Source organism: Mustela putorius, unplaced genomic scaffold (assembly GCF_011764305.1).
Source record: "Mustela putorius furo isolate JIRA1106 unplaced genomic scaffold, ASM1176430v1.1 tig00001012_pilon_pilon_pilon, whole genome shotgun sequence".
In the NCBI taxonomy this organism is placed as follows: Eukaryota; Metazoa; Chordata; class Mammalia; order Carnivora; family Mustelidae; genus Mustela; species Mustela putorius.
Genome location: NW_025421531.1, coordinates 986,457 through 1,474,972, shown reverse-complemented (window position 1 = coordinate 1,474,972; position 488,516 = coordinate 986,457). Strand labels below are relative to the sequence as shown.

Here is a 488,516-nt window from a genome sequence, read left to right as displayed (position 1 = left end):
TTGGATGCTGCAGTGACATCGAAACTATCATAGCTTTATAGTGGAATGTTTTTATCTCCCGCATTCACTCTGTTTCTAATATGGTTTTAGTTGTTAGTTCAAGAAGATGGATGTCCCAGGGCGCCTGGGTGGCTCAGTCAGTTAAGCGTCTTAAGCTTAGGTCATGATCCGAGGTCCTGAGATCACCTTGTGTCGGGAACCCTGCTTAACGGGGAGACTGCTTCTCCCTTTGCCCCTCCCCCTGCTCTCTTCTCTCTTGCTCTCTCTCTCTCTCAAGTAAATAAAATCTTAAAAAAAAAAAAAAAAAGATGGATGTGTCTAGGTGTCCACATGTGGAGTATGCCATTAGACATTGTCTTTACTCTTGGATCTCATTAGAGTCATAGTCTTTTTTTTTTTTTTAAGATTTTTTTTTTATTAGAGAGAGAGAGCGAGAGACACGTGCACATGCACGCATGGGTGTGATGGGAGTGGGACCGGGGGCTGGGGAAAGGGAGAAACAGACAAACAGACTCCTTGCCGGGCTCGAAGCCCAACATGGAGTTTGATCCCAGGCATCTGAGATCATGACAAGAACTGAAGTCAGATACTTTAACCAACGGAGCCACTCAGGTGCCCCAAGTCAAAACTTCTTAATAGAGGTTTACATGGAAAAGACAGAAAGAGCTCTTGCTTAGAGGAAAAAAATAAGTAGTTGAGTTAAAAAACAAAACAAAACAAAACAAAACAAAAAACCGAACACACTAATAGAAATCAGAGTAAAAGCTGGTCTTATTGGGATTAGCACAGGTAAGATGAATAAAATTACTATTCATGTGATACCCTGCAGTTCAACAGAGTTGTCTAATTAATCGGGCTAGTCACCCTGCTACAGCGCCCAGCTTCAGGATTTGGGTGGAAAAACCTATTCAAATAGATGCACACATGAATGCGTGCAGGCAGGAGTGAATGCCTGGTGCCACATGCGTGCTCCAAATACTTAATGAGGTCATGTGCAGGCTGGTCCTGCAAACCAAAGCTCTACATCTTTGAACAAGCCGAATGGACAATATCTTATGCAGGAATGCTTCCAAATTTGCCCCATGGGGTATGTACTCCAAGCTCTCTTTAACAAGATAAAGCTCACCCTAAGTACAAAAATCTAGTATCTGCATCCCAGGGTTGGTGCAACTTTCACTTCATACACATTTTTGCATTTTGTGTTAGCTTGGTTTCCAAGATGGCGGGAGCCATTTCTTTGGTGCTCCTTTGCATTGTGACGTTCCCAGCCCCCCTGTCTAGAGGTGGAGTCCAGGCTGGCCCAGGATCTGTTTGACCAAGAAAATGTCACAGAAATGATGCTGGGTGCCAGAGGCTTACGAAGTTTTTTCTCTTCTCTTGGATGGAATGAAAATACCACGTGGAGAGAGAAGCCCAGCTATGACAGTCATCGTGGCTGAGCCCCTTCCCACCACCATGCCTGCTGGTCTCACCGGGGCCACAAAAGTGACCCCGGTGAGACCAGCAATGGAAAAACCCAATCAATCCACAAAGAGAAATAATAAATCATTGTTTGAAACTACAAAGGTTTAGGGCAGTTTATTATGCGACAATCGATTCGAGACACAATTATTCTCACTAAGGAGGCACACATAGGAATTCGGCAATATACAGCACTTCTCTGATTCTAATTTCTTTGGTCTCCAACACTGTTGTTCTGGGAATGAGGGGACATGCAGGATCCACCTGCATAATCATAATAACTAGTCCATTATTAATAAAAGATGACCAATGGTTGATCTCTCTGCGAGTGGAAAATAGGTGAGGACCCGTTAAATCCAAACACAGCTCTGGGTGGTGCTGAGGGTCGTGGTCCTTCCAGGGGGGCTGCTGGCGGGCTTCAGGGCAGGGCTGCAAAGTGGACACAGCCGTCCTCCTTCCTGTCCCCGGCGAACCCTGGCTGAGGCAGCTGATGGAAAAAGCGCATCTGGTGTGTGTTTACAAGGAGAGATAGGAAGACTCCTGCCGGTGGCCTCTCACGTGACTCTTGTAGTCACAGTGAATGCAGAGAGAAGCAGGAAATGACAAATGACTATAACTTGAATCAGGTCGAATCTGCTTGGATTTTTACTTCCTTAAATTACCTATTGCTTGGGCGCCTGAGTGGCTCAGTGGGTTAAGCCACTGCCTTCGGCTCAGGTCATGATCTCAGGGTCCTGGGATCGAGTCCCGCATCGGGCTCTCTGCTCAGCGGGGAGCCTGCTTCCTCCTCTCTGTCTGCCTCTCTGCCTACTTGTGATCTGTCTCTGTCAAATAAATAAATAAATTCTTTAAAAAAAAAAAATTACCTATTGCTTTACAGGTCCTCTCCGGCCAGGGTAGCGGTGATTGTGTGATGGCCAATTAGTATTAGCAGTAGTAACTGCAGAGTAATTGGAGAGGTAGAACTAGAAGGCACCATTCCATGATAATTTTGATTATTATAATGATGTTGAGGGACCCTACGGGGAGCACAGCTAAGGGCCTCGGTGTATTTACCTTGCTGCACGACAGGCATTTAGGTCTGTTTTAAAACCTTAGAGCAGCTCTTTGGAAGAGAACTTTTTATCCTCATTTTAAGAGCCTCTGGAGAAAAAGAAACACACACAGGTTTAAATTTCGGATCTGCCCCATCCAGGTGACGTGAACTTCGCCTGACAAGTGGGACTCCTGGGCATTTCATTCTTAATAGCGTCAAACGCTCAGCTCCGAGTAGGCACACGATGTCTAGCGGTCATGGTTATTATTCAGGTAACGCGGGATGTCTGCAGGACAAGTGGCACGTTCCGTTTCTCCCACCTTCTACTCTGTCTCCGAAACAAACCATGCAGGTCACCCATCTTCTTACTCTCCTTACACCCGTCCTCTGATGTATTTGTAAAATAAGCAGGCTTTGTGCAGAGAAAGAGGATTTTCCCATCGCTCTCTGATGGCTTTCCCACCCAAATGAAGGAATCACTTCATCTATAAGACGGACATGCACATACTACTTGTATGTTCTCAATAAAATGTCAGAAAAATAAATCAAAAGGTTTTCGGTCTCTCAGACCCCCAAAACAACTGATGATAAGAATATATTTTTTTTTAAGTTTTGCTTTACAGAAATGACTTTAAAAATTATTTTATTTTATTTTATTTGCCCAGGCTTTCAGGGAACACTCCTCGCACCTCTTTTGTTAAGGAATCGGAATCATCTACAGTCACTCAGAGCAAGAAAGATTGACCCCTGTATTTTGATGTAAATCATCCTTTTAAAGATTAGCGACCCCAATTCACCTGTTTTTATGCTCTGCAGGGGTATGATTCAAACCATGAACCTTTCCTTGATTCTGGAGTGAATATGACCTTTCACATTTCGATGTGATTCCAGCAAAAATGCAACTTTATTGCTGTGCATTGCACTGAATAGTGATGACAAAAATGTGTGTTTCCAGTTTAAGGCCATTCTTCTGTGAATTGGTGCCCAGGCTTCACTTCACATGGTTCCAGAACCCTGGGAACAACATCCATCAAACATATCTGGCAGTCTTGGCCTAAGGACGGGCACTTGAAGAACCAGTCCCAGAGTCTCCTAATACGTCGGGTGGTTGGGTGACAAGGGGACAACGTCCCCTTGGAAACGGCTCCCAAGTCCTCATCTTCCAGCTCTAAGTGGAGAACTTCTGGGAGGTGCTCAGGGTTTCCAGCTTGGGGCTTTAAAATCAGAGCTCATTCAGGGCTGACATGAAGCAAACCCTGAGTGGAAACAAGTATATGTGTTGTTAAAAGGCCCGAAAATATAGGTGCTTCAGAAACCTGTTGTGACTCAGCCCTTCCTGTCATGGGTAGAGCTATGTCAATTCCTATGTTAATTCGCTCGCCATCGTGCTCACCATCTGAAAGTCTTTTACTGCCACAGGGTAATGTCCGGATTAGCTCCCCCGTAACAGGGGTAAGGCAGAATACTTATTTTACCCGGTCAGACTTGATTTTCTAAGACAGAAAGAAAGAGGGAGGGAGGGGTGGGTGATAAGGGAGGGAGAGGAAGAAAGGAAGAGCAGGGGAAGGAGCGAGGAAGGACGGAAGAGAGAGAAAGAGAAAGAGGAAGGAAGGAGGGCAGGAAGAAAACTGCTCTCCATTTGAATAATTTAGGAACATTTAATTTTGCAAAAAGATAAACTACACAGTATCACCAAGAGTAGGTTTAATTTGAAAACATTTTGTCATATAGAAAAAATCAGTTAAGTCTTACTCTTCTATGGTCTCTGTTACGGAGATCCTAAAATTATCTGAGGTCCAGAATATAGACGTCCCCACAGGAACCCAGGCTTAAGTTTCCCAAGAGACTTTGTTATTTTTCCAGTGCACTGATATTTCATTTTCCTGTAGGCAGAGGGAAGCCAGGAGGTCCTCTTAACGGTGATCAGAATAGTACATGGATTCCAATCCAACATCCCTCCACGGCCAAGTAATAATTTAGTTCGAATATTGACTCTGTAGTAATAGTACTTAAGTGTCTCAAACCAAAGAGGAGGAAGAACAATCTACTAATTATGGATGATTCGTGGGAAACAGCTAATGGCCAGAATCACTCCAGTTTGTTGTTTCATTTAACATTTGGTAGAATACTCTTGCTTTGGTAGAATGAGAGGCCTTGTCAAAGGGGGAAAAAAGAATGAAGGAAACATTGTTTGTAATGAGGAAGTAAAATACAATATTGATAGAGGCCAGCCTAAATTATTTGAAACGAAATACAAATTAAGTCCAGAATCTCTCTCTTGAAAAAAACTGGCCAAACACACCCATGTGATAAAATTACATTTATTTAGATTTAATGGAGTTCACTAACTTACATGAGTATTGTTTTGATCTACTGAAAGCATTTTAGTAAACCTCCTATCAGCCTGGGCCAGCACTGGCTGCACAAAGAAGCCTTGTTCCCTTAACCCAATCCAACGTTGAGTTGGCAGGGTGACAGAGCTCCTGAGACACTTGGTGCTTTCCAGAACTTTTTAGTCTCCTCAAGTTCATTAGGAGGAGTTGTCACACGCACTTTCTTCAGACTCCTCTGTTCCACGCCGTCCTTCCGAGGCACTAAGTCCCTTGAAGAGTTTGAACAAATCTCTCCACCTGCTCCTAAGTGTGGGGGGATCTCAGGACACAAAGATAAGAGCCTTGTAACCCCAGGATTCTGCAAGGCAGATACGCACACATCACTCTGATCGGTGCCCTGGATCGATATGTGGATGCTGAAAATCTGTCTACTGAGAGCCAGTCATATTAGTGTAAACTGCCATAGGCAGATTTAGCTATTTTTCTCCTGTTATGCCCCAAATAATGGGTCCATGATTAAAGGAGCGAGACAGATATAAAGCGAATGTCAAGCAAAGCTTTATTTCACGCCAAGCATCAAGAATCTAACCGAACGCTCGGGACGCACCTCTTACAAGAGAGGGTGACCCTTTTCTGTTTCACAGACTAGCTTTTAAGGGCAAAGGCCATGCGGTCGGGCCTGGCCACGCACAGGTGGCCAATGAGATTGTAACACACACAGGAAACACAGTGATGCTAGGTGACCAATTGAGTTACAATTTACCCTAGTAGACATTTGAACCAGTCCATTACACCTTGATTAGAATTGGCGCCAAAAAGGCTCCCCAAAAGGGCAGGGCCCATACTTCTTGGTAACCAGGGAGACAGTATGCAGCCCCCCCACTGATCGGATGTCTCCACCTGGCCTGACCCACCCTTGTATCTGCGCTTTGTTACCTGGGGCTGGTTTCCCCAGACTTGTTTTTAAGTAAGTCCCCTGGGGGAAGGGGAGCAGGGAGAGTTTAAGGGTTAAACAACAAGACTATTGTTTAACCTCAATGGAAGCCTCTGGCTAAAATATAAAAATATAAAATAGGTCCTTACATCTCCCAACAGTGTTGTGTCCCAGTGAATAATGTCTTGTGACAGAGCACCCTTTGTGGCCTACGGAAGGAAACATGATCTCACTTACCTTGTTCAGTACAATTTACTTTACAGCGCAGAGGGCTCTGTTTGGCTTTAAAGTCCACCCCTAATCATCTGCCACCTCTTCCACCTGTAAGAAAAGGAAGTAACGGAGCCAGCTGGCGACTCCTGGGTATCTCTCTACATCTTGCATCTCTCCCCTTCTAGGTGTTGGATCCCTGAAGTTAATTAAATACAGGGGTCTGATCTCTCTGAAGGGTCTCCTGCCCCTGTCTCAACTTTCCAACTTGTTCTTTTGTAGATGGACAGTTTCACAGTTGCCCAGACCTCTAAGGCTCTCAGCACTTCCCAACCCACAGAGGGTTATCCAAATGCATGTACTTTGAATTACTCAAACATATCTAGAACATACCCATCTCATTTTAAGACCAGTACATATGTAATACTTCCGTCACATTCATTCTAAATAGCAGAATTATTCGGTTTACTCATTTAATGAGAAAAAAAAATCACCAAATGTCTTGCATTTGGTGCTAAGTACAACATAATTAATTGAGATCAAACATTATCTGAAATCTTACCTGGGAAGAGAAACGGTGGTGGTAGGAAAGATTCCACAGAACACACAGAAATTTCTGCAAGGAGTCAATTATTCCGAAGGGAGATAGTCTTACCGTCCTAGGCCAAAACAAACCAACCAAACAAGTCCCTTGAAGAGTTTGAACAAATCTCTCCACCTGCTCCTAAGTGTGGGGGGGATCTCAGGACACAAAGATAAGAGCCTTGTAACCCCAGGATTCTGCAAGGCAGATACGCACACATCACTCTGATCGGTGCCCTGGATCGATCGATATGTGGATGCTGAAAATCTGTCTACTGAGAGCCAGTCATATTAGTGTAAACTGCCATAGGCAGATTTAGCTATTTTTCTCCTGTTATGCCCCAAATAATGGGTCCATGATAAAAGGAGCGAGACAGATATAAAGCGAATGTCAAGCAAAGTGCTCCAAAAGAAATGATCCTGTGTGGAGGGAGGTGGTAATGGATAGAAAAGAGGAAAGGCAGAAGCCAACTATATAAACACTGGTCTGGTGACATTTAAATGTGATAGGATGAGAAAGGTAAAAAAAAAAAAAGTTTAGCTGGCAAGCAAGGGCACCCAACACAAATCACAAAAAAAGATGCAGCTAATTATGCTGAAATTTCCACAGTGCTGAGTGTGTCATTCAATGTGGCCATGATACCAACATGAGATCATGACCTGCTTTCCCACGAGCCAAAGTTCAAAGCTGATGAGGAGTCTATCAAATAATTTAAATACGGGTACGTTTTAAATGACCTCTAAATTCTTCCTGGCTATGCTAACGTTTTCAAAATCATTAAACAAATATGTACAGAGAAATCACTGGAAGAAATCCAGTGTCTGCTGCTTGTGCATATTATTTAGTTTAAACCTTAAAATATGTAATGATCTCTACTTTTAATACCGTTAACCTGGACTAACCCACAGTCTATAATCCAAGAGTGTTAGTGGAGCAATTTGAAAATCCTCCTAAAATCTTGAAATCAAGATGTCCAGAGACTTTTAGTTCAACTTACAATTGCAAGTGAAACATGAATATTAATACTCTGCAATAATCCCCCCAAATAGCATTCCTTGATGATGATACAGAACGTTACTTTGCTATCATGTATCTGATCCTCTGTGTTTTAAATATAATTTTGATGAGAAAGAACTGCTTTAGTTTTTCTAGCAGGAAATTTTTATAAGACTAATTTCAAGTGTCTCTCAATTGTTATTTCTTTAGATATTCAAGTGATTTTCTAACAGTTTGTCAAAAAGCATGTCCCTTCTATACGGAGCCTATAATATAAAACAGAGCATTTCCTCCTACCATCTGTCTTACAAATCGGGATTTTTGCCTAATGGGTTCTATCCAATTCGGACACTTACCAAATCTCTGAAAGCTTAACTCTTACTTTAAAAATAAGTTTAAATTTGGGGAAAAACTGAATAAACACTAAATGAATACTGTTAAGTGTATTCTGATACTCCAAAGTGAGACCTCAAATTAAAAACTGGAGTTATAAAAAGAAATGTGTCCATTCTCAACACATGCTTTAAGATGAAAGCTTTACTTAAATGGTGTTAGTACAAAACACCATCTGAGGGTTTTGGAGGCGAGGGGGCTGGGGGGTTGGGTGAGACTGGTGGTGGGTATTAGGGAGGGCACGTATTGCATGGAGCACTGGGTGTGGTGCATAAACAATGAATTTTGGAACACTGAAAAAAAAAATAAAACCAAAAAACAAAACACCATGAACGTGAAATGGTCATATTTCAAGTAAGTTTCATTCTAAAGTAACAAAACAACACTGAAGAGTAAGAAGTTTGCCTCCAATGCCCGTTCTTGACCAGAAGAAAAATTTAAAAATCATAGATGACATCTGTGAAGATTTTAGAGGAGGTTCAGATGCCCTGAATAGCTTCCTCGATCCCACAAAGCATTCTCTTACTCACTGTGCAAAATCAAAGCGGGGCTCCCCGACCTGCTCTCCAAAAACAGCACATAAAACTGAAAGGGAAAAGATACCACAGAGAACATGTGTACATACAGCAAAGTTTAGTTGAGATTGAATTAGCTAAGCTGGAGACTATGGCAGGATCAAAAGAAAAAGAGAAAAAAGGAAGAATCTGTATATTAGCCCAATCTCACCAAAAAATATCAGGAAATTCTGTACTCAACATTAAAACCTTGCATAGTCCATTTTGTCAAAACAAAACAAAACAAAACAGGCTTGTCTAATAAAGGAGAGAGTTGATAGAAAAGATCATATAGAGAATGCACATTAGGCAAGCCGTTTCCTTTCTGTCCTGCATTTTTCCCACATACAGCATGGAGGCAGAAGCCAGACTGTCAGGCTGGATAAGTGTCAGGTTCATTTCCCAGCTTGGTCATTTGTTAGTATGGGACTTTAAGGAGTCCTCAGTTTCTTCATGTCTACAAAGGACTAATTATAGTACCTACTCCAAAAAAAAATCTTTTTTTAAAGGTTTATTTATTTATTTATTTATTTAGAGAGTGCCCCCATGGAAGGGTGAAGCGGCAGAGGGAGAGGGAGAGAGAAATTTAGGTAGACTCCATGCTGAGCTTGGAGCCCAGTGCAGGGCTGATCCCACGACCCTGAGATTACGAGCTGAGCGGAAACCAAGGGTAGGTCACCAACTGACTGTGCCACGCAGGCGCCCCTAGTACAGAAACTCCTAAGGGCATGGTCCAGGCATCCTCCCCCCTTTTAAAGCCATACAGGTAGTTCTATTAAAATGCTATGTTGAGAGCCTCTGGATTACATAAATAGAAGATATGTATAGCTTTATGATATGGTATTATACTCCAAAATGCCATGAATTCAAACATGTGGACAAAAGGTTCTCAGTAATAATTCATTCTAAGAATAGATACTTCTATTTTAAATAAAGGGATCTAAAGCTTCAGGGAAATTAAGTAACAGACCTAAATCAATAGCAGAACTCGGGGGAAGGTTTTAAACCACCTGGAAACTTTCACAGTACACTATTTTATTTTTATGCTACACATACTGTATTTCACATATGTACAAAGTTTTTCGTGTCCTGTAACTCATTCTGTTACTTCTAGGCAAGAAAGTTCTCAGACTCACTATATAATAATGTTCCAAAGAGGATATTTTATCTCACTTATACATAAGGAAAATCCAATTGTTTTTTGTTTCTGCATCTGTAAAATTAAGATATGACCATCTGTCTCATACAGACACCTATAAGCATTGAGAGTAATCTCAGTAAAGGTGGTAGGCAAAATGTTAAAAATCAAAATCAATATACACCTGAAACTAATTTAACATTGTATGTCTACTATATGTTGATTTTTTAAAAAAAGGTTATTTTCCAAAGATACAGATGTAGTGAAAAGAAGGGCCATCTGTACCCCAATGCTCATAGCAGCAATGGCCATGGTTGCCTAACTGTGGAAAGAACCAAGATGCCCTTCCACGGACAAATGGATAAGGAAGATGTGGTCCATATACACTATGGAGTATTATGCCTCCATCAGAAAGGGCGAATACCCAACGTTTGTAGCAACATGAACGGGACTGGAAGAGATTATGCTGAGTGAAATAAGTCAAGCAGAGAGAGTCAATTATCATATGGTTTCACTTATTTGTGGAGCATAACAAATAGCATGGAGGAGAAGGGGAGATGGAGAAGAGAAGTGAGTTGAGGGAAATTGGAAGGGGAGGTGAACTTGAGAGAATATGGACTCTGAAAAACAACCTGAGGGTTTTGAAGGGGCGGGGGGTAGGGAGGTTGGGGGAACCAGGTGGTGGGTATAGGAGAGGGCACGGATGGCATGGAGCACTGGGTGTAGTGCAAAAATAATGAATACTGTTACTTGAAAAAAATAAATAAATTTAAAAAAATAAAAAGGTTATTTTTTAAAGTCAATAAAAGTTAGCTAAACCCGAGGCTTACAAGAATAATGTCTCTTTTCTTGTTGTCAGACCTTTGCTTCTTCTGTAGAAGCAAGACAACTTCAGTGCATCACTCCCTGAAATTCTGTACTCAGAGGGAAACTTTGTGCTCACTTCAAAAAGAATTTGAATTTGCCCTCGGTGGAAATGTCATGGCTCTTGGGTGAGAGGTTCACCCTTCTAGTCTCTGGAACAGTATTCATATACTTTACTGCATTTCATCTCTGTCCTTGACTTTTATTTATGTATTTATTTTTTTAAAGATTTTATTTATTTATTTGACAGAGATCACAAGTAGGCAGAGAGGCGGGCAGAGGGAGAGAAGGAAGCAGGCTCCCCGCCGAGCAGAGAGCCCGATGTGGGGCTCCATCCCAGGACCTTGAGATCATGACCTGAGCCAAAGACAGAGGCCTAACCCAATGAGCCACCTGATGCCCTTGTCCTTGACTTTTAAATCAAAGGCAATAAATACAGTTGTTGAATTTGGACAGCCCTGCTGTGGTCTATCTAGTGACATTCTACTTACCTATTCTATGATTTTAGAGCCTGATAAGGTTAGCTGACAATACAGGAAAGAATGGACACCTCTCAGACTTGGCAGGAAGAGTCAGGCTGGGATTTATACTGTGGCAGTTACAGAGTTCAGAGAGGAAAATGGCCGGGTCCTATAGCACCCGACCTGGAGCACTGAGGGGGATAACTGGCTAATTAGCAAAGAAGAGTCACCACCATGCAAAAGTTTCATTATGACCAATTTTATTTCGTAACTGCATTGTTGGGCACTTTATGGTAGTATGGAGTTCATCCAAGATTTATGTTTGCATATTTTTCAAAAAATTCCCCAAACAATACTTCGATGCACAATGTCCTCCCAATAGTAGTCAGCTTTCGAGATGATTTATACTGTAGCCTCCAGGATGCGAGAACAGCGAAACAAATCTCAATGCTGGATAGGTTTTTTAACAGGTATCTGTCACCATGTCTGGCAAAAAGCTCAAGACTTTTAGTCCTCTTAAACAGTTACTCATTTAAAGCAAAAGAAATAAGCTTTGGGAAAATTCTGTTTCAACCTCCCACGTACCTTTTGATATAAAGAAGACTTAATGCACATTCAGTTGCAGACTTCATGCGGTTCATACCTGTTTGCTGTTCTAGGCACTGCTGTAAGCACTACACCAGGACAGACTGAAGCAATCTCGTTTTTGGTATAGGATCACAGAATGGTTTTCAAAATGAGCACGTGGAAGTTGCACTGCCCGAGGGATGGTGACGGGATACTTGGGCTACATTTACTAACAGGCACAGAGTTCCAGTTCTGTCCTGTCCTAAACATCACAGAACCGACCAGAGGGCGGATTCGTTAAGGTACCTCATTAAGGCTCTCATCTGGGAGGTGAAATAATACGGAGACAAAAAGATACCTAGAGGTTTCTCACATCATTTGTGACTATGCAACCTTTTTTAAGATGAAAGACTGTGTATTTTAAATTACTTAACTGAAGTACATTTTGAAGAAAACAGAGCTTTCTGAATAGAAACCTTCAGCTGACACTGCTGCTGCTCAGTACCTTGTTTAATTTTTGGTATGTTTGCATATCGCATCGAGAGCTACAGATTTTCCACAGTGCTTTTCTGCCTCATTCAAGTACAATAAAAGTAGAAATCTATAGAAGCTCTAAGGTTAAACAAACTGTACATTATACAAAAATTAACTTAATTTATAGACAGTCAAGAAGTATTGGCAATGCCCTTTATAAATCTTACCAAAGAGTCATCACAAAGGATATTACAATCTATGTATGTGGTAATCACCATACAAATGCCATTTAGATTTATGTGGTACAGAACTGAATGTTTGTTAAATGTACACATGTAGAATCAGCATTTTGCACTATATACATTTCTTTTAAAGTAATAGTATTGTCAATACTAACCAAAGGTTCAGGATTTTCTTATTGCATATTTACTGTTGCTGAGGCAGTTAGTTATAATACAATAATGCAATATCCATAATTATTTTAAATAAACAAAAACATTTCTCCTGCCAACAATATAAAGAATTTTCTAAGATCACACAGAACGTTGCTACATACAGCTTTACACAAATACTGAAAAACATGACCTTAAGGCATCTGCTAGAAAAGCAGATGTGCAAATTTATAGGAACTAAATTATGCAGGAAAAATATTGCACAAAGTCCTATTATTTTCAAAATTAAATAGGCTTCTTTCTAAATACACATGATTTGCTATATCATGACCAAATAAAAATGTTAATAACCAGTTTGCTCAAAACAATTCTGCCTCTTAAGTAAGCTTTAAGAAACAGACACGAAGTATCAGGCTCGACACAGGGAAGATGGGAGTCCTCACACAGAATCTGTGAAAGCTATTTCCTTAGATGAAGAAGTGCTTTGGGGAATTAGATTTGGGTATTCATTCCACTTTCTGAAATTTGTGTTCTGACTTACAAATATCTACCCAGAGTTGGGGTCTTTTATGCTAAACAAAATGGTATTTGCACTAGAAAATTATTGATGAAAATAATTTTTTGCTGAAAATCCAGATTGTCTAGATGAGAAGGAAGGTCTACTGCTGATTATGAGAATATTCACAGTTTTCTCCTCTTGATCAGGACTCTTCACGTTATTAAGAAACAACTAATTCATGAACATTCCTGAATCCTCTTATTTAAGAAACAACTAATTCATGAACATTCCTGAATCCTCTTATAAGGATATTAGTACAGAATCCAAACAACAGCACTGTTACATACACTTTTAATTGAAAAGGTGGGGACAGGGGGCGGGGAGCAGGGGGGCGGATGTCTCTAGAGAATGCTATTATCAAGATAAAGACAGTAAAAAGTAGTTTCCATCAACATGCACCCACACCCTCAGTTAATCCTAAAGTAAGTGAAGCGGCCTAAGTCTTGCGAAGGAGCATCATTCCATTCTAGAGCCCTGTGTTGCCTGGTCAAAAGATTGAGCAGAGTGGGGAAGAGAGAGAATCAGAGAAACAAGGACACTTAGTTTCTAAGAGCTTCAAAGTCTGTCCTTTAAAAGTAGGTATCTTCAATAGCAGCATTATTATACTTTGTTAAAATAATAAGGAAAGTTAATGAAATTAGAAGTGGTACCGTGGTTCTACACTTAGAGCATATTTCAGATTCAGCAGCTTTAAAGGACTTTTTCTAATTTTGGTGTTAGAATCTTGGGCTAATAACTTCTGAGCAAAATATATTATTATTATTCACAGAGATTTGTCACTTCTTTTCCTTTTAATTGGCCCCTTCAGAGTAGGGACCAAGTTATTATTTTATTTCCTTGTAGCCCCAGTTCCTGTACCTTGCATATGACCAGTACAAAGCGTCGATAAATATTTCCTAAGTGCGATGAGTTATTAATAGAAAAATCATCCTGCTATGTTTTGGTGCTTCCCTAAAATATGCTAAAGTAGGTAAACCATCAAGATTTGCCACTTAACAACACACTGATCTAACAAAACAATAGCTCCTAAATTCACACGTGACTTTTCTATCCCTCCCCCCAAAATATCCCGGATGCAATATTTAAGGACAAAAAAGGTAAAACCTAGACTGGGATTCAGGGAGAATCATTTAGAGGCCACATAGAAGACTATGCATGAAAGCCAAAGACTTACTCATTTATACAACTCTGGAAGAACAGGTAAAACTTCTTTGAAAAACAAATCCAAACAGCAGAGGGTTTTACAAATATTTCATTTTGATATAATAGAAAAAATGAACATAGGAAAAAATAAAATAATACTTTTTTCAGGATTCACCTTAATTTCACTTCATTCTCCCTATATCCACCATAATACTGGGAAGTCTAGCTTAAGAGCAGATTGAACACTCAAAATATTAATGATTTGAAATACTAATACTTTTGGAGTAGTAGTCTCTTGGATAGTAGCCTTCTGGATTTTTTCCAAGAAGAACATATAGAGCTTTTGTTTTTGCTTTTGTTTTTCAACAGAATAGAAAAGCTGATTTTGCATGCTAAAATAAGGCACAGATCCAGTTCAAAATACCTTGATGCAAATACACTTGTGAGTGGCTAATTTTCCTCACAGTAACAGTCTTGTAGTCAAACATCTCATGAGGTGACCAGATGATAGAAGAACCTCCATTTCTGAGGCCATGATGTTTATTAAGCAAATTTTACCTATGCTACACTCACAATTATCTCATTCTTCAGACTATGAATTCTGAAGGAAAACATGTTTCATTCCAATAGTCAAATTAAAAGATTTCTTTTTTTTTTTTAAATTACGAAGAAATATTTGCCAAGCAGATTAACAACCAGGGTGACCTTTTTCCTTCTCATTTAAAACAGCTCTTCTGATAAATCTGCTTTTATTACATGTTTCGGCAAAGTGAAATGGAATTTGGTAATGAGTATATAAAAGCAAAGTTTGACAAGAACCATGAGTCTTACTTTTGTGTTAATAAAATAAGGATTAAACACTTTTTCCTTAGTATATACTGACTCCCTCCTTATAAGGAAAACAAGATTTCTCTTTACAAACATGAATGAATAATTGTGCCCAATAAAACATATCTGTTTAGGTTTTGGAATGTAGCTTAGAAAAGAAAAAAACTTGGTCATTTTCTTTAAATTATTTAAAGACTGACCTGGATAAACATTTTTAAGCAATGTTTTTAACAAATCACCTTCTGGGATCTTTTACCTGAAAACTAAATTCTTCCAGGAAATATTTTAGGGTACCAGTCCTGATGGGGTTCTCGAATGGTTTCTCAAAACCCTTTTCTAAAATGACAACTGGGGATGTACAGAATATATAGTGAATATACAAATACCAAATGAAGCATAACATCACTGTTTTTTTTTCCTGACATTTTCCCCGTCAATCTATCCTATCCTGAAGCAGTCAATGTGTGATGCCTTCTGACATGAATTTCAATGTTCAGCAGTGAATTTGAGGGAGAAGAGACAAGTTTCCTATGTAGAAGAATTCCAAATGCTTTATGTAGATACTCTACTCTAAGGGAAAGGAAGCAAAAAGCCCTACTCCTTAGGTGTGGGCTATACACAGTGATCTCCTTCCAAAGGCTCGGGCACACAAAGGCAAGGAAAAGAGTATAGTGGAAAAACCTGACAAACACCACCTCAGCTCAGTTATCAAAGTCAACATCAACACTCACAAGTCATGCTGACATTATGTACCATGGTTATGGTATAATGAAAATGACACTTTACTTCTGTAATCTTCCTCCTGCAAACCCACAATCACAGTATAATTGTGAGAAAAAGAGCAGACCCATTCTAAAACAGGGACACTCTATAATATATTCGACCAGCAGATCAGTCCTTTTTAAACCTATCAAGGTCATCAGAAACAAGGAAAGTCTGAGAAAATGTCACAGCCAAGAGGAATCGAAAGACACATGACAACCAGATGTAATGTGGTATCTAGAATTAGATTCTAGGATAGAAAAAAGACATCAGGGAAAAACTAAGGAAATCTGAATAAAGCATGGACTATCAATATTGGTGCACGAATTGTGGCAAATGTACCATCTCAATGAGAAATATTGATCACGGGAAACTGTATGAGGGACATAATGGGAACTCTCTGTACTGTCTAATTTTTCTGTAGATCTAAAACTTTTAAGATATTAAGTTCAATTATTTTAAAAAAGTAAATTTGAGATGATAAGAAACATTTTGCATTACTACTTAAGAAAAAAAAAAAGAAAAGACAGGAACATTTCTTTATCAGGACAGTTTGCGTTACATTTGGCTTTCTGGGGCTGGGTTCCTAGACAGCAAAGGCATACAGAGAGACTGAAAAAATTTTAAAGTGTCTCATTTGTAAACAGAAGTCATTAATTTCACATTGTAATTCAGCACTTCATATATTTCACTGAGTGAAAGGTCAATATGTACCTTTATACATTTTGGAAAACATGGCTGCAGTGTCCACAAGAGAGCTTTTCAACTTTGAAAAATGAATTTTGTCCTTGATGCAACGAATAGAAAAAGGCATTATTGCTCTGCAGAACACTTATAACTTATCCTTCAAAATTTACAGATAATTCCATGTTATTAAAGTATGCTAAATATAGGCTTAGGATTAAGGCAGTTAGTAGGTCAACAGTTTCAGCAGTTTCAGGCTAGTTTTGATAAGTTTTGATATCCTGATCAGTTCATGCTCGACCAGATTAGTATAGTAGCTACTTATTATGTGCAAGGGTTATATATGTATATTAGTTTAAATAAAATGAATGGCATTAAGCACCAAATACTGGGAAATCATATGTTTGACATATACTTCCATGAAACATACACACTAGTACCTGATTTAAGAGCACAGTAGGAGAATCAGCGTTACATTTAAAAATCAATTGATCATGTATACTCACGAGATGAATGAGTGGAGAAAATGTATGCTCCAAATGCAAAATAATGTTTAGACAGTACCAAGAATTGTCATCCTTACAAATAATTCTGTTTACTACAGAGATTACCAGGAATCCTAAAATGTCTCCACAGAAGCATGGATGCAAGCGAGTGACTCCTAATCATTGATTTAAGTTTGGTTTCCACTTGCGTTTTCTTCTGAAATGTTTAAGTCTTGCTGGAAGGCAGATGTCAAGTGACATAAGGACACCACTTCATGAAGCAGTCCAGTATCTCCTGAAGTCTCTTTGGCTTCTTTCCCTTCTTTCTCCCAAGGAACAAAAGTAGATGAATGTCGCCCAAGGCTGGGTGTAAGCAGATCGTCTGAAATCTGGCTTAGTGTTTCTTTCTTTTCTGGTTTAGCTTTTTCATTTTCAGAAACTTCAGGCGAAGCTAGCTGGAGAGTCAATCCTGAAGCAGAAGCTGCCTTTTCCATGACCGCAGGCCCCCTCACATTGTCAGCACTGAGGTATTTTTCATTGTTTTCCTCTTTTAGGATAAACAGAGAATCTGTTAAGCCGCTGGAGGAAACCCGCTTCCGGGGAGAGGGAGGAAGGTGTTTGCCATGGAGGGCACTGTCGTCTTGTCCCAGATGCCACTCGGTTTGATCACCAGAACCACTGCAAAGCAGGGCCAGGTTATTCTCACTAGGTGCATTGGATGCATTCTAAAAGGAGAAACAACACATTCAGAAACATTTTAATGAGATTATAATGTTACATTAGCATTTTTTTTCCATTTTGAAATAAAATATTAATATCTTTCAAGGCTGGCAACTTGGGAGATCCCCCCAGAGGAAATACTGCATCGACAGTTAATTCTGAACACCTGCAAATGGCTCTATTAACAAGAAAATATATAAACATATACAATTTTTTATTTGTCAATTATACTTCAACAAAGCTGAAAGAGCAAATGAAAAGAACTTGCCAACCGCCCTTCCCCCCAACCCCTAAATAGACCAACTACCTCAATGCCAAGTTCTGGACTGACTTACAGTCACCACAGAGTGGCCATTACTCATACTTCCATCTCTAGTGTTTTTAAAACATTCATATCAGTTTGTTTAAAATACTTTTCATTTTTGAAGCAATATAATGAAAAAGTACTTGAGTTGAGACATCTCTTAAACATTTTTTGAAGATCCAGGAAATACAGGAAAAAAGTGGGAACACTTCACATTTAAATAATTCCCCAGAAAAGCCTAGTCTAAAACTAGACTTAAGAGAATATTACGGCTTGAAAAAAATTATTTTCAATGAATGACAATAACCACCAGAATTCGATACATAAATGAGAAAATACTGGAATTCTGAAACCAGAAATAAGTCTTAATAATTAAAATTTCATATTTTTGAAGATCTGACTACTCACCTGTTTGTTAGAGGTTAAGTGCTTCGATCAACTAAGATTATAACATGAGGCAATTCACACCCAAGGGTAAGAATGTTTTCATTTAATTTTATAGGTTGAAAAAAATCAACTAACCGTAGGTTTATAATCAATATCATCCATTGATCTGAAGAAATCCAAGCTCTTAGCTGCTGCTAGCTTTCCTTGGTCTGAGCTGTGTGTGCTCAGTGTATCTAAGATTTCTCCTAGGAGGTCCATTTCGCCTGAGTAAGGAGTCTTTACTCTTGTTTCAACGGAGTCATCACTTTCATAAAAATAAGCAGATGCTTCTTCTCCATCTTCAGAGGACAACCTGAGGGAAAATGAAGCATGTGCTAGCCATCCCACAAGCCATCCAGTTACATTCAATGAGTGAGACAGTCTTGAAACCAAAGTGCTTTTCAGTGGAACCACAACAAAATGGCGAATTGGCTCAAGGCCAAATTCTTTACAGTGATGTGTATAAACCAATTCAAACAGGGGAACTTTTGAGTATGTGCACTATGAAAATACAAACAAACAGCTATGGGACCTTAATCAATCTGGAATAGAAGCAGTGCTTTTCACACAGTCTAATTCTGTGGGATTTGGGACGTTAGCCTTAGAATAGTAGATGGAACATTTGGAAACTTTGCTATAGCCCGACTTCACATTCAGTATTTGTATGTGGTTTCCCTTTATTTATCCACTTGTTTTAGAGAAGAATGCATATTCCTTAACGGAGACAAAGATATACTTAATGGAGAAAAAAGACTGTGCTTTTTGTCACCCCCACATAAGTTTAAATTATTAAAAAAAAAACAACCCAAATGTCTACTATTATTATTTCCCTTAGTTTATAGTGAAATTAATTTTTAAAACTTTGTATTAAAATTTCCTCTTCTGATATCACCACAGATTTAAGCCCCTCCCCTTCCCCAACTTGGTTTAATGGACATTTCTTACTGTTTCTCCCATTTAACCTGCCCCTCTTCACTAGCAGAGTAGGAGCCTAACTTAGGTGGGCTTCTATTTCCCCTTTAACATGATCGCAGATATTTCTGTAGGCCTTACCGCTTTCCAAGAACAAGATATTTCAGGTCTATCTTGCTTTCCCATCTCAAGATTCGTTCCCCCTGAGACTCCAAGGAGCACTGGTTCCTTTTGCTGAACAACATTGCAAGGGAGCAAAATCCAATCTCTAGGATTATACATCCTTTGAATTATCTTCTAAAATCCTAAAACTTCTGCTTTTCAGCCACAACACTTAGTAGGACACTAAAATCCATCACGACTTACTTGCTCGCTCTCTCGTCATAGTCATCGTCATACACAGCACTGTCAAGGCTCTTCAGGGGTCTTTTTAGGCGTGCCTAGAGAGAATTGACCATAAACTGGCATTAGTAGTTAAAATAAGTCTTTTTCATGAATTCTAAAGGAATAATTTGATCCAACAAGGAATACTTTTAAAAGAAATAAGAATTCAGGATTTTTTAAATATTAACCAATCACTTGACAAGCTGTGGATTAAGAAGGGGAGGGAATCAGACAACTGATGTCAACATTTACAGCTCAAACCAACAGACTAAAATCAAATCACTGGATTGAAAACACACACACACACACACACACACACACACACACACACATACTGCTCTAGTCTGCCAGTCCCTGGTTTAAAAATACTTGACTTATAATCAATCACATCCCCATGCACTTATTCCCTACTTTTAATAATCATCAATATTTGCCAATCATTTCTTTTATCTGTCTCCCCAATTATTTTTTTTTTTTAAAGATTTCATTTATTATTTATTTGACAGAGAGAGAAATCACAAGTAGGCAGAGAGTCAGGCAGAGAGAGAGAGAAGCAGGCTCCCGCTGAGCAAAGAGCCCGACGCGGGGCTCGATCCCAGGACACCGAGATCATGACCTGAGCCGAAGGCAGCGGCCCAATCCACCGAGCCACCCAGGCGCCCCTCTCCCCAATTATTTTAAGGCAGTACTTCTCGATACTTAACGTACATATAACTCTCTTGGAGATCATGGTAAAAATGTAGCTCTGACTCTACTGGGTTCTGAGGATGAGGCCAGAGTTTCTGCATTTCTAACAGGCTCTTAGGTGAAGTTAGTGCTGCCGGATCTGAAGGTCTCACACTGAATAGCAAGGTTTTGAACCGAATGCTAGACAACCTATCATTTCACCTGTAAACACTTCAGTATATACCTTTAACAGATGTCATTATTATACCATACAAATTAACAATTTTCTTTAACATCCTCTATTCTCAGACCATTCTCATATGCCCTCATGATCCCTCCCAGATATTTTAGTTTATGTGGACCAGAATCTCAACATGGTTAACACCACTTGGTTGACATGTCTGTCAAGTCTTCTGCAGAGACTATCAGTTCTGCCTTCCCCATCCTTTTGCTATTTGTGTCCTTGAATATGTGATATTTTTCCTCTTCCTATAAACTGGCAGTCACATCTGGAAGCTTGTTTAGATTCAGTTTCTGGTTTTTTGTTTTTCTTCTGTTTTTGGCAAGATTATGCTACATGTATTGAGATGTGTTTTTATACTGCACACGTAACCTTAAGATGTCTCACTTTTGGTGGTTCTAAGATCCATTAATGGCTTTAGGATTCAGGTTAGCTGATACCATCCATTATGAATTTTCTTTCACTCGATGGTTTTAGCACCCAACGATAATCCTTGGGTAAATAAATTATACAGAAGGGGCTTCAAAATTATGCTTTTTAAAAGCATTCCTTCTATCTTTATTTGTTGGCATTCTACCAAGAGTTTTGTTCTATTGACTATTTGGCTATTCTGAAATATGAGGTGTACAGTAGAGGTAGGATAAATCCTTGATGCTTTCCTTTAGTTCAACAATTTCCAGAATAATGAGCTTATGCCTACCAGTCTCTGAAGGTGAGCTGTGAGGGCTTTTAAAAAGTCATCATCATCTGTATATATTTGACATGGCTCAGCCCATCACAGTTGTTGTTCTTGATTTTTAAAAAAAGATTTACTTAGTGGAGAGACAGAGAGAGCATGTGAGTGCAAGAGTATACATGGTGGGGAGGAGGGGCAGAGCAGGGGGAGGGAAAGAATCTCCAGCAGACTCTGCACTGAGTGACCTGGGCGCCCTTCTTGATGTCTGATCAGTCTAGACTTTTGAATGACACCAAAATTATGTTTTTAAAACACAATCATTAATGCTTTTTAACTTTTAGAGATACGTCTTGAATATTTGCAGGCTAAACTATGTGTGATGTGCTACTTTACTTCAAAAAAAGCCAGGGTTGGGACAGGATCACAGGAAGGGCTGAAATAAGACTGACCATACATTGATAACCGTTGAAGCTGTATTTTTGAAAGGTATCCAGGTATCCAGGAATCTTTTTTTTTTTTTTTTTTTTTTTTTTTTTTTTAAGATTTGAAAGAGAGAGGGAGCAAATGGGAGGAGCAGAGGGAGAGAGAGAGAGGGAGAGAGAGAGAAGCAAACTCCACATGGAGCATGGAGCCTGATGTGGGGCTTGATCTCAGAACCCTGAGATCATGAATTAAGCCAAAACTAAGAACCTCATGCTCAACCAACCGTGCCACCCAGATGTCCCATGGTACGTAGGAGTTCTTCTAAGCTTTTTACTTTAACATGTTTGGATTATGTTAAGTGTTCTATCTACAATAAAATAATTTTTTAAGTTTTTTTTTGTTTTTTTTTTAATGGTCCCATCTTAGGTCAGTGTTAGCCCAGTCAAATTGGTTCCTGTGTCCTTTAAACATGATCTCAGAAGCTCTTTAGTAAGCTTGTTCATTTTGGCCTAACATAATGTGTCATTTCAACTTATGCATTTTCTGCATCAGACATGGAATCAGCCACTTCCTCTACAAGTTTGGCTCTTTCTTTTAAGTAGGCAATGACATTTAAAAGGCCAGAGTCTGGGTGCCATGGGTGCCCATGGCTGCAAACCATGTTTCTGAATGGACGGCTGCAGGCTGAATTTGGAGACCTGAACCATTGTATTGTCAGAGGACTAACTTTCTATCTTCCAATTCTGATCTCCACATCTAGGTAACTGTTTTCTTCTATTGCAGCCGTAAAGAATAAGCAAATGTCTGGAATCTACAGTACTTGATCCTTACTCCTCCCTGTCCTCTATGCCCATGCCGGCAGTGGCAGGAAGGGGAAGAATGAGTGCACAGAAATACATCTTTAACCGCTGGTGGAATGTGTAGAGCGTTTCTCCAGGAGTTTGGTGATTAGCTATGTATTTGGGTGTAAACTATAATATCATTTTACGACAAGTTTAAGGTATGTGAGTTAAAAAGAAATTTGAGGAATGGCCTAGTCACACAAATGCCACTTACAATATTATTTCTGAAGGGAAAATACATTTTATCCATCCCCTCCCAAACTCACAAAATACAGTACAATTCTTTGTTTCTAAATACAAGTCATTATTATTACATTGACATCCGTATATGCTTAACATTATGCCAGCTAGGGGTCATGCATTCAATTTTTGCAAAAACAAAACAAAACAAATCAGAACTAAAACCCAACAAAACTATGAGGGAGCTGAGACTTCCTGCTGTTATTTAAAAAATAATTTTTGACTATTTAAGAATCAGTACAAGATATTAAATACATAGCTTAATATTTATGCTTATAAATACTTTGGAAAGAACTCTCATATACACACCGTGGGGCTAGGGTCTAGGAATACAGAGTAGCATTAGGCTGAGTCTTTGCCATTAAGGAGCTCAGAGTCTAAAGAACCCCATGATCAATCTGGTGGTATACCATGAGGCTCCATAATTTACCCAAGGCCATACACCTTATCAAGAACAGGAACCAGAGCCAACGTATTTCTCTGCTGCATTGCTGGTCCCTTGTTCATTTTCTTTCACAATTTACTTTTATATTCTACATCTGCCTGCATATACTAGAGATTCTCAGTTGTTTTATTCTGTGTTGTTAACCACAACTTTTTTTTTTTTTTTTTTATGAAGCTACTCACATAAGCTTCACAAGTATGTTTGAATTTGGTTTTTTATTTCCTAACTATCAATTTCTAAGTAGAGATGTTGTTAAATGGTATATCTTGTAATGAACTTTCACAATAGAATTAAAACCAGAAGTACAACGGATCAGTATAATATTCTATTTTCTATGAGTGTTAAGATTTGTACTCTCTAAACGCTTAGTACCTGCATGTACAAGTTGTTTATCTGAAATAAGCTCCTAATTAGTCGTGACTGGATCTGTATCAGGCAGTAGGAACTGCAGTCTCCATATATGAAGTGACAAGATCCAAACACATAATCAGTGTGTCACGTGCTTGAGGACATCAAATTACATAATTGGTTACGGTCACACAGGAAAAACAAAGGGAGAAAAAAGTTACAATTTGATTAACGTTCAAGACAGAGAAATATGGCAGCTTGTGTAACAAGAGCATCATCAGTTTCTGAGCTTTTATGAACCTAGATTATCCATCCATTACTGTTTCTGGTGGGCTGGGACTCGGGCACCATGCTTTCAGAGGAAATAAAGGATTGTTTCCACTACGCCCAGAACACACAACACAAGGCAAAAAGACCTGGTCACAATTTTGTAAAGAGAAGTCTTTTATGGATAATTGATAGCAAATAAGCTTAGAGCACAGAAAATATTATAGCCAGTTATAGTACATCTTTACCTGGGTTCACAAATCATGGATACATTGTTACTGAAAACCTGCACACTAAACTGAATCGAAACTGAAATATAAACAACTAAGAAAGAGAAAAGTAATCTCAATACACAGAATAAAAATAAAATACATACACTTTTTTTTTTTAATAATACAACTGACCTTTGGGAAGAAGTATAGATTTTTTTTTTTTTTACTATAACAGTAATGAACAGGTGCAGATGCCAGTGGAATGAGTTTTGTATATTATATGTATTCAGAGAAAAAAATCTCTATTTAAGATCTGGACAGAAATCTCACAGGAAGAAGCATGGAACAGGAAAGTTTGCAAGAGGAGATAAACGTTTCACCATAAATGATTATGTCCCACTTCTTGAAGTAAACTCCAAGACAGTCATAACATGGCCTATAGTTAGGAACAGATGCTTTTTTTTTTTTAAAGAATGATTATGAAGTGATTGAGAGATAAAGCTATACACAGTCAACATGGTAAGAAAAAAAATTGGAGAATAGGAAAAAAATAAGTGGATTCCTAAGGAAGAAAAAAAACCTTAAAAATATTTTTTCAGGGGCACCTGTGTGGCTCAGTGGGTTAAAGCCTTGGCCTTTGGCTCGGGTCATGATCCCAGGGTCCTGGGATTGAGTCCCACATCGGGCTCTCTGCTCAGTGGGGAGCCTGCTTCCTCCTCTCTCTCTCTGCCTGCCTCTCTGTCTACTTGTGATCTCTGCCTGTCAAATAAATAAATAAAATCGAATATATATATATATATATTTTGTATGACTTTTCAGCATGGAAAACAGAGGTATGGATATGACAGGTTCTTACTGGTTGTTTGTGGAATAAAGAGATACCAAAGAGTCAGAGAAAGATGAGATGTTGCTGCTGCTTTGTTTTCAGAAAGTGCAGAGTAGGAGCTTTTAGTTGGTTTTCAAGAAATATTTGTTGAAGAAAACAACAAAAAAAGGATAAATAACTTTCTTTGTTTTGCTCTTCATTTATCAGGTCTTGCAAGTCTAGGCCCTTGGCCCTTGCTCACTTCATTTAATTTGTTCTAACCCACAAGGCATTGCTATGGCCTTCTTTCAATCTCTTATATTTTCCCTGACTTCTTCTACCACAGGACCTTTGCACATGTTGATTTCTCTCCCTGAAAAGTTCTTCACTTACATTTATTCCCTGTCCCTATGCCTACTGTCTGTACATATCTATTCTCATTTGAAAATCTAAGTCTCTATTATCCTCTCTGCAGGATGCTATGGCTTCTAAACTGCTGATAGATCTTTTTAAAAGGCAAACTTAACAATACTACATTCCTATTTAAATAAATTCAATGGTCCCATACAATTTTGAGGATAAATCTCATCCTCCTTACCTTTGCCCAGAGGGATCAGGCTGAGTTAATCTCTTTGAAGGTTCCATTTGCTATACAGGTGTCTGCTCCCACACTACCATGCCCCCTTCCTTGCTTGTATGCTTCCCAGTGTCTTCTGCCCCTGACCTACACATGTTGATGTATCTACAAGAACTTCCTTTTCCATGGTGTTTCCCCTCTTTTTCTAATTATCCCTCATGCCTTGGCTCATGAGTTCCACCTTCAGGAAATATTTCCTCATTCATCATCAATTCATATGGCACCTGGAGTACCTGTACGCATGTTTCTCATGGAACTTGTCCATCTCACTGTACAGGAGATTTAAATTTAAATTTAAATTTAAATTTATCACGGTTAAATTCTCTTTCTCCCACTGTACAGGAGATTCTTGATGGCAGGTATCTTACTAATTTACCTCTCATACCCTCACCAAGGATGTGTGTGGTACATATTAGAGTCAGAAAAGCTGTAAAAGACTTTGAAAGGAACAAAACATTATGGAGTGTCCTATCAGTGGAATTCTGGATGTTGTTTAGAAGACTTTGTGGGGTTGATTCTACATACTCTGCATCCTTCATTGTCTTTATCTACCTTGTCAGGATACAACTGGACACAAATCATGCAACCAAGAAGAAGTTAGGATAAGCCACTATTATGAAACAAAGGTTGGCTATATTTATGGGGCCAATGACAACAATACCTTCCCCCCAAAACCTGCCTGGTGCCTGTATGACAGAGTCTGGCTTTACAAGTGCCTCACCAAGCAGGTCAGGGAACAACAAATCTGGGGAACTTCAAGAAATTCACCCTAATTTATAGGCATTTCAGATAGGACTTAGGTGGAAAGATTTCTTGGACTTGGTTTCCTAGCCTCAAGATAGGAAATAACAGTATTGTACAAGCCCAAACTAAGATTTATGAAAACTTCCAGAGAGGGGTGCCTGGGTCACTTGCTTACTTAAGTGTCTGACTCATGATGTTGGCTTAGGTCATGATCTCATGGGTCATGGGATGGAAACCTGTGTCAGGCTTCACACTCAGCAGGGAGTCTCTTTGGGATTCTCTCTTTCCCTTTCCCTCTGCCCCTCCCTCCACTCACTCTCTCCATCTCTTTCTCTTTCTAGAATAAATCTTTAAAATAGAGAAAGGAAGAGAGAGAGAGAGAAAAGAGAAGGGAAAAAGAAAAGAAAACTTCCAGTAAGAAAGAAATTCTCTGGCCTTAAAGCTAGTCAGTACTGCATAGCTCTAGATTTATAAAGCAAAGTAAAGGAGGCTTACATAGTGAATTATCATTCTTATTGCTTCAATATAAATAACAGGACAAACCTAATGAGAACATCCTTTCTTTTTTGATCAAAAATAATCTTCAGGATTATTATCACAGGGAAAACTATAAAAGATTTTGAAATGGGCAAAAAACTACCTGTGTCTTTTCAAAGGAATTTTTGCTGTTGTCTAGCATTCCTTCCCAGGATTATCTGATACTAATGTGGTCTGTACCATTCATAGTCTCTATTTGTAACCCTACAGGAACAGAAGTCAACCTATGGAGGACTGGTGGCAATGCAACAGCTTCATGTCCATAGAGATATAATTTTGTCCAGTGAAAATGCAATTATTATGGTATAGATATTGATAAGTTGGGTATTCTTTACTATATATACTTTAGTATTCCTAAGTGTCTGTCCTTCAAATTATCTGTGGTATCAGCTTTTAACATCTTACTAATTCCCTCAATAGGTAATGAACAAAATAAAAGAAGAGATTTATATAAAATTATTCTTTAAAGAAGGCATTTTCTGTTTCCTGAATAAATGAGTACCTCCATACATAGTAGGTCGTTTCTGTTGAGTATTTAAAATAATTTTTAAAATGATAAATTATATAATGCAAAGAACTATTGTAATTGACTGACATAAGCATTTTCAGTGTTCATGAGGTACAGAAAACCATTACATTCATATATTTGTTCATTCCAGAAATGAACAAATTCATTTGATTACAGAAATGTTTTCTATGTGCTAGGGACTCAGTTTTATGCTAGGGTATAATGATAACTGAGAACAAGGCTCCCTGCCCTCATGTAGATTAAATTCTAATAAGTTAGACACAAATTAAATTGTATAGTCATAAATTAAACATTATATATGGCTGTGATAACTTGTACTAAAGTATGATTTCTTTGAGGAATTTGACCTAGTTGGGGAAATCAAGGGAAGTCTTTCCATGAAAGATGTTTGAGTTGAGCCCTAAAAGGTCAGCAGGTATTAAGTAGATGATGATAAGAGAACAAGATGTGCAAAGGCCCTGTGGTGGGATGAGCACAGCATGTTTAATGGAACGAAAGACTGCTATGAGAGCACTGTGGGTTAAAACCTGTGCTGGTGCACAGGGCTCTTTAAGGGTGCATTAATTTTGCAATTACCTTTTTGATCACTAGATGGCAGATATATACTAAGAAGCCAAAAGACTGGATAAATTTAAATTTATGGAGGGTTTTAAGGAAATGGGGGAGATCAGAAGATCTAGCAAGAAAAAGTGGGAGACGAAAAATTGGTTGGGATCAGGGTATACACCCTAACCTTGCAGGCTCCGATAATGGAGAATAACAGAAAGTCAATTATTGCTTTATTTTCTTTCAACAAATATTTGAGAACCTACTGAAAGCTGCTATTGTGCATTCCTTAAACTAAGGTAGTGACCATATCTCAATTTTGGGGCACCTAGGTGGTTTAGTGGGTTAAGCCTCTGCCTTCAGCTCGGTTCATGATCCCAGGGTCCTGGGACTGAGCCCCGCATCAGGCTCTCTGCTCAGCGGGGAGCCTGCTTCCCCCTCTCTCTCTGCCTGCCTCTCTGCCTACTTGTGCTCTCTGTGTCAAATAAATAAATAAATAAATAATCTTAAAAAAAAAATTCTTAGCATCTCTTCATTCTACAAAGATCCATGAAACACCGGTTATGCATGCTACTGTCTTCCATACTGTGAGGCACAGAAAAGAAAAAGATATCCCTCCTCTCAAGATTTTCAACAAATATGTGGTATAAATACCAATTATTGAATATGATAAAGAAGCTGTAAATATAAACTTATCCTTTATTGTAGGAATACAATTGAACGCAAACCTTTTGATTAGACATGACAACTTACTTAAATGACCATTAATATGTCATGATTCATGTCAAGTTGTAAGATTTCTAATAAGTAGGCTTAGTCAAGAGATTAACAATATTAATAATATAGAGCTATAATTAAATACTATAAACAATGGAAAATTCTGGGATCAAATAAAGAGGTTTAGAAGCTTCTGAACTGTACAGAGCTGGTGAGGGTATAATATTCACCATGGTCACTTTACTACTTCACAATTTCACTCACAGGCTGTACAAATTAGTAAATCAGTATTTGCATTTGCAACTTTTGTGGGATACAGTGCTACATGAGAAAAGGGTACACATCTTTTGGAAGCAAAAAGACATCATAAGAAACAAAATAAGTAGAATTTTGGAGAGTTTTACATCATTCTGATATGAAGAATTAAAAATAAGATGGAGCACTGGCTGTCTATGTCTGCAATCAGACTCCTAGGTCTTAAAACAAATGATTGTAAAATAAAATTTTGCTCACGTGGAAATGGAAAATACACATCAAGTATACATAAAAATTCACAAAATTTTGGAAGGAAACACTTGTATAGCAAGGGATGCTTATTAAGAATGTGAAGAAAACACTATATTAAAAAAGCAAAATGTAGGGTTTCAGCATGGAATAAAATTTATCAAAGGAGATATTTTACTAGCAAAGCTCAATCTATAGCTAGACATTGAATGGAATAAAGAAAATAGACTGGTAAAAAGGAGAAGGAAAAGCATTTCATATGAAGGAAAAACCAAAAGCAAATGCATAAAGAGAGAGGCAGAAGGCCCAACTCGTAAAACCTTCACACTTAATGTTTAAAGAGACTTCAAGAAATAAATTTGGTTCAGCTTACAATAAGCAAGATCAATGCTTCCTTTTCTTTTCTTTTGCATCGCAATCATTTCTGGAAAGCACATCACATCTGACAGTTGGATGGTGAGAACCTTTCACCTTTCTCCTGATGCACTAGGGCCCTGGTAATCATGCAGTTACCATTTTTGTCACTAGATGGCAGACAGATACTAATAAGGCAAAATACTGGGTAAGTTTAAATTCATGGCGGTGCCTAAGGGGCAGGGGAAAAATAAGGGATATAGGCAGATGAATGGGAAAACACAATTTTTTAGACTACATAAAATTAAGATGCTTTTAATTTATGAATTTTTTAAAAAATTGGTGTTCTCTGTGCTACTGCCCCCATTTTAGAGTTCAAGTAACTGAGGTCTAGAAATGTGACCTTGCTTACCCCAAAGCCATAGCAAACCCCTAGACTTAAGACAAAAAAAAGACCCCAAAAAACAAAAAATAAAAATCATATTTGGATGAAATAATGTGAAAAAAAAAAGAAAGAAACTCTACCATACATAATCCTACTAGCTATACCTTAAGAATGCATGGCATTTTACTGAATAGAGTTTTAAAACACATGTAATTTTTTATAGGTGTAACTAAAGGACAGGGTTAAGTGACTAATCCATGGTTGATTTGATTCAGTCTGTTAGATGTTTTACATACTATAGTTTTTTTAAAAAAGATTTTATTGATTTGAGAGACAGAGAGTGAGCAAGTAAGGGAGAGAGTACAAGCTGGAGTAGGGGCAGAGGGAGGAGGAGAAGCAGGCTCCCCCTGACCAGGGAGCCAGACGTGGGGCTGAGCCGAAGGCAGATGCTTAACAACTGAGCCACCCAGGCACCCCACTAGACTGTTTTTCATTAATACCTAATTCACCACAACTTTTGGTCAACATTTTCCTTTTTTTTTTTTTTTAACAAAATAGGGAACCAAAAGCTTAAAAAAGCAAAGTGTCTTGGGCAATATTAGACAACTAGTGACAGAGCTAAGACTCTAATCTAGGTGTTCTGACTCCCTGAATGGAACTTCTTTCATTATATTACATAAGAAGGTTCTGAAAGACTCAGAAGAAATAACTGTCTGAGAATTAATCTGAGAAAGACTTTCTTAAAATGGCAAGTTTTAACCTCTTTTTTAAATAAATATTTTATTTATTTATTTGACAGAAAGAGACACAGTGAGAGAGGGAACACAAACAGGGAGAGTAGGAGAGGCAGAAGCAGGCTTCCCACCGAGCAGGGAGCCAATCCCAGGACCCTTGGATCATGACCTGAGCTGAAGGCAGACACTTAATGACTGAGCCATCCAGGTGCCCTTAACCTCATTTTTAAAGCAGGTGGTAGTTACAGAATGACCAGGAGTGCTAATATTCCAGGTAGGTGAAATGACAGGGTGCAGTCAGAAGATTAACATACTTTTCCAAAGATACTGAAGACATATTCCTGTCAGGGCAAAAGAGTAAAATGGAAGGATTAACAAGATGTGTTTGGTGAAGTGTAATGAATTCAGTCGATGAGAGCTATTATTATTAAGCTAAGGAAATAAGATTTCATAGAAGCATTAAAATTATACTTCTGAGCAGCTGCATGCTATGTGAGACTAGTTCAGGAGGGATGACTGAAGTGGTCCAGACACATCCAAGAACCCTTTGCCAGTTCTCCTAGATCACAGTGATCTTGTCTTTTTGGTCTGCTTGATTCACTTTATTCTCTACCACTCAGCTGTCACCTGATATATGCTCTCCTACAAAGGTGGTATTTCATTTTAAGTACATTCCTGTCTTACCAAGTCCTTGAGATCAAGAATCATATCTTTTAATTCATTTTGCTTCTAATTCCACCTCCATTTAGAATGTAAAAAGCAGCAAAATAATGTCAACTCTCATCCTAACAATGAGAAAAAGTGGAGTTATCTAAAATAAAACACAACAAAACCCTAAAATCATAATTCTTCTTGAACCTATCAGAGACCTGAGTTGTAAGGCAATCAAGTAAACTGAATTCCAAAGGGTTACAAGTCCCTCCAAGGAGAGATGAGAGACAAGGCCTATTTCATTCAGGAAAAGCACAAGGAAAGAAGTAGATGGCATATAAGCAGGGGAGAAGAAATCTTCTAAGATTTAATAGTCTTAAAGATCAAATATGGGCTGGAGGAGAGAGGCAAGACGGCGGAAGAGTAGAGAACCTTGTTGCTGCTGCCGGTCCCCTGAATTGAGCTGGATATCTACAAAACCATCCTGAACACCCACAAAATCAGCATGAGATGTAATATCTATCTGGATCTCTACATGCAGGAAAAACTCCACCGGGGTGAGTGGCGGCTTCTGACACTCCAGATTTTCCTCGGATTCATCTTGCCTGAGTCGTGGTTGATATTTTGGACTATGTACATTCCCTCAACCATCCCTCAAGAGAATGACTAGAAGGAGGAACTCCCAATGAAGGAAAGAACTAGAGACAATGACCTCTGCCACAGACTTAATGGATATGGATCCAAGGAAGATGTCAGAAAAAGACTTCAGATTAACATTTATAAAGTCGTTATTTAGGCTTGGGAAAAGTATTAGTGACAGTATAGAATCTCTAAGGGCAGAATGTAGAGCTACTGTCGCTGAAATTAAAAACGCTGTGGGGGCGCCTGGGTGGCTCAGTGGGTTGGGCTGCTGCCTTCGGCTCCGGTCATGATCTCGGGGTCCTGGGATCGAGTCCTGCATCGGGCTCTCTGCTCGGCAGGGAGTCTGCTTCTCTCTCTCTCTCTCTCTGCCTGCCTCTCTGTCTACTTGTGATCTCTCTGTCAAATAAATAAATAAATAAATAAATCTTTAAAAAAACAAAAACAAAAACAAAAAAAAACGCTGTGAAGGAGATGTCATCTAAACTGGATACTGTGAATGCCAGGATAAATAAGAAAGAATGAATGAGTGATCTAGAAGATAAGCTGATAGAAAGGAAGGAAGGAAGTCAAGAATGATAGAGATAAACAACTACAAGCTCATGAGATCAGAAGTAGAGAGATCAATGACACCATGAAACATTCCAAAGTCAAAATTACTGGGGGCCAGCCGGGGCGGGGGGGCGGGGGTTGTCCATAAAAGAAAAAAGACCCCAAGAGTAATATAGACCAAAAAGCAACAGATAATATACAGAAACAGGGACTTCACAGGCCATATGATGGCACTAAATTCATATCTTCCAATAGTTACTCTCAATGTGAACAGCTTGAAAATGAAATGGCACAGGGTTTCAGGTTGGATAAAAAGATAGGACCCATCCATATGCTGCCTCTAAGAGACTCATTCTGAACCTAAAGACACCTCCAGATTGAAAGTAAGGGGATGGAGAACGATTTATCATGCAAATGAACCTCAAAAGGTAGCAATTCTCATATCAGACAAACTGGATTTTTAAACCAAAGACTGTAGTAAGAGATGTAAAGGAACACTATTATCATACTTAAAGGGTCTATACCACAGAAAAATCTAACAATTGTAAGTCATATGCCCCCAATATGAGCACATCCAACTACATAAAACAACTGTTAACCAAAATAAAGAATCATATTGATAATAATACATTAATAGTAGGAGCAATGGACAGGTCATCTAAGCAGAAGATTAACAAAGAAACAAAGAAACAAGAGCTTTGAATGAAAGATTGGACCAGACAGACTTTGTAGATGCATACAGAACATTCCACTTTAAAACAACATAATACTCATTCTTGAATGCACATGGAACTTCCTCCAGAATACATAACATACTTGGTCACAAATCAGGTCTCAACCAATACCAAAAGATTGAGATTATTCCCTGCATGTTATCAGACCACAATGCCTTGAAACAGGAACTCAATCACAAGAAAAAATTTGGAAGGAATTGAAATATGTGGAAATTAAAGAACATCCAACTAAAGAATGACTGGGTCAACCAGGAAATTAAGGAAGAACTTAAACAAGTCATGGAAAATAATGAGAATGAAAACACATTGATCCAGAACCTATTGGTAATGCAAAGGCTGTCCTTTCAACAATATGGCAGGATACAAATCAAAACCACAATGAGATATCACCTTATACCAGTTAAAATGGCAAAAATTAACAAAACAGGAAACAAGTGTTGGCGAGGACGTGGAAAAAGGGGAGCCCTCTTACACTGTTAGTGGGAATGCAAGCTGGTACAGCCACTCTGGAAAACAGGATGGAGGTTCCTCAAGACATTAAAAAGAGAGCTACCCTATGACCCAGCAATTGCACTACTAGTTATTTACCCCAAAGATACAGGTATAGTGAGAAGAAGGGGTACCTGCACTCCAGTGTTCACAGCAGCAATGTCCATAATAGCCAAACTGTGGAAGGAGCTGAGAGGCCCTTCAACAGATGAATGGATAAAAAAAGATGTGATTCATATATACAATGGAATATTACTAAGCCATCAGAAAGAATGACATCGACATCCATCGACATGGATGGAACTGTAGGGGATTATGCTAAGTCAAATAAGTCAAGCAGATAAATAATTATATGGTTTCACTCATATGTGGACTATAAGGAACAGCACAGAGAACCATAGGGGAAGGGATGGAAAACTTAAGGGGGAGAAATTGGAGAGGGAGATGAACCATGAGAGACTATGGACTCTGGGAAACAAACTGAAGGTTTCAGAGGGGAATGGAGGGTTGAGGGGATGGGGTCACCGGGTGATGGGCACTAAGGAGGGCATATTTTGTGATGAACACTGAATGTTATACACAACTAGTGAATCACTGAACACTACATCAAAAACTAATGATGTACTATACAGCGGCTAACAACACAATTTAAAAAAAAAAAAAGTGAAAAAAAAAGACCCAGTTTGGGCTAAGATGTCGGTCTGGAATAGTTGGCAATCTCAAAGGCAAGAGGAGCTGGCACTAGCAAGCCCTTTTCTACAGATAAAACCCTATAATTTTATTTGCTCAATCAGGCAACCCTACTACCTAGTGCTACAGAGAAAGACTAAGGGCAAGATAGGAAACTGAAACAAGCTTCCCATGATGGTATAGGCATGGAGGAAGTGATAGGCTGCTACAGGGAGCAGAGATAAAGCCCTACTTAATTTAGAAAAACATTAATTTATATTCCACAAAAGTCATAAACTGATGGCAGATAGCAAGCTCAATCCCAAAACTTTTGAGGGAAGTATAAGAGCAAAAACTCCTTTAGGGAAGAGGAGAAAACCCTCTTAGACACAGGACTCTACACTGACTACAAGCAGAAATCTATCACCAATGGAGAGGGACAAGTAGCCTCCAAATTGCCCAAGATCAGTTACAGGTATGAGAAAGTTTATCTGCCATCGAAAGAAGTGGAGGGATATTTAGAAAGCCCAAAATCTGAGCCACAAGGACACATGGCTTGTCAAGAATGAAGCTGGACCACAGTGTAGAAAATCCAAAAGGCTAGGACCAAGTAACCAGCAAAAGAGGTTAATTGCTGGATGAGGGGCAAAAATATTGAGAGAGACCCCCTATGTAGCTATGGTATAGGTGAGGGTGAGGGAGAAACACTAAGAAAAACCTTCTAGAACCTCTACTAGAAGTAGTTTATTCTAAATACAAAATAATAGCAGCCCACGGAAGGTAATGATAACAACAACAAAATCCAAACCAGTTCAACTTGTGATGTATTCAATCTCTGTACTAAAAGCATTTAGAAGACTCTTGGTCTTTCTGGATATAAGTACTGTTTAACTTATTCTCTACTGCCTTTTCACATATGAGGTCCAATACTCAAGAACGACCACACATTAAGAGTAAGGGGAAAAAATGATGGACAACATGTATAAACAGATGAGATAACAGCAGAAGGATGAAATCCATTAAAAAAAAAAGAGTCAAATTGAAATGATAGAAAAAAAACATAGGGGATGAATTCTTTTAATCAGGTTATCAGCAGACTGAAGAAGGTATCAATGAACATTAAAACAGATGAACAGAAATTATACAGACTGGCATTTCTATACACTAACAGTGAACTATCTAAATAAAATAAAATAATTCCATGTACTATATAGCATCAGAAACAAAAAAATACTTAAATTTAACCAAGAAAGTGAAATATCTATACAACAAAAACTTTAAGACATTGATGAAATTGGGGTGCCTGGGTGGCTCAGTTGTTAAGCATCTGCCTTCGGCTTCAGTCGTGATCTCAGGGTCCTGGGATTGAGCCCCACATCGGGCTCCCTGCTCAGCGGGAAGCCTGCTTCTCCCTTTCCCACTCCCCCTGCTTGTGTTCCCTCTCTTGCTGTGCCTCTCTTTCTGTTAAATAAATAAATAACATATTTTTTTTTAAAAAGAGAGAGACTGATTTAAGAAATTGAAGATGACACAAAAAAATGGAAAGATATCCCATGTTCATGGATTAGAAGGGTTAATAGTTAAAATGTCCATACTAAACAAAGAATTGTAGATTCAATGCAATTCCCATCAAAATTCTAATGGCATTCTTTGCAGATATGGGAAAAGCAATCCTAAAAAATTGTATGGAACTACAAAAGACCCTGAATAGCCAAATTAATCTTGAGAAAGAAGAACAAAGGTGAAGCATCATAATTTCTGATTCCAAACTATATTACAAAGCTATAGTAATCAAAAGAGTATGGTACTAATTTAAAAACAGACATAAAGACTAATGAAACAGAATCAAGAGTCCAGAAATAAACCCATCCATATATGGTCAACTATTTTTGATAAAGGTGCCAAGAACACTCAATGGTGAAAGGATAGTCTCTCAATAAATGGTGCTAGGAAAACTGGATATTCACATGCAAAAGAATAAAGCTGCATGAATTGTACCACTCACAAAAATTAACTCAATATATACTAAGGACTTGAATGTAAGGCCTGAAACCATAAAATCCTAGAGGAAAAACCTCCCTGACATTAGTTTTGGTAATGATTTTTTGGATATGACATCAAAAGCACAAGCAGGAAAAAGAAATAGCAAATGGAACTACATCAAACCAAAAAGCTTCTGCATAGCAAAAGAAATAATGAACAAAATGAAAATTTCTTCCATTCTCAAGGAATGGGAGAAAATATTTGCAAATCATATAAAGGGATTAATATACAAAATATAAAAGGAACTCCTACAACTCATACAATAGCTGAAACACCCCAAAAATAATCCACTTAAAGATAAGCAGAGAACTTGATTAGACATTTTCCCAAGAAGACATACAAATAGCCATCAGTAGATGAAAACGTGCTCAATATCACTAAACATCAGGGAAATACAAATAAAAACCACTATGAAATATCAACTCACACCTGTTAGAATGGCTATTATAAAAATACAATAGATAATAAACATTGGCAAGGATATGGGAAAAAAAGGAACTGTTGTGCACTGTTGGTGAGAATGTAAATTGTGCAATCGCTATGAAAAAGAGTACGACGATTCCCCCCAAAAACTGAAAATAGAACGACCATAGGTTTAGCAGTTTCACTTTTGGTTATTTTTCAGGAGGAAATGAAATCACTGTCTCATGCAGGTATCTGTACCCCATGTTCACTGCAGCATTATTCACAGTAGCCAAGATATGGAAACAACCTAAATGTCTATTGATGGATAAGTGAATAAAGAAATATGGTATGTATACAATATGATATTATTCAGTCAGAGTAAAAAAGGAAATTGCTATTTGTGATATTGGTAAACCTTGAGAAGATTAAACAAAGTGAAGTAAGTCAGAGAAAGACAAATACTCTCTAATCTCACCTGTGTAACCTGAAAAAACCAAGCTCATAGAAACAGAAAGTGGATTGGTAGTTGTCAAGGGCTGGGAGTGGAGGAAATGAGATGTTGGTCAAAAGGTACAAACTGACAATTTTGAGATGAGTAAGTTCTGGAAATCTAATGAACAGCATGGTGACTACAGTTAACAACACTGTATTGTATACCTGAAAGTTGCTAGAGAGTAGGTCTTAAATGTTTTCACCATGAAAACAAAGAAATGGTAATCTTGTGAGGTGAAAAATGTGTTAAGTAATCTTATTGTGCTAAATATTTCATAACATATACGTGTACCAAATCTAAAAGAATTATTCAAACTGAAACACAAAGAGGAAAAAGAACAGGAAAAACAACAGCAGCAGCAAGAGCAGCAACAACTGCATGAAAAACCAGAATAAAGCAACCAAGCCCCAAGGAATGGGTCCAATTCTTTCTGTTCCCAACACAGAAGGTGTTCACTAAATTTTTGTGAAGGCTGCTGTTGTAGTGGATAGAACAGAAACGATATCACCTAATACTTATTAAACTTCTGGTGAGTGTTGGAAAAACAAATTCTACTACTAGACTAACCCCAATCTCCACAATAACTACAGGAGTGGACACACTATCATCATTTTATAGGTCCAAAAGCTGAGAGGATTAGTGAGGTGAGGCAAGTTGCTCAAGATCAAAAACATGCAAGTGGCAGAGCTGGTATTCAGGTCCAGGTTTGTTATACTCCAAAGCCCGAGATCTTTTACACTTCCACGTAGTGATGAATGTGTTGTAAAGAATTTAAAAGGAAGAATAAATACAAAGGTCAATGAAGGGAAGTTTTTCTGAATTTGTACAAGATGGTCCTTAGTAAGGTAATATGAGGTAAATGATCTTGAAAGCAGTCCTTGCACATAGTACTGTTCACAGGAGGTATGACCTTGAAAACTATAAACTAGCACATAGCAGACATTCAGTAGTTTTTGTTGAGGTGAATTAGATAGTTTCTCCATCATGATGTTGTCCATTAGGTCTACATTACACCATTAATTACATTAATGGATGCTTATTTTAATTAATATTAAGTTGGGGACTCTTCTAGAATTAGACTAAAGAAATCTCCATCTTAGATTTTAGAGACAGAGTATTTGAAATTGGAACTGACCACTTTACAGAGTCCTTTTCTTGATACTACGAAGTTTCCTTTAGGAAGTTTTGACTTCTTTTACTTTGGAAAATATGTATCAAAGTCATCCTAGAAACACAAATCATTTCTCCATTGTTAGAGATTATATACAATATACCCAATGGCGACATTGTACTAGCTATTCTAAAAGGCCTTCTCTGATTGACATGTGTTAATAAATGGAAAGAAGACCATGTAGTCACAGTATTCATTACTCATCTGTGTTTACATGCAATATGACTGTGAATTGTTAATACTTTAAAGCCAGTTTTTCAAGACAGTTCATATGCCAAATAATTATGTTAACTATAAATATTTAAAATACATTAATTATTTTTTGTTCTTTAATATTTAAAAATACAAAATTTAACAAAGCTCTTGCAGTAACTTTTCACTACTGAGAAATTATTGATCAGTATATATATATAAGAATATGTATAAGACTTAAAATTATTCACAAAGCAAAATAGATAAATATATAAAATTTTATAAATGGCAAACTATCTGTAATTTCACTTTTGCTGACAGGGTTTCAATATTTTAACATTTAAAAAGGTTTCTTTGTGCACAAGTCCACTGTATTTTCAGTAAAACAGAATTTGATTCTTTTACCAAGTGATGTGAAGATGATTTTTCTAGCTGGAATAAACAATTAAAAACTCAGCAGTGACCAACAAAACAACATTATTTCAAGCCACCTAATAAACTATGTTTGTAAAAAGCACATAACTAAAGATTAAAATATTTAATTTTATCTTTCAGATTATCATATCAACATATCATGAGCATAAATGTGTGGAAGGAGTCTTAATATGGTTCTTGTGTTGAATGTAACATAATCTTAACAGAAATTGCAATTACTCCATATGTATTTTGGCTTCAAAAGCATTATCTCACAACTATCAGACATTAGTAAACTCAAAAAGGGAACAGACCTCTGTGAAGTGACCAGTATTAAACTCAAATGTTAGAAAAACCATAAAGAACTTCCAGACAACGCTGCCACACAGTAGTCCTATTTTGTAACTGGCATGAGGGCACAGGCTAACTTGTTAAGATATTTATGTATTATTCTAATATTTTTATGTTCTGTATCAGGAAACATAACAATGTGTAGTAGATACAAATCCAGTTCAAATTATAATAAGATTCTATTATACTCTTGTATTTATAATCTACTGACATTCCTGGAAATTTTTCTCTCTTGAGGGACATTAATAGGCAGCAGCAGTAACCCCTACAAAGAAAAGACTGGCCTCCTCTTTCATCAACACTAACATTGATCTCTGCCCAACCTTAAAAGCAGTTCTAGATACAAAATAGGAAGAACATCATCTTTTTTTTTTTTTTTATCCCAGGATGCCTGGCAGAACATAAGAATTTGTCCATTAAAAATTGGGTGCTTTTGGAATAGAGAGTTATTGTTAATTTTACCAAAAGCCCTTAAAATAACTTAAAAAAAAAACAGGGGGAAACTCTAAGTTAAGTAGAATAGGAAGTAACAAGGAAAAATATTAGCAATGTGATTATTGATGTAAAGTCTAGAATGTCAATATTCATCATATTTACTAAAAGGAAAACCCAGTAACTGTTTTTGTTTCAAGACTTTGTAATAAATGACATAGTCAGTTGTGGCAATAAATTTGAAGAGTGAAATATAACACTGGAAAGGTATATTTCAACCTAAAATGATATCATAATATATACTGAACATGTTCACATGTCTTTTTAATATACCTGGTATTGTTTGCAGAACTAAACATTTAAAAAATGAAGTCCCAGCCAATTACTGAAAGGAGCTGGTTCTGAATTATTTCTTTGAAAAAATAATGTTCTTGAATAATTTTATGAAAATATAAATGTTTCAGTGTGTATTTTATTGCATTTCTAGAAAAGACTATTCTGTATGGCAAATTTTATAATATTTTTTTGGTTTGTAACTATCATCTTTCAACGAAACAAAGTATTATACAATGCCACTAGAGGGCATTCAGTTTCCGTAACTGAATGGGGGGAGGTAGGTGGCAAGGTACAGATTTTAACCATAATGAAATTTGACATGTTGGAAATTAATATTATTTCAACAGAAAATGACAGAGGAAAAAATATTTTTTAAAAAATTATTTTTATTAACATATATTATTTGTCCCAGGCGTACAGGTCTGTGAATCAATTTCTTTAAAATTAGTGACATTAATATAAATTAGAATAAATACATGCTATGTCAAAGAGTGACTTTGGGACAGAGACATCTAAAATGGTGTTTTCATTTAAGCAATATTTTTGTGGGTATATTTTAATAGAGACACATTTACTTATTTCAAAGTATTTTCATCATTTGAAACTTTCTAATAGATTTTATCACTTTAATTCAACAATTTAGCTTTATCACCATAATAGTGTTCTCAATATTGAGCCAAATTACAGAAAGTGCTAAAAAATAAAAAATAAAGGATTTTTTTCTTTTTTTTTGCTTATCATGATTTGGTTAAACTTATTATTTTGTAAAATTTACATTAAGTATTCTTTCCAGTTATCTGGGCCCTCCTTCATACATCCATTTCTTCCCTGTCTCTCCAGGTCACTATTATCTTTCTCACTGTGATTTGCAATCATTCTTTTCTTGGTTATAGAAAGCAAGTGGTGTCTACCCTCTGCAAATAATGATTATGCCATTTCTTTCTTGACTAATAAAGCAAAGCTACTGAATGGACTGTGTATTTCCAAAGATCCCAACAATTGTGCCATTTTTTAAAATCTATTGTGTCACCTGAGCAAAAAATGCTATCTTTAATTACATTCATTTTATTCCCAGAGTCCACTGAATTCCAGTGAAGAAAAGAGGGTCACAAACACAATACCATAAACCACATCCTCCTAGGTATGAATATCCCATTATTTATTATGCTTAGGAACTAAATAATTTAGAGAATCTAAGTTTTTATCTTACAAATTTCATAGCAACTTAACTTGTGACATTTTAAAATATGAAATTTATATCTGTAAAATGTAAACCTCTTGATTATTCATATTATTAAAAACATGCTTTTGTACTAGGATGTCTTTTAAGTCCCCATTCAACAAAAATGTGGTTTTGAAATGCCTTACTTGCAAGTCTCTAGATGCCAGAAATATGTATATAAATACTTCTAAGTCCATTCTTTAAAGATGAAATTGTATTACTTGTCAATTATAAAATGAGCTCACGGCTGTTGTGCTATATTCCATAAATCTACTAGGATGATTGATAAGCCATTAAATACATAAGGATTCAAAATGACAGTATAGTTTAGCAGTGTATAATGGGTAAAAAGGAAAATCACATAGATTACATTTTATGGTGTAAATATGTTCCTTATTTATGCATTCAAAAAGTAACTTCATACCTTAAACTGTTAGTCTGTATGTGAATATGGTACTGTATGGTGACTAACATAACATAATAAAAAAAATCATTAAAAAATAACAGTAGAATCAACAATCACTAGTTTCATAGTTCTTCGTCTTACTAGTAGACATTATGACTATTACACATATTTCTATTTGTAAACACTGCATTTGGGTTAAAGACTTGAATATGTTCCAAGTGTAAGTATTTATCAACAGGCATACTATATCATATTGCAAATGAGAAAATAATCTTCCATTCATATTTTCCCAGGCTGCTTTTATACAATTAATTGGAAAGGTTGGAAATAAATCTGAGTGCATTGCTATTTGTCTCAGACATGAAATAGTTAAGAGTGATATGTGTGCCAGGGTTTTAATAGGGCTTAACAACAAAAAGCTTCAATCCTCTACTTTCACTAGATTTTGTTGCCGTGGTTTTGCTTGCTTAGGGCCATCCATCTGTTAATGTTGACTTGTAATATAGCTAAGCTCCTGCTTGCAGTTCACTAGTCCAGTTGATGTGTGTGTGCGTATGTATGTGTACATGTGTGTGTCCTATATAGATACACAGATACATACATACACATTACAATTGCCAGAATAAGTTAAGAATGGCTAATAATATTAAAAATGGAGTAGCATCTTAGATACATATAAATTTTGCAGATTTAAAGGGATTTCTCATTCTTAGAAAACTCCCATGAATTTTTACAAATAAATATTCTTAAAACATAATTTTCAGGGACAGACTTAGTATAAACGTTGTTCACGAAGACTACAGTCAGTATTCTAACATAAAATTGATGAAAGAAGGTAAGTGTGTAGTCAAGATTAAAACTGTTCTGCACCATGACCGGTGGCAGTATTCTCACTGGACCCAACTGGCCCTGTTTTCAATAAACCAGAGGAGGATCCTTTCCCTGGAGTCCTGTTAGGCTGGGGCTGCTGTTGGAACTGTCATCTTCACACAAAAGGGAAAAGGGTTGGGTTTTACAAATGTGAAGCCTAATTGGGAGATCTTCATGGCTGTACCCTTGACATTTATTTAAGCCTCATCAACAAAATGGGAAATAACCATACTAATTAGCAGACCAGCACACAAATTACAATTTGTTGGGGTGTAGATGTAGATTCACAATCTATTCCAAACACAAGCTAAGTAATGGAATACAGGCTTAAAACAACATACATTTTAATTTTTTTTCTTTTCTACAGTACCCAGACTATGAAACTTGATTTTTTTTTCACTTACTAAAATACATTCTTGATTTTAAGCAACCATAATCTCATTTTCATCTTTTGAAAAACAGGTGAAAATAAAGTGTTTCATTTATCCAAGTCTAGCTGGAAACTGGAAATGTAAAGTTCTTTACATAGCTGAGATCAACTTCTCAAATGGATAAAGAATTGGGATAAGCAAAGCCCATATTCTTTATTTTGATACCTCTACTGACAAAAAAATGACGAATCCTGAGGTCTTTTAAACTTAGAAATTAAGACATTTCTCAGGAAAATAAGCTATATATTTCTTCTCTAATTATAAACTGGGATGTAAAGTTATCCGTACTTAGAATGAAGACAGATACTACTTTAGGGAACTAGAGGACTGTTAGTGGCTCTGGATAGTTACTACCAAGAGAGAAGAAAGTCAGGGCCACTGTGGTAAGAGACCTGAAGTTCAAGATATATGTATATGCATTAATGGGTAGCTGCCAATTTTTAAGTGCCTATTATGTGGCAGGTGTTTTATACACATTATCCATAATGCCTATAGTATCTTAGCAAAATGACATGTATTGTCATTACCATTTTATAAATGTAGAAAGTACGGCTTACGGACACTGTGTTTTGCTCAATGCGAACTGCTAGTACTCTTTCCAAAGTCAAGTCTCTCTGGCTCTCAACACTGTAACTTTGTCTCCCACAGCCCTTCCTCCACAAACACTCCACCCAACAAAAAGGCACGACAGCAGTGGTTAGCTACTTAACTTCCAGAATCTGTCTGCTTTTCAATCCCTACTCTGATACTCATTACTTTGGTCACATTTCTTCATCCCTCTGCTGTTACTAAATCTGAAAAATGGGGATCATCATTCCCAGTGTGCTTGGATTGCTGGGAGTTTTAAATTAATCATATAATACACACAAACATACAGACAGCTTTGCTGTCTCTTCCTCATGTTTTCCAAGTTCACTCTAGAGTACTTCAATGTTATTCCACTCTGTAAAAATTGAAGTTTGGAAATAGGGATAGTAAGACCTCAAAATTATCTGTATCACCAAATCCTAGAGGTCCTATGGAATCTCACTTTTAGGTAACTGAATTTACCACATGGCAAGAATTTTAAGAGGGTGTGGCTGATTCCAGTGTCCTGGGATGGAGCCCTGCATCATCATCGGGCTCCTTGCTCCCCAGGAAGCCTGCTTCTCCCTCTCCTACTTCCCCTGCTTGTATTCCCTCTCTCACAGTCTCTCTCTGTCAAATAAATAAATAAAATCTTTAAAGAGAGAGAGAGAGAGAGGGAGAGAGAGAGTGTATGGCTATTTGAATAATCAAATGTGAGATGGGGCCCAGAGAGAATGGTCCTTCAGTGAGAGGCTAGTTCTAACATGAGACAGTGATGTTACTCTTCTAATTCAGGGAGCCTGACTGACAGAAGAAAAGAGAGCCTTCTAAGTTTACTTCTACTTGTAGCCTTTATTTTTTTAAATTTCTTAGGAATTAAGCTGTCTTTGTATTAATAAACCTGAGTATTTCAAGTGATAGACATTACACAGAAGAGAGAAAGAAGGAAAATCAGATTTCTGTCCCTAAAACAGTGTTCCTTGCCTCTCTTGGCTACTTCCACTGGATGGGAGCTGTTGGGACACTGGCTTCACCTGTGGATCCACAATGTCTAGCCCTATTTCCTGGAATAGTTGCATGCCTCCTGAACAATTTTATTTTAATCCTTGTACACATCATGAACCCTGGTAGGTGTGTTTGTCTTTTCATTTTGGCTGCTAAGCAAGGGAATGGGTCTTAGCTGCTGCTGCTTTTTTTTTTTTTTTTTTAAAGATTCTATTTATTCATTTGACAGAGAGAGACTCAGCAAGAGAGGAGTGGGAGGGGGAGAAGCAGACTTCCCACCGAGCAGGGAGCCTGCCTGATGCGGGGCTCCAGCCCAGGGCCCTGGGATCATGACCTGAACTGAAGGCACACGCTTAATGACTGAGCCACCCAGGCGCCCCAGGCCTTAGCTTCTTACTGCACTTTCTCTCTGCCCTGAATTTTATCTAAATTAAATACATTTCAATCTTTTGTTCTATGATTCCTGCTAAAATGTCCAATTAATTTTGGAAATAAGTAGAATATAAGCAAGTTAATAAACATAAATTATAATAATATATTATAATAAACATAAACATATGTCTCTGACATATTTATTGATACCCAGATTATGCCTCGAACCATATCTATTTCTCAAAATGCTTACATATGTAATTGGAAATCCTAATGGGCTCAGATCCTAATATTATTGTGCTTAGAGAGCAACAGTAAGACTGTTTATTGATTTGGAGATAATCATAAAACGGTATCTTCATGGTTCTAGCATGAGCTTCTGTTTCTTGTATTATACAATGGATCATATTTCTAGCAAATCATTGAGACTGGATTACCACCAAAAAGTGAACCAAGGAAGCTTCTGTGGTATCAGACCACAAAAAAAGGCAGACTATGCCCAGTCCCTACTGATTTCCCTGCCCCAAATGCAAACAATGTATTTGAAGCTTATTTTCTATGTAGTCTGTTTGTGTAAGTGGCTCAGGTCTCATGTGGGAACTGAGGCAACAATGACCCACTAGGGTAGGCTGACCTTAAACTTTGCCAAGCTTCAGGTTTATGGTACAAAGACCAGCCCCTAAGTATTTAAAAATATAGATTTTTTTTCTTTTTACAAAGGCAACTTTTCGCCAAATGATTACAAGGCAATTGGAGGTAGCAAATAATCTTGAGATTTTTGTCACTGTCCTTAAAACCCTCCTCTGAGAACTGCTTTCCCTGTTCACCTCTACTACTTGCCAGTGTTCTTGGTACATGGTATTCTCCTTGCTTCCCTGGCTAGAGTTGACTGACCTAAGGATTAATGCTGGATCCGAGTGGGCTGATGACACACTTCCACAAGACAGTGGATCTGGGAATCGCAGTCCATTTCCAGCAGCTGGCTGAGCTGAGGGCCTGCAAGCCCAGCGTCAGGCACATGGAGGAGTTGAGAAAACCTCTCTATGAAAGGCACAGTGGATAGTTAAGCAGAGAGAAGAATTAATTAACCAATGCAATTAACCAACACAGAGAGAAGAACAAGCCGGATGAGAGAGAGAGAGAGAGAAGATGGGTTGGGACATGGGGAGGGGGTGGGGGTAAGGGGTAAGGGGAGGAGGGCTGATATTCTTCCCTGAGTGCTTTTGCTTTTTCCATTTTCTGGTTCCAGTCCTACCAGAGGGCTACATACATTCCTATGCCTAACCTAAGCAGAGAAAAAACAGCAGATTGTGATAAATACTGCTGGGTTACAAATGATTAGAAATATGGATCCTTAACAAATTGACCTGTTAAAACATATATCATTAACACATACACACACACACACACACACACACACACACACACAGGTATATACACCCATTTCTATAATGGAACACATGTATATAAAGAAATACACATACGGGGATTACACATTACCTAAAACTCAGATATTTATCATTTGAAAAGATTGATATTCAGAAATTATCAGCACCTGCATAATAAATCTAAATATGTTGCTCAACAAATTCCTATGAACCAAGTAGGAAAATTATAATTCTTAAAAGAATAAGCCCTAATTCTCTTAATTCTTGTTAGAGTCATCATTTGTCATGTCCGCCTGAAAACCACAAAATGCTAACTGATGAATACAGATAGTTGAATTAATGATATTATACTACGTGATGGCCATGAAAATTCAGGATAAGTATGCAATAAATATAACCTATTATCCTGTAAGGTTGTAACTTAATGCAATTTTCTCTATCAGAAATTGTCTAACAGAAAACAAAAACAGAAATCTGTAATATACCTTATAACTAAATAATCAGAGAAATACACTGCTGTGTTAAAGAAAGGAAGATTTAAAAATTTATACGAGGAGCTAAAAATAGTATTCTTAACTTAAAACTGACATTTGGGACAAGGGTTTCTCTAATTCATGTGTATTCTTTCTACCCTAAAGCATCCAATAAGTAATAAAGATCTCACTCTTTTTTTCACATAAAAACCAGTGCACCATTGTAAATAAAACATAACTGCTCCAATATTAAGGCAATAAACATTTTGCAAAAGTTTTTAAGATGTTGAAGCTTGAGAACCAAAAGGAATTGAAAATGCTAGTGATGGAAAAAATATAGAGTAATTGATTGTAAATCCATCGTTGGTTTACAAGTTAATACATATTTTCCAGTTAAGAGTAGCCAGGGAAGGTTTCTATACTTGTGGAATTATTTACTGAAGGGCTTACTATAGGTCATACAATCAGCATTATTAAACCAATATGCTGCAATTAACCAATACTAGTATATGGAAAATAAAATTTATAAATGGATAGATCATAGAGAAGGCACTTAGTATGGTATAAAAATGGTCCCATGAAGGCAGAGATGTGTTTTGTTTCTCCTGGAACATTTAGAGGCATGACTGGTACACAGTAAGTGCCAGTTTTCTTTATAAAGAAATGAATAAGTTTTCTTTATAAAGGCGAGGGTTTTAGTACAGTTTCACTAGCTTCTCCCCATCCCTCCTGACACAGAGAAGCTCTTTAAGGCCATCCCTGCTCCTGCAGTGTGTGCAGATCCAGAAAAGCTAAGTGAGCATTAGGGATGCATTCGCATCCCACTCTCCCACTAACTCCTTGTAAGTCTTAGGTGAGGTGACCATTCTGGGTATCACCTCCCTCATCTGTAAACATCAGTGGCTGCAATAAATGAACTATAATCCAGTTGAAAATTCTTTTTAAAAGCTAGTTTTCTAAGGCCACTTAAAATATGATTTGGTGTATACAAATCTGGATCATATAAACCTTCAGAAACATATTTATAAAGCAAAACCAAGGTACATATAGCTATAATTCTGAACACTTTCCCCTTTAGGACAGTATTTTACATAACATCAACATATAAGCAGAAGCTTTAAATATTTATAGCAAAAAAAAATCTAACTTTAGAAAAAAACAGGCATATCACTTTATATTCTAATTTCTATAAAGGATTTAAACAAATTTCCATGCATGAATTTCATTTTATTTTTGTAGTAGAAATCTGGGATTTCCCTCCTCATCATCAAGCTATTCACATCCTATAGCAATCACATGCTTAACTGCTTCTCTCCCCTTCCTGGACTGTGAACTCTATGATGACATAATAAAGTATGCAGAGATTGGTATCTGGAATGACTAATTCCTAATCCTCTTGCAGCCTGCTCAGATACTACCTACTCAACCTCCTTGACTGGAAACACAAACTTTCTTACCATAATGATGGGGGGAAAAAAAAAAAAAAGAACGGGTCCAAAACTGTTTTTTAAAAACTAACCAGAATTACATAATTTTAGAATTTGGAGACATAAGAGTAAATAAACCCACCTGGGCAAGCTTACGCTTTTCTGTATTTCCTCCCTTTTCATTGTGTGATGTGTAAACTGGTGTATACTGTACAGAACCAGAACAGGTCCCATAATCCTCTTCATTTTCCTACACAGGAGGAAATATACAAGTAATTATTTTAAAATACTTGCATTCCTTTTAGACAAACTATCTGATACAGATGTAAATAGCAAAATAACACTTCAGATACAATTTTTAAAAATTGGGGCGCCTGGGAAGCTCAGTGGGTAAAGCCCCTGCCTTCAGCTCAGATAATGATCTTAGGGTCCTGGGATCAAGCCCTGCATCGGGCTCTCTGTGCAGCAGGGAGCCTGTTTCCCCATCCCTCTCTCTCTCTGCCTGCCTCTCTGCCTGCTTGTGATCCCTCTCTGTCAAATAAATAAATAAAATCTAAAAAAAAAATCTATTTAGGAAGAAATTGCATTTTTCTATATTATGGGTTAATAATTTCCAAAATAGTCTCTATTTTGAAAAATTTGGATGAAATTTTTATAAAGATTATTTACTATCATAAAAATGGAAGTTTTAAATAATATTTTTCTTCAAAGATAGAAATTCAAAACAACTGACAAAAATCTGCAAAGATGTAATATGTACTCAAATAAAAAGCACATACACATAAATATTCATATATATGCAATATTCATGGATTCAAATACACATCTTCAAACACAATCTTTTATAAATTAAGAACATGCTTCAAATTAAAGTAGCAACTACTGGAAAGATCCTATAAAACCAAATGATGGCATTCCTGGCTTCATTCTGCACCAAAGATCATCTTTTTAAAGAAATTCTCAGCTTGAAGCAAGAATTTCAATTGTGATATCAAGGCAATCAACTTTATGAAAACATACATCCTGTTAAAGCATCTTTGAAGATCTCCGTTGTTCTGTGATAAAATATGCAAACAATAAAGAGATTATTCAGTGACTGCATATAGAATGGCAGATAGTTGCCAGAGGGCTTGTTATGAAAAATACATTGTTGAACAAAGGGCTAAGCATATTTCAAACATCATTAAAAACAAAAATCTCATGTGATTTGTAAAGTATAAGCTTCAAACTAATGCAAGAATCAAGTTAGAATGAAAAGAAGAATATGACATACCTTGTGTTTTAGCTTACTCTTCACTTCCTTTATCCCCTGCTTTGCATGATTTTTTGCCTAGAAAAAGGTAACACAAGAGTCTGGCTCAGCATGGTTCTATTACCATTTAAAGAGTAAGCAGATGAGATCTCATTTCATGAAACTTGCTAATTTCATATTATTTAGAAAAAGAACAAATTATAATCTAAAACTTTATTTTCAGGAGGACCACCCCACTTGCTATTATATCTAAATTAGTGAAAACATGATTAGTCTCTATTTGCATACTACTATCATACAAAGGCTAACATATAGCCTGTTTTGCCTCCTAAACTATAGAAAATACAGGAGTCAACCAGACGACTACTGGCCAGTCCTAACTTGAAATTGTGATTAACTGGGGGTGAAAAGCAGAATCCATGTAATCCTAGCAGCAGGCTATTGGGGCAAATGTTTGGGTTTTAAAAAACCCAGGCATCTTTACAAAACTTTATTAAAATGTTTTTACAGGCAGACACAGGTTTTTATTAGGAGAAGTATCTTAGTGTTACAGCTATTTTATACCCAGTTTTTCCAGTACAAATTAAAAGTCACTTAACAAAAGATGTTATCCTCAGTTCCATCTGACTGCAGCATTTGAGCTTCTCAGGTCCTGATATGATTCCTGTGGGATATAACTTAACTAAAGACCAATAACTGGGGACCTCCCTTAAGCCTTGGCCTTTTTTCCACTGGAAATTCCCACTCAGAGTGGCCAGAGTGGAAAAGAAAGGAAATTCACATTTATCTTGTGTTTCCTTGGTATATGACTATGTGCTGGGTACCTAGCATGTATTAGCTCATTTAATCATCACAAGTCTGTGAAGTTGGTGCTATTATTACTACATTTTACAAATAAGGAAAGTGACTCAGAGGGCATCAGTTTGCATAGCCTAGATTCAAATCTGGGTCTATTTCATTTCTAAGTCCAATTTCCCACCATCACAAAAGGGAAGGAAGAACTAAGGTTTTAAAATATATCTATTGAATATAAGTCTTACGAGAGAAAAGGCGGCATGAGTCTCCTTCTACAGACATGGAAACTAAGGTCATAGGGACTTAAGACTTTCCGACTCCAATGTTCTTGTTCCTTCTACCAAACCATCCTACCTTCCCAAGTCACTTCTAGGAAGAGTGAATACATGTTTTCCCAAGTTCACTTAGGGGAAGTGTCTCATTTTTTTCCTGTTAATATCTGTAGTACCAAATACAGTATGTGATATATAGTAACTGCTCAAATTATGTCTTGAACTCAAATAAACAACTATTTCTTTACTGCAAATGAGCCAAAATTAAAACATATTACACACAATAAAAGATAACCTAAAAAGTCCAATAACTCTAAATTCTATTTCCATGGTTCTTTGGAATTAAAGCATTTTCACATTCTGTATTTTATTGGTAAAGCCACTTTATTTAAAGGGTCCTATATTAACCCCTACATTCCCATTAGGTAAAAATGAATAATTACCATGAAATATTCCTGTTTCCATCTCCCAGAACTTGTATCCATCTTTGCTCTTATTTTGTCTATATTCTAATTTATCTAAATGTCCCTCAGTCTTTCAAAATTTGCTTGATTCACACTAATCTTTTCATATGCTCCTCAGTGTATACAGTTGAATCTAGTGTCAATCAAGATTCTGTAATTCATGCACTGATTCATTTAAATGGCTGTTGCCCGACCTCCTCCACGGACCTTCTTCAGACTGTCTGGAAGATTGGGTACAGACGTTCTCTCTATCCTTTTCAATACCAAGTTGAAACTAAGCAATAAATAAGTATTCTCTACAGAGAAGTATCCAGCAAATGGCTTTAGTTAAGAATTTAAAAGGCAAAACCCTAACAAAAAAGTTGACTCAGAAAATCTTTTAGCCAAATCAATCATGTATTCACTTTACTGTTATTTTTAGATTTATAAGAAAAGTATACATGTTAGTTCTAGTTTTCTTTCTGGTCTCTATAAGGATAGAAAAATATAAGCATAAAAAATCATAGAGAAAATGTTCCAAGCATAGAAGAATGATTTAACAACAGGACAAAATCATTATTTCCTTCACCCAATACATATTTGGTTCCTCTGTGCTATGTCCAAAACAGAGCGAAGGGACCATGATACAAACATAAAACTAGCAGGGGCAGTACCTCTGTCATTCACACTATGTGCCACACTCAGGGCTCCAACTCAAATAACCAGTACAACGCCTAGTATGCGAGAGGTACTCAAATAACTTACTGAATGAATGAGGCAGTTTAAAACATGGTTCCCAGTTTTTAAAAATTTACCATCTATGGAAAATCAAGCAAATAAATCCTGTTGAACCCATTCAGGAGAGAGAGAGATCAGAACTTTTGTTCATAGTAATTTGTGGTTAAAGGAGGAAGTTAAAAAGAGTTCATAGTGCAAGCAGCCTCAAAAAGATGAGTTTTAGGTACAACTATGAAAGTCACAAACTGACTTTACTTGTCCCAAACCGCTTGACTTCTTGATTCATGTGCAACATGATCACAAGATAAATGATGAAAGCAATTAAGAACATTCTGAAGACCTTAATTGGCTTGAAATTAATTTAGGGATTATCTTCCAGAGAGGAGAATTTTGACTTCTTAACATTTTACCATTGGGCAGAAAATAAAACACTCTACTGATGAGAAAGACAAAAATATGAATAATGAATAAGTTTTGAACATGTTTATTTCTGGGTTTTTGTCGAAAATAGAGAAAAATTAAGGAGAAAAACATAATTAGCAAAGTAATACAAAACATTTTCTCTTAGACTGAGGAAAAATTTCCAAGTGCTTGTTCAAGGAATAAAATAAGGGGCACTTGACTGAGAAACCTTTTTTTATAATCTTAAATGAATGTGAGAAACAAGGCCAGTCTGATATTTTGCATGGCAGCCATATGCTATTTCATCATAAAAAAATAAAATCTCTCCAAAAACTGTATATAAATCAAACCACCAGTATTATAGTAAGAGAGTGATACACTCAGAGAGGTTTTCCAGAAAAACTATGAAACAACCAAACAAAATGCACAGGCTGCTGTTTCCAGGCCAAATGGATTCAAAATGGATTCTTCTTCCTATGATGAGGCTTCAAACAGCTCAGAATTGTGGCACTATTTTTGAATCCACTCTGTAGATTAGCTTCCCTACTATAAAATGTAATCTTTGAAATGGATTTTTTTAACAGTAATGGTGGCTACATATATGTCATAATTGTAAGTCAAAACAAGAATATAAGTTCTAAGCTTATTAAAATATATTATCCCATTATTAATTCAATCATACCACTTCCTTTACTGAGAGAGCATTTGAAGATAAACTCTTACAAAATCAGAACTATTGCCCTCAGGTGCCTGGGTGGCTCAGTTGGTTGAGCCTTGGACTCTTGATTTCTGCTCAGGTCGTGATCTCAGGGTCCTGAGATTGAGACCAGCACTGGGCTCACATTCAGTGTGGAGTCTGTTCGAGATTCTCTCTCCCTCTTTCTCTGACCCTCCCCCTGCCTGCACGTGCTCTCTCTCTCTCAAATAAATGAATGAATAAAATCTTTACAAAAATCCTACTTCCCTGAATATTTTTAGAAATAAAAAATACATATGACCGACTACATTTAAAAATTATTTTACTGAATACCAACCCACTAGCTCCAACCAGTTTAATACTAGAGAAAAAGATGCACACAGGCAAAAGAAGTGCTGAAACAGGGATATGAGGACCCAGAAGGTATGTGAACCCTTATAGTGTGGGGTTGGACATTTTACAGGGAAATAGCTAATGCTTAAACTAAGTCTTGTAGAATGAATTAGTGTTTACTGGGTGGATAAAATCCAAGAAATAAATGTGCCAGTTAGTAGAAATGGATTGTGAAGGATAGAGGCAGAAGAGAACATCTTGCATTCATGAAATGAGGAGTCGCTCAGTATCTCTAGAAATACGGCAGGCTCTAGGGGCTGGGTGAATTGAAAGGACAGAAGAGAGATCAGGTCTTGAAGGGTCTTAGCTATTATATTAAGGAGATTTTTATTTTATTAATTATTTTTGTTACTGCTATTGATATGGCAATTTTTGTTTTACTTCAGTCATGGAGAATCACTGAAGAATATTAATGATAGAGAGTCAAACATCTCTGAGGGAAGAGAACATGCAATATTTGCCTATTTTTTCTACTTTAGTCTCAAGTATACAATGGGAATTTAAAATTTGTTGTTAAATGAAAGAATCAAATCTTTAAAAATAGCACTTCGTTATGGACTGCTTCAATCTAAGTGTGCAATTTTACTGATAGCTTTGAAATAAACAAGACCTGTTTTTAGATTATATAAAGGGAATATCCTTTCTATACAACAGTTTTTGTTTTGTTTTGTTTAATTTTTAATTTTTTATAAACATATATTTTTATCCCCAGGGGTACAGGTCTGTGAATCGCCAGGTTTACACACTTCACAGCACTCACCAAAGCACATACCCTCCCCAATGTCTATAACCCCACCCCCCTTCTCTCAACCCCCCCTCCCCCCAGCAACCCTCAGTTTGTTTTGTGAGATTAAGAGTCTCTTATGGTTTGTCTCCCTCCCGATCCCATCAACAGTTTTAATAAATGAATTCACTTTGGTCAATATTAACTCTAAATTTTTTAAAGCTTTTTAAAATTAAATTAAATTAATTAATTTATTTTTAAAAGATTTTATTCATTTATTTGATAGACAGAGATCACAAATAGGCAGAAAGGCAGGCAGAGACAGGAAGGGAAGCAGGCTTCCCGCTGAGCAGAGAGCCTCAATCCCAGGACCCTGAGATCATGACCTGAGCTGAAGGCAGAGGCTTTAACCCACTGAGCAACCCAGGCACCCCTAAAGCTTTTTTTTAAAAAGAAATAATAAGAAGTATTCTAGATATACATGTCTGTCAGCTAGGAAAATGTATGATTTTATTAATAGAATTTTTAAATATCAAAAGAAAACTTACAAATTTATATGCTGTCCGTACAGCTGGAGTTGCTTTGGTCATTGCTGTGTTAAACAGTGCACCTCCTTTCTGTAAAGAAAAAGAAGTATATTTCAAAAAATTTCAAGCCAGACTGTCCTGAAAACAAAGTATTATTAATAGTATGGAAAAAGAGCTTTTCTCACAAATTAAAGTCCTACAGAAATTATGTCACATTAAGTGTTTTCAAACTTTCATATACTATAGTAATTTCAGACAAAATGTAAACATTCTACTCTGTTCTTTTAGTTGATGTAATACATGATTTAAAAATCATTTCATCTTTGCAGTTTAGGCAGACTTCAGAAATATGACCAGTAATAGGTATATTTAAAACAATTAAAAAAAAAGAACTAAAATCAACTGTTTATCAATTGTTTTAGGTTGGACAATAAAGTCTAAATGTGTGGAGGCAAGTTTTACATTTAAAAAAGATCATATTAACAACAAACACATTACCAGAAATGATGAAACTCCCCTCAAATGATACTTCTCCTAATTTCTTTGTTCTAGGATAGAATATTAGCTGACAATAACAACTTGTTTTTCAAAACACACCATTTATCTCTGCACAAAAGCTTTTCATTTTAAAATTATGAATATCAATAAATTATAATAGCATAAAATAAAAATATTTAAAATGTGAAAAAGTACAAACATTTCAAATATTGCCAATAAACGGCATAAGTATAAACAGCATCATTTTACTGAACACTTCTCCAGATACATTTGAGTGAAAGAGGAAGAAACAGTGAAGGGTTATCATTACCTTGACTGTATGTACCCATTGTTGATAGGACCTTGGGTTTCCTGGAAAATATAAAAATAAGATGTCAGGACTATTTGATCTAAAATAAATCATAAACTAAAATTCATCAAGAACTAATATTTCCAGATGTTAGTAGGCAGATTTTATTTATCTTCAATGTTGTGAAAAAAGCAATGTTATTGTAAAACTATTCAACTGTTCTCTTAGGAACACAGTGATTAGAATGCTTTAGAACAGAGATCTTTTCTTTTCTCATGTATGAAGGTAATATGTTATTCTATTTTCTTTCATTTTAAGGAGGGATAAAATAAACCCTCTTTTTTGAAATCCAAGATTCCTATGCCTTTTGTACTAATTTTTCAATGTTTTATATCTATGTTGTCTTATAAAAGTGTGTCTCTTTTATGCAACTGTGTTCATTTAAAAATAATATTGCCAGTGCATAGGAAACGAAAAAAAAACTAGATGGGAATTTAAAAATGCAAAGAAACTTGAAGACAAAAGAGATTATTCTATGGTTTTTAACTATTAACATTAATGGATCACAGATTCCACCGTAATGCAATACAATCAAGTTCTAAAGATATTCTCTAGTTGTAAATCCAAATTTGAAAGATACTACCCAAGGAAATGTGAAGCCAATGAAGGTTTTAGTTTACAGAGCATCATGGTTATTAGAAAGTTCAAATGCTGACAAAGTTCTTTTTTTTTTTTTAAGTTTTTATTCAAGTTCCAGTTAGTTAACATACAGTGTAATATTAGTTTCAGGTGTACAATACAGTGATTCAACACTTCTATACAACACCCGGTGCTCATCACAAGTGCACTCCTTAAAACCAGTTCTAATAAAACTAGTAATCACATATTTGGTTCCAAATATGGTAATTTAATCAATAAAATGACATCAAAGGGCAAAAAAAGAAAACACAATAATCTCAAGTAATGCTTTAAATCAACTGACTTAGATTTCATCTACCTTCTTGGTTTAAATGCTTAAAAAACAAAGTCCTGATGGCTAGTCCAAGTACAAGTAATCCCTAAAACAGATTATGGTCTCTTCTTTTTTTCAATTGTGGTATAGTTGACATACAACATTAAGTTAGTTTCAGAAATAAAGCATGATTCGATAGTTGTATATATTGCAAAGTGATCACCACATAAGCCTAGTTAAGATCTCCACCATATATGTTCTCTACTTGCATATTGTTGTGTTCTTTTAACAAATTTATTACCTTGCTATTATAAAATAGAAGCAGAATGATCCCAGCCCAAGAATTTATTTCCAGCTGTTCTCTTTGCATTCCTAACCAACATCAGGCAAAATGTGTACAGCTCTGATTTTACTCCTGTAATTAAAATCTTTCTCTAACTCACAGAAAAAAATAAAGAAATAACTCCCATTGTAAAAAACATCTCTTACTACTCAGCACTGCACTTCACTTTTCTGGAAGAAAATACATGAGCAAAAATAATATTGTTACTAGTTTTATGAAATGATTATAGCAAAATGTGTCTACTTAAAATAAACTATGTAAATAAAATCTGCACTGTTAAAAAACCATGAGTTTCAAGTGGTATTTGTCCTAAATTTTTAAATTATATTTCTTTTATAAAATGACAAAAAATTATTCTATCAATTTATTTCCAAGGAGAGTTTATTAACAAAAAAATAAACAGTATATCTTTTTCCAGATTGTTCATATACTTTTACCTCTCTACTAAATGTTCTCAACAGTTCATATACTTATTAACTTCTCTATTAAAAATGATTGGATATAAATCACACATTTAAGACTTGGTTGTCATTTATAGTATTCTGGAAAGTGCTTTACTTTCATTCTTTCCCCAAAATAAATGGAAGAAAATAGAAAGAGAAACACTAACTTCTATATGATAACTATTTAGCATTCTGGAACACTTGTCAAATCAGAAAATAATTTTTTAAGCCCCTAATCTACAAAGAAAATAAGTATCATAAAATTTCAGAGCAGTTATAGAAGGAACAGTGTCTTATTTAGAGTTGTGAGGAATAAAAATAGCTCTCATATTCAACTCTCCACAGGTCACAAAATGTTTTTATACCTACATTCCCTTATTTGAGTTGTGTTTTTGTACTCCAAGATAGGTAAAGCAGGTAGTATCTTAGGCAGCACAGTTCAATGAGAAGGAAGTGGACTTTGGAGTCCAATGGTCTGAAGGTTCAAGTCCATTGTATCCTTGTAAACTATGGAGTTTGGGACGAGGTCTTTAACCTGGCTGCTACAATGTTACTTAGTACAGTACCTAGCACATCACAGACACACCAAAAATGTAAGTTATTATTGTCAGTAACTTGCCAAATGAAGAAAGTGAAGGTTCTGAAGTGGCACATTATTTGCCCAAGGTCACAAAGATAGCAACTTAGAAAGAATAAGAATCTAGGTATTTGAATTCTTGGTTCTGTAGTCCTTCAACTCTAAAAATTCTACCTCTTAAGACTGTTAAATAAAATATGATAAAACAGAGATTTCCTCTGTATCACTTCACACTAATTACATTAGAAATGAAAATGGGCTGTTCAAAGCAGATACCTTGAGAAGAAACAGTTCACAGAATGACCAATAATAATCCAGAATTATATGCACAGGGGAAAACAGAAGTCCTTACATAAACTGCTTGAGATGATGGGGAAACATGGTACTATATAGGTAGAGTCCTGCTAAATTTTTTTTAAAGATATTTGTTTCTCTAAATTTAGAGCTTTTCAAATTGAAGGCTTCTATTCCCACAAAATTTATGAGACAAATGCATTATTTTAAAAAATATTGTTTAAAGGCTGTTTTTCTTCTTAAAAATGAATCTGAATGCCAAAAAAAAAAAGTCCTTCCTAAAGTCACTGGATTATGGAAATAACAAGCATTATTGAGGAAATTCCTAGCATTGTTCTCATTAAACATATGAGTGGTTTTCTCACACTCAAGGACAGAATATCTTTGTCTCTCACTTGTCCAAAGACTTCTTCCTTAAATATATTTGTTTAAATTCCAGAAATTTATAGTTATTTCTCAAAAAAATATAAATTCACCTAAACTCTTCAGTGAAGCCAGAAAAATGCCAGTAAAGTGGATGACTACCTACTATCTCTTCCAATCACCTTGGTGCCTCAGTCAGTACAGGAAAAGAGAGAGAAATAAATAAAAGACTAATCAGATTGTATCAGGAAACTAATGAGGAAACAAATGCTAATGAAGAATAACTATATGCTTCTTTATAAAATCAATCTGAAAATATTTCTCCTTCTGAAAGTTTAGATAACTGGAAGTGGATTTAAAAAACTAGCCTGACTTTAAATGAAAAAAATATGTAACCCTCCCCCCACCACGTTCTTAACTACTCAATATTCCTTGGCTGCTTGTTCACAGACCAATATTTTTATTTACTTAATTGTACCCTTTGTCCTACTTCCATCCACTTCTATTACCTTTTAGCCTCTATAGATATTCTTCCCTTTACATACTTCCTGATATGACTTCTCTGTTAAGGCTGAATATTCTACAAAGGTCTCATGAAAAAATCAGGAGTAACAGGGATTCCTTTAACAGTCCTGAGCACAGGAATTCACAGGACAGAAATCAGTTTTTGGAAATCTGTATGCATTCACAGTCTTTAGCCATAGTTCTAGATTCAGTGTGAATCTAGATTTTCTATGTAAGACTGTCCTGCTTTGTATATTCTTATCAGAGCCAAAACAATTACGAAGTTCCACTGTGCTCATATTCATTTTATCATCACCCATGCATACTGGAAATGAACAGGATACATAAACTGTTACTACAATGGCACAGAAAGGGGAGAAATTAGATGCTTCTTTGAAATTTCCTAATTATTTTTGCTTAGCTTTAGTGAATGTTAATTTTTCTTAGGGTGATCTTTCTTGGGGCTTAGTAGAAAAATCTTCAACGGATAATCACAAGACAGGAATTTTACTTTTATCCACTCGGAGTGGAGAAGGCTTGGGCAGTGCTCTTGTTTACTGAATGTCTTCCAATTAAGAAGATTTCTTATCATAAGAAAGCAATATATTATAGTTATTAAAGCAAGAGCTTTGAACGCAGGCAGATACATGACGAGTTCAGACTCTAGCACTACTAGCTGTGTGACCTTGAGCAAATTGTTGAGATAAGTGCCCTTATAAAAATGGGGATAGGTAATCAAAATACCTCAGGGGCTCTCAGGATTAAAGGAGATAAAATTTGTAGGCTCTTATAAGAGATTCTGTTACATATTAATATTCAGTAAGAACAATTATAATTATTCTTACTGTAACTATGAGAGAAATGAGTTATAATAGTTTACTTCTTTGAAAAATAGTTTCATATCATGATACAGACATCTTTATAAATATAATCTAAATGACAAATGTATAATGTTCTTTTATATATATCATTTATAAGAACATTACTAATTTTTATTATATTCATATTTTTATTTCAAATCCTAATAAATTGTGCTTTATTTCTTCTAAGAATAATCTCTATATATCTCTAAAATAATAACCTAAAATACAATGATTAAAAAATGACACTTGATAGCCAGACATAATTTGTAATATACTTTCTTGCTGTACATACTGAAATTAATACTTGTTGAACTATGCTTTCCCTTTAATTCACTATTGCTCCCGCCACCACCAAATTAAGATAAGCATTCAAAACTTTTTGCATTTTAAGAAAGAACAACAAAGTGGTTGGCATGAAGTTGTACTGCAAATGTAGCCGTCTCTAAGTCAGATGCCAACCGGTGATTAACATTCCATTCTTTTTAAATCATGAGACCTTTAATGAAAGGTTTTAGCAACCCCTCTCCCACCAGAAAAGCCACCCACCTATCCTCTATTCTAGAACAGAGGTATCTGGACCAATGGTTAAGACTACAGAATTCGACTCTACAAAACGATCACAGTTCTACCCCATTACTGTCACAAGATGTCATCTTCAATTCCATATACGATACTAGCCCCACGGGTCATAAAAATAATGAGACAGCAGTTATATAAATACTGAATGGATGCCTCAAGCAATTTGTCCATGAGCTGACAATATTTTGCTTGTCTGAGTTGAAAAGTAAAAAAGCCTTATTTTAACACAAAAGTTCCATTGAAGCTAAATTTTTACCCATGAGCTGAGGAAAGCAAGGAGCTTGGCTTATTCGCTGAGTCAAGTAAACTAAGTTTTTCCCAAAGCTAAATGCTTTCAGTGAAATGCTATACTTATGTCAGATGAAGGTCCATAAATGCTCGGTTCATCTCTACCTCTTTTAATGAACAAATTTTCTCAATGGTTTTTGTATTTCGATGGTACAAAAATATATCTTATTTAAGAGTAAAATTAAATGTGGGGAAAATTGTGGACGCATACTTATTACTATTTGTCTTTTCATGTTTTATCTTTTCTAGCAACTATTTATTCAAACACACACTAAAGACATCTCTTCCCTAAATTAAACCTACGATAAAATATTACTATTATACATGGTGAAAATGAACATACCAGAGATTTTTGTTTGTTTAGTTCACCCTGTACCTGGAACAGTGCCTACTATATATGTAAACACTTAGCACAACACCAGCTGAGTAAATGAATGTGACATTTCAAGGACTCAAGCAAAATTCTCTGCCAGAGTCAGGGCTGTATACTGAAGCAATCATGTACAAGTACCAGTTCATAAGTCATTAACTGTCTAGGTAATTGTAATGTTGTCTGAATATTTACATATGAAACACTGTCTTTGTTTAATTATATTAAAGTGCATTATATTAAATAAAAATGAGATATCACCTAGCTTATGTTTCACACATACAAAATAGTACGACGCCTTCCATTTTTTTAGTGAGCACTTTTTACAGTGACAAGTGTAAGCACATGGGAAGGTAAACTGAAAAGTCTTTTCCTCATGCTGCAATGTTCTGCAAAGCAAAAAAAAAAGGCAAAGACTACTATAACAATACACTTACTTAAAATGTAAAAGCACTGTGGTATTCACATCTTTTTTTTTAGATTATATTAGCAAATATTTCAACTATAATCTTAGTTCTTTAAATCTAGTAGTAGACATCACTGTGGGTTATTTTTAGCAGACAACACTAGTCAGGATGAAAGACAGGAAGATACAAGCTAAATGCATTTCTGTGACATTTATTTCTACTAATATTAAAAGATTATTCAAACAAACAGCTACCAATTCATGAGACCATCTTAACACCTTGAATAATAAAATAAGTTAACACCATAGCTCATAATTATAAGATCAAAAAATATATCTAAGACATTCTATGTTTAAGAGAAAATAGTTCCTTATGAAGTAGATTATATCAGACACAAGTGTAAAAATCAAAACAATTGTTACTCAGAAAATGGATAATCACACTGGAACTAGTCTTTACCTCCACAAAAGCCACCAGAAGTGATTTCCTCTTCAAATACATCAGAGAAACCCCTTCCTGCATTTAGTTTTGCCAGTCGACCATCAATAAACTGAAATTAAAAAGTGTCAAATATGTTAATTTCCGCTTTCTTCATAAAATTAATTTTACTTACAGAAAAATATTAATATCAGATACTTATATAAATATAAATTACACATATATATGTATATACACACATATACAGATACATGTCAAGAAAACTCAAACAATTAAAATAGCCCAGTAAAATAACAGCACTTTAGTTAAATCAGAAATGTATGGTACAGACTGTAACTTCATTAACGAGAAAAATAATGTACGATTTGCTGGCACTTGGCTACTTTCTATTTTGTCTATCCGTGGCATCTGAAATTTGTACCTTCTGGATTATAAAAAAATGTTATAAATGTTTTCAGGTTTCTCCATCCATAATGAAGGTGAAGTATCTTTAAGGTCCCTTGCATAAGAGACAAAGGGAGACTTAAATGATAAGTCTTAAGACTTAAGACTTAAATGATAAGAAAGACTTAAATGATATTTGAAGGATAAACCTGAAGATTTGGAGATTAATACCAAATGTTCACTTTCGTGATGGAATTAATCCTGGCCATAATTTTTTTACTCTGGAAAATTTAAATTTAACCAAATTAAAATAGCTTAACTTTTAAACAATTCTCACTCTTAGTTCTAAAAAAAAAGTTTTCTATCTAAATGAACAAAACTAATTTAGAGAAGTTCTATAGAGCAATACAGTATTCCTCAGGTAGCATTTAATGGCAATAAGTTACATCAGTTTTTTAAGACTCTGAGACAGAAATCTATTACAAGCCAAAATTAAGAAAGAAACAAATGAAACCAACACAGTCCTGTTCAAAATGTGGTTTAACTACCTTATATTATCATAGAATAATTTTGAACCAAAATGTTAGAAGGATTTAAACAGATGTAGCCTAAAAGATGCATAGTACTGGCTTTTTTTTTTTTTTTTTTTTAAGAGTGTGAGTTGCTCTCATAAAAATTAAAACCTTTTGAGGGTAGGGACCACAGATAACCCAATTTTACATCCATTAGGGATATAATGGAATAAAAAAGTTTCCAATAATATAAGCAAATATGAACAGGAGTTTGGAGAATGAAAGGCTTGTATCACATCGCTGCTACTTATTAGCTTTATGATCTTGGGCAACTTGCTCTCTGTGAGTCTGCTTCCCCTTCTATAAAATGGGAAAAATAATAAATATCTTATGGCGTTTTGTGAGGGTTAATTGAAACAATATGAAGTACCTAGATTGCAGGCAGAGAATAAATGTTAAATACTAAAGTCCGCCTTTTCCCACGACCACCACCTATTTGATCTCTGTCAATTTAAGGATTTCCTGAGTGTAGGATCACTGTCTTTCTCATGTACATATCTTGAATACCTGGCAAAAGCCTCACATATAGTTTGAAATGAATGTTTGCTGAAAGACTCACGTATACTGAAACAATGTGAAAGGCATGTGTACGTAATTATTCATTTCATTGTATCTTGAGATAAAAGGTAATAACAATCTTGGCATCTTCCTTACATATGATAAATGGTTGATTTGAAAATAAAGTGGTTTAAAATCCTTGCAAGATTTGACTTTGATATATTTTCAACACAGCACTATAAATCAAACTAAAGTGATCTAATTTGATGGACTAAGTACCATTTTGAAGAAAAAAGGTGAAGTAAAATGATAAATTTAAAGCAATATATTACTGACAAATGAAGCAAACTAAGACATCCTTTTAAAGGACTTAATTTGCTTTAAAAGATTAAGACTACAAGACTTTTTAAAAGGTTTTCATTTTTATGTTTACTAGAAATAATCCATCCATTTTAGTTTGAGTGGAATAGTTCAACATCTAAAAGGAGATAAATCCCAAAACTATTTACTGATTATGCATTTTTGAGCATGAGTAACTACTTCGTGTTACTACTGAACTAGTAAATTGAGCCAATAAAAATTAATCACTTGTAAAATGCCTCATGTTATCAACTGACTTTACAAACAATTCTGTCATGACAATCAGACATTAATCCGCATGCATACTTAATGCAAATGTTTGTTCTTAAAATAAAAGATGGATTTTGTGCATACACACATATTCTATATACATACACACAAATATAGATACCCAGGGATAGGCTGAGAAGTGGCATTAATGGAGAAAAACATGCCTAAGGTAACAGTTTTCTAAATTTTTCTAGTTTTGATTCAGTAACCAGCCAAAATTAAGAAAGAAACACCTTTTTTCTTTTTTTTCCAAGTGGAGTTGGGTCATGGTCACTCCATTCTAGTAAGTCTGGAGGATTTCATAGTAAGTAAAAAAGACCATTTTAGTTATTTTGCATAGAAGTAATTTTGAACTAAAAAATATTATCTGTTGGAAAAGCTATAACTAAAATGAGCTGTAACCTTTCAGTTGATTACCCACCTAATTTAGTAAACACATATCTTTAGGTAACTGTAAGATGTAAGTTTTAGAAGAATTAATTTGGAATTGCAAGTAATGACAAGTAACACTTAATAACAATGAAAGTGCTATAGATATAATAGATATAATAAAACATAAAGGTGCAAGTAGATTTTTAAAAGAATTTAAAAGTGTGAATTAAGATGATGCTTTTACATAAATCTTAATATTTTGCTTTTCATTCCAAAAGTGAAAATTAAAACCTGGACCTAAACATGCTAAATAATCACACCAAAACATAAATAATTGGAAATTTAAAAAAAAAATCATAGACATAATTCTATAGCATGGAGTCCATAATTTTATTATAAAGTATAAATAAGTCATTTAAGTAAGGAGATATATAATTATCAAGATCATTAATATTATTCCAATTGCAAGAACTACATTTTGTTAATCCTTACAACACAATCTTAAAGTAGTGTGACAGGTTACAAAAGAAATGTTTTTAAGCAGTAAAGCTACTTCCTGCTACTCTTTTTGACAGTTATTGCTAAGGTTTTTCAAAACGTTTTTATCTTCAAAGAACTATCTTTTTTTTTAAGATTTTATTTATTTATTTGACAAAGAGAGAGATTACAAGTAGGCAGAGAGGCAGGCAGAGAGAGAGCGGGAAGCAGGCTCCCGCTGAGCAAAAAGCCTAATGCGGGGCTCGACCCCAGGACTCTGAGATCATGACCCCAGCTGAAGGCAAAGACAACCCACTGAGCCACCCAGGCGCCCCTAAATAATCATCCTGATAGGAAATTAAATCCATTGAAAGATATTATCTATTGTTTTAAATGGACTTCAGTAAGCAATACTGTTAAATAAAAACAAACATTCACCATATCAATTTTCAAATAAAATATATGTTTTAAGAATATTATAAAATGTAAAGAATAGACTTAGAGTTAAGCTTCTTTCCAAAAAAATAGGGAATGCAAGTTGGTGTAGCCTCTTTGGAGAACTGTGTGGAGATTCCTCAAGAAATTAAAAATAGAATTCCCTATGACCGTGCAATTGCACTACTGGGTATTTACCCCAAACATACAGATGTAGTGAAAAGAAGGGCCATCTGTACCCCAATGTTTATAGCAGCAATGGCCACGGTCACCAAACTGTGGAGAGAACCAAGATGCCCTTAATGGACGAATGGATAAGGAAGATGTGGTCCATATACACTATGGAGTATTATGCCTCCATCAGAAAGGATGAATACCTAACTTTTGTAGCAACATGGATGGAATTGGAAGAGATTATGCTGAGTGAAATAAGTCAAGCAGAGAGAGCCAATTATCATATGATTTCACTTATTTGTGGAGCATAACAAATAGCATGGAGGACATAGGGAGATAGAGAGGAGAAGGGAGTTGGGGGAAATTGGAAGGGGAGGTGAACCATGAGAGACTATGGACTCTGAAAAAACAATCTGAGGGTTTTGAAGGGGCGGGAGGGTGGAAGGTCGGGGTACCAAGCGGTGGGTATTATAGAGGGCACGGATTGCATGGAGCACTGGGTGTGGTGCAAAAATAATGAAAACTGTTATGCTGAAAATAAAAAATAAATTTAAAAAAATATGTTCTGATTCACAGAATAAACTTAAATAATGGCCGAGCAGATTATGCATCTTTGCTCTAAGGAATAAATTGTATGTTTCTCAGTTCCTTAATTCCTCACCAGTCAGTGCACTTCTGGCATTTAATCTAAAAATCCAAAATAAGTTATGCTATTAATCAATGTTCTAAACGCCTTCAGTGGTGTGGACATATGTTATATAAATATTTAATTGTAATTAATCCATCAAAACTCTGAGGATGACAATAATTAAACTGAATGAGTCTTAAATGATTTTTAAATATTTTGACTTTTTTTAAAAGAGCTCATAAGAAAACAGTGTTCTGAGGAGAGAAAGTTAGTGGTGCAATTCTTTATCAAGCTGGGGAAGTGGGAAGATGGAGTGCCGTTTTTTGTGCTAAGACGACAGTCTTATTACTGAAGCAAAGCAGCAGAGGCAGTGGAGCAACACACAAAAAAAGTCGAGACTCCCCAACTCCTTTTTCCGCCTGGAGGAAAAATGAACATGTTTCAAAATTTACCTCCTATAAGAAATTCTTCCTGCACAAATGTAAGATAACTAATCTAATAAAGGCTTGAGAGCTAGAGAAAAAATACATATTTAATGAGTAGAAATCTTTAGCAATTTAAAGAAAAAAAATGTTAATACTGTAAAAAGAAAAGTACTTTTAAAATGTATTCATTTATAACAGATCCTTAAACTTTCCTTTTTATATAATGCTTTGGGCTAAAAAAAAAAAAAGTTGTCTAATTTAAATATTCCTTCTTATAAATGCTCAGTAAAAAAAAAAAGTTGTCTAATTTAAATATTCCTTCTTATAAATGCTCAGTAAAAAAAAAAAAGTTGTCTAATTTAAATATTCCTTCTTATAAATGCTCAGTAAACCTTGACAGGTTAGTGAAAACTACACTAAAGTGTTATACAATAAGTTAAGTCAGGAGATTATTTATAGACACCTGCTAAATGTAAGGCATTCAGTTAGTCACTATATATATATATATATATATATATATATATATATAAACACAAACTGCTGTAACAAATGGGAATGAGGTAGGTCAGTTTAGAGCTAAACCAAGAGAATTAAGTATATGAAGGAATAGAAATAAACTTATCTTTATTCCATTACAAATACTAGGCAAATAAAACGGTAAGGATACTAAATTACACTGCTATGGTATAATGACCAGGAAAACACTGAAGGGTATAAAAAAGCCCATTCAGTGTGATTTATTATTGGAACTAATAACCTAAAAAACATTAACGGAACAACACTAACCTCTAGGATATATCAACAGATAGTCTTTAGATAATTTGCAACAAAATCAAGTCAGTTAAACTTCATGACCAACAGACCAAAGAATCAATTCAGTCAATCGATAAATATCTAATTGGATGTTTACTATAAGCCAGGTACTTTCCTAGATGCCTGAAGTACAGAAACAAATAGAACAAATATTCCAGATTTCGTGGGCTCTCTCTCTTTTTTGCTTGATGAATCTAACTAAAGGTTTATTGATTTCATTTATCTTTTCAAAGAACTAGGTCTTAGTTTCATTGATTTTTCTATTTTTTTAAGTCTCTATTTTCATTTATTTCCTCTCTGATCTTTATTATTTGCTTCCTTCTACTAACTTTGTTGCTTTTCTAGTTCCTTTAAACTTAAGACTATTTGAGACTTTTCTTGTTTCTTGAGATAGACCTGAACATCTCCTCAGACAAGGGTAACAAAAGCAAAAACAAACAAATGAGACTATACCAAACTAAGAAGCATTAACACAGTGAAGGAAACCATCAACAAAATGAAAAGGCAACCTACTGAATGGGAGGAGATAATTGCAAATGATGTAACAGATGAAGGGTTGATATTCAAATTACATTAAGTTTTCACATAACACAATAATAAAAAAAAACCAAAAAATCCAATTTTAAAAGTGGGCAGAGGACCTGAACACACATTTTTCTGAAGAAGACATACAGATAGACAATAGACATATGTAAAGATGTTGAACATTACAAATCATCAGGGAAATCCAAATCAAAACAATGAGATAACACCTCAAAACTGTCAAAATAGCTATTATAGAAAAAAGAAAGAAATAGAAAGTACTGGCAAAGATGTGAATAAAAGGAAATCCTCATGCACTATTGGTAGGAATGTAAATTGGTGCAGGCACTAACAGTATGGAATTTCCTCCAAAAAATTAACAACAGAACTACCATACTATTCAGCAATTTTACTTTTGGGTAATTTATCCGAAGAAAATGAAAACGCTAATTCAGAAAGATATATGTACCCCTATGTTCACTGCAGCATTACTTAAAATACCCAAGATAGGAGCAACTTGTGTCCACTGATAGATGAATGGATAAAGATGTGGTGTGTGTATACACACACACACACACACACACACCACACAACGGACAATTATTTCTCAGCCATAAAAAACACATGATATCTGGACATTTGCTACAATATAAATAGTCATAGAGGGTATTACGTTAAGGGAAATAAGTTAGAGAAAGACAAGTATCATAAGATTGCACTTATTATATAGAATCTAAAAAACCAAAACAAATGAACAAACAAAACAAAACAGAAACAGACTCCCAGATCCAGATAACCAACTGGTGATTGCCAGAGGGAAAGGTGATGGGAGCACAGGTGAAAGAGGTGAAGCGGATTAAGTACAAACTTCCAGCTATCAAATAAATAAGTCACAAGGATGGAAGGTACAGCACAGGGGATACAGTCAATAATACTGTAATAACTTTGTATGATGACAGATGGTGACTTGACTCATGGTGATAATCATTTCATAATGTATAAAAATATCAAATCTCTATCTTGTACACCTGAAACTAGTAAGTCAATTATAGTTCAATAATGACAACAAAAAAACCCTTCATGATGCTTAAACATTTGGGGGGAGAAGGGGAGTGGAAGCATGAGAGAAAAAAAATGTAATCAATTATGTAGTATGTTAGAAGGCGATAGTGTTAGAAAAGAGAATTATGTAGTGTGTTAGAAAAGAGGAGAGACTTGCATAGTGTTAGAAGAGGAGAGCCTGGGCAAGGAACTTCCAATTTGAAATAGTGTGATCAGGGCAGATATCATGAAGAAGATGACAGCTGAGTCAAGCCTTGAAAGCCGTGAGGAAGTAGGCCACATAGTTTATGGGAGAAAGGATTCCAGGGTAAGGGAGCCACCAGCATAAATAACACCCGGAAACAGGAGCAAGCATATTATCAGTAGGCCTGTAGGAAGCTCCAGGTGCAGAGAGAAAACCCAGCCAAGCATGAGGACTACTCTACGTTAAAGTCATAATCTGCCATCTCTAATGTGCTCTGAATGATGCCAAACAATTTTTTTTTCCTAGTCCATTCACTCTCCCAGCTATATCTTCTCCCTTCTTAAATATCCAACCACTTCCCCCATTTTTTTCCTCAGCGGATGACCTTGCTTCTTAATTTCACTGAAGGGGGAAAAAAAGACCTGAAATCATTAAAAGAAAAATTCCGCAAATTCTAAGCATCCTATTTATCCAGCCCCTTTACCTCCTCCTCCTCCTATGCCTGTGCTTTCTACCTTGTGATGCAGTAACTGTGCTCCTCACCAAGACCAAGTCCACCAACCATTTTCCCTTCTTTTTCCTGCAAATAGCTTTCTTACTCTACTAGATCTTCCCACTGGCCCGCACACGTGTTATTTCTCCTCTTGACCCCTTTTACTTCTCTAGCTATGTCCATTTCTGTACAGCTCTTTACAGTAAAACACAAAAGAGCTGTCAGGACTTTGGTCTCCACTTCCTCTTCTCCCATACTTCAGCCATAACCTCTGCCTCACCTTTTCAGCAAGCCTGCTCTTGCTGACGTCAACAGGTCTCCACTTAGCTAAGTTCAGAGGTCAGTTTCAGGTCTTTATTTTAATTAACCTGTCACGAGACTTTGACAGTGTTGACCCCCTTCCTCTTTAGTATTCTTTCCCTACCTGGTTGCAAAGATACTTTATTATTTTGAACTCCGTCCAGCCTCACTGGTCACTCACTCTTTCTTGGCCTCCTCCACCATTGCCTCCTGTTATTTTCCAGTTCCTGGGCTTCTTGCCATTTTTCTGTACAGCCACTCCCCTGATAATCTCACTTGTCTCCAGTCTAATGGCTTTGAAACCTAACCCTATGCTAATGACCCCCAAATGTTTATTTCCAGTCTAATTTTCTCCTCTGCCTCATTTATCCATTTGTTAACCAATATCCTAGTTGGATGTCTAACAGATGTCTCAAACTTCACATGTTCAAAACTGAATTCCTCTCACCAAAATCTTTCTTGCCCCTATTCTTCCCAATTTCAATAGAATGACAGCTACATCCTACCAGTTTCTTGGATAAGATATCATGAAAACATCTCTGAGTTTTCTTTCTCTCACACTTTATACTAAATCTTTAAAAGTATCCACTGACTTTATCTTCAAAATGGATCCATAACCTGACCAGCTATTATTCTATCCTCCACAAGCCAGTTCCTAAATGCTATGACTTCTCACCAAGATTATAGCAATAGCCTTCCAAATCTTCCTCTCTGCTTCTATCTTTGACCACCCTAAAGGAAGTTGTTCAAATGCCACATATTCCATGAAATCCACACTGACTATATTCCTTCCTAACCCCAGGGAACCCTTTTTCCCATTCTATTTACTTTTTTTAACATCTTTGAACATTCTACGTAACTTATCTGTTATCTGTCCCCTTCATACTAGAAATAAAAGATTTGCAAAATCCGATATTTTTTTGCTTTGCTCTCCAATATATTCCAGCATCCAAAACACTGCCTCATACATAAGTAGACACTCAAATTATTCTGTTGAATTGACAGAATTAATAAAGAATACTTACATGAATGTTTCCAAAGCTTCAGTGTGTATATTGCTATGTATTTCATTAATAATGTAGATTCCTGGGTTTTAATCCAAGTATCTTGAGTCAGAAATTTTGAAGGTGAGACTCAAGAATATCCATTTTTTAAAAAAGATTTCATTTATTTATTTGACAGAGAGAGATCACAAGTAGGCAGCGAGGCAGGCAGAGAGAGGGAGGAGAAAGCAAGCTCCCCGCTGAGCAGAGAGCCTGATGTGGGACTTGATCCCAGGACCCTGGGATCATGACCTGAGTCAAAGGCAGAGGCTTTAACCCACTGAGCCACCAAGGCGCCCCAAGAATATCCATTTTTAATAGGCTTTTTAGATAAATCTGATGCAGATGGTTTAAGAGCCCACTTCGAGAAACACTGTTTAAAATACTAATTGAGGGTGCCTGGGTGGCTAGTTGGTTGAGCAACTGCCTTTGGCTCAGGTCATGATCCCGGACTTCCAGGATGGAGTCCCGCATCGGGCTCCCAGCTCCTTGGGGAGTCTGCTTTTCCCTCTGACCTTCTCCTCTCTCATGCTCTCTCTCACTCATTCTCCCTCAAATAAATAAATAAAATCTTAAAAAAAAATAAACAAAATAAAATACTAATTGAAGTAGGATGCCTGGGTTCGACTCACATCAGGACTCATATCAGGATCCCAGGGTCCCGGGATTGAGCCCCAGGGGCTCCCTGCTCAGCAGGGAGTCCGCTTCTCCATCTCCCTCTACCCCTCCCCCTATACCTACACCTTTCTCTCTCTCAAATAAGTAAAATTAAAACCAAAATACTTATTGAAGTAAGTGAGCAAAGGATGCTGAAAAATAATGTATTTCTTGTCCCGATGAGCTATCTCTCCTTATGGATTCCTTCCTTCTGCCAGTAAGTCTCCAGATCTCCCCTATGTCACATTTTATTTTTATTATTTTTTCATGTTATAAATATAATTACCATCTCCTAATGATTCATATATCAAATGTTTCCTAATACTCCAAAGTTGTTGAATCTTTAGTGCATGTGTTTATCTTAGCTATAGATTACATACCATATAAAGTAACTATCATGCTTCTTTTAAAAAAAGATTAATAGGATAATGTAGAAATTCATAAGATCTTATTATTTATGTTAAAAGCTTTCTAAAATCTTCCAAAACCTCTAGCTAACATAAAAGGAAGATATATGGCTTTTGACTCACTCCTTTTATTCAACATCTTATTAAATCAAAGAAAGCAGGTCATAGCACAAAATATAGAGAATGCTCAAGATGTCACTGAATTTTCACCCTACATCTTAGGTCATTATATGACTCCAGGTTTAAGTTATACACACCAATTTAAAACAGAGTAACACTTGACTCCTACGAGTTTTGGATTATTCCTAAGTGAGCTTCATTATAATCAATTTTATAAGGTCTTCTATCAAAATTTGTCAAGATATTTTCATACCTATTCCTTATAATAAGTTACTCAGCAGTTTTTGATTTATTTATTTGACAACACTAAATGTCTATCATGTATTACATATTTGGATACAAAACAGTTTAAAAAATGATCCGTGTCTTTACAGTGCCTACAACTCAAGAAAGAGGCAAACAAATCAACCTGGATTATGATCCAATTCATCAATGTTTCATACTTCATACTCACTGTCTTTTACTTTCTCACTACTCATTAATAAGCATTTATTATAATCCAAGTTATTTTTTTGTACACTCACCAAAATCAAGAAATTAACACAGATACAGCACTATGGAATAATCTACAGACTATATTCAGGTTATACCAGTTATTCTACTAATGTCTTGTTTTATCCCAGGATCAAACCAAATCTTTTCCATTTGTGGTTCATCAGTCTTTCACCTTCCCTCTGGTGATCTAGACCCTTTTGGAGAGCACTGCTCAGTCATATGGTAGAATGCCTCTGATTGAGGGCTTTTCAGAGAGACATAAAACTATTTTTCAGAGACCTAACAACAAATCATTCAGAATGGCTATAGCAAAGGCATCTGGAGAAGTATTAGAGAGGCAGAAGCCATAAGATGAAGGATTTTGTGTGCCATGCTAGGGGTTTGAACTTCATTCTAAATATAATAGGAAAAATATAAGATTTGGTTTTCAGAAAGGGCCATCTTAGAGTAGAATGCAAAAAAAAAAAAAAAAAAAAGAAAGAAAGAAAGAAAGAAAAAAGTAGAATGGATGATGGCTTACACGGAACTAAACCAGTTATCCAACATAAGTCACTGACATTGAAATTGAAGAGGATAAAATAGATAATCTAAGTAATATTTAGAAAGCAGAATCAACAGAACATAGTAAACAACTGGAAACCAGAAAAGTCAGCAGTAATAACATAGGAAAAGAGGACTCCTCATTTTCTGATTTAGGCAACAGGGTAGCACTGGTTCCTAAATGAAGGAATGCAGGGGGTTCCAGTATGTGTGTACATGTACAAATGCAGGAATGTGTAAGGGTGATGTATGTGTATGTGTATGTATGGAGGTGTACACAAAGATGCATACTGTGCAAACACACAGATATACATTTACATTTATATGGTCTACAATAAAGATGTATTGGGGACTTAACATATATATATGCAGTGATGGTCTTACATAAGAACCACTAGTTGGAGAAGTAGGGGTCTAAGGATAAAGCCTAGAGGACTGCAACATTTAGAGGACAGGTAGAAGGCAAGTGTAACTGTAAAGGACACTAAAGGAACAGCCTAGAGAAAAAGGAAAAAAGTTAAAAACTATGTCACAGATTGAGAAGTAAGTATAAAAGAAAGGTACATTAAAGAGGATCAAAGCAAGGATTCTTTTCCTCTTCATTACATGCGTAACAAAACCTATCCTCTCAGGAGAAACCATAACACAAAGGATAATAATAGTGGCATGAAAGAGACTCTGTTAGGTAGACATTAAGATATCTTAATGTGAATGCCCTGTTGGGTTTTGTTTTTCTTTGAGAATCTGTTTAAACTTTTTATTTTGAAATAATTTTAGATTTATGGGAATGTTACAAAAATAGAATGGAGTGTTCCCATATAACCATCTTCCAACTTTCCCTTATGATAATATCTTACATAATTACGGTACATTTATCAAAATCAAGAAATTAACATAGTTATAGTACCATTAAATAATCTACAGACTATATTCAGGTTACACTGGTTTTTCTAATGTTTTTATTGCAAGATCTAATCCGGTCTTTTCCATTTGTAGTTCATCAGTCTTTCTCTGCCCTTTGTAAACTTTTCTTGCCCTTTGGAGAGCACTTCTCAGTCATACTGTAGAATGCCCCTCAATGTGGGCTTGTCTGCTATATTCTCATCATCAGATGGAGGTTATGTATTTTGGCAAGAACACCACGGGGTGACTGAGCCCTCAGCAGATCTCATCAGGGGGTACATGGTGTCACTTTATGTTGCTACTGCTGGTGATGTTAACCTTGATCACCTAGTTAAGCTCATGTCTGCTGGGTTTCTCCACCATAAAGTTACAATTTTTCTGTGTACAATAATATATTAGGGAAATATATCAATTGTTTAAAAATCTATGATAAATATGAAAACACTAATCATCACATAGCAAGTAGACATTCAAATAGTAGTTACCATATAAATGCTTATTGAATAAACAGATATTACCCCTATAATGTTTTATTATTATATGATAAATTTTGAATTTAAGTTTTTAGAATTATTATACAATGCATTTTGAAATATATGTTATAAATTACGATCTGAAATCAAGCAATGATTATATCAGAAAGTTGTATTTATGGGCCCAAATCAGCTCTTTACACATCATACACACATCATTATCTTGCCTCATATTCCAAGACTGTAATATATTTATCGATCTTTGATATGGTACTTCGTCAGATGCTTTTAGAAAAAGAAATATCATTCTATATCATAGCCACTAAGTTTTCCTTATGTATCATAGTTCATTCATCTTCACAGTAATTCTGAAGGTGAGCTGACATAAACACCCTCCCCCATCCAAAAATGCAAAGGACATATTTGATTAAATCATAAATTTTCAAATATTCCCTCAGAACAGTAGTTGTGTTGGGTAGAACAGTTGTCAAAAGCTCATCAAAGACTTTTTAAAGGAATTTTATTTATTTTTTATTTTTTTAAAGATTTTACTTACTTATTTGACAGACGGAGATCACAAGTAGGCAGAGAAGCAGGTAGAGAGAGAGGAGGAAGCAGGCTCTCTGCTGAGCAGAGAGCCAGAAGCGGGGCAATCCCAGGACCCTGGGATCATGACCTGAGCCGAAGGCAAAGGCTTTAACCCACTGAGCCACTCGGGCGCCCCTTTAAATGAATTTTAATTCAAATTTCTGGTAAGTATCCTCTGACATGAGAACATTCTCACTGACATGAGAATTTTCTACATATATCCACAAAAGTATGTTCCTTATGTAATGAAAACTGGATGGAATTGGTGGCATATTTACAAAATGAAATAGTGATTCATCAGAAGTGGATTGATTTTGAGAAATTTTATATAAATAATGTTGTTTTTTGTTTATTGGATGTAGGCTTGTTATCATATTCTTTGGTCATAATGAAAAGTTTACTTTCATGAAACAGAAATTCATCTCCCTAATCTTAGAGTTTATGGCTGTTAATCACTGTAGTATATAAATATCTTAGTACTCAAAATCACTTTCTCTAAGTGGTAATCATAAAATATTGCACAGAGAATTTTTACTAATATTTTACTTAGCACCCAGCATTAAGAAGATCCTATGTAAGAAATTACATCTATGGAATCAAATCATATATGGCCCACTATTGGAATAGCTCATAAACTTTACAGAAAATTAATATGTGAACTAAAAAGAGAATTATTAGAGGTGCCAATATACAAATAAAGATATGGGCATTAATATTGATTTGGCATTTCCCTTTTCTCTCTCTCACCCATCAGCAACAACTGGCAATTCTACCTCCCAAACATAATTGAACTGTGCTCTGTTTCGCTCCATCTTTTCTACTACCCTCCTCATCTAAGCCATGATCAGTTCTCTCCTGCACAACTACAACAGACCCATAACTGGACTTTTGCTACCTCTCTCTCCTCTAATCCATTACAACATAATCTGGGCAATCTTATAAAATACAAATCAGATCCAATCATACCCCAGCAAAAGTTTTCCAGTAGCATACTACTTCATTTACTTTTTTTAAAGATTTTATTTACTTGACAGAGATTACAAGTAGGCGGAGAGGCACGCAGAGAGAGAGAGAGAGAGAGAGGAGGAAGCAGGTTCCCTGCCAAGCAGAGAGCTTGATGCGGGGCTCAATCCCATGACCCTGAGATCATGACCTGAGTCGAAGGCAGAGGCTTTAACCCACTGAGCCACCCAGGTGCCCCTCATTTAGAATAAAATATAATCCTTATGCCTTCAAAAAGTCCAGTAAGATTTGTCCTCTTTCTGCTCTTCTAACCTCATCTAATACAACTTTCTTTCTTGCCCATAGTTGATTTAATTCCAGTGCTAGGAAATGCCAAGTTCTTTCCCTCCTTTAGGGTCTTTGCAGTAGCAATTCCCTCTACTTGAAATGATGTTCCTTCCAAAACTAATTCCCTTCTCAGATTTAGCTTAAGTATCACCTTAATTATCAGTAATATCTTTCCTGATCATCTGGTCTAAAATTACTCATCCAATTAATAACTCATACTCTCTGAACTTATGTGCTACTTGTTAACCCATTCCCTTCACTAGAAATAACTCCCATGAAAGCATGTTACATAGCTCTGGGTCTCAAGTGCTTGAAGTAGCATTATCTGACCAAAACCAAATGCTCAATACATAACTGTTAAGGTGAATAAAAGAACAAAATGTTTTCAAGATAGTATAGGTACAGAGAAAGGAGTACAGACCTAGTGAGGGGGAGGAAAATCAGGCTTTAGACAGGTGAAGGAAAACATAACAAAGAGGTAAATTATAGTAACGTAGACTAAATGCTAAAACTCAGATATAAACAAAGCTCTAAGGGAACAGAGGATGTAAGGGGGAAGGTTGGTTTGGATAGGACTGACATTTGAGCAAGCTATGGAAGAATGACAGCAGATTAATACTGGTTTCATGGTACAGAATATACAAAACCTTATGTTGTGAAAGGTATATTTGAAAGGATATTCAGTGTATTTGGATATTGCATTAGTATAGGAAACTGAGCAAGGATTTAAAGCCCAAAGTGAGACAATGCATCTTACAATGTGTGCTACTCTGATAAAGTGGCATGCTAGGATACAAACCCAGGTCTGTTGGATTCCAGAGCATTTCTGAGCCAATGCTATTAACAATGGGGTAGGCATGCAATTAGGGACACATGATGGTGAGACCAGGAATTCAAAGTCAAAGGATAAATACAATGTATTTAACTGAAAACTTAATTTTATTTGAAGATGAAGGGAGGCAAATGGTAATCTAACCAGTAAATTGTTTAAAATATTTTAATTTTAGGGGTGCCTGGGTGGCTCAGTGGGTCAAGCCTCTGCCTTCAGCTCAGGTCATGATCTCAGGGTTCTGGGATAGAGCCCTGCATTGGACTCTCTGCTTGGTGGAGAGCCAGCTTCCCCCTCTCTCTGCGCCTGCCTCTCTTCCTACTTGCGATCTCCATCTGTCAAATAAGTAAATAAAGTCTTAAAAAAATAATAAAATATTTTCATTTTATTATTTCATTTTTCTTTTAAAGATTTTACTTATCTGTTTGACAGCATGATCACAAGTAGGCTAGGCAGGCAGAGAGAGAGGGGGAAGCAGGCTCCCCACCAAGCAGAGAGCCCAATGCAGGGCCCATTCCCAGAACCCTGAGATCACCACCGGAGCCGAAGGCAAAGGCTCAACCCACTGAGCCACGCACAGGCCCCACATTTTTTTTTTTTAAGATTTAATTTATTTATTTGACACACAGAGATCACAAGTAGGCAGAGAAGCAGGGAGAGAGAGGAGGAAGCAGGCTCCCCGCTGAGCAGAGAGCCTGATGCGGGGGCTCAATCCCAGGACCCTGGGATCATGACCTGAGCTGAAGGCAGAGGCTTTAACCCACTGAGCCACCCAGGTGCCCCCAAATGTTTTCATTTTAAAATAAAACAGCTATACTGTGGTACAGAATGCACGATATGCATGAATGTTTCTGAAACTTACAAATGGCTTCATTAAATGTTGTGCTTTTCAGAGAGCTCCTACAGCCACATTCCCATTCGTTTTAAAAACATTCTCTTCCACCCACTGGGGACATTTTGTTGGATGGAAAAGTTTCTTCTAGACACATTTGTATTATCTTAAGACAGGTAGGAAAGGGTTTTGGAAGAACAGTAAAAGAGGATTTTCCAATTTGAATATGTATCTATACTTGAATTCCTTACATGTTATATATATCTTGGTTGCCAGCTAAAGAAGGGCCTATATTCATAGATATCTCATAAGTTTGTCGTTCTAGACTAGGCTCTTGGATCAACACAATGAACTCAGCTATGGTCCTTAGGAAAAGTGTATAACAAAATGAGCAGAAAAAACTTAACTTCCAGTGGCCTTAATAACAAATAATATACACAAGAAAATAATTTCCTTTATTGTGTTAGCATAATATAAGATAAAGGTAAGAGTCCTAGATACAATAGCTTAAATCTTCATACAGCTGCTATCTAAAGAAACAGGGTGATGTCAGGGCTGTGGATTTAAGAAGCTGTTTCTGGGAATCCTTCCAAATCCATTATCTTAAGAGGAATTTATCCAAATGGAACCTACCATCATCCATCTAAGCTATGTTTATTTCAAAATATCATGGAATGTTAGAGCCAAAAGGTATCTCAAGCTTAGTGACCTGTCAGTCTCACTCATCGTACAGAAACTGAGGCCCCAAGAAGTTAAGAAGTCCACTGTCAATGAAAACCACCTATTACAGGCTGATCTAGAAACAAAAAAAAAGATGTTTTTATATAGTACTTAAATAATTCAAATAACAGTAATTTAAATAATTAAGTTTAAATAATAATGATAAAGCAAACTACGAAAAACATTCCTTTCCTTAGAAGGTCCATCCTTGAGTGTCCCTTTCTTTCCACAGAAAAGACATTTTTCCCTTCAGCTTATCCTCTCCTTGCCTTTTATAGTTTTATCACACAAATGTTTCCCTAAATAATATACTATTTAATTTTTTTGTTGTTAAACACGACAGACAGGAATCATCATAGTAATTCTTCAGTGATTTGTTGTTCATTTAATTCATTCGTGATCAGTTTTGCTGCAGCTTATTTATTTCCCTGTGTATAATGTTCTATTGTATGAATATAACCATTTGCTCATTTTAATACTGATGAATATCTAAGATTATTGCCAGTATTTTACTTTTATGAGCAGTGTAGTAAATGATTTCTGGTGCACCACTTAGAGGGGAATTCATAGGAAATTTGCATGTTTAACTTTCAATGCTAATTCCAAAGTGTTTTCTAAACAATTTGTGCAAATTTACACTCCCATGAACAGTTAAAACTTGGTGCCTTGCTCCATGTCTTTCCCAAACTTTGAGATTTTCAGGTTTTTAAAATTCAGCCAATGTGGTGAGTATGAGGTGCTATTTTTTTTTTAATTTTATGTTCTCTAACCACAAATGAGGTTGAGTACTTTGCATACTTTTATTAGTTATTCAGGCTTCTTCATTTGCATGTGCTAATTCAAGTCTTTTGCACAATTCTATTGGATGGATAAGGGGATGGACAAGGGGAAAACTTCTTACAGACATGTAGGAGTTTGTTTTGTTTTGTTTTGGCTTGGTTTTAATTCTAGAGTCTAAATCCATGAGTGATTTATAGGTACTACAAATATGGTGTTTTTTAATAACCAAAGTTCTTAATTCCAGTAAAGTCAAATTTATGCCAGCTATTCCATCATGTCTTAAGAAACTTGTCTCTCCTCTTAATCTCACAAAACAAACTGAGGGTTGCTGGGGGTCGGGGGGGTCGGGAAAGGGTGGTGGGGTTATGGACATTGGGGAGGGTATGTGCTATGGTGAGCACTGTGAAGTGTGTAAACCTGGCTATTCACACACCTGTACCCCTGGGGCTAATAATACATTATAATGTTTTTTAAAAAATTAATAAAGAAAGAAGGAAAGAAAGAAAGAAAGAAAGAAACTTGTCTCTCTCCTGAAAGTAATAAAAATAAGTCAGTTTGGTGTTTTCTTTCTAAACCTTTTTTTTTTTTTTTTTGTAGCTAAATTATGTGTGTTAGGAATTTCAATGGTAACAGGTAACACCTTTTTCAGAGGGAAATTTTCAGTGCTTCAATATTATGTATGATATTTGTTGAAAATAACTCTAATCATGCCTTTTTCTTAGCTTTTACCATGAATTTTATGAACAATTTCTACATCTGTTGAGATGATCTAATGATTTTTCTCCCATAATCAGCTAATGTAGTGAATTACATTCACAGATTTCCTAATATGCAGCTGCCATTTAAATTCTTGAATAAATGCAACCTGCTCATAAAGTAGTATCTTTTTTATATATTGGTAAAATTGGTTGCAAATATTTTGTTTAAATTTTTGCATCTATGTTCGTGAGTAAGGCTGCCCTATAATGTTCTTTTCTCATGCTGTTTTAGGATCTGGAACCAAGATGATCTTAGCTGTATAAAACAAATTGAAGAGGATCTCCCTTTTCCCACTATCAAAACGGGAATTTTTTTGGAATTTAAATTGGAACAATTTCATTCTTGAATGTGTGGAAGAACTTGCCTATGTTGCACAAATATACATATTTACCATTTATTTTATTCTACCTTCTTGCATCTCAGACCTTCCATCTTGGAACTGAGAAAACTTTCTTTCTCCCTGAAGTACTTTCTTAAAGTACATTCTCAAAGATTTCTTTCTGCTATTAGTAGTCAGGGTTCATCCAAGAAGCAGAACCAGTAGGAGATTTGATAGGTAGACACATACACACACGAGATTTACTACAAGGAGTTGGTTTACATGATTAGGGGGCTAGCTAAGCAAGTCTGAAATTCATAGGAGAGTTATCAGGAAGGAAAAATTATGAGTAGACCGAATCCACAGGAGGTAACCAAAGTGGTCATCCCATGGGTAGAATTTCTTTTCTTTTCCAGTGAAACCTAAGTTCTGAGTTTAAGGCATTCCAACTGATTCAGACAGGCTTACTCACATTATCTATAGTCAAATGATTAGAAGTTTAAATTATATCTGTAAACATACCTTCACCGAGAGAAGCATTTAAAGTAATTGGGGATATTAGCCTAACCAAGTAGACACATCAATAAAGCCAACACAAGGGGAAAACTCAGTTTTTTTGGAGGGAAATGTTTTTATATTACTCTTATAATGAGGATGTGTTTTAGTTGTCAGAAGATTCTGGATATATTTTTTTTCAACACACTGAAGATATGGCAGGATCTTCTGGATTGTCGCTGTGAAGCCAGCTTTCGGTATATTGCTCCTTTGAAGGTAATCTATCTTGCTCCTCTTGTTTTTCAAATTTTCCCTTATTATTTAATGCTTTAGAGACAAATATATGGTGTGGCTGTAGATTTCTTTTTATTTATTCAGTTTGGATATGTTGAACTTCCTAAATTTATAAAGTGGTGTATTTTATTGGTTCTGGCTTTGTCCTTTACTATGTCTTCTCCATTTTCTGTCTTCTCCTTTCAGAATTGATTAGATGGCTTTGGATATTTTCAACTCTACCCTTCATGTCTATTAACCTCTCCTACATTCTTTATTTCTTCATTTCTCCGCATTATCTTCTTGCTAATTTCTTTTTCAGATATATCTTCCAGTTTTGCAAATCTCTCTTCAGTTAGATCTGATCTGCTGTTAAACCCATCAATTTCCTTTCATTTCAATTACATGCATCTTACCAGAAATTATATCTGCTATATTCTTAAAATTGGTTCCAGTTCTTGAATGTTTTTATATCCTGAACATTTTTAAAGCTTATCCTCTATTTCTCTGAACATCTTAAGCATAGCTATTTTATGTTCTATTTTTGATAATTCCAATAATTAAAGTCTTTGCAAGTCAATTTTTGTCTGCTGTTTCTTCTAATTCGCATTCATGATTTGTGTTTTTAATAATTTCTAGCACAGAAGTTTTTCTTTGGAATTATAGGTGGGAGAATTCTTTGGTGCCTGGATTCCTCAAGAGAAGATGTGTGTTTGCCTCTGCCTAGGGCCTGACAGTGCTAACAATTTAGGATCACTTTAAACTTGGCTTGAGCTATGTCAGACTAAATATGAAATTATTAATTCAGACTTCAAATTTCTCTACAAGCTGGTGTGTTTACTTCTCAGCAGCACTTTTCCCTCCCTTCCACTCAGTACCAGTGCTTCAAAGGTACAATCACTAGGAAATGAGTTAAGGGAAAGAGCAACCTTACTTCTTGTTTACTTTTACACTAAATCATCCCAGAATTGTGGGAGTAGGGTCTTCAAATACACTTCTCAATTTGGGCGTTGTTTCCTGTGCCCCCACCACAAAAAAAGTTTTTTAAATACTGTATTTAAAATTGTTTCAGTATGTAAGTTAGCTCTGAATCCTTCCTGCCATATTATCAGAAATAACAGTAAGAGAAAAAAAAAGAAAAAGAAATAACAGTTTTATTTTAACTCTTAACTTAAAATTATACATTTCTCTCCTGGGTCCCTCTTCTCTCAATTTTGATGCATAAGCATTGCTAAATAGAGAACCTGAGGTGCTCTTGACCTATAATGGATCATAAATTCATAATAATGAATAGTAACTATGTGTACCTAATAAATTTTTTCATATTCTTTTAGAAATAGCAATAGTATCTTTGAGGCTGCATCTGTTGATAATTTTTTACTAACTGATTCCTATTTTTGTTTTTTTTTCTCCTTCCCCACCCTCAAGCTTTAGTAAAGTGTAACTGATAATCAAAAAATTGCTCATAAGTAGGGCGCCGGGGTGGCTCAGTGGGTTGAAGCCTCTGCCTTTGGCTCAGGTCATGATCCCAGGGTCCTGGGATCGAGTCCCGCATCGGGCTCTCTGCTCCGCAGGGAGCCTGCTTCCTCCTCTCTCTCTGCCTGCCTCTCTGCCTACTTGTGATCTCTGTCTGTCAAATAAATAAATAAATAAAATCTTTTTTAAAAAATTGCACATAAGCAATGTAGACAATGTGGTAAGTTTGGACATATGTATACATTCCTGCTATAATCACCTCAATCAAGGTAATAAATGTATCCAACACCTCCAAAAGTTTCCTTGAATTCCTTTGTGTTTTTGTTTGTGCTAAGAACACAGGTCAACATGAGATATACCCTCTTAACCAATTTTAAATACACAATTATATCTATAGGCACTATGTTGTATAGTCAATCTCTGGAACTTACTCATCTTTAGAAGTTTGTGAAACTGTTAACAGGAATCTTTTAAATTCTTTCAGGGCTATCATCAAGTATCATTTCTTAAAGGTCATAAAATGATATCAAGCTTGAGAATATGGTAAGTTGGTACATGTAAAACTATTCAAGTTGTCTATATAATGGGTTCTAATTTAATTGACTATTTTAATATTTCACATTTCGCTTTTCTGAATTAGTTTTATTTTTAAAAAATCCTGCATAGATTTGTATTCTATTAATGTAATTGCTCTAAAATGAAGCAGACACTAAAATTTAGTAAGCTTCCACAAAATGTTGTGTACTGTGCTCAGGTATACATGTATTAATTAACATAAATTTTAGCACAACCCTGTTAAGGTGGTATTTCTATTTTAAAGAAAAAGAAACAGATACTGATTAACAAACAGCTATTAAGTGATAGGGCCAAGATCTAACCCAATTCTATCTGATTTGTAAAAAATACAAATGTTTTGTAAGTATATAAATTACTTGGGGTGCCTGGATGGCCCAGTGGGTTAAGCCTTTGCCTTCAGCTCAGATCATGATCTCAGGGTCCTGGGATCGAGCCCCACATCGGGTTCTCTGGCTCAGCGGGGAGCCTGCTTCCCCCTTTCTCTCTGCCTACTTGTGATTGCTCTCTCTGTGTTAAATAAATAAATAAAATCTTTAAAAAAAATTACTGTGTCTGAACTACATCTAATGAAAAGACTTTAGTTACATTCTCATGGTGAAAGATTAAGTAGTAAGTTGGATATTCTATCCACCCATTCAATTCTTGACTCCCATATATTCTGACCTTCACAACTCATTTTTTTTAAGGTACTTTTCTTCTTGGGCACCTGGGTGGCTCAGTTGGTTAAGAGACTGCCTTCAGCTCAGGTCATGATCCTGGAGTCCCGAGATTGAATCCCACATCGGGCTCCCTGCTCAGCAGGGAGTCTGCTTCTCTCTCTGACACTCTCCCCTCTCATGCTCACTCTCTCTCTCAAGTAAATAAATAAAATCTTTAAAAAAAAAAAAGTTACTTTTCTTCTTTTTTTTTAAAAAAGAAATTTGACAGAGAGAGAGAGAGCACAAGCAACCAGAGCAGCAGGCAGAGGGAGAGGGAGAAGTAGGCTCTCTGCTGAGCAGGAAGCATGATGCAGGGCTCGATCCCAGGACCCTGGGATCATGAACTGAGCTGAAGGCAGCCACTTCAGCAACTGAGGCACCCAGGTACCCCACAATTTGGTTTTGAAAATGGGCAGTAGTACTATACCTCCTTGAGAGACAAAAATACAAAAAGGGTACTGTTATTTAACACAAGAAGCATGCACTAGGAGACTAGTACAGGGCTACACTTGCTATATACTTCAGCATTTATAAAGACCATCCCATGGTCCTCATACAACCTTGGGAAACAATTCAGTATAATATTGGAGCTCTCTAGAGACGGAGCACCGAAAGTAACCCATCCATTTTTAGAAATTCACAAAACATCTTGGGCCCTGAAACCTATCAAGCCTTATTCTGCTTCTTCTAGGTATTGTACAAATCTAAGCCTTTCTTTGAGGTAAACCTTCACATATTAGAAGGCAGTTATAGCACCCCCCCCAGATTATTTTCTAATTATTTTTCAAAACTTCCTCAGAATATAGGTAATAGTATTGGTTTTGTCACTATCAAATTAAATGACTTGTTTAGTTTAAAGCTGATCTCAAGTTACATGGTATCTTTTCTCCAAACAGTCCAAAGGATTCTATTAGATTTTCAGCTTCTCAAGGGCATTACTGAATTTTTATTCATGTTTGTACCCTGGCCCTGAGTGGTTTATGACCCACTGTAGGTCTCATTAACTGCTGAATTCACATGAGTAACTATACATTTAAATTATCATGTGGTATAAGAAAAGAAACTGTTTAGAACTTAATTTAAATTACATAAACAGAAACTAAGAAAAGCCTGAATTAAGAGACTTGCTATGATCACACACTGGAATGAAAGAACTAGTCCTTATAAACATTCTGAATTCTGATGTTAAGCTACCTGCATTTCGAAGTGGCATTTACATTTTCTGAGCCAAAAATAAAGATACATAGTAGGACTATGAATTTTTTTCTGAATTTTAAATTTATAATTATGACATCTGTTTTTATAAACTGGATTACATTAGGACTGTCCTAGGACTGTCCTACAAGAAATATGGTTTGTTTAGCCACTACCAGAGCAAACTCCTAGATGCCTTACATGAAACTAGTCATGTTGGTTTCATAGCTGTATGGATGAATACCTTTCCTCAGACCATTAGGTCAGCACATTCAATGATGAATTTTTTAATAACAAAGTTACTTTTCTACCATTTTCTGGAGTGCTATGCTATCAATAACTACAGAGTTACAAGAGAAAGAAAAATTTCCTGTAATTCCAGAACAGACATTACTCAGGGTTTTGACATACTTTTGGTAAAAGTGATAAAAATGTGTTTTGCATTTCTGTTACATTTCTGTAATCTGTTACAGAAGGCAATGTAGAGGTCCACTCTTACCTGCTTGAAAAGTTGGAGGTTAACTGCAGTTTCCAAGAACTGTTTCATCAGACTTGAGCGGTGCTTTACAAAACTCTCCTCACAGAACGTGATGGGCTCACCCTAGAGAGAAATGAAGATTTTAGGGTGTCAATAGAAAGGCAGTCAGAGAGAAATAGTCTCTCTAAAAAGGCACATGGAGGGTCGCGGGGGAGTATAAGACACAGAAGCAACTTCAAGGTGCTAGAAGTCTAAAGGGAGTCAAACAGACTCTTAGACATAATAGCTGGATTTCAGCATCGGAGAAAAATATTCCTCGACTGACAAGCTTCTACTAGAGCTTCCTAATCAAGGATCGTGGGGTCTTAAAATTGCTTAGTTTCACTTCCTCAAAGTAAGAACGAATCTCCTAAAAACAAAGGTTTAATATTATTAAATTGAATTAGTAGCATTAAAAAGAGTATGCAAAGCTGAAAAAATTCAACAACTGCAGTTTTATCCTAATTAGAAAATATTCTTGCTATAAAAATTGCTGCATGTTTTTTACCATTTATATATGATCATTAATTTCTTTTTAAATTAATTAAAAGTTCTTACAATAACATTCTCTTCATCACTTCACATACAATTCTGATTAGCTACTTTCTAGATTAAGTCCCACTTTGTATCTCCTTTAATTTATCCTATTTTTAAAGTAACTAAAACTTTGCAAAAGTCTTCTGGTAGCTTATGCTCCATTAGCTTGCTCCTCCACCAAACTATCAAGAACTTAAATTCTGAATACAGATTCCACCCATTGCATTTATTCCCATACAGGATGTCAGAAAATTGTCACTCACTTGCTGATCTCTACCACCTGCTACTTCCCTCAGTAACCTGAATGGTCCTCTTGCCCATTCAATACTTGTGAAGATAAGTGATCCAAATGAATATGAGATAATATAATCCAAATGCAACTGAGATAAGTGACAATGACTCACTGATGATAATGAATCCTGTAGACATCTCTATGTTGGCAGTAACAAGGAAAAAACCTCATCTTCTAACAGAACTTTGAAAAAATATTAATTATAATTTAATTTTAAGGACAACTCAATGCCTTGATTACAGGTATCTGTAAATAAATTTCTGAAAATTGGCTCCTGCATGAATGAAATGAGACTAACAATTTAACAGCAATTCACCTGCTATCACTGGCTGATGGAAGCTAATGATACTATGGATCTGCACTGCTCAAAATAGTAGCTATTAGTCACATGCAGCAATTTAAATTTAAATTTATTAAAATGAAACAAGATGGGACCAGGGAGGGAGACAAATCATAAGAGATTTAATCCTAGGAAACCAACTGAGGGTTGCTGAGAGGTGGGAGGGGAGGGAGAGGGTGGCTGGGTTATGGACATTGGGGAGGGCATGTGCTACGGTGAGTGCTGTGAATTGTATAAGACCGATGATTCACAGACCTGTACCCCTGAAGTAAATAATATATTAACAAATATTAAATATTTTATTTTATTAATAAATATTAATTAAAAACTTAAATAAAACTAAAATTTCAGTTCCTCAATGCACTAGCCACATCTGAAAAGTTCAATTGCCACAAGTGGTCCATGGCTACTATTAGATATCACAAATACAGAACATTTCATTTATCACAAATAGTGTTCTTCAACAGCATTGCTACAGAAGAAAATAAAATTCAAATTTTTAGCAAAGACAACCATATCAGCCACCAGCCAAGACCTCATAATAAAACTGCCATTATTATTTTGATACTGATTATTGCCATTCTTAACTGCCATAAGATGATTTTAAATTATATATTTTAAAAATTAGAGTCATTTACATAAATATATTTTGTATAATCAAAAATCACCATATTTGCCACTATTAAAGAATTTACAACTCAGACTCTATGGTGGGGGGCGGCTACAACAAATAGGCAATCCTATTTAAGAGAAAGGTCTACTGTTTTTGCATCACAGGTATCAGCATCATATCTAGTTACACTGGGAGCCCAAAAATGTTTTATAAGTCAATAAACAAAATAGCAAGTGAGCTAATATTTGCTCCATACCACTTATTTTCTCTTCCAAAAGTAAATACAAATTTTAAAGATAAATACAATCATTGTTTTCAATGGCAGTTCTAACTATACCACAATTATTACACAGTGATCAGTACAATTGATAATTTCAGTTTTTATTAGAAAGATTTTTCTCTAACATGTAAGTTGTATTTTATTAGCATCTATGATTTTTCCGAAAGATACCATTAATAGTGGAATACTTAATACTTTCTATGTTACAATGTAGCGTTTCTTTTGACTGGAAGGAGTGGAAGACAAGGGGATGGAGAATCTCCAGGTGAGGGAAATGGATGAGAGGAAAATCTACCTATGTCTTCTTAAGAGTTGGGCTAACTTAGTTTTTATTTTTAGCCAATGTGACTTATGCTGGCCCAGCTCTGTCCTCATTAATCTTCTAGTAGATGCTTTCAATATTTCAAGAGAAATAGTGAAGAGAAAGTTCAGATATGCTGTCCATCCAGTTTTGATAACACCAATCATAGTAAAAGCTTTGAACTTAACCTTCAGATGATTAACACAGCCTGTTTACTTAGAGTCTCTGGTAATAACAAAAAAGACAAACCTGACACATATTGGAATTTTCTCTCAGGGGAAAGAAAAATAAGTCTTGATTAACAATGCTTAAATTTTTGTTTTAATACACAGGAGACTCAGTCATTGTCATGCTGGGGTGTGTATGATATCAAACAAATTATAAATGACTTCCCAGTGTAAGTTCTTTTAAATCTGAGTTCAGTTGAAAGGCCCAATAAGGAACTCTGCTTAGGATCTTCTGACTTACTTATGATCTGGTTAAAAATCAAGCTTAGGATGGAGTGGTTTTCAAAAACTTTTCTTGCTCCAAGTACAGTTACTGTATGTCCAGTGTTGCCCAGTTAATTCCCAGCTGACTTAAGTATGAAGGATTTCATGAAGCCTCTATGGCTTCACAGAGGAAACCTGAGCTGATTTTGATAACTAATGGAAGCCTTCTGAAACAAAGATGGAAAGCATAGTCTTGAGAGCGGCAGGTACAGACAAAAAGTGGATAGTGTGTTTGGGATGGGTATGCACTAGAGAAAGCGCCAAAGATAATAAAAGACTGGTTAAGGCCTAGTGGATAATGGTTATGAATTACAGAAAGTACCAGAGAGAAGTGAAACATAGGTCAAGCATACTGGAAAAGGCCTAAATTATATTCTAAAGTTATTTTTTCTTTTTCTTTTTTTTTTTTTTAAACCTATGGGAGGTATTAGTTTTTATTTTATTTATTTATTTATTTATTTGAGAGAGCGATCAAGCAAGAGAGAAACTGAGAGAACGAGTACGGGGAGGGACAAGGAGAAGCAGACTCCCTGCAGAACATCGAGCCCAACATGCGACTCAGTTCCAGGACCCTGGGATCATAAGCAGAGCCTGAGGCAGACCAGCTGAGCTGCCCAGGTGCCATAAAGTTCTTTTCTTAAAGACATCAAGAAACTCACAGAATATCTACTCAATGAAGTGACAAGATTGTATGTCTTAAAAGGGAAGATAAGTGCACCCTGGGTAGCTCAGTCTGTTAAGTGTCTGCCTTCGGTTCCGGTTATGATCTCATGGGTCCTGGGAATCCCACCCTGTGCGAGGCTCCCTATTCCCTCAGTCTCTGTCCTCTCCCATTCGTGCTCTCTCTCTCTCAAATAAATAAAATCTTTAAAAGGAAAGTTAACAGGCAAGAGGAAATACTGGAAATAGGCAGACGAAGTAATAGTGAAATACAAATCTGGCAAGAAAAGATGAACCAGGAGGTAGAAAGACAAAGTGATGACTACCATTACTCAACACTGATAGAGTACTTACTACTATCACTAATAATAATAACAATAGCTAATATCTACATAATGCTTATTATGGGCCAGATACTGTTCTAAGCAATTTACATGTATGAATCCACATAAACCTCAAACTTACTGTTGTCTTACTTTATACAGGAATAAACTAAAATATGGAAAAGGGTTAAGTAACTTTCTCAAGATTACGGAGTATGTAAGTTGTAGAAGCCTGATGTAGACTCAGTCTATGCTTTCAAATTATCCCATTTCTGAGTATTCAATACTACATGAAATGTTTTATTTATTCCATATTATATAATGTGTAAAAGTACAATTTTACTGCAAAATCAATAGGAATGTTTATCAACTGATGTACAGCAGTGGTGCTCAAAGCATGGTCCATGGACTGAGACCTTTTGACAGGGTCTGCAACATCCAAACTATTTTTATAACAGTGCTAAAACATTATTTGCCCTTTTCACTTTTATTTTCTCATGAGATCCAATGGAGCTTACACGACTGGCGATATTGCCATAGACAGAAAGCAGAATCAAATATGAGAACTCAGCCCTCTTCTTTTAAGCTATATACTTTTGAAAAAATATAAAACAAATCCATTCTTCTCTTATTTTTTGTTTAGAAATAGCTATTTCTCAAAAAATGTTTCATGTTCATCTGTAGTAGTTTTATACTAAATTTAAATAATAAGTATTTAAAATATTTCCAGTTTTGACTTCTAATATAGTAAATAGAGAAAGACAGAGCCCACATAAACAAAAGTCCTTTAAAATCCTTGATGATTTTTGCAAATATAAAGTCATCTAGAGGCAAAAAGTTTAAGAACCACTGATATGCAGAAACAAGACAAGCCAAAGTCAAAGAGGACTTCTGGATTTCAAGCTTGAGAATCAAAAGATGGATGATACAATTTATTAAAGACCAGAAGTATAGAAACAAACCAGGTTTAAGAAGAAGTTGATAAAATAAATTTTGGGATATGTCTTTGGTCAGATTCTAAGCTGAGCCTGAGACAAGGATTCTTGTTTAAGTGATTTGTTGGGTGAAAAATGCTCATGAAATAGCACTGAGGGAAGCAAAATAGGGCAGAAGAAAAAACCCAAGCAACGATGTAATTTCAGCCAGCAATCACCTCAGTTTAAACCTATGAAAAAGCATCAAATGTACTGGCAGAGTTATTCCCATCTTGAAGCAAGGAGGCCAGTTTCTTACACCTTTTATCAGTCATTCATTAAGCATGGTCTTCCCTGGTGGGAGGAGTGTGGAGATTAGAGGTGCCTGGGGAGGCCCTTCCTACTTAGCCAAGGACAGTTTTTCTCTGAAAAGGATGCCACGCAGAACAGGGGATCTGATCAGGACACCCGCAATGTCCATCCTGGCATGGCTAAGGCAAGGAAGATGCTTGAAGGCATGTGGACAAGGGTAGAAACCCAAGTTTGGAAAACTTGTTCTTTAACATATATTTAGGAATTATCTGCACAGAATCAAGCATGAAGGTTAAACTGATCATTACTTATGGAAAAAGACTGATGCAACTGAGAAATACGCATCGGTAATCCAATTTATTTTCTAAAAGTTATATTGTTTATTGACAGAAAAAGCAAGTGAAGAAGAATACAGCTCTGTGGAAACACAGAATAATCATGTAGAGACATTAAAGTGTGGACAAGAAAAATTCTTCATGGTAAAAAGCAAAAAACTGAATTCACATAAAATAAGTTTAAAAGAAGTCTGATGTGATGGTTAAGCTACTGAATCTTTTGCTCCATGGAAGAGTGATGAGGCAACAGAAAGGAACTAAAGCTAAAATCGTTTCCATAGACTGTCACACACAAAAGAGCATGAAAGGATGTAAGAAAAAATACAATCTGTACTAGGGTAGGAATGAAGTTCTTATTTCAGAGAAGAGAACCAGACTTTCCAGAAATGAACTGTCACATTACCTGCCCGTAAAGGATTACACCAATCAGCAAATATGTACTAAGAATGAATCAACAAGCTATTGGGCATTCTATGATGAGGCTTTCTATGTAGTTTGTTATTAATAATAATAAAAATACACCAAACGTTCATACTTGATTTACCTGTTAAAACATACAAATCAGAGCAGATTCAAATTCAAGATTATCCACAGAATAACAAATGTCACGCTCAGTCCCTTGTACAATGACTAATAAATGGGAAGGAAAAAGATATCATTAGAGCCAATGCACTAGAAAACTACATGTCATTTGTACCTGATGGTATTTATTTATTTGTTTATTTAATTTTTTAATAAACATATAATGTATTATTAGCCCCAGGGGTACAGGTCTGTGAATCGCCAGGTTTACACATTTCACAGCACTCACCATAGCACATACCCTCCCCAATGTCCATAACCCCAACTGATGGTATTTAAATAAGACTCTTCAAGTAGTTGTGGCAGGAGAATGAATTAGAAATGCCCTCCAGCGGCATAAATTTGGCCCTTATGGAATAGATCATTTACCTCGCAAAGTCTTAGATTCCATATTTAACATAAATAAGTAAATTCTCCCTCCTCTGAAAATCCAGAGTATAACTTTCTTTTAGCATTTATTTTCTAAGTTGTATTAAAAGTTATTTTTATAGATCTCACCTGTGCATTTTTGAGGTCTGGGACTATATCCTTATATATCTCTGCACTTTTTATTGTAATACTCAACATAGTATTTGTATTCTGAGTGTTCAGTAAATATCCACTGGTTAATAATTTGAATTATTTTTACAGGATAATTAAGACACAAGAAAGATATGGAGGAGATAGTGTTGTTTTTCCTACCCTACTATTATGTTCAGTCTCAAAGTGATTATCATCAAATCAGTATTTTTGTTTAGTGTGTTTTTAAGGATGGATATCTTTCAAGTTCTATATTGTCTTCTGGAGAAGGAAACTTTGCAAGAACAAGAACATACTTAAACATGGACTAGATCTTGCCATTTGCGACAACGTGGATGGAATAGAGGGTATTATGCTTAGCGAAGTAAGTCAATTGGAGAAAGAGAACTATCATATGATCTCCCTGATATGAGGAAGTGGAGATGCAATGTGGGGGGGTTGGGAGGTAGGAAAAGAAAAAAATGAAACAAAATGGGATCTGGAGGGAGGCAAGCCATAAGAGACTCTTAATCTCACAAAACAAACTGAGGGTTGCTGGGGGAAGGCGGATAGGGAGACGGTGGTGGGCTTATGGACATTGGGGAGGGTATGTGCTATGGTGTACCCCTGGGGCTAATAACACATTATTTATTTATAAAAAATAAAAATATATATATATAAAAAAAAAACCCTGAGGGTTGCCGGGGGGAGGCGGGTATGGAGAGAGTGGTTGGGTTACGGACATTGGGGAGGGTATGTGCTATGGTGAGTGCAGTGAAGTGTGTAAGCCTGATGACTCACAGACCTGTACCCCTGGGGCAAATAATACATTATATGTTAATTAAAAAATTAAAATTAAAAAAAAAACATGGATTAGATCTTAATGCTTTAAGGATATATATGACTTAGTAAGGATTCATATTGAAAAAAATTAAGGTTTTATGAAGAATGATGCTGCATAAAAATGTGAAATATAATAAACAAAGTATCAACATAATACTTATTCAGTTCCCTAATACACTTGGGCTTAATATGTAATGTCACTGTTATGTAACAAATATAAACAAGCAAAAATGTCTGCATAACGATGGTATTTTTAAATTTTTAAATCTCTTAAATACTCAGTTATCAGTTCTCTCAAGGGAATGGTCAAATATATTCAGGTTCTCACAGAAAATAATATTAAAATATTTTCCAGATTATATAGCATTCTTCTTCCAAGTATCCCAGTGCTATTATTATGTAAGGTACCACAAGTCTACGCTCAGGGTTTATTAACCATGAAAACAATGCTTTTTCTACTGCTGAAAATTACTGAGGAAAAAAAGCCTTATATTTAAATCATAAACTTTAATCATTATTTACAGCAAAATCTTCTTTCTGTATATATTATTATATGAGCTTGTCCTAAAGTTATTAGATCTGTCTTGAATAAAAATAGCTATCAATGTTCCATTTGCCTGTGATTCAGCAAGTTAAGATACGGAAAGAAATTGATTTTTCTAAATTAGACACAGTTGTTTCTAGAACTCTAAACTTGAACAGTTAAAAAGATTAATAGAGCAATGTATTAGTTTTATACACACTGTGAAAAATATGTATTTTTCTTTTCCACAATTTAAAGAAAAACACTCTCTATTCTCATGAAACACTTACTATTAGAGTCCCTAGTTCTATCTATCCCATAGTGGTGGTGCTGAATTTTTACATTTTTGCTAAAGCAGTTAAGCAAGATTCCTTCTCTGTTAAAAAGAAAAAAAAAAAAAAAAAGAGCAGAAAAAAGTGCCACAAAAGCAACCATATTTTATGAGACTCCAAATACACAACAAATATTTCCTTGGTTACAACCATTTCTAAAGCCAAAAAGTCTATACTCAAGCTTGGGTAATGAGATGAATGGGCACCTAAAATGTTTTAGTAACCATAAAACCAAGAGGAGTGAGCAAATGTATATTTCAACTTGGATTTTTATATCTTTAACAAGTTGACAGCTGCAAATCTGTTAAATGAAAACTTGAAGGCAAAGATTTAGTGAATGTCCACTTAAATTATGGATACCAATCCTGTGCTTAAATTGTTTGAGTTTAATCACAAAATATAACATTATTTACTGATAATGTTTGAAGAAATATATTCCAAAGGGACAACTCTTCCAAACTGCCAAACAGAGGCCTAGATTACCAACCAATCTTTATTTTAAAAAGAATTCACCTTTAAATCCATCAGCAAGGCTCAGAGCTGCCCAGAAAAGCTTGAGTGATTGAAACAAATGACAGCACCCCAAGTATTCAAAGGACTAGATCTAAGTGTTACTTCTTTGCTCTTAGGATAACCAAGAATATGCCTTTGAACATATTAAGCAGTATTTTAACTTGGGCAAACATTTCGTTAACATTAGCTGTTGGTCAAAAATTGACTTTTTTATTTTTAATAGCTTGTGATACAAATGATACACAGAGGTACAACTGATGACCCTTTACTAGTTATTTAATACAATCACCTACAAGTATTCTCATGTTTATAACAGTGTTTTTCTTTTGGGAAGTCAGAGGAGGGTACTTTAGTTTTGTTAGAGGAATTTTCCTCCCCAAACTTAGTACTTCTAAAATGTCATTTTTAATAATAGCAAATATATAAAGCATTGATAATATGCCAAACACTGTTCTAAGTAACTTACATTTATGAACATATTTTATTCTCTAAATAACCCAAGAAGAATTACTACCTTTTTTAAAGAACACAAGAGGAAACTAAAGCACTATGACATTCATTTGCCCAAACTCAACTAGTGAGTCGCAGCAGGAGGATCTGAACCCAGGCAGCCTGGTTCTAGAGCTTGTGTTCTTACCACGTTTCTTCAATCCATGTAGCACATTATTTTGAACTCACATTTTTGAATTCTTAAAAAGTAACTAACTTGCTGCTGGCTAAAATCCCCCCAAATCAAAATATCTACTGTTTTATTTAAATCACTTTCCAACAACTTTGAGGACTTGTGTATTTCTCTCTGTAAGTAAGAGTAGGCAATAGTGCTCGTGTGTCATTCAGAAGGTAATAGTGAGGAAATCTGAGAAGAGCAACAACCTCTTTAGAGTTGTCACTCAGACATTCTAGTTTATTTGTAACATAAGTTCCTCTTTGGCAGCATTTAGTATAGGTATTTAGTATTTGCATTTGAAAACGGACATTCAAATCATCCTGAGGGCTTTCCCTCACAGCCCACATCCCACTGGCTCCCCACCAACACCACTGAAGACTGAGGGAGTAGGAAGGTGCAGAATGAGCAATGGCAGTTACCCCCCAGGTCAACAAAACCACAAATGGAAATATGCAGCATGAATAACAAATTATTTCCCCAATTTATATCTATCTATCTATATCTCCACACACACAGTGGGATATCACTACCATATGCTCCTTTTGAGAAAAGTCCTATGACTGCATCATTTGTTCAGTCTCTCCATAGTGTGTCCTGAATGCCTTCCATGCATCTTCATTTAGAAGAAATGCTAGTTCAGGACATTTATCTCAAGGAGAGTATGATACAGTAATGGAGGCCAGAGCAAGCAGAACTGTGCCACACTGGAACAAGAGGGGGACTGCGGAAGAAGAGATTCAAGTGTGGGCCCCACTGTTTGGTATCCCAGGAACCTCAGAGAGGTTATTTACACTCTGAACATCATGTTCCTCATCTTTAACATGAAAAGGGTAAATAGTCTATCTAAAGTGTCTATTAATGCCTGATACCCAGAGGGTACATGAAGGTCAATTATTGTTTTAATAGCAACTAATTATGAATTTCAGTAAAAATAATAAAAGAACCATAGTAAAAACCATACAAAAAAGGGAGAAGAAATGTTTTAAAGAAAGTGAGTATAATTAATTCATAGAAAAAAAGGGTCAGTATAAACTGCAGTTTTAAGAATTAGAAAGGAACTAGATGGCCATTAAAAGCAAGAAAGATAAAAGCACTACCAGGAAGAAAGAACATTAACTGTAGTAATTTGGAATGTTTGGAAGCCTGAGACGCTTGGGACATTTTGGAGCCTCAAGCAGAATTCTCTGAATTGAGGTCAAAAATCAGGATAAAAAGTAAAGACAGACTGCTTGCCCATTGTGAGGGTCTTGAAGGACAGTTCTGTGACTAATGTACAGGTCTAATTTTGGCAATGTAAGAGAAATAACATAATAAGAATAGTTTGCTTTTATATATACATATACATATATATATATGTATATGTATATATAAAAGCAAACTATATATATATTTATATATATATATGTATATATATATATAAATAATCATGAAATTTGGAAAGTAATACCCAGTTAAAAAAGTCATATTCATGGGGTTCCTGGGTGGCTCAGTGGGTTAAGCCTCTGCCTTTGGCTCAGGTCATGATCTCAGGGTCCTGGGATCGAGCCCCACATTGGGCTCCCTGCTCAGCAGAGGCCTGCTTCCGTCCCTCCCTACTTACCTCTCTGCCCACTTGTGATTTCTCTCTCTGTCAAATAAATAAATAAAATCTTTTTTTTTTTAAAGTCATATTCATTTAAAGCTATTAATTGATTTTTTTTTCCAGTTGTACTCTAATAGCTAGAGGACACCACCGAGATATTTTTATAAAAAGAGACAAAACCATGAAATAATTGTAACTTGTAAACATGGCTCTTTTTTAATATTAATCAGAAAATATATTAAAGACATATACCTATTATATAAATGTCCAAAAGAGTTCACAAAATAAAAAGTATACTTTTAATAAATTAAAATATCGAGTAATTTGCAAAGATAATGCCTAAATGACAACAAAATATACTTTATACACAACAAAGAAATAATTTTCTGAAAAAACTATTTCTTTTGAAAATAGAAAGTATCAAAATTTAGTATACTTTAATAGAATTTAGTATACTTTAAAGATTAAGCTTTCATTCAAGATTCAGAAGAAATATAAAAACATACAGAATAAGAATACTGTCCCCCAACTTACAGAAAGAATTAGCAGGGAAAAATAAAACACAAAACATAAAAAGGAAAAAGGTAGATAAGTTATCAAAGAAGTTTATAATAAGATGTGATCCATAAACAGGAAAGATATTCTCTAATGAAATTATGTATTTTCCTGCTGAAATTGGGAATCTGGCTTTGAAAAAAAAAAATCAGTCATTGAAAACGTAATCCCCTATCTGTTCAACTGGCAATTTAAATCATTTAAGGAAATTTTCTCTTCAATTTGCTTTCCTCAAATCTGAAGTCCTTCACAAATTTAAAAAGGAAAAGAAAAATGCAGCCTGCAAAGATTAAAAATTACTTAAATGTGGCAAAATGTAAGCTAAGTGGTACTTTTACATTTACCTCCTGTACTGTAAACTTGAAATCAACTTGTTTTAAAAAAAAAATTTGACAACCAGCTGATTTTACAATTTTATTAGTACAGATGATTGGTTTCCAGTCTTTTAATAAATGAAACCATGTAACTGTCGATAATTTTTAAAGACTCCCCCATGTGTTTCTCAATATGTATAGTATGTGCAGTATTATGACTTCTACAAAGCTTTAAAAAACAGACACATATTTCAAAAAGATTAGCATGCAAATTAGACATATGTACTTCTCTAGAGACAGCAGTTGATCTACCTATCCATTTAAGGACTCCTAGTAACTCAGTAACTCCTCAGAGACATAAGAGCTATTGGGTGGGAACTACTAATTGAGAAGCCAGTTTAGAAAGGATATAACCCATTCACGCATGTTTAGTGTTTCATGGTTTATGATAGGATATGATAGGTACAATTCTGAAAAGTAGATAGGTAAAGTATAAGAAATCTCATTTTCCAAATGAGAAGATCAAAGTCTAGAGAGACCAAGGAAATGGGTCAAGGTTACACAGCTTAATAACAGTGGAATTCTTATTAGATAGCATGTCTTACTACTTATTACTAACTCAATGTTTTTTATCCATTACAACATAGTCAGCTGGTCATGGAAGGGTAGTGTAATTATTTTCATTAAAATCAGACTAATATATTTAACCAATAATTCATAGAGAGAAACAAGCATATTTTGATTTCTACTTTCTTGGACTATTTAAAAACTTGACTGGCTATAATTCTACATAATAATCATATGCCAAAATGAGCTAGCATATGCTAAATAGCCCACTAAGAAGAGTATTATGAAATAAGAAGACGATAAATTTCCAAACATTGCAAAATTTGCAAGCTCCTATATTTTTAAATTTCCACTTTGTACAGACTTCTAAATGGATTAATCTATGAAACCCAACTGTCTAGATAATTTCTTAATGATTTTAAGGTCAGGTGGTTACATTAAAACTCATTAATACAATTCATTAATTAGTTAAGAGGTAAGCCACTTTAGAACAATACATAAGATGATGTGCCAAAGAATGTGGGAAATAATTAAAGGTTACTAAAAGAACTAAAACTGAAAAGTCAAGGAATTGGACACAGGGCACAATGCCTTAAACCCATTATTTTGGATTTTAAAAGACCTTTATGACACTTTCTCTGTGTGTGATAGTAAAATGTTTCTTTTCTCTGCCCCATTCTAAAGAAGCATTAAAAAAGCAAATTAAAATAGGGATGAAATAAAACGCTTACAGGTTTGTATCTCAGTGCATCTCTGTAGGATCCAAACAAAGCAGCCTGTGCCCTAAGAAAGGCCCTAGCTACTCCATCACCCGTAGCTGTAGACTGCTTCTTCAGTTTATTTTTCAGGGCCGAGACCTGCATGACAGAGAGGAACAGTTAAATTAACACCTCAGAAATTGGTACAGCGAGGTACGAACCCAATCAGCAGGCAAACCACAGTGTCTGCAGGTCAGCCAAAAACTCATCCTCCTCCCTGATAGCTTATCTTTTTAACTGCAGAGAGCACCTGCTGGTCTGTTAATTGAAACGAAAGCAGGAGCCGATAGTAACGTGCTAATGCAAATTGGTTTATGCTCTCTTTTTTTCCCAAGGCCTCTTGACATAAATAAGCTTTAATTATTTTACGGTAAACTGCCTGTGAGCCACTTTTCTGCAGATTTTTAGCAATCACAACATGTGTCTACTTGTTTTGAGAAGAAGCCGGTAGGAATCGTTCATTTCTGCCATGTAAGGTTATTTGTTACAGGTCCTCCAGGATCACTTACCATTTAATTTTATTTTTGGAAGTCTCATTTGCATATCCAATTTTCTACTCGTTTGTTGAATAGTTTTCACCATTATTAGACAAAAAGAGGGGGGAGAAGTTAAAGTGATTGAGAACCTACCATGAGTAGAGAATCACGTTATGCACATGTTATACAGAGTCTCAGTTTTCACAGCCTTCTAAGAAAGACATTTGTATTGCTATTTATGAATGAAGAAACAGGCGCTTAAAGATGTGAATCAGTTTGCCCTCCCTATACAGCTACTGCATGGCAAGACTGAAATTTCAACCCAGTTCTGTCCAGTTTTTCCCCCACCACAATGTGCTGGGTTTGAGTTCAATGTCATCGCTTTATGAACCAGTAATCAGATTAATATTTTTAAATCAAAGAAATATTTATTTCTCAGGAGTTTGCATAATTTCTCAAGGCATCCAAATTTATCATCATTTTTCATACATTTCTGTCCTTCAAGTTCCGGTTTATTTAACCAATAATTCATAGAGAGAAACAAGCATATTTTGATTTCTACTTTCTTGGACTATTTAAAAACTTGACTGGCTATAATTCTACATAATAATCATTTTTAGGGTATTAAAACAAAAAAGAAATGCCAAAATGAGCTAGCATATGCTAAATAGCCCACTAAGAAGAGTATTAGGAAATAAGAAGACGATAAATTTCCAAACATTGCAAAATTTGCAAGTATCTTATAGAATGGTTACTATTTATGAACGACCCTTACTTAGATGAGTATTCTGTAGGTATAATCACAATCCTGACACATACTCTAATTTTTTAAAAGGGAAATGATGTGATACGTTCCTATCATTTAATTCACCTGACCAATTCCTTTCATGCGTTATAGAAAACTACACTGTCTACACTTTAAAAATATTGGTGCTCTTATCATTCCTCATTGATGCTTTACATGGGAACATGAAGTCACATAAAAACCCTTTTTTTTTTTTTTCAAGAAAACAAAACCGATGGGAGAAATTGTGGTTGGATTGCTCCCTTACAGAGCATATTCTGAACCTTATGAAACCACCAGATAACAAAATAAAATAATGTCATTTCTCCTTTACACATATACCCAAGGAAGGGTATTTTTAAAAATTTCTTTATGCAAGCAGCCCTGACTACTCCTGTAGATGATGATTGTAATTGAAGTGTCAACCTAATTAACAACTAAACTTTGAATAATGCTAATGAGAAATGAACACAGCATCAGAGGAAAGACCAGCTCTACAGGTGATAAACCTTCACAGTAGTGACATTTTCCAGTGTAAAGTCACAGTTACTGTGATCTGATCAAAGAAAGAGACCCCCATTGGGTCCAATTATAACCACAGTTTTGAAAAAATTATTGAGTTATGATGTTTATAATCTATGCAGAAAGGCCTTTGCAGTATAGGTCTTCTCCCCATAGCTGTGATCTTTTCAATTTATATCCAAGCTCCATAGATTCAGATAAAAGTTTGGAGTCTAATTCATTTAGCCCACAAAGTGCATAAATCACGATTCATTTAAGAGGAAGTTTTTATTATTAAAATCTAAACTCAATAAATGCACATTTTAAGGCAACCTACATATTCAAACAATGTAGCTAAATGATACAAAATCAAAGTCTTATGACTTGTCTTTTATTTTAAAGTTTGTAATAATGTTATTTTTTAAGCTTCAACTGCCTTTAATGAAAAACAATGGAAGTGAATATCAATACATGTATTTAATAACTGCCCCCCTCAAAAAAGGCTTATGATGGAAGAAATATGTCTTTCCATGTATTATAAAAAGTAAATGGTTTCATTATTTTTAATTTACTTTTGAAAATTAAAAAATTTAAAATGTCATGCCTTACTTACATCTTAGCAAAAGAAAATTCTTCAAAGTGTACTTTTCTATAAAACATGAAATTGACAGTTCAGCTCTCCACAAACTAAGTATTCTTAGGACAATCATAATACACACTTAGAGTGAATGCAGGCAAGTCAAACCATGCCTTAGCCTTCTTTAACCCAAGGTTTTAGATGCTGAATTCAGTACTTTTTAAGCTAGCTAGGATCTTAATCATTTTGCCACAAGCCCTTCCTAGCCAAACTGTAAATATGGGGCCTTCACCTCCAAAATTCAAGGTAGTTCCTGGGATCCCTCAGAAAACACTTGTTCTAGAACTCGGTGGTCCAATACAGTAGCCACTTGAAATGTGACTAATCCAAATGGGGATTTGCTTTAAGTGTAAAATATACACTGGATTTTGAAGACTTACTACCCCCCAAAAGTAAAACAACTCATTAATAAATTTTATATTGATTTCATAACAAAACAGTATTTTTGAACATTTGGTTAAACAAAATATATTAAAATTAATTTCACCCATTATTTTACTTTCAACATGGTTACCAGAAAATTTAAAATTGTATATGTGGCTCATATTTCCACTGAATAGTACTTTTCTACATGAGCATACTATCCAATGTGAGATGTAAGACTAAAACATTGCCTGGTAAGAAATACAGTTACATTGTTACTCTGCTTATATCTACATTACTTCAACCTTCACAAACTGCTCGAAAAGGTTTTCCTTGACCTACTCTAGGAGGGCTTTGACTGTCAGTAAGTAGATCTGAAGTTGTTCCTATTTTTCAGAGACCAAGAGGGCAGGTGAGTTAACTGTTTCTTGGATGCACAAATGAATGCTCAAAAATAGTTTGTAAGAATGAAATAGAATTTTAAAAAATCAGTTTTAGGGGCACCTGGATGGCTCAGTGGGTTAAAGCCTCTGCCTTCGGCTCAGGCCATGATCTCAAGGTCCTGGGATCAAGCCCCACATCGGGCTCTCTGCTCAGCAGGGAGCCTGCTTCCTCCTCTCTCTCTCTCTGCCTGCCTCTCTGCCTACTTGTGATCTCTGTCAAAAAAATAAATAAAATCTTATTAAAAAATCCGTTTTAGACAGAAAGATATGACTCTAAAACAAAGTGACTGTGTTAACCTTGCTGTTTCTGTCCTTTAGATCATTGGAGTAAATTATCACCAGTTACCAATGCCCTCTGCAGTGCTAATTAGCTTTTAGCAGTTTTTATCTATAAAAATGGTGATGTCTCCTCTGTACTTTTTCAATATTTCATCTGGGAAATGGCATTTCTGCTTTAATTTCCAAACTTCTAAATTTAATTATGAAATAAATGCACATTTTTCCCACAAATCATCAAGTTTATATTCACATGTAACCCTGAACTCAGAAGAGCCTTTGGAACTTGAGTCACCTGGCTCTCATCACACAATCCCATTATGAAACACTGAAAATTCTTACGAAAGTAAGCAAGCCTCAAACTCCAATGGCTAAAGACTACTTCAAAACTGATATCTGATTTTATTATTTAATCTGTGAATAAATTGTCTTTCTAAGTCTAATAAAGTATACTAGACTAAAAAATAAAGTTAAACAGTGAAAAGAACTTCAGAAATAAATATCATTCCATGGCTCTTATCAAATGTTTAAATTCCTTTCATACAGTGAGAATTCAGGCTTCCAAGCAGCCATCCACGGGAGGAATTATAACCTGGGTTGAACACAGCGGGAGTTCACTGCAACATGAATATTACCAACAATTCTCCATTTTTACCCTCTTAACACTAAAGTGACTATGAATAAAAGTAGGGAATTACATGAGTAAACATAACAAACAGGTATAAATTAAAAGAGTGCAAGACACGTGCACACAGTCTGAGTAATGAAGTAATTATGCCAACCGGGAGTTAGGAAGGGAGAGCACATTAAAGGAGCTGAGTTTTTCAGAGAAGTGACAGATTTTTCTCTTGACTTTAAGATGTGTCTTTTCAGGAAACATAAATTAACCCTTATACCCAGAAATTTTAATTTTGCTCTTTAGGATCACAAAGATAAACATCAGGGTAAAGAGCAGAAAGTAAAAATAAATGTCCAGAAATAATATTTAGATAAACTACACAACACTAAAACACCCCTCTGATGTTTTTAAATACCTCCTTTTGTGAACTACACTGTACTAGAGAATCCACATCCATTTAGAAAAGTTAGAGCTTCAACTTACCTGCTTTGGAAAAAAGTTACAAAGATAAAAAGTTGTATTCTCCCTTGAAACATCTTATGGTCATCACATGAAAAATCCCTACATTTCTTTAATCCTTCTAATGTCCAGGGTTTTTTAGAAACAAAATTAATACTCTATCCTCTTTTTTTTTTTTTAAGATTTTATTTATTTATTTGACAGACAGAGATCACAAGTAGGCAGAGAGGCAGGCAGAGAGAGAGGAAGAGAAGAGGCTCCCTGCTGAGCAGAGAGCCCGACGACGAGGGCCTCAATCTCAGGATCCTGAGATCAAGACCTGAGCCAAAGGCAGAGGCTTTAACCCACTGAGCCACCCAGGCGCCCCAATACCCTATCCTCTAAATGTAATTTTTTAGTGAGATTCTACTTAAGGATTAAAACAGTAACCATTTTAAATGAAAAGCACAGGATATATCTGTGAAGGGTATCATTACCCTGGTCTCTTTTATGCTTAAATTACCTATCAAAACTTAATTAACATAGGGTCAGTTCTAACTATTTTCCTTTCAAAGGCCATTATAAAAAGAAGACAATCCAATTGCTCCTCCACAAGCCCAATGATGGGCCAGCATCTCCACAATCAACGTCACTTCCATTCATCCAGTTACTCAAAAAGATATCTTGCAGGGCTTCCTCAACACCTGACCCTTTTTCATCTCCCATATGTAACATATCACCAAGCACTGTCAGTTAGTCCTCTGATGGAGATTCAAATCTATCCACTTTTCTCTACATCTGCGACTATCAAGTTCGAGCAACTAGCATCTCTACCTAGACTACTGCAAATGGTCTCAACCATTTCAGTGGATCTTCCTGCTTCATTCCTTATACTGAGAAAACTTCAGGACCTAGACCCCAAGATGATATTTTTTAGAATTCAAAGTAGATCACATTATCTCTTGGCTAAATATCTCCAATAAATTTCCAATAAAGTCCAAATGTCCCTAACAAGAACTACAGATCTTTTTTGATGGCACCACCTATCTCTACAACCTCATTTTACATAACTCTCTCTCTTGTTCATTTTGCTACAACTCTACAAGACTTTCCATTTCTTGAACTTGCCAACCACTTCCCCACAGTAGAATCTTTGTACATGCTATTCCTACTCCTCTCACTTTGCACAGCTTACTCACACTTATCATTCAGGCCAATTCTGGAACAGGTATTTTGACACATTGAGCTCAGCTGCACCACAAATGGCTAATCTGAGGATTTCGACTGATAAGAATGACATCTCAGTTTGGCTAAAATCATTTTCATTTCAGCTTAGTTATGGCAATATGACTACTGGTCTGCTAACATTCACTCTCCCTCTCTTTGGTAAAAGAAATCCTAAGTTTTAACTAGCTTACTCAACCTCCTTATGTTGACCCAGCTATTTTCCAACATGCCTCATGGCTTGGTATGACCATGTGGTTAGGTTCAGATGAATGGAATGTGAGTTCCATGAGAGCAGTATATTATGACCTCCTGTTCACTCAGCTCCTAGCATAATACAGGCATTATAATAGGTGCTTGATAAATAATCAAATGAATGACTGAATGAATTAATAAATAAGTAAATAAGCAACCTATCACACTTCTACATTAATTTCTCTAGTTCAATGGATCAGAATATCTATGATGGGGCCCAGGAACATAATTCATTGAAAAGTTCATGAAGTTATTATGATATCAGCAATATTTGGAAACCACTGTTGTGACAGTGCACACAGTATCATGCATACAAAAAACTCTCTTGAATGTGGAAAAGTCAAGAACTTAAAGGACTAGAAACAAATTGGAAATTATCTTTAAAGCCCAAATCAGGGTCTTCACATTTAAGTATATATGTATATATGTAAGTATGTATTAGCAGTAAGAAGAGAGAGAAGCATCCCATTAAGATGTTACAGGGGAAAAAGAAAAAAAAAGACATTCGGAGAAAGGCTAGGTAATTTAGTTGGAAATGAAAACCTATGAGAAAGCCAAGGAACTTCATGAGTACTTAAAATCACTGTAAGTAACAAACTATAAATCAACTGTAAAATGGCAAAAGTACAGAGACATAAAGAAGTGAACTGCTAAAGTCTGTTCACTGCAGTAGGAGGGATAGATTCTCTTACTCAGTTGGGAGTAAATAACAAAGACCTTTTAAAAGTTTGGAAGCCCAGTTAATTAAGGTTTTAACATTTGGGTTTTTGTTTTGTTTTGTTTTCTTTTGCTTTTATATTTAAAGTTTAGATTTAAAAAAAGAAAAAGGTACAAAAATAGCAAAATCTATAGTTTACTTACAAACAACAACAAAACACCTGTTATAAACAATCATGTCTCTGAATATATTTAAAAGAATATTGAGTTTCCACAGACACCCAAAGTCCTGTGCAGAAGCACAATGACGGGCATCACAACACGGTCTCCCTCTCCAGAGAGAGGAAATAAGTTCCACTCACAACCAAAAAAGTATATGATAAACATGCATCCAGGTTTCTTCTTTTTATTACTATAAAAGATGAAAATATCCTTATAAAATGTTCTAAGAAATAACTCTAAACAGGGACTTTAAAAGCAACTTCTATTACAAAAGACAAAAGAAACGCAATTACGTTTCCCTTCAGCCATCACTTACTGAATGACTACTGTTTACAAAGCCCTGTACATCTAGGTGCCTGAATTCTGACAGCAGGAGATGGAGGAGAGAGCAGGACTGCATTTCTCCAGGGGAAAACTGAAAGCAGTATTTGTCTCCTAAAGTCTACTCTATTGACCACAAGCCACCCCCCCCAACAAAAAAGTCCTCTAAATTACTCTAGAACTTGAATGAATTCAGTTTATCTTTCTAACCTGGCCACTCCAAAAATTTGCTGGGGACTTTATTTACTGGTAAATATGATAAGGATACTAGCAGAGCTGTGGCAAACCTGGAACTAATATAATATTCTCTGGGGTCCTTTTTTTTCTTTATAACATATGACAATTTAACATATTAAACCTTCATGTTAGGTTGGAGGAAATATACAAGATTTAAACATATCTATTAACTCTACGCACAGTTGCAAGAGTTAAATTTGTTTACATACTTTCATTTTTTATAAAGCTGATTTAAGAAAATTCTCTGAAATAGCCAACTCTTTTCCAAACTTATTCCAAAATTAATTAGCTCACTTGAATGCAGTTATCTTACATTTTTACTTAAAGTCAGTGTTTTGGGGCTTTTCTCCAGGTCTTCAGGCTTTTAATTTAATGATTTGTGGTGATTCGGAGCAATTGGTGTCTTTGCTTTTCACTGCACAATAAAACAATTAACCTTTCCTTCATGTGATACATTATAATATCACTAAAAGATGCAAAATATTTTAGAGAACCCCATTTTATAATAAAGTATTTTCAATATTTTAGTAATCAAATATGGTTTCTACTAAATGTAGCTATCCTATAACATACCAGGGCATATAGTGAATTGCACAACCTTAACTGTACTATGTTCATAACCTCATAACAGAAAATAAAAATAATCATTTTCCAATAGTGTGTTACATAAGATGTAAATAAGTTTTTAAAAGTATTAACAATCCTAATCTAAATCAAACAGATCTACTGATATTTCTTCAGCAAGATTAGAATAGAGAGTAAGCTTCTATATTAAATTCTAAAACAGTTACTCATTACACTGTATATCATGTTTATATGAGAGGGACCATGATCTAGAGTTTGGGGCATAAGTATGATAGGATTATCCTATATGAACTAAAGTTCTAGAAATACCATTAACAGTATACTTTCTGTGTCTTCATCTTCTTATCTAAAATAGGAGTAAGTATATTAGCCTGAGAGTATATTATTTTCTTACAATCTAATGAGCTAAACTTATTTAAAGACTGTTAAGCAACACAGGCCAAAATCCACTTTCCTGGTAATGGATATTTTAATGCATGTAACTTTTTCAGATGTCAATTCTAACCTGCTTTCATCTATGAGAATTAGTTTATAATTGTTCCAACTTCATTTTCTCATGAAGAGATTTCCTAAATCTCATTATAATTCTAATTAGCTTAATTTTCTAACAAGTGAGTTATCCTATTTTTGAAACAGTTAACAATTCTCCAAATTCTTTTTAAAAATTTTAATGATGATAAAAATTAAAATAAGCAGTAGCACCTTAGAAATAGAACATTTTAAATTATTATATAATCGAAAACTAAATTTGTATATATATTTGGAATGAGGAGGTGTCAATAGTACATTATCTTAGATTAAAATGCACTCACTTGAAATTTCAAATGTTGTATTTAATTCAACTGTTTCAATTTCCCCACACTTAAAAACATACAACAGTAATACTAAACTGAACTGATATTGTTACATAGCCCTAAAATTTATTTTTTTATATAAAAACAACCTACATGTTTGAGCGTATCCATATGTGACATAGCCACTAAGAAATAAAATCACAGTGCATGAAGACAGAAAACTACAAAAGAACATTTCAATGGATCTACTGCTTTTAAAAGATAGTCCATGTAATAATTAATATCGTTAAAATCACTCTCAATAATTTTTTTTTTCTTTTAATGATCCAAATCTATAGTGAAATGATGAAATCAAAAAGCAAGTGTTCTTGTCAGAAGACAGGAAGAGAGTTTTTTCCCTTCCCTTAAGGAAAACAAAGGATTCCTGAATGCCTTGCCCTGATTTATTTTTCCAATTTTAAATACCTTAAGAGTAGCGGAACTGCTACTGGCATGGTAGTATTTCTAACAGTCAATAAATCTAAAATATTATGTGTGAATATTGGAATGAAGCCATTAAGAAGATTACAGCATGCAACACAGCAGAGGGTCCACAGGAAAAAAGAACTAGTAATTCAGGACAACTGTGACCACTGACCTTTGAACAGCCAAGACCACTGGTCAAGCTGACACAGTAATAGAGTACACATGCATAGAAAGTCATCTAGCCTGTAAGTATAATTTAAATGCTCTGGTGGATGATTTTTAAAAGGACCCCTTTTAAATATCAGTTAATTTATTAAATAATCAAACAATACCAGTAGTAAAATTTTTCAGGATTCTAGTGTATCTTATTAATTCAAATCACAAAAAAATTCAGTAAGATCATTTGTTAATTTTAACAAAACTCATTTAAAACATTTATATTTAGAGAAAGTATGATGCGATGACTTTATCAGATTTCCTACAGAACTATAAGAGATAGCTTTTGGAAAACTGATGAAAAAGCTAAATTTATTAGAGAGAGGTTAAACAAACAATCACCTAAAATATTTTTAGAAAATGATCATAACTTTAAAACCTCTCATACTTTAAGCAAGTGGTCCTAGTTCCACCCCAGGGTTGTATCCACTTATTCATTGTTCAAATTTGTCTGTAAGTCTGTAGCCTTTAATTTCGAGCATACCTATAATTATATCTACACCACCTAGCAGTGTGCCTTATTATGATTTCTTAAAATTTCAGTTATGTACCGTTAACCTTTACGTGTAAATAAAGGAGATTGTTCCTCCTGTCATTTTACATTTTTAGGCTTCCACATTTTGCAAGTACTATTTAACTTCTTCACATCTTAAAATAAATGTCTTAATAACAAACTCATCCTGCTGGGAAAACAGTACTTCTCAATTAAAAAAGAATCACCCATCGAAAGAATTACTATTAAGGATTGTTTTTCTCAAAGAAATAAAATCAACCATCACTGAAACTGACTATAAAAATTTTTATGACACAAAAACACGGAATTATTTCTGTCTTTTCTTTCTCCTCTTTTTTCCTTTTTTCTTTTTCAATAAACAACCCTTTCTCATTAGGGCATTAACAGTAGGAAATGCATTGCACATAAGGACAATATTTGTAAAAGTTGGGACTTTATTTCATAATTATTTTTCTATCCAATGAAGAATTCTTTGATGAATTTCTAAGTGAATAACTCTAATCATTTCTAGCAGCTTCTGCAAAATTTTTGTAATGAGGCAATCTAGTTATAATGAGCTAAAAAGATAATATAATTCTTTACTGGCCTGGGTTTGGATTTGTTCATACATAGCATAAATTTTACTACAGTAAGATAAAGTAGTTCAATTTAATTTGCTTCAAGGTCAGCAAATATTTTAGGTTATTTATGGGCATAAATAATCTCATTTTAACTTTAAAATCACATTTTTCCTATCACTAGCCATAAGAACAATTAAAGCCAGTATTACTGTATTTTTTGAGTTTGAAATTTTTAAATTCACTTTTTCAAACTCCTTGGTAATGATTTCAAAGTACTTGCAATATTGCAGGAATATATATGATGGTGGATTTTTATTTCCAAATTTTACTATCCCTGAAAAAAGTGGATTTTTTTAGGAGAGTTATTTTTAACTTAGAACTATGTTATAAAGATATTTTTAAGTAGCCATTAATATATATACAGAAACAGTACTAGTCTGCATTTTTGCCCTATTCTAAGGAATACGAAGGCCAAAAAAATGCACTTTTGGTGACTAACATGAAACACAGAATACATCCCATTATAAGCTGCAGACACACACCCGTGCGCGTGCACACGCGCGCGCACACATACACACACACACCCTCTGCAAGATCAAAGACCAGAAGAGAACTGGCACTTAATTTATCAGCCTTTACAGACAAAAGACAGTTTTCGTCATTTCAAAAGGATCAGATGTCTTTTATGACAAACTGGGTTTGCAGTTTAATTTACAAATAGAATTCTAAGTAAGCAGTCTTTGCTTTGCCAAAGCAAATGACAAACAGTGTAGGTTTTCATTCTTGCAGCCCTCAGCAGGATAGAAAAGATTAAAATAAAACTGAAATAATTTAGAGAAAACAAATAAATGTTTCAGAAAGTTGAGGGAGATCAAAGCCAGAATTTTCTGACCCCAACTGTACAAGCATTTCTTATTATATTGACCAGTGCCATCAGATCATTAATTAAAAGGAAAAGCACTGGCAGGTGGCAGGGAAGCAAAAGCCGGTAATTGGCCCCCTTCTTCTCCTTGCCTTCAAAAACTCTCTCATTCTTTTGCAAGACATGCCACTAGGCAGACAGAAATGCCTACTTTGTAATATAATGATTAAGATGAGATGAAGAGACTTAGGTTTAAAGAAACTCTGCCTAATGAATGCATCTAGCTTTTTAATTATGATCCTACTTTTACAATAGGAATAGGATGTTCCATTCAACATCTCCTCAACTGCCAAAAGGTAGAAAATGTTAAATATAGAATCTACACAGATTCCTCTCACACCCATGCACATACTCAGCCCTTTTGCTTCAGATAGAAAACTAGGGAAAACAACTCTTGGCAATTCAAAGGTCCAGGAGAAAACATATCTATCTATATCTATTACTATGTCTATATCTATATCTTTATCTATATACACCACAAAATAGCCTTCAGACTTACCACATCACTCGGTAGGTTGTTCAAGTCATTAAATGGTGATTCTAAAGTGTTTGTGTCAACATTTAACATAACCACATCCTCCAATGATTTATTTTTCACTCTCTGTTCAAAAAACACAAACATAAATAAACATCTTAGTATATTTTCCTTCCCAAACTGTAATGAGCTTAGAAATATAGAGAAATTTGTCTTAATGATAATTAGCTTTGGGAAAAGAAAAAAGGAAAATCCTCTATTATAAGAACATATAAATGACTGCCTTATGAGAAAGAAAGTTTGTTCATAATCATTCGAAAAGATTGGGTAAAAAAAAAATCTTTAAAATAGAATGCTTGGTCATCTAAACACATTGATTTAGTTTAGAGATGTTGAATATATTTAACTACCAAAGAGATATTATAACAAAAACTCACAAAATAGGCACAGCTACATTAAACTCTCCAACTTTACAACTTTATCACATGACTTTTGATCCTATTGATACAGGAACTTGTGGCTACTTCTATACCTATTTTTAAGCATAAATCATATTGTAGGACTAACATAAGCCAATAAGTATGACTTCTATAAGTGAACTAAGTTTTAAATAAACATGTTCTCTGTATTTCCCTATCAATTCAGTATAAGCTGATAATGAGGACTGTAAGTTGAATAAGTAAAATGATAAAGATGGCCATAATAAGGAATTGTTAGTAAAATTTATCACATGAATTTAATATAACAGATCAAGTTTCACAGCCTATCAGATTGTTTGACTTGTCTTATTTGTTTGACATTTTAATCAAATGGCCAAATTATCTCAATATGTGGATTAATAACAGTAAATTAGAATTTCATCAAATTTTTCATCCTTAAAGAAAGAAAAGTTTATTTTCCCTAAATTAACACATATATTAAAATTATATAAATCTATTTGCCTTATTTAAATTATAGCAAATAGTATTACTTTTTGATGCAAATAAATAAGGTGCTCATTAATGAGATCTATCAGAATTCCATAATTGCATAGATCAACTGGCAATAAGTAAATTAATTTCAGTGTAGTATTTTTCTTCAGTATAGTATTTTTTAAAAAATGACATTCTTGAATATTAGCCATTCTTGAGAATTATTAAATACCTTGAATTTTAAATTAGTCAAACCAATTTTTTTAAGTTGTTCAGGAACCAAATTTCCTTGATCCATTTAGAACTTCCAATCTCTGCATTTTAGGCAGAATGTTAAGTTTGCTAGGGAAATGGTGGTCTAGAGTAGGGAATTTGTATGGGTTTAGAAAGCCATAGTGTTTGTGTAGAATATGAATTCTCAAAGGAACACATCATTTTAAAAATCCATCTTATAAAAGACATTGTAAGTACTCTAAAGTAAGAGTCGGGATGGCTGTTTCTTAGAAGTTAAGAGACTATCATGTACAATTGTGACACTATTTACAAAACATTTTATAAATAAACTTATCCTCTTTTCTTTGCATATGTATACACATACACAAAAAAGGCTCACATACATATGTAGTTATCTCAGTTAACTACAGCATAAATACAAAAATAACCTATTTCAGATGCAAAAATACATTTATAATTGTGGCATACGAGTGGGAAAGGTGTGTCATAATTTTGATTTCCACCTTCAATTCTAAATTGTCCCTTTTAACAGAAACTATAAAGATAATCCAGAAACCCACTTATTAAAGGACGAAATGAGTTCCTCTAAATAGCCTGGAAAGATGGTTATGTGATGCCTAAATGTTTTGTGATGACACAAATGCTAAACTCTGAAAAATAAGATTAGTATTAACATGAAATGTATACTTTTTTCCAAAGTTGCACTTAGTTTAAAAAAGTCTGATAAAAGCTGAATATTAAATTCTGTTCAAGGGACCATTTGGTAAGAATGGAAAATGTACTAATTTCAATAAATCAATACAATGAGACTCACTAAAATGAGAATGATTCTATATAAGCAGCAACAAGTGAAATATAGTATATAATTTAAAATTTTTTTTAAAAATTTGGATTAATGTCAGTATTTTGTCTACGTTTCCTTCCAAGTCAGGCTTTAACTATTTTCTAAACAGGAGTAAAAGGTTATATAGTATATAAAGTGGTACCACTTTCTCTGTCTCATATTTTAATAGTTCATAAAATTCATCAGCTTACTTGGATTGGGAAAGAGTAAGAAAAAGGAGAACTTTCTTTTTTCTTTAAAAATAAAAAAATAATATCAGGACAGAGACCAAAAGTCTTATGAAAGAAAGCAGTAAGGTATTAAAGTAGTGGGTTTTTCTCCCACATCTTCTCTCTATAAGAATGCATTTGGGCAATGTGACTATGAATGTGCATCATGTGTGAATCATGCACTATGTTACTATGAGTGGCAGTAGTCCCATGTTCTTATAAAGCTGAGCCAACATTTTAGTTAGAATTTCTTCTGTATTTTAAAACACATAATACAACCCACTAACTTATTTCTCATAATTTAAAGGCCTTTGAGTTCATCCCTAAAGTCTACTTTTCAGGGAGAACAAAATGTCCTTATCCTTTATTTTGAAGCAAATTTACATTTTAAAAAGAAATGTCTAGCCATCTTTCACTCATGATTACATAAAAATAATTAAAAGAAAGATTTGAATGGATATTAGTTTCACATCTTTGAACACTTATATCTAGAAGTCTTTGTAAAGCTGTTATGTTGAAACTGTATTGACCAAGAGAGAGAATATGGAATATTTTGATTATTCGTAAAAAAAAAAATCTGTTGTAAATGCAGCCAAGCAAAATGTAAAAAATTACTAAGTTCAGTCTCACATATAAAATATCTAAATAGATATACCCATATTTTAATTATAATACCATTAATATAAAATAAGAAAGCACAAAAGATTTTCTAAAATGTGCCATTAATGAAATGATTAAATAAGAATGGAATTGCAGGATGCATATTATCTTGTAATAAATTAAGGAGAAAGTTACTAAATGGTACCCAACTGGTTTAAAGACATTCTTGAAGTTCCTTTTATACCTTCTCATTCACTATTAAACCAAATAAACCAAACAGAACTGACTACAAAGATAGTTCAATAAATCCAGATTATAAAAAGGTACTGAGATTTCAGGCAATCTAATCATGGCTCTAAACAGTTTCATTTAATGATGAGCCAATTTAAAACAGAATGGACCATTTCTCTAAGATAATACACTGCAAGAAGTAAAAAATTCTTAAGCAATTTGCTCCTTAAAAAAAAAGGCTGATTTTCACTATAGATATCCAATAAACATATGGTAAGTGTGATCAAATATTTAAAACATGCATCTATTTCCATAATATTTTAGAAAAGCTGAATCATTTGTATTAAAAGTTGATATAGAACCATTATGCAAAAAATATATATAACATCAATAGGTACAGTAAACAACTTTAAATGTTTTTCATCTGTACAAATAAGCATATTATAAAAATGAGGTATTCTATTAGATACATTAAATAAGAAGAGACATATGCACTAATTATCAAATTCAAATTTGATGCCTTCTTTGAAACCATACCAACCATGGTTGGATTTTATACAGTGAAAATACTGATGAACAAAATGCCAGTTATATATTCTACAATCAAATAGCAGACTAAATACCTACAAATTCATGTTTTATTTTATGCAAATTGACCTTTCACTGCCAGCACCTTGTCATAAAAGAACAAGTTTTCTAAAAATTAATAAAGATCCATAATGTTATCCAACTCAGACTTCAAAATTAAAAACAAATTAAGTCTACTAAAGAAATTCATTAAAATGCATTATTTGTTAATGATTAAACAAATAAAAAATGTTGCCCTAGCTTTCTGCAAAAGGAGAAAATGACCAAAACCAGAGCACATGTAGGATTCTCTAACTTGGGAAGGACTACTACAGGAACATGACTTCTCCAGACATGATCCTCAGGAGTTTTAAAATAATCAATGGGATCTTCCTTGATCTGCAAAGTGAGGACTGATGGTGTACACAGTGACAACAACTAGTAAGAAAACCAAATCTAACTCGTTTAGGTTGCTGATTAGAAATTGGGTTAATATACAATATGCACAATCAGCAAAAGAAAACTGAATAAAACTGAAATCAGCTAGCATAACGATGCTATGCAACTGACCCAAGTCTTCTGTTTGGATCCTGTCTTCTGTTTATGCTTTTTTTAGAATCTAATCTTCTAAGAACTCTTCTCTGGAAGTTTCACTGATTCCAAGTACAAGGTATTTAAAGTTCAAAGTTTTTCACTATAATGATGACAAGTCACAAAAATCATTTTGGAATGAAATGATAACAGTACAAAAAAATCAATGCATTTTAAAAGCCTAACAGGACTGGAAATTTAAAAAAAAATTTAAAGCTATATTCTAATTTAAAATTTCATGATTATTGTATTAAAATCACACCTTGAAAAAGCACACTGACAAACTGGATCATAATGGATTGAAAAATGGAAACATTTTCCCTTTATGACTCATAAGGACATAGAATCTGACCTTCAAAATAAGGTCTGAAAAAGAAATAAGTATAAAAGATCCCAAGTGCCATAAAAAAGTGGTTCATCAAAGACTAAGTTTTTAGTATGTAATACTGACCACATGACCTTGACCAAATTTAACATATTTCCATGGTTTTCATGACCTCAAAGATGGTCATTCAGAATACTAATTAAAATGTAATTATTCCAAATATTACCTTTTTGAAAATGATTGTGTAAATATACAATAATTCAACACTTGCAACTGCTTTATACTATTCAACTGATACTCTTTGAAAACACAACTGTTTTAACTATTATTTTTATTAATCATTATACCATTCATGCATCTCATGTCTGAAAGATACTCACCTCTATGAGGCTGGAGTGTATTCCAATCAGGTATGGCATTGGAGCACTAAATTAAAGATATATAGTGTATATATTCATAAGTTCATTATAACTGAAACAACTATATAAGTAATTCAGAAAGTTTAAAAAATTAATGGTACACTTCTAATATAACCCATTATAGGTATTTAAAATTATTCAGTACATAAAAATCAAATTCAATTGGAGACCATGAATATATTCAAATTAATATTTGCATAAAAATCACAAAATCATTTATAATTAAATAAAGAGTGGTAATGCCTAAAAAAACTTTTAATTTATGAAGAATATTAGAGTCTAGGCCATAGTCTGAGTTAAACCTTCCAAATACTTTGTATCAAATATACCCTAATTATCAAATTTATTCACATTTCTTTTATATGCCTTTTTAATATTCGATTGGATTCTTATTTCTGTCATTTTCTTACTATATCATCATTGTTTCACACCTACAATGGCAACAAAATTTTTTGATTTAGTCAATCACCCAATATTTATTGAGACCGACTTATGCCAGGCACTGTTTCAGAACTAGAAAGACAAATATAAACAAGTTCTTCCTCTACTGTTATCATTCTCTTTCTGTGCTTTCTGCTCATGTATGTCGTTCTTTATTTAAATGTCATTCAGTATGGTGACTGACATAACATAATAAGTAAATACATAAATAAATGTCACACATTCCTATTTATCCCATTTTCACTTCTAGTAATAAAATAATTTTAACAAATCACAATATTCAAGTATGTGTAAGAATAATACTGAAATAATTAATTCAACAAATAATACCTGAAGCACACCAGATGCTAGAACCTGGGGTATCGGCTAGGTATAATAATAAGTGATACAAACAGAATATATTTACTTGTGGATCTTACACTCACTCTAGCAGAGGATACAGATATTAAATAATTTTTGTAACATAAAATCAGGCTTACAAGTAAGTTCAGAAATATTTCTCATAAAATACAAGAGGGGAATTATCCAACTTGACATTTTGAAATCAAAATATTATTTAACAAGAAAACATGAGAATGGATAGGTGTCCTCAAAGGTGATATATGATATACAAATAAATAGCTATCTAAAAATAAAAAATTTTTAACATTTCTTATATAGATATCTTTGTGTTATAATTAATGAAACATTTTCTATGTTAATGAAAACACATAATCTTTTTCAAAGAATCTGCTTAATTTTCGAAATATCATTTTCACTATTACAGTTGAGCTGTCCAAACTTCTGCATATCCACTTTGCTACTAAGAACCAGTCACAGATAAAGCTAATGGTGCTCAACAGTTTCCAAAGTAACCTAAAACAGCTTCAAATTTATTTAAAGATGACTTAACCACTAACATATACCCCAAATTCACCAAAAATAAGGATGGTTAAAGTTTATAATTGACTTCTCATTATCCTGTTCATTATTTCTTATTGTATTAGATTCCATCTAATTCCCTTTTGTAGCTTTGTTCCTTCCTATTTTTTTTTTTAATACAATAGACCATCTGGAATTGATCTGATATTCTGGATCATTTGACTGAAAGTTAAGAACTCTTTATAGGCCTTGATATCCTTAAGACCTAACAGATTTTCTGCCTTCAAAAAGAAACAGGAGGAATAAATGTGGACTGTTCCACTTCTGCTTAAATAAAGGAAGGCTGATTACTACCCTAGTTCAAGTTCTCATCTCTGGAATTCCTTCTGGGACTCCACAGAAGACATAAAATATATGTCACTAACTATTCTGGGCTCCCACGACTGGGTTCAGAACATTTTCACAAAACAGGGTAGCAAATCCTAAGATCTTAAATATGTCAAGCTGTCCATGTCCAAAATAGCATAAAATTATTCAAGTTACTGTGCAAACTTCCAGTTCATCCTAGGTTTATCCTACCTACAAAATGTACAACATAGAAAGTCCACAGTATCTCAAATTTTAAAGCACATTTTAATACAATGAGTGTTAATCAAAAAATTATAAGCTTTTTAAAGTTAACAATTACTATATCCATTTTACAGATGTTGGACAAACACTGAATGGTCAGATTTCAAAAATTCAGAGCCAAAAGTAGTAGCTAAACTACTGAAGTCCTACGAAATACAGCTAACAGTTTTAAAACTTCATAAGAGCTAGTGATTTCTTGAAATACAAAAAAAAAAAAAAATGTTTAGCAGTTGTTAAACTAGAATAAAAATTCAATAAAGGGCTCGTATGTAGAACTTAGTAATGAAGTAACTTGTAGCTGTTTCTGTGAGATTACTGGGTATCTACATGCTTTTATCTCACTAATTACTAACAAAACCAAAAACATATAGAGATGTTAGAACTGCAAACATTATTAATCTAGAGCACAAATTCTTAAAATAATCATGATGTTTTGCATATAGATTTTATAAAATACATTTTATAGATAAATTTTGTATTTTATGGAATACAGACTTTACTGGTTATTTCTTTCTCATGAAAATTGGATTGTGCACCTAATATTAAATCAGCCAATCTCATGAAAAGTAATTTTGCAACCCTAGCTGAAATCTCCTAATTAGATTAGGGTGTTAAGTCAGGAAGAGATCCTTGGCAACACAGATGTTTTATCATCCACGTGCAAAATTGTCCTAGATCTTTCTGTCAATGAAGTTATTCTGCAAAGATAGGATACAGGAGACTATTATGACTACTTCTTCTTTTGGGTAGCAATTAATCTCTACTCAAAAATAATCACCATGTGATACCTTTTTTTTCTTTCTTTCTAGGTTTTCTTACAGAAACCACCCGTGGGTACACAGTAACAGTAATATATTAACTTAGGTAGTCTAAACAGCACAATTTTCCATTTATGCTTTAAAAAACAATTCTCTCAAAAGTTAAATCTGTTCCTTTCACAGAAAGAAGAGTCAGATAGTAGACAACATAAAAAAGTGACTCGTAAACAAATAAAGATGATTATAATTTTACTGGTATTAAAGTGATACTACCTCCTAGGTGTTTAGGTACTCAGAAAGGTTAAGCCTATGTGGCAGTATCATGGACTTGCCACATTAAAGTTCTCTCTCCCTCTCCGTCCCTCACTCTTTTCCTCTCTCTCGTAGTAAAAAAACACTTCATATAAGCTCTGCCTTCTTAAGAAATGTTAACCATAGGCACAATATTGTGCAGCAGACCTTTGGAACTTAACCATCTTGTATAACTGAAATCTTATATCTGTTACATAGAAATTCCCATTCTTCCTTTATATACTAGTAGATTAAAAGAAGACGTAGATGGTGTTATTTCCTCCCAGTCACCCTCCCTATCCTACTAAGCAGTGTGAGCCACTTCTTCCTAGGTGTTCCCTTCCAGGTGTTCCTGCTTTTACATGTCTCTGGTACAAACCTTATAGTACTGAAGTATTATTCTGTGTTCCTCTTGTGCGTGCATGTGTGTGTACACTCCATGCACATATGTGTCAATTTCTTCCTCTCTGTAGATACTGAAAGGGCAGAAACTAAGTTTCATTCAGTACCTTACATATACTTACTGCTTGGCAAATAGGCATTCACCAAATATTTGATGTACAAATAAATGGATAAATGAATGAGTTGACAAATTAGCTAGTCCTTCATTAGTGGACCCAGATGCTATATTCATGCATGGTCACAAGATGGCATTACGGCTCTCCACAGTCTATGTCACACCAGTGATACCAGGTGCGCAAATAAAAATACTTCCAGAAGACAGGATTATTTTAGGATTTGGAAAGTTCCAATCACCTTGAAGAGTTGGCAAATATATATCTAACCAATCAAACCTTCCTGCTCTAGGTCTATATAAAGACATACAAATTTTTTTTTATTCAAAAACCATGAGATTGAAGGGACAATCTCTAATATTTTTCTCTCTTTTGCATAGAGATGAGTGTGATTCTAAGATCATTTGCCAAGATGCAAAGGGAAGAAAATGGTTTTCTTCCATTAGAAATATTTTAGTCCATAAAATTTTCTGACAGAAGAGAGCCAGAGTCTTAGCTATTTCTTTAAAATAAAGAAAAAGAAAAAAATTACATTATATTGCTCAGTTCCTAGGATAGAAGCTGAGCCTATCATTGTGACCCGAAGGTTCAGAAGTGTCAGATAACTCCTTGTTTGATTTTCACTGCTGTACTCTCTAGAACAGGAACTGTCTGGCATAGAGGCTGGTAGAACTTATCCTAAAGGCTATTTCAAGGTTAGAAACTAGTAAGAAAATTCAAGGGACTGAAATATGAAACAAGCTTCCTTCCTTATAGTAAAGCAGCAGAAGGACTTGATGGCAGGGTTAAAAGTATCAGGAAGACATCTCTGGAAAGAATTAGCACAGAACTACCTACATCACAGAATAGTTTCTAAATAACAGTATTTTAGAAAGTCTTAAATGCCCATAGAAGATAATTATGCCAGGAAGAGAACATTTAACCCTACAGTCCAGAAGAAGATCTCAAGGCTGCTGTTTCAGAATCTAACCCTTGTCCAGTCTTACGGTGAGTATATGCACTCTTCCAGAGGAAGAAAACAGAAAGGTTCTACGGGTATAGCTGAATTCAAATCCGGTGAGATCACTGGAAGTTGTTTCTAATGCCAGGAAGCTTCTCAAAATTACTCCCAACATTTTCAACATTGCTTTTCATAGTGGCTTAGGGCTGAGACTTTGCTTTAAACCAGAAACTCAGGGAATCCCTGAATTAGAGGCAATCCCTTTGCTGGTATTTGATATTTGGTGTGCTGAGGGAAGAAGGGTCTAGGAAAGTGTGTCCTGAGGTAAAGGTAATGAAAGCGTGCCCTGACAGAGACAATCTGGTTTCTGACACACTTGGCAGACAAATCCTGACACCTGGGATACGGAGTTCTCTAACTGATACTATAACTTCCGTATACTTTTGCTAACTACCAAATACAGGACTGTATTTGCTTCTCTTTACACATTTAATTATCTAAATGACTATGGAAGTACCTCACAAAATCTAAAGAACTTTATGTTTGCCAAGTATACATTTTTGCTAGCTTTGAAAAGAATTACTCTGCCTTCATAAAAGCACCTTTTGATATTTGCTACCGATCTCTAAGACAAGTCTCAGGGCTTGCATTTGTCTACATACACACCACGCTTACCTAATTTACAAATAAGCATACTTTTTCGAATCATAAAGGCTGAATTTAAAGGAGTTTGGCCAAGGTCATCTTACCAGCAGTAGTCCAGCAGGTGCGGAGGAAGCACTGGGATGTATATGTGTTGCCAGAACATGGGGTACAGCAGAGCGGCTGATCCATGGAGACAGGCAGTTAACTAAAATTTGCAAGAGGATAACAACGATAAGTAGCTGCTGCCCCTCCAAACAAAAAGACATGCCCAGGTTTTCAAAGATTAACAACAATCGCAAAACTATTTATTTAGTGACCTAAATCACATTATCTTTACCAATTCTGCCAGGGGGAAAATAATCTTATGTTCAAAAGCCCCTTTGAAAAATATATAAATAGCAAAAGTGACTTCCTGAACATCTTATGGGGACAATTATAACTATCTGAAAATCTAGTGTTTAGGGTCAAAACTGAGAACATAAATAAAAGTAAAACTGAAAAATCAGTTGAGCATCTTAGAAGAAATTGTAGGAAATTATAATTTGTGCAGCACAGTTTGCGCATCACTCAGATTAATATACCACGATTAAATATGGAAAGGAAGAGAGGCTGAAAGCTCCTGAGGGATATCATTAGGGCAAATTGCCAAAGAATGAAACATGAGCCAGTCAGGAGAGTCTGGAAGCTGCAATAATACCAGGGGACTTGAATGTTCGACAGTTGGAGCTTCAGTAATGTGTGAACTGCGGGTTATGGTATCAAGAGACTCTGTTCACTGACACATAGAATGTCACTATTGACCAGCAAACTGCCCAAGCTTGACAGCTGTACTACAGGAAGCCAAGTATATCATAATTTCATATTTAAACTGTTCATTTCAGATTAACATTTTGTTTCCTAGCTTTATATCACAACAGCTGCAAATACATTGATGCTATTTTAAAGGTAATTGCCATTTTAATTGTTTTGTTTTGGCAAGCAGTTAATTAAATATTTTTTAATGCTTAACAAAGGGGTATCACTTTTTTTCCCACTCCCTCCTACTGACCCTCATCAGAATTCTTTCCATGGGACTTTTTTTTTAACATCTTAAATAATATTTCTGTGTTAATCATTTTTTAATGTTTAAAGCAATAATTAAGCCAGCATTCTTCATTTTAAGTCAGCATTTCAAGCTTACTAATTAAATCACTTTATCCAACTTGAACATCAGAATTTAAAAATAAAACTATCTGAATATGAACCACAGACTTTTTCTGTAAGCCATTATTCCTGTTATATAGAGAACTGAAACTTACATATAGTAATCAACTTAAAAGGATAAATGTACAAAAAGCAATTTAATCTTAAGAGAAACATTTGTCTATATTTAAGTGCAAAATAGTTCAGCTAAAAAATTTTTAAAAATTAAAGCAATCTAATTTGAACCAGAAACATAAGAATTTGGATTAAAATATACTCATCTTCATCATATATATTTTTTCCAATTAGATTTTTATTAATCTTATATGGCAAACAATGTATTTCGTTTCTATTTAGTATGCTATCATTAAAGGATTTTAGTACTTTGCACATACAAGCTTTAATATTTTAATCTACAGTATTCCTTCAACATGTATTAATATTATTTTTTAATTCCTTAATTGGAGCATACAATATACCACTAGGAGGCATTCAAATACCTTCACTTAACAATTACAGAACTTGGATTTATTTGTCTTATTTGAACCCTCATAGAGGGAGATGAAATAGGGTTGATCTAACAGGGTCAAATTCTCTCAGAGCTCTCAGGTACTCCCTGCTTGTAAATTTGGCATCTTTAAAGCTGTATTAACACGTTCCATCCCTTCAGTGTAACTCAATGGCTAAAAGCATTTATACAGCTTTCAAAGGGGGCTACTTCACTCAGTTTCTCCATTTGCACACAGATGGCTTTTAAAACAACTCATTTAAAACCTTAAATAAAGGGAAAGTGTTCTTTTTACATTATTAAGAAAATAACATGGTGGGGCACCTGGGTGGCTCAGTGGGTTAAAGCCTCTGCCTTCGGCTCAGGTCATGATCCCAGGGTCCTGGGATGGAGCCCCACATCAGGCTCTCTGCTCAGCAGGGAGCCTGCTTCCTCCTCTCTCTCTGCCTGCCTCTCTGCCTACCTGTGATCTCTGTCAAATAAATAAATAAAAATCTTTTAAAAAAAGAAAAGAAAAGAGCAGTGTAACAAGAATAATACTGCCTTCTTAAAATGAGGAATTATAATAAGGGTAACTTATTTTATTGAATACACCCAGAGTCCAAAGCACTCTGTTAATTGCTTTGTAAAACCTTTCCTATGCCCTTAACGGTCATCCTTAAGTGAAGTTATGAATTGTTTGCCAAGAAGGCAGAAAAACATCTAATGAATTTGACTGGCTTCACAGAGGGCGACTGCTCTACATGATGATAGACAGTTACAAAACACCTGCAACTGCCAGCATGTGGCAAAAGATCATCTCTACTAATCAAGGTCTGCCAGGAAAGAAGGAAGTTCTACAGGATTTGGCCTGTAGAAAGAAAAAAGTTCTATAATTTTTTGGATTTAGGAGATAGGTGACTGGTAAAAGGAGAGGTAAAAATACTACCCCTCCCTAACCACGATTTCTGGCCAAAGTAACTAGAATGAATTATTTAACATAATACAACACAAAGTTTCAGGTTCAGGTGGAACTACAAGGAATTTGTTTTTGCAAATATTGATTCTGTTAACTGTGAGACATTCACGTGGAGATTTCCAAAGCAGGCAGAAGCAGACCAAAGATCCCCCCCTACTCCCCTAGCAGCATGTAATAGCTATGTGATTGAAAACTAGAGAGAACACTATTATAGCATCTCCTTTCTGGAGGAGTTAGTAAAGCAGTAAGTGAAAAAACACAACTAAGAAAAAATAAATTTAGTAGGAAATCAAACACAGTTATATATAAGCTGTATAAAACAATAAGAGCAAAGTATACAAAATTAGGGCTTTGCCACTTAAGAAGCTGTGTGACATCTGGCATATGTACAAGTATAACCAGATCTGCTTCCTAACCTTTAAGTATACACCAGACGATCTGTAAGCACTGTCTCTGAGATACAGTATTCTTCAGTCTTAGATCGGCTCAATTCTAACTTATATTGTTAATGTTGTTAATGATTTTTTTTTTTTTCCAGATAGGTGGTTAACAGAACTAGACTACAAATCTGACCACCTTCAAAATATGTCTAAGGATCATCTCTAAAACCTTTAAAGCACATGAAGTAACTGAGCAACTGGAAATATCATAAATTACTTGCTTCATTAAACAGAAATTTTAAGTGCCTGTCTATGTGTTATCATAAATCTCTACCAGGCCACAGGGACCCAGTACTGAACAGAACAAAGTCTCTGTTCTCATGGAACTTAAATTTTAGTGGGGAAAGCAAACAATAAACAAGTATATATTATGTGGGTTAGAGGTAAGTTCAAGAGGAAACCTAGAGTAGGCCAAGTGGGTAGAAAGTGACAGACGGGAAGTTTTAGACAGGAGAATTAGGGACAAACTCTGATGCCCTGATATCCGAACTGAGACCTGAATGCTAGAAGAGAGCCAGCTGTTACGGCTTTGAGGAGAAGAGCATTCCAGGCAGATGAGGTGGGAACATGCTAGTCATCTTCACAGGGAGTAGGGAGGTCTGCATGATTAGATTGGAGTACGCGGGAGAACAGTGGGAGAACAGTGGGAGGTGAGGTCAGCGAAGCGTGGTCAGAACCGGAGGGCCCTCTGGGATATGGCAGAGACTCCTGTCTTACTCTTCATGAAATTTCTCCACACCTCTGAAGGGAGCTATCACAACAAATTATATATCTAGAACATTCTAACACCTATGCGGATTAAGGAAAATCAACTATGTATTTTAGAAGTCTAATTTGCAGACTGAAGTACTGATGAAAAAATGAGATCAATTTGTAAGCCAAGTAAGAAGAACCATTTCAATTATAAGTTTATTATGGTCTATTGATTCTTTAAGCTCAGAGGGAAATGACAATCATACTTCTTTGGACTAGAATTACCCAAGACTCTACGTCTGGTTCGTGACAGGACTAGAACTCTATATTCTTTGCTAATATTCTGTCAGCGGTTTCTGTAATACCACAGCTGTTCTTCATGGAAGCAAAGAGGGTGGGAGAAGAAGTTTCAGTATTTGAGTCAGAACATATCCTGGTCACTATGCTCTGGAAACTATAGAAATAATAAAGGAGGAATAATATATGATAAGGGTATAATTTTCAGAGAAAAGCAAATTTACAAAATAAAGATTTAAGAAAAAACCCTTATCATCTTTGTTAAATGACTAATGAATATTTAAATGCACATATGATTTCACAAAGCATACTCAATATATTGACTTGGTATGGTCCCACAGTACTGACTAACGCACAATAAAATCACTGGGAACATTTCTCTCCCATGCACTACAATTATAAAACGAGTACATATGGAAACGATGTGAAGAGGAAAGAACTGATGAGGCCTATAAAATCAGGGGGAGAAACTTGACAAGAAAGGTGGACAACACTGAACTTCATCATCAAATAAATGCACTTGGAACTTCCAGTCCCAGGCCACCAGGGTCTAACAGAGATATTGTCAATAATAATAATAATAACAAGTGTGTATGTAATGCTTACTATGTAATAGGCACTATCCTGAGTACTTGATGTACTCAGACTTCATCCTCACAACAACATTATGAAATAGCTTCTATCATGATTATTTCCATTTTACAGAGCAGGACACTGCAACAAAGTTAAGCCAATGGCCGAAGATCACACACCTAGTATGTGGCAAAGCCAGGATACCAACCCAAGGAAACTCCTGAGTATAATAACCATTATTTTAAACTGCCTTTTTAAATTTTTTTTTATTTTTTATTAACATATAATGTATTATTAGCCCCAGGGGCACAGGTCTGTGAATCGCCAGGTTTACATACTTCACAGCACTCACCATAGCATATACCCTCCCCCAATATCAAACTGCCTTTATTTTTTTTTCTCAACAGAGATCACAAGTAGGCAGAGAGGCAGGCACAGAGAGAGAGAGAGGAGGAAGCAGGCTCCCTGCCTAGCAGAGAACCCGATGTGGGACTCATTCCTAGGACCCTGAGATCACAACCTGAGACGAAGGCAGAGGCTTTAACCCACTGAGCCACCCAGGCACCCCCAAACTGCCTTTAAAAAAAAAGATATTATTTATTTGTCAGAGAGAGAGCGAGAGAGAGAACCCAAGCAAGGGGAGCAGCAGGCCGAGGGAGAAGCAGGCTCCTTGCTGAGCAAGGACGACCCTGGGGTCATGACCTGAGCTGAAGGCAGACACTTAACCGACTGAGCCACCCAGGCGTCCCTAAACTGCTTTTTGATACACAAGCATTCAAAATTCCCATCACTGGGGCGCCTGGATGGCTCAGTGGGTTAAGCCTCTGCCTTTGGCTCAGGTCATGATCTCAGGGCCCAGGGATTGAGCCTTGCTGAGCCTCTCTGCTCAGCAGGGAGCCTGCTTCCCCCTCTCTCTCTGCCTATCTGCCTATTTGTGATCTCTCTCTGTCAAATAAATAAACAAAAATCTTTAATAAAAACAACCCCAAATTCCCATCATTATGGGGCTCCGAATAACATCTACTGGCTGAAAATATTCTATCTTAGTTATATGGTGAAGAATGCGTCTTTACACTCCACTAACAAGAACACCTGACCTTTGTAAGAAATAGTTGAGGTCTGTGACTGAGATCCAATTTCTAAAACTTTCCTCAGGCATCATAGTGGGCAACTTCAGCAGGAAACCAATGGAACAGATTCTCTCAAATGTTGAAAAGATAATTGATAAAAATTCTACCAGTTATCATCTCAGTTTGGATCTGCAAGAATACTTAGTTGGAAGCCAAACTAAAGTTCTTTCCCTTCATGATATAAAATCACATTCATTCCATTTTCTTAAAGTCAAACTATATTTATTAGAGGAAATCAGCCACTAATAAAACGAGGCAATGTTTTAAGCAATTAAATAGACATGTATTTTGGGGGAAGGGGAAACAGCATTACCAGATTCCCAAAGAGACCACAGGTAAACAACCCATCTAGTGTGACGACCACAATGAAAACAGCACAATTCAAACTCAACACACTTTACAAGTAAAGCTCTCATATGGACACAAAGTCATTCCCATATCTCGTAGACTATGCCTCATTCTTATGGATAAATTCTATTCACTTCAGCTAAAGTTCTATATGAATTATTGAGGGGCAGATTTATGTCCCCTACGAATGTATTTATGCACAAAACCCAAGAAATATAGATTAGAGACTTCATTTGATTTTTAACTGAATCAATATTTAATTCAGAAATTTATGCACTATAAATAACTAAAGGTATACAGAATAAATTGCTGCAGATGGGAATGTGATAAATTCCTCATGGAATGAAAAAAAATTAGTGGAAAGCATAAAGAAACCATCTGTTTAAACATGTTTAATTTACACTCCCATTTAAAAGTTTAGACCAGGGGCGCCTGGGTGGCTCAATGGGTTAAAGCCTCTGCCTTCGGCTCAGGTCATGATCCCAGGGTGCTGGGATCGAGCCCCGCATCGGGCTTCTCCCCTCTCTCTGCCTGTCTTTCTGCCTACTTGTGATCTGTCAAATAAATAAATAAGATCTTTAAAAAATAAAATAAAATAATAGTTTAGACCAAAAGAAGTAGCAGTAGGGTATCTGACAACTACAAAGTTATCCAAACTATAAAATACTCTTACTGGAGGGGTGCCTGGGTGGCTCAATTGGTTAAGCATCTGACTCTTGATTTCAGCTCAAGTCACAATCTTAGAGTCCTGGGATCAACCGCCAACACACACACACACACACACACACACACACTGTCCAGACTCTGTGCTCAACAGGCAGTCCACCTGAGGATTCTCTCTTCTTATCCCTCTCCCCCACCCCACTCATATTTTCTCTTTCTCTATCTCTCTCTCAAAAAATAAATAAATAAATAAATCTGTAAAAAATATATTCTTACCCAAGCAAAATTCTAAAATTTAAATCAAGTGACAGCTGTAAGAAAATATTTGGAAAAAACTGCAATTTTATATAATGAAAAAAGACAGTATTTGCACATTTTTAATGTTTATACTAAAATATTATTCTATATTTCATTCTCTTTTTTCATTCTATTGGGATGGCAAATTCTGCCACTTAATTGCTAAAAAATCAACCTAAACTAATCTCTTTCCGTCATACACAAGTCCTTTAAAGAGTTTTCATCATCTCACATTTGATCACTAGTTCATTAGCTTTTCCTAGCCAAACAACTTTAAATTTTTCTGCTCACTTACTTCTTTTATGTATTTATTCTTTTAATGATTTTACAGATGCGGAAACTGAGGGAAAGTTAAACAAATTTCCCAAGATCATATAACTAGTAAATGGGACACCAAACACGTGCCAGTTATTATTGGTTCTGGGGATATGGTAATGAACAAAAGAGACAAAAATTTCTTCCCTTAGGGAGTCTGCCTTCTAGCTACCCTCTATAAACTACCATTACAGTCACACCAACTCTCCTCGACTTTTCGGCTCTCTGTAGCGGTCACATTACGCATATATGCCATAGGCTTAAAACAAATTTCTTCCCCTACATAACTTTTCCTTATTACTAAGGAAGTTTTGCTTTCTACTTCTCGCTCTCAAAGTTGATTCAATACCAGTTTTGTTTTTCCTAAAAAAGGCCCATCTACCTTTCCACCAAAGTTTAGCAGTCTAATCTACAACATTGCTCAAATGCATCCATCTATCTTCTCTCCTCAAAAACTCATAGATACTGGGGCGCCTGGGTGGCTCAGTGGGTTAAGCCTCTGCCCTCAGCTCGGGTCATGATCCCAGGGTCCTGGGATCGAGCCCCGCATTGGGCTTTCTGCTCTGCAGGGAGCCTGCTTCCTCCTCTCTCTGCCTGCCTCTCTGCCTACTTGTGATCTCTGTCTGTCAAATAAATAAATAAAATCTTAAAAAAAAAAAAACTCATAGATACTGAATTCTAAAGGATTATGAGTTAAGAAGTTCATGTGAATTACATAAAGACTACATAATTTGGCAATTATTTAAGAAATAAATACTACAATTAAAGAATGACTGCATTTAATAGGTAAAAAGGATCTTTCTTGCTCAATTCTTTCATTTTTTAAACACGAAACTGCAGGAAAAAAGTTAAATGGCTTATATGAAGTCTAATTTCTTTGTTAAGTAGTCAGGAAAGAAACACAAATCTCTAATTTAGAAGATATTACTAATATAATTGCTCTGCTACCATATCTTGGGGTAGAGTAATACTGTAAACAACCAATAAAGAAATCCAATTGGCTGATACTCTTTTTAACTACTGGGCATTTCTGAAAATCAAAATTTAAAAATATCCCTTACCAGGAACAAAATAAAACTGGTTGCAAACTATTAGCAATTAGAAAAAAGACAATCACAATTGCAAAGCAATCACAAAGGAAGTTCTAAATCTTTATAAATGGAATTAAATAGCTCTTAATTTGTAAGGCATATATAATTAAATAAGAATGAATAATTACACACATATACTAAATATTTTAATATTAAAATTGTATATAATATTCTCATGTGTACTTAACATACATATACATGTATGTTTAGCATGCTCATCAAATGTATTTAAATATGTACATCTATATATGAACATTTATATAAGCATCTACAGTCATGTGAATATTTATATGCACACACACCCATAATTAGTTGCAATTTACTGGTAATTAAATGATATCAAGCCCACTACCATTAGACAGCAACTAAACAAATACCTCATGAAGACTGGTCCTTTGTGAGTCATTCTACACTTCTCCCTGTTCCTTACCTACTTTCAAACAGACTCTATATCCAACAGAAGTTTCCTTAGAAATGTTCCTAAAACCCAACTTCATCTTCCTCTTACGGTCTCTGTTCTACTGTAGAAGCGAGTCACCCCTTGCTTTTATTACTGCACAGCCTTTTAACTGGACTCCTATTAGAAGGAATTTCCCTACCCCATTTTTTTCTTTTATAATGCCACCAGTGTTATCTTTCCCAAAACAAAACTGGTCATATTATGTACCTCATTTGCCTCCCCACAATCTGTCGGATAAAATCCAAGTCCCTTAAGTTAGCAAACATGTTTCTACACAATCTGGCTATTACTTATCTCTCCAACTACATTACATAGCACAACTTTTCTCTCTTTTCACACACACACATACAGAGATATGTTAAATAAGTATATATTTCCTACACAAGATGTCAACTCCTTTCAAGAACCAGTGTCATCCTGAAGTAAACTTTTTAATCTACTACTCTCCCTCTTACATTTCCCATATTAGAGTTCTTATCACATTGACTGGCCTTGATTCACTGACATGATTTATGTTTTAATTTATATTTATGATTCTAATTAATAACTTTGAAATTGCCAATACATAATACCTGGTAAATAATAATATCAATGTACAAATGAATAAATCAATACTGTTATACTTGGTCTTTGGAAAAATTTACCAATGTTAAATATTTCCTTCCAATTAAAGGTCTTCCTTTTCTACTCTTTATATAATACAGTAGGAAATCAAATAAAATAGCTGATTCATGGAAGCTGTGCCCTTCACATATTGCCCATTAGCTCCAAATTCACTCTTTGCTACCCATCTGTGATAATGGTATTTTTCTTGGTGCTTTTCTCTTTTACCAGATAGCCTAATGTTAATAGAAGACAAAGAAGAACTCAGTCAGTACAGGACACTGGGAATACACCGCAGGAGGAAAGGACTTTGGCTTCCTGGTTCCAGTGTGCTCTCAGGCAGGATCCTACAGGGCTAGGCTTCTCCAGTACACAGTGGCCAGTAACACCCAGCAGTAATACCTGGTAGCTTGTTCAGGTAATTTTGTGGCAGAATCCTTCTGGGGAGATAACCGCCCAGGGCAATCAACAAGCTACCCAGGGGCCCGTTAATTACACCAGAACTCTTCCATCAAGGAGGAGGCGTAAGTCCATCCTCCTGGAAATAAATAATCTGGATAAGGTCTTCTCTGACTATAATGCTTCTGCCAGGAACCAAAATCACTAGATGCATAGAATAACATATCCATCAGCATTGCCTTCTGTACAGCACTGGACCTCATCAAGGTATTCATTTAATTGCAAAGTAAGTAAAGCTATGGGTTCATGACCATTAAACTAACTAGTCTTACCCATATTTACAACCCAGAAGGAACTGGCCTAACTGAAAAGTGGAATGGCTTACTGAAGACTCAGTCATGGTACCAGCTGGTATTATTATATCCATAAAGGGTAGGATTCTATTTTACATGATGCAGGATATGCTTTAAGTCAGAAAGCACTTTATGGTATTATTTCTCCTATAGCCAGAATACATGGGACCAGGAATCAATGGGTGGAAGGGGAGTGGCCATTTCATTATTACACTTAATAACCTACTTGCATAAATTCTATTTCCAGTCTCAGTAGTTTAGAACTCTTCTGGTTTGGAGATCTTACCTCCCGACAGAGAAATGTTTCCATGTGAATTGGAAAAAGATATTGACACCTGGCCATTATAGGCCCCAATGTCACTGAACTAACGGGCTAAAAGTTGGGGTTGATCTACTGGCTGATTGATCTCAATAACCAAAGCGAAACTGGTTTGCTTCTACACAAAAGAGGCAAAAAGGACTATGTCTGGAACTGGGAGGTTCTTTGCGATACCTCTTTCTATGCCTAATAGAAAAAGGTTAATGGAAAACTACAGCAATCATTAAGAAAAAAAAAAAAAGCAGAACTATTGAGGATTCAGACCTCTTATAAATGAAAGTTCATGTCATTATACCAGGTAAACTCAACTAGCTGAGGTTCTGGCTGAGGGTGAGGAAGATATGGAATGGGTAATGAAACAAGTAAGCTATTAATACCAATATTGTCTCATGATTAGTTATACAAACAGAGGTCACAGTAGCTTTGCATATTGTTTATTTGCCTTTCATATGCATGTGTTCATTTTTATCTGCTAACCATTTTTTCCCTCTATCTCTCATTTTTATTTTCTATGTGTGTTGTTAGTGATTAACAGAAATTTAAATATATTGCAATTAAATTTGAAGACATGATTATAATGGCTCTTGGGACTGCTCTTCCTCATTTTGGGAAATGTCTACATTTGCAAAAAGGATAACTATATCTTAATAGCTACGAACATGTCCTGTTGTTGTATAGAAGTACAAATGTGTTTAGAAGAGTATAAACAGAAATTGAATATCCAAAGGGATGGACTATACCAGTTATCAATTTATTGCCCAATTCACCCTTTATTGTGTGGTCTTTGAAAACAGATCTGTGTCATTTAGATATTTATTCTTTTTAACAGCTGGCATCATGTTAAGGTTTGTCAGGAAAGGACACTGAAGAGACATTTCAGGAAGCAAGGGTTTGGGTTCCTGGTTCCAGTATACTTACCCAGCAGGTTCCTGTCAACCTGTTGCTTGTCAAGGGCCTGCTTTCTTCCTTTCAGGTGGGCTCACAGCAGTGTGTTGTCAATGAGGTATCTCTCTGAACAGATTCCTCATTATCCCTAAAGAGGCTTTCCAGCAAGTTTGAAAGAATGACGCCTGTCACCCAAAGGGTGTATTTCCAAAAATTCTGCCAGTGTAGCACCACAACAACTTCTCTGCCATCTAATGAGTCATGGTTCCACCCTCCTCAAGAGGGTCTCAATCGCAGGCCTGGGTGGGGCTCCTTCCTTGGGTACTCTACCTCGGCCCTAAGGGTACTGGTTGCTTTACATCTGCTGTGCCTGTGTTCTCCAACGTTCTCTTCGCTGCAAGCTCGCTCATCTCTTGGCACTCCAACCCCTTGCCTCAGCTTTACATTCTTCATGTTAAACTTTTCTTGATCAAATTACTGTGTACTTTCTCTCACTTTATTGGACTCAGACTGCTACAGATGCCATGACCTCATTACCTTCCTTGTAGAACACTGTCTGACATGAATTAGGTACTCCATAAATAAGAAATAGTTTATTGAATGAAGAAATAAACATCTTCATAGGGAGAAAACAGTATGTTTTCTACCTAGGACTATATGAAGGCCAAAAGATACCAAACCATGTTCCTATACAGGCTGAACAGAAGCAGTACAGCAAGAGAAACTAATAAAGCTGAAAAGAGATCAAGATGTATTAAGTTTTTCCCTAAAAAATTACCATTTAGACAAAGACTTTCTAAAAAATTAAAAGATTCTAGTAGAAAATGGCTAAACACAAATCTTCTTTTAAAAGACAAAGCCTGGGACGCCTGGGTGGCTCAGTTGGTTAAGCAGCTGCCTTCAGCTCAGGTCATGATCCCAGCGTCCTGGGATAGAGTCCCGCATCGGACTCCTTGCTCGGCAGGGAGCCTGCTTCTCCCTCTGCCTCTGCCTGCCATTCTGTCTGCCTGTGCTTGCTCTCTCGCCCTCTCTCTCTGATAAATAAATAAAATCTTTAAAAATAAAAATAAAAAATAAAAGACAAAGCCTACATGGAGATTAGCCTCTAACTTACAAGTTAGCCTCTAACTAACTTCATAGATTTCAGAATCTATGAAATCTTTATTATTACTGTTATTTAAAGAGCCAAGTTGTCATAGGAACAATCAGACACATTTTTACTTGTCAAAAAGACAGAATTCTACTCTGGCATTTTTAGTATCAGATGGACACTTCATATTTCATAATTAATAAAAAATTTTATTTTAAACCTTTTTCTGTTATCCACAATTTAAAAGATTAAATCCATTTAAAAATACACTCACATATATACACACACACAACAGACACAAACCATGATTCTAACCTTTAAAGAGATAAATATCTCATACTAGAGTTCAACAAATTTACTTATAATTCTAACTTAAGAGAAAGTATGTGGTAAGTACTACAGTAGTTCTGGGGTGAAAGATAAACAGAAGTTACCGACAGAAACTAGAACTTTAAAGAGCAAACCAGATTCTGGGAAACATTCAGAGGAATGAAGATGGGAGCATTCTAAACATATGAGAGGAAGACCCAAAAAAGTGCAGCTTCAGGCACGGACTCAAAAAATTATTGTTAGAAACCTACTAGGTATCAGCACTATCCTAAGAGGTAGGTTTACTGTAGTGAATGAATCAAATAAGGTTCCTTCCCTGAGTTTATAGTAAGTGATGATTAAGTTAAAGAACAACTAGGTCATAGAATGCACTACATAATTCTTACCTATAACTACTCCTTTCGTCATCACCATCCTTTTATGTAAATGGAGAAAATGCTAACACGTTCATAACTCATAATCTGAAAATAGTATTTGTGGGAAGTGACAACTGCCTGAACTAAGGCAATGGGCAAAGGAATGAAGAACAGGGGTCAAAGAAGAAAGGACCAAGGAGGTAGGTAGGGGAAAAAGATGAGATGGAGGGGTAAATCCCCAAATCAGTCCCACTGCAGGATAAGGGAATATAATCTAGGACATTTCATCAGAATAGAAAAACTTGCCTAACTACAAAATGCAAAATACAAAACATAAACACACACACACACACAAATATACTGTGCATAAACATAAATATAGAAGGTACATTTAAAAATAAACCAATTGCTCTCAGTAGTTTTACTAAGGAAACAAACAATATATATATAAAACTTTTCCTATACTTAAGACTGAGAATCATGAACAGCACAAAATTCAGTCATTTCAGATAGAAAATACTACAGTAAACTAAAATCTTGAGGTTGTTTGTAGTTGTAGGAACAAAACTCGGAGAACATAGTGATTGACAATATGTCCCTTAGATAAGAACACAACTGTTACATTAAAAACAGATATTTAAATTAAAAGCCAATTGTTTACTTTTAGGGGACAAGTCGACTAAACCTTAGAGCAGAAATACATGCTTGTTTCTGTGAAGAACAGCATGCCTATTACCACAGGAGCTGGAAGATACACAACCTCCAGTTCTCCTGCTTAGAGGTTTCCTCTGACTGACCTGCATACATATCTTCCAACACGGTGCCACCAGACAACCACAACAGTCCTATTTCCACACTCCAGTCACATTCATTTAGCACCCAATGAAAATACAATGTTCAGAAGAATGGTATACATGTCAAATAATACACTGGTAAAGAGAATTCTTATCTGTAGTTTCAGCTGACATAATTGGTTGCTATGGGCTTTGGGAAGAATTTAAAAATCTAAAAATTGTTCCTAGAATCTCTCTCTGAAAGGTCTTCATAGCAATTTTTAACTGCACCACTGTGCTGCAGCGTTAAAAACACAAGGGGCACAAGCACACTTCAATAGTCTTAAGTAGGAAGTAGACCTGGGTAATCTTTGTTCTCTCACCAACTGTTCAATTCTTAATCTGCAAGAAGATTCTCTGTGCTTCAGGTTTCAGAATAAATGCTGATACAGGTGGCACCATTAAAAGACAAATCAAGAATATGTAAAATGCAGATGGAGAGGTTAAAATCCTCTGGATTCCCCTTCAGTCTAAACCTATAAAATCTACATTTTAATAGCCGATTTTCCAGAGACCACAAGATTTCTTTTTGCATATGCCCTTGATGGAATTAATGAGAGAAGGAGAGAAAAGCATATGCTTAAATGCCTGGGGGCAACTATAACAAAGGAAGAAATTACAGTTTATTAACACAATTCCAGTACTCAGAGCATATTGCTTGTTCTAATTATTCCAGAAAGAACATGTACTCTACAGTCCAATCTCTGTAACTAATGTGCTTATAGACTTTAAGAGGGTGATATTTACCAGCTAAATATTGGTCAAAATAGTAGCTAACATTTAGACATCTGCTTTAAAGAGAAGCATCTCTTCCACCTGCTTCTACAGGCCACAAAGATACACTCTAGTTAACATATTACTGACAGGATGATGAGAAAGCTCCTGTCAGATGCTGGCCAGCCGGGTGTTTGAGACAAAATGCACAGCCCCAGCTGACTAGTTAAAGAAAGTCTGGTGAGGTACAATTATAGAGGCATATGACAAGACTTCATGCCTGACTGATTTGAGAACCAATGACATGACTTTAAACAGCAATGTTCTCTACCTCTGGTCACAAAACAGCAATAAGTCAACTAATATACTCTTGTAATATCATGATTTATTCCTTTGCTTTGAATACATGAGACTTTGGTATGATGTTCTGCTAGTCTACCAGAGATGCACTTGGGGCTTAAACATCTAGGGCCTGCCTACAGCATGTATAAAATCAGTGTTCTTGTTCAGGGTTACAGGAATGCTTCTGTGTGAACTTGATAGTGTATATATCAATAGAATAAACACTAACTTGTTTATGTCCCAATTCATTAAATTTAAATAAAACACAATGTAATAATGGGTCCTAACAAAACACCACACTTTAGGGAGTGGGTGGGATAAAAATGTGATGGGCATTAAGGAGGGTACCTGTGATAAGCACCGAGTGGCACATGTAACTGACAAATCACTAAATTCTACACCTGAGACTAATATTACACTGTATGTTAACTAACTGGAATTTACATAAAGACTTAAAAAAAAATAAAAAATACCACACTTTAATATGGAGGGAATTCATGAAAAATTTAAACATATCATTATTCTTGATAGTTTTGCTAACATATCTCAAAATTATTTTTTTATTTTAAAGTTTACCTCTCTAAATTACAAATTCTAATTTTAACTACAAATGGTACCTAAGGAAAGGGACCTTAAAGCAATCTGATTCTCTATCATTGTATCATCACTGAAATACCCAGCAAGCTATACGGTTGACAACTATGATTCTAACAAATTATGGTGTTGAAGAGTAAACTCATACATACAAAATTCTTAAAATCATAATAAAATTATAAATGTAAAGACACCTTAAGCTATATATGTTCTTCTAATTGTTAAAATTTTGGCTATAAATTCAAAATATGAAAAATGGGTAAAATGTCTTGTATTATTACTAAATACAGCATTGTCTTCACAGTATATAAAATAAGAATGTAAAATGCTTAAAAGCAAGTCAATTCATTAACACTTTAACTATTCCTTCCTTGGTTGTTTCAGACATTTCACTGAATTCTTCCTAAAAAAATAGCTTATTTCTAATTTATGTTATAGTACTAGTGTTTGACCTTAAATGTTACTATGCATGGAATTTACGGAAGATATATACATACACATGAATTTTTCAAGATAGATTCAAGTAAAACAGCTTCTCCCACATAGTAAGGGTAAGGAGATCCTGAAAGCAAGCTTGAATTATGTTTCTTTTATCAGTCCTACTGTCCCCAGGAATGAACCAAAACAAAGATGGTAACGTATAAGTGACATCACCATCAAGTTTCTATGAATTTTCAAACGATTGGCAGAAGAAGTTCACCTTAAACATAAAAACAACTCCCTGAATAATTCCAAGCCTTTATTAAAATAATTTTATTATTTAACTCAAATGAAATTAAAGGGCAGTAGGCATGTTAATTTTTACTCTAAAGTGCAGATCTAGTCTTTTACAAAATTATAGCTAATAATCACTGAATCATTGAATGTTATGCAGATACAGTTCTAAGCACAATATATATATGTGCATTATACACATGTATATATATATACATATGTGTTTATATAACTATAGAGACAGAGCTAGATCTACTCAATCTTTATAGCCCTATGAGATTAAGCTTGTGTTACTCCCATTCTCCCAGTTTACATGGGAAGAAACTGAGTCAGAGAGAGGTTACTGAGCTATTAAGAGGTCTTTATAAATTGCAATAAAGAGAACACCAGTCCTTTACAATAGTCATATGCTCAGATTGATTTCAAATGTTTTTGTAAATAGGGCAGCGTGTGCATTCATTCCCATAGCTCACTCCCGCACTTTATTATTCAGGTCTCTGCTCAGTACTACCCCATTCAAGCAGCTTCCCATGACCACTCTACATAAACTGAAACCCGCCCCTCACACCCTTCATCCTGCACACACACTTGCTTTATCACTTACCCCTAGGCACTCACCACCAGAAGATGTAACAACTACTTTTATTTATTCATTTCTTTGTTTCATTAGTCCAATATAAGCTCCTAGAGTGTTTGAGCTTTGCTTTGCTTACTGCTGGATCCTTAGTGCCTAGAAAGCACCTAGCATATAGCAAGTCTCATGACAAGATTTAGTTCCTAGGCCTCTGAGATAGTTCGTACAATCTTTTTAATCTTCAGGACAATAACCGTATAGAAATATTATTTATAATCTTGAAAAAATCATGTTTAAAAAATAAGGAGGAAGAGAATGGGGAGAAGAATGGTTTTGCTTCAATGGCAAATTAAAAACAGCAGAAAATGGGTGCCTGGTGGCTAAGTTGTTGGGCGTCTGCCTTCGGCTCAGGTTATGATCCCAGGGTTCTGGGATCAAGCCCCAAATAGGGCTCCTTGCTCAACGGGAGGCCTGCTTCTCCCCTACTATTCCCCCTGCTTGTGTTCCCTCTCTCACTGTCTCTCTCTGTCAAATAAATAAAAATCTTTTTTAAAAAAATAGCAGAAAAGCAAATATATAAAAAGTACCAAATGACTCAGATTCAATTTCTCAGTATCATTTTAAGAAAGCGCAAATTAACTGTGTCACTACTTTGTGCTTATTCTATGATTATACTACATCACATGTTTAAATGCATATAATGTGTTTTTCATACATAAAATAATATATTTTCAATATTTTTGGAAAAGTGGGCATATGAATATTATAATTCAAAATCTCAAAGCATATTTTTTCAAATGTAGAGTAATGGAAATAATCCCAAATTAGAATCAGGACACCCAGTTTCACACTACCTGTACCTAACTAGCTGTTTGGCCCTGGGGTGGCCATTTAACCTGTTGAAAAATACACTGCTCATTGTGTTTTTTGTTGGTTTTTTTTTTTTTTACGATTTTATTTATTTTGACACAGAGAAGAGAGCACAAGTAGGGGGAGCAGCAGACAGAGGAAGAGAGAAAAGCAGGCTCCTCGCCAAGCAGGGAGCCGGTTGCGGGGCTTGATCCCAGCACCCTGGGATCATGACCTGAGCTGAAGGCAGACATTTGACTGAATCACCCAGGCACCCTCCACTTCTCATTGTTAAAGACTAAATAGATATCCCACAGGACTCCTGAAACTGCTGCTAACGTACTAAACTTCATGCAATGAGGTTTACATTTTCACTATGGGGGAACAAACCAAAAAAATTACCTTATTCTTATCAATTAACCAAATTTGCAAGAAAGGAAATTTATGGAACATTACATGTTTTAATAAATACCTGATACATTACTAAAAATTATGTTTAAATTTATATTAAAGATTTTTAAGTCAAAATACTAAAATTTTAATGTTTACAATAGAAAAAAGGTTAGGAAACCTAGCAAAATACTCTTGAATATTTTTCTATGACCCAAGAAAACTCCTATTCTCATTGCCTTTACCACAGTAATGAAGACCTTCCAAAAGAACATTTCAGCAAGTAGCATAAAACCTGTGATTAAAAAAAAAAGAATGCTACTTTGACTTTTAAGTTATTATCAGCCTGAAGAGCTCCTCCAAATCAGAACTATTATAGAAGCTACTCCCAAACCACTACTTGGCAACAAAGATGAATCTACCTATTACCAGGTTAGGATAGCAGCTATTATCATGGCCCCTTGATTTCTTTCAAGTAGCTCCAATGGAAAAAGCCACAAGTGAATAATAAAGATCTCATAATAGCTCTTAAGAATTCTTTATATGGTAGAAGGCACTAAAATGAACTCTGGAGAGTTAAAAAGAAAAAAAAAAAAACCCAACTCTCATCTCCTGATAAGAAAAAATAATTAACCTGACTTAATGCATCTGGGAAGGCTTTCTATAAATCAGACTTTTGTACTTCAAGAGCCAGATTAAAACCATATATCAAAAAAGTATGTAGATATTGTCTCATAAGTACACATAGAATATTTCTAAGTCTGCGGAGGTTCGTGGGTCTTTTTGTGAAATGCTCAATATGTTCTACTTAAAAGGAGAAGTGTGAAGTACTTACAGTGCTTAATTTGCTAGAGGTAATAATGATGCGTCTCTCATGTAACATGCTGGCATACAGCTGCAGCATGTTATTCACATCCACGGCAACAAAATATTCTGTAAGATTTCTCTGTACAATTGAAAAGTCATCGTGTAAGTTGGAGCTCATGGTGATTATGAAGGAAAATATTTTATACATTTACCAACAACTCTTAAAGTTCAAAGGATGTTATTATTAAAGATGGTATTCATTAAAATAATTAAATTTAATACTATTCTGCTGCCACATGAAGCACATAACATTCTATTATTATTTGAAACATAATCCTACCCCAGGAAAACATTTCTCAGAGGGTAATCAGAAGATCACACATTTTCCACTCTCCCTCCCCCAAGTACTTATAAAAGAAGCTGATTTCCGGGCCCCAACTGTACACTTGCTGAATTGTAATCTTCAGAGTGTGGCTCCAAGTATCTTTTACTTTTTTTAAATAATTCCTGATAATTCTTATATACACTGAACTTGGAGAAATGCTATTCCAGAGTCTTTTTATGTTTGCCAGTCACTCAGTAGGCAACATCACTGCCTGATAGTACATATTATGTACAAGGCACCCCAAGGATGAGATGGATTCATAAAGCAGATCTTTGTTCCTTTATTAAGGAAAACTCCTTGTTTATATCCCATGTCGGACCTATTCTATGCTCCTATAACCAAATACATTTTGATGTTAGCTTAGCTAATTTTCTTGATTTAAGACTTTATTTTCCCCACATAAGGTCAAAATTGGGATAAGCTACATTAACTTTGACTTTGAGAAGTTCTCCTTCTTACTTATTTTTAACTTTCTGTACTCAAACATAAGCATCCTGGAGGGTTATAAAGTAAAGAAGAGACTGAATAAGATATGATAATAAAATGAAACTGTAGTATCAAGTAGACTATGACCTAGAAGGTGAAAACTTTTCATTGGGCAAGAAAACAAGAAATCCAATAAATAGTTTATTTGATTTCCAGAAGGCAGAAACTTTACCAGGACAAATTTGTAATGGCAGGGTATATCACAGAATCTGTAGTATCAGTGAGTGATGTTGAATTTAGTGGGGAGAAATTCATTTACTGTTTTCTATATCTGAGGTCTATCTCACTTTCCAATTCAGTTCTTCATATGGATTATTTTTATGGCATTCAACCTTGGTATTTTCCTATAGTCTCAAAGAAAAATAATTTCTAGATGGATAAGTATTTCTCAACACAGAATGCTGTGTGGATAATCTATATCAGGCCCACATTAAAAACAGTCTCATCTAGTCTTTTCATATGAGTTATATGGACTCGCCTGTACTAAAAACACCACAGTCTTGGTTTAATATTGGAAAATTTACAATTATCTCTCCAGACTTCATGCACTCATCACCCATGCACTTTTGGAAACCAAACCCTTAGTAGGTTTGAAAACATTTTGGGAAGAACAGTAAAGTTCTGAAAAAAATAACTATTTCTGGAAATTTATTTTTTCCTATTGATGTTTCTTTCACTTTTTATTGAATTTTTTCTATTGATCCATTGTATCTTTCCAAGAGAAGTTGAAAAAAATTATTTAAGAGAAAATTTCCTTTTCGCACAGCAACCAAAACCCTATTTGTCACTTCTACTTTCCATGTAAATTTTTCCACAGAATATTAATTTATAAAAACTATTAAAACACTGAAACTATTTCTAATATGGCTACAATTAGGACTTTAAATAAAATACAAACTTTAGTAATTTTTATAATTTCTTGTAGTACCCCTCAAGTCCTACAAAATATATATCATGTAAATCAAAATCAAGAAATCAAGTACAGGGGGCACCTGGGTGACTCAGTCAGTTAAGTGTCTGCCTCCAAGCTCAGGTCATGATCCCAGCATCCCAGGATCAAGTCCCATTATTGGGCTCCTTGCTCACTGGGAAGCGTGCTTCTCCCCTGCCTGCCATTCCGCCTGCTTGTGCTTGCTCTCTCCCTCTCTCTCTGTGTCAAATAAATAAATAAAATCTTTAAAAAAAGAAATCAAGTATAGGACATTATGATTTTCATGGAGTTATGCAAGTAATCTAAAATGCTACAGTCACTTCACTAAAGTAATTATGTGTATAAAAATATTTCCCATTGCCAGTATTTATCCCCTACCAAGTAGAGTCATCTGAGATATTTCCTCTACCTCATCCCGGGGAGCTCAGGACCTAATATACGTGTGTGTGTGTGTGTGTGTGTGTGTGTGTGTGTGAGAGAGAGAGAGAGAGAGAAAGAGAGAGAGAGAGAGAGTGTGTGTGTGTGTGTGTGTGTGTGTGTATGATCCTACTGAACTATCTCAAATGGTAGAAACAGTTTTTCTCATAAAATTTTCCTTACCTACAACCGATATTAAGAAGGGAGTAAAACAGCAGACACATCAAGAAGAAAAAGAGGTAACAATACTATTCCTATTTCTTATTTCTAACAAAACAGGTAATTACAATGTATTCTATTTCTCTATACAAAAATCTTTAGGCACTGAGACAAAAATGAATATAATTCATAATATGAGTAGCATTAAAAAGTACAGAAAACAGAAAACTTACACTCTCAGGAATTGTTGGGAGTCCAGTTACATCTGGGGCAATGAAGTAGGAATGCTAATAAATAGAAATAAATCACGTAAGAAAAGCAGAATTAAAATTTTGTAGCAATATATATAATTTGAAAAAAATAAGAAAAGATACATCAACTAAATTAATAAATGCCAAGGATTAACATTCAGGATTTGCTGAATTTGAAAGATTCTTAAATAACATGGTATTGAATAATAACCTCAGACAAAGAGTTAAGTGTTGGTTAAAAACATTCAACTTTAAAACTGAAAATAATAATCATGGGAAAAGTTTAAGACAAAAAGTATGTTACTGAAAAATATATAGATAAATAGATATAGATATATAATACACACATATACATATAAATACATTTAGGGAGACTGGAAAATAATGAGGTTTGCCATAAATTCCAGAGTGTCTGTGGTAAGTCACAACAAAATCTTCTGGTACAGATCAGCTACTATATTATTCAGAAAGCAGCAATAGGACATAATTTTTAAATATTTAAAACCTTTTAAAAATGTAATTATCTCAAAATATGACCCTCATACGCCCACTGAACAGTAATTACCTTCTATAATATTCAAAGCAATACAACAGTTCATAGATCTATTTATATAAAAAGCATATTGTATATGTCTTCATGTTCCCCATTCATGTTCCCAAATTTTACCACCCAGAGTCAGTAAAACTAAATCACCAGAATTGTTTTATTTTCTGTTCATATTAATCTCCAAAATTATTTTCCTATCTTAACCACATAAGGACATACTTAATACTGTCTTATAGTTAAAAACTGGAAAAGAAACATTCTAGCCAATACTGGGCACAATTAACCAGTCAGAACAGGCTAGTTAGCACAGTCATAATGTATAATTTTCCAGAGTAGAAGAACAATATGAGATAAATCACTAGGTCTCCTGAGACCTTGTGACAAAAAATGTGACAGAAATCTCATGCTGTGAATGCACGTTAACATTACTACTACTGACAATGGAGAATATGCATAGATTTGGTCTCTATTAACTACTTTATTTGGAGGGGTTTTTAATAGTACTATATTTCATAAAACTATGCTCTAAAAGATAGTATAAACAGAAAATATACTCCAAATGATTAATTTTCTTAAAAGAGACAAATTAACCATTTCCCAAAGGACTGGAGTAAATCTTAAAAACACAGTGAAAGAAGTAATTATTTTCTCAATTTAATAGTGATTTTTAGAAGCCAATGACCTTTTAACTCACCGGTACTAGGAAGGGCTGATCTTTCAGAACTTGCTCACTGGCAATAAATATCTCTTGGTTCTTATAATATATGAGAGAAAAAATGAATATTTTACTTTCATGGGGGAAGTTTACACAATTTGCTGTGTACCTGAGACAAATTCATGTAGTTACATTATCCACAGTATCCAACTATAATTATAAATGCTATTTTAAATGCTGTTTTGCTAATTTTATGCTAGAAAAATCTCAAAGAAAGTATTTTCATTTTCAAAAGAGAGTAGAAAATGCTGTGGATATTTAGTGAATTTGAAATGTACTTTCAAAGTAAGCATTTACATTAAATATTAACTTTTTATACGATCTCTGTGATATTCTTATAGTTTCAATGTCAAGCCTTGAAAAATTCATGTGTTGGAGCATTCACAAAATATGGTATTATAAGAAAGTAGAGTAGTTTCCCAAGGCTTCTCACATTTTTCTATCAGAAATTGTGCAAACAAAATTTTCTTTCCACTTTGTGGAAGAACAATAATTCCTAGGATGATCAGTCGTTACTGGGCATCATAAAACTAAAACCTCAACAAGTAGCTGAGGACAATGTTTCTGGATCCCAACTCTGCCAGTCTGGAACAGCACAGCACTAGACATAGCACTTTGGTAAGCTCTAGCTGAAATCAAATGAAATTACTAAATGGACTTTACACGAATTTAGGACTTTACACGAATTTAAGACAATATTTTATCAACCAGCTGAATCTGCCAATTCTTTAGATACTGTATTGAGAAAAGGTGTACAAGATTTGAAAGCGACCATAGACATTGACTCAAAAGCTTACAAAAAGGCTTAAATTATAGAAATGAATACATAGAATAGAACACAGTCACTCAAATTTCCTAAACAAGATTATTTCAGCTATGGTACAAAATATGTTATCCAAATGAAATAAAATTTCAATTCATTAACAACTAATGTTAGGATAGCTTTTCATAGTATATCTAGATATATCATTTCACACAATTCCCCAAACAAGTTTCTCAAAAATGGACTCACTCAATTTCTCATATGAAGAAAAATAATCATCACAAGATATTAACTTTTTGCTAACATCACACATTTAGTGACCATGACTTAAACCAGTATCTTCTATTTTTAGATACTAAGAGATCTAATAGTTTTTGATATATGTATGACTCTTACTAATAAAGGTGAAGTATTTCAATATCCAGTATTTTTGAAATGTATTTTTAGAAGATATTTATTTACTCCAGAACAAATGACACTCCAATTTAAAACCAACACACTTTTTTAAAAGATATTATTTATTTATTTACATATAATGTATTGTTTGTTTCAGGGATACAGGTCTATGAATCATCAGTCTTACAGAATTTATAGCACTCAAATTCCATTAACGATCTAGGATAGCCACCCTCTATTATCTTAGTACCTATATTTCCTTTACCCTATAACAAAGTGTTAGAATCATTTTATAAATACAACTCCTTCAAAGAATGACACTTATTTTTGATAATCCAGACCTTTTCTTTGATCTTGATGTTTTTCCTTGACCTTTCTACTTCATTCCACTAACCACTAACCTTGCATTCTTTTGGGTTTAGTGACCTATAAATCTGAGTTTCTCCTTAACTTCCTTAACTTCCTTCTTCTAATTCTTTCACTTGACCTCCTTCCTTCTTCTATATTGTATTTTGGCAATTAGACATCAGCCTCTGCTTTATTCTCTCTATATTCTGTCCTTTAAATAGCTCAAGTATTCTTACAACTATTTCTGCAGATGACTGCTATATCTGGGTTAAAAATTTCACGTTATCCTTAGATTTCCAGTGTGCAATCTCCAAATGACTATTAAATATTTCCACTTTGGCAGTGTTCAAAAAGAGGGTGCAGACATAAAGGTACAGAGATCCTGGGGAAAAAAGAACAATTTATGCTGTTAACGACACAGGAAAGTTTCACAAAGTGGGAAGTGAGCTAGTTCTAGACTAAAGATGGATAGTCTACAAAGAGGCTTTAGTAAAAAAGGAAGATGTACAAGTGAGAAAACTCGATGTTCATTCAAGAAGATGAACAGAACAATGTGACCAGAGTAGAGAATCAACTTAGGAAAAAAAAAAGGAGAGAGACAGAAAAATGAAAAGGGAGACTGAGGCTAAGTAGTGTGTGGTCATGAAAGCCTGCTGGAAAGACAAATTCTGGACAAATTCTACAGAAAATGGGGAGCTTTTAGGTTTCAGAAAGAAACTTTATATAGTTTAAGGAAGTTTAATCTGATAAGAGTTTTGTAGAAAGGATTAGAAAGAGAGACTCTAAAGTAAGAACTATTTAAAGTGCTAAGCATCTGAACCAGGGTGCTGACAGTAAAAATAGAACAGAACAATGTCAGAGAATACTATTATTAAGCAAAATTATAGGAAAAATTTAAGCAAAAGAAAGTTATTACCAAAGAATATAATGAAAGTAACAATTTCTTTATTGTGCAAAAAAGCAAAAGACATGTAAATATGATTACATATACTTCAATTTACTTTTTCTTTCAATTTTTCTTGCATCATTATATATTTTTTCTTCCTTATAAGTGGCACAATTTACCACTACATTGGAAGAATTAAAATGAATATAAATAAATTTTAACATTTTATTTGGTATGTTGACTATTAATGAAAACATCCACATATGTGATCATTAACTTTGAACATTTACAAAATCTTCCAAAATACTAATGTGCACATTAAAACTCTTGGCAGTAAGTAATCTACACCACCACAGGCTTAGGTTTGACAAACTTCAACCATATTTTCAGTGTTTGGTGTTTTTTCTTTTTTTAAAGATTTTATTTATTTATTTGGCAGACAGAGATTACAAGTAGGCAGAGAGGCAGGCAGAGAAAGAGGAGGAAACAGGCTCCCTGCTGAGAAGAGAGCAGATGTGGGGCTAGATCCCAGCATCAGGCTCTATGGAGATCTGGGATCATGACCTAAGCCAAAGACAGAGGATTTAACCCACTGAGCCACCCAGGGGTCCCGTGTTTGGTGTTTATAAGGGAAGATGGATCACAGTGTAGGGAAAGAAGAAGCTTTAGCCCACAATTTTTATCATATAATTAGTTATATGCTAAACTTTCAATTCTTATTATGTACTGTTTTCATTTTAGGAAGGGTATTGTGCATGTGTGTGTACATGCGTGTGTGTTTCCTTATTAAGGATAAAGTTTACCACCTGAAAATCAATATTCCTTACAAAATATTCTCATAGATTTGGTTACTGCTACTGTAAATTTTAAAAATCTGTGACTCACGATCTATAAAAATATACATCTAAAATATGATAGTTGAAGCATGGCAAAAAGTCCCACTATCATCCTACAGTAATGTTACTAGCACTGACATTTCCTTAGTAGCAGAGTTTGCTGAAGTTGTATGTGTTCTTAAATGACAAAGTGCTATGACAAAAAAAAAAAAATCAATTAATAACTCAATACTTACCACACTCAAACTGACAGGAGTGTTTGCCTTTGGTACTGGGTGGCTATAGAGTGATTTGAGAGTTTCATTCAAATCATTTTCCTAGAGTAAAATGAAAAAGTACATTTTATAAATGAATTATATACTAAGTGATGTAATTAAAACTACTTGATAAATCATGCACTATGCCTTTTCAGATTAGACAAGTTCAGATTAGACAACTGCTTTCCTCAAGAATGTTTCAAATAACAGAAATTGAAATATTTAAATTTAATAAATATGAAAAAGATAATCAAATATCTTTATCCAAAAAGCATAACAGCAATACTGAGTACAGATCTCTATTTGGCAAAACTTCATTATTATAAAATATGCTAATGCTATCTATAGAGGAAATCATTTAAATCATTAAATTCAAGAACAATGGGATTGAATAAAAACAACAACTTTTTATCAGATCACTGAATGCTTCCATTTTCCATTTTAATTTTAAAATCTTAAACTTAATTTTTAAGGAATAGATACAGTTTAGTATGATCATTGTACTAAAATACAACATACAGGTTATTCTACATAGTTCATTTCTAAAGAGCTACCAGTCACTACTTGACTCACAATAAATGGAATTAAATAGAAGATATAACACATCTAGTTCCCTGAATATGTAAAATAATAATGTACCTTGATATGCATGCTCACTTTTTCCAAGTTATGCATATAAACCCAATAATAAATATATAAAGGTAGCTTTTTATACACATGATTTTTATTCTTAAAATATTTAGGTGTGGACAATATACCAGAGAAAATGACAATTGTTCAAAAATGGTAATAATTAATATTAAGGAATTTGGATATGAGACTTATAACTTCTCATAATTTGTCTTATAAATTAACTAACAAACCTTAATAATTCCAATTTCTGTAAGTGTTTGTGAACTGTGTGCTCAAAACTGCCTATTTGGAATTCTCCCTAGAATGACTTAAAGGAAATGACTATAGAACTTATCTCTTGACCATTAAGAAATGAAATATATCCAGAGAATATTGTGGATGATATTTAATGCTCTGTCTATACAAAACTCCTATGACTACATAAGGTTTTTTAAAGTCTAGCTTTTAAAATATCTTTATACTTGTCTGATGTTGATTAGGTAAGGATAACTTCGATTATAAAATCTAAATATCAATCTATATAGCCTGTGACACTGGATTAAAAATAAAAAGAAAAAATATTACAATTATAGATTTACTTCTGGTTTTTTAATTAATACTGTTGAACCTACGATACAGTTTCCTCTGATTAGGAACATAAATGTAGTCTCTCTTATTTCCTCTTTTCAGAAAACTAAAATTATACGGATTTGTTCACAGTATTTTCTTTTATATATTTCAGTGTTACTGATGGTCTCAGAGAGACTGACATATTATAGATATGTAAGCATTAACTTAACAGTAAGAGTTTCTAAAAGTAAAGTATTCTAAATTTGCATGACTAATGGAATTAATGCTGGTTCCAAATGTATACTCATAAAAACAAAGAACAAGAAATAATCATAAAGTAAAATTCTGGTTTTAAGTTTCCATTGCTATATTTAAATTCTTTTATTTCCAGTTATTTTGCTAGGAAAATGACTGTATAGCTTCAACATAAAACTGTTCAAGTAAAAAATGACCTTCTAATGAATACTTCACAGAATTATGGATGTCAAGTGTAGAGGGGGAAATATTTACACACACACATACAAATATACCTGAACTTCTGACAAACAGCAAACCTTGCTATTATGATATAATAATAAAATTTGGTTGCCAAATTAGGAGACTGTTTACCAGAAGCATAAAAGGAGTATCTTAATTCAATAATAATACATTTAAACTCTATTTAATAAGAAGTATCTGGAATAGTATTTGTGCTGAACTTGGGTTTTGTTTTTTAAAGATATTTACACATTGAATCTTAAAAGATGAGTGTTCTATCAGTAATCATGAGTGAGTGACATAATCTTGAAAGATAATTATATAGGAATTCTGGAAAACCTGAATGATTCAAGATAACTGGATAGTACATTATGTGTAAGAAAGAAGCAGTTTAGCCAGGAAGGAATATCAGAAACCAGATCACGGAACTTCTTATATGTCAGGCAGCAGACAAGTTTAGATTTTATTCTAAGAGAAAAAAGGGAACTATAAGAAGATTGTAAGCAGTGATATGATATAATCAGGTTTCAAAAAGAACATTCTTAAAAATCAAAATATAGTGGTACTTATAGCTATGAGTATTATGAAATGGCCATAAATGTACAGAAAAAGAGAAAACTAAGAATACAAAAAAGAACATCAAAGTTTTAGGTATAGATAGATGAAAAAGATCAAAGAAAGACATTATATAGTTAGAAACAATGGAAAAACAATGTCAGGCCAATCCAGAAAAATACAATCTTGAGAGTAATAAAGTATCAACTGAGACTATTTTTTTAAAGAATTTATTTATTTATTTATTAGAGAGAGAGAGAGAACAAGTACAAACGGGGGGCAGGGAGCAAAGGGGAAGGAGAGGGAGGAGGAGAAAGAAAGAATTTCAGGCACACTCCTCACTGAGCATGGAGTCTAACATGGGGCTCAATCTTATGACCTGGAAATCATGACCCGAGCTGAAACCATAAGTTGACACTTAACCAATTAAACCACCCAGGTGCACCTCAAATGAAAATTTAAAAAGATAACAAAGGATGGAAAATATACCCTGAATTTAAAAATTAGAAAACAATAACAGGCAATCATTACAAAATTTTTAAAAAACCTTTTATTTGAATTAAATTACATCAAATAGCACAGCTCATATCTTAGTAAATTAGTTCTTATAAAAAAATTCAAACAATGATTAACGGGGAAATTTTACAAATATCATCCTAGAAAAGTTGATTAATTCAAAAGCACACTTCAGCGTTTTCATTTTTATTTTTAAGAAAAAAAAGATAAAGACCTAAATGTAATGGCTAGAACTAAAATTCTTAGAAGAAAACATATGGGAAAAGCATCATGACACTGAATTTGTAATTTTTTGACATGACGCTGAAAGCATAAGCAACAAAAGAAAAATACATAATTGGACTTCATGTAAATTAAAAAAACTTTTGTGAATCAAAGGACACAATTAGCAAAGTAAAAAGGCAACCTATGGAATGGAAGAAAATATCTACAAATCATATATTTAATAAGGGATTAATATCTGATAATATATAGAACTGCTACCCAACAACAAAATTTGCTTAAAAATGGGCAAAGAATTTGAACAGATATTTTTCCAGAGAAGAAAACTAAATGACCAATAAGCACATGAAAATACTCTACATCAAGAATTAAAGAAATACAAATCAAAACCACAATGATATACCACTTCACACCCATTAGAATGGCTGTTATAAATACAAAACAAGGAGGCATTCCAAGAGGGCAGCGTAAGTCCTGAATTCATCTCCTCCTATAGATACAGCAAATCTACAGCTACATATGAAATCATTCCCCCAGAAAAATACCTGAAAACTAGCTGAATAGCTCCTGCACAACAAAGAATAAAAGACCACACTGAGAAATGTAAGAGGCAGAGATATGGCCTCATCCAAAACTCCATCCACCATGTGGTGACCCACAATCAGGAAGGATCTCAAGCAGCTTCTCCCTGATAAGCAAGGGGCTTACGACATATATAAGGCACCTCAACCCTTCAGACCTGCACCAGAGCAATGAGCTCCCCAAATGTCTGGCTTTGAAAATCAACAGGGCTTATGTCCAGGAGAACAATGAGTTGTAGAGAATAGAGTTCCTACTCTTGAAGAACTTGTGCACAGACTCACCTGCCACAGGACCAAGCACAAAAGCAGCAGTATGGAGAGCACCTGGACCTACATGAAGGAGATTCATTTGCCAATCCTAAAGCATCTGCCAGAGGAGGAGGAGCTTATTCAAACTCTCTCCAGAACAGAGGTACTGGTAGGTGTCATGTTTGCTTTCTCCCTCTACCTTTCTAGTGCTGGTGGGCACATCCTGGCCCTATGCCATTCCTGCAGCCCCACCACAGCCAGCAGAATTTACAGCCTACACAGGGAATGCTCCTTGAACACCTGGCTCTGGTAGCCAGGGCGAAGCTGAAGAGAAAGTTCTTGGCAGGCTACCACCCTCAGGGCTCTACAAACAGTAGAAGGAAATACAGTCTTCCTATTTACTTATCCTGAAACTTCTACTGAGAGGAATACTTTAGGATTACCACACACCTAAAGGCTACCAAAGTATTTCATAAGTATGAAACCACACTTTTGCCACTGTCACCAAGGGTATTTTTCCAGATTGATGGGTCTGAACACCATCAGACTTTCTGATTGCTGTCCCACAAACTATTTACATAACTTTAAAGCTGCTGCCTGAGGATCTAGCTTCCAACCAGCCAAAACTAGGAGCTGAGAGATCCCTCCCTCTGGGACATTCAAAGGATATGGACTATCTCAACAACTAGGAGTTATCAATAATGAATCAGGGTGTTTAGACAATCATAAAGGTTCAAGAGACAACCATGAGCTAAGGCAGGGTTGTATGATAAGGTTCATCAATAAAAAGTCATTCTTTCAAGAATAAGAGAAACACCTTTTTCGTCTAATGCATAGAATAGAAACCAACCAAAATGAGGAAACAGAAATATATTCCAAATGAAAGAACAAGATAAAGCTCTAGGGAAAAAACCCTACAAGAAATGGAGATGAATAATTTACCTGATAAAGAGCTCAAAGCAATGGTCATAAAGATGCTCACTGAAATTGGGAGAAGACCAGATGAACACAGTAAAAACTTCAAAAAGATAAAAAATATATATACAGGAAAGTATCAAATAGAAGTCACAGAAAAGGGACGCCTGGGTGGCTCAGTTGGTTAAGCAGCTGCCTTCGGCTCAGGTCATGATCCCAGCGTCCTTGCTCGGCGGGGAGCCTGCTTCTCCCTCTGCCTCTGCCTGCCATTCTGTCTGCCTGTGCTCGCTCTCTCCCCTCTCTCTCTCTGATAAATAAATAAAATCCTAAAAAAAAAAAAAAGTCACAGAAAAGAACTAAACTGAAAAATACACTACAGGGGTTCAACGGCAGACTGGAATCAGTGATCCAGAAGACAAGGCAGAGGAACTAACCCAAACAAATGAGCAAAAAGAAAAAATTATTTTAAAAAGTAAAGATAGCTTTAAAGGACCTGTGGATAATATCAAGCAGAATAACATCCATATTATAGGGGACAGGAAAATAATTTGAAAGTTATTTGAAAAAAAAATACCTGAAAACATCCCTAACAGGGTGTTAAAAACAGATATCCAGACCCAGGAAGCCCAGAGACTTTTTTTTTTTTAAGATTTTATTTATTTATTTGACAGAGACTACAAGTAGGCAGAGAGGCAGGCAGAGAGAGAGAAGGAGAAGTAGACTCCCTGCTGAGCAGAGAGCCTAATGTGGGGCTCGATCCCAGGACCCTGGAATCATGACCCAAGCTGAAGGCAGAGGCTTTAAACCACTGAGCCACCCAGGTGCCCCCATGAAGCCCAGAGACTTCTTAACAAGATGAACCTAAAGAGACACATACCAAGAAACATAATTAAAATATCAAAATATAGAGAGTCTGAAAAGCAGCAAGAGAAAAACAACTTGTAACAAAGGAACACCCATAATGCTATCAGCAGATTTCTCAGCAGAAACTTTGTAGGCCAGAAGAAAATGGCATGATACATTCAAAGTGTTGAGGGAAAACAAACTTCCAACCAAGAATACTTTACCTTACAAGGTTATCACTCAAATTTGAAGTAGAGAGAAAGAGCTTTCCAGACAAACAAAAGCTAAGGAAATACAACACCACTAATCTGGCCCTATAAGAAATGTTAAAGAGATTTCTCTAAGCTGAAAAGAAAGGGTAATAATTATTAAGAACACATATGAAAGTAAAAATCTCATTAGTAAATACATTGTAAAGGTAGTAGATTAAACACTTACAAAGCTAATATGAAGGTTAAAAGGCAATGGTAGTGAAAATAATTAAAACCATAATCATTAGTTAAGGAATATAGAAAATAGGGACGCCTGGGTGGCTCAGTTGGTTAAGGAATATAGAAAATAAAGAGACTTAAAATTGACATCAAAAGCATAAAACATGGGGGCACCATGGTGGCTCAGTGATTAAGTGTCTGACTCCTGATTTTGTCTCAGGTCATCATCTCAGGGTCATAAGGCTCCATATGCACTGAGTGTGAAGCCTGCTTACAATTCTCTCCTTCTCTCTCTCTGCCCTTCCCCACACGTATTCTCTCTCACTAAAAAAATAAAAAATAAAACGTGTTTTTATGGGAAGGTGGGTAAAAATTTAGTTTTAAAATGCATTCAAATTTAAGTTGCTATCAGCTTAAAATACACTATTAAGTATATAAGATGTTATGTGTAAGCTTCATCATAACCACAAAGCCAAACCCTACAGCAGATTCACAAAAGAAAATGAAAAAGGAATCAAAGTATACAGCAGCATAAATCCATCAAACCAACAAGGAAGAAAGCAAGAGAAGACCAAAACAGAGAAGAATTACAAAATAGCCAGACAATTGAACAAAATGGCGATAATTACATAAGTATACACAATTACTTTAAATGCAAATGGACTAAATTCTTCAATCAAGAAATACAAAGTGGCTACATAATTGAAAACAAAAACAAAAACAGGAGTGCCTGGGTGGCTCAGTCTGCCTTCAGCCCAGGTCATGATCCCAGGGTCCTGGGATTGAGCCCCACATCAGGCTAGGCTCCCTGCTCAGCGGAGAGCCTGCTTCTTCCTCTCCCTCTGCCCTTTACCCTGCCTGTGTTCCCTCTCTTGTTGTGTCTGTTTCTGTCAAATAAATAAATTAAATCTTTTAAAAATTTAAAAAAAAACAAACAAAACCATGCCCATCTATATGCTGCCTACAAGAGACTCACAGCATACGTAAGTATACACACAGAAAGGAAATGAAGGAATAGAAAAAGATACTTCATGAAAAAGGAAACTGAAAGAAAGTGTGGTAGCTATACTTATATCAGACAAAATAGGCTTTGAAACAAAGAACATAATAAAAAAACAAAAATGGGCAATTACATAATGACAAAGGGGTTAATCCAGCAAGAAGATACAACATTTGTGAAGGGAGAAATTGACAATAATACAATAAGTTGAAATTGACAGTAATACAATAATAGCAGGAGACATTAATACACTGGTTACATCAAAGAATGGATCATCCAAACAGGAAATCAATAAGGGAACATTGGCCCTAAGACACACATTAGACCAGATGAGCTATATATATAACAAACATTCCATCCCCAAACAGTAGAATACACATTCTTTCCAAGTGTACATGAAACAATCTCCAGGATATTTCATATGTTAGGCTACAAAACAAGTCTCAATATAGTCAAGAAAATAGAAATCACATCAAACATCTTTTCCAACAAAAATTGTACAAAAACTAGATGTCAATTACAAGATAACTGGAAAAATCACAAACAAATAGAGATTAGACAACATACTACTGAATAACCAATGGCTCAATGAAATTAAAAAAAAAAAAAGAAATTAAAAAATTACCTTGAGACAAATGAAAATATAACACACCAAAATCTATAGGATATAGTAAAATAGCTCTAAACTTTAAATTCTAAACTTTATAGTGATATAAACTATTAGTGGATGTAATATCACTCTATTAGTGATATTAGTGATATAAACTCTAAACTTTATAGTAATATAAACCACATGAAATATGAAAAATATCAAGTAGAGTAACTTTGCACCTAAAAAAATGTAAAAAGAAAAATGAAGCCCCAATTTTGTAGAAGGGAGGAAATAATAAATGTCAGAGAACATATAAGTGAAACAGGGGCTCAAAAGGCAATAGAAAAGATCAGTGAAACTAAGAGTTGGTTTTTTAAAAACAGAAACAAACTTGACAAACCTTTAGCTGGATTTACAAGGAAAAAAGAGAGAGTTCTCAAATAAATAAAATCAAAAGTAAAAGAAGATACAACTCACACCAAAGGAACATACAAATGATCATAACAGATTACTAAAATAATGTTATGCCAACAAATTCAACAACTTAGAAGAAATGGATAAATTCCTAAAAATTTACAATCTTCCAAGACTGAATCATGAAGAAATAGAAAAATTAAATAGAGTGATTACTCATAAGGAGACTGAATGAGTAATCAAAAAACTCCCAAAAATAAAAACCTGTTAGAACAGATAAAAATCAGCAAAGTTGCAGGATACCAAATCAATATACAAAAATCTGTTGTGTTTCTATACTAACAGTAAACTATTCAGAAAGAGAAATAAAGAAAACAATCCCATTTATAATTGCATCAAAAGAATAAAATACCTTGAAAAAAATTTAACCCAGAAAGTGTAAGACCTATGTATTAAAAACCAGAAGACACGGATGAAAGAAACTGAAGATGACACTGGTCTTATGAATTAAAAGATAATCTGGTCTTATGAATTAAAAGACCACATTAAAATATCCATCTTACCCATTTTATCTATAGATTCAAAGTAATCCATATCAATATTCTAATGTCATTTTTTTCACAGAATTAGGACAAATAATTCTAAAATCTGTATGGAACCCAAATGATCCTATACAGCCAAAGGAATCTTGAGAAAGAACAGCAAAGCTAAAGGCATCATGCTCCTGTTTTCAAACTATATTACTAAGATATAGTAACCAAATCAGTATGCTACTGGCACAAAAACAGACACAAAAATCAGTGGGATGGAACAAAGAGACCACACATACACGGTCAATTAATTTATGAGAAAGGAGGCAAGATTATGGATAAAGGACATTCTTTTTAATAAATGGTGCTGGGAAAACTGGACAGTCATATGCAAAAGAATGAAACTAGATCACTATTTTGTACCACACACAAAAATTAACTCAAAATCGGTTAAAGACTTGAAGGTAAAAGCAGAAACTATAAAACTCCTAAAAGAAAATATATGCAGGTCTTGGAGACAATTTTGGGTCTGACTTAAGAGTCAATGGCTACAAAAGCAAAAAAAAAAAAAAAAGAAAGAAAGAAAAGAAAAAAAGAAAGGTAGAAAAAAGAAAGGAAATGAGACTACATCAAACTAAAAAGCAAAGTGAAAGAAACCATCCACAAAGTTAAAAGGTAATATATTGAATAAAAGATATTTACAAATCATGTATCCAATAAGGGTTTAATATACAACATACATTTAATATACAAAACACATAAAGAACTCATACAACTCAATAACAAAAAAATAAACATTGATTTAAAAAATGGGGTGAAGGTCTGAATAGACATCTTTCCAAAGAACACAAACAGACTGCCAATAGGCACATGAAAAGATGCTCAACATCACTACTCATTAGGGAAATGCAAATCAAAAGCACAATGAGTTATCACCTCACACCTGTCATAATGGTTATTGCAAAAAGAACAAGAAATAACGGGTATAGGCAAGGATGTGGAAAAAGGATGTGTATCCTTGCACACTATTGCTAGAAATGTAAACTGGTGCAGCCACTGTAGAAAACAGTTTGGAAGTTCTTAAAAAATTAAAACTAGAACTGCCATGTGATCCAGCAACTCCATCTCTGGGTATATGTGTGAAGAACATAAGAACACTAATTTGAAAAGATACATGCACTATGTCCATTGTGCCATAATTTACAACAGCCAAGATATGGAAATGAGCCAAGTGTCCATCAGTGGATGAATGGATAAAGAGGTATTGTACACACACAAACACATACACACAGTGGAAAACTACTCAGCCATAAAAAGAACAAAATCTCTCCATTTGTGACATCATAAATGGACCCTGAGGTCACTTATGCTAAGTGAAATAAGTCAGAGCAAGACAAACACCATATGATTTGACTTACATATGGAATTTAAAAAACAAAACAAAGACAAAACAAAATAAAACTCATAGATACAGAGAACAGATTAGGTTGATGGTTGCTGGAGGGGAAGAGGTTGGGGGATGGGTGGAATGGTGAAGTGATCAAGAAGCACATACTTCCGCTTACAATATAAATAAGTCAAGAGCATGTAATGTACAGCATGGTGACTATAGTCAATATTGTATTGCAAATTTGAAAGATTAAGAAAGTAAATCTTAAAAGTTCCCATCACACACATGCAAACACACACACACACACACACACATCTGTAACTTTGTATAGTTAGTAATGACAGATGCTAACTAGAGTTACTATAATAATATTTCACAATGTACACAAATGTCAAATCATTATGCTGTGCACCCGAAATTAATATACTGTATGTAAATAATAATTCAACAAAACAAAAACAAAAGAGAAAATAGCAGGTGTTGGGGAAATTAGAACCTTGTACATTGCTGCTGGGAAAGTAAAATGGTGATACCATGTGAAAAATATTATGGCAGTCCTTCAAAAAAATTAAACATAGAATTACCATATTACTCAGCAATTCAAATATAATACAGCAACTCAAACAGATACTTGTATACCCATGTTTCTAACAGCACTGTCCACAACAGCCAAAAGGTAGAAGCATCCCAGCTGTTCATCTATAGATGAACAAATCAACAAAATGTGGTGTGTACATATAATGAAGTTTTATTCAGCCTTAAAAAAGAAAGGAATTCTGGCACTTGCGACAGCATGGATGAACCCCCAAAACCTGCTAAGGGAGATAAGCTAGTCACAGAAGAACAAGTATTATATGATTCTACTTACATGAGGTACACATTCGAATTCATGCAGGCAGAAAATAAAATGACTGTTGCCAGAGACTCAGGGGAGGAGAAAGGAAAGTCGTTCTATGGGGCACAGAGTTTCAATTTGGAAAGATAGAAAAGTTCTAGAGATGCTGCTGCTGATGGTGGCACAGAACAAGGCGAATGTGTTTAATGACATAGAACTGTACACTTGAAGATACTTAAAATGGTAAACTTTATGTTGTATTTTACAACATGAGAAAAAATTGGGGAAAAAACATAGCTTACCAGTTCCTTAGCCAAGTAATCTGCCAGAGTATTGAGAAGCTTGTAATATACTTCAAACCATGGCAGGTAACTGTAAAAAAACAGGAAACAAAAACAAAAACAAACAAAAAAACCAAAAACCTTTAAAAATGTATATGGACATATTATTTAGAATCAAGAAAAGAGATGAAAACATTAATTTTTTATTATTTCAAACAGCTTAATCCTAGATGGCAGAAAAGAACTATACCAATGCTCTCCTTACTATTATAGTAAAATTTTAAATATTATCTATTACTAGTTTTCATAAAATAATAATGATCCAAAGTTCTATTATTAAAGTTATGCATTACATACTTCTATTTTTTCTGCAGTAAAATTATTTAATCCTATATCATAGTATGCATGGTACAAGTGTACTAAAAGCACTCATAGAATAAAAGTTAACCACTGTAATAAAATATAATACAAAACAAAAACTAATCTTAAGAAGCTTTCAAAATACACAATCATTTCTTATTAATGATTACTGAAGAGAATATATAATACAATAGAAATATGTGCCTAATTAATCAATTATTTGAAACTGATGGTCAAGTAGGGTGATAAATTTCAAAGTAAACATCAATATACACAACAGAAAGCCCATTTTAAAAATTGTAAAATTATATACAACTGAAAATACATTTTGATTCACTTTACTAGATGCAAATATAACTAATTCTTATGAAAGCAAAATACTGTCTAAAATTCAATAAACCCCCCAAATCTGTACTCCTTATTAATAAATTAAGATATTAGTATATTTAAAATCTATCCAAAGGTTTAATTGTTTATTAAAATGTATTCTTTTTGGGTGTCTGGGTGGCTCAATGGGTTAAGCCTCCACCTTCAGCTCAGGTCATGATCTCAGGGTCCTGGGATCAAGTCCCGCATCGGGCTCTCTACTCAGCAGGGAACCTGCTTCCCCCCTTCTCTCTCTCTGCCTGCCTCTCTGCCTCATTGTGATCCCTCTCTGTCAAATAAATAAACAAAATCTTTTTTAAAAAAAAGTATTCTTTTTTTCAAAAAAAAAAAAAAAAAAAAGTATTCTTTTTTTCAAAGAATTATTATAACAGATTACTTTCTAAGAGAAAAACATGTGATGCTTTTAATACATAACTGTATTCTGACAACAGTACATGTATATAACAGAATTAAAATTTAAAAATCAATGTATAGAGCTGAGAAAAACAACATTCTATCTGCATTTTTCACATAATGTCTGATTTATTAATAGCTATGAAAGATGCTTTTTGATTCAAGAGTAATCTAAAGTCACAACAGAAGTACATTTGGGGGGCAAGTGGGTGGCTCAGTGGGTTAAACCTCTGTCTTCAGCTCAGGTCATGATCTCAGGGTCCTGGGATCAAGCCCTGCATCAGGATCTCTGCTCAGCAGGGAGCCTGCTTCCCCCTCTGCCTGCCTCTCTGCCTGCTTGTGATCTCTCTCTCTGTCAAATAAATAAATAAAATCTTTTTAAAAAAAAAATTAAAATTGATAAATTAGGAACTAAATCAAGAATATCTCCTAGCAACTAGAATAAAGGGATAAACCAATGGATAACAGAAGAATAAATGTCAAAATATCAGGGCATTGATCTCAAGAATTATGTAGCTGAATAACAGTAATAGTTCCAAAAAAGAAAGAAAAGTGGGAAAAAAGGAATGAAAATTTCTTCTTTAAAGCTGCAGGAAAAATTCCTAGAACTTCAGCTATGAGTGTCCATATTGAGAGTGCCACTGGGTAAAATGTAAAATAAATGAATATCACAGTGAAATTCCATAATAGGAGACAGAAAAGCACCTAAGAATTTCCAAAGAGACAAAACAGGTAACATACAAAGGAATTAAGTTAAAAATGCCACTGAACCTCTCACCAGCAATCCCAGACAGTAAGAAGATTACACCTTCAAAATGCAGAGATTAAATCCCTTTGCAACCTATAATTCTCTGCCCTGAGAAACAACGAATCAGGTGTGGGGCTAGGTTAACAACATCTTCTGTCATGCTAGCACTCAAAAATCTACCACTTTTGTACTGTTTTGGGGAAGCTACTAAAGGATGGCTTTGACAAAATGAGAGAGTGAAAAAAAAGGAGGAACACTAAGATATAGGAGACAAATCTAATCTTATGAAAGAACAATTAAATCTAAGAATAAACTGTACAAAGGCCTAAAGAGTAACACTCTACACCCTCTGGGAAACCTAAAAATCAGATCAGTATTGGTATTCTCAACCATCATATTTAAATGATGCAACAACTCTTTAACTCTAGCATTTAGACAGCTATTCTGCTATACCTCTCACCAAAAAAAGAAAAAGATTATTAACACTATTTTTAAATTTTCAACTCAATACTACGCAAATTACCACATCTTATTTTCTATGCTCATTATAACTAAATGAAATGATCTTCATGGAGAATGTCCTTCTACTAAGACACAATACAGTTCCTTGGACAGAGTGCCACTTTTTCATTTGCAAGCATTTCATATTCATTTCATATTCATATTTCAACTTTTAATGACCTGAAGAAATTGTTACTTCAGGAAAACTTCAGTATGTCATGTAGTTCAGATCTCTGTGTTCACATAAAATGAGATCTAATCTATTCATCTAATCTATTCAAGGAGCATGATGGTCTGTTTCTATCTTGCTCTCAAGAATTTCCAGATAACGCAAAATTTATTGATTTTAGATGGCTGCATGTCTGCTAATCCTTACATTGTCATTTCCATCTTACTCAAATAATGTAAAGCCTTTTTAACCATAAACCTTCTTTCTTGGACCACTATAAAGAAATTATAATAAATTATCTCATAAGTCATTACAAAGTGAGGATCTTCTTCTACACAAAATACCTGAACACTTTTTTGCCTTGCGTGCTTTTCTTTTTTTAAGTTTTTATTTTAATTCCAGTTAGTTAACATACAGTGTTATATTAGCTTCGGGTGCATAATAAAGTCAAGAGTTCTATACATCCCCTGGTGCTCCTCACAAGGACACTCCATAATCCCCATTGCAATTTAATCCAATCCCCAACAATCCTTCCCTCTGATAACATCAGATTGCTCTGTAATTAAGAGTCTGTGTTTTTTGCTTTGTCTTTCCTTCTCTCCCTCTTTCTCTCTCTCTCATTTTTTAACCCTTTACCATTTGTTTTGTTTCTTATTTCCACATATGAGTGAAATCATATGACATTTGTCTCTGGCTTATCTCACTTAGCATTATACTCTCTACCTCCATCCATGTTGTTGCAAATGACAAGTGTTCACTCTTTTTATGGCTGAATTATATATATGTGTGTGTATATATACAGAGAGATATTATATGTATATGTATATATGTACAGACATATACACACAAACACATACCCCACATCTTTATCCATTCATCTATCAATGGATCAACACTTATGCTGCTTCTATACCCTGGCTATTGTAAATAATACTGCTATAAACCTAGAGGTGTGTATATCCCTTTGAATTAGTGTTCTTGTATTCTTTGGATAAATACCCAGTAGTGCAACTGCTGGATCATAGACTAGTTCTATTTTTAACTTTTTGAGGACTCTCTATACTGTTTTACACAGTGCTATACATCAGTTTGCATTCCTACTAATAGTACAAATACTCTTCAGTGTTCTGGTTTTCTCATCTTTACATTATTACTTTTTATTAGCTATCTTCCCCTCTCAATTTTCTTTCAAATTGTGAAGATTAACTGAAACAATTTTTCACAAAAGCTAACTCATAAAATTACAACTTATCTGTAAGATTATTTAACTGTTTTTGAAAATAAAACAAATTGAATTAAATAATTAACATTTAGGTTACTTCTCAAAATTTAACAGTGTGAGGTATTTTGCTACCTATATAATTACTGCTCTTTTTTATAATCTCCAAGAATACCAACTCTGGCCGAATTTCATCCTGGCACCAGGCTATGTTTGCTCTTGATACACGATATGCTAGATTTTGTTCTCACATTCATTCTCTTAGTCATCAAATTCAACACTCAACTCTACTATGTTTATAGCACTGCTAGACACTGTAATATTTTATAACTACTTCTAATATGATTTCATCTATAAATGAGACTAACATTATTTTTTTTAAACTATGGCAACAAAGTTTACACTTGGCATATTTCTCATGGTCATCTCTAAGGCTCCAAGATGCTCTGTTATTTCTATTGGGGCAATATGACTCACTAGTCCGTCTGTACTCTAGGGACTACAGAGCAGAATCCAAGAATGAGACTCTGTATGTTAAAATAATTAGAAGAACAGGGAATAAAACTTCTTAAGCACTAACTATATGTATGAAAACATGCTAGGTAGTTTGTATGTGTTATCTCATTTAATTATTAAAATAATGCCACAATGTATAATTGACAAAACTAAAGTAAAACAACTTATCCAGGGTCACAAAGCTACCAAATAGCAAGTCTGGGATTAGAACTCTCTGATCAATCTGACTGAGCAATATTTGCTCAAGGGTCCACTATAGATAGCCCATCACCCAATGGCATGTAGTTCCTTAACATTCAGTCTTTAAATAAACATGTCCAATGACCACAAATTTTCAGGCAGCTAAATAAACGATGACACAAATATGTTCTAGTTTAACCTTAAATCAGTCTACTTATAATTTCTATCCACCGAAGCAAATTCTATCTTCCAAATTTTCATCAACTAATGTTCGAGCATTATCATTTTGCCTTTTAAATTATATTTTGTTCATATGGGCAACTCTTCCAGCAGATGAAGATGTGTTTAATTCTTTCATCTAATATATTGGTAATTCCTTCCAACTGTAGGTTTTAATACTGTTTCTATGTTCATCACTGTGGATAAAAATTTTTAAAAGGACATGGCCTACAATACGTTATAAGATCCCTCCCAAAATAACGTGCCTATTTACCAACAATCTAAGTATGATATGTTCACCACTAACAGGACTCATAACTTCATTATCTATTGTCTAGCCAGTATTTTTCATTCTATATAATTTGTTCATGAGAGAAAATGGAAAGACTCAAATTTCTACAGCATTGCCTCATACACCAGTGTCATAAAGAGCTGAGTTTAGTTCATACAACATGCACTTTGTGAACACGGACTGATTCTTGGTGATAACAGCTCCTTCTTAAGACTATGTATCATCCACATTTTTTTAATAAAAATATCACATATCAACATGGAGCGATTCTGTAACGTAGTCGTATTCCTAGAAATGGCAGGGAAGCTGGGACATTTTCTGCTGCTAATTAACAACAGCATCTAGAGTACAGGGTGTAAACTGGCTACTGGCAGACTGGCAGACTAACAATCTCTAACCCATGAACATATTTTTTTTTTTTCGTCAACACCCCCGGGTTTAACTGAATAAGTTGCCAACTTCTAAATCTGAGATAATTCACTTAAAAATCTGGATCTCCTGCTCCTCTTAAAAGTCCAAAGAACTGGCAATACTGGTCACACGTGTTTCACTCTGTAACAAGTACCCAGAGCTGAGTAATGGCTTCTGTCTTTAGATATGGCATGTCCTACTTGGATCATCACACTAATCCCAACTTCTAATTGTCAGACATTTAACCTATATATCTTATTTGAATCCCCCCTGTAAGTAACTGAATTCCAACCCTTGATATGGTGCAACTACACAACAGGAAGTCCGGCTCATTCTTTTATATGACAAAGAAAATGGTTTGGAGTATACAAAGTCGTCAATAACTCAAATATTTTAACAAGATTCCATTGTAAACTTTAATGACAAAATGTGTAGCAAAATAACATATATATTATAAATGTTATAGATTTATAAAACATAAATTATATAAGCTTACCTCTCTGGGTAAGAAATGTTATTCTCGTGTTTTTATTTTTGTGGCTTTTTAGATAATTTTCAAACAATATTTGTTCAAAGCTATTTCTAACTAACATATAAGCCCTTAAACTGATTAATTATCAATAAGTTAAAATGTTTTTTCACTAAATTTTATAGACCAAAAGACAGTCAAAATTTGTTTTCTTGCAACCAACCACAAAAATTCTAGAAAGGTAAAAAAATGTACTCAACATACCATAACGACTTAATTTATTTTACTTTAATCTTATAAAACTGAAAGTGTCATTTCTTTAACAAAGAATAACTGTGATGCATATAGGCTTGCAAACATAAATAAATGTAAAACATTAAGACCAACTGTTTTTTAAAAAGGCAAGAGATTCTTCAAAGTTTAGTTATAAGACTATTTCCTTAATTTTTTGTAAAGATATAGGGCAAAACACAGAGTTCATATAAAGTCATGAATCCATTTTGTGGCAGTAAGACTTCCCCCACACTTGTGCTTCCACTATAGAGCTGATAAAACTTTTACATTCAAAAGTCAAAGGTTAAATAAAGGAAAGGAAATGTTTTTTGTCAAATAGTCAGGTAACCACTAACAGTCTAAGTGATCAGCAGGAACCTTAACTTATAGTAATCAAATAAAACTAAGGAAACTGCCTTTCCGTAGAAAAACGTCTAATGTCTAGAGGCTGTTTTTCTGTCTGGAAAATTGACACAAAATGTGTAAAATTGAAACATTCTGCTTCTAAGGGATTTGCCCAAAGGAAGAGTGTGAAAGCTTCAAGTTTGGAGTGAGTTAAAGGGGGGGGAGGAGCGGGAGGAGACTACAAAGGCCCTAAACATCAATCTGTCTTCCTTATTAGAGTATTTCATTTTGAACCCTTGGCAACAATTTTATAGTTCTAAAATTATGTTAATCATATTAGGGTTAAAAAGTTATTTCTTGCATTTTTGTTAGCCTGTGAAAGCAATTCTAAATACAAACAATGGCAAGATTTAAATTAGTAATATCACAGAATATTTTTTGAAACCTTGTTAAGCTATACCCTTGTTAAGGATAAACATGTCATGGAAACAGCTAAAGCATACAACCATATCTGAAAATTCAAAATTAAACATCAACTTTTTCTACCTGATTTTACCTTGTATTAAAAATTTTAACCATCCTTAAATGTATCTCATTTTCATTATGACTATCTTTAAGGACATGCAATATTTTAAACTATTCAATATTAACAAAACTCAAGAGAATTTATATTTTTCATTTGAAACTTAGATCATTAAAATACAAACACTAGAAGGTAATATAAATGAAAAGATTTTTTTGTTAAGATACATTCGATGACATTAAAAAAATTAAAGTCTTTAGCAGCATATTATAAAGACAACTGGAGAAATATCAATTTATATCTAAGAATATTAAATCATTTAATGAGAATGACCCCTAAATAATCAAACTGGTATTATCTCACAATAAAAAAGTTAAGAATATTGTAAGTCTCAACATAAATGCACTAATTTTGCAAAAGAGACAGCTTCATGGGCAAAGTATTAAGATTTTTCATATTCAAAAGTCATAATATATTCCACCGGAAGACATAAGTAACTAATTTTAAAAACTAAAATTAAAAAGGAAATCATCTTTGTGCTAAATCTCCACTTTCAAGGTAAGAGAAAAATGAAATGACCAACTGTCCGATTGAGCATGTAGAGAAACTCTCAGCACTTACATGGGATACTAGGAAAACCATAGCAGTTTTTCCAATTTATAAACTGCTTTATATGCATTCATTCATTTAGAAATTGTGACTAAAGACTTCAGTTAATTAGTCTGCTATCCAATAGAAAGATGTGTAAATGTATCTAAACAATTCTTACAGAAAAGACAAGAGTGAAACACCAAAAAGTAAATAACAATTATATGTTACAAATACGAGTCTTTTCTTTTCTTTTCTTTTTAAAGATTTTATTTACAGACAGAGATCACAAGTAGGCAGAGAGGCAGGTAGCGAGAGAGGGGGAACCAGGCTCCCTGCTGAGCAGAGCCCAATGTGGGGCTCGATGTGGGGCTCGATCCCAGGACCCTGGGATCATGACCTGGGCTGAAGGCAGAGGCTTTAACCAACTGAGCCACCGAGGCGCCCCCTTCATTTTCTTTTTTAAACTTCTCTAGATCATCTAGATTTTCCTGAATAAAACATATTACCCTTGTTATCAGAAAAACATGGTTAAAGACATATATTCGTGTCTTGCTTATGCAAGTATTTTGTTAATTTTCTGAAATTTTACCCCTAATAAAGGCTAAACTCAAGACACCTTAGAATTAACACTGAATTCTAAGACCAGGATACTCACACAAAACTGAATGCAAATATTACTCCAAAGCTTTGGGCAGCCATCAGTTAATACTCAGACTACCAATATGGGTGATTCTCTCATATAACCCCTGCAAGCAGCACAGCCCTTAATTAAAACACACACACACACACCCCTCTAGCCTTCAAATGAAGTGATTCCCCTAACCAACTCTATGAATTAGTTCAGTAGGTAATTCTTCTACCTTCCTTCCCTACTCACCTCAGAAGATTACTAGTTAAATTCTATGTCTTGGTTTTATATTGAAACTAAACAAATTTTCTTCTACTACATCTTAAGGATGCAATGAAATTAAATGAGCATTGTTGAAGAGAAACTAATAATAAGAAATAAATTGTAGATGTAGTAGCATTTCTCCTACAAACTCACAAAGCATTTCCACTATGTTAAACATTTTGTGTTGAAATTACAGAAAAACACTAATCTCAGGCTCCAAGATGGTAACAGGAAAGTCATTTCACAAGCAATACTTTTCTCTCTTCCCAATACTTTTCTTTCACACACTATGTATGACTCCAAATTTCAAGGGCACGGGATAAACGACTCTTCCGATTCTTAATTCTGCTATACCACAATGATCAACTGACTGCCTCTGAAGTGCCTATAATAAAATACACTAGTAAAATAATCTCTTACGCTGCAAACAACCTACATACTTTATCTGACGAAAGGTGATCTGGTTAAATTCCCATGGAGTTTTAATATGCTATTTATCTAACATCTGAGACTTTTAGAACCGGGAAAAAATTGATTAAAATGACTCATTCGTTGCAAAAAAATGGATAAATGCTAAAGTATACAAAGTAAAAAAGAAACTGGAGATCTATCCTTCTAGTCTTTTTTATAAGTATATACACTCATATATTAACCATAAATCTTTCTTATTCTTAGCTACTTCTTAAAATGGATACATTTACATACACATATGAATTCTTTACAATATAAGAACATACCATAAATAATACCTTGACACATCTCATCATTTCACAATATACCATAAATATTTCTCTGAGTTAGAGTCTGCTGAGTATATAATTTTCCCCCACAGATAAATAATATTCCATTCTGTTTGTCATCCTTTTATTAATTTATTTTTTCAACAAACACCTATTAAGAATTCATTATGTGCTAGGCACTATTGTAGGCACTGGGAAAATAATCCATCAGTAAAAAGAGAGAACATTATGGCAGGGGGAGGGGGAGCTGCCAGGGGAGAATGGGGAATGTACCATAATATACATAATCAATTCCTATTGAAGGACATTTATATCCCATTATTCTGCTATTATAACCATACCATAATAAATAACTTTGTTCACACTTTACTACTCACTACTGGGAATATTCCTGATATTTAAAATTCTAGAACTATAAATAATTGAGTTAAGGAGTATAAGATTTTATAAATCTGATAGATACTATTAAATTTCTCTTCTAAAGGTTATGTCATTTTATAATCCCCCACTAGCATATGACATGTCTGTTTCCCCACAGGCTTATTTTTTAAAATTTCATTTCTTATAATCTTAATGTATTTATTTTTTTCACCGTTAGTAAGGCTGAGCATCATTCACAGGTATATAGGCTATTTAAATTTCCTCGGTGAATGTATTACTCAGATGTTTTTTCTTATTCTTCCACTGGGTTCTGTCACATTAACTTGTAGCTACTTATTATGTATTATAGCTATTAACTCACTGTTACCATGGTTGTAAATAAATTCCTACCAGTTAATTATTGGTATTTTTAATTTCCTTACTATATTGGTCATCAAACAAAATCTTTCATCATAATACAGGCAAAGGTGCCAATCTTTTTGGCCTCAAGAGTCAACGGTAGGCATATAAAGGCACTTATAACTACAGTAATTTTTATTTTTACTTATTTATTTTTTAGTGGGGGAGAGAGAGAGAATCCCAAGCAGGCTCCATGTTTAGTGTGGAGCCTGACTCCAGGCTCAATCTCACAACCCTGAGATCATGCAGAGCTGAAATCAAGAGTCAGATGCTCAATTGACTGAACCACCCAGGCACCCCTACAGTAATTTTTAAAAACCAACAATATTTTCTTCTAATACATTTGAAGTTTTATGCTTTCTTTCAACAATTATAAAATTAAATCTAAAATGGGGGAGACCTGGTCTAGTTCACAAACAAATCAGGACCCAAAACACCATTATTCACCTTAATGATAGCACTTAAGACATTTGTTAAAATTATTTTCACAGAAACACATTCATTACAGCTTAAAAATAGGTATTTTCCTATCTATAACAGCTTTCTTAATAAGTTGCTGAATTCCATTACATTTTAATTCTCTTTCACTACTAAAACTAAACAGTTCTTGGGGCGCCTGGGTGGCTCAGTGGGTTAAGGCCTCTGCCTTCGGCTTGGGTCATGATTCCAGGGTCCTGGGATTGAGCCCCGCATTGGGCTCTCTGCTCGGCGGGGAGCCTGCTTCCCCCTCTCTCTCTGCCTGCTTCTCTGCCTACTTGTGATCTCCGTCTGTCAAATAAGTAAAATCTTAAAAAAAAAAACTAAACAGTTCTCTAATTTTACTGGCTATTCCCTAAATTGGCTATCCTCAATGCAGTACACTACTTTTCAGGACAAAGATTATGTTATTCCATTAAAATCATGAGATGGCAATCCTTTAAAAATTTCCTAATAAAAAATAAGCTGGAGAATAGAATTTTCCCAATTTAAGACTCTGCTTTTTTTCATAAAGCTTTGTTATCTGTTTCTTTTCTACCAGAAAGCACTGTCACATGACAAAAGCAAATATAAAAGGAACTTTTTTTTAAAAAAGATAAAATAACCAATAATGCATACTGAGAAAGGTTTTTCTTATTGGCATATATGACTTTACTTTTTTTTATTACATTTATGTAACATAACTTTATTTTCTGGAGATAAAACCATTCCTAATTCAAAGAGTACTATGAGACTCCGGTGTTTTTCCACATACACAAGTTTGATAACAATAACTTGATTACTGTAACTGTTTTAGAATCTGTTTCCTACAAATTAATGACCACTGCTTTGAAGAAATGAACACTATACCAGTCTTTCAGGAATTTAACAAATAGCTACAGTTCATTTTTTATGTAAATATTTTTAAGTAATACAGGCTTTCCTAAATTTAAACAGAAATCTCTAAGAATATTTATTCTCTAAGCACATTTATAGGGATTATTCTGAATATTTAGTGACTATTTGCTGATTTTTTTAAAGATTTTATTTGTTTATTTATTTGAGAGACACAGCACACCTAGCAGGGGCAGAGGGGGAGGGACAGGGAGAGAGGATATCAAGCAGATTCCGCGCTGAGTGCAGAACCCAACATGGGGCTCCATCTCACAACCTGTGAGATCAAAACCCGAGCTGAAATCAAGAGTTGGACACTTAACTAAGCCACCCAGGCGCCTCACTGTTTGCTAATTATTAACAGGTTCAGTGTACTAAAAATATTTTTAAAGTTCAAAAGAAAGACAAAGGTTCATCCTCTTTAATTATAACTACCAGGAACTCATTTTGGAGGCAATAAAGTAAAATTGTAAAGTGCAGGTTCAAATATTACAGAAAACTGATGTCTATAAATTCTTTTCAACTAGGTGAGCAAAAACAACAATAAGAGAAAAAGAAAGACAAAGAATTTGCATGTATGTCTGTGTGCGCTCGGAGGCAGACGAAGGAGAGAGAGAAGCAGGTTAACAATTCTGAATCTAGGTGATGTATACACAAGAGTTTACTGTAGTAAACTTGAAACTCTTCTGTAAACTTGACTTTTTCAATGAAAAGATTTAAAAATTCATAGAGAAAAATCAGAAAGCACCTACAGCTTTGGTCTTTCTATTAGGACAAACCTGTCTTGGGCAGAGCAGATAAGGTTCTACTCCCCTTTAAGACTTAGCTTTTGAACCTTCAGCGTTCAACAGGACAAAAGGAGCTCTCCTTACCCATTTTCTACATGCCACTCCCACTCTCACTGCGCAATCAACCACCTCAAATTATAAGAATCAACCTATAGTTTGAAGTATAATACTCTTCCAGATCGAACATAAGTTTTAAATACAATTATTATCCAAATGAAAGAGTTGTTGCCTAAAAAAAGAATGGAGGAACTTCTACATTGTATTACTTATAAAGCAGTTAAGCATTTACTTTTAAATAAAGATTGAAGAAAATTCTCCAACTCCAACAAATGTTCTGGTAAATTTAAAACCTAAACCTCAAAGAATGATATGAATGTAGCTAAACAGCAAATGAACATCAATTTTATACCGAAGTTTTCTTTATAACATTTTAATTATTAAATTAAATGTTATTTCTTTTCCTACAAACATTTCTACAGAAGCTAGCTTGACCAATATCCATATTATAACCATGCTATAGGACAATATTTTTATGGAGTATATCTAGATTTCTGATTCATCAAGACATAACAAAGGGAAGTTAATTTTTAGAATCCTTCCTTGTAAACAGTCAGCATCTCAAATCCTAGGTCTACAAAAAGGAGACACACTCTTAACTACCTACTGAGTCAAGGCAAATGATTGAAGTGGGTCAGGTAGGACTTGTGGCAAAGCAGTAAACTCATGACACAACTAAACACCCACTGCTTAGTTGCAGCATATTGCTCCTACTGGAAAGTGAAAGACCAGAGCCAGGAAACACTCCCATTTACCAAAAGAAATTAGAAACTTGAATTTTACACAAAATTTCACAAAAATTGATAAGGTTAGAAACATCTTTGGAAAATTTTTAAAACACCATATGGGCAAATAAAACATCTCTATAAAACATTTTTGTCCAGAACACCAGGTTAAAACCTTTGCCTTAAAGCAGTACTTCACTTTCAAAAAAATCCAGGTTCTAAGTCAGTGATAGAAAAGAGCATGCATTAGTTTAGTTGATTTTTTTGCAACTTGTTTAGTAGGTAAAATATATATTATTTAAACTCACATCATAATATCTAATTTTTCAAAAATAAACCCACAAAAACTAATCTTAAAAGAGCCAATTCTTTCAAGAAAAATTGCACTATTACTGGTATATCTTTAAATTTAACTGATGTTCCATATAGAAAATAAAGTTATTTTTTAATTTACTTGGGTCTAGAGAAAACAAACAAGAAAAAATATTATATGCATATTTTTAAGCATCCTAAGCATAACAAAGTACAAAAGAAAGGCACAATTAACGTATTAATCCTTTCAATTTTTTTTTTTTACTACAAATACTCACCTAAGGATGCACAAGCAAATTTTGCCTCCTGATGTGAGTCTGCAGAATCCAAATCTCTGTTTACTTTCAATGTCTGTCAGTACAAAGGTAAAATGCTGTCCAACTTGATTTTGAGATACTCTAAAATACAGCAATATTATATCAAACTTTAATGTGTTTTTTTTGTGTGAGAATTTTCTTAAAGGAAAACAAAGCAAGAATATATATCACATATATCACTGGTCTCACCTTCTCAATCAGTTGGTTCTCAAACCTAGAACTATGTTATAAAACTCAAATGACTGTGAAATGTTTAAACTAAATCACAAGTCAAATGTCACATTAAGTTGTAGCCCCTTACAGGCTGAGGAATCATAAGGTATTTATTTCACTGTTAAGTTTGCACATGCCTAAAGTACTTCTAAAATATTTCATAAATCTGAAAATGCCATTACTGAGACTGTGGTAGTGAGAAGCAAGACATGATGACTGATTCTGCTCAGCTCCAGCCTCTCTTGTTGTACTATTTTAAGACTGCTTAGACAGCAGATCAGGCTGCTTTAGTACCAATGGCAGCCAGGACCACCTCTGTTTAATTGTTTCTTCTGTTGACATTCTCACCCAGTAAAGTACCATAAAAATTACTATTGGCATTTTTGAGCATTCTTGTCTAGAGCTACCTATATACTGAGAACAATTTCCAAGCACAAAGAAAAAACACAGTTTCCACAGAAAAGCTTACTATAAAATATTTTAGCCAATTGTTGACCTAAGTATCATGTTATCCTACTATGTATGCATCACACTGCAGCCTAAGGTGCAATATAAACCATCACACCAAACCTTCATCGCCATTTAAAATATATAAATATTTCTTGTTACTGGCTATCATCTTGCTGTTACAACCGTAATTGAACAGCCACTTCCTGGTCCCAAGATAAAATATCCATGATACCTTAAGTTTGGTTCTGAAATAGCCACAGGAATTAGGTAAAAAGAAGTAAGTTACTTTACTACCATTGTGCCAATACTACAAACTGTTTTCAGTTGTCAGGAAATACAGCATTTCAAATGCTGAACATTTCACAAACACACATTTAAGTGGACAGTTCTGAAAAATTTTTACAAACTTCAAAAAGAACCTCTAGTACCTGATGTGCCCCCTAGTGCCCAGTGTTCACAACATACCCTCAAAAGCTTCTCTTGCTGTATTTAATCTTTGCTAGTTATTTGTAAATTGCAACTTTAACACACACAAACTGATTCTCCAGAAAGGAGGTCAAACAAGGGGTATCATTCATCAGCAATACTTAGAGTATCAATTAGCCTCATTCAGAAAGCATTATCTTTAACATTGTAAAATATCAGATTTTTATTAATCTTTAGCAAAATATTTTCCAAAAATCAATTTTCTTTTAAAACCCCTCATACCATACTCTTAAAAAAACAGGTAATAGGGTGTGAAAATCGCATGAAAAACAATAAATGATCTAGTTTTATGCTCAAAGGTCTTTATATTCTGTGAAATTCCAACTACACAAAGGTAATACTCTATCCATTCAGTATTTGTTCAGTAAAATACAAACATAATGAGATTTTCAAAACTGCTAGGAGGATTTCCCCGCAGCCTTCCATAATATTGCACTATTTCTATACAGCTATTCTTGGGAGACAACTAGCCATGAGTTTCACAATATCACACAGATGGTCTTTTCAATTAGGGTGAAGTGAGATAGAAACCAGGATATATACATCTAATTTTAAAAGACACAATTCTAAGGCTCTGATTAAGGACATAGTAATATTTTTTTTTCTGCAGGTGCTTACAATATGCACCTGAAGACAAAAGGAAGAAATGAAATCTTTAAACTTCTAACGGACCATAGCAGAGAAAACAAAAGATATAATAATGCAAAAAGGCTTCTTCCTTTCAAATATTATTCATTTTGAAACTCTAGTCCTTTTTGTTGTTAAAAGCAGTGAAGAGAACGTACATTTCTTTTTATTAAAAAAACACATCAAACAATTTTAAAGTGCTCACTAAAATGAGCTGAAGTTACTTTGAATGACAGCTTATACTGTACCTTTCAATGTCAAAGGGGAAACAGAACTTGGGTACACTCTGTAGTACTTCCTGCAAATGCAAATTAAAAAAAAAAGCTTTAGAATATTTTAAAAGATGCACTCAAAACTTTTCTTGAGATCTTTTCTAGAGAGGAAAAAAAGTTTTGTTTTTGTTTTTGTTTTTGTTTTTTTTCTTAAGAAAACCAGCACAGGTTCCTAGACTAAAATAATTGATTATTAAAAAGGAATTAAGTTGGTGCTTTGGCAGATTGCACTGACAATGCCACGGAAGCCCCAGGAGGGAAAGGCCTGGCCTGAAGGGTATTAACACCCTTCACATCCCCGCTGGGATTCCCTTCAACAAGGCCATATGGATTTTACAAGAAGCACCGCACCATATGGGTAAGCTACGTCTGCTGCTACTTGTACCACAGACTAGCCACAGGGACTTCTGACAGATCCTGGCTCAAAAATATAAATGTTGTTTCAATTAAAATGCAGGCAGAGAAAAGGGAATGAAGTTGGCAGCAGCATGAATTACTGAGAGGTATAACAACCCTACATGTCCCATAGTAAAAGGGTTGAAAAAAAAAAAAGACTCTCTATAGCTAAAGAAACACATTTATATGTTCCAACTCTTGGTAAATTCAATAACAGTAACATTAAGTTTATCTCAAATAACATTCTTTAAAAAAGAAATGTGTATCTAAAACTAAGCCTTTAAATTTAAAACAACATAGCTTCTGTATACTTTCATTTATGAATTGCCTAATATGAAAATCAGTGTTTTAATTAAGCATAGAAAATAATCTGCAGTGATTTTATACAGTCATTATAAAATTTTATAAGCTCTTAGAAATCATACATATTATAATCATAACAAAATATGAATAATTGTCAGATACTTGGCAAAAAAATAGAAAAAGATTTTGTTATACATGAAAAACAATTAAAAATTAACTCTGATTATAAAGTTAAGCTCTAGAATTGAAGGTAACATCATATAAGTTCAAAGTCAGGTGATTTTACAACAAAGCAGAGATTTAGGAGAAGGTTTCCTATTAAAAAGAAAAAAGAACAAATATCTTAATGTAGTAGTCACCCCCAACAAAAATACTACCTCTCTATCAACAAAATTTACATCCAGAGAAATCATTTAGTACCTGCATATTTAATCCCTCTACAGAAACCTAGTACTGAGTGTTTTAAAGTAGAATTTTTCATATTCTTTTAAAATGTAGACTGCAATAAGGTATTAATTGATAATAAAACATTATAAAATTCCAATGCCAATACCTAAGAAAGCTTTGAGAGCCTTAAGACATTGAAACAGAAAGAAAAGCAGCATGTAAAAAAAACAATCCTTCTATCTTAGGGCAAGGTACCCTGCTCATTTAAAAATACAAGCATCTTTAGAAAAAGCTGTTTTACTATTGAAAAAATTCTATTAAATGTTATTAAAAGAGCCATTAAACTTGAAAGAATTTAAATTACTGAAATGGAAAACAGTTTATTACAAATAAGAACAGTTCATTTGTCCATTGCTAATCTGTATCTTGTGCTACAAAAAGTGAAGCCATTTACCATATTTACTACACATATGAACACTATTTCGATATTCCTCCCGTGCAAAGTTGTTCATATAATTTTTGTAACAACAGATACATATTCAAAACTCACTGTCTACTTCTAAATATACCCAAATTGGTAATATATTTCACATCAATTTTAAGACTCAAATTAAGAAGAATGTTTCCCATAGTTGCTCAATCTTTCACACCCTCCCCCTCCCTTCCACAAGCAACACACATGCACACACTTCTGCAAAACAGCCTCAGCTCGCTTCCCAACTGGCAGAAGCATCCCTCAGGGGACAAGTCTTTAAACCTCCGCACTCTTTAAAATTCAACCAGCCAGCAGGTCTATAGACTAGTGTATAAACAGTATAGACAAAAAAATCCTCTCTCAGCTTATGTCAGTGACAAAGCAGCTCAGCAGTTGACTGTTTCTCCCCTGACAGTATAAGCTGGGTTTACACAGATCAATAGCTGAAAGTCCTACCTAGCTCCCAGGGCTCGGGTTTTCTTCCTTAATTACAGGTGCTATTCAAACTGAAGTTAAAAAAGAAAAGAGAGAGAGAGGTTGAAGGGAGGAATAAGATACAAGCAAAAAGTTTTTTTTTTTTTTTTTGGATTCTTTTAACAATAATGTTAATTGAAAACTGTACTTTTATATGTATTGGAAGTGTTCAGAAAGGCTGATGTTTCCACCATAAAGTATTTCTGATATCACACACACATTCACACTAGATGAGGATCCATAGGTTAAGTGAAAGGTTTAAGATAAAACTCTTCAAAAGTTATGTTTCTATTTTCTTCAGGTTTTTGTTTCCAGGAAATACCTAATTTCCTCAGCCAAGAGAAATTATTTGAATTTTCTAAATCATCTTAATTCTCTAAAATATTTTATTTTTATACAAAACACTCTGACTAAAACTTCAAATGTTAAAAATAGTAATAACAAAAGGAATTAAATAGAATATACAATTATTAATAGCAAAACACAAAGGGCATAACACATATATAATATGCATTTACCCTAAAAACAACACATTTACCACCATAGAAATGACTAGAAATAAAGACTGATTAAAATTTATAAATTGGATTTTTCTTTTTGGCACTATATCGCAGATCTGTATTAATAAGCATTATGGTCAAACTGACCTCATAAGAGAGGAGAGAGCAAACTGCTAGTGTTGTTGGGTTTATTAACTCTTTATCCCATGAGGCTACTGTTCGGCATCAAATTGACCACATAAGAAGGAAAAAGCATTTAAGAATCTACTTTTTGAAAAAACTAAAATATGCAGTTTACCTCCTAATTGAATTTCAATAATTACAAAGATCTTAGAATTTCTCAAAGAAAATTCTAAAATGAAATGAGATGTCATTATTGACACCAGTAACTGTTCTTCCTCTTTCTCAACTACTTCTTCCCCTACGCTATATTAAAACACTAATGTTCTCAAGGGCTCCATATACTGCTCTCTTCCATGCTGATAAATGTATCTGCCTACGCAATTTTGTTTACATCCACAGTTTCAACTACAACTACCAATCTCTTAGTCTTATAGTCTAGATATTTCTGACTCCAGGATTATATATTTAACTACTCTCTAGTATCAATTTTTAAATATTCCCTATACACCTCAAATTCAGAATACACAAAACTGAAACAACTGTTTTAGTTGTAGTCCTTATCACCTAGAACAGCAGCACCATCTACCCAGTTCCCCAAACCAAAACATGATAGCTGTTTAGACCCTCCCTTTTCTTAACTTCCATATATGATCAGCCACTCATCAAGCCCTCTTAATTCAATTCCATAACTATTTCACTCCAGAAGTTCTCAATGGGAGGGCAGTAAGAATTAGAAGGACGATAAGAAGATGTAAGAATCACTTGGGAGGGCTTTTCGAATCACTTTTGATCACCTACACTATAGACCCAAAGGGTCTCCACTCTTAGCTCCAATACCACCCATAATTAAGGAATAAGACTAACTGTAACTAAGAAATATACTAACTGTTAAATTAAGGAATAAGACTAGTACTAAGGGTGCTTAATATGTAAGGAATAGTTACTCTCTCACTGCAAAAAGTGACAAGATTTGTTCAGGGATTGGTTAATTTAACATCCTCTTTAAGGACTCCAGAAACTTCCGTCCTTCTTTCTGCTTTGCCGTCCCTGCATTTGTTGGATTTGTCCTCAGCTACCTATATTCATGGTCACAGAGAAAGCTGCCAGAGTTCAGCACAACACATGAAGACACAGCAGCATCCAGTGAAAGAAGCATATCTTTCCGTTATCTCTTTTTAACAGTGAGGAAATCTTTTCCAGAAGTGCCTCCCCACCACGAGCTAACTTTCCCAATATATTTAATTAGCCAGAAGGTCAGAGTCACTCCTAAACTAATCATTGGCAAGGGATGGTTATCTACGCTTAGCTTATCCTTCGACTAGTTATAGGAAAAGTCAAAATTCAAACTTATTCATTTTCTGCTAACCAAGATGCACATAATTTTATATAAAGAAGCTGAGGTACCATACTTTTTTAAGATTCCTCAAAATAATTTTAATCGGATAATTAAATTTATACCAAAGTTCTCAAGAAAAATATAACGTAATATTACATAAGAACAGTTTTCAAATATCCATCATTTTATTCATTTCAGTAACAAGAGGGCCATTTGTCAATTCTAATCTGATTTTTCACAAAGGGCATCGATTTCTAAAGAGGTGATTACTTCACTTTGAATATTATCTCCCCAAATACGTGAAAAATAATTAATGCTATGAATTCCAAGAAACATGTACTAAGCTGCTTAGTCACAAGCAAGCTGCACAGTACAGAACTGAGATTCCCACACTGTGCACAGAGATCTCATGGGCAGTGCAGCAAACTCACATGGGCACTGCAAGATGGTTTAAATCTTCAAGGGAAATACAGCTATACTAATAGGGTGATTAAATCAGATGGCATTTTATTAAAAGACAGAATTACATTAATATGGTAAGCTATACATCTAGCCTCTTTAGACATCATCTTCTCATTTTTTTAAAGCATTTTTTTTAAAAAACTAAGAGAATGGATTTTAAACTTAAAACTAAGGAGTAACTATCAGAATAACTGAGCCCACTGTGGAATTTTTCTCTTGGTATTTATATTTATGTACTATTTCAATTAGAAATAAACTTATTTTTTGTCATTCCTCCTTAAATTAGGGAAAGCATTGTTAAGTCTGTGATTTCTGACACTAAAACTGTTTAGACTTTGAACCCTGATCAAATTATTTTTCACTTTCAAAAATTAAAAATGAATTTTTATTGTTGGAAGATTTAAATACCTGCCAAAAAGCAAATTTATTCTGCCATAAAAAGAATTGTGCTGTTGAAACATAAATTTTAAGGATTTGGGTTCTCTGTGTATCAGTCTTAGAAGGATGAGGAGACCTCTGTGGTCTGCAGTCACTTTAGTTTAACCTACTGCCAATGACAAAGCCTAGATTCGAGCAGGGCGGAGTGACATTATAAAAATATGTATATTCACAATTAGATAGGTGGTTTGCTTGGCCAAAAGCCATGAAAGAAAATTATATATTTATATGCAAATGAGTTTCCAAAGTTTCTTTCTCAAAAATTCTACTAAATACTGACTTCAAATTTTTATCCCTAGGTTAACTTTAAGTTCTAATTGAGGATCGGAATAACAATTAATCAACTCTATTAAGGAAAAGCCATTTAGGAAGACTCCCTTTGTTTTCTAATAACCATATAACCCTCCCACTGTTTTCAGATTAATACCTCCTTGCTTTATTTACCCTATTTTAACGAATAACATTTTCTAGATGAAAGGAAATACATAATAAATAGAACACTGCCTATAAAATTTTGCATTTACAAATACTAAAGTATTTAAAAGTGAATGTCTATCATTTAAATCAAGATAAGTAGAATGAAGATAAGTAGGAAAATACTTCTGTTTTTAGGGGAAAAAAAAACAAGTTTCACCTCAGTCAACTAAGAGGCTACCATGACTTCACCCTGCAACTAGATGTTGTATAGAATAAAGGAAATATGATTCCTGATTTTCAGAACAAGGGAGACTTAACATTAGATCCACTACAAAATAGATGCATGCATACACACACACAAACACACACAAACACACACACACAGGCACATACCCACATAAGCACACACATCTTAGATGGAAAATCACAGTGGTCAAGTTCACAATGTTCTGGAGTCAACAGTTAATATTAAAATTCTGGCTCTGTGAGGTATTGGCTATGTGCTCCATTAACCTCACCCAGAAAATGGGCAAAAACTATTATCTATCTTGTAAGACTGAAGATTTTATGTGGGGATTTATATGAGGATTATAGAAGAAATCCACACAAATGATTAGACAGTGTCAGGCATAAAAATCTCCTAACCACCGTTAGCTCTTTTATTATTTAGTTACTTGTTTTAAGAATTCTCAAACGTCATATGCAATTCCAATGAACAGATTTACTTACACAATAAATATTTACCGAATAACTCAAACATTAAAGGTCCTATGTTCAATGACCTATGTCAAAACATTAGCATCCTGAGACATAAACTGAGGAAAAATATCATACTGAATAACTTATCTGCCTCCTTTGAAAATTTTTAATATATTTAATATAGTTGTATATGGATATAGATATACATGTAGATATAGATTTGAACATATTCTACTATTTCTATTTAACCAAACACAATAAAAGCAGATTCTGTTAACTCTGCGAAGTTATACCATATGCATTATCTCATGATCCAATACGTGTAGGAACTTACTTTGGGCTGTCATATTAGCTACTTGTTTTGAATTAAAACGATCTTCTAAGAATTGTGCCAACAGACATTTTTCATTTAAGGAGGATTTATTAATAAAATTCCTTTTTCATGTATTTATTTATCGAACCACATAATAAAGATTAGTTACCAATTCTAGGTAAGGTACTGACCAACTTGAGGAATAAAACTATCTCTTGCTTTCTTCTACAACCTCAAACTAAGCCTTCCTTCAACTGTCCTGGCAAAGATACTGTTAAAGGTACCCTTAGAAAACATATCCTCTCTGTTTCTCACTGCCCTGAAATAGTGTTATCTCTCTTTGTTCTTTGCAATCTTGACTTTATATTTTTCCTCAGTCAAAGGTTGTCAAACTCTTGATTCATATTTTTTCTATTATTCTTCATACATGGGCCATGTGCAGATAATCCTTCTGTCATGATATGCATGACATATTCTCGATTCACTGTGTAGGGTACACATTAGAGAACTGATTTTTGTATTACAGATGACAAACAGAGGTATGATATGTTCCAGAGCAGTGAATTATAATTATCCTTTCTTTCTGGTCCTGCATTGAACCTAGTTCAGAACTATGCCTGAACTGCTAACTTTCCCCAGATAGTGAATCTTGTGTTACACCAGACGGAAATCTTGTTGTTTGTCTGATGCTTTTAAGAATAGAGTCTTAGGGCGCCTGGGTGGCTCAGTGGGTTGGGCCGCTCCCTTCGGCTCAGGTCATGATCTCGGGGTCCTGGGATCAAGTCCCACATCGGGCTCTCCGCTCAGCGGGGAGCCTGCTTCCCTCTCTCTCTCTGCCTGCCTCTCTGTCTACTTGTGATCTCTCTCTGTCAAATAAATAAATAAAATCTTAAAAAAAAAAGTATAGAGTTTTAGTTTTAAAGCATGAATCAGGAACTGTACACTTTAAAGTGTTTGAAAAATATATTGTTAGATGAGTATTATTATATTCTGGGAGAAAGGATATATTTATTATTTCTCTATGCCTTGAAAGCCCTTGGAATCTGTAAAATCATCTAGCAAAATGCGAATAATAGTATATCTTAAAAGTCTGAACAAATTCTAATTGATTGTCTATATAACTATTTGGAGGCTTTGTTTGGAAGAATTAACTTATAAGTACACAATTATAAAATACAACCTGTTACATGAAGGCTATTTACCTAAAGGGTATAAGGTCTAACAGTACTTATATATTGATAAACTCAATGTGAATTTATTTATATCAATTATCAATATATTTATGTATATTTATTTATCCAATATTTAATGTGTGAACACTGTAATATAGTAAGAGCATTGGCAGGAAAAGTGAAGAATACCAGGAAGCCTAGAAGACAGATATGTAAACCAAATTTAGGAAGAGTGCTTCTGGAAGAGTGAAGTAAAAGTCCCAAGGGAAGAAATCCCATCTAAGTAGAGAGAGGAAGGGAAAATGAGAAATTGACCAGGTTGTCGAATGAGAAGAGAGAGGATGAGAAGATATAAGAATGATCTTCCCTCATAGGAAAGAAAAAGTTCAAAAGTTTAGAAATGAGAAAAAAACAAGTACAAAGTTTGGAAGAATGATAAGGGAATGTAGCTTGAAAAATAAGCAAGGAACTGAATACATAAGGTCTTCAAGCTACCTAAAAAGTTTGGACTTGATGCAAAAAGTAGGGAAACCGTTCCACCTTGGTTTGTCCACAACACTTCACATACGAAAATGATCAATAGCATCCCTTTTTACTTTCAAAGGTATTCAAGTTATAATTTATTATAATAGAAATCAGAACAGTGGTAACCTGGGGCTGTGAGGTGGGTTAGGGGATATAATGAGTATCCAAAAAGCAGCAAGAAAGAACTTCCTGGAGTGGTTATAAAGTCTATATGTTTAAAGGAATGTGGGTTACACAAATGTATGTATCTGTCAAAACTCATTTCATTGTACACTTGAGAACTGCATTGTACCATATATAAATTTTCGGTCAAAAAAAAAAAAAACCTAATAAATAAGTCTCTCAGTTTGTACAATAAATCATGGTTCACCGTACCTAAAAGGAAGTTTTGAAGTGTTTAAAGCAAAGAAGGGACCCAACTGGCCTTCAATTTTAGAGCTATCACTGTGGGTGGCTATACCAGCCAAAACAAATTTAAAAAGGACAAGATTGAAGACGAGAAGTCTTCTGTAATAATCAAGAGGAGTGGTGGTAGCCTGAAGTAAAACTGGAATGCACAGAAGGGAACAAAATTAAGTTTTGTGTATATATATACAGAGAAAACTTAATTTTAATATATGATAAAATAAATAATAAAATACATATTTTATAATTTTAGTTTATATTTTATACTTACATATCATTTATATTTTATATATAATTTTATATATATTTCAGAACTGTCACAGAACTGACAAAATTCAAACTCCAATCTATACTATACAAAATATATGAAGACTTCTATTTAATATAAGAAATAAAGTTCTGAAGTCTCATGTTATCACTCTGCTTCACTGTCAAATCATGAAATAAGTTCATCGTTCCGTCTTCTAATACTCTAGGGTGCCATACTCAGTTACACCACACACACACACACACACACACACACACACACGGCAGTTGTCTTGTACTTTTACCCTTTTTACAAAAGGACCAAATTAAGGAAAATTCTCACCAGTCAGGAATAAGGCTTAAAGATCACCTACCATGCACTCCTCCTAAGCACCAGCATCTCCAAAGGAATCTCAGAATGTAATCAAAACATGGAACCAACCACATTCTCCTCCTAAATATTCTTCTACTGCCAGCTGAGAGAACTGTAAACTGCCTTCTCTTCAGTGGTACCTTAAAACCTGGTCTCTGATAACCCTCAATCCCAAAATAATCGATGCAGATTCAGCACACCAGATCAACTGTCATTATTCCATATACACCAGCTGACAATAAATATTGGTGAAGCGAGAGACAATAATGTAGACAGGAACTATGAAAAATATCTAGGACAAATTTCCCTCTCTCACATCCCATCACCCCTTTTTTCTCAAATCATGCTGGTGTAGGAATGACAATCCAGAAGACTTTCAACATTCCTGAAACTGAGTCTTCCTAGAATATTGTCTTTTTTCAACCCAGCTCCAGCCATCTGTTCTTCATTCTTTCCACTTATCTTTTTTTTTTCTTTCCACTTATCTTGAAGAGGAAAGCACACCTTACCATTGCTGTCCAAAACTAAACCTTCCACTTAGCTGTGATTCAGTCTCAGCTGAACTACCATTAGAGTCTGTACATTAGTATCATAGTTCATATGATATTATATTATGATTATAATAACTTTTAATTTTTTAATTTTATAAGAATAAAATATACAATGTATTTTAATATATATATATAATTGTATATTTTATTCTTATAAAATTAAAAAATTAAAAGTTATTATAATCATAATATAATATATATATATATATATATATATATATATATATATATATATATATATATATATATATATATATATATATATATATATATATGGGGGTAAAGATGGAGACATCAGGAAGTAGCTGGATAAACTGGTGCTCTAGAGAGAGAACCAAGCTTAGATAAAGCTTAGATAAAGACAAAGAAAGGGAATGGCACTGATGAAAACATATGGATAAGAGCTATGACTTTTATTCTCCAACATTATGAAAGATCAATGGTTTTCTTCATATTTTTATATTCCCCTCAATAAATACTCCATTATAATATCCCCAGATTATAAAATCAGTAAATTTTCTCATACAATGATAAAAACGTATCTTTGCTCTCCTAATGATTTGTTTCAAGATAGAGGTTATAGAGTGTTTAACCACTTCCAATATTATAATGAACATATGTCATTCATCAGTAACCAGAGATCAACGAAGTTAACAGCAAACAAGAAAGTCTTATTAGTTACAATTGGCATGATAAATGGAAACAAATGAATGTCTAAAATCTTTGGGGGTTTAGTCAACTTTGGAGTTCCTCTCATGCCTAACCAGTGCCTGGTACATTACTAATGCTCTGAAAAAAATTTGTTGAATTCATGTTAGATTACTGTTTTAGCATCAGCAGAATAAATTTGCTTTGGTAGACAGTTCAAGGAAATGTGATTTAAAAGTGTGCACGTTCTCTTATTTCATCACTTTCCTAAATCAATCAGTCAATCAATCAATCAATCAATCAATCATTGCTGGGGTGCATGGGTAGCTGACTTGGATAAACATCTTGACTCTTGATCTCAGTTCAATTCTTGATCTCAGGGTTGCGAGTTCAAGCTCCATGAATAATAATAGTAATTACTATAATTATAATTATAATAATAAACTACTCAATGTCAGGTTCTGACCTAAGCACTTTAAATCTATTACCTCATTTAATCTTCAAAACAACTTGTGTTTTGTTTCCTTTTATATGTGGGAAAAAACCAAAAAGAAGAAGTCAAAGAGACTAAGTAACTTGACCAAAGTCCCACAGCTAGCAAACGTTAGAGTCAGGACTTAAACTCATAGGCTAAAGCTTCTAACCATTACTCTCCACCCTACGTATTCTTTTTCACTTTGTTTTCATGAAGGTTCCAACACATAATCAGCAGATGCCTAAATCTGATGCCCACTTGGTCTCTACGTGGTGGATATTTCCCATGTTTATGAAGAGTTAAAATTATACAATTAATAATTTAAAGCTAAAGTTCAATCTGGTATATGAAAAATATAAAAGAGGCCAAGACATGAAGGAATCATGAGGAGAAACATGAGATAGTATGTAATTAGAAAAGTGAGTCTTACCTTCCCTAAGTTGTTCTAGTCCCTGAAATTAACTTTCAAGACCAAAAAAAAAAAAAGCTGCTTATGTCTATAATTGTTTATTTATTACTACTGAGAATATTGGTTTTACAATAAACTAACACACACCTAACTCCTTTGAAATAACAGATTTATAAACGAGGGCTTAAATTGATTCTCACAGAGGAATAAAATATCAAGTAAGAAAGTTTCAAGCACAATATTTAAAATCTGAAACAAAATCATGTGTCACGTATCAGAACAAGGACCATACCAGAAGAAGTAAACAATACTAGAGTAACAAAAGCAGGATGAGGTTAAACAAGGGAGAGGGTTAGGGTTGAAAAAGTATTTATTTATCTTAGGCTCAAGAATGAAGATTTATAGATAGGTCAAATCTGTCTGTATATGGTGGTCAGATGGACAAGGAAAACTGTAGCTCAGATAGTGAACACCCTGGGTTCACTTAAACCTTTAGCAATTCTATTCAATGAAATCTGCTAGACATTTTTATCCCTTTCAATATAAAGCAACAACTAAAGTACTTAGTAATTAATATAAAACTTTATTCAGGCACAGTCAACAGGCAGGACTAAAAATCAAGACTCCTGGAGCTCTGACTTTATACACATATTTTTTAGGTTATCTTAAATTATCCAAAGATTTTTCTTTTATAAAAAACGTACATGCCCATAATTTTTACTATGCCAGACTACAATTAAAACTGAAGTCACAGTGGGTTTTTCTGAATGAATATTTCTTGAAATTCTAAATAGAAATACTGTGAGCTATTATTTTGCAAACTTACTCTACCACACCCATTATAGAACATGCATCTCTTGGAATAAAAATTTAGTTCACACTCTCTGCTGATGTAATCCTTGGCCTTTGCTGAGATTATAAGGTGCCAATTTTGGTTTTAGTTCTTGTAATGCAGAAAAGTCTTTCTATGAGAAATTGAACTGTGAACACTGATTCTTTTCACACTCAGAAAGCCACCAAACAGGCCTCACCAAATAGCAATGAGTTTTGATCACTCCTAGTCTAGTCCACTTTGGCATAAACAACCTTAAAGAGAAAACACAATTTCCTGAATCTCTTGTAAATGATTTTGTTCAATAAACCAGAAGCTACATGTTGTCATTTGATAAACTTTCTCAATTAAGAAGTAATAATTCTCTTGAATGAATTATCTCATACCTTCTACATATTCCTTACAATATGTTACTGTATTGGAATATATGGAGACCAAGAATAATTATAAAAACAGGAGTGGTTTATTTGTAAAAGAATATTAAAATAAACTCTGCAAGGTTACTTTCAACCTTTGGTCAGCTAAAAAGTAGATCTAAAATTGGGGCGCCTGGGTGGCTCAGTGGGTTAAAGCCTTTCCTTCGGCACCAGTCATGGTCTCAGGGTCCTGGGATTGAGCCCCACATCAAGCCCCCCATCAAGCCCCACATCGAGCCCCACATCGAGCCCCACATCGGGCTCTCTGCTCAGCGGGGAACCTGCTTCCTCCTCCTCTCTCTGCCTGCCTCTCTGCCTACTTGTGATCTCTGTCAAATAAACAAATAAATCTTTAAAAAAAAAAAAGTAGATCTAAAATAGTTGTCTTTCACTGAAAATTTTCCTGAAAGTATGATGTAAATTCAGCAAGTTTCCATCACTTCTCAGAGTTGATTCTTCTCAGCTTGGGGCCACCAGTGATCTCCAGTTTCTTCATCTAATAGCCTTTCTTCCAGTCTTTATCTTATTTGACTTTTCTACAATGTATCATGTTTCTTTTATTCACATAATGTACATTTATTCAGTATCTACCATACATGAGACATTTGGGATTAGATGAAAGGAACCCCCCCCCCATGATCTGAGGAAGCTCAGGTTTCTCCCTAAGCACACCTGCTTACAAGTGTCTTCCTGAGTTGTCTGTGTCCACTTTATCTAGCTCTCCTCCCATCGCTGTCATTTCCTTGCCAGCTGCTTCACGTCTCCTTCTCCACAAGCCTTCTCCATTTGGTGGTCCTAGGGTTCTTTCTGACTTTAGCCTTCACTTCTCGATGGGAAATCCAATCTCATTGCTAAACACTATGGGTGAAAATCTGGGCACTCCAGCAAAAAACGAGAGGTTCAGAACCCAGGTCAGCTACTTAATAGCTATGTGAAAATATGTCATCATCCTTTCTTAAACTCCGGTCAGAAGTTTTCTACTACTTAGAAGACATCCCTACCGTAATACCTGGCATATCCAAAATTGAAAACATCATTCCTCCTTCAAAATATGTTCCTCTTCCTAATGTCTTATTTCTATGCTGTCATGCTAACTTTTTCCCAATTTAACTTTTTCCAAACTTTAGAATCGGGCAACAATTTTTCTTTCTCTATACATAAGCACATCAGAAACTAGTTAAAACTACATGGACCTCATGTCTGCATTCACCAATATGACCACTAGACTGCATTGTTGTCTTTTCTTGTCAAAAAGGCTAAGGGTAAAGATACAAAGATACGTGTTACCACTTAATACTAGCTTACCCAGATAAACTGCAATGCTATCCCTTGTCTAGAAGAAATACATATGCATAAACTGGTAACTATGTATCTGAATAATAATTTATAGAATAAGCAGTAATTAATATTTTAACATAATACTTACCATCACAATCTTTAAAATACTTAATTTTTAACAACCATCAAGTTAATTTTTGAAATTAAATCTATTTAAAGGCAAATTTTTAACCAAGTGTTATGTACTACTTGAAGCATTTCTATGAAATATCATACCTAACATTACGTCTTTAAGATTTAAAAAGTCTAACATATGCAAAGTCTATTAAAATGCACATAATTTATCTTACCCAAAGTGAAAATATATCTAATAAATAGTACTATTCATCTGGCCTCTTTTAGCTCTCCCTTAACATACAAATGAATTCCTTTTCCCCAAAACATAGCAGCTGGGAATGAAAGGAAAGATTTCAAATGATCATTTTCACATCATATTCCATCATCTTTTCATCAGTTTTTCCTAGCTTTTCTTTGAGCCCATTCTTTTACAAGAGGTCTCTTTTTAGATCAATCCATATTTCCATAATCCACACTGCTGTTTCCTCCTCTTCTCCCCAGGGTGGACTAACCCCCACATCCAGAACTATGGCTTACAACTGTCATTAAGCCTTACAACAATAACAAGATAACAAAAGAACGGGTGGGGATGAGGCTAGCTCATACCATATGTTGATCAAGTTCAATACTTTCAGCTAATAGAGAATATTTTTTAAGCTTCAACATTTTAATAGTAAAATTTTTTTTATATCTACTTATTCTCCCCAGTTGTATTTAGGCTTAAATTTTAAACATTAGTAAACAACCTGGCATTATTACTTTAAAAGAGCTTATCTATTAATAATGTACTGAAATGGGGTTGGAAAACAGAAGTAACCAACAAAAATGTAAGCTGGCAATTTATGGTTAGTTACTGATTCTAGTAACCTACAAGCCTCACTCAACTTATACCAATTCCAAAAAAAGAAATTTCTCTCAAAGGTAATTTTTAAAGCAGTATGCAGTTATAACAAGCAAGATTATTTCAAAATAACATATCCCATGTGAATTAATATTGACTTAATGTCAATTTTGAAGAATTTTAATTTTTCCATCAAGTAACATCTGAAAATGTTTCTTTTGTTTCATAGTTAACTAATCTTAAGTTCTTTTGTAACTAAAAATAAACAAAATTTGAAATGTAACAGTTTGAACTGGCAGACTTTCATGCTTCTATCTTATATTTAAATACTTCTTTCTTTTCCTGACTTCCAAAGAACTACATCTGATTCATCAGTCTATGTTAAGTCACTTTGAACAAGCTATCTCAACTGTTTTCTCTCAAAGATTCAAAACCTCTTATAGAACTAATTCCAAATTTATTTCATCAAATGTTTACTGCATGATAAAAAGTAATTTGTTGTGAAACCACATTTATCATTTTCAATCTGGATCATCTATCATTATTTTATTTCCGTAAATTGCTGAGTAACACCTGATGTGTCAGAACTGCTCTGAATCATTTGCATAGTTAGAATATAAAAATTTCGCGGCCATCAAAATAAACATAAAAACTTTATCTCTAAGAGTTCATTAAATTAAACTTGTTCACCTTTAAGCCGAAAAATACAGTCATTTCTTCAGGGGCTCAATTTTATTACTTAAAATGTATGCAGAAATACTCTTCAATAGGAGTTTGCTAGACTGCATAATTCTGTTTCCCAATAAATACTTAAGCTATAAAGCAAAATTTCTAAAAGACCAAGATGGTTTTCCAAATTAGTTTCCCTGTTTGCAATCAAGGTTTTAAACTTTCATGGTCCAAAATGTAAGATAAACATGCAGGTAAAATAAGAATGTGATCTCATTTCGTCTTGAGCTTTCTAACACTACATCTACAAAAGAAACAATCTTGTCTATATAAAGAGAGGTGGGAAGAGAAAAAGACCTAATTATGATGATTTTCTTAGATTTAGTTTTAAGTACATGCTTGCCACTTATTTATAAGGTTTGATTCTGATTCTTCCTCTTTAGACACAAAAATGCACAAGACAGCTAATGCTGTAGCTACATCACAAATTAATAAGAAGTAATTGATATTTTAGGGTTATTTAGATGATTACTGATAAAATACTGACACATGAAACAAAGTATGCAGGCATAATATAATTCTCTTATATCAGCCATCATATCTCTTTATAAAATTTGATTAAAAAATAAGAAATCAATTTGCCTTAGAAATATGTGTTTATATATAAATACATGCTTATGGGGGAGTGAAATAAAAACTAGTCATCACACATAAAAAATTTGTGCAAGACAATTCATCCCTTCCATTTAGAAAAACACAGAATACAATTAGATTATTTTGTGTGTTCCTGATATAATCAACTGACAGTTAAAAATAATATAATCAACTCCAAATGAGCAAAAAAAATCTAATTTTTATATATCTGCAATAATTTAAACATTTATTTTGAATATATTAAGATTTAATAGATTATTTCCAAATAATTTATATCTTCTTTATAACTGATGCAAGAAGCAAAGTTACAAAATGTCCAGCTACCAGTCTACTGCAATTGCAAATCATAAGACATTACATATTATTCTGACTAAATCCTTTTAAAATCATTAAAAGAAGAAATACAATTGATGCCTTGAACAATGCAGAGGTCTGACTCCCCCAAAACTTAACTACTAATAATCTACTATTTACTAAAAGGCTTACTGATAACATAAACAGTCAATTAACACATACTCTGTATGTCATATGTATTATATACTGCATTTCTACAATAATACAAGCTAGAGAAAAGAAATTATTATTAAAAAACATAAGAAAGAGGAAATACATTTATAATACTATACTGTATTTTCTGAAAAATATCTGCATGTAAGAGGACCTGTGCAGTTCAAACCCATGTTGTTCAAGGGTCACCTGTGTTTTCTGAAAGGATGGATGTGTAAAAAGATTTTTTTTTTTAAATATAGAACAAGCATTCTTCCTACACCATGCAGGCCAACCATTACACATTACTGAACATGAAAAGAAAATTATAGACAGTGTCGAGTATGTTTGTTTTGGAATCTGCCAACTAGCTGGCTACTTGCAGTTATAAAAGACCTATGAAGATATAGCTGAAGGGTTAAGATTTGAAATATTCTTCTGTTACTATACATAATACATAGTTTCTTACTATTATCCACTCTTAGAACTGTAATCCAAAGTGTTTCCAGATAATTCCTCCAAAGATTTGCTTAGTGGAATTTTTATTATTGTTGTAATTTAAAATTACTATTAAAATATACCCTTTTCTCAAAGCATTTCTAAATGTATTTTCTCACCTAGCATACTAGTTTGTCAACATATGCTGAATTTTATTTTTTTTAAATTATTTTATTCTCCTATAGAAATATAAGAAAGAGAAGAGGAACACACAAGTCAGGTACTCATGAACACAGTCGGGAACTACTAAATCTGCATGTTGCCTAACATGTGTGCTACGACACATCTTGTCGTTCATATTTTGATGAATCCCTATTACACAACACCAATCTGAAATCTTTCTAAATGAAATATTCCACTACACTCTTAAATACATTCCTCCTAGATTATCCTGTTCCTGTTTTTCTAAGAAGGTTAAGATAACCTATCATGAGTTTATTCAATTTCCCTTGGCTTCTCACTCATTCATCTAGTCATTCAAAAATCATTTATTCAGATCTTATTATGTACCAGCCACTGTGAGATGTGGAAATTGAAAAATGAGAAAGTTCTGCCCCTTGAAACTTAAACACACACATACACATGCACACACATACACACACACACACACACACACACACATGGAGTACAGGAGACTGAAATATTCAAAAAGGAAATATAACTGTAGAATACATAAATACACCCAAGAGGCTATGGAAGTATAGACAGGCTGCACTGGAGGTCAGGGAAGCCTTCAAAGACTAATTAATTTTCAAGCTAAGAATGACAATGGATGACAATGAAAGAAGAAAAAGAATGGAAATGGAGAGTAAAAACAGAAATGCCACACACAAAAATAAGAAATGGGGCCTGGGAAAAGCCAGGGGCATGGTGTCAAGGAAATCTGATCATGTCCTCTCATTTGCTGAATGACTACCCAAGTGCTTCATATAGACCTTAATCTCTACAATGAATCCGAAGAAGTAACTATCATGTCATTGACTGCAGAGGATACTTGCTTTAGGGAACAAAGCACAGAACTGACAAATTTAAACTCCAATCTATACTATAAAAAATATATGAAGTCTTCTATTTAATGTAAGAAATAAAGTTCTTAAGTCTCGTGCTATCACTCTGCTTCACTGTCAAATCATGAAATAAGTTTATCATTCCATCTTCCAATATGCTAGGGTGCCATATTCAGTTACACCACACACACACACACACACACACACACACACACACACACGGCAGTTGTCTTGTACTCTTACCCTTTTTACAAAAGGACCAAATTAAGGAAAATACTCAGCAGTCAGGAATAAGGCTTAAAGATCACCTACCATGCACTCCTAAGCACCAGCATCTCCAAAGGAATCTCAGAATGTAATCAAAACATGGAACCAATGCTACATCCACATTCCCCTCCTAAATATTCTACTGCCAGCTGAGAGAACTGTAAACTGCCTTCTCTTCAGTGGTACCTTAAAACCTGGTCTCTGATAACCCTCAATCCCAAAATAATCAATGCAGATTCATACTCTTCCAGCACACCAGATCAACTGTCATTATTCCATATACACCAGCTGACAATAAATATTGGTGAAGCGAGAGACAATAATGTAGACAGGAACTATGAAAAATATCTAGGACAAACTTCCCTCTCTCACATCCCATTACCCCTTTTTTCTCATTCCTGCCAGTGTAGGAATGACAATCCAGAAGACTTTCAACATTCCTGAAACTGAGTCTTCCTAGAATATTGTCTTTTTTCAACCCAGCTCCAGCCATCTGTTCTTCATTCTTTCCACTTATCTTGAAGAGGGAAGCACACCTTACCATTGCTGTCCAAAACTAAACCTTCCACTTAGTTGTGATTCAGTCTCAGCTGAACCACCATGCCATTAGAGCCTGTACATTAGTATCATAGTTCATATGGTATTGTATTATGATTAAGTTAATTTTGTTTCCCCTACTGGAATATGAGGTCCTTTGGAGCTGAGAACTTCTTATATTTATCTTTATTCACCTAGTATTAGAAAAAAATAATGCACAAATATATTCAGGTAACATCTGTCATCTTGCCATCTCTGCAAATTCTTGCTATATAAGCGATCAATTTCTAGCTTCTACCTCCAGTCTTTCCTTTTAAAATGGCTTCTTTTTTTCTTTTTAAGATTTTATTTGTTTATTTATTTGACAGAGAGAGACACAGCCATAGAGGGAACACAAGGAGGGGGAGTGGGAGAGAGAGAAGCAGGCTTCCTGCTGAGCAGGGAGCTCAACTCGGGGCTCGATCCCAGGACCCTGAGACCATGACCTGAGCCAAAGGCAGATCCTCAAGGACTGAGTCACCCAGGTGCACCTACTGTAGCTTCTTGCTATTCTATATAAACATGGCTTTCCTTCCTCAAGCCTTTTAATTCTAGAAGGTATAGAAGTATACTACATATTGCTACCACCAAGAAAATTAGTCAAGCTTACTAACTCTTCTTCCTCACTAACTGCTAAACTCTTAAGCTTGTTTAAATGTGTGATGTCTTCCTTCCCAGAATTCCCACACTGTATTTTTAGTAACTTTCATGGCATTTACTACACCTGGACTTCTGTTGGAATTATATGTAGAAGTGAATATTGTAAAAACATGAAACAACCATTTGCTCCTGCATCCCCCATTTATAGGGAGGAAAACTGAAATTCAGAGAGAAAAAAAATATTTTCTTAAACTCATACATACTATCAAGTGTCTTCTATCAAGAAAACAGAATGGGGGTGCCTGGATGGCTCAGCAGGTTAAAGCCTCTGCCTTCCGCTCAGGTCATGATCTCAGGGTCCTGGGATCGAGCCCAGCATCGGGCTCTCTGCTCAGCGGGGAGCCTGCTTCCTCCTCTCTGCCTGCCTCTCTGCCTACTTGTGATCTCTGTCAAATAAATAAATAAAATCTTTAAAAATAAAAAAAAGAAAACAGAATGATAGTTCATTCACTTTTGATTCCCAGACCAATCTTGCTTTGCCTAATAAGCTTCCTAGAAGGTAAGGAGGATATAGCTTTTGTTTACAACCTTACATTGCCAGACCAGCCAGTATCTTGGGGAAAAAAAAAAAGAAGTATTATATAAGTAATTTCAAGACAGTTTTAGCTACATGCTAAGTGCCTAGGTTAAGTTCATTTATTCAGTATTTGGTAAAATTTTTCATCTAAGAAAAACAACCAGAAACATAACTAAAAAGGTAAAAAGGCCTCCCAAATTAAGCATTACTTTTAACAATCTATTTTTAATTTCCTACATATCTGTATAATCTGTTCACTATATATAGCATACCTAAAAATACCATCCAGATTTTTGGTATTTGTGAAATCTATCATGTCTATAATTCAGAGGCCTTTCCTCTTATTGAATCACTGTGAACTATTTCCCTAACTCTGAAAAGTATCAGTAAAGTAGATTATAAACCCTCATAAATTAAAGAAACTCCTGCACAGATGTTTACAGCAGTTTTATCCATCACTGCCCAAACTTGGAAGCAACCAAGATGTCCTTCAGCAGGTAAACAGACAAACTGAGGTACATACACACAATGGAAAATTATTTAGCACTTAAAAGAAATGAGCTATTAAGCCATGAAAAGACATGAAGAAACTTACTGCATTAGAAATTAAAACTGAATGAAACTAGAAATTAAAACTAAATGAAAGAAGTCAACCTGAAAGTCTACATATTTTATGATTTCCAATTGTATGACATTCTGGGCAATGCAAAACCATGGAGACAGCAAAAAGATGGGTGGTTGCTAGGGGTGGGAATGGCAGGGAGAGATGAATACTCAGAGCACAAAGAATTTTTAGGGCAGTCACAATATCTGTAGGATATTATAATGATGAATATATGTCATTTTACATTTGCCCAAACCCATGGAATGTGCAACAACAAGAGTGAACCCTAAGGTAAACTACAGACTTCGGGACATTTATATGTCAATGTATGCTCACCCTTGGTAAAAAGAATGCACTATTCTGGTGAATGATGCGGAAAACGGGGGAGGCTGTGCATGTAGGGTAGCAGGAGGCATATGGGATATCTCTGTACGCCCTCTCAATTTTGTCATGAACCATAAACTGCTCTAAAAAGTCTTAAAAAGTTTTTAATAAAGAAGCTCTGTTCTGAATGGCTTATAGAGAGGTATGTACATAAAGTGAATATCCCTAAAAGTCCTATAAAATAAGGAAACTGAATTTCTAAAATTACAAATGAGATAGACCTCAAAAAAAAAAAAAATTCTTAGGGATTCAAATTTGCATAATTAAGGTAGATGAGCATATTCCTCTAAGTTTATCATTTTGGTTTAATAAATATAGCTCTGTTCTCTGATTTATCAATGTTAAATATAATACAAGGATAAACTGGTTCTACTTGGGCTTGTTTTTCCAAACTTACGCAGGTGTACTGAACAAATAGGCTAACATGGTATGTTTAAGGTTATAAAAAAAAAATGTTAATTTCTATTTAACTGAATCATTATTCCGGTAAACTTACTTCAACAATAATTATATTTTGTTATATATCTGCTTAAACATAATTATATTTTGTAACATACGTGCTTAAATAGAATTTCTGAAATCTTAGGTTACCAAAATATTAAACTGATATTAAATTGAGTTAATTAATGTATAATTATTGGGTACCCAGGTAATTTCTAAGATAGAATACTAAAATATTGATTACTAGGCATAAGTAAAAAGTCTATGTGCTTCTTATTTTTGTATGCTATAAAATGGTTATGCCTTTGGGTCATTTTAACAAATGTGCTCATTTTCTCCACTTCACAAAAGTGTTCATGATATGTAGATGGTTTCAGAAAGCTGTATTACTGGTGCAGATGAATGGATAAAGAAGATGTGGTATAGATACACAATGGAATACTATGCAGCCATCAAAAGAAACGAAATCTTGCCATTTGCAACAACGTGGATGGAACTAGAGCATATCATGCTTAGCGAAATAAGTCAAGCGGAGAAAGACAACTATCATATGATCTCCCTGATATGAGGAAGTGGTGATGCAACATGGGGGCTTAAGTGGGTAGGAGAAGAATAAATGAAACAAGATGGGATTGGGAGGGAGACAAACCATAAGTGACTCTTAATCTCACAAAACAAACTGAGGGTTGCTGGGGGGAGGGGAGTTGGGAGAAGGGGGTGGGATTATGGACATTGGGGAGGGTATGTGCTTTGGTGAGTGCTGTGAAGTGTGTAAACCCGGCGATTCATAGACCTGTACCCCTGGGGATAAAAATATATGTTTATAAAAAACAAAAAATTTAAAAAATTTTTTAAAAAACCATATAATTCAGTTGTAGCATACAACAACAACAACAAAGTTGTAATTGACTGGTCAAGACTACAATAGGGACAACAGCACTGGATAAATATAACGGTGTATATACTTTTATTTTCAAAGAATAGTTTTGTCCTAAGAACAGCAATTCTTGGGCTTTTTAAAAAATCTTTGTGTTCCTGGAAGTTAAGGATGCTGAAGAGCTACTGTTTATATAATCATGTATTATTGAATACTGAAACTTATTGCATTAGAAATTAAAACTGATAAATTTTTGTTAAAGATTGTATTTACTTATTTGACAGAGAGAGAGAGCAGAAGTAGGCAGAGCAGCAGACAGAGACAGAGAAAGAACCAGGGACTTCGCTGAGCAGGTAGCCCAATGCAGGGCTTGTCCCACCACCCTGGGATCATGACCTGAGCCGAAGGCAGCTGCTTAACCTACTGAGTTACCCAGGTGTCCCAAAATTGATAAATTTTTAACAGATATATGAATACATTTGAGAACAGCAATCATGGATGCACTGCATGTTAAGACAACATAAATATGGTGATGACAATGATGAAATTAGTGTGGCCTTGCACATCTCTGAAATATGTTGAAAAATGTCAGTTTGTTTTTAAATATGAGAGGGCATAATGAAACAAAACTTGAAATAATGTAACTTTTGTCTTTTATGATAACACCTGACTCTGAAAAGAAGCTATGAAAATCGTTAAAATTCACTCAACTTTGATGGGCTTGTTTCCTTGGATTATTGATTAATGCCTTTGTCGACAATGTAAAAAGCTATTCTTAACCTCTGTGTGTCTCTCAGATAACTGAAATTCTGTGTGTTAACAGAGTAATTTCTGCACTTAATACTGAGTTCACTATGTTATGTCTTTTATTATTTAAGGGGGGGAAAAGTTTAAAAAAAAGTTCATTTATGAAAGAACTATTCAATAGTGTTCCTGAACATATTTATTTTAAATATTTCATTGTCACCTTGATTAAACATATAACCATATAACCAAATGTTAATCTTACTTAAACATTCAAATCTTCTAACAATTTTTTAAATTTTGCCTTCCCAAACTCAGACTCTGAATATAGAAAAAGTCAAAAACTTCCATGATATGTTTTTATAACTAAAATTATCTTGGAGATTTCCTAGCAGTTCCTTGAAAAGCACAGAGATATTTTCTCTTACCTTATAAAACGAGATGCTAGAAATAATTTGGTTTGTTTGATATATTATTATTATAAAAGCTGCACACAAAAAGCTGAAAAATGAGAAGAGATGCTCAGCCTGCCTTAGGGTAAACTTGTGTATGTGTAAATTTTATGAATATGAATATAAGTATTTCAGAAATCATATGCCATATAGGAAGTCCCTAGAGATACCCCAGTGCCCTTGCTGTCCACAATATGTTTTATTCTCCATAAGACAATGATCAAATCTCTTATGAAATAGTTGCTAGGTTTTCTTATATTTATTAGAGTCCTGGGCAGTACGTTGCTCAATGATATTAGACAATATTAGACAATAATAATATAATATTGCCAGTTATAATTTGTTATTATTTAAAATCTTTACTTGGTCATAACCTTTACCTCTTTATTTTAAATCCCTGGCATCTTATAGGACAGTGGTTCTCAACTGGGTATGTACATCAGACTTACCCATAAAGTTCTACAAAATATATTTATCTAGGCCCTACTCCAGACATCCTCAATCTCTTTACTTGATATTCTTGGTATATTCTTGCTATATTATGTCTCAGAATTATTGTATGCTGTATCTCAAGATTTTCCTCAAATTTTCTCAAATTTTATTCGATCACTTTTATAAATCAGATACAACTTCAAATCCTTTGAAAACAGTGTTGGGAGCGTGGGTGGCTCAGTTGGTTGAACACTAGCCCTCAGCTCGGGTCATGATCTCAAGAGTCCTGGGACAAGTCCCACTAACGAGCTCCCTGCTCATTGGGGAACCTGCTTCTCCCTCTCCCTCTGCCACTCCTCCTGCTTGTGCTCTCTCTCTCCCTGTCAAATAAATAAAATCTTAAAAAAAAAAAAAAAAAAAAGAAGAAGAAGAAGAAGAAAGAAAGAAAATAGTCATACTCCTTGCTCTTTGAGACATTTTCTCTAGAAGAAGAAGAAGAAGAAAGAAAGAAAGAAAGAAGTAAGTCATACTCCTTGCTCTTTGAGACATTTTCTCTAACAACTTTTTGAGCAGCTTCATTATTTTCCTCATACAACAGAAACAATCAAATTTTCTTTTTCATATTTTATTTTTATTATGAACCCTTACCAGACCTTTCACATTTGCTTTTGGGTTTTGTTTTGGGGTTTTTTGTTTTGTTTTGGTTTGGTTTGGTTAGGTTTGGCTTTTTAGCAAACTATAATTGACGGACAATGTTGTATTTGCTTCAGGTATTCAACACAGTGAATTTGCTTCAGGAATTCAACAATTCGATACATTATGCAATGCTCACCATAAGCAGGGCAATTATCATCTGTCACCATACATTAATACAATATTACTGACCATATTCCTTTATCTGTACTTTTCATCCTTGTGACTTATTTATCTTGCAACTGATAGGCTGTACCTCTTAATCTCCATCTATGTTGCCCATCCTCCCCAGACCTTTCACATTTGAAAATTATTGGTAATAAATTAACCATAACCATTAAGCCTCTATCATCTACAGTAGTTTAGTTTTATTTCTGATGATTGCCTTAAGGCTCTGCTATAACCTACAGGCCAGGGTTTGTGTTTTCAACAAAGTCAGTCAGTCTCAGAGCCTTGGAAAAAGGTTGTAGCAGGTATTTCAAATTACCGACACTTCAAAGAATAGAGGACTGGGGGCATCTTCTGAAGTGGTACCACTTAGATAACGTTCAGTCCATTCCAGTGGACTAAGGCCAAATTTCCAAGACTTGTCTTAGTCAAGAAGCAGAAAGCTTCATGAGAGGGTTAAGGTAAAATCTAGCAAAACAATAATTAATTGCATTGTATTAAATAATAATGAGAGAAATTTCATTGCCTGAAATATTATTGATGCTGTTTTAATGATCTATTTTTTGGACATATAAAGAAGCCCTCCCTCCTCTACCTACACTGTGACCTACAACAATTTAGTAAACTCTGCTTCTATAAACTGAAATATTTTTAAAATCACATTTAACTCCTACTGATTCCCTCCATCCCTGAATTCAGAAACTCAGTTCCTAAGTCCCTTCATTTTTTCATACCAATACTGTTTTTTGAACAAATTCGATAATTCTTTCATTTTACCAGTATATAACTGGAATATTGATGGCACAACCATCATCTTAAAGTGTCATTTTTTAGAAAGATGCTTGTTTAATCAGCCATGGCAAGGCACTTTTAAGAAACAAAGGTTTGGCTATACTTATGGAGCCTACAGAGTCATCCCAGATAAGGTGGCCTATGCCTGGCTCACAGGGTCTAAACTTGAACATGTTAAAGAGGGTCCCTTCCTCACAGAACAGGAATCTTAGCAAATTTTGTGAATCTTGAGAAGAGAAGAATTAACCAAAGTTATAGACAGTATACATAAAATCTGGGAAAGACATTTGTGTGGACCTAGTTTCCTAGCTTTGGGATAATAAATAAGAGAAGTTTGAAAAATCTAATCTGAAATTCCTTACGAAAACTTTCTCAGAAAAAAAAGTCAGTTTTGTAGACATAGCAATTATTCTACACTACATGGTTCTAGGTGTGTAAAGTAAATTCATGAAGGCTTATAACTCCCTTGCTGCACCCATGTAAATACTCAGGCCAAACTTTTAGGGACATGATTTATTTTGTTTTCTAGAATAATCTTCTCTAAAATTATTATACTTGTCAAAGGAAGAAGAAGACTATAGGAAAAAATTGTGAAAGATTGAACTGAACCAAAAGATTACTGGTTGTTTTCACTGGGAAATAAGACATTCCCTAATACTCTTCCAGGGGCTCTGAGACTTTCATGGTCTTGAAGCTATTTTACAACTCTGTAAATGGTAGCAATGCAAATAATATTTGTCCACAGACATGTCTCATAGAGGGATAACTGAATGCCCTCCTCCCTCACCCCTCCCCATGTGGACAAAGCCACTTCTATGTCTATTTGTAAATTTATTACAGCATTCCCAATTTATCCATACAATTCTGCTACTTTGAGCTCTCCTTTGAATACGATGCAACATTTTACTCACACTCTCATCAGTTCTAAAAAAACTTCAAAATTAAATGTTATATTTGCATTAGAGTCATGATTATATCTTCTTTTAAAAATTATTCTTTAATACTAGTCTCAGAGACATTTAGTCTAATGGGATAAATAGAAAATAAGGAAAATGACAGATCTTATAAGTGGCATTATTTGGGAAGCATAAATGCCGAGGGAACTCCAGGAGGTGCTTTCATTCTAGACCTGTGACATCAAGAAAAGGCTTCTTGGAGGAAATGACCTCTAAGCCAAGACTAGAAAAACTGGCAAAAGGGAGAGCAAGTAGAAGATTAGCATTTCAGACAGAGAGACTCACATGTTCAAAGACAGAAGATAAATAAATGGTACAGAAGAGAAAATAATGTTCACTACAAAATATAGACCATTTCTTTACTGGAGAATGGAAAGGGATACCGAGAAAGAGGAGGCTAAAGATGCAAACAAAAGACTTGAAACAAGGAGCTTGATCACGTTGAGAAATTGAACCTTATCTTAAAGGCATCAATGGGAAGTAGTAAGTTTAAATGAGTCTTCAGGACTAGAAGTTCTGGAGTCAGTGTCTGGCTTGGAATAATGGCTCATTACTTATTAACTGTGTGACTTTTGCCATGTAAATTAAGTACTTTGTAGTTCTGTTTATCTGTAAAATGGGAACTATAGTAGTCCCTTCACTTCCTAGAGGCATTATTAGGATTCAATGAGCTAATACAGCCCAAGTACCTGGAAAGTACCCAGCATATCAAGAAACTAATGACACTAGTGATAGGAGCAGCAGTATTTGTGTTTTAGAGAGATCAATCCATTGTCTTTTAGATCATTTTAGCTACACTGTGGAGGATAAATTAAATAGGCAGAAAAACAGAAGAGTTAGGAAAATAGGAATTAAGGAAAGGATCCTAGAACTAAAGAGAAGTGGAGAGACTGGCAAGACATAAAAGAGGCACGAGAATTAGGATCTGAGGACAGATTGGGAATAGCAATTGCATGAGGGACAGAGAAGTAAATATAAATGCACAAGAGTCCTTGACTTGGAAAAGAAGGTTATGTGGGAACATTCACTGAAATAAGACACCCAAGAACAACTACTCCAGGTTACTCATTTAACATGGCAGGCACACTAATACAAAAATGAGTCTGGATCGCAAAAAGAGGAATGCTTCAAAATATCACAGCAGATTAAACATTTCATTTGCATTATGGAGAGAGTACGTCAGAGAAATGGAAAAAGGGTATCTGAGACATAAGAAATGGCCCAGAAGCATGAAAAGACTGCAGTTTGTGTGAAAATAGGAAAAGTACTCAAGACTGAAAGTAAATAGGATGTATGACCTGGGGTAAGGTCTTCATAACCTTCTTTCCTATCCAAATGACGTCTTGGCCATTACTAAAAGACCACAGCTCCATGGTCCTGTGACTTCTGCTGATAGCCATCCTGATAAAAAGAAATCTTAAACACAGTTTAAGATTTTCATGAAAAAAAAAAAATAACTAAAAAGTAACAGTTTTGCCAGTTAAACAGCAGATACCCACTATAGTCATCAATTAATGGCACAGAAATTTCAGAAAAGTCAGAAAGCACACATTAGAGAAGAATTTTTACATATTACTACCTCCTATGCCATTAAATTACAAATCTTCCTGAAGTTCTATAAAGTAGCAAAATTCTCAAACTTGTTATTCACCTATAAAAATGATATTCTACATAAAGCAATTTTATCTAAACCTCATAATAAATTGGTAAACATTCGGCCTTGCAATATTTTAACAAAACTATTGGTTCCTACTTACAGAGTGTTTTTCACATGCCAGGCATGGTGCTGAGTGCTTTATAGACTCGACCTCATTTCATTCTCACTGTATTCTGTCAGATCAGTAAAATCAGTCCCATTTTGTAAATGAGTAACTACGAGAGATTAAGTCCCTATCTAAAGCAACACTTCACACAATCTATAAATACAGAACCAGTATCCAAACACACATCTGTTTGATTCCAACAGTTACAAGATTTTATTTCTGACCCCTCTCTAAAAGTATACTTTTCTCACAAAGATTGATTCCTCTCACTCAGGAAACATGGAGAAACCATGGTCCAAAGTGGGCGTGCTATATGCAAGCAGCAAATGCTACAGAAACATGAACCATGAAAATGGCAAGCAGAGAGTTAGGGGTGGGATCAAGCATTCTGAAAAACAGCCTCAAGCCATTAAGTATAAATGTGAACAATAGAGAACTAAGGGCAATGGAGAGATTATCTTGATAGCAGCAAAAAGAAACAGAATTACTCCTTTTATACAGAGGCTGTGAACCTCTCACAACTGTGTGAAGGGATACTGTGACTATCAGTGGCATGGATGGGAAGACTTGGTCTGCATTAATCTTCTCAGCCAGAGACAGCCCTCAATGTATTTTCAAAACATAAACCTGACATCAACTCAGTGTGTTTAGCAATCCTCAACTTCACTCCCAGCTTTGTATTTCCTCAGGCTGTAACACTTCTCCATTCTTCTCCAATCCCCAGAGTCCCATCCACCCCCTACACAAAGATAAGTCAACATTTCTTGGAGTGACAAAAATCAAATTCATCCTCTCTACCCTGTGCCCCACAGAGCACCTCTGCATGCAACCTCTATCCTCTTCCCCCTTACGCTCATCTTCATTTTCACTCCTAAAGTAACTAACCCTTTCAGAACCTTCTGATGCCCTTAGCTGAACTACTGCAATAGCCAACTAATTTCCATGTTTCCGGTTTCTCCCACAACAAATCTGTACGGAAATCTCTTCCCGACTACTAACACACGTATCTTGCCAGACCACACTCTCCTCAAGTTCATCTGAAGGACTAACTCTTTAGCAAGGCCTTTAATGTAACCAAAACCCGGCTCCACTTACATTTACAGTTTCATTTCCTATTTCCCTATAGAAAATTCTCCACTGTACCCCTGAAAAAATCGAATTATAGCCCCTGAAATGTGACTTTGAACTGTCCCACTGGTTCTTCCAACTAAAGAAGGAAGACACACCCGAGGAGCCTGTAATAAATCAATGATTATGACAAATCAACAACTCCATGTAGTAGAACAAAGGGTAATGAATTGATTTCTTTGGATTAAATAACACAATGATTTCAAATTTTAAAGATAATGAGGGGGAAAGAACTGTTATGATAAACTATTTTTATAAGAGCTAAAATAAAATAACTGAGTAGGATCTGGGTAAGCAATCCAAGCAGAAAGAAAATAGCTTCATTGCTAATAAATAGCACATGGTTTTGAGTTAGACAAACTTGCCTTCAAATCTTAGCTCTGCCTCTGATAAGCAGCCCGATCTCAGGCAAGTTTCTTAACCCTCACTTTGGGGGAAGATACTATTTCCTAGCAGTACTGGGCGGGTCTGAAGACAAATGAATTATGCACATAAAGCACACAGAATACTGCCCAGTGCAGGGTAAGAGCTAAATAAAGAGCTTTTTAATAATTATTATTACTGAAGCAAGTCTCAGATCCAGTGAAAAGGCAGTGTAGCAAGAATCAGTGTACAACAGTACGTGGTAAAAAAAGATGAGAAATACAGAGTACTTGAATCACGTGCAGTACTCAGAATATTCACTTAAAAGCATATAGGAAAACCATTCTTCAAGGCCCTTGCATAGATTCCTACATAAAGTTTGGTTTCTCCAGATACAATGTGAAGTATTTAAACAAAATGGTATCTAATGGTCCTTTCAGTCCTAACCTTCAAAAAAATGTGTAAGAATTGGCATGAACTGGAATTCTGGACATTCATCACCATTACCCAGTTAACTGCTTTTGCAATTTACTAGGTATGTAAAGGCTTATTAATGTTCCACTAGTGTCACGAATTTTGGGAAACAAAACATTTCAGCCCCAACTAAAAAATTTCTATCACCAGTTTATCAGTCACAAAGAGGGACAATGATAGTTGGTCTCACTGAAAAATTTACTGTAGCTGAACTCAAGTACACGATCGCCCTTATGTGAAACCCAAAGTGAGGAGTCTTAGATTTCTTAGGAATTCTCAGGGGCAGTTTAAGAGATAGAAAATTTAAAAAAAAAAAAAAAAGAAAAGAAAGCATAACCTGGACAGGAGGTTTGTTCTTGGATAAGTGGACAAGGAAGAATCAAGAATACCAGAAGAATAGTATTTCAGATAGAAAATTTAAAAAAAAAAAAGAAAAGAAAGCATAACCTGGACAGGAGGTTTGTTCTTGGATAAGTGGACAAGGAAGAATCAAGAATACCAGAAGAATAGTATTTCAAAGTGCTAAAATGAGTCAGTAAGGCTCTAACCTAACTACACATTACTTGAAAACAAACCCAATTACACATCATATAGCCAAAACCTGTCTTCACTGGGGACTTCTTTTGCATACTTAAGATATTTATAAATCTATTCTTTCTCTAGAGAACTAAAAACAAATTAAGTGCATACCTCTCTTTTTATGTGAGAAAGAGTCCAAGATTGCATTAGATTCAGTTAATATTTAACATACCCATTTACTGATTTTTTTCAGTGTAACTTCCTAGTCTTAGTATAGATTTTCACACATAAAAAGTTATCCTTCTACACATCAAAATCACTTGTCTGTATACTTATCTGTGAATGAACTCCTAAACGAATATTCTTCTGTATACTTATTTCTGAATGAACTGCTTTAAACAAATACTTTTGTCAGCTTTCAACTTATAAATTATGAGAATTTTAAGAATCATATCTGTGAACTTAACAGTTAAGCTTATCCTAGTACATTTTTAAATTTTAACAGTGACAAGACTGTTTTATACCCTTATTATGCAGGCAAAAAAAAAATAAGAATATGTTCATCAGATTTCCATAAAAATTGAAATCTGTGTTTTAACCATATATTACATAATTAATTTCAAAATGATAAATCTATAATATAAAATTTTAAAAGATTTTTCTATTTACATATACCATGTCAAAATAATTCATAATTTTGGTCATACTAAATACTTAAAGGACTATCAAAGACTACAATTTAAAGTACAAATGGAGGGCGCCTGGGTGGCTCAGTGGATTAAATCCTCTGCCTTCAGCTCAGGTCATGATCCCAGGGTTCTGGGATCGAGCCCCTGCATTGGGCTCTCTGCTCAGCGGGGAGCCTGCTTCCTCCTCTCTCTCTGCCTGCCTCTCCACCTACTTGTGATCTCTGTCAAATAAAGAAATAAAATCTTTTAAAAAAAATTAAAATAAAAAATAAATAAATAAATACAAATGGAATAAACTCATTCTGAAGTCTCATTTTCTTTTAAGAAAGTAAAGCTATAGGTATGAATTACATAAAAAAAGAAAATATCAATTCAACATATATGTAAATGATTCAGACAACATTGTAAAAGGAGAGAACTAATCACTTATTTACAGCAGTTACTACTTCAAGTAGACAGTACTAGTAAGAGGGTATTCAACAAAGTATGTTATTGTCAAGTTTTTTTGATGGGAAAAATTTTTAAGTGTTTCCAAATATATTCCAGGGATAGATTAAAAAAGAGCAAAAATATGTTGAAACTGTAAACATTCGGTTCTTATTAGTTTTGATGAAAGGGCTTCCTCATCATCCATCCATTTGGAAACTTTAAAAGATTTTCCATATATATTCTGCACACCTGATGATCTTTATCCTCACAATTGGTCAAGAGAAAACACTTAATAGCAATTCATGTATAGTAGTAGTTGCTGAAGTTAACAGTAGTAATAATAATAGTACTCTAGTTATAAATGATTTTTAAAAATTATGTGGTTCCAACCTGATCACCAAAGTCCTCCGGGAATTTCCACAATACCACCGGATCTGTAAATAATTGACACACAGCATTAAACAGAGGCAAAAGAGCACATTTACACCAACTTCTTGTTAAGACATTGTTAGAGCTACTTTTTAAATGATTTTTAAATTTCTCTTTAAACATTTACAGTTGAAGAAGTTAAAAATAAAGCATTTTGATCTTTTAAGCATTTTAATGATCTTTGGAAATAGGAAAAATAAAATTAATAACTTAGATTATTAAAACTCATTATTTCTTTTCACAACTCACTTTTCTATTTATATACTTTATATTTTAAGATTCTGAAATACAAATTTTAAGATTTAACTACACTTGACATATTGGTTTTAATTTGAAAAGAAAAATATAAATGTGGCAAACATGCAATTATAGTTTTTAAAAATTTAACATGTATTACAGTTTTTAAAAATTAGACTAAACTATATCATTTTAAATTTCCATTTAAAATCCTAAATATTTATGAACACTGTAATAATGCTTGCTTTATATCAAATTCACTTTTGAAATCCTATATTTGCAACTCTATGAAGGCTTTTATAAAATAATAGATATAAGGCAGTAGTTATAAGGTATCAAGCTTACTTAAAATACAAGTGATATTTGCAGGGCATTTTAAATAAATTTTTCTAATATATCTAGTTATTCATATACATAAACCAATGTTGCTTTATAAATATTCTCACTGGTTTTTCATTTTCATCAATTCTCCCATTATTTCTATTCTACTTAGCATATTAAAAATAAGTCTTTTTAAGTAGCACTAGTAAATATTTTGGTTGTACATTCATTTTTTAATTGTGTCAAACTTCTGAACATCTGTACTTGTGCTTTAAAAAAGGATAATATTACTTCTGAAAGAGACTTTACAAGCTCAAGATAGTAAAAGTAACAAGTACCAAAGATACAACAGGATTTAAATTCTACACCAAGTAAAAAGGGTAGACCATTTATGTTCACAATAAATTCTACTCCATTATTTCCACTATTCTGTATTGCTTTTATAAAAACAGTCCAAGAATGCACAATTTCAAGTTTTGAATTCCAAAACTCAATAATTACCTAGCAACATTTTTAGTATGAGCTATCTCCTCTTGCTGTATTACTTAAGTTCAAAGGAATTTTTTCAATTATTTTAAATTAAAAAGAAAAAAAGCATACTCTATATAATTAACCTTTTTTATTTAGTAAAGAATAGAAGGTTTCTATGTAAGTCAATACAAATTAGAAATCATTTAAAACATCTTATATAAAAATTATGATTTCAAATTTACACAGATAATATTAAATGATTATCTCTTCATGTAAAACAAACTGTAAAATTCTAAAATGAATGACATGTATTATAGGTCACCAAAAATTACTCGAGACATGGAAGATTATTTTGGAAAATATGTATGTATGAGTGAAGAACATGTGTTATGTTGGAAAATATGTATGTGTGAGTCAGTTTTACCCCCATGATAGTATTAAGATTTGAATTGCATAAAACAAAAGTTAAGTGATGGAATCTTCATGAAATAGTGTTATTATTTTGATAAAGTTAATACACTAATGGCCATATAACCAAATCAATTATACAGAAATGCAGAATAGCTCTCGCCTATACATAACGGAGTTAAAGAGTTTCGGCATGAATATTTAAAACACCCCTTTTGAACAACCTCAATTTTACAGCTGTCATTTAAGAAAATGTTTCTGACAAATTTCTTACACTTACGTTTTAAAACCAGAACGTGTACCTTGTACAGACAATGGTTTGCCCCTACTGTTCATAGCATTTTCCCAAGTACGTTTTGCTAACTCACTTTTTCTCATCCTCTATTATACTGGGGGATTTTTTCTGTATTGCCTATTCTTTCACAGAAAGAAGTAACAGGTGAATTAATGAAAACAGCATCTACTGGTTTAATTATTTAGTGAAAAATATCCTATTTCTTTTCATTAAATGAAATTTCCACTTCAGCACTCAAACATTTATTGTAATGTGAATCCATATTTTGAAATGGATTAACTTAGTTACTGCCTGTATTGTTAGATTTATACCATATCTGACACATCTCTGTAGAAACCTTTCACAAGTACTGCAAAGGAAGAAAAAAAATGGCTCTGAAAAAGAAATAACCTAATTCTCAAATGTATGCACAAAGGCTGAATCTTCTATTCCCTGAGGATTACTTTCTAGATATCAGATCTGATCAGGCAATGTTAGGTCGATTTTCTGCTTATTTTATGGATGAAAGGATGAGAACCGCTGGCAGAAATCACGGTTACTGGTGAGGCCCCATGTACACTAGGCTTCTTTTCTTACCAATGTCTACTAGTAATTCAAGGGAGACTCCATATCTTAATTTTATAGCAACTTTTGCCACCAACAATCTAGAAACCAAATAAATGTGATTGGAAGAATGCATGACTTGATTTGCACACAAATGTAGTTAGTCTCTTATTTTAATAACAGATGTTAGAGTATAGAAAGGAAAATACAAAAATTTTTATTAAATCAGTAAATTTGGAATAAAAATATTTAAAATATTATTTGTGCATCACCATCACAAGTATTCCAAATCCATGACTTTTTTTTTAATGTAAAGTGAGATAAATTCAGCAATTTTTTTCCCCTTTGCTATCAGTTCTTTCATATTTTTCAGCCCTTCACAGAAATCAAGAATTAAAACAACTTAAAATACTAGTGTGATTCAACTACATTATTAAAAAGTGGAAGGCAGGGGCACCTGGGGTGGCTCAGAGGGTTAAAGCCTCTGCCTTCTACTCAGGTCATGATTCCAGGGTCCTGGGATTGAGCCCTGCATCGGGCTCTCTGCTCAGCAGGAAGCCTGCTTCCTCCTCTCTCTCTCTGCCTACTTGTGATCTCTGTCAAATAAATAAAAATCTTTAAAAAAAAAAATGGAAGGCAAACTTTTTAATTTGCGTAAATGAATACCATTTACTAAATTCTGGGGAATTCATAGATGAATCTTTAAAATTACATATTCGTAAATCACAGTTCAGAGACTATACACTTCTGAAAGGCAGACTATATATTAGTAAGTAATATGATGGATTATAGCTTTCAGTGTTTGATTTACCTACCTTGCAGAATCAGAATCTTATGAAGGAGAAAACCAAGGGCCAGAACAAGAAGGAGTTTGTCTTAGTTATACTAAGGCTAGTCAACGTGAGAGACCAGAAATTTCTTCGTTGAGATCTAAAGAGCACCTATTTTGTTTTATTTATATTTCATTTGTTTATTTGAGAGAAAGCAAGGGAGCATGCACAAGTTGGGGAAGGATAGCAGGAGAGGGCCAAACAGACTTCCTATGAGCACAGAGAGGGCCTCAATTCCAGGACCCCAAGATTACAACCTGAGTCAGACACTTAACTGACTGAACCCCAAAAGCAGCTACTTTAAATAATTTCCAGAATCAATACCTTTCTCTGTCCCATTTAAGTTCAATTTATTCCATTCAAAACTCTATACAGCACTAAAGAAATAGAATAAGTCCCTGAACTCCAAAGTCCTGTAACACACATGAGGAAAGAGCTCTCCACTTTTATACAAACTATTGTTTTAAACAAGGTATCCTGTAGAAATACTTGGGCTCAACTTAAAAATTCACTGGCCTAATAATTTCAAAAAATGTTCTGAATGAAGGAATGGTGACATCTCTTTAATGTAAACAAGCAAGACTTGTTAAGGAAAATATGCAATTTTATTCTTCCGCCTATGGAGATATAAGGATGAAATAAACAAAATAAGATCTCTACAATTTATAGAAAAGAAAGTATCCAAAACATATAATGCAATAAAATTTAATGACTGTTACACTAAATGTACAGGATACTACACTACAACATATGGAAATCTAATTTAAAGTCACTGAACTACTTAGGAAGGAAAGTGCATGCAAACTAACATGTCAGACACGCAAAGGATGATCTGAGTTCTAACATGGGCAAGGGAGAACATTCCAGACTGGAAAAATAATATGATGTCTTGGAAATTAATAGAAAGCACAATACAATCTAGAAACTGAAAAAACTGGTGGGAAAAAAAAAAGGTAATACATCCCAAATGTAGAGTGCAAGGGAGAGAATCTCAAGGGATAAAACTGGAGAGGTAGGGGACAGACTAGAGTTTAAAATGTATCCTGGGTATCCTAGAAAGCGATTAAAGCAGATGATGACATAAACCAAATGAGAAAAAAACTGTAAATGTACAAAGAATACAGCTAGAGTGTATGTTGTTATGAAAGTCAAGGGGAAAGGGTACATCTAAAATATTCTCAAATGTGGCAAAATATTAAGCAAAGTGATTACTAAAAAATGGCAACTAGATGTAAAGCATAAAGCCACAATAAAATGAGCTTCTGTGAAATGATGGGAAGCAGAAGGCAGCCCTGGGATCATGCAGTGAGAATGAACGAGAATGAGCAGGCTGAGTGTATGGAGAGAACTTCTAAACAAACACTGTACAAGGAAGAAGAAAATAAAGGTAGGAGGAGAGAAAGATGAAGCTATATAGATTTGTTTTCTTTTAGTATGATGCGGACTTAAATAAGTTTAAATGATAACAGGAATTAATGAGCCAGCAGAGAGCCCAAGAAAAAAGAGATGGTATCTCTGAGAAGGCGGGAAGAATGGCAAGCTGATCAAATCAATGAGATGACCTTGGAAGGAAGCTGGAGAATGGTTTCCATTGTTAAAAAAAAAGAGAGAAAATCTGAATCCAAGGAGATTTTAGAACTGTTGGTGCAAAAGCAAAAGTTTTGTGTAAAAATTGCTAATTATTTTCTGTGAAGTATGAGAAAAGCTCTCTGCTTAAGAGAGAAGTTGCTGGTGGCTGATGGAAGAAGTGTGACTGTTTCAGGCACTGTTAAGTATCAGATTTGGTAGGTATCCAACCTAGTATTTAATGGCAACAATGTGCTATTTCCCTAGCATCATCCAACAGCTTAGGTAAAAGATAATTGAAAGATTCAGTCAAGGTGGTTGAGGTTTTTGTCAGTCATGTGTGATGGAAAGAAAATTAAAACAGAAGAGTTGTTATAGATAGGAATTGCTGATTTAAAACTAATAAAAAAGGAAGTGAGGTGGTTTTTTTCCCCTGTAAAATCCATTACCACTAAATGTTATACCAAATCAGGCTAATGCATTTTAAAACAGTATATTTTCAGTAGAAAATCTACTGCATATATCGTAAGACCTAGGACTGACAAATATGGTAAAATCAATACATGCAGCATTTATAATTATGAAATTAGGTGCCTGAAGTTCTGTCTTAAACTAATGAATAAAAATGTTTTCTGTCTCTTGATCAGAGTCAGGTACTGAAAAAGGTAAAATCAATTTCCATTCTCTCTTCCCTATTGCCCACTCCTTCCCTCCCAAGTTTACTATGCAAATATCATTTTCTACATATGGTATTATGTGAAAAATATTAAAAAGCATGCATGGAGTTAGGTAATTACATTTAAAATTATTTTTTCCAGGGCACCTGGGTGGCTCAGTGGGTTAAAGCCTCTGCCTTCAGTTCAGGCCATGATCTCAGGGTCCTGGTATCGAGCCCCACATCAGGCTCTCTGCTTAGCAAGGAGCCTGCTTCCCTTCCTCTCTTTCCCCCTGCCTCTCTGCCTACTTGTGATCTCTGTCTGTCAAATAAATAAATAAATAAATCTTTTTTAAAAAAATAAAATTATTTTTTCCAGCTTTATTGATAATTGACTTACAACAATGTATAAGTTTAAGGTGTGTAACTTGATTCAATATGTGAAAGGTTCATAATAAGGTTAGTTAAGACAATACAAATCCTTGTATAATTACTAATTTTTTGTTTTTGTTGTGGTTATGGTGAGAACATTAAAGCACTACTCTCATAGAAACTTTCAAGACAACAATATGGTATTGTTAACAATAGTCACTATGCTGTTCATTAAATCCCTAGAACTTACTCATGTTGTAACTGAAAGTTTGTACCCTTTGACCAACATCTCTCCCTCAGCTCCTGGCAACCACCATTCTACTTTCTTTCTTTGAGTTTCATGTGTTTAGACTTCACATATGAGTGAAGTCATACAGTATTTGTCTTTCTCTGACTTATTTCAGTGAGCATATCCTTAAGACCACTCCATATTTTTGTAAATGGCAAGATATTCTTCTTTTAATTTAGGGCTGAATAATATTACATTGTATATATTATGTATATAATATATATATAATATTTCCTTATACACATACCTCACATTTTCTTTAACCATTCATCCACTGATAGACATTTAGGTTGCTTCGAATCTTGACTACTGTGAATAATGCTGCAATGAACATGGGAGTGCAGATCTCTCTTCAAGATAATAATTTCATCTTCTTCTGATATATACCCAGAAGTAGGATCATAGCGATCATATGGTAATGATACTTGTAATTTTTTGAGAAACTTCCAAACTGTTTTCCATGGTGGCTATATTAATTTGCATTTCCACCAAGAGTGAGCCAGAGTTCCCTTTTCTCCACATCCTTGCCAGCATTTGTTCTTTTTTTAACATATTATAAGATAAATATGTCAATATGTTTGTTTTTTTTTTTTTTAGATTTTATTTGTCAGAGAGAGAGAGAGAAAGAGAGAGAGCGCAAGCACAGGCAGAGAGAGTGGCAGGCAGAATCAGAGGGAGAAGCAGGCTCCCCGCGGAGCAAGGAGCCCGATGTGGGACTCGATCCCAGGACGCTGGGATCATGACCTGAGCCGAAGGCAGCTGCCCAACCAACTGAGCCACCCAGGCGTCCCGTCAATATAGTTTTTGATCTGCATTTCCATAACAGTGATGTTGAGCACATTTTCACATATTTGTTAACCATTGTATTTCTTCTTCAGAAAAATGTCTATTCAAGTCCTCTATTTTTTATTTTTATTTTATAAAAGATTTTTATTTATTCATTTGAGAGAGAGCATGAGAGAAAGCATAAATGGGGCACGGGGCAGAGGGAGAAGGAGAAGCAAACTTCCTGCTGAGCAGGGAGCCTGATGCAGGACTGGATCTTAGGACCCCAATATCATGACCTAAGCCAAAGGCAGATACTTAACTGAGCCAACCCAGGGGCCCCCCTCTGCCTATTTTTTAAATGAATTATATATCTGATTTTTTGTTATTTTATGAGTTCTATGGATCCATATATATTTTGTATATTAACCCCTTACCAGATATATAAGATATATAAGCCAAATACTGCACAATCTCACTCATATGTGGAATCTAAAAAACATGTATATGGTTTCAAACATCTTCTCCCATTCTGTAGGTTGCCTTTTCATTTCCTTGTTTCTTTTGCTGTGCAGAAGCTTTTTAGTTTGATGTAGTCCCACTTGTTGTTTTCTGTTTTGTTGCCTGTGCATCTGGTGTCATATCATGTCACTGATAAGACTGATGTCAAAGAGCTCATCATCTATATTTTCTTATAAGAGTTTTATGGGTTCAGATATTTAAGTTCTAATCCATTTCAAGTAAGTGTTTGTGATTGGTGTAAAACAGGGATCCAATTTCATTCATTTGAATACCAATATCCAGTGTTCCCAACACCATTTATTTAAGAGACGGTCCTTTCCTCATTGATTATTCTTGGCTCCCTTGTGAAATATTTGTTGATCATACATGTATGGGTTTATTTCTGAGCTTGAATTCTGTTCCACTGGTCCACATGCCTGTTTTTTTGCCAATACTACAATACTATACTGTTTTGATCACTATAGTTTGCAATACAATTTGGAATTTGCAAATGTGATGCCTCCAGTTTTGTTCTTTCATATTTTTTTGGCTATTTGGGGTCTTTTGTGGTTCCATATAAGTTTCAGGATTGTTCTTATACTTCTGTTTTTAAAAAGTCCATTGAATTTTGATAAATATTATACTGAATCTATTAATGGCTTTCTGTAATATGAACAAAATGGTAACAATAGTAATTCTTCCAATCCATGATCATGGGATATCTTTCCATTTATTTCTGTCTTCTTCAATTTCTTTCATTGATGTCTTACAGGTTTTTTTTAAGATTTATTTATTTTAGAGAGAAGAAGAGAGAGAGTGCATGAGTAGGAGGGGCAAAAGGAGAGGGAAAGAGAGCAGACTCTCCCGATTTCTTGGTAAATCCATGGACCCCAAGGCAGGGTTCAATCTCACGACCCTGAGGTCATGACCTGAGCTAAAATCAAGAGTAGAGCACTTAACTGACTGAGTGATCCAGGCACCACAATGCCTCATGGTTTTCATTGTACACATCTTGCACTTCCTTGATTAAATTCATTCCTAAGTATTTTATTGTATTTGATGCTATTATAAATGGGATTGTGTTACTTCTTTTTCAGCTAATTATTTGTATATAGGAATGTACTGATTTTTGTATGTTGATTTTGTATCTTGAAATGTTATTGAATTTATTTATTCTAAAAGATTTTCAGTGGAGACTTTAGAATTTTCTGTATCAAGATCATGTCATCAGTAAACAATTTTGCTTCTTTCTTTCCTATTTGTATGACTTTTATTTCTTTTTCTTGCCTAACTGCCCTGGCTAGGACTTCCAGTACTATGTTAAATAAGAGTGGTGAGAGTAGGCTTCCTTGTCTTGTTCCTGATCTCAGAAGGAAAGCTTTAACTTTTCACCACTGAGTATGACATTAGCTGTAAGACTGTCACATGTGTACTTTATTATGCTAGGTAAGTTCTAGATTCTATATCTAACTTGTTGAGAATTTTAACCATGAAAGATATCAAATTTTATCAAATGCTTTTCCTCATCTATTGAGATGATATGATTTTTATTTTTCATCCTATTAATGTGATGTATCACACTTACGGATTTTCATACCTTGAACCATCTTTGAATCCCAGAATAAATCTTACTTGGTCATGGGTTTTGTTTTGTTTTTGAATTTCAAGATCTAACTGGTTTAAGTGATTCATGAATCAGGCAGCATCCCATCTAGCAAGTAGAGGAGAGCTCCCTCATATATGATCCTTTTAGTGTGACACTGAATTTGGTTTGCTAACATTTTGTTTAAAATTTTTGTACCTATATTCATCAGGAGTATTGGCCTATAGGGTTTTTTTAGTAGCTTTTTCTGGCCTTTGTTTGTAGCTTTTTCTGGCTTTATCAGGCTAACACTGGCTTTATAAAACGAGTTTGAAAATGTTCCCCCCTTTTCAATTTTTTGGAAGAACTGGCATTAATTCTTCTTAAATGTTTAGTAAATTCATCCACAAAGTCATCTGGTCTTAAGTTTTTCTTTGTTGAGGCTTTTTTATGACTGATTAAATCTCCTTATTATTGGTCTGTTCAGATTTTCTATTTCTTCCTGATTCAGACATGGCAGGTTGTGAGTTTGAATGGTTGTCTAATTACGACATATAGTGTTCATGATAGTCTTTTATGATCCTTTGTAGTTCTATGGTATCAGTTGTAATGTCTCCTTTCTTATTTATCATTTTATTTATTTAAGCCCTTTTTTTCTTGGTAAATCCAAATAAAGTTTTGTGAATTTATCTTTTAAAAAAATGGTTCTTCGTTTTGCTGATCTTTTCTATTGTTTTTCTATTCTCCATTTCATTTATTTCCATTCTTCATTGCCTTTCCCCTGATATTTTGGCCTTTCTTTGTTTTTTTTCTAGTTCTTGAAGTTTTAAAGCTTAGTTCGAGATATTTACTTTTCCCTAATGTAGGCATTTATTGCTTTAAACTTCCTCTTTGCACTGCTCTTACTACATCCCATGACTTTTGGTATACTCTTTCCATTTTTGTTTGTTTCAGTGTATTTTTTTATTTCCCTTTTGATTTAATTTTTGACCCATTAGTTGTTCAGCAGTACATTAATAATTTCCATGTATTTTAAAATTTTCCAGTTTTCCTCTTGTTATTAATTTCTAGTTTGATACAACTGTGGATGCAAAAAATACTTGGTATAATTCAATCCTTTTTAATTTATTGAGATCTATTTTGTGAATGAATATATAGTCTATTCCTACAGACTTCCCCGTGTGCTTGAAAAGAATGTGTATTCTTCTGCTGTTGGATGGAAATTCTGTATATTATCTGCTAAGACTGTTTGATCTAAAATATGATTCAAGTCCAATGTTCAGTGTTCCTTTATTGATTTTCTACCTGGATGATTTACCCATTGTTGAAAGTAGGTATTAAAGTTCTCTATTATCACATTGATATCTATTACTCCCTTCAGATCTGTTAGTATTTCCCTGATATCTTTGCATGTTCTGATGTAAGATGTATGTGTGTGTGTGTATGTGTGTGTGTGTGTGTGTATACATTTACAATTGTACCGTCCACAAACTGATCCCTTTATCATCATATAATGACCTTCTTTCTCTCCTGTTACAGCTTTTGACTTAGTCTGTCTTGTCTGATACAAATACAGCTACACTTGCTCATTTTTTTCATCACTTCACTTTGAGCTGCAGTTAGTCTCTTATAGACAGTATATACTTGGGTCTTGTTTTCTTAATCTTTTCAGTCACTGTATGCCTTCGAACAACTTAGTCTGCTTACATTTAAAGAAATTATTTATAGATAAGGATACATTGTCATCTTATTGATTATTTTCTGGCTGTTTTATAGTTCCTTTCTTCCTTTCTTGCTATCTTTTGTTGTGATTTTCCATAATGGTATATTCCCTTCTCTTTACCTTGTATCTACTACAGATTTTTGTTTTGTGGTTATTGAGGTTTACTTGAAAAATTTTAACAATCATATACAAAAACTCTACCATTTTATTCACTTGACACACACATTTTATGTTTCTGATGTCACACTTTACATCTTTTTTATACTGTGCATCCATTAACAAATTATTGTAGCTATAGCTGTTTATAATACTTTTGTCCCTCAAACTTGATACTAGAGTAGACTGAATAACATACCACCTATTAGAGTATTAGAGCATTCTAAAGTCAGCAACATACTTGCCTTGATACTAGAGTAGACTGAATAACATACCACCTATTAGAGTATTAGAGCATTCTAAAGTCAGCAACATACTTGCCTTGATACTAGAGTAGACTGAATAACATACCACCTATTAGAGTATTAAAGCATTCTAAAGTCAGCAACATACTCGCCTTGATACTAGAGTAAACTGAATAACATACCACCTATTAGAGCTTTAGAGCATTCTAAAGTCAGCAACATACTTGCCTTTACTCCATGTTCTTTCATTTCAGCTTGAATAAGTCCTTTCAACTTGTCGTGTAAGGCAGGCATAGTGGTGATGAACTACCTCAGGTTTTATTTGTTTGGAAAAGTATCTCAACCTTCATTTTTGAAGGATGACTTTGCTGAATATGGTATTGTTGGTTGGCAGTCTTTCTTTTATCATTCTGAACATACCATTCTAGTCTCTCCTAGCCTGTAAAGTCTCTATTGAGAAATCTGCTGATAGCCTTCATGAGAGAAATATTTTTCTCCTGCTGCTTTTAAAATTCTCTCCTTGTCTTTATGAACAGTTGTATTAAAATATGTCTTGGAGAAGACCTTTTGATTGAAATTTGGGGGTGACTTATTAACTTCATAAGCTGGATGTCCCAATCTAATCTCAGGTTTGAAAAGTTGTTAGTTGGTATTTCTTTAAATACATTTTCTATCTTGTTTTCCCTCTCTTCTCCTTCTGGGACTCCAGTTGTACAGAAACTGTTTGTCTTAATTGTGTCTTGTAAGACCTATAGACTTTCATCCTTCCTTTTCATTTTTTTTTTCTTTTTGCTGCTCTGAGTAGTTAATTTCATATTATCTATCTTCGAGCTCATAGATTCTTTCATATGCTTGGTCAAGCCTGCAGCTGAAGCTCTCTATTGAATTCCTCAGTTAGGTCACTATATTCTTCAGCTCCAAAATTTGTTTGGTTCTTTTTCAGGTTTTCTATATTTGTTGCACTTCATATTTGTTGTGTTTTGTTAGTATATGTAAATTGTTTATCTATATCTATATTTTCTTATAGTGCTTAAGCAGCATCAGAACAATTGTTTTGAATTCTTTATCAGGTAATTCCTAGATTTCCATTTCTTTGGGGCTAGTTACTGGAGATTCACTGTACTCCTTTGATGGAGTCATATTTCCCTGATTCTTCATGATCCTTGTGGCCTTGTTATCAGTGCCTAATGCATTAGAAGAAGCATTTTTTCAAGATGTTATAGACTGACTTCTTTAAGGCAAGATTTCACCTGCAGGTTTTGGCATGCTGGAGTGTGCTATGACTCGAGATGCAATGGTACTGGACACCAAGTTTAAGAGATGTAATGACATCAGGTCTGGAATATGTGATGATTCATTCAGCTGAAGCCACTGGCGTTCACAACATCTCCAACCACATGGTCCTTCACAAGTACTGCAGGGCATCCACTGAGAGTGCAAGGGCTGTGAGGGTCCTCAACAGTGCCTCCAGGTCCAGTGGCCAGAAGCCAGAATAAGTAGCAGCAGTAGCCAGTGCCAGTGAAGTGCTCTCAGCACTATGGGTGGTTCCTCATATATTTCGCCATGACTGCATGGCACTGGAGGCTAGTGATGGGGATCCAGCCAGAGACATACAAGTGCACAGCTGGAGGGGCTACCTCCAGTTGAGCATAATGGTGCAGGCCAGTGACATAATTTAAGCTCACAAGCATCTGTGGGGACCCTGGCTGTTAACATGCTTTCACACAGCCACACAGCTGTTCCCCAGGCATACACATAGCAGTGGAGGCTGATAATAGGTGTCAGACTGGTACCATGGAAGCACACAGCTGGAAGAGCTAACTCTGAGAGCTTACACAGTTGTGGGAGTCAGCCATGGATGATGTCTTGCATCATATTGTTGTAGAACTCTGGGCTGCTACCAGCGTGATTTCTAAGGTCACAACGGGGGAAGAGAGGAGTAGGAGAAAGCAGAGAGGAACTTAGGCAGCTGGTGTCAGTGAGCCCAAATACTTGTGAGATGAAAACCAATAAATCTCACAGAGCAGGTAAACCGGGAACCATAGTTGCTCCCACTGTGTAACTAATACTGGCAGCATGCTTTTTCTTCTTGGCTCCTAGCCATCTCTATATATCTCAGTTTTACTAGTCTGTGAGTGGGGTGAAATTGAAGCAGGACCTTAATGCGGTCCCCCAAAAGTGGGGAAACTCATTCCACTATCCCTTCTCTGCAAGGGAAACTCTTTTTAGATGGAGAGTTCCTTCTTGGCACTAAGCAGTCAGCTTGGGAATGAAATGATGCAGGATAAAAAAGGTGTTCTTTCCTCACTGTAGTTATTCTCAAGTTTTTTGTTACAGCATGTTGCTAAACTTTCTTAAGTGGATTCCAGGGCTCTCCCAGAACTGTTTTTGTTTGTAGATAGTGGTCTAATTGTTAATCTTTGTTGGAGGATGGAGGCTGGGGTCCCTGATTTGGCCATCTTGTGTTAATGCCACACCCTTAAAGTTTTAATTTTCACTACTTCTACCAAAATAGTTTGCAAACTCATTAATTACTGTAATTTTATATCTAGTATGACCACAATAAAAGTATTTAAAAAGCAACTCATTCCCTTATTTAGGGCCACACATGACCTCGGTGAAACCAGAGATCCAGAAAACCGATATCCTGCCATTTTTCCTTATCATGCACTCCAGCAAAACACAGATTTATAACACTAGTGGAAAGATGTCACTTCCAACATGATATCTTTTTTTTTTAAGATTTTATTCATTTATTTGATAAAGAGAAACACAGCGAGAGAGTGAACACAAGCAGCGGGGGTAGAGGCAGACGGAGAAGCAGGCTTTCTGCTGAGCAGGGAGCCTGATGCAGGGCTTGATCTCAGGACTCTGGGATCATGACCTGAGCTGAAGGCAGATGCTTAACACGACTGAGCCACTTAGGTGCCCCCCAACATGATATCTAATCATCTCTCCTGACCCACCCCCCCCAAAAAAACCCCAAACCCTGTAATCATAGGTTATGTAACATTACAAATTTTAAGACTACTAACAACACTAAAAGTAAAAACAAATTCATTGCTGAAAAATGTCAAAAAGCCTGTGTAGGGGTGCTATGATTCAAGCCCCACATGTGGAAAAAAATATTTAGGACTTTTTTTTAAAGTAGGCTCCAGGGGCACCTGGGTGGCTCAGTTGGTTAAAGCCTCTGCCTTTGACTCAGGTCATGATTCCAGGGTTCTGGGATCGAGCCCCGCATCGAGCTCTCTGCTCAGGGGGTAGCCTGCTTCCCCCTTTCTCTCTGCCTACTGTGATCTCTGTCTGTCAAATAAATAAATAAAATCTTTTTTTAAAATGTCAAATACAGACTACATTTAATCTTACTAAAACATATATTGTAAGGTATTTTTACAAATTATTTTAAAGTTAACATATAGATGATAATACAGAATTTTAGCAACTTTTAAAGGTCTACTTCAGTAGTTCTCAAACTTTAGCATGCAACACAATGGGTCCCACTTTCAAAACTTCTAAGTCAATAGGTCAAAGGTGTGTCTGAGAAAACACATTTCTAGCAAGTTCCCAAGTGATACTAATGCTACTGATCTAAGGACTACACCTTGAGAACTAATAGCACAGACCATGCCGCTCTCACAACAATTAGCATTATGTATCATATGCTGAAGAATTTAATATTTGTTGGCTGGAAATAGTCTTTAAAATATGGCAATGAATAATTCAGAATTTTCCTTAATATATTCCTTAATATATTTAATATATATTTAACATTTAATATAATCTCCTTAATATATATAATATTAATTTTCCTTAATAAATATAGATAGATAGATAGTTTGGCAACAGGTGTATCTTCAGAGGGCTAGGAAGAAACATCAACCATGACAGTTATAGCAGAAGGTAATTTTTGCAAGAGAAGTTACTAAATTTTTTAAAACCATTTTGTTTAAAAAATCATTTCTGTGCTGATAATTATTAATACTATAATTCTGCTTTTACAGCATAATGGAAATCATTTTATTTCAAAATTGAGTATTTTATGACATTGGAACTATATGATTTAAGGAACAATGACAGGGAACTATATCTATATCTATCTATATCTCTATCTATAGATATATGATACATAAGATACATAGTCTATTATTCCCTTTATCCTTTATTCCCTCTATTCCATGTATATCCCATGCCATGTACATGAAGACTGGTAGTTCATATCTAAATAAGATATATGTCTTTTTGTACTCTACTACCTAAGATATCTGTGAGAAAATACTTTTTGTTGTGTTTTCTTTTTCTTTCTTTTTTTTTTAGGATTTTGTTTATTTATTTGACAGACAGAGATCACAAGTAGGCAGAGAGGCAGACAGAGAGAAGGAGGGAAGCATGCTCCCTGCTGAGTAGAGAGCCCGATGTGGGGCTCAATCCCAGGACCCTGGGATCATGACCTGAGCCAAAGGCAGAGGCTTCAACCCACTGAGCCACCCAGGCGCCCCTTGTTGTGTTTTCTTACAATGCTTTCTTTCATAGAATTTAAGCGATTAGTTCCAATTTGAATAATAGAAAGTGTGAATGCCAGTACCTATGAATGTAAAAACTAATTTAAAGCCTCTGTTTTGTTTTTCCCCCCTTTTAGAGTACTCAAAGAAAGGTTCATTGTTTGTGAATAGAATCACAAAGTTTTCTGAAGGGGAGAGGCCCTAAAGATTCTTTTCACCACTCCATAGTCAGGAAGTTATATTGTATCCCATGTCTGAAGTTAGTAACTATTGAAACCAAGACTAGAATCCAGATATTCTTGTTTCCAGTATGACATCCTTTCTAAAATATGCTGGTGCATATGAAAGCACACTATAAATAAGACAAATTTTTTTCTACTTTGTTGATTTTTAAATTTATTGCTCATTGAGTTTAAGGCATATTCACAAGTTTAGAAAATTTCCTTACTACCTACAGGAAGACATTATCAGCAAACTAAATATTTAAGTTTTTTGTAAAATAATGGACTAAATCTTACAGATTTCCCCTGAACAATACTTGGAAATTTGTGTGTGAAGAAACTTAGGATCCAAATCAATACCCTTTCATTCTAGAACTAAAATCATTCTTCACTTAATCATTTGAGTTTCATTTACATATACAAAACCTTAAGGAAATGAAATTCTTATTTGAAGATGTTTTATTTTATAACCGGTTACAAAAATAGCACAGATTACACTTCTATTTGTGGCCTTACACAAGGTACATATTTAAATTAAAAGTAACTGATTTTGGAAATTTGTCAATATGTTCACCCCCTTAAAAATGTATAAGCTGTGATGCAAAAAAAAAAAATCTAATCTAATGATCCCACTGTGTTTCTCTTCATTCTATAGAATAATCTGGATAATCAAACAATTCCTAGTGCAAAATTATTTTGGTGCTTTTGAAACTCAAACAATTTAAGCAATTTAATTGATAATTCTAGTCTTCCCAAATGTTTCTTCCTAGAATGACCTAAAATTAGCATCACAATGGGGTGCCTGGGTGGCTCAGTGGTTTAAGCCACTGCCTTCGGCTCGGGTCATGATCTCAGGGTGCTGGGATCGAGTCCCGCATCGGGCTCTCTGCTCAGCAGGGAGCCTGCTTCCCTCTGTCTCTCTCTGTCTGCCTCTCCATCTACTTGTGATTTCTCTCTGTCAAATAAATAAATAAATAAAATCTTAAAAAAAAAAATTAGCATCACAACTGAAAACAATAAAGCTCTAATTACTCATATATAAGCAAATTCTAGCTAAGGTAACGAAAATGGAGCTTCAAAGAACCTTAAGAAAATATAATCCATAGCAGATTAGATATATCATTTTGCTACTTCCATTCCTTTTAAATAAGACCTATTAAATAAAATGAAAACCCTCATCAATCACCTGATAGAGTAATTCCAAACTTAACCAAACAGGGCTAATGGGTGAGAATTGAATTGAAAACACCTTGACAAAGAAAGCAATTTCTTTTCTTCGCACTCCTCTGAAGCTGTGGGTGATCATGGTAATCGAACCATCAACAGTGAGGGGCCATCTGTCCCAAGGGCCCTCTGTGAGAGTTAAAAAAAAAAATCAACAACAAAAAGGGAAAGAAATGCTGTACCACAGATGTTCAATTTTGATTAATCTATGACAAGGAACTTACAACTGAGAATCAATGTTTTGACGTTTTTCAGATACCAATCATTTAAAGCCAACACAAAAGTTTTTATAAGAACACAGGGTGGGGATAGTTAATAGGTTGCTTATAGAAAGATAATCTTTCATACAAAATCCAAATACCTTTTAGACAGCTGAGATGTTCATCATATCACAAAGTAATAGCTTTCATTATGATTGCCTTAAAGAGCAGGGCAGACAAGAGACTTTACTTTGCTAGCTCTCAGACGACCATTTGAGACTTTATTTTTTATATATTCTTTCTACAAGTATATAATTAAATAAAAAGAAGATATGTTTATATTTACAATACTCATATTTAACTCTTTGAACTAAAATTGATTTTCAGGAAATATAGCATTAACTTGAAATCTCAGTAAAATTAACTGATCCTTAAGCAGTTTCACTATATATTTATAACAATTAAAATAATTCACATATTGTAGCAAAAAAAAAAATTATAAGCAGAAGAGCAAACCAGGTCAAAGCTTTTCTTGTTTGATATATAGTCTTAAGTATAGTAGATTCCTGGCACTCTTGGATATAACAGACACATTTTCAATCCTTTGGAAAAAAGCCAAAGAGGTTGAATAAATATACTAGCTATCAAAATTATTCAAGCTTACTAAAATGAAAACCTGGGTGAGCTACATTAAGAATAACTATTAAAAACATTTAAAAATGAATTTTAAAGGGGCGCCTGGGTGGCTCAGTGGTTTGGGCTGCTGCCTTCGGCTCGGGTCATGATCTCAGGGTCCTGGGATCGAGCCCCGCATCGGACTCTCTGCTCCGCAGGAAGCCTGCTTCCCTCTCTCTCTCTCTCTGCCTGCCTCTCTGCCTACCTGTGATCTCTGTCTGTCAAATAAATAAATAAAATCTTTAAAAAAAAATAATTTTAAAATGAAAAGTAAAATTACAAGACAAAATATCAAAGAACCACATAGATCAGGCCATCTAGTTTTTCAAAATGCTTTTAAGTTAGGATCAAATTAAATAGAGAAGAAATGTAATTTAAGACTCAAATTCACTATGGGACTTACTATAAATGCAAGAACTCCTTATCATAATTATGATACCAGAGAGATCCTTAGGCAAGCAGATCTGCCCTCTAGAAGGAGAAACAGTGAACCCAAGTCATGCCAAAAATGAGTTTGCAATTCAGTACTACAGAAAATCTATAAACCATCAGAAACAAACAACGGAACCACATCACCTCTCCCTCAAAGGCTAAAGATATTAAAATTATCTGAAACAGCAATTATAATAAGGATGTTTAAAATGGTTAAAGAATAAAAGATCAAAACATGAGCAAACAATGAGAGATCTTTTTTTTAAAAAAAGCAAATTTTGAAAATGACTAGAACTTCAAGAAATAAAAAATATACAATCTATTAAAGTAAAAGCTTAATAGATGGAATAAACAGTTTAAATACAGCTAAAGACAGAAACAGTGAACTTCATCAGACATATAAGTTATTAAACAGAATGAGGCAGAGAGAACGCCCCCAAATGAGAAATATAAAAGAGGCTCAGAAAATTGAAGACCAGAATAATAAGTCTATTTAGAGTTCTAAAAAATCAGACCCAAGGAACTGAAGTGTAAAAAACATGGGAAGGATGGAGATAGTATGAATAAATAATGACTAAATTTTCCAAAAGCAGTGAAAGACATAAATCTTCAGAATTAAAAATTATAACAAACCTTAACAAGATCTCAAGAAAGACACAACTAGAGGCATTATAATGAAGTTACAGAATAAAAAATAGCATAGATATCTTTAAATGTATCCCAGAAAAAAAGAGAAAACTCCAAATCAATCTACCTACCTACCTATCTAAAGTTATACTGACAGCAAACTTCTCATCAGAAGCAATGGAATCCAGAAGACAGTGGAATAATGTATTTGAAACTTCTGAAAAAGTGTATTTGTCTTCGAAGAACTGTATACACAGAAAGATATTTTTAGAAATAGAAAGTGATTTATCAAAAATAAACCTTTGCTAAAGGAACACCTAAAGACTGTAGTATTGAGAAGAAAGGATAATTCTCAAAACAAATGTGTAATGCAAGAAATGTTTCATGTACCTAGTCATATCTATACATACAACAATATTTACTGAGCACTGTCTGCAACTAACAAATTCCTGGGAATAACCTATATGCCCATTAGCATGAAAATGGTTATACCATAATTATTCTATGAAATACTATACAGCCTCAAAAAAGACTACAGCCCTGAAAAAAAATTATTTGTTCATATGGAAAAAAAAATCTCTGAAACAAAGTGTTAGACAAAAACAAGTAGGCAAGATGAAGTCAAAAGATAGAGGGAGCCAGCAGAACAAGAGGGACTTTAAGTCATAAAAAGGAACTTGGCTCTTACTCTAAGAAAGAGAACCACATGAGAATTTGACCAGAGAGGAAAAATGCTCTGATGTATTGTATCAATATCAAGATCACCTGGCTGCTGTGCTGAGTATAAAGTGAAAGAAAACAAAATAATGAAACTAGTTAAAAGGCTACTGCAATAACAAAGGTAACATAAAATGAACCTCTAGGTGAAAGAATTTACATCTTATATAATATTGGGATTCGGATCCAGACATATATGGACAATTTGAAAATATAAGGGAAGGAAGCAGATAAAACAAAACTTATAACATGATCTACCCTCCTGGCAATAGGGCCTAAGAGCCAAAGGGAAAGTCTTCCAATAGATTATAGTAGACATTTTATGAAACTGACCTGACCCTGTAATCCTAGTGTCATGTGTATATTCTGGGGAAGGAAAGAACAATGTTTTAATAAAAACTAAATGAGCCCTAGTTCTGCAGAACTTCTTTAATACAGATGATGAGAAGCTCCCTCTTTACCCACTCTGCAGAACTTTGATCCACAATGTGACTAACCAAGTGACATTTAAAGTGCAAAGAGCTATGACTGGCTACATTGTCATGAATGGCAGTGCTGAAGCCAAAAGCAGCAATAATGAAATAAGCAGCCTAGGCTGAGACAGTCAGCACCAATCAGTGTCACACGCATCATTCTAGGTGCAGCACTAAAATAAGGTCTAGAGAAATTAGTCATCAATGATGCAATCACCACAGTGAGATATCAAGAGCAAAGGCAAGAAGTATAACATATGAGATAGGTAAGAAATTCCTCGGTACCTGGGGGATTGACAGAAATATTAAAAAAGAAAGAATACTTCAAAATGGGACAGAAACCTAGAAGGTACTCTAGTAAGGGTTATTAAGCAGTCAACATTTGAGTCTGAATATCAGTGTGATGTCATCTATACCCTCAAGCTAGAGAAGCCTAAGGATCTAAGGACTTCTGAGTAACACCTCCAAAATGTCCATAGTAAAAATTAACAAACTTGTTCAAGAAAAAGCATAATGATAAGCAAAATGGGCATAATCCAGATGCTGCATTTCAGTTCTCAATTACAACACCTTAAAATAGTATCTAACACTGAATCCTATCCATCTAACTCTATTAACAGACCCAAGCATTGAAGCTTTTTCAAAATCTCTGAATCAGCCTTAATGTGCCTTCTTCATCCTCCATGTTTAATCAACTTCCTAATCGTGTTAGTTCTTGCTTTGAAACGTAGCTCTCACCCTTCCTCCTCTTCCTCCTCTTCCATATCCACTCTTATCACCTAACCAGTCTTCCTGCCACTCAGCCCTTCTCAACACATGGCCACTAAATTCAGCCTCTTAAAAACAGTGTTTTGATTATGTCTCTCTCCACAGAAAAATTTCAGTAGCTCCCTACTGTTTATACTAACAAAATTCAAGTCCTTAAATGCCTTAAAGTAGGCATTTTAGTCCCCAAATAAAATGTCCCAGTTTTAACACAATAAATAACTCAGTGTAGCAAAATTCTGCACATCATATCCAATTACATCCTACATATCCAAGAGAATTTCCCACCAAACCGCAATACAAATTTTCTACTCATTCTGGATCTCCTGTCTTTTATAGACATAAAGATTCCCCAACCCAAGCATTACCTCATGCCCTAACATACACTATACCCTTTTCTTAAAATCCTATGTTCTCTTTTTCTTATCTTGCCAAATTCTACACATTACTCTGGACCCAGGCTATAAGGCCTTCCCAAAACATGGCAACCACACAGACTGTCCCCTGTTCCATGCAACAATTTCAATTTGAACCAGTTATTCTGAAATATACCACTTTAGGGACACGTGGGTGGCTCAGCTGGTTGAGCAACTGCCTTCGGCTCAGGTCATGTTCCCAGAGTCCCGGGATAGAGTTCTGCATCAGTCTCCCAGCTCCACGGGAAGTCTGCTTCTTCCTCTGACCTTCTCCTCTCTCATGCTCTCTCTCACTGTCTCTCCTCAAATAAATAAATAAAATCTTTAAAAAAAAAAAAAAAGAAATATCTGAAATATACCACTTTACACTACTGCTTTATCTATTTTATTTGTGTCTCCTCGTTTAAATAAAGTTCCTGAAGGCAAAAATCGTGTTTTATATCCTTCATGTATACTACACAAAAATAGCTTTTTCAGCTTTTAATTGGATTTTCATTCACTCCACTCAATGATATAATGCACATAAAATTATTGCCTATCTTACCAATTTCTTCAGGGTAAATTTTGTGAATTTGCTTATTTTCATTTGCTTATTTTAAGGAGAGCCAGTCTATAATTGAAGTCTGATTAATTCTTACTGAAGGGTAATACAATGAATCAAATATCTCTGCCAAACAATGTTTCAGTGCAGCATAAAGAAAAAAAAATAAAATTTTTTTCAATACCTGAGATAAAGTCCAAGTATATTTATGCATTCATTATACATATATTATACATATATACTTCCTCTTTAAGGAAAGAAAAGGGAAAAGTGGTATTTCAAGATTAAATGCCTACAGAAGATACAGGTGATACAATGTGATACAGGTGATACAAATGAGTGGAGTGAGCCTACAGGGAACAACAGGAAATGGAGAGACGCATAATAAAAGACATCATTCTCCTTCCCAAGAAGGTAGCTATTATTTACTTAGCTCTGGCCCTGTTGAGTAATGGACAGAATGCCCAAGAATGGACAGATACTCTTGCCTTTCAAGAAAAGCCAGAATTTCATGAAGAAAAATTACCTAATTGTTACATTGGGAAAAATAATTAAACATTTCATAAAAACTGTATGAGGCAAATGTGAGTCAGGTGGCTATAGTTTCTAACCTCTGTCTCATTATGTAAGGTACAAATTAGAAAAGGAAAAAGTTCTCGATGGTTAATCAGATGCTTAAAGTAAACAACTTTTTGGAAGTTTTGTTCTCTGTTCTGATGGCTTTTAGAATCAAGATGGTTCTTGTTTTTAGCTAAGTTCATTTAAGTGTGTCACACTAAATGAAACAGTCCCTTCTAATTTTGCTGAATTAAGATAGCATTTTAAAATAAATGAAAATAGATAGTATTAACAAATCAGTTGCTGAACTTAAGAACCACACTCCTTTTTCTAAGCAAGTCAGATACAGGTTGTTTAATCATAATTGGCACATATATACATTATAGAAATTTTAATATTTTTGAGATGTCTGAATTTTATAGCATATTAGCAAGAGAAAACTGTCTCAAAACAGAATAGAGAGCTCACAACATATGACTACTCTATAATGTGACATAAAGGTAACTGAAATCTCAACAGATATGAGCCACTGCAGAGTTCTTAAGAACAGCAAATACTACTTTATCCTGGTAACTTCTTGAGAGTATTCATGTCACAACTTGGAAGAAATAATAACAGAACCAGACAGTCAAAGGATTAAAACAGATTAATAAAGGAATTAGAAAGAGAAATATGTCACTGGGAAGAACAAACAGAATTACACATTTAGAACAATAAGAAACTAGATAAGGAAGAAAAGACAAAATGGGAGAAAAAAAATTGAGATACAGATAAAAAAATAACCTTTATATTTATTTGCGTATTTTATCACCAGGTTTTCCTCTGAGAAAGTAATTGATTTCTGTTCAGGTTATTCTACAAGAAGTACTAAGGAAGTAAAATAATAAAAGAGTTGGGGGACTGCTGCTGAATATTAAAACTTCAGGCTGTATGTAATTACACCTTCTGTGAATTTTTAAAGAAGTACATCATAGTAGTTAAGAGGTGAGGTTTAAGCTCTGTTGTTAGACTGCACATTGATGTGCCACACACTGCCACTCACTAGCTATGTGTGACCTCTCTCAAAACACTTGATGCACTGTGCCTCAGTTGTCTCCTTGGTAAAGCAGCGACAGTAATAGTATCCACCTTGCGGGATGCTGTATATGAGTGGAGACTATATGCATGCACTCGTACATACATATATACACTGCTTACAACAGTGCCCAACACAGAGAAGTCTTAGACTGATATTAAATATCATTACTACTCACAGTTGTATGGCAAGAGGGAAAACAGGAGATACGGATGCACAAATGTGTCCATGGAGAATGAAGATGGTGGATTAGCCCAAATCACACATTACTATTATTATCTATTTCTGTCTTTTCACATAAATCTACCTCTCCTCATCCAAGACATTCTGAAGTCTGGTTACTTGTCTTATAACACCACCCCTTCCATACTTTTGTCTTAAAGGATAATTCCTATCAAGTGTTTATATTTATGGGCTGTGTATGATTTGAAGACTCACAGTCCTGCACTACAGTTCACCACCCATTCCTAAATTATCCATTTTCTATGCTTCACCTCCTTCCTCTTGCCCTCAACTCACTCTCAACTTCTACTTCTTATCCTTCTCTCTTTCTTGGCTCATCATCACTGTCTAGCCAGCAGACACTCCCCCCTTGCCACCTATCTCTCTTTTTCTCAACCTCTCTCTCTCTTTTCTCCTTTTCTGTCAGGAGGAAAGTGGAACAGGTTAACTATAGGAAGACATGTCTATTGTTACCAAAGAAAATCCAAAAAGAAGAAGAAATACTATGTTAGTTCAAAGATGATACCATCACAGACTCAGCTTTAGATTATATCTCACATAACAGAATATAAGTAACTGTTTACCCACATTTCACATGATTACTTTTAAGAGTAATTTACCTACATTAGTATAGCCAAGCAATGAGCCCAAATGCCTAACACCTTAATTATTATCAAAGACCAATACCAGAGAAGAGAAGGGGAAACAAATAGCCAGATTGGCTGATCAAAGAGGGCAGATGACCCGATGATTAATTAAAAACTTAACTCCCATCATTCTTTTTACAGTAGAATTGCAACTAGCTCCTCCCTGGAGCTGTATAAGAACACTGATGACCCAAAGACCTGTGTAGTAACACAATAGGTACCAAAATGCCCCAGCACAAATGGAAGGGAGTCTTATTATTCACCAGAGAAGTGCACTACACTTCTCTATGTCTGTAGAAATACATGTTCATATTAAGTAAGGAAATTGGGGGAAGACAAGAAAAAAAAAGATGATCAGGCTTTTATCCTCACATAAAAAGAAAATAAATATTCTGAACTTGGCAGAAGTCTGTAAGGTTCTTAATTGAGGGAGAAAAAGCAAAAGAGAAACATTACACTTGTGATTCCTGCATTTATATTGTAGTCTGCATGATTTCAAACTTCAAATAAAGTTAAACACAATTAAGTTAAGCAAATAAAGAATATTAAGTCAAAAGTCACAGTTGGAAATAAGCATGTATTACTAGAACTCAAGCATCCATCTCTGACAGATAACTGCTTAACCTGTTTTTACAAACACTTCATACAGAGCTAGATGAAATGTTTCTCCTCTTTTTCTTCTACCTTACTCCCCTCCCAATACTTTCTCCTCCTTACTGGCTTTTTATTTTATGGTCAGAGGTTAAACTGCTAACCCTTCACCTTCCAGGAAAGTTTTTTTTCCTCTCTCATAAAAGGTTTTTCACCGTGTGCAGCAGTCGGATTAGCCCCTCTCCTCGAGAACAAAAGCTATGTCTTTGTCTTCGTGGTTTGGGCACAGAGCCCCTACATCAGAGGAAGCTGCTCTACTCCACATGCACAATAACAATATTGTGAGGCCCCACGAAAGCCTGGCCTCTCAGTGTCTAGACTCTTATCCAACCAGCTAGCTGAAGAGAAAATCCTGTCAGGCACTCAGCTGAAAATTCACTAAGGTATCCTGTTGAGAACCTGATGAAGATGTTATTTGACCATACGGTAAAACTTTCCATTGTTTAACATAAAGATAAGAGAAAAACTTTTGGAACTCAACGCTTTAACAATCTTGGTCACGAATTCACACATGGGTCAGTAGATGTATTTACTAACATACAACCCCCTTCCTCTATACACTCTCTTAAAATACACAGGCTTATTTATGACATTCTAATCTCTTGCATTTAAAAATCTGCCTAACTAAAGGATACATTCAAAAAATTGCAACAGATTTTTTTAATTTTTAATTTTATTATTTTTACATTCACTAGTTCTCATCAGAAATTTTACTACTGTATCACTGAAGGAACTGGCTAAAAGAAAGCCTGTCTTTTCACATTTCATGATATTTATCTATTTTACAAGTTTTTAAATGTTGAACAAAGGAAAAATAGCAAACCACAAGGCAGGCACTTGATTAAAATTTAGAAATGGAAGTATAATGGTACATGAACCAAACCACACTTATAAAAATCATTTGTAATTTTTTTAAACCTGTAAATATTAAATACATAAGACAAATTTATATTTGACCATATCATAATAATAAAAGAATTCTCTCAAGCATGTGAAATTATGGGTAAGTTCATGAATATTTACAATGGCTGGGGAGAAGACTGCAGTTTTTAAAATATACATAATCTTATAATTCGTATCTATGAGAGCAACCAATATTGAAAATTATTAAGACTACATTATGTATGATTAAAACTGTTAAGTTCATACTGAAGTCTGAAAGTGAATGCACAAAAATAGGTGTTTTTATGTTATTGATATGAAAAAAGAATAATCTTTTTACTTTTTCAAAATTGTTCATAACACAATATTCTGACAATTAAAAAATAAAAGAAATTACAGAATAAAAATGGGATGGGTAGCAACTAATGAGAGGTGTACTACCACTGTATAAAAAATTAAGGAATAAATAATTTCTGTTAAATAGCCTGTAGAGCAATATAAAACGATTACCCAAATTTTAGAAGAAATACAAATGTGCTTTTGTAGAAACCTATAAAGATGATTATTAGCCTGACAACTTCAAGAGATCATGACCAACAATTTTAACAAAAGAAATATATCTCTTCTTGGGACATCTTCTATACTCAATGTAAAATGGGTATTTAGACCTTTATTAATTTATAAAAATAATATTGGAAAATATAGGTTGTAATAACTAAAAGGAACCCTCTCTCTACAGTTCATCAGCTACAAATTAGTAATTTTATTGAATTTGAAGAGTGAAAATTTTTATTTACAGGGAACCAAAGATATTATTTAATCTAACCCACTCATTTTGAGACTCAAGAAGATTAAATGATTTGCCCAATTCTTTTATTTTAAACCGAAGTGATAAATTCTATATTTTGTTATAGAAATTAGCCCTGAGATGATTGATGGCAAATTTGTTACTGTAACCTTTCTCTACAGATGCCCACACTCCGTGCCCACTGTATTGGAATGCCTATTCATTAGCTTCAACACTCTACTGATCTCAAATATTTTTCTGTTTTCCATGTTTTTGTTGTACCACTCATTCTGAAAACAGCCCCCTCTTTTTTGTAACCATATACAGTATATACCCAAGCCTCTATTCCTGTGAATGTCTCTTTGAGACTTACTTCATCAATGAGATTTCTCAATAGAAGCATTCATGCACAACATCAGAAGTCTGTGACCACATCTCTTGATAACCACTCAGGACTGTCTATTTACACATTTGAAGGCCTATTATCAGTCTAAATCATCCTTAGTCTTTTTCATTATATGATAATGTTAGCTACTCTTAGCCCCTGCCCACCGCCAACCACATCCCAACTGTTTTGACAGAGGCCTATAAGAGACACTGCCCTTCTCCTGCAACCAGGTATCAGGCAGCATATCAATGTTACTGCAACTACTCCCACAGAGTAGTGGGATTCAGACTCTGTCAACTGCCTGTGTTCAAGTAGCCGGATCCATGCACCACCATAGCCCTATTCCTTAAGACAATTACTTCAAACTTTCAAATACGTAACCATAACTTGGGAAACTTTTTCAAAAATGGAGATTTCACTTCTACCTCCTTTTTCCCATAAAAATAATCTAAAGTATGACCCAGGAACGTGATTTCTCAATCAACGAAACAGTAGCTCCAAAAAGCACACTAACAAACATAAAAGCAGCTCTCTTCTCAAAAATTTGTGGACTTCCATATAGCAACATTCCAGCTAGGAGGCATGACCAAACTCCAAAGGCCTCTCAAAATATGGAGATCTTTGCATTATTGTTAAATGTGTTTGCCTCTACAACTGCATCATAGGAGATTCTACTTACTCATTATAATAAGAGTGCAGCCATATTCCTTATTAGTTTTTAGGCCTTTCCTTAGGTAGACAGCAAAGACATTCATAGAGGTAATAAGAATCTAGTTTACTAAAGGTTGTAAAGCTTCAAGATTCCAATTATGTAAAAACTGGTAAATTTCAAAATAAGTATTTAGAACTCAGCTTTTAAAACTGGGTGGGGGGGACATGTGTGTGAGAGGGGCCTGGCTGGCTCAAATGGCTGGACAGCCAACTTCTTGATTTCGGCTCAGGTTATGATCCCAGAGTCATGGGATTGAGCCTTGAGTCAGGCTCCACACTCAGCGGGAGGTCTGCTAGAGATTTTCTCTATCACTCTCTCTCTCTCTCCCTCTCCTTCTGTCCTTTCAACACTGCGCCCCCCCACTCTCTCTCTCAAATAAATAAATCTTTTTTTTTTAAAGGTCTGTCTTCCTTCTTGTGTTGAGTTATGTATCTCTGTTCAGCCTAGGTAGAGCTGAGTTTTGCAATCACCTAGTCTTTGAAGAAATAAAGCATTACTTAGCTCTAATGGCACAATTCCCAGTATTCTGCTGAAATGGCATTAGAAGGAAAGAAATGAAATATGGATACTAACTTGAAGAGTACCTAACCCAGCTCATTCTCTTCCAGCAGGATCTGATTACTTCCTTATAATTTATCTTCTCCACTTACATTCCCTTTCAATTGCTTTTATACTAATTTCTTTGATGCCTGTTTCTTACATTTTCTCTTTTCTCTGATCCAAGATGAACTAGCAAGAATGAGTACTCACTGTTACATAACAGGAAAAAAGAGTATCTAATATAATTACAATTGAAGGGGATTTCATTACAAATTATTTTGAAACAATGCTGAATTTTTTTAAATGCTGAGTTTAAATGCTATTTTTCTCATTTGGGCTTATAAACCTTTGCCTTTCAAAACCAAAAATAACAACATTAAATCTACAAAGGGAGCGACAGTCCAGGTCACAACAGTTCCCATACCCAGGGTGGGGACCCAGTAGCCACATCCATAGTTGGTTAAGCTGACCCCAGGCCAGAAATGAATAAGCCAAACACATGACCTAATCTGGACCAGGCTCTCTTTTATAGAAGTTGGATTGTGAAGCTAAGAAACACACAAAATGGGAAATGCTAGTACAATGTCACTCTTTGGCAGAAAGATGACAGAAGATCTTCAGAACTATTGTGGTAACCTATTTCCAAAAATTATTTGTCCTATTTATGTAAGTTACTATGTTATATAAGTTACTAAGTTAAAGCAGCACTTTTACAATCTATAAACAGGACACCTGCTTCTAGCCAAGAGAAAGTAACAAGGACTGGATTTACTTCCATCTTTAACAATTAAAAATCTGGAAGAAAATACAAAACAATTCTCAGACATCAGTCAGGGCAGGACAATGATCCTGGACAGAGAGAAAACAAATAAGGTAAGCCTTACAACTGTTGCCAGCTCACTGTCTGGAGACTTCCCAGCATGTTGCAAAAGAAGAGAAAACCCAGGCAGGAGCTAGTGGTCTCCTGAGATGAGGAGATGGATTTTGGAGGCTGAGAGGCCAAGGCAGCTAAAGTGCACAGAAAGAGTACTGGAGAAGAGAAAGCTGCACAGAAATAGAGCTCTGAACATCTGTAGCAGGTCACCACCCACCCCCAACTCCCCCATCCTGCCCAAGTCTTCAATGGAGTCCTCATCAGTGGACACATACGAGGAAACTACCCAAAGCTGGAGAAAGGAAATGCACCCATGATATTTAGAGAAGGGACAATATTCTGGGTCATAAAGCAAATCTCAATAAATTTTCAAGGATTCAAGTCATACATTGTCTATTCTCTGGAAGTATATTATTAAAATATAATGGAAAGATCATTAGAAAATCCCTTAAGTATCTGGAACTGAAGTAATACTTTTTTAAATAACCCATGAGTCAAAAAAGAAATCAAAAGGCAAACTAGGTATCTTGAACTAAATAAAAATGAAAAATAATAAATTGAACTTTACCAAAATGAAGAATTCATCTCTGTAAAAGAAATTATTAAATTAAATTAAGGGAAAAACAAGACACGACTCGGAGAAAAAACTTGGAAATCCAACAAAGAAGTTGTATCCTCTGTGCGTGTGTGTGTCTGTGCATTATATAAAAACTCCATAGACAAATGATTTGAATAGAATTTACACCAAAGAAGATATACAGATGGACAGGAAGCATATGAATTCATTCTTTTTTTTAAGATCTTATTTTTAAGTAATCTCTACACAAATGTGGAGCTCAAATTCACAACCCCGAGATCAGGAATCACATGCCCTACCAACTAAGCTAGCCAGGGGCTCCCACATGAATTCATTCTAATAGAACATAACCAAGTTATGTTCAACATGCTTCCACAAATTTCTGAGAAATCAGACCTTTATCTGAAAATGATATAAATAAATTTTATTTTATATAAGCAATTCAAAGAATATTAATATATACATATATATGTATACATGTAAGTACATGTACACACACATCCCAATATGGCAATATCATAAATCAAATCCAACTTTATAACTGGAAGAGCATATAAAGGAACTATGTATGTTCTCATATATCCATGATTAACTATCATATATAGATAGATAGATAGATAGATTAACCATCATGTATGAAACCATACATAGTTGTTTCATCAGAGTCTATGATATTTTTTCCAAAGCCCCTGATTTCCATTGGGGAACTATGTGGTACCAAGGAAGTTACATTACTCCCAACTCCAGGAGTGGAGTCCAATCTAACAGAACATAATTGAGTCTACAAATACTTCTACCAATTTCTAGGAAATCAGACCTTTACTTCTAAATTATAATGTATAATGTGCTAAGATACTGTTAAATAGCTCCATTCAATTGAACTTGTGTTTGATTCAGGTTTGGGCATATAACTTAATCATGAATGCCAGAGAGAAAAGTGTGGAAGTTTCATTAGGTTGGTCAACGTGGGTCTCACTAATAAGCAAAAAGTTGAAGAGAGTAATTAGTTGTGCAGGTATCTTAGGGAAGAGCATTAGAGGCAGAGCGAACATTAGAGGCAGTGCACAGGCTTAAAAGAGTATTTTTGACGTGTTCCTAGTACAGAAAGGAGGCCAGTCTGGCTCTAGTTGAGGGAGGAAGAGTAAAGGAATGGTAGAGGTTATAAACATAAAAAGAGGGGATTTGAACCAGATTATATAGGACCATCATAGATCCCTGGAAAGTTTTTCATTTTTATCTGAATGATTTGAAAAGTCAGAGGAATGGAAAAAAGAGAACAATTAGCAGGACAATACATAGAACACAGACATACAAGAACCAGAAAACTGGTTCTTGAAAAGCCGAGGTTTGGAAATTTAGGTTGTGAACAAATTTCTATTACTGTATTACTATAGCCAATGTGTCACGCTATATATTGTGCAAACTCCCAAAAGATAAAATCCTTGCCTTTGGTGAGTTGATAACCTAGATGAAGAACCAAAACACAAATACACTTAAAATGATAAAATGGTTTAACTTCAATGAGTTTTAGGATGGTTAGTCTATACCTTTTGTTTAACCAAAGGAATTTAAGCCAAGAAAGGGGAAATGATTTATGCAAGGTTGTATAACCAGTGTTGGTTCAAGGAGAACTAAAAATAAGTTATTTTAGATTCCAAGTCAAGCAAAACAACATTACGAAGGATGAGCTGAAGAAAAGACTATATTTATAAAGCACGTTTGCCAAATAGGTAAGCATTTTTCACATCCACCTGATGTTACAATTTCCAAAGAAAACAGCTACTTAGCCTGCCCCAAAGATCTGCCCTACAATTAATTCTAAGGGAAGGAGTGAAAGCCAAAGCTGATACCTATGTTGATAAGTAAATCCAATGGATCAAAAGATAAAGAGCTTTCTGTATTCTGATTAAAAAAAAAAAAAAAGCATTCAAAGCTTTTCATATAAAGACTGTATTTTCTCTCTAACAAGGAGACTTTGTTTTCTGGAATTTCTCAAGGCTACAAAGAAAAAGAATTAGGCAAGTAAATCATTATCCTATGTGTTGATAGAGCTAGCCTCTTCTCAAATCAAGTACAAACATCACTGGCTGGTGGAAAATAACATGTTGTGCCAAAAAGCCCTCCCACTAAAGTAGTAGTATTTCTGAAATACTCTGAGATACAGTAACCAATACAACTCAAGAATATATTCCAGTCAACATTTCCAACTCATTCCAACTAAGAACATATTACCCAAATAAGTATATAAGGTGATTACAATGGTGCTACCCTTATTGATACATATTAATAAGGTAAATAATCATTAAAGCATTTTTCTACCATTAACATGATTTAAAGTAGATTCTAATGTCAGAATACTAATATCTATAGTACAAGTCTAATATGAGAATGTGTCTATACAATCCTTGACAAGTTTTTACACAATCGTTTAAAACTAATTTATCAAAATGATTATTTAAAATAAATAATTTATGGACTGAAATAACACACAAGAAAAATATTTTGTATTTACTGAAGAGTTGACTATTAACAAAAACCATTCAGCATAGTTTCAAATACTTAGCAATCACACAGAGAAAGTTAACAACTTTACCACTTGTGCAATCTCATCAGATTAGAATTTAAATTTTCAATTTCATGATCCCATGTAGAAATCAAAGTATCTCAAATGGATATAAACTGCACACACTCAAATAAATAAATAAATAAATCTAACTTGAGACCCACATATATGGTAAGCAGAAAGAGCACTAAGCTTTATTCAGAGACCCAGTTTTCAGTCCCAGGTCTGCCACGTCATAGCTTTGGAACCTTAAGTACGAACACTTCAATGAGCCTTCATTTCCACATCAGTAAAATGGAAATAGCTATTGAACCTAACACAAAGAGTTGCTGAGAAATTTAAAAGTAACTTAAAAGTGATGTGTGTAAACTTCCTTTATGACCCATGAATTACTATATAAATTTAAATTATATAGAAATATATTAAATATAATACAAAGGCACTATGTTGAGTTACAGTAAAAAGTAGTCCAAACATAGAAGTCTAATTTTTACTAATTTCCCTAGTGATTACTTTTTCTTTCAAAGAACTCAACAACAGTTAATAAAAAGCTTTATGCTACCAACTTCAGGCATATGCTTACACAGAAGTACATAACTATAAACCAATCTGTCATATACCATCCGCATTCTCATCATTATCAGGACGACTTAAAGGGACAGCATTTTTCCACTTCAGTATAAACTCTGTACTTCAGTCTCATATTTCTACTGTCTGTTCTGTGGAACATGACATATTTATTGAGTACCTACTCATATAATAGTCTAAAGAATAAAAAACAGTAGAAAAAATAAGATCTATGCCTTAAATAGTCTGGATACCATAATATCATACACGCATAAATATTTCAATTAACGTGATACCAAGTCTTCCACTTTGGGCCATGAGGCAGTAACGAGTGCAAACTAGCCAGCCCTCCATAAGCAATGTAAAATAAAACTGTAAAAAAAAACATTTGAGGGGCGCCTGGGTGGCTCAGTGGGTTAAGCCGCTGCCTTCAGCTCAGGTCATGATCTCAGGGTCCTGGGATCTAGTCCCACATCGGGCTCTCTGCTCGGCAGGGGGCCTGCTTCCCTTCCTCTCTCTGTGATCTCTTCCCTTCTTCTCTCCTACTGTGATCTCTCTCTGTCAAATAAATAAATAAAATCTTTAAAAAAATTTTTAAAAAATTAAAAAAAAATTTGAAACAAATGGTTTTAGATGTTGAACAATAGGCAAAGCAGGACTGTGGTCCCTAAGTAAAGGAAAACACACAAATGAACACTGCAAGAACTTCTCCCTGTCTTTCTCTCTGGAGGCACTTATGAGACTAGAGCACATAAGTGAAGAATATGTTTTGTTGAGCAGAGAAAGAAGAGAATAAAGTTGAGGGATGCAGCAAAATGGGGGGGGGGGGGGGCGCTAGGATACCAAATGCAAGGAGCTCCAGAAATATACATAAGGGTCACATTAAGCCTTTAGCCAAACACTAGTTTGCACATGCCCAAAGTGACACTCTACAGAACCTGGCAAGAAAGAGCTAAATGGAGATTCTGGATGTCACATAATACTGAGAGATATAGCATACAGATAAAACAACACTGAACACCCAAGGAATTCAACTGAGACTACCATAGAAAGGTTACACTGTTGGGAGATAATTTTAGGGGTCCTTCAACCTTCTTCACTTCTTGAGAGCAGAGGCATGGAATAGGTTTTGTTCCAGACCATTTTTTCTAGGATGTTTGATTAATAAGACATATAATCACTAAAACAATTTTAAACTATTAATATGATACTAATATGATTAAAGCAAACAGCCTCAGAAGACAGAAGCTGTCTCCAACCAAAGCAAAGGGCACATTAATTTATAGCCTAGGAACACAGAGATCTCCCTCCAGGAGCAAAGGGAAGGCATGCTACTGCACACTGTACACGATTTGGGTCCTCTAAGCTCATAGTTTCTCTCCTATAATATGACCAACTGCATTAACTGGCAAATTTTAAACTGCCAATAATACAATCTCCACAATATTTACTATATAATCTAAAGCTATCCCACATGCACAGATGCAATAAAATGTAGCTCATAACTAGGTGGGGAGAGGATAGTATATAGAAACAAACTCCAAAATAAACCAGATATGAAAAGGTAACAATTTTAAAAGAGTTATATAGGAGGGAGGTGACCCTCTAAAGATATTTATGTCCTAATCCCTAGAACCCATCAATATGTTGGGTAACATCGCAAAGGTGAAATAAGGGTGCTAATCAGTGAACCTTATGATAGGGGAGCATCCTGCATTACCCAGGTGACTCCAGTGCAATCACAGGATTCTTAGATGTGGAAGAGGGAACCATCAGTGTCAGAGTGATAAATGGGAGAAGTTTATCACTGCCACTTTTGAAGATGAAAGGGGACCACAAACCAAGGAATGCAGGCAGCCTCTAAAGCTGAAAAAAGCAAGAAAACATTATCTGCTAGAGCCACGAAAAAGAAACGAGGCCTTGTTGACTATGATTTTAGCTCAGTGAGACCCATATCAGACTTCCAGAACTATAAGATAATAAATTTGTGATGTTTCAAGCGACAATGTTTGTGTTAATTTGACATAGCACCAACAAGAAACAAGTATGTTATTAAAAATAGGCATAGGACTTAAAGGAAGACAGAATGAGTAAATAATGAAGAATCTCAGTGGAAAAATAGAAACTACAAAAAAGAAAAAAATGGATAATCTAGAACTGAAAAACATTATTTGAAATAAAAAGTTCACTGTATAGGCTTAACAACAGACTGGATAGTACAGAATAAAAGATTCTGAATACAGAATTAAAATTATACAAAGTGAAGCACAGAAAGAGAAAATACTGAGAAATATAAAACAGAGTTTTGTGATTAGGGAAACAATCTAACATACATGAATTGTAATCCTAAGGGGAAAAGAGTGAAGGGGAGGATGATCAGAAAAAGTTAATAAACATAATGTTGGGCACCTCAGTGGCTCAGTCAGTTAAGTGTCCACCTTCGGCTCAGGTCATAATCCCAGGGTCCTGGGATGGAGCCCTGAGTCAGGGTCCCTGCTCAGGGGAGAGCCCTTTCCCTCTGGAGCTCCCCTTGCTTGTGTTCTCTCTTGCTATGACTCTCTCTCTGTCAAATAAATTAATAAAATCTTGAAAAAAAAAAGTCAACAATTTTCTGAATCTGAATACATACTCTCACACACACACATCCTTGGAGCTCAACAAAGCCCTAGGCAAAATAAATGTAAAGAAACTAAATCTAGGCACATGATAATCAAATTTCTGAAAACCAAAATAAAAACAAAAAATCTTAAAAGCCAGAAAGAAAAAAGATATATTACCATATAGAGGGAAAATCACTAAAAACTTCTGCTGAGATTGCATCCAAAACTTTGCAAGCTAGAAGACAATGGAACAAAATCGTTAAAATGCTGAAAGAAAAAAAACTATCAAAATAGAAGTCTATTTCCAAAAAAATTATCCTTCAAACTAATGATATTTTCAGATAAATAGCTCAGAAATATTTTCACTAGCAGACCTGACCTACAGTGAATATTCAGTTTTTCAGGCTAAAAGAAAAAAATACGAGATACAAGTTCAAATCTATGTAAAGGAAGAGTGCCAGAGATAATAAAAATATAAGTAAATATGAAAGGTTATTTTTTATGTTTTCTAATTTCTTTAAAAATTGTGTAAATGATGGGATGCCTGAGTGGCTCAGTTGGTTAAGCATCTATCTGCCTTTGGCTCAGGTCATGATCCCGGGGCCCTTGGATCAAGTCCCACATCAGGCCTGCTTCTCCTTCTGCCTGTTGCTCCCCCTGCTCATGCTCGCTCTCTCTCCCCCACTCTGAAAAATAAATATCTTCAAAAAAAATTATGTAAACAACAATAATAACAATTTACTGTGGGAATTATAACCTATGTAGAAATAAAATGTATGATAGTAATAGCACAAAGGATAGGAGGGAATAAATGCAATTTACTGTTGGAAGGTTCTTATAGTGAAATGCTTTTAATTTATAGTAGATTGATAATTTAATAATGCCTAATGTAGCGCCACTAAATTTTAGAGCCACTAAAAACAAAGCCAATAGAAGAGAGGTATAAGATGCTTCAAAAAAATTAATATAGAAAAATGTAGGAAGAAAGAAAAAAGAAAACAAAAAAAATGTTTAAATCCTTACAGTACAACGGAAACAAACAGCAAGATGACAGATTTAAACCTAATCAATAATTACACTGAATGTAAAAGTACCAAACATTCTAATTAAAGACAACAACTATCAGGATAGAAAAGGAAAACTCAAATATATAGGTATTAAATATAGATATTTTAAGAAAAAAAGTATGGAAAAAGAATTTCATACAAACACTAATCATGGGAAAGGCAGAGAAGTTCTGTCCCTTATACAAAGTAAACTTAAAAAGCATTACCAGAGACAAAGAAAGAAATTCTATTTGGTAGAAGAATTGGCTCACAAGGCAGATAAAATAAAAAATGTGTATGAATCTCATAACAGAGTTTCAAAATACATAAAGCTAAAATGAGCTGAACTAGAGGGGAAAATCAATAAGTCCATTATTACAGTTGAAGATGTTAATACTCCTCTCTCCCAGAAACTGAAAGAAATAGATCCCCAAAATCAGTAAAGATATGAAAGATGTGAAAAACTATAGATAACATTATCTAAGAGGCATTTATACAATAGACCCAATAAGTGCAGAATATAAACTCTGTTCAAGCACTGAATATTCACCAAATATAGACCATATCATGGGCTATTTTTAAAAACCTTTTCTTTTCTTTTTTTTTAAGATTTTATTTATTTATTTGACAGGGAGGGAGTACATAAGCAGTGGGAGTGACAGGCAGAGGGAGAGGGAGAAGCAGGCTTCCAGATGACCAGAGAGCCCCACCCCGTGGGGCTCAATCCCAGGACCCTGCTCAGCAGGGAGTCTGCTTCTTCCTCTCCCTTTGCTCCTCCCCCTGCTCCTGCACATGCGCATGCTCTCTCTCTCAAATAAATAAAATCTTTAAAAAAAAAATCAGCACAGTCTGCATTCTAGTCTACTCAGTCAGCATCTAGGTTTAGGCAGCAGCTGTGTAACTGCATTAGGGACTGGAAGCAAGACTGGCAAGGGAAGTGGTCTGGGTGGCATCTGTTGGGTCTAAGACAGATTACAACCACAAATAATACTAGTAGTAGATCTGGCAAGAAATCCCCTCACCTTTCATGTTCAAGCACTGTTTGAAAAGCAGCACTGAACAGTTATTCAACACACCTGGCCATTATTGAGGGTACATAATGTGCCAGGCATTGTGATAGGTCCTTTTACTGCTATCGATTTTGGCTTCACTACAAACCTGAGAGAATGATACAACTTTTTTTCCTTATATAAGACACTCCAGCCTAAGTTACAGAATTCAGTCTAGAAGTTAAAATTTCTGGCTCCCAAGCTCAAGGGCCACTGGCTACAACACAGATGCCTTGATGTATATGAGGCACACAGAATTGGACAGAAATTAACAAGGTTGTTTCAGAGTTCTTAGTCAAAGATGGAGTGGGATTTTATTTGAAAGTCATTATAACCGCTATACAGAGGCACCTGGGTGGTTCAGGGGCACGAGGCATATGACTCTGACTCAGCTCAGGTCATGACTTTGTGCATCATGGGATGGAACCCCACGTTGGGCTCTGCATACAGCAGGGAGTCTGCTTGATCTTCTCTCTGTCCCTCTCCCCCCCACTCAGATACTCAATCTCTCTCTCTAAAATAAATAAATAAATCTTTTTTAAAAACAGAGAGAGAGAGAGAAAACTGCTATACAGAAGCAATCGCAAAATGAAGTTTGATGTCCCTGTCCTAAATAAATGTAACTGGGAGGAGCTCTGAGTGGATCAGATGGTTGAGCGTCTGCCTTCCCCTCAGGTCATGATCTCCAGGTCCTGGGATCGAGTTCCGAGTAGGGCTCCTGGCTCAACGTGGAGTCTGCTTCTCTCTCTGCCTCTCCTCCTGCTCCTGCTCTCTCTGTATCTCTCTGTCTCAAATGAATAAATAAAATCTTCCCAAAAAATCACTGTAGCTGGGGTTTACAAAAGCAATGGTCATTAAAGGCACTGCTTTAAAAAAATGAATAACAAGGGACTCCTGGGTGGCTCATTTGGTTAAGCAACTGCCTTCGGCTCAGGTCATGATCCCAGCGTCCTGGGACATCGAGCTTCTTGCTCGGCATGGAGCCTGCTTCTCCCTCTGCCTCTGCCTGCCATTCTGTCCGCCTGTGCTCGCTCTCTCTCCCTCTCTCTCTGATAAATAAATTAAAAAAAAAAAAAACTTTAAAAAAAAATTTAAAAATGAATAACAATATATTAGAAAGAATCCCAAATATTTAGAAATTAAGTACCACATCTCTAAAATAAACTGTGGATCAAGAAAGACATCAGAAGAATATTAGAAAATATTTGCTACTACATAATATGAAAACATGTCCAAGTTTGTGAGACATAGCTAAAACATTACTTAAAGGTAAATTTATATATTTATGATTATATTAGGAAAAAAAGAAAGGTTTAAAATTCAACACTCTAAAATTAAGCACAATTTCCACATTAAAAAGCTATAAGAAATTAAATTCAAAATAAGCAGAAGGAAAAAACAATAGAGAGAGGATATCAATGAAACAGAAAATAAACAAAAATAGGGAAATTAACAACATCCTAAGTTGCTTCTCTGAAAATATCAATGAAACTGGTAAACCCCTAGCTAGAATGATCAAGAAAAACAAGAGAGAGGGGCGCCTGGGTGGCTCAGTGGGTTAAAGCCAGGGTCCTGGGATCAGGCCCCACATCGGGCTCTCTGCTAAGCGGGGAACGGGCTTCCCCCTCTGTCTCTCTGCCTGCCTCTCTGCGTACTTGTGATCATCTGTCAAATAAATAAAATCTTTAAAAAAAAAAGAAAAAAGAAAGAAAGAAAGAAAAACAAGAGAGAATATATAAATTACAAACACTGAATGAAAACAGGGGATAACTACCACAGATCTTACAGAAATAAAAAAGATGATAAAAAAAAAATTCCACGAACAACTTTGTACAAATATATTTTACAATTAGATGAAAAAGGATAATTCTTTAGAGATTAAAAATTACCAAAACTAATGCCAAAAAAAAACACAAAAAACCCTCACGGCCATTTATCTATTAGAGAAATTGAATTCATAATTAAAATTTTCCTACTTAAAAAACTTCCAGGCCCAAGTGGCTTCACTGATAAATTCTTAACAAACATTCAAGAAAATAATCAGTATAATTCAGTTAACTTGATTTTCCCTGTATCCTAGCAAGAATATAATTGTAACAAAGCTGACCTGTATCAGAAATATGTTTAAAATGCTAACTCCTGATTTCTTCCATGAGTTCAGATGTTTGGCAAAAATACCCAAAACAGAAACTATTTTAAAAAGCCTACTTTGACTAGAAAAAAAAAAAAATGTTAAACTCCTGAATGAAGAATATCATAAACAGAATTAAAAGATAGATGTTAAATTGGAAAATATCAATATTTAATAAATAATTCATTGGTATGGAAAAAAGTCTTTACCTATCAAACAGTACACAAGACAAAAACAGGAAATGCCTCAAAGAAATAATAAGATCAACACGAAATAATGGCCAATTTTCCTAACCAATCATAAATATAAATTTAAGCATGATAGGCAAAAACATTTTCAAAATCCCTCACAAAAGCAAAATTGTTGAGACTATAAAAAGATCAGTGGTTTCCAGAGGTTGGGCCAAGGAAAGAAGGGATGACTAGGCAAAGCATAAAGGATTTGGGGGGTTTTGAATGTATTCTGTAAAATACCATAATGGTAGATACACATTAATCAAAACTCACAGATTTTACAACACTGAAAGTGAACTGTAATGTAAATTACGGACTTTGGGTGACAGCGATAGGTCAATGAAGGTTCATCAATTCTAACAAATGTACCACCACTTTGGTAGGAATGTTGACAGTGGGGGAAGCTGTAAGGTAGGAAGTAGGGGAGATATGGGAACTCTGTACTTTATACTCAGTTTTGCTATGAACCTAAAACTACTTTTAAAAATAGTCTATTTTTATTTCCAAAAAATACATATAAGACTTCAAAGACTAAGTTGAAAAAATATGAATTATTTTATTAATTCTATTAATAAAATTGTGACTGAGCTATTAGTTCTAATAGTGACTGCATACCTGTAATGATGATGTTTTGGATGTGCTGAGTTGAATAGAATAGATTGTTAATATTTTTAAGAAGAGAATACCTAGTACTGTTGAGAACTGCAGTACACAAATGCTCACCTGAACTAGTTATAAGAATATACACCTTTTTGTATGAAAATTTGCCAGTATATATCAAAAGTCCAACAATGACCAAGCTAAGAATTTATCCAGAGTAATAGAAGTGTAATGAGAGGTACACATGGTAGGCCCATATGGTAGAATTCGAGGTAGCTAGAAAATCCAATGATGTCGACTGCTATCTTTATACACAAGATGTTCATGACAAATTGTCAATTGGCAAAGGTCAGATTATAGGACATTATGGACAGATGAGCCAGTTTAGTAATATGTACATGATATTAATGCACACATATTCACAGAGAAATGTGTAATGGGTTGTTCAACACAATATTAATCATGATATTCTCTGGGTAATCAGATTTAAAGATTTTTAGTCTATTCACAGTATTTGCTTCTTTTACTTGAATTTTTTACAACAGGCCTGGATCTCTTTCCCTAAAACATAAAAGCATTTACACTCACAAATATACATAGACACACACATTGACACTATTTGGCTACTCTAACTTGACTTCCAATTTATTCTGTCAGGGATAAAGTCCATCATACCTAAAGAGCTAACCCACTTGATTCCGTAATTTGGAGCAAGTTCCTCAACTGACTCTACTTATCTGATATAAAATCAAGCTGTACTGCAAAGTGCATTTTTTTTAAAGATTTTATTTATTTATTTGTTAGGGAGAGAGAGAGAGAAAAAGCAAGCATGAGCACAGGCAGACAAAGTGGTAGGCAGAGGCAGAAGGAGAAGCAGGCTCCCTGCGGAGCAAGGAGCCCGATGTGGGACTCGATTCCAGGACGCAGGGATCATGACCTGAGCCGAAGGCAGCTGCTTAACCAACTGAGCCACCCAGGGGTCCCTGGAAAGTGCATTTTAGAGTTAAAGTCTTGTTTCAGGTCTGACATTTATCTGAACCTGCTCAGTTCACTTTTCTGCGCTTCAGTTTTCTTCAAATATACAATGATGATACTGGTATCCATCCAGTGACAAGACTGATAGGAGGATGAAACAAATAACTCATGTAGAAAATACTTTCCAAATAATGAATATTAGTAGTTGTAGTATACTGCAGAATAAAAATATATGTAATTGTACAGGACACCAAAACAATGAAAAAAGAAAAAAAAACAGTTTTAAAAATGGCAAGAAAAATAGTAAAAGGGAAATAAGTAAATATATGTACTGAAGAAAGAAAATGAGCTTCAACTAATAAGAATTTCCATTTTTTAAAAAGTAACCATTCAGGACGCCTGGGTGACTCAGTGGGTTAAAGCCTCTGCCTTCAGCTCAGGTCATGATCCCAGAGTCCTGGGATCAAGCCCCATATTGGGCTCTCTGCTTGGCGGGGAGCCTGCTTCCCCCTCTCTCTCTGCCTGCCTCTCTGCCTACCTGTGATCTCTGTCTGTCAAATAAATAAATAAATAAAATCTTAAAAAAAAAAAGTAACCATTGATTAGACTGCTTCAAAGAAGAAATAATAAGTAAAAAATAAGTATAAAAAGTAATAATAACTTAGCTAAATACAGAATAAAAACTTTGAACATAATTTACCATATGTTGATTAATTGCCTAATGTATTTAAAATATAAGTTCCCTTATATCTTCTTTATTTTTTTAAGATTTTATTTATTTATTTGACAGAGACAGAGACAGGGAGAGAGGGAACACAAGCAGGGGGAATGGGAGAGGGAGAAGCAGGCTTCCCACTGAGCAGGGAGCCCAACTCGGGCTCTATCCTAGGACTCCGGGATCATGATCTGAGCCAAAGGCAGATGCTTAACGATTGAGCCACCCAGGGACCCCATTCCCTTATATCTTTTACATTCTTAATGAATAAGATGAATATAATACTTGGCCCCTGTCATCAAAGGAACTTACAGCTACTCTATAAAATATAAATAAACATCATCATTCATTAGCATACATTCATTTAAATGCCTGCTAAACGCAGAGTGCTAAGCTAGGCATATGGAATTCAGAAGTATATGTGATATTACTTCTTGCTTTTTGAAAAACTGACCATTTATTGAGGAAGGAACTGGACTACCAACACAATCACAAACACAAACTCTATTATAAGAAATGGGACACATGTGGCAAAGGGTAGCAGAATGGAGTTATAGCCCAGAACTAAGACAGATGCTGGTTCTCACACCTGTATCTAAGCTGCATTAGCAGCAAGAACAACTTGACACTACACAGAAACGGACCTGAATTCTTCTGTTCTGGGCATGACTGGGCAAGGAAACTGGAATTACTTACAGGCATTACTTCACTGGCAATAATATACGAACATTAAATAAGTTGTCATTCAGTACACCACCTGGTCAGTGCTGGGTTCCTACTGAAACGCTGCCAAAACTGACGGGAAGAGGAAGCCATCAGGAAATAAAGGCTGTCTCTATCAGCTTGACACTGAGTTCACACATGCATTAATTTATTTAAAAAAAAAAAAAGCTGAAGGGCTAATTTTTTAGCCTTTTTTAGAGAGCTTCCCCAAAACTCGTAAGCAAATAAATAGATAAATATTAAAAAATAAACAGACCAAAAAAACTTAGTAAAACCAAAGAGCAAAGTAAAACTTTATCAGATTTGATTATACTTACTGGACTCTCAAGCATTCACTCTTCTAATGAGAGTAGCAGTTACAGATGGTGCTTTGAAAGAGTCTAAAATCTAACAAATTTAATAAATCTTATATATGTTTCTCTCGTACCAGGTTATAAATTCCTTAGTGGCTGGTCTGCATTCCTGCAAGCATCAAGAATGACTTTTTATACATCTGGATAGATAAGTGGATGGATGGCCGAACAACCCATGAAACAACAAATAGATGCATGTCACAGAGATTAAAATTTTAACAGAATACTTTGAATGTTTGTGAAAGTAGCTGGCTATTAAAGACGGGCTTGGGGAAGGTAATGACACAGCACATGAAGGTGACTGGAAGGGAGAAAGAAGCAGTGACTACTACAACATTGTCTCCACAGCAGAAAGGAAGAGGAAATAGCATACTGAGAAATAACAGAAAGGCCAGGAGGAAGAGCTAACAAAAGAAAAATGAATTAATGGAGGAAACAAAGACAAAACAAGGAGAGACATTAAAAGAAAATAAAGCAATCAATATTGAGAAATCTGAACAGAACCAGAGTCCAGTGCCTGTTCAGGGCAAAAGAGAAGTTTTTTAAAAATCTTAAATTAGGGATTTAACAATGGTTCTCTCAATAAAAATACACATGGCCACAAATGCAAAAGAGAATGGCATTATTAAAAAAACACAGTATAGGGGCACATGGGTGGCTCAGTGGGTTAAAGCCTCTGCCTTCGGCTCAGGTCATGATCTCAGGGTCCTGGGACCGAGCCCCACATCAGGCTCTCTGCTCAGCGGGGAGCCTGCTTCCCCCTCTCTCTCTGCCTGCCTCTCTGCCTACTTGTGATCTCTGTCTGGCAAATAAGTAAATAAAATCTTTAAAAAAAAAAAACAGTATAGTACAAACAACCTTGCCAACTAACTTCCAAAACATATGGGAAAAGAAAGAGAAACATTAAGAGTTATATTAGTCATTCAGGTAAAAAAATAAGTAATTGTACACAATTTGAAAATGAAAGAAAAAGTTTGATGACAAATTTTCTTTTTTTTTTTTTAAAGATTTTATTTATTTATTTGACAGAGAGAAATCACAAGTAGGCAGAGAGGCAGGCAGAGAGAGAGAGAGGAGGAAGCAGGCTCCCTGCTGAGCAGAGAGCCCGATGCGAGACTCGATCCCAGGACCCTGAGATCATGACCTGAGCCGAAGGCAGCGGCTTAACCACTGAGCCACCCAGGCGCCCATTGATGACAAATTTTCTTTACTTGTTCCAGATAGAGGTCAAGAAAAAGCTTATATAGATGTAAACTGATTTAAATTTCTTATAAAATGTGTATAGCATTTTACAATTTGTCATTTTTCCACATACACTTTCTCACATGACAATGTGAAATGGTTATGTTTATTAAATCCAAATTATACATGAGGAAAGAGAGACATTAAAAAAGATAAGCAATTTGCCCAAAGTCACATACATTAGAGAGTACAAATGGATTTGAAACCCAGATTTTTGGGGTGCCTGGGTGGCTCAGTGAAGGCTCTGCCTTCAGCTCAGGTCTTGGTCTCAGGGTCCTGGGATCAAGCCCCACACAGGGCTCTCTGCTCAGCGGGGAGCCTGTTTTCCCCTCTCTCTGCCTGCCTCTCTGCCTACTTGTGCTCTCTCTTTGTGTGTAAAATAAACTAATAAAATCTTTTAAAAAAGAAACCCAGATATTCCAAAAAAATTATTTTAAAATTTTATTTATTTATTTGACAGAGAGAGACACGTCGAGAGAGAGGGAACACAAGCAGGGGAAGAAGCAGGCCTCCCACATAGCAGGCAGCCTGATGCGGGGCTCCATCCCAGGACCCCAGGATCATGACCTGAGCTGAAAGCAGCTGCTTAACAACTGAGCCACCCAGGCGCCCCAGATTTTCCAAATTTTATAATAAACAAACTATTAATGAAAGAATATTTTCAAACTATAATTTTAGGGGAGCGAGGTCTTTACAATATATACCAAGGTAAAAAGAAATTATACAAGAGATAGGCAAGTGAAATTTTCTACTTCTCAAAGCAAGCTTAACTATTGTCACTTTATGAAACTGAAGGCATTGGGCGCCTGGAGGGGGCTCTGTTGGTTAAGCACCTGCCTTCCACTCAGGTCATGATCACAGGGTCCCACATCAGGCTCCTTGCTCAGCGGGAAGCCTGCTTCTCCCTCCGCCTGTTGCTCCCCCTGCTAGTACTCTTCTCTGACAAATAAATAAATAAAATCTTTTTTAAAAAATCACATAAGATTTGTTTTGAGCACGAGTGATGTAGAACAATAAAATAACGTCTAAAATGGTCTTCTGAGTCCAAGTCATGGGTGACTTAGAATACCTGACTGAAATGTAGACCTTATTCTGGATATCAGGGTATCTCAAACTTAAGAATCTGCAGACCCCAGTTTGAGAAAAACTGCAGTTAATGATAAAGATTGATAGCCCCTTGGCTAGGCAAAGACTGCCACATATACTGTTCACATGATCAGAATAGCCAGCCCCATTCTAGCAGTAGTGTGGGGCTCCATTAAGATTCTATAAGAATATTAAGAATATATGCTAAAAAACCAAAAACCTTGTTTTCATCAATGGTATCAGACTACTTATTCAGTAAAAGTTCCAGGAATGATCCCAAACATAGAATCTAACATGATTGAGAAGAATATTTTGCTTAGTCAATTGTGATGCACAGAATTAACATAACCACTATTTTGTGGCTTTAGCCTGCAACACCAGAAGCTATTCACTCTTGAGTGTTTTTCCATCATTAAAATATGCTGCCATTAGACATTTAGCTTTGATTATTATTTAGGAAAAGAAATGGTATGAATATCCAAACTTCCAATAAATGTAAATTACTAATACTGAATTTTATTCATTCTCCTTTAAAAAAAATCATTACAATAGGTGAATATAAAAGTTTATAATATTGGGGCGCCTGGGTGGCTCAGTGGGTTAAGCCGCTGCCTTCGGCTCAGGTCATGATCTCAGGGTCCTGGGATCGAGTCCCGCATCGGGCTCTCTGCTCAGCAGGGAGCCTGTTTCCTTCTCTCTCTCTCTGCCTGCCTCTCAGTATACTTGTAATTTCTCTCTGTCAAATAAATAAATAAAATCTTTAAAAAAAAAAAGTTTATAATATTTATCAGAATCCATAATTAGAATGATTATTAAAAGAATTTACTAGGCCTTAGTCTAAAATAGAAATATTTAAATAAATGTAATATCCCCCATTAATCCACAATTATTATAGTCATTAAATCTTTAAAATTTATCCTCCTAGCTTTGGAGTCAAAAGCCCTCACTGACGGACACTGTATCATGATAGATTATATGTATATACACACACACTACATACATATCAAAAGCATCCCATAATTTCTTCTTGTAAGTTATGAAAGGGAGGTACTTACAGTTTGCTTAAATTATAATAACCACTATTTAAAAGCATATGCATATATTTTATTCTCTCCAATGATCATCACAGCTTTATGGTAGAACAGGAAAGATTGCTAATGTACTCATTTTAAAGACAAACTGAAGCTCAGAGAGGTTACAAGTCTTAATACAAAGCTAGGCCTCCTACCAAATTCTTCTAATTTCAGCCTAACATTACAGTTCTGCCTTCCTAGTTAGCATCAAACAGCAGTGAACAAAAACAGTGAATGAAAGAACAGATTCTTTTCTCACTAAAGAAACTGTAAAGAGAATATCCCAGTCTGGGTCCCTCTAATGGTTAAGAAGAGTGAGAATATAATATTCAAGAGGCCTAGGAGGCCCGAGGCCAGCTACCTCCTTACCATTGCATAAAGTCCATTTGTCCAGATGTCCATACAAATACTGACATTTTCTGTGCGTGTTGTGACATGAATAAAGTTAAGGAACACTGCTACTGAGAACTCAGGAATATACAGGATGGTCTTAAAAAATTTTTTTTAAATGTAAACTTCATAAACTTTATGAAATTATCTTTTAAAAAGATTTTTAACAATGATACTAGAGACTCCTGCTTCAAGGTTAACTGATTTTAGTGTATGTGTAGTGGTTCTCCACTCTTATCAATTACTTCTCACATAAAAGATAACACTCATATTCACAATCCACTCTTACATACATAATCCAGATTCTGTAAAAATCTAAATAAATTTTTAAGTAATTAACATTGGAGTAATTTTCAATCATCAGTTATTTATCCAATCAGTGGCTTATTCTGTTCTGTAGCATTGATAAAATAGCCCATGGTTTGCTTATAATTTCTAGTGCTAACTACAGCTACACTACTCCTTTAGCACTCACTCAAGAAAGTTATATAGGAATACAGATAAGTAAGTATAGGAATACAGATAAGAGTGATGTCACTACTGGGATGGCTTTGCATTTGTTATAGCATCTAATCATTCACACACTGCAACTCTTATTATCAGTTTACACAGAACTCATAACCAGTTCCAACATACTTCACAAGTGGTAACATTTCTACTGAGAACCCTACATTGTAAAACATTCCCCTTAATCTCCTCTCACCAAACGCCCTGTCAGAAATGTGAACACTTAGTTTATTTCCATTCTAGTTGCCTTATACCTTGTCAATATTAACTCTTTCTTACAAGTTTGAAATTTTACACAGGTATGGAATTCCCACTTCTAGCTGCAGTCTGTCCATGTAAAAAAATATGGAAGAAAGCAGTGCAAAGAAAAGTCACATTGCAACTTCCAAATCACACTTAATCCCTCTAGATGCCACCAAGCCTTTAAATGAGTACCATCAGATTTAGTGCCACAAATTTTTATTCTCTGATAACCATCCCTTTAAAAGTGAAACTAATTCATTAGCCTAAAATACATTACCATCTTCCATCATCCTTATTTCTGGCACATCTGCAAGATTAAATGGGGGACTTGGAAGTTACTATGAGACCTTTCTTCAGCATCTCTTTGTTCCAGATTGATCATATACATCAAAACAGAAGGAAAGTTCATCACTAACACTTAATTTCTGTTGATCACGCCTTTTTTTCTTTAGATACCACCAGCCCTATAGAAACCAAATAGAAGTTTATATCTATGTAGTGTTGCACAGTATAGTTTACAAAGAACTTTTCATGTCATTTTGTATTTGACTTTCATAACAATTCTTGAGCTATGCATTGCATATTTTTTGTAACTGTGAAAAGAAAAATAGAAGTTAAAGGACTCAACCAATTTATATAACTAATAAGTAGTAAAGCCAGGACCAAAAGCCACGTTTCAACTCTTGGTCCAATAACATTCCATTCCACCGTGATGTTTGTAAGACACCGTTTTAGCCATAAGAGGATTCCAGATTTTTTTTTTTTTTTTAATGTGAAAGAGAGATAAAGAGAGAGCACAAGCACAGGGAGTGGTAGGCAGAGGGAGAAGCAGGATCCCCACTGAGCAGGTAGCCTGAAGTGGGGCTTGATCCCAGGACCCTGGGGTCAGAACCTGAGCTGAAGGCAGATGCTTAACCAACTGAGCCACTCAGGTGCCAAGGATTCCAGACTTTAGGCTTGTAGCAAATCATATCACCAAACCCATATATTTGTGTTCACCTTGAATAAGAGATTTAACTATCTATTCATATTCAATTAAAAAGAAAGCATTAGTCTGTTTTGAGAGTTCCCACAACAACCTTGCATAATACAGGCATACCTTATTATCTTATTATCAGTTTACACAGAACTCATAACCAGTTCCAACATACTTCACAACTGGTAACATTTCTATTGTTACAGTGCTTCCAGATAACTGTGTTTTTAAAATTGAAGGCCTGTGGGAACCCTGCATTAGGCAAATCTATTGGTGCCATTTTCCCAACAGCACTTGCTCACTTTTTATCTTTGTGTCACATTTTGGAAATTCTCACAGTATCTCAAACTTGTCATTATTGTTACATCTGTTATGACAAACTGTGATCAATGATCTTTGATTATTATTAGAGCCACTGTTTTAAGGCACCACAAATCACACCCTTATAAGCCAGCAAACTCAATCAGTAAATGTTTGAGAGTGTTCTGACTGCTCCACCAACCAGCCATTTCCCCATTTCTCTCCTTATACTTAGGCCTTCCAAGTCCCTAAAACACAATATTGAAATCAGGTCAGTTAATAATCCCCACAGTAGCCTCTAGGTGTTTAAATGAAAGGGAGAGTCACATGTCTCTCTCTTTAAATCAATAGCCAGAAATTATTAAGCTTAGTGAGGAAGGCAGGCCGAAGGCCAAGAGAAGCTGAAAGCCAGTCCTCTTGAGCCAAACAGCAAGTTGTGAATGCAAGGGACAAGTTCTTAAAGGAAATTTAAAAATGCTACTCCAGTGAACACACAAATGATAAAGCAAAACAGCCTTATTGCTGACACAGAGAAAGTTTTTGATCATATCAATCATAACACTGCCTTAAGCAAAAGTCTAATCTAGAATAAGGCCCTAACTTGCTTCAACTCTATGAAGGCTGAGAGGTGAGGAAGCTGTAGAAGAAAAATTTGAAGAGGTTGGTTCATGAGATTTAAGAAGTAGTCTCCATAACATAAAGGTACAAGGTGAGGCAGCAAGTACTGATGCAGAAGCTGTAGCACGTTATCCTGAAGACCTAGCTGACAAAATTAATGAAGGTGGCTACGCTATACACCAGATTTTCAATGCAGACAAAACCACTTATATATTAGAAGAAGATGCTGTATTAGGCTTTCATAGCTAGAGAGAAGAAACCAAAGCCTGCCTTCAAAACTTCAGAGGACAGACTGACTCTCTTGTTTGGGGTTGATGTAACTGGTGACTGAATTGAAGCCAGTGCTCATCTACCATTCTGAAAATCCCAAGGCCCTTAAGAATGATGCTAAGCCTATGCTATCTGTGCTGCATCAATGAAACAATAAAGCCTGGATGACAGCACATCTGTTTACAACATGGTTTGCTGAATAGTTTAAGCCATTGTTGAGACCTACTGCTCAGAAAGAGATTTCTTTCAAAATATTAGGGCTCATTGACAATGCTCGTGGTCACAAAAAAGCCCTGAAAAAGATGTACAAGATTAGTGTCGTTTTCATGTCCACTAACACAATATACATTCTGCAGCCCATAGATCAAAAAGAATTTTTTTTTTACTTTCAAGTCTTATTACTTAAGAAATACATTTCATAAGGTTTACAGATGCTAAACATAGTGATTCCTCTGATCTGCAGAAAGTAAGGAGAAGACCTTCTGGAAAGAGTTCACTATTCTAGTTGCCGTTAAGGGCATTGACAACTCATGTAAAGAAGTCAAAACATAGGGCGCCTGGGTGGCTCAGTGGGTTAAAGCCTCTGCCTTTGGCTCAGGTCATGATCCCTGATCATGACTCGATCCTGGGATCGAGCTCTGCATCAGGCTCTCTGCCCAGCAGGGAGCCTGCTTCCTCCTCTCTGTCTGCCTCTCTGCCTACTTGTGATCTCTCTCTGTCAAATAAATACACAAAATTTTGAAAAAAAAAAAAAAAAAAGAAGTCAAAACATCAACATTCACAGGAGATTGGAAGAAGGTGATTCCAATTCTCATGGATGACGTTGAGGGGTTCAAGACCTCAGGGAGTAAGTAACTACAGATGTGGCAGAAAGAGCAAGAGAATTAGAATTAGAAACAGAGCCTGAGGATAGGACTGAATTGCTTCAATCTCATGATAAAACTTAAATGGATGAGGAGTTGCTTCTTATGGGTGAAAGTGATGTTGAGATGGAATCTACTCCCGGTGAAGATGCTGTGAAGACCGAAGACTGCTGAATGACAACACAGGATTTAGGATGTCGGGACATTAGGATATCAGACAACAGCGGATACTACATAAGCGTAGTTGACAAAGTAATAGCAGAATTTGAGAGGATTCACTCCAATTCTGGAAGAAGTCCTATAGGTAAAGTGCAATCAAACAGCATCACACACAGAGAAATCCTTCGTGAAAGGAAAAGTCAATCACTATAGCAAACAGCTCTTGTTTTAAGAAACTGCTGATAGCCACCACCGGGATCAGCCAGCACCCGTTAACATCTAGGCAAAATCCTCCACCAGCAAAAAGATTAGGACTCCTGAAAGCTCAAATGATGCTTAGTGGTTTTTAGCAATATTTTTAAAATTAAGGCATATACACTGTTTTTAGACATAATGCTATTGCACACTTAACAAAATACAGTCTAGGGTAAACATAACTTTTATATCCCCTGGGAAACCAAAAATTTCACTTGATTTACTTTATTGTGATATTTACTTTATTATGGTAGTGTGAACAGAACCCACAATATCTATAGAGTATGCCTGTATTCACCCTCCTCTTCTAGCTTTCCTTGCCTCATTAGAAAAAGCATTCAAAGGGCACTCTATATAAGAGCAGAACTTTTTCCAAAAAAAAAAAAAATTTATTAAATACTTTAAACAATACTTTTTAAGAGCCAAAGAAATTAATACAAAATAATAAGAAAAGCAAAGTACAATGAAAAGCAAAAGCTAAAGAATAAACTAAAACATTTAAAAATATAAAAACATTAAATATCTAATGGAAGAAAAGCAAACACCAAATATAACAAAAAGTAAAAGTGAAACGAGGCAAAAAATACAATTTCCAAAATTTAACACCTCCAAACAGATGGTATGAGGTGGTACAAATAGGTAGCAGGCCTTCATCGGGTCAATTTGCTGATTACAGATACCAGAAGTATAAAATAGTCTTTAGTCTTTCCCTTAGTTGCAGAAGATTCAACACTGTCCTTCTGGGTTAAAAATATCTGTGTGGGAGGAAGATATCTCTTAAAGAGCACTGAGCTCTAGCTTTGTTGGCTTTTCCAACACATAAATTAAGCAAAAGCCACCCATCCTCTACTCTCTTCAACCTTAGCTTTTAAATGCAGAGTTTTAACTTAGAATAAGTATTATCAAGTCTCTTATTAACAACATATAAATAATTTTTGTGATTTGACCAGATTAAATTCAGCTATATCTAAAAAGGTAAGATTCTAGCCATATTTAACTGTATGTTTTAAAAAATATATACATTGTATTTATTAAATCTGTTATACATACCTATTAAACATAATAGAAATCATATACTTTCAAAGAGTTAAAATACCATAAAAATATAAACAATAAACCATGCTAAATATAATTCAGTCTTACTATAATGATTTAGAAGACAATCAGTAGTATTCAGTAAATTCATTTTTAAAACTTGGACTACCATTTTGAACATCTCACAAATAAGAAAGTAGTAGTATATGATACAAGGCTTAAAATACAAATTTTTTTTTAAAGATTTTATTTATTTATTTGACAGAGAGAGATCACAAGTAGGCAGAGAGGCAGGCAGAGAGAGAGAGGAGGAAGCAGGCTCCCTGCTGAGCAGAGAGCCCAATGTGGGACTCAATCCCAGGACCCTGAGATCATGACCTGAGCCGAAGGCAGCAGCTTAACCCACTGAGCCACCCAGGCGCCCCTTAAAATACAAATTTTGATATGAGGGCCATTTCTCTTCTTTCCATATCCATCTATTAAAAAAAAATGATCATTGACAATCTGGATAATACCTGAGAGAAATGAGTCCAAAAAATTGCCAAAAGATCTTATAGATTCCCAGCCAAGTAAACCATAAGTAAATGGCTTTCATAATAGCTTTATAAAGAATTTTGGACAGCTACATTAGACTTAAAAGCCAAATTTAGGAGAATGATACAGTATATTTACATTATATATTGTTATAATATATAATATATACATATATATACTCATTTATATCTTCAACTATCAAGCCAAAAATGAAGTAAATATTTACAACTAAAAACTAAATGAAAACTCTGAATTCCAACTAGTATTCAGTTTTAATGTTTCCACTTTTTAGAGTAAACATTGTCATTGACAAACACAACAGTAACCATTAAGAACTTGGAAACTAATATTTTAGTACATAAAAATTCTCGGCTTACTATTTCTTCAATAACATGTCTTAAACTCATACACAACAAATACAAGCAACATATAATCTTGATGAAATTGTGTTACCCTTATTGTTAATAATTATCCTGCATATATTCATTACCAAAGTCACACATTTTATAGCGAAACTACAACTTCAAAATTTAGTTCTCACGTTCTCTGTAGAAATAAGCACAAAAATAAAAAGAGCACATTATTCTCTCAAAACCAAAAAACCAACCTCATTAATTGCTTATAAGTATTAAAACACTATTTTAGTTTATATAAAAGATTAACAGTGACCAAGACCTTGAAAAAAATTCCCCAAATATTAAACAACTTCCTCTTCCAAGAAAAAAAAAAAAACACCAACTTCCTCTTCCAAATATCATATCCAAAATACACTGGAATCTCCAAAAAAAGAAAGGGGGGGCATTTAAGAATCCTTTCTGAACCACTTACTTATAAAACAAATGCGAGTTTATTTCAAAGCAACTGTACCTTAAATGCATAGAACCTAAGGACATACAGTGCACTAGCATATTAAAACACACCTGGACTTACTGGGGTCTCATTTCAACCAAAGTTTTCTATACAAATTCATAAATTATTTCAAATAATCTTTTGTCAAAATTAAAAGAAGGCAAATTTTACAATCACCCAGGTGACAACATTTTAAAGGATAGTTAATTTTAATTAATGATACATTTGAATACTACAAACATCCTTATGCTTGGTGCCATTTCTGCTACCAAACTAAGACAAATTTCTTTTTGAAATGACTAATTTCTGGACACTTACACATTTGCAGAAGACCATCAGATGTACTAAACTGATAGCTCTACACTTTATTTTCAGATTCAAATGATAAATAAGAAGGAACTGAAAGAGGAAAAGGCTCTATCTGATCTTCACCACTTCTGCCTACGAAGCTACAGAGTTTGTGGTTTATCAACACAGTTCTATTTAAAAAAAAAAGTTTTAAAAACAGCATCTATTGCTTGTGATATAAAAGTCTATAGCCTTTCAAAGTTCTTTACATTGAAGTTTTTTAAGATTTAAGAAATCTAAAACAGGTATTAAAAATACAGCACAAACTTTTACTAATTTTACTTTAATAACAAAGTGAAACTTGGCAAAACTTATTTGAACATCATCCATATGGAAGATACTTTTTCTGAAAATCTATAAGAGACCCAAAGAGGTACTTATCCTCAAAAACCTAAAATCCAGTGGTTGGCATAAGTCAGGGTGATAAAAATCAAGTTCAAGACAGAATATAATTGCCACAAGACAGATATCAAAAGGATTACTCAGCAACTTGTTTTTATATCTTTTATTTCCATAGCTTCACTTTTACAAATTTCATCTGTTCTACAGTTGTTATACTTTAAGAGAAAAAATGAATTTAACAGTAATTATTAAGGTCTTAATACCCTTTACAATTTCTATTCCTTTTCTTTAAAAGCCATTTCAGTACCTTTAAAATAGTGCTTCGACAGCTCAGTAAGTCACACTTTAGATCAGACACTGTTTTAGGCTGTGAGTAACCAAAACCAAACCCGAACAACCCCCTGCCAGGGCATATTACACTGCAGTAGAGAGTGCTTCTTAATCATTTTCATTAGATATAAATGTTTATACTAAAAACAATATATCCTTTACTCTTATTCACACCAGATTTTGAACATGAAGTAAAACTCCAACCAGCTTCAGAGAAATAACAGCCTGGTACCCAACTGAGAACTGACAAGACAGTATCTAATTGTCTCTCCCTCCACCACCTCAGGACGATCCCTGACTCTCCCCTCTGTCCTCTGTCTCCCACTGTCCCCCATTCCCCTCACACAGAGCTGAGTTAGTGCCCTCTTCAGACTCAGTGCTACACACCGCAACCTCTTACATACCCTTCCTACACTATTACAATCACTGATTTGAAACTCCAAGAAAGTCATCTTCTTTACTGCTTTTCATCTGTGTTTGACACTCAGAAGCATTCAATGAATGAACAACAGAGGACTGAATATCTTATACGGTGTTTACATTCTTCTTCCCATTGTCACCTTTTGATGTCTACTAAAAATTAGTCTCACAACAACTCTAGTCAAGCCTAGAATTAGCCAGGAATTTCCTAAATAGGTGACTTTCAAAAATTGTCGAGACAAATTTCAACGCTATTATAAAAGGATGACTATTGGGGCGCCTGGGTGGCTCAGTGGGTTAAGCCGCTGCCTTCGGCTCAGGTCATGATCTCAGGGTCCTGGGATCGAGTCCCACATCGGGCTCTCTGCTCAGCGGGGGGCCTGCTTCCCTTCCTCTCTCTCTGTGATCTCTTCCCTTCCTCTCTCCTACTGTGATCTCTCTCTGTCAAATAAATAAATAAAATCTTTAAAAAAAAGAAAAAAGAAATTAAAAAAAAAAGGATGACTATTGGATTTTAAAGGCAACACAGTGTAATGGTTGAGTTCAGGCTCTAGAATGTAAAACACAGGTTCAAATACCAACCCCATCTGTTAGAGCTGTGTGACATAAGCAAGTTACTTAACCTTTCTGTGCTTCCATTTCCTCACCTGTATGGAAAGGTTTACAGCCCCTACTGCATATGGTTGTCATGAATATAAACTAGAAATAGAAGCTCTGAGCACATTTACTGACATACTCTAAATACTAAATAGTTCATTTTTATTTCTATTTCTGTAAAACATTTAACTGGAAGCCAAATCAGAAAAATAAATCAGTAAATAAGGCTATAATGCTATAGCTTTATTAATTGAAAGCTTATAACAAAAATATCTTAATGAAATTCACTGAATACATAAATACACTTACACACTTATTAAAGCTGTTAATCACAAACTATAAATGGAGTGTCAATACAGATGGGGGAAGAAATGGTAAAAACCTCACTAGAAACTGACAGAGGCATATCTGATCTTTAGTTCAGAGATCTTTCCACTATAGCAAACCGCATATTTTTAATTAATTCAACTTTACAAGGCTTTCTTTAAAATTAAAATGCTCCCTTGAGGGCTGTCTATCAGTTGTTCACACCTCACTGTGAATTACTTTAATCAGATAAATGCATTAATTTAACACCACCTACTTAAAGAAATTGTTATTGAAAAGTATCGAGAAGAGGGGTAGCTTTCAAACTAGTGTGCCTGGCACGGGGAAGGCCTGTTTCATGCTCGCAGCAAGCATCTCTATGCAGTCAGGGGCAGCGTGAAGACAGTGGCACCTGCAGCACCTTGAGAGCACAGGGTTGCAGGACTTCTAAGGTCCATCAAAGCCAATTCCCCGCTACTGGATTGTATTAGAGGCTCTTTAAGGAAACTTCCAGTTCTATTATTCCACTGTTCTCTTCTGCAATATGCCCTAAGACCCCAAGTGGTACCAACTTCCTAAATACCTCTAAAAAAAATCAATTGAAGAGCACCTCTGGCAGGTTCCCACAAAGCAAAAATGAGTGAACCACTACAGAAATGGAAAACAATACACCCTTTACTACAAATTAAAATTAAATCACCTGGAATAAATCAAATTATCCTTAATTTATATAAACTATGAGTCTATGTCCAAAATAAATACAACAACAGGAAAACCATTAAACTTAACAGTACAGGAACACTACAGCATTTCAGGGGTTTCTTAAAGCTATCTCTAATGCTTTCTGGCTCAAGTGAAAAAAAAAAAAAAAAACTTTAAAAAAATCTTCAAGCAAAAACTTTCTCCTAGCTTGTATAATATTACTTTAGTGCAAACCAAAGAGTCTGAAAGTAGAAAAAATTTCTGAATGTTAAATATTAAAAAGTATTTCCAGGAAAGAAAGATTCTTTTGGGGTTGATTGAGAACATACTTCACACTTAACACCCTTGATTTTTGTTGTTATTTTACATAAAACTATGGCTGCATGCTTAAAGTACCTCCAAAATGCCTATTGCTAATATTGTGTATATCCTTTAAAATGTATATTTTAAAAGGTAAATTATTGTCCTCTACTTTGTCAATCAAAAATAAAAATCAAGAGGAAAAGAAAGAGGGATATTATTTGCACATAAGAAAATCCCCCAAATGAGAGAATATTATCAAAAGAATATCAGGAACATATTATCCTGAAAGTCGATGAAACAAGAATGTTCCAAGGAAAAAACCTGAGCAAACTTGTGACACTGGGGCCACCCAGCAGACTCCAAGCCCCAGTCCAACAGCACACCACTGTGAAGAGGACAGCAGCAGACGCTCCACCCTCCACAGGCAACGATGGGAATCATCATTAAAAATTAAGAAGTGACCTTGGATTAAAGCAGCAAAACTAAAGCACATATGAACAAATAAAAGCACTTAATGAGACAAGTCATAATCAAACTACTGAAATATAAACTCCGCAGCATCCCTATCAAAATGTTAATCAACAAATACTGGACATTGACATTTGATTTGCTTCTTAGACTTGCAGGCGGCTATGTCAGGGAGCACATAATGTTCCAAAGCCAAATACAAAAGTTCAGCTATTCTTAACTATCTTCTTTATAAAGCCTAAATGACATATCTCAAAGGTATGGTTCTAAAGAACAACATTAAGTTTTGTTCCAGGTTAGCAAGGATGAGAAAATGAAAGTTTCATTTTCTTCAACAATCTATGATATCAAACTAATACTTTCAGTGGTGATAACTCCAATTCATCCACATGCATCTAGATTGAGAGGGACTCAGAGGGAGCTCTGCAAGAACACACAGCTAGAGCAAAAACATGGTAACCGCATTTGACTCACAGATTTTTCTTCCATGTTAGGCAATATGTAAAGTCTCCTAAACCACTTAATCATATGTATGATTCATCAATTCTACTTTCTAAACGTTGGGTTTTTTATTGGGTTTTTGCTATGTGTGGAGGGGTACAAATAGGTTTGAAGGTAGACTCCAAAACATATATATACAGCAACTGTCCCAATAAATCTTGTAATGTAAGAAGGCAGCAAGCAGAAGTGGGTCCTGAATGGGAAGAGTTTAAGCACAGACTATCCCTAAATAAACCCACTGGTCCAAGATACATATATGGTCGCTTATTTCTATTGTCCCTACTTTTGTCATACCAGCGCACACTTCAGATTACTTCTACAACAAACAGCTCTCAGTGAATTTATCTGATTGTTTATTTGACCAGTGGCTGGCACTATGCTAGGTCCAAGTTCTGATTTAAGAAAAAAGTAAGAGGCAGTTAAGCTATTAACCTAGCTAACGACCAGAAAGGTAGATAACTTGATACTGGGTTGAATGGGTTTATAAAAGTGGAAAGTCAGTAACAAAGGAGGATTTGTTTCGAAGAGAAATTCTTCCACCTAAAGAGACAGGAATAAAGAAAACAAGACCTAATAAAGATGTGTTGAAAACTACGAATAAAGAGCTAGGACGGTTAGAGCAAGGACTCAAACATGGAGACATAAATCCTAAACCCAAGGAGTAGCGAGTGCAGAAGGGGGATATCCTGAGCCAGCATCAATAATCATAAGGAAAAAGTTCAGTAATTGTTTTGTGTAGAATTACCCTTGATTCATTAATTTCAGAGAAGAAACTGCATTCTTGTTTAAAATTACATATACCCGTACCACATATGGTTTAAACTCTAATATTTCCTCCCATGGTAATAATGCAGCCTATATTGAGCTGATTCGAGGTCTCTACACAATGAGAGACAATAGAGCAGACTTTTTAGATTAAACCTATTAAAAAGCAGCAGATTAGGGGCACCTGGGTGGCTCAGTGGGTTAAGCCTCTGCCTTTGGCTCAGGTCATGATCCAGGGTCCTGGGATTGAGCCCTTCAGCGGGGAGCCTGCTTCCCTTCCTCTCTCTCTCTGCCTGCCTTTCTGCCTGCTTGTGATCTCTGTCTGTCAAATAAATAAATAAAATCTTAAAAAAGAAAAAACAAAACAGCAGATTAAAATACAGACTCTGGAGTCAGACTACTGTGGGCAAGTTTTCTCATTTCTCTGTGCTCAGTTTCTTCACATGCAAAATGAAGATAAACATTTCCCTTCCATAGGATGTCTGTGAGATTTAAAGTTAGTCCATGTATGACAGCTACAACTGAGCACAGTACAACCAGCATGACTACCACTTGAGGTAAGTCATCAACAAAATATAAAAAAGAAAGCTAGAGCGCCAAAGCCACTGCCTGAAAGAAAAGCCTGAAGAGAAAGCATCGTCAACGTTGTATCGAGGACGGGTGACTTCTGAGTTCCCTGAAGTCCTGCACCACTTCAGGGAATGAAGGGACGGTGTGTTAACAATAACTTCTGCTGTTAAAACTGAGGAGAGGCCATCACTACTAGCTCTACGCCGCTGACTGCTGGGAAGCATGAAAGACAGCGAAGAGTGACAACAGCAATTCCCTCGGAAATCTACCAGGGAGAGTATTAAGATCCAAATTTTGGCATTTCACTCTAGGATAGTTGCAGCAGAAGTTATTAGGGAAGTTGTCCCACCAGGGAGACATCCGTGAATATATGGGCCAACCAGTCTGGCAGACACCATCAGAACCCGCTCCGCTAACAAAAGGGAATACGATAGGGAAACACAACCAACCACGCTCATGGCAATTTTTTCAGTTCCTGAGGCCCTCCATATGAAACTACTTCCCAGTGTTCTAAAATGTGTTGTTTTAAAAAAACCAATGTACTGTCTTTGAAACAAGTCCAAATAAGTAATAGATCAAATGAAGATCACCTTTTACCAGAGCTAGCTATATTGTTAAATTTCAAAAATTAATATCATTTCAAAACACCAAGTAAGACTTATGTAAATAATAATTTGTCTCTGGAGATATTTAAGAAGTAAACTACACAAAATAAATGAATTTAGAACCTCTCTATTAGAAAATGAACAAGAGAAACGTGCCAAATATCTTAATGCAATATCACCAATCTCAGCATAAACCAAATTTATCCTGAGCATGGTGTCTTCTATTGGATCAAACAGATAGTCTTCAAAAAATAAACCAGCGGGGCCCCTGGGTGGCTCAGTCAATTAAGTGTCTGCCTTGGGATCAGGTCACAATCTCAAGGTCCTGAGATCAAGCCCTCTCCCTCTGCCCCCTTCACCCCAGCTCATGTGCACTCTCTCTCTGTCAAATAAATAAAATCTTAAAAAAAATAAAAAATAAACCAATATTCTAAGAAATGCAGAGAACATTTTAATTGATTTCCTAATGCCTATTCCTTGCCAGTTGTTTAATAATAATCTGTCATAATAATCTCGCCATTCACCCATCTACCACTACCCCACCAATGATTATTTTAGGAATGTGAAGTTCATGCCAACTTTGGCCACTGGGATCCAATGTTCTGGAAGATTCTGGGGAAAGAAATTTTCTGGATTTAAGCAGTGTGCCATGAAAAGCCACTGTCTCTCACCCCAAGGTCATTAAAGAGAAAGCAGAGTTCTAACTTCTCTTGACCACTATCCCATAACCACAGGAATCTAAATCTTCCAATGATACCAATTACTATGAGTGGCAGAGCTGAGGTGCAGAAAGAACCTGGATCTTTGATGATTTGCTTCTAAACTTCCTCTTATATAAACTACTAAGTTCCCTCATTACTTAAATTGGTTTTATATTTGTACCCCAAAACAAAACATTTTGTTTTCCAGGTCTATTACTATATAAAAACGTCACCCATATTCATGCGAATGTTAGCAAAAACAAAAAACAAAAAACTATCCTACTTTAAACAAATGGATACACATATCAGGTTTGTAATAAATAAATAGGTTTTACTGACAGTTAAATAGGAATATTCAGTAACTCTCTTTAATAATTTCTAGACTATTTCCCTTTAATATTTATCAATAAAGTAGAAAATTAATAAAAACATTTAGAAACATTAAAGTCTCCTTTTGAAGCTCAAAAAGGCATAATTTTTTAGACTCTAAAATATTAGCCATATTTATACTATTTAAGTCATAACTAAAAGAAGAAAAGTTGTTAATGCTTTTCATACAGTTGACTTTAGCTTTACTAAAAATCTTTCAAATTTGCTGCCTGTGAGTCATATTAATGGAATACATGGGTAGGATGGATTAATTGCAACCTATAAGGAGGCTGAAGTGTTTATTTTAACCATTTGTCTTATTTCCAACTTCACTGTGCTGGATCAACTATTAAAATACACAAGAAGATATTTCTAATGAGTAGTCATTTAAACAATAATAACAGCAAAAAGGCAAAAAAGAAATAAAAGAAGGGCACAAGAAGATAAAAACTGGAATAACTGGTTCCTAAGGGCCAAGGGAGGAAGGAAGGAGTAAAACACTCACAAGTCTTTATGGAAAGGTCACAACAATCTGACACATGCACAGATCAGGTGTTATGTAAGGTAGATTGATCCTTGTATCAAAATCACATTACAAAAAAATCGTATTTTCTAAAGTAATTTAGCCTATTTTACAAACACATTGGGTGAGCATTAATTCACCCACCTTCGCTAACATTATGGTGGTATAAGTTATTCTGAAGACTTATTCACCATAAATACACTAAAGAATAGATTTAAATTCGAGCTGAAAAAAAAAACATGTATCAATTTGAGTCTTTAAAGAAAACTTGGTTGTGCCTGGAAAGAATGTAAATAGACCAACTTTAATACATATAGGACAACAAAAGATAACCTTTTTAATTGGAAAAAGCTCCCTACAACCTAGGATCAGTCCCTGCCTGGGGACAAACCTGATCATAGCTACAGTTCAAACAGGCCAAAAATACAGCAGGCAGGGCCAGTGGAGTCAGGAACATGTATGACTTCCTACCTAAAATTAGCCATGCCCACTTCACCACAAGCTGGGTTGGGCTTCTCTATTTTAAGGTGTGCAGCTCCAAATTGCTTAAGAGCATATAATTGCTGGTCTGTTTCTGGAGCTGAGTGTCAGCAGACTTTCCACCAAGTCTTTAGAATGGACAACTCGTCTCTACGAAATCCCACACTTAATCACCATGTTATCTAGCATCTAAGTACACTGCAAGTGAAATCACACACTGGAAAACATTACACACAAGGACACATCAAAAAATAAATAAATAAATAAACAAGAGACAGCCCTTATTCCTTTCCACCACACCACCCCTTGATGCATACATATTGTATATGACAAAAGTGGAGGGGAAACTGACAAAAGTGTCCTTGTCTTTTCAGGAAATTATATAGAGCTGGCAGGTGAAACCCTTCCAAATGATGGCACACCATTATTTACCTCTCTCTGAAAGTGCTTTGCTACTGGAGTAAATCCAAAAGAAGGGGCTACTCAGTCTGCATTCTGCATTCTGGAAACATTAGAGGGAACTGGTGTGGCTTCCATGTACTGGCAAGAGATTTTCACTAATGTTTAAAAAAGGAGCTAAGTTTTCAAAGACAAATGAAAGAAAATGAAAAGGTGTGCCCTACTACCAAAACTAATGATCACTCTATCAACAAATGATAAAGCTGAGTTCTAAGTTATATGGCCCTAATGTACACATGAAGTTTAAGTTGCACAGATGACATTCATGGTTTCTACAATCTCATGGCAAAAACCTAGCACCTATTTTATTAACAGTACCGTCAGACACTAGATGCAGAATATACATTTAGTACCATTATTATCCTGATACTATCATGTTCTAGCCATCTACAACACTAACACTTGTTTTGATAGACTCAGTTATTTTAAGAATAAACAAAACACACATACCTTCATTTTCAGAGGCATGACATTTCACTTTCAATACCAAGTCAAAGGTTCTTTCTGGATTTTCCCTAAAAGAAAAAGAATTTTGTTTTATTTATTTCCTATGACAAAAAAGGATCTCTGCAGAGTATATGTCTTCTTAACTCAAAAAACTGATCATCTTTTTGTTGTAATGTATTCTATGTAACTATACAAGCACAATGTAGAAAATAACAGGTTTTTTTTCCCCAGTTCAGTAATGTAAGAGGCTTAGGAGTTCTGAGACCTGGGCCAAACATTTAACCTCTGAGCCTGATTTCTCGTCTATAAAGTGCCTCCTCACTCACATCAAAGAATAGTTCTGAGGATTGTAAATCAACAAATTTATGTGGAAGTACTTTATAAAATATTAAGTGCTATATAATTGTAAAGCATTGACTTTACCTTACTGAATCAAAATTTGAAAGCCAGTATGCTCCTAAATATTTCTACCTTTTCCTGCGAACAAAGCTGGCCAGCAGGTTCTCAGGCTTCCTCCCCCTGCCCCAGGCTTTTTTTTTAAAGGACCTGCAGTATAAATGTAAATGATGAATACCTGGTTCCACCTGCCACGTTCTAGACCACCATAAAACAGCTATAATGCTCCTAAATTTGACACTTTGCATATGCTTCTCTTGAAATAAAGTAGCGCACTGTACATAAACTCTAAGGCTAACAACACCACCACCAACAAACACCAACAAAAACCTGGTTTTACATCTATTTAGAGTAATTAGAAATAGACATCTACCTTAATATTTTATTTTCCCACTAGGAACTGTAAGATTGCTTTGCTTCATTCAGAAGTTATCCACTTCTTTGTTAACTTCTCACACATTCAACCAATTCATTGGTTTAATTTCAAAAAGCAAACTGAAATCTACTGAGACACATTTTCCTTAACCGTTCTGTTTTAATCTTTCTGCTAGAAGATAAGAGATGAAGCAAAATCTGATACCACAGTGCCCACATGACCAAAGTGTTAATCTATCTGTTATTCCTGTTGAAGGAGAACTTAGGTCTTTGTACATTAGCTGTTTTAAATATGCACTTCCTTTAATAAAGTAATGCCAGTTTTGGCTTCCAAATAAACATTCATTTTTCTAAATTTATTACAAGAATTTAGAATCACAGGAAGTGACAAGCTATATAAATTAATTTGCAAATATACAGTTCCTCAGCCCACCCACTATTAATTTGTTTCGATGGAAATAATATGCATTTAGTTGACCTCCTCCCTCATAGTCCAATTAATGTCAAAATGTATACTTTTTAAAACACTTACGCATCCCCCCCATGTCAAACCCAGAAGAAAATAATTATAAATTACGTAATTTTCCCATTTTCCTAATATTTTTTTAGAATCTCTTAGGTGTAAAACTTAAATAGTGATTCAATTATACTGTGAAATTTTACAAACCTTTCACACTAATACTAATATATGTAGTATTCATTATTTTAAATGGGGGGGGGTGGCGGTGTGAACAGGGAGTAGGGGAAGAAGAAATTCTTTGCAGAGTAAGTTTCAGGAAAAAATAAATAAATAAACATAAACCTAATACCTCTAAGACCCAAAACAAAATCACCATACTTACTCAAATTGCTTTTTTACATAATTAATCTCCCGATGCAAAATATCCACTGATGCAGACACAAATACACTATCTAATTGGGATACCATTTTGCAAGCACCATACATATATCCAGTGCCTATGTAAACACCTATGAGGGGCCAATTTAATTTTATAAGAAAAATTGTTAGAAAACATCTGGAAACTGATAACCATGCTTAAAAATGAAATGGTTATTTTCACGTTAGGGAAATACCGTAAATAATAACCGCTTAACCTCAGCGCTGACGCCCTCCCGGACAGCAGCAAGACACAGACAACCGACAGTCACGTCTGCCACACTCCGGGAGGAACAAGAAACCCACAGCGGGTGGTGGCAGGAGCCGCCAGGCCTCCCCCACTACCTAGAGATGCGGGCGTCGCCGCCGGTCCCCGAGGAGCGGCGCCCACCCCGCCGGGCCGGGGACGCGGGGCCGGGCAGGCTTTGCGGCCTAGCGCTGTCCCGCCAGCCGGCCGCGCACGGGGGGCCGGGCCAAAGTCGCCGTCTGGGGGGCCGGCCGCCGCGGGACGCCACCCCCCTTCCCGCGCGCCCGCGACCCCCACTCACTTGGTCCTGCAGTCCATGGTTACATGTCGGTATGGGGCTGTCCGTCCCGCCCCCGCGCCGGCCCGAGAGCCCACTGTCCCGCGCTGGGAGGGTCGCGCCGCCCCCGCCCACGCCGGCCGCCCCGCGGGGAAGGAGGCTACTCACAACGCCGGCGGTGGCGGCGGGCCCATGTCGGCGGCGCCCCCGGCGCTTCCCCGCCTCCCACCCCACCCCCCAGAGCCTTTTTGTGACAGCAGCAGCAACAGCGGAGGCGCGGCCGCCGCCCCCGTCTTCGCCGGCCGCCGCCCCCGCCGCCTCCGAAGCTGGGGCCTCTCAGCTCCTGCGACCGGGGCCGCCCGCAGCGGCTCCTGCACCTTCTGCAAACCAGGAAGTCGCCGGGAGGGGGGAAGGGGCGCGCGGGGGCGCGCCCGGCGGCCTCACCTGGGCCGCGCGGCCCGCGGGCCGTAGCCTGAGGAGGAGACTGGGCGGGGTCCCAGCGCCCAGAGTGCCCAGAGGGTCGAGGGGAGCGCCAAGTGTCGGCCAGAATGGCCCACGAACCGCTTTGTAACTGAGCCAGAAACGCAAGGTGCCCCCTGTGTCCTCAGTCCTGGACCAGTCGACTTCCTTTCTGGGTCCAGTCCAGGCTCCAGGGCTACAACCCACCCAGGAAGCAAAGTAATTGAAAATAGTACCTCGATTTGCAGTTCTCCACACCATATATGCACACGGAATTGGATCACCCATTAATAGGTATTGTTTGCTAGAACCTTCGTCGTTTGGGGGGTGTTTAATTTCGCTTCAGACTGCACTTTGGAGCTCAAGTTGATGCTCCTGGCTCCTGCCTCACTCCAGCTGCGGCCTGCTTACTGCTCTCTGAAATCCAGAGCTGCTCCCCTCCTGATTCAGGAATGTTCAGACATGTGCACCTGCTAAATAGCCTTGTCTGGTAGCAAAATGGTAGTGCTCCATTTGCCTGCACATATGGAAGCCAGACGCTCTTAGACCACAGGACCGCAGCACGCCGAAGACGGACTTGGGACACGTTCTCCACGCGGCAGGCCTAGTAGAACAGCAGTCTAGGGGCTCTGGGAGGGCACAGCTGAGGGTGACAGAGGCCAAAATAAAAAGCTCAAATTTACAGGGCACTAAAGTACCTGTTAAGCAGGTTATGTGTATTGTCACAGTATTTACCATAACTCTATGTGATAGATACTTGCGTCAGCATTTTATAGATGAGGAAACAGGCCAAGCTAATCCAGTAGGTGCTAGCAAAGCTAGATTTGAGAACAGGTCTACTTGATGCTGATCGTTAACTTCTGCCATGTACTGTCTCATCGTGGTCTGCTGCCTTATATCTAGGATCTACCGAGAAAAGACGTAAAAAAAAGTCTTACGGTGCACATTTAAAAGATAGTCCAGGACTGGACGATAGCACAGAGATCTTCTGGAGAAGACTTCTCCTGCTGACGTTAGCATCCTTGACACATGGCCCCAGTGTTTTTCATCCATATAGAGGCTGCTTCAGACTTTATTCATGCAAAAGGAAAGATGATGAGAGGAAACCAAATATGGTATGAATAGAGTATGAGTCATGAGACCTGAAAGTCATACAGGGAGTCTTGGGAATTAAATAAAGATTTCAGAAGCAAACACCTAACATTAAAATCAGTTATGCAGATCTGAAATGTTCTCGCCAAAGGTAGATGCTACTTGGTCAACAAAATGAAATCTATTTCGTAGACACAGACCTGATAATCAAAAATAAGGTCAGGACAGAATAGGGAAACAAAAATATTAGATTTAAGCATGATGTGCTATCATAGCTCGACTTGGGGTGAGACACTTCAGTTTCTCAGTTCCTACATTTCTTAAATGGGAATTATTACTTGTATATCACATGAGCAATGTGATATTCAAGTTTAAAAGTACTACACACTGGTGTGCTCTTTTAAGAAATTGTTCTGTGGATTTCAGTTTCACAATTAGGCAGTCTGTACCACATAATTTTTTTTCCCAAATGAAGCTTCTTCCCACCTAAGTACTTAACATAGTACAAAGCCTTGAAAAAAATTCTGTAAAAAAAACCACTTCTGCTCCAAGTGTTGCTAAATTTTTCAAACGTCTCCTTTCATTATAATTAATTCTTTTCCCAAGAAAAGGAAACTTACCTGGGATGCCTACATCAGGAATATTTGTTAGTGGTAAAGAAATATTAATACAATTGTTTTCCCTATCCATTTGTTGTCATACCTCTGCATAATAGAAAATGTTATTTTTTAAAATTTATCTTAAGTATATAAAGGGAAAACACTGCATATGCACACATAAACCAAATCTCTTTAAACCAGCTCTTAGGCTAACCATGATGAGGAGATATATTTATCTATTCTGAAATTACTGAAGTCAAAGAGATAGGAAAACAGACACAATTTGAATGATTTATTAAAAATTACTAAAAAAGGACATTTTTGTACACTTATATTGGTGATATGTTTAATGAAGCCAGTAGTATAATTTTAGCAATGCTTATTTCATATGGAACTTCTGATATGACTGATTGAGAAGTGTGCAAAGGGCAAGGCTTCAAGTTGGTATTATATCTTTACAAGATCATATTTCAGCAATAATATTTCCTACTTGACTATTGATACTAACATTTCTCGGGACCACAGTAGTCAAAGAGCGTAGCCTATGTTCTCGCCAAAAAACACAGAACCATATGCCAAAGAACTATAAACTGTTAGTCTTTTTCAGTGTTTTAAACTCATTTTAAATTGTTGACATGTGTTTATAAAGAGAGTATGTTCAGCAGGTCTTGGGCAAGGTGTTCTAAAAAATGTCCTTGATCAGAAATTGCCTATGGTTTTGCCATAGCTTGCTTGCCCCAAATTGCAATTCTCAGCTATTCCCAAATAAACACATTTTTGTTGGAAAAATAAGTGACAGTTTTATTTTTAAGGTTAACATTACTTTGGTGATCAGAAGTGGGATCTAGAGAAGACCCTCAGCAGGTCTGAGGCTGGTGAGAAAATAGATGCCACAGAGTCAACTGGGCCCATTGCTTTCTTGCCAACCCTGGAGTTTGAGGGTAAGTTTTTTCCTGGATTTAGAGCTCTGCTTTCTTTGTGTTTGAGCTCTCCAGGCTTTATTCAGGTTCTATTTTTAAGGCCTCTCCTTTCTGAGAGTACTTGTTTGTTTTTTGGTCTGACTCCTTTTCAGAAGCAGATTGTTTTTAGTGGAACTGTGCCTGTTGGAAGTGTGTTGGCCTTCAACTCCAATTCCTTTTCAGAACCAGACTCTTCCTGGTGGAACTGTGATGGCCTTCAGTTTGAGTCTTTCTGGAACTAGAATATTCTTATTGAAACTCTGCTGTTTAGGAATTTTTCTCATCCCACTCATCAAATTGCTTTGAGAGTAGTGGGTCTTCCCACTACTGGGACTCTAGTGGTTTTAGTTTTAAAAACTATGGGACCTCTCCAGTGCATTTCTAAACTAAATGGACCAACTTAACCAAAAGTAATTTAAAACTTCAGTGGCCATGATGGGGAACTTCAATTTCCCCAAACTTACTTGTTTTTCTTTAAATTAGAAAGCTGCATCTCCTAAGAAAAATAGGAGAACAAACAAAAGGCCTTGATCAAGTATTATGATTGTTATTGATGTTTTCTATTACTATGATTATGTTATTGATATCTTCTATTACTGAATTTGCATCTGCTTAACAATTCCTTCATGGGAGAGATGACTTAAAATTTCTTAATGTGATGACAAATTTGTCAATCTCATAGTTCTGTCTATTTTTGCTTTATGTGGTTGGGACCTGTGTTGTTATATTCACAGAGGTTTATAATTATTTTATTTGCCTGGCAAATTTTTCATTATGTTGTGACTTTCTTTGATTCTAGTAATGCTTTTGCATTAGCATGTAAATGGCTTTCCTCTGATTAGTATTTGTCTAGTATTGGTATAACTCTTTCCACTCTATTACATTAAAATTTTCTAAATCATTACATTTCAGATTATCTAATTAGTGTTCATTTTGACTTTTAGTCTGGTCTAATAATCTTTGACTCAGATCAAACATTTAGACATTGCATGTTTTATAATTGCTGATATATTTCAGTTTATTTCTGCCTTCTAATGTTGTGCTCTCCATTTGTTTTCTTCTGATCTATGTTTGTTTTTTTTTCTTTCACCATTGCCTTCTTTAGGATTATTGACAGTTTGTCTTTATGTTGCCACTTCTCCTAGATTTAGTTTGGAAGTTATATACTCTATTCCTATTTATTTAGTGGTTATCCTAGGAATTTTAACAGGCAAATTTTAATTGATTAAATTCATAATTTATCAATTCATCAGCCTTCTCTCAGGCAGCACAAAAAGCTTTAAAACCCTTTAAAATTAACTTTCATCAGTCCTGGAAAATTCTGAACTCCATTCTTTCTCCCTTTTCCTTCTGGGACTCTTACTATACACACATTCTCATTTACACTCTATGTCTCTTAACATTTCTTTCATAGGTTTTTCTTGTTTGTTTGTTTGTTTGTTTGTTTCCAATCTTTTGAGGCTGACTTCTGGATAATTTTGCAGATATCTTTGTTTCATTACTTCTTTCTCTAGCTGTTAAATCTTCTGTTAAAGATATCCATTTAGGTTTTAATGTGTATTATTTTCATTTCTAAAGCTCTGTTTGGTTATTTTAAATCTACTTTCTCTTCATTCATATTTTAAGTATCTCCTTAATTTTTTAAGATATATCTAACATACATATTTTCAGTCTCTTTTCTGATAATTCCAATATCTGAAGCATTTGTGAGTCTGATTCTACTATCTGACTTTCTTCTGCTGGTTTTTCTGTATAGTCTCTTGTTTTTTTTCTGTTTGGTGACTACTTTTTATGTTACCTGATCCTTGGAGTTTTATATGTGGAGATGAAGTGAGATCTGAAAAGAGGAGTTTTCTCTAAAGAATATTCATTTACTGTTGGTAGATGTCTGGGGGGTGTCACTACCCAGTCAGGGCCCTTTCATACTAAGTTCTTAACTGGAAATTTCTCAAACCACTCACGTGAGAGCTGACTTATAGTTATGAATCCTTGAAGATTCTGTCTCTTCATGTCCAGTTCTGCTCCAGTGTTTTGACACAATTGGTTTTGGTTGAATCCCTTTGGTTGAATTCCCTTTGGAAGTTCAATCCTATTGAACTTCCTGCATTAGGAAGGTCCTCAAGCCCCATGAAGCTATAATAGCAGGTGCCCAGCTCATCTAGCATAACCAATACCCTCAAGATGAACAGTGGCTCTGATGGCTACTTTTATTTATTCCCAACCTGTACCCCCCACACACCCCACCACCAAGTATTCCTTATTTCCTTGACTACTCTTGAATGCATTTAGTAATTTTTAGAGTATTTAATTCTAAATTTTTAATTATTGTCAGTAGAAGTTTTGATAAGATATCACAATTGCCTAGTTTTCAATATGCTATCATTTTAAAGGTACTAGTAAGAACTTTTTTTCTACCTAATAATCTCCAACTTGTTTAAGACATACCCAAATAGTCCCTGAATAGTATATTTTTATGTACTAATGGTGTGGGGGGAATCTAAGTTCAATGCCTTTAGTGAGATACATATCCTTCCCAATGTACTGGGATAACCATAAAGGTAACTCCTGGTCCGCTAACCCTCATCTGTTTGTACAATATATCTGTGTGGAAATTTGCCTTAGACATAAATGAAGAGTCACTAATACCCAGGAGTGCCTGCCCTGATAACTCCTTCCCTTTATGGAGTGTAGAAAGAGAAACAATATTGTAAACTCTAGAATGGTATTTTTTATATAATACTGTTAATAATTCTTCAGCTTCACTAAAATTTACCGAGACTCATGGGCTGTGAGCCTCACCATTTATATCAAAGTTTTGAGTTCCAAACAATTAACTTAGAAATAAACTTTTGGACATATTCCCTCATGAGTTACAGTCAGTGTATATCCAAGTCAGACATTTCGTAGAATCTAACTCTGTATTGTCTCCTATTAATGTTATTGGGTGAAATTTATTAATAGTACATATAGATAGATAGATATCACCTTTATGTGAAGTAATAAGTCAAATTTTCTTGAAGTACTTAGAAGGCAATCTTGAAAATATTTTAACAGTAACTGCCTTTTAGTGTCAACTGAGGAAGAGTTGTTAAGAACATTCTCCAAAAATATTGTTCTTTTTATACTTAACAGCAACATTATGAATTTGAATCTGCAGATGAAATTCTACTTCAAAATGGCACTTGAAGTACTTTTCAATAGAGAGATAGTAGAAGAGAATATTTGGGAATAATACCTTTCCAGAAAGTATGCTTCTCCTGTTTCTGTCACAACTCATGGCCTATGAAGTTAGCATTCAGTGTTAATTTGAAAGCTAATGCTAAAAAAAAAAAAAAAAAAAAAAAAAAAAAAGTGTCTTCCAGTTTTGGAGACAAAAAAGACTCAGATTATTCTTAGCATCTTTATTAGCAAATCTGAACATATCCAAATATTTATAAAATTCAAGTAGGAAATGATAATAATGTTTCTTTTGCTGCTAAACTTTTAGTGGAAAAGGCAGTAAAATTCTCAAAAATATACAGCAAGGTACTCTCTTTCACCTGTGTTTCAGGTGATTTGCCCAAAATTATATAATCAAATTCTCTTACCTCTGACCAGCTTCTGCTAGTTCATCTTTATCTTTATCTTGACATCTGCCAGACATTGGAAAACTTTAAATAATCTTTGGAGTTAAGAAAAAAAAAATACTTGAAGTAGAGTATCACCAACGGACTGTAATCAGAGGCGACAAATATTCTTCATGGACTGTTTGAGGAGCCTCACTTGGGTTACAAGAAACAGAGTAATGTTTTTGTAACCCTGTGGCAACGCCTGGGAAAGAATCTCCTAGCCCCACCCACCGGACATTCCACATAAATAAAAACATCTTTACTATATGGCAATTCCACTCACACCCATTTAATAGTGTCAAGAGAATGTGTAATCACATCCAGTGAGCCACAACATTAGAATTTACTGGAAGGAAGCATATAAAGGCATCTTACATGACATTGATAGTCCAACAAAATCAATAACCCCTATAAGTAACCCTAATCTTAATATAAATTGAGAAATGATCAAAACAAATTCCTATAAAAAGAAAAAAAAACAAATTCTTGTATGCCAATTTCTACTTTCCTAAAATATAAGAAAATAACTAGGTAAATATTACAGGTACTTAAATCTAATTGGTTCTAGGGGGCGGGGAGGAGGTAAAAAACATTACATGCCAGCACAGAATTCAGGCAAATAACAGGTTAAAAGGCACAATTCCATAGCAGAATGATAAGCAGAGATTCAAAAGCAGAGGTCTAAATATTTGACCACCCCCCCCCTTTTTTTTATTATTGCAAACAAGGTCAAGCTAAAAAATAAACAAGGACTGAGAGGTCTCCCAGCCTTCAGAAGTGTGGGATGTCATCTTATCTCTCTGCTGTTGTCTCTGATGTCAGGCCCAAGACATGGACAAGTATTTGCTAAGAAAACCTCCGCTTGTCATCTTTTCTGGGAAAGAAGGAGCAGCAGAATGAAACTGATAAAGACTTCTTAGTGTGTTGGGAATTTGCTTGCTTTGTAAGAAGGCCTCAGTCTTACTTGTGTATTTTTCATTCAGTATGCACAAATGCAATTAGTGTCCTCTGCCAACCAGGATAGCTGAACTTGGGTGGAGTGGGATGGAAGCATCTGGACCCATGACTAAGCCTGATAGTCTGCTTGTGACTTAATGGGACATCACCATGTGGACTGACCACTCTTTCTGTCTCCTATACAGCCACTCGTTGGGTCTTCCCTTTACTTCCCTTCAGGTTAAATTATGGATCAGGAACATATGACATAAGAATGTGCACTGTGGGGGCACCTGGGTGGCTCAGTGGGTTAAGCCTCTGCCTTTGGCTCAGGTCATGATCCCAGGGTCCTGGGATCGAGCCCCACATCAGGCTCTCTGCTCTGCAGGGAGCCTGCTTCCTCCTCTCTCTCTGCCTGCCTCTCTGCCTACTTGTGATCTCTGTCAGATAAATAAAGAAAAAATCTTTAAAAAAAAAAAAAAAGAATGTGCACTGTGTATAGTAATTACAGTGTGTTCTCACTGTGGTTACTTTAAAAAAACTACCAAATAGGAGCTACTAATTCCTACTCAGTGATGATATAAGACCATTGATCACCATGCAACCCATTTATTTCCTCATTTTTTTTTCTTTAACACAAGCACGTTGCTCTTTTTCTTAAAATAAGCAGGTATGAATTCTTAAATAATAATATGCACAAATTCATGGGGAGAGGCCTAATGTTAGAATTGGAGGGAAGGCTTTAAATCAAAAGACTTACTATTGAGTTAACTCAATTCGCTACAGTTTGCTACAACAAGCCAGCTGACAAAACTCCTTCCAGTTTGTGAAAGAGAAAAAAACGGCTTAACATTTGAGTCACTGCATCATTTCACACACAAAGATGTCATGTATGTACCAGAAAGACAAGCCTTACCACATTTGCATGTATCCTTTTATAGTTGTTGTGATTTTGCCAAGTGCTTTATGATCATTTTTTATTAGCTAGGGCTCTCAACAGTCATGTGAGGTATAGATTAGTAGGTAAAACAGGTACTATGCATGGTGAAGCAGGAAGTGAACTCTCTAGAGACATTTTATTCCAAGAATGCCTGTGTGGAAGAATGCACTTTCCCGTTTGCTGGAGGCACCAGGAAATAAAGTGGGTCTGCAAAATACTACTGAGCCATTTTAAAAAGCCATTTTCTTCACAAAGCGCATATATATCTCTTCTCTCTCTCTGCCTCTTTCTCACACTTTCGCTTGCGCTCTCACTCTTGCTCTCTCTCACTCACTCACTTGCTCAACAAAAGTAAGCAAGGTTCAGTTGGGTTTCTATTTCAATTCAAAAGTATTACCATATAACATCTCCCTCATCAACATCTTTACTGAAATTACAAGCCGTCTTAAATATTTCTGAAGTCATACATTTTATTTAAAAATCATTTGTACAAGTTGCAGGAAAAGCAAGAGCACTTACACAAAAAACTGAAAGAGTTATATAAAACTAAAAGAAACTAAAAAACTAGTTGTTCCTTCCTCATTTTATAAACAATGAAAGCTAAAGTTGAAAGAAACTTTATTAATGTAATTAGTCCATAGACAAATTGTAACTCTGGGGAAAGACAGTCTGGAAATTGGATTTTCTGGTTCTCAAAGATGAAAAAGCAAAAGCAAAACGAAAGTATAATTTTCTATGAACATTCATAAAAATAGAAAGTAGGCCTTACATTATGATTCTTGGTATTTTATGTCATATATTTGTGAAATTAATCTCCATTTGACATAGAGTTTTTAACCTATTACATTAAAATCACATATTAGGAAAAAATTATACAGTAGGAACTTTTTTTTCAATATTTTATTTATTTATTTGTCAGAGATCACAAGTAGGCAGAGAGGCAGGCAGAGAGAGAGAGAGGAGGAAGCAGGCTCCCCGCCGAGCAGAAAGACTCGATCCCAGGACCCTGGAATCACAACCCGAGCCAAAGGCAGAGGCTTTAACCCATTGAGCCACCCAGGAGCCCCTACAGTAGGAACTTTTTTAATGGTAGGTGAGGACCTAGAAAAAAAAAAGAGGCCAATGAATGTAAACTGTCTACATAGTCAGGCTGCATGTTATAAGAAATGAATGCTGGAAATAGCCACCTGGGTAGATCTAAATTAGCAATTACATCATGATGGGTTCAATCACCCACTCCTGAACCAGTGTTCAAATATTATTATCTATTATCTATTGTGTGACTGTTGTGTCCATTCTGGCTCCAGGCTATGCTATCTTCTGCTGTATAGTTTCTTATTGTCCTGTCCAGATTTTCCCTCTTCCTTTCAATGAACAAAGCCTCCAAAAACACTGTCCTTTTGCTTCAAGCTTATACTTTTCCTGCATTTCTAGAAAACTCTGTGTCTTGGCTCCCAAACTTCCTCAGTTGGAGTACCTGATAATATTCTCTAGCTCGTCATAATAACTAGTACTCACTACTCTTTGGAGAGGTTCAGTTTCTTTGTTCAAGAATTCCTATCCTGTGAACCTTCACTATTACCATCAAATATTCAGAAAGACACTAAAGTTCTGGGGACATGTTTTCTGTCCATCTATAGTATAAATAGAGATGACTGACATACTGAGAGCCCAATGATAGGTTAAAATTTTCTGACTCAGGTTATCAGCTGCATTGTCTCCTCTGGGCTTGCTTTAATGATTCATTGCCTGAGAAGATCCTATGCAAAGTGAAAAATAAAGACCTATTATTTTGGTAATATGTACCAAAAAGTCTAAATACATAGCAAGAAAAAGCATCCATAAACTTAACAAAGAAAAGAAAAGAGCTTATTCTTGCACTAACCAGGAGGGTACTGAAATGTTCTCTGGTTTCCTCATATTCTGTGACACTGTTTCAGGGTTCTGTAGGAGGAATCTGGCAGTTTAATGAGGCCAGGACAGGTTCCATAGAATCACTGAAGTGACTTTTAAGAGCCCCCCCCCCCAAACACATCCTGAAACCAGACTTTGAGCCCTGTGACCATATGGGTAGAAGTCCCTTCACACTACTGGATGCACTTGGTTAGAAACAATTCCTCCAAGAAAGCCAGAGTAGATTAGAGCTTAGTTTCTGTTGACTTACTTTGTCCTACACTATCCAGTCAGACTTATGCCATGTGCTAATTAATGTATTAGGACCAAAGCTTCTTGGGCTGAGATTCTCCATGTTGTTTGTTTGGCAAGCATAGAATTAAGTTCAAGAGGTAAGCTTATAAATGCAATATTAATTGCTGCCAAAATTTAAGGCATTTTACAAAAGAGTCCAGTCATCAAAGGAAGAGAGCAGCAATAATTTCAACTTCACTATATCTCTGTCCCCACATTTTAGTGAGGGAATTCAAAGCATAAAAATAAAGTCATGAAATCTCAAGAAGTCTCTACAAGTTTAGTTATTCCCATGCACCTCAACACCACATTACACTGCATGGACCTCTTGAAATCCCTCTCAGGAAAGGCCATCATATAAATTCAATTTTATCTCCCAAACTTAATCACTCTGGAATCTAAATATATTTAAACCTGGTCCTTTTAGGCCCAAATTACTGGTGTCTCTAATTTCCCAGGATACCCAGAATGTATTAGCCAGAAAGTTTGAAAGGAAAGAGTAGGAAAGAGGAAGTATGTGATGTCATGAGGGAACAGGAGTGGAAGTTTGCAGTTAATAATATGTACATCACTATTCTTAGTGAGAACTTTCAAGCACATTGCAATGAGGTTTTGATTTTGATATACTTGTAGAGAAATGCACGGAATATCTCTTGTGATGCAAGTGCTTTATTCTATGGTTTATAGGTGTTTAAATATTTTTCTCATGTCTTTTTTCTTCTCTTTTCATAAAGAAATATAATAAGAGTCAGTTTCAATTTACTACTATTCCCCAGTGTGGTTTTCAGTAATGCTCCATTTTAGTCCAAAAAATGTCACAAGCTTATATGATAAGTTATGTAGTCTTCTTGAGTATAGTTGCCTATTTTTTGAGAACTGAGAAAGAAAAATAAGGAAAGAGGAAAAATATATACCAAGAGATTTAGAATATATTTTGAATATATTTTTCATTTAATCTTCATAATCACTAAGTGAGGCCAACTGTTTCTCCCTCTCTTATGGATTAGACTCAGAAGGATAACTTTCCCAAAGATATATAAGTAAACTTTAAACCCAAGTCTCTTCTTAAGCCATCAAAGCGTAGGATTTTACTAGGTGAAATCAGAGTTAGAATAAATAAGCCAGTCAGATAGCAGCAAAAATTAAGAAATAAATTACTTACATTCCTAAAAACTAACCAGCATTCTATTAACTGTCCTGCCAAGGTGCCTGCTTATGTAGAGCCATGGGACTCCCAAATCATGCCAGCCACAGCTCTAGCCAGCCAGCAAAAGTCATCAAGTATATATAGTCTACATAAGGGACAACCATATACAAGACCATGTCTCCAAGTTTAGGAAAAGTAGCTGTTCCACCCAATCCATAGAAACAAGCACAGAAAGTCAAGCAAAATGGGGAGACAAAGGAATATGCTTCAAAAGAAAGAACAAGACAAAACATCAGAAAAAGAACTAAATGAAACAAAAATAACCAATATGCCTGACAAAGAGTTTAAAGTAATGATCATAATGCTCACCAAGCTGGAGAGAAGAGTGGAAGAACTCAGTGAGACCTTCAATAAAGAGATATATAAAAAAGAAAACAATAACTGAAATTTTAAAAATATGTCAGAGGGAATAAACAGATTAGCAAATGCAGAAGAACAGATTAGAGATCTGGAAGACAAGGTAAACAATAAAAAGAAATCAAAATTAAAAGCCAAACAATAAAAAGAAAAGAATGTTTAAAACTGTGGAAAGGTTAAGGGCTTTCTTAGACAACATCAAGTGAACAAACATTGGTATTATAGGGATTCCAGAAGAGGAGGAGGAGGAGGAGGAGGAGGAAGAAGAAGAAGAAGAAGAAGACGACGGAGGAGGAGAAAGAGGGTAGGAGGAGGAGGAGGAGGAGAAGGAAGGGAGGGGGAGGAGGAGAAGATGGAATGGAGAGGGAAACAAAGAGATAGAGAAAGAGGCAGAAAACTTTTTTGAAGAAATGATAGCTAAAACTTCCCTAACTTAGGAATGGAAATAGATACCCAGGTTCAAGAAGCACAGAATTTCAAACAAGTTGAATCCAAGGAGGTCTACACTATGATACATATTAAAATATCAAAGGCTAGGGGTGCCTGGGTGTTCAGTCATTTAAGCATCTAACTCTCGATTTTGGCTCAGGTCATTTTCTCAGGGTCATGAGATCAAAACCTTCACATAAGATCAAAGCCTACATCTCAGCACTGTGCATAGAGCCTGCTTAAGATTCTCTCTCTACTTCTGCTCCACTGCCCCCAACTCTCTCTCTTGCTCTAATAAATAAATAAATAAATAAATAAATAAATAAAAATAAAACAAAATGTCAAAGGTTAAAGATAAAGAGAGAATTTTAAAAGCAGGAAGAGAGAGACAAATAGTTACCTACAATGGAAACCCTATAAGGCTGTCAGCTGATTTTTCAGTAGAAACTTTGCAGGCCAGAAAAGTGCTGAAAGGAAAAAACCTACAACCAAGAATAATTTACCCAGCAGGATTATCATTCAGATTTAAAGGAATGATAGAGTTTCTTAGACAAACAGAAGTTAAAGCAGTTTATCACGCCTAAACCAAACTTACAAAAAATGTTAATGGGACTTCTTTAAGTGGAAAAGAAATAGCCATAATTAGACATAAGGAATTATGAATAAAAAGATGTAAAATATGGCAAGATATTCATGAAATGTGGGGGAAGGAATAAGAAAATGAAAAGTTTTCTTTTAGAATGGTTTGAACGTGACTATCAAATTAATATACACCGCTATATATTTAGAATGTTATATATGAACCTCATGTCATGGTAACCACAAATCCAAAACTTACAATGGAATAATAAAAACAATGTAGTGCTTTACGATCAACCATCATAAAGGATCAACAGGACCAAAAAGTCAACCTACTGAGTGGGAGAAAATATTGCTAGTGATATATCTGATAAAAGGGGTTAGTATCCAAAATATTAAAAAAATGTATACAACTCAACACTAAAACAAACAAAAATAGACACAAAATTTAATAGAACAGAATAGAAAGTCCAGAAATAAACCTACACTTATGTGGTAAATTAATCTACAATAAAGGATGCAAGAATTTATAATGGAGAAAACAAAAGCCTCCTCAATAAATGCTGCTGGGAAAACTGGATAGCAACATGCAAAAGAATGAACTGCTTCAACTTTCCAACACCACATGCAAAACTTAAAAATCAACTCAAAATGGACTAAAGATCTAAATGTGAAACCTAAAACTATAAAAACCCTAGAAGAGAACATAGGCAGGAATTTCTCTGACATCAGGCATAGAAACATTTTTCTAGATATGTCTCCTGAGGCAAGGGAAACAAAAGCAAAAATAAACTATTGGGACTACATCAAAATAAGAAGCTTTTGCACAACAAAGAAAACAATCAACAGGACCAAAAAGGCAACCTACTGAGTGGGAGAAAATATTGCTAGTGATATATCTGATAAGGGGTTAGTATCCAAAATATATAAAAAACGTATACAACTCAACACTAAAACAAACAAACAAATGCCTAATAAAAAATGGGCAGAGTACCTGAGTCGACATTTTTCCAAAGAAGATACACAGATAGCCTGCAGACACATGAAAAGATGCTTACCATCACTAATCATCAGGGAAATGCAAATCAAAGCCACAATGAAATATTACCATACACCTGTCAGAATGGCTAATACCAAAACAATGAGAAAGAACAAGTGTTGACAAGGACGTGGGAAAAAAGGGAACCCTCATACACTGTTGTTGAGAATGTAAATTGCTACCGACATTACAGATAACAGTATGGAGATTCTTCAAAAAATTAGAAATACCATATGATTCAGTAATGCCACTACTGGATATCTGCCCAAAGAAAATGAAAACACTAATTCAAAAAGATATATGTACCCCTATTTTTATTGAAGCAGTATTTACAATTGCCAAGATATGGAAGCAACCTAAGTGCCCATTGAAAGATGAATGTTTAAAGAAGATGTGGGGTGTGTGTGTGTGTGTGTGTGTGTGTGTGTGTGTGTGATGGAATATCACTCAGCCTTAAAAAATCATGTGATCATGCCATTTTCAACATGGATAGAACTAAAGGATATTATGCTAAGTGAAATACACCGGGCTGAGACAGACAAATACCATATGATTTTATTCATATGTGGAATCTAAAAAAAAACAACAAATGAATATGCTGACAGACAAGCGGAATCAGACTTATAAATACAGAGAACAAATCGATGACTGCCAGAGGGGAGAGGGATGCAGGGACAGGAAAAATGGATGAAGGGAAGTGGGAGAGGCAGGTTTCCGGTTATGGAATGAATAAGTCGTAGGAATAAGAGGCTCAACAAAGTCAAAGATACTGTAATAGTGATGTATGGTAACAAATGGTAGCTACACTTGTGGTGAGCATAGCATAAGGTACAGAGAAATTGAACAACTATGTTGTATACCTGAAACCAATGTAACATTGTACGTCAACTATGCTCAAAAGAAAATTCCAAAAACAAATCAGCACTCTAAATTTCATAACCATGTTTCACACAGAACATCCAGAAGCTCAGCTACTCCTCATTAGCTTCTTTAAAAGTATCCACAGCACACCTGTTGCAGGCACAAAACATTAAGACTGAAATTAATTCCCAAACAATAGTGCCATCTGTCACTGTCCCAAAGCAACATTTCTCCTCAAGTAATATTAGCCTGTCACTTGCTGTGAGAGTCACACCTTACTTTGGCTTCTAATGTGGGATGTAAGAAGTGTCAGCCTCATTTTCCTTCCAGCTTTTATGCCTGTGTTTCAGTTTATCCATCCCATCTGGAAGACCCTTTATCCCCCTGCTAACCATCCCTCAAGGTCTAGCTTAGGTCCTGCCTCCTTCATAAAAACTCCAGTTTGGGTCCATAATAAGATCTCTCCTTTGTGTTTCCATGGCACTTTTGGACCATTTCCAGCTGTACAGTGTTTAACTGCTCTTTGCTTTATATACATTTATAATTTAAGCGCTTCCAATTATAAATATCTTAAGAGAAGGAACTATGATTTCTGCTTTTTGTGTGTGTGCATGTATTCCTTCTGTAATACCCCACATTATGTAGGGGCCATTTGGTATGAAATACATATTTACTGGTTGAATCAAGCAATGATGGAATGACCATCCTGTCAAGAAGAAAAGAATGATAAACTGTATATTATGTTATTACTCTGGAAATCTGGACTCTGAATTTTATTACTTTCATGATGGATCCATCTGTAAAACTTTATTGTTTCTCTAAGATTTTGAGTGCAGAAAGACAATTGGTTCAATATATAAAATTATGCTTGAAAAATAAAAAAGCTAAAAGAGAAAATGAAAAAATATATATCTAATATTAATATTAAATGAATAAGAATTTTTCTGTAAAAAGCTTAAATGACTTAGAAGATGAATGCTTAATTATTTTATTATTCCAATAATTTGAGAGAGGGAAGGAGAAAAGAGGAGCTTCCCTCCAGAAGTAATAGATTTCCCCCAGAGATATTAAATTGCATCTAACCTTATCTAATATGAAATTTGGAACCTCCCAGACTCTTCTGCTTCTTCTCTCCCTCAAATTTTACCAAACCTAGTTACTATTTTGTTCATTCATCTATCTGACAAATATTTTGAGTGCTTCTTTTTCTAGCCTCTAGGTATTTAAAGACAATAGTGATAAAACTGCATAGATTTAGTACCTATTTTTAGAGATGAATTCAAACTAAATTACATTTAGTTTGAAAAATATGTTTTCTGAATTTCTGTAAATCAATGAACAAATTGTAAACCTCTCCCAATTGTAGATCGTCTTGGCACTGCCCCTCAGTCATACCTACAGCTTTCATCCCAGTAAATTATTTTGCAGCAGATGTGGCAAATGTAGAGGTGCGCCTGTTATGAGGATCTTCTGTGTTAAGTGGTAGGGATTCCCCCTGCTGTTCCCTTTAGCTGAGTGGCTCCTCTCAGGGTGTTGTTAATGAAATTTAGTCTCCTGTCTCATGGTCTTCTGAACTTGCAGCATCTTCTCGCTTATGGTTTCTCATGGATAATCATGAGTTTATGGATAGACTAGTTAAGCTCTGACATTTAAGACTTTAGTAAACAGATACTTTCCTCAACAAGTTTGGCTGATATGACCAATAGCCGTTTTTGCCTTGACATAGAAACAAGCCTATCATTTTCTTGCTAAATAGTATACTAAAAGATTGCTTTCTCCAGCATTTTACTTCATAGGATCTTCCCCACTCTCTTTGCTTTTATTTAAGCTTTTATTCCCTCTGCAGCATATGAAGGTTACAGTAATCATGATCTCTCACCATGCATTTACACAAGCAGGTCCATCAATTAACACTTTTCCAACACACCTGTTACCTACAGTGCTCAGTATCTACATTCAAAACCCTTGGACAGCTTCTGTGTAACTGGTCCATGGAGTTTTATAGTCACATATTGACAAAATGAACGCAATCTCTTACCCCATCCCCACACAAGTTAACCATGCAAAACAATATGTCAGGTTCCCAGTATATTCCTTTCAGTGTTTCTTTTAACCATGACCCCTAAAAAGCAACATATTTATCAGTGCTTGAACTCACTATTTCCAGACTGAAAATTATGAGTTTTAATATTCTTTCCCCTAAGTGATATTTGTTCTTAGTGCTTAATAATTACCACATACTTCCATGGAAAATTTTTTATAAATTAATACTTTTCAAAAAGTATTATGAGGGGTGACTGGGTGGCTCAGTCAGTTAAGCATCTGCCTTTGGCTCAGGTCATGATCGCAGGTCCTGGAACTGAGTCCCGCATTGGGTTCCCTGCTCAGTGTGGAGTCTGCTTCTCCTTTTCTCTCGGCCCCTCTCTCCTGCTTGTGCTCTCTCTCTCTGTCACTCTCTCTCTCTCAAATAAGTAAATAAAATCTTAAAAAAAAAAAAAAGCCACGCTATTGAATAGTCTAGAAAGAGAGTATGAATTAGTATTTAAGACATAGACTAACTATGGAAATTGATTTAAATAATTTGTGAGTCCATAAAAGTCTTGCCATTGATCTGTTTTAAGCTACCGTGGACCTTATCTTTCTATGAACTTGTGTTCTAGTATCATATATCCAACAAGCCTTTGCCTAAAGACCACTTCACAGACTATGCGTAATGTTTAAACTGAATAGTTTTAAACAACTTGAGCTAAGTGCCTTCCATACCAAGTCACTACAGGGTGGTTAGGAGAGTAGGGTTTCTTCGCGTCAGACTTTTTGTTGCCTCCGGGTACATGACTGAGGGCTCTAAGTAGCCAATTTGTGAATTTGGTGAGTATATATTTTTTTTAAAGATTTTATTTATTTATTTATTTGACAGTGAGAGATCACAAGTAGGCAGAGAGGCAGGCAGAGAGAGAAGGAAGCGGGCTCCCTGCTGAGCAGAGAGTCTGATGCGGGACTTGATCCCAGGACCCTGAGATCATGACCTGAGCCGAAGGCAACGGCTTAACCCACTGAGCCACCCAGGTGCCCTGGTGAGTATATTTTAATGACTCTATTTTTATACTCTCGTACAACCTCCAAGAAAAAAAAGGGGGAAATTATTCTCCAAGAAAATGGACTAGCCCAAGAGAAAAGAACTACAGATACTCTTTTGAGCCCCATATAATGACCCAATAGTAAAGTGCACCAGAGGAGAAGCTCCATCTGAGCACCCAGAGCTTTTAATTTGCTTTTTAGTGTCTTGCTCTAAAAAAATAATAATAAATGGATAGCAAAGGGTCATCAACATCTGCAGAAAATCACTAACATAAAAGGTAATGAATATAAAAAAGAAGGAAAAAGGAGAAGCAAGGCGGAAAAATATTTTCTAAAAGCTTATAATTAGGGGCACCTGGGTAGCTCAGTTGGTTAAGTGGCTGCCTCTTGATTTTTAGCTCAAGTCATGATCTTGTGGTCCAAGGATCCATCCTCACACTGGGCTCTGCACTCAGCGGGGAGTCTGCTTTAGGATTCTTTCTCTATCTTTGCTCCCCCTCCCAACAACTAGTTCTCTCTCTGAAATAAATAAATGAATCCTTTTAAAAAGTCCTATAATTATTATACTCAGACAAATTATTGAGTCTCTGAAATAAAAATTAGATACTGAAGAAGAAGAAGAATGGGAGGAAGAAGGAGAAAAAGGAGAAGGAGGAGTGTGGGATCTTGGAAGTTAATTATAGCAAAAATAAAGTAAAAAGGTAACCAGCAGAAAGATTGGAAGAAAAAGTTGAGAAACTATTCCTAATTAGCATAACATTTCAGAAATAGAAAGAGAAAGTGAATGAACAAGAAAACTAGAACTATCAAAACTAGACTATCAAGTTAGGAGGTCCCATACCTGAAAGAGAGAACTAAGAAATGGGGAGATGATATCATCAAAGTGAGAGAAATTTCCCCAGAACTAAAGAATAAGAAGTTCAAAACTGAAAGGACTCACTCCAGGTCCATTGACCAGAAAGAGACACATGTCACATTACCATGATGATTCAGAACACCAGGGTTACTGTGAAGATCCTCAAAGCTTTCAGGGATCAGCAAACAAAACTCACATCGAAAGGACAGGATCTTCCCACCAGCATCTGAGGAAGTTGGAAGACAATGGAAGATTTCATGATTCTGAGGAAATGATCCCTAATCTAAAAATCTATACTCAATGAAACTATCAACCAAGTATGAGGCAAAAACAGACTTTTTGGAAGTGCAAGGTCTTAAAAGTTTGCCTCCCGTACACTCCTTTCCAGAAAGCTACTTGAGTATGTGCCCCGAGTGAAATGAGAGAATAAAGCAAGAAAGAGGAAGCTATGGAATCCAGGGAACAAGGAATTCAAGACAGGAGGTAAATGAAAGGGATTCCCAGAATGATGGTGAACAGAAATACCAAGACAACAGCCATTAGCAGGCATAGAGACTGACCAGATTAGAACAGAACAGAGGCCCCCCAAGAGCAATGCCTCTAAGAATAATATAAGACTAACTGAATAGCTAATATTAGTGACCATGTTCAAAGGAGAATCTGTTTTAATATTGTAATGAGGAGATAATTGGTATAAAAACCAAGGAAATAAAAATATGAGGTAACTGTTTACATCGGGAGAAAGAAAAAACTTCATGAAACAAAATCTAGTCATAGCAAAGGATGTGACACAGCTGTGAATGTTGCTACCTTGTCAGTTTACTGCATGCTGATTTTGTAACGGATTCCAAGCTCATCTGCTGGATACATGGCAAAGCCAACAACTGAGACATCCAATATGCAACAAAGAAGGGTTTATTAGAGAGGAAGCCAGAGGAGGAGACTGGAGGACAAGCTTCAAATCTGCTTCCTCCCTGGAGGATTGGGGTTGGGCATATTTAAGGACAAGGGGTCAGAATGTCACCAGGTACGTAGATTCAATGGAAAATGCTGATTGGAGATAGGGAAAAGGGAGATGCCTCTTTTCTGAGCGTGAGCATTCAGAAATCCTGTGTCTTCATGGGACTCACGTTCATTAACTGGTGGCATAAGCATGATGAGTTGGGGGAGATCTCAGGCTGTGTTTTGTCACGGAGGTAACTTACGTTCACTCTTGGTTCCTTCTGCACAACAGCGACGGTTCCGTTTTCTCCAGTCTTAGCTAGTCTTACGAGTGACTAGTCAACTATTGCGAAACAAGCTCATAAATCAATCAGGTTAACCAGAGTTTCCTTAAGGTAGAAAGGTCAAGCATTTTCTAACATGTCTGCTTCAATTTATCTAAAAACGATAATGTAAGTACACAGAGAATGTGAAATGAAAGGAAGCCATGACAGGGCAAAGGGTGGAGAAGTGATATGCCCGTTAGAAAAGACCTCATCTCCCACAGCAGGAAGTCAATGTAGTCATGCCCCAGGTGAATTCTTCAGCAGCCTCCTCTGAGAGGGAGGTCAACGGCTGGAAGTTTATTACAGAATATTCTTCGAAAGAGAAGGAAAAGAAGGAGGATTAAGCAGAAGTTGGGCTGTAAAGGAGTCTCAAGGAAGGCGCCAGCCAAGCTTTCAGGAAGCTCTGACACTAGATTGCTCTTCAAAGTTGGTTTCACCCAAGTGAGAGTGAGGAGGCTGGTAATCTGTACTCTGTGCATATAAGGCACTGTGTGTGGGCCTCCTCCCTGCGAGGAGGCTGTGGTGTTGGCAGAGAAGGGATTCCCGAAGAGAGCTGACAACCAAGGTTGTGTGCCGGCAGCACCTCAGCAGCTGCTTCATTCCTGAAGGAACAGCTCATCACAGTATTTGAATCAGCAGCACCAAAAAGGAAAGACCCAGAAATGTCAAACTAGGCACACTTTTCAGATTTAGGTAAATATACAAGATGAAAAAAAGAGGCACTTCTTCAAGGGATGGGGCAGGGAGAGGGGAGAAATGGGGCAGGTGCTGCTGTTTTTAATGATAAGTTTCAAAGTACTACAGGACATTGAAATGAAAGCTTTTAGGGAATTTGATGTGTGTGTGTGTGTAAGCAAGTAGCCATTACGATGTCTATCACTATATAAAGACTGTGGTCCTTAATCCTGTGAGGACTAGATGGGACAATGTGGAAACGGTAGAGTTTGGGAAAGGAGGAAAATGAGTAATTTAAAACATTCTGCTTAATAATGTGGAGGCCGGGGTTGATAACTTTGCAAAGGAAGAGGCAGTTTCGAAAGTGATTCTCTTTCTCCTAATGGGTTTAAGAAGCTACACTCTGTCAGAACTAACATTTGCCTTTCTTTAATGGTTACCCTTTGGCAGGTGCCCTCTTGTACTCGAGTGAAGGCTAAACACTCTTGTGAGTGCTCTTCTCCACTCAGGGCTTTCTGATGGGATTTGGAGGGCCACAGCCTATCCTGGACTGGTCCTTCTTTCTTATGCTGTTATAACTTTTATTTTCCCTAATCTTCAGTAGATGGCCATTTTATTGTTAGGAGGATTTTTGTGGGTTGCCTAGCCCTTCTGAAATTTCTGTCATCACTGCAGATTCAACTGTGACCTTGGGGGATACTTCGCAGCCTACCCTCCCAGGAAGGCCTCCAAAATCACTACATCTTCCAGGTTTAGATCATTCTTACACCTGCTTCATTCTGGTGTAGCAGGGAACAACAGAATGGAAAACCAGCAGAGTGGCGCTGGGCCTCTACACCTCTCAGACATGAGAATATCTTATCCATGATCAACTTGAGCTCCTTGGCTCCAGAACATATTTGGAGCTATTCACAAGGGAACTTGGGCATAGCCAGTAATCCCTGAATTGAGTATCTGTTAAGGTCTCAACAGGAAGCAGATGGCACTCCCAAATTAGGATAAAGTTTCAGAAGGGTTTATTTACAAAGGGACTAATTGCAAAGGTGTGACGATGTTGGGAAGCTACAAAGCACAGTACAAGAAACTGGGCTGCCAACACCAGAACTGATCCATCTCTAGGGCCAAAAGGATGAAGACAGAGAGGTTATAGAACCCAGGAGAGAGACTCAAAAGGGTAATGTCCTTCAGAAGAGGAATGTGACCAGCTCATAGTCCATTTCCAAGTAGAGAGCAGGGTGGTAAAGGGTGATGAGTGGTATGAAGGAGCCAATGGAAGGTATCCAGCACTCCCTAATGCAATTTAGAATTCTGATAATGGAAGTTATGAAGTGGTTTCAATTGTGAATGATAAACACAAGTCTTATTTTTTTTTAAAGATTTTATTTATTTATTTGACAGAGAGAGATCACAAGTAGGCAGAGAGGCAGGTAAAGAGAGAGAGGAGGAAGCAGGCTCCCTGCTGAGCGGAGAGCCTGATTTGGGACTCCATCCCAGGACTCTGAGATCAAGACCTAAGCCGAAGGCAGCGGCTTAACCCACTGAGCCACCCAGGCGCCCAAGTCTTATTTTTTTAAAGATTTGATTTATTTATTTGAGAAAGAAAGAGAAACCCTGATATCATGACCTGGGCCAAAAGCAGACACTTAACTGACTAAGCAACCCAGGTGCCCCAACACAAGTCTTACTACAGAGTTTCTCTAACTGAAGTGTGTGTCTTCAAACATGAATGCTTTTAAGGGGTATACACGGAGAGATTATTTTAAGAGGATCAATTTCTAGATTTTTTTATTTCTGTGGAAATTGTACCCATTTTTCAAGTTTTCAGCTTGAGAATGAGCTTCTTGCTTTTCAAAGAAAAGAACTGCTCCTCACCTATCCAAAATTTTAATTAAAAGATATATATACATATACATATGTATACATATATATACATATACATACATATGTATGTATATGTATATATATGTATATGTATATATGTTTATTAAAATTACATATTTTAATATGTAATAAAATTACATATATTACATATGTATGTATATGTATATTATATATATATATATATATATAAAATATATTTCTGGGGTATCAGATAAAGAGGGAATTGTTGATCATGATAAAGCCTTATACACCTCTGGGGCTTCCTCCCTTTTCCCTTCCTCCACTTACTTCTCTTAATGTGAAGACAGAATATTTTGGACTATGTTGGGATATTATGAATTGAAATATATGCAAGAGTGAGTGGTAGGAGTGGTGACAATTTTTGTTGTATAATTTTGTCTTTTTCTGTATTTAAACAAAAGCAATTCGTTTTGGCTCTTCTCAACATTATCCTTAAAATGTGTCATTAAGTGGAAAGAAAGGTACCTTTGAACAGCTGAAGAGCCATAAGATAGGGATGTTAATTTTATTAAACAAAGCCAAAATGTTTTCTGTGTTAAGAAAACTTATACCCATTGTAGAAATAAAGCAAAATGATGATAGTGTGTCCTTTTAAGATTATTCTGGAGTATTGCCTAACAGACTAACCTAAAAAATATATAATTCATATCTAACATATCTATAATCTATGTCTGACATTTATATATATAGATATCTGACTAGGTAGGTATATCTATATCTGACAAGTTATTCATATCTAAAATGTTTTTAAATAACCCCTTAATCATTTTTGTTAAAAAGCACAAAGTCCAGGGGCACCTAGATGGCTCAGTCAGTTAAAAGAAGATATCCAAGTGGATAATAAGTACATGAAAAAGTGTTCAGTGGTATAGTCATCAAGGAAATGCAAACTAATACCACAGAGGTTTTACAATATACCTACAATAAGGCCAAGAGTATAAAAAGATTGATAGTGCCAAGTGTTGGAAAGTCTTTGAAACAACTGGAACTCGCATATATTGTTAATGGGAATGTAACAGGTACAACCACTTTGGAGAACTCTTTGGAAGTATCTACTAAAATATGGCAGGGAAAATAGCCTATAACAGAAATTCTACTTCTAGGTATACATCCAGGAGAAATTAGTATACATGTCCACCAAAAGATCTGTACAAGAATATTTATAACAATTTTATCTGTTAGAGTCAAAACCTTGAAACAATCTAAATGTCAATCAATAAGACTGTGTAAATCAGTTTTGGTATATTCACAGAATACTACTCAACAATATAAAGAATAAAACACTGTTATATACAACAATGTGCATTGGTCTTATAGATATAATGTTAAGCAAAAGAAGGCACACACATGGGGCACCTGGGAGGCTCAGTCATTCAGCATCTGCTTTCAGCTTAGGTCATGATTCCAGGGTTGGGATAAAGCACCGCTTCAGGCTCCCTGCTCAGCAGGAAGCCTGCTTCTCCCTCTCCCATTCTCTGCTTGTATTCCCTCTCTCACTGTCTCTGCCAAATAAATAAATAACATCTTAAAAAAATAAAAAGAAGGCACACACAAAGGAATATATTCTGTATGATTTCATTCACAAGAAGCTGAAGAACAGAAATCATAGTACACATGCAATTTGTTTTACATTCATCAGCTAGTCTTCATTCATACAAAACAAAAGGATGAGGTCAGAGGTAGGGGGAGGATGAGAAAGTATTTCCAGAGCAACCAGTTAGGACTCAAAGAGGTATCTTTTTTGAAATTGCTCACCTTAAGTGTTAAGCTCACTCCAGTCTCCAGTCTGAGGAGGAGAGAGAGGCCATTTGTATTCCCTACTTATTCCCTTCTTATTCCCATTCTGGGTTGTTACAACTCTTAGAGTGATCATACAGGGCTGATAGAACAAGTCTAACTAGGCTGAGACAATTTCTCCAGTCCTTAGACAAGTCACTTATGTTTCTAAGAAAATGAGTTTCTATAACTTCCCAGACCAAGGTTACGTCCAAGCAGCAATGCAGATAACCAGACCAGGCGAGATATATGCATATTGAACCAAAAGATTTCTTACCAACACCACTTAGCCAGTCTCCCAGAGGCACTTGAGTATGTGGGCTTCGTTTTACTTTTTATCTTTAAATTGAATTTTTTCCTTCATGGTTTACTCTTTTGTCTGCAGCACCACACTCTCATTGACTCCTCTACCAAGACTTTCTCCCAAAATGTAGCTAACGAAACCATGTATTGCTCTGCTACTAATTACTATTTACTGCCTTTGCATGTATCTTTTCTTGCTGTTATGGAGAAATATTTGGCAAATGATATCCTGTAAGTTTAAGGTGGACAATGTGCTGATCTGATACATTTATATGTTGCAAATAATGATATCACCATAGCCTTGGCTAACACCGTCATCATGTTACATAATTACCATTTCTTTTCTTACAGTAAGAACATTTAAGATCTACTCTCTTAGCAACTCTCAGGTATATAATACAGTACTCACCGTGCTATACATTAGATCCCCAAAACCTTTCATCTTATAAACGGACATTTTTGTACCTTTGACCACCATCTCCCATTTCCACCAATTCCCAGCCCTGTTTGCCACTATTTTACTATATTCTATAAGTTTGGCTTTTTTAGATTTCACATATAAATGAGATCATACAGAATTTGTCTTTCTCTGACTCACCTCACTTAGCTTAAATGCCATCAGGTTTCACCCATGTTGTGGCATATGACAATTTTCCTCCTTCTCATAACTGAAAAATATCTGTGTATCTAATTTTCTTCCTTCTCATAACTGAAGAATATCCGTGTATCTGTATATATCTCACATCTTTTCCGTTCATCTGCGGACACTTAGGGTATTCCCACTATCTTGACTGTTCTGAATAATACTGCCATTGTATCTTTTGTCATCTTAACGACATTACAAAGGGGAAAGGGCCTCCGCCAAGGCAACTAGGAGTGGAAGATTTTTAATTCACCCTTTACTGAAGGCTTAACCTACTTGGATATTGGGCTTACCTTATTTCTGTGCTTCAAAGAGAGTAAACATATTAGAGTTTCTCCTGCTGAGTTTGTCTGTTTCTCCCCCAGTTTGGTAGCCCATTTATATTCCTTAGAATTCACATATTCTCTTTCCAGTAATTAACCCTGATACTCTGTCTTCTGTTGCTTTTCCTTCTGACCAAGACTGCCAGTTCAACAAAAGACATTTACAACAGGCTAGGAACTTTGAGTTAGTGTGCATCAGTGGATTGGATAATTAACCCTGACTAGCTTGTAATGAGAGACAAAATTAAGTTCAGGAGGGGAAAAAACAGGAAAGAGGATTTTTAAATATTGTTCACCAGTTAGACAAGAAGCACATGTTAAGGGGTGCCTGGGTGGTGCAGTTGGTCAAGCATCTGCCTTTGGCTCAGGTCATGGTCCTGGGGTCCTGGGATAGAGCAAATCCAGCTCCCTGCCCATCAGGGAGCCTCTTTCTCTCCCACTCCACCTGCTTGTGCTTGCCCTCCTTGCTCACTGTCTCATCCTCTCTGTGTCAAATAAATGAATAAAATATTTAAAAAATAATAAATAAAAAATTTAAAAATAATTTAAAAACTTAAAAAAAGAATCACATGTTAAATGTATCACTTTCCAGTAATCCTCTTGCAAAACAAAGATTTATCAAAGATATATATATATATATATATATATATATATACACACACACACACACACAAATAATTACTCCCTAATTTATTTCTTTACAAAATGTTTTAATATTGTGTTGTCTGACTTTATGGTACATCCCTGTAACTGATACATTATATCTAGAACTAGGGATACTGTAATGGTCAAAGAATTAGTACACTTACTAGTTTAAGACAGTTGGAATATTTCCTGTCTAATCTCTACAAAAATAATACAGTATTTGTAATGTTAAAAATCTTGCTATTTGAGTCTTTGTTACACCTTATATATGGCCTCAGAGGCCCTGAAGTGGTTTTGATTTCCCTGGGATAGATTACATAATCCCCACTACCACACTGCTGCTTTGAGGTTTGGGATTTAGCTAGGGGTTGTGGCCATATTCTAATTTAGGGAATGTTGGCAATCGAAAATTTTCCTGAACTTTCAGTTAATTCTCACGCTCTTCTTTATTTATGTTTTAAATCCAAGTGTTAAATGTTTCTTTGCTGGATTAAAGAGGGTCCTATATTCCAGTGAAAAAGAAAGGTCACAGAACACAGATAGAAACATTTGGGGGAAATCAGGGAAAGATGGAGTCCAAAGAACATTATTAATAGGTCTTGCTTATTCTTATACTTTTCCTCTATCTTCTTAGTTGCTCATATGGGTCTTTTTTTTTTTTTTAATTTAAATTTTAGGTAGTTAGCATACATTGCAGTATTGGTTTCTGGTGTAGAACTCAGTAATTCATCACTTACATACAACACCCAGTGCTCATCATAACAAGTGCCCTCCTTATTAAATCCATCACACATCTAGCCCATCCCCCACTCACCTCTCTCCATCAACCCTGTTTGTTCTCTATGATTAAGAGTCTCTTATGGCGTGTTTCCCTCTCTCCTTCTGCCCCCCCTTCCCATATATTCATGTTGTTTCTTTCTTAAATTCCATGTATGAGTGAGATCATATGGTTTTTATCTTTCTCTAACAGACTCGTTTCACTTAACATAATACATTCTAGCTCCACCCATGTTGTCGCAAATGGCAAGACTTCATTCCTTTGATGGCTGAATAATATTCCGTTGCATATATACACCACACTTCTTTATCCATTCATCACTCAATGGACATTTGGGCTCTCTCCATAGTTTGGCTATTGTTGATAATGCTGCTATAAACATCAGGGTGCTGATCATAGGAATCTTTTCCAAATTTAGATCAAAAACAAGTTTAATTAAAACAGAGATCAAGGAGATTAATGAAATAGCAATATTTATATTGAAATTTCCTTTGTGTTCTATGTCCACTAATTGATTTACTAGACCATATTTTAGAAATGTAAGTAAAGGATGCTTATGAATTACTGGCTTCCTGAATTTCAGCACAAAAAGCTACTTCTCTACATCTGACTTTGAGAAGGACAAACTTTTGCCCCTGCCAGGAAAAAGAGGATAGTATTGGAATATGGAGTGAACTATAGAAAGCTTAAAAAATGAGGGGGACCAAACAAAATAAAGAAAAAGCAACAAGTGGGAAAATAAAATTATAGAAGAAAGACAAGCTAAACAGTTAATAAATTGCTAAAATAAATGCAATATTTTAAAAAGTAGCTTGTATAGGTACTTAGCTGAATTAACCTGTGTTTATCAATTCCTATGCAGTAGAATTTAACATACAAAAATGTGTACTCTTTAATGTTAAAATGAAACTATGTACTAAAATAAGAGATGATGTTTTTTTAAATGTTTAAGTGGAACTTTCTTATAGCTCATTTTAAAAATACCACATTCAAGGGAATGCAAACTGGTGCAGCCACTGTGGAAAATAGTATGGAGGTTCCTCAAAAAGTTAAAGATGGAACTACCCTATGATCTAGAAATTACACTACTGGGTATTTACCGCAAAAATACAAAAACACTAATTCAAAGGAATATATGTGCCCCTATGCTTATTGCAGCATTATTTGTAATAGCCAAATTATGGAAGCAGCCCAAGTGGCCACTGAATGGATAAAGATGTGGTATGGGTGTGTGTGTGTGTGTGTGTGTGTGTGTGTGTGTGTGTGTAATAGAATATTATTCAGCCATAAAAAAAGAATGAAATTTTTGCCACTTGTAACAAAATGGTTGGAGCTAGAAAGTATAACACTAAGCAAAATAAGTCAGTCTGAGAAAGACAAATGCCATATAATTTCACTTATATGTGGAATTTAAGAAACAAAACAAATGAGCAAAGGCGGAAAAAGGAGAGGGGAGAGAGAGAGAGAAACCAAGAAACAAACTCTTAACTATAGAGAACAAACTGCTGATTACTAGAGGGGAGGTGAAGGGGGATGGGAGAAATAGGTACACTTACCGAGGGGTACCTGGGTGCCACAGTCAGTTGAGTCTTGTCTTAGTTTCGGCTCAGGTCGTGATCTCAGTGTTTTGGGACTGAGCCCTTCATCATCCAGCTTCAGAACTCAGCCAGAATCTGCTTAAAGATTCTCTTCTCCTCTCCCTCTCACCCTCCTTCTCTCCTCCCTAAAATAAATAAATCAAAAATTTTTAAAAAGAGAGTACATTTATTATAATGAGCACTGAGTGATATATAGAATGGTTGAATCACTATATTGGACAGTTGAAACTAATATAACACTGTATACTAGAATAAAAACTAAAAAATTAACAGAAAATAATAAAACACACTGGTGGTAATAAAAAAAAAGAATTTAAAATCATTTTTCTTGGTGTTAGAAATATAATCCAACTTCATATTTCTCAAGAGACTGCAAAAAAGTTTAAATTGGTTTTTTTTTTAAAGGAAATAAAAGACCATATCCAGTATTATATTGTCTCCTACTGCTGTTATAACAAATTAGAAACTCAATAGCTTTAAGTAACACAAATTTATTATCTCACAGTTTTACAGGTCAAAAGTGTGATATGGGTCATACAGGGCTGAAATCATTGTTGACAAATTCGTGTTCTTTCTGGAAACTCAACGGGATCATCCATTCCCCTGCAGATGACTTTCTGTGGAGAATATGTCCCCTTTCTTTACTGGCTTCTAGAGGTCCCCTGCAGTCCTGGGCTCATGGTCCCTTTCCTCTGCCCTCAAAGCCGTTAGTGCAGCATCTTTAAATCTCACTCTCTGACCACTTCTTCCCTGTTGACATATCTCCTTCCTGACTCAGACCTTCCTACTTCCTTTTGCAAAGACCCTTGTGATTATATTAACCCCACCTGGATAATCCAGGCTAATCTTCCCTTCTCAAGATCTTTAACTTAATCATACCTGAAAAATCTCTTCTGCTGTGTAAGGTAACATATGAAACAGATCTCAGGGATTAGAATGTAGAATCCTTGAGAAGGGGGGTGCTTAGGGGAGGGGGAGCGGTAGTCGTGATTTTGCCCACTAAGGGTATATTCATATTCTTCAACAAAATACAATACAATATTATTTGATTAAATACTATGGATTTAAAAACATTCAACTCTAGCTTCCTAGGATAATCAGGAAAATACGGACTTAGTTTTAAAAATAGGTTATATTATAACATTATACATATTCTATGACCCAACCATTCTACTCCTAGGTATATACTCAGCACGTTTTATGTTATGTTCATCAAAAACATACTTAGGGGAACCTGGGTGGCTCAGTTGGTTAAGCATCTACCTTCAGCTCAAGTCATGATCCCAGGGTCCTGGGGTTGAGTCCTGAGTCAGGTTCCCTGCTCAGTGGGGAGTCTACTTTTCCCCCTCCCTCTCTCCCCTACAGCTTGTGCTCTCTCTCTTGCTTACTCTCTCTCAAATGAATAAATAACATCTTTTTTTAAAAAGCCATATACTTAAAGGTTTACAGCAGCACTATTCATAATAACCCAAAACTAGAAAATGCCTAAATTCCTACTAACAATCGAATGAACAAATAGTCATGTATTCATATAAGGAAGATAATCTAGCAATGAAAAAAATCTAGATCTACAAACAACAGTATGGATAAGTCTCATAAACACAATGTTGAACAAAAGAAGCCAAACATAAGAATTGTATGTAATGCATGACTCCAATATTATAAAGTTCAAAAACAGGCAAAATTAGTCAGAAGGGTGAGTAACTTCAATAAGAGGTAGTGACTAAAATGGGACATGACAGGAACTTCTGGCAACATCCTATTTCTTGATCTGGGTGAAGTTTACTTGCATATATTCACAGTGGAAAATCCATTGAGTTATACCCTTTTGACTTATGCATTATTCTGTATGTGATTTCTATTTCTATAGGGAGTTTATATGATTTAAAAAATACTGTTCTATTTTTTCTTAACATTTAAGTAAATAGACTAGAGACTTTTTTCAGATTGTAAAAATGAATGCCAAAGGCTATTGTTTAGATATATAAAATGCTATTTTTATATGTTCAAATTATATGCAAAATACTAAAAGAAAAAAAATTAGCTATTGCAGTTTCATATTTGTCATAAATAGGGTTACAGCAGAAATACTGTTAAAATGAAATATAGAAATATATATAAATATAGAAATAATATGGAAATTCTAAGAAACTTTTAGTAATTAGCAAGTAAAATTGGATAGCAAGTTCTCTTGTTATAACCCAGATATTAATAATTATATTATTAGTATTTATGCAGTAGAACAGAGTAAGGAGATTTTACACAACAATATCTAAAAGGACTTAATTGAGTCCATTCATTCAGCAAATAGCTGTTGATCTTTTTTTATCTATTGAACAATATGCTAGGCACTGGGGATAAAATAATGATGCAGAAAGATGAATCTTTGTCCTCACAAACTGTATAGTATCATGGGTAAACCCCTAAGGTAAATGAACAAATGATAACTAGAAAGTGGTAACAAGTTCTATCAAGTCACCAATTTGCCTAAATCATTTTTTTCATTTTTTTATTAATTATTTTTATTAACATGTAATGTATTATTTGCCCCAGGAGTACAGGTCTGTGAATCATCAGGCTTACACCCTTCACAACACTCACCATATCACATACACTCCCCAGAGTCCATAACCCAACCACCCTCTTTATCCTTCCTCCCACCAGCACCCCTCAGTCTGTTTTGTAAGATTAAGAGTCTCGGATGGTTTATCTCCCTCCTGATCCCATCTTGTTTCACTTTTTCCTTCCCTATGCCCAAACCTCTCACTCTGCCTCTCAAATTCCTTATATCAGGGAGATCATATGATAATTGTCTTTCTCTGGTTGACTTATTTCACTCACCATAATACCCTCTAGTTCCATCCATGTCATTGCAATTGGCAAGATTTCATTTGTTTTGATGGCTGCATAGTATTCCATTGTGTGTATATATATATCATATATACACAAAATTGATGGTATTTTGATAGATATTACATTCAATGTGTAGGTTGCATCCAATGTGTAGATTGCTTTAGGTAGCACAGACATTTTCACAATATTTGTTCTTCCAATCCATGAGCATGGAACATTTTTCCATTTCTTTGTGTCTTCTTCCATTTCTTTCATGAGTATTTTACAGTTTTCTGAGTACAGATTCTTTACCTCTGGTTAGGTTTATTCCTAGGTATCTTATGGTTTTGGGTGCAATTGTAAATGGGATTGACTCCTTAATTTCTCTTTCTTCTGTCTTGCTGTTGGCGTAGAGAAATGCAACTGATTTCTGTGCATTGATTTTATATCCTGACACTTGACTGAATTCCTGTACAAGTTCTAGCAGATTTGGAGTGGAGTCTTTTGGGTGTTCCACATACGTATCGTATCATCTGCAAAGAGTGATAGTTTGACTTCTTCTTTGCTGATTTGGATGCTTTTAATTTCTTTTTGTTGTCTGATTGCTGAAGCTAGGATTTCTAATACGATATTGAATAGCAGTGGTGATAATGGACATTCCTGTCATGTTCCTGACCTTAGCGGAAAATCTCTGTTTTTCTCCATTGAGAATAATATTCGCTGTGGGTTTTTCATAGATGACTTTGATCATATTGAGGTATATACCCTCTATCCCTACACTTTGAAGAGTTTTGATCAAGAACAGATGTTGTACTTTGTCAAATGTTTTTTCAGCATCTACTGAGAGTATCATATAGTTCTTTTTATTTCTTTTATTAATGTATTGTATCACATTGATTGATTTGTGGATGTTGAACCATCCTTGCAGCTCTGGAATAAATCCCACTTGGTCGTGGTGAATAATCCTTTTAATGTACTGTCAGATCTTATTGGCTAGTATTTTGGTGAGAATTTTCATGTCTGTGTTCATCAAGGATATTGAAAATATCCTTGGTCAGTAATTCTCTTTTTTGATGGGGTCTTTGTCTGGTTTTGGGATCAAGGCAATGCTGGTCTCATAAAATGAGTTTGGAAATTTTCCTTCCATTTCTATATTTTGGAAGCGTTTCAGAAGACCAGGTATTAATTCTTCTTTAAATGTTTGGTAGAATTCCCCTGGGAAGCTGTCTGGCTCTGGGCTCTTGTTTGTTGAGAGATTTTTGATGGCTGCTTCAGTATCCTTACTGGTTACGGTTCTGCTCAGGTTTTCTATTTCTTCCTGGTTCAGTTTTGGTAGTTTATACATCTCTAGGAGTGCATCCATTTCTTTCAGATTGTCAAATTTGTTGGCGTAGAGTTGCTCATAATATGTTCTTATAATTGTTTGTATTTCTTTGGTGTTGGTTGTGATCTCTCCTCTTTCATTCATGATTTATTTCTCTTTTCTTTTTGATAAGCCTGGCAGGGGTTTATCAATCTTATTAATTCTTTCAAAGAACTAGCTCCTAGTTTCATTGATCTGTTCTACTCTTCTTTTGGTTTCTATTTCATTGATTTCTGCTGATATTTATTATTTCTTTTCCCCTACTGCGTTTAGGCTTTCTTTGCTGTTCTTTCTCCAGCTCCTTTAGGTGTAGGGTTAGGTTGTGTACTTGAGACCTTGTTTCTTGACAAAAGCTTGTATCACTATATACTTTCCTCTCAGGACTGCCTTTTCTATGTGCCACAGATTTTTAACAGTTGTATTTTCATTTTCATTTGTTTCAATGAATTTTTTCAATTCTTCTTTAATTTCTTGGTTGATCCATTCATTCTATATTAGGATACTCTTCAGCTTCCATGTATTTGAGTTCTTCCCAACTTTCCTCTTGTGATTGAGTTCTAGCTTCAGAGCATTGTGGTCTGGAAATATGCAGAGAATAATCCCAATCTTTGGTACCAGTTGAGACCTGATTTGTGACCCAGGATGTGATCTATTCTGGAGAATGTTCCATGTACACTAGAGAAGAATGTGTATCCTCTTGGTTTGGGATAGAATGTTCTGTATATCTCTGTGATGTCCATCTGCTCCAGTGTGTCATTTAAGGCCTTCATTTCCTTGTTGATCTTTTGCTTGGATGATCTGTCCATTTCAGTCCCCTACTATTATTGTATTATTGTTGATGTGTTTCTTTGATTTTGTTATTAATTGGTTTATATAGTTGGTTGCTCCCATGTTAGGGGCATAGATATTTAAAATTGTTAGATCTTCTTGTTGGACATACCCTTTGAGTATAATATAGTGTCCTTCCTAATCTCTTATAATAGTTTTTGGCTTAAAATCTAATTGAGCTGATATAAGGATTGCCACCCCAGTTTTCTTTTGATATCCATTAGTATGGTAAATTGTTTTCCACCCTCTCACTTTAAATCTGGAGGTGTCTTTGGGTCTAAAATGAGTTTCTTGTACCAACATATTGATAGGTTTTGTTTTGTTTTGTTTTGTTTTTATCCATTCTGATACCCTGTGTCTTTTGATTGAGGCATTTAGCCCATTTACATTCAGGGTAACTATTGAAAGTTATGCATTCAGTGCTATTGTATTGTCTGTAAGGTGACTGTTACTGTATATTGTCTCTGTTCCTTTCTGTTCTACTACATTTAGGCTTTCTCTTTGCTTAGAGGACCCCTTTCAATATTTTCTGTAGTGCTGGTTTGATGTTTGCCAATTCTTTTAATTTTTGTTTGTCCTGGAAGTTTTTTATCTCTCCTCCTATTTTCAATGATAGCCTAGCTGGATATAGTATTCTTGACTGAATATTTTTCTCATTTAGAGCTCTGAATATATCATGCCAGTTCTTTCTGGCCTGCCAGGTCTCCATGGATAAGTCTGCTGCCAGTCTAATATTTCTGCCATTGTATGTCACAGACTTCTTCTTTTGAGCTGCTTTCAAGATTTTCTCTTTGTCACTAAGACTTGTAAGTTTTACTATTAGATGATGGGTGTGGACCTATTTTTATTGTTTTTGAAGGAAGTTCTCTATGCCTCCTGGATTTTGATGTTTGTTCCCTTTGCCACATTAGGAAAATTCTCTACTATAATTCACTCCAATACACCTTCTGCCTCCCCCCTTTCTTCTCCTCTGGAATCCCAATTATTCTAATATTGTTTCATCTTATGGTATCACTTATCTCTTGAATTTTCCCTTCATGGTCCAGTAGTTGTTTGTTTCTCTTTAGCTCAGCTTCTTTATTCTCCATCATTTGATCTTCTATATCACTAATTCTCTCTTCTGCCTCATTTATCCTTGCAGTAAGAGCCTCCATTTTTTATTGTACCTCATATATATACATAAATATATACATATATATATATGTATATATATAATTTCAGCTTGGTTAGATTTTAGTTCTTTTATTTCTCCAGAATGTGATTTTATTTCTCCAGAAAGTGTTTCTCTAATATCTTCCATGACTTTTTCAAGCCCAGCTAGCACCTTGAAAATCATTGTTCTGAACTCTATTTCTGACGTATTACCAAAGTCCATATTGATTAGGTCCCTAGACTTCGGTACTGCCTCTTTTTCTTTTTTTTGTGGTGAGTTTTTCCGCCTTGTCATTTTATCCAGATAAGAAAAATGAATGAGAGAATAAAATACTGAAAGGGTGTCAAAGACCCCAGAAAAATGTACACTAATCAAATCAGAAGAGATCCAAAACCAGGGGGAGAAGAAATGGGGAAAAAAAAGAAATAAAAATTTAAAAAATAAAAAATTATATATATATATATATATATATATATATATATATATATAAAACTAGTGAATAGAACAGAGGCACCCTCTTGATTTTGGGCATATTTTGGTCTCTTAGAAGAAATTACCTCCCAAAATTTTAAAGAAAGAAAAACTTATATATATAGAAAAATAAGGGTAAAGACAATGAATGGATGGAATATGACTGTAAAAATGAAAATTTTAAAAAATTATCAAAAAGGATAAGATAAGTTGGTTGGAAAAAGAAAAAAAAAAGAGGAGGGAATGTGCTCAGGCTGGAGACTAGAACAAAGCCATGTGCTAAATTAGGGTATATTTTGAACTATTAGAAGTAATTATATTCCAAATTTTTTTTAGAAAAAAAAGGGCCTTAAGTGTATGCAAAAGATAAGGTTAAATACAATGAAGGGATAAAATGTGACTATAATAATGAAGGTTTAAAAAGATTTTTTTAAAGAAAGGTATTGTTAAGATAAACTAGTTAAAAAACAAAAGAGGAAAGAGGAATAGTTAAAAAGTAGAATAAGAAAAAAAATAAAATTAAAGAAAATTTAACTTTGCAAGACTAAAGGATAATGGGGGAAAAGCCATGAATTCTAGGCATTGCTTTCCACTAGCTCTGGAGTTCCACATTTCTCCTTGATCAGTTAGCTTGGTCTTGACTGGATGTTCTTGCTGATCTTCTGGGGGAGGGGCCTGTTGCAGTGATTCTCAAATGTCTTTGCCTGAGGCATAACTCCACCATCCTTGCTAGGAGCCTGGTTAAGTAGTGTGCTCTGGTTGGCTCTAGGAGCTTTTGTCCCCTGAACACTTTCCATAGAGCTTTGGAGGACAGGAATGAAAATGGTGACCTCCCAGTCTCCAGCCTGGAGGAGCCAAGAGCTCGGGGCCTTACCCTTCAGTGTGCCTTAACAGATAAGCAGTCAGTTACTGCTGTCTCCTTGGTCTCTGGCTGCACTCTGAGCCCACCTGGCCTGTGACCCAATGTTTCTCTCTCTGGCACATGGCCCCGTTTGGAGTCTCCAAACCCAGCAGATTCCTGCCGTGCTGCTCCTCCCAGAGCAGGAAGGTGAGTCTCCCTGCATCTGCCACTTGTGGGTCCCTACTTGAAAAGCAGTGACCCAACTGTGCCTTGGATCACAGTTTAAGGTAACCCCAAGCTGAAAGCTCACTCTTTGACTTTGTCTCTGTAGTCGGCTTCTCTGGTTTGATACCTGTGAGCTCCGCTACACTCAGACACCCATGATCCTTCTGTGACCCCGTGGGACCTGAGACCACTCTGTCCTTCCAAGGGCTCTACCCCCGCCTAGCCTCTGGAGTGGTGTCACTCAGTGGAGCAGACTTCTAAAAGTTCTGATTTTGTGCTCTGCTGCTCTGCTGCTCTGCCGCTTGCCAGGAGTCAGTCCTTCCCCTCACGTTCTCTTTTCCTGTTGCTTCAGATTCACTTCTCCGCCTGTCCTACCTTTCAGAAAGTGGTCAATTTTCTGTTCCTAGAATTGCTGCTCTTCTTCTCTTTGATCTCCTGTTGAGTTTGTAGGTGTTCGGAATGGTTTAATACCGATCTAGCTGAACTCCTGGGATCTGATGTCGTTTCAGTCTGCTACTTCTCCATCATTTTGCCTCTCTCCCCCAATTTGCCTAAATCTTAAATGCATATTGTTAAGAGAAGGAAGCCAGGTGAAAAGTCTGTGTATTATTTGATTTTATTTATATGACATCCTGGGAAAGGTACAACTATAGAGACAAAAAATAGATCAGTGGTGTCAGGGGTTCATGGGAAGGGTTTTAGTAGTGAAGAGCACAAAGGAGTTATTTTTAAGGTGGTGAAATATTATGTATGAAATTGTAATGATGAATACATGACACTATGCATTTGTCAAAACCTATAGAACTTTACAGGAAAAAGAGTGAACCTTAATGTATTTAAATTAAAAAAAAAAAAAAAAAAAAAAAGAACATTTAGGAGTTCAGGAAAGCCAAGATGGAATGCAGAAGGTAACCAAAAGAAACTAACTGCAAAGTAAAGGTTATGAAACAACCTCAGTGAAGGGGCTGGGGGAAAACATCCTGACCTAAGTAACTGAGAATGAGCAGAATCTGTAGGACTAAAGTCAAGAGGAAGTATTAACTGTACTCTCGTTGATAAAGTTGTATCCCACAGGGATACTGGCTAACAGTTCTGAAACCACAATGCTTGTATGTACTGCAACTAGAGACTTTAGTAAGTGAGTGGGACCCAGGTTTCTCATTGTTGAAGTGGGAGTTTGCAAATAAGCAAGAGATGGAGGCTAGAATGAACTATGTGGTAACAGAATAGAGTTGGAGATAACAGTATGAACACAACTTCAGCTTAATATAGATATAGATGCTTACATATAGATATATTTATAGTCAATGTGTATATACACGGGTTCATATGCACACATATATTTCCTTGTTCTACCAGCTGAGAAGGTGCAGAAGCAACAACTTTCTAGTAGTAACAAGTACACTTATTGCTCACAATTTCGTTTCTAATACCATTCTTCAACAAAAGGAACAGGAACTCCTTGGAGAAATGGCTAATTCTAGGAATGGATCAGAAAATATACAAGATTGGGGTGCCTGGGTGGCTCAGTTGGTTAAGTGGCTGACTCTCAATTTCAGCTCAGGTCATGATCTCAGGGTCATGGGATCGAGTCTCCTGTCAGGCTCCACACTCAGCTTGGAGTCTGCTTGAGATTATCTCTCCCTCTCCCTCTGCCCCTTCCACCACTTGTGGCTGTGCATGCACACAAACACTCTCTCTCTCCCTCAATAAATAAATAAATAAATAAAATCTTTTTAAAAAAATGATTGAAAACTTCATTTAAAAAAGAAATATGCAAGGGGCACCTGGGTGGCTCAGTGGGTTAAGCCTCTGCCTTGGGTCATGGTCTCAGGGTCCTGGGATCGAGGCCCTGCTTCCCCCTCTCACTGCCTGCTGTTCTGCCTACTTGTGATCTCTCTCTCTGTCAAATAACTAAATAAAATCTTTTAAAAATAAAGAAATATGCAAGATTAACCTGCAGCATATTCGTACTAGAAAGAATATGCCTTAAGAAAAAAAAAAAAGCAAAACACAAGAATAAAGATATGTCAAAGAGATTCAAAAGCCAACTGAAAGATCTCCCAATGGCCAAAGCTGGAACAACTTAACAAAGTAGTACTGAGTTACAACCTAAAGAATAGAATTAAATAAATATCAATGAGTCAAATCAATATAATAAATGAATGAATAAATAAATGAGAAAGAATAGTTAAATTTCTCATGTGATAGAATTTCAGGGGTGCCTGGCTGGCTTTGTCGGTGCAATGTGCTACTCTTGATCTCAGTATTTTTACATTTGAGCCCCATGTTGGGCATAGATACATAAAACCTTAAATGGACACCTGGGTGGCTCAGTCCATTAATCATCTGCCTTTGGCTCAGGTCATGATCTCAGAGTTCTGGGATCAAGACGCTCATTGGGCTCCCTGCTCAGTGGGAAGTCTTCTTCTCCCTCTACCCTTCCCCCATAGACTCCAAATAATTTGTGTATTTTAACTTCCTACTCCTTAAATGTGGCTTGTGTATCTGATTTTGTTACAAAGACAATAATATGGAAAGCGAAGGGCAAAGTAACTATAGTGAAGAAACGACAAACACTAACCTCAGCCGGGTGATCAAGGTCAATATCAATGGTAGTAACTCGTGTTGATAGTATGTACTCTTCATTTCATATGGGAATGACACTTCATCTCTGTGATCCTCCTCAAAAAACTCATAACACCAGTCTAATCATGAGAATCCTCAGATGAATCTCAATTAGGCATTCTACAAACTATCTGACCAGTACCCCTCGTAACTCTCAAGGTCATCAAAAACAAAGAAACTCTGAGAAAATGTTGCAGACAAGTGAAGTCTGAGAAGATATAGATACTAAATATAATGTGGTATCCTGGATTGAGTCCTAGAACAGAAGAGGTGATGGTAAAGAATAAAGAAGCTTGAACAAAGTTTGGATTTCAGTTAATAATAATGTACCACTATTGGTTCATTAGTTGTGACAAATATACTATGCTAATTGAAAATGTTAATAATGGGGGGAGCCTGGGTGGCTCAGTGGGTTAAAGCCTCTGCCTTCGGCTCAGGTCTTGATCTCAGGGTCCTGGGATCGAGCCCCGCATCCAGCTCTCTACTCCTCGGAGAGCCTGCTTCCTCCTCTCTCTCTGCCTGCCTGTCTGCCTACTTGTGGTTTCTGTCTGTCAAATAAATAAATAAAATCTTAAAAAAAAAAAAGAAAAGAAAATGTTAATAATGGGGATGGGGAAACTAGTTATAAAGTACATGGTAGCTCTTTGCACCATCTTTGTAGTTTTTCTATTAAAAAAAAAAAAAAAACTAAAATAAAAACTAAAAATCCCAAAGTGGACAATTGATCACTTCATATATATAAGTTATTTAAAAGCTGAAACTATGTATTACTCCAATTTTCCTCTTGAATCTCTTTGGGCACATCTTTGAGAATGATAGGTGTTAACTTAGCATTGGTTGAGTCGAATTAAATTTGTAGGCTAATAACAACAACAAAGGAAATGAGCGTTAAAATATAGTGTAATTTTAAGGGAAGAACAAAATGACAGAGGAACTAACACTTATACCAGACTTAAACCTGTAACCTAAGACATCACATGGACATCCTTAAAAATTCTACTTTAGGTTATCTAACTGTCACATTGGTCTTACCCAATCATCTATGATTACTTGAACTAATACTTGTCTGTTTCATCAGGAAAACTTCTTTTGGGTACTTTTCTTTTTTGGATATATAAACATTTAAAAAATTGTAAGTATCTTAAATATTTGAAGTTACAGTGAAGTTATTAACAAAATAGAGTATAAATTAAAATGATTTAATGGTCATATTGGATGATTAGATTTCAGTAATTTTCTATTACTGTATTATGTGCATTGGTCATGGATCCCCCAAAATGGAATATTAAGACAAGAAATCATCCACAAAATGGGGCTCCTGATTGGCTCAGTCAGTTAAGTATCTGGCTTCTGTTCAGGTCATGATCCCAGGGTCCTGGGATTAGTCCAGCATTGGGTCCCTGATCAGCAGGGAACCTGCTTCTCCCTCTCCCACTATCCCTGCTTGTGCTCTGTCTCTCTATCTCTCTGCCAAATAAGTAAATAAAATCTTAAAAATAAAAATAAAAAGCATTTTAAAAAAAAAAAAGAAAATCTAAATGGCACCTATACATCCAAACATGACTTCCCTGCAAAATGTCTTAGGGACCAGCAATGCCACAATTTTTTAAACAAAAACAAACAAAAAACCATCCAAAAAATTTTTAGAGAAAAAAAAATAAATGCCAATAATAAAAATGACTTCATTAATATATAAGACCTGTACATGATTATGTGAATTTTATATAAAAAGTGAGCTAGATATACTCTTAATCATTCCTGTCAGTCAAAATGGTGCTTAGTATTTTAAAATTGAGAATTCATATATTGGATCTTTTAAGATGCCTGCATACACATATACTCACCTTTCCTTTGGTCACCGTAAATTAATCAGACATTAGTAGTGGCTGTCAGAAGTTGGCATGGGTGAGGTGGGGAAGTCATCCCTGCCAACTCCAGGCTTCCCCAGCCTAGTCCACAGGGAGTTGCAGAATTCTAAATCAAGCCCTGTGAAACTTGATTTTGATCTCCACAAGCATGGATATCCAAAAACTACAACAGGTGGAAATGAGTGGCATAATAGAGTGAATGTTTATGCCCCCAAAACTCATATGTTGAAATTCTAACCCCTAAGATGATGGGGTGGGGCTTTGGGTGATTAGATCATGACGGTGGACCCCTCATGAATGAGATTAGTGCTTTTATTTTTTTTATTTTTTTTTTTTTAAGATTTTATTTATTTGTCAGAGAGAGAGGGAGAGCGAGCGAGCACAGGCAGACAGAATGGCAGGCAGAGGCAGAGGGAGAAGCAGGCTCCCTGCCGAGCAAGAAGCCCGATGTGGGACTCGATCCCAGGATGCTGGGATCATGACCTGAGCCGAAGGCAGCTGCTTAACCAACTGAGCCACCCAGGCGTCCCAGATTAGTGCTTTTATAAGAGACCTCAGAGATCCCTCACCTCTTCCATCATGTGTGAGGTTACAGCAAAGACAACCTTTGAGGAAATGGGCTCTCACCAGATTCTGAATCTGCCAGTGTCTTGATCTGCATTTCCCAGCCTCCAGAACTTTAAGACAAAATTTCTGTTGTTTATGAGCCACCCATTTATTTTGTTATAGTAGCCCAAAGGACTGAAGGCAGGTGGCTTTCCAAGGAAGAAAAGATTCTTGTGACCAGAAGGATTTTGGAGTCGTCATCCCATGGAAATCTGTCTTCACTGGTGTGGGGATCAAGTCATAGTTGGAAGACCCTGATATTAGCATCTGGAACTGGGATGAGGGAAACTGAGGTCCAGCCAAACTGAAAAAGTAAGAATCACGTTTCATAGCAAGGCTCCTGGACCAGAAGAGATCTGAATTTAAATTAGAAATAAGAGAGTTACTGACTACCTGAGGTAGTCATTAAATAGGGAGGCTTTGGGTCACTGTTCCCACTAGTTCCCATTACCTCATAGAAGTAATGTATGCTGGGGGCGCCTGGGTGGCTCAGTGGGTTAAGCCGCTGCCTTCAGCTCGGGTCTTGATCTCAGGGTTCTGGGATCGAGTCCCGCATCGGGCTCTCTGCTCAGCACGGAGCCTGCTTCCTCCTCTCTCTCTCTGCCTGCCTCTCTGCCTACTTGTGATCTCTCTCTGTCAAATAAATAAATAAAATCTTAAAAAAAAAAAAAGAAGTAATGTATGCTGTGGTAATAATAACATTAAAAATGAAGACACATGATAGTAGCTAATGTTTCTTTATCAATTATATAATCATAATAGTTATTAATTTGATGCTTTCTAGATGCCAGACACTGTTCTAAGTGCTTGACTTGTGTTCACTTATGTAATACTTAAAATACTTACAATTTTTAAGGTAGATAACACATGTCACTCTTTTTTTTTTTTTTTAAGATTTTATTTATTTATCAGAGAGAGAGAGGGAGAGACCAAGCACAGGCAGACAGAATGGCAGGCAGAGGCAGAGGGAGAAGCGGGCTCCCTGCTGAGCAAGGAGCCTGATGCGGGACTCGATCCCAGGATGCTGGGATCATGACCTGAGCCGAAGGCAGCTGCTTAACCAACTGAGCCACCCAGGCGTCCCACATGTCACTCTTTTATTGCAGGTGAGGACACAGACCTGAAGAAGGTAAGCAACTTACCTAAAATCAATGGACAATTAGCACAGTTAGAATTCAAACTCAGGCACACTGGCTCCAAAGTCTACTGTTAACTATGCTTAACAAAGTCTACTCCAAAGTCTACTCTTAACTATGTTAACTATGTATTACTCCATTTAATCTTCCCAGCAATACACTATGTTAGGTATTGTCTTTATTTCCATTTTCTAGATGTGCGAACTGAGAGAAAAGTTAAGTAATTTTCTGAAGATCAATCAGCAGATTACTCAGTCACATGCAGACTCTGGATTTGAAGAAAAGTCCTTTTAACAACAAAGCCCATACCCTTAACTGTTATAATGTGACAGCTCTTCCAGGACATGGACCTATACTAATTTCAGGTAGTAAGGAGGGAGTTAAAAATAAACTGACAGGTCCGGTTCCACTAGCCTCGGACGTCAGGAGAGGAGTAGATGGAGCCTACCCGGGTCAGCATCATGAGCTCTGAACAAAGCCAGGGCGGGAAGTATCTGTGTCATTAGATTGAGAATCTCAATACTGAATTCTAATTTTTCAGTTTTACATTTTACGTTCTTTGTTTTGACCCAATCTTCCACATTGTGTGATTTTTTACTCTTGATTCTTTCTATCCTATTAAGTTATCCCTCCCTGTTTGGGATCTTCTGACCCTTTGATGTACCAGAATTTGAATTTGCATTCAAAAACAAAGAAACAAAGAAAAACTTGCCAAAGGATGTATTTTTATGGAAATTTCTGCAAAAGTATTGTCAAGCCACTCTAACTTCTCTTTCAACTTTTTTCTCCTCTCTTTCATAATGGACTACTTTTTTTTTTTTCCCCTTCCCCCTCTCTGTTCATTTTGCCAGTTCTCTTCCTCATACACTGTCCCCTGAAGCTGAATCCAGCCAGAGTGAGTCAGACAACGGTATTTCTGGCTTTACTCATGACTAATACCATTTCCCTGAGGAGGTAACTTCCTTCTTTATTTTGTTTTGGTTTCTTGATCTTAAAGATGGCCACAGAAGCACTAGATATCCTAAATATCTCAAGCAATGACATGCAAAACAGAGCCCTAGCATACAAAGTAGTATTTTTCCCCAGAGATTGAATTCTGCAGGAGAGCCATTGTGAAGCTCCCTGAGCTGCCTCTGGGGTCTGTAATATTCCCTCTTCAGTTTGGCTTGGAGCGGAATAGTCACTGAATATGATAAGCAAATTAGAACTAACCTCCACTCAGTTATCAGGCCAGATTCCTTTTATTTTTTCCCACAACAAAATGTGGTGAACTGAACAAAATTGAATTAGATTCATTTCAGTTAAATCCCTTACCCACTGGCACTTGAACTGTTGCTTCATGTTCTAAGCCTCTTTCTTAAGCAAAAAAAAAAAAAAAAGGGGGGGGGGGGAGCAGAGAAAGAAAGAAAAGAAAATCTCTTGTGTGATTTAAGTATGGAGTAAAAATCCAAAGCAGTATGAAGAGAAAGAAGGAGGGAAAAAAAAAAAAAAAAAAAAAAAAAAAAAAAAAAAAGGAAGGAAAGAAGGGAGGGAGGAAGAAAAAAAAAGAAAGAAAAGTAGAGAAAAAGAAAAAAAATAAATTCTTTAAGGTTTCTGTATACCAAGAGACATACTGGATTTGAGTCCTTGAGATTTTTTTTTTCCCGGTCCTCAAGTTAAAGCATATCTTGCATGAAATTCTCCATTTTCCCTCTGCCCGCCCACTGATAAGAAGATTGCTATCAGTTTTCTGATAGGCAAGAGAACTTAAATAGGAATCAGAGAACTTTGATCCTGCTTCCCCCCCCCACTCAGTTTCTCCATTAGCCAAACAGCATGTTTTCAAATTTAGCTACCACTTTCTATGAACTTCTTTGTGCCAGTGGCAGTATATTATTTAGGATTCACAAAAGTAGAATTAGGAAACTCAATTTCAAGGCATCTATCTATACTCCACTGTCTCTTCTTAACAATTATGAAATCTGTTAAATAATAAAATTTATCCAAGTACATTTTAAAGATCTAGTTGGCTTTACTCATCTATTCCTGCATTAGGCAGCATCCCATCTAACAAGCAGAGGGAAGATGCAAGGGGTTACAGGAAAGGAAAGGTTTTTAAAGGTGGAAAAGGCATAGAAAAAAGGAAATACTTAGCAAAGAATTTTGTCTTGGGCAAAATTACCCTCCAAAGGGGAAAGGAAGGGGCCTATCAGTACATTTCCTAGTGCTGACAAGGCAGTGCCCATGTTAACTAGTTAAAGCTTACATTTCCAGGGGGCTGAAGTTGTGATGCAGGCAGGCCAGGTCCAGGGACACCGAGGGGATCCCACAGGACCTTCAAGAGGGAACCTGGCTGTGCACGGGATAGAAATCAGACTCAAACCAGCAGGAGATAAAAAGACAGTTTACTGAAGGTATAGAGGAACGCAGGTATAGAGTGTCTGGGAGACTCAGAAAGGAACCCCATCTATGATCAGGGTCTGGGGATTTTATTGAGGATGGTGGTCCAGTGTATATATTTTTATCAGGCAACCAGAAACTGGTTAGAACAAAGACAACGGCCCAGGTGCTATTTTGGTATATGATAGCTTCATTGAGTTATTCTCACATAGTTCTTCCTGAGATGTTATCTTTTCTAAAGAAATCACTAACCCCTTGTCCCTTATAAGGAGGACATGCAGTATTTGCATTACGAGGCATGTGCATGGTGGGTTTGCAGGTGGTAGCAAGATTAGAAACAGGAAAAGAAGCAAAAAGCAGATTTTTATAGAGTCCTTCAGTTTCCCTGTCTCAACTGTAGTCAGGTCAGGTAGTCAAGTCTTGGTGCACTGACTTGGGGCCATAACCTAATGATGCCATTTTGGTCCTGTCATTTTCTATTTAACAAAACTATAATCAACTAATTAGTAATGGATTGTGTTAGTTTGTTTAATGTCTTTTTCTCTCTAAGGGCTATAAGCTTCATGAGGACAGCGTTTGGGAATGCAGTGTTTCATTTTTGGAACCCAGGGCCTCACACAATAGTAGATGCACAATAAATATAGCTTGAATAAGTGAGTTAATAACAAATAAATACCTGAGTCTCAAAGGTTAAGGTTGCCTGCCCGTGACCAGACTAGTAAATGGCAGAGCTATGACTAGATAGAACTCAGGTCTTACCTCCAAGAGGAGTTTCTGTTCTCAAGTTATTTCCACACCACTTGCTTTTCAGAGCTCAATTGAAAGAATATGAGAATACGTAGAGGCAAAAAATGAAATCCTTATATTGAAAAAATGTAAAATGGGTCTTTTGCCCTGATTGCATAAATTCTAGGTCGCATTCAAATCATTTCTGGAGTTTTACTGGGGAACACTAGTTTCTGCAGGAGAAAGACCTGGGGATTTTTGGTATCTATTCACTATAGAATAAGGTGGAATTATTCAGGTTCTCTACTGTACACTGCCCAAAGGAATAAGTCAGTAAAATGCCAGAAGTATTTTACTTACCACTTGCTTCTCTCTCCCACTCTGTGGGGCTCTCATTACAGGAGGTTCTAAGTCGGGCTGACTTGCTATACCAATTCTATTCTTGAAAATGGAAATGTTTGCACTGTAAACATTAGTATATTCTAAGTTTGTTGTGTTTTCCATTTTAAAAAGCATTCTACAGAATACACTCTCTGGGTTCCCTGGGCGGCTCAGCCATTAAGCATCTGCCTTTGGCTCAGGTCATGATCCTTGGGTCCAGGGATCGAGCCCCACATTGGGCTTCCAATGTTCTCCCTTCCCCCACTCCCCCTGCTTGTGTTCCTTCTCTCACCATGTCTTTCTCTGTCAAATAAATAAAATCTTAAAAAAAAAAATTTAATAAAAAAAAAAGAATATATTCTCAGTATTCTTTCTTTAAAAGAAAAATCCTCATGGTGAGAAAAAAATTAATAGACAACTTCAATGGACAGTATACAATAACGTCTAATGTTTTATAGCATAGAATCCTTCAAAGTCATACAGGAATAAACAGGAAAACTTTCCTGCAATTATGACTCAGGGATAAATAAATGAGTAAAACATACTATAAAGGAGTTTGGAGGAAAAAAATACTGCTACTTTGTTCTGGGTTGAGATTCTAAAGTATTCTCATTCACAGTAATAATTGCCAAAATACAGGGTCATTTTCCAAGAAATTTATGTTTCTTGGACTTTCTGCTCCAGCTGGTGCACTGATTTGACAGAGCTCTGTTCCAAATCTCAGTTCCAGCTCATTGCCCATCGTATCCTGTAGTGATTACAAAAGATGGTGGTGCGGGGTCTTGAGGGGGGGGAGGAGGGAGGGGGGAGGGAGGTGCAATCCACCTTAACTTTGAAAAGCCCAGTGTTGACCTGCATTTTTTAGGGTGATATAGTCATTTAGACATGCTGATTGACTACAGATCCTCCCTGCTTCTGGTTTTTTTCTATGCAAGAGAAGACAGACTGTTTTTGCAATAACCTTTCTCGCTTCTGCCCACACTAGTGGCTCCATTCCATGCTCTAAATCATTGTCTTCATGAGGTTTAAGTAAACCTCCTTCCAATGCTCTTCAAATTCAGTGGCATATTATAAATCACATGCTGGCTTTTTCAATTGCCTGGGCATTATTTTGAAGATCTTGGGCTATTTTTTTTTAAAGCAGCAGATTTGTGGTAAAAGCTTGGCCGAATTTTCTCTATCATTTGCCAGATTTTTAGTTTTAACTGTAGAATTTCCATTAATCTCAGTTGTAGTTTAATGGATGTGCTCTCTCACTAAATAATCATTTCATTTAATTAATTATGATATTGTCCTTTGGGCACTTCTTGGGGACTTTTAATGGCTTCATATTGGCTTCTAATCAGGTTCAGATTTTCCATATGGTCTTTTAAAGCTAAGTGTTATGAAATGAAATGTTAGCTAAGTGTCCCTGCCTCCCCTGCAAATTATCTTCACTCCTTTCAGGACCACCGTTTCAACGTGACAGTTTCTCCTACTCTCATGCTTTTCTCATGGAGTTTCTACAACTTTCTAGAATGCCCTTTCTGGCCTCTATGCAAGTGCCACCAGTGGGGCTCATATTCTGTTCCAACTCGTGTTTCTCTCTCTTCCTATCCTCCTCTTTGGCCTCTAATAGTTGTGTATTGACTTTGGTCACAGACAGACCTGTTCTGTTACTTTGTTCACATTATTTCACATCTCGCTTTTATTCAACATCTTCCTCTGTAACAGGAGGAAAAATAATAGATTGTTATGAAAATAATATGTGCAGCATAAGCAAAATACTTAGCTCATCTTAAGTACAAAAATGTGTTTATTCCATTCTCTCTTGCCCCATAATTTAATGTTTTTTGTGTGGCTAAGCCCTGATAATTCAATAAAATCTCCTGAAGGAATAGCATTGTATGCATTTCTTCTACAACCTACAAGAGCCTGTTTTATATTGAGACATACAGGATCTGAAGGAAAAAGATAACCAACTAGAATACAAATTGCTCTACTTTCTGAAAACAGATGAATGAACTGTGGTCAGATCTTGTGGACACTCGACTGTGAGTTCTCTTTGAGAGAACTCCTTAATGTTATTGTTAATCCTTGTGTAGGAGCCCAGCGGGTTAGTTAAGTCTCTGGATCAACACTGGCTCCACCAAGGACTTGCTGTGACCCTTTAGGCAGTGCCTCTGTCTTTCAGTTTCCTATTCCATGAAATAAGAATAATAATGGTAAATGGTACCTACTTTATATCTGTGTTGTTCTAAATGAGTACACACACACATACACTGAGTATATAAATGTCTTGTAAGTGTTTGCTGCTATTATCACTTTGCCATTGTTATTCAGAGAGGTGGGTAAGAAGAGGCAGCCATTGTTGTCTTGAGAAGCAATGTAGCATAGTGGAAAGAGCATGGAGTTTGGATTCAGATAGACCTAGATTCTGGGAGGCCTTCCTTCTTCCAAGGTAAGATCTCCCATTCTGTTTTCTAATGCATAAGATGAAGCTAATTTTCCTACATTTTTGTGAGGGTGGCATTAGATAAAATACTAATTGTAGATCACTTAGCACTGTGATTAACACAAAGAATGTCCTCAAAAAATGGAGCTGACATTGTTTTTAATTATCATTATTACATTTCACTTAATGTATGTTAAGTCAGACCGTTATTTTATTTGCCACCAAGAAAGAAGGAAACATGGCCAATTACATAATAATGGGCCATCAAGATGCGATATGTTTGATTTTCAGATAACGATGTGGGGAAGAAATATGTTCTAAATAGATGAAAAATACTAATTTGCTAAGTGAGGGATCATGAAATAGCTCATCTCCCAGCGAGGCTCCCTGGTCTGGGAGGTGGAGACAGTGAGAAGAAGTGTCTAAAGGGCAGTCAGTTCTTTAGACCTCAAGCCTGGGTGTCTGAGAGTACAACATTTCAATTTCCCTAAGTGCTACAGAGGGCTACTGGTAACTCATGACTTTGCCCAGTTTCGTCTTTTTTCCTCGGGTATCGAGTCATAAGTATTTCAACAAAATGTGACTAAACTTAAACTAGACTGTCTATGAAATATTTCTATGATTGCCTTTTCTCAGGCTTCTCCACTTTAAATTTAAAAATAGCCCAAACACAGAAATTGCATAGACGTTTCCTTGCTCTTCAAGGCTTTTCCTTTAAAACTACAGCTGCACAAGATTTTCATTCCATTTCCTCTGAGTGACCATGAGAAAAATCTTTCCTTTGTCTTTTTCTGGTTCGAAGACCCTAGAGGATAAATCCAGTTTTGGGGACATTGCCAGATGTGTGATAGGTCTACAAGGAAAACAATAAGCAATCTTTTCTGTTTGCAAAGACTAAATTCAGAGACTCCTGCTCTGACAGGTTACATATAAAACTAGCCCTGCACCTCTCCCCCAACTCCTCTTCTGATTAGATTTTCTTTGAAGGTTGAGTGAGATGAGTTAGAGTATCTTCTCTATTTCAGCTCCAGTGATGTGGGGGTGTTGCAATTTACACACAGAAGTAAAAACGTTGCGATGCCAGATTCTAAATCATCACTATCACTGAGTTTAGTCTAGTGCCACTGGCCTCATCAGACACATATTTCTCTCTGTCATAAGGGATTGTTGGCCCGTTTATTTCAAAGTCCTACAACACAACTGTTTCCTTTTCATTCCTACACGTGTTTTTGCTCAATATCAATCTAAATAGCTTTTTAAAAATTGTAAATTATTTCATTGCCAAGTAATGCTGCAGTGTTCATTCCTTATTTCTAAGCATATGGTGCTCATCTTTTGCCACTGTAAGGAGGAAAGGGCCAACTCTCAGAGATCAAGAAAGGGCTCTCAGAACAGGACCATACATGGTAGGAGAAGAGCACTCCTTGAATGCTTGGACAGACTTTCTATTTATAGCTGCAACTTTTATAAGCTGCCCCCATCTGATGGGGACATGGCCAATACACCTTTGGTAGGGCCAGCTAGCTAGCTAAGTCCTGTAAGAAATTTTCCCTCTCGTGCAATAGTTACCTCCTAGTGCCATTTTGAAGTAAAACGAGAAAGACCCTTTCCCACCCAAAAAAGGACGATTTCTTCCTTTAAATAAATCTAAAGGGTAATTTTCTAGCTGTGATGATGTTACCACCTGAAACTCGAAAGTTTCTCAGAGTTGATTTGACCAGAACAATTTGAGATAGAATATGATCAATTGACCAGAACACCCTTACAAAGTGTCTCCTGCCTTGTTCTCATTTGTATGATCTTTTGGAACAAGGACAATCCTACTGGCACTTGAATTTTCTACTATTTTATAACAATGCCTGGCAACTTGTAGGTTGTCAACAAATCTTTGTTTAATCTCACCACACAAAGACAGCTGCTCTTAACATTTCAGCAAATACACCCTTTTAGAACCTAGTCGGAATTCAGTGTAAGAATTCCAAACTCAGTGGAATTGTATACAAGCCATACTGTGAGACAGGCAGTATTTCCAAGCAGAAAAAATGCTGGACACCAATTGTAGAACTTTTTAGCTAGTAAAGGGAAAAGTCCTTTTCTGACTCAAAGTCATAAAGATTGTTGCAGGTGGCTTCCCTAAAAAGAAACAGACCCTGAGATGAAGTCAAGTGTGAGAAAGTTTTATTAGGAGGAAACACATTAAAAAAGGGGGGAAAAAGAGAGAAACTAGGATTGGGCAAGGAGCTGTCAAACCATCATGTAGATTTGACATCTCTATCAGCACAACAGGAGTTGCAGAGCAAAGATTGCCCATCCAAGCAGTTCCTCCTTGGGTGGAAATGGCTCAAACCCTGAATTACCACCTTGCTCAGTCATTGGCTAACAGCCTCCCCAAGAACACCATGAATTTGGGCTAAAAGCTGAGGTAGAGCCAGACAACGCTAACAGCAGGAGGCTGACAGAGAATCCACATGCTTGTAGCTAGCCAATGAGACCCTTTTCAAAAATGGATCTGGGTGGTGCCTTTTCCTGGTGGCCACAGAGAGATTTGCTTATATTTTCCTTCAAAGGAAAAATGCTGTTTATTGAGTTTTTTTATTTATGAGTATTTTTTAAATTTTTATTTATATATTTGACAGGGAGAAACAGTGAGAGAGGAAACAGGCGGGGGTGGAGGGGTGGTTGAAGAGGGAGAAGTAGGCTAGGTGGGAGCTGGAGAGGGAGAAATAGGCTTCCTGCTGAGTAGGGAGCTCAGAGCAGGGCTCCATCACAGGACCCCAGGATCATAAACTTGAGCCAAAGGCAAATGCTTAATCGACTCAACCACTCAGATGCCCCTGTGAGGGTTTTATTTTTTTTTTTTTAATATTTTATTTATTTATTTGACAGAGAGATCACAAGTAGGCAGAGAGGTGGGTGGGGGGAGTAGGCCCCCTGCTGACAGAGAGCCCAATGTGAGGCTCGATCCTAGGACCCTGAGATCATGACTTGAGCTGAAAGCAGAGGCTTAACCCACTGAGCTAACCAGGTGCCCCAAGGGTTTTATTTTTGAGTATGGCGTGAGTTAGGACTCTAAATTCCTCTGGCATTCCCTGAATGGTCCATCGCATCTCTAGGAATTTTAACGTGACCATTTAATGTGACACTGGATGTATTATTGGATAATTTTTTAAACTTTGGAAGAATGTTTCCTCACTCTCGGCTATGCACAATGTAAGGACTGTAGACACAATACACTTTTAAGGTTAATCTGCATTGTTAACTTTTTCCATTTACTTTCTTAAGTAGACTATCAACGAAAGAATAAATTAAGCCCCAATTTGTAATAGGGTCCAGTTTCTGTGGTGTGAATACTCCCACCATGACTGATGTCAAACTACCCATGTGGTGCCACTCGGAGCAGAGTTGGGAAGCGATAAGCAGTATCACACTATTATGTAGTATTTCCTCCATACAGATAAAATAGATATAAATAACCTCAAGAGCATAGATAATTGCAGTACATGCAAAAACATAATAAATTATAGTAAAATAATTAGTAAGTGATGAACTTTGGGGATTTATTACTTTTGGTTTTGATCTAAGTTACTTAATTGTAAGTTTATATAATTTTTAATAATGTCTGTGTTTAAAAACCAGTTCACAAAATTTTTGAAAATTTAACAATAGGCTCTCCTGAGCTGGCACAAGTCAGATCCAATACAAACTAGAAATTTCCTTTTCGGGTACCTTACTTGGAGAAACGTGAGTACATATGCTCAGTGATGTAGGTATAAGAATACCTATTGCACTGGTGTTTATAACAGGGAAGAGTGAAAATGACATCCCTGTCCATACGTACACAAATTGATAAATAAACTAGGGCTTACTATGATTCCATATTAAATGGTGTTTGAAAATAAAGTAAGTTGGATTCTCATATATCAACATAGATCAATTCCCAGAGAAAGCCCCAAGTACCTTCATGTATTGTTATATTAATTGTGTAAAGCTTTAAACATGCAAACACATTTTAAATCTAGTTTATAAAAATATGTCTATATAATTAAGGTATAAAAATATTTATGAAAATGAAACACACAGGGGCGCCTGGGTGACTCAGTGGGTTAAAACCTCTGCGTTCAGCTCAAGTCCTGATCTCAGGGTCCTCGATCGAACCCTGCATCAGGCTCTCTGCTTGGTGGCGAGCCCGCTTCCTCCCCACCCCCTGCCTGCCTCTCTGTCTACTTGTGATCTCTCTGTGTCAAGTAAATAAAATCTTAAAAAAAAAAATGAAACACACAAAGTTCAGGTAGTTACTTCTGGGGAAGAGATGCAGGTTAAGGCTGTACGGTAAATGTATCTATAATACTGTATTTCTTTAAGGGGAAAATGATAATCTGAGCAACAATCATGAAAGAGAGACAATCCAACACTACATACCCTTGATAGACATACACAAGATACCTGTGAAATATTCTTGCCAAAAAAGAGAATATATATCTACTTAAACTTGTACCTCCAATTCTCAATTTATAGAAAAACAAGGGACAAATAAAAAGATTAAATGGAACCACTGGGCTGCAAGCAACAAAGTCTGGAGTGTAGGTTTCTTCAGCATATAAATGGCAAGGAAGAAAATAGAAACAGAGGTAAGGAATCTACAGAGAAAAAGTGTTAGATCTATCCATCGACAGCAATGTATAGACTTGTTTTAGGTCTGATTCAAACAAATAAACTACTACAAATTATGGGAAAAAAGAGGCAAATTTGAATGCTGAATGAATCCTCTAGAATAACAAGGAATTACTATTATTCAGGTGAGAATCATGTTGTAATTATACCTAAATAATTCTCTTGTTTAAGATATTAATGTTAAAAGAAGTCTGGGTAAAGTGATGGATGAAAGCAGGTTAGGACCTGCTTCCAAATAAATCTGGGGAGCTGGAAGAAGTGGGCAGAGGTACAGATGAAACAATATTGATGTTTCTCCTTTTATGTGTTTGAAACGTATAAACCTTACAAATGAGGTTTCCTTTTAGAGAAGGAGGAGAAGGGAAGAAAAAATGGACACAAACAAGAAAAAAAATAGACATCTATTCATTGGTGGTTTAACCTCCAACTGCATGTCATTTTATTTTCTATGTATTTTGGTAAGTTTGAAATATGACATGATTTACATTTTTAAAAGATTTAAATTTGTATAAATACCTCCTTGGTACCACAAACATAAAATACACTCTGACTGTATTTTACATGCCATGATCCAGCTTCAATGGAAGGAGAGAGATAAGTTATCAGCAGTGAGACTGGGGCTTCCCACAGCCTGCTGCCCATACGTGCCAGACACTTTTGATTTACCCTCCTACAGATTCCCTCAGCCCCTCCTCAGATAGTAGTGGACCACCACTATCTAGTGCCATGAGCCAGAAATTAACTCTTTGCATCCACTCCAACAAGCCTTCGTTCTGCTGCTGCACCCTGTGTGAGCAGCTCGACTGTCACATCTAGTTAAATTTCCTTGCGAGTTATTTACACTTTGCTCCCTGGTGAACGTTGAAGTCACAAGATAAGTTCATCAAAGACAGTGTTTCATTTCTAGAGTTCAAGATGCCTTGTTCTTGTGCAGATTAAGAGAGTATTTCATGATCTATTTTGTTTATAATATTATCAGGCCACTTAAGTGTTGCTGAGCAGTTTCAAACTCTTAAGAATGATTTAAACGTGGCCCATGCAAATTGCAAGTTCTCCCCACTGCCCACAAGTGCACACACTTTCATGCATTCGTAGTCATTAAAAGACTAGAAGGTAGTCTGTTGGCCGCTCACAAACAATATGGGAGAAGTTGGGCATCTTCAAAATCAAATGAATTAAAAAGAAAAAAATACTGATCAGAGGCAGAGAATGGTTTCCACAATCTTCTAAAGATATTATGCTTGATAATGTTTACTAAATGTAAATCCTTTTCTTTTCTGAACCCCCAATTTTCAGACCTTGTTAGTTCTAGTTTTCCAATAAAAACAGAATTTCCATTAATCCACAGATTCAAAGAGGAGCCTGAATGCATTTCTGCATGAATCCCAAAAGGCCCACAGACCTCTGAATCAGGCTCTGCAACAAACCAGTTGCTTCCTGGAAAGCCAGCATGGTGTTACTAAGAGTGTGGACTTTGAAACCAGATTGCTTGTGTTCAGATTCCAGTTCTATCATTACTAGCTGATAGGCCTTGGGAGAACCACTAAACCTTCCTATGTCTTGGTTTCCCTTCTTTAAAATGGGGATCATGGGGACGTCTGGGTGGCTCAGTCAGTCAAGTGTCTGCCTTGGGCTCAGGTCATGATCTCAGGATCCTGGGACAAGCCCTGTCTTGGACTTCAGGCTCCCTGCTCAGTGGGAAGCCTGCTTCTCTCTTCCTCTCTGCCATCTACCTCCCACTCATGCCCTCTCTCTCTCTCTATCTCAAATAAGTCAATAAAATATTTAATAAAATAAAATGGGGATAATAGCAGTACTTACCTTATAGGTATGTTGCATAAAAATTACATAAGTTAGTATATGTAAAGCACCTAGAATAATGCTTGGCCTATAAGTAGGTGCTACTGGAGCTATTAACACTTGTCATTTAGCTACTGTCATGTAATTCTCCAAACAGCACGCTTTTTTGATAAGGTTAAATAACTTGTTGAACATTAGACAGTTCATAGTAGCGGAATATGGGTTAAGTCTGGGTTTGTCCAAAGCCTGTGTTCTTTCCACCGCACACCCTCTTTTGTGTGTTTATGAGACATACCAAGTCCCTGTGTAAATAAGAAAGTCATGTTTATAATGGGGCATGAAATTTAAAAGCCTATGTGACTTGGGGATATTTCAGTGTAAGGAAATTGAAAATAATAAGATACAATTGTCCAGTTCCTATATTGAGAGATTTCAATCAGACACTGAGAGAAATTTAGAAGGTTGGATTGGAGTATTGGATGATTAACATCTTAGTGTAAATGTTCAGAATATTTAAACTAGTTCGTGTTCTTGGAACACTAAAAAAAACTAGCTCATGTTGTCTTGGTTTAACTCGTTAAGCGGCGGTGTCTCGTATACTGACAATAAACATTAGTGGTACCAGGATTAAATATGAAACTATTATGAGTCATAATAATTACTTTCAAGTCATCTTGAGAAAGAAGATGTATTGTGAAAAAAGTGTCTTACTTGAAATCCAATGAGAAAATATGTTACAGCCATCTCTAAACTCAAACATAGTAACAAAAATGTCGTTTTACATATTGCTGTGGGGTTGGATTGTGCCTCCCCAAAAGAAGTCCTCAACCTGGATACCTGTGAATAATGTGATCTTAATATGGAAATAATGATTTTTATGTATGTAATCAATTTAAAATGATGTTGAACTGAATTAGAGTGAATCCTAATCCAATATGACTAATGTCCTTATAAGAAGAGAAGAGACAGAGATGAACACAGAGAAAAATGCCCTGTGATGACAGGCAGAAACGGAATGATGCTTCTTCAAGCCAGGGAGTGCCAAGGTTTTTGCAAAAACTAGGAGGGAAGCATGGAGCAGATTCTCCCTCAGAAACTTCAGGAGGAACCAACCCTGCTGACTCTGAGATTTGAGATTTCTAGCCTCCTGAACTGTGAAGGAACACATTTCTGCTGTTTGAAGCCAGCCAGTTTGGGGCCCTTTGTCCATGGAAAACGAATACACACGTATAGGTTAATTCAATGACCACATCAATAAATGATTGACAATTTAATAAAAACATTTATGTGCTGACAGTATTTTCCTTAGCACATTATTTTTAGCTATTTCCATTTGAAGTAAGTCAAAATAGTTTAAAATACTCAGAGACACACACAAACATAAGATTGTACGCAAAGAACAAAGAAATGACAGAAGGTATGATTTGGCACTTAACATGTTAAACACGCACCCTTATCAAATAAGTAAGACATGGTGAGAAGAATCACAGGCATGACATTCTCTTAGAGTCCAAAAAACCTGCTGTCAAAAAATATTCAATTACTTAGGGATGTCTTTTCCCCCCCAGTTTTATTCAGATATCCTTGACACACATCACTGTGTAAGTTTCAAGTGTACAACATAATGGTTTGACTTATGTGTATTGTGAAATGGTGACCACATAAGTTAGTTAGGATCCATCACCTCCTATAGATACAGTAAAAAGAGACAGGAAAAGAAAAACCCTAGTTATAAGAACTGTTAGAATTTACTCTCCTAACTTTCTCGTATATCATACAGTGGTGTTAGCTATAGTCATCATGTTGTATGTTACATCCTAGTACTTATTTATCTAGTAGCTGGAATTTTATACCTTTGAGCACATTCCTCAATTCCCGTCCTCCCCACCACCACCTCTGATAACCACAAATCTGATCCCTTTTTTACGAGTTTGAATTTTTTGTTTTGTTTTTAGATTTCACATGTTAGTGAGATCATACAGTATTTGTATAGTTCTGTTTGACGTATTTTGCTAGCATAATGCTCTCAAGAGCAGGATTTCCTCAGTTTTTATGACTGAATAATATTCTGTTGTATATATACTACCACTTCTTTAAAGGATGCTTTTTTTTTTTTTTTTTTAAGTAGTCTTCATGCGCAACATGGGGCTTTGAACTCATGATCCTGGGATCAAGAGTCTGATGCTCTACCTACTGAGCCAGCCAGGCACCCCTAAAGGATGTCTTTTGAAACAGAGGCTGAACATATTTTATTAAAAAAAAAACTTATGAAAACATAAATAAACATTGAAAAAATAACTAGACCTAAAACGGGAAGATTTTGATCAAATAATCTATTGAGCTTTATCTTAAGTGATTTAATCAATCCATCATTTGATAGATGGCTAACATTTTGTTTGCTGCTTTGGGGCGAAAAGAAAAAAAATTGAATATACTGTGTTTCCTTAAGAGGCATCATTCAGATTAGATCACAGTTTGTTTCCTGTACCCACTGAACCCAAGCTATACCCAAAGCCTCTTTAAATACAAACACATAAATCATTTGGTTTTTTAAATACATCACTTACAGATGCATATAACTACTTGCAGTGAACATAAATGTGGAGAACAAATGCAGTAAACATAAAAAATCTACTTCAGAGATGTGCTTTCAGTCTTTTATATGTACACTGTTTTGCATCAAAATAATTCTTTTCTAAAAACTTATTTTTATTGAGATATAATTGACATATAATATTGTATCAGTTTTAGGTGTACAACCTAAGGATTTAATATATGTATATTTGCAAAATGATCACTGCAATAAGTTTAGCTAGCATCCGTCAACACACATAATTTTTTTATGATGAGCAATTTTGAGATCTACTCTTTTAGCAACTTTCAAATATATAATACAGTATCATTAACTGTATAATCACCATGCTGTACATTACACCTTCCTATGTTATGTATACATTAAATACATGATCTTATAACTGGGAATTTGTACCTTTTGACTACCTTCACCCATTTTACACACCCACCTTCAATTCCTACCTCTGGAAAACACCAATCTGTTATTTGTACCTATGAGTTTTTTGTTTTGTTTTGTTTTTAGATCCACATGTCAGTGAGATCATGCAGTGTCTTTCCATGACTTATTTCATTTAGCATAGTACCTCAAGGTCTGTGTATGTCTGAATAATATTCCATTATATACCACTATACTATTCCATATATATACCAAATTCCATTGTATACCGTATACCATTCCATACATATGTACCACATTTTTCTTATCCATTCAGCTGTTGATGACACTTGGGTTGTTTCCATGTCTTGGTTATTGTAAACAATGCTATAATGAATATGGGAGTGCAGGTACCTTTTTGAGACAGTGATTTCGTTTTCTTCAGATAAATACCCAGAAGTAGAATTGCTGGGTCATATGGTTGCCCTATGTTTAATTTTTCTGAGAAATCTCCCTACCGTTTTTTCATAGTGACTGCACCAATCTATATGCCCACCAACAGTGCACAAGGGTTCCTTTTTCTCTGCATCCTCACCAATACTTGTTATCTTTTTGATAAAAACCATTTTAGCAGGAGTGAGGTGGTATCTTATTGTGATTTCATCAAATCTTTAGATGTCTATTAATGAGCCAGCGATAGACTATGTCTAAAATTTTCAATAAAGAAATGGAAAACTCATAGTGACAAGAGGGGAAAAATTTTAAACAAGTACTTTATGGACTTGAATCCAGTTATAAGTATGAGATATTGGGTTTGTGGGCATTAAAGATAGCAGAATATAAATCTGAAACTGACACAATCTTCATTTTAGTAAATATCACAATCTCATACATCTCATACAACTGGTGCATGTGAATGTCCTGCGCAATTTAAACATATCAACACATCAGGAATATTCCGTTAAGAAATAATATGAAGAAAACATTATGTAAATGGTTCTTCTGTAATGACAATAAAAAAGCTGAAAATACGTACTTATTTTCTTTTCTCGACAAAAAGAAAAGAAGCAATGTTAAGTAGATTAGAAGTGAATGATTAATTCTGGAAAAAAGATTCTCATAGCATTTGTATAATTAATTTACTCTCTTATACTTGATAACATTTCCATCAGATTTACTTAGTGAATGTTTAGAAAGATTTATAAAAAGGAGTACCTTTCTTAGCAACACTGATTGCACAAACAACTGATAATTACTATCTCTTGGGCACTCCAGGAAGAAGATGCTGACATGGAGATAGGAGAGTGCGCAGTTTATTGGGGAATTATATCCGTGAAAAATAAAGGGAAAAGGATGCAGAATTGGGCAGGGACAGCTTTCAGAACGTGATGCTGACCTGATACCTGTGAAAGTTTCAGGGGAAAGGAATGAAAATTTGGCAGGGAGAACGTCAAAGCAGCAGGCAGATCTGACAAAGTCTGGGCCAACCCAGTGGGGAACTTGGAGAACATAGTTCCCTGTTAGAGGAGCCCCGTGTTGGGCAGACATGGCAAGGCCTTACTACCCACTTAGTGCTCAGCTACTAGCTGGGGGCTCCCCAGGGAGAGCATGGTGTCAGCCCAGCCACGGAGGTATATCCTGAAGCCTCGGGTACTGGAAGCAGTTAACGACACTCCCTTTATCTGAATTGTCTGTTTTCTCAAAGAAAGATACGAGCAGAACATGACCACTCCTCATATAAAAACTTACAGTTCTCCTGCCGCACAACTGGAGTGTTGGTCTCACACCTCTCCCCTTCTTGCATCCCCTTTCCGGACACACCTCGTTATTTCACTCCGCTCATTTTTTTCTCCCAATGTTGTCATCAGTACTGTCCACTAGAGAGATCCCACTCTCCAAGCCTCTTCCATCCCCATTCTCTCTCATTCATAACCATGTTGAGAAGAATTAAAGCCCAGATAGGCTCTGAAGCATTAGAAGCAGTATCACAGTAAACTGCTTAAGGGTTAAAAGGATTTTACCAAACGGTCTAGCCTTCCTCTTCTGGTAAAGATGTAGTCCAGGCTACTAACAAGTAACAACAATTTTATACCAGTGCACTTGCAAAGTTAGGAGGAAAAGCACTTTTTATTTCCTACATTATCACATTACTTTTTCATATAAATTTATTTGTATCAGCACCCAAAAAACTATGTTTTCTTTGTGTGTGTGTGTGTGTGTGTGTGTATTTGTTTTTTATATTTTTTATTTTTATTTTTTTGATAGCTCAATAATTTTATTTTCCCAACATTAATTCTTTTTTTTTTTTCAGAAAACCAGTATTCATTATTTTTTCACCACACCTAGTGCTCCATGCAATCTGTGCCCTCTCTAAAACCCACCACCTGATACCCCAACCTCCCACCCCCCCGCCACTTCAAAAACTACGTTTTCAAATAAATTGGGCTTTCTGTTTTTGTTTTTTTTTTTTAAAGAAGAGCTCTGACGTTGAACTAGTAACTGTAGTGTTTTGCTTTTTATGCTAAGTGAAATAGGCTGAGGAAGACAAATTCCAAGATTTCACTCATATGCGGGACCTAAAAAACAAAACAAATGAATAAACAAGCAAAAAACAAAATCGGACTTAATAAAGACAGGGAACAGACTGATGGTTGCCAGAGGGGAGGCGCCTGAGGGACGGGCAGAATGCATAAGGGTGAGGAAGATAGAAAGTTATGGAATGAATAAGTCGTGGGGATAAAATGTGGGAAGAGAGTTAATGATACTGTGATAGTCACATAATGATATTGTGATAATCACTGTGTTATTTACGTGAAACTATTAACCCTGTATGTCAACTATACTCAAAAAAATGTTCTTCATACTATGAGCAACTCTATGCCAACAAATTTGACAATCTGGAAGAAATGGATGCATTCCTAGAAACATATAAACTACCACAACTGAACCAGGAAAAAATAGAAAGCCTGAACAGACCCATAACCAGTAAGGAGATTGAAACAGTCATTAAAAATCTCCAAACAAACAAAAGCCCAGGGCCAGATGGCTTCCTGGGGGAATTCTACCAAACATTTAAAGAAGAACTAATTCCTATTCTCCTGAAACTGTTCCAAAAAATAGAAATGGAAGGAAAACTTCCAAACCCATTGTATGAGGCCAGCATCACCTTGATCCCAAAACCAGACAAGGATCCCATCAAAAAAGAGAGCTATAGACCAATATCCTTGATGAACACAGATGCGAAAATTCTCACCAAAATACTAGCCAATAGGATTCAACAGTTCATTAAAAGGATTATTCACCACAACCAAGTGGGATTTATTCCAGGGCTGCAAGGTTGGTTCAACATCCGCCAATCAGTCAATGTGATACAACACATCAATAAAAGAAAGAACAAGAACCATATGATACTCTCAATAGATGCTGAAAAAGCATTTGACAAAGTACAGCATCCCTTCCTGATCAAAACTCTTCAAAGTATAGGGATAGAGGGCACATACCTCAATATCATTAAAGCCATCTATGAAAAACCCACTGCAAACATCATTCTCAATGGAGAAAAACTGAAAGCTTTTCCACTAAGGTCAGGAACACGGCAGGGATGTCCATTATCACCACTGCTATTCAACATCGTACTAGAGGTCCTAGCCTCAGCAATCAGACAACAAAAGGAAATTAAAGGCATCCAAATCGGCAAAGAAGAAGTCAAATTATCACTCTTCACAGATGATATGATACTATATGTGGAAAACCCAAAAGACTCCACTCCAAAATTGCTAGAACTTGTGCAGGAATTCAGTAAAGTGTCAGGATATAAAATCAATGCACAGAAATCAGTTGCATTTCTCTACACCAACAACAAGACAGAAGAAAGAGAAATTAAGGAGTCAATCCCATTTACAATTGCACCCCAAACCATAAGATACCTAGGAATAAACTAACCAAAGAGGCTAAGAATCTATACTCAGAAAACTATAAAGTACTCATGAAAGAAATTGAGGAAGACACAAAGAAATGGAAAAATGTTCCATGCTCCTGGATTGGAAGAATAAATATTGTGAAAATGTCTATGCTACCTAAAGCAATCTACACATGTAATGCAATTCCTATCAAAGTACCATCCATCTTCTTCAAAAAAATGGAACAAATAATTCTAAAATTTATATGGAACCAGAAAAGACCTCAAATAGCCAAAGGGATACTGAAAAAGAAAGCCAAAGTTGTTGGCATCACAATTCCGGACTTCAAGCTCCATTACAAAGCTGTCATCATCAAGACAGCATGGTACTGGCACAAAAACAGACACATAGATCAATGGAACAGAATAGAGAGCCCAGAAATAGACCCTCAACTCTATGGTCAACTAATCTTCGACAAAGCAGGAAAGAATGTCCAATGGAAAAAAGACAGCCTCTTCAATAAATGGTGTTGGAAAAATTGGAGAGCCACATGCAGAAAAATGAAATTGGACCATTTCCTTATACAACACACAAAAATAGACTCAAAATGGATGAAGGACCTCAATGTGAGAAAAAGAATCCATCAAAATCCTTGAGGAGAACACAGGCAGCAACCTCTTCGACCTCAGCCGCAGCAACATCTTCCTAGGAACATCGCCAAAGGCAAGGGAAGCAAGGGCAAAAATGAACTATTGGGATTTCATCAAGATCAAAAGCTTTTGCACAGCAAAGGAAACAGTAAACAAAATCAATAGACAACTGACAGAATGGGAGAAGATATTTGCAAACGACATATCAGATAAAGGACTAGTGTCCAGAATCTATAAAGAACTTAGCAAACTCAACACCCAAAGAACAAATAATCCAATCAAGAAATGGGCAGAGGACATGAACAGACATTTCTGCAAAGAAGACATCCAGATGGCCAACAGACACATGAAAAAGTGCTCCATATCACTCGGCATCAGGGAAATACAAATCAAAACCACAATGAGATGTCACCTCACACCAGTCAGAATGGCTAAAATCAACAAGTCAGGAAATGACAGATGCTGGCGAGGATGCGGAGAAAGGGGAATCCTCCTACACTGTTGGTGGGAATGCAAGCTGGAAAACAGCATGGAGGTTCCTCAAAATGCTGAAAATAGAACTGCCCTATGACCCAGCAATTGCACTACTGGGTATTTACCCTAAAGATACAAACGTAGTGATCCGAAGGGGCACGTGCACCCGAATGTTTATAGCAGCAATGTCCACAATAGCCAAACTATGGAAAGAACCTAGATGTCCATCAACAGATGAATGGATCAAGAAGATGTGGTATATATACACAATGGAATATTATGCAGCCATCAAAAGAAATGAAATCTTGCCATTTGCGACAACGTGGATGGAATTAGAGGGTATCATGCTTAGCGAAATAAGTCAATCAGAGAAAGACAACTATCATATGATCTCCCTGATAAGAGGAAGTGGAGATGCAACATGGGGGCTTAAGTGGGTAGGAGAAGAATCAATGAAACAAGATGGGAATGGGAGGGAGACAAACCATAAGTGACTCTTAATCTCACAGAACAAACTGAGGGTTGCTGGGGGGAGGGGGGTTGGGAGAAGGGGGGTGGGGTCATGGACATTGGGGAGGGTATGTGCTTTGGTGAGTGCTGTGAAGTGTGTAAACCTGGTGATTCACATACCTGTACCCCTGGGGATAAAAATATATGTTTATAAAAAATAAAAAAATTTTTTAAAAATGTTCTTAACCAAGGAGTCTCTAGCTTTGAACTAATTCCTATAGTGTTCAACTTCATAAGGCCAGTGAGTTAGACCTTCTCTGCTCCCTCCATTCCTCAGCCCATATCAGAGAAGAAATCCTCACTTCAGCGCTTACACAGAAGTGAATTGGTGGTAGAATAGATATCTTATAATGCTCAAATCATAGTTTCCATACCCTACTACCAATTAACAGTCTGGCTTTCAAAATCAACCTGCATTCTTAGAATTGTCTATATATTTACCCACTTTCTCAAGCTTTTAAAACTACAGTACAAGTAGGGAAAGAGTAGAATATCCTTTTTTTTTTCCCTAATTATTCTGAAAATCGTCACTTATTTTGAACTCATTACTTCCCAGCTAGGTGCTAAGGCAGGGGTTGCAAATTCAGATGCTCATGGAGCCTGTGGGTATCTCAAATTAGAGAAGGAGGCAGTGGGAACATGGAAACTGTGGTGAACTGGACCACATAGACTCCTGACCAGAGGATCCTGACCTTCTTCAGTTGTAGTTCACTGATAGGGGGTAAGAATATAGACCCAGATTGGCCAAACGTCCACTTTTCCAAGAGAAAACCAAAATGAAGCATTTTTTAAAGTGGCAATAAGAAGGCAATGTGGTACCCTATCAAATTATAAAATGCTGGGGCGCCTGGGTGGCTCAGTGGATTAAAGAATCTGCTTTCGGCTCAGGTCATGATCCCAGGGTCCTGGGATCGAGCCCCGCATTGGGCTCTGTGCTCAGCAGGGAGCCTGCTTCCTCCTCTTTCTGTCTGCCTCTCTGCCTACTTGTCATCTCTGTCTGTCAAATAAATAAATAAATCTTTAAAAAAAATTATAAAATGCTGATACTCTTAACATATTGTCAAAAAAAATTCAACCAAGTAAATGTAAAGATCTATTTGGCTGCATTAAATGATTGACGAATCAGGCAGCATCCCATCTGAGAAGCTGTACAAAATGGTGGGCTTTCATAGGAAGGAAGGTGGGGTGTGAAAATTTATAAACAGAAGAAAAGAAAGGATTTTTCCGGACAAGATCACCTTATATTAGGGGGAGCGGTGGGAGGTGGGGTGAGGGGGGTCTTATTAGACAGATTACCTCATGTTCCCTTGGGAGGTTGGAGAGGGCCCAAGTGACGGATTACCTCAGTGGCGCTTATCAAAAAAATTCCTGATTGACAGGTTGAGACATATTTCTGGGGGAGGTTGAAATTACGATCAGGTTAGGTATTAAGCCCTGGTTTGGTAACATGGACTGGACCAAGTAAAGCTATTTTGGAACTGTGGGGTTTTTTTTCATTTTTTTTTAAACAATATCCCACAGAAAAATCCCATCAAGTACACAAAGATATATGTAGAATCCCAGTTATTTGTAGTGCTGAAAATGGCACTGGGGTAGAAGTAAAGGGTCATCAATGAAGAATTGAGTAAACCAACTGAGTACATCCACAAAATGGAAAGATACATAAATATGCCTAGCAGAACAGTTTTAATTTTTTTTCCCTTTCCCTTCTCTCTTTTTTCTTCTCTTCTTCTTTCCTCCTTTCTACCATGCTATCTATCCCTTTTCTAGAGTGGAAAAAGCAGCTACATTTCACTCCTTAAAGCATCTGTAATACAAACCAAACAAAAACCAACCAAACAAAAAATTGCCTTGAAGCCAACTTCACTCTTCCAGTGTCCTTTGAGCGAGATCATTTAGTCACGCAACTGGACCGCAAGGCAGTTTCCCTGCCTCTAGGAAAATGTAAGAGCATCTTTGTTTGTGGTTTGGAGAAGCTGCCTCTCCCTGAGATACATTAAAAAAGAACAATTTGCTTTGTTTAATAACACCTCCAAGAAGGAATGACCTGGAGAGGAAGGGCCTTCCCCCAGAATCTGAGAGTGGCCCAAGTTTTGGTAGGACTCTCCACGCTATGGTCGCGACCCTCAAAAATAACTGTTAATGCAGAAAGAAAAACGCAGTAGACTAGAACATGTGGGGATATTTTGAGGAAGCTTTTGGGGATTTGGGGTGAATTCCACAATAATTGTCTTTGGGAAAATATTTTAGCTTTATGTCTTATGGAAATATTGACTAAAATAAGGGAACATAGGGGCGCCTGGGTGGCTCAGTGGGTTAAGCCGCTGCCTTCGGCTCAGGTCATGATCTCAGGGTCCTGGGATCGAGTCCCGCATCGGGTTCTCTGCTCCGCGGGGAGCTTGCTTCCTCCTCTCTCTCTCTCTGCCTGCCTCTCTGCCTCTCTCTGTGTCAAATGAATAAATAAAATATTTAAAAAAAAATAAATAAGGGAACGTAACCGTGATCACTTTAATTCAGTAAATATTTGTTGAGACAGTTATTGAATCTGCTTTGCGTAGAGCAGTACCCTGGGCAGGATGGGACGAATTTCGATAAAAAAGATATCCAGAAGTTGTCCCCATCCTCAGGGAACTTACTGTTTCAAAATGAGCTGTCCAAGAGGCAGCCACTAGGCACATGTAGCTGTTTAAATTTAAATTAATTAGAATTAAACAAAATTTAGGATCCGGTAGCTCAGGCACAACTACCACGTTTCACGTGTTCTATAGCCACGTTTCCATCATCTGGTCCTAGAGGAGGGGTTTGCAGGGCTTTCCGGTTTTGTGAGTCTTAGAGTCTCTGTCGTATCTACTCCAATCTGTGGTCGTGGGGTAAAAGCAGTCATACCCAGCAAGTGAACAAATGGACATGGCCGTGTTCCAGTAAACCCTGATTTACCGAAATAGCCAGCAGACCAGATCTGTCTTATGGACCGTGGCTTGTTGAGCTCTTGTCTACAGAAAGTAACAACTAGCTCCTAGGGTAAGGCTTTCACAGGAAATAGAGAATAAAGTAATTGCCTTTCTGTAGAAATTCAGACAGTCCTTATGGATACATGAGCTATAATAATAAATGGTTTTGGTTTTAGACCCCTGAGTTCTAGGAAATTTGTCAGAGAGCAGTAGGTAATGGACATGCTTCACCCTGTTACCTCTCTAACACCTTGCTTCAACAACCTTCTGAATACCAACATGTGTATTTAGCGTATTTTTTTTTATCTTTTAATGCTCAAAATCCACATCCTCAATGGAGTCTTTAACAGCGTTCTCATGCAAATCTTTCAGTCTCTCCCCTAATGGCCATAAACGTTTTAACATCTCTATGGCCACTCACTGGTTTCTGTTTGGTATAAGCTTCTCTCTCTCTAAGGAGATAAGTAAGCTGTTGCACAACGGCCTTCATCCTTCAATCCTCAGCATCTAACACAGTTCAGCACCTAGTAGGTGTTCACTAAATATTTGTTAAATCAGTACAGCCATGATTGACATTATGAGCAACGCCTTCAGATCCCATATATTTGGCAATTTTGTAAAAGTTACATGTTCTAGATATTTTAATATCTAATATTTCTAGATATTTAATTATTTTTTTAAGATTTTATTTATTTATTTGACAGACAGAGATCACAAATAGGCAGAGAGGCAGGCGGTGGTGGGGGGGAAGCAGGTTCCCGATGCGGGGCTCAATCCCAGGACCCTGAGACCATGACCCGAGCAGAAGGCAGAGGCTTTAACCCACTGAGCCACCCAGGCGCCCCTCTAGATATTTTAAAATCTAATGTTTGTTTTAATAGATTTTTTCCTAGATATTTTAATATCTAATGTTCGTTAAGCATTGCTTAGTCCTTGCACAGCTCAGTATTGTCTGTACAAAGATTCGCTGAAGCTACGAGTTTCTATACGTAGTGCTTCATTCATCTAAAATTTCAGCCCAGAACCCTTTTTGTTCATGGATGTCAGGATCTCCAGACAGATCAGTTACTTGTTTGTGCTTTATATTGTTTCTAAAAAAAACTTACAGATGTTCATTTTGCAAAATGGCATGATTTTCATTTTTGAATTATGGGAACGGCAGTTGTGTTTTCACCTAAAGCTGCTGTGAATATATTTTTAAGTGAGTATAATTTGCATATTAAATTTGCATGTTTATGACCGGGGGTTGTAATTGAAAACAAGGGAGTTGGAAACAGAGAAAATGAAAGATTATTATTATTATTTAATAATCCAACTAGTATCTAGTTAGAAGTCCTTTTAACAAGGAAGAAACATTCATAGTATCAAATTATAAAATATTACAATACTGAAATGTATTTTCATAAAAAACTACACAGGTAAATGACTGCATTCATCTCTCATAGGGGAGAAACCTATTCTGCTGTATGGAATTGCATTATTTTAAAGGTCTAGAGAAATAACTACCAGATTTTTTTTATTATTCAACACAAATGACCTCTGTCCCAAAACTACAGTGTTTCTTAAAATTGATAAAGTTTATTATCTGTCTGATATAACTTTAATGTTTTAGTCATGTGTTTTTAAAAAATCAGAAAATAAAAGCAAAATGAGATAATTTGTATTGTAAGAGCTACATTTTTAAAAAAGATTTATTTATTTATTTATTTATTTGACAGACAGAGTTCACAAGTAGGCAGAGAGGCAGGCAAGAGAGAGGGGGAAGCAGGCTCGCCACTGAGCAGAGAGCCCAGTGTGGGACTCAATCCCATGACCCTGGGATCATGACCTGAGCCGAAGGCAGAGCCTTTAACCCACTGAGCCACCCATTTTTTTTACACCCATTTAGTTATCATTTCAGAATGGATATTAGAAACAGCCATTCATAATGGTCTTCTAGAGTCACACAGAAATTTGAACCAGATGACATAAAAGGGCCCTAGATTGTATTTATTTTCTGTATGTTAAATCCATTATTATTAATCTGTATCAAATGTCATTTACTCTTCAAACTTTCAAATAAGTGAACACATGCATCAGAGAAGAAAACTAGTCAAGAAATAAAAATGTAAGTATCTAATTGGCTAAAATTCCTATCACATGTAAATGTCTTATATAATATATAAACCATCATTTTCATTAATATGTGGCTCCAATTATAGCAGCTGCCTCAGGTGTGTCTTTTTCCTGGAACAAATTGATACCACTGGCCCATGGTATGCCAAGGCTATCAAGGGTAGTAAACATTTTCATTCTATGCTGACAATAGAAGACACAGATGTAGTTTACCTTTCCCTGGCGGGACAGCTGGACACCCTCACTGTCTTCCATCACAGTGGTGACAAGTCAGTGGTTCGGTGCCACTACTGAGTCCACAGAGAGATGGATTGTCTCCTGATCCCACAGGTGTTCACACGGTCCCCTCCATTGACGACAACATGCTGATGAGGGTCTAGAAAGCATGTAGGGCAGCTGTGCAAGATGCCTTGATCAAATACTTGTGTGCCAAGGGATAGGATATTAGTTCCAGTAAAATGCAGAGATTTGCTGCTTCAGTAAGATTTCTGGGGGTCCAGTGAAATTGAGCATATCTGTACACCCACTCCAAAGGGAAAGAGAAGTTCCTATACCTTTTCACTGTCTACCATAGAGAAAGAGACACAGTGTTTAGTAAGCATTTTTCAGTTTGGGAAGCAACATGTATCACATTTAAGCATACTGTTCTCATTCATTTGACAGACTTACCAAAAGGCTTAGTACTTTTAATAGGTCACAGAACAGATGAAAACATAACAAAAATGTAATGCAAGGGTCCTTACTATCCAGAAGCTTTGATTGTTCTCAAGGGCCTCTGAGCAGTTATGATACTTCTGCCAAACACTGGGGAAAACATTCTCAGGTTGGCTTCCAAGGTCTTAGAGCAAACCACATATTTTTAGCAGTAACGATCTTCTTTGAGGAATAGTTCTTGATTTGATGTATCTCTGATGGAGAATGAAAGGCTGACTTTGGAACATCAGTGATGTGATGCCACTGTTGTTATCATAAACTGGGAGTTACCAAACTTCTTTAAGTCGTGAAGTTAGGCATATGCAATGACATTCCATTATTCAGGTGGTGATAAAATATACCAGTCTAGACGTGGTAGACCTTGAAAGCACAAGACAAAAATCTTACCTTCATTTGTCCCTTTATTTTGACTAATTCATATATTTTATTCTTTTTTGCCCTTGTTCAGATAAACTCAGGGTCAAGGATTTGACTTTTCTTTTAGAGCACTGGTCATTACTGCTTACCATAAGAAGAAATACTGCTGCTGTGCTTCATATATATAATACATGTTGTGTGTATTAGATGTTTATAATAGATGTATTTATTATATATTAAATATATACTACTTAATTAATTATTATAACCAATAATCAATTAAATATATAGCAATATTGATTGTTTACTTTTAATTTCTATTTAATTAATTTAATATAATTAATTGATTCTATTCTGACATTTACTATACTTGAAAATATTCTATGTTAAATATATAAATATTTATTTTATATATAAGGCATGTTGTTTTTGTGTTATGTCTGCACAGTATAATCAGGAAATTCTATTTGACTTGAAGTGACAGAGCTCCACTAATGCAGGGGGAGGACGCAAGGAGCATTCTAGCCTTCTGTTTAAAAAGTACTTTTGCAACATATACTTAATGCTTGAGATGAATGGGAGGGAAAATGAACTGCTTTTTAATACACTTCCAGTTTGGTAAAACACTTGACTATGTTCCCACTTCCAGAAAAGACCTTTGCTCTTTTGAGGGGAAATGGAGGCTGAAAAGGAACGAGAAAGAAAGTGGGGGATGGGGAGAAAGAAGAAAAAATGAATAAAAGATTAAGTAGGAAGAGAGAGTAGGAGGATCTTTCTCAAGAAATTTGCATTGTGGGTACATTTTTATAATTATTAAGTCCTTCTTTAATTAAAACCTTTTTCAAGTTTTTTTTTCTTTTTGAAAGCAATATGTGTCATGTAATAATGCATTAACATGTATAGAAAACAACCGATTCCTTCCTCGCCGCTGGTCTAAGGGGACCAATGTCATCTAATCTGGCATGTGATCATCCTCACCTCTTCCCTTATGTATATAAACCCTCACAAGGTATTTGGAGGTTTTTTTGTTTGTTTGCTATTCTAAATATTAGATAATACTGTTCATATTGTACTGAAACTTACATTCCTCACTTAATGACATATCATGGACATCTCAAGTCAATGGAAATTTCTTAGCGTTTTCCCTGAACTGAATTGAGTTTATTTGCTTAGGTCTCTGCATTTGTAGTTGGTTTCCTCCATGAGGTCAGCATGGAGACTGGACTGGATCAGTGATGTTCTTTGCCCTACTCTGTGGTCATAGACTGCCCACAGGAGATCGTACCATCCGAATTGTATTGCCAAGAAAAAAGCATGATATCTAGGTTCATCCCATCTTTGTCATATATGAAAGATACCATGATATTCACTGGAAACAAAATGATAGAAATGGAAAATCTCAGGGGTTGAAGGGGCTATCCAGTGCTTAAATTGTAATCTATAAAACCCCTACCAATTTATTATTCCATCTCCGCTTACATTTCTCTGATAGAGCACCTACAAAAGCAGACAGCCTATTCCATAATAAGAAAGCTAACTTTTACTGAACGTTTATTCTGTACCAGACACAATTGAAAGTGCTCGGTGGGAAGCATCTCATTTAATCCTTACAAAAACCCTATGGGGAGGCGTTACTATTACACCTATTTCACAGAATAAACCAAGGCACAGATCACAGGGCTAGGAAATGGTTATAGTTGATCTGAAGTCAATGGGAAGCCATACTCAATGTCTACACCCTACTGCCTCCCAGAGGCAAGTTTATAAAACTGTGAATGCCCACCCTTTTCCTTTACAGACCTAAACATTTTTTTCCCATACTTTTGTTTCATTGCTCCTACTTCTACTCCTCTTATTTCTAAGAATACTCCTAAAAGCTTTTGCATATGAAAACACTTATTGAAAGTAGCTAAGCGGTTCTTTTTTATTATTATTATTAGTTTTTAGTCTAGAAACTAGAGGGTATTTAATGGAAGCTTAAGAAAGATCAGCTCAGAGCACTCCCAGTAGGAACAGTGAGAAAATGGTAGTGTCCATATGTCTCACTTATGACAGACCCCAAATCAAGCCAACTGTGTCTTCATAGGAAAGAGGACTGAAAATTTCCAGAGGAAGGATTAAGTATCCAGCGCTAAAATGCAAAATATTAATAGGAAACACTAACATAACACCATTATATTTTTGAAGTCTCATTCATCAGTGAAATGCATGCTCCTAAAAAGACTCCCACAGAATACCTCACATACCTAAAGATTAAGTCTTTTAAGAAAACAATGGCAAAAGAGAGTATGGCACAAGAAACGAGTTTAACAAGGTTCCAGTTATAGGTATTCAAAGATAGTGGCAGATACAATAATAAAATTAGCATCAAAATCACCAAAAATTTCCACATTTATCCTGAGGATGGATTTAGTGAAAATTCAAACGGAAAACAAAATCAGATGGTACAGTGGAAGTAAGATGTCCATGATGAATATCTAGTATGTCAATCAAAGGTTAAATGAGGATATACTAATACAAGGTCTTTAACTATGTTCCTTTCACTGTTTAGAAAACCTATGATTTAGGTTATAACTTCCATTTATAATAAACTCTTGTATCAGAAGATTGTTTTTTTTTAAGATTTTATTTATTTATTGGACAGAGATCACAAGTAGGCAGAGAGGCAGGCAGAGAGAGAGAAAGAGAGAAGCAGCCTCCCTGCTGAGCAGAGAGCCTGATGAGGGGCTCGATCCCAGGCCCCAGAGATCATGACCTGAGCCAAAGGCAGAAGCTTTAACCCACTAACCCACCCAGGCGCCCCAGAAGATTATTTTTTCTCACTTTTTCTCTATCCTTTGTACTTACAGAAAGGGCAATAAAATTAGTTATTTTCTTGAAATCCAGGCCATATGAATGTTATAGCTCTTTTATTTTGCTAAGTTATTTGCACATGTGTGAGGTCTAGAGCTGATGGAGTTTCATTCCTGATGACGCCCCCACATTTTCCACACTGCTTATTTCTCAGTGCATCCATCATTTCTTTAAACTCAAGATGTCAACCCATGTACTATTGTCTTGCATTGAAGTAATGTAGAACCTAACACTAAACACTCCACCCAAACAGTCAAAATAAAAATTAGTAAAGAAAATGTAACTTCACTGGGTGATTATGGGCTTTTTTGCTTATTCCATTTCTTATTTGCAAATTATAAGCAATTTTGTATAATACTTGGATACAATTTGGTTCTCTCTCTCTCTCTCTATATATATATATATATATATATATATTTTTTTAAATTTGACAGAGAGAGAGAGAGAGATCACAAGTAGGCAGAGAGGCAGGCAGAGGAAGAGGGGGAAGCAGGCTCCCCGCCAAGCAGAGAGCCTGATGCGGGGCTCAATCCCAGGACCCTGGAATCATGACTAAGCTGAAAGCAGAGGCTTAACCCACTGAGCCATCCAGGCGCCCCAGGTTCTATATTTTTTTTTAAATTAATGAACTTTAAATTTTTTTTAATTAACATATAATGTATTATTTGCTTCAGGGGTACAGGTCTGTGAATCATCAGTCTTACACAAATCACAGCGCTCACCATAGCACATACCCTCCCCAATGTCCATTTTAAAATCATTGTTTAATCTATCTGAATATCCCTGTTATTGGCTAGCTTTGAACTAGATTATTAATTATTAATTGAATAAATTAAAGATAATTCAACCAGTCATTAGTACTTTGGGGACTTAATATTCTGTTTTCTAAATTTAAGTGGGGAGGATGTGGACTTTAAGAACAAACTGGTGGTTACCAGGTGTGGGGATGAGTGAAATAGTTGAAGGGGTTAAGAGTATATATATCGTGACAAGCACTGAATAATGTATAGAATTACTGAATAACTACATTGTACACCCCAAACTAATATAACACTGTATGGTAATCATATTGGAATTAAAATAATAATAATAATAAATAAAAATAAAATGTGTATTTTAATGAAAATTAGTTAACATATAATTTTCTGAACCATTGTATAGATAAATACATAATAATTAATATGTCTATTTATTTGAAAATTTCTATGAAATATTCCTGTAGAATATATGCAGGGGATTGGCTAGCTTTGGACATTTCTTTACTTGATATATAATAGTCATCTAACATGTATTAGTTCTAGATACAACATAATGATTTGACATACATATTTTTGTGAAATGATTACCACAATAAGTTTGGTTGACATCCAGCACAATATATTGTTACAAATTTTTTTTCCTTGTGATGAGAAATTTTAAGAACTACTCTTTGTCAACTATCATATGATCTCCCTGATATGAGGAAGTGGTGATGCAACATGGGGGCTTAAGTGGGTAGGAGAAGAATAAATGAAACAAGATGGGATTGGGAGGGAGACAAACCATAAGTGACTCTTAATCTCACAAAACAAACCGAGGTTTGCTGGGGGGAGGGGGTTTGGGAGAAGGGGGTGGGATTATGGACATTGGGGAGGGTATGTGCTTTGGTGAGTGCTGTGAAGTGTGTAAACCTGGTGATTCACAGACCTGTATCCCTGGGGATAAAAATATATGTTTATAAAAAATAAAAAAATTAAAAAAAAAAAGAACTACTCTTTTAGCAACTTTCAATTATAGCATATAGTATTACTAACAAGAGTTACCATACTGTGCATTACATCCCAGGACATATTTATCTTATGACTGGAAGTTCGTATCTTTTGACCACCTTCACACATTTTGCCAACCACCTAACTTCCACCTGTGGCAACCATCAATCTGTTCTTTATTTCTCTGTATTTGGTGTTTGTTTTAGATTCCACATATGAGTGAAATTATATAGTATTTGTCTTTCTCTGACTTATTTCACTAGCATAATGCCTTCAAGGTCCACCAATGTTGTTCACAAGTGGCAGGATTTCCTTCTTTTTATGGCTAAATAATATTCCATTTTATACACACACAGACACACACACACCTCATATTCTTTATTCATAGGTTATTTCTATGTCTTGACTATTGCAAACAGTGTTGCAATCAACTTGGGGATGCAGACATCTTTTCAAGACAGTGATCTTGGTTTTTGTTTTTGTTTTTTTTTTCAAACAAATACCCAGGAGACGCCTGGGTGGCTCAGTTGGTTGGACAACTGCCTTCGGCTCAGGTCATGATCCTGGAGCCCCGGGATCGAGTCCCGCATCGGACTACCAGCTCCATGGGGAGTCTGCTTCTCTCTCTGACCTTCTCCTCGCTCATGCTCTCTCTCACTGTCTCTCTCTCAAGTAAATAAATAAAATCTTTTAAAAATAAATAAATAAATAAATAAATAGATACCCAGTAGTGGAATTACTGGATTACATTTTGCCCTATGCTGTTTACTTTCCACAAATTTGTGAATTTTCCACTTTTCTTTCTATTAATTTCTAACTTCATCCTACTATAGCCAGCCAAGATACTTTGTGTGGTATCTGTCTTTTAATACATTGCAAGACTTAATTTATGGTCTAACATATGGTTTAGCCTTGGAAAATGCCCCATCTACACTTGAGAAAATGTATAGTCCATTGCTGTTGAGTAGAATTTTGTACATGTTAGATCTTGTGGTTTGTAATGTTAAGTTCTTGAAGTCCTTACTTATCTTTCATTTGGTTGCTCTATTCATTATTGATAGTGAAGTACTAGGTCTCCAACTATTACTGTAGTCCTATTTCTCCCTTTAATTCTGTCAGTTTTTGTTTTATATATTTTTGTGATGTTATTAGGTGCAAAATATTCATAATTGTTGTATCGTATTGTTGCACTGAACATTAACTGATATAGTCAATATGTTATTAATATATAATGTCCTCTTTTGTTTCTTATAAGCTCTTTTGAATTAAAGCCTATTTTGTCTGGTATTAGTATAGCTATCCTGTTCTCCTTCAGTTACTGTTTTCATGGTAGGTCCTTTTCCACACTTCAACTTTCAACCTGTTTGTGTTTTTGGATCTAAAATGAGTCTCATGTAAGCAATATAGAGTTGGATCATTTTTTTATTCATCCTGCCATCCTTTTGACTGGAGATGAATTCATTTACATTTAAAGTAATTACTGATAAGGAAAGACCTCTGCCATTTTGCGTTTTAGTTTCTCTGTCTTACAGATTTTTTTTTTGCCTCATTTCCCTCTTCTTTTGTTTTTAAATTATTCACAGTGAATTGTTTGAATTCCTTTATCATTTTTTTTGTGTGTGTGGATGTATTCTCTGCTTTTTCTTTTTTGTGTGTGGTTACCTGAGGATAAAATTTAACATCTTAAAAATATAGCCTTCTCACTTGAATTTATTTTTTTATTTTTATTTTTTTAAAGATTTTTTTTATTTATTAATTTGACAGAGAGAAATCACAAGTAGACGGAGAGGCAGGCAGAGAGAGAGAGAAGCAGGCTCCCTGCTGAGCAGAGAGCCCGATGTGGGACTCGATCCCAGGACTCTGAGATCATGACCCGAGCCGAAGGCAGCGGCTTAACCCACTGAGCCACCCAGGCGCCCCTCACTTGAATTTATATTAGCTTACTTTCAGTAATGTATAAAAACTATGCTCCTTTAACACTTCTGTCCCCATTCCTTTCAGTTGTTGATGTCACAAAATAACGTCTTTATACATTGTGTCTCCCAAAATATAAACTAATAATTTTAATGCATTAGTCTCTTAAATTATGTAAAAACAAACAAGTAACAAAATCAAGAGTTACAAACCAAAATTACAATAATAATTGCTTTTAGACCAATAGTCTTTTAAAAATGTATTAGTCTCATAAGTTATGTAGAAAGCAGAAAGCGGAGGAAAACACTATGTGTACAATAATACAACTTTGTAATTACTCATGTATTTACATTTAGAGAGATCTTTGTTTCTTCATACAGCTTTGAGTTGCCACCTTGAGAGCAAGTGTAGTGTAATGCACACTGTCAGCTTTTGATAATCTGGGAATGTCTTAATTTCTCCCTCACTTCTGAGGGACAGTTTTTACAAATATATGATTTGGGGTTGACATTTTTTCTCTTTTAGTCGTTTTTATGTATTGGCTTACTTCCCTCTGATCTCTCACATTTCTGATAACAAATCTTTTGACAATTATTGAGGATCCCTTGTATGTGATAAATTGTTTCTCTCTTGCTGCTTTCAAAATTTTCAAAAGTTGTCTTACTCTTTTGATGTTTCATTATATTGTGTCTTAGGGTGAGTCTCTTTGAATTCATCCTACTTGGATTTCACTGTACTTCTTGGACGTTTATAGTCATGTCTTTTTCACATCTGGAAAGTTTTCTGGCGTTATTTCTTTAGGTATTCTCTCTTTTTCTTCTAAGACTCCCACAGTGGATATGTTGGTCTGTTTGATGATGTTCCACAGATTTCTTAGGCTCTGTTCATTTTTCTTCAATCATTTTTTTTCTTTCTGTTTCTCAGACTCAAAAATTTCCACCGTCCTCTATTCAAGAGTGAGGATTCTTTTTTCTGCCTGTTGAAATCTTTGAATCCCTCTAGTGAATTTTTCATTTCAATTATTGAATTTTCCAGCCACAGAATTTTTTTTTGTTTCTTTGTAGGTTTTCCATGTTGTTATTGATATTTCCAGTTTGTTTGTATATCTCTTTCATGACTTTCTCTCTGCTTTCCTTTAGTTCCTTGATCATCTTTAAGGCAATTATTTTTAAATAATTTTATAATAATAATAATAATAATTTTATTTTTAAATCATCATCTAGTGGATCTACCACCAAGTCTCTTTCAGAGACAGCTTCTGTGGCTATTTTTTTTTTCTTTAAAGGAGCCATACTTTCTTCTTTCCTTTGTATCTCTTGTGTTTTGTTGTTTTGTTTTGTCTGTCAACAAACAAAGACATTGAATCTTATAATATGGTAACTCAAATTAGATTCTCTTCCTTGACCCGGGTTTACTGGGTTTTGTTTTCATTTTGTTTCTTTTATTGTTGTAAGCTGTCTCGGTGCCAAGGATCAGCCTGAGGTAGAAACTTAAGATCTCAAGTCTTTTGTGAGCATACACCTTCCTGTGGACATACATAGTCACTTTCTAAATTCCCCTATATATGCAGTTGGTTTTGAATATCTATTCTTCAATGTCAGACTCCCAAAAAGAGAAAAAAGAAAAATGAAAGGGGTAAGAAAGAAAGGCACCAGCCCTTTAAACACCCCGGAAACCACTTCAGCCGGAGTGGGAGGGGCTTGCAACAATAGGGAGAGGTGCACTAACAATGTCAACTGCTTCTTTGCCTGCCTTTCTGTGGTCTGAAGCAGCAGTCAGAGCACAGATCTACAATATTTAGAACACAGGGTCCTTTTGCCTACCCCGGCTCCTGCAAGCTATACCCAAAACACATGTATAGCTGCCTGCCACAGTGCTGAGGGATGGGAGATGAGTAGCTGCTACTATGATAAGATTCAACATTTAGCGAAGTTAACGGCAATTTACTCTTCAAGACTTCCCCTGGAACTTTCAAGCTCCAACAGACTCTAGAGTTCCAAAATAGTTATATCGGACAGATTCTGCCAGTGCAGGTTATTGTCCGGGTGAGAGAGAGATTTATTATACTCCCTACCCCACCAACTTCCCCAAATCCCCCTCCTTTGCCTATTTTTAAATTAGATTACTTTTACTTTTCATTCATTTTAAGATGTGAACAAGTTCATGTTAGCTCTTCTCTAAAACCCCTCCATGTCTTCCCATCTCAGTATTGAACTCCAGTCCTCTTACCCAGATTTACAAAGCCCTATAGGATTTTCATCCTGCTTGCCTGTCTCTTATCACCATTATGATCACTCTCCCCCTCACTCACTCCTCTCCTCTTATCTTCCTCACACTCCCCAACTTCGTATTTGCATAAGGCATTTACATGAGCTATTTTGAGATAGTATAAATTGGTACAACCACTTCAGAAAATTCTAAGGGCCTCTTAACTTCTGAACTGAATCTCTAAAAAAAATTTTTTTCTGCAAATTTTCTCAAAGAGATCTTCCCTGACCACTTAATTCAGTACCCACCCACTCATTCCATCTTGTCACCTCCTTAAAGTTCTTTGCATGACACATGCTATGATCTTATTCTTAGTAGTTTTTTATTATGATCTGTCTCCTCCCCACTACAGAGTGAGTTCCATCTGAGCGGGAATCTTTTATATCTTTTTCAGTCCTGGATCTCCAGATCTAGGAAAGTCACAGTCATATAGCTGGTCCTTAATAAAATTACATCAAATGAATGAGTGGATTTAACAATGCTGTATTTTTCTAACTTACTTCTTCAAAATATATGTTTATTTCAATCAGATTTTTCCTATATGAAAAGGTGACTGACAAGGGAAAGTTTGGCTCCTTCTGCCAAAGGAGCAAGGCAAGTATTTTTTGTGTTAGCAACTAATTAAAAAAAAAATTATTAAAAACCTACTATAAATATAATGAAGGAAAAAAACTGCCTACTATCAGAGATATTACATTTTAATGGAGACTACTGACAACAAGTAAACAAATACATAAAAATATGTGGTAGTATTTGCTGTGAAAGAATTAAAGCAGTAAGATAATAAAAAATGCTAAGGGAGAGAGGAGTCAGTTTTAGAGAGAAGGGTTAGTTGATTATGGGGTTGAGTCTGTGAAGATCTTGGGTAATAGCACTTCAGGCCTAGAGAACTATAGAGGCAGATTCCTAAGACTTGGCTCTAAATAAGATGAGCAAGAAGAATAACCTGTAGAGCCAAAAAGAATTAAAGGAGAAGAAAAGTGATAGGACAGCTTGGCAGGTTTTAAATCCCCAGATCATGGAACTGTTTTGGAAATAGAACCTTCCTTTTTCTGGATCATTCTACAGTTTTAGTCTGTAGCACTGAGACCCATTTCTTTAAATTGTCAAATAAATAAATAAAATAATGTTTGCAGGGAAAAATCATAAGCTCTTGGAACTGGAAGGCACAGAGAGGAATAAATCCAAGGTTCTCATTTCAAAAGATGTCCAATTACTGACATATTTGGTGTAGAAGAATCCTATTTTCTTGAAACAACCCAATTAAGAATTATTTCTATAATACCACAACACAGCCTTTCTTCTAAATGTCAACAAAGAATGTTGGAAAGATGTCCGAGGTGCATTTGGGCTTGAGTGATATCAGGCAAGTCATCTAATCTCTTTAAAACTCAGCTCTTCATATGCATCTGCTCTGTGGTATAATAACATAAACCTTGAGGTATTTTGTAAGCATGTAAGTGTATTAGTTCAGGTTGCTCCTAGAAGCAGCTGTCAAGACAGGATTAGACATGCGAGAGATTTACTGGGGGAAGGAGCAGATGCTGGTTTGACCTGAGTGGAAGGAGAGAGCGAGAGAGAGAAAGAAGGCCCAATGGGTGGGAAGAGTCTCAGACTAGATAGCTCAGTTCCAAGAAAAGCTCAGCCAGGCAGACGCCTTGTCCTTACCCAAAGTCACCTGTCAACAGGAGTTTCTTATCTCACTGGAAAGGGCCTGCTTTAGTATTCTCATTATGCTTAGCCATTGGCTAGGAGAGGCTTGTGTGAAATGTGGCATCCATGAAAACACAGGGGTGGACCCAGGGGAGCAGCAGCTTGAGGCCATCAGTCAGTTTTGCTCCTTGTCTCAGGAGATCCCAGTAGCATGCTTCCATGACTGCAACAGTCCACTTTGTCCTTCAAAGATCTACCACTCCAGGCACGTTCAGCAAACAGCTAGCTAGTCAGTCCATGGTTTCTGGAGGCTTCTTTCCCTGGGGGTAAACTTAGTAAAGGAAGGTTAGTGGGACAAATTATATCTCCCATTGTTGTAGCTGGTTGGAAAGTGGCTCACAGCTCACTTTCTACTATACATTCTACTTGGTCCTCTGCTTATGGTCCCACTCCCACACTTCCCTCACTGGGAAGTGGGTCCCTGGATTGGATACTATATTGTATGTGATTCTATGCCTTGGGTCAGACATTCTGTAAACCCCTGGGTGATGGGGCTGGCCAAGGGTCTGAGGGCAGGAAGAAAGGCTCCTACCTAGAATAGTTATATATTTGTCTGTGAAGATATGTTCGACAACAGACATCTAGCAATAGCTAGGTTAGTCTTATAAGTGGGAGTCTGTCCTGTTGAGCCCATGTACATAGTCTCCCTCTCTACTAGCATGTCATTCATGTGTCCATCATACCAACTCCATTAACTGGGCAAGTCATTTTGTCTGCTTGGTTGTTTTGGTGTCTCTTCCATGGTCAATCCTCTCTTGTGGTTATTATAAAAAATCTTTGCACTCTGCCTGCTTTCATGTGTCTATTTTCTCTACCTCAAACTTCATCTCCAATCTTCTATTCTTTTCCTTCTTCGGCCCTGACAAGATGGCCAAGGCAAGGGCCACTGTTCATGAGTCAGTATGCATGCTAACCTCAGGCTACTTCTCTTTCCACCAAAAATGAATGACCAGGTACACAGCTAACAGCTTTGCCCATTAAGAAGATTTCTCCAGGGGCGCCTGGGTGGCTCAGTGGGTTAAGCCTCTGCCTTCAGCTCAGGTCATGATCTCAGGGTCTTGGAATCAAGCCCTGCATCAGGCTCTCTGCTCAGCAGGAAGCCTGCTTCCCCCCTCCCTCGCTGCCTACCTCTCTGCCTACTTGTGATCTCTGTTTGTCAAATAAATAAATAAAATCTTTTTTTTTTTAAAGAAGAAGATTTTTTCCACTTTACTGTCTTTCAAAATCATACCTAATATGTGGCTAAACCATCCATTTTCTGTCTACACTTATAATTTGGTCCATCTGCAACCTAAGCACAGGCATTTCCCCCCTTCAGCTGGTCATATGAAACACTCCATATGGCTATAGGTATGAGCTGTGGAAAGGAGAGTGCTGCAAATGTTGGGGGTAACATGGGGTCTGGGATGTCTGTTCATGCAGCTTATTCACACTCTGGCCCTGCTTAAGAAGCTTGATTTCAGGTGTGCCATTACTGTCTTACAACTTCCTGTTGCTTGTCCCATCCGACTTCATGATGTGGTGGGTCTGATATAACCTAACTTATAATGGGCTATTCTACATGCATGGTCTCTTAGTGCCCCATGTTCAAGTATTACTTCTCTATCAGAGTGCAGAATCCTTTCAGAAGCTGTTTTTCTTTTCTTTCTTTCTTTTTTTTTTTTTTTTTTTTTTTTTTTTTTAAGATTTTACTTCTTTACTTGCGGGGCTAGATCCCAGGACCCTGAGATCATGACCCAAAGTAAAGGCAGAGGCTTTAACCCACTGAGCCACCCGGGTACTCCAAAGCTGTTTTTCAAAAGCATATCATGCTCTGCTGCAGATGCTGCCTTGTTCCAGAATCCCAGAGGCCTATATTGTGATTCTCCCTCGGTGCTTGTCGTTAGTACCACATGGCTCTTTTCTCTTTGCTGACACCTGTAACACCGTAAGGTTTGCTGGATTGTATGGTTCAAGTGATAGGTCTGCTGTTTGCACTATAGCCTGGACCTGCTATGGAACTGTCATGTTCTGGGGCCCAAAAAAGCAAGAAATCTTCCAAGTCACCCAACATGTCACCTGGACAGATATGCTTAGATGCGGATATGGTGCCTCTAGAAACCCAAGATATCTGTCAGCTATCGTGCGCCCTGTCCTGTGGTAGTATGTAATACTGTGTAATATGTGGCAATTTGTATTTTTTTTTTGGAGGGGATATCCCAATATTCTCCTGATTCCTGGGCTTCAGTGACAGGTCTCTGAATCTGCAAAGGATGTATGTCCCACCTCTTGGAGTATATGTGTCTTACTAAGGCCTCCAGATTACTTACCACCTCTCGTTCATTTTGTCTAGTCAGCGTGAAATTATAATTGTTATTCATCCCATGTCAATTTGCACTGATCCTGGTCTTCTTTTTAGGGGGCCAGCAAAATTTTCTATAAAGGGAAATAAAAAATATTTTGGGCTTTGCAGGCCATATGGTCTTTGCTGCCACTACTCAACCCTGCCGTTACAATGTGAAAGCAGACAAACAATAGATAAATGAGTGAACATGACTGTGTTCCAATAAAACTTTATTTACAAAGCTGAGAGCTGACCAGATTTGATCCATAAGCTGTATTTTTGTTTTTCCTGTTTTATTTCTAATCAGAATGGAAAAGAGTGCATTCACTACTTTGATTGCCACATATCATTTACCTATCACTTACTAATCTGTTCTAGCCTTGGTACCATGTCTGGCATAGCAACACAGTTGAAGCTTGTCAAGTCTATACTAAACTGTAGTCATTCTTCAGTTTCTTTAGGAGCCAGACTGCTGATATGATATGCTATGGAAAATTATCCCTGCATCTTTTAGGCCTTTAATTGTGGTATTAACTTCTACCATGTCCCCTGGGATCAATAACGGTTTTGGTTCACTATTTTGGTGGAGAAGGGTGTTGTTGCAGTTTTCCACTTGGTCATCAACACTGTAAGAGCTTCTCCCCATAGGCTTAGGACCCTATTCTGGGGTTACTCCAAATGTCCAGTATACCAATACTGGTGACACACCAGGGCTTAGGAAAGTGACTACTGGATGCATCTGCAGACCCATGGTGTCTGCAGTGGGCCAGACCCACTGGGAGCCAGAAATTTATTTGGGGAGAAAACTTGTGGGAAAAGGTGAATGGAGAGCCAAGAAGAGGCTGGGAGAACCAACAGACCAGGGTGTAGTCCGACCCTGAGTGAAGGAGAGGGGGGCGGGAAGACCAGGTGGCATGTCAGCACTGCAGTTCTAAGCGAAGTTTGGCAAGGCTATCTGGGGATGCTCAACCAAAAAGTTGCCCGTCAGGGGAGTCCTACTCCTCCCAGGAATGGTCCTGCCTTAGTATCTCTGCCCTACTTAGTCACTGGCTGGAAGCACCCAGGGAAAGTATGCTCAGTGTGAATATGGTGACGGATGGCTCAGCTGCTGGGGCTGTCAGCCAGCCATTCTCTCCAGTCACAGCTACTGTAGTGCTTCAGTGGAAGAATTAAAGTCAGCTCAGAATCTGCATCCAGTAGGCCCTCAGAATATCTAGATATCCTCCTCTTCCTATTAGGGAAGAACTGAGGGAATTACCACACTCTATGCTTGTCATGGTGTTGCAAGGTTCTACTTCCTAGGAACCTGGCAACCTCTTCATTAATGGGTTCTGGATCCAAAAATGGATTGATTGGACATTTTATTGGGGTGACCATCCTGAGTATTATATTTTCCCAATTTTGTTGTTTGCACATGTTAAGTAGCAGTTTTCTTGGCTTCCCGCCTGCCAGGATGCTATGCTCTATTAACGGTCTCCACAATTTCCTGCAGTTTAAACGGTCTTGGCTGCCCCTCCGACCTAGCCAGATACTACAGTAGTTCTTACTTTCTGGTGTCTGGTGTGTAAGCATCATTACCTGGCTTCTGTTATGTCAAAGTTCCATCATGGCCATGGATTTCAGCAAGCCCAGGATCATGATTTTTTCCTTCTACCTGACTTATGGAGGAGACCCATCAGTGATGATACTGGTACCTCTCTCACCAGGGCATTCCCAGTGGGCTCGGAGAATAAGATCTCCTCTGGGTCATTCCACTGAACATACTCTTCTTGTAGGTTTTCTGGTCTCACAAAATGTGTCTGTTACCAGGATATTCGCTACCCTCACCGTCTTTTTTCCTTCTTTCTAATCCTAGGCCATCTTGAGTATTTATACTTAGTTCGGTGTCCTTTTTTTTTTTTCAGACTTCTAAAATTCACCCTAGCAATTAGTTTGCCAAATCCTAGGATCATGACAGGGTATTAAGTTCCAAGAGTGATCTTTCAAGTCAAAGAATTCTTATGTATTCAGTCTTACTTGCTGGCCATGAAAACCCAATCCCATGGATACTCACCGACTCTTTCTGGTATACCTTATTAATAATTCTTGTATCTCCTTGGTGGATAGTCTCTTTCTTCACTTATCAGACCATCCTCAGTTGGGTAATGCTAAAATTTAACTGTTGATATCAACCAGGCAGCGAGGAAAGCATGTCATAAGTGCTTTTCAAATTATTCCACCAAAGTATCCCTAACTGAAAAGGAAAATACATTCAAAATCCAAAGAAGGATTGGTTGGAAAAAACGATTCATCAACAGTTAAGTAATGGAACGTAATAGTTAGGTGCCATGAACCAGCAAAACATGCTGCCTTATATTGAGTTGGAACAACCTAATCCTTAGCAATAAACTTCTCTTCTAACTTTCTTTACTATTTTTATTATTACAAAGGCAATATCATAAAAGTTAATCTGAACAGCCTAATGAATTCATATAATCCCACCCACCCTGAGAAAACTCAGTTATACCTTCAGATCTTTTCCTACAGATTTAAGATCATGTATGTATGTATATGTGTGTGTCTGAATTATTTTACTTTAAAATGGGGTCAGACTATACATACCATTTGAAAACCTGCCATAATTTCAGTTATTCAGAAATTGTTGGACAGTTAGGTGTTCCATCTTCTTCTCTGTTGTTATATACTTAGGTTCTGTCCTATTTTTTTTTTTTAAGCCACTAAAGGTTTTTTTTTTTTTTTTTTTAAGATTTTATTTATTTATTTGACAGACAGATCACAAGTAGGCAGAGAGGCAGGCAGAGGGAGAGGAAGGGAAGCAGGCTCCCCGCTGAGCAGAGAGTCTGATGCGGGGCTTGATCCCAGGACCCTGAGATCATGACCTGAGCCGAAGGCAGAGGCTTTAACCCACTGAGCCACCCAGGCGCCCCCTGTCCTAATTTTTGTAGTAAGATCAGCGAACAGGAACGACAAGTCAAAATAATCCAGAAAACTTTTAAAATATAAAAAAATCTTAAAAAGTAGAGAATCTGGCTATAAAAATACTTAAACAAAGACAGTTGTAAAATCATGTTGTGTCACATCTTACCAGTTTTTTACACACCGGTGAGGGGGTGGTACATTTTCATAACATAAATGTCTGTTTTTCCTTCTAGCCTTTGAAATATATGTGTTCATAGCTAAATAATATATTGTTGATGTTGCATGTTTTTGAACTTTATTTAAATGCCTTCACACGTATATATTCTTTGAGTGTTTTTCGTCAATATTATGTTTGTGAGCTCCTTCCCTGTTGCTTTTATAGCCGTAGCTCATTTGTTCTCACTGTTGTGCAGTATACCACTGCTATATCTTTCTCCTTTTTTTTTTTTAAAGATTTTATTTATTTATTTATTTGACAGGCAGAGATCACAAGGAGGCAGAAAGGCAGGCAGAGAGAGAGAGAGAGAGAGAGGGAAGCAGGCTCTCTGCTGAGCAGAGAACCCGATGCGGGACTCAATCCCTGGACCCCGAGATCATGACCTGAGCCGAAGGCAGCGGCTTAACCCACTGAGCCACCCAGGCACCCCTATTTTTTCTCTTGACAGCAGATATTTTCATAGTTTCTAGGTTTTTGCTTTTGCAAACTGACGTTAGGAACATTATTTTACAGGTCTATAGACAAACATAAAAGATAATGCCACCAAAAATGAAATTATTGGTTGTAAGATATGCATATCTCCAACTTTATCAGAGTGCCAAACTGTTTTTGAAAGAAGTTGTACCAACTTCCACTCCCAACCCACAGAGTTATAACTATTTCCTTTGTTCCAGTTCCTAGACAATACTCCATACTATCATATTTTTAAAAATTTTTTTATAATCCATTTGGTTATAGAATAATATCAAGTTGGGTATGTGCTACGGTGAGTGCTGTGAAGTGTGTAAACCTGGCAATTCACAGACCTGTACCCCTGGGGCTAATAATATATTATATGTTTATTAAAAAAATCAAGTTGTGGTATTAATTTAGATTGTTCTGAGGAATTTAGGTTAACATCTTATTTTTTCCCCTTTGTGATTTGTTTCCTTTCCTTGAAATCACTATTCATTATTTTTATTTTCTGTTGGTTTTTATTGATTTGTACAAGTTTATTATATTTTCTGAACAATAACCTTTGTCAGTTAAATATATCACAGATATTTTCTTCCTGTTTCTGACTTGTCTTTTTCCTTTTTGGTGGTACATTTTGAAGAAGAGAAGTTTAATTTTAATGTAGTCAAACTTATTCATCATTTCATATTTTGTGCTTTTTATATCATGTTTAAGATTTTCCTCAGGGTGCCTGGCTGGCTCAGTTGGTAGAACATGTGACTCTTGATCTTGGGGCCATGAGTTCAAGTCCCACTTTGAGTGTAGAGCTTACTTTAAAAAAACAAAAGGAAATTTTCCTACCTCAAAGTTCATCAAGTAATCCCTCATTTTGTCCAAAAAAACTTAAGTTTTGCTTTAAACTTCAGAGTATTTATCAGAAACTGACTTTTGCATATGAGATAGAAATCCTACACTTATCTCAATGCCCTACAACTAATTAATGAATAGTTGACATATTCTCCACTGATCTTTTTTTTTTTTTAAAGATTTTATTTATTTATTTGTCAGAGAGAGAGTGAGAGCGAGCACAGGCAGAGTGGAAGGAAGAGTCAGAGGGAGAAGCAGGCTCCCTGCGGAGCAAGGAGCCCAATGTGGGACTCGATCCCAGGACGTTGGGATCATGACCTGAGCCGAAGGCAGCGCTTAACCAACTGAGCCACCCAGGCGTCCCTCCACTGATCTTTTATGCCACTTCTGCATTGTATCAGTTTCTGAGTGTGTGTAAATCTGTTTATGATCTGTCTGTTCTCTCTCGATGACTATTAGTTTATCCAACTTGATGTATATGCATGTCCTAATTGCATTCCTTTTGCAATCTGGATATCTGATATTTGTTCCATGTGTATTTGGAGGAATGTCTTCCCTACACTCTCGGATGGAATGTTCTCTGTATACCTATGAAATCTACATGGTCTAATTTGTAATTTAAGACTGATGTTTCCTTATTGATTCTATGTCTGGATGATGTAAGTGGGATGTTAAAATCCCCTACTGTTATTATATTGTTATCAGTTTTTCCCTTTGGGTCTGTTAATATTTGCTTTATATATTTTTGGTGCTCCTATGTTGGGCACAGATATATTAATAAATAATATATCTCCTTACTGGATTGACCCCTTTATCACTATGTAGTGCCCTCTTTGTCTTTTACAACAGTCTTTGTTTTAAAGTCTACCTTTTCTGACAGAGATACAGCTATAGCAGCTTTCTTTTTGTTTCCACTTGCATGGAATATCTGTTTCCATTCCTTCTCTGAAAGTCTGTGTGGGTCTTTACTTCTGAAGGGAGTCTTTCGTAGGCAGTATATAGATGTGTCTTTTTTTTTTTTTAATCCATTCAGTCACACTATGTCTTTTCATTGAAGAATTTAGTCCATTTACATTTTAAGTAATTATTGATAGGTATTTCTTTGTTGCCATTTAATTCATTGTTTTTTGGCTGTGTTTGTAGTTTCTGCCTGTTCCTTTTCTCTTCCCTTATGGTTTGATAATTTTGTGTATGTTATATTTAGATTCTTTCCTCATTTTCTTTTTGTGTGCTTGCTTTAAAATTTTGCTCATGGTGACCTTCAGGTTCACATATCTCATCCTATGTGTATAACAGTCTATTTTTATTTGATTATCAACTTAAATTTGAACACATTCCATAACCCTGTATCTTCACTCCCTGTACAGTGTTTCATGTTTTGATGTCACTTTTTCTGTATCCCTTAACTAATTATTGCAGTTATAGTTCATCATATTACTTTTTTTTAAAAAAGATTTTATTTATTTGACGGACAGAGATCACAAGCAGGCAGAGGCAAGCAGAGAGAGAGGAGGAAACAGACTTCCTGCAAGCAGAAAGCCTGATGTGGGGCTTGATCCCAGGACCCTGAGATATGACCCGAGCCGAAGGCAGAGGCTTTAACCCACCGAGCCACCCAGGCACCCCATTATCTTATTACTTTTGTCTTTCAACCTTTGTAGTGACTTTATAAATGATTAATCCACTACCTTTAATAGGTAGGTGTGTGTACACACACACACACACACACACACACACACACACACTTTTCCAGTGAGCTTTTTTACTTTTATAGTTTTCTTATTATTAATTAGTTGCATGCATTTTTTGCTCAGAGAAGTCACTTTATTATTTCTTGTAAGGTTAGTATAGTAGTGATGAACTCCATTAGCCTTTGCTTATCTGGAAAACTCTATCTCTGTTTTAAATCGAAATGATAATTTTGTCAGCTATTGTATTCTTGATTGGAAGGTGTTTTTCCTTTCAGCACTTTGAATATGTTATGCCACTTCTTTCTGCCTTGTAAAGTTTCTGCTGACAAACGTGCTGACAGCCTTAGAGTGTATCGCTTGCATGTAACAGTTTATTTTTCTCTTGCTGCTTTTAAGATGATCTCTTTATTTTTACTTTTGACATTTTAACTATAATGTGTGTTGGCTTGGTTCTTTTTAGATTCATCTTGTTTAGAACTTTTAGGGCTTCCTGAACTGGGATACCTATTTTCTTTTTTATATTAGGAAATATTTTAGCCATCTTTTCTTCAAATACGTGTTCTGCTTCTTTCTCTCTCTCTTTTGTTTTCTGGGACCCCAATAATGCAAATGTCATTCTGCTTGATGTCATCCCAGAAGTTTCTTGAGTTATCTTTATTATTTTTAATTCTTTTTTCTTTCTTCTGCTGAGTCTGAGTTTTACTGATTTATCCTCCAGCTCTTTAATCTGTTCTTCTGTTTTGTCCAGTCTGCTATTGAAACCTCCCAGTATATTTTTAGTTCGGTTATTGGGTTCTTTAGCTCTATTACTTATGTTTGGTACTTTCTTATATTTTCTATCTCTTTATTAAAATTTTTACTGTACTCATCCATTCTTTATTCGAGTTCAGTGAGCATCTTTACGACTACTGCTTTGAGCTTTTTATCAGAAATATTACTTATTTCCATATAATTAAAGTTTTTTTCTAAGGTTTTGTCTTCTCTCATTTGGAACATTTTTCTGTTTCCTCATCTTGCTTGACTTTCTGTGTTTGTTTCTATGTATTAGGCAAACCAGCTACCTCTCTCAGTCTTGTAAGAGTGGTATTATGTAGATGACGAATCTTCTGATTTAACCTTGCTATAGGTCTTGGTTGTCTCCTGACCCTTCGTGAATGTCTAAACTGCCTGATTTATTCTTGATATGCCCCCACTGTTTAGGTTGTACCAAGACAGTGATGCGAGGACCTCATTTAGCAGCTGGTTTCAGGCTGATTAGGAGTCAGACCCTCAGGCAGCAACTTTCAAAGTGTGTAGTTATATATGGACTGTGGAGCTGCAATTGTAATTCCTGCTGGCCTCCGGACCAGGAGACGTGAAGGTGTTCCCTGGGTGATTGATGCAAAATTTGGTGCTCCAGACAAGTGTATTAGCTCTTTTCTGGGAAGACTTGTCAAGCTTTAGCAATATTAAGGGGGTGCACAAGGATGGTGTCTCTCTGCTTACATTTCCTGGGAGCACCTCCTTAGTCTCTAGATGTCTGGGAAGCCTGAGGTTCCAGGTTAAGTAAATAGGTCTTTTTCACAGAAAGACTGGGGTTTGCGTTTCAGTCTGTTGTATTTACAGACTGGGAATGGTGGTCTGCAAAAACTGTCTTTCTGGTTTTTGGAGTCCTGTTGAGTTCTGAAATGCCAGCCCTCTTGGTTACCAGGGCCAAGTAATCAAGGGGGGATCCCTGTGTGGGTTGCAGGTGCCCACTGGCTTCAGCAAGTGGGAGAGTGCCTTGCTTGAGCATGTGCACCAGCTTGAAGATATGAGTGGGAACATGCCACTTCCAGTCCTGCTCACCAGCCCCCTCCACGAGATGGGAGAATGTCTCAACTGCCTACACTCACCGATTTAACAAGAAAGGGGGAGAATGCTTCTAATGCTTATGCTTGCCTAACCCAGCCAGGGAGCTGGGGTTATGTGTCTCAGCAGGTGCCAACACTACTCCCTCCTCCCCACTCATCTCAGCAAGGTGGTGGAATGGTGTTCCACATGAACTTGCTTGCCTATGCTAGCAGATCATGGGGAGAGTACAACAGCAGCATCTGCCAGTGCTTCTGTCCCCAGGGAACATCTCAACTGCATGCCTCCCCCAACCAGTCCCAGAAAAGCAATGAATCCTTCTCAGAAAGTTCATTTGAAACTGCTATTTTTACTCTGGGTCTGGGGGTTGATGAGACCATACTAAAGCCATCCAAGAGGGAAATCTGTTTCCTATAGCACTTTGGGACTTCCAGATGCCATCCCCTTTGGTTTTCCAAGCCAGACATTCTGGGGTCTCATCATACTGGTGTGTATCCCAGGGGCTGGAGTGCCTGATGTGGGGAACCAACCTATTGCTCCTCTAAGAGAAAGACCTGTCTGGTAACATCCCTCCTGTTATGTGTCAGAACAACTGGGATGGAGTTTTGTGGAGACCATTCTCTACCCAGGTCAGTATAGTCCTTTTATACATTGTCATGAAGAATAGTTCATTCTGTTTCCAGACCTTTTTTCACAGGGATATGTTGCATATGTAACTGTAGGGTTTTTTTTTAAGATTTTAAAGTAATCTCTGCACCATGTGGGGCTTGAACATATAACACCCAGATCAAAAGTCATATGCTCTACCAATGAGCCAGCTAGGTGCCTCTGTAGCTGTAGATTTGGTGAGTCCCTGGGAGGAGGTTAGTTCTGGATCTTCCTATGCCACCTTCTTGGACCTTCCTCCTAATGAGTTTTTAATGTTAGTTCTTCTGTTTTTCATTAGTGAATTTCCATTTAGCTGTTATTGCAACCTGTCTGGTTTTCAAAGTCTTCTCTGTTGTTTCTGTCTCATGTTTTTAATTCCCTTTTTTTTTTTTTAAGATTTTATTTATTTATTTGACAGAGAGAGATCACAAGTAGGCATAGAGGCAGGCAGAGAGAGAGAGAAGGAAGCAGGCTCCTCGCTGAGCAGAGAGCCCGATGCGAGGCTCGATCCCAGGACCCTGAGATCATGACCGGAGCCGAAGGCAGCGGCTTAACCCACTGAGCCACCCAGGCGCCCCCCCATTTTTATTTCTTTAAGCATTTTAGATCATTATTTTATGTTCTATAACCAATAATTTCATTATTGGTTTTGGTTGTCAGAGTATACGGTTTGTTATTTATGTTTGCTGTTGTTCATGATACCTGGATTCCTCATGTCCTTCGTAAATTGGTGTGTGGAATCATATCAGCAGAACTTTCTCCTGTAGGAATCTTATGGGGCCAGGATTGAAATTTTCTCTCTCTAGAGAGAATTGATTTCTCATTTTGCTTCTGTCAACCAGGGGTTCTACTAATTTAGGATAAATTCTTGTTCTTATCTTGGCCTGGATTTTAATGGACTAAGTAATTCAGTGAACTGAATTGTGTACATCTCTCAAACTCATATGTTGAGTAAAAAGTATTAGGTTTAAGTGAGGTCATAATGGTGAGGTTGTAATCTAGTGTGGCTGCTGTCCATATAAGGAGGAGAGAAAGAGATACCAACGATGTGTGTGCACAAAGGAAAACCCATGTGAAGATAAAGGGAGAAAACAGTGATTTGCAAGCCAAGGAGAGAGGCCTTAGAAGAAACCACACCTGATGATATCTTAATCTTGCATTTCCAGCCTCTAGACTGTGAGAAAATAAATTTCTTTTGGTTAAGCAACCCAGCCTGGGGAATTTTGTTATTGCAGCCCTAGCAGGTTAATACAGTAGGAAATGAAACTTCTAACCCCTAAATCATGGGTAGCCAGACCTCTCTTTACAAATTTTCAGGGGAGTCCAGGCAGAGACCAACAAATTTCATTCCTACTCTCACTCTCGGTAGACAGATTTGTTTCACAGTCCACCCATTCACTCAGGGCAGGGCTGTGGATAGGGTAAATTAGTGCCTTACTGGCTTCACCATAGTCCTGGCCATGACTAAGGGTAGCTTAGCTTTTTGAATGTCTAAACTATATAACAGGATCTTGGCTGAAACTACTTATCTGGCACAGGCCACGGCCAAATCTTCTGACTTCATTCAACCACTAAAACTCAGGCATTATAGTTACCAAGACTGACAAATTTCTCCAAAACAACAGTAGTGCCAGGGATGAATTACCACCTTGATGTTAAGCTCAGTTTTTGGTTTTTACTACCTAGGGTTTGCTTTTTGTTTTGTTATGTTTTACTTTTTCAGATTTAACTATGCATTTAAAAATACACATAAACATTTTCCCATTTAGATTTTTTGGAAGGGTTGTTTTTAAGCATATCTTCTGTGCTATATGCCTGGAAACCAAACTTCCTTTTGTCTTTTTATAAGTCTAAGAAAACCATTCCCAGAAGCCTCCTTACAGAAATTCCCCATGTCTCATTGGCCAGGAATTTGCATACATCAATAAATGCAGGAAGAATGGGATTTCCAAGATTGATTTAGACGAAGTCAGGATTATTCTCAGGGGCCCATGGGGGAGGAATGGACAGTGAAAGAAATTTGGGAAATAGGGAATGAATAACTGTTGTGGAAACAAAATGGGATGCCTGCAACATGGATAATTTACGGAAGATTGAGTAGATTAGTCTGACTACTATGGAGTGACTTAGAGTGTAACAGGACATAAGACTAGAAAGGTATTTCAGGGGTCAAAGTATGGGAGTACCATAAATGCCCAGCTAATGAGTCCATATTTTACCCTACATGTAAAGTTGTGACATTAGGGCTTTTTGAACCAGAAAATAACTATAAAAATGGTGTGTTAAGTACTGTTATTTGACAACAGTGTTAAGAAATAATTAGGGAAGGAGGAGACTAGAGGCAGTAGTTATAATTCAGGAGTCTTTTGCAGTAACTTAGGCATACAGTGACAACAACCTAAACCAGGTAAAATTTCAATAAAAATTTAAAGGGAGGGAAATACATTATGAGAGAAGAATGAATAAAATTTGGTGACTGTATTGGATATAGGATAAATTAGAGGAAAAAAAGACAAAGATTTCATTTACTTAAATAAAGTATCTGATAGTGTGATAAAGACTTAGAGTCAGGTTATTGGGTTTCAGTTCCAGGTCTGCCATATCCTAGGCAGTAAGTTTGGAAAAATTACTTAGAAATTTTGATCATCAGTTCTAAAAGTTGTGAAAATAGAGATAACTATATATTTACTATCCTAAAATTTTGTGAAAATTAAATTAAATTGTTTCTGAATGTACACTGAAAATTATATAAGGCTTTTAGTGTTTACTAGGGCATCTCTACCATATACGACATTTAGATTGGGTACTGCAACAGAGACTAGTAGATATGACTCTATTCTTTAAGGTTATGGCTCCAAGTGGAGAGAAGGGACACATAATTATTCATGTCCTAAGAAGATATGAATGAAGTACAAAAGGCTATAAGGATAAATCAGAGATGGCAAATATAGCATTAGATATGTTTCCCGTCTACTTTACATCTTGAAAAGGCAATATGGCTAGTGAATGTAGTCATTTCCAGGCGGAGATGGTCAAGTATCTTTCAATGAACTTAAAGGTGATATATTAGAAAATAGCGCACCCAGTGATGAAAGAATACTTAATTCCTGGGTCACCACTTGAAGGAGGGCTGACCAGGAGAGCTGACTGACCAGAAACATCCTCAATCGGTTTTACATGAGTAGGAAATGAACTTTCATTGTGTAAATTCACTTAGATCTTGGTATCATTTGTTACTGCAATCAGCCTCCTTTGACTGAAACATGGAGTTTAAGAGAATGTTGCAGTTAACCACTGACGTAATACAAATTACCTCAGTACTTAGTAGGCTGAAACCAACAGCCACTTAAGTTGGTCATGACTCTGTGGGCGGCAATTTGGGCAGGTCATTTGAGCCTTTCTCTTCTCCCTAGAAATCACTCATGAGGCTGTCTTCATATGACAGATTTCCCGGGGCTGGATGGTCTAAGATGGCCTTACTCACGTGACCGGTGGTTGGTGCTGGATACCAGCAACAGTGCTTCGATTTTTCTTTTTGAGACCTCTGCCAAAGCCTAACATGGGCTGGTTTGCATCATGATCTCATGCTTCTGACTAGGGGAAGCCCAGTGCATAAATGTTATTCAAACATCTGCTGCGTCCCATTTGGTAAAGTTGCGCTGGCCAAAGCAAGCAGCATGAAAGTTCCAATTCAAGTGGGAAAGATAAACCCCACTACTTAGTGGGAGGAGATGAAAAATCACAATGTGAGGGAATGTGGTTATATGGATGGGGGGATTTAATGGGGTCATTTCACAGACAAGCCATCACAAAGACCGAGAGGTCACATTATATATGTGTGGAATTTTTGAAGGGAGAAATTATATTTTAGGTGGACCCGCAAAAATATTTTATCAGACTTAAGACAACAGTTGACTCTCTCACAGTTCAGAGGACTAGAAGTCCCAGATCCAAGGTGGCTGCACTCCCTCCAGAGGATCTAAGGGAGAGCACATTCCTTGCCTCTTCCAGCTTCTCGTGGCTGTCCCAGCATTCCTGGGCTTATGACCGCATCACTCCATGTTCACATGGCCTTCTTCTCTGAATGTCTCTTATAAAGACACTTATTATTGGATTTAGACTCTTCCCAGACCCCATCCCCAATAATCCAGAATGATCTCCTCATCTTAAAATCCTTAGCTTAATTACATCTGAAGACACCTCCACTTTTTTTTATTTCCAGAAAAGAGGTAACATAGATTCCAGAGATTAGAACATGGGCATATATTTTGGAGGATCAACATTAGCCTGTGAAATCAAAATTAAAAAAAAAGACCCAACTATATAATGCCTACAAGAAACACTTTAAATAACAACACAGGAGTGCCTGGGTGGCTCAGTCAGTTGAGCATCTGCCTTGGCCTCAGGTCATGATCTCGGGGGTCCTGAGATAGAGCCTTGTCAGACTCCCTACTTAGTGGAGAGCCTGCTTCTCCCTCTCCCTCTGCCTGCTGCTCCTCCGGCTTGTGCTCCCTCTTTCTCTGTCAATAAATAAATAAAATATATTTTTTAATTTAAATAAATAAATAAAAGTATAAATACATTTAAAGTAAAAGGACAGGAAAAGACACATCATACGAACACTTATCAAAAGAAAGCTGGAGTGAGAATATTCATATCGGACAAAATAGATTTCAGAACACAGAAAACTATCAGAAATGAAGAGGGGCATTATATAATAATAATGAGCTCAGTTCTTCAAGAGGACATTACAATCCTGTATGTTTATGCATCTAATAACAGAGCTTAAAAACACATGAAGCAAAAGCTAAAAAAATTGCAGGAATAGGCAGATCCAAACTTATTGTCAGAGATTTCAATACTCTTAACGATTGATGGAAAATGTGGAAAATTATCAAGCACATGGAAGACTTGAACTCACTGACAAACAGCTTGGTCTAACTGATATTTATTGACCACTCCACCCAACTGCAGAATACATGTGCTCTTCAGATGTGTGGTCAAAGGAAGGTTGGAAGGAAGAAATTACAAAAGGGCATAAAGAAACTTTGGGGTGATGCACATGTTCCTTCTCTTAATTGTCGTGATGATTTAATGGACCTAACTTATCAAGTTGTGCCCTTTAAATATGTGCAGTTTATTGTATGCCAGTTATACCTTAATAATGTTTTTTCAAAGAGATATCCAGACTAACACATTCCTAATTGAGAATAGTTATTTCCATGTTGTTTTGGCTTTTGTAAATAATGTCACAATGAAAATTGGAGAGCAGACATATCTTCGAGATAGTGATTTCGTTTCCTTTGAATATATACCAAGAAGTGGGATTGCTAGTCCATTTTTAATTGCTTGAGGAACCTCAATATTGTTTTCTATAATGGCTGTATAATTTATATTCTTGCTAACAGTGCACAAGTGTTCCCTTTCCCCCACACCCTCGCTAACACTTGTTATTTTTTGTCTTTTTAATACCCATCCTAAAAGCTGTAAAGTAATATCTCACTGTGGTTTTGATTTGCATTTCTGTAATGATCAGTGATGTTGAGTGCCTTTTCATATATCTGTTGGCCATTTTAATATGTTCTTTGTAAAAATGTCTATTTAAGGGACGCCTGGGTGGCACAGTGGGTTAAAGCCTCTGCTTTTGGCTCAGGTCATGATCCCAGGGTCCTGGAATCGAGCCCATCAGGTTCTATGCTCAGCGGGGAGCCTGCTTCCTCCTCTCTCTCTGCCTGCCTCTCTGCCTACTGGTGATCTCTGTCTGTCAAATGAATAAATAAAACTTTTTTAAAAAAAAATGTCTACTTAATCCTTTGCCATTTCTTAATTGGGTGGGTCTTCGGGTTTTCTGCTATCGAGTTGTATGAGTTTCTTACACATTTTGGATATCAACGCCTTATCCAATATACAGTTTGCAAATATTTTCTCCCACTTCGTAAGTTGTCTTTTCATACTGTCGATTGTTTCCTTTGGCTGTACAGAAGGCTTTTAGCTTGATATAGATTTTTCTTTTAATTAATTGAAAAATGTTTAATTATTCACACATCTAGCAAGTTTTTATCATTTACTAGTCAAAAGTAAAAATTATTCAACGAAGTCAAGCCTCATACCATAAAAGATTGATAGTAAAATAGCCATGCAACTACTGAGCAGCTGGGAGCTAACATAGAAGAAGACTGAAAACCCAAAAGCACTTTCTTAGTTCAATGATAACAGCAGAATGTGAGCCCGGTACCATGCCAGATGTTCTATATACAATATCTCATTTAACGTTTACAGTAATTCACCTCTAAAATAATTTTCACATTCTATAGAGGAGGAATCCCAGGGCTGGAGAATCAAATAATCTCAGTGTCACAGAACTTGGAAGTAGATAAGTTAAGATTCAGTTCTAGGACCTCAAAGACAACACTATTTTCCATACGCTACCACTCAAGGATTTATTCATTTGTGGAATCACGGGTCAGGTGCTGTTCTTCTTTTTTTTTTTTTTTTAAATTTTTGATTTATTTATTTGAGAGAGAGAGTGAGAGAGATCATGAGAGGGGAGAAGGTCAGAGGGAGAAGCAGACTCCCGGCTGAGCAGAGAGCCGGATGCGGGACTCAATCCCAGGACTCTGGGATCATGACCTGAGCCAAAGGCAGTCGCTTAACCAACTGAGCCACCCAGTCACCCCAGGTGCTGTTCTTAACAGCAGAATAAAATGTCAGGCAGAATATATATGTTCCTATCATCATGACTGGTGGATGAATTACTTGATTGTGTTCCAAATGTATCACTATTTTTCAAAAAATCACAATATGGCCAGATCACTGTTACTTTGCAGTCCTCAGTATCATCGAAGTGATACTTTGATTTTCATGTTATTACTGGTCCCATGATGTAGTACAAATAGGTTTAGCTCACAACAATGCCATCCAAAATGTTCCATCAAAAAATATCATCAGGTAGAGCAATTGGTGTTGATGACAACCTTACAGATTATACAAATATGATAATTCACATAGCAATATTACAGTTTAACTGCATGTGAAAGATTCACATTCCACCGATTTCAAAGATACATCAATTTTACACCTGTAGAAAACCTAAAGGGGCTGTGTGTGCTATGTTGATCACTGAGGCGTATCACCGGTGCCCACCACTGGGAAGATATTAACATGTATCATACTCAGTAGACTAGTCATACACGTCAATGTCATGGATACTTGACCTGAAACTCAGTGTGCCTTTCATTCCAGTCATGGAACAGTGGACATGCTTTTCTCCCTCAGGCAGCTACAAGAGTGCAGAGAACAATGCTCTGATTTGTATGTTGTATTTATGGCCTTAACCAAGATCTCTTTACAACTGTGTTGGTATGTGGGAAATCCTACAAGACAGGGTTGCCCACATCATTTTAAAAGCACAATACCACCCATTTTTTTTTTTTTTTTTGGTAATAAGATAAAAATGGACTTACATTCTTGCTGGTTTTTTTAAGTAATGTTTTTTGTGAGGATTATATTGCTCATATTGACTATACATAAGAGTAGGTTTCATTTCTAATACTTGCATAACAAAAGGGCTAGGAGTAATTAATCTGGATATTTTATGTGACAGTGATTGTGTGCATGTAGTTTATAATTGGAATGATTGTTCAGGGTTAACAAGGCTGTACTTCACTGTCAAATAAGCTTACTTCATTTGAAATGCAGCCCATACACTGCATTTACCATTAATTCAATGACTGTTTGGGGGGAACTTAATAAATAGATTGCCAAATAAAATCATAGTTACCTTGTTATCTTAGTATTTTGTGTCTCAGAACAATATCCTGAGAACAACTGATGTGTTGGTAAAAGCAAATATTAAATATTAGGGGAGAAGGTATTTGTATTATTTCTTGACTATGCAAATCAGATGTGGGGTTTGTTCCCATTATTCATTCATTCACTCACTCCAACAAATTTTTTTTAGCCTTTCTTATGTATTTGTGCTACTAGATAATTACAAAGATAATTAAGACAGTCTTTACCCTTAAAGATCTTACAATGTGGCAATTTTTATAAAGCCCTCATAACCATAAAACTGTACAATAAGAAAGTACAGTGTAAAGACACATTTTGGATACACTGAGAGCACTGAAGTCATGCCCCAAACCAGCCTGCAGAGTTGCTGAGGAAACACTAAGCCAAGTGAACAGTTAGGGAAAATTTACTAGAGGGGACAACATAAGGGCTGAGGATTTAAGGAGAAGTCTAACTTCACCACTCCAAAAAGATAAAGGATAGTTTCTTTCAGAATAAACAACACATACAGCATATGAAACAATGTCTCCAGCATTCAGCAGAGGGTCCTAATTCAGAGTAAATCCCACTACTTATTATCTACATCAGTGAACCATTCTGTTTTGCTTGTAGTCATGGGGGAAAAAATGATAAGGAACTGAACTAGGACAATGATGGAGGCAAAGGAGGACCAGTTCAGACATAGACAAGCAAAACTGAAACTGGTAGAATTTGGTGCTTGGAGGGGAAGATGTGGAAAGAGTTAAGGATCACTCTAAGATCTCTGAATTAGATGAATTGTTGGACAGGAGTACCTTTAAAATAGAAACTAAACAGGGACGATTTCAAAGGGAATGATGACTAAGTGCATTTTGGATATAATGAAGTTGGGGTATTTTTAAGTGTGTATGTCCAGCAGGTGGATGGATAGATAAGTGTGTTGTTCTCATACACACTGACTCCGAAGCAGAGACCATTAGCATATATGTACTATATTTAGAACATAAGCACAGAAAAACTCAGGGAAGTATTTTACAGTGAGAAGGACTGAGAACTACTAAAGAAGGGGAGACTGTCGAGTGCTGTAAAAGCAGCGTGTAATTTTAATCAGATGCACTGGATTTAACCATCAACTCATCCCTGATGCTTCAAGCTGACAACTGGGGTAGGACAAAGAACTACTATTCATTAAACAATGACAAAGAGAATGGAAGAGAAGGTAAATGGCTAAATGGCTTCATATTGTGTAGCCCTTCCACAGATCATCCAAGAAAACAAAAACAAACTAGGAACCTAAGGGCCGAGTGCAGAAGTGCTCTGGGCACGTGGCATTGGTGGAGGAGTGCCCATTGTGAAGTCAGCAGAGATTCACTGGGCTTGCAAATACAAATGGTTATAATTCCCCAAAGAATTTTCTAAGACTGGCTCTGTGAAACAAAAGTGTGCTATGGATGTCCGTTTAAATGAAACAAAGATTCCCTATAGGCAACCTTAAGGGCATGTAACATTTGCTCTCAGTCATAAGAATTGATAGTGAAAATGCATTCTACGTGGAGTGGGACAGGTCATAACACACCATTCGGCTATTTGAAAAACATCAAATACATAAATCGGTGTCCAAAAAGAACTGTGCAAAACAGGCACTATATGGACAAGAAATCCGTGGGTAGCTCTGTGACTCTGGCACTAATTCATCCACTAATAGGGCAATACATTCATAATGTATTAAAAAATGACACTTAACATTATTTAGAGGCAGCATTTCAGGGGCTTTAGATCAGATAGTTTGATGATGTAAGCATCTGTCCTGTTTGCCAGCAAAATGACCCCATGTTCTTTAAGAAATACAGTTTAATAAAATTTCAGAGTTAGTGTCTTTATCAACTAGCTTTTTGAAGTATTTATTTGCAACAAATCATATACATATTCCCAAATCTGCCTATGTATAGCAGGTTAATTTTAAAATTTCATATGAAGGGGGCGCCTGGGTGGCTCAGTTGGTTGGGCCTCTGCGTTCGGCTCAGATCGTGATCTCAGGGTCCTGGGATCAAGGCTCACATCGCATCGCATGGCATCGCATGGCATCAGGCTCTTTGCTCAGCAGGGAGCCTGCTTCCCCCTCTCTGCCTGCCTCTCTGCCTACTTGTGCTCTCTCTCTCTGGGTCAAATAAATAAATAAAATATATATTTTTAAAGATTTTATTTATTTATTTGACAGAGAGAGATCACAAGTAGACAGAGAGGCAGGCAGAGAGAGAGAGAGGGAAGCAGGCTCCCTGCTGAGCAGAGAGCCCGATGCAGGACTCGATCCCAGGACCCTGAGATCATGACCTGAGCCGAAGGCAGCGGCTTAACCCACTGAGCCACCCAGGCGCCCCAATAAAATATATTTTTTTTTAAATTTCATATGGAATTTTTTTTAAAAAGATTTTATTTATTTATTTGACAGAGAGAGATCACAAGTAGGCAGAGAGGCAGGCAGAGAGAGAGAGGAGGAAGCAGGTTCCCTGCTGAGCAGAGAGCCTGATGCGGGACTCGATCCCAGGACCCTGAGATCATGACCTGAGCTGAAGGCAGCGGCTTAACCCACTGAGCCACCCAGGCGCCCCTCATATGGAATTTTTGCCCAGTAGTTAGGAATATGGGTTTAAATATATATATATATATATATATATATATATAATTTTTTTTTTTTTTGAGAGAGCATGCATGCACACGAGTGGGAGGAGGGGCAGAGGGAGAGGAAGAGAAGCAGGCTCTCAGCTGAGCATGGAGCTCTACCTGGGGCTCCATCTGACGACCCTGAGATCATGACCCAAGCCAAAATCAAGAACTGGACGCTTAACCAACTGTGCCCCTCAGTAGTTAGGAATATGTATTTGAGAATGAAGAGGCACTGACTCATTTATCCATCTGAAAATTCATTATTTATTACTCACTATGTGTCACTAAGAGGGGCTATGGAAATACAAAGTTGAAAATGACATGTTATCTACATCTTATTTAGGATCTGTTGGGAAAACAGTGCAAGATAAAATTCATAGGGAAAGCTAAAATGTAGCAAATCATTATGGGAGATCAAAATGACATCTAGAGGGGAACCAGAGGAACAATGAAAACGTTTTGGAATGACAAACAAATACTACATACTCAAAGAACTGGGTGGGCTGGTAGAATTTATTTCCTTTGCAAGTCACACGGTTGTGGACATTTGTTCATTGTGCCTCCACCATCAATTCAGGCCATTCTCAGCCATGGGTTTGGGTGGGGCTCTACATAGGCAGTTCCGGGGATAGGCCCTGTTTGGCTTATGGAGAACAAGCACTCCTAAAGATTGGTTCAGGAATGGACACATGGTAAAGAAATGGCTGTAAGGACTTTTGGGGGGCAGACAGACTTCTTCTTGTCTAGGGGCTTCATTATAAAACTCTCTTTTCAAGTGGGCAAGGGTGAGAAAGAATGAAGCCCTAAAAGCTGTTTGCGACCATCTTTCACCAATGAGAAAAGAGCCTGCTTAAAAAGGGAGTAGGACTGGGCCCCTGGGTGGCTCCGTTGGTTGGGCAACTGCCTTCGGCAAGTTCATGATCCCGGAATCTGGGGATTGGGTCCCACACTGGGCTCCCAGCTCCACAGGGAGTCTGCGTCTCCCTCTGACCTTCTCCTTGCTCATGCTCTCTCTGTCTCTCTCTCAAAGAAATAAATAAAATCTTAAAAAAGAAAAAAAAAAAAGGGAGTAGGACTGAAGAGGCATATTGAGAAATGGAAAGACTGAGCCCTGGTAATATTGTTGGGCCCTGAATGAAGTCATGCATTACGGTTATGTGGGCAAATTCCTTTCAGTCACCAGATAAAGTCATGTGATCTATTTCTTGCAAGCTAGGGAACCCTAACATAACTATTTAAAAATTAATATAGATGAAACTTAGAGGAATGCATTTCTTTGAACTCCCTTTCTCCTCCTTCCCCAAATAACCAGCATGTTCAGTATCAACATCAACATAAACATCTCAAATGATGGGAAGGATTATAAATTATATCCAATCTCATGTTACATGCAGAGATGTGACACAAAATAACTCTTTCTAAAGCAAATCTGGATGTAACTGCCTTGCAAATAAAGTGAGGACTTACTTTACCTTCTAAGGTAGAACATTGTGCCCCCACTTTTCGTATAGTTTTGTCTACTGTGAGCGCAGAGAACCTGATTAGCTAGACTATGCTACATGCTAGCTTAAGGTAAGGGTCAAGGCCTGAGGAAGCTTTTTATTTTTATTTTTTTTAAGATTTTATTTATTTATTTGACAGAGAGAAATTACAAGTACACTGAGAGGCAGGCAGAGAGAGAGGAGGAAGCAGGCTCCCTGCTGAGCAGAGAGCCCAATGTGGGACTCGATCCCAGGACCCTGAGATCATGACCTGAGCCGAATGCAGGGGCTTAACCCACTGGGCCACCCAGGCGCCCTGAGGAAGCTTTTTAAAACTAGAGACACAATGAATGAAACTTGATGTGAAATGACACTGACTCGAATACGAAGATTAAATGAAAATTGAAAGAGGCAGATAATCTATTCAGTGTCTATATGATACTCAATTATCAAATGTTTGGAAATTATTTGTAATAATACATTTTATTAAACTCTTAGAGTTCTACTTGTCATTATATTTAAAAAATAAATGTCTATAAGAATGCACATACAATGGGCACCTCGGTAGCTCAGTCAGTTTACCATCTGTCTTCAGCTCAGGTCAGAAGCCCAGGGACCTACGGATTGAGCCCACACAGGGCTCCCTGCTCCTCGAGGAGCCTACTTCTCCCTCTCCCTCTGCCTGCACTCCCTGTGCTTGTGCTGTCAAACAAATAAATAAAATCTTAAAAAAAGAATGCATACGCAGGTTAACATGTGAACAGTACAAAACATCTTTCTTAGTCTAAGTGCCCAAAGGCCTTAACTAAAAGATTTATTTTTTTATTTGAGTGAGAGATGTAGAGGAAGAGCATGAGTGGGAAGAGGAGAGGGAGAGAATCTCCAACAGACTGTGTGCTCAGCACGGAGTGGGACGGGGGCCCCATCTCACAACCCTGGACTCATGACCTGAGCTAAAACCAAGAGTCAACCAAGAATCAGTCACTTAACTGACTGAACTACCCAGACGTCCCTGAAAAGGAGGATTTTTAAACCTGGGAAAAGAGGCAATATGAAAAGCTTCTGGTTAATTCACTCATCTATCTTACCAAGTAATTTGGTAATTTCTAGATCTTTATTAAAAAGTATTGTTTTTAAATTTTGAAATAATCATAGATTCACAAGAAGTTGCAAAAATAGATACAGAGAGGTTCCCTTCATCCATTTTTCCCTGATGATTACATCTTACATACTTACAATACCAAAAGCAGGAATTTGACATAGGAACAAGGTATATATAGTCTTACATCTTATCTTATGCATAGACTTGTGTGACCATCATGATCATAATAAAAAACTATCTGGGGGCCCCTGGGTAGCTCAGTGGGTTAAGCAGCTGCCTCCCGCTCAGGTCATGATCCCAGAGTCCTGGGATCCAGCCCCACCTTGGGCTCCCTGCTCAGTGGAGGGCCTGCTTCTCCCTTTCCCTCTGCCTGCAGTTCTGCTTGCTTGTGATCTCTGTCAGATAAATAAATAAAATCTTAAAAATAAAACAAAAAACCAGAACTATTTTAACACAAAGATTTCCCTTGCTCTGCTGTGTACATTCATGCCCACCTCCTCATCCACCAATGCAAAAGTTTTCTAACTCTGTTGTAAGATGAGTATTTAATTTCCATTTGAACCTGGTCTAGTCTCTTTTATTTCTGTAAAATGCTGTCCTCGCCCTTTGAATTAATGTCATGATTAACAGGCCCTCATCTTCAATTTAAGAAACAGTGCAATCGATCTGATCTTCCAGACTTACTTCCCTTATTTCAGCATTTGGTTTGGGGAAAACACACACACACACACACACACACACACATCTGATTTGTGGTGGATTTGCTTCTCAGGTTTGGTCCCATGTTTTCATAGCTTTTCCTAAGGCCCCTCGTTAGTTTTTCTGGTTTTAAACTCTTTTCTCACACCTCGAGAAATCTCGAGATCCTGATTAACTAATTTCTTATTCCAACAGAAAGGAAACAGATTTCCAAAACAGGATCCCAATTTAGGAATTCGCTATGAGATTGATTATGGCCCAGGAGGGTCGGTTCAGTCACCACCTATGAAAATTCCAAATAAAATTGAAGGGTTGCATGGTAAATGCAGAAAGAGAGGGAGGAAGGAAGGAAAGAAAAAAGGGATGGTGATGGCCCTGTGGGGGCTTCGTCAAACTTCGGTGCAACTCCTGTCGTCCCCCTCTCGCCCTCAGGGATCAGTCCCGCCCTCAGTCCTTCAAAACTGCAGAACACGTAACCGAACGACTACTCTTCGAAACCCAGGCTGGGGATTATGCGGAATGATCCCCAGCCACGCACGATGTGAGAAAATAAAATGTCCACTTTCCACCACCGAGGAGAGATGGAATACTTAGAATGCAGGCCCAAAGAAACGGCCCGCGCGCGCTCCCGTGTCCCCGCATCTTGCTTCACCCGCCGCCTAGAAAGTCCGTTTTATCTCCGCAGCAGAGCCGGCGGCGTTTGCGGAAGGCCCGGCCCGAGCCCCCAGGCCCCCGCCGGCCTCCGTCCCAGCGCGCAGCCCTGGATCCGCGCGCCGGCGCCCCGGCCCGCGTGGCCGCCCCGCCGGGCCCCTGTGTCGGGCGCTCCGCCTCTCCCGGCCCGCGGCGGCCATGGCGGCCAGGCAGATCCCAGCGTCCGCGCTCGCCGCCCTCGGAAGGCTACCCCAAGCTTCCCGGCCACCTCGACTTCTCCCGGTGGTAGGAGGGTTCCCGCAGCACCTCGGCTTAACCCTCTCCTCCGCCGCTGAGGAAGACCGCAGAGGCTCTGGGCCCCGCTTGCAAGGCGGGCTGAAGGGAGACGGCAGGCGTCCGGAGAGCGAAGGGTTAACAGCGGCCGAGCGGCGGATCGTGGACCTGCACGCGGCGGCCTGCGCGGTGAGGCCCCTCCTGCCCGCCCGGCCCCGCCTTGCCCCGCCCCGTCCCGCCCCACCCAATCCAACCCAACCCAACCCAACCCAACCCGGGCCCAGCCCCGGGATCCGTGCGCCTGCGCGCCCTCGGCTGACGGGGAGGTCGCTGGAAGCCCGCGCGGTCCTTGCTCTGTCTGGCTTCTGACAAGCACGCTGGCTTACCGCTCCGACCCTTTCGCGTGAAAACTAGCCAGTTCCCTGTTATGCGCAAAAAGTTAACCTATATTTGCATTAAGCTTGGGTCCTTTCTGATCAGCGTCCGAGCTAAACTGGTGGCAGTTTGGGACCCATCCTGACTCTGTGTGTGTGTGTTGGGGGTGTTTGTTAAGGCATGGATGGAGGAGGTAGAGAGGAGCTGAGAAGTCACAGGAAAAATAGGCTGTGTGTTTATCTGTGTTACCAGTTAAACACTTTGCCATCCAACAATACTAATAATGCAAAACTTAAAAAAAAAATAGTTTTTGCTACTATCATTTCCTCTTTTCTCTCCGCCCTAACGGAGCACAATTGTAAAGGAGACTGTAATCAGGCGTTTACATTCTTCCCAATTTTGAGCTATGTCTTCTTCTGTTTGCAGGATTTAGGGAATCACTCATGAGTACCAGTATAACAACTTACCATCTTCGTTCAGTTTCTGACACCTCCGACTACATAAGTTTAAAGGGAGCATATTTATATTTTTAATATCTTGAGGAGCAAAGGAGTTCTAACGTGAAAAAGGCAAAAACAATGTAAAAGTAACCTGTTTAATATAATCTGTGTTACTAGTACTGGATGTCCGGTGGAGAGTTACTTACCTGGTGTTGCTTGAGCAACGGGAGTAGAAAAGAAAACCTCGATGATTTTCTAAAATAGACTGTTTTTCCCACTGCTAGTTAGTAGGCCCTGGGAATTCACTGGCTCATTCAAGTGTTGACGCTTCTGCATAAAAATTCATCAGGAAATGACTGACAGCTTTTGATTGATCTTGCTTATACTCCATTAAAAAATAAAAATAACATGTATAATTTGTTGCCACATTTCACCATATAAATATGGTAAATATAAGCAGAGGTTTCATTCTTTTTAGAGCAAAGAGCAGTCACTTGTCAATACAGGTCAGTCAGCCTGGGAAAGGAGAAGGACTTTTTCTGACTTAGGAAACCCACACTTGTTTCATCAATGAGTGTCAGTATCACAGGTGAAATGGTTGTCCAGGTGACCAAGAGTAAATCCCCAAAACAAGTTTGTTGTTTTTCTTTTTCAACAAATCAGAAGTCCCCTCTCAGTTGTCCCTTTCCCACACCTCCAGGCAGATGGGTCTCTTTCTTTCTTTCTGGGGTGATCTGCAAGACTGAATATCTTGTTTTCCAGCCACTGTTCGCACTCCTGTCACACCTTTGTCTCTTGCCACTACACCTGAGGTTTCCTTTACTGTGGACAATTAAGTTTGTGTGAGTAGCCAATAAGCTCAAAGTTTCGCAATCAACATGGAAAGCAGGAGAACAGGCACAAATGCAGAAGCAATCTGTTTGTTAGGCTTCCAAGTTGCTCCATAATTGCCTTCAGAAGACCTCCAGAAACTATGAAAAGTGAGAAGAAGACAGCTAACAGAGCTCCCAGTGTTTGTTTGATTGTTTGTTTTTGTTTTTCTTCCAAGTCTTCAAACAGGGGTTTCTTAAAGAAGTGAGGTCTTGACAATTGGTCATTCTGAAGGTCTTGACAATTGGTCATTAAAGTTTAGTGTTCTTGGTTTCATGTAATTTACTTCTGTGGTCCCAAAAGATTTGAGAGGCCCTATAGACTGGCCTTAAGACTTGTTTGCTGGATTTCTGCTGCCAGGTTCTGGCTCGGCTAGAATACCTTAGAGTAGAACTAGACTTGAACTCTGTGTCTTTTTGCTTTATGCCTTATTCATGGTTAAATTCTCACCAGATTATTATTGGTTAAATTCTTGACCAGATTAAAATATTTAGCTATGAAGGAAGATACTCTGAAGAAGTAACTTGTGGCACATACTAAAATATGCTAGAAGACATTCATATGTCACACATATTTTAATGAAAAGGTTCTATTCTATACAAGAATGATGCCGAGTAAAAGGGTTATATAAGAAGCCCAGGAGAAAGTTCCTCTACAGAATCTCGAGGATAAATCATCACCACCCACGTGGCCCAAATCCATAGAATAGGCTGCATTACTTTCTTTGACTTCATACAATGTACTTGGGACACTTTAAAAACCATGTTTGAATGTTGGTAGAGTATGCTTTCTTGACATCTGAAGTGGTGTAGTAAAAGTTTCTTTTGATCAAACTCGTGAAAGCAGTGAGTGTTAATATGTTAAAACAATACTTTTTTCACTTAAAAACAGAACTAACAACCCTCCCCAAAAAAGAAAATAGTGTAAAATGTGCAATGGAGTAACACATCATGAAGGTAAAGAAAAGTGTTCAATAATAGCAAGGTTATACTTTTCTGTAAGGACTGTTGGTTTTGATTAGCACCTTTTCTGTAAGTTTAAATCATTATCCACATATTTTAAGTACTGAAATTGCAACTGCAACTTCTGAGTGAAAGTTCATTTTCAGCCTCTTAAGCTCTTAAAGTCATCTAAATCACCTGTTATTAAACTTGTTACCTAGAAACTGAATGAAAAATACCTGAGCAGTGGCTACATCGTTATTGGGTATAGAGGAGTTCTTGTTTTTCCATCAACTTCTCATTTTTCTCAAACTGTATATTTTCTCCTTATGTCACAAATGTTGGATTGCATATAATGTTGGAATGCATTCAGTCTTTAATTGCAGGTGCCACCAAAATTGCTGGGAAGAAGTTTAATATTGTTTAAAGAAAATTTTGCAGTATTTTATGAGTAGGAAGTATGGTGAGGAGCTATGGTGAGTATTGAGATTAATGAATTGTTTTATTTCATTATTCTTCAGACTGGCCAGTTAAACTACGTGGATCCGGCTACTGGCTATACTGTGCTCACACAGCTCGCCCACTTGCAGAGAGGTAAATGCTGTGGCTCTGCCTGCAGACACGTGAGTAGCAAATTCTCGCATTACAGCAGCAGCTTTCGGTGCTTCTGTAACTTCGTAAATACCTCTTATTTGAAAAACAAGTCAAATAAAAAAGCTAAATAGACCTGGAGTGCACTTTTCACAAGCTACTTTAGCCAAGGACAATGAAGTCCTTAGGACCAACATAGGACCTTTAAAGTTAATGGAATTTTGTAACATTTCTTTGTGAGCATCAGTTCCTTGAAATGTTGGGATTTGAAATTCATGGGAGTTCTTTATTACAAGGAAACTTTTCATGAGGTTTCAAATAAGTCACGTTCACTAGGCAAGTACAAAGAAGGCAGGAAAAGAAATCCAGAATATTACAAACTAGATCGCAGACAGGGTTTTTGCCTTCCTTATTCGCTGAATAAATAGCAATTTGACCAGCATCGTGAAGTGGGTTTCCTTTAAATGATAATGATTCCTCTCTCCCTTCCTCTCTCCCTCCCACCCTTTTCCTCTCCTGTTCTTCCCTCCCTTCCTTTCTTTTCTTCCCTTCCTTCTCTCTCTCTCTCTCTCTCTCTCTCATTTTCTTCCGTGGCTGTTTTGTACTCTATCTTAAAAATAACCATGAAGCTATCTACCCCAAACTTAGTGCTGTACATTTCCTACAATGTGTATTTCAGTGAATGTATCTCTATGTTCACTGATTAAGATGAACTAGCTAATCCTTCCCTATGCTGAGCAAGAAAAATAAATGAGATTGGGTTTATCACTGTAACTTTTTAAAAGCATACTAGTAAGGTAAATTGTTACAGTGTTAAGATTATAAACAGGTAACGACCTCTATTTACAGACCACTTGGACTTTATGTTTGGGAGCAAGAAGGCATTATTTCCTTTAACTGATGCACTTTACAGTTAAGGACTAAACACTAAATGCATATATTGGCTGGAACCAGTATTGAAAAATTAAGCCTTCACTTTTATGTATGTTCCTACCTGTGCCATTAGCTGTTTCTAATCAAAAGCATTAAGAGCTTTGCATACATTGAGGACTTGAGAATTTTCTGAGAGTGAGTTTTTGACAGTAGAATTCTTTAAGTTGGAAGGATGCATTTAGGAAGTGATTCTTGGACCCTAATTAGGACCATTTGCCGGAGGTTGCCATTATTCTACTCTTAGTCTGCAGGACCCAGTAGATCAAATGATCTGTATAACGTGATTAGCAGTCTCCTTTTCCACCATGAGGAGTGTTGTACTTTTTCAAGATCCCTGTGAAATAATTTAATAATGGTTTGTTTTATTTCTTTTGCAGTGTCCATATGGTCAAGTCAATGTTAAAGATCCATCTAAAAGGAAGAAATTCAATTCATATTTTTATGTTTGACAACAATTTCATCTCTGTTCTCCATCTAATTGAGCCTGTATTAAAAAAAAAAAAAATACCCTAATCCAGAATTTCTGTCTGTGCTGTTAGTCCTTGAACACTAGTTTAATTATAAGTACATATATTAAAAGAACATCCATAAAATGAAAAAGCTAGCAAATGTTTGTGTGTTTCTGAAGTGGCACATTGATAGTTATTTTCCTTTCTTTTTGCTTCATTATCAGACACATATGTTGAAGAAAGAAAATAATGACTGTTCCATTAAATAAATAGTAGCAATCGGGTCACATTAGTCGCTCTCAATTTTTCCTATAGCCTCCGTTCTCCTACTGTTTTCTCCTCTGTGTTAGCAACCCAAGGGAGGTTGCTGGCAAATAGAAGAGTTTGAATACATTCTTCATTTTATTTATATCTTGAACTATAAGAAGATTGATATAATGCTATATTGTGCAGCATATGAGTGCCCAAGAAGCGCCATTCTGCATCAAGAAATGCTCTCATCTTCCATCTGTTCTCTCAATAAAAACTCTAAATCATTCTGACTTGGAGGTCAGGCCGCTTAAGATGCCTCTGATTAGACCATTCTCACTTCTCTCCCCCCACAGCTTCCTTCTCCATGTCTTATGACACTTCCCAGGCAAATCTATCTTAGGACATTTTATCATCTTTATACCCATTCCATTCACTGCAGTGATGCCTCCGGGCATCAGTATCCAACCTGGGTTAGGGGCTCACAGGGACTATTGTTCCTACACTTTCTCCTCTGCTTCCTTCTGAAGATAAGGGCCCCAGAAAGCCTTTTCCTTGCCAGTGGGGGCTGTTCAGTAAAATGAGGCTGCTGTCCATTGTCACTCTGCCCAGAGCTAACCTTCAGCCTTTTCTCCCAACAGAATCTGAAAGGTTCTCAAACATCTCAGGGGTCTTCCTTACTCTCTGCCTGTGGCCTCAATAAGAGTTTTAGAGATCTGAGGCAACCAAAAGATTCTGATGTCTTCTCACATATTCAATTTAAAGTAAAAGCTATTCTAAACTGTGAAATAAGTGAAAAGCCCAGTAAGGCTCTGATTTTCCCCTTGATTGTGATTTATGTTGTTGTTTGTATGTCAAATATTAGATTGTTTCCCCCAATTTTTGGCATTTTAGTGCCCCAGTTTTGCTAGTCCTCACACTGTGGTGCCATAAGCAACCCTGTGAGATGTGGGCAACTGCCTTGGGTATTAAAAACAAAACAAAACAAAAACCCGTCTTCGTGACCTGGTGTTGTCCTCTCTAGAAATCGTTTTGAGGAGGTGAATAGGAGAAGGGGGTCAACATTATGGTTGTGGAGGCAGTTAGACTTTCCAGACAGGTTTATGGACTCCTGGGAGCCAATTTCCTCTCTATCCTCAGGTCAAGAAGCAGCCAGATAGTTCAATGTTTTCCACTAGATTTGAAGATTACCAAGGCCATTTTCTGGGTGAGGGCTGGATGGTACTTTCTTCAGCGGTCCCAAGAGAGAGAAGAGAAAGAAACAGAGCCTGTAAAGGTCATCTGTCTGGAGAAAAAAGAGAGAGGAAAGAAAGTTCATTCTGAAAAGGGGCCCCGATTTAAGGCAGAGTTTTGAGAAAGCCCTTTGACAGAAGGAAATAACTTATGGGATTCCTCCTTCCTAGAGGCAGCTTTTTCCTCCTCCTAGTGCACTTCCTGAGGTAGGGAACTGGCCCAAGAGAAAGGACTCCATGTCCCATCCCAGATGATACTCCTGTGGGACTCTTCCTGGCAGAACTTGAAGCCTTGTGGGCAGCAGCAAAGGAGCCGCTGTTGAGGGGTGGGGGGTTCTCTTACTCTCTCCCACCTCTGGAGCTCGGGAGCCAAGGCCTGAAGTTCTCTGCTGTGGTTCTGTGGAGATGCTTATGAACCACACATCAGGGGTAGCGGTGGGTCGGTGCTCCCACATGAAACACAATATGGCCACATAAACGGGCCTCACTGCAAGAGCTTCAAGCTATATTGTATTCACACATTGTAAAGTAAAAATTCAGGTTTCTTATTGGGTGTGTGTATACAAACACATGTGGATGCTGAGAAATAGAAACTTCCCAGCTTAAATCAACCCTGGTGCTGCTCCACTTTCATGGTTTCTGGAGACTCCTGTTGCAAGTCACCATAAATCAAGGGGCACTGATTTCTAGATTGTTTCCAACACAGAAAGACCCAGTGGAAACTGGGGAAGCTTCTTATGGGGTTTCCCCGGGGGGAGGATGGGCATCGATTCCTGAAGCACTGGTGCTTCTCTTCTCTAGGGAAAGGGCCCTGTCCTGGCAGTCCTCTCTGCAGGTGGATTGCAATGCACACTTCCTCTCTCTGGAAGACACACTGGCCCCATTAATTTTGCAGCGCAAGGAAGAGAAGGACTCCCCTCCCTGAAACTTGCCAATCCCAGCCCTGGTGTGTTTGGACAAGAAGGACCAAGAGAAGGGGAGATGCTACCGGGCGCTGCTCAAACCTTTGTTCCACCGCAGTGCCCCTTATCCAAGGCATTTGCAAAGTCCATTCCGCACACCCTTTTCCACTGCCAGAAATCAGTCCGCTTCAATGAACCTCCAGACAAAGCTAGGGAAGTGGGCTCACTACCAGGCAAAAGACAATCATCGCGCTGCTTTCCTGCAAGCACTTTGAGACCTCACAGTCGGTGGCTGGCCCAGAAGGAACCTCCCCCTCCACTCCAGACCAACACCTGCCATTTAATCTTCTCTACATTGGACCAGAGGCTTGAGTTCCTGGATGTCTGCTCATGTTGGAAGATTTAAAAGTCGGTGCTATTTTTCACCATCCTGCAACACTTGAAAGGTACTTCCGGGTGCCAAAACTATCCTCTTTCCTCAAAAACAAAGAAAAAAAAAGTCATGTTCAAGTGTGTGTGCGTGTGTAGAAGGGGGAGGGGATTGTCAAGACCCTCTTGCACGCCTCTGTGAGAGCTTGATTTCTGACAAAAGGTTGGAGAGGAACCCACAGATACCTTTACCTAAACGTTGAGTCATTCCTGGGACTCCCCGCCTACCAAGGGTCTCTGGACACCCTGTTGCGTGTCTGGACAGAGCACCCTGGGCGCTGAGAGCAGAGTGACCCTCGTCTCTACAAATAGTTTCAAGGTTGGGCTCATGACACAAAATCTCCAGAACTCACGGCCCCCTGTTTTTTGAGACTGCGTGTAAAAAAGAGTGTAAACCGGGGGAATCATAGGCTGTAGAGGGATCGGGAGATTGGTGACGACCATATCTTCCCACTCGAAATTTGTGCCAAAGTGTGAGTTCCTCCGTGCACTTCAAGGTGCGCGCACCTCGCGCACGCGCGTGGAAGGAATGCCCTTTTTTGTTTGTTTGTTTTATTTTGTTCAAATATCTAAAACGGTTCGTGACCCCAAAGAGGATAAAAACGTCTGCTTCGGACAGGAGTGAATGAAAGCACCTAAGCGCTTCCATCCGTATTGCCGTCCATCTGTGCGACGGCCTCGCTGGCGAGCATAGAAGCTAAACCTGCGAGGCTTGTCCCCTCTCTGGCTGCGAAAACGGACCGACACATAGGGGTTCTCCAGGAGAGAAAGAGCTAAGGAGGCCAGAACGGGAAGGGGGGGGGCGGTGAGGGGATAGGAGGTGAACTAGTGGAACTAGTCGTCTGGTGGGACTGGCTGGTGAAGCCAAGTATCCGGGAGGAACGAGGGTCTCTGTCCTGGGTTCTCAGAGCCACATTCGGGATTTGGGATGGAAAGAGAAAGACGGAGGGCTTGGATTCGTGGTTCCTGCTGGATCCCTTGCCAAACTGTGTGGCGGAGCTTGCGGGGCTGGCTAAGAGATGCACTGCCCCGCGTCCTGCTCGGCGCAGCCCCAGGCACCCCCCATCCCACGCTGATTCCTCAGGAGGCTGGTAGGAGCGCGGGCGCCACAGTCCTCAGCGCCCTCAGCCCACGCACCGCAGAGTAACAGCTCAGGTGGCACAGCGGGGAGGGGCGGAGAGGGAGGGCCGCCGCCGCACGCGGACTCGCAACCCGGAGCGGCCAATCTCGCGGCTCACACCCCCTTCCCGCATCAGCGCAAGAGCCTCCCAGCAATCCTCCGCCCCCCATCTCCGACTGCGAGGAGCGCTCTGGATGGGGGAGTGAGTAAATAATTGGCCAGAGGCCCGGCTTCCCGGTTCTCGCTCTGCTTCCCTGCGGCCTGACTGCGCCCGGGGCTGCTGGGGCGACGCAGCCCCTCGGGAACCTGAGACCAGGTAACCTGGCCCCCGCCCCGTCCCGGGTCTGGGTGTCTGTCTGTGTTCCCGAGAATGCTCATCTCCTAAGGTCTGAGTCGGTTTTCTCCCGGTTGATCGCCATCCCCACCTCCTAGCAGGGGTCGGTGGGAGCGACACCTCCAGCCCCCGCGCTGACCCGTCTGGGAACGCCGCGATGGCGCGCGGAGTGCATCCCGAAGTGCTGGGTTCCTGGCGCCTCGCCCGGGAGCGCCGAGAGTGAAGGACCGGGAGGGGAAGGCGGGGACGTGGCGGGGGAGCAATCAATGGCTTAGCCCAGCTTCCCGCAGGAGCTACCGCCCATTCGCGGTCTACGCAGGCACCAGCTGGCGGCAGCATCTTTTAGGTACAAGCTCCAGGAAGGCAAAGGCCGGCTGGGGGGCCGGGAGCCCAGGGCGCGCTGCGGGACCCCAGCACCCCCCGCTGCGCCCAAGCCTCAAGATGTTCTGGGCTTTATGAGGTTCAGTTACGGCCGAGTCCTCCATTAACACCTCCCCTGATTATTGAGAAGCTGGAAGGGCTGAACGCAGTCTCAGAGCGCGTCTCCGCGCACCAGCCCACGTCTGTGCCCTCTCCCCACCCCCTCCTCCTCCTCCCGATTTGAAAGCATAAACTGAAAATAAAAGACAGGTGGAAGGAGCTGCGGGTCAGAGGTGAGGGATTCGGGTCAATTCCGAGAGAGAGAGAGAGAGAGAGAGATTTCCATCCAACGGTTTATTTATTTGTATTAACAGAGGAACCCTCGGCAACACCTGGAGACCAGCCCGCACCTCTGGCCGCCGCCCCCCGCCCTCCCTCGCCGAGGACCGGGTTCTTGGGGAAAACGTCTGGACCTCAAGGTAAGATCCGACGCGGGTTGTCTCGTCGGAGCGGTTTCCTGGCCTGGGCGTGCGCCCGGACGGCCGGGCACCCCAAGAGCGTCTCAAGCGCTAGCGGAGGCAGGCTGGGCTTCATTCGAAGCTGCCCAGGCTCCGAGGTCGCGGCGGGAGGAGCAGTTCGGACGCGCCCCAGCGGGGTGGTAGGAGACGCTGGGGGCCCCGGGCCCGCACCGCCCCGCTGACGCGCGGCTTTTCTCTGTCAGTGCGGCCACCATTACGGCGTGATCAGCTCCTTTTGCTCTAAGAATGCTGAACGGCACCACTCTAGAGGCAGGTGAGTTACACGCCAGGTTCCTTCTCGTTTCCTCTGCCCTTTTTCTTGGGCTGGTGTGCACACTGGGGTGTGTGTGTGTGCGCACACGCGTGTGCGCGCCTTCATTAGGTGAAAGAAAGAAGGGTGTGTGTGTGTGTGTGTATGTGTGTGTGTGTGTGTGTTAGAAATTACACCGCGCTTCGAAGGCTCTAAAAATGCAGTCTCGTTCAGTCTCCTGCCAGGATTCCTGAAAGCTGCGTTTCCCTCCTTTTGCCTTTCTCTTGAATGTCTTTGACTTCTTTGAGGATGGAGAGGGGGAGGTGGAGGTCATCGTGCCGCTGAGCCGAGAGTTGTCGGCAGCACGAGGGATGCGCCCTGGATCCTCCGTGGTGCTGCTGGGGGCGTCTCCCTACTGGAAGGGATGGGGGGTGGGCAGGGCTGACACCGTTTCTCATCTGTGCAGGGCTTAACTGGAAACTGGCTTCCCCCGCATTTTTTGTTCTATGCAAACCCCGCGCAGCCATTCCTAAGCGCGACCTCAGAGGACGCTGTGCGGGACGTCTCCCTTTATTCCCCAGGCGGCTGAGGGCCCACGGCGCAGCAAATGTCAGGTAAAGGGGCTTCGGATTTCGGATGTGGCAACCGCCCCCCACCCAAGAAGCCAGGGAGCACGGAGGACAGAGATTTGAAGGGAGCAAGTGACAGTCGGGTGGCTTTAAGGGTACAGAGATGTGCGTAGGTCAGGGCGCGTGGAAAGGTAAGGCCCTGGGGCGCTAGCGGCGCGCAGTCGGGGCGCGGCCCCGAGTTTCCCCTCGGTGCGGGAGGGCTCTCCCCGCCCCCAGCTCGGCTCGCATTCGTCCTGCTCCCATCTGTCTGGAGGGAGGCCTTCCCAGCAGGACTGAATCAGAGATGCGCCCGGGCGGCAGTGCCAGTCTGGACCTCTTTGAACATAGAGATTCCCTATGCCCACAGACTAGAGAAAGGCCTGGCGGCTCCGGGCCATCCGCTCACCTCGTGCCCAATGGAGCCGGGAAGACCAGGACTGAACGCTCGGTTCCCAGCCCCAGAAGATGTCAAGTTCGCCGAGCCCTGGGCTGCTCACGACGGTGCCAAAAGCCAGACACGGCTTCAAGAGCTGCATCTTTCCCCAACCAGTTTAACAGGGTCAGGAGGAAGGATGACCTCTACCCTTTGTAGGGCAAACCGCGGGTACAGGACCTTGACTTCCAAAAGTCAGATATAAAGAGAACTTAAGTTGCCAGAGCTCTCAAGAGATGGGTCTGCTGGGTTATTTTCCTCTCTGGAAAAGCCTCTTCTTCTCCCTGGGTAAAGCCATGCATTCCCTTTATTTCCCCTCTCCTGCCCTCTGGGGAGTTTTTCAGGGCCAGAGCTTGGACAAACTTGCCTCCTTCGTGGAGATTCCAGGACCTTGAACCATCAATCCCCTACTGCTCTGCCCAGCTAGAAACCAGCCGCCAGCTTTTCTGAAAGCGGCAACTGTAGCCAGATGGACGGATCGCAGAGCAAAGAAGAGAAGGGACTGTGTGTGCCCAATCGTGAGGAGGGTTGCCACCCGGCCAGGGTTCTGCCCCACTGCTCTGAATTGAGCTTTGAGTTGAGGGAGGAGCGTTGCGATCCTACTATGGGCCACAGAGGAGGGGAGAGCCCCTTGCACCTGTCCCATTTAGAGAGGCAGAGCCCCAGGAAATGAACCAGGGAGCACTCTAACTTTTATAGAGCACTCTGTGCTATCCTGAGGGACACCGGTCTCCAGTACCTCTTCTCCAAGAGGTGAAAGAAGACAGAGCTACAAAGATGCTCTCCTTAAAGTGCTTACTGCCCTTCCTGAGTGAGGTGGGCCCTCTTAGGTAAACTTTTGGGGCTCCGAGACAAAAAGGATAGCCCAGATTACACACCCAATTCTTGGAATATCTCCTCCCCATCATGGGCATCCTCTTTAAGGAACAGGGAGAGGAGGCAGAGCTGGGCGGGTGGGGAGCAATTTCTGCAAAACTAGAAAGGACCTCCCAAACTCCAGCAGCACCCCCTAGCTTTCTGCAAACTTCCTGCTTTGGCTGAGACTGCTGGCAGTACACTTCTTTATGGAAAGTAGCAACACCCATTGGGTGCGGGAATTTACAGGCTGAGTTTTATAAGAAAAAGCGGGAATAGCCAGGATCCAACCCCAAAGCTGACTGTAGAAAGTGCTCTGCGCTGCCTGTACCTGATAGACGGTTAACAAATACTTGTGGAACAGATTAATGGATGAAGGATGGTTTACAGGACTTCTATGATTGGCTTCCTTGGAGTCTTCACAGAACTCTGGCGTTTTCCTGGAGTTGTTTGTTAAATTTTCACTTCATTAAATCTCCAAAGTCTGTCTCTTATGAGAACAGGGTTATGTTCTTGGGTTCTTTGTTGTTTGGGCTGAGAAGGACCAAAATTCAACAACAGCCAAACCCAGTTCCAACACCCCCATTTGGTAGGCAGTTGATTGGGAGAGTGGTAGTTTAGTCTAGAAATGAGACAAAGCTCGTCCCTGGATTGAGGTCCCAAATTTACATTTTCCTTGGAGCTTCCGTGGGTTAACTGACTGATTTTCTTCTCAGAGTCTCTCCTCTTTCTCCTCCTTCTCCTCTTCTTCTTCCTCTTCCTCCTTCTCCTTAGGGTCTGAGTCCATTTAGCTGCTGACTTGTGGGAAGGCAATCTGCCCCTTTGTAAGAGGACCTGCTGTCTCTGAAAGGGTTGCTACTCCCAGCCCCTCCTTGGGGCCCTTCGTTTGTGCACGTGGGTTTGAAAAGCTCATTGATTTCCATCCAAAGGGGCTAATTACATTACTTACAGTAAATAGCAGCCCTGCTGTCCGGTAGGGCTGCCAAAGTGAGGGGGGGGGGAGATCTCCAGCTTAGTTCACTTGATTGGCTTCATTTTTGTGTGAAATTGTGTTTTATGAGCTGTATTCTGGCACCCGGAGGACTGTAACAGCGTCCAGTCTGCGAATAACATTATTTTTGACCCTGAGAAAAGAGCAAGGGGAAGCAGTGGCGTCTTGGGTTTCATGGAAGAGGTGACTCCAGCAGCTTCAGAAGGCAATGCTTTGGGACAGGAAGTCGGACTGTTGCACAAGTAGTTTCCTTCCTCCCGGCGTTCCTTGTCTGCCTTTCCTCCCTCCCTCCCTCCTTTTCGCCTCCCTTCCTTATTCTCCTTCCTTCTCCCTCCCAGCCTTAGCCCCCTTCTCCCTCCCCCCTCCCTCCCTTTCTTCTTCCTTCCTTCCTTTCTATTTCATTCTCATTCTCTTATTTCTTCCCTTCCCCATTTATTCCTCCTTCTTCCTTCCTTCCTCTTTCTCTTCCTCCTCTCTTCCTTCATCGTTGCAGCTTTGACCACTGTTCCCCTAGAGAGAAGCAAGTCTGCCACGAGGATACTCCTCTGAGGTATCCAGGATGTGTCGAGACACGAGCCTTTCCTGGGAGAGCCGATGGTGGGGAGCGGTGGCACACAGGGCAGGCAGGGGGGAAGGAGAGGAGCGGAGCCCTGGCTTTTTCCTTTCTCTGCTTAAAGCTGGGTTGGTTCCTGCCGCTGCTCTATGCTTCGGGCCCCTAGGGGGCTTCTGCTGGTTTGAATGAATCGACAATATCGGAGTATTGTGGACACTTTTTAATAGGGCCAAGGAGGGGCCACCGCTAGCGGGAACAGAGGGAGACAGAACAATCCTGCCTCTTGTGAGGCTCAGGTCTGCCATTCTGCTTGTCAACTCTCACCTTCCCCTCCTCCGCAGCGAGGAGCCCCTTTCACATCCTCTTAAATGTGCGGCGCATCCAGTTTTACAAGTCCCCTGTCCTGCCAGGGTGGTGGGAACAGCACGCAATAGGCCGTGCACCTCGTCCTGCAGGGGTCCTCCCACAGAGGCTCATATCCAGAAGTTTCAAGTGGGACACTAGGATCACCAGCTGTTTACCTTCAAACCTGAACTGGGGTAAAAGATATCTCATCCTGTGTCATGGTTCAGTAGAGGACCACGCCCCCCCCCATACCCTGTCCTCTACATTCATTTTTTAAAAAAAAACCTTTTTGCCAAAACTAAACTTCAGAATCTTTTTCACTTTGGGTGATGTTCCAGGCCCTGGTAGGGTGGAGGGCCTCTAGGGGAGGTGAGGTGGCTCGCTTCTAGAAAGTGAGTTGAGGAAGAGGGGACGGGAGGAATATCTGTTTAACATTAGCTTATTTGGGGTCCCCTGTAAGTTAGGGACCATAAAGTCCCCAAGGAGGAAACCCAAAGTTTGGAGCTGACATCCTGTATGCCTTGAGCTGGGGTCTGATCTTGAACTTGGATCATATAGGCCCCTTTCCGCCTCCTGCACCAGGGCGGGGACAATAAGGGCTCCTTCTCCTCCTTTAAAACATGATTACTGAGAACTCTTGGAAGGGTGTGTGTGTGTGTGTGTGTGTGCGTGCGCGCGTGTGTAGGGGAAGTAAATGCCCCCTCCTACTAACCCCCCCTTCGGCCCCCTCCCCTTTGTAATGTTTGTCCCTGCTTGCCCATCACCAGGGGGTTGAGAGGAGTATGACAGGTCTTTGTTGTCTGAATAAAAATCCGTGGCAGCTCCAGGGAGAGAACTCCTCCTACTAAATTATCAAAAATGGGCTGGCTTTAGTCTCTTAACAAATTGGACACAGCTACGGCAGGAGCAGTCCCCAACCCAACCTACAGGCACTGGGAACTTGCAAGCAGCCAGGGACCGCTGAAAATAGCACTTCTTTTTCTTTCTTTGTGTTCAAAACTATTTTCTTTCTCCACCAGATTTTGTTTTCCTCCCTCCGCTGCAGTTGTTTCCCATTAGTAACTCGATCTCTCGGTCTCTCGGAGCAGTAAGATTCGCCTTCTTCGCCGCCTTCCCCCTCCGCCCCTGTTTGTTTGTTTTCTGCACATCTCCTTCAGGGAGCCGCTGGGGTTTCCCCCCTTCTTTTTTCTTCTTCCTTTTTTTCTTTTCCCCTTTTCCAAGCAGACCAATTTCCACTCTGTCTGCCTCTTTCTTCTTCCCTCTCTTCCTCTTGCCGTCCGTCCCCGCGCGTCTCTGCACTCCTCCAACACGCAGCTCTCCGTCCCTTCTGCTGCTTCCCTCGGATGAGCTGAGAGCCGCGGGCGTGTGTATATGGAAATAGTGGGGTGCCGAGCCGAAGACAACTCGTGTCCTTTCCGTCCCCCAGCCATGCTCTTCCACGGGATCTCCGGAGGCCACATCCAAGGCATCATGGAGGAGATGGAGCGCAGATCTAAGACCGAGGCCCGCCTGGCCAAAGGCGCTCAGCTCAACGGCCGCGATGCGGTAAGGAAGGGCCCCTCGGCGGCGGTAGCCTGGCGCCCCTGCGCGCTTTGCGAAACCGAGCCTCCATTCCCTGGATTTCCGAGCTGAGGATGGAGGGTCCTAGAGACGTCCTTTCCAGGCCGCCGGGCGGGTTTTCTCCGGTCTGACTGCCTGCGGGGGCTAAGAAAACCCCCTTTCTGACTTGAAATGTCTCTGCAACCGAGACCCCCGAGCTCTTTGAAATGTCTCTGCAACCGAGACCCCGAGCTCTCCACTCGCTGCCGCAGCAGGGAGGGCCACGAGTGAGAGGATGGGGATGTCCTCTTCTGCAGACCTCAAACTCCGGTCGCCGGGCGCCTCCCGGGCGAGGATCGCGGCAGGGAGGGCGAGCTGGGTGCGGGCGATGCGCGGAGGCGCGCGCGGCCGTGGCGCCCCCGCCAAGCGGCAGCCCAGGTGGCTCTAGTCTGGGTGTGATGACGGGGTATTTGGAGAAATCTCAGACTTGACTGGGCTGGAGCGTCTCGGGACGCTTGGAGCTCGGCACTGCCTAACCCAGCGATTTTCGGGGTTTCGGGCAGCCCGGCCCGGTCCCTCTAGCGAAACAGGACTGCGTTCAACTTCCGGGCCGGGCGGGTGTAACGGGTAGGGGGAAATCTAATAAAAATCCGGAGGAGCGGGGCACCCAGTCTAAGCGCGAGAACTTTCTAACCCTTAAACGATGTAACCAGCTACCACTGTTACTACTATTCATATTAATAAAAGTCTCGTCCAATTAATAAAGATTGATAATCTATGCGCTTCCCTTTCCCTCTAACGAGCCAGAGGGGGAAAACTACAGAAGTCTCCGGAAATGATTTCAGCCAAACAGAGCTGTGTCGATCCTACGGCTTCACACCGGGCATTGTAGTGCAAACCAACCCGGGAGACTGCCCCGGGCGGTCAGTGGTATTTTGGGTTCCACCCAGGAGCCGAGTAGGTGGAGGTTTCCACATTTGCAACACAAATGCAGTGTGGAGGGCCCCAGGTCTCAGGAAAAGGAAGAAACTTTACTTTCCCAGGCCCTCCAAAGTTTTGTGGGGGAAGTCCAACCCATTTCTGCTAGTCTTGAGGGGAAAGGATTAGTGGTTACTTTCTTCTTTTCCTTTTTCCTTGTTGTGGCTATCCTGTTTAAAGCCAAAAAAGCAACCCAAATCCGAATCTCGTGGCGAGGTTGTGCTCGTCACTGTGAGGTTTCCTCATCTTCAGCCGGGTCGGGGGATAAGCACGCGGAAAGCTTAACCTGGGCACCAAACAGATTTTCAGGACACAGTTCTCCCCGCTATGTTAGTAATGGGGAAAGGGGGACTGTGCAGAAGGGACTGGACAACAGACTCTTCCTGGGAACAGGCACCAATATTTATAGGATCAATATCCCCGAAAATTAAAGAACAGCCAAATATACCCCGGTCAAAACAGTGTCGACCACAGGTATCATAATCTCTTCCTTCCTTTTAAGTTAACGCTGCATATAAGAATTTAGAGAAATGGAATGGTTTCAAAACAACCTGTGTTCGTTCAAATCTCCTTTCCATTCCCAGGTAAAAATTTCCGTTGTTTTATTTTGTGTGCGTTGAAAGCCACAGTTTTTAGCATGTATATTCAACTTCGGGAGCATCCGCCGAACCATACTCAGTGCGCTCCTAGCCTTTTTAAAAGAGGCTCGAGGTGGACGGCTTGTCTTTAAGGTTTTAAAAGAGGGTGAAGATGGCCTGCCCGTCTTAGGTTAATAATAGTCTCGGGAGAACGCGAACGCGGGGTTCAGGCAGACACTGCAGAAAGGGAATGACTTGCAGAAGGAAAAATCGCTAACTTTTCCTCGACGCCTTTTGCCTTTGCGCTGTGGCCCCTGACCCTTGCCGCGCTCCCCAGACGACTGGAATTCGCGCTGCGGGGAGGGAACTCCGGGTTGTGCGTGCGCGCCGCGCCAGGGGCTCGCTCCATCCTCAGCGGTGCGATGTGCTTGCCTTGCAGGTCATGCCCCCGCTAAGCCCGGAGAAGCCTGCTCTGTGCGCCGGCTGCGGGGGCAAGATCTCGGACAGGTACTACCTGCTGGCTGTGGACAAACAGTGGCACCTGCGGTGCCTGAAGTGCTGTGAATGTAAGCTGGCCCTCGAGTCCGAGCTCACCTGCTTCGCCAAGGACGGTAGCATTTACTGCAAGGAGGATTACTACAGGTATCCCCGACCCCATCCTTTACGCCTCGGTACACCTGGCGGGGTCACCCACCCCAGCCCGGGAGCCTCCTCTCCGTCCCCCAGCTTTCGCCCCTTCGGGGTACGGTTATCAGTCCCGAGACCGGGGAAGTCCATTGCACACGCCTTCAAGCCGAGCCACCCGCGAAGGGCGGTGACGGTGGGTGGGTGGAACACCAAGTTCAAGAGCTACCAGGGACTATCACCCACTCCCGGCACCTTCACAGCTCAGTAGAGGGAATCTGGAGACTAAAGCGGTTTTTTCTTTTTTTCCGTTTACTGCGAACTGGGCGAGACCGCACCTTGGAACTGAACTGATGTCCTGGGCGGCGGGGAGCCGGTATTAGGTTTTCGTGAGGGTGGCGGGAGACCACGTAAATGACCATGAAAAGAAATAATCGTCGTTGGTGAAACCCAAGCCACTCAGTTCTGAGTTCCCCTTGCTGCTAGTTAGAACCATGCGGGCTAGCCTGGAGAGTAACCTCTAGGGATGTTTTTTCGTGCTTCCCAGCAATTTTTCTTTCTGGAGTGGGAAAGAGAACTATGTGCAAGTGACCTAGCTCTGCTCTCAACCAAAGGGAGAGAGGCGATTAAAAAAGAATTAGATTTCTTCTGCAAAAGCGTCTGTCTGAATGATTTCATCCACACTCACACATCCCTAAATAATAATAATACAACCCTTCGGAGAATGTTTTGTAACAGATGAAACCCTCTCCTTGGCATTGCAATTAAATATTCTTTACATAGCGTTTGAGTTAGCTAGTATGGGTTTGTTTGATTGTTGGGCTTTTTTTTTTTTTTTCCTTTTTTGACTTTAGTTTGTTTTTTAAGTCTTAACTTTACAGAGAAGGAAACTAAAGATGTTACCCTATTCTTCTCATTTTAACCTAAGGGTTCTTTGTTCTGGTTCACCAGAACAGGTCAATGAGGAAATAAATTTAATGATCAAATGGACGGACCAGCGTCCTCTTCTCCCGGAGCCTTCTTCTCCCGGGGAGCCCTCCTAGGTGTCAGTCTAGGACCACTGCTGACCAAACCCCAGGTGTCATGGGTGGGAAATGGCTTGCCTTTGCCTCACCCTGCTCCCTGACCTGACTTTTTTTTTTCTTTCCAGAAGGTTCTCTGTGCAGAGATGTGCCCGCTGCCACCTTGGCATCTCCGCCTCTGAGATGGTCATGCGCGCCCGAGACTCTGTCTATCACCTGAGCTGTTTCACCTGCTCCACTTGCAACAAGACCCTGACCACCGGCGACCATTTCGGCATGAAGGACAGCCTGGTGTACTGCCGCGCCCACTTCGAGACCCTCTTGCAAGGGGAGTATCCACCGCAGTTGAGCTACACCGAGCTGGCGGCCAAGAGCGGCGGCTTGGCCCTGCCTTACTTCAATGGCACAGGCACGGTGCAGAAAGGGCGGCCCCGGAAGCGGAAGAGCCCAGCGCTGGGAGTGGACATCGTCAATTACAACTCAGGTGGGCCCTTACTACTCCCCCCTCCCCCCTTCAGCCCTGGCCTGGGGCTGTCCTGAGAAGGATTCCATAGAGTCCTTTCCCATTCAAGAGCAAAAGGGGGTTTTGCTTAACATGCCTCTTTCGTCAGTATAACTCCCTTTCACCCAAAAGAAGGGGAGAGAGAGAAGGAGAGAAGAGAGAGAAGGAGAGGGGGAAAGAAGGAGACATGGAGAAGGGAGAGAAAGACCTTTATTTAGGTTGTGGCAGAAAACACAGTTCATGACCATGAGGCTGCAATGACTTCCCCCAAATAGGCAGAGCCAAATCCTTGTTGCCCATTAGTTAATGAGCCCATTAGTTTCTGGCTCCCAGTTGGAGCAAAACAGCCCCAGGGCAATTCCTGTGTGGAAGCCAAATTATAGATCCTGGAGGAGGTTTTCCTATATACTGAAGGAAAAAAAAGTCTTCAGAGCGCAACTCCAGTCTGCCTAGAGAGGGCAGAGACTGTGGTCACCAGCCCAGAGTTAATCAGGAACACAGTTGGCAAGAGTGTTGAAAACCAAATCCCTGTATCTGGGTGAAAAGCAGCTGTGGGGGTAGGAATCAGTCTCCACAGCTGAGCTGGCCTGCCCCTTCTGTAGGTCAGGCTACTCATCGAACCAGCTCATTCCCTGTATGATAAACCATCCGGACAACCAGACCCTTTGGAAAAATGAAAGAAGCTCCAGGTCAGGCCCACTGAGGAGTCTTAGTTGTGTGACAGGCTGCTCTTCTGTCCTCCACCGGCCTTCCCTCTTAATTAAAAACAAAATGCAGGCAACAGGCCTGACAACACACTTTCTTCTATGCTTTGGGGGACACCTATCATTTATCAGTCTCTCTCATTCGCCGCTTTCCAGGGCTGGTGTCTGCCAGGCTCTCTCTCCATCCCCCAGGTGAGGATGGAGTTGGACATTGCAGATTCTATCTTCTTCCAAGCAGGAAGCTTGGAAGCTCTTCTTGAAGCTCTTCTTCGAGTTCCAGACACTGGGAAAAGGGGTCTGGAAAGCCCAAGGTTAACATTTGGGAAACTAAGGACTGGTTTCCCATGCCACGCCCCGTCCTGGATGGGAATCTCAGAGGCAGGAGACTCGGGCTAGAGGGAGTCCATTCTATTGGAAGGGACCTTGGGGACCTCCCTGGAGCAACCCCACTCTGATACCATGAGCACCCAGATACCAGCCAAAGCACGGACATCCCAGAACACAGATCTTGCTGATTTTTTTTCTTCCAGTTCTCAGTGCCCAGTGTGAACCATTTGGAACTAATAGTCCTGCTCTGAGCTGGGAGTTTTTAGGGGAAGCCTCTCTGAAGAGCAGGCTCCCCTAGCCCTTTGCTCGGTTCCCTCCTGGTGTTCACTGCCTATTTAACCGAGGGGAAGGAATCCCCTCCTGGTCATCGCCGCGGGTGGCATCCCACGGAGATTAGGAACCAGGGAGCTCAGCGCCACTGCGCTTGTCCCTAGAGGGTTCATGCCAGGGTCGCTAAACCAAGGGAAAAGAGCCGGCTGGCTCGCTACAGACCCCACCCGGGCGTGTTTTTGTTAAGGCAGCGGGTGCAGCCCCGGGTTTTGCCAACCCCCGGCTGCGGGTCGCGGCCTCGTGCTCGCCCCTGCTGCGCTTCCGCAAGGGCTTTTGGTTCGGGGCCACTTTGCCCAGCGCGCTCATTTCATCTCCTTTGATGCGAGGTCCCCGGAGCAGGACAGGCAGGGCACTAATTGTTCTTTATTAATAGAAGATGACATCGGAATCTCGAGGCGCTCACCAAGGCCCTAATGCCCTAATTAGAGAGAGACAGAGACAGAGACCAAGAGGCCGAGACCCACATAACAAGCCAGTCCTTTGGAGAGGGAATCCTTCAGCCCCGAGAAAGTGTGCAGAAGGATGGAGATTTCTAGCAGCAATACTAATTTTTGTGCTAATTTATTTAATCTAACTAGCTAAATTTGATTTTGTCTTGGGTCTTTATGTTAAAAAGATCTGGGGAACTTTAAGAACAGTAGAATTTAGTATCCCCTACTTCTAGAGCAGGCACATTTATTTCTTAAAAGAAAGAAAGAAAGAAAGAAAGAAAGAAAGAAAGAAAGAAAGAAAGAAAGAAAGAAGGAAAGAAAATCTCCTTCCACTTAGGTCTTTAGTTTGCAGATTGGTGCTGCAGTCAAGGTTTATTGAGAAAGGTGATGCTGTTCTGCTCCTGCCGGAGGAAAGGGTTGCTGAGGCCTCCTGATCCTGAGTTTGTAGATCACACCACTTCAGACTGGATGCTTTTTAATTAGCATCCACCCCATCCTTTCTGGACTTTTCCTAGAGATACAAATGAAGAGGATATACTTCTTTAAAATCAGGTGAAAATAATCTTGAGAATTGGGTTAAAGGTACAGGACCAGAAATCAACCTCGCTATTAAAAAAAAAAAAAAATCTTTATGACTCTAATGCCAGTTTGTTACAAAACTAGCAAAAGAAAAGCTTTGGCAAATTTAAAACATGTTAAATAGTAGAAAATAAAATGCACCCCCAGTTTTAACTCATTATTTTAGCTTTCTCTGGATCTTACATTGCCATCTCTGCTGAAATGTAAACTAGTCTCCGAAAGAGTGACATTTACACAAAATAAATATAATTTATACGTTTGTATATTTTTCAAAACATTTACAGAAAAGACATCCAGAGAATATGTGAAACTTGGTAAAGATAACTTAGTGCTTGATGTCTGGCAAATGCCTTTAATGAAAATATTCCTAATTTGGTTTATCCTTCCTTGTGCAGATACCCGGCAGATATTTTAGAAAGAGACAGAGTTTATTTGGAATGCTGGATTGAAATGCAGCCCTCCAGGGGTGAGAAGATTTAGTCTAGGATAGGCAGCTGTAATTTGGGTAATTTGGCATTAATGTAGAGACTACATCTTTGCTAGTTTTAAAAATCTCCCTTCCTTAGGTTTTTCTACGATTCCAAACTTCAAAAGCTCCTGAGGTTGTTAAATTAGCCTGGCACTGACCCCTAGTGGTCTCCCAGGGATCAGTTAGTTCTCAGAAGGTTACACACCTTCAGAACAGAAACTCGTTCTAGTATAGGTGACCACTTCCTAAGCGACTGGAAAATGAAATATTTAGATCTTCTCACTGACTTTATAATGCCAGATGTGTACTTACAAGTGTATGGTTAAAGCAGTTTGAAGAGCGTTATCATTTCATCTCATAATTCAGGGGGAAAAACATATATAGCTTTCAAAGTAGACCCAGGGGAAACACAATCACTTGCAAGTTTATATAATGCATTTGTTGTTAAACACAAACAATTTAGGATAATGCACTGAGTTACTCTGTGGAAGAAACAGATTGCTCTTTTAAGTTGAATAATATGATGACACTGTCACAGGAAAAACACACAGTATATCTCTTTAATAAAGGCCTAACAATCTCTTTATACACTGGATTGTGGTCTGTGTGAAAACAAGTCCCATTATTACATTTAATGAACTAAAGTTATCTGCTGAGTTTTTAATCAGCTATAATGAATAGAGAACACATACTCAGAAAAGCAGTTTAATCAAACTATTCTATAATTGTTTTTCATAAACTTCATTTTAAAGACTAATGGAGTACATAGTGAGGTTAGGAATCATACTCAACTCTAAGAAATATTATCCTGGGGTGGGGTAATAGCTAAGGGCATTATTTAAACACCGAGTTAAGTCTTCTATCTCAAGTGTAATGTTCAATTTGATGTGCTGTTCAGGAAAAGTTACATGTTACTCACATATAAGAGGAATGAAATTGTATTTGAAGAAGCCTCCAATGACTGAATTGTGCCTCTTTGACCATTTTGTTGTGGGCACATTTATAATCTTGTTGTGAAATATAGCTCAGTTTATTAGAGGTAAGTGTAGTTTTATCATAGGTCATAAGATGCTCTTTCATTTGAGGATTGGAAAGTACAGTTTTGTAGAATATTTCAACCCAACACATCCCCACTGGGCTAAAATAGTATAAAACATAAAGTACATTCTTTCTCTTATCTCTGAGTACATGTTACTCTTCTGATGCAGTTTAAGGAGTCTGTGTTCAACATTTATATATATATATCTACTTTGGATTCCATTTGAGTTGACTTGATTTTTCATTAATAGTCACTCAATTTTATTGATGAGCAAAGATTCCAAATCTGGGTAAAATGCTTTTGAGACCTGGCCCTGTACTTGACTTAGGGGGCCCCAAAGTGAATGTTACATAATCTTTCCCTCATCCTCCCTTTTACCACATGTGCCCTCCTACTTATGCACCTTATGGAAATATAAACAAAGGAGACATTAATTCATGCTTAATGTAATGTCTTCTTACGTTAGAGAGAATTTCTCATTAAATGGATTTTGTGATGAAATCTGAACACCTCTTGGTTGATGACCCAAACTACTGTTTCTGTATATATGCTGACTTACTAAAAATAAGTTTTAGAACATAATTCTAACCAGATCATAGCAGACAAATAATAATCTGGCAGAAGAGCTAATATTAAGAAATGCCTTACTTTCTACAGATTCAGATTTTGTCTGCCCCCCAGCCAAGTGACACGATCAGGTTGATTTTATATATTCTATTATAATGTACTAAAACGTAGGATGATCGGATCTGACAATGCATCATGTTAATCACCGAAGTAAGGATTTATTGATTTATTTTTGAAGTCAGGGTTTGAAGAAAAAAAATACCATGCCCTGTAAGTTGAGAAGTTCCCTGAATCAGTCAATATTTAGGGAGAAATTTCATTTTGTAATCCTATTTTCTTTGCAGAGCTAGTAGGTTATCAGAAATGGCCTTTTCAACGTGCAGCTTCACATCCTGGGAGGATGACTTTCAGGTTGGTTTCAAAGGCTAGTTTGCTTTGCCCTCAATGCTGAGCTGGGTTCTGCAAGGAGAGAGATGTCACCCTCTTTCTGCCAGGCCGGCTAGGGGGCATAGCTCAAATGCCACTCACACATCCACGGCAAAAAGGGCCAAGATCTGAGCTGAGACATAAGCGCCATCAGTGTCTCTGAACTGTGAGCTCTGGGGAGTGCTTCAGGCATGAACTGAGTGAAGAGAAGTCTGGGCTCATTCTCTTTCAGAAATAGTTATTAAAATAACTCCAAGGGAAAAGTATTTTCTTCCTGGGATTGCCTAGTGTTAAGCAGTTATAGCTAAAACCCCTCCAAAATAATAGTCTTAGGATTACATAGGAAATGTACAAGTTCTTATCTTGTAAATTCTTCCTTTTCTCCAGCCACTTTCTACCTTTTTCCTGACTGCAAAGACTCTAGGAATATCAGGAAAAAAAACCCTAAAAATTGGGAACTGACTTTAGGTTCTTCCTTAGTTGGTGTGCTCTCAAAAACTCTCAGATTTGAAAGAGCTTCAGACAGTATGTTTCATTTCACAAAGAGACAAAATACGGAGTCTCTAAAAACTGTGTGTGTGTGTGGAAGGGCAGGTGCTGATATGCATAAACATATTAGAGCTTTTCCTTTTCACTCTCGGATGTTTCTTTCACACTTAGGACTTTCTTGTCTTCCCGAGCTTTCTAGCAACCATTATGCAAAAGAGAGGATTTATCTAATACTTTTCTATTACGTAAACTTTGGTTGTGTCCATATTAAGAGACTGGTTTGGCTGACATTGGCAATTAACCTCTTTGTTTGGTCTAGATACCATTTGTATCTTGGGGGACAGCCTTTCCCCTGGTTGCTTTATTATCATAACATTATACAGCCCGTCACCACTGCCCCTAATACCTGACTTGACACTGAGCACTTGCTCGTTTGCTGTCACTGCAACAGGTTGCAATGAGAACGAGGCAGACCACTTGGATCGGGATCAGCAGCCTTACCCACCCTCGCAGAAGACCAAGCGCATGCGAACCTCCTTCAAGCACCACCAGCTCCGGACCATGAAATCCTACTTTGCCATCAACCACAACCCAGATGCCAAGGATCTCAAGCAGCTTGCTCAGAAAACAGGCCTCACCAAAAGAGTTTTGCAGGTAAGAAACCTCCATCCTTGGCTGTGTATACCTCTCCCTTATCCTTGCCAGCAAAAAGAGTTCTCTTCCCGGTTTAGAGCAATACAGATATTTCCTGTACTGCTTTTTGTTAGTTTACTTTAGTTATCTCCTTAGAGTGTAGGCAGAAATTTTGCAGGGGCTTCCTGGAGGGTGTCCCAAGACAGACCCAGGATCTTTTAAAGTGCACCCACCTTCTCTCTGTAGATGGAGAGATGGGGCCACCAAAATCAGCACAGCTTGCTTCACTGCTCTGTAATGTGGCTGATCTTATTTGTACACCTTGTGGCTTTAGAGAGTTCCATTCACATTAGGCTCAGTACAGAGTTGACAGGGGGACCTGCTGGGGCTTTTGTATTTCAGCAAACTCTTGGCAGCCCCACTCACAGGCCAGTACCTTCCAAATGCAGATCAACCCTTTTTTTTTTTTTCCAACTCCTGAAAAGCCACAACTACAGATAGTGTCTCAGCAACCAACTGTAGCAAGTATTTTCCCATTTTAGCAAACCATATCTCCAAACTAAACTTTGAGGGTTAGATGTGCTGTCCAATTGTTTTCCTAAACTCACAATGGTAGGAATATACAATTAACGAAATTGTGGGTTGCTATGGGTCACCTGTGATCCTCTGCTACTTCTTAGTGACAAGTTGTACACACTTAAAATTCCACCAACCAGTTTCTGGCTGCTTGTGTTCTGTGGCCCTGGGTTTTTCCTATGCAAAGACTACTTACCATGTGCCAGACTCAAGGATAGCTTGAAATCTGTTTCAGTGATGTTCATTTCATAAGAATCATTCTTACTTTGCAAAACTTTCAGTGATCCTGCCCCTCCCCCATTCTCAAAAGATAACAAACAGGTAAGGAATCAGGATATATTTTTCCCCTTTATCTCTGTGCCTTCATTTCCAGGGTATCTCCACTTAAGTATCAGTTGTCCCAAGTAGTACTTGTTAATGCTGGCGGGATATATGCACTTGAGAGAGTATCTGTAGCATTACTTGAATTACTCTATTCTAAAAGAAGATCCCCCCCCCCAAAAAACCCTCCTCTCCCAAGAAAAATAAACAATTTAAAAAGAAAACATACATTTAAAAAAAAGGAAAGAAATAAAGAAAGAAAAGCAAGCAAGCAAGAACAAAAAAAAAAAAAAAAAGAGAGAGAGAGAGAGAGAGAGAGAGAGAAGAGAAAACAAGGAAAGAAAGAGAGAGAGAGAGAAAAAAAAAGAAGTATAAAATAAACATCGGTAAAGAAATCAATTGGGATTGGTTTGCAGGTTTGGTTCCAAAACGCACGAGCCAAATTCAGAAGGAACCTTTTGCGGCAGGAGAATGGGGGTGTTGATAAAGCTGATGGCACGTCGCTTCCGGCCCCGCCCTCAGCAGACAGCGGCGCTCTTACTCCACCCGGCACTGCGACCACTTTAACAGACCTGACCAATCCCACTATCTCTGTAGTGACATCCGTGACCTCTAACATGGACAGCCACGAATCCGGAAGCCCCTCACAAACTACCTTAACGAACCTTTTCTAACATTGGTTTTTTTTTTTTTTTCCTAATTCTTCCTCTTTTATTATTCTAATTATTATTATTTTATTATTTACAATACCTTTTTTTTCCTAACCCACAAGATATTTGGGAAATAAAAACAACAGCTTCGTGTTATTAGCATCTGCAGCCACTTGGCAAATGAGTTTACAGTATTGTCTTCTCTACAAAGTGTTTTTTTTTCTTTGTCTATGAAGTGTATTTGTTTTTGTTTTTGTTTTTGTTTTTTTTTTTAATTAGATCTTTTCAGTTGGTAAGGGGAGTTTTTGAATTATTCTAATAAGTGCCTCTTAAAATTGTATGTTACTTATTTCCAGAATCTCGAAGGAAAAAAAGTGGTATTATGATGGGTAAACAATTATATTCCCAGTTAAATGATTAGGGTAATAAATAATCAGATAATTAAAGTCATTTTTAAATCTTGGGATTGTATGTGTATTTATGGAATTTTGAAAACTTCACATTGTTTTTTTAATTTTAAAACTGAAAAAAATGTTTTGATTATTCTTTTTTCTTACAAATGAGGAATATGATTAAACAAAACATTATCTATAGCATCTCCAAATACTTAAGATTAATTAGGAGGGAAATCTGTTCCAAGGATATGACTTTTCCTTCTTTTCGGGATGTACATCCCAGCAAAACTTGTTAGTTACTTGTTTCTCAACATTTGGAAAATACTTATACTCCCTCTGTATCTATGAAAATTCCGTATAAAGTTTGAAATTCTATACTTTTAACCAAAAGCTAAAAATGATAGTTGTAAAACCATTGTTTCTAAATTAATTTTTTTCCTAGGGAAAATGGAAATAAGCAAAATATAATTTTTTAAGAAGTTAAAAAATCAGTATAATTTAATTGATAGATCTATTAATTGGCTTCAGCTGTACCATGATATTGTATCTGGCATTCTATATGAATAATGTTTCTTTTTTTTTTAAACCTTAGTAGACTAGTATCAACAACAAGAAATCTTTGTTTTGTTTTGCTTTATTTTACTTCAGCATAGGTTGATACATTTGTCAGAAAAAAAGACTTTTCTGACATTACAGATTTAAAGTTATTAGTCTTAAAGTAGATAAACTCAGAAGCCTTGTGGATGCTGATCTGAATATATTTCCTAGTTTACAGTAGCATTTTTTTCTTTTAATTTAAGCTAAAATCTTAATGGTCTGGGCAGTGGTGAATGTTCACCTATATGCTTCTGTTGTAGTTAAATACCAATTAGATTGTGGATTTCCTAAAAAAAAATAAATAAATAAAAAAGAAGTCAAGATATATGTCTTGCTTTAGTGGATTGTTAAGAATAACTTTGCACATATTATCCACTTTTTGGACCCCTTAAATCTCCTTCGGTGGTCAAAGTGGCTATTTAATAGATTTTAAAGGTGTCCTTCTGGCTGTATAAATGTGTGGTTACATATTGACAGTTCACTGCCCACATTAAAGTGCATTATTGTAACTTTTGCTCAGGGTCTTTAGAAAATTAGCACAGAAAGTAGCTTATTTTTTAAAAAAAAAAGATGGTGGAAGATAAGTTAACACTGTAACAGAAGAAAGGTGTGATTGCCATTATATATTTAGCAAGTGTGGTTATCATCTTATATGGAGCTTAAATCTTGACTTTTCATATTTCTATTACATTTTGGGCATTTACCACTAACCAGACCAAACAACCTTGGTAAGGCTGAGATCTTATTAATACACTTTTACAGGTAAAATATTGATACTTATAAATTTTGTTCTTTGACAGAACAATGTATGGTACTATAGATCTACTTTATTAAGTAGACTAATTATAACTCAGTTCTCCTATGTGCCTTATGATATAACTTGGAAGTAAGTTTGTGAAAAATCAGGATATATGTGTTGTTTGTTAAATTAACTGTTTTAAGCCCTTTTGACACCTCACTAGTTTTGTACTGTTTTACCTCTTATTTCCGAAACTCTTTTTATGGTGTATCCTGTTAGAGGGGACAAACATGTCATAGAAAGCAGTTGTGCACTCTTTCAAATATAGTTGATAAATTCAATAATCTTATATATTGAGCTTCGTGTTTATAGTACAGTAAGTGGTCTAGCAAAATTGTCCATGTTTCTTTGTTTATTGATAAATGCATTGTATAGAAACTATTTCCCCTAAATATTTATGGACCAAACAATTGTGATATATCCTATTAAATTTGTGTGAATAAACCGTTTTGAATCTAAGGAGTTTTATTTCCCATCAGTTTTATTTAAGGTTTAATTGTACTAGTGTGTTTCCAATATCTGTATGTAAAAGTTATTAAAATGGTAATAGAAACAATTTTTAAATATTCAAACATACAAATAGTTTTCAGATTTCCAAGCTTTTGATTCATTTTAAATGTACACACCATTGCATATACAATGTAATTCAACTTAGAATTGCCTTTAAATATATTTTCTTATAATAAAAAGTAATGCCCCACCGATTTGACTCCGCCCAATTTTTAGAATTAAAAACAAGATCATTAGCAGATAAAGTAATTGCATGAAAAGAAACTTAACTATGATTAAGATTTAATATTAGGTCTATTGAGCACAAATGGATATTTGTAAATCAAAATAGAAATTGCAGACCCCTAAAAGCCAAGTTGCTCTGTAGTTAATAAATTGTCACTATGATTTTTTTCAGGGAGAACAAATCTTGGGGCATTACAGCCAAACATCCCGACGTTTGAAAATTCCCTAAAGTATTAAAAGAAGGGGAAAAGTTTGATCGGAAATCCACTGCAGTGAAGACAAAGACAATATTAGGTTATGATAATCATACATTTTAAAATCTATTGAGCCAAAAAAAAAAAAAAGAGAGAGAGAGAGAGAGAGAGACTTAAATGTCATTTACTGAATGTTAACAAAAATTCTGTTCTTTATGGTGTCTAACACAAATGGAGGCTTAAAGTTATGTGGTTTAAAACAAAATTAGATAAGCCGTGTATAAACCAGAGAGCAGCCTGGCGGTAATATGCCCACCCCATATTTGAAGAAAATTATTATTGCTAAAAAAAAAAAAAAAATCCCACACATTTGTCAAGCACAGTAATTGTAAAATAAAGTCCAAAAACATCCATTTCACTTGCTTGCTAATGTGTACTAGTCCTATCTGTTTATGGCATTTTCTAATTGTAAATTCGAAGAAAGCTATCACTCCTTTGAGAGTATAGGATCAAAACCCAGTAATTTTAGTATTATTGTTTATTCCTTCCTTTTTAAACAGAAATCTCTGCATGCACTTTTACATCTGTCACTTCTAGTGTACATCTCTGTATGATGACTTATCTTTGCTGTTTCTTGTATGATAAATAGCTTTCATTAATAAACATTTTATTTGATGCAAACATAGTTAACTTTATGTTAAATACACACTGTTGAAATTCCTTTTGAATACTGTCTTAAGAGGCAGCACGTACATTTCAAACTTGTGATACTTAGGGAAAAAAAGTCCAAACAATCTAATGAAGCGAAATTCTGATAGTCTAGGATAAAAGGACCTAGTTGGTTTTTAACTTTTCATGATTTTTTGTTTGTTGTATTCAATTGACCCATGTATTAAAAATTTAAAAAAAAAGCAAACATAAGTTACAACAAAAAATAAACCTTAGAGTAAACTATCCTATAAAATTTCAGCAATGTTTTTAGATTATTAGGTTAAAATTTATAGATCCTCTGTAAGTTTACATGTTTGCTATGCAATGAGCAAATTTATTAAAGTATACAAATATATCCTGAACTATGAAAAGATCCAATCTTTGCATAGTTCAAATTACATATGATATTACAAACAAAGGAGCAAGTGGAAAGAAAAACAAATATGTAAGAATGAGGTTTTTTTAATTGTTAAAGGGAATATTTGAAGAAAGAATTTTTTAATGATTCTTATTTAGCTGTATATCCAAAGCATATGTTAAACAAATTAACATATAACTTTCCAGAAAATTTTTCAGTATGATGAAATTTTTATTATATACAAATGAACCCTATGTAAATGATGTAACTTTTATGAATGACAGACATTAAATATTTCACTTACATGTATTTTCAGAACTTTGAATGTTTTCTTAAATGCTTTCACTTCCTGAATGCTAAAAAAGGGGAAAAAATTTAAAAAGAGAGAGCAACTTACCAATAATAAAAAAAGAAAAAAAGCAATGCACCATGACAAGTAGACTATTTTGAAGGATCATGAAACATGTTGGTTTTGTCAGTAACTTGAATGTTTATGCCTCATTGAAACCTCATCCATGGCAATAGCAACTTAAATAGATTTTCCAAAACATTTCCACTGCGTTTATTCAAATCCTTGTCCTACAGCTTTGCCTTCTCTCCCTGTGCTATCACCTATGGTAGTTTCGGTTAGAAATATTTTGGAGACTCGCCTGGTTTTACAGACCTTTAAATATTTGTCTGGTATGTGAAATGCAGGAGGAGACCAAAAAGGGAAAGAACATAACTGCAATTAGACATCTGAAAAAAATAATACAAATTTGAAACAGGCACATTTTTAAAAAGTAAAAGAAAGGAGCACTCATTATGTGAGTGGGAAGAGAAGAAAAGCTTGCGATGGAGAGAGTTGGAAGGTCTGTCATGCTTTCCTGTGATGTACCACGGTTTTTCATTCTGGGAAACCACACATTTATTTTTGGGCATGGAAGAGAAGGATGTGGACTTCTCAGAAGCGAGCAAGGTACTAAATTTTCATAGTTTCTACCTCCCAGATGCCTGGGTTAGTCTAACTTCTGGCAAATTGATCTCGGGCAAAAAAAGCTTTACAGAGTTAGCATCTGTCAGTTTGGGTTGAGTGGCCCCCTTCATGTTGACTTACAGAGTAGGTAGGCTTTTCATACCTCAAATAAGGATAAAATTCCATAATAAAGGACCCAAAGCAAACACTTTTAAGACCTGGGTGATTTTTCATCACCTAAAAAATAGATAGCTTTATTTAACAAAACCCCTGTAGACTCCACAGCACATTCTTTTACAATAACTTTTCTTTGAAGTCAAAGCATTTTATAAACCACATATTCCTATCATCTCATTTTCCGTTTCAGCATGCTTGCAAAGAGCATCATGGAGAAAAGTGTTAGAAGTGGGAAGTTCTGGAATGGAAACGTGGAATCGTGTCATTCTAGGCTCTTAAGGAGAATACTAGGGAGGATACCGTTGCCATAAAAGATAAATATAAACACCTAATTTGGTATGGAGTTTTGTTATTCAGTGTTCAACTATGCTATAAACAAAAGCTAGCTTTACTGGTAGAGAGTTTGTGTACTCTCAAGGTGATTCCAAACTTTTTACGTGTATCGTCTCTAGACGCAAGGATCAAATAAGGACCCTGGGACTTATTCCAAATTAGAGAAACGGCATTATATGGTCTTTGAAACCATACATAGATAAACTCTGGATTGGCCTTTCGGATTTTATATTTTTAGCAATTGGGAACCAACTCTGAATATTCAAATAAATAAAACCCCTCGGATGTAAAGCCACAGTCCTTTGCTTTACAGCCAATGTGAAAACAGAAGTTATTTTCTTTATGGTGTGCCATTGATTCTGAAACATTTTTATATTACCTACTCTGCCCTTCCAACATTTTTTTCAGAGTAATATTACCATTTACCTTATTTTAAAAATATATTATCATTCTAAGTTAATATATTATTTTGAATGCCCTCTGGGAAAATTATCTTTTTATTTAATCTGTTTTCAAAGCAAAAGAAAGAAAAAGCAAAAAAAAAAAAAAAAAGCTCAGAACTGTGCATGGTACTCAAGGAAAAGTCTATGAATATGATGTAAGTAGCAATATAATCACCACAATGAAATTTCTTTTTATCTGTGCTGCAAAATAGTTATTTTTATCCTATATCACTTCCCACTTCCAACGTTTCTTTGTGAATATTAATATAGTAAACCCACCTTTATCCTGCATCACACTAACAAGTTTTTTTCCCCTTGGATTATTAATTTTTGCTTCTTTGCACTACATTTATCTTGTGCTGAAATGACAAAAAGCAGGCAAGAATAAGGATCCAGGTATTAGAAAGTTCCTGGTGTGCGTTTCTGTGTACTTTTTCTTCACATATTAGAATTGTCAGGAACAATTTTTTTTCCTTTGGAACTTCTTGTTTACATCTTGCATGATCTTATAAATTAATCTGAAGAGTAACTGGATACCTTTTATGGTTATTTGAAAATAAAATTTGTTACAAATAAGATGGTCCAGTCTCTGTTGCCTCATATTATTCATGAATATATTAATTTTTTCCAGTACTTTCCCACTGAACCAGAAAATATTAACCTCAAAGGATATTTAAATTGTTATTTATGACAAATATATAAAGACGAAGAAATTCAAAGGTGAAGTTGTTTTTATGTATTTCCCATTCTGCTTCTTTTCCTTCTCTGAAGTAGCAAAAATCATGTGGGGCTATCTGCTTCAACTTTGACATTCAAGGGTTTTGACAGCTTGCATCATTTAAAGTTATATTTATTATTCAGTAAACTTTAATTCTATAGAATAAATGCCCTTTATGAAATGTGATTTTTGAAAAGCACAGAGGTATTTCACCATTTCAAGCAGCTAAAGCTGTTTGAATTCAGGAGTGGTTTTTCAGAAGGAAAATAGAGTGGAGAACTATCTTAAATATAATATTTGCAGCATCTTACCAGATTGACCTAGGGGCTCTGCAGGAATTTTAAAGAGCTATGAAAACCTCCAAAATGTTATGATGTGAATAATTAAATGATGGTATTTTTCTATGATATAATCTGGGACAACTTATTTTATAAATATAACTACGTAGTTACTTTATTATTTCAGCACGCATACATATGCAGTCTCCTTCTGGATATTTTAATGAGATCTTTGTATCTCCAAGGGTTCTAATATAGCTTTTAATTTAATTTTCTTCTTAAGTATCACCAGTCAGTGTCTGTGTATGTTTTGTATATTTTCTAACAGCCATGAAAAGATATATATTTTTAAGAAAGAAGGCTCATTTCTCGTAAATCAATTCTTAATTAAAAGCAAAACAAAAGATCAAAATAATGGTAATTTTCTGTCAGTTGGAGATATTGTAATAGGCCTTCTTTTTAACTGAACATGGAGCCATGCTCCTGGAAGTATTCCCACTAATCCCAATAATCTTTCTAGATTCTGTGTAGGTTCTGTCTTCACAGAGCTTGGGCCATAACTTTGTTCTTTACTAGAATCATGTTGCTGTTTTGAACTTTTCTGTTCAACAAAGTTTGACAAAGGCTAGCATATCAACATCAACAACCATAACAGCAGCAAAGGGCAGATTTCATTGGAATGAGTAGTTTAATTTTCTTCATTTATTAAAAGAGGCACATTAGAAACAAACATTTCTTTTACAATTCAAAGAGGAAGTTTTGGTTTAAATTGAGCTTACTAGTGTGTTAAGGTGATTGAACCCTCTTGATTTCGTTAGTGAACAAGAAATATAAATCGGCCCATCTACTGTGTATATGTACACACAAGCATATACTATGCTAGGCTAAATATGCATGTTATAGCATGGACTGAGCTAGATTCTGAGGCTTCCCAAGACCTGTCACCGTATATGCACCTTCAGTAGCCTGAAAACCTATTAAGTGTTGCACTATGAAGCATGTGGTTTCAACTCTGGTATTCTTTTTCTGGAGTACCTCGCATTGGAACGTATTACTAGTAAAGATGATCACCATGGGCTTTGTTTTTGTTTGCGTTTTGGCTCAGATATGGATAAACTCACGGAATCACTCTCTGTGCTGGAAAGAGCCTTACTAGGTTGTGTGGTTCAAATTTCCATTTATTACTATTATTTTCAGTTGAAACAGAGAGCACTCAGACAGACATGTATCGTTTTTTAGTTCAGACGACTGTGGGCCCTTCTCAGGAAAGTATGGACCTCAAAAGAGTTTCAGTTTAAAGCTCGGCAGATTTGCTTTTTTACTATTTATTTATTTATTTATTTATTAAAGAAAAAAACAATTGCTAAAATGTATCATTGCAGCAATATGGCCACTGCTAAAACCTTTTATCTATCACTGCTGCATTGTTAGTGAAATTTATATTCCGCGGAGAAACATTACAAAGGTTACAAAACACTGACCGCTTTTAATTAATGGAATTTTCTTTCTTTCTTTCTTTCTCTTTTTTAAAAGGTTTTATTTATTTATTTGACAGAGAGAGAGATCACAAGTAGGCAGAAAGGCAGGCAGAGGGAGAGGGGGAAGCAGGCTTCCTGCTGAGCAGAGAGCCCAATTCACGGCTTGATCCCTGGACCCTGAGATCATGACCTGAGATCATGATCTGAGCCAGAGGCAGAAGCTTAACCCACTGAGCCACCCAGGCGCCCCCTTAATGGAATTTTCTATAAATGTTCACAGCTTCTCCTTAGCTCATCAGTTGCTCACACTCGTTCCTCTGAAATTCTCTTTCATCTCAGTTCTATTCCCATGACACTATTGAAACCCTTTTCCTTCAAGTTAGCAATGATCTTTTTCTTATCCAAATCATGGCATTTTCCTTGTCTTTATTCACATTTGCTTTCCTGCCAGATTTTTACACCCCTTATTACTTGCATGTCCTTGAAACGATGTCCCTGATTGGCACTTGCCACAGGCAGCGCACCTGCTGCTTCTCTCGCCGGCTCTGCTGACTCAGAGCGAGCCCATCACAGGCCAGCACCGCCTCTCCCCTCTGCTTGCTTCTCTCAAAACTGCATTCTTTCTTCAAGGTTCAACTTTTTAGTGATGACTCTAAATACACTTCTTCGGTTATTTCCACCTGACTGTTCTGACATTTTCTTCTCTTTGGCCAAATGTCCTTCCGGACTTTTTCCATTTCTGGTAATGATAGGACTCTTCTCCCAGTGGGTCATGCAGGCTGAGAATCATCGAGTTAGCGATTTTTCCATTGCACTTTCCTTTACAAATTATTTTATACCATTCTGTTACCAAATCCTATTTATCCTTTCTTTATGGCATGTCTTTGGTCAACCCTCTTGATCTACCTCTTTTTGCCATACCCTCCACCACTATACTCACTGGAACTACGTTTTCTTAGCATGGGAGAAGATATTCTCTGTAGGAGGTCACAAGATATTTCAATTATTGTTTTGCTTCCTCATTTCTGTGCCCTAAGAGTATTTCTAATGGCTGGGGATTTTATTTTTATTTTTATTACTATTATTTTTTAAATATTTTATTTATTGATTTGACAGACAGAGATGACAAGTAGGCAGAGAGGCAGGCAGAGAGAGAGGAGGAAGTAGGCTCCCTGATGAGCAGAGAGCCTGATGCGGGGCTCTATCCCAGGACCCTGGGACCATGACCTGAGCCGAAGGCAGAGGCTTTAACCCACTGAGCTACACAGGCGCCCCAGGCTGGGGATTTTTAAAAAGATTATATTTAAATGAATTATTGAAATCACTTTCTTACTAATGTAAAATCATATAACCTAGAAGATGGTGAACTCTCTCTGTGGGGATTTAAAAAGAGCCTTGTTATCATTTATTTGGAGGATCTGGAGGAGAGCTTTCACAGTCCACATGTAACTGGAATAGAATATACCTATCATTAGTTTTACTTGAAAACATTTTAAAATGTGAATTGCATATTAAAACCAAAGAGATACACAACAGGAGAAAATAAGTGTTATTTGAATTGGGAACATAAAATCTACTTCAAAGAACATTATGGTCTGCAGGTAGACCCCAGTTTCTTAGGAATACCTAGGTGGAAGAGTTTGAGGAGTTGTGAAGCATAGACAGTCTCCAAGATTCTTTCTGGTTCCAGCCATATGTGACAGGTGTAAGAAGAAGCAGAATCAGTTTTTGGACAGGCAGACCTGAGTTCATAGTCTACCTCTGCCCCCGAGATTCTAGTCCAAGCCCCGATTTGTCCACCTTTCTGATACTGCCATTACAGCTTCGTGGGTCCCTTTGCTTCTTGCTTCTTTCTACTCAGAATCCTTACCATATGTGACAAGGGTCATCTTTCAAAATATCGTCTTTCCGTGACACCTTCTTCCTCAGGAATTTTAATGGATCTCATGGTATATATGATTAAATATAAACTCACGGAAACAGTTAAGATTCTTCAAAATATGACTGTCATACTTTCTCAGTTTACTTCTCATTCCTTCCCAACACTAATCCTTCATTGTCAGTATCGCAGGGGTATTCTCACCATCACAGTTTTGCACACCATATCTTCTCCAGTCATAAAATATTTTTTGTGACTTCTTATCTGCTTAAATCTTACAAATTCTTTTTTCTTCATTATTTATTTCATATATAACACCAATAAATCAACATTTTAGAAGAAACAAAATCATCTAGTATCCCCAAAGCATCACATAACATCTACAAAACTTTTTCCTATGTTCTTTTCCAGTCTGGTATTTTTTGCAAAATTATAATAATTTCGTTAAAGCTCATAGTGTGGTACCTGGGACATGAGAAACGCTTAATAAATGGTAACTGCTTTGAATCTCAAAACTATCATTTCTTTAAATGATTCTAATTGTATCTCCATGAAAATTGTCTTCATTAGCACTTTAAAAAAATTTATTTAACAAATTTTAATTCCAGATGCGCCTGGGTAGCTCAGTTGGTTGAGTCTGCCTTTGGCTAGGGTCATGATCTCAGGGTCCTGAGATTAAGCCCTATCTGGGCTCCCTGCTCAGCAGGGAGTCTATTTCTCCCTCTCCTTCTGCCCCTCCCCACGCTCCTGCTCTTTTACTCTCTCTGTGAAATAAATAAAATCTTTATTTATTTTTTTAATTCCAGTATAGCTAACATGCAGTGTTATATTAGCATTAGGTGTACAATTTAGTGACTCAATTCTATACAACACCCAGTGCTCATCACAAGTGCCCTCCTTAAGCCCTATCACGTGTTTCACCGAGCCCTCCACCTCCTCCCCTCTAGTAACCATCAATTTGTTCTCTATAGTTAAGAGTTTGTTTCTTGGTTTGTTTTTCTCTCTTTTTTCCTTTGCTCATTTGTTCTGTTTCTTAAATTTCACATATGAATGAAATCATATGGTATTCATCTTTCTCTGATGTTTTTCACTCAGTATTACACTCTCTAGCTCCATCCATGTCATTACAAATGGCAAGATTTCATTCTTTTTTTATGGCCGGATAATATTCCATTATACGTACCACATCTTTATCATCTATTGATGGACACTCACTTGGGCTCCTTCCATAATTTGGCTGCTTTAAACAATGCTGCTATAAACATAAAGGTCCATGTATCCCTTTGTATTGGTGTTTTTGTGTTTTGCGGGTAAATACCCAGTAGTGTGACAACTGGATCATAGGGTAATTCTATTTTTAACTTTTTGAAAAATCTCCATACTTTTTTTCATAGTGGCTGCACCAGTCTGCATTCCCACCAACATTTGTGGTGACTGATGTCTTCCTGTCTGACCACTGTATAACTCACTGTATGTCTCATACATTCGACATGAGTAATGTTAGGTCTTCAATATATACACATTGCATGTCTACTTATTTTTTATGTCTCCCTCAAATATTATACTTTTCTTCAGAAAAGGGATGATGTCTTATATTTCCATTGTCTTTCTAAAGGTGCTAGGAAAATAGCAATTGTTTGGTAAGTGTTTTTTAAAATTGAGTTGTGATGTACAGATAGTGGATAGAATAGGTTTATGAAGTCATTTTGACCTGAACTCTAGAGGACAAAGCAGCTTTAACTATGAATTACTACCAGCACTGTTAATTCTTGATGATGGAATTCAGGGGAAGGGTTACAGCTGTGGGTCTAGCAGGTGTTGCTCAAGTCTTACTTTCCTTCTTTAAGATCAATAAGTGTTTCTTGGAGTTGACCTCTCCAGAATGATGAGCATATAGTATGGCATATAGCGGAGCATACAACAAACAACCTATCATCATTATACATTTCTGAAACGGAGAGCACTCAAGGGACCAGTCCTGGGGCCGTGATTGGGAAGCACAGGATCTCCTTGCCCTAAGCCATTTGGTTATGTTACTACAGAAGTTCTTTTCATTTTATTAAGAGCACTTACCACTCCTACTTTTTGAAGGTGCACTTGAAAAGAATTAAAAAACCCAAAGAGCACTAATCACTAATGATGACAACACAATCACACTACTGAATCATAATGCCTTACACTGAGACAAAGTCATTTAGTTTTTGCGCCCTTCACTTGACTATCCTTCTAGCCTGAGTCTTGGATTGTGTACTGTCCTGACCAGACTTTCTTATAAATTCTTGAGGGAAATTCTGCATTTTCATATATATATATATATATATATATATATATATATATATTTTTTTTTTTTTTTTTTTTTTTTTTTTTTTTTTTGCCAGATGAGTGTTAAGCTACGTTTTCTCCTCTTGCCGGCACCAAGTGTACCTGGCTTCACAAACCTCTAACCACCACCAGCATCATCTTATCAATATATAGATGGAGAGCAAAAACAGATTTTACACATACATCCAGGTTTGGCATCAAACCTTTGCAGTATTCTCAACCTAGCCTCCACCAGCTCCCTCATTCTGGTTGAGAATCCCCATGGTAAAGACGGTGGCATGTTGTTTCCTCTCCCAGAAGCCACAGCTCTCTGGTGTTTATAGGTTCTATTATTTTCCGAGGATGGCTGTTGGTTTTGGTATTCTTCACAATAGAAAACAGAAATTAATTTCCTCTACCAGATCCACGCTAATAGTCCTTATTAAACATGAACTTTTTGAGATTAAGTAGTGATCAGTATACTATTGGTTACTTTTCCATTAATAAAGTAAATGTGAACTTTAGAGAAATATATGTAGGTGTTATCAGCAACAAAGGCTAATGAACATTGAAATAAGAGGCTCTGAAGCATTTCTTCTTTTTTTTTTAGATAGACGAACTTTTTTTTTTTTTTTAAGATTTTATTTATTTATTTAAAAGAGAGAGAAATAGAGAGAGCCAGAGAACAGGGGGAGTGGTAGGGGGAGGAGCAGGAGGGAAGGGAGAGGGAAAGGGAGATAATTCCAGCAGACTCCGCACAGAGCACAAAGCCCCCTGGGGGCTGACCCCACCATCCTGAGATCACTACCTGAGTTGAAACCAAGAGTCAGACACTCAATCAGTTGAGCCACCCACGTGCCTCAAGGTGGTAGGTGAAATTTTTAAAAGTATGATCAATTTCTGTGTTTTCTAAAAAAAAAAGTATGATCAAGTTTGCAGATGGGAATATTTTAAATCAGTTACTCTCAAATTCTTTTAGGCATCAAAAGCTTTCTTGTTAAGGTTTTTCACAGAACTGAGTACATAAAACAAGTAAGAACAAGGCTTGTTTAGGTGGCAAAAAGAAGGTATATGGGAGTTTGTAGTTCTGTCATGGTCTCCAACCTCTTCGGACACAACAACCCTGAGCCTTGCCATGGGATCTGGGGGATTCGAAAACCACAATTTTGGCTCCAGTCCTGAGATCCTGTTACAGATTTTGTTAAGTGTGGAGAGGTACAAAAGTGATTCTCTGTGGCAGTTGGAAGGAGGGAAATGTTAAGTGAATATGTGACCCTGCATGAATCACTTGAACAGAGCTGGTATTAGTTTCAACAGCTGTAAGAAAGAAAGGCCACTCTGTTTCTAAACTTACCTGATCATAAGGCTCACCTGGAGACCTTGCTAAAAAAGGAGGGGAAGGTTTGATCCCATCCTCACTCCATGCAAGAGGTCTGAAATCTGTTATTTCATAATTATTGTCAAGTGATCATGTGAATTTGGAAAGAAAACACAGGCTTAGATACTTTCTTCGATAACGTTCATCACCAACCTTTGTTAGGATTCCACCAACCTTTGTTCCATAACTTCTGTGATGGGGACATTTCTGTAGATTGGTAAGGGGTATAGTAGCTCTGAAAGGCAGGAACTTAAACAAGAAGCAAGAAATAGCAACTGTATAGAGGTGCTTCTTCCCACAGAACTCACCTCAACAGCTGTCAGGAATCTTTTAGAATGTAGCAAAAACTAAGATGGACATTGGAAGGATGTGTTTGGGGTTCAGTAAAATATTAATATGCTTTGGGGTGAAATGTGTACTGAATAATGAAATGTATATTTCTGCATCTGCCCAGGCCTCGTCAGTCTGGGGCTATGGAGACATCACATTAACTTCAAACATCCAAATCTCAATGTTTACCCACATTGTGTTTCTAAAGGACTTCTACTGGTCTCTTAACACCCCCTTCTAGAAACATCTGGGAGTCCCCAGGGGATGTTTTTAGACATATTAATTTATCAGTCTGTCGGGTACATAATAGGAGGTGCACTAATGTTCTCCCCTTCTGTTCTGGTTTCCTTGGGTGTCTTCTGTTTATAAAGCCATGCAAGCGTACCCACCATGAGAACAGGACATTTGTGTCAAAGGCGCAATTTCCTGAATGTTTCCAAAGGAGGAGAATGTCTTCCTCCCCACTCACTGGTGCACTTGTCACTTGGGACCTGACTAGTGCTATAGGAACCCCCTTGTACAGTCTTTCCCTCCGTTTCTGCCTGTGGCCTCTTCTGGCCTGACCTTGATACCAGGACACAGGACTGTGGGGGGGGGATACCATTTTCATATTAACCCCCTCCCCCTTTACTCCCAGGCATCTGGACACAATCCTTCTTCCCCCTTCAGCCCCAAACAGAAGTCCTTAGACAACTAACTCCAGCAAATCTACTCTTATTAGCCCTATGCCTTTTGCCAGACATGATTCAACATATTTGAATCTCAATTTGGGCTCAAGGTGGGAGAGCCATTATATATAGCCATGCAGATTGATAACTGATTTAAAAAATCCAGTCCCAGAGAGTACCAATTAATGAATTAATATACCCCAAGGGAGGTGGCTAGGGGCTTTTTCAAAGACTGTTCTTTTCAACATTTATATTACTGAATTAGTTTGAGGACAGAGCTGTCAAGCTAATCACACTTGCAGATGGCACAAAGCTGGGAGGGACAGAAAGTACAGTCCATGGGAAAATCAGAATTGAAAAGATCCTTAGAGATTGGAAGGTTGGTTTTAACCCAAGAGATAAAATGTAGTAGAAAGAAGATAAAAAGCCACATGTAGGTCCTAATATCGTCCTGCACAATTACAAACTATGGTGGTTATGTTTAAATTTATTTTACCATATAATACTTCCATCAAATAGAATCTTACCAGAATCCCTCGTATATAAGATAAAATCTGTTCTGGTTGACGTGGGAGTGGAAGAATGGGGGACTCCCTTTCTATTCCTTGCCTCCTCTCCCCAAAGCATCTGTGTTTTGGCAAACATAGTTTTGGTAAAACACGGTCTGAAAACTCTTGGACTCTGGGAGTTTGGGGGGAGTCTGAGGAGAAAGAAATGGGAAGACTGAACACAGCTAAGCAGCAGTAAATGTGAAAGAAACGTGATCAGTTTTAATTCCAATGGACTCACTATAAACTAATGGTGTGATGGGATTGTTTCCTCAAATATGGTGGGTTAAGAGACTCAGAGAAGTAAGACTGGGAATGAGTCTCTGCTGGACAAAACATATAGGAATGTTATGTTTTCAAAACATTGTGATCATCTGGAAGGGGTAATTTTGCATTGTGCTTTTTCATAAACATTTTATCGTTGTTGGAAGCTTAGACAGGAATGCCACATATGGCTACACAGGCTGTGGACTGTACAAGTCCAAAGGCAGTATTTTCAGAGACTAAAATGATTATTAAAAACTGTTCTGCTTATTTTTTTTCTCATATTTTCCCTTTAGTTTGTCTGCCATTCATAAATCTAAGATAGTTTCTTTTAAAATCAGACATACATCGGGCTCCTTGCTCAGCAGGGAGCCTGCTTCTCCCTCTGCCTCTGCCTGCCATTCTGTCTGCCTGTGCTCACTCTCTCCCCCCGCTCTCTGATAAATAAATAAAATCTTAAAAAAAAAAAAATCAGACATACAGGGTGCCTGGGTGGCTCAGTGGGTTAAGCCGCTGTCTTCTGCTCAGGTCATGATCTCAGGGTCCTGGGATTGAGTCCCACATGGGGCTCTCTGCTCAGCAGGGAGCCTGCTTCTCTCTCTCTCTCTCTCTCTCTCTGCCTGCCTCCCCATCTACTTGTAATGTCTCTTTGTCAAATAAATACATAAAATCTTAAAAAAAATAAAATCAATGGGTCTGGCTGGAAAATGAGATGAATTAAAAAAAAAAAAAGGATTTTTGCTCCTCTAGGATTTAAAGAATGGTAGTAACATAAAGGTGTGTTGTTTTCTCTTTGGGATGTGAGATAAGAGTAACCGAGGCAATGAAAATACTCTATACAATTAAGGTTCCCAGTTTTCTTTCCGCAATTCACAAAGGATATGGTTTGTTTGTTTGTCTCTCCCCAAATACCAGAGTGGCTTCAGGTTTACCATTTAACTTAGCCTTGACTTCTTTAACAGTTTCCTCATCCTAAAGACAAATTATCTCACTGGGATGATCTCCCAATGTTCCTTTTGATTTTAATGCTCTGCAAAACTATTACAGTTTCCAGGCAGTGAAACGCATGTCTTTCAGAGATGGAGGTGATAATACACATTATATTACAGTTAAATCTATCCATTCCATTCAGTGTCATAAAATCTCCTTGTGGAGATTCTAAAACAACTGTTCTCAGAGTATGGTGCTAGGACCACTGGAGGTTCCCAAGGGAGTCTCAGGGCTTCCACAAGGTCACCATTATTTGCATAATACTACTAAGATGTTACTTGCCATTTTCACTTTTATTTTCTCATGAGTGTACAGAGTATGAGAAGTTCATGGTCACGTTTCCAGATCCCCTATTGCAGCTAACTTTTAAGAAACTACCATTGTCAAGCTCTGGTGTTATCAGGCTATTCATAATGATTTGAAAAACAATTAAAATATTCCTCTCTTTTCCAATTACATACCCTAATAAGATCATATTTTCTTCATATACTGTAAGCAAAACAACACATTGTAACAGACTGAAAACAGAAGCAGTTATGAAAATCCATTTTCATTTCGAATACAGTAAATATTGATATCAATAACCTGTAAAAATCAAAGTTCTTTGGGTTCCTCAGCAAATATTGAGTCTAAGACTGAGCGGTGCCTGGATGGTTCAGTCAGTTAGATGTCTGACTTCAGTTCAGGTCATGATCTCATGGTTGTGCGATAGAGCCCAGAGTGGAGCCCCTTGTTGGTATCTGCATTCAGCAGGGAGTTTGCTTGTCCCTCTGCCCCTCCCCCCACTCATTCTCTCTCTCTCTGAAACAAACAAATAAATAAATAAAATCTCTTTAAAAAGAGAGTCCAAGTGTGAGACCAAATGTTTGAGAACAGGCATTCTAAAGGTTATAAAATAGTGAAATTTCCTTTTCAAGCAAGTTAATTGTTGTTTCTGTCTCAAACTTCCTGCTGTTCTGTCCCCATTTGGTTACATGAATGTCCACCAGGAATTTGAAAAGTGATCATCCTATAATACCTGTAGTACTCTTTGAGTTCTTATATTTTGGTTTTTGAAGCTATGACATGATACCCTTTCATAGAAATTTTTTCTGAGTTTTGTTTCAATGAAAAGCATTCTTTAGGAAATCTACATAAGAACAAAATGGTAGGATAATGATTAGATCTCCAGTAAGTAAAAATGAAATGTAGGGATGAAGAAGAAGTTTGGAGACTGAGATGAGGGTGGTAAGCAAGACCAGAGATCCAAGAGTTGAGAAAAGAGATAACACCCACCACCCTTTTGTATTCCCCAAATGAGGATGTAGGGAGAGCAGGTGTCATAGTCACTGAGGTTGGGAGATTCTCATGGAGAAGGAGGATGAGGTTTTTTCTGGATAATCCTACCTTGTGATGTTTCTACTCCTGAAGATGAGTCAGGATGTGCCCAGATCACTGTGCAATTTGGATTAGCAGGGCCCAGTGGTCATGAAATGAGGGTCCAGTTTGTGATGGCTTTTGCAGAGTCTGGAAACCATAACATGAATGCCGAATGCTCCCTCCCCCCAACCAAATTTCTGCATTTACTTGAAAATGCCTCACTACTTGGGCTATTCTTCCTTCTCTCTCTGTTAAAAATAATTCTTACTTGGATATTCACAATGCAGAAATCAGAAAAAGGAAAAGGACAGAAGAACTGAGCATACAAAAAAACTTGCATTTTTGTACTTTCATGTAATTTTTTTTTAAGATTTTATTTATTTATTTGACAGACAGAGATCACAAGTAGGCAGAGAGGCAGGCAGAGAGAGAGGAGGAAGCAGGCTCCCCGCTGAGCAGAGAGCTTGACGCGGGGCTCGATCCCAGGACCCTGAGATCATGACCCGAGCGGAAGGCAGCGGCTTTTACCCACTGAGCCACCCAGGTGCCCCTTTCATGTAATTTCTTTTTTTTTTTTTTTTTTTTTTTTTTTTTTTTTTTTTTTTTTTTTAAAGATTTTATTTATTTATTTGACAGACAGAGATTACAAGCAGGCAGAGAGGCAGGTAGAGAGGCAGGCAGAGAGAGGGGAGGAAGCAGGCTCCCCGCTGAGCAGAGAGCCCGATGCGGGGCTCGATCCCAGGACTCTGAGATCATGACCTGAGCCGAAGGCAGCGGCTTAACCCACTGAGCCACCCAGGCGCCCCCCTTTCATGTAATTTCTTAATGAATTTTTGTATGATTTCTGGCCTGTTGAGTTCCTGATCTCTCCCCTCCCTCCCTTCTTTCTTTCCTCCTTGACTTCCCTCCATTCTTTCTTCCTGACTTTCCCAGGGCCATATTCCTGTTTTTATTCACTCAGCGTGAAGATACATATCACCCAGGTGAGGCTGATAGAGAGGCTGGTTGCAACCCCTGCTGAAATACAGGCAGCACAAGAAAAGGCATGGTGGCTTCTATCAATGCCACTGGCATAACTCCAGCCCTTTCATTCCCAATCAGGTCACCAGTAATGAGATCCTGGAACCTTTCCCCAGGGTCAGCCCCTGATGTTAAAGTCAAGTTCACTGCAATTTTGGCTCATCAGATGGAATATAGGAAGAGGGGAGGTGACAGCCAAAATCCTAAGCAAATGTTGGAATAGTTAGATGAGGGCTGCCTTCAAGCAAGGTTAGATGAAGTAGTGTAAGGTTACTATGATACACAAGCACATGAAATATGGTCTGGTTATGATTCTTTTCATACGCAAATGTTCAAGGAACTAAATTTAAAATATTTATGGAATAGAATTCTTTCATCACTCATCATTCATTCATTAGCTCATCCATACACTTTTGTTAATACTCTAAGTTCCTTCACTCCGTCTTTTCATCACATTTGAGTGACAAACATTCAGATTGGACGAGCCTCACTATGCTTTTTTTCCCATGGCCACAATAAAACAGCTGAGCTCTGTTGGAGAGATTTGCATACTAGGTCAGATAGATTTTGTGATAAATTCACAATGGAAACCTCACTGGTTCCTGGTAGTCCAAGGATTCCTCTGATAAACGAATCTCTTACCCTCTGAAACAATTCAGATCTGCTCCAGTCTTGTCAAACCTCTATATCACCTCCTCCATGACACCACCCATCTGCACATCTTACTCTTTGTATGCAGATGACCTGGTTCATTTCTTAAGAAATATAATCTATCAGACAGGACTACATCAACTCTCGCTAAAACAGACAGACCTAGCCACATCAGAATGCCAGCTTATTCCTCCCCTGTAAAGGAGGTTTACCTATCCTATATATAATTCTTCCATCTGTAGAAGAATTCCATGGACTCTCCAGTGTTTTCAGGAGTCATCCATAGTAATTTATTCATCTTCTCTCTTGTATGTCAACTGATCTGCTTTTTTTTTTTTTTAAATTTTAGGGAATGGCACTATCATTTACCCATTATGCAAGCCAGAAACCCTAGATTAATCCTCACACTTAGCTTTCTTCATCTCTCATCTCCAACCCATCATCATGTTGCATCACTTTTTATTCCAAAATATTTTTCATCTCCACCTGCACCTTTGCCACCTCTGTGGTCTAATCACATCATCACCCTCATTCCCCCCATCTTCTTGGTTTACACTTCCTTTAAATTGCTTCTTCTTCTTCTTTTTTTTCAAAGACCAATTTTTAACTTGGGATGGAAGCTCCCACTTTCATCATGCTCTTCTTGACTTTCTGTGCTCCAGTCACACGGGCTACATTTTCCCTCAAAACAGGCCTTTGCACACATTCTGTTCCTTCAGTCTGGAATGTGCATTAGTCCCTCTGCACCTGTTAGACACATATTCATCCTTCATTTCTAGTGTAAGGGACACTTTTCCAGAAGCACAGCCTAGACAAGATCAATTCTCTACTATAAGGTTTCATAGCCTCATAGCCTTTCCTTTATACAACTTATGACAGCTGCCATTTTATATTTATTTGTGAGATTACTTAATTATGTCTGCCTTCCTAAGTAGCCTACAAACTCATGAGGGCAGGGATATTTCTGCTTTTACACTATATCCCCAGCAAAATGCCTGGCATGTAGTAGGCACCCCATAAATATTCATTGAGTGAGTGTGGATTGAATAAATAATGGTATGTTCAGGGCACTGTTTTAGATGCTCTAGGGCACTGGTTCTTAAACTTTAGCATCAGAATAACCTGAAGGCTTGTTAAAGCTCAGATTGGTAGGCCTCTACTCCAGAATTTCTGATTCAGAAGGTCCTGGTGTCACATAAGAATTTACATTTCTAACAATTCCAAGGTAATACTCATGTTGCTGGCCCAGGAACCACAATTTGAGGACCACTGCTTTGGGGAATTAAATACACGATTGAGACATGGTTCCTGTCTTCAAGAAATTTATAATTTTGTGCAAGTGCACATAATAGATAAGAGAAATTTGAGTAAAAAAATACAGTATTTAAAAATCATGGGAGCCAGAAATAGAAAAAACACATCATGATCTATTATCTATTGTTGATTGCTACTTCAATTTTATGGCCAATAATGGCTATGGGTGTTTATGAAATAGAAGAATCATTTCAAACTGAAATTATTATAAAAATAGTTCATAGGATTTAAAATTAGCTTTATAGGAATTTAGGAAGGGTTGAAGAGCTGAATTCTGAGGGTGGAGCAGGATGAAAAATATCAGAAAGGGGGCTGGTTATAATAAGAATACCGCGGAGAAGAGGTACCTGGAGGTATAGAGAACAGGCTGGAAGGAAGAACATAAAATTGCCAGAAAGTGGAGAGAAAATAGGGCACTGAGTGAGAGCGGCTTAAGATAAGAGAAGGTGGGTTAGTAACATTTGTGTGGGGGGGAGCCAAATTATGTCCATATTGATTTTTCATTCTCTACTGCCTGCCTCACTGATAGAGGAAGAATGGTCCTGGGGAAAAGGAGAGGCTCCTCCTGGAAGACAGAGGGTACTGTGAACCAGTCCACACTCCCTTCTGCCACCACAGTCTCTAATATGATATCCATAGAGCTACATTGTAGGAACCAAAGTGTCGACATTTTTGTAATGCTTGGTTTTCAGGTGATAAAAGCAGATCCTGGTAGAAGTTACCATAAACCATTAAGATTCTACTTTTTTATGAAAGGTGCTAAAAACCTCACTATTGTCTGAGTAGATTTGACAGCTATTGTTGTATCAAACCATTTTCAGAGATAAATTGCAAAATTCCCAGGGCTATTGTAGAATGTATGTGGCTCAGGACGTGAGGACTTAAAAGTCATGAGGAAGTACTGGGCCTAGAAATGGGCCAGCTGTTCACACATAATCACAACCGGGTGACAGGGTGTCAAACCTGACATTCCCATTGGTCATTAATGTCTTTAGAAATACAGCTGTTAGGAGTGCCTGGGTGCCTCAGCTGGTTAAGGGTCTGCCTTCAGCACAGGTCATGATCCCAGGGTTCTGGGATCGGCGGGAACCTGTTTCTCCATCTCCTTCTGCTCCTCCCCCTTTTTTGTGCATGCCAGCTCTCTCTCTCTCTCTCTCAAATAAATAAATAAAATCTTTAAAAAAAAAAAGAAAAAGGAAATACAGCTGTTGGACTGATATGCAGGGAACTCTTAGTTTTAGAAGATAACACTTTAAAAACATGATTTTTTTTCAGTGTCATGAAATATCAAAAATTTTGGATCACTTCCTTTGTGTAATGAACACTCAATGGATACAGAATTGAATTAAATAAGACTAAGGTTCTTTCTACATGGCCAGATAATTTGAGCATTTTATTTCTTATGTTCATGTAGGTTACGCAGTAAATATGTTATGAAATTTGCCAAATGTTTTGTATTTATTCCAGTAAATTAGACAGGAAAAAAATTTTTTCCCCCAAAAGACCTCAAAAACTCTATTGCCCGTTCACAAGTGTGAAAGCAATATTTAAGGAAACATTCTGCCCTCTCACACATTTACTTTACAAGATAACAGTTTGCCTCCTGTGTCAATTCCCTCCGGGACTGACAATCTTGTCCAGATTTAAAACACAGTGAGTATATATAATCAAAGGCATTCTTACCAGTACCCAGCCCTTTTCCCCTTCTTCCTTAAAATCTTTCAGTGTCCAAAGAGCAGTTACCTGTTTCTCCCTGGTTAATAAGACGTAGTATTGTGGGATGTTTCTGCAATCCTGATCACGACTGTTTTCTTTTGGTTTGTTTTTGAAGTTTACGTGGCATATTTGATCAAAGTTGACTGAGATTATAAAAGCCAACACTACTTTCATACACAGAAATGCCATCAAGAGGCTTCACTTAGTTCAAATGGCACAGAAAATCTCTAATTCTACAGCATATACTGTCTATGATACCGTATTTGCCACTTTATCATGTCTTGTAATAATTTTACCACTGTGCTCTGTGTAATTCATTTCTCCTCTCTAAGAACACAGGCTTCTTAAACCCAGAGACAGTGTTACAGTATCTTTTGTGGTCTTTGTGAACTGTATCTTTGTGCCTGAGCATAATAAATGTTAGTAGAAGGATTAGTGGAGTAAGAAAGACCACTTGCTAATCTTGGACCATTTATTTACTACTAAAGTATCAGATCATGGGTAGAGCCTTGAGACTCTTATCACTGGATAGTGTTTTTATTTTGTTTTGGTGAATGAGATGTTGTAACAAATTTGAGCATTAAATTGACCCATAATCATCCTATCAGGAAGGAAAATCATAATTATATCCATCCAAAGAGGAGAGATGGTAAGAGTGACTTTTCGCCATTCTTGCTTTAAAGGCAATATGGGGGCACTACCTAAGACACAGATGTGCTGCAAACTAGAGTCGTATCACTTAACATAATCCTTGATTCACTGAACAGTTTTCTAGGGCTTACCTTGTGACAGGCTCTCTGGGAAGAAAGCAGCAAGCAGACAATAGCCTTGCCTTCATGAGGCTTGCATTCCAGCTCATTGTCTGTTATGGTGAAAGAAAGCAGAAGCAGAGACATAAGTTCTCTACAGAAACAGTGGTGGGTGCTGATGGAGTGCTATGGAGAAGAACGCAGCAAAGCAGGAGAGGAGGGGAGTGCTGGAAGGAGTCAGGATTTCAGATGCTGAGGTTGCTGACTTGAATAAGACCAAAAACAGGGGAGGGAGGGAGCCATGGGGCTAACTGGGGAAAGGCAGGTCCAGGCCCGAGTGACCAGAGTGTGCTGGAAGAACAGAGGGAGGCCAGCATGACAGGAGCAGGAGAGCCAAAGGCCTTATGCTCAGATCCAACTGGGTGGAGGGAATGCCAATCATTAGTCTTATAGGGGAATAAAAAAGATTTTATTTATTTATTTGACAGAGAGAGGGAGAACACAGACAAGGGTAGTGGCAGAGGGGGAAAGCAGGCTCCCTGCTGAGCAAAGAGCCCAATACAAGTCTTGAACCCAGGACCCTGGGATCATAACCTGAGCTGAAAGCAGATGCTTAGGTGACTGAGCCACCCAGGCATCCCACAAAGGATTCTTTATTTTTTTTTTAAGTCTCGATTTTCTTTTCTCTTTTTTCTTTTCTTTTCTATTCTTCTCTTTCTCCCCAACGCAAAGATTCCATTTATTTATTTAACAGAGAGAGAAAGATCACAAATAGGCAGAGAGGCAGGAAAAGAGAGGGGGATAGGCTCCCAGCTGAGAAGAGAGCCCAATGCTGGCCTTGATCCCAGGACCCCGCGATCATGATCTGAGCTGAAGGCAGAGGCTTAACCCACTGAGCCACCCAGGCACCTCTGGATTCTACTTTTAACTGTGTGTGAGATGGGAAGTCACTGGAGGGGCTAGCAGCTCAGGTATGACACGCTATGTTTAACGTCACGATAACTTGTTCTGTTATGTCGAAATAAACCTGAAGGGTGCTAAGGGGCTTGTTAGGAGACCATTATGATAGACCAGCTGAGAAAACAGTGGGTTTAAGCAGCCTAGAACAATGATGATGGCAAGAAGCAATCAAGTTTGGATATATTTAAAGGATTTGTTGACAGATTGGATATGGAACATAAAAGGAAGGAGTTAAGAACTACTCAAAAGGGGTGCCTAGGTGGCTCATTTGTTAAGCGTCTGCCTTCAACTGAGGTCCTGGGATCGAGCCCTGCATCAGGCTCCCTGATCAGTAGGAGGATTGCTTATCCCCCTACCACTCCCCCTGCTTGTGTTCCCTCTCTCACTGTCTCCCTCCCTCTGTGTCAAAACAAAACAAAAGAAAACAAACAAACGCAAAAACAAACAACTACTCAAAAACCTTTAATCTCAATAACTAGAAGAATGGAGATGTCATTGGTTGATATGGGAAAGCTATGGGAGAAAAGGTTTGGGGTGGGGGGATGGGATATCAGGATCTTAGATTTAGAAAAGTTAAGTTTGAGGTACTCTTTAGGGTTTCAAGTGGAGATGGTGCGTTATGATGGAATAACTGCCATTCTTTGGATAAAATGGAGTAAATGACGTTATATGTGCTTGCTGGTGGGGAGGATGTGGCAGAGATGGGAACCTGATAGCAGCAATGGACAGGGGGATATGTGCTGGCATGGGGTGAATATTATTCCGGTAGGTGAGCAGAGACTGAGTGCCCCCAAGGGACATAGACAATTCCTTCGAAATAATAAGAAAAAGGTAGAGTTGGTGGCACAAGTGGTGGGTGAATGTGATGGTGAAAGTAGGGAGAGGGGGCTGGGGAGGGGAGTTAGAATTCTCCAGTGATTACTTCCATTTTCTCAGTGGAAAAGGCAGTGAGGTGACCAGCTGAGAGAGACAATAGGTGAGGAGGTGTTGGGTGTTTGACGAAAAGTCGAGACTGAACAATGGACTAGGGACTGATGGCAGAGCTGCTTGCCAGCCGTAAGGGCCCCTTTAAGGTTCTGGTGGTGAATTTAAACAGAGCCCAGCCTGTCTCCAGCCACAATCAGCTGAGCAGGTGCAGGCGAGGATTAGGCAGGAGCTGGAGGTTTGCCAAGCAAGGAAGACAAAGTGAGAGGGTCCTGGGAGTGAAGGCCTAACCAAGGGAGCAATTATCATGATGGACAAGGAAAGCTGAGCTGCTATAGAGGAGGAGTGATGACATGAGGAGGCTGAGGACCTTTAAAAGGTGGCAGGATCAACAGATTGAGGTTCCCTAGCTCCATGAAGTGTTGCTGGAGTCATGGTACCAGAGGAAGTGAGCTGGGGTGACAGGAGGAGGAGACCAGACAGGGAGAGCCTTAAAATGGAGATTGCATCTTATAGCCTGACTCCTCAAAATCCAATTTACAGAAGGGCCTCTGACGAACAGGTAGAAATCCATTAATTAATATGAGTTTTAAATAAAGGCTGAGTTCCCTGGAGCCGTGACTTCTATTTGTGACTATTTGTTAGCGTATTTTGGGAAGTAATAATAAAACTATTTGACTGGAAGCAACTTCAAGAAGTCCTAGTTCAGATCACCTCACTTTCTCCCAACAGGTCTGAACACTTGGGAGAGGAAATGCTACCACTGAGCTAATTCAATCCTCTCTCTGCTCTAGAACTCTTTATCAGGTTATAGCTCTTCTGCAAAACATTTGTATTGAACTTAAGCCTGTGTACTTTAATTTTTCTTTTTTTTTTTTTTCCTTTAGGGGAGAGAAGAACAGGTCAAAAATCACCTCTTCGGTAGCCCTTAAACACTGGAAGGCAATTTCCAGAGAGAGTTTGGTGTGTCCAGTGGGTCACCTGGCAGAAGGTTTTCACCTCGCAGGGAGACAAAGAAAGATCTCTCATGGCAAAAGGCCCAGGAGAAAATTCCTTACAGTTCACGGACATGAAAAAGTCTCACTTTTTCACATTGGTGGGGGTGGGGGGGGAAGACCTGCATGACCTTCATGTGTATTTTCAAGAATAGCATGAAATCTCTTTCAGAAAAATTGTGAACCCCAATTCGAATAAAAGGTAAGACTCAAATTTCCAAAACTCTATTTTTAATTGATATATTTATAAAAAATAATCCGTATTGTGTCAGAGCTGGGAGCTCTCTGTTGGGTCTTTGCACCGGCCTGAACTGTACCCGGAATCCTCTGGTTGCCTGCTCCAGAACACCACCCTCCACTCCGGTTTTGCAGGAATCTGTAGCCGCACAGCTCGTTAGGGGGCTTGTTACAGAGTGAACCAGCTGACTCAGGTGCTCTTGAGGGGAAGTTTGTTCTGAGGAGAAACTCTATTATTATAAGGCCTTATTACAGTTTTTGAGCCTTGGGCTTTTTGGCAGGTCAATGTGCTAAATCATTAAAAAATATGGAAAGTCAGATAGGAGGTCTTTTCTTTCTTTCTTTTTCTTTTTTAAGCCTGGAAACAAGCACCCCAGACAGACTAACCAGAAATCAAAGCGAAGGCAAAGCAAGGCGTTGCTGGTGCAGCCGGGCGGTGGTCGCAGCCTGTTGGTTGCCTGTTTCTGGTTCTGATCACCCGTAAGGAGATTTTAAAAGGAAAGACTTTTTCGTAAAGGAGCCTCAAAGTCCCAAATTCGAGAGCAAAGTGAGAACAAAAGATTGATTATTTGAAACTTGCCTCCTTTAGGGCAGCAAGCGACACCCACGGGAAGAGTTCGAGAGCCTTCTGCGAGCAGGAAGCAGCTGGGAGGGAAGAAGCGCGCGATTTCCAGGCGGCTCGAGCCACGCGGCGGGGAGAAGGCGGGACGCGCTTGGGCAACTCCACGAGGCGGGTACACGAGCTGGACTAGACTAAGCTGCAGGACTCGCTCAAACCCGCCCGAGGGAAAGTCCAACCTGAGGAAATAAACGCCGCCGAAGGTGAGGGACTCGAAAGAGGACGCCGAATGATACTGGGAGCCGCTATGGGTCTCTCTTACCCTGCCCTCCCCTCCTCGGCCCCACAGCCATCACAGGGTTGGTTGGTTTGTTTTTGTTTGCCTCAGCTTCCCTCTTTTCTCCTCACCCTTCTCCTCCGCCTTCCTCTTCTCCTTCCTCCCCGCTGTGGGACTTCTGTGGCGCCGCACGTGACCAACATGGCTGCCCCGTAGCGAGCACAGGTCAGGGCGGCTGACTGGTTTTCCTCTCAACATTCCGAACTCCTGGAGAGCGATTCTGACAGCCGCACGCGGTCAGGGCCGTGCCAGGGCGGGCAGGGTCATAGGGTACCGACCAGAAGGCCATGTGTTCCCGTGGACGGGGGTGGGCACCCGAAGGTCTCTGAGAAGGCAGTGGGCTGCGCCAACGCCCCAGGACTGAGGAACAAGGAAGACTTTGTACACGGGCGTGATTTATACGGGACTTGGGCATTGGCGAGCTTGCATAGTGGCTCAGGTGTTTGTACGACTGTGTTCCTGGTGACACGTCGAACATTTCTCTCCTGAGACTTGGCCAGTTTGGGGGCATATGGTCTGTCATCGTTAATGGCTACCTCAGTCTGGCTCTTCTTTCCAGGGCGTCGCCGTCCTGCCGTATTCACAAGCCTCGGTGACGCGGTGTGAACGTGTGGAGCTCACCAGGAGCCAACAAGGGTCTAGATGCCTTCTGGACCCTTCTCTCTCTCTAGTGCCTTGACTTGGAATCATGGATTATACTAAGGGGGAGTTCGTTTTTCTTTAACCTCTGGTCACATTAACACTAATTTACTAAATTTTTTTAATGTGTCTATTTCATTACATTTAAAAATATTTGAAGAAGTGGCAGTATAAAAGATTTTCAACAGATTTGACCACAGGCCCATTTAGTAGCATGTTTTTGTGGTAGGCACATGATAAACAGAAGGGAAATTTGCGTTTTTAGGGGAGATGTCTGGATTTCTTTCTTTTCTTTTTTTTTTTTTTTTAAGATTTTATTTATTTGACAGACAGAGATCACAAGTAGGGCGTTGGTGGGGGGCGAAGCAGGCTCCCTGATGAGCAGGGAGCCTGACTTGGGGCTCGATCCCAGGATCCTGAGATCATGACCCAAATGGAAGGCAGAGGCTTTAACCCACTGAGCCCGCCAGGTGCCCCAGATTTCTGGATTTCATATGTAACCTAGAAACTCGACTGAATGAGTGGCTGTGTATTTCTGCAACTGTTTGGATTACTGTAGTAACAAAGGTGTGAAACCATGTAGTCTGTTGTGAGTCAAATATTGCTCTCACGGGGCTGTAATACTTCACACATCCTTAGTTTTAAGAGTAAAATGGGGAGGGGAGTGTCTCTCTCTTTTCTTAAGAGGATATATGTTTTCATTTAATAGATTTGGGAAATAAAATATAGGGCTCATTTTTCTTTCCCCAGTTTTGCATGCCTTTTGGCTCATAGATTTGTCTTGCAGAGAAGCTTTTAAAAACCAATGGTCCATATTTTGAGATGCCATCCTTAACCAAGAAGTAAACTGTGAAATTCTCTGTAATTCTTTAATTTAAAATACTTGGGAAGCATTTAGCTTGTGTTTGGTGGTGTTGATATGACTGTATTTTAAAAATAGAATGCTAGTTTCCATTTTTACTTAAAGAACTTTAAAATATCTTTTGTGGGTGAGTTGTTAGAAACATCTTAGTAAAAACCAGAGTGGAAAGATAAAGGATAGTCTTTCTTTTATTTTACTAATGAAGTTTTAGGGACTTGTAGGTTGCTTTAGGACATATGTAGATTATTGTAGTATACCAAGATCAATATACCTATTTAGGTAATATTTATATAATCTTTCATGTTATTGGTCTTTTAGCAATAGTAAATAATATTTTATAAGAGAAAATTACTATCTGTATAAAGGTGGGCTTGAGATAATATCAGAGTCTAGGATGGTACAAAGGATTTTCACCCCTTTTCTGTTAACACTTGATGTGTGGACTTCAGCAAGATACCCAATGTTATTTTGAGAGTCTTCTTATTCTTTGTGTGAGAAAGAGAATGGCATCTAATGGTTGTCCTTTTCAGAGCTGAAAATCCTCAAACTGAGTCATTTATACTACACTTTAGTGGTTGATGTTAGAGACATACTGTCAGAGTAGAGATATCATGGAGGTAAGTGGGCTGGACAGCTAGACAGGTTTTCTCAGGGCAGTAGTCCTGTGGTAGGGTTTTCTTACCCAGGGAACTTTGCCCCTTGTTGAAAGCAAAGCATCCTGATTTTTGGCTGTGTCCTCAGACTTCATTTGGCTCATCAAGCCTGGTTCATGTTAACTCTATGAACAACAACAATAACAACAAGCATCTAATTTTATTAAAAGCAATAATTTATTAATTTCCAGAGAATATACCCTTCCAATATCCAGGTATTTGTTTCTGCCACTCAAGGAGGTAGTTTCTGGAATGAAGTTACAAGAGAGGATGTATTAATAAATGGAATATTGCTTGGTGATTGTGGAATCTGAGCAAAAGGAGTTGGATTACTTTGAATGATATTTTAATGATGCCATGGTAAATCCTGGTGAATTTTCTCCGCTTCTCCACAGGGTATACTTCTGTTGTGACTCATCTTCTAGACTCAGTGTCTCTTTTTTTCCTTTTGACTCAGAGTTGGATAAACACTGTCAAAATCTTGAATCTTGTATTTCTGTGCATTTCACATTCTATGCAGATTGCAGCCCTTCTGTTAACACATTCTTTTAGTAAATCATTGCTGTTTTTTTTTCCAATCTTATTTTCCTGTAGCTAAGTGTCTAGTAAGATTGATTGACTTGGGGGTTCTAAGTGTTTCTCGACAATCTACTCTTAGATCATATTTCAAGATGGGCTTCTTTCACAGATGGCTGATCTCATGGTAATAATTACTGCCATTTTTTTTGAGCCTATATAATATACCACCAGGCTCATGTTATCTTTTGTGGGTCTGTGGACTATGTATTATAACACCCATCTTAGAAGTCAAGAAACCAAAGCTAGACGAGGTTGAATGACTTGCCAAAGTTTGCATAGCTTAATTTTGACTGAGTTGGGATTCAAAACCAGTTCTGTCTGACTCAAAAATTACCCCTTCAAATGTTGATTTTTCCTACTTATACTATCAGGGGGTAACTCATACCTAAGTTTTGTAAGAGCCCTAATCTTAATCTTAAATGCCCTTAAATGTCCTGATTATATTAGAAGTCTTATATTTTGAAATAAAAATATGTAATGCAGAGTCTTCACATCAATATCACATAAGTTTTATATAGCTAACATTTATTTAGCACTTAATGTGTACTCGATATTATTGAACGTGCTTGACATGGGTAATTTTCTTTATTCCTAGGGACAGTTTTTTGAAGTTGATAGTACCATCATCAGCAATGCGTAGCAGAGGAGATTGAGTCCCAGAGAAGTTAAACATAACTTGAGTGACATAAATCACGACTCGAGTCTATGCTGTCTGCACAGGTTTGACCTCTTACCTATTACTGTATTAACTCTTAGTATCTCTCAAAAGAAACTTTAGAACTTGAAGTTCAAAGATCATAATGCCTGAATTGTTTTAACTGGAAGTTTTATTCAACAAAATCTGTATCTACTCTATACCAGGCTCAGTGCCAAAATATAATACTAAATAAGTCCTTTCCTTTAAAAATTTTATTGACATGTAAGCGACATAACTATAACACAAAGTGATAAGTAAGGAAGTATACGAGGCCATGAGAATACAGATGAGGAGGAAATTAATTCTGCCTGAGGGAGGGGGAGGAGAGGGCACTGCAGGTAGGAAATGAGAAATGATGAGTAAGGTGAGTACTACTGTCAAAGTAGAACTGAGCAGGGGAGAGGGACTGAGAAAGAGAAATATCCTATTAGGCAGTGGCAAGAGGCCCGGGGGCAGGAAAACACAGACAGTGCTTGTTATAGAAGAGTGAATGGAGGTAAGCTGCTGGAACAAGCCAGAAGAGGGTGCTGCTGGTAGATGATGGGAAATAAGACTGGGGAGTCAGAAGAGGAGCAGATTTTGAAGAGCCTTTTAGGCATGGAGTTTGGATGCTGTAGGCAGGTTTGTAAGCATCGTGGCGATATGATTAGGTTAGATGTGTGTGGAAAATGGGAGTTGGAGGGGAAGAAATACTGCGGTTTATTAGAGAAGCCTTAATGATAATCCAGGGAGGAATGAAGGATGAGTGTCTGGTCTATAAAAGCAATGATGGACATGGAGATCACTAAAGCAGTATCTATAGGGAGAGATGGTTTTTTAGATGGAGCCGGGGAGCTAGGGATGATGTTGGGATTTCCAGTTTGGGCAATGGGATGAAGAATGAATGATGATATTCTTAACCAATATGGACTATTTAATGATAATGGTGTTTTTGTTGTTATTTTGTTTGGTTTTTGACATAATAATTTTCATTTTCAAGTGTTTTTTGAAAATAGTTGTTAGTGTAAGTTTTAGTTTGTGTTGCCTGAGTTTTTGTTTTTACCCCCCAACATAATATTTTATTTGTGCTCAAAATATGTGTAGAAGATGATAGTTTAATTAGTCAGACTTTTATTGAGTGTACATGCAAGATACATGATAGATATTTGATCTGCCACAGCCATTCAATCTCAAGGTGATGCAAAGGCAGGCAGGTGTCACTGTTGAGAAACCTAGTGGTTCTCTGGTCAGCTTATGATTATGAAGGAATACTACAATACCTACTCACATCCTACCCCCTGAGTACAAAGTCCCTCCTATGGTCTTTGGACTGCACAACCCTGACATTTCTCGTAACAACCTGACAACCACTTGAAGATGATTAATCCTTTTTAATTTATTTTTATTTTTAATTTTTAAAAAAGATTTATTTATTTGACAGAGTAGGGCAGCAAGAGAGGGAACACGAACAGGGGCAGGGGGAGAAGGAGAAGCAGGCTACCGACTGAGCAGTGAGCCTCATGCGTGGTTTGATCCCAGAACCCTGGGATCATGACCTAAACGGAAGGCAGATGCTTAATGACTGAGCCACCCAGGCACCCCCTCCAGCACCATTTTTGAAGAAACTGTTCTTTCCCCATTGAATTGTCTTAGCACCCTTATAGAAAATCAGTTCCCATAGACATAGCTCCAGAATTTCCATTTGATTCTTTTGTATGATTTCTATCTCTTTATTGATATTTTTTCTATTTGATGTGACATTATCATTATATTTTCCTTTATTTCTTTAATCATGGTTTCCTCACTTTATTGAACATATTTGTAATGACTACTTTGAAATATTTATCTGTCAAATCCAATATATGATCACTCTGATAAGTAGTTTCTGGTGCCTGCTTCTGCATCCCCTCTGGCCTCAATGCATTGGTCATACTTCCTGATTCTTTGTGTGTCTAATAATTTTTTTTTGTCGAAAACTAGGGATTTTAGCTAATATAGCAATTCTGGGTACTGGTTTCCACTCACCTAGGGGCTTGTTACTGACTTTTTTTTTTTTTTAATTTGTAGCGACTAGTTGAATTATTATAGAGAAGTCTATTTCCATCTACTTCATGAAGATTTTGATGTTTCTCTTCAAGGGTGCAGCCTTGAGTATGCCCATAGTCACCTTTGGATGATGGTGGTTTTGTCAAGTTTCTTTGACTCTTTTCCTGAAGCACACCAGCTGTTAAACTCCTCTGCAGCCCGCTCTTCCATTGTTTTCAACAATGTCCCCAGGCATAAATTGTTACATGGTTGAATCCAGTCAAATTCAGGCTCCTTTGACAAAGTAATCCTTGTGGTTAGGGTTTGAGATTTGTTCTGACCTCAGGAGGGCTCCTCCTAGCTGTCTCATTCCTCAGATATCTTCAGAAAACTAGAAAGCCAGTAGTGTAGCTGACATCTCCAATGAATCTTCCAATCTCTTCCCAATTATGGAAAGAGATACAGAGTTCTCTGTTTTACAGTTTGCTTCTCCTCCCATGCCCTCCCACATCCCTGCCAAATCTCTGAGCCATGACTCTGAACCTAGGGATTGGGACAATGGCATGCTTCTCTCTTAATTACATCTTCACTTTAGAAACTGAGTGCTTTGTGGATGGGAGATCAGTAGGTTCTGATTTTCTTGCTTGCCCTCCTTGCTTGCTTCTCCAAGTGTAGAACCTCTATTTTATAAGCTTGGGCAAGAGCAATTGGTGTTCCAGAATGTTTAGCAGTGCCATTCCCAAGACAGAGCTTCCAGCTTATGACTGCTATATGGGGTGGAAGCAGGGAACCTCTACCTTTTTGCTGCACTTGTCAGGAAATTAGACTCAGCAACTGGTAGTTGGGGACAGGATGTTAAATGTTGATATATTGGTTCTCTCCTGCCCCATCTCCTTACTAAAAATATAGGCCTTTCGGAACAGAGGGGAGAGGGCGCTCTAGTTCCTGGCTGCCCCAATCTGGAGTAAAGTTTCAGTCAATGAGCTGGGAATAGGGAAGAAAAGAGTAGGTCTTCATCAAATACTACCGACTTCTCATTTTTCTTACCGAGTTTTTGTAGATTTTCTTGAGTAAATGTTTCTTCATTTGCTATGTGACTTTAAGACTATTCCCAGTAAATTGTCCTGTGTTTTTTTTCTTTAAATAATTTTCACCAGTTTTGCTAGGAGTGGGTCCTTGAAAGTCCTGACACTGTTGTGCTGAAAGGGGAACTGACTTGTAGACTGTTGTTTCTTATATATGTTGTCATTATTTTAGAATAAGTGACAACACAATTCCTTTGGGTTATTTAGAAATAATACTGTATCTTCATGTGTTAACCCACCTCTTTGATAACAGTGGGGTTTTTTGGTTTGTTTGTTTTGGTTTTTGGCAGTTTAATTTTTTTTTAATTTTTAAAAATTTTATTTTATTTTTTGAGTGTTCCAAGATACATAGTGTTTTTTATTTATTATTATTATTATTATTATTTTATTTATTTATTTCTTTAAAAAGCTATTTATTTATTTATTTATTTGACAGAGAGAAAGATCACAAGTAGGCAGAGAGGCAGGCAGAGAGAGAGGGGGAAGCAGGCTCCCCGCTGAGCAGAGGGCCCGATGCGGGGCTTGATCCCAGGACCCTGAGATCATGACCTGAGCTGAACTCAGAGGCTTAACCCACTGAGCCACCCAGGCGCCCCCATAGTGTTCTTTTAAAATTTCTTTTTCATTTATATGTATATAAGCTCCTATCTATATTAAAAAGAAACTGCTTCACTGTAGCAACTTTGTTGCTCCTACAAATGCTCCTTCTGAATCCCAAACCACCTCCCTCCATCTTTATACTGACCACCCTCCTTCCTTACATGAACAGTGGTCACCGTGGGATCAGCTAGCCTTCTTGTGACACTTTGAATAAGCAGAGAGTGTACATTCATTCGTGGATTGAACTTCTCTTTTCCCTTTTCCATGAGGACCTTAAGTATTTCTGCCTGCCTTATGGTCTGGAGAAAGGATTCAGAAGGAAACCAGTCCTACGTAAAGGACTCTCCAGATTCTTCTTAGTTAGTACACTATCATTTCCTCACTGAACAGTTTCCCAGTTTCTATTATTCTCTTTGACTTTCCTCTCAAACTTGGGCATTCATGGGCATGTCATCTGTATAAACACACTGCGCCTCACACTGCATCTTACTGTTGGTCTGATGCTCTGCTTTTACTGTTTTCTTAATAATTTCTGAGCAAAGGATCTGCATTTTCATCTTCCTCTGGACCCTACAAATTATATAGTTGGTCTTGCTGAATGGGAAGTCACTGTGTCCTGCAGCATATCCCTACTGACTAAATGGCAAACACAGAAGGGGTCAGTCAATCTGGCTCCCTTGGCAGTCTCAGTAGCCTCAGAAACATCTTCTTTGTTCTTTGCAAATATTCTTGGGCCAGTTTAGACGCTAGCATATTGAGTACCACATCTGCTAAAACTTTAGCCCGCCCATATTCCTTATATGTTCTTTTAAGATTAATTTAACAAGTATTCATTGAGTACCCATTATATTATCAGTTCTACTTTGGCTCTAAAAGATAAAAGACATTAAAATCTCATTGAAAGGGATTAAATGACAGTTTAAGTGATAAAATCATAACTGTGTTTTATTTTAAGGTAGGTTTAGAATACCCAAGAAATATTTGTGTTACATATAAGTATTAATAGAGATGCACTAAAGAAAAGTTATTACTTATAAATAAGTTTGAAAATCACTGGGTCAACAAATTCTGTACAAGTTCAGAGAGACTTTTACATAATTATGTATGTCTGAATCTCTTCATTTTTCTTTAAAGAAACATCTTTTTAAAAAGTGCCAATTACTGCTCAGCCACTGTGTGCCAGGTATTGACCTTGTTGCTCCTGCCAAAGAAGAAATTAAAGTGGAGAGGATTTTTTTTTTAAGATTTTATTCATTTATTTGACAGAGAGATACACAGTGAGAGAGGGAACACAAGCAGAGGGAGCGGGAGAGAGAGAAGCAGGCTTCCCGCCAAGCAAGGAGCCCAATGCAGGACTTGATTCCAGGACCCTGGGACCATGACCTTAGCTGAAGGCAGATGCCTAACGACTGAGCCACCCAGGCACCCTTAAAGTGGAGAGGATTTAATGGGGTTTCCCAAGCATAAGAACTGAGTTAAACTCAGTTCTGATACCTTCACATTTCTAATTCAGAAACGAATGAGTGAATAAATCTGGATAGATCTTTTCAAATTGGTGTTTAGGATACAAAATTGAATATAGTATTAATATATGAGATTAAGAAAGAAATGCTGTTTTAAAACATCACAATTCTCAGAAAATTCAGGAGTTTGACCAAGCATCTATTATTTATTATGTGTAAGTTCACAGACTAATGTAAATATCTAAAGGGAAACAAAATTTTGCTTTGGTTACTCCTTTTTCAGATTTCTTTTGGTTACTTAACTGCAAGGATGTATTCTTTAAAAAATCAGATTTCTTATTTGATACTTAGTGCACTCTGTGGCAGCTTTGTGGGAACTAGCTTTTTGAAAAAGTTTATCTGAAAATAACTTAAAGACTCTCATCCTGGATGTTACTTGAATGTTTGTAGATTCGTGGTTGGATATGACCTCAGAGAGGCTCTTGTTTAAGTTGTTATTTTGTAGTGAACAACTGGAGACTGAAGAGAGAGAAGGATGCCTATGATCATCTGAAAAATTATAATAAAGCTAGAGGTGGATCCCAGGACAGTTCTCTTTCCTCTAGTCCTGTGTGTTAAGAAATACTGTCTGTTAAACAAATAGTAGACATATTCACCATTCATATTAAAGAAACATCTTCCACATCTTTCAATATACTAGCGTTCTATGGAATACAGTTTGGGAAATGATGAACTGGAAACTAATGTTAAAATCCAAAGTAGGTGGAAGAGGTAACATGTGGTAATTTATAAGATGGTAGAGTCCATGTGGTACAAAATTGTCATAATAAACATTTTATAATGGGAAAGGCTTTTGGTGCCAAGATTTGGACAGTTGAGACCTCAGTGACAGGGAGATGGGAAAAAGGGAGAAGCCACAGCAGAAGGATTTAAGGCCAAGAGAAACAACTGAGGTAGGTAACTGGTATAGAAATACAACTTCCTGGCAGAATTGATCCTTGAAGCAAGAGAATGGCAACAGCATGGTTCTTAATTTTTTAATTTAGGAAGATAATCCAAGACAATACCTGAGGATGGCCTCAAGGCATTCCTGTCTTCTGTTACTCACATACATACCTGTATACACACTATGCACAGACACACACTCATATGCATTATATAATCTCTACACTTCTTCATTCCTATCTTTCTGTCCCCATCCCCACCCACATTCAGGGTAAGCAATGTTAACTGTCTGTGTGTATCTTTCCATTTGGAAATATTTCCATATTTCCAAGTACTGTTACAAACAGTACTTCAATAAATTCTCTTACGTACAGTCTTTTTCTTTTAAAAAGTGCTTGATTGAAAAATAGTTGCTATTTGCTAGAGGATGGAATATATAAAGAAAAGGATAATGAAGAAAATAACAGAAGGAAAAAGAAAACGACCATACTCTACCTTCAAAAAATAGGCACTTTCCACATTTTGGTGACTATTTCAGTTTTTTTTTTTCTCCATGCAACTATATATGCTTCCTTTGAATGCATGAGAGTATGCACATTTCTTTAATAATGTTGGGATCACCACGATAAGGCTGCTTTGTGACTTTTTTCTCTAAGTTTTGTACTTTGTCAGTATTTTACCATATCACTAAAGAGTCCTCTTTATTTAAAAAATGCTTTTTTCCTCTGAGTGTAAAATTGATACATGTTCATTATATGTGCGTGCGTGTGTGTGTGTATGGAAAGTATGCATACATATATGTATTGGTTGTAGACTTGATTTCGTATTTAAAAAATATATATCATAATTATATATACATATAGGTAATATCAGTCATGAGATCATGTGATACATACTGGTTAACAAATTGCATTTTTTAATAGAGAATGTATCTTGAAAAAGTCAATTTATAGTGAACTATTTTTAGTGGAGTGCATGGTAGCCCATTATTCATTAATCAATCTCTTATCAATAGGTTATCAGTTAGCAATTAACCATGAGTGGACATTTTAATTTTTAACTATGCTTTTCTTACAAAGGATGTCAAATGAATAACTTATCAAATATTTTGGGCATTAATGACAACATTTCATTTGGCATAATTCCTAGACATTCCTTATTCAGTCCCTAGAATGCTTGTTTCATATAATTTCTATACCTCACAGAAAATGAACCAACTGAGTTTTCATTAAATAATTTCCTTTGAATCATCTACCTATACCATGCATTAGATTGTTTTTATGGATCTAAATGGACTGAATATAATTAATGAACATTATCTCCTTTTTAACAAATTGTGATGAAAAATTTCACCTTTAGTCAAGTGCTGCTGTAGATTATAATAAAGACTCAAACTAAACTTTCCTTAGATGAGTGGTGTTTGACTTCTAGCAACTGCAAAGTGCAGCTGGCTAAAGCAAAGAGAGAGGCTAGTTTTTCTAGTGGCAGTTTAAAAAAAAAAAAAAAAGCCATCAAAGTAACAGGCAACCTGGTGCGAGCACAGTGCGTCCTGTTGACAATCAATAAATTTGTTCTGACTATTGACTGTTAGAATTATTTTAAGCGTGTATGAAGAGGTGAAGGTCAAGAAAAAGCTGTCCTAGGATCTATCCTTTTAGAAGGGGCCATTTCTGATAACAGAAACTTGAACCCAGAGAGAAAAGTTCCTCAGCAAAAAGAATGAGGGCTTTTTAACCCTGAGCCATCTCTGACCAGGCAATGCCTGGAATCAGCACCAGGAATACCTAAGCTGCCAAGGAAGACTTATTGGAGTTTATTTATAAATCACATATTTGTTCAATGATTTCTTCAAATAATTCTGCTATTAGAGTATTTCACCTAGAATTAGAGTCCTCTCTTTGTTTTCTTTAGAAAATGTTGAAGTTCCTTTTCTCCTTTCATTAGGTATGGAAGTCCTAGGGGGTTGCCTTCAGTGTTATGGGTGATAAATTATAGCAAAAAAATTATTTAAAAATATGTTGCTGTAGCATAACGTGCTGCACCTTTCCTTATGTAAACAAAATGCTTTTATAATATGAGCAATGTCTAGTTCATTGGCTTACAAATAAAGGCCCATATAAGCATGTAACTGTGTATTAAATTTATTTGCTGAAGATGGATAGAAAATGTTAATTACATAAACAAAATCATAAAAGATGCATATTTGAAACATCCCTATCCAGGTTTCAGATAGGAATAGTGAAGGTGGCTTCTACACTACTGATGCTTTCAGGAAAATATATTGTATGCCAATGTGTGCTAGGAAGAGCTCTTGGGTAAACGGTTTTCTTAATTACGATGGCTGTGAAAGAGAAAAACTAGTGAAAACATTGACTCTCTCCTGGTTTCAAAAAAAAATTAACTTTTTTTTCCCCCCAGTAAAAGTAGAGACACTTTAGATTTTAGGACCCTCTTGGCTCCTAAAACCTAAGTGCTGCTTGAAAAATGGCCCTTTCAGCTTTTAGCCAGCAGCCACAGATTAAATTCACAAGAGAGGCGCCGCACGACTCTACTCTTACTGGCAGGCTGCCATTTCGGAAAATTATAGCTTTTGAAAGAAGAGGAAAAAAAAATCTAGTAAGCCATTTAATTCACCTCCTTGGAACTAGTGTTAGTTCAGGAAAAAAAAATAAGTAGGGTGAGCAAGAAAGATGCCTAATTCCTATTTTAAAACTCAATGTTTGGTAGAAGTAGAGTCCAAATCACAGCGTCTACAGTGCCATCCAAATACAGTGTAAAGAACTCAGCTCCTCTCATAGTGAAGAGGTATGGATACCCTTCTTCCACTTGTGTCTGGACACACTGAGAATCAGCAAACAACTAAGGAGTGGGCAACCTTGAAATTATAGGACTTGTAAATTTGGGGGAAAAAAATTTAACACTAAATCTCAAATTTCTTTTTGCTGCACATATGCTGCATATGTGGTCCTCTGCGTGGATGGACACACACACACACACACACACACACAGTTATAGTTATCCTTATCAAAAATGACACCTAAAAATGAGAGTGCACTTATGACTAGGTCAGTTTTCCTAAACGAGAATAATAAGTTTGTTTAAGATTCCATTCCAAGCCCAAGTCTGGGATATCCAATATGACATAATAAAATGTGAGTGGAGACCCTGTGGATGAAAGATATTCCAAATTCTAATACCCTTAAAAAATACAAAGTAATTTCTGTAAGTGCATGCATTTCACAGGACGTCGACATTCAACATGTGTTTATTGAGCACCTACACTGAGCAGGATCATGTGCTTACGCACTGGTGACAGAAAATAAGCTAGAAACCTTCTCTGTTTTTAAGACGTTAAATTATAGCAGTAAGCAAATCAGCAGATCTTGATTTCCAAATTCCATTCTGCACTCTTAAAGGAAATAGGCTCCATTGAGATTCCATGCTGATTTCATTCCTGGGGCAAGGAAAAATACAGTGTAAGTCTGGAACATTCTGTTGTTTCAGAGAGCAAGAGAGTACACAAAGAATGACGGGTGTTTGTCAAAAGGACACAGGAGCTGCATAGAAAGTATCCAACAAGACAAATATAAGACATCCATAAAGAACATCCATAAAGAAAATAAAAGGCATGCATAATAACCATAAATAAACAAGAATGTGTGAATGCATAAGGATATTTTTAAGAGAGCGAATGGGAATTCTCTTCAGAACAACACTGGTTTATAAATGTAAAAGGAATAATAGAACTTAAAAAACATCACTACTCCCCAACCACCTATATAATCAAGTCATGCAAGGATTATCAATGGGGTATAAAACTCATTAGGTAAACATTTGTGATGGAACAAGATAGTCACGTCACCTTAAGTTATTGCCTACAGATTATGTATTAAATACAAACAGGAAAAAGGTACCTTTACAGTGGATAAATCTGGCAGATACCATATTAAAGAAGACATCAAATGTATGGTCATCAGTGATAGGATAAATTCACATCACATGTCTCCTGATGTGATGCCACGGAAAGGACATTCCATCACCTGTGTAGTACTCTTTCAAAGAATGAGCAACCTGAATATAATCATGAAGTAAAAATCAGAGAAGTCCAGATCATTAAACTTTTGACATCTGCAAGACAATTAGCTGGATTCTTCAAAAACATCAATATCATAAAAGACAATATGAGACAGGGAAACTATTATAGGTAAAGTCTTTATTTTTTAAAGGATTTTATTTGTGCATGTGCACATGCATGGGGAAGGGGTAGGGAGAGAGGAAGAGAATCTCAAGCAGACTCTGAGCTGAGCATGGAGCTGGATGTAGGACCCGATCTCTCAACCCTGAGATAATGACCTGAACAGAAACCAAGAGTTGGTTGCTTGAATTACTGAGCCAACTAGGCACCCCCAAAGAAGTCTTTAAAAAAGAGACACGTTAGCTGAAAGTTAGGTGTATTCCTTGATTGTATTCTGGACACCACATACACACACCTGTACACACACACACACAGCACAGCTATAAAGAACATTTTGATGACAATTGAAGAAATTTGAATGTGGGTTCATATTTTAAAGTGTTATTGTGTAATATTACATTTATTTAGTATGATGATATGATATGATAAAAGGTTATGAAGGAGAATATCCTTGGTCTTAGAAGATACATGCTGAGTAATTTAGATTGGCTTATTATGTTTGTAACTTATTTTCAAATAGTTGAGAAAAAATTGAAATATATATGATAGGTATTTATTAATATATATAATATGTGTATGTTATATGTATATAATGCACACAGGTATTTGAGAAAGAAGTACAACAAAAATACCAATATGGTAAAAACTGGTAACTCTAGGTGAGCAATATAGGAAGGTTCATTATACTATTTCAACACCTTTATAGGTTTAAAAATTTTCAAAATAAAACATTGGTAAAATAAAAAAGTTGACATCTAATGGGAACTTAGCTAAAACAAAATTATTCCTTTCCTTGAAAATGAACATACAAACAGGCCTGGGTTTGGATCATAATGTGCATGATATTGGCCCTCACTCCCAACCCCCTGTCCACTTTAGAGTTCTGGTGTTTATTATATAAGTATGTTCAGCAAAATTAAGACCATTTAACTAAAAGGAATTGCAGAGATACTATCTGTTCTAATTTCTCAACTAAAGAAAATTATTGAAGAAACATGTTATAATTGTATTTTTTTGGCTCTCATTAATTTATTTGTCCACTCAACCAATGAGCATTTGGGGTCAAAACCCAGTGCTGGGCACCAGGGACACACAGATGGCCAGGACAGGAATCTGACCATCTAGGAGCCCAATTCTCAGTGAGAAGTTACTTTAAGTCACATGTAAATGCACCTTAGTGTTTAACTAGGTGGTTAGATTGTATGGATTTTTTTTTTAAATCTATTCTTATAAATTTTATAACAAGTATTTAGTATCTGAAAAATCAGAGTCCTAATGTCTATAACAGTAGAAGGATGTAGAACCATGGCATTCTGTTGAAAGTGGCAAACTTTGTTGTTTGCTGAGATGAAAATGTGGCTTAGGATTGATTATGTAGAGATGTTTATCTCACTCTGTAGAAATGTGTATCAAAAATCCCTTAGCACTCTCCTTATCAGGAATTGTCATCTGAAAACCATGAGTAGTAACTTCTTATAGAAAGAATTCATTCATTGAGAGGTGAAAACCAAGTTTATCTCAAATTTTTAGCATTGTACTCTTCATGGACATGCTCCCTTAAGAGGACAGGATGATTTATTTTTAAAAAATTATTATTATTGTATTAATTTTTTTATTATGATAAGTATGCTCTTTAATCCTTATCCCTTATTTCCCTTCTCTCCTCCTACTCCCCTCTGATAACCACCAGATTATTCTCTATAGTTAAGAGTCTGTTTCTTGGTTTGTGTCTCCTTGTTTCTCCTTTTCTCATTTGTTTTGTTTCTTAGATTCCACATATGAGTGAGATCATATGGTATTTGTTTTTCTCTGATTTATTTCACTTATCATTATACTCTCCAGTTCCAACCATGCTTTTGCAAATGGTAAGAGTTCATTCTTCTTTATGGCTGAATAATATTCCTCTGTGTGTGTGTGTGTGTGTGTGTGTGTGTGTGTACACCTCTTCTTTATCCATTTATCTATCAAGGGGCACTTTGGCTACTTCCATAGACAACTGATGACAGCTGAGACAACTGATGGACAGAGCACTGGAATTAGCAAATTTGGGATTGAATTCCAGTTCTTCCATTTGTTGTATGACCTTGGGCATGCCATTCAACTTCTAAGCCTCAGTTTTTCATTCATAAGGTGGGGAGTGAGGTAGTTTTTAGTGCTTGTTATTCCTATTTCATGGTGTTGTTGATAGTGAGATAACACATTGATAATGACTTATAAACTGCAAAGTGCATTAGAATTGAAGTCTCTATGGTCAACCACTGGAGCTTTATAGTATACTTTGACTTACATTCTTTGAATGGAATGGAAACAGAGTGGGGCAAATTGGGGCCAGAGTGAGTTCAGGGACTTGCTTAATTTTTAGCCTTTTCTTTAAGTGAAGGCATTCCTGAAAGACTGCAAAGCAGGCAGCTCGGAGACATATGCTAATTTATTTCTTTATTTTACTTCTAAACATTTAATCTCATGAATTTGCAAATATTTTCTCTTATGAAATTAGGTTTGGGCTGCCTGGTTGGCTCAGTGGGTTAAGCCTCTGCCTTCGGCTCAGGTCATGATTTCAGGGTCCTGGGATCGAGCCCCGTATTGGGCTCTCTGCTCAGCAGGGAGCCTGCATCCCCCTACCTCTCTGCCTGCTTGTGATCTCTCTCTCTCTCTATCAAATAAATAAATAAAATCTTTTTTTTTTTTTAAATATTTTATTTATTTATTTATTTGACAGAGAGAGAGATCACAAGTAGGCAGAGAGGCAGGCAGAGAGAGAGAGAGGAGGAAGCAGGCTCCCTGCTGAGCAGAGAGCCCGATGCGGGACTCGATCCCAGGACCCTGAGATCATGACCTGAGCCGAAGGCAGCGGCTTAACCCACTGAGCCACCCAGGCGCCCATATAAATAAATAAAATCTTAAAAAAAAAAAGAAATTGGGTTAATTGGTGTATTGTAAGGTGTGTGAAGGTAGTGGAAACTATCAGTGCTCCACTCAGATTACCTTTATCCCTTGAACTGTTGCTGAGTGCTGCCTCTTCCCACCACCCTCCCCCTACTTCTGTGTGTTTGAGGTTTTTATAACCTACCTGCCATTCTCTCTGGAGGACTGCCTTTGGCCTACTGGAGCTGCTTGATCTATTTGCCACAGGGTCTGAAGTGCTTGGAGTTTACATTCTGCACTCTTCCCACTTCCAATCTACAGCTCTTTGCTAAAGACAAAAGGGTGCCAAGTCCAGCATTCTTGCTGTGAGCAAGTATAAACCCAATCCTGGTATGTAATTTGTACTCTAGAGCTTCCTTACAGGACCCAGGAAGGCTGGGATTTGTCTTGAAGTGGCTCCTTGCTTCACTTCTTCCTTTTCCTATCTAGCCTCCTCTCTCTGTTACTGGTTTCTTCTGGGAGTGCTTCCCCATTTTATCCCTGTCATATTCTTTTTCATCTCAGGGCAGCGTCTGCTTCTGGAGTACCTGCCTGACAGTGACATTTAACTTGAATTACTGAATATATTTCTATCCATATGATCCCTTCTAATATGAACCATTTTGATTTAAGAGTCAGTTTACATGAATAGTTTTGTTTTTATTTTATACATTTTTTACATGAAAGTCATAATGGTGATAATGATATAAAGAAATCTATGAATAAATTGATAGACCTAACCTAGAGTCCTTAAGAGTATTCTCTTATAAGTATCTTTTACAATTTTGAAAGTCTAACCTAAATCATTGTAACTATGCAGTATTTTCATTAAATTTATAATGTTAATTCTAGTTGTTAATGCATGCTGTATGTCAGGCACTGTGATTGCTGCTTTGCCAGTATTATTTTATTTACTCCTCTTAGCCAATATATAAAATTGGTCTCATTATCTCCCAACTTACAGGTAAAGAAACTAAGGTTCTAGAGCTTAAGTAACTTATCCCAGATTGCGTGGTAGAGAGCTAGATTCTGAGTTTGAACTCCTAAGCCCATATACTTGCCCTTGAATTTCACTGCATCAAAATGGATGAAATGGTGAGAAATATTTCAATAGAGTTTCTTCCAATTAGAGTTAAACAGGAATGTGTTCTTTTGAAGCATTCTTGTTCTGAAGTTATTTATAATCCCATGAAAACTTTAAATAAAGTATGAGAAGTTTCTCATGAATAACCTTTTTCTTAACAGTGGTTTGGAAAGGAATGCTCTCTTGTAGTCGTGATAGAAGCTTTCATGAAAAGACTCCGGAACAGTGTGTCTAAATGAAGAAATGATTCTTTGAAAAATGATCAATTTGGCATTTTAGGCCACTTAAAAATATTACATCAGCTCCCTTCAGACATTTGACGGATGAGATGGTAAAAAACCATAAATCAAGAAAGATAGTCTCTTGAGTAACTAGATTTTTTTGTGTCTCTAGCTATCTACACAATGGATTAAATAGTGCTTTTCTCTTAAGGGTGTTTTAAGAGTTGTTAGACACACTGTCTTCATAATTTCTAATCAGTTTCCATATCACTTCTTGGTCCCAAGAAAGGCTATTGATAGAATTCAACCAGGCAGAGAAAGGGTCATGGTACTTGCTCTGGGAGTTGTTTGAAAACTCTCAGAGGACAGGTGGTCAACTCTGCTTCTGTGTGATGACAGATGGGCCATATATTTCTCTCAAAAGTTAGCCATTGGCTGTAGATGCTAAGTTTTAGCAATGAAAACTGCAGAAGTTTATCAAGAGGAGTTGCGTGTAACCTTACAAAATACATGGCAACTAAATAAAAACAGTGTTGCCGGAAACACTAAAAAAGAAAATATCCATGTGCCGGTGGAGGATAAGACTAAAAAAGAAAAGCAAGTTCAGAAACAGCGGGCCCTGAAAGTCTGATTTAGCCTCTTGCCTGGGAGCTGAGTGTATAAATGAAAGAGGCATGCTAGCCAATGTGCTGAGAGGAAAAGAATTAAGAACATCTGAGTTTCTGTGAGAGAAGAAATGGCCTTTCCAAAACCCACTCATTTCTATGGGAAGTAGCTACACAAATGTTTTACCATTCAATAAATGTTCCCAACCGTGTGCTTGTTTCTGTTGTTTTTAATGTGCTGGTTGAGTGCTGTACCTGAAATAGCTTTTGTAGACTGGTATCTGATATGTGTGCATTGTAACTGGAAGCAGGCACGAGAGCAGGCTAGTGGTGTGGGTGTTTGTGAGAACTGGGACATGGTCGTTGCAGTCATTTGGAAAAATGGTGCATCCACAAGTCAGAGTTGCAATAGGATGGTGGGGAGGAGATATGGGAACATATAGAAAAAAACAGGGACAAGAAAGTAGAAAACAGGGAAAAGGAATTGGGGAAATGTGCCAAAAAATAGTTAATGATCCTGGTGAAGAAAATCTGCAACTTTAAGTTGTGTCTTTTTAATTTGAAATCTCTCCTTGTGTACTTGGCAGAACTCTTTGTGTTTATAAATTTTCCCTGTTTTTGACTCTTGCACCTATTCTGAATCTTTAGGCTTCCATCCTGAAAATTTTACTTAAAATCATTCAATTCAAGATAGATCTTGCTCTGGGAGAAGCATATCCAAATTCATATGACAGATTTGAAATCATATTTATTTAAATAGACACTCTATTTCCATGAGACTTCTCTGGACACTGAAAAAAGATTAAAAAAAAAAGTAGCTCTCCTCATTAAAATATCTCTTCCTGTGTGTGCCCAGAATGTCAAATGGGCACTGCATTCTCCTCCAGGGAGCTAATAATCAAGCCCAGGACCCAGTTAGATGAAAAAAAAAAAGGCTTTTTTTAGGCCTAACAAAGTCATATTCTTTCTTCCACCAATCCTTGCCTTCTGTAAAAAATAAAATAAAAATTTTAAACCTGTTTATAAAAAAATGTTTCCACCTATTAGGCCATAATAAGGAACAGGAGTTTTATTTAGGATGGAGGCAGAATAAAGTCATATTTTGACTCTGTCCAACACACATGCATAAGAAACTCTAAGAAGTATAGACTTTCTGATAATCATTTTTTTCTCAAATATTAAGTGTTTGCCAAATCCATACAATACTCAATGCCTACACTGTTTTAGATGTTAGGAAATGTTCAGTAGATATTAGACATATCCTACCCTCAATTCACAATATGATAGAGAGAGACACAAACCTGATGGTCCACAGGGAAGTACTTTGGCATAAAATTCAGAGATGCAAATTCAGATGCCTACAGGGGCCAGACAGGTAATATAAAGGTGTGAATGTTAGCATATGTAAGGGGATTGGTGCAACCTATGGTGAAACTGAAGACATTGAAATAATAATAATAATTAAAAAATCCCTAAAAAGCACAGAATGGCATCAGATTTGGCAGATGTAGTCTGCAACTGTTAAGTGTGCTGTGTCTGGCACAAATAAATGGAAGGCTGAGAAGAAACAAGGAAAGGGATTAAAAAGAGTGCCTAGTAGGTTGGAGATTAAACGACCAGGTTTTCTGGAAAAAAAGTTAGGAGCTCTGGTCGAAAAGGCACAGGCATTTTACTGCGTTGAAGACCTGAGAATATGGGAGAAATTAGCAGGCCAAATGGCCTATTCGAACTCGTATTCTAATTCTAAGTATCCCTCTTATAGCATCACATTCTCTTGAGTCTGGGAAAGCCAAAGAAGAAAGATGGTAGAAGAGATGGTGAGGCCGAGACCAGAGGGAAGAAGCATATCATCTTTTCCTAACCAAAGGGGTGTTCTGCAGAAGAACAGCTTCCATTTTTCAGACTCTTGCCCACTGGGGGTGCCAAAATCAGCTGTACATTACAGTGGAAGTAAACCAAGTAGTTGAATGCTCATTTCTGATTCTCTGATGATGAATCGTATGTATTTATTTTAGTGTCAGAGAAAAATTTCCCAAGAAACTTCTGCGAGCATTAGGATGCCATTTATTTCAATGGGAAGGAGGTTCAAGTATTTATCTTTCTGAGGGCATATTATTCTCCAACACATTAATTGGCCATGTTAGATTGATTTTTGAAAAATGTTACCTTACTGAGGAAAATTCTGATTTCCTGGTGCAATTATCTTCAGTGTAGACATCTTTCCAGTAAAAGCTCTTCACCAAGAGCTTTTCAGTGACTAGTTCCAGTGAAGGTTTTTAAAACATGTTTTTAAAGAGCATTTTAAAGAAGAGATAAGAATGGTTCTGTCAAGGATTTAAACTTTTCTTTGTTTTTTTGAAAGCCTTTTAAAAGATTTTATTTATATGAGAGAGAGCACGTACACAAGCTGGGTGGGGTCAGGGGAGCAGAGGGAGAAACAGACAAGCAGATTGTGTGCTGAGCTCAGAGCCTCATGTGGGCCTCAGTCTCACCACCCTGAGATCATGACCTGAGCCAAAATCAAAAGTCGGTCGCTTAACCAACTGAGCCACCTAGGTGCCCCTAAACTTTTTTTTTCTTTCCTTAGACTTTTCTTTAAAAGTGTCTTAGGTGTTGACAATTGGCAATTGCCCAAGAAATTAGCAAAGATGTTTAGAAAATCAGAGAGTGAATCTAAGAACCTCTGCATCTGCGGTTGCTTCGGAGGTGATAGACATGGTGCAGTTCTCCATCCAAGGCTTGAGTTTCTTCTACAGTATCTTGACTGGTGATCCAGCTTCTGTTTGATGTCTTCCACTTTTGAGAGAATTTACTGTCTATTAATGAAACTCATTCCATTTTTCTTACTTCTCAGATCATTCAGAAATTCTTCCTTAAAGTGAAAGAGTATATTTTTTTATTGTTTCCAGTTACTATGGAAAACACTAAATAAGTTTGAACCTTTTTGTAAATAGATTTCATAAATATATTTTTAAATCATTTTTTAATAAAGATTTAATTTATTTGAAAGAGATAGAGAGAGAGAACGTGAGAAGGGGGAGGGTCAGAGGAAGAAGCAGACTCCTTGCTGAGCAGGGAGCCTGATGCAAGACTCGATCTGGGGACTCTAGGATCATGACCTGAACTGAAGGCAGTCACTTAACCAACTGAGCCACCCAGGCGTCCCTCATAAATATGGTTTTAATGATTTTATTTATTTATTTGACAGAGAAAGAGAGCAAAAGTAGGCAGAGCAGCAGGCAGAGGGAGAGGGAGAAGCAGGCTCCCCACTGAACAGGGAGCCCAATGCAGGACTCAATCCCAGCACCCTGAGATCATGACCTGACCTGAAGGCAGACACTCAACTGACAGCCACCGGGGTGCCCCTAGATTTAATATATTTGAAGATAACAGTTATCACACTGTAAATAGAAACACTAAATCTTTTTTCCCTGTTTCATTTTTCTAGTTCAGTTATAATAGTGCTAATATAGAAGATGTGGGAATGTTTTCTGTGGTCAGATGGCTTTTTCTAAATTCAGTGCGGAGCAAGATGGCATGGATGTATGTGGTATGTATCTATCAAGATCACTCTCTTGGACTAGGAGTTTGGGGAAGAAATAAAATTAATAATAGACCTGAATCCTGGGCTTGTGAGTTCTACTGTTTAAAGGAGGGACACAACACATTGCTAAGGGCTGCTTCATGAAAGAGCACTTGTGAATGAATGGCATGCAAACTCTCAGGTGAGTTAATCTGGAAAGACTTGATATAGGAGATGAGATGTACTTAAGAATTAGAAGACCATCAGGTACATCATTGCAACAAACTCTGGATCACAAATAAGATGTCAAGAGTTGCTTTCAAAGTAGTTGTGCTTACTTATTGTTGACTTTACAGAGACTGGTAAATAAAATCAAAGCAAGTTGGGGCAAAGCCAAAAATTCATTTTACTTCTTAATAGCAAAGTTTTATGTATCTATCAGCATTTGAGAATTTGCCAGGTGGAAATAAATTTCCTCAAATTATTTGACAACTTTCCTTAGTATGTAACAAATTCACGTAGAGATTTTAACATAAATATTTTAGATTAACTGTGTATTTTCAAAATAATTTCTTTGTGATAAAATTAAAAAAAAAAACACAACATTTTTTACCCTTCATAAATCATTAGTCTTTGTTGAGCATTTTCTTCAACTCCCCAACAGTGTTTCCCCTTTGGGCTGAAACCAAGCATGGAAAATTTCACCTTACCAGACAGGCCTTCTTGGAAACCATAAGCAGTGGTAAGGGAGTTTAAATTTATATTTAACTTCAAATGCTTTTTACCACAAATGATATAACATGGGGTACTGAGTGATCATTTTTTGGTGTAATTGAGCTAGCTTGTTGGTTTATTCAATTATTTATGAGCCACTTAAAGATTTATTTACGTATTTCAGCATACTCTGACTCCATCTCCGAGAGCTGAACATCTACAGCTTCTATTTTTCCTTTTTGGGTACATAAATAAGAGGATTTCATACCTGCAAAAAACATTTCCATGATCCAAAACAATAAGGCAATTATGTATTGTATGAGGTTGTTGGGAACCCCCAAACATAAAGAATATAGGAATACTCTGTGTTGATATGATTTGAGCCTGAATTAAAGCAGTAGAAAGCAAAGTTGTGAGAGTAAGGCATTTGCCTCTTTTTTATCTCCTCATTTAAGGTTTTATGGTTTTAAAAAATGGACAAAATAAGGATTTGAGAAATTGGAATATTAGTTCAAAAGTGACAAACTCATACTCAATAGGAGTGCCAAGAATTAAACATTAAGACTGGGGTCCTGATTATTTACTTATTTGTATTTGTATATTTATTCATCACTTCAAATCATGTGGATAAAAACTACTATAATATAGGAATTAAAAATTTCAGAGCAGAAGGGGGAAAAAAAGTAGGTAGAGTAGAAAAAATTAAGAAGTAATAAAGGAAACTTGGCTAAAATCTAGAATACTTTTGATTAGATACAGGAGGCAGTGGGAACTAATAACTTTGATCAGGACTGCCTTTTTGTTATAGGTGTCTTGGAATTCTTTGGGAAGGTGTAGACAGAGCAAGGTCATGGAAGTCAGAAGTATTTGGAATGAAATGGGGAACAATGCTAGTGGAGCAATTGCCACTTATAACTGCTGGAAGGTGTGCCCTGAATCTGTCAGCAGGATTTCTGTCTGGGTTGAGTTGTATAAACAGCCAGGCAAGGAGATCAAACTGAACTTATTTTTACTTGGGGTCTTCATCAGCCCTTGGAGAAAGTGACAGTCTCACTCACATTATTTTTTTCTTATGACTTTTTGGCCTTAATTCTGTTTAACTTAGTCAGTGCAAGGCTCAGTATTGATGTTTTCAGAACTTCTATGGGATTATCACCTTTTTATGCCTATAGTTTACCCTCAGCTCCCTACAGCTATTACAGCATCAGTTATAATTTGTTAATTTTAGATTTTTGATCATATCACTTGTGGGTTCACTTGTTGGTTTAGAGTGCAGCTCTGATTATTTTGGATGATACATGCATTCACCACACCTTTGTGTGGCTAATGCCCTCCATGTCTGCCTTCCCTATACCCCACCAAGAGAAGACTCTCCTTAAAGAAACCTTAGAATAAAAAAGAACATACAACTAATCCCAAAGTGTCAAAATGGCAGGGCATGTCCTGAATGACCTCTAAATAGTAACAGTTATTTAAATAAGTCAAAGAGAAAGGAATAAAATAACCACTACAACAACAAAGATCACAATAGGACAGGATTTAGGTAGAGACTTTTTATTCATAATTTATTGTAGGAATTCAATATACTCATGTGTGTTATGAATCATCGATAAAGGATACTGTGTTCCCTATTTCCCCCAAGTTATTTAAGATTAAACTGATTTTTGGCAGAACATCTAATAGAGACAATATTTAGCAGAACATGCTTTGAGAAATGTTGCCTTATATTAATTGATTAAAGCTTTTCAATCTCCAGAGAAGAGCCTTGCTTTTAATATAAGAAAATTCATACAGACTTTGAGTTATAAAATAAATCAATCATGGGTGTGTAATGTACAAACTATAGTTAATACCATATTGCCATATTTTTAAAGTTGCTAAGAGAGTAAATCTTAACAATTCTCAACACACACACAAAATTTGTTAACTATGTGTGGTGACAGATGTTAACTAGATGACTGTGGTGATTATTGTGTAATATATATACAAATATCAAGTTGATATGTTGTATACCTGAAATTAATATAATGTTATAGGTCAATTAATACCTATATTCCTTAAAAAAAGGAAGAAGATTCATTGCAGGAATCTGGTTTTTATATGCACACACAGGATTTGCCAAGTCAGTTTAGCTATGGATGGGCAGGTCTTCGTTTCCCCCTTATCCTTGGCCTGAGGTGGGCCTGGCGTGCTTGGGGAAAGTCAAGTGACTCTATTCTGAACATGTGTTTCATTTAACCTGCGTGGCTCTCTGGAGTGTCTTTCTCAAACTTGGAGGCAACATAATTTGCCTGATGACATTTCAACAAAAGCCAAATTTATAGATGCCAACTCATCAAAAAATCCATTCACTCAAGGACCAATTTTCTAAACTTACTGACTTCAAAATACTGGTTTCAAACATATTCATAACCTTTATAGATATTTCTGTAGAATAAAGTGCTTTCAGATAGTTTTTTGGAGAATTTTTAAAAGTTCTAGTTGGTAGCTTTTCATAATTCCACTTAAATATTGAATCTCTTTCTAGCTCAGCTTCCTACTGCTCCATCTAGAGGATTGGGCACTCAGTGGGGACTTTATGTGGGGGAATGGGAATAAAGAACTGAGACACAGCTCTCTCCTGAGCTGCCTGCTTGGGGACTAGAGCAACTGAGGAGCAGATTCAGGGAAACTGACTGTCTGAGAGAAGAGGAGACTGAGGGTCAGAGAGAGATGGAGAGGTTCAGAGAAAGAAGGTGAAAGAGAGAAGACAATGGAGAATAAAGAAGAATTAGAGAGAAGAGGAGATTTTAGCGCAGGGAAGAGGATGCCAAGCCATCCAATGTGAATTTTCGTGAACTTTAACGTATTTTTAAAACATAGTAAACCAGGGCATCTGGGTGGCTCAGTTCTTAAGCATTTGCCTTCAGCTCAGGTTATGATCCCGGGGTTCTGGGATCGAGTCCCACATTGGGCTCCCGGTTCTGCGGGAAGCCTGTTCTCCCTTTCCTACTCCCCTTGCTTGTGTTCCCTGTCTTGTTGTGTCTCTCTGTGTCAAAAACAAAACAAAACAAAAAAAAAAAAATAAAAAAACTTAAAAAAAAGGTGTAGTAAACTAGTAAATTGCTAGATTTGATGAGTAAGATCATACATGACTACATCAGTCAGCAGGCTTTTGTTGACCTGTAGTATTGCTGCATGTCAGTATTTTCTTCCTGGGTATATTCCCAGTGACTTGCACAGGCACATACACAGAGAGGAAAAGCAATATGTAGTTAAGAGAATAAAGGGAAGAATATGTAGATGAAGAAGATGTAGATGTAGAATATGTAGATGAAGAGAATAAAGGGAAGAATATGTGAAGTATCTGGAGCTGAACAGTCTCCAGGGGATACTCTCTTTGGCCTTCTGGATGCATAGACCTACTGTGGACAGTTGAACAGACAGACTTTGTTTGCACTCATTTAGCGGTCTTAAGAAGACATCTGAAAAACAAAAAAGGAACAGGATGTTAATAAAATCTAATTGCCATTTAAGGAGAGGAAGTGTGGTGTTTGGCAGTCTTTCAAATTATATCTGAAACCAAATTGATTTGCTTATTTCTCCATCTTGCCCTTTTATCTTGTCAATAAAATTTTTTCTGCTTCATTGATAAACAACTGCTGGGACTCCTATTATTTGATAGTACTTGTCATTCGGAAGGAATTTGGTTTTTTAAAAATCACTACTTTCAGCACTTATCTCAATTCAGTTCAAATAGGAGGCTTTCTCCAGCCATCCCCAGCTCTTCCTTAGTTCCGGAATATTGAAACCTGATTCACACCCAGAGTTCTATACTTTAATTGCTTTCATCTCAATGGCTTATACTCATTTAATTTTATGTTTTGATGATCATCATTGCTTCCCTTTTCAATAACATAGGACTTTTATGAACCAAATGAGATTTTATGCATCACTGGATAAGCTAATTTCTTAACAACTTTACCTCCTAGTGACTTCTTTTACCAAATTGTGTATATTATACACTAATGCAGAATGATTAGTATATAGGAACTCTTTCTGAAGCAAATGGTTTCTTAAAAACACTTCTGATGAAAAATTTCAGGCATTCAAAAAAATGTAGAGAATAGTATAATGAACCCACATGTGACCATCACACTTGTGAAAATAAATTTTAAAAACCTCATTTCAAATGGAGTTGGGAAACCCTCGAGGGGGAGCTCTCAAGCACATACCACTCACGGCAGCCTGCATAATCAGGAAGAGGAAGAAGAATTATCTTAGCAAGGCAGGACATTTTTCATACAGGAATTTATCCCCTGCTTTTTTTTTTTTTTTTTAACGAATTTATTTATTTGACAGAGAAAGATCACAGGTAGGCAGAGAGGCAGGCAGAGAGAGAGAGAGGAGGAAGCAGGCTCTCCTCCGAGCAGAGAGCCCGATGCGGGACTCGATCCCAGGACCCTGAGATGACCTGAGCCGAAGGCAGTGGCTTAATCCACTGAGCCACCCAGGTGCCCCATATGCCCTGCTTTTAAAGAAAAAAAAAAGGAAGGGGTGCCTGGGTGGCTCAGTTGGTTAAGCATCTGCCCTCTGCTCAGGTTATGTCTGCTTCTCCCTTTCCTTCTGCCTGCTATTCCCTCCGCTTGTGTTCAATCTCTAGCTGTCAATAAATAAATAAAATAAAAATTAAAATAAAAAATAAAAATTAAAAAAAAAGGAAGTTCCCTCTCTGCCCCAGCAACAATACTCCAATCACCACTTGTAGCCAATTTTGTTAAAAATAATTCCCCCCGGGCGCCTGGGTGGCTCAGTTGGTTGGACAACTGCCTTCAGCTCAGGTCATGATCCCAGAGACCTGGGTTCGGGTCCCACATCAGGCTCCCTGCTCCATGGGAAGTCTGCTCCCTCTGACCTTCTCCCCTCTCATGCTCTCTCTCACTGTCTCTCTCTCAAATAAATAAATAAAATCTTAAAAAAAAATTCCCCCAAATTTCTTCCTAAAACCTAAACAAGCTGACCTTATCTTTGTCTCTTTGGACTTACCTATGGTTTGTTATAGTTTGTCCCAAATTGCAATTTCTCTGTTATTCCCAAATAAATTCACTTTCCAGGTAAAATAACTGACTGTTTTATTTTTTGGCTTGACACTCTGCTACAACAGTCTTATTTCATCAGTAGCCACCCACCTCTACTTGATTATTTTGAAGGAAATCCCAGACGTCATGTCACTTATCTCTGAATATTTCAGAATGTATCCCTTAAGGATAAGGACTCTATAGAAAGTATAACCGTAGCACCATTATCAATTTTAAAAGTTAAAAACTGGCAAATATGAAATATCAAGTTTTTAAACAGTTTTTTGAAGTTTTAAATTTTTCTTGATTATGTCATGACGTCTTTTTTTTTTTTTTTTAAGATTTTTATTTATTTGACAGAAAGCAAGAGCAAGTGAGCCAGAGCACACAAGCTGGGGAGATAAGCAGAGGGAGAAGGTGAAGCAGACTCTCCTCTGAGCAGGGAGCCCAGTGTGGGGCTCGATCCCACAGCTCATGACCTGAGCTGAAGGAAGCCGCTTAACTGACTGAGCCACCCCGGCACTGTCATGATGTTTTTAAATTGTGTGTTCCAATTAAGATCCACATAAGGTTGAATAGGCTTGAAATTTTAGATGTAATTTATGCTGGGTTAATCCATTCTATTTGAAATAATAAAATGTTAAATGTCTAATGGGCTTCTTTGCTAGGTCTCCAAGACATAAGAGATTATCTATCCTGATAGGTGTTTAGAAGTCTTTTGCTGTCACGGTCACTATGATATTTGTAATTGTATACTTTATCTTACTGAGCTTCTTAGAAATTATGGTTTTTTGTTTTGGTTTTTTACAAATTGGAAATTTGTGGCAACTCTGTGTCAATTGGTACCATTTTTGCGACAGCATTCGTTCACTTCATGTCTCTGTGTCACATTTTGGTAATTCTCATAATATTTCAAACTTTTTCATTCTTATTATATTTGTTATGGTGACCTGTGATCAGCGATCTTAGATGTCAGTATTGTAATTGTTTTGGGGCACTACAAACCACACACATGCCAGATGACAAACTTAATTGATAAATGTTGTATGTGTTCTAAATGCTCCGCTGACCAGTTATTCCCCCATCTCTCTCTCCCTCTCCTTAGACCGGCCTCCCTATTCCTTGAGACACAAGACTGAAATCAGGCCAATGAATAACACTACACTGGCCTCTAGGTGTTCAGGAAAAAAGGAAGAGTTACACATTTCTCATGTTACATCAAAACCTAGAAATGTTTAAGCTCAAGGAGGAAGGTATGTCAAAAGCCAAGACAGACTGAAAACTAGGCCTCTTGTACCAAACAGCCAAGTTGAAAATGCAAAGGAAAAGTTCTTGTAGGGGGGGCGCCTGGGTGGCTCAGTTGGTTAAGTGACTGCCTTTGGCTCAGGTCATGATCCCAGAGTCCCAGGATCGAGTCCTGCATTGGGTTCCCAGCTCCATGGGGAGTCCGCTTTCCCATCTGACCTTCTCCCCTCTCATGCTCTCTCTCACTCTCTCTCAAATAAATAAAATCTTAAAAAAAGAAAGAAAGAAAAATTCTTGAAGGAAATTAAAAGTGCTACTCCTGTGAATATACAAATGATAAGAAAGTTAAACAGCTTTATTGCTGATCTGGAGAAAGTTTGGTCAGAATAGAATATCAAACCAGCCACATATTCCCTTAAACCAAAGCCTAATCCAGAGCAAAGCACTACCTCTCTTCAATTCTATGAAGGCTGAAGGAGGTGAGGAGGCTGTAGAAGAAAAGTTTGAAGCCTCAGAGGTTGATTAAAGAAGTTTAAGGAAAGAAGCCATCTCTAAGAGCATAAAAGTGCCAGGTGAGGCAGCAAGTGCTGATGTAGAAGCTGCAGCAAGTGATCCAGAAGGTCTAACTGATATAATGAAGGTGGGTACACCAATAACAGATTTTCAATGTAGATGAAACAGCTTTCTATTGGAAGAAGGTGCCATCTGGGACTTTCCTACGTAGAGAGAAGTCAGTGCCTGGCTTAAAGCTTTGAAGGACAGACTTACTCTCTTGTTAAGTGCTAATGCAGCTGGATACTTGAAGTTGAAGCCACTGCACATATGCCATTCTGAAAATCTTGGGCCCTTAAGAGTTTTGCTACATCTCTTGCTCCTGTGCTCTGTCAGTGAAACAACAAAGCCTGGATGACAACACTTCTATTTACAGTGTGGTTTACTGAATATTTTAAGCCCCATGCTGAGATCTACTGCTCAGAAAAAAAGATTCTTTTCAAGATATTGCGGCTCATTGCCCATATAACTGGTCACCCAAGAGCTCTGATGGAGATGTATAACAAGATTAATATTTTCATGCCTGCTAATACAACATCCATGCTGTAGCCCACTGGGACTTTCAAGTCTTACTATTTAAGAAATACATTTTTAAGACTATAGCTGCTATAGGTAGTGATTCCTCTGATGGATCTAGGTGAAGTAGTAAAGTGAAAACCTCTGGAAAGGGTTCATTATTCTGGATGCCAATAAGAGCATTCATGATTCGTGGAAAGAGGAGGAAGAGGTCAAATATCAACATTAACTGGAATTTGGAAGAAGCTGATTCCAGTCCTCCTGGAGGCCTTTGAAGGGCTCAAAGGGGAGGACTTTGAAGGACTGAAGGGGAGGACATAACTGCAGATGTGGTGGAATTAGAATTATGGGGGAGCCTGATGAAGATGTGAGTGAATTGCTACAATCTCATGATAAAACTTTAACAGAAGAGGAGTTGCTCCTATGGATAAGCAAAGAAAGTGATATCTTGGATTTTACTTCTGGTGAAGATGCTTTGAAGATTGTTGAAATGACAACCAAGGATTTAGAATGTTACCTAAATTTAGTTGAGCAGTAGCAGGGTTTGAGAGGCAGGACTCTAATTTTGAAAGTTCTACTCTAGGTAAAATGTTATCAAATAGCATTTCATGATGCACAGAAATCATTTATGAAAGGAAGCAAATATCACTGTTGTCCTATTTTAAGAAATTACCACAACCACCTTGATCAGTCAGTAGCCATTAACATGGAGGCAAGACCCTCCACCAGGATAGAGATTATAACTCACTGAAAGCTCAGATGATAGTTGGCATTTTTTAATAATAAAGTATTTTTAAATTGAGGCATGTACTTTTTTTAGACACAATGCTATTTCACACTTAATAGACTATAGTATAGTATAAATAAAACTTTTATATGCACTGGGAAACCAAAAATTTCATTTGACTTGCTTTATTGCGATATTTGCTTTATCGTGTTCATTTGGAACTGAATGTGCAATATCTCTGAGCTATGTTGTGTTGGTAATTGTTGTTTTAGTGTTTTTACTCATTTGGTGTAGTTATGCTATTAGAATTACGGATAATCATTTGGGCTGCTCTGATTGTTCCCAAACCTTAATTCAGAATCAGTTTTAGTTATGTTTTTACCATACGGTATAATTGAATACAACTAAGGCAACCATACAACAGTTGGAAACATATTTATCTACAAGAAGGACTATTTATATTAGTGATTCTAGTGCAGGTTTTTCAGATTTTAATTATACTCAAGGGAAATAGTTGTGCTCAGCAATATATCAAACTTTTGATGACTCTGGAGTTCATTATCATACAATAATCGCGTTATCTGTCACACCTTATTGCTTAATTTTTGCTTTTCAAAGCTTCTTTATTGGCTGCATTACTTGGTAGTAACAGAAAGGAAAAAGAGGCTGCGGTAATTGCAAACTGGTTTCTTGTGCAGGTGGAGTACTGAAATTATATGTGGGTAATACTTTTTTATTATTTAACTCAAAGGATGCTTGAATTTTTAATTTAGATTTTGCTCATGAAAAATAGATTTGGAAACACTGTCTGCATCCAAGTAGAAATCAATAATTAACTCCCCCTCCACAAAACCCCCCCAATTTTCTCTACTATGTAAGCAGTATTCATTATATAACAATTAGAAAATATAGTTAGGCACAAAGAAAAAAAATCACTAGAGATAACAACTGTTAACCTTCTGTTAAGTGATTAGACTTTTTTCTAACAATAAAGTATAATATATAACATAAATCACGTATATCTTTATATTCGTTTTTCAACAATTTAAATTCTACAAACGGTTAATATGCTTTTTAAAAAAATATTTTATTTATTTATTTGACAGAGAGAGAGAGATCACAAGTAGGTAGAGAGGCAGACAGAGAGAGAGAGAGGGGGGAAGCAGGCTCCCCGCTGAGCAGAGAGCCCGACGCGGGGCTCGATTCCAGGACCCTGAGATCATGACCTGAGCCGAAGGCAGAGGCTTAACCCACTGAGCCACCCAGGTGCCCCTAATATGCTTTTTTTTTCACACAATACGAACATCTTTTCATATACTGCTACTCAGTCATTCTTTATTGTTACACAATAGTTCACTGTTAGACTCATGTGATAGGTACACTTAAACTGTCTTTAATTTTTTTAACGACTTTTTTTTTAAGCAATCTCTTCATCCAACCTGGGGCTTGAGTCACAAGCTTGAGATCAAGAACTGCATGCTTTACTGACTGAACCACCCAGGTGTCTCTATATTGCCTCTAATTTTTTTGTTCTTCTAAACAACTAGACAAGAAACACTCCCGTAGGTATGACAGTTAAATTTTTATGATCAATTACTAAAGGGAGACTTGTCTGAAGTTGCCAATTTTAAAGATTTTTTAAATCACATTGGAAAAATGGCTTCCCTAAGAACTATACCAAAATATTCCTGTATGTTTTCTGGTGGATAAGGGATTCTGATTTCTGTCCATGCTCTCTAACTCTAGGTAGTTTATTTTTAATCTTTGTCAATCCGATAATGAAAATTTCATCTTGTTGTATTTATGTGCATTTGTAAAGTCACTAGAGATGGGGCGCCTGGGTGGCTCAGTGGGTTAAGCCGCTACCTTCGGCTCAGGTCATGATCTCAGGGTCCTGGGATCGAGCCCCGCATCGGGCTCTCTGCTCAGCAGGGAGCCTGCTTCCTCCTCTCTCTCTGCCTGCCTCTCTGCCTACTTGTGATCTCTCTCTGTCAAATAAATAAATAAAATCTTTAAAAAAAAAACTATAAAAAAAGATAAAGTCACTAGAGAGAATAATTTTTTGTATATTTATTAGACATTTGTATTTTTACTACAGTGCTTTGCTGCTTTGTATTTTTAAAATTGTTTCCTGCTAGGGCATTTACCTTTTTCTTCTTAGTAATTTGAAGAGCTTTGATATATTGAGAAAGCAATCTTTTAAAAGTATAACGTATTTTGTAAAAATGTTATTCTATTCCATACCTCAACTTTATGGGTTTTTATTGTTGTTATGTAGAAGTCAGAGGGGTATCTGGGTGGCTCATTCAGTTAAGCATCTCCCTTTGGCTCAGGTTATGATTCCTGGTTCCTGGGATCAAGCTCCATGTCGGGCTCTCTGCTTAGTAGGAAGTCTGCTTCTCCCTCTGCCCCTACTTCCAATCCTTCTCCCTCTCTCGATCATTGTCTCTCTCAAATAAATAAACAAAATCTTTAATCTTTTTTGAAGAAAGAATTTATTAGCTTCAAGAGGGAAATTTCCCAGCATTATAGAAGCAACTGTTATTTCTTATATATACTTAAGCCTCTCTCTGGAATTTCTGTTTTTTCTATCCCTAGTGCTTTAAGCATCTGCATGTTTTATTGTCTGGTGGGTAAGGCCCCCTTCCTGATGTTTCTTTTCTTTTCTGTTCTTTTTTTTATTATGCTTTGTTTTAAAAAATATTTGGGGGCGCCTTGGTGGCTCAGTGGGTTAAAGCCTCTGCCTTCGGCTCAGGTCATGATCCCAGGGTCCTGGGATAGAGCCCTGTATCGGGCTCTCTGCTCAGTGGGGAACCTGCTTTCCCCCTCTCTCTGCCTGCCTCTCTGCCTATTTGTGATCTCTGTCTGCCAAATAAATAAAATCTTAAAAAAAAAAAGTTTAAAAAATATTTTGACTACTTAGCAAATTTATTTTTCACTAGTAATTATTTTCAGATAAAATTTAGATTCTTTTCACTGATTAGTGTTGGAATAGTGATTGTGTTAATTAAATAGCTAAACTTGGAGAGAATTAACATCTTTATAATATTAAGCCCTCTAGTGAGGAAACATGGTATCTCTCCCCAGATAGTCAAGTTTGCATTTATGACTCCTAAGAATATTTGAGAACTTTATCTTTATCTATATGGGTTGTATAAATATTTATTGAGCACTTACTCTGTGCCAAGCTCAGTGCTGAGGGTTTAAAAATGAAGCAGAAGGGTGGGCTTACGTTCTTGTGAGGAGATAGAAAGTAAATACATTCATCAATTGATAAAATTAAAAAACCCAGAGTGGGAAATAATATCATGTCAGTAGGGACACCTGGGTGGCTCAGTGGGTTAAAGCCTCTGCCTTCAGCTCAGGTCATGATCCCAGGGTCCTGGGATTGAGCCCTGCATTGGGCTCTCTGCTTGGCGGGGAGCCTGATTCCTTTTTTCTCTCTGCCTGCCTCTCTGCCTGCTTGTGATCTGTCTGTCGGATAAATAAATAAAATCTTAAAAAAAAATAAATAACATGGCAGTAAACAGGTTAGAGTGATAGAGAACAATTAGGGAAAAGGAAGGAGCTTTGGCTGGTGGCCTGGGAGTTTTCTCTAGAGATGCTGCTTGAACAGAGGTTTGAATTCTCATAAAGATTCTGTTGTCTGGGTGAACATTTCAGAAGAGGGTAAAGCACAGGTAAAATAGATTGGACTGCACATGCTGTGTTGAGTCAGCAAGAAGGGGGAAGGATGGAGCAGATTGAGCAGGTAATAGGGAGCTGAGATTTGAAGCAGGTGGGATCCAGATCTTGTCAGAACTTGTGATCTGAGAAGAAGAGCTTGCCTTTACCGCCTTGCTGCATCAAGAAGTCACTGAAGAGCTTTAGGCAAGGAGGGATATAGTCAGATTTGTGTGTTTAAAAATATCATGCTGGCTGCAATGTGGAAAACGGACTGTTGCGTAGCATGGGAGGATGTGCAGGGGCATGTTAGAAGGCACTTGCAAGTCTTTGAGGGCGGAGCAGAGGCAAAGATGAAACCAGCAGCAACTGTGAGCAAGAGCAGGTCACTCAGGTAACCTGAATACTTAATTCACCAGAAGAAAATCAGGACGGTGACTTCCAAGCTGTTGCCTTCAAAGGAGTCTTCCTGGATTTCTGTTTCCTTGACCAACTATTTAAGGTGGCCAGAATGAGGCTGCCTCTGTAGATCTCAGGCCTTCTATAATTTTGGAAAAGGAAATTGACACTGTAGAGTGCAAAATACCAAAGGGCTCAAGTATCATACCTAAGCCTCATAGGGCAAGAGATGAGGGAATGGACCCAGGAGGCAGGGACAGAGGAGTTTGGTAAGGTAACAGCAAAATTACCCAGTGATACCAGGTAGCTAGTTTGAGACTATGCTTTCTGTTTTAAGGGGGAGATACTCAATTATTTTCTAAACTTCCTTCAAACTTTTCAATATCATATCAGTGTAATTCATAAGGTTTCATTTGTTTGAAGATGGTGGCTAATATAGCTAAGTTCCCAAGACTACACATAGCAGAGGAGAAAACTACAGTGACCCCGGAAAGCAGTGGTACAAAGAATGTACAAATATTAGCCAATGACGACTTTAGAACCTGGAGGATACTATGCTTTCATTTGTGATTGAAAAATTCTGTGTGCTACGAATAAAAATTCATAGAAAGGATAAAATAGTGATGTAGTTTATTGAAAAAAATACTTTTTTTCATTACAGTTTTAGAGAACCTAAAATTTCTACCATTAACTTCATTGCTTATCATTTAAATAATTTTGCATATTTTAATCATTTTTCTTAATATTTTGTAGTTAAATTTATTTAGTGCAAACTTATTTAGTTTCTTGTGTTACACTATGAGCTTATACTTTATTATTTTCATTTCATAGGTAAGAAGAATTCAGAGACATGGACTTGCCCATTAAAGGTCACTCAGTTGGAAAGTGGTTGCTCACTCAAATCCTGGCCCTCTCTAAGACCAAATTATGTTTCTACCGGTCACTGTCTAAAGATATTGGTATAATTTTATTTAACATGGAAAAACAACTCATGGTAAGCAAGATCCTTATAGGAGGTGGAACAAGCAGGATCCTCTGGGTGGGAAGATCGGTGATATTTGGACAGCAGGCATTCAACAATTTTGTAGAGCCTCTGGGATCCATCCGAGACTGACCTCTGCAGGAGGTTATGACCCTCACCTAAGAATCAACAGAATGGTCCGTGGCACCTTGGACCCTGCTCTGGAGGAAGCAGAAGCAAGGACCTAGTTTTCTATTTGGCCCTTGAATTCACAAAGAGAAATTTGTCTGAATATTAACAGACAAACTTGCAATTTTTAGTTGATATTGATAGATTTATCAGTCTTAAATCCTACCACTGTTAACAATGTCACCCATGAAGTCCACAAGCTACTCGGGTCATGGTCTCTAAGAATCTTCAGATATTTTCCATGTCTCAGCCATTAACTGTCACCGTTGAACCTTTTCTGAGAAATATGTGATACCATACCAGCTAACTTGACAGGGAAGAATTTACTGTGCAAATGTTATTGCCAGATTAAATACTTGCCTGATGATGCCTTCTTCGTAACCCCTGAAGGCCACCCCATCCATAATGCAGTCATAGTTAATTTGGACATTGATTTACCAGCACCTTTATGTCTAAGTCAAGCCTAAACTAAAGATCTCAAGAAGGTGCAGGCTTTCAGGGGGACAAAAAGTTCCACAGATATAGTCCTGATTATTGGAGTTGCATGCATGAAGGTTCAGATTCATTTAAATCTCTAACCCAACTTGCACCATCCCTTCTTAAACTAGAAGCTAAAAAAAAAGACTAAAACTAATAGCTGAAAGGATAATAATTATAAGATCCATCATACCTTACATAGCCCTTGTAAAACTCTCATCTTCTCCATTAAAATTCCCAATAGGTGGGGTTAAAGGCTTTCTACAGGACCTTAGGACATTATTAGAATAATCATTCTCTACATCCCTGTTGGGCTAAACCCAAATATTTCATCTCTGGTGCCTCTTGAAGTGGTATATTTTACACTTCTAGATTAGTGTTCTATGGAAATTTCTTTAATGTCCCTTTAGATTCTAAAGTTTAAATAAAATTAGTCAATTTTTTTTTTCCCCTTCACCTGGGAAAGTCAACAATATACCTGAGCTATTTGCTCTAAGAATTTGCTGAGGCACCATCCTACTCTACATAATCAATCAGGACTTCAAGGACATACATTTCATTGTGATTCTAATTTTATCTAATATATGAATGGTCTTTGTTGTGTTCTAAAGGTAAGGTCAACTCTGAGTACTCTTAGGTACTTATTGTTTTAGCTCTCAAAGGATGTAAGTTCTCCAAAGAGAAGTTACCATATCCTCAAGATGAAGTTCATTATCTAGGCATGATTTATCCTATGGCAAAGAATTCTTTATCTCTGATGGACCATGGCTTGTTCAGCTTTCCTACCCTACTAACAAAGAGTCAAGTGGATATCTAAATCTCACTGGCTACTCTAGGCAATGGTTTTGTAATTTTTCTGAAATTGTTATACCCCAAATAACTTTACTAATCCTTGGTGGTGGAGCCTCATTTCTGGGAATCTAAACATGAACAGAACTTCTGTGACTTAAAATTAGCCCTTCTCCTACCACCTGCCCTGGGTTTGAATTTAATTATCATTTGTATTTCTATTTATATGTGAGAGATATGGATAAACCTTTGGACTTCTGATTCAATTTCATAGTAATTATGAGAGATCATTGGTCTCTCTCTTGAACATCTAGTCGCAAAAGTCTACTTATCTTGTCTAAATGCATTAGTAGGGGCAACTAAACTAGTAGAGATTTCTACTGACCTGATCCCAGGCTTTCCTTTAAATTTGAGAGTCTTTTATGATGTAGATTCTTTGTTGCTGAAAACACACATTTACCAACAAGTAGCCTGACCACCTATGAAATCCTATTATTTTTCTGGGGACATATTTCCATATTTCATTGTAATATTTTGAATTCTGATATTCTTCTATAACGAAGAAGAGGAGATCCATGACCACTGAACCTCTAGTTAAGAGCTACCTGTACTCAAAATAGATTTGTTAGCAATGCTTTTAGATAACACAAACTTAATCTTCTCTCTTGTAGGTCATATCTTCAAGCTGAAACAGAAAAATATCAGGCAGAATATGCTGTAACAGATCTTACTTCTAGATTATGACTTCTTGCCAGTGGTAAAATCTGACCAGATAGCAGAACTTGTTGTGCACACAGAGCTTATTGTTAACTAGAGATGGATAAATATACAGGTAAGATATCATTTTGGGGTGGTACATGATTTTGGAATACTCTGGAACAAAAAGGGATCCTGACCTTGTTAAGAACCCCAATTAAAAATTCTCAGCAACCTAAGGAACTTTTAGAGTGTTACAAAACTTCCTAAGATGTCTATTACAAAACTAAGTGCTTGTACAAAAGTAGGTGCTATTATAAGAGTAGGTGCTTATAGCTGCCAGAACAACTGAAAAAATAAAATGAAATACCTTGATTGATCATTATGCCAGGCAGATAGACTTCCCAGGAGCCTAACTAAATCTCTGGAAAGGTTCAAAGAGGCTATTATAGAACGCCTGCATCCAACTGGTCAGAAAATGGGTACTGATAGAAATGTGAGTGTAAATTAGGTGTCAACCAGCTACCCTTTTTCCTCCTTTGCTGGTTTAGAGTTACTTTTATCTACGTTACTTATAAAGCCACTATTCTTAATGCTGCGTCTTGCATTCTTAATCATTCCTTGATATGAGCCCAGAACCATGCTATACTTCATTAGTGAACTGAGAGCTGGGTTTGTGCATATCTTTATTTAGGAGTGTGTTAGTTTCCCAAGACTGTCATAAGAAATGACTACAAACCAGATGGCCTAAAAAAGCAACAATTTATTGTCTCCTAGATCTGGAGGCTCTAAGTCCAATATCAAGGTGTTAGCAAGGAGCAAGATCTTCTCCTTCTAAAGACTGTAAGGGAGAGTCTTTCCCTGTCCCCCCCCCCCCCGCCCTGTGGTGGCCATGGGCTCAAGGCTACATCACTCCTAACACTGTTTTCTTCACCACATAGCATTTTCCCATGTGCCTTTGTCCAGATCTCCCTCTCCTCAAAAGGACACCAGTCTTTGGATTAGGGACCACCTAATGTAGATGTAGTATAACTTCATCTTAATTGATTACATCCTCAAAGGCCCTATCACAAAACAAATTCTCACTCACAGGTTCTAGATGGGCAAGAATGGGCGGGGGGCACTATTCTACCTAGTATAGGGGGCCACTAAGCTTCCCTTGGCTCCAGTTCCTTGCAGTAATCAGTTGGTGTCCTGGGTAAATGAATTTAACCACTGGGTGCTTTATAGATGGAAAGAAGCACAACAGGCCAAGTAACCAGAAACCCCAAATTCCCTTTTATGTTGTACCAAAAAAAAGGTTCTTATCTCCTCTAAAAAATACTCAGCAACCTTCTGGGGAAACCAGCTTCCCTAATTAGACCTTTACAGAAATAGAACTTAAAAGGGGGCTAGAGAACAGATGGTGTATATTTGGAGGTTATTTCATAAGTAAAATACTTTTTTTTTTTTAAGATTTATTTATATTGGAGAGAGAGAGAACACGTATGCATGTGGTGTGGGAGGGGCAAAGGAAGAGGGAGAGAGAGTCTTAAGCAGACTCTGCACTCAGCACAGAGGCCAATGCGGGGGCTCCGTCTTGCAACCCTGAGATCCTGACACTGAGATCACAACCCTGAGATCACTACCTGAGCTGAAACCACCGAGGCACCCTGATGCAGCCTGCTTTTGTTCTACTTAATGATCTCTACACTACCGATTTCATTGCATGAGACAAAACTATTCTTTTAAAAAATTTTTTATTAACATATAATATATTATTAGACCCAGGAGTACAAGTCTATGAATCGTCAGGCTTACACACTTCACGATGCTCACCATAGCACATACCCTCCCCAATGTTCATAACCCAACCCTCTCCCTACTCTCTCCCCCCAGCAACCCTGAGTTTGTTTTGTGAGATTTAGAGTCTCTTACGGTTTGTCTCCCTCCCGATCCCATCTTCATTTTTTTCCTTCCCTGCCCCCCAAACCCCCCACTTTGCCTCTCAAATTCCTCATATGATAATTATCTTTCTCTGATTGACTTTTTTTGCTCAGCATATTACCTCCATTTCCATCCACCTCGTTGCAAATAGCAAGATTTCATTTCTCTTGATGGCTGCATAGTATTCCATTGTATATATATACCACCTCTTCTTTATCCATTCATCTGTTGATGGACATCTAGGTTCTTTCCATAGTTTGGCTATTGTGCACATTGCTGCCCATGCCCCTTCAGATCACTACATTTGTATCTTTAGTAGTGTGATTGCTGGGTCATAGTGTAGCTCTATTTTCAACTTTTTGAGAAACCTCCATGCTGTTTTCCAGAGTGACTGCACCAGTTTGCATTCCCACCAACAACGTAGGAGGCTTCCCCTTTCCCTGCATCCTTGCAAGTATTTGCATCCTCGCCAGCATCTATCATTTCCTGACTTGTTAATTTTAGCCATTCTGACTGGTGTGAAGTGGTATCTCATTGTGGTTTTGATTTGTATTTCCCTGATGCCAAGTTATGTGGAGCACTTTTTCATGTGTCTGTTGGCCGCCTAATGTCTTCTTTGCAGGAATGTCTGTTCATGTCCTCTGTCCATTTCTTGATTGGATTCTTTGTTCTTTGGGTGTTGAGTTTGCTAAGTTCTTTATAGATTTTGGATACTAGCTCTTTATCTGATATGTCATTTGCAAATATCTTCCCCCATTCTGTCAGTTGTCCTTTGGTTTTGTTGACTGTTTCCTTTGCTGTGTAAAAGCTTTTGATCTTGATGAAGTCCCAGTAGTTAATTTTTTGCTCTTGCTTCCCTTGCCTTGGGCGATGTTTCTAGGAAGACCACCTCCGCTGTGGCTGAGGTGGAAAAGGTTGCTGCCTCTGTTCTCCTCAAGGATTTTGATGGATTCCTTTCTCACATTGAGGTATTTCATCCATTTTGAGTCTATTTTTGTGTGTGATATAAGGAAATGTTCCAGTTTCATTTTTCTGCATGTGGCTGTCCAATTTTCCCAGCACCATTTGTTGAAGATACTGTCTTTTCCACTGGACATTCTTTCCTGCTTTGTTGAAGATTAGTTGACCATAGAGTTGAGGGTCTATTTCTGGGCTCTCTAATCTGTTCCATTGATCTATGTGTCTGTTTTTGTGCCAACACCATACTGTCTTAATGATAACAGCTTTGTAATAGATCTTAAAGTCTGGAATTGTGATGCCATCAACTTTGGCTTTCTTTTTCAACATTCCTCTGGCTATTCAATGTCTTTTATGGTTCCATATAAATTTTAGGATTACTTGTTCCATTTCTTTGGAAAAAAAATTAATGGTATTTTGATAGGGATTGCATAAAACGTGTAGATTGCTTTAGGGAGCATAGACATTTTCACAATATTTGTTCTTCCAATCTATAAGCATGGAAGATTTTTCCATTTCCTTGTGTCTTCCTCCATTTCTTTCATGAGTACTTTATAGTTTAATGAGTACAGATACTTTGCCTCTTTGGTTAGGTTTATTCCTAGGTATCTTATAGTTTCGGGTACAATTGTAAATGGGATTGACTCCTTGATTTCTCTTTCTTCTGTCTTGTTTTTGGTGTAAAGAAATGCAGCTGATTTCTGTGCATTGATTTTATATCCTGACACTTCACTGAATTCCTGTACAAGTTCTAGCAGATTTGGAGTGGAGTCTTTTGGGTGTTCCACATAAAGTATCATATCATCTACAAAGAGTGATAGTTTGACTTCTTTGCCAATTTGGATGCCTTTAATTTCTTTTTGTTGTCTGATTGCTGAGGCTAGGACTTCTAGTACTATATTGAATAGCAGTGGTGATAATGGACATCCCTGCCGTGTTCCTGACCTGAAATCTCTCAGTTTCTCTCCATTGAGAATGATATTCACTGTGGGTTTTTCATAGATGGCTTTGATGATATTGAGGTATGTACCCTCTATCCCTACACTGTAGGAAGTTTTGATCAAGAATGGATGTTGTACTTTGTCAAATGCTTTTTCAGCATCTACTGAGAATATCATATGGTTCTGGTTCTTTCTTTTATTAATCTATTGTATCACATTGATTGATTTGCAGATATTGAACCAACCTTGCAGTCCTGGAACAAATCCCTCTTGGTCGTGGTGAATAATCCTTTTAATGCACTGTAGGATCCTATTGGCTAGTACTTTGGTAAGAATTTTCACATCTGTGTTCATCAAGGTTATTGGTCTATAATTCTCCTTTTTGATGGGGTCTTTGTTTTGTTTTGGGAACAAGGTAATGCTGGCCTCATAAAATGAGTTTTGAAGTTTTCTTTTCATTTCTATTTTTTGGAAGAGTTTCAGGAGACTAGGTATTAATTCTCCTTTAAATGTTTGGTAGAATGCCCCCGGGAAGCCATCTGACCCTGGGCTCTTGTTTGTTGGAAGATTTTGATGACTGCTTCAATCTCCTTACTGGTTATGGGGCTGTTTAGGTTTTCTATTTCTTCCTGGTTCAATTTTGGTAGTTTATACATCTCTAGGAATGCATCCATTTCTTCCAGATTGTCAAATTCGCTGGCGTATAGTGGTCTGAAAATATGCAGGGAATGATCCCAATCTTTTGGTACCAGTTGAGACCTGATTTGTGACCCAGGATGTGATCTGTTCCAGAGAATGTCCCATGTGCCCTAGAGAAGAATGTATATTCTGTTGCTTTGGAATGAAATGTTCTGAATATATCTGTGATATCCATCTGGTCCAGTGTGTCATTTAAGGCCTTTATTTCCTTGTTGATCTTTTGCATGGATGATCTGTCCATTTCAGTGAGGGGGGTGTTAAAGTCCCCTGCTATTATTGTATTACTGTTGAAGTGTTTGTTTGATTTTGTTATTAATTGTTTTATGTACTTGGCTGCTCCCATATTAAGGGTATAGGTATTTTAAATTGTTTGATCTTACTGTTGGATAGACCCTTTGAGTATGATATAGTGTCCTTCCTCATCTCTTATGATAGTTTTTGGCTTAAAATCTAATTTGTCTGATATAAGGATTACCACCCCAGCTTTCTTTTGATGTCCATTAGCATGGTACATTGTTTTCTACTCCCTCACTTTAAATCTGGAGGTGTCTTCGGTTCTAAAATGAGTTTCTTGTAGACAGTGTATTGACTGGTTTTGTTTTTTTTAATCCATTCTGATACCTTGTGTCTTTTTATTGGGATATTTAGCCCATTTCCATTCAGGGTAACTATTGAAAGTTATGAATTTAGTGCCATTGTATTGTCTGTAAAGTGGCTGTTACTGTATATTATCTCTGTTCCTTTTTGGTCTACTACTTTTAGGCTCTCTCTTTGCTTAGAGGACCCCTTTCAATATTTCCTGTAGTGCTGGTTTGGTGTTTACAAATTCCTTTAGTTTTTGTTTGTCCTGGAAGCTTTTTATCTCTCCGTCTATTTTCAGTGATAGCTTAGCTGGATATAGTATACTTGGCTGCATGTTTTTCTCACTTAGTGCTCTGAATATTTCATGCCAGTTCTTTCTAGCCTGCCAGATCGCTGTGGATATGTCTGGTGCCAATCTAATATTTTTACTATCATATATTACAGACTTCTTGTCCTGGCTGCTTTCAGGATTTTCTCTTTGTCACTAATACTTGTAAGTTTTACTATTACATGATGGTGTGGACATATTTTTATTGATTTTGAGGGGGATTCTCTGTGCCTCTTGGATTTTGGTGCTTGTTCACTTTGCCATATTAGGGAAATTCTCTACAATAATTCTCTCCTGTGTACCTTCTGCCCCCCTTTCTCTTTCTTCTTCTTCTGGAATCCCAATTACTGTAATATTGTTTCATCTTGTGGTATCACTTATCTGTCGAATTCTCCCTTCATGGTCCCGTAGTTGTTTGTTTCTTTTGCTCAGCTTCTTTATTTTCCATCATTTGGTCTTCTATATCACTAATTCTCTCTTCTGCCTCATTTATCTTAGCAGTAAGAGCCTCTATTTTTTATTGCACCTCATTAATAGTGTTTTTTTTTTTAAATTTCAACTTGTTTAGATTTTAGTTCTTTTATTTCTCCAGTCAGGGTTTCTCTAATAGCTTCCATGCCTTTCTGGGCTCACCTAGCACCTTAAGATTTGTCATTCTGAACTCTAGATCTGACATATTACCAATGTCCATATTGATTAGGTCCCTGGCCTTTGGTACTGCCTCTTGTTCTTTTTTTTTTGTTGTTGTGAGTCTTTCCACCTTATCATTTTATCCAGATAAGGATATATGAATGAGAGAATAAAATACTAAAAGGGTGGCAAAGACCCCAGAAAAATGTACGCTAACTAAATCAGAAGAGACCCCAAATCAGGGGGAGAGGAAAGGGGGTAAAATGAAGTTTAACATTTTTTTAAAATATATTTATTAGACTGGTGAATAGAATAGAGCTACCCACTTGATTTTGGGTGTATTTTAGTCTCTTAGAAGAAATTACCTCCCAAATTTTAAAGAAAGAAAAACTTTTATATTTACAAAGATAAGGGAAAACATGATGAAGGGATGGAATGTGACTATAAAGATGAAAATTAAAAAAAAAAAATCCTAAAAAAGGAATTGATAAGTTTGTTTGAAAAAGAAAGAAAAGAAAGTGGAGAGAATTTACTCAGGCTGGAGACTAGAACAAAGCCCTGTGCTAGATTTAGGCTATATTTTGATCTATTTTAGAAGACATTATATTCCAAAAATTTTTTAGAAGAAAAATTTTTTTCTTCCTAAATTTTTTTTTAATTTTCTTCTAATTTTTTTCTTTCTACAGTCTGCCACTTGTGGGGTCCCTACTCAAAGAGCAGTGGTCTGACTGTGCCGTGAATCAGTTTAAGGTAACCCTGAACTGAGAGCTCACCCCTGAGCTCCGTCTCTGTAGCTGGCTTCTCTACTCTGATATCTGGGTGCTCTGCTATATTCAGACACCCCCGATCCTTCTGTGACCCCACGGGACCTGAGACCACACTGTCCTTGTGAGGGTTCCACCCCCGCTTAACCTCTGGAGCGATGTCCCTCAGTGGAGCAGACTTTTAACAGTTCAAATTTTGTTCTCTGCTACTCTGCCACTTGCTGGCAGTCACCCCCCCGCCCACAGTCTATCTTCCCATCGCTTTGGATTCACTTCTCCGAATGTCCCACCTTTCAGGAAAGTGGTTGATTTTCTGTCTCTAGAATTGCTGCTCTTCTTCTCTTTGCTCTCCTGCTGGGTTTGTAGGTGTTTGGAATGGTTTGATAACTATCTAGCTGAACTCCTGCATCCTGATATCATCTCAGCCTGCTACTCCTCTGCCATTTTGGCTCCTCCGACAAAACTATGCTTGATAACAAAATATCGCAACACTATTTGACAAATAGGTATATTTCAGCTAACAGTGGGTCACTGGGTGACCTCCAGTGACTGGTTTTGAATTTGTAGCACATTAGCCTGCTAGCTGCTACCTATAAATTGGGTAAGAACTCATTATCATAGTAAATGGTGTCTCCTTTCAATATAGTTCCTGACATCACTCAGGGTCTATGTTGGCCCATACAGTTCTCCTTAGAACAAGTAGTGATTCTGAAGAAGACAAGGGATAGTAGAGGCAGAGTGACAAATGATGAGTTTGAGGCATCTAGCTCAAAGAGAACGGGACCAGAGAAAATCAGGAAAACTGAGAGGTGGTACTAGCTGGAGGGGAGAAAATGATGACAGACATAAATTACATTATAAGTAAATATTTATTCTTAACTATGATACTGATGACTTGTTGTCTTTGTTCAGGCTGCCATAACAAATTACTATAGACTGGATGGCTTACATGAGAAATGTTTCTTCCTCTGTTCTGTAATCAGGGTACCAGCATGGTGGGATTCTGGTGAAGATCCTCTTTCAGGTTGCAGACAGCCACCATCTTATATCCTCACATGGTAGAAAGAGGGTTAGCCAGCTCCCTGGCCTCTTTTTTATAAGGGCATTAATTACCTCCAAAGGCCCCATTTCCAAATACTATCACATTAGAGATGAGATTGCAACATATGAATTTTAGAGGAACACAAACATTCAGTTCATAATACTTACATTACAATTTGAAAATCCATATAAGTATGACCTCTGGACTTGCTAGTCTAAGTATATTCCTGTGGATGGATAACATGGAAGCTTGTTAGAAATCCAGGAACTCAGGCCACATTCAAGAAAAACTGAATCAGAATTTGCACTTTAACAGGACTCCCAGGTGGCTTATATATATGCATAGTCAAGTCCCAGAAAATGGAGAAAAGTTTAGGTCACTCAGGGAAATTGAAGCAAAGAAATCAACACATCATAGGTGGTATTTGTCATTGCTAGAAGGAGGCAGCATACTATAGTAGAACAAAATCAGAGGATTCTGAGTTCAAATTCTGTTTTTGTTTTTCCATTTATCACCTGGTAACCATAAGCTACTCCTTATTTAAATTTTGAGCTTCAGTTTCATGTCAATATAAGAGATATGACAACATCTTGAGGAAGGTCTTATAAGAGTTAAATACAAATCTAGGTGAAAAGTGCTTTGTAAGCTATAAATTCTTATAGATATGTAAATCAGTAAAATTATGTTATTTGGCAAGTACTTTACCCTGGATTTACCCTGGAGATGGTTTACACTTAAACTCATGACAACAGTCTGTTTTTTTTTTTTTTTAAAGATTTTATTTGTTTATTTGACAGACAGAGATCACAAGTAGGCAGAGAGGCAGGCAGAGAGAGAGGGGGAAGCAGGCTCCCCGCTGAGCAGAGAGCCTGATGCGGGGCTCGATCCCAGGATCCTGGACTCATGACCTGAGCCGAAGGCAGAGGCTTTAACCCATTGAGCCACCCAGGCGCCCCGTTGGTCTGTTTTTAAATTATCCACCTGTGATCTTTAAGTGAGAAAATCTCAGTATGACTTCTATTTTCCAGATATTTTGTGCAAGTCAGTTGTTTGCATCTGTGGATTTTCTTAGAGGAATAAGACTGCATGGACTGATCTATCTTTCTTTGTTTCTTTATTTGTTTCTTTCTTTCTTTTCTGTCTCTGTCTCTGTCTCCTTCTTGTTTCATTCAGCAATTACCTATGAGCATCAGACACTGTTCTAGACACTGCACTGGGAATACAGTGTTGAATAGGGTTAACAAGGTTCCTGTCCTTGTGGAATTTGCATATTAGTGGGGAAAACAGATTACTAAAAACAATGAGAATACAATTTCAGTTGGGTGATGTTTCTCTGAATATACTAAAGTGGAATCAGGGCAAAGATGGGATGAGGTTATGTAAGTAGGTGAGGAAGAGCCTGTTATTTCAGACAAAGTGGTCAGGAAAAGGCCTCTGTAGCAGTGATTTTCCATCAGATGCCTAAATAAAATGAGAGTGAGCCATATTAAGAGTTGAATCAGGAGGACTTTAGATGGAGGGAAAAGCAATTGTAATATCCTTCTTATTTACCATGTTTGAGAAAGAGCAAGGATGCCATTCTGGCTGGAATGGAGTGAACAGGGAGGACGTGGTGGGACGTGAAGTTAGAAAGGAGGGCAGAGGAGGTAGTCCATTCAAGGCCTCCTTGGAGCAGGAGTAAGAAGTTTGGAGCTTTTCCTAAGTGTTTAGTGGGCAAAACTTACCAGAAAATCCGTCCTAAATTTTTGCCCTAAAGGCTAAGCAAAGGAAGAGATTATCAGCTTATATAAATGAAGAGCCTGTGGGTAGCTTGGCTTCAGATGTGGCTTCATCTAACTCAATGACTAGCTCATGGGATCTCTCAGCTCTGCATCAGCTGTACTCCCAGGCTTCACATGGTTGCTTCCTAAAACCCAACTTGTTTTTTTGTTTGCTTGTTTTTTTAAAAGGCTATAGCAATTTGGTTTTCAAATATTCTTTCCTTACATTACCAGCTAAAAAAAGAAGAGTGTCTCCTCTGATAGATGGCTTAGAATATGGAGAGGATAGGGGAAGAACTTCCTCAGGAGCCCTAGCAACTGTTTTCTTTTCTCATTGGATTAGATGCCATCTTGGATCCACTCCTGAATCAACTCTATGGCCAGTGAGATGGTATTCTCTTATTGGCTTAGACCAATTAAACCCATTTCTAGGGCTAAGGGTATCGTCAACCCCAACCATACTGAATAGCTTAGATTGGGGAAGGAGTGGACTCTAAAGAAAAATCTGGGTGTCTTGGCAGAAGGCGGTGGGGGCAGGGGAATCCACACATGATGGACAGCAAAAATTATTACTAGACCAGGACTGGGCACACTACAGCCTGTGGGCCACGTGCCACCTACCACCTATTTAGTACAGCCTAGAAACGAAGAATGGTTTTTACATTTTTAAATGATTGAAAAAATATTTAAGAAATTGTATTTTATGACACATGAAAATTATACCAAATTTAAATTTTGGTGTCCACAGTAAAAGTTTCACTGGAACACATTTTGCTCATTTATTTATGTATTGTCTACAGCTGCTTCCATGCTACAGTGAGAATAGTTACAATAGGGATCATATGGCATGCAGAGCTTAAGTAAAGCCTATTTACTGTCTGGCTCTGTAGAGAAAAAGTTTGCCAACCCCAGTACTAGACAGCATAAGGAAAAAAAAAATATGTGGGGTGTGGGAGTAAATGGCTAACCCAACTGAAAATTGAAGAGGTGGGTACATTTTCAGGCCTGGCTAGAACTAGGGACTTCTAATGTGGTCTCCAAGATTTTTCTCTCTGTCTCATTCTTATTTTCACTCTTGCTCTTACACATTCTTCCTTTTCTGCCATCCCTCAGCTCTGCTTTTTTCTAGGTTTGTTCTGTTGGCAGGAATATTCTTTTCAAGTGGTAGCAAATATACCACTTGCAGCCTAGACTTAAGTTGTTCTTTCGTTTAGTGAACCCAGAAAGTGTGTATTTCCCAAGAGCGTTAGCAAAAGCCCAGAGGAAAATGCTGATAGCTCTGCCTTGGAACTAGAGCTCACTGATGGAGTGGATCTCAGGGCCTGGAGAGGGAAGGTTTTTGATTAGCAATGGGTGATGTGCTCAGTCTTGTATCTGAGGTCCTAAAGTCAAAGTACAGATAGCCGCATTAGTGGAAAATGGAAAATTCTCCAAAGGGAAAGATGTTAGAAGACAAAAATCATCAGAGGTTTGCTAAATAACCCCCACCTTAAATTATTTAAAAGGTTAATTTTGTTTTCATAGATATTAATCAAATCACTGATTTTATTTCAAGAAGATTGTTTTAAAAAGTATTTTTTTTAGTAGATGTGTATGGTAAAAATGTGTTCAGGGGTGCGTGTTTCAAATGTTGGAGAATTGTGTAGGATCTATTCTGTGATAAGTAGCTGACATTGTAAAGTAGATTTGTTTTCCCCAGAGCTGGTTCAAGGGAATCTATGTCTGCTTATCCAGTCGAAGCATGAAACAAAAGGGAATGTTTTCACAGCAAACAGCTTTTCAGAGAGAACAGTTGCTTGGGCAGTTTTTAGGAGCAATGGGATTTAGAAGTGGTGGAAAATACATAAAGCCCAAATACCTGATGAAACTTGTCAACACTTTTAATTCTACATCTGTTGTTGATCACACTGTGGGACTTGTTAATATGTTTATGATCATGTTGCCACAATGGAAAACACCAAGTTAAATTGTCATGTCTAGTCAGGTAGGGCACCAGGTCCTTCATGTCTATTTGATGACAAACAATTCCACTAAAACATGGCTGGTTTATTTCATTAATATAGCTCATAGAAAACCTTTTGTTAGGTTTTGTTATTCTTTGTGCCCCCAGGCATAAGCAAGTAGAAGAATTCAAGACATTTAAGCCAAGGAAGTGGCATAGTAATTAGCTCCCCCATTAACAAAACATCAGTTTTGTGTGAAGTGCTAGTAGGGTTGTCATCTCTCATCTGGTTAGCAAGGGAACAGAAAAGCTGGCTTTTTGATATGGAATGTGCTAGGGTTCAGGTACTTGCTAAGCACTTCTTGTTGTTAAAATTGAGAAAATACTGGGGGATATTTACTATCATATTGAGATTAACGTTTCCTGGCAACACTAACGTAAACCTTTTAAACAATAAAATAGATTTTTTTCCTCTAATCTGTAATATGTCTGTCTTCCTCCTTCCCCCACAGGTTTGCCTTTGAATGAGTTATTAATGAGAAGTATAGTTACCATCCAATATAGCCTACTTGGCTTGACAACACCATGTGGGAAATTTCATGCATATCTTACTTAAAGTACTTGATACTTGGGGCACCTGGATAGCTCAGTTGGTTGAGCATCCAGCTCTTGATCTTGGCTCAGGTCTTGATCTCTGTTCAGATCTTGATCTCACAGTTGTGATTATGGAGCCTACTTAAAAAAAAAAAAATGGATTTCATGCTTAACCAGAATAACTGAATAAAATCCATTTAAAGTAATCAAAGAAAATGAAATTTAGAGTTGCACAGACAATTGCCATTTGTAAGCTTTAAGTAACTGAACTACCATAGACTTCAGCAAACCCAGACCTCTGAAGGATCATGTCTGATTACTTTTGTATACCAAGTGCCTAGCTCAGTGCCTGGTACAAAACAAGCACCACATAAATGAAAACATAAAACCCTGTCTCTCCATGCACGTACCAATTTTTATTTTGTTGTTATAGTTTAGGGTATGTCCTAACTTCCACACTAAAAAGCATGGTCCATGAAAGCAGAATCTATTATGAAATGCGGTATAGTTCCTTTCATGTCTGGTATGCATGAGATATCTATTTTGAAGTGAATATTTGGCATTTATTACATCTAAAATATAAAGGAAGTAGAAAATGTTGTATATATTTTGATTTCCTTTTAATAATGGCTTATTTTCTCATGAGAACTATTTTTTATTGTCTTCATTAATGATCTGGACAAGGTACAGGGATTTAAGCAGATGGTACCCATAGCTGCTCTTTTATTCTCAAACATTTAAAATAAAATGAAGGGTGGGATAAAGTTGTAAAACAGGAAGGCACGGAATCCCAAGTTGAAATACTCTCTGGTGTTTTTCAGCTGCATTATTTGGGAATGATCTTTCCCCTAATGTCTACTGGTTGGAAGATCAAGTGAGAAATAACTCTCTCAGATGGATACCTAGGTAGAAAAGGAATGTCCTGATGCGACAGATTCCAAGAATGTATTTACGAGATTTGACTATGGGTAGAAAATAAGAAATGAGAGGCAATGGGGAAAATGGAAGGAATGGACATCTATAAAAACAATCCAGATGGTAGATATTATAGCCCAAAGAGGAAAAACCAAAACCAAAACAAAAGTTTTACAGGATTTTATAGCAAAATGTAACGCAGTAAACTCATGCCATTTGCGTTTTTAGTTTCCTGACTATAAACACAATGAGATCAGGGCAGTGCCCATTTATGCTTACCTACTACAATGCCTGGCATATGGTAGGTACTTCACAAATATTTGATGAATGAATAAATGATTTCTAGAGTAAGAAGCCTAGTCTCAAACTCTGGATAGCCTTATTACTGAGTTATCAAAAATATGAGGACAGAAAAACACCCCGAGTTACTAAGCACTGGGAGGAAATTTAACATTTTTTTGTAGTCCTGGTTTTTTCTTGCAGGGTTTCTCTCATTTGCAATTTTATCTGCCTTCTCAAAGCTCTTATTCTTTTTTACATAAAAAAATTGCAAATACTTGCAAAAGTATTGCTTAAGGAGAGCAACTTTCTTTTCAAGATACATATAGACTTCTGGTAGTATGAACATACACTTTGAATAATTAATTTTTTTTTTTAGATTTGTATAACACCTTCCCACTAGAGAATATTGTTTTGGTTTAAGAATTTCCACATTTTTGTAAACAGAACAAAATCAGTCTCCTTTGTGGCAAGGACTTGAAAAAAGAATTATTCCCAAATAGGTCTCATTAAGACAACAAAATCAATTTACGTCCCAAGAGCTTCTCTCTCTGCACCATCTTGTAGCAATCCCATCTGTTTTTGACTGTTGGTGTAACAGTTAAAGTAATCTTTTAAGTTAATACACAGCAACAAGCTAATTTAGCAGACATGGTAAAACAATATGTTTTTGTAAAAGTTTGCTTGTCAGATTTGATGGAGCTTGAGTAAGAAAAATGGTAAAGGAAGATGTAGCCATTAAAATTAATGTTTACCTTTACAATTAATATCTGTAACAGCTAAGGAAAGAGCCATCATAAACAGATGATTTAAAATGGATAACATGCTCCTAAATGCTCATTGCACAGGACATAGGCCAGCACTTAAATTTATTGTCAGTGAAATAATAAGATAGGCTCACTTGTGCTCCTGGTACTATGCTAGACTCAAAGAATAATGTCTTGAACTTCCTCCTCTTTCTTTGACCTCTTCCCATAAAGCATATGGGTTACTAAGCACCAAACAAGTCTATACCATTTTTCAAGCTGACTGAGCATTTAATATAAACAAACCTTGTGATTTTTTGCCCGTCTATGAGTAAAACCTTGCCAGAGTATTTTATATTTTATGTTTATGTTTAAACATAATCATTATTTTTTGCCTTCAGAATTATCTTAGCAAGTGCTATAAATTTAAGATATGCAAATATGTAATGAACAGGTACTATCTACAACGTGAGATGAAATATGACAGGAAGAGTGAGAGTTATCTAAATCATTTCTAATTTCACAAAGATTTAGGAAGAATTTCATTTACCTCACTTGAAAATTAAAGAAATGACATCCACATTGCCACTTTTAAAAGATGTAAAGCACAGATGATGTAATTGTATGTTAAAGTATGTGTCAAGTACTATACAAATAGAGGATATTGTTATGATATCTGTAATTCATAATACTAAGTGAATATTGCTAAATGTTTTCAAAATTCTTTTTAACTAAATTACTTTAACTCCTAAATTTCAGAGCCAACATTGAGGTGTTTCCTGGAAATTTTTGAATTTGGAAAAATTAGCAAGGACTATATTTAGGTTGGAAGCTTTTAGTTCAAAGTATCAGAAACCCTAAACTCAATCTGATTTAAATAACAGGCATTTGTTATTTAACAAAACAAGCTATACACAGTTACGGAAAAATCATCCAGAATCTTCTTTGCCATGCTTTTTCCTTGCCTTCTCTTAGATCCTTAGACAAGATTACACACAGGGACGCCTGGTTGGCTCAGTTGGTTAAGCAGCTGCCTTCGGCTCAGATCATGATCCCAGCATCCTGGGATCGAGTCCCACATCGGGCTCCTTGCTTAGGCAGGGAGCCTGCTTCTCCCTCTGCCTCTGCCTGCCATTCTGTCTGCCTGTGCTCACTCTCTCCCCCTCTCTCTCTGATAAATAAATAAAATCTTTAAAAAAAAAAATATTACACACAGAGGGAAAAAAGGGACAGTCTCTCTCTGCCTCTTAATAGGAGTACAGAATTCTTTCCTAGAAGCCCTCAACAGACTCTGCCTCAGGTTTGCTGACAAGAATGATGTTGCAAACCCAGTCATGTCAATGACAACAGGACTCCCAGGGCTGGCTTAGACAAACAAGGCTCTAATCCTGGATCGTGACCAGGGCCCATGAGCAGACTAGAGATTCCCTCAGAAAGGGTTCGGGGAAGAACATTGGGTAAATAACCAACAGGATCCATTACAACTGGGTCTGGGTTCTTTGGCCCCTTCTCACGGATTTTTCATTTACTCACTCTTAATTTTCTCATTGTTTTAATTAACTAATGAGTTTATTATTTCTCTGGGAGTGATTCTTCAACTTCAGATTCATGTTGCCAAGATTCTACTAGATCTCACAAATTTGATGTTAATAAAACAAATCTCATCATTTAAACTTTTAAGCCTATATTTCCTTGAATTCTGTTAGTGATAGCACCATTTTCCCAGTGTGGTACTTTTAAAATCTAGCCTCAAATTCTTTAGCACTCCTCCCATTAAAGGAGGTGGGATTCCAAATTCTTTGGCACTTCTCCCATTAAGGGGTGGCTTTATATCCCTACCCTGTGAATTTGCATAGGTTTAACCACCTTTGACCAATAGACTACAGTGAAAGTGAGGGAATGTGACTTCCAAGGCTCATAACAGGCAATGAACTGCTTCCTTATTATATTGGGACACTAGGTCTTGGAGCCCTAAAGCACAAAGTAAGAAGTCTGACTTTCCTCCGGCAGCCATGGAGGCGCCACATGGATTGCCTCCAGGAAAAACACAGACAGAGAGAGGCACCATAAGCTCTAGCCATTAGTCACATTAGACTAGGTACCAGACATGAGAGTAAAGAAGCTTCCAGTGCTTGCAGCCCCCAGCCATCAAGTTAATCCCAGTCATTTCAATTTTTCTGCTGAAGCTCCAGATATTGTAGAGCAGGGATAGGCCATCCCAACTGTGCCATGTTCAAATTCTTGACCCACAGAATTCATGAGTGTGGAAGATTGTGTCTTCCAAAGATGATTACAACAAAACTTCCTATGCTAGATGGTCTTTCCTGGCTCTCCTCCTATGGAGTGGTAAGATCTAGGTCCCCTACTCTTGAATCTAGATAGGCTCTCAACTGCTTTATCAATTGAGTATAGAAGAAATGCTGCTCTGTGGCTTCTGAGGCTAGGTTATAAAATGCCTTGCAGCTTCTGCCTTGATCTCATTCTCTCTAGATGTTCCCTTTTGGAATTCTTCCACTCAAAGTCCGGGTATCATGCTGAAGGACATTCAAGCCCCATGGGGTGGCCACTTGTAGGTGCTGTAGTCAGCCATTCCAGCTGAGTCCAGCCGTTCAATCAGCCTGGCCCAGGTAGCAGATATGTGAATAAATAAGTCTCCAAATAGCTCTGGGTCTGACTGTTCAAGTCATTCTCACATGTTAGAGACTTCTTAGATGGGGCTCCAGACATTACAGAACTGAGACAAGCCATCCCCACTGTGCCCTTCTAAAGTCCTGCTATCTTTTTGTGGATGGACTGATGGGCAAATGGATGGATGGATGATAGATGGTTGGATAGTCATGGATGCCTAATGCCCTACACACACAAACCACTGAGTGAAAGCATTTCAGTGAGCATGACAGCCTGTGGCGGGAGCATATGTGTGTCTGTCTGTGTGGACAGAATCTTTACACTTTAAGATTTGGAACTATGCAAGACAATGTCATGGAAACAATGAAGCTGAGGACAGAGCCACATCTGGATTTCAAATCTCAGGATGTGTGGAAGGCTGTGCTTAAAGGCCTTGAAGAGTTATCTATTCAGGCCTTGGTTTAGTAAAGCACTGAGCAAGCTGAAATATATATATATATATATATAATCTAGTAGTACATAATCTAGTAGTACACATAATCTAGTAGTACAATAAAGTAATTTTGTCTTGCAACATCAAGTTTGGGGTGGCTCATTAGGCAGCAGTGGATATCCAAAACAGTGAGCATAATTAGTTGGTTCTTGTCTTAAGCCACTAAGGTCTAGGATGTTTTGTTCTGCAATAATAGACAACAGAAAACAAGCCACTCGAGGCTGAAAATGTTTCACTCGCCCTTTTCTTTTACTACATGTTCACTCAGAATTCTTTTTTATTTTTTTTAAGATTTTATTTATTTATTAGACAGAGGGAGAGTGAGAGAGTACTAGCAGGGGAATGACAGAGGGAGAAGTAGGCTTCTTGCTCAGTGGGACTAGATCCCAGAACCCTGGAATCACAACCCGAGCCAAAAGTAGATGCTTAACTGACTGAGCCGCCCAGGTGCCCCACACTCAGAATTTTTATTCCAAGAACTCTACTTCTGCTATGTTCCTTGAATTTATCTACTCCTTTTTATTATCACTACCACTGCTTTGTTCAGGTCTTTTGGCCCTTTTTCAGATAATCACAATAGTCTCCTAACTGATCTCTCTGCTTCCCAGTTCTCCTTCCCGCAATTTCTCTGTACCATTTGCGCAGTCTGTCCCATGTGCTGCCATCAGGGTTTTCACTGTAAACAGGACTGAATGATCTGTGCAGGAGCTCAAGAACTTGGAGTGACTCCCCACTGCACACAGGAGAAAGTCCAGAGATCCCCACAATTTTATGTTCTAGCCAGAGCAGTTGTGTAGCACTCTCTGCATGTCTTTGTCTTTACTCAAGATATGTCTTTTGCCTTGGGGTCCTTCTTCCACAGTGTCTACTCCTCAGAGTCCAGTTCAAACCCTACTGTCTTCCAATTTGGTCACTAAGGCTTCTTAAAACTCCTAAGGGTAGAAGTTGTTTCATATCCCTAGAAGACTTCATTTGTACCACTAATAAAGAGTTTATCACATCTGCTTCTTATTACAATTATCTTTGTAAAAATTATATCTTCTCTCACCATCTTAAGATCTCCCAAAGACAAGAATTATGTTTTATTCACTTTAAAACTTATAATCTGGGCCATCACATAGTTATTACTCAATAAACATTAGCTAAAATGAGTGGAATCATTGGGGTGCCTGGGTGACTTAGTTGGCTGAACATCTGACTCTTAGTTTCTGCTCAGGTCATGATCTCAGGGTCATGGGATGGAGCCCCATGTTCGCTCCATGCTCAGCACAGAGTCTGCCTGAGATTTTTTCCCTCTCCCTCTCCTTCTCCTCCCACCCCCCCATAAATAAAATCTTTTAAAAACAGGAATGGAATCATTTATTTATTCTGTGTGTTATCAGCAGATTCCTTTATCACACATTGATGCTTCAACTAATTCCTTGTATTAGTTCCCAGAATTGTCATAATAAATTACCACAAACTTGGTAGCTTGAAACAACAAACTCTCCCAGTGCTGGAAGCCAGAAGCTTGTAATTGAAGTGTGGCAGGGCTCTACTCTCTTGGAGGTTCTAGAAGGAGTCTGCTTCCTGCCTCTTGTAGCTTCTGATTGCTATCTGATATTCCTTGGTACTCCTCGGCTTGTGGCCACATCACTCCAATCTCTGTCTCTGTCTTCACATCACTTCTCTGTGGGTCTGTATCCGCAATCTCTTGCCTCTATTTTGTAAGGACTCTCTTCAGTATCTTTCACCCAGTATCATTTACAGTAGAAAGTAATATTCATTGTGATGAGGGAACAGAAGGCTGGCTGAGGACAAAGTAAAAGGCTGACACCTTGCAACCGCCGCCCCCACCCCCAGTCCTGGGTGGGACATATTGTGACATTCTTTAGGAATCTCCCAGCTATCATAATAGCTTGCTAAAAAGGGCAAAAATGACCTTGGCAATGGCAAGGCCTCTGGTGTCCAGTATCTTGTAGGTCCTTTTTAACATATGAAAGTTCTATTGAAACCTCCGTTTTCCTTACTTCCCCAACCCCCATGGTACATAAGCTGCCACCTCTCATACCCGGGCAGCAGCTCTTCCTGCCCACGGGTCC

At 36.9% G+C, this 488,516-nt stretch overlaps 3 protein-coding genes across 10 annotated transcripts; 2 read left to right on the top strand and 1 right to left on the bottom strand.

Annotated features, from left to right (window-relative positions):
* Positions 1 to 11,206: 11,206 nt before the first annotated feature.
* DENND1B (DENN domain containing 1B) lies at positions 11,207 to 277,958 on the bottom strand. Of its 6 annotated transcripts, none has more exons than XM_013058106.2 (23): positions 277,825 to 277,958; positions 268,960 to 269,024; positions 206,065 to 206,108; positions 173,798 to 173,847; positions 171,735 to 171,854; positions 158,238 to 158,307; positions 147,183 to 147,263; positions 143,697 to 143,756; positions 142,438 to 142,491; positions 139,855 to 139,965; positions 120,824 to 120,924; positions 115,600 to 115,645; positions 110,732 to 110,833; positions 98,697 to 98,822; positions 85,574 to 85,675; positions 61,660 to 61,750; positions 55,239 to 55,279; positions 54,452 to 54,520; positions 49,461 to 49,517; positions 48,330 to 48,437; positions 19,586 to 19,659; positions 18,404 to 18,620; positions 11,207 to 17,582 (listed from the first exon to the last, which is right to left on the bottom strand). In XM_013058106.2, exons 1-23 carry the CDS (start codon positions 277,878 to 277,880, stop codon positions 17,046 to 17,048), a joined length of 2,382 nt encoding a protein of 793 aa, XP_012913560.1. In that variant the 5' UTR covers positions 277,881 to 277,958; the 3' UTR covers positions 11,207 to 17,045. The 6 variants fall into 6 exon arrangements, with proteins under 6 accessions (XP_012913560.1, XP_004756263.1, XP_012913559.1 ...); XM_004756206.3 differs by lacking the exon at positions 277,825 to 277,958 and adding an exon at positions 271,153 to 271,435; XM_013058105.2 differs by lacking the exon at positions 277,825 to 277,958 and adding an exon at positions 270,570 to 271,073.
* A 99,135-nt stretch (positions 277,959 to 377,093) lies between these two features.
* Positions 377,094 to 382,003, top strand: CUNH1orf53 (chromosome unknown C1orf53 homolog). The gene is made up of 3 exons (XM_004756211.3): positions 377,094 to 377,442; positions 380,401 to 380,502; positions 381,781 to 382,003. The coding sequence occupies exons 1-3, from the start codon at positions 377,179 to 377,181 to the stop codon at positions 381,850 to 381,852; spliced, it is 438 nt and encodes a 145-aa protein (XP_004756268.1). The 5' UTR covers positions 377,094 to 377,178; the 3' UTR covers positions 381,853 to 382,003.
* A 4,853-nt stretch (positions 382,004 to 386,856) lies between these two features.
* On the top strand, positions 386,857 to 407,216 carry LHX9 (LIM homeobox 9). Of its 3 annotated transcripts, XM_004756215.2 has the most exons (7): positions 386,857 to 386,957; positions 387,200 to 387,270; positions 392,458 to 392,576; positions 394,566 to 394,768; positions 395,901 to 396,256; positions 402,087 to 402,289; positions 403,582 to 406,505. In XM_004756215.2, the coding sequence occupies exons 2-7, from the start codon at positions 387,243 to 387,245 to the stop codon at positions 403,837 to 403,839; spliced, it is 1,167 nt and encodes a 388-aa protein (XP_004756272.1). In that variant the 5' UTR covers positions 386,857 to 386,957; positions 387,200 to 387,242; the 3' UTR covers positions 403,840 to 406,505. The 3 variants fall into 3 exon arrangements, with proteins under 3 accessions (XP_004756272.1, XP_004756269.1, XP_004756278.1); XM_004756212.3 differs by lacking the exons at positions 386,857 to 386,957; positions 387,200 to 387,270 and having other exon boundaries at positions 391,838 to 392,576; XM_004756221.3 differs by lacking the exons at positions 386,857 to 386,957; positions 387,200 to 387,270; positions 403,582 to 406,505 and adding an exon at positions 406,514 to 407,216 and having other exon boundaries at positions 391,840 to 392,576.
* Positions 407,217 to 488,516: the final 81,300 nt, after the last annotated feature.

Excerpts from the sequence above, each read along its gene's own strand:
- CUNH1orf53 (XM_004756211.3), top strand. The coding sequence starts at position 377,179 with ATGGCGGCCAGGCAGATCCCAGCGTCCGCGCTCGCCGCCCTCGGAAGG. Across the intron at positions 377,443-380,400 it reads TGCACGCGGCGGCCTGCGCG|ACTGGCCAGTTAAACTACGT; the intron begins GTGAGGCCCCTC and ends ATTATTCTTCAG. Across the intron at positions 380,503-381,780 it reads GTGGCTCTGCCTGCAGACAC|TGTCCATATGGTCAAGTCAA; the intron begins GTGAGTAGCAAA and ends TTTCTTTTGCAG.
- DENND1B (XM_013058105.2), bottom strand. The coding sequence starts at position 270,673 with ATGTATGGTGCTTGCAAAATGGTATCCCAATTAGATAGTGTATTTGTG. Across the intron at positions 143,757-147,182 it reads CTCCTGTCAGTTTGAGTGTG|AACCAAGAGATATTTATTGC; the intron begins GTAAGTATTGAG and ends ATATATTATAAG. Across the intron at positions 54,521-55,238 it reads AATGGGTACATACAGTCAAG|AAAGGAGGTGCACTGTTTAA; the intron begins GTAATGATAACC and ends TTTTCTTTACAG.
- LHX9 (XM_004756212.3), top strand. The coding sequence starts at position 392,403 with ATGGAAATAGTGGGGTGCCGAGCCGAAGACAACTCGTGTCCTTTCCGT. Across the intron at positions 394,769-395,900 it reads TGCAAGGAGGATTACTACAG|AAGGTTCTCTGTGCAGAGAT; the intron begins GTATCCCCGACC and ends TTTTCTTTCCAG. Across the intron at positions 396,257-402,086 it reads CATCGTCAATTACAACTCAG|GTTGCAATGAGAACGAGGCA; the intron begins GTGGGCCCTTAC and ends TCACTGCAACAG.